Source organism: Budorcas taxicolor, chromosome 1 (assembly GCF_023091745.1).
Source record: "Budorcas taxicolor isolate Tak-1 chromosome 1, Takin1.1, whole genome shotgun sequence".
Classification (NCBI taxonomy): domain Eukaryota; kingdom Metazoa; phylum Chordata; class Mammalia; order Artiodactyla; family Bovidae; genus Budorcas; species Budorcas taxicolor.
The window spans coordinates 108,806,222-109,382,937 of NC_068910.1; the positions used below are offsets into that span (position 1 = coordinate 108,806,222).

At 40.2% G+C, this 576,716-nt stretch overlaps 5 protein-coding genes across 7 annotated transcripts; 4 read left to right on the forward strand and 1 right to left on the reverse strand.

Annotated features, from left to right (window-relative positions):
• Positions 1 to 10,578: 10,578 nt before the first annotated feature.
• Positions 10,579 to 410,499, forward strand: CMSS1 (cms1 ribosomal small subunit homolog). 3 transcript variants are annotated; one of them, XM_052642246.1, is made up of 11 exons: positions 10,579 to 10,765; positions 332,130 to 332,288; positions 368,374 to 368,462; positions 385,904 to 385,975; positions 388,642 to 388,771; positions 395,810 to 395,869; positions 396,819 to 396,921; positions 400,255 to 400,315; positions 400,749 to 400,836; positions 408,721 to 408,809; positions 410,214 to 410,499. In XM_052642246.1, the coding sequence occupies exons 1-11, from the start codon at positions 10,702 to 10,704 to the stop codon at positions 410,295 to 410,297; spliced, it is 999 nt and encodes a 332-aa protein (XP_052498206.1). In that variant the 5' UTR covers positions 10,579 to 10,701; the 3' UTR covers positions 410,298 to 410,499. The 3 variants fall into 3 exon arrangements, with proteins under 3 accessions (XP_052498206.1, XP_052498210.1, XP_052498218.1); XM_052642258.1 differs by lacking the exon at positions 10,579 to 10,765 and adding an exon at positions 102,819 to 102,907; XM_052642250.1 differs by lacking the exon at positions 332,130 to 332,288.
• FILIP1L (filamin A interacting protein 1 like) lies at positions 22,087 to 136,092 on the reverse strand. The gene is made up of 5 exons (XM_052642216.1): positions 135,850 to 136,092; positions 134,974 to 135,147; positions 125,728 to 125,906; positions 39,074 to 41,849; positions 22,087 to 22,436 (listed from the first exon to the last, which is right to left on the reverse strand). Exons 1-5 carry the CDS (start codon positions 136,090 to 136,092, stop codon positions 22,257 to 22,259), a joined length of 3,552 nt encoding a protein of 1,183 aa, XP_052498176.1. The 3' UTR covers positions 22,087 to 22,256.
• Positions 410,500 to 414,315: 3,816 nt separating the features above from the next.
• LOC128049950 (cell cycle control protein 50C) lies at positions 414,316 to 439,253 on the forward strand. Its single transcript, XM_052642267.1, has 7 exons — positions 414,316 to 414,507; positions 417,819 to 417,929; positions 426,378 to 426,479; positions 427,747 to 427,834; positions 428,231 to 428,371; positions 436,149 to 436,358; positions 439,066 to 439,253. The coding sequence occupies exons 1-7, from the start codon at positions 414,316 to 414,318 to the stop codon at positions 439,251 to 439,253; spliced, it is 1,032 nt and encodes a 343-aa protein (XP_052498227.1).
• A 49,846-nt stretch (positions 439,254 to 489,099) lies between these two features.
• TBC1D23 (TBC1 domain family member 23) lies at positions 489,100 to 543,235 on the forward strand. The gene is made up of 19 exons (XM_052642227.1): positions 489,100 to 489,174; positions 506,620 to 506,731; positions 508,575 to 508,680; positions 509,939 to 510,143; positions 514,654 to 514,777; positions 517,501 to 517,625; positions 517,715 to 517,761; positions 518,580 to 518,683; positions 520,039 to 520,161; positions 521,448 to 521,540; positions 524,793 to 524,963; positions 526,891 to 526,933; positions 529,061 to 529,170; positions 533,314 to 533,453; positions 534,758 to 534,802; positions 537,730 to 537,818; positions 540,238 to 540,373; positions 541,936 to 542,130; positions 542,946 to 543,235. Exons 1-19 carry the CDS (start codon positions 489,122 to 489,124, stop codon positions 543,025 to 543,027), a joined length of 2,103 nt encoding a protein of 700 aa, XP_052498187.1. The 5' UTR covers positions 489,100 to 489,121; the 3' UTR covers positions 543,028 to 543,235.
• Positions 543,236 to 550,985: 7,750 nt separating this feature from the next.
• NIT2 (nitrilase family member 2) lies at positions 550,986 to 571,389 on the forward strand. Its single transcript, XM_052642275.1, has 10 exons — positions 550,986 to 551,047; positions 556,258 to 556,376; positions 557,894 to 558,014; positions 559,408 to 559,496; positions 563,668 to 563,761; positions 564,272 to 564,346; positions 565,418 to 565,496; positions 567,175 to 567,273; positions 570,689 to 570,744; positions 571,080 to 571,389. Exons 1-10 carry the CDS (start codon positions 551,020 to 551,022, stop codon positions 571,169 to 571,171), a joined length of 852 nt encoding a protein of 283 aa, XP_052498235.1. The 5' UTR covers positions 550,986 to 551,019; the 3' UTR covers positions 571,172 to 571,389.
• Positions 571,390 to 576,716: the final 5,327 nt, after the last annotated feature.

Below are 576,716 nucleotides of genomic sequence, written 5' to 3' on the forward strand. Positions count from 1 at the left end.
CCCCCACACACAAAACTAACCTGTAAGTACTAAATTCTGTCACCGTTTGCCATACCAGACACACAGATTTTGAAGGGAGATAGTGGTGGGTGGAGCTTCAGATGGGAAGCAGACCTGTTTCAAGAACCTAAGGGTCTTAATAAGCATCACTGATAAGGAATGAATTCTTTCGTGATGACTTATCAAGCTCCGAATGATCATAACTTATCACGTAACTTATTATAAAGGGATCATTCAATAAGCAACTACGGAGCACCAGTCTGTGGCTGGTTAACTTACTTGTTTAAACCCTTCAATCTGAAAGCTCAAGACAGCAGTTTCCATTTCCACGTGGCCCAAACGACTAAAGGCTCTTCCATAACATGGACCAGTTATCTCCTGTGCACACAGTGCTGGTCACAAAAGTCAACAGAAGGATGTATACAAGAGACAGAGGCAGGAAGGAATAAATGGCTGGAATTCAGAATGCTGGACAAGCAGGGCAAAGCCATTATTACTATGTGTCTACTGTATCCCTTTACGTTAAAACACAACACAGAGTAGCCCCTACTTTGCACCTGGTATTACCAGACAATGTGAGGGGCACATAAGGAACAGAAAACATGACCATTCTTTTAAAAAGTACCATCTGTTTAGAGGGTATTAAGGTTTGTTAAACAAGTTGATTTCCAGGTGATCTGCAAACAAAGGCGGTATACAGCTCACTGGATGCATATGGGCCAGCGAAGTTCAGAAAAAGGAAGGCCATTCCATGCTGCTCTGTTCCTGGGAATGCTTCTCTGACCTGTCTGCTTCTCTGATTTACCCCTGGTGAGGGGTAAATCCTCTTCAGCCCTTGGGACACACACAAGCATCACCTCTCCTTCCGACCTTGCCTATACAATCTTCACTTTTCCTGCTTGGTCACTGAACTGTCTGTCTCCCCTACTGAGAGAGTGCAAGCTTCTTGGGAGCAGGCACCTCCTGGTTTCATCTTTGCATCCACAGCTCATCATAGAGTACTGGTCCAGCACCAGCTTGGAGGAATAAAGAATCTCTCAGGGCTGCTGTGGGAGGCAGTGCTAAACTTGATGTGAGGTGTGACTGAATCCAGCTCGAAGACTATACAGAAGATTATATGTTCCAAGCTTATTTAGAAGCCTAATGTGAGATGAAATCTAATCTCAGGTAGTTTTATTTTTGAGAAGATGACTTTTAAAGAAATCATCTTTAATTTGATAGAATTTGGATGAACAGAGCATACGGCATCCCAAGAAGAATAGCCTCTCTTCCTCTCATAGAAGAGGAAACTGGTATTTTGTGTGTGTGTGTGAGAGAGAGAGAGAGAGAGAGAAAGAGAGAGAGTCAGAAAGGGCAGGGGTGGGGTGGGGGAAAGAGCAGAGATAAGGGAAATGGCCTGACTAATGGCACCCCACTCCAGTACTCTTGCCTGGAAAGTCCCATGGACAGAGGAGCCTGGTAGGCTGCAGTCCATGGAATCCCATGGACAGAGGAGCCTGGTAGGCTGCAGTCCATGGAATCCCATGGACAGAGGAGCCTGGTAGGCTGCAGTCCATGGGGTCGCACAGAGTCGGACAAGACTGAAGCGACTTAGCAGCAGCAGCAGCAGCAGACCAGAAGTATTACTCAAAAACTAAAAGGAAATATTTAATAACCAAAGCAGAATCACATGATGCAGGGCTTTACATATAGGGAAGATACATTTATATTTTATCTAATATGCAATAAGACATTGTAGGTCCTTAAGCAGAAAAAATGGTATGAACATAAGCATTTTAGAAAAGTTACTTTGATAATTCTATGGAGAAGCCATGATACAGGTAACAAAACCACTGACTAGACCAGAACAGCTTTAATCCAGGAATGGGATGATGGGTTGATGGTGGAGGGAGCCTAACCAAGTCTCAAGAGTGAGAGTAAATGTCAGGTCAGTGTCAGGGTTTAAGGACTGCATAACCATGGAGCTATCTCAAGGGCTAGGAAGTGGAATGAAGAAGAACTGGAAACTGAAGAGACAGTCGATAGACTGAACTGAGCCTGGGGACAATCCCAGAATGGCCTTATGAGGGCGATGGAAGTTTGACTCCGAGATGGTTTCCTCTCACTGATACACTTGGAAAATAGAGACGGTGCCCCTGATGGAAACAGGCAGTCTCGCAGGGGAGCCTGCTCCAGGCAGGGAATGAAGAGATGCTTGGTTTATACACGGACTTGTGGGATCTGTCTGTGCTCCAGACATGTATTTGCTGAGAAGATAAAGGGTGGAGCCATGAGCCTGGAGAGAGACCTGGTGGCCTGTGGTAATAAGGAGAGAAAAGACTCACTCAAATCCAGTGGCACCATTTGCAGACAAAAATGACTGGACTGCTTTAAAATCTCCCTTACTCGTTGCAGGAATGTATTTGACAAATCCTTTCATCATAGACACAGCAAAGGGAAATGTCATCCCAACCCACATGGAATTACGATGAATTCCAAATACATACGGCCAACAAAGAGTGCAAATCAATCACGTTTTACTATGTTTCAGAGAAGTTTTTTTTTTTTAATGGTTCTTGTGACTCTAAAAGTAAATATGTTCATTCCATATTACGAAAAAGAAAAATATCTATGGAATAGCCTTAGAGTTATCTTTCTTCTGGCAAAGAGTTACACAGGATTTCTGATGCTTTCATTTTCAAAACCAATACTTTGTATCAGGGTCAATTTTATTCTCAAGTAAGCTATTCTTTATGATGTCAAATACTTGTTAATGACTTATTAGAAAATTATTTTTTGCTAATTTCTAGAGATAAGTGCACTGGAATTTTAAAAGTGGGGCACATTATCCCATTTTAACAAATTACTCAGAAGTTTCTTGTGTATGTTACTGAAACACAGAACCATCTAACTGAATTTTCCTTTGAGGCATCCAGAACCTTTTCAGAGGTTTTTTTCCTTTGCTATCTTAATGCAAGTAAAAATGGACTATTAGATTCAAAGGCACTTCTAAATTAAAGTTTATGATTCTTGTGGATACCTACAATTTATATGCTTTGTTTAAAACCACCAAGATCTAAAAATTAATTCTATAATGAGCATGGCCAAGCCAGTTCTCATCTGACGAGTGAGTGGCTGGCAGCAATGTTCCCATCTGCTCTTATTCCTGGGTGACAAACACAATGGGGAAAATTGATGGAATGCTTACTAGGCTCCAACTGCCTGCTAGTAAGAGCTGCCTTTCCTCACCAAGGACAATGATGGCTTTGTCATTTGTTCTGCCAAAATCAGAGTCACCAATACAGAACGTGTTAGGAGAGGGTTCTGGGGCCAGGGGCAGAGAACCAATCTCAGCTCCTCTACCAGCTGTGATATCTTGAGTCAATTATTTTAAGGTCTCTAAACTTCAGCTTTTGCACTTATAAAACAGTAGGTGGTAACAGTAACTATCTTCAACACTTGGGAGGCTGGATGAAGTTGTGGCCGATATTACAGTCTGTTATGGAGGGGTAACGACTGCCACTATTTACTGAGCGACCACCAGGGATCAAAATGCTCTAAATGTCTTTATGTATTAACTTAGTTACTCCTTATAATGACTCTATTATTAGCTCCATATTACAGGGGAAGAAACTGAGGCAAGGTAACTTGTCCAAGATCTAATAAAAGGCAATGCCAAAATTGTAACCCATGCATCTGGCTCCACAGTCCACGCCCTGAGCTATGACACCATATTGCCTAAAGGCAGGACAGAAAAGTTCTCAGCTGCCTAAGAAGCAAACCCTGCCAGTGAGGGCTTAGAATATTAGCTTGCCCCCAGAGAGAGACTGATGACCTCAGTTATTTCTTAGTTATTGTCCTTACCAGAGACAACAGAGACAGCCAGCTACCCAAAGGCTATATATTGACAGATGTCATGGTGACATCCTTCTCCCTTAAGAGATACGAGGGCAGCTGGCTTTAAAAACTAAAGGGACTATCTCACACTTATTAGGATGGCTACTATGAAACAACACAAAACAATACCCAAAATAACAAGTGTTGGTGAGAATATGGAGAAACTGCAAGTCCTGTGCACTGCTGATGGGAAAGTAAAGTTAGGCAGCAGCTGTGGAAAACAGTATGGAGGACCCCCGAAAAATGAAAAACAGAATTACTGTGTGACCCAACATTTCCAGTTCTGAGTAGATACCCCAAAGATCTGAAAGCAGGGACGCAAAGAGTTTTTTGGCACACTCCAATTCATAGCAACATTATTCACAATATCTAAAAGGTAAAAGCAACCTAAATGTTCTTTGAGGGATCAATGGACAAACAGAACGTGGTATATGCATACAATGGAATATTATTCAGGCTTTACAAAAGAAGGAAATTCTGAGACATGTTACCTCATGGATGATCCTGGGGAGCATTATGCTAACAGAAATGAGCAAATAACAAAAGGACAAAAACAGTATGATTCCACTTATATGAGACACACAGAGAAGTCAAATCCAGAGACAGAGCAGAAGGGTGATTTTGTGCTCGAGGGAGAAAGGGATGACGAAGTATTGCTTAGTGGGTGTAGAGTTTGTTTTGCAAGATGAAAGGAGTTCTGGACATGGATGGTGGTGATGGTTACACTGCAATGTATATATATCAAATGCCACTGAACTGTACACTCAAAAGTAGTTAACATGGTGAATTTTATGCGATGTGCATTTTACAATTGATAATAATAATCTTAAAAAAAAAACCAACCTAGAGGGAAAACATCTGTTAATAGGACTAACCCAGCAGCCTCCTTTACCAACAAGTTCACCACAGTGTTCACCAAAAGGGTAAGGAGTCTTAGCAGTAGCACAGTGGCGGTCCAGAAACCACAAGCAGAAGCCCCAGCCTCTCCCAGGGAAGTTCTGCAGACCACCACGGGGCTGGCGCCTACTGCATTTGCTCCACTTCAGTGGATGTGACCTTCTAGGGAGCTTAAGACCTGGCAGCCAGAGGCAGACAGTCCACTTTTACCCAATGACTCCAAAGGGCAAACCAGAATTGAGTTTCTTCTTGAAGCCTAAACATGTAGTCTCCACGTCAATTTTCTGGTTCCAAACGTGAAGTTAAACATCATGCGTTTCTTCCAAATGAGGGGATCTCTAGGGCTCATACATATTCAACATATGCACTCTTTTTAACCATAAGTTTTACTTTAGCCACTTGACTTCACCAGGCCCTGTGGGGAAAAAGATGGAAAATTCATTGCAATTCTAAGTAGGGTACCCTGCAGGCCATAAGAGATTGGAAGCATGGTTTCTGCAATTTACAGGTTTCCTAAGGAACAAGGTCTCCCTCTTGTGGCCAGAGGAGAAACAACAGTTCCACGGGCAGGTTTTTTTTCTTTCATGAGAAAAGTAGGTCTGTAATTCACTTCTGAGGACCAGAGTGGGGATGGTTTGTTTCTGTTCCATGATGTCTGGGGCTACAGCTGGAGGGAAATCAACAACTGAGGCCTGTAATCATCTGAAAGCATCTTCATTTACAGGTCCGCCTGCTGATGCTGGCAGTCAGCAGGGACCTCAGCTGAGCTGTTCCTCAATAACATATGTCCTGTTCATGTGGTTTCTCTGTGTGGTTTTCTCACCGTACTACACCTGGATTCCAAGCACATACTCCAAGGGAGCCATGCAGAAATGAGCGGGAGTTTTAAGATCCAGCCTCAGAAGTCACAGAATATCTTTCCTGCCATATTCTATCAGTTGTTTTGCTGTTGTTTAGTCACTAAATCATATCTGACTCTTTTGTGACCCCATGGACTGTAGCCCACCAGAGTCCTCTGTCCATGGAATTCTCCAAGCAAGAATACTGGAGTGGGTTGCCATTCCCTTTGCCAGGAGATCGTCCCAACCCAGGGATCGAACCCATGTCCCCTGCATTGACAGGTGGATTCTTTACCACTGAGCCACCTGAGAAGCCCAGTGGAGGTGATGAATGCTTGTCCAGGTTCACAGAGAGGGAACCAGACTCCACTACTCAATGGAAAGCGCGTCAAGGTCACATTGTAAGAAGAGTATGTGGGATGGGAAGCACTGGTGGCCATCTTTGTTAAATATAACCGGCAGTATGTCTTCCTAGATATTTAGTGTCTCATCCATAGTGGATCCTCACCAGTGGACCTGGACATGGGACACAAAGATGCACACACTTTTGCCCACTACCTGGTTCCCTGCACATGTCTCTTCCCAGATCTCCTTGCTATTGAACTTCAAACATTATATCTTCTAGGACCCTGGCCCACTCAGCCACACAGTTCACTATTGCTCAGGGAGGGCTCTATTTATCCTGAGCTCATGCTATCTCTCTCGCCATGCAAAGGAGACAGCTAAATGTACACCTTGAAGTTCTGCCTACTAGAAGGACTCTCCTCACTACTGTTCTTCAGGACCCCTCCCTAGTGGGACTGCAGTGCAGTAGCAGTCCATTTTCAGCTCTAATAACATATCAGGCCTGAATCAGTTGTGAATATTTCCACCATTATCATCAACTGGTCACAAGGAACACCTCATGAAGCAATAGGCGTAAGGAATACAAGACACAGAGATCTTTGCCACCTGTTCATGTAAATTAAAACCTCTGGACTGCTTAGATATGATCCCATGTATAGCATTTCTGTTTTTCACTGGGTGCTATCTGTGTGCACCCAACCTTACAAAACCTAGGTCCAGAAGGACAGCTCTGGTAATATATTCATTTGATGCCCCACAATCAAATGCTTAGTTTCAGCTAGAACTCTGTATCATGTCAGTAACTGCTTTCTGAATAGCTGGCTGATGAAGGCATCACTTCAGATCAGTCCAGTGGCTCAGTTCTGTCCAGCTCTTTGTGACCCCCTGGACTGCAGCACACCAGGCTTCCCTGTCCATCACCAACTCCCAGAGCTTACTCAAACTCATGTCCATTAAGTCGGTGATGCCATCCAACCATCTCATCCTCTGTCATCCCTTTTTCCTCCCACCTTCAATCTTTCCCAGCATCAGGGTCTTTTCTAATGAGTCAGTTCTTTGAATTAGGAGATTCAAGTATTGGAATTTCAGCTTCAGCATCAGTCTTTCCAATGAATATTCAGGACTGATTTCCTTTAGGATTGATTGGTTTGATCCCCTTGCAGTCCAAGGGATTCTCAGGAACCTTCAACATTACAGTCTATAAGCATCAATTCTTTAGCGCTCAGCTTTCTTTATAGTCCAACTTTCACATTCAAACATGACTACTGGAAAAACTGAAGGCATGGCCGTACTCTAAAACCCTAGGAGTTGTGCTGTGGTTCTTCTTTCAGGTCTTGCCAGTCTCTACATGGCATCATTAACTATCATCCAGCACCATGACATCTGCCACATCATTATGAACTAAGGAGGAGAGCAGCATGTTCACAGCCTGGACCCACTGCTGACTTTTCTCTTCTTTTGCCCCTACTCAAAACTGGCAGCCTTTGACTTCACTGATAAGTGAGTTAGAGCAGTATTTTCCAGTATGGCATAGGTTAGGTGTAAAATCTAAACAAATGCACCAAATGCTGTTTTCTATTTCTTGCATAGGTAGTAGGTGGTCAATAGAAGATGAATAACTTTTCCTAAATCAAATCCCTTACACAGTGGAAGTGACAAATAGATTCAAGGGATTAGATCTGATAGACAGAATGCTTGATGAACTGTGGATGGAGGTTTGTGACATTGTACAGGAGGCAGTGATCAAGATCATCTCCAAGAAAAAAAAAAATGCAAAAAGGCAAAATGGTTGTCTGAGGAGGCCTTACAAATAGCTGAGGGAAAAAAAAAAAGACATGAAAGGCAAAGGAGGAAAGAAAGGATATAACCATTTGAATGCAGAGTTCCAAAGAAGAGCAGGGAGAGATAACAAAGCCTTCCTTAGTGATCAGTGCAAAGAAATAGAGGAAAACAATAGACTGGGAAAGACCAGAGATCTCTTCAAGAAAATTAGATATACCAAGGGAACATTTCATGCAAAGATGGGTTCAATAAAGGACAAAAATGGTATGGACCTAACAGAAGAAGAAGATATGAAGAAGAGATGGCAAGAATACACAGGAGAACTATACAAAAGAGGTCTTAATGACCCAGATAACCACAATGGTGTGATCACTCACCTAGAGCCCGACATCTTGGAATCTGTAGTCAAGTGGTCCTTAAGAAGCATCACTATGAACAAAGCTAATGGAGGTGATGGAATTCCAGTTGAGCTATTTCAAATCCTGAAAGATGATGCTGTGAAAGTGCTGCACTCAATATGTCAGCAAATTTGGAAAACTCAGCAGTGGCTACAGGACTGGAAAAGGTCAGTTTTCATTCCAACCCCAAAGAAAGGAAATGCCAAAGAATGTTCAAACTACTACACAGTTGCACTCATCTCACATGCTAGTAAAGTAATGCTCAAAATTCTCCAAGCCAGGCTTCAGCAGTACGTGAACCATGAACTTCCAGATGTTCAAGCTGGTTTTAGAAATGGCAGAGGAACCAGAGATCAAATTGCCAACACCCGTCGGATCATCAAAAAAGCAAGGGAGTTCCAGAAAAACATCTATTTCTGCTTTATTGACTATGCCAAAGCCTTTGACTGTGTAGATCACAACAAACTGCGGAAAATTCTTCAAGAGATGGGAATACCAGACCACCTGACCTGCCTCCTGAGAAATGTATATGAAGGTCAAGAAAAACAGTTAGAACTGGACATGGAAAAATAGACTGGTTCCAAATAGGGAAAGGAGTAAGGTCAAGGCTGTGTATTGTCACCCTGCTTATTTAACTTATATGCAGAGTACATCATGAGAAATGCCAGGCTGGATGAAGCACAAGCTGGAATCAAGATTGCCCAGAGAAATATCAATAACCCAGATGTGAAGATGATACCACCCTTATGGCAGAAAGTGAAGAACTAAAGAGCCTCTTGATGAAAGTTAAAGAGGAGAGTGGAAAAGTTGGCTTAAAATTCAACATTCAGAAAACGAAGATCATGGCATCCAGTCCCACACTTCATGGCAAATAGATGAGGTAACAATGGAAACAAGGAGAGGCTCTATTTTCTTGGGTCCAAAATCAATACAGATGGTGACTTCAGCCATGAAATTAAAAGATGCTTGCTCCTTGGAAGAAAAGCTATGTCCAACCTAGACAGCATGTTAAAATGCAGAGACATTACTTTGCCAACAAAGTTCTGTCTAGTCAAAGCTATGGTTTTTCCAGTAGTCATGTATGCACGTGAGAGTTGTACCATAAAGAAAGCCAAATAATTGATGCTTTTAAAGTGTGGTGTTGGAGAAGACTCTTGAGAGTCCCTTGGACAGCAAGAAGATCCAACCAGTCCAACCTAAAGGAAATCAGTTCTGAATATTCATTGGAAAGACTGATGCTGAAGCTGAAACTCCAATACTTTGGCCACCTGATTCAAAGAACTGACTCACTGGAAAAGACCCTAATGCTGGCTGGGAAAGACTGAAAGCAGGAGGAGAAGGGGATGTCAGAGGATGAAAGAGTTGGATGGCATCACCAGCTCTAAGGACATGAGTTTGAGTAAGCTCTGGGAGTTGGTGATGGACAGGGAAGCCTGCCCTGCTGCAGTCCATGAGGTCACAAAGAGTCGGACACGACTGAGTGACTGAACTGATTCTGATTCATCCTCATCAGATGGAGAGTCCCGGTCCTTTCTGAGAATGCATTCCCATCATTAGCTTAGACCTTTACTCTTACGTGCAGTAGTTTCCCTCTCAAGCTGGTGAAATCTGGAAGGCGGGACCATATCCTCCTCATCTTTAAACCAGTATTCAAAACATAGTGCCAGGCACACCGCGTGTACTTAATGCATTTTGTATGACTTTCCCCTCAGTGTCTGTCCTGAAAAGTATCGTCCACACTTACTTTCCAGCTGGCCCCAGCACAAGGTCCCAAGCGGCCATCTCTGCCACTCCAGGACATGAGACCAGCATTGTAGGTCTCTTACCTGAACTTGGGCAGCGACTGGCTCCTTTCTTCTTCCCTTGTTTCACAAAACCGAAGGGGATGAGGGGAAGTCGACTCTGAAACCCTGATTTCTCGGGTCTGTCCGTGGGCAATCCTTTTTGGACCAGTGAACATTTTCTTCCCTCATATCGTATATATATATTTTTAAAAAGCAATACTCTCATCTACCACAAAGGTCCAAAATTCATGGTCATGACTTGTGCACGTTTTTAAAAAAGCAAACAGTGCAAAATACTGACTCCCAAGCTGTAACATACAGACGAAAACACATCCACGTGCTACGGTTTTCTCCCGCGACCCAAAGCCTTTGAAACTGAATGGAGAAAAACTGTCTTAGCATTCTGTCTCGCACTTTCGACAATATCTATTCGGCAAAAATAAAACCTAAACAAAAAGTTTTAAAATAAGCATTTAAAAAGTTGATACACTTTTATTTTTGCTTACGTGTCTTCTCTTCTTTTGGCTTTTGTAGGGGTTTATTTTAAGTCTTCAAACTGACCCTGCTCGTCCACACCGGTGTAGAAACTGCGACGAGCTGGACACGGCTGCCGGGGAGGCGGGGCCGATGTTATGATGTCATCGCCACGGGGCGGAGGCGACAGTGTCTGAGTAAGGGCTCCGCGTGCTGCAACGCCCGCTACCCGGCTCTGAGGCAGCGCGAATCCCGGCTAGCGCCTGCTTTTCCTGGTGTTCCGCCCCGGCCGAGTCCCGCGTGGAGATGGCAGACGACCTTGGAGACGAGTGGTGGGAGAACCAGCCGGCAGGAGCAGCCAGCAGCCCAGGTACCCACTCTGCCCGCGCTCCTGCGGGGCCTCCCGCACCCCCAGCCCTTCCGTGAGCCTCAGCCCGGGCCGGCGCAGCCGCTGGCGGTGGCCGCGGTCTGTCGCGCGGTGGTGCGCGCCTCTGTGGAAGCGCGCGAGCGCTGCGGAGCAAGTGGGGCAAGAGATCTACTAACACGTGAAACAGACAAGTGTGACAGTAACTCAGATCTGCCCTGTAGCCAGAAGGAATCCCTTCCCTAGCTGGTTTCTGTTTTTCCTTCTTTCTTAATGGATAAGACAGTTTATGCGGAGACTGGGAGTTTGAGCGTAGCGATTAAGGGTTAACTCCTGGATTAGATTCAGACTGCTTCTGTTCAGGTCGTTCCTACAGCCCTTTAATACTGTTTCGCCTCCTTTTCCTCATCCGTAAAATAAGGATAATGATGCCAATTTCGTAAGATTGTCGTGAAGATTAAATGAAGATAACGCAAATGATGCCCTTGAGCATAGTGCCTGGTACATAACATGCGCGCAGTAAATATAAGCTTTAGTTTTTCTTGCTGTCATTATTATCATCATCATCATGTAATTTGGACTTTTAGAACCTGAGACTTGGAGATTCGCTTGGACTCACGCATTTGACAGCTAAGGAACATGAGACCTAAAGCTATCAAATAACATGACAGGTTCACAAAGCTGGTTGGTGTCAGAAACAAGACTAGAATTCAGTTAACACATTTCGGACAGTGTTTATTACGTTGTGTGTACCCACTGCCAGTGCAGTGAACATTTTATCCTTGAGTAGATAGCATTAAATAAAACATTAAGTAACTCCTAACCACAGGCTGGCCTTGAGTTTTTCAAGTCCCTGTCTTAATATACAATTTTTTTAAAAAAAATCATTCTTCAAGGTCTGCCTCTCTTCTTTACTAGATTCTAAGATTATTTGAAGAAAAAGCCAAAGCCTGATTATGTCTGTAGAGTCCACAGGGCCTTGCACATAATTGACAGTTGATACATATTTGCTACAAACACTAATGTTGAAATATCAGTTGAGAAATAGCCATTAAAAACAACAGAATTCTATTTACTACAGCATTGTTTCCAGAAGGACAGGCTTTAGGTACAACCTGAGCAGATGGCATTTTTACAAAGGTTGACAATATAATACTTCCTTGATTAAACTTCTTGACCCTTTTTGTCGCTTTGTTTTTAGCAGATGTATGTGCTTGAAGGCACAAATACCTTTTTTTGCGGGTTGTGGTATTTCACGTTTAATAACCCCTGCCTTTCATAACTGAGGTGTTAAAAACTATATTTCATGGCACGATTCAAGGATAAAGGCTAATTAAGAAGTAAACACTTTTTGAGTGGGAAAGGGGAATCTTAATTCTTGGTTCTAGTCCTTTTTCTTGCCCATTGCCAGCTATATGTCTCTGAAGTTAGTCACCCTTTGAAAAGAAGGAAATTAACATATATTGAGTATCTACTGTATGCCAGATGTTTTCATAAATATGAATTCATTTAATCTTCATAACATGCTTAAAAAGTAAGCATTTTAATTTAATATTCATAACATGCCTAAAAGGTAAGTGTTACCTTTATGTTTAAATGACAGACAAGGGATAGATCTGGCAAGAGGTTAGTCAAGAGCACCTGACTTTTAAGATCACACTTTTCCCACATTACTGTGTGGCTTTTCTGGTCCTCAGGGTCACAATCTGTAAAGTGAGGGATCCTTAGAGATTGCCTCTTTAAGGGTTTTACCAACAAAGAGTTTTAAACTTTGAACCTAGATAGAACTGTGAAGTGCTACAGCCTCTCTCATCTAAGTTGCCAGGATTCCCCTCAAGGTATGTTGGAGTCTCCAGGATCACCCTACTTTTTAGGTTCTTTCTAACTGTAAGTCTGGGCTTTGAAAATTGCCAACATTAAACTTATCAGAGGCCTTTGCTTTGTTACCTGCTTTGAAGATAGGTAAGTGTATGTGCTTCCTTGAGATCTGCTTGGTTGATTAGTTACTGGTGATTTGTCTGACTAATCTGAATAATGTTTCTGATTCAGAAGAAATCACAGTTGCACCAGTCCAAGTTTCCTAATCCTACGAGTGTTAATAGAGAAACATCAGTCTGAAATGTGTGAATTATATTTTGTTTTGAAAGTTAAAAGAGAAATAGTGCCTTAAGTCACAGAAAGAGAAGGTAGTTGTAAAATGCCTTTATTCCTGTATGTGTTGCACTGTGTGTGTATGCTCAGTCGTGTCCAGCTCTTGGGGACTTCGTGGACTGTAGCCCACCAGGCTCCTCTGTCCATGGAATTTTCCAGCCAAGAATACTGGAGCAGGTTGTCCTTTCCTACTCCAGGGAATCTCCCCAACCCAGGAATCGAACACGCGTCTCCTGCATTGGCAGGCGAGTTCTTTTTAAAACTGATGTGTTATGCTACTTGCCTATGAAAGTAAACATCTTTCCTTGGAAATCCACTGTTCCCAGTTCATGCTTATGGTGGCAAGGTGATGGAACATTTAGTCATTTATTCAAAAGTCTACATTTATCTACCACAAAAGCCTAACATTCATGGTTATGAATTCTTATGTACATTTTCTAAGAGGAAGCTATATATACACATGGATGCCCAAATCCTGATACATACTGCATATAATACTCATCCAGCTATCTGTTGTCAAATGAATGAACTGTTTTTGCTGTTTTCATGACTTCTTGGATGTGCTTTGTAATTCAGAGTTCATTACTAAAGGTCTTGATCTACATATGACCTTTTTTTTGCATACATCTTTTAGCTTTTCATGGAGAAAGCAATGGCACCCTACTCCAATACTCTTGCCTGGAAAATCCCATGGACGGAGGAGCCTGGTAGGCTGCAGTCCACGGGGTCGTGAAGAGTTGGACACGACTGAGCGACTTCCCTTTCACTTTTCACCTTCATGCATTGGAGAAGGAAATGACAACCCACTCCAGTGTTCTTGCCTGGAGAATCCCAGGGACGGGGGAGCCTGGTAGGCTGCCATCTATGGGGTCGCACAGAGTCGGACACGACTGAAGTGACTTAGCAGCAGCAGCAGTTTGTCTTTTCATAACCTTTTTTTTCTCTAGAGTCATTCTTTTTTTTTTTTGCACTTAACTTTATTGTGCTTCACAGATACTACATTTTTTTTTTTAAAGAATTGAAGGTTTGCATTGACCCTGTGTTGGTTAGCCTTTTTTGGCAATAAATTATTTTTTACTTAAGGTATGTACTCTTTTTATATGTAATGCTATTGCACACTTAATAGAGTATGAATAGTGAAATGTAACTTTTATACACATTGGGAAACCAAAAAATTCATGTGACTTTCTTTATTGTGATACTCACTTTATTGTGGTGGCCTGGAACTCAACTGAAACTCCAAGGTATGCCTGTGCTAGAATCCTGAATTGTACTGGAAGCCAACATGGGACCTGGCACTTGGTAGATGTTTAGTAGATATTAGCTGAATGAGTGAATGCATGCTACAGGACTTTTGGTGATAAGGTACACAAGTAGACATACAATTTCTCATCCAGTCTAGACACTTTTTGAGAGTGGAAAGCCGTGCTCTTAGAATTTTGCTGGGACTGTCTACTTGAGATGTCTGGTTACCCTGTTGGCATCATCATTGGTGGGGATTGGAGTCATGGCCCAGGACAAGGCAACTGAGAGTTGCCTCTGCTGAGGTATGTGCTGCCCAATCTGCCTCAGGCAACAGAACCTAGGAATCCTTTAGTGATTTCTAATATTTCATTTCACTTCATTTCACTTATTTCCTTATTCTCTGCTTTATTCCTTGCCTACCTTAAGAAATTATTGACTTGCATGCTATAGTCCCTGGGGTTGCAAAGAGTGGGACATGACTTAGTGACTAAACAACTACACGTAATACTACATAACACATAATTACTGCAATACATACAGTAAACAGTACACGCATTAGAATCATGATTCCAAAACATTAGTGCTAAAGTGACCAGGTGCAGTTCACCAAACTGGGCACTTTCTCAGTGTGAAGCTGAATGTTACTCACATTACGGTTTTTGTGACTTACGGAGCAGAGCAGAGAATTCTTGCTGTTGGAAGCAGTCAGTCATTCACAAACTGAAGAGAACACTGATTGTTTTCCCTTTTTATTCCGATAATATGCTCACTAAATTATCAAGTCAAGAGTCCGGTAGACAGCTGGGTTTATGAGTCTGCAGCTCCAGGGTTGCATCTGGAGACATGGATTTAGGAATGACTGGCACATGTATAACTTACTTTTAAAAAGAATATTTTTAGCAAACTGCAGGACTCTTCTCTTCCACTTCTTTTGAGGCGGGTTTTTCATATGTTTCCCTGGCTTATTCTAAACCTTTGATGACTGCAAGGAGATCCAACCAGTCCATTCTGAAGGAGATCAGCCCTGGGATTTCTTTGGAAGGAATGATGCTAAAGCTGAAACTCCAATACTTTGGACACCTCATGTGAAGAGTTGAGTCATTGGAAAAGACTCTGATGCTGGGAGGGATTGGGGGCAGGAGGAGAAGGGGACGACCGAGGATGAGATGGCTGGATGGCATCACGGACTCGATGGACGTGAGTCTGAGTGAACTCCAGGAGTTGGTGATGGACAGGGAGGCCTGGTGTGCTGAGATTCATGGGGTCGCAGAGTCGGACATGACTGAGCGACTGAACGGAACTGAACTGATGCCATGTCTTACTCAGCATCTAACTAGAAAACTGAAGTATGAAGACATTTCTGTGTACAGTGCAGGGAGATCACAGGTAACAATACTGATTTGCACTTGTTGAGTGGTGACTCTTTGCCAGATACAGTTTTGATTGCATTCCATGTACTGGCTCATTTAATCTTCACAGATTATTCTATAACCATGATATAGTTACTATTATCTCCTTTTTTTTTTTTTAAGGAGGAAATTGAGGTAGTTAAGTGATTTGCCCACTGTTATTCAGTTGGTAAGTGGAGAGGCGGAGATTCATAGACAGGCAGTCAGGAAGCCAGTCTGTGCACTTAAATTTCTCAAAGTTATTTAATTATCAATGATAACAATTTCATCTCTAAAATAATAGTTTATAAACCTTTTGTTTATGTAACTCGTTGTTGTCAAATTGTCTGTTAACTCTTAGTCTCCCAAAGTGTACTGTTCTAAAGAACACTGACTACTGTGAGATGCAAATAATCCGGTTGCACCATTGGACTTTTCAGAGCAGTGTCTTCTCAGACACTCATACTTGGCCCTAGAACACGAGGCTCATATACCTGGCTGTCTTCTTGAAGACTTTACTTATTTGATGAAAATGTTAAATATAAATGAGACTCAACTCCTGAATTTTTCCCCAAATCTGCTTTTTCTCCAGACTTCCCTATCTCAGTAAATTCAATCACCAATTAACCAATTTCGCAAAGGCCTAGGAATATTCTGATGTATTCATTTACTTTTTTCACCTGTTACATCTGATCTATCCAGTCTTGTCTCTGTCTCCAAAACACATCCTGAATTTATTTTTCCTTTTATTATTATTTTTTTGCTTGTTTGTTTACATCATCCGAATATGTGCTGTCGTCCTCCCTTGCCTAAACCTCTGCAGTAAACTAACAGGACTCCCAGTTTCCATCTTGTCCCTCTCTTCTTCACTCCGCAGCTGTAGTGGTCAGTCACATCACATTCCTGCTTAAACCTGTCAGTGGCTTCCCCCCTGGATTGCTTGCCATGGTTGCTATCTGCTGGAACCTACTTACTCTCCTGTAGGTTATACTGTACCAGCCACACCAGCCTTCTTAATGGGCCGCAACTGACCAAGCTCATTCTGTCTTACCCATTTGCAGTAGCTAATGAATTTTGAATGGTTGGCCTTTTCTTGACATTAAGACCAAAGTTCAAACATACTAAATAGGAAGCCCTTCCTGTTCAGTCAGTCTAGAGTAGCTATCCACTTACATTATCATGTTATAGTAATTCTCATCAGAGCATTGGTCACCAGCTATTATTTTCCTTATTAAATTATTGCAGTCTCCCCACACTAGTACATAAGTACCATGTGAGCAGAGATTTGTTTATCTTGTTCTTTGCTGTATCCTCAGGGCTACTTAGAAGACACTCATTAAGAATTTGTTCATTAAGAAATTAACTGTTAGTATTTCCCAGCCACATCTTGGAGACTTTAACATAGGATTTCTACATCTGAAGAAACTTGGTCCACTGGAAGTGTTAACATCTTGCTCAGGCTTTTGTTAAACTTGGCAGATGTTGCTTTTCTCTTTCTGAAAATGTGTTAGAAGTCCATGTTTTACAACTGTGTCTACTACTGTTTCATTCTAACCACATTTGGGTTTAGTTTTTAACTTATGTTTTGAAATTCTGTATTTGAAAGGACAGAAGACTTTTGCTTTGTAAATGAGCTGGTAATTCCCAGTGATGATGGCTTTTATCACCTGAAATCTTTGTGATTGTTCATTTTGTTTGAAATTGCTGAAGTAAGCATTATAAATATTTTGTTGTAATATTACTTAAAAATATTGTAATGTTGTAATATTACTTAAAAAGATCACATTGCTTTATGCTAAGTTCCTTCTGGAAGTAGAGAAGTTGGGGCACACCTTGGATTTTTTTAAGCATAAATAGCTTAAGTTTTTGTGTTTTTTGGCTTTTTTAACATCAAAGTTAGGCCTTATAGCATTAATTTTACCTATAGGCATCCAGGCATGGTAGATGTTGTAAAGCATTGTCTCTGCATGTAAAATTCAGACTTGGACTATTTACAGTTGATGTTGATAACATACATCAGAGGATCAATTTCAGAGCATGTTGTTTCCAAAATCATTTATTGAGCCCTCATGCTTGGCCCTCTTTTAGAAATTACAATGGAGTTAGAGGAAAAAACATAATCTGTTTACCTTATGAGATTTACACATTGATATGGTTCAATCAAAATGCAAGTAATATTATTTTAAGACAGATGTTTAAGGGCAGAAAACAGGGGTAGGATAAATTTTAAAAAGAAAGAGGAGAGAGCATACAACATTTTTGTTCTGTACTTGAAGATTTTAACTAATGGACCAAGTTTTACTTTTCTTACACAATTTCTATGATTCTTGTAAATGATTGAACAAGCGGTATGTGTAGGTGTGCATGCATGCTCAGTCATGTCTGACTGAGACCCCATGGACTGTAGCTCGCCAGGCTCTTCTGTCCATGGAATTTTCCAGGCAAGGATACCACAGAGTGGGTTGCCATTCCCTTCTCCAGGGGATCTTCCCGACCCAGGATCGAACCCATGCCTCTTGCATCTCCTGAATTGGCAGGTGAATTCTTTACCACTGCTCCACCTGGGAATCCCTAAAGAAGTGGTTCTTGACAACAATTATGAATGTTTAAAGGTGCAGATTTACACATCTTTCTGTAAATAACATGTATAGTAGTTCTGCTGTCTTAGAAAATACCAGAAATTTAGAAGGCCTAGAAATAGTTTATTTCCCCACTCAGATTCAGCAGTAGCACATTACGTTATTTTGTGATATAAATCCTTTGACCTGTTCTTATCTGATGTTCTTTAATTGAACACTTTAGTGCATATGTAGAAGTATATATTTTACAAAAGAGATCACAAGCAAGCTTGAAACGTAGTTTTTTCATTTTCATCAGCTTTTATGGAATTTTTAATCACATTCTTAAATTGCTAGCATTGCTTTTACCAATTAGTTGATTAAGCTCTTCTTAAGTTGTTGAGTTCCTTATTAGTCTAGATCACACTAGAACAGCAGTAAGGAAACTGCTTTTGTAAAAGGCCAGATAGTAAATAGTTTAAGCTGTGTTTGGCCAGTCAGTGTCACAGCTACTCAACTCTGCTATTGTAGTATAAAAATGATCATATAATACATATGTAAACAAATGAACATGGCTGTGTTCCAATAGAATGTTATCCATAGACAACAAAATCTGAATTTCATGTAATTTTCACATCTCACAAAATATTCTTCTTGATGTTTTTTCCTATTTAAAAATATAAAAACTATCCTTAACTTGCAGAACATACAGAAAGACAGTGGGATGAATTTGGCCTGTGGGCTGCAGATCCCTGCCTCAGACTCAGTGTCAGACCCCCAGTGTTATGACACATATCACTTGAAACACGTCCCAAAGAGAATTCCACATCACATCAGATCCTCCATTACTTAGCCCATAATTACTGGTCATGTATTAGATCAGTCATTTTCCTGTTAAAATCAGACACTTGATTCTAAAAAGTTACAAGATCAGTTCAGAAATCATTGAAGTTAAATGAAGAGCCGAGGAAAGACTCCAGCATACAAATATCAGGTTATTAAACTTTTTTTTTCACAATTTGAATGTATCTTTGTTCACTTGTATTTTTATCTGTTTTCAAAAAATTTAACCTAATAAAAGCACTCTAAAATTATTAGGATAGCTTCTTTTATTTTTATTTTTAGAAGGAGCATATTTCTGCAGAAACAGGATTATGCTCAGGAGGCAGAATTCTTTATATTTTGGTTGTGTTACAGGTCAAACACCATTTTGTTGAATTTACCCTGGGTGTAAGTTGTTCATGCATTTTTACCGTATTACATATTGCTTTAAAATAAGAAGTATAGTTTTTGGCTGGTAATCCTTTTGTTAGAATAGATTTTGTTATTTTAAAGACCTGTCTAAATAGTATTCAGTTCAGTTCGGTCACTCAGTCGTGTCCAACTGTTTTCGACCCCATGGACTGCAGCACGCCAGGCTTCCCAGTCCATCACCAACTTCCGGAGCTTGCTCAAACTCATGTCCATCGAGTCAGTAATGCCATCCAACCATCTCGTCCTCTGTTGGCCCCTTCTCCTGCCTTCAGTCTTCTACAGTATCAGGATCTTTTCCAGTGAATCAGTTCTTCGCATCAGTGGTCAAAGTATTGGAGCTTTAGTTTTGGCATCAGTCCTTGCAGTGAATATTCAGGACTGATTCCCTTTAGGATTGACTGGTTTGATCTCCTTGAAGTCCAAGGGACTCTCAAGAGTCTTTTCCAACACCGCAGCTCGAAAGGACCAATTCTTTGGCGCTCAGCCTTCGTTATGGTATAACTCTCACATCCATACATGACTACTGGAAAAACCATAACTTTGACTATACAGACCTTTGTTGGCAAAGCAATGTCTCTGCTTTTTTATTTGCTGCCTAGGTTTGTTACAGCTTTTCTTCTAGGGAGCAAGTATCTTTTAATTTCATGGCTGCAGTAACTGTCCGCAGTGATTTTGGAGCCCAAGAAAATAAAATCCATTTAAAGATGGATTTCTGCTGCTTGCTTGCTCATCTTCAAGGTAAAATATTCCCAGGGTGTTCTGTTTTTCTGTGAGTACTGTTGGTGCTTGTTTTTCCTGTTTTGTTTCATGCTTCTTTCCAGTCTGTTTGGGTTCCACCCTACGAGGTTCAGTGTTTCCTCTTTGTATTAGCATAATTATCAATATTGAATGTTATGCAGCATAACCGCTTTTCCTGACCCTGTCATGTACCATTGCCATCTCTTTAGTACATTTTCTCACTTAATTCTTAACTGAATGGCTTTTCTGTCCCTCATTCACTCATTCTCTGTTTGCTGAATATTACCTGCTAATATCAGGCACAGTCATAAGCACCCTCCACTTTTTCCCACTTCACCATCTACCTGTTACTGCCCTGTACTTCCTTCTGAACTGTCTCGTATTATTGTCACGTCAGTGGGTTATCATCTTTTGTAACCCATTCCTTCCATTGTTCTCTTACTGCTTTCCTTTAGCTTAGACTTTTCCACTTGGTGTTTTTAATCCAATTAACCCCCCTACCTTCCCCTTATACACTTGCCTGCTGACTGCTGCATGTCATCCCTCTTTTTGACTTGCATAGCTCAGTGCTGCCCAGGTTTTCAGCCCCATCTCCAATTCCCTGAAATTGAAGTGGGCCCCAGGGGCATTTGTATAGTGACATCAGTGCACTGGAGTGGGCTTGGCTGTATGAATGTGGAAATGGCAGTTCCTTTGCTCCTGCTCTGCTGACTGCATCCCAGGACAGTGAGCTGAAGCACTGTCCTTAACCAGGAGGATTTCTTCCAGGATCATGCCTCCAGTTCTTGGTGCCAAAGTACAGAAAACCTTGGGTCATACTCTTCTAGAATTTTTCTTTTTTTTTCTGACTGAAGCTTTGTGAGATGTAACTGTGTCCCATGTCAAAAATACATTTGTCTTAAAACATCATTGTGTTACTCTGCCCACACTAAATTACAGACACACCTTTCTCTAGATGCTTTCTAGATTCTTTCTCTAGATTTCCCTAGTTTTTAGTGTGAAGAAAATTACTAGTTTACTGCCAGGAACCTGAGCTCTGCCTTGTAGATGATTGGTTGAATTCAGTATTCTGTAGTTGGACGTAGTCATGGATGATCAGAACTTAAGGAACCAGGGGAATTATTTAGCTTTTCTGTTTTTGCCTGGAAACTCAGGGCCTAGGCTAATGAATGCCAAGCTCTGTGTCAAATGAGTGAAAATTTTGAATTGGAACTTGAGTCTCCTGATCACAGGCTTTTGTTGAATCAAGTGCTTTTTCTATAGTGTTGATTCAGATGTAATTTAAAAAATGTCATATGAGATGATAAATTTTTTTTTTTAAACGTCCAAGACAGTGATTCATATCTCCCTAAAAGATCTCAGTATTGGTGACCTTTGACTCTCAGGTGTCCTGATTACTATAGAAAGTGCAGATATCAATCTAAAATGGTTTGCTTTACAAGCCTAGCAGTGAGATTCCGTGGCCTGGTATATACAGGAGGCGCAACTTACTAGGAAAAGGACAGAAGATTAAGTGCCTGCAGCCGAGTGTACACACTACCCCAGCAGTTACCAGGTAGGCCACAAAAAGGACGTGTTTGGCTGTTACTCATTTTTGTTGTTCCTTTCCTTCTTGTAACTAAGAAGAACCACTTTTTTTTTTTTCCCCACCCCCATCCTGGTCAAAAGAAGTCATATTTTTAGACCTTAAAGTATGATTTTAACCAACCTGCCATTTTTAATCTGACTTTCTTGAAGCAGAGTAGGAATTCTTGCTACCACATATTCTTAGCAAAGTTCTGTGGAATGAAGAATTACTTCCGGGTTCGCCAGAAAATTTTCAAAGTATTCCAACAAATCCAGTCCTGTTTTGGGCTAATGTCCAGCTTTGGGTTGCATTACAAGCAGGATGGCGAGTTGGGAGGATCTGGGGTGTGTGTCTGGGCCTATGATTTTATCTGTATGTGTATGCATATGCATACATAGGTGAAAGAATGGTAGTTGTGCTGTTCCTTCAGGATGGCATTCACCAGGCCCAGCAGCCTGTGAACGAACCATCTGTCTGTCTGCTGCGTCGCCATTTCCTGGAGAGGTGGCCCTTTATCTTTGTCCTTCCATGCTTAAAACTCCAGGTTCCGAGATATTTCTGTCAGTGAATGTATCCAGGCCCTGCATTGGCATGACTTACCTTTTCCCTCCCAAGTGGAGGAAAGTGTTAGAGGTGACAGTCCTTATGATGTGTAGCTTCCCACAGCCAGTCTTATCTGTAGGCCCTGGAGGAGCTTTAGGGGAAGGCTTAGTGATGCCTGTAGATTTTGGTTTAGGGATCCGTGTTGGAATTCTCTGCTTGCATACCTCCTTGATCTTGAATTAAACAGAAAAACAGAAGGTAGTTAATAGTACAGTTGGTAGAGAAGCAGACATTGTTCAGGACATAGAGTCAGATTGGAGATTTTGGCTTTTTTGAAAACACTAGGTTCTAGGGACATATCTAGGTTCTAGGGACATATCCGGAGAAGGCAGTGGCACCCCACTCCAGTACTCTTGCCTGGCAAATCCCATGGACGGAGGAGCCTGGAAGGCTGCAGTCCATGGGGTCGCTGGGAGTTGGACATGACTGAGTGACTTCACTTTCACTTTTCACTTTCATGCATTGAAGAAGGAAATGGCAACCCCCTCCAGTGTTCTTGCCTGGAGAATCCCAGGGATGGGGGAGCCTGGTGGGCTGCTGTCTCTGCGGTTGCACAGGGTCAGACACGACTGACATGACTTAGCAGCAGCAGCAGCAGGGACATATCAGATTAAGGATTGTCATGTTGAAGAAAAAAACGTCAGTTAAACAGTTCACCAACATGAGTTAAGTGTGTGCTGTGTTCAAGACCCTCAAGTGTAGATAATGTTAGATACAGAGATAAATAGGTTATGTTTCTTGCTTTTTAGCAATCATGTTATAGTGGTAGATAAACAAGAGAAGTGTCCCAAATTCATCTCAAAGTTTAATGAGATTTCCAGAGAAAGGTGAATTTCAAATGAGGGGTCTAAGAGAGCTTCATTGAGAAAGTAACATTTGTCTTGGGCCTCCAAAGACTAGGGGCTTCCCTGATGGCTCACAGGGTAAAACATCTGCCTCCAATGCTGGAGAGCTGGGTTTGATCCTTGGGTCGAGAAGATTCTCTGGAGAAGGAAATGGCAACCCACTCCAGTACTCTTGCCTGGAAAATTACATGGACAGAGGAGCCTGGTAGGCTATAGTCCATGGGGTTGCAAGAAGTTGGACATGACTGAGCAACTTCACTCACTCCAAAGACTAGTAGGATTGTTAACAGCAGAACGGGAGAGCATTCCAGAGTAAAGGAATACTTTGACAATGTTCTTGAGATAGGAATTGGATACAGTTGAGAAATGGAATGACTTTAAATTAGGTTGTGTTTGAGAAACAGAATGGGAATGTAGACTAGGGCTAGATAGGGGAAATTGTACCTGATTCTATAGACTCTGTGTGTGGGGGGCGGGGGGTGGGGGGGGTGGATGGGTGGTGCTAGGGGAATAATAAGGACTTAGGCTGAGGGAAGGCATATTGTGGAGGTACAATTGAACTAATATTTGTCCACAGCATATGAAGGGTGAGAGAGGAGTCACAGGTTGAATGATCTTGACTGGGAAAGCAGGTTGTGGAGTGTCAAAGAGTAAAGGCTTGATTTAGTTCATATTTGCTTAGAAATATACTCTTATTTACTTAGGAAGAATATTCTGGATTAATACGTGTTGGTAAAGAGATGGGAAAAAGGTCTCAGGTAACTGTAATTCTCCCATTATAACCCACAGGGATGACGATGATGAAGACAACTTCCCCCATTTTGTTGCTCTGACTTGAAAAATAGAAATTTTTTAAAAATGCATTGTCATTTTCATCATAGATTTCAAATAGTGTTCTTACAGAAACCCTTTTTGTGTTGTTTTTTATTCTGTAGAAATCTGTTTACACATTTGTATTATACTGATAAAAGTACAGTAAAGTCCCATAGTCTCTTTATGTAAACATTCACTTATTTTAAGTGCCCCCTAACTATTAATAGCAACCACATTTAGGTTTTCAAATAAATACTACACAGACTTGGCTATAAAATATGAATCCTTCAATAAAATATAAACTATATGAGGAATATGCTTTCTTTTGGTACAGCCTTCTCTATGCCTAGGCACTAGGAGAGTTGTTAGGCTTTAGTGTTCTTACTGCACATTTTTTTTTAATACTTAATCCTAAACACGGCAACCCACTCCAGTATTCTTGCCTGCAGAATCCCCATGGACAGAGGAGCCTGGTGGGCTACAGTTCATGGGGTCACAAAGAATTGGACATGACTGAGAGACTAAGCACAGCATAGCAAGCATAGCAAATGAAATATTGATACTCTGATACCATTCTCCTGCCAGGAAATAATCACAAATGCAGGCAAGGCTCTTTGTTTTAACATTATTTATAACAATGAAAAATGGACATAGTTTAAGGCTGTAATAATCAGTATAGAGTAAATGAATTACACTGTAATCACATGAAAATATTATGCTGTCTTTAAATAATGATGCTTTTGAAGATATAGAAAACTGTTTACTGGAAATGTTAAAAGCAGGATTTAAAACTGTATACATGCTTTAACTGTGTATATTTGAAGAGAAAATACTAGGAGAAAATACACCAGTGGGGAGATCAAACCAGCCAATCCTGAAGGAAATCAACCCTGAATATTCACTGGGAGGACTGATGGCTGAAGCTGAAGCTCCAGTACTTTGGCCACCTGATGCGAAGAGCCAACTCATTGGAAAAAGACACTGATGCTGGGGAAAATTGAGGGCAATAGGAGAAGGGGACGACACAGGATGAGATGGTTGGATGGCATCACAGACTCAATGGACATTAGTCTGAGCAAACTCCAGGAGATAGGGAAGGACAGGAAAGCCTGGCAAGCTTCAGTCCCTGGGGTCGCAAAGAGTGAGACACAACTTAGTGATGGAACAACAACAAATCAGTGGTTAACTCTGGTTAGTGGAGTTATAGTGTTTTCCATTTTTCTTATATCTTCTCTATACACTACATTTTCTGTAATTAAGTATATAATTAAAAAAAAACACACACTAAGTTATATTAAAGGATAAAAAGGAAATAAATACTGAAGAGATCAGGACAGTTCTGTGAACATCAACATATTGTGCAAACCATGAGTAAGTCAGCTGACCTTATAACCACAGCATTAATAATAGCCTCTACAAAATAGGTTTCAGTGATGTCCTTTACCTTTGTCAAGAATTAGATCGGTTGTCCTGTTTAGTGTACAAAAATCTGTGTTGGGATTCTACTTAAATTGTGGATTCTTGAGCCTTACCTCTGGAAACTAGTTCATTTAAATGTCTATGGATACACCCAGGAATCTGCATTTTAAATAAACTCTCAAGGTGATTTATCTGATGCAGGGTGGTCAGCCTGACATACTTTGATAAACACTGCCATAGTTGAATCTCATTTAGATAATAAGCTTTAAGGTTTCTTTCTACCTAGAACTCTTGTCTGCTTGGGTGTGGGAGGTTTAGTACTGTAGAAGCCAGTGTTTCGTGGCCCAGTGGTCCTAGATGCTCATCAGAACCACCTGTGGGGCTTTTAAAGCACTGCAGATGCCCAGATCCCATCTCAAAATCTCCCGACTCAGATTGTCTAGGAATGTGGAATGAGCACCACAGGTTAGTCAGAACTGAAATCTGTCCAATAAACTAATTGGTATTGAAGACAGTATTTATGGGTCTTGTTTCTGGTGAGCTATACTGATATGTGTTTGTAAAGACAACATGGCTTGGAATAGTCATTGGTAGGGTCAGCTGCCTGAAAGTTACTGGGTTCCCATTGTTTCTACACCATTGATTCTGCAAGTTAATTTTGGTTTTCTTGATAACTCTTGATCTCACTTCATAGTTTTTACCTTTAGATGGCAGCAGAGGCCAGTTATATTATTAGGACAACTCTCAATTTCATTCCCAAATCTTAAAGAAAAAAGTTATGTTTTTTTTGTTTGTATGAATTTTATACTTGGACATGTTTCAGTAAATGAGGTAGAGAGCTTTAAAATGTGTCATCTCTTGGATCATTTTTATAGAACACTATGTCAAATAGCTCCAAGAAAGCTTTATCCGAATTTGGAGAGCATATTGAAGGAGGAATCGATGCATATGGCTCTTTTAAGACCACACAGTGATTAAGAATTGGAGGTTCCTGGGTTTCATCAGAAAGCAGATGTCTTGGAGGAGATTAAGCAAGTTGGAAAGCTCATTCATAGAAGAAAAGTTTGTGGGTTTTTTTTTTTTTTTTTTTAATGTTTAACTCAGTTTAACATGGAGATTGGGGTTTGGAATGGATTACAAGTTTAAAAGATGCTGAGTTCAGTGAGGCAGAGGCCTCACTTATATTTAGGTAACAGAAAGAAAAGGAGAATTCGTTAAGTTTTTAAAATGTTAGCTTGCTTAGCCTGTAGGTTCTTAAAAGAAACTGAGATATCTATATGATTATGATTACAGCAAGTCATTAGATAGCAGTGAGCCTTAATGACCAAAAGAAGTACTGAAAGGGAAAATGTTTTATTCAAAATCTCAGTTCTGCAATCCGATTTCTACTTGATCCTTGTCCTCCTTCACACTATACTGGAGGGCAAACACCGGAACAAAATTAGTTTCCTTGTATGAGGAAACTATCAGATCCTAGTTACACAGCTGGAATCAGGATGTTTCCTTTTCTCTAAATGAAATTAATTGTGTAAGTACTTTGAACTTTTTGGAGATGTATTGGCAACATATTGTGTAAGAAAGCTGTGTTCCCTCAGGAGTGTTCTTGACTCCAGGGACTGCAGGGCCCTCACTACACCTTTAACTCTAGAGGTTGAAAGGCTCAGGACTTCCAGAGACCTTGAGTGGTTTTCATCTGTGGTCACTGGGGGAGGCAAGGGAGGGGCGGAGTCAGGGCTGCCTGACTCGCTTAGGGACCCAGCTATGGAATGCTTTGGTCAAGGCCCTGGTGTTATCAGAATGACAGTGTTTTGTATTTTTGTTTTTATCTCTGTTTATGGGAAAGTACATAAGTAATGATGATGGATATGGTGATGAAAAGAAGGAAATGCTAAAATGAGAAAAAATGTCTTTGGAATATTATTGCCTTTTGTCTTTTGTATTGTTTGGTAAATCACTGCTAATTTTTTTTTTTTTTTTAAAGGAAACAGCAGATAAGGAATCTGGCAGATAGCCCAGAATTTCATATGCTGCTTTGGCGTTTTTCTCTTGATTTTCTCAGAACTTCCTCATTATACAATAAAACTTTGTCACTAAAATTTTAGTTTTATATGGCAAACGGTCCTTCAAAAGGAAACTCTGTAGTTTCATTAGCTCATTCCCACTAATGTCTTGTGAGAGAACGTTTGGTTTTAAATAGAACTGCAGTGCTGTGATTTATATTTAAGAGTTGTCCAGTTTCTGAGGTGAAGGCTAGAGGAAATTGATGCCTTCATTTTATAATGTAACATGGTTTGTGGTTGTACCTAGTCACCTCCCAATCTTTCTGTGGTAATTACACCATGGGTAGTCCAAGAATAAGCATTGAAGTACAGTTTTCAAAAATCCTTCCTAACCTAGTTACTTCCATTTTTGTGTTCAGACACATAGCATCCCATTTAGAAACAGAATGTTCAAATATACTAACCTTGAACTGTTTTGTTTATCCCCTTTCTTTTTATTCATCTGTCAGGTTTTTCAGCTCAGCTTTTTTCTTTTTCTTCTATTTTGGTACCCACTCCCGTCTTTCTCCTTCCCTTACATACACCCACATAACTTTTAAAAATCATTCTCCAGCTTATATTTTACAACAGCCCGGGGTTAGTGACTAGAGCACTGGGTGTGGAGCCCGGTAGACCTGCGTGGGTCTCGATTCTGGTTCTGGCACCACTATCTCTGTGTTCTTGATCAAGCCAGTCAGCCTGTGGCCGACCTTAGTTTCCTCATCTTGTAACCCTTAGGATTAGACTGCCTACTTGCAAGTTCCTTAGCGGGTAGAGATACTGTGTAGGAAAGTCCCTGGCGCATCCAAAGTGCTAGTTGTTACTAATGTCAACATTATTATCTTTACTTTTTTCTTTTTTTCTTTTCTTTTTTACTTGTACTTTTTCTTTCTTTCTGTTCTTACGGTACTCATTTCTTGATCATAACGATAACTTGTCTTCTTTGGTTATTTTACATTTCTTGTTTTTCTGCTTTATCTCTTGCTCTCCCATCTCTCCAGTTAATTCTTGGAAACATATTGCTAAGCATAGCAGTTGCAGCAGCTGACCAGGCAGTGCCAGGTATTGGGCTGTGTTTCTAACCACCCCTGGCCCAGAAAACCTTCACACATCCTTTTCTGCCCTCATCCTACTTAGTCTATTCATTGTCTTTCTTTTTTAGAGTTTATTTGAAAACATATTCTGTCCTGTCTTTTAATTGTTCAAAAATGAAGCATTTATACCATCTATAAAGTCTTTTGACCCTGACATTCAGTGATTCTATGAAAACAAGTGCAAGTCAACTGTGGCCCCCAGGTGTGTTGTTAGACCTGTGCACTTTTGCTGAGCTCCTATTACCAGCAGTATTTAAGTCCTGGATAATGTAGTCCAGTGGTTCTTAACGTTTATAAACCCAAGAATGAGCCAGGCAGCTTGTTAAGATGCAGATTCTTGCACTGGATTTCACAGGTCTGAGGATGTGGAAATCTGTGGAGGTCTTGGTACTTCTGATAAATGCGATCATTTTGAGAAACATTAATATGAGAGTTTCAAAAAATAAATGACAGCTTATTCTTACTCAAGAGATTATAGGATTATAGTGTAAGAGGGGTGACAAAAGACTAGAATGAGGCAAAATTAAGTGCTATAATAAAAGTACAAACAGAAATGATTTGGAAACTCAGGAAGATTGAGAAAAATAAAGAATTTTCTGGAGGAATTGACACTTGAGGTAGGAGTAAGATTTCAGTAAAGGAACAAAGAGAGAAGAGCATTATTGTCCAAGGAGCAGCATGAGCGAAGGCCTGGCGCTAGAAGGCCTGTGGTGCGTGAGGAGATGGCCAGTGCAACGTCCTGCTGAGGGCGCCCGTTACGTCCAGAGTTTCAAAGGGAGAGGAGGTGACAGGTGGAGGCCTGACTGAAAGTCTGGATTTGGGCCACTCAGTAATGTAAGTGCTAAATACGTGTGGTTTTGAGGCGAGGGACTGGAGAGTTGCCATGGTCAGGACCGGGTTGTAGAAAGATCACCAGCAACACAAGTGAAGGTTGTATTAGAGGTGTGGGGTTAAATCCAATAGTTTAACTATTTTACAGCAGCATCTGTTCTGAAGTCTGGTTTTGGGGTGTACCAGCACAGATAAGGAGAAGGCAATGGCACCCCACTCCAGTACTCTGACCTGGAAAATCCCATGGATGGAGGAGCCTGGTGGGCTGCAGTCCATGGCATCGCTATGAGTTGAACACGACTGAGTGACTTCACTTTCACTTTTCACTTTCATGCATTGGAGAAGGAAATGGCAATCCACTCCAGTATTCTTGCATAGAGAATCCCGTGGTCAGAGGAGCCTGGTGGGCTGCTGTCCATAGGGTCGCACAGAGACTGAAGCGACTTAGCATGCATGCGTGCACTGTAGAAGGAAATGGCAACCGACTCCAGTGTTCTTGCCTGGAGAATCCCAGGATGGGGGGAGCCTGATGGGCTGCCATCTATGGGATCACACAGAGTCGGACACGACTGAAGCGACTTAGCAGCAGCAGCAGCAGCACAGATAAAAGAGAGAAGGCAGAGGGAGAAATACCAGGGCAGAGTGGTCAGCTGGATCTAGAGGATGAGCAGAGAAGTGGAGAACAGGACTCAGATGTTGACCCTGGGTGACAGGGAAGGTGGTGGAACACCACCAGAAGTGAGACAAAGCAATCAGAGAGCAATCCAAGAGTGACAGAGCCCAGGGGTGTGGGCACATGCCAGGTTTGAAGTGCAGTCTGGTCTTCCATATGCAGCTGTTTGGTAGGCATTGAAAACTTGGAGATGCTGCTTTGAGAATCATCATAGAAAAACTGCTGATACCATTCAAGTGGCTGAGGCAGCCCAGGGAGAAAATGTGATTCCCCCTCACCTGCCACTTTTTCCTTCTCCCAGAGTGGGTACTTCTGTATAATTTTCCCAAAGCCTGAGAAGTGAGTTTTATGCCCACATTCCCACTACAAGGCTGCCTGTCTTACTAACTGATAAGAGTGTGACTAGTTCTCAGAGTAGCCCTCTAAGGAGAAGTTTCTTTCCAGTACTTGAACAATGCACAGTGATTGAGCCGTTTTCCAAGCATCAATTGGCTCTCTGAGGGGAGGGAAACCCTGCCCCTCTCCTGTGGTTACCAGGCTGGCCCCTGGGCCATTGTATTTGGGCTGAACAGACAGAATACTTAAACTTGCAGTCTCTGAGGGAGACCCTTAGCACAGGGGTGTTCAGTAACTACAGGATGGTCCCCCTATAGCACATTTCCTTCCTTATTGGCAGTCTGAGAACGCCTGGAACAGAGCCATAGTTGATAGGTCGGCCTAAGAAAATAGTACTAATTGTCCATTGTTCTCCCTAGTTCTCTCATTGTGCTTCTTAGAAGCTAAAATCAACAACTCCAGCAGCATTTATATTTTTACAATATATATGCGTTATTATAATCAGAATAAAGTTTTATATAAAAAATAGTGCTGCTTGTGTCTGTCACTGTGAGAGAGATTGTCCTACTCAGAGTGATCCCTGCTACCCTGAAGGGACCCGTCAGGTGTTTAAATGTTTTTCATGTAATGGACTCTTTAGGGATCTATTGCAGTTTTTAGTTAACTCCTCTTTCTATAAAATGATACTTCTCTGAGGCCTCAAAACTGTCTGGTATCAGTGAATTTAAGCAAGAACTCCATTAAAAGACAGAGAACAGAAAAGGAATAGCTCTTTTTAAAAAAAGAGAAGGGGGAAAAAAACAGCCGACTGACTAAATGGTAAAGGCTGGTAATTTGTTCTTGAGGAATTGCTTTGAGTGGCTGCATTGAAGCAGGTCTTTATATGTACTTAATTGTTATGAGGGGCTTCCCTGGTAGGTCAGGCGTCCCTGATGGCTCAGAGGGTAAAGCGTCTGCCTGCAATGCAGGAGATCCGGGTTCATCCCTGAGTCGGGAAGGTCCTCTGGAGAAGGAAATGGCAACCTGCTCCAGTACTCTTGCCTGGAAAAGCCCAGGGACAGAGGAGCCTGTCAGGATACAGTCCGTGGGGTTGGAAAAAGAGTCAGACACGACTTAGCAACTAAACAGCAATTGTTGTGAGAGATAATTGGAGATCAATTTGAAGATTTTTCTCTAAAATGACAATTTTATTTGTGATAACTCCCTAAGTTTACAGTTATTTAATTCTGAATTGGAAGCAGAATTTAGAGACTGACAGGGTTGAACCCTGGGCTTCCCGTGTGCCTCAAGGGGTAAAGAATCTGCCTACAATGCAGGAGATGCTGGAGATGTGTTTGATTCCTGAGTCAGAAAGATCCCCTGGAGGAGGGCATGGCTCCCCACTCCAGTATTCTTGCCTGGAGAATCCCATGGACAGAGGAGCCTGGCAGGCTACAGTCCATGAGGTCTCAAAGAGTCTCACACGACTGAAGCAACTGAGCAAGCATGCATGCAAGCTTGAACCCTAACACTTCTCCCCCTGAGCTCAAAAAATACACAATTCTTTTTTTGTAAACTGATTTTGGGACCTTAAGTCTTTCCTTGTAAGTCATGATGCTGCTTGAGAAATGGAAACCCTAAATTAGGGTATGCCATCCCAGGAAGATTTTCTAGGGTTCTGCAAAGGCAGAAGTCTCACCACCTCTGGGCTAAGCTGGTGGTGCTTGTCTTTTTGATGACTAGACCTTGAGCCCTAGATTGCCTTCTCTGGAGATTTTAGGTCAGGACTATCAGGACTGTCAACGTGGTCACCTGCTTAAAAACTTTGATGTGTGAGGTTGTGATGTTGCTTCTGTGGATCATTGTCACTCATTTCTGATGCTTTTCACTCCAGCCATCTCTGAGGAGATCAGGTACCTCTGTTCTTCACAGACTGATAGGCTGTCCAAGCTCATCCTTCACTCCTGGAGTCTGTGCCTTTGCTTACAGACTCCTGTTTTAGGATAGAGTGGGCTAAGTGGCCCCTGGCAGCTTGTACCTCTCCTTGGTCTTGCTTTCTCGCATCTTCTGTCCACAGCATCGTCCCCAGTCAGTCTTCCCCATGCCTGCCCATTGGTGTGGGGCTTGGCCTCTCACCTTCGTTATCTCTTAACAGTGGTCTGCAGATGGGAGGAGCTGAAAGAGGAGGCAGATTGCTGCTCTCGTCTGTAGTAACCTTGGAAGGTTTCAGAAGAGGTCAGGCTCAAGCCAGACCTTTCGCTGTAGATTAGAGCAGAGAATTCTCTCCAGGTAGAGCAGTGGGGAGGAGGCAGGGAAAAGCCCCGTGTGTGTACGTAGGGGTGTTCCCAGGGTTCTGGCTGAAGCGGCAGACTGTGAGGCAGAGCGCAAGCAGCTAATGTCAGGTGCCCTGTCTGTGTTCTGAGCAGGATTAGATATGATTTATTATGCATCATCTCTAAAACTGTGATGATATCCATTTTACAGGGTTATTACGAAATAAAATAACAGTGTATAAAGCATTGGTTTTCTCTGACCTCACTACCCAGAGAACTTCTTTGAGGACAGATTGTCCCTAGCATGGTAGTCAAGGACCTTCAGGTTCTGACAGTACTGTGCCCTGTGCATCTTGTTGTTGTTTACTCGCTTAGTCATGTCCGACTCTTTGTGACCACTCCCCAGCCGTGTCAACATCAGCCACACTGCATCACTCACTGTTCCTCAAATGCTGGTTTTCTGCTCTCCTGCCTGCCCCCGCACCTCTGCTCTGAGATCCTCCTGGAATCTCTATCCCAGTTTTCCTTCTCTCTCAGACAGCTACCTCTCCTCCAGTCAGATCCTATCTGTGTCTGAAACCTGACCCCTGAACCCTGTCCTGGGTAATCTACTCCTCCTCCAAAGGCCTACAGAACTTGCTATCTATAGAATTCCTTTTCCGTATTGTGCTCTTAATTACCTTTTAAGGTAGTTATCAACTCCTGCCTTAGATTCTAAGTCTTATCACCTGCGTCGCTGTCTTGCATGGCAATGAGTAAATGTTAGGTGTTTCATAAGTGTTTGTGGGTTCATTCTTGTAAGTGATTTGTTGAGGAATGAATGGTGCTTGTATCCTCATAGAAGACATGGAATCACCTTTGGTGATTCTGTATTATAAGCTAATACAAATGGGATTGAAACTCCTCACAGAAGACTTTAGAAAGTTCTAAACAGTCAAGGGTTATTTCTTAAGTTCTTAGGAATCCTGCTGAAACCCACCTTTCCCCCATTTTGCCAACCAAAGCAAAGTTGATTGGTTGTCTAGACTAATGTTTCTTCCAAAGGCATGTGAAGAATGGAAAGCTCATCTGAAAATATTGGTTTGTAGTATGCTATCTTTGAAAGAGACAAAGGTAAAAGGTATTAATACAAATAAAAACATTCAAATATGCATGTGCTCCAGGCCAATCTATCAAATTAGTAGAAACAAGCCTTATGCAATGAAACTCCTCAGCATAGATTTTTAAAGTTGCTTTGAGGCTTATTTTAGTCTGGTTCAAGATTCTCATCTCTGTATATCAGATATAGGAAGCTCTTGAAGAACAGTGGATCTTTCTCCTTAGTACCCACCCTGTTCAATTTATCATTATCAGTGGATTGATCCGTTGTATCCATTGTGGTTCTTTGAAGAGGAGACACTAATGCTGAGATGCTGTGCATGTCACTGAGACAGGGGTGCTATGTCAGTAAACCTGCTCCACCCTTCCAGAGGCCTAACGAGTGGCAGAGAGTGAGACAGCCTTTGTAGGTCTGGTAGCACCCCACTCCAATACTCTTGCCTGGAAAATCCCAAGGACGGAGGAGCCTGGTGGGCTGCAGTCCATGAGGTCGCCAAGAGTTGGACACAACTGAGCGACTTCACTTTCACTTTTCACTTTCATGCTTGGAGAAGGAAATGGCAACCCACTCCAGTGTTCTTGCCTGGAGAATCCCAGGGACAGAGGAGCCTAGTGGGCTGCCGTCTGGGGTCGCACAGAGTCAGACACGACTGAAGCAACTTAGCAGCAGCAGCAGCAAGGTACTTAGAGGTGTGTTGGCTGGTTAACTTGCTCAACTCCTTAAGGATTCTTTATCCTACAGTTTTGCCTTTCAGGAGCACTTGCTCTGACCGCACAGTAGAAGGATCCACCAGTTGCAAAGGAAAGGACTTGGAGCTTAATCTAAATGAAAATGAGTTTTAAGGAGTTTGAAGGTTTGCGGATTTTATTGAACCACTTATCTGCCTTATTCTTTCTTGGATTTGCTTCACTGTGGCCTAAGGTGAATGGAGTCCTTTGTTTTGGCTCATCCAAACTGCTCTCTTTAATGTATGTTCTGGACCATTCCCAAGAAATGCTGTAGGGTTATGCTGAGGCCCAGGGACCTGGAGGTGAAACAGAGCTTGTAGTTGTCAGACAGCCTGCTACTGCTCGAAGAATCAGACATCTATGCTTTGCTACTGTTGTAAAACTGGGAACCTTTCCACCTTATTAGACGGCAGTTTTTATTGAGCTTTTCTTTTGAATAAAAAGAAAACCTGGAGAATAAGCCATCTGTTTGTCATGCCAGCCACTAGAGGGTGGAATAGTCACACTTCCTGAAACAGGTGTCATTCATTCTGGTAGAGCAAGACTAGAGTCAGAACATATTTGCTAGTGTTTATCAATATATCAATAGAACTGTCTAAAACAATGGAATCCTTTGTGTGTGTGTGTGCTGAGTGGCTTTAGTTATGTCCAACTCTTTGCAGCGCTATGGACTGTAGCCACCAGGCTCCTCTATCCATGGGATTCTCCAGGCAGGAATACTGGAGTCCGTTGCCTTGCTCTCCTCCAGGGGATCTTCCTGACCCAAAGATCGGACCTGTGTCTCTCATGTCTCCTGCATTGGCAGGTGGGTTCTTTACCATCAGTGCTGCCTGGGAAGCCCAATTCCTTCTTTAGGTACATAGTAAGCAGCAGAGGAACTTGCTAAAAAATGCAGCTTCCTGCGCCCTTCCCTCAGAGATTGGGATTTGATAGCCCTGAGTGGGACATCAGGGGATTTTCATAATGTGTTTTGAATTTTACTTTGAGAAATGTAGATCCTATTGTTTTGGGCATGCATTATTGCCTAATTATTTTTTCTCTTAGGATTGCAAAGCAAAATGATTATCTGGAGGAAAAGAGTATCAGAAGCCAAAATGTAGGGAAACTAGAGTGTTATTAAAGCTCTCTCCCTGCCTTTGTCTAACAAGTTTCAAAGGAAGACTCACTTGGTAAAGATTAAGAATCAAAACAGCTGTGAAAAATATGTTTTTGTGTGGAGTTATATTTTAGTCAATAAAGATCACAGAATCCTTTTACAAGTCTAAAAATTTTAAATTAAATACCCCTTTTATGGTCATCTCACAGTGCAACCTAGTTTATCCTTTGCCTAATGTCTTGGCATTCTGAAATGTAATTGTAGAAACTCTCTAAGTACTAATAGAATTTATATAATCCTATCATCATCTTAACACATAAAGAGACTTTCCTTTGTATGTAAAGATCCAGTTGTTGTAATGTACAATGTCCTTCTTGTAAGGATGAGTCAGAGAGCAGTGGCCTCCTTGGGAAAGCTTTGCAAATGGTCTTAAAAGGCAAGAAGAATGTCATTAAAATAAAATGACAAAATAAAATAAAATCATTCAAAACTGTGATAGAATGCTGCAGCTCAAAAAGTTAAAAGGATCAGGGACTGAGTAAAATGAATCTTGATTCTGAAGCTAGGACCTCAGATGAAATGAGAGGAAGATATTTTTTCAGATGTTTACAGAAACAGTCATGTCTCCTATGAGCCTCTCAAGGGCCTTCTTTTCTTCAAGAACACAACCCTCCACTTCCACATATCTCATATGAAGATTTTCCAGTGACACTTCTTCTCTCCTTCCTAGTTTTCAGGATTCGTCTGTGATTTTATGTGCAATAAAAAGAAGTCCTGGAACCCCACATACACATATGCACACACAAGCACACAGAGTTATGAAGAATTATTTTTGAAATTAAAGGCCAAAAATCTAGTCTGTGTCATTCTTATGGTCATCTCACAGTGCAACCTAGTTTAAGCTTTGCCTAATGTCTTGGCATTCTGAAATGTAGTTGTAGAAACTTTCTAAGTACTAATAGAATAGTTGTATGACTTTTATGGAAAAGAAACTTTTTTTTAAGAGATGATGCTCTCTTTACCATAAACTTTGGTTAGTAGCACTTTTAGTAATCTATATATGTTATTAATACAACAGTTTTCATAAATTTTGACGTGGATATGAATTGTTACACTGAAGTAGTCCTAGTAGAGGAACCTCTAAAAGAGGGTCAGTTCCTTGAAAGTCCAGTAGATTTCCAATAATGTTAATTATTTGGGAAGCCTATTTGTAGTTAATATCTGGAGCAAGATGATGAAATGAGAATTTGTGCATTATAATCATAGAGCACAGGACTTGGGGTATTAACTTTATTATATAAAATTGCTTGGCTCACATAAGATAAGAAATTGAGTCCTTACAAAATAGTTCAACTAATGAATAGTCCAGAACCTCTCAAACTCTTAGTTACAAGTGTGCCAAAATGGGTCTTTTCCTCAGTACCTGGGGCAGCCGGGAATAGCCTGGGGGTGACAGGAATCCCTCAGCCCATCACCTCTGCCTCTTTAACCATCCAGTGTGTTTTCTGTTTGTGTCATTATGTGACGTAAGTGGGGAAACGCTGGGAAGACTTTGTATTTTAATTCTTTCTAGTTTCTGTTTATTATTAGTTGATTATAAACTATTTCTGTTTTTTATTAGTTGATCACTATTCACCAAAACTTTATATGTACTCTTTTGATTATCATCTTAAAAGATATCCCATGTGGCAATATTATCAGTGTCTACTTTAAAAGATGTAAAATAACAGTTGTAGTTTCTTCTAAAGTTCTAATTCAAGGTAACTTAAAAATAAAAACAGTTTTGGAAAACATTTAGACTGTCATGTATTTTGTAATACAGTTGGGTCACTGCCGATTCCCATGATAAATGTGTTTAAACAGAAGCTTTCTCATTCATCACTAACCTCAGTTTTCATCCAAATTTATTTAATGATGATGCAAGCCCACAGCGTTGGTGTTGCAGTTCATCACCATGGAAGTGTTTCTGTCAACAAATCCTTGCTTTGCTATCATGAAATTGATTTTGCAGGGAAAGGAGGATAATTGTGAAAGATGGCTTTTACTTCTAAAGATCTTCACAGTTTTCCTGGGTGTCTAAATGAATTGTGTTTAAAATCAATAACTGGCAATAAAATTGACCACACTAAATTAACAGCTATAAGGTTGGAAAAGGGAAAATGGCAGTGAGCTACTTTGTCTGAAATCATGTTTTTGGAATGTGGCTTGGGGACCAGATTTGTAATATGAAATGTTCATCTGAAAGCTGTTGTTCTCTGCTACAGAGGTACAGGTTATGCTGACAGTCCCAGTATCAGAATTCCTAGGATGCTTTTTTTATCTTTAAGAATTACTGAGTTTTTCTCACCTACCTTGAAAATCAGATAACAATAATCACAGAAGAAACTTCCTGAACTAACATACAGTATTTTTAAAAATATGCCTTTTCTATAACTTATGTTTGTAACTATCTTTGCTTTTTATTTGCTTGTTGGGAGGTAAAAAAAAAAAAAAAAAACAACCTACAGTCAAGCTTAAGCTTCTGAATGCAGACTACTAACAAGCAAGGTAGAAAGCAGCTACCTTAAGTAATTCAAACTATTCTGGGAACCAAACAGGAGAAAAGAACAATAATGACATTTTTGGTTCGAAGCAGACTGGTCAAGAGCATATGTTTTAGTGGCTGATTCTAGCATATGTTTTAGTGGCTGTTTAGATGTAGACAAACATTTTAAGGGGATTTTTAATGTATGGTAGAAACACAGTCAACTCTTGATTGTCAAGGTAACTTGTATTTCCAAATGTGCTTTTTCTGGCTTCCTAACATACGTCTTACTTTCACCTGACATGCCTCAGCTCATACATGCTCACAGAAGCAAATTAATATTATTTTATTCAGCGATTATGAGTAAACATTTTATTAAGTTCCTAAATTCCTAATATGTGCTAAATACTGTGCTGGGCACCAGTAATATTAGGATACATCTCAAGCATGAAGTCAAGTTTGCTCCTGTGAGATCTTGTAGTTCACCTTGAAATCAAAGAGCCATAAAATTGTATTTATTTCAACTACTTCCTTCTCTAATATGTGATCAGAAGTTGACTATAAATGGGAAATAGATCCTGTTTGTTTTTAATGAATTAACAGACATTATGAACAGGAAATAAAATTCTATTACACATGCAAAAAAAAAAAAAAAACACAGAATGACCAAAAGAAAATTCAGCAAGCAGTGGTAAAAATAACATTATTTACTGCTTTATAATGTTAAAGTATTTCACCGAGACAAGTTGCAGTCAAATTAATGTGAGTTATGGAAAATGAAATACATAAAGATGTATTTAAACAAGTGCAGACTAAATATTTTCCATACAGGGTATGTAAATGAAAAGATATACAGTAAGTGCACACTTGATATGACTATGCAGGCAACACTTAGTTAGTTTCAGATATTCTTGGATAGTTCATGCATAAACCTTCCCAAAGTACAAGTTCAGTCAGTCTTTGGGGGCATGTGGAGGGATAATTAAAAAGGACTGAGTTCCTTGCAATAATATCAGTATAAACCGGATAAGGAAGGGTCGTCAGTTATATATATTACTTACTGTAATTTGTGATTGTCGAGGAAGAGGTGTGGCTGTTGGTGTGATAGTAATACTGCTGGTGACTTTATTGGCTGTTTTGTTTAGTGCCCCGTTAGTTAAGCCTTGAGTTCTGTTATCCTGCAGTGGTGCTGAAGGGCTGGCAGGTCTCACGGGGCTGGCTATAGCTTGCATGTAAGGACTTCCTAAGTGAATGTGGATTTTATTATCCTCAGTAGTTATCACACTTGAACTGTTACTGTTTGAACGTTGAAACTGCCATGATGATTGCCGGTCAGGGGAGACTCTGAAAATTGCGTGCTTGGCACTGATTTCTATCGGCTCGGGAGAGCGTCCCTGCTCAGGGGAGCTAGCTGAACCAGTAACAGCCAAAACCTGAATAGGTGACATTGTCCTTTCTGGAGTTATGGAACCACAGGACTCTGGGGTCTGTGCCCTGGCAAAGGTTGCCATGGTAATTGGGGACATGCCTTGCTCTAAATTCATCAGGCCTTCAGCAGAGGTTTTTGATTTCACTGGTGTTATGGAGGCATTTTGGAGGATGGTGATCCTTTGCTTTGGGGTGCCACAGTTTGGTATCACTGCAGTGCTTGTGTAAGAGTGAGGACTCTCTGTGGTTGGACTTGTGATTTCAAGAGTGGCTGTGTTTTGGACATGGTCTGGAGTAACCTTTATATGAAGTGGTTGCCCAGGTATGTGGCTTAGCACTAAATCTCCAGGTTGCATGAAGTTGCCATTGGGTTTAGTCTGTATTTTGCCATTCTGAGGATGGCCCTCCTTGGACTTCATCCAAGGAATCCAGAGCTTCCTGTTAACAGGACAGGGAGTAGATGAGTTGCATTTGAAGGAAAGCACAGACTCCTCATCATTAGGGTCCTCGTCCTGGTCCTCACTCTCCTCATATAACTGACCATTGATGACTGCTCGTTCCAGAGGAATGAGACTCTTATAATCAGGTGGCTCATTGTCTGCTGTTTCTGTTTGAACTTCTTTAGAAAACACTTGAGGGTCAGAGATTCTTCTTCCATTGAGATTGGGCCGGAGGCTCTTACTGAAGTGACGGTACCGCTCTAACTCTTTAGTGAGGTTTTCAATCTCTCTTCCTAAATCTCTGTTCCTGTTCTCTTGTTGACTGAGTTTCTTTTGCAGAACCGAATGATCTCCCTGGAGGTGACATATCAGGTCCTCAGTTGCCATGTATTCGTGAATTTTCTCTTTCAGTGCATCCACTTCTCTTGAGAGGTGACCTGACTTAGCTTCTTCTTCTTGAAGCCTTTTGAAAAGCCATTGTTCGTGGCTGGACTCTGTCTTTTCTGCCAACTTGTACTTGGCAAGTTCCATTTTAACATGCTCCAGCTCTTCAGATAAAAACTGAGCTTTGTCGCGTTCATTAGCATACCTTCGTTCCAGCGTCTCATACTCATCTTCAGTTTTCATGAGGTCATCCTCGATGGCTTTCATATCCTTTAACTTCAGTTTCAGTCTCTCCACTTCTTGAGAAAGCTCTTTAATCTTATTGTTCTCTTGGTGTAATGCTGTTGTGGATTTACCAGAATCCTGATTTAATTTGTTTTTTAGGAAATCTTTCTCAATTGCTTCCAAGGATTGAAGCCTATTTTTCAACACATTAACCTTGGACAGGAGATCATTTCCTTTCTCTTCCTCTGCTTTCAGTTTGCTTTTTAGATCGTCTCTCTCTTTGGTTACACTGTACATTTTTTCTTCCACATCAGTTTTGGACTTCAGTGCCCTTTTAGTTTCCTCAATCAACTTCTCCGTAACTGCTGTCACTTTATTTTGCTCCACTTGAAGCTGAGAAGCAGCAGCTTGTAACTTATCTTCAGTTTGCTTTAATTTTTCACTCATTGTTTTCCGTTCATCTACTAGCATCACAGTTAATGTTTTCAGTTTAGTTAAATCCTCTTTTAAGGTGAATTCTGTCTTTTCCAGACGACTTTCAATGGTTTCTAGCTCTTTGATCCTTATCTTTAAACTCTCTAGTTCCTGAGACAGTTGCTTTGTGGTCATCCTTTCTTTTTCTAAATTGCATTTCAGCGAGTAGCATTCTTGTTTGCTTTTGCTGAAAGCATCTTCTAATTTTTCCAGAGCCATAATCCTTTTATTGAGTTTTTCAACCTCAAGTTTAAAGTCTTTACTCTGTGATGTTTCCTTTTCTAGCCTCTTATTGAGATCTCTGCACTGCTCCTCCATTTTTATGAGCTCTTCATCCTTCCCTTCCATTTCTAGCACACGTTTCCTGAGCTCCTCTACCTCAGTCATGATACTAGAGTTTCCATATTCTCCCTTGTTAATTTTTTCTTTAATATCTTGCAGCTCTTCTTCTGCTTTTCGTAAAGACCTGTTTGTCTCTTCTAACTCATCAATTTGCCGGCTGAGTGCTGCCAGCTTTTGTCGAAGCTGGCGATTTTGGCTGTCCTCATTGGTGAGCTTTGCCATGATTGTTTCTTGGTTCTGGTGAAATTTTGTGGTCTGCGTTTGCAGTTCGTTTTCTAGTCTGGTTGCCTTCTGTTCCTCTTCCTGAGCTCTGGCTTCAGCAAGGGCTAGTTTAGCATGTGTTTCCTTTGCCCTTGTGGTTAGGTCCTGGATTTTCTGTCTTTGAAGGGCAAGCTGTGCCGTCAGCCTTTGTTGTTCGTCCACCACCATCAAAGCAAAAGATTTCAGTTTGGTCAGCTCCTCTTTCAGGGCGGTGACCCTCTTCTCTTTTTCTTGCTCCTTCTTCTCCTGGGACTCAGTTTCTTGGTCAATCAGCCTTTTTAATCTGAAAAATACAAGAGTGCATTCTGTTTTGTAACTGGTGGTTTAGTAACTTATGGGCTGTGAGTAAACATGTATGTAATTTAGACAGTATCAACTCATACCATAATGGAAAGGAGTTCCTGAATTTGATGGAGGTGGGGAATCTTGCTTTTTTTTCCACTTCCTGCTTTCTTCCCACCCCTCATTGATTGTTAACAGTTTTAGTTCACCAGGAGCCTTGGTGAAAGAGTAAGGACAAGAATGTTTGGTTTAAATTGCTTGTGTAATATATAATCAATAGACATTATAGCCTGAAGATTGTAAAAACAAGCACAAGCTTGAGACTCGGACCAAGCTTCAAGACTGGCCCTACCTACTCTTACCAACTAATTAACTTGGTCAGTTACTTAACATCCCCTGGGCTTCAGTTTCCTCTGTGAAAACTGGAGGTGATAACTTTATTATCCAGGGGCCATTTGTGAAAACTAAATGAGATAATTTATCTAAGATTCTCACAGTGCTGACCCATAAGCATTTGAGAAGTTTTGTTGCTGTTGATCTGTTTTATTAATGTGGTTATTATTGTATTTATCAAATGGTTTGCTTGAAACATTATGTGATTACTAATGTTTGATCAGCTTCCTTATTCTTAAGATTAAATTTATTCACATTGCTTATAAGTTAGGCACTTTACTAATGGACCTATTTGCCAGTTTAAACTTGGCTTACACTAGCCTGACGTTGTGTCAGGAATCCATGCACATCTATCTTTATTCCTACAGTGGATGGTAGTTGAATGAGAGGAACTGACAAATACCTGAAGGGGTTTAGACTTTTCATAACATATGGGAAGAGCATGGGATTTTATACAAAAGAGCTTTATGAGTGTCAGATATTAGAAATGATGGAGGAAAAACTCTTTATCAGGAACCCTTTTGAATCATAAGTCCTTTGAATGATGACTTTGATAACATGTTATTTTTTTTTCATGTTTTAAATTTGTCAACAAAACATGGAAGACATATTGCATGCAGTATAAACTCTCTCTTCCACACACTTTTTCCCTCAGTATTGAGGTCACAGTTTTAAATTTGTGGCACTCCTAATTACACCGGGAATGGCCGATTATAGAGGATGTAATTACAGCTTTGCAGTATTGTTATACAGAAGCTAAAATAGGATGGAATCCCTGAAGAATTTAACTGAAGGACTTGTCATGGGTGAAAAGTTGTAAATATTTGTTTTCTTGATGAAGCATAGAGAGTTTTAGCGTATCTTATCTACTAGGAATGAGTTAATTATCCAACGCAAGTCTTTAATCCTTGCCACAGAACTTTCCTTTAAAAATTATTTAAGTATGTGAGAGGACATTGTACAGGGAAATTAACTTGGGGTATTCTTGGAAATAGAGTCCTTTTTGAGATTCGAATCTGCTCTTCTGTAATTACACTACGCAAGAGGCAGTGTGTTTAAAATAATTGTATGATGTAAGAACTTTCAAACTTTTTTATGGGGAGGATCCACTTTTAGTTTTTCCTGTTTTGAGAACCTGACTGGCTGGCCCAAGGGTTGTGGCCTGTGCACTTCTGAGGAAGCTGGGGTGGGTTGGTTGATGATCTAATCCACACTCTTGGCAGGCTTGCCCAGGGCTTCTGGCCCTGCCCCATTCCCATTTGATACACATGGGAACCTGAGAAGAGAAGCATAGTGCATCCTGAAAAGGCAGTGGGGCTTCACAACTCAGTGGCAGAGTCCATGGTAAACTGTGCCAGTGATGAAGTCGTTACAGAAACTGGCAAAGTGCTTCTTCCTCCCACATGAGCATTAGGATGGTATTTAACAATACTGCAGTGAAATATTTTCCCCTCTCTACATCACAGTTCTTAGAATTTTATTAGAGAATAGTTTCACAAAAGCTTTTCAGGATTTCTTTTCAGCTTATTAAACAATGCCATGTGCTATTTCATTTTCATGAGAAGAAGGTATGTTTTCTTAGGATATGAGGAAGGGAAGATTGTTTGGAGTATGATGAAAAGAGCATTAAAATTGAATGGTCATCAGTGGATCCTGGCATTGCCAAAACTGGCAAAAAAGAGTTTAAAGACATTTCAGTTGTTTCCACTGTGTTCAGTGTTTTCTTGGAGCAAGCATGATGCATCTTTTTCAGCATGGTGCAAGTTCATTTAGCTTTTTCTGTAGTTTCTGAAAATCGGCTGGTATCCCCATCAGTTTCCAAGCTCCATTTTACATGGTTAGACACGTAAAAGTGACAATTTGAATACATATGCCTCAGCATTTCCTTACTACTTGTTTCTTAACAACCTGCTATTTCCCTGGGCCAGTCCCATGAGCACACCTTAGGTAGTCTGGTAAAGCCTTTCAGGGAAGAAGATAGGAATTTATATGCAGAAAGAGTTACACCCCCAACCATCAACCAGCAGAAACCATGATAGGAGGGAGGCCCTGATGGATCAATCCCGGGGCCAGCTGGGTGCTTGCTACACATTGTGCTATTACACATTGCAGGGATGTGTATATGTGTGAGAGAGAGACAGAAAGAGACAGAGACACCAGTCATGCTACTGAATTGGAATCAGCTTTTCTGGTATGGTGAATGGGTTTATCCTGAATCATTCACTATTTCTTGCCAGAAGCATTTTGAAGGATAAAGTTTGAGGTTTATAGTCTTGAAGAAAGGTGTTTCTTTGGAAAGTTACTAGTCTTACAAGATTTCAAGCTGCAAGCCCGACCTGTTGTGTGTAGTGCCCTAAACAAGAAAGCTATTGACTGCATGTTAGTCATTTCAGGTTAACAATCACTTATCTAAAACTTTTGAAGCCAAATGTTTCCAAAATTCTAGAGTTTTCCAATTTTAGAAAGGCAGTAAGGAGCATCTACCACATATTATATAATAGCTCCAGTAAGGTCTGTGGCACCATCTCCTAAGCAAATCTTGCAATACTTCCATAGTGAGCTATGTGAATAGGTACACTAAGTGGAGTAATTAATATAATAAATAGCCTCACATCTATTCAGGTTTCACAGACAAATTAGTTCATGTAAGGAGAAGTTTTGCTGTCACAATTTAGCAATTGAGGGTCCCCTGAGGCAGCTTTCTTCCTTGGGATTTAAACCAAACAGTAATAGTTTTGTTTCCTTTATCTTTCTTTGCATGTTAACGGGTTTTAGGTATTGAAGCTGACTGATTTTATATGTAACAAGGTTATCATTGACTCTGGTTTTACTAGTAACAGCAGGTAAGTAAATCTGAGAGCTTTTAATCAGGATACTTATAATCTTGAAAGCAGCACAGATCTTGAGATATCCAGATATGAAATTCTTCCATCAGAACTGTGAGGTCAAATTATTGCTCCTTCTCCCATGAATAGTTCCAATTAATATGCCTTAGTGCCTTTTCCAGTTGGTAGGTTTGTATAATCTATGCTAGGGGTTCTTTATCTTCAGCACTACTGATATTTTGGGCCAACTGATTCTTTATGGTGGGGGCCCTTGTAATATGTTTTAGCAGCGTCCTTGGTCTCTGCCCAGTAGACGCCCACCCAGAGCATCTCACCAGTTGTGACAACCAAGAATATCTCCAGACACTGCCCAATGTCTTCCGGGGTGCAGAACCACCCCCCATTGAAAACCACTGTGATCTACACCTGTGTATGTATTGTGTGTTTATAGACATGTGTATCTATCAGTCTGTCATTAGAAGTTAGGCTCTTTATGGTCCTGCCTTACTCAGCTTTCCCACCCGCATTACACCTGATGGCGGCATCTTCGCTTTACCTGTGCTTCTCACAGTTTAACGTTCAATTGAATCACGTGGGAATCTTGTTAAATGGTGAATTCCAATTCTGAAGGCCAAGAGTGGACCTCAACATTCGCATTATAACAAGTTCCCAGGTGATGTCAGGACGAAGACTTTACTATTTATGTGTCAGATGTTTTGTAGTAATGGTATTCTGGCTGAATATTAACTTACCTAATTGTTCATTATTAGTAATATCCCAAACTGTGGGTGGGTATAGCCTGTATTCCTGACCTACAGGGCCATCCATTTTCCTCACAGAGAACATCCAGCAGAACTAATGACTAATCTAAAATCTGTTGTTATTACTGGAAAAATGACTTAAAATGCGTATCAGAAGTGTTTGAGTTAGTAACTAAATTTTCTCCTTTAAAAAGGCAGTAAATAACTTTAGTTTCAACCCAAAGACTAAAATGTATGAGACTGTATAATGGTTACCTTTTAGGGCTGGTGACGTGCTGCCAAGCACTGGGCTAAGTCTTTAACTATAGCTGTTGGTTCTGATTCTCATGGTAAGCCTGTAGGGTTTGAGATTATTCTGTTTTACAGAGAAAATGAAAATGGAGAGTCAGAAAGATCAGGAAGGGGCAAAGCCTGTTCTCTTTCCCCAACCACACTGCCTCTCTAACAGGAACACCAACTGTTTCATGGACCTGGTCCTCATCTGGTGTCTTTCTCAAGGGACATTCTGTGTATTAGAGAAACTTACCAGCCTAAATAAAAATTCTCATTTATCATCGTGCTTACATTCTTTTTAGTTCATATCTCACAGAGCAGTGGTTTTCAAATGTTTGCTCTTATAGCTCCTAAAATAATTTTCTATTATGTTCACTTAATTTGTTCTTGTAAAGAATAATTATCTTGTTGTTAAGTTGCTAAGTTCTGTATAACTCTTTTGCGACCCTATGGACTGATACTGGAGTGAGTTGCCATTTCCTTCTCCAAGGGACCTTCCTGACCCAAGGATCAAACCTGTGTCTCTTGCATTGGCAGGTGGATTCTTTACCACTGAGAGCCACCAGGGAAGCCGAATTATAGCACTTTCTTTTAGCAAATGCTATCTTTTTTACTTACTGAAGTATAATTGAAAGATATATTTAAAGCATGCAATGTGGTGATATATATATGAATTATGGAAGGATTCCCACCAGTAGTTCCATTACCTCACATATTCAATTCACCTTCTGTGTATGTAAAAACACTTAGGTTCTACTCCCTTAGCAAATTTCAATTATAAAATATGGTATTATTAACTGTAGTCACATGTTATACATTGTAACCTCAGGCCTTATTCATCTTGTAACTGTAGTTTTACCAGCTCTTTCCTATTTCCCCCCATTCCCTCAGTCCCTGGCAGCCACCATTCTACTGTCTGAGTTCAACTTGTTTTTAGATTCCACATTTAAGCAGTTCCATGTGCCGTTTGTCTTTCTCTGCCTGGCTTATTTCACTTAGCATAATGCCCTTTAGGTTCATCCATGTTATCACAAATGTCAGGACTTGCTTCTTTTTTAAAGGCTGAATAATATTCCACCATATATATGTCTGTATACACATATATAAATGTATATATGTACTGTAGATATGTTATATAGTGTATCATATGTAACATGCATCCACTAATGTTATACATTTATATACATTTTATAAAATGTACTTTACACATACATTTACATATGTAAAGTATTTGCATATTTATATATGTAAAATACATTTGTATTTAAACACAAATACATGCCACCTTTTCCTTATCCACTCATTCGTTGTCAGACACTTAGGCTGTTTCCATACCTTGGCTAGAATGAATAATGAGTAATGCTGCAGTGAACATAGTTGTAGATATCTCTTCAAGATAGATTTATTTTTGTTCAGGTATATACCAAAGGATCGCATGGTAATTTGTTTTTAATTTCTTGAAACACCTTCATAATGTTTTCTATAGTGACTGTGCCAGTTTACATTCTCATCTACAGCGTACAAGAAATGTTCCCTTTTCTCCACATCCATCTCTTGCTTTTTTGATAAAGACATCCTCACAGATGTGAGATGATATCTCATCATGGTGGTTCTGCATGTCCCTAATGATTAGTAACGATGAGTACTTTTTCATACACCTGCTTCTTTGTGTATCTTTTTTAGAAAAATGTCTATTTGGGTTCATTGCCCATTTTTTAATTGGGTTATTTGGATTTTCTGCTATTGTATGAGTTTGTATATTTTGGATATTAACCCCTTGTCACATATATATGTGGTTTGCAAATATCTTCTCTCATTCCATAAGTTACCTTTTCATTATGTTGTTTCCTCTGCTGTGAGAAGCTTTTCAGTCTGATGTAATCCCATCTGCTTATTTTTGCTTATGTTACCTTTGCTTTTGGTATCAAGTTTAAAAACTCATTGTCAAGAACAGTATCAGGGAGCTCATCCCCTGTATTTTTTTCTAGGAATGTTAGTTTCGGGTTTTAGGTTCAAATCTTTAATCCGTTTTGAGTTTATTTTTGTGTGTAATGTAAGATAGGAGTCCAATTTCATTCTTCTGCATGTGCATGTCCTGTTTTTCCAGCCCCTGTTATTGAAGAGACTATCGTTTTCTCCTTGTATATTCTAGGCTCCTTTGTTGAAGATTAATTGACCATATATTGATGGGTTTATGTCTGGGCTCTCTTTTGTACTTCACTGGTCCCTTGTGTCTTTTTTTTATGCTAATACCAACTGTTGTCATTATTATAGCCTTCTGGTATACTTTGAAATCAGGACATGTGATGCCTCCAGCTTTGTTCTTTCTCAAGACTGCTTTGGCTATTCAACATCTTTTTGGTTCCATATACATTTTAAAATTGATTTTTCCATTTCTGTGAAAAAATACATTGTAATTTTGATAGGAATTACATTGAATCTTTTCATAATTTGGGTATATGGACATTTTAACAATATTTTCTTCCAGTCCCTGAACATGGAACATCAGTCCATTTTTCTGTGTCTTCTTCATTTTATTTCATCAATGTCTTACAGTTTTTAATATACAGATCTTTTACCTTCTTGGTTATTAAACTTACTCCTAAGTATTTTATTCATTTTGGTGCTATTTTAAATGGGGTTTTCTTAACTTCTCTTTTGATAATCTGTTCTAAAATAATTTTTTTTTAACTAAGTACCACTTCACTGGAATCTGGAATTTTGTATTCAGGGTTTAAATAACTGCAGAAGATACATATTAACATCTGCCATATAATCTAAAAGTCATCATTGGCAAACCAGTCAGCCAAAACAGACGTTCAGGAAAAGTCTGGCTCTTTTTTTCCAACTTAAGCCAATGTGTAAATACACATCCCTCTGGCAGCCACTTCACTTCTAAAAGAGATGAGGCCCAGATGAAATAACAGGTACTGTTATTTGTGTATTTCCATCCAGTGGTTGGTTCTGAAGCTGCTGATGCTCTGCTCTCATGGGACTATATAAGAAGTAAGTGTTCCTAGAGTTGTCCCTACATCTGTACCATAGAGGGGTTTCCAACCCAGGAAAATGCATTTGGTGAGATTCAATTAAGTATGACTTTTTTGAAAAGGAAGCTTTTAGAGCACAAGCTTTTTTTTTTTTCCTGGCAGGTCAGTCTTGGAAAGCATGTGTGAGAACTGCAGCTATAGATACCAATTCCCTTCAAGTTCTCCATGCTTGTGTGTGCTCAAGAGTATATGTACTCCAGTTTGAAGAATCTTGTCTTGGAGTACTCATATTCATGTTGAAGGACTGACACAAGATTATAGGAACAGTCCCTGAATCTTGTCCAGTAAAAACAGGTTGTAGAAGCTGCTTTTACGGACATAAATGCGAGGTAGTTAAATCCAAACTGGTTAACAGCAGTGGCTTATGGCAGTTCTTTAGAGTTTCTATTATGGCTCAGAACTATTATAATTTACTGCGGTTTATCACTATTATTATGTGCAACACCAGCTCCTTGTTTTTTCAAAAATAATCACATCTGTCATCTTGAGTGTTCTTTGTAACCAAAATGCTGGCTCCTTATTATAAATTGTACATTCAGAGCATCTTTGCAGTTTTTATTTACATACACTCATGTCAGCACACATGTATGACTGTATTTTATCTCCTCTATGTAAGACTTTAGTAATTGCATCATATAAGACATAGGAAACAGATGGTGTGTCTAAATGCCAGTCATACCCATAATGATATATATATAATTCTCACCACTTATTTTTATTTATGTATATTACAATCAACACTCTAAAATATAAGCTTCTTAAGCACAGGACATATGTCTCATTGATTCATTTGTGTCTTCTATAGTGTCTACTGCAAACAAAGCCCTTACATGTAGAAGGTACCAAATGAATGGTTTTTTAAATGAATGAATGAACATTTTCCTGTGGAAAATACTGTACTATTATCCTAACTAATTTTATTCATTTTTAAAAGAAGGTGCTCTGGTGCTTACCATGAGCATAGTTTTAGGTATTTAAGAAAATTAGGTATAATTGGTTAAGTACAGTGGCCTCTGGAAAGAATCGAGACTGTTGGAATATCTTCTCTTCCTTCTTCAGAACCATGTATTAGAACTGTATGTGCTTGCTTGTTTGAGAAGGGAGATGGTTGCTACCGTCCACATCCTAGCCCCTCACTCTTCTTTGATAACTTCATCTCTGCAAACAAAGGAGTGGTCCTTTTTATTGTTTCCTCAGAGCTAGAGCTCTACTGGACAAGTATGTTTGTTTACTACACAAACAACATTACGTCAGCAAACAAATGAAACTGAAAAGGAGATATTCATCTCTGATCTGACCACCCTAACACACCAATTCTGGTTCTGCTTTTCCAGATTCTTTCCTAATTTTTCAGACAACCAGCCCATATAAATAAGCTTAGCATGATTACTGACCAAAGAAACCAGTTTCACAAGCCATTCGTGGCATTGTGTTGTTTCTGGTAGCTGCAGAAACCAACCTACAAGTAGTGGACAACTTCAGAGTCAGCTTAGCTTCTCATGTGTCATCTTTCAGGAGACAAATATACTGTGTGGACCTGAGATTTAAAGTTTTTGATGTTATGAATATAGCAACACTTTTGTTCATTTAATTTGCAAACAAGAAAGGAATATATTACCGGGCTATACTGAGATGAAGAGGGGAGACTCCTGTTCTCCAGAGTTTGTAGGCTCTTGGGAAAGATGAGCAGATAATTTCAGTGCAACTCAGTAAAGTCTCCATAGCAGCTGTTCTTAAAACTTCTTGGTCTCATGACTCCTTTACACTCTTAAAAAATAATTGAGGACTCTGAAGAGCTTTTGACTGTGTGGGTTATGTCTACCAATATTTATAGTATTAGAAATTCAGACCAAGATATTTTAAAATATTTATATATTTATTCATTAAAATAGTAAACATAAATAACGTATTTTTTTAATGAAAAATCACTTTTTATAATGCCAAAACTTGGTGGAAAGGGCTGTGTTGTTTGTATTTCTACAAACTCTAATACCTGGCTTAATTGAAGGCAGCTGGATTCTCAGAGCTGTTTCATACATCCCATCAGCTGTCAGAGCAATGACATCAGCACACGTCACATCTCTGAAAAACTCCTTGTGAGGGATTGAGTGAAAAAGCTAGTGTTACTGTGAAGACAGCTTTAACCTCATAGACCTCCTGAAAGGGGCCAGCCTTTGAGAATCACTCTTCACCTTGAGGATAGGTGGTTGAAGCATAAATGGCAAGTGGTTCTTTCTCTGGAGAAGTCTTTGGTTTAGGCTGTCACTTCTGCAGGCTGTTACTGAGTGAGCCCTTCGCTTCATAACACACTGATGAAGTCCCCAGACTCACTGGCCTAGTCACTGCTTCAATGTTTATGTCATTAATTAAACTAATTGCTACCCGTAACAGCTATGTGGAAGATTCCCTTCCTTCAGAAAATACCTCTTTCCCAGTTCTTAGAAAAATCCTAAATGACAAAGCTCTCTCCATAAGACATCATGTTTTGTTTGAAACCACAATTTGAAATAAGGGCATGGAAACCACTGAATGACCTGGTTCTTAAATGGGTTCATCCTCAGTGCTGTGCAGGTCAGCTGACAGTTAATTCATTTCAGACTTTCATTATATCACTATAGTGAGCAACTACTATATGCAAAGTACTGTGCCTGTTATTTGTCAGTTTACCTTTTTTCTGTTAAAAACTGCCTGTATATTTGCAGACATCACTGTAGTCAGAATTTAAAATAGTTGCCCATCAACAACCAAATAGTGTGATGGTACCAAATCTTGTTTGGTCTCTTCTGAAGATATAAAAAATAGTATATCTCTCATGCCTAGACCTAACTGTGTAACCTCACCTTGATGGCTCTCAATTCCTATATCTGCTTTCATTCTTTCCATGCTAGTTTAATACATTACTTTTTCTTCTTGGTTTAACATGTTAACTAATAAGAAACTACTTACTCTGCTTTATTCACTTTTATGTCTGCTCTCAGGGCTAGACTTTGATAGTCTGATTATGATGATAACCCCCTATATCTCTTAGCAGTTTTTACCCAATATATTTTTAATTGTTGCATTGTATTGATAGCAGCTGGGTTTATGGTTCAATAACCACAGAATTCTAAGCAGTTTAGAGTAATTACATGGAATGTGTTAGAAAGCTTCCTTAGGTTGAGATAGGTTCTTGGTAATTAACCAGTAATTTGTTTCCTTGCTCTACTCTCTGCTTTTTCAATGGGACTTTTCACTGTTTAGTCTAATTTTTAGGAGCACTCATAAAAATAGCTATGACTAGTCTTTTTTATTCTATGTATGCTGCTTCCTTTTATTTCTCTCAGAAGTCAAAGGTTTTTTTAAAAAAAATTACAGCTCCAGCATACCATAGTCATAATGTAACGCTTGATTCATTTGACTTGGTCAGCAAGATACAGAAGAACAGTAACACGTTTTTTGGCGTCTGCTAGCCAAAACGTCTGTATGAGTATAAATCTGTGTCTGCTTTATGTCCTTATTACTGAAGATACTGTCATCATCATTGAGATCACTTAGAGACACCATAAATGGGTCCAGATCCAGGAAACTGGGTTGCTATTTTCCTTCACTGTGAAACAAGAATTGCAGCAAGAAGTGATACAGAAGGCTTTAGTTGGTGTCAGAGAAATATAAAGTAAAAATAGGGTGCGGTGAGTCAGGACTTTTCATCATCTGAACAATCTTGTTTGGCTCCCCAAGGGTCATAGGAAGTGAATTAATAAGACACAAATAGTCGAACGACCTACTAATTATCAGGAGGTTAAGGAGCTTTTAGCAGAGAAACAGGATCCTAAGAGGAGTTTATAAAATCCTCAGATTGAGCAAAAGGACCAGTATTGGGAGAAAATCTTTAAAGAAATGGAAACAAAGAATCTCCTAGAAAGAAAAACTACTGAAAGGCAAAGTTTCAGAAGCAGAAAAAGATCAGTCTAAGAGCTCACCAGCACAAAACTTGAGAAGAATATTTTCATTTTGAGACGGTGGAATCTAGTCTAGGAGACATTGCACCCTCCAATCAAAGGGCCGGGTGGAGACTTAAAAAGGTTCTCAGTCTAGGGCCAGGGGAGGAAATGGAAACTAACAAGGGAGTTACAATAAGGACAGCCTGTGCAAATGTGTACCAGGATAATTACTTAGAGCCTGAATTATATGTTGTTACTTCTTCAGTGCTGTATTGTCAGTTAAGTTACTTTCTATAAAGAACTATCGCATGATGGATGTTCATTGAATACCAGTAAGTTTGTGCTTCCTTAGCACCCATTTTACTTTTTCATATTGAAAAATATCTTCTCAGATGAATTTTTCTTTTTGCCATTTGCTGAAAAGGATTTTTTTTTCCTTTGCTTTGAATATATTACAGCCATCAAGAAGAAACTTTAAAAAACAATTACTTTGAGTATGCACTAAAGAGCCTATTCACTTTTCATGTCCTCCTGCCCCACCACTTTGCATGTGGTCCTTAATTATTTGAAAGCAGTTCCTCAGGTCAATATTTTAACTTTTTTTTCTTCTCCAGACTTTCCATTTTGATTGCTACACTAAAAAGCTTAGGGAGGAAAAAGCAAACTAGCCTGTCTTTTAACAGATTGAGACTTCAGGTTCTTGGCCAACTGAAAGTTTCATCTCCCTGATCCATCAAGGCCTGCCTGGGGCTCCCACAGCCATGGTGCCTTCCCTGGCTGCCTTTTTCTTTTCTAGAGGAAGCATGTAAAAAAGTCACCCAGCATATGATGCCTTGGACTGTCACAGATACAACTATGCATCTATATTCCCGAGAGCACCTTGCCTGGTAGATAGCATGCAGAGCCATCTTTAAGTTGATGATAATGGTGATATTGGCTTGTCCCCACGTTCCTAACACTGACTATTTCTCATTCTTTCATTTCTTCCTCCCCTCTCTGTGGGTACCCTCTGTGATCTGTGTTCTTCTGTATCTTATTTACTGGCTCCATGATGGTAGTAGCCTGTTTTAGGATGGGAATGATGTCCTCTCTGCTGCCTATTCCCTACAGCAGCAGATGGCAGCAAGCAGTGCAGGTGGCTAAGGGCAAGGGGCAGGCAGAGTGACTGACAGGGAGCCAGTACACCCCCCAGGACTGATGCACCAACGGGGAAGAGGCAGTGGAATCCTGTGGGAGGCAGGATAGTGCTGGGGGAGAAATTGAGATTTTGGAGTTCAATCTTCAAAGCTGAGTCTTGGTTTCCCCACTTCTACCCAGTGTGACGGAGCAAGCAGTTTAACTTCTACAGGTCTCATTTTCTTCATCTGTGGGATAGAGATAATATTGGAACCTCCCTCATAACAGTGCTGTTCTAAGGATTAAGTAAAACGATCTACACAAAAGCACCTAGCATACTGCCTGGCACAATGTATGTATCAATTATTGCTACAGTAGGAAGCTGAACCGATGATGATGACAGCAGCGAAGGACATCCGGGGGCAGGGGGAAGCTGCCTCTGGTAACCACCATTTTAGGGCACAGGTGACTTTTTTTTGAAAACTTAGGAATGTCATTTTAGGGCACAGGTGATTTTTTTTTTTTTTAAACTTAGGAATGTCAGAGACAACAAAGAGATCTAACATTCATAACTTCACTATTTGCTGCTGAAATATATTTAGGATCAGTATTTTCCATTTCTCTTTTGTTCACAGGCCTAAACCACAAGCTCTTCTCCCTTCTGGGAACAGTACGATACTTTGAATGTGCGTTATCCAGTGACATGCCAGCATACCACAATGGATGCTAACGGCTGATTCTCCCAAAGCCTCTCGGATGCTCTGTTCCGGTTTCTCCTGTTTGTTGTTTCTTGAGTGTAAATGTGCAGTGCACCTTCTCTGCTGAGATAATACGCTCCAAGACTTGTCCACTTGGGGACTCAGCGGTGGGGTGGGCTGACAGACCTTTTCCTGTATGTGCTACTGCCGGGTTTAGTTTTCATAGTGGAAACTGTGAAGAAGACTATTGATGATATTTTAAATTCTTTTTGAGCATTTCATTAAAAAAAAGTACAAACAGGTTGAAGGATACCCAGATTATCTGAGAAAGAGGTCATTTGAGGTTTTCATACTGTTGTATACTTAGCTTTGTAATTTAAAAGTTTTCTTTGCTCAGTCTTAACTCTTCACAAGTCTGAACTTCAGTCTTGGGATTTTAGATTAGCATTCCTAAATGTATTAAATACATTTCAAAATATGTATATTAAAAGGTATAGGATCCCACCTCATCCTTCATCTGCCAGTTCCTCTTCCCCAACTTATAACCACTGATACTGCTGCTGCTGCTGCTAAGTCGCTTCAGTCGTGTTTGACTCTGTGCGACCCCATTGACGGCAGCCCACCAGGCTCCCCCGTCCCTGGGATTCTCCAGGCAAGAATACTGGAGTGGGTTGCCATTTCCTTCTCCAATGCATGAAAGTGAAAATTGAAAGTGAAGTCGCTCAGTCGTGTCTGACTCTTAGCGACCCCATGGACTGCAGCCTACCAGGTTCCTCAGTCCATGGGATTTTCCAGGCAAGAGTACTGGAGTGGGGTGCCACTGCCTTCTCCAACCACTGATACTAGCTTCTTACATGTACTTCTATAGTGTCTTTATGAGTAAACAAAGAAAATACAAATAAAGATTCTTATCTACCCTTTTTTGTACAAAAAATGGCTTATTTATCCTTCACCTTGATTTTTGCAGTTAAACATTTTTTTGAGATCTTTCTATTAGATCAGTGTTCTTCAGCAGGGGCAAGATATGGGAATAAAAATCAACATGGCTACTAAATAAATCTTTACAACTTCATGCTTAAAAAATTAAAATTTGTAGGATTTTTGAGATGAAGTGACATAGAGGAAGAGGAGTCATATACTTTTGCAGTTTTGAATTTTTAACATTAGGATAAATTGTAATAGTAATATTTTTGATTATCATTTTATAACAACAGCTTAACTGATTTATATCTGTTTTTATAATGTCTGTTTGTAGCATCTACATTTTCTTAGTTAGGAAACTGAAGCCCAGAAAGATTAAATAACATGCAAGGCCATTGTTACAGTAGCCCTGGTACTGGAACACAGACTCCAATTCCCAGTTGCTATCCAGGGTGTGATTTAGTTTATAGCAAAAAAGAAACAAGCATATTGAGGGTCTAGTCTGTGCCTCTTGATCTTGCTGTTGCTGCTAAGTCACTTCATTCGTGTCCGACTCTGTGTGACCCCATAGACGGCAGCCCACCAGGCTCCCCCGTCCCTGGGATTCTCCAGGCAAGAACACTGGAGTGGGTTGATTCTTAAAACAACCTTATGAGGTATTATTCCTGTTTTACAGATGAGGGTAAGGACCAAAAAACTAAAATATAGAGAAGTTAAATAATTGCCAAATAGCACAAATAACCAAGCCAGAATAAAAAGTCACTGTCTGCAAAGCATGTGCTCTTTCAACTAAACAGTCTACATGCTAGAAAGCCCAGACAGAGTACTGACCTCACAGGAGTTTCCTCTTTCTCTCGTCTCATGCTTTTCGTGTTCATTCCTGCGCTATGTCCCTATCCCATTGACTCCCTGACCCCTCCTACCTTTGCTCGGTCTACTCCAGTCATACCAATTTCCATGTTGTTCCCTGAACACAGCAGGCCTCTGGCTTGTGTACTGCCTGCATTCCCAGGGAAGGCCTCTCCCCCCAGTTCTTGTAGTGCCACCTGGCGTGCTTACTGTATTTTACTTATTTGATCACTGGCTCTCTTTCCTACTAGAATGTAAACTTCATGTGAGCAGGGAGGTGGGGATGTCTGTGTGTGAGTGTGTGTGTGTGTGTGTGTGTGTGTGTGTGTGTGTGTGTGTGTTCAGTGACAGCTCAAGTACTGGTCTGTTTTCATCAGTGCTGTATTTTCTAGCTCAAGAACAGTACCTAGTATGTAATTGGCTCATTAAGTATTTGTTACATATTTGAACAAACACCTGTTCTACCTTTGAACTAGAGTGTTTTATGACTGTAAGCAATAGACATGTGGTGCTGTCCCCCTCTGTATCTGCGGATGTAGAACCCACAGGTAAGGAGGGCTGAGCATACTACACCATTTTATATGAGAGACTTGAGCATCTGCTGGTTTTGGTATCTGTGGGAGTCCTGAAACCACTCCACTTGGATACTGAGGGATGACTGTTAATAGTTCCTTTCCTCTACGCTCATTGATTAAGCAGTTAATCATTTATTGAGCAATTACTACATGCCATGTACCATGCTAGTTCTGGAAACAGTCATAAGAAGCAGCTATTATTATTCTCATGTTACAGAAAAGCAGTTTGCCACCACCATAACATGCATGCACAGCTATCTCATGTGTCCCATCCTTTCAGTGAATATGTGTGCTGTAATATTCTGCCCAGGAAAGGCACAGAGAATCCCTACCACTTGCAATCTACCGTTTTGTCACTGTTATTCTCTATAAGCTCTCTGTAAGACTACTCTGAGCTTGATCATGAGACATTAGCAAATATTCCCTTAATCACTGTAATAATAAAACACGTTTAGTCATCTGGCATAAATTCGTGATTATTTTTGGATGGTTTAAAAAATTGTGACTTTGCCAGTAATAACATCTCATGTTCCCTAGAGGAGGTGGGTTTGTCATAAATACCATTTCCGTAGAACATTTCAAGGAACTTAAAGTTCTCGGAAAATATTTTTAACGGGCAGCCTTTTCTCAAACAGACTTCAAGGGCATAATGCTGTATACCCTTAAATGTGTGTTGTATGTGTTTTATCTTATTAGTAATATTTATATGTATTTATCCTATTGCAAAATCCATTTATATTCAGATGTCCCTTTAGTGGATTGAGGAAAACAGAAATAAATTCTTTAGAAAAGCATTCTGATGTAGCTGCAGAATTTTGTTTTTAATCTCTTTCATCTCTTTTTTCTCTTCCCAGATCACAGGTTATTTTCATTCATATATTGCAAATTGCTATTTTGGAGGATTAGTATAATTCCTTTCTCTTAAAGCTTATTCCTTGGTAGGTTGTTTTTCTTTCTTTTATTCTCTTTTTTTTAAAGTCACAAAGAATAATCCTTTCTTGAATCTTACTCTGAGCCAAAAAAAAATTTTTTTTAGCCCCTAGTTCCTGTAAGTTTTTTTTTTTTTTAAGGTTTTCCTCTTTTATTTGGCTTTCATACTTAATTCGCTGGCATTCATATTTAACATAAAAGGCCAAAGCATGGAGCAGTCATGTGCCAGAGCGGATGAGTTCATTGGTTTTCACCTCCCTGCAGTCTGGCTGCCTATACAGAGGCAGCGGCTAACATGGTATGCTTGGGAAACCAAACGTTTCCTAACTTGTTAGTGGGAAATTTAGACTTCAGAAATTTAGAAACCACAACAACAGACGCTTATGTTTTATTGTGACTACTGAAGTCACAAGCTTGCTATGAGAAACAAGCCAGATAGGAACCCCAAGAATATACAATGTGAGACATTTTGATCCCGAGAGAACTTCCTTCTTTCTCCCTTTCCCTTTTAGCTCTACTAGTAAATCAGTAAATAAGGAAGGCAAAGGAAGTAGGAACATTTAATATCATTAAATAGTATGTGGAGGTCAAAGCAGTTGGGAGATGAAGCTTGATGCTTGGCCTGACTGCCTGCTGAACAACTGAATCATGAACCACAGTGAACATCCTCCATGTGACCTTACTCACTTTTCTTATTAATAGTTCCAGAAGGTGATTGCTTTCTGACTCCTACATGATGTTTTGATTAATCTGGGCCACATGTAAATTTTAATTACAGATAGGTGGGAAAGTTTTATTCTAAAATCTGTTGTAATATAAATGACCATTTTTCTTGTGGACTGTACATGTCCTCTTGCATACATTTTAAAAATTAAAATTATTTTGGTCATCTAACCTTGTTTAATTTTCCATAACAATTCAGAGCATTGGGTTATATTTCCCTTTTCTGCCACTTCTGAGCATTGAGAAGACAGAAAGCATGAACACAGAGTTTGATCCTATTTTCTCTCTTAGAAGTTGGGTTTCTCTTCTTAGAAGTTGGGTTCTTTTAAGATGAATGTATTCTAGAGAATACTTAGCTTGTGCAGTAAGGGGCAATTCCATCAAGATGTTACAGTGGTTTGCAATAGAACTGCTAGAGGTGAGAGCAGTGACTTAATACTTTACTTCCCTTGGCCCTGGGCCTGTTTGCAGTGGATTTTGTCCTTGGGCAAAAGTGTCCCCGTTTAGTTATATGAATCCACATGAGAAATTGTAGCACAACTGAAGAAAAGGCTATGTGGTGTACCTGTGCATGCGCTATATGAAGACCAGTCTATTCTGCCCTGACCATATATATCTTACTTTTGAATTTTATTTCATTTTAAGATTTGAATTTTGAGGAAAGGCAAACTATTTCATGCTTGCAGTAGTTGAAAACAGTGTCATTTTTTTTTTTAAGTCATTGAAAAAAAGCACTAACTTCACTCTCCCTCACTTTCAAAGTTCACTCTCTTAAAGTTCACAGCTAAAAACAAAGAAAAAAAGCAAAACCCCAATTCTTAAACAACAGACAGGCCACTTTTGAAGGAGCCATGTATTCAATGGACAGGGATATTTGACCAAAATCTGCCATCCACTTAACTCTGTGACCTTTGCTCATCTGCATGCTACCTCAGCTGCAACAGGGGGAAAGCAATACACCTTTGTCTCGATGGTTTACAAAGCCTTTAACGATCCTCAAATCCCGGTTGCACAGGATAAAATCACTATCGACCCTAAAGGTCTTTCCTGATAGCTCAGTTGGTGAAGAATTCACCTGCAATGCGGTTCTATTCCTGGGTTGGGAAAATCCCCTGGAGAAGGGATAGGCTACCCATCCAGTGTTCTTGGGCTTCCCTGGTGGTTCAGTTGGTAAAGAATCTGCCTGCAATGCAGGAGACCTGGGTTCGATCCCTGGGTTGCGAAGATCCCCTGGAGAAGGGAAAGGCTACCCATTACAGTACTCTGGCCTGGAGAATTCCATGGAGTTGCAAAGAGTCCAACTAGACTGAGCGACTTTGACTTTCACTTTTACCAACCTTTAAAGTCCTTTCCCTCTCTTCTTTCCTATATAGCACTATACACAAATTCACATGTCAAAAATGTATATTCCATTCTGTCAGAGATTTTGTGACTCATCTGATCTGTGGTTCATAACTATAAGGCAACATTTATTGGAATTTCATGGGATTCACATTTATTTTGGGTTCTTTATATGTCAGCCATTTATTGTAGTTCAAGGTTATAAGTGTGCTGTAAAAGTACAGAAATAAATCATTTTAGTGTCTGACACCCAAAATGTTAAGCTAAATTGAAAGTATAATTAAACTGAAAATTGAACACCTAACAAGTATTTAGTAGTTTCTGAAAGGGAATCTTTATTGTCTGTGGCTAGGACATAATAAATGCTACTTAAGCTCATGCTGCCTAAAATCTGTCTCACCTATTTGTTTTATATGTGTGCCTCTCCAGCCTGGTAGGACTTTCAAGGTAAAACAGGGAGATTCCAGATTAGCTTTTAAGCCTTTTGCTCTCTCTCCTTGATCCTTTATTCAGTGACTTGGTTTTTATTTCAGGTGACTACAGCTTCTTTAGGAAAGCTTAAGTGGGTTTCTCATACTAGGGATTCCTTTCCAGCAGAGAACTTAGGATAAAAGATAACCTCACTTTTCAGAGTCGCTGAAGTTAAGCACTAGAGACATGGATTTTCTCCAGTAAGCTTTATCCTTTACTATCACCCATGGCTGGATTACGAAAACATGAGTTCTTTGGGACTGCATCCTGCAAAGCACCTCCTCTTTGGCCCTAAGGCAACCCCTTGCGCCTCAGCCTGGTGGACCCCAATAGCATCAGATGCTGATGGAGCATCATTCTTCATAATATGATGAATGAGCAGACTACATAATATCTAAATAGTAAGAGGTACCATTTACTGAGTGTCTCCTATGGGTCTGGCATTGGGCCAACTGCTTTATCATCACTTTTAATCTTCATTTTAAGGACTGAAACCACTATGAAGTCCAGGTTGTTCTAAAGGCAACGATGGAATTAAAAATCAGACTTCAGGTGTTCTGATGCTAGGTCAAGCCTTCTTTCTCTTTTTACCTCAGATTCCCTTTTCAGAGTAGACTTCCAAGGAATAAATCTGTCATTATTTTTTAGAATGCTACATTTCATTTTATATCTTTTCCATGAATGTTCCCTAACTTGTCTGACCTTGGCTGAGTTCCCACAGCTCTTAACAGTTTTGTGACACAAATACTCTGTATCATTTTATACCACTTTCTAGTTTGTTATGTTGCATTAGTTTTGTTTTTGAACTAACTATAAGCTCCTAGAAGATTTGATACCTCTGTGTTCTCCACATGGGTCTGAACTTGGTACATAATGGATGACCAAACAATTTGAGAGGTAAGAAGACCCATTTCTAAGGGGAGCATGACTGCCTCTTAGACTGAATGCCACTTAAAGTTTTCAGAATTTAATTATTAGAGCAAAAGAAAGAGAAGTAGAATTTTGTTCCTCTTTTTCCTGTCACTTCTGAGGAGGGAGAATCATTCAGTGACATGAAGTCACTTCAACACAAATTTAAATCAAGTTCAGATGTGGGAAAACTAGCCAGAGAATGTTAACTTTGCCTGTGTTTCTTTGCATCTTTGCTCGGCCCAGTGAATTTTATGGGACTGTTAGAAGATTCCTGTATAGCATAATTTTAGAGGACATGAGTAAAACCATAATCACTTAACAAAGTTGTTCTCATCTTTATCTAAAAGATCTTGGTCTGCCCTATGTAGGCAGTTGTATCAAAGCCCGAAGGATAATATGGAACCTCAAACATAATGTATTTCTTCTAACAAAATGAGTGTTTAACTACCTTGATGATAAATGAATTGATATTATTGTTAAAGAATAATTAATCTCATTAGTAGCAAAGGATTACTTTTCACAAAACTCCACACAATGATTTGCGTCCTCTGCTTCCCAATTAACTGACCAGTCCCTGCCAAGGCTGAGAGACTTACACTGCGTCTCACTGCAGGCCCTTTGTCTTCAGCAAGAAGGAACTTTCTTATGCTCTCCCCAAGCACTTAGACAAAGCAGCTTCTTCCTTTTTCTTCAAATGTAACAGCAGCGGTCACTTAAGTCTTGTCAGCCCAAATGTGATGAATATTTTACATTCCTCTTATGATTTCTGCTCAGAGATTTGTTTTTGTTTTGATTCACTTAAAAAAGAATTTTAAAAAGAGAGAGAAAAACTTGGTTCACCTTTAAACTTTTGTTCTGAGACTGGTGGGCCATGAGATATGATAAATCTGGAAGGTTCACTCTTGTCAGAATTGCTCCTCTCGAAGGTCTGACCTCATCCTTGAGGCTGCTCTTGGTAGGATGATTCGGAGCTCTCACAGGCTCAGGGCTATAGTTATGTGAATCTTGCTTCTGGCTTCAGATTGGACTTTTCCCCTCACATTCTTCCCATTTTCTTTAGCTGATGTGTCTCTGTAATGAACGATCAGTAGGTTGTATTTTTATAGTCTTTGGCTGTACTTGATCAGAATTCTCTTGGGGGTGACTGCACACTACTCTGTCCTTACCTAGTATTGAGAGATGCTTATAGTGGATGACATCATGTCCTTTTTTAAGTTAATGGAAGCCAAGGCTACAGGAGGCTTATGCAGAGCATGGATGGCAGAGCCAAGAAGAGCAGAACTTGATTTACGAACCATCATTCCTACTCTGTAGTCTTAGTGTTGAGATAACACTGTTTGTCTATCAATTTAGTGTCACTAGTAAAGAAGCTTGGAGATTGACTACATTTGTGTTGTATTCTTTTAAAAAATAGTCCCACATGGTTTATCTTTACTTAATTTTTATGTATAGCTGACCTACATTATCTATATTGCTTTATCAGTTCATTAAAAAAGAGCCTAAACAGGACAGTGACCAATGATTGAAACTATTGTGCAAGAGCTACTGATGATTTTAGCCCTTGTCATCAGTGGTACGTGTAGCTGTGTTAGCCACATGGTGTGGCGTGTGGAGAATTTAGTTGCTAGGCTTGTCCCGCCTTGTACTGAGCACCGTGCCTAGTAGGCACTCAGTAAATGTTTGGTACTGATGAGGAGTCACAAGCCCTAGGCTGGCTTCACAGGTTGACACTGGCATTACCTAACTTTGAAACTACAGAAAAATCATTCCTTTTCTGAAAAACCTGGCAGATGCACTGGATTACCCACAGAAACTTTGGAATCAAAGTATACACTTGGGAAACAGGCATCTGCTAATTTCTAGTCACAGCAAGGACAAACTGTTTGGTCCCCATGAATGCAGTAGGGGTCGGGTATTTAGCTGAGGCACAGCGATTAGTTGGAAACAGAGGAATACCCTTCATTAAAGACAAAGGCACTACACTCTGCTGTTTCATGTTTTGCTTCCCGTCCACTCCTTGCCCAGAGGCAATTCACCTGGTACTCTTTCACCATCTTCATTCTCATTATTTTGGGGAGGATGTTAAAGTGAAGGAGGTGGAGGTGGGTCGACAGAGAAGCATCTGACCTGAAGTCTGCCTACACACCATATAATGTACAGTAAAAGCAGATTGCTTTGCCTTCACTGCCGTGACTTTTAATCTCAGCCTAATTTGTTTTCTGGTTTTTGTGTTTGTAAGTCAGTTCTAGGTGGCAGAGATCTGTTTAGGGCTCCTGCACAAAGTCTGAAGGGGCCCTTCCTAGCCCACTGTTTCCAGAAATATTCTTTTTTTTTTTTTTTTTTTACCAAATAAGAAGCTTCTAGGTTGTAATTTGTTCATATGTTCTTTCAGTACCCTTCTTGGCCTTGTGACATACCTACTAACTTAACTAGGTCTTTCTTTTTTCCAGGTGCTAGGGATAAAGTGGTAGCAAAACTCACCCTCAAGGAGTTTATAGTCCAGGAGATAGATGATAAACAAATTAGCAGTTAATGTGCATTTAATGTCATAAGAAATGCATGATATGAAGTAAAGTAAAGCAAGTATCACTGGAGCTTAAAACCCACAGTGACTTCCTCTGAAAGTTTTGGGAGGGTTGTTTCAAAGGCATTGAGTCACTTTGGGTTTTTAAAGGGAACCTGCTAGCTGGGGAAGTATAGGGAATGAAGAATGCTTAGTTGGAAGGTGCTGAGAAGAGGTCACTTGTCATGTTAGTGGTTCAGGCCTAAGTGACTTTAACTGTAAAGCATACACACTCTTTGCAGGGCACCTCTCAGCTTTTGGGCAGAGAGAGAGCTTTGCCACCCAGAGGACCTTTAAGTACATTTATTATTTGTGTTCTTTGTTCTCCTTTATCACCTCCCTTCCATTGTTGGAGCCTGGTTAAACTGTATTGATTTTCACCTCCTTTCTCTTTGTCTTCTTACTACTTGTACTTATTAACAAGAACTTTGAACCTTTCTACTTTCTTTTTTAAAATGGATTTTATATCCAAATTAACACCTACAGTACCAAGGCTTCTTCTGGGGCTTCTGTTCTCATCTCTTCCTGCCATTCATTTAAGGGGAAACCAAAGGCTGTAGTCTAAAAATGCATGCGGCCCTGGCTCTGTCTCTGAGTAGCTGTGTGTCTCTGAGCCAAGTCACACAGTGGACATGAATTTCTTCTGCAAGGTGAGGCATTTGGATCAGATGGCTTCCAAGGCCTCTTCCAGTTATCAAGTTCTATGGACATTCCTTGCTGGGGTGTGTGTGGGTGGGTGTATATGTGCACGTGCACGCATATGTGTGTGTGGGAGTATATGTGCACATGCGTGTGTGTGTACACGCACTCTCTGGGGCCTGGGACATCCCACAGTCCATAAGAATTTATCAAGGCACTTCTCAAACTCCCATCTGTGGGATTCAGTGTTTGCTGTTCTGACATAATACACTCTCTTTTACTGACAGTAACTGTGCTTGAGCCTAGAATCAGTAGCTGCCATAACCAGAAACAAGGAATTTGCACCTCCACCTGTCCCAGTGGTGGATACACTTACCTGCCTGCTCCTCTGCATACCTTCTTACCCCTTCCCCCACACAGAGACGTATCGTTTCCTAAGCTAGTCCTTAAAAGTAATAATTATATCTTTAAGAGTTAACCTTATTTTGAAACCAGTAGGGCAGAGGAATGTGAGGATGGTCAGACTGGAGAAAGAACGCTGCTAATGTCTTATTCTCTCTTCTTGGGCTCAGAATGAAAACTGCTGTTGTCCTATCTAACCTGCTAAATTAGAATCTCCTGGAAGAAGCATGAAAAGGAAGTCCTCCCATATCTGAAAAAAGAACCAAGTGACTTTCCTTGGAGAGCCTTCCCACTTTTATTTGCCTTGTAGCTTTCCCAGTCGGAGGTAATGTTAGTGCAGAAGAAGGCCGGGGGAGAGAATCTCAATTCTGTTTTTAAAAAAAGGAAATGTAGGAGGACTTACAACAGTGTTGGTGATGATCTGCTAAGGAATTAGTGCACCTAACCCTCTAAGCAGAAACTAACTGGCCAGAGGATTTTCTAAAAGTCTTTGCAGCACACATGAAAGAAACATTAAGTGATTGAGTTGGTGGCCCGTATAGACTGTAGTGATGGCAGAGGCAGCCATAAAAATAGTTCTCTGAAAGTCTTATGCTGCCTATGCAGTGTCTCTTCATCTTTAAATCCTTATTTAAACATAATTTACAAAAACTAAATCGGTTTTTATTGAAGCTAAATTCACAGTCAAATGTAAATTAAACTCTAAAAATCATTTAAAAGTCCAAGAGGATAAGGTGTGTTCAGTTTTTCCAAGATAATGATTGGCTATGTGGATAACAGATTTTAATTCCTGAAGCAGGTTGAGACCAATATTGCTTTTCATACCCTGATATTACTTCATAATATCCATTCTTTTATAAACAGTTCTCTTCCTGCCCCCCCCTTCCTTCTTCCTTTTAATAGGAGGCTTTATTTTTTTTTCTCCATTCACCTTGTAAAAGCATTCACTTTGCCCTGAAGCAATAGATATAGACAGAACATGACCTAAGAAGAATTAATGGAATTTTATTCTTCCTCTCTCCCATTTTCATTTTTATCTCAAAATCCATTTATTACCAAAGGCAATTTTTGGAGGGGGAGAGGTAGCAAAGAATCCAAGCAAAAGTCAGAGCATTTTGAGAAAGCAGATTAATGGGAATTATAAGGGGACTTGAGAAGTTCTAAGCTTGATTTGTATTTTCATATTGACTGTTCCTACAGACTTCATCACAGCATTAGGAAAATATCACAAAAATACCAGGGCTTAACAGGTAAGGTTAATCGCCATAGAAGGGTAAATTAGTTTATTAATTATAAAATTAATATGTTTTTTGAAGATGTAAAAATTCACATTGATTCAATCCAAAACATTTTTTCCATCATATAAATTGTCTCAAGAACTAAGAAATGCTCACTCAGAGAGCCCACTGTGAGATAATGTATCCATGAAAAACCTTTTTAACTTTCAATTTTAAAAGGGATTTTAACAGGTGATTGTTCTTTCAACTGTGCTTTAAAGTTAATAATTGGAAAATAGTGTGGAATATTGAAGTGTGTCATTTAAAATTTTTTTACAAACTGATGCTTGCCTGTTTTAAAAAAATAAAATACAGACTCTTGAAACACAGCTGTTAGAACTTTGATAGAGGTTATGATTTTCAACAGTTGAGCTAATAGTTTATGATACAGATGGTACTTTGGGTAAAGCTAAAACAATAATTGATGGTTTCTGTTTCCCTCCTCCTCTATTAAATTCAAAAGAGTGGAATACCTTTTTTCCAAGACAGGAATCTTTTTCAGTTTCCAATTACAGCATATATCAAACAACTATTCTGTTGCATATTCTGTTCTTCTCCACAGTAACCTGGGTATTGCCCCCACTCTCTTCTCATTATGGTAGGCTTCCCTAGATTTGAAATAATAGTTTTGAGGAAATCCTACTTCTCAATACTAACCTGCAGTTTATAAAGCCTATCTTCAGGCCAAGGAACATGTAATTTTTCTTTTAGAATACTAAAACCTAAAGCCTGCATTGCTCCAAACAAAATTAGCTAACAAAACAAAAACCCTCTGAAGCAAAAATGGCAGGCACCAATGTCATATACTTTTAAAAACTCAACCACAGAATTACTAGAAATACAGATATATTCCACATTTTGACCAGGTAAAACAAATCTATGTTTCAAATGATAAATAAAACATAGAGACTATTTTACAAGGAAAATAGTTCTTTCACACACTTTTAAGTTTTGTTTTGACCAAATAAAATTTAAGTGATAGATCATTTTTTCATCTCATATTCCAGTGTTTCTGACATAGGATATTTTATTTTTAATTCCTCTGCTGATTTTTATTCTGAAAAGTAAAGTAAAATAAGTCGATTTTCAGCATCTGCCACTTGTTCAGTTATCATACTGTAAGGATTCATTTATAGCAGTAGTCTATTCAAGGTTTAGAGGTAATAAATAATGGCTCAAAATGCCACTGATTAACAAAATTCTTCTATAGGCTTTCCTTTTTAAATTTATTATGTATTTCTACATTATAAACTACTGTCCAACATATTACTGCACAGAAACTAGCTTTATCTTTAATTGCAGTGCAGTTTGTCATTTACCCATTGACTGGAGTTGACGTAAAAAGTTAGAACACAAAACTGTAATCGTTACTTTCTTGTACTAATTAAAACTTGTTTTTAAGACAGATTAGCATTTGTAGGATTTTTTTGAATCTTAAAAAGTGCTTTACTTTTAAAGTTAGATTCATCCTAATTACAAGATGTATTCCTAACAAGGGTTTTCTCGTCTTTCATATGAAGATTTATTTATAAAAGAGAGAGGACACTGGGTGGGAAAGAAATCCACTATCTTGTGGTGGTTTTTCGCTTTGTGCTCTTGTAAGACTGAAAGGAGTCTGAGTCCTAGGAGAGATAAGATCAGGAGAGTTGTTGTACTACCGCATATTCCCCCCACCCTCTCCCCCAAAGATTTCTCAATAGAGGCAGGATACGAAGGCGTCTGTAATATATAGTCATCCCTCACCTCCACATTTAAAACTAAATCCCAAATCTGTATTCTCCATCAGAGAAAACTTTTTAAGTTTTGTGTGAGTTGGGAAAGATTTTGATCCTAGAGTTCATTGGACGCGCTTTTCGAAACCTGTTTGCAGTTCGTGATGCTGATACCTTTAAAAGCCACCTACAGACTGCCTGGCTCTCCGCTCCCCTTGCTGGAGCGGGAGCGGCTCTCCCGGGCTTACCTGAGTCGCCTGCGCCGGGGCCGGGCGGGGACCGGGCGGGGGCCGCAGTCGCGCGGCGTCGCGAGCGGGCTGTGCGCGCTCCGGGAGTCGCCCGAACAATGCGAGCGGGGCGCCGAGCGCGCCCGGCCTATGGGCGTTACGTCACTGCGCTGCCTTATAAGGCGCTCCGCGTGTGCGGCGCGGGCGGCGGGGGCGCCGGTGACAGCCAGACCCGCAGCGGCGGCGCTGCAGCGCGCCCCGGCCCCGCAGACGCTCGGACCGTGTGAACGACCCGTCGGTCCCGGCTCCCCGCGGAGGGGAATGGGCGGCGGGCCGGGGACGCTGGCGCCCTCCAGCCGGGCTATCCTAGTCTTTGGTCGATCAGCTTGTAACTTTTATTCCTCTGGGGCGCTAAAGCTTCTGTTATTGCTTGGGATTCTTACATATACATCATGTTATTCTTATGTATGTGCTTTGTAAATACGTTTTTCTTAAGTTTGTTTTTTGCTCACTGGGGGCGGAGGCGGGAAGTCTCTCTCTATTTTTCTTTTTTTGGTGGTGGGGCAAGACATCTCCGGGAGTGATTTAGACTTCAAACCTTCTCTTTCCTCTTTGTAAAGAGTAGGGGTCCTCAGAGGATAGTATTTTATTTCCTGATGATGTAACTACCAAACAATTCTTCAAGTGATGATGGGAAGGCCAGATGAAATCTTATTTTTTTCAGTGTTTTTCCTGAAAGAACCTCCTCATTCCTCATTTCTGCATGCCTGTGTTTTAATGAAAGTAGTTAAAACTAATCGGTTTATTTGGCAGGGACAGTATTTATTAAAGAAATTTAATGTTTTCTGCTGTTCTTTCAAGATAGTATAAAAATAGTACTTCAAAACTGGTTTTAATTCATCTGTTCTCTTCTACAAAATAAAACAACATGAAAAAAAACCTGAGAGGAAAAAAGAAACCCACCAAATATGACTGAGTTAAGCCTGCTACCTTTTACTCTGGGACAAATTTACTTGTTTAAAAACTTTTTCTAGTAAATGAGAATTAACTTCCTAATTGCTTTGCACATCGATAAGAGAAGTAATCTCAAAAAGTCCTAGCCAACTATATGAATCTGCTAAGTAAATTAGAGACATGGCTGCCTCATTTGTGAGTTTCAAATAAACTGAGTAGTTTAAATAACTTGAGTCTGTTTAATTTTTAAAATTACATTAAAATAGGATTGCTTCCTATTATAATGTACATGTCTATGGAATTATTGTTTCCATATGTTTTGTCAAACAGAAATAATAAAAATAGTCTGCCTGTTTCTTTTCTTTAGTGTGGAGTGGAGAAAGGCTGGTTGCAGAGGATTTATAGTTAGTGAAAATGGTGTGGAGAAAAGATGCAGGGCCCCAAAAGAAGTGTGTATCATCTTTAATAGTGGGCTCATGTTGACAGTTCTAGATCACTCTACCTGTCTACTGAGAAGCATATTAAACTAAGCCCCGCTTTTTGTATATACTCTTTTAAAAAGAGAAGTGAATGACCATTCACTTCAGCGGAACTTAAACTTTAATATTTGATTTGCAGTTTTGTATTAACATTTTAGATGTTAGTTTGTTGGTTTTAATGGTTACTTTGCCTTATGTTGTATGTGTGTGTATGTTAGTCACTCAGTCCTGTCTGACTCTTTGTGACCTCAGGGACATAGCCCATAGGCTTGTCTGTCCATGGGATTCTCCCAGCAAGAATATTGGAGTGGGTAGCCATTCCCTTCTCCAGGGGTCTTCTGGACCCAGGAGTTGAACCTGCGTCTCCTGCATTCTTTACCATCTGAGCCACTAGGGAAGCCCATGAAGTGTATTTAAATCTTTTGTATGTGTGTGTCCTGTGCTTACCTTGTACTTATTAAACATACTTTGAGATTTTTATACTGTTACAAATGAGACAAAATGACTGTTAACGAAAGTTGCATGAAGTGCAAATTCCTGAATCTCAGTTCCAAACTGGTAAGGTAAAGTACCTCTACCCAAAGCTAGCATTTTTGTAACTTGTTCTGCCTCCTTTCCCCTCTGATGGATACAGAGACTTCCTCACGTTTGACACTACCTTTTCTTTCTTATATTTTTGTACTTCTGCTTTGCATTTATGCTTTTGACTTCCCAGTTTCCCTGTAAAATTTGTCAGGATTATTCCCTCATTTTCTTTGTTTGAAGTAACTAAAGACTAGAGAAGTTAAATGGCTGCAAGACTTGTCTAGGATTCTTGAAGCAAAAGGAAAGAAGATGAGTGGTCCTACCCCCAAGTTCCTTGCCTATGCTCTTACTCCTTGAAGCACTGGTCCCTGACACAGCCATGACTCAGCCTTGCAAGGAAGGTCATGGTATGTGACCACTCTCTTCAGGAACCAGTTTGTGCCTCTCGGTGGTTGAGCTTGTAGCACACACCAGTCACGGTGTTTAGTGCTCTGCATGCACTCCATCATTCAATCTGCATAACGTTCTGAGGTAGTTTATCCATAGTTTTCAGATGACAAAACACATTTGAAAGGGTGAAATTACTTGACCAGTCATACTTCTGGTAAAGTAATGAAAAGAAAAATTTGAAGCAGTGTTTATATGTATACAGGCTTAGTCTTACCCTCCCTTAGGGATTTACTCAGAATCTCTCAGAGGTGTTGTTAGTAAAGAAATAATCAGATTTAACTAAGCAGTTTGTGTCTTTATTTTCCAGACTGAGTGTTTAGGAAAGCTAAAACTCACACTCTTCAGGGGCTACACACCAAAGCCGCCCTGACTGTGTGCTGAATAACCCCAGGGAGTGTTGTTTACGTTGGAGACACTGTGGATTTGTATATTTACTAAGATAGTTTTCTTGAGGATGTTGGCAACGTGTTCTAATAAACTTAGAATACTGTAACAGTTCTCCAGCAGTTGAAAGTGGAACATTTTGAAGAAGGAGCATCTTTATCTAACTGACACCAGGGCACCCTGGGTCTTATAGTGCACACTTCAGCCAGCCATTGGCCTTGCGCGCCACTGCCGCATGTCACTGAGTAGGCTTTTATCTCCTTTCCTCTTATCAGCATTCTCTTTGCGATGTAATTTTTGTTCTTTTAGCTTCTCACATATATTTATTATGAAAAGAAGAGCGATGTGACCATTGTGCCACAGTCTTGGCCAAGTTGTTACTTCCCTTTTTACGGAAAATTTTACTGCCCAATTCCTGTGTGACTCTTCGTTTTATAATCAAGAATTTTGTACAAATAAGTATACCTACAAATAAAAGTCCTTTCTATAGTGAGTAAGCTGATTTATAATCTAAATCAGCGATAGTTTAAGTTATCATTTGGAGATGGTAAAAGGAATTTTTCTAAGCTAATTGCTTTCTAATGTGGAAGTAAGATTTGTAGGCAACAAGGCTGGAGACTAGGATATGTTGATTTGATTGAACTGTGTGAGGTCACTTTTGTTAAATAGTCAAAAACAGTTGAGTATCAGCAGTTTCCCATGGTTCAAGCTATTGCCAGGAGGTTATTACAGTGACCACAGCAACCAATGTTATTAGTAATGTCCACAATGTCATCATTATTTAACTGTTTTAAAATACCGTTAACATGTTACTAAACATAACAGAGCCAGTGTCTCTTTGTGAAGTGACTGCTCTTTCTTTCTTGTCCTGTCTCTATGCCTTTGTTTCTTCTTGTGATTGGTAAAGTCTTTTAGTCATCCAAATAAGTGCCAGAGAAGCGGTATTCGTAATTAGCTGAACCTTTTCTAGAACCGCCCACAGTTTTCCCTGTTGGCTCTTTAATCAGGTAAGGGGAGATGTACACTGTTCTGTGAAGCTCTGCTGTAAGCTCTGGGATGGTAATGCTAACTCTGAATGGGACACATTTGCCCCTTTGCCTCTCAGAGAGTTTACATGGAAACACTGTAATAGGCAAAGAAAAGCAACAATTTTTATTATGGGCATGGTTCTGTTATGAGAAGCTGAAGGGAACGGGGGGCAGGTGCAGGATGGCATGGGGCGAGGCAGAATGCTGTGGTCCTCCATTGCATCAGGCTGCACTTGGATTGGCCAGAGCATGAGTCTTTGGTGCTAAGACACTCCTCCTGACAGAACATTCTAACATCTCACGGGCAGACTTCTTGCCACATGGCTTTGCTGCTGAGCATTGGACAAGCCTGACATGGATGTGGTACTGATGGCTTCTCTGCTGCTCCACAATTTAGGAGGAAGGCTAAAGGGACTGAGCACCACGGTGGACAGCTGTGGAACGTGGAGCCAAAAGGAAAGTCTGAGGGTGAAAACAACTTCTCTCCATGCCAGGGACAATCAGTTTTCTGACCTACCTCTTTCTTTTTACCCTTCTTTCAGTTCCCTGGTGGTATCTGCTTCACTCTGTACACATAAATGCCCACATGAAATATACCACGTCCCCAGGCAGTACATCATTTAACATGTGCACGGAGAGCTTGAAACTGATGGTGAACCATCAGTTAATGGGCTGCAGTGAAATTTAATTTACATGTAGGTCATCTCACTTTTACCTGCAGCCCAAGTCTCCTGTCCTAGGCCTCCATATGCATACATGCTTAGTCACTCAGTCCTGTCTGACTCTGCAACCCTGTGGACTGCAGCCCACCAGGCTCCTCTGTCTATGGTATTCTCCAGGCAAAAATTTTGAAGTGGGTTGCATTTCCTTCTCCAGGGGATCTTTCCTACCCAGGAATCGAACCTACATGTGCTTGGCAGGCAGATTCTCTACCACGGAGCCACCTGGGAATGCCATTCATACTTTAGCTGACTTTGGTTTTAAAAAGGGACCAATCCCTTTGAGAGTTAACTTGGGCCGATAGCAACAGTATCAGTGGTAATGTTAGGAAATGGGAAGCCCTTTATTCACGTTAAAATGAATGCTATTCTATGGCTTTAAAAATTAATTTTAAAATAGTTCAGTGCCCATGTCATAATTTGGAAAATGCAAAAAAGTCAAAAAGACATTTTACAACTAGTCCTACCACATGATTACTGCCAGCTATTAACAATTCCATGTACTGTGTTTCCTTTTAGTCTTTTTCTAAGCATTTGTAAAGCATGATTGTTTTCATACTGTGGGATATAATTGTATATTGCCTCTTACTTTTTTACCTTTTTATATATATTTTTAAATTATGTTCCTGTCTTTTCTATAGATATTGGGTCATTTAAAAGCATATATTTACATATTTTCCCTAGAAATGGTGGGTCACAAAGCCAACCACTGACATCACCATTGTTTTTTCTTCAATAAGTGAAACAAGGAAGTGCATAGATAATGGAGACTCCCCTGCTTCAGAGACCTCCTGTTCTTGGTTTACGTGGGATGCTATGAGTTGACTATAGGACACTAGTGAGCATGCCAGTTGGTGAGCAGGATAACTTGGAGACAATGAAGTATTGATAATACGATGCCACCGTTAAGATTATTAAATGGGAAGCAGGAAAAGCCTGCTATTTAGGTCCAGTCCTTTTGCTTATTTATTCCTGTAAACATTTTATGTTTCCTTGGTAACTAATAATAGTTTTGAGAAATTGTTGCACTCACAAGTATTACTGCAAGAGTAAAAAAAAATAAAATCCTCGAATCACAGAAATTAGACAGAAAAGACCTATTAGGTCATCTTCTTTGTCCCTTGCCAGTACAGATTGTTCTCAATACTTTGTTCAGTCCATTTTTTTAAAGGGACCTTGTAAACTAGTTTATGCTTCATGTCTTTTTAAAGTAATGCATTTAAAAAGCAACTTCTCTGACATATTTTTCTTTATCATTGTGAAGCTTGATTTCAGGCTAAGTATTTTTGGAGGAAGACCTATGGATTCAAAGTACAGTTGAACAGGTTTTTTAGTTGAAACTCATTGGAGCAGTTCAGGATGTTACTAGAATAGTTGACTAACTAAGGATAAAACAGATGGGTAAGCTGAATTTATGTTTTCTTTTATCCCTGGAAAGTCAAATATAACAATGCATGAGGATAAACTTTTAATCACGTAAATTCATTGAAATGGGTCTAGAAGGCCTAAGGAAATAAAGCACTTACGAAATAAAGAGGAAATAAGAGTAAAATGGCTCATTCTAAGGTTATTTTTATGAAGGAGACATTTTATGATCTTCCCTCCTGTCCCTGATTCTGCTTTGTCCATTATTTACAGTTGATTATTGCTTGTTGTGAAGGTGGCTTCTGGTTGCTAAATTCTTTCCCTCAATGAGGCAACTACTTCCAAACCCCCGAGGGATAGAATAAAACTATCTCATGGAGCAGTCAGTGGTAGTGGTATAGACTAAATGCTTCACTTCCCTGCCTTATGGCTAAAGATAAGATATCTTGACTGGAATAAAATGACAGACAAATTAAGAAATGAGGGATATGCTTTGAGTTTTATTAGGAAGGATGATTATTTCATAAAATCATATTTTATAGTGTAAAAGACCTCAGGAAACATCTACTCTGCTTATTTCCACTCTTTGTTCTCCCTTTTTAGGTAGGTGAGATAATTGGAGCTCAGAGAGGTTAAAGGACTTGCCCCAAGGTCAAACAATAAACTGGTGATCCAGCCACTGTGTTTTATGGGTCTGCATGCCTCTGTTGGGAAACATGAAAAATCAAAAGTGACTAACTAAATGATGTGATTAGAACTGTCAAAAAGAATGTATCCGAAATCCTAGTTATTGTAATATTAGTATAATCTACCATGGTTTATACTAATTTAGGGAACATTAATGAGCAAGTTATTTACTTTACGGATTAAAAATGCAATAGTTTGTTGAATTTCTTTTAAATTAAAGATCTGTATAATACTGGTAATCAACCCAAGCCACCAATTTGGTAATGGGTTGACAACTCTGGGCATAAATATCTGAACTTTGAATATTAATACTGCGTTATCATATAACAACATTGTCTTACATACTTGCCAATTGTTTATTCTGTACATGAGAAATCCTTTTATAACTTATGTCACTAGGCATCCAATCTGCATCATAAAATACAGGTTTGGGAGGGAGATAAAAAGTTCTGTGTTCACCCTTAAATTGGAATCTCTCTCAAGTGAGAATCTCAACCTTCTTCCCAGGAATTGGTGCATACACAGTTCAGTTGTCACTAGAGCTGAATAGCCCCAGCGATTTGTTACTTCCTCAACAAGTCCACTCCATTCCAATCTAAAAACTGGCTTTTTCCAACTTCCACTGACATTCCTGATCTTCCCATGGAGCTGTGTTGAATACATGCATTGCTTTGACATGACAGTTTTTTAAGTATTTGAAGACAGTTTGTCCTCAGTTGTCAGCTGTGCCTGTTTGATATGAGTCCTTTCACGTCTTGTCTCTATAGTTTGGAGCTCAAAATGAGCAATTTACTTCTGTGTATTAGGATCATCTTCCCCTTCATAGACTTACAGACTTTGCGTGTGTACCTAAATTATCTAAGCATTTTAAGATAATTATCTAAGACAACCTACATCAAACTACTGTGTCATTGAGCTTCCTGATCACCAGCCTCCTAATGAACAACCTCACACTTAAGTATTTTCATCATGCACTGCTCCTGTGATAATCTGGGTTAATCACTTCTATCCTGTGTTGGTTTTGTTTCTATCTTTGTTTAATAACAATTATATGTAACACATTTATTATTTAATGGATGCCATGAACTGTATGCTTTACGTATAATAGCAACTTTGTCCACATAATGACTCTGTGAGTTAAATAACCGAGGAACAAACAGGGAGGTGAAGTAACTTGTATAAGATCCAAAGCTAGTGAAGAGTGGCACCAGGATTTGAATTGCAGACTGACTTCAGCAACCTCTGATATCACACTCAGTGTCTTGTAGTAGAATTTGGTCTTGGGGCAAACAGTACTAAGCCTGGAGTCATGGAACTTTGTATCTCTCTTATCTGCCATCTAGTTCATTAGGCTTGCACTGTAGGGTAGCGGGGGCTTCCCTGATGGCTCAGAAGGTAAAGAATTCACCTGTAATGCAGGAGAGCCAGGTTCAATACCTAGCTCAGGAAGATCTGGAGAAGGGAGAAGATCTGGAGAAGATCTCCAGTATTCTTGCTTGGAGAATTCTGTGGACAGAGGAGCCTGGTGGGCTACAGATCATGGTTGCAAAGAGTTGGACAGGACTGAGCAACTGACACTTTCACTGTCGCTTCATGGGGTAGTAGAGTGAGAATGAATCTTGGAGATCATCTGCTCAGCTTCCCTCATCTTGTAGTTTGTATAACTGAAACTCAACTGTGCAGTAGCCTGTTCAGGGACATGCAGAGAGGGCACAGTTCAGGCCTGTGTGTGCACCACACTTTTCTGCTGCAGAACTCAGAAGTATTTCAGCTTGTACAGTTTCTTCTGTCTTCTCCTTCCCCCCATTCCTCTTCTCTTTCTTCCTTCCTGTCTTCTCTCCCTCTCCAGTTATTTTTGGCATTAAAACAACAGTAACAGTAATACAAATCACTTTGAAAGGATCACTTAAAAATCCTACCATACTGTGTTTTAAACTGTTTTCATTTATTGCCAGCTTCTGAATCTGTAAGTTTTTTATCTTTTGAGATTATGACATAGGTTTAAAAATCTTATCAAATATATTCTTAAAATCTCTCTGACTTAAGTTTCATAGTTCAAAGAAGATTTAAGGAATGGGAAGGGAATGGCAAGGAACTGCTGTCATTTATTGAGAGCCTCATATGTGGTGATTACTCTGCCCAGCCCTCTACCTTGATGTCTCAAACCTGCTTTCCACTCTCTGAGATTCTATATGAGGACCGGCACAATACCCTGCACAGGGTGAGCGTTCCAAAGCCTGCTGAATGAGGAAATGACTGGAAAGAAGTGCTTTGGATCCAGCAGGAGAAAGAGAAAGAGGTGATGATCATGTACACACTATTCCCAGTCATTGACTCTCAGCTTTTGCATCATTTTATGTGCCATTTATTTCACATCTGTGAAGGCACATGTGTGTGCAGGATGTTATGGGATCCTATTTGCAGTAATAGATTTTGGCCTCGTACTTTTAACTCAACATGATACTGATTAAGTCTTGATCCAGAAGCTATTCTTTATTACATTTAATCAAGTTTCTTTAATTTCCTTGATCACAAATATTATTCAGTAGGGAAGATTCCCCCATGGGATTGTATTTAATCATGCAAGTAGGGAAAAGTCTGTCATGATAGCGCTGACAGCCTGAGAACTTGAGGAGTAAAAACTGCAGGGACAGAGTTTCCTCCTAGCACTTGTCTCTTGGTAAAACATAACTCAAAATAGAGCTGATTTCTTTTTAAATATAATAAATTCTGATGAAAACTGACCCAGTTGAATTTTGAAACACATAGAATCAATTTTCAGTTACCATGAATGGCTCCTGCCCTAGTGATGCCAGAATATCCATGTTCCAGTTCACTTACTCACACTGGGAATCTGGAGTCACTGGTGTTGACTTTGAGTGACCTCAAATTTGGACTCTGAGATTTATCTCCAAATGCTGATCTACTCTGATAAGATTGACAAAAGTGATACGTTTATCATAAGATTACTTCTTTGTCTCATGCTACTTAATGCCACTTAAGAGTGTGCTATAAATTAATTTTCAAATAAATCCTGTGAATAGCTCAGGTATATTTCATTACCTGACCTTTCATTACAAAAATTAAAAGTTCTTTCCTAAATGCAAGTATTTTAAATTAGCATGCATTCATAAACTTATATTGGCATTTCTTCATTTCCTCTTTTTAATTTATCAGTAGGTTCAAAACATGAAAATGGCTTAGGTCTTGCTTCATCTCTGATATGTGCTGAACAACTTTTGGTTAAAAGCAGACTCTATTCAACCATCCATCCTCTATCTATGGCTGTTGTTCGCTGAAACCTTGTGGAACAGATGTCTTCTTCCCTCCTCATTGCTTGCAACCTCTTACCCCTGGCCCTAAAACACACACACACTGTGTAAGTACGCATTCTGGCTTTTATGTATGCTCACTCACAACTACAAGAGAAAATGAAGAATAATAAATTCAACTTTTTAGGTCAGGAATGAAAATCTACTTCCCAAAGGCTCTCTGTGTTACTTTTTTTGTCCAGTGCCAGTGACCATCAAACTATTCCTAGGAAATGGAAGTTCTTCACATTATATACTTACTCTTTATAGATGCTTTCCACCTAAATAAAGTCCCTTTATATTAATATAGCTGTCTAACCTTTCTTTTGATTAGTGGTTGCCTGATAATGTCTCTTTTTCCATACAGTTGGGAATTATTATTGTTAGAATTGTTTTAATCCAGCCTGACAGTCTTTGTCTTTTAATGTATTTAGTCTGTTACAGTGATTATTGATGTATTTGGATTTACTTTTGTCATCTTATTTGATGGTTCTGTTTTTTACCACCTTTTCTGCTGTTGTTTTGTCCCATTTCTTCGCTTCTTTTGGATTTTATTTTTATTCATTTTCACCCTCTCTACTCGGAGTTATACACTGTTTCTATTCTATGCTTATACATTCTGCCTCACAAGTTAAATTATCAGAGTCTAAAGCTAATCACTATTTTAATCCCACCAGAGATTTTAAGGACTTCAGAACACTTTTAAGCATACCTTCCCAATTTTAATATTATTGCTGAAATATCTTTTAAACAGTTCTTTTTAAAAATTCTATAAGATACCATCATCATCTATTTTTGTTCTTTTAGTCAGTGTTGGTTTAGATTTACCAACATATGTACCACTTCCTTCGCTCATCATCCCTTCTTTTATTCCATACTTCATCTGGGATTACTTTTCTTCAACCTAAATATATATTTTGAAGTTTCTGTAGTGGAAGTGTGCTTTTTTCAGACTCTGTCTTTTTATTTATTTGAACATGTCTTTATTTTGCCCTTGTTCTTAGGAAGATTTTTACAGCAAATAGACTTCTAGGTTGATACCATTTCTGTCAGGACATTGGAAGTATTATTCCACTGACTCTCATGTTACTGTTGAAAAGTTAGTCATCAGTCTGATTGTTACTCCTTTTGTCTCTGACTGGTTTTGTGATTTTTCCTTTGTCTTTTGTTATTCTACCGTATGATATACTTAAGTATAGATTTCTTAATCTTATACTTTCTGGGCTTCATTAAGACTCCTGTATGCATGAATTGGTGTCTTTCCTGACTTCTAGGAAGTTCTCAGTGTTAACTCGTCAAATATGACTTCTGAATAACTTTTTGTCTCCTTACTTTTTAAAACTTAGACACATATTAGACTGTCTTACTCTAATCTTCATATCCCTTAACTATTCTTTCACTTGTTCCATCTCTTTAGCTCTTCAGGCTGAATTTTATTATCTCCTCAGATTTTTCTTTCAGTTCATTATTGTGGCTCATGTGGTAAAAAATCTGCCCACAATACAGGAGACTGGGATTCAATCCCTGGGTCAGGAAGATCCCCTGGAGAAGGGAATGGCTACCCGTTCCAGTATTCTTGCCTGGAGAATTCCATGGACAGAGGAGCCTGGTAGGCTACAGTCCATGGGGTCACCCGGAGTTGGTCATGAATGAGCGACTGACACTTGACTTGACAATTCCCTTTGCTGATCTGCAGTTATGGTTTTCATGTCCAAAATTTTCTTTTTTTCCACTAATTTATCTGATTTTTTTGTAGTCTGTTACTCTTTTAACTAGAAATTTCAGTTTCCCTTTTTAATATATTAAGTAGATTTTATATGCTATTTGATAATTGAAATATCTGAGGTCTTTAAATACCAGCAGCTCTGATTCTGATTTCTCTGGCTTTCAATCATTATGCATTATTTTCTAGTATGTTCTTGGATTCTTTAAAAAATATGAACTTAAGCACCTTAGACTTTTGTATGTGGCGATTCTTTGAACCTTGGGTTGAAGATGGCTTCCTCTAGAGAGGATTTAGGTTTATTTTTGCCAGGTGCCAAGGGATATTGTCAGCCCAGAATCTGTAGGCTTTTTATTTTTTGTTCCTGGACCACCCAGGTAATGTGAATTTGGACTGCAAATTCTCGTGTTGGGTAACGTTATTATAAATACTCAGTGGAGTTTATCTATTCGCTTCCTCCCAATGCCATAGTTTAAGAAAAGTAGTTTTCCTTACCATTCCTAAAGGTTGGTTTTGTTTCTTAGTCACCTTTACACCGATGGCTTAGCTCTTTGCAATCTCAACTTGATGTGGGGTTGGAAGACCCTGGGCTTTGTCCTCTGTGCCCTACGGTGCCATAAAAAAATTTGCAGCATTCAAACAGTCCTCTCCAAGCAAAAGCCAGGTTGGGTTCTCTGTCGCAGCATTCAAACAATGTTCTCCAAGCAAAAGCCAGCGTGGGTTCTCTGTCACAGCATTCAAACAGTGCTCTCCAAGCAAAAGCCAGCTTTTGTTCTTTGTGCGCCCCACTATACTTCCGATTTAGAAAAAGTTCATATGATAAGCTTCTTTATTTCCTATCTCCCCAGATTTTCCCTTGCTCTTAATTCACTATCATTCTTTTACCCTTAAAAATGAAAACTAGTTTTGGAATAGAAACAGAAGTAACAAAATTGAAGAGTTTCAATGGATAGAAGTGTTATTGAGGGTTCTGACAGTGTTTTCTGATTTTAATAAAGCCTGTACTGTCTAGTTGGAAAAAGAAATTAAAAATCATTTGCCAAAGACTATTTGTTGGGATGTTACCATATTTTGTTGCTAGATCATTGCTCTTTTTGATATGATATGGTGACTAAATTTGTTTTAAATATCACAGAAACTATTATTTCTGTTTGTGTATCTTTAGTTAGATGAGAGTGCCTGCATGTGTGTGCAAGTAGTTTGTTAGAGTAGCTGTTTGTGTGTGCATATGTTTTCCTTATCACTGTATTGCAGGTGCTTGTCCTCATGGCACCCCACTCCAGTACTCTTGCCTGGAAAATCCCATGGACGGAGGAGCCTGGAAGGCTGCAGTCCATGAGGTCGCTGAGGGTCAGACACGACTGAGCGACTTGACTTTCACTTTTCACTTTCATGCATTGGAGAAGGAAATGGCAACCCACTCCAGTGCTCTTGCCTGGAGAATCCCAGGGACGGAGGAGCCTGGTGGGCTGCCATCTATAGGGTCGCACAGAGTCAGACACAACTGAAGCAACTTAGCAGCAGCAGCAGCAATCCTCAGCTTAAGAACTGAGGGAATGAGATTCTGAAGATGATTTTCAAGAAGGAATGATTTGAAGTCTTCAACAGTTGGATGAACAGGTTTGCAGTCCTTGTCCCAGGTCAGGTCTTCACGTTCTGTGGCCTTTGCCAGTCTTCTACGGGCCATTCCCAGAGAAGACCGAGTGGATGAGGTGTGTGGTGGTGACTGCGGACTGCGGTGGTGATGCCTTGTTTGGATGAATGCAGCAGGCTCTGTGTCTGTCCCTTCAAGGTGTTCCTGTGAGGGAATCTGGGACACCCAGGACACATCCTTCTGCTTTCAACTATCTCCATCTTCAGTAACAATATTTTTAGAGCCTAGGTATTTCTGAATGGTAAGCACAAAAATATTGTCCATTTTTGTAGAATCTCCACACCTCTTTATGCGTTATAGATAATTACTTTATACTTATCACTATAAAATAGAAGTAGAGTTCCATGCTACTGAGAGCAGTTTTTGTTTACCAACATCCATCATAGAATATGTAGATATTTTATAGTTAGATTTTACCACCAACACCAAAGGCATTTTGAAGGTAAAAAATCTGATTACCTCTTTCCTGAATCCACAAATGTTTCTATCAGTTTCTTTACAGATTTCTTTTTATTATAGCTGGGTGAGTAGACATTCAGCTTTCATTTATTAAGTACCTACCTAGGAGAAGGAAATGGCAACCCACTCCAGTGTTCTTGCGTGGAGAATCCCAGGGACGGGGGAGCCTGGTGGGCTGCCATCTATGGGGTCGCACAGAGTCAGACACGACTGAAGCGACTTAGCAGCAGCAGCAGCAGCAATGGTTCATCAGTTTTAGTAATTACCTGAAAAATCAGCTTTTAGTTTCTTTAGCTCTTCTCTATGGTTTTTCTGTTTTCTGTTTTGTTGATCTCTGATTGTTTTTATTATTTTCTTTCTTATGCTTGATTTTGGTTTAATTTGCTCCCTTCTTCCCATTTTTGTCATGATGGAAACTGAGGTATTTATTTGAGACGTCCCTCTTTCCTAACATAAGCATTTAATGTGTACAGCACAATTTGATATATTTTTATTCTGTTTAATGGAGAAGGCAATGGCACCCCACTCCAGTACTCTTGCCTGGAAAATCCCATGGATGGAGGAACCTGGTGGGCTGCAGTCCATGGGGTCACTAAGGGTCGGGCACAACTGAGTGACTTCACTTTCACTTTCTTATGTTAAATGACACAAATCTGAGGGGAAGAAAGCCATTTAACATGCAACCAGGATGTAATAGGGTCCTTTCCTCTGTGCTTTTATAGCCAAAGTTTTGTGCTATATGGTGGAAAATAAGACAGATTCCTTGCTTCAGGGAATTTACAGCTGGTTAGGGAGGTATTCATATGGAAGAAGAGAGACTGGTTAAAAGCTAAGTGAATTACACAGGGTACATACAAAAAGTGCCTTCACGTGCAGATGAAGAAGTTAGGCATCTGGGAAGGTGTGAGACAAGGTGGCACTGAGGAGTTGAGGTAAAGTTCCACCCACTCTGCTCCTCTGTTGTGGACATGTAAAATGTGCAGCCTCTAAGGAGGAGCTGGTCTGGTACCAAATCTGGCCCAAGGGGGCTGGAGGGCAGAGTTACTATCCACATTACTCTGTGTGCTCATGTACTGCTCTCTTCTTTCCACAAATAACCATTTCTTGCTTTTTTGTTTGTTTGTTTTTTATGCTTTTAAAGTCTGTGTTGCTTATGGTTTCTTTTGCTCATGGAAGAAACCTGGGATAATGAAGAATTTATATATGGGCTTCCCTGGTGGCTCAGAGGTTAAAGCGTCTGCTTGGAAGGCAGGAGACCCTGGTTTGATCCCTGGGTCGGGAAGATCCCCTGGAGAAGGAAATGGCAACCCACTCCAGTGTTCTTGCCTGGAGAATCCCATAGAGGGAGGAGCCTGGTAGGCTACAGTCCGTGCGGTCGCAAAGAGTCAGACACGACTGAGCGACTTCACTTAGGACAACTTGGATTCTTATAGCAAGAAGACAAGTGAATATGTTCATCTTCAATATGTAAGAATTGCCCCATTTTGCAAAAAGATTATTTGAAAGGTTCATTTCAAATATCTTTCCCACAGAAGCAATGTTATTAAGTTACAAAGTAGAGAATTGGTTCCCAGGTTAGCACAGGGAGATTTACTGAACCCATAATGAAGCTGAAAACCTGTATTTCGGAAACTGTGATAGTGTGATGCCGGGGGCCAGCGTGAGGAACTCCGCCCATGGCAGTATGGTAATATTGTAGCACAGTCATATCATAGCTCACAAGAGTTACATATAATGTAATTATTGTAGCACGTAATAGAGAACAATATTCTTGCAAATTTATAGAAATTTAAACTATATTTTGGGTCAGCCAGCTTTTTGTGAACTAGCTGGGAGCCAATGTTTTACATAGAACATGATGCTTATTAGTAAATGCATTCCAGGTTCCCACTTTGTATTCTAGGTGAACACCTCCCTGCCATGTCCATGGCAGCCCCTGGGCAACTAGCCTGAGGAATATGAAATAGCTCTGAAAGTGCTCTTGCTCTCCAGGTATCATCTTTTTGAGCCGAATGTAGGTTGGCTTTTTATATAGAAGGAATGTTAACAAGTCAGGTGTTCATAACCCAGAGAATGCTGGTATGTATTTTATGTGGCCTGGAGGGTTAAGCTTAGTATATTTTATTCTTAGCTCTCACAGGTTCAAGGATGACAACATGTTCTTTTAAGCAACTTGAAGTCACCCATGTTCATGACTGGAAAAGCTGAAAACATCCCCCTTTAAAGAATGAATCATAATTCAACTAGCTTTGCAGTTAGCTTCATAGATTTAGTGGGCTGTCCCTCAGCAGGACTGTTTTTTATGTTTTGCCATATCCCATCACTTATGAATCAGTTCAGTTCAGTTCAGTTGCTCAGTTGTATCTGACTCTTTGCGACCCCATGAACCGCAGCACACCAGGCCTCCCTGTCCATCACCAGCTTCTGGAGTTTACCCAAACTCTTGCCATTGAGTCGGTGATCCCGTCCAACCATCTCATCCTCTGTTGTCCCCTTCTCCTCCTGCCCTCAATCTTTCAGCATCAGGGTCTTTTCAAATGAGTCAGCTCTTCGCATTAGGTGGCCAAAGTATTGGAGTTTCAGCTTCAACATCAGTCCTTCCAATGAACACCCAGGACTGATCTCCTTTAGAATGGACTGGTTTGATCTCCTTGCAGTCCAAGAGACTCTCAAGAGTTTTCTCCAACACTGCAGTTCAAAAGCATCAGTTCTTTGGTGCTCAGCTTTCTTTATAGTCTGACTATCACATCCGTACATGACCACTGGAAAAACCATAGCCTTGACTAGACGGACCTTTGTTGGCAAAGTAACGTCTCTGCTTTTGAATATGCTATCTAGGTTGGTTATAACTTTTCTTCCAAGGAGTAAGCGTCTTTTAATTTCATGGCTGCAATTACCATCTGCAGTGATTTGGAGCCCCAAAATATAAAGTCAGCCACTGTTTCCACTGTTTCCCCATCTATTTCCCATGAAGTGATGGGACCAGATCTTCGTTTTCTGAATGTTGAGCTTTAAGCCAGCTTTTTCACTCTCTTTCACTTTCATCAAGAGGCTCTTTAGTTCTTGTTCACTTTCTGCCATAAGGGTAGTGTCATCTGCGTATCTGAGGTTATTGATATTTCTCCCAACAATCGTGATTCCAGCTTGTGCTTCTTCCAGTTCAGCATTTTTCATGATGTACTCTGCATAGAAGTTAAATAAGCAGGATGACAATATACAGCCTTGACGTACTCCTTTCCCAATTTGGAATGAGATAGGTTTTCTGTTGTTCCATGTCCAGTTCTAACTATTGCTTCCTGACCTGCATACAGGTGTCTCAAGAGGTAGGTCAGGTGGTCTGCTATTCCCATCTCTTTCAGAATTTTCCACAGTTTATTGGGATCCACACAGTCAAAGGCTTTGGCATAGTCAATAAAGCAGAAATATATGTTTTTCTGGAACTCTCTTGCTTTCCCGATGATCCAGTGGATATTGGCAACTTGATCTCTGGTTCCTCTGCCTTTTCTAAAACCAGCTTGAACATGTGGAAGTTCATGGTTCACGTATTGCTGAAGGCTGGCTTGGAGAATTTTGAGCATTACTTTAGTAGTGTATGAGATGAGTGCAATTGTGTGGTAGTTTGAGCATTCTTTGGCGTTGCCTTTCTTTGGGATTAGAATGAAAACTGACCTTTTCCAGTGGCCACTGCTGAGTTTTCCAAATTTGCTGACATATTGAGTGCAGCACTTTCACAGCATCATCTTTTAGGATTTGAAATAGCTCAACTGGAATTCCATCCCCTCCACTAGCTTTGTTCGTAGCGATGCTTCTTAAGGCCCACTTGACTTCACATTCCAGGATGTCTGGCTCTAGGTGAGTAATCACACCATCATGATTATTTGGGTTTTGAAGATCTTTTTTGTACGGTATTCACATATGAATAGTGGTAGTATTTTGTGGCTTCTTCAAGGTACTATATTTCCTTTCTGCTTATTGACAAGAGCTTATTTTTTCACCACTTTTTCACAAGAGGCCAAGTTCCTGGTAGGGTTTGCCGGATATATAGTTCAAGGAACTTAGCTCAACAGTAACATAACTACTAATCCATGGCAATGTTTCTTGGCCTATAGATTGGTTTCAGTAAGCCAGAAGAGGATAATCAATACAGACTGAAATAGCATTCATTTCTTTTTACTGTACTTCTAACACCAGACTTCCCCACTTTATCTCCATAAATTCCCTTCATCTTTACTGGAAAACCCCTTTTTCTTAACTAATCTCCGTGGTATTTTCTTCTCTTGACTCAGGGCAATTGATCACCTAGCAACCTGAACCCATGAAGCAGGTGCCTTATTAAAAGACTGAGGTTAAATGTTGGGTAAACTCTAGCAGTGATTACCGGAAAAGAAAAGAATGTTGATAGTCGGTGAGGTTTGACAAAGAAGCCTCTCGCCAGTGTTTGTCAGGCTCTAAGCTGTAAAGATAGGCTTTCTGTAGCAGAGGCATGCAGCTCTGTGGAAGAGAAAACCATTTGCTTCCACAGGGAATTGCTGTGTTTCCATATGCTACAGTATGAGTCACGGATGTCTTTATGATTACACATCCCTCTTAACATATGAGGAATAAACTTTAGAGAAAAGGAAGCTAAGAGAAAACAGAAGTGTGAATAACTACTAATGGTGCCGTCTCTGGCTCCGTTCCGTCTGCCATTTCATCATACATAAAGCGGGTAGTTCAGAGATTACTCTCCTGGCAAATAAGTGGCAACATATGTTTGAAACAGTGAGTGGAAACTATAGGGAGAAAATGACAGGCATATGGCAATGGGAAGGTAAGGGAAAATTTGTTGCACTAACGTTCAGTTCACTTCAGTCGCTCAGTCATGTACGACTGTTTGCCACCCCATGGGCTGCAGCACTAACGTTAGCTGCACAATTGGTGTGCTCTTCCACTGAGGGACTGTTTTGCTTTAAAAAGTCTGCATGCCCCATTAGAACATCATTTCTGTGTATGGAGTATATAGGTTTTCTAGCATTTTCGGTGGTGGTATCTTTTTTCTCATGAATGGCAGTCACCTTAAACCTTCTCATTCTATACAGAGGTCTTGTGAGAAAGGTTCCCAGAGGGGAAAGACAGAATTTAATCAGGAAAGAAGACATTTTATTAAAATACCAAAAATGAAGTGTGGGAAAGCACTTTGAAACAGTCATTTTGAAGGCCTGAGAATAGAAGAATGGGCCCCAAATTACTGTCTTCAGGCATCCTCTTCTTTTCAATGATAATTCTGCAGTGACAGTGTTTAGGATTTATTTGTTACCATAGCAACTAAATCTTTGCTCAGTAGTTTGAGATTTCACAAGTTACCTTAAAGGGAAAGTGTTTGTTGTTTTGATTTCACAGACTGTGAATTAATCAATATTTACCTTCTAACAAACCGAAAACACAATAACTTACTTTGAAAAAAATAATTTTCTCAACATTAAAAAGAAATCTATATATACTAAGTGCACATTTCCAATTGTATATCTTACATGACTAATAAATAAGAACTGTGTTTTAAGTCTCCAAAATTTAATTATGACATTTTGTTATATTAGAGATAAATACTAGAGAGAGAACCCTATAGGAGGAAATGGCCACCCACTCCAGTATTCTTGCCTGGAGAATCCAATGGACAGAGAAGCCTGGTGGGCTACAGCCCATGGGCTTGCAAAGAGTTGGCCATGACTGAGCACACACACACTAGAGAGAAGCATAATTTGTTTCTCAGCACAATTTTTTGTTTTGTTTTGTTTGCATAGAAATGATTGTGGCGAAAGATATTACTAACTTTTATGTGTCTGAAATTTAATTAATTTTTTAATAAGACTTAACCTCAGTTGTTCAGATTCTGGGAAAAAGCTGTTGGTGTTATTATTGATTTGGGCCTTGACAATGAATAATACTAAGATGAACAAAGAACTTACTAATATGTATATATCTGTAAATGTGTCAGTGCTGCAGAACCCAGTTATTCTGTACCTTCTCTCCAAGTATCCTGCTTTATTATGATTGGTATCAGTGGCATATATTTTTTTATTTCTGGTCTCCTGCTTTAAAAATGGATGCCTAAGAAGCCAATATAAACAAAGTGTTTTGTTTGTAGTCAGAAATTTCTTTATACATTTACATGTATAAGAAAGTAGGGCATGGCAGAGAGAAGACATGACTATGCATTATAGCTTGCCCACTATCAGTTTTGGTATCAAGTTAAGAATGGTTTTTCTATTTTTAAATAATTGGAAAATAATAATATTCCAAACTAAGAATAATATTTGGTAATATGCAAATGCAAACATTATATGGAATTCAGATTTTAATATCCGTAAAGCTTGACTGGAAGATAACCACACCCATCTGTTTACATATTACTGGCTGCTTTCCTGGTATAACAGCAGAATTGAATAGTGGAAAGAAGACCATCTGGCCTACAAAGCTTAAAACACTTATTAGCTGTTCCTTTACAAAAGACAGGTTGCTGACCACTGTTCTATAGCTTTGGCAATAAGTACAGTTCAAAATGAAACAAATATGTGGGGGCACCTGAAAGTTTAGCTTTCTGTATCTCAACTAATTTGTGTTCATTTGAAGGAAATGGCAACCCACTCCAGTGATCTTGCCTGGAGAATGCCAGGGACAGGGGAGCCTGGTAGGCTGCCGTCTATGGGGTTGCACAGAGTCGGACACGACTGAAGCAATTTAGCAGCAGCAGCAGCAAGCAGCCCAACACCAAATTTTGAATTTTCTGTACTAGTACTTTTTTTGATCTTTGATCATTTATATTCTCTGAAGATTTATTAATCCATTATTGTCAAGATAATGGATACCTTTTGGTGGAATACTGAGGTAATGTACATTTGAGGAGAAATCTATTGTACAACAATGAAAGTAGAAAACCAAAGTTTTGTTTCTAAGACTAATGGGAAGCTGTGAGGTTTTGAACTGGTTCTATTTAGTTTCATATATTCCAGTCAGATCACTTTCTCTTATTTTACCTTTTCTAGAAGGGGATGTCTAGAATGAGTGATGGAGATTATAGAGGAATTCTGTAAGAGACACCCCTGTATTGTGTCAAAGCTTTCTGCTAAAGTGTATGTGGCAAAACAAGGCACCAGAGAAGTATGTAATGCTTATGACTAAATGAAGTTTTCCTTGTTGTTTAATCACCATAAGTAAGAATATTAATAAAAGATATCCTGATTCCAATTTGGAGTCCTCATACTAATGTTGTATTTATTGTTCTAACAGTGGATTTTTTTTATACCTTGAATAGTCATTAATATGTATTTCTAAATAGACTTAATCTAATTTATCAGATTCTCAGAACAGAAGGAAACATTCAAAAGAAGTCTTGGTTGCTTATTTGAGAGTTTAGATGTGATACATTATTATTTTTGTTTCATATTTTCATATTTCATATTTCATATTTTGTTTCATATTTCATTTCATTTTTAAAAGGTTGTTAGACAAAGGCTGTATTTCTGTATTGTAGATAGCATTATTTTTAGAGGTATGTCATTTCATAGGCATATAGAATGGAAGATGTCTCAAGTAAATTGTTTTATATGGAATTACACAATGCCCAGGGACCACGTTTGCTCTGATTCTTTATGTCCAATCTCATCCTTTTCAAACTCACTTCCTTTAAAAATAGAAACCTAGAAATTTCAGTTAAACAAAAGCTTTCTTCGCTAGTGACAGATGTCTTACAGATCAACTTTTAACATGCACACCCACACATAAACACATGTATGCATTTTTCACATCGTCCTAGTAGTTTCGTTTATTTTAATATGACTTGGAATATCACACAAGAATGTCAGAATAAGGTACAGTTAAATGAGGTGTATTCCACAAACATGGAGTGTATACTATATAAGTTTAAGTATTCATTTCAAACTATTCTGTTATTTGAAATACCAAGAGAAATCCAATCTACATTAATATTCTTTATTAGATGATTACTAATATTAATACACATTGGATTTCTCTTGGTATTTCACATCACCTGAAGAAGGCTGAATATATATGTAAACAAAAAGTGTGAACACTCCTTTTTATTTAGGGCCTTAGGGACAGCTACAATAGATATGTTTTGGTTATATTAGATGAAAATTTTATGTGTGCATTTATTTAGAGGCCTCAACTAAAAACTCATTTCTTTTCATCCAAAAAAACCCTTTTAAAGAAAGTAGTTTCTGGTGTTCATTGATTTTTTTTTTTTATATATATCATATAAGAAGTCTGTTCAATTTTATTTTGAACTGAACATTGGTTATGGTTTTTCAAAGCAGATTGCTGGCTTCTGATACCAAGTTATTACATTTTGCAGGTGTTTTAGTGGTTTCTTACTGTGATATATCCTTTTAACTTTAATGGGCATTAAAAACATGTATTTTAAGACCATATTAAGAAATACTCTAAATAATTGTGTCTACAAAGAAGTTCTCAGTAAATTATATTGACTATATAACTAAAATAATTAAAAGTTATTGAATATAAAGGTTTTAGGTTTTTGTGAAATCTATGTGGTAGCTGTTGTGATTACTGTTGTTACTTTTTTTCTAGCAACCTCCTATCCTCTCTTGCATTCTTTAACAAAATATTTCTAAGATAAAGTGTGAGGAATAACAGAGAAGGTGCACTGTTTTTAAAATTCTTATGATGTACATTTTGGATTTCCACTTCCATCTTGACTATGACTCCACCATAGTTCACCTTCAGGGCATTTTTCCTCAATGCACGTTAACATCTCAAGGATGATAAGCAAGGCTCTGAAATCAGACTCCCTGCATTTGATCTTAAGCTCTTCATTTATTGATTTTGTAACCTCTTTGTGCATCTGTTTCTTCTTCTATAAAATGAAGACAGAAAGAGTACCTTCCTCATAGGGTTGTTGAGTATTAAATGAATTACGGCTTGTAAGTGGTTAGAATAGCACCTAAACAGTAAGTATTCAACTAGTTGTGCTTCCCTGGTGGCTCAGACAGTAAAGTATCTGCCGGCATGCAAGAGACCCGGGTTCAATCCCTAGGTGGGGAAGATCCCCTGGAAAAGGGAATGGCTACCCATACCAGTTTTCTTGCCTGGAGAATTCCATGGACAGAGGAACCTGGTGGGCTGCAGTCCATAGGGGTCACAAAGAATCAGATACCACTGAGTGACTAACGCTTTCACTTCCTTTTTTTTTTTCCCCCATTCATCTATTTAGCTCTTATTATACATTCCTAAGATGCCATCTGTGGTGTTCTGGTTGTTTTGGATCTTTGAAACCCTTCTAATTCTAAGGTCAGAATCAACGTGACAGTAATTTGTTGTTTAGTCTCTAAGTTGTGTCCGACTCTTTTGCAACCCCATGGACGGTAGCCTGCCAGGCTCCTCTGTCCATGGGATTTTTCAGGCAAGAATAGTGGAGTGGGTTGCCATTTCCTCCTCCAGGGGATCTTCTCGATGCAGGAATCAAATCTGCATCTCCTGCTTGGCATACAATCTGACTCTTTACTGCAGAGCCGTTGGGGAAGCCCTTGACAGTATTTTAGGATGAAATAAATATAAATAAAATGTTTATTAAAATTAAAGGATTAATTACAACTGAAAATATTATACATACTGTTATGTTAAATTGAACATATCATAAACATTAGTGATGTCATTCTTAAAATTTTAAAATTCATAATGAATAAATTCTGGAAATGAAATCCATTCAACTCTTTTAGGTTTAGGAGAGATTATTCAACTCTCATATATATGTACATAGATTATAATAAGAATATTAATAACAACTAAAATATATCTGGTACTTATTCTGTGTAAAATACTGTTCTAAACATGTTACATTTATATAGATTAATTCACTGAATCTTTATAGCAACCGATAAGGTGAGTACTAGTATTATCCTCATTGAATAGGTAAAGAAACAGAGTCTGAGAGATTAAAATAACCAAAATTCAGCCCAGAAAGTTTGGCTGTGGAATCTGTGCACTTAACTCTGTTGTAAATAAGTGATAGTTTCATTACAGTTATTTAGTGCAACCTTTTTTTTCTTGATTTAATGTTCATCCTAACAATCATTAAGTACCAAAGGTATTGATCATTGCCTAACTCTGCCTCTTTCTGCTCTCCCATGCAAATCTAAAAGCACTGATACTCAAACGGGGCTACGCACTGGAATTACTTGGAGAGCTTTCAGCACTGTTGATACTTAAGAGTTAGAGATTCTAACTTAACTGGTGTGCCATGAACACTGGGATTTTTTAAAGCTCCTCTAGTGATTCTGATATCTAGCAAAGTTTTAGGTCCATTGATCTAAAGGAAAATAAATTTGTTTGGACTCGAGAGCATGTCTGAGGGGGTAGGGCATGGAGGTAAGCAGGGACCTTGAGGCATGCAGAAGTTGAAACTCAAGCCTGTTTGCATGGTGTCTTGTTAAGGATTCCTTCCTCTGCATGCATACAGTGGAAATACTAGACAACAATGAATTTGAAAGTTACCCAGGGATTACACTGTATATGTTATTCTTTTAACTTGTTATTTTAAAAAAATCAATTAAGCTTTCCTATTGCTTTAGTCATGGGGCCATACATGGCCATTGAAAATGTTCAGGAAACATTTGGAAAAAAACAAAATTGCTGTAAGTGGGAAAAGGATTGTGCTTTCCCTTAAGGTTATAGTTATTGTTCCAGTGAGAAGAGTAGAGTGACTTTACTAAACTGTTTAGGAAAATTGATATTTATTTCAAATGTTTATGGTTTATCGTCTCAGAAGGTTAATGCCAAATCCTCAAAAATGTAGTGACGAGCGATGACTCATTTTAGCTCATGTCAAAACAATTCGCTTTTGTAATTTTCTTGTCCCTGGAGAAGCTATTAAACACTAAACAAAAATGCCTCAGAATGAAACTGATTGAATGTTTTAAATTATGTACTTTTGCTTGGCTATTAGCCAGACGTTCTTTGGGGAAGCTTGCCGCACGTGAAGACCTGTGATTTGCGCTGACAATGAGCCTACACAGTTACGCTGCTTAAATATCAGCGGTGTGTATTCTAAAGCTTAATCGTCAAGCAAAGCTCAGTCTTTTTGCTTAAATAATTTGTATAACTCCACTCTCAGACAAGTGATTTTTATCTTTGTTAAACTCTGGGCAGAATATGCCTAACAGGTAAAGCATTTTTCTCTACATTATGTTATTGTTAAGTAGCACAGATTCCAAGAAGCCTAAAAATACTTTTCTGTGTCTGTTGTGTGTATACAGGTATACCCGTATACATATATATACTTTTTAAAAAGATTTATATATTTGTTTCTGTGTAAGTAATACCAAATATCTTGTCCCCAGAGGAGCTCAGTGTAATGTTTTGTATGTAGTTTATATATGTGTATGTGTGTATTGCTGATAATATATGATACTGATGAACAAAACAGAACATTTTCATTAACTTCCTATGGTCTTTCTGCTACTATATGAGCTCTCTTAAATCAGTGTTAAGCTAACTACATCATATTTTTTAGGAACAAGAAATCTAATGATAGGCTTGCTTTCACTGACTCCTAAATAAAGAGGATATTTACAATGTTAGATGAGACGTTTTTAGGAAACATTTTCATCAGTGTGGTTGACTGAGTATTAGTAACTGAGACATTCTTAGTACCATGTGGCATTTTTTGAATAGGCATTTGGGAGCATGATTTGGCAACCAAAAGTATGGGACTACTCATGAAAGTTTGTGGCACACCCAGCACCTAGGAAAGAGTAGGTGCTCAGTAGGTGTTTGTTGAGCAGACTTTCTACTTCTACTCATGCTTATCTCTTACATGATTCGAACCAATTTTTCAGGTGTAGTTCCATGAGAGGACATGGAAAAGGCAGTGAGAATTAAGTGCCTTCAGAGTGATTCTGTAACGGGGTGATGGACCATCATTCCCAAGGAAATTATCCTCATTCACAAGGATATCTAGTCATTAGCCCATTCTAAGATGGAAAATGGTGTGAAGAGTGGTTAATTCAAGCTGCATCTGAAAACTGTAGTTTTGATCTAAGGGAAAAACTGGACAGCCAGAAAGAACTAACAACAGAATGCGAAGGGATTCACACTAAATTAATAGCATGATCTTATTTTTCAATTTAAAATGTAGCATATCCAAATGTTATGTTTTCTGTCATACTAGTTTCCTGTCCTGAAAAAAAAGGTTTAACCAGAGTTGGAGGTTTCATGTAAGTGCAAACAAAGTGGTAAGCTACCATTCAGTCTAGCGATTCCACTCCTGGTTATCTATCCAAAGAAAAAGAAAGCATGAATTCAAAAAGGTAAACGCACTCACATATGTTCATTGCAGCATTATTTACAATAGCCAAGATATGGAGGCAATCTAAGTGTCCATCAATAGATGAATGGATGAAGAAGATGTGGTATATATACACAGTGGAGTATTACTCAGCCATAAATGAAAAAGAATGAAGTCTTGCCATTTGTGACAACACGGATGGACCTAGAGACTATTACAATAAGTAAAACAAGTCAGACAAAGAAAGATAAATGCTGTATGATTTCACTTACACTTATATGTGGAATCTAAAAAGCAAAACAAATGAACTAAACAGAAGCAGAGTTATGGATACAGAGGACAGAGGGGAGGGAAGTGGAGGAGGAGAGAAATAGGTGAAATAAGTGAAGGAGATTAAGAGGTATAAACTTTCAGTTACAAAATGAAAGAATCACAGGTATAAAATGTACAATGTGGAGAATATGGTCAATAATTACATAATGTCTTGGTGACAGATGACAACTAGACTTATGGTGATCATTTAAAAATATATAGAAATATCAAATTGCTATGTTGTACACCAGGAACTAACATAGTGTTGTAGGTCAGTTATACCTCAAAAACAAAGAAAAACACTCATAGAAAACAAGACCAGACTGTGGTTACCAGACACTGTGGTGGTGGTAGGGGCGAGGGTGTTAGGAGGAGAGGGAATTGGATGAAGGTAATCAAAACTTGCGGAGAAGGCCGTGGCACCCAACTCCAGTACTCTTGCCTGGAAAATCCCATGGATGGAGGAGCCTGGTGGGCTGCAGTCCATGGGGTCGCTAAGAGTCAGACACGACTGAGCGACTTCACTTTCACTTTTCACTTTCATGCATTGGAGAAGGAAATGGCAACCCACTCCAGTGTTCTTGCCTGGGGAATCCCAGGGACGGGGGCGCCTGGTGGGCTGCCGTCTGTGGGGTCGCACAGAGTTGGACACGACTGAAGCGACTTAGCAGCAGCAGCAGCAGCAGCAGCAGTCAAAACTTAAGAGAGTTGGACCATAAAGAAGGTTGAGCACTGAAGAATTGATGCTTTTGAATTGTGGTGCTAGAGAAGACTCTTGAGAGTCCCTTGGACTGCAAAGAGATCAAACCAGTCAATCCTAAAGGAATCCATATTCATTGGAAGGACTGATGCTGAAGCTCCAATATTTTGGCCACCTGATGCAAAGAGCTGCCTCACTGGAAAAGACCCTAATGCTGGGAAAGATTGAGGGTAGGAGGAGAGGGGGTCAACAGAGATGAGATGGTTGGATAGCATCACTGACTCAATGGACATGAAGTTTGAGCAAATTCCGGGAGATAGTGAAGGACAGGGAAGCCTAGCGTGCTGCAGTCCCTGGGGTTGCAAAGAGTCAGACACAACTTAGTAACTGAACAAAAGTAGTCAAACGATATAAGCTTCCAGTTATTTATCTACAAGTACAAAGGATATAATGTACAGCATTACAAATTTAATTAACACTGCTGTATGTTATATATACAAGAGAGTAAATCTTGAGTTCTCATCACAAGGAAAATTTTTTCCTATTTATTTAATGTCATATATATATGAAATGATGGATGTTCACGAAAGTGTTAATTCGGTTGTGTCTGAATCTTTGTGACCCCATGGACTATAGCTTGCCAGGCTCCTCTATCAGTGGAATTCTCCAAGCAAGAATATTTCAGTGGGTACTGGAATGGGTAGCCATTTCCTTCTCCAGGGCATCTTCCCGACCCAGGGATCGAACCTAGGTCTTCTGCCTTGCAGGCAGATTTTTTACCATCTGAGCCACCAGGGAAACCCAGGATGTTCACTGAACTTACTGTGAATATCATTTCATGATGTAAGTTAAATCATTATCCTGTACACCTTAAACTTACACAGTACTATATGTTAATTATACTTCAATAAAACTGGGAAGAAAAAAGCATATGACTGAAATGTATAAAATCGTATAGTGTGGCAGGGCAAACACACTTGTTTACCCAGCCTAGAATTGTTAGAATTGGAGTCTTGAAGGAAATGCATTTACTCAAAAAGCAGTGCACTAGAGTACGTGGCCGCCTCGTGGTTAAGAATATAGACAAAAGGCCAAACTGCTGGGTTCAGTTCAGCTCCCTGTCCATTTCTAACTCTGGATCCTTAATCACCTCATCTTCTCAGTCTTTAGTTTCTTCATCTAGAAAATGCTGCTAATAATAGTACCTATCTCGTACAGCTGTTACAAGGATTAAAGATTAAGTGAAAAGCACTTAAAACAGCTGGCATAGAGCAAGCTCTGTGTGTGTGTGTGTACATGTGCTTGTTTTAAAGCATTTGCCATATAGATCAGGTGGGTTAAAAAAATAAGTAGCTTTAGAAGAATTACTTACACTTGAAATCCAAAATTGGCTATTTAGAGTAATTTATTTTTTAAGATTGCATCCGCACAGGCCCCTAAAAGGCTTCCATAAGAGACAGAAATCTTGGACTGGTTGGCTGGTTTGATCAGTGACCTGACCCAAAAAGTATTTGTTTCTGTTCTTACTAAAATGCTTCACACAGAAAACCATGCAGCTATTTCCCAGGCTGAAATAATGAGATAAAGATAAAGCTCTCCTTCCTGCTGCTTCATTTGCTTGTACTAATTTGTCCTAAATGAAAAACTCTTCATTTGGTAATAAAAAAGTGTGACTTCCAGTAATAGAAACAAGCCCAAGCTAATTGAGTTAAGCAAGATCTTTGGCCAGGAAACGTAACTATTGAGATATGCATCTTGTTTTTCCAAGCAAATGCTCCTACTTTGGAATCTGAGTGGGCTTTAATCTGTTTACCTGGCTTGAGTTGCCCAGTTTTCAGACAAGCACTTTGCATTTCTGGCAGCAGTAAGTGTGATGAATGTTTTTGTTATTGTTGCTCTTAATGATCAGTGTGTGGTTTTTATTCTCACTAGAAAGAAAGGTCTGTAAGGACCATAGGCCAGATTGTTTAACCATTAGAATGTGCTTATTTTGTTATTTCCATCATTTGCTAGTATTTTTGTTCTAATCTTGGAATAGATCTTTCAGTAGGAAGAGAAAAACATTGTTTTCCAATCAAATATTTATAACTTCTTTTTTAATATAAATTTATTTATTTTGATTGGAGGGTAATTACTTTACAATATTGTATTGGTTTTGCCATACATCAACATGAATCCGCCACGGGTGTACATGTGTTATAACCTCTTTAAGTAGTAGAACCTGCCTGGTAAAAATGTATTTCATTTCTGTTAAGGCAGGTTGTGGTTTTTTTTTTTTGGCACTGGCATTTTTTCAATGACCAAATTAAAATAGGACCTTTTACAAATATATTGAGCATGCGTCTTTAAAATAAGCTAGTCCGTTAAAATGAAGTCAAAGAACTTTCCGAACATTAATTTTTGTTAGTTTGCCATCTTCCTATTCTAACCCTAGGAAGCTTAGAGGTTTCTATACTTTTTCTTTGCCGTTGTTTTCATGACTGCTCCTTACTCCTCAGTCAACCTGAGATTCATGCTTATTTTAACTCCCCATCAGTGTCTGTAGTAACGATCTCTTTGTTGCCTCCCATGCTCACTTGTCTTCCTTGGGACTTGACTCTCTTGTTCCATCATCTTTCAATCTTAATTGGCCCCTTTCCTTCAACTTTGCTATTTCTACAAGTGAGCAGTCTTTTCCCTTCCCATCCCTGGTGAATTTCTTGAAACACTATCACTATACTCAGTGCGTCTACATCCTAACCATACTCTGGTTCCTTCAAATCTGGTTTTGGCTCCTGCCATTCTGATGAAATTATTCTCAGAGGTCTTTGGCGATTTCATCATCAGGTCCAGCAGACTTCACCCTCTGCTACTTCTCTCGGCCAGTTAACACAGCTACCTATCCACTCCTTGATATTCTTCCTTTGGCTTCTAAGATACTGGGCTCTTTCAAGTCTCTTTCAATATCATAGACTGCTGCTTCTCTATTTTCCTTGATAGCTGATTCCCTTTTTCTTATCCTCTGAATGTAGGCGTTTGCTAGGACAGTCTAGCCCTTTGCATTCTATACTACTAGATACTCTAATCTGCTCCTACTGTTTCAATCTACCTTTCCATGCTAGAACTCCAACATCTCTGACATTAGCCATTGTTGGCCTGAATTCTCTCTGGTCCCATGTGTGCAATTACTCCTAGATGTCTTCTCAGTTTCTCAAGCACAACATCCCAAAATCAAACTCATCTGCCTCTCTGAACCTTCTAGTTACTGTTATGAGGCCCAGTCTTCTTGTTACCAGGCTGATAAGAGTTTCTGAGTTCAGTCATTTCTACCTCTTGCACTTACAGAATGTGTAGCATATCTCATTTCACAACTTATAAGTACTGTTTTTCCATTTTTTCCCTTATTGAGGTATACTTTATATTTGTTACTGTGCACACACATTAAACATGCAGGTTAGTGAGTTTTTATAGATGCATATACTTGTATAAACACTATGCAAATCAAAATGTAGAATATGTCCGAGTCTGCCGCAGACCTCCTTTGTGCCACCGTCCAGTTGATATCCACTTTCTTCCCAGGATGTAACCACCATTTTGACGCCTATTACCATGGTTTAATTTGCTTTCCTGAACTTCATGAAAATTCATGCTCATATTAATGGAAATTCAGCTTCATATAAATGGAATTTATATTGCTACCAGAGAGATATATATGTATAAGTTCCAGTTGCTCTACTTCTTCAGCAATACTTGATATTGTCAGTTTAATTTTAGCCTTTCTGGTAGGACTGTAGTGATATCATTTTTAGTTTGCATTTCTCTGATGATTAATAATGTTGAACTTCTTTTTCACATGATTCTTTGGTTATCTGAATAAGTGTCCTTAAGTCTTTTCCTTTTTTATATTGGCTTGCCAGTGTTTTCTTTTTAATTGATTTTTACAAGTTCTTTATATATTCTGGATGTTAGTCTTCTGTTGGTTATATGTATGCAGGTATCTTCTCCCAATCAGTGCTTTGCCTTTTGTAGAGGAATAGTAATTAGCCAAGATGGTGATGGTCAGGCTTTCTCGCCCCACTTCCTATAAACAATGACTTTGCATGGTTGTGTAACAGCTGAGATCATCCGCAGCAGTGTGCACACACATCTTGATGTAATAGCTTGGCAAATTGCCACCTTTGTTCATGTATACCTATATTAAACCCACCTGAAACAGCCCTTTCTGATGCGTCAGCCATTGGTGAATAAAGCATGTCTGCAGTTCCTAGGGCTTCTCTCATTTTCTTCTAGCTTCCCAACTCGCACCTTGCCTACCATGGGTTCAGCACTTGACAAGACACCTTTTCATCTGATTATTGTTGTATTTAGATTAATTTATTAATTATAATGAATTGATTAATTTTAATAAAGTCTAATAAGTAATCTTTTATGATTAGTGGTCTTGCGTCCTTTTCAAGATCATGAAGATAAACTGAGGCACAGAGAGGTTAAGTGGTTTGTGCTAAGCTTATGGCAGACTTGTTAGTTATCTTTGAAACATCAATTGGTTTTTTCCTTCCTGGGCTTATATGGCTGCCCAGCCAGACATTGCTACCTCTCCCTGTACTGAGAAGAGGCTAAGTGAGTTTGGATTCGATTAGTGGAATGTGAATAATAGAGATGGTCAACTCCAACTTGAAAGCAAGATACTTTTCATGTTTTTTACCCTTCTTTCCCATCCTCTCCATCCTCCATACTCTTTAAGAGAGACAAAGTGGGGTTTCAGCTTTGATCATGCAGATGAAGACAATATTCTGAATGATCTCATGGAGCTGAGCATACTTAAGTTTATTTAAATAATATTTTCAATTATTCAATAAAGGTAGCTCAAATGCCACTTTTTCCATGAAACCTAATCTTGTCCCCTAATTAGTATTTACCTCTTTCTTCTGCCACCTGAATGCTTTTCTGCCCCTGAGGGCAAGGATCATTTTTGTGTTTTAGTGCCTTGCACACATTAGACACTCAGTAATTGTTTTGAAATTAATGGATAAATTAGACAATAAGTGAATTTTTTAGGATTGGGAAAGGAGTACAGCAAGGCTGTATATTGTCACCCTGCTTATTTAATTTATAGGCAGAGTACATCATGTGAAATGCTTGGCTGAATGAAGCTCAAGCTGGAATCAAGATTGCCAGGAGAAATAGCAATAACCTCGAATATACAGATGATACCACCCTAATGGCAGAGAGCGAAGAGGAACTAAAGAGCCTCTTGATGAAGGTAAAAGAGGAGAGTGAAAAAGCTGGCTTAAAACTCAGCATTCAGAAAACAAAGATCACGGCATCCAGTCCCATCACTTCATGGCAAATAGAAGGGGAAAAAATGGAAACGGTGACAGACTTTATTTTCTTGGGCTCCAAAATCACTGCAGGTGGTATCAGCAGCTATGAAATTAAAAGATGCTTGCTCCTTGGAAGAAAAGCTATGAACAAGCTAGACAGCGTATTAAAAAACAGAGACATCACTTTGCTGACAAAGGGCCATCTGGTCAAAACTATGGTTTTTCCCCTAGTCATGTACAGAGGTAAAAGTTGGACTGTAAAGAAGGCTGAGCTGTGAAGAATTGATGCTTTTGAACTGTAGTGCTGGAGAAGATTCTTTAAGAGTCCTTTGGACAGCAAGGAGATCAAACCAGTCAATCCTAAAGAAATCAACCCTTAATATTCATTGGAAGGACTGAAGCTGAAGCTCTAATCCTTTGGCCACCTGATGTGAAGAACCAACTCACTGGAAAAGACCCTGATGTTGGAAAAGATTGTGAGCAGGAAGAGAAGGGGGCAACAGGGGATGAGATGCTTGGATGGCATCATTGACTCAGTGAACATGAGTTTGAGCAAGCTCTGAGAGATAGTGAAGGACAGGGAAGCCTGGTATGCTGCAGTCCATGGGGTCACAAAGACTCAGACATGACTGAGTGACTAAACAACAACAAAAACTATATATATAATATTAAGAAATGTTGATCTGGTCATATAATGAGTGTAGCCTCACTGGGAATTTAAGCTGTCTCCACACTGGTTCTGTGCCTTCTCTTTGCTGTGGTTCTGACTCAGCAGTTTTGCTGTGCTGTATCACTTTCACCTTCCATAACACAGCCTGTACAGCTGGCTGTCCTGATACTAATTGCTGACATAGTGTGACCATGACTTCATTTGACCTTTCAGCACATAAGACCTTTCTGATTGCTATATAGTGAAAAGAGTTTCACATGGTAAAAGAGATGCTGTTTTCTTTTCAAAGCTGATGATTTGACACAGACAGCAATGTGACAACTGGCTTCACTCAGGTTCTCTTGGCGTCTTAAAAGAACATTTAAACCATGTTTGAGATGCCATTGTGTTCCTATTTCTAAATGCTCCCATTGGAGATTCTGATTCAGGATATCTGGGGTTGGGCCCAGAAATCTGTACTTTTAAATAGTTCCCCTGGCAACTTTGATGATCACTTACTTTATTTTGGGAACCACTCACAGAGAAAGGTTAAGATTCAGGGGTCAGATAGACTTGAGTTCTGATTCTTCTCTACAGTTACTAGCAGTACTATAACTTTGGGAAAATTATGTAATGCCCTTAAGCTTCAGTTTGATTATCTGAATATTATGTGGACAATACCAGTATCTACTTAAAAAGATTGTTATGAGGATTATATGAGATAATGCATTTCATATGCTAAGGACAATGTTTAACAGTAAACATTCAATAAAATATAACTATTGTTAGTATTATCACTAATTATCGAGTTCTTTATAAAGAATTTGTATTGTTTTATATAAAATGTATAAAGTAGAATCTACTGTCTCTATAAAAAGGATTCATGTTATATGTGAGTATGTGTGGTCTTTAATAGAGTTCTTAGTTTCAGGCATTTATTTAAAAGAGTATGTGGGATTACTCTAATCGCAGTTCCTCATCATAAATAATTTACCAGTTAGCCACCCCATGCTGTTTGGTTTTAAGTACTGAGGGACTATTACTCTGGGGTTGTGTGTGTGCCTGTATAGGGGAATATTACAAATAAATGCTTTCCTGGAATGTTTGAGAACTGAATGTTAATGCTATCAAAACTTAGGAGCTCAAAGTTGAGGCTTTGGCTAACAAGTGCAGAGAGTCACCTATTTCAAATTCTGGTCTCTGTTTATAAAATTCTCTATCTGGTCCAACATCAGAGAATAGAGCAGAGATAATCTGACCTAGGGTTTGGTGTTGCTAAAGAATCCACCTGCGATGCAGGAGACCTGGGTTCGATCCTTGGGTTGAGAAGATCCCCTGGAGGAGGGTGTGACAACCCACTTCAGTATTCTTGCCTGGAGGATCCCCATGGACAGAGGAGCCTGGTGGGCTACAGTCCATGGGGGCACAAAGAGTCAGATGCGACTGAGCGACTAAACACAGCACAGCACAGCAACTTCAAGGTAACCTGAGTTCTGGGATGTGTGTTTCATATATCAGTGGAGGAATGATGGGTATGGAATCCTTGGAGCAGGAGGGAGGGACTAGGATTAGTGAAGAGTTACAGCATCAAAAAGTTTTCAAGCCACTCCCTTGTATCTTAGTTATTGTTTAAATTTACTCCCCAGGGTATCAGTGAATAATAAGTTAAAGTTTGGAACAGAAACAAGATTTCTTTTTAGATAAAGCAGAAACTTTCTAGAACAAAAGAATGAGTGGATTTATCTTAATAGTGTTCTTTGCATAAAAAAGTAATGCTATGGCTAAAAGTAGCGTGTCACAAGGGGAATAAACTGTTGACCCTTGAATAACACAGGGTTGGGGGCACCAACCCTCCAATACAATTAAAAAAAATCCCTCTATAGGTTTATAATCAGCTATTTCTATACGTGGCTCATGCATTATATACCTTTGATCTGTGTGGATTAGTTAGCTCTTACAATAACACTATTGCTATCATTTCTAGTTAGATAATTGAGATTGACTTCTATTTTGCCATGTTCTGATTCTATTTGCATTCAACTGCATATTGAATTCTCAAATTGCCTGGAGAATAGGTGATGAGAGTCATGGTCTACGACTCTCACTTTAGTAAACCCTTCACGGAGTTCATTTATCACTGTCAACAAAGAGCTGTTGTCATCTGACCAGAACAGATGAGAAAAATTTTAGTTCTTGGGTAAGACCTGTATTTAGAGCTGAAATTTTAAGTAAAAACAAGGTTGATTAGTTAACAGTTAGAGGCTTCATTTGGGGTTAAGATTACCCTCATTGCTCTCTCAAGCATTAGACTTTCTTAGTTATCCAGAACCTGTGGGATTCTTAATAGAGCTGGTTTATATATATTTTCTACTCTTTGACTCATATGAACTTAAATCTTGTCTAAAAACCTATCTGGATTTCAGAGGCTTAGAGAGGATTAAAAAGGCTATAAAATTTTAAATAACTTCATCCAGTGAGCATGTTTACCTAAATGTGTCATCAGACTTCTCAGTTTTCTGGTTAGAAAACCGGTTTGGGACAGACTGACTCACACTGTCAACTGATAGAATACAAACACATTCAGAATTCTCCTGGCAAGACTAATGCAATAAAAACAGAGTTCTTTGAGCTTTTAGAGGTGAAGTGTTTCATTTCTCTAATAAATCTTCCTATCACTAAGAGCTTTCAAAATAAACAAATTCATGTCTTTACAGTTGTTACATGCTAGAGAGGCAGCATAGGCATACTACTATATCCATTACCTCTTTGCAGCTCTTAAAGGACGTAATTTTTTAAAATTTTAATTTCTATTTTATGTTGGGAAATAGTTGATTTCGGCTGTTAACCAAAAGGTTAGGGATTCCCTTGTGGCTCAGATGGTAAAGAATCTGCCCTCAGTGAGGGCGACCCAGGTTTGATCCCTGGGTGGAGAAGATCCCCTGGAGAAGGGCATGGATACCCACTCCAGTATTCTTGCCTGGAGAATTTCATGGACAGAGGAGCCCAGCAGACTGCAGTCCTTGGGATAGCAAAGAGTTGGACACAACCGGGCGACTAACACTATAGTTGATTTACAGTGATGTGTTAGTTTTAGGTGTACTGCAAAGTGGTTCAGCTATACATATAGGTACATGCATTCTTTTTCAGATTCCTTTTCCATATAGATTATTGCAGAATATTTACTAAGAGTTTCCTATGCTATACAGAAGGTCCCTGTTGATTATGTATTTTATATATATTAGTGTATATATGTTAATCGCTCACCTTTGCCCTTTGGTAACTGCAAGTTTGTTTCTGAATTCTGTGAGTCTGTATGTAAATAAGTTCATTTGTATCATCTTTTTAGATTCCACATATAAGTGATATCATATGATACTTCTTTCTCTGCCTGATCTACTTAGCATGATGATTTTTGGGTCCATCCATGTTGCTGCAGATGGCGTTAGTGCGTCCTTTTTATGGCTGAGTGATATTCCATTGTGTGTATGCACCACATCTTCATCCATTCATCTGTCAGTGGACATTTCGGTCGCTTTCATGTCTTGGCTATCGTAAACAGTGCTATAGTGAACACTGGGGTGCCTGTATATTTTCAAATTATGGTTTTCTCCATTTATATGGCCAGGAGCAGGATTGCTAGATCATATGGTAGCTCAATTTTCAGTTTTTAAGGAACATCCGTACTCTCCTCCATAGTGACTATACCAGTTTACATTCTCACCAACAGTGTAAGAGGGTTACCTTTTCTCCAGGCCCACTCTCTCTGCAGCATTTACTGTTTATAGACTTTCTGATGATGACCATTCTGAACAGTGTGAAGTAATAATACTTCATTGTAGTTTTGACTTGCCTTTTTCTAATAATTAGTGATGTTGATCATCTTTTCATGTGCTTTTTGGCCATCTGGATATCTGGAAAAATGTGTGTTTAGATCTTTCACTCATTTTTTGATTGGGTTATTTGGTTTGTTTGATTTTTTTTTTTTTTCTTGACGTTGAGCTCCATGAGCTGTTTGTATATTTGGAGAGTTAATCCCTTGTCCATTGCTTAATTTGCAAATATTTTCTCCCATTCTCTGGGCAGTCTTTTCATTTTGTTTATGGTTTCTAAAGAAAGTAACTTTTAATAATTTTTATAAATTTATTTATTTTATTTTTGGCTGTCCTGGGTCTTCATTGCTGCAGGAACTTTTCTCTATTTGCGGAGAGAGGAGGCTATTCTCTAGTTGCGGTGTGCAGGCTTCTCATTGCTGTGGCTTCTCGTTGTGGAGCCTGTGCTCTAGGGCGCAGGCTTCAGTAGTTGTTGTAGTATGTGAGCCCTAGAACATAGGCTCAGCAGTTGTGGCACACAGGCTTAGTTGCTCAGTGGCATGTGGGATATTCCCAGATCAAGGATTGAACCTGTGTCTCCTGCATTGGCAGGCAGATTCTTTACCACTTAGCCACCAGGGAAGCTCCTAAAAGAAGTAATTTTTAAAGGTTATCTGGGAAATATTAGTAGTTAGCCCTTGGACTGATAAAAGTAGTGTTCTATAATTCAGAATATTCCCATATGTAAATAAATATTTCATTTGATTCATATTTCACTTCTGATCCACAGATCTCAAATTCTTTGCCCAAATAGTTGCCCTTATTTTTCTTAATTAGCGTTTGTGCAAGAAAAGTGATCTGGAGAAGGAAACAGCAACCCAGTCCAATATTCTTGCCTGAGAAATCCCATGGACAGAGGAGTCTGGCAGGCTACAGGTCCATGAAGTCTCAAAGGGTCTGACATGACTTAGCAACTAAACAACAACAACAGGAGAAGTGGTAGGTAGGAAGACTATTTCTGCTCATTTTGTAGATGGATACATCAGCCCAGAACTCAAGTTTGTTTTTGTTTTGTTTTTTATCAAGTTTGCTCAGGAAAATTGAGACCAAACTCAAAAAATGGCTAGAGACAGGGATATTCTGTAAGAAAGATTAGCTAAGTAACTTTTTTCAAGGATGAAATTGGAATGTTTTCTTGGCAGAGGTCAGGCTACATTCAAACTAAGTAGATGCTCCTGTTCCTTTCTGTTTTCTAGTTAGTTATATCTCTGTGCCGTATTTATTCACATGTTGCTGTAATTAGCCAAGTTTAGGCCTTGCAAAAGGGATTAGCTAGCATATTACACACCCACATCTCTCTTGCTGGGATTTAGGATGGAATGAGATTTATTTTTCCATTTACTTTAACTAAATGAGCATGTACTTCTCCAATCCCATTTTACTGTTAAGTCTTTATCAAGAAGTTGTATAGCAATTGGTAACGTGGAATCCATTTCTGAAAAGCCTTGCCCTCTTTGGTATTTTACTTATAGTAGTAGTTTTCTGGGTGGTTTTGTTAATATTTTTATTACAATATGTTCTTTCCAAATGTGACTCTGAACACACCTAACATAGTGTTTTGTGTATGCTGTAGGTTCTCTGACAGATCACCCATGTCAAGTTGAGATTTTTCTTGGGCTCAGGATAAAGGGGAATCCCAGGGTAATGGCACGTAGGGTTTGTGTACCCTGGCCCTAAACTACTTATCTTCAACAGAGACTTAGTTCCACAGACTCCTCTTCCTCAGTCCTTTTGTGCCTGTGGGTATAGTTTTCTGCCTGGAATACCATTTCTGCTCCTCTCTGCCAGATAAGAGTCCACTAGGCCTTCAAGCTAGGAAATGGCAACCCACTCCAGTGTTCTCACCTGGAGAATCCCAGGGGCTGGGGAGCCTGGTGGGCTGCCGTCTGTGGGGTCGCACAGAGTCAAACACGACTGAAGTGACTTAGCAGCAGGCCTTCAAGCTAATTGCTCCCTGCTGGGATGCTTTCACATTGTCTCCATGAAGAACTAATCCATCCCTCAAATGGGATCCTGGAGCAGTCTGTGCATGCTTTCATTGTAGCCCACAGTTAATTACCTCATCCTACTTATGTTTTCTACTGAGACCTCAAAGACAGCCTCCATATCTTATTCATTGCTTTTTCCGAAGTTCCTAGTTCCATGCATAGTGTTCAGTTAAATGAATGTCAAATGATGAATGAATGGATGATATATACCCTCATTGTCCCCTTTTTTTCCCCCTTCCATATAGAACAAGAATGTTTCCCAAGCTCCCCTACCCCACCTCCAGCAAATATTCATTTGCCTTTGAGCACTTCCCTTTGGTATATCCCCATTACCTTATTTTCAGGTCTTTGCCCTTTGGTTCAAGAGTGTGATCTGGCATTAAAAGGCCTTCCTTGTAAAATTTTAAGAAAACAACTAACCTATATCTCATAAGAAATATCTATTGTCATTAATAGTTTCATATCTATCATACTGATCATTTAGATCAGTCAAGTTTTATCCATAAAGACCAGAAAGGGTTTTGTTCAACCTTAAAAAGGAATGAAGTGCTTTTTAGGTCCCACAAGATGGATGAAGCTTGAAAACATTATGCTAAGTGAAAGAAGTCAGATACAAAAGGCTATATATTGTATTCCATTTATATGTAATGTCCAGAACAGGCCAAACCATAGAGACAGAAAGCATATTAATGGTTTCCAGGGGCAGGGAGGGGAAATGGAGAGTGACTGCTAATGGACACAGGCTTTCATTTTATTGCCAAATAGTAGTCCATTGTATGCATATACCATAGGTTTGTTGATCATTTATGTTGATGGACGTTTGAATTATTTCTGTTTGGGGCTATTTTGAATAATGCTGCTATGAATATTCATATTTAAGCTTTTGTATGGGCATATGTTTTCCTTTCTCTTGGAGTGGAATTTCTCTAGGAGTGGAATTGCTGGGTCATATACTGTTATAATTGACTGTTTGAAGAATTGACAGACTATTTTCCAGAGCAGCTTCATCATTTTACATTCCTACAGCAGTATGTAAAGGTTCCAATTTCCCTACATCCTCACTAACACTTATGATCTTTTTTATTATTTTTATCCTAGTGGCTGTAAAGTATGATTGTACTAAAACAGACAGATCACAAGTGTTAGTAAGGATATAGGGAAATTGGTCGATCCCTGGGTCAGGAAGATCCCCTGGAGTAGTAAATGGCAACTCACTCCAGTATTCTTGTCTGGGAAATCCCATGGACAGAGGAGCTGGGTGGGCTACAGTCCACAGGGTCACAAAGAGTTAGATACAACTGAGCAAATAAGCATGCACATTGATTGCAAAAAGTAATGTCTCATGGTTTTGATTTACATTTTCCTGATGGTTAATGATATTGAACACCTTTTTCTGTGCTTATCGCCCATTTGTACCTGTTCTATGGAGAACTGGCATTGTTGCCAATTTTTAAATCTTTTTTATTGTTGATTTGTTAGAGACTTATTTATTCTGGATACAAACCCTTTCTCAGATGTAGGATCTATAGATATTTTCAATCTTGGGCTGACTTTTCACTTTCTTTATGGAGTCCTTTGAAGACCAAACATTTTTAATTTTGATGATGTTTGTCAAATGTATTTGTTTGTTTTTGATGTCATATCTAAGAAACTATTGCCTAATCAATGTTCACAAAGATTTATGCCTTTGTTTTCTTCTAGGAGTTTTACCATTTTAGGTGTCATATTTAGTTGGGTCTCTGATCTATTTTGAGTTAAATTTTGAATGTAATGTGAGGTACAGGATCCAGCTTTACTCTTTTGTTTGTGACTAGCACTACTCTTTTGTAAAACAGTCTTTTTAAGACTGATTTTCCCCCACTGAATTGTCTTGGCACACTTGCTAAAAATCAGTTGACCAGCAGCATAACAGTTTATTTCTGTACTCTTAATTCTATCCCATTGATCTATTTTCATATCCTTTCACCAGTACCATACTGTCTTGATTATTGTAGCTTTGTAGTAAGCTTTAAAACTGGGAAGTATCAAATATTCAACTTTGCTCTACTTTTTTAATACTGTTTTGGCTATCTGGGCCCCATGAATTTCCATATGAATTAAGATCAGCATCTCAATTTCTATCATATAATCATCTGGAATATTAATAAGAATTATGTTGAATCTCTAGATCAATTTGGCAAGTATTACAGGCTTAACAGTATTAAGTCTTGATTCATGAACATGGGATGGATGTCTTCTTGCCATTTACTTAGAGCTTCTTTCAGTTCAGTTCAGTTCAGTTACTCAGTCATGTCCAACTCCTTGCTACCCCATGAATCACAGCACGCCAGACCTCCCTGTCCATCACCAACTCCTGGAGTTTACTCAAACTCATGTCCATCGAGTCAGTGATGCCATCCAGCCATCTCATCCTCTGTCGTCCCCTTCTCCTCCTGCCCCCAATCCCTCTCAGCATCAGGGTCTTTTCCAATGAGTCAACTCTTCACATGAGGTGGCCAAAGTATTGGAGTTTCAGCTTTAGGATCAGTCCTTCCAATGAACACTCAGGACTGATCTTCTTTAGAATGGACTGGTTGGATCTCCTTGCAGTCCAAGGCACTCGCAAGAGTCTTCTCCAACACCACACTTCAAAAGCATCAATTCTTTGGTGCTCAGCTTTCTTCACAGTCCAACTCTCACATCCATACATGACAACTGGAAAAACCATAGCCTTGACTAGACAGACCTTTGTTGGCAAAGTAATGTCTCTGCTTTTCAATATGCTATCTAGGTTGGTCATAACTTTCCTCCCAAGGAGTAAGTGTCTTTGAATTTCATGGCGGCAGTCACCATTTGCAGTGGTTTTGGAACCCCCAAAAATAAAGTCTGACACTGTTTCCACTGTTTCCCCATCTATTTCCCATGAAGTGATGGGACCAGATGCCATGATCTTCGTTTTCTGAATGTTGAGCTTTAAGCCAACATGTTCACTCTCCTCTTTCACTTTCATCAAGAGGCTTTTTAGTTCCTCTTCACTTTCTTCCATAAGAGTGGTGTCATCTGCATATCTGAGGTTATTGATATTTCTCCCAACAATCTTGATTCCAGCTTGTGCTTCTTCCAGCCCAGCATTTCTCATGATGTATTCTGCATAGAAGTTAAACAAGCAGGGTGACAATATACAGCCTTGACATCCTCCTTTTCCTATTTGGAACCAGTCTGTTGTTCCATATCCAGTTCTGACTGTTGCTTCCTGACCTGCATATAGGTTTCTCAAAAGGCAGGTCAGGTGGTCTGGTATCCCCATCTCTTTCAGAATTTTCTACAGTTTATTGTGATCCACACAGTCAAAGACTTTGGCATAGTCAATAAAGCAGAAATAGATGTTTTTTCGATGATCCACCGGATGTTGGCAATTTGATCTCTGGTTCCTCTGCCTTTTCTAAACCCAGCTTGAACATCAGGAAGTTCACGGTTCACGTATTGCTGAAGGCTGGCTTGGAGAATTTTGAGCATTACTTTAGCAGCGTGTGAGGTGAGTGCAACTCTGTGGTAGTTTGAGCATTCTTTGGGATTGCCTTTCTTTGGGATGACTTCCCTGGTGGCTCAGATGGTAAAGCGTCTGTTTACAATGCAGGAGACCTGGGTTTGATCCCTGGGTCGGAAAGATTCCCTGGAGAAGGAAATGGCAACCCACTCCAGTACTCTTGCCTAGAAAATCCCATTGGCAGAGGAGCCTGGTGCAGGCTGCTGTCCATGGGGTCACAAAGAGTCGGACACGACTGGGCGACTTCACTTTCTTTCTTTCTTTGGGATTAGAATGAAAACTGACCTTTTCCATTCCTTTGGCCACTGCTGAGTTTTCCAAATTTGCTGGCATATTGAATGCAGCACTTTCACAGCATCATCTTTTAGGATTTGAAATAGCTCATACTGGAATTCCATCACCTCCACTAGCTTTGTTGGTAGTGATGCTTTCTAAGGCCCACTTGACTTCACATTCCAGGATGTCTGGCTCTAGGTGAGTGATCACACCATCGTGATTCTCTGGGTCATGATGATCTTTTTTGTATAGTTCTTCTGTGTATTCTTGCCACCTCTTCTTAATATCCTCTGCTTCTGTTAGGTCCATACCATTTCTGTCCTTTATCTTTGCATGAAATGTTCCCTTGGTATCTCTGAGTTTCTCGAAGAGATCTCTAGTCTTTCCCATTCTGTTGTTTTCCTCTAGTTCTTCGCACTGATCGCTGAGGAAGGCTTTCTTATCTTTCCTTGCTATTCTTTGGAACTCTGCATTCAGATGCTTATATCTTTCCTTTTCTCCTTTGCTTTTCACTTCTCTTCTTTCCACAGCTATTTGTAAGGCCTCCTCAGACAGCCATTTTACTTTTTTGCATTTCTTTTTCTTGGGGATGGTCTTGATCCCTGTCTCCTGTACAATGTCACGAACCTCCGTCCATAGTTCATCAGGCACTCTGTCTATCAGATCTAGTCCCTTAAATCTGTTTCTCACTTCCACTGTATAATCATAAGGGATTTGATTTAGGTCATACCTAAATGGCCTAGTGGTTTTCCCTACTTTCTTCAATTTAAGTCTGAATTTGGCAGGAAGGAGTTCATGATCTGGGCCACACATAGCTCCCAGTCTTGTTTTTGCTGATTGTATAGAGCTTCTCCATCTTTGGCTGCAAAGAATATAAAATCAATCTGATTTCAGTGTTGACCATCTGGGATGTCCATGTGTAGAGTCTTCTCTAGGGCTTCTTTAGTTTCTGTCAATGTTGTTTTGTAGTTTTCAGAGTATGTCTTGTACTTCTTTTGTTTATTTTCAAATCTTTATTTCTTTTTGGTGTTATTGTAAATGAAATTGTTTTCTGAATTTCATTTTTAATTTGCTCACAGCTACTGTGTAGATATACAATTGATTTTTGTGTATTGATCTAGCTTGTATTTTACAAGCTTGCTGAGCTTATTTATTAGTTCTAGTAGCTTTTTCTTGCCTGGAGAATCCCAGAGACCGAGGAGCCTAGTGGGCTGCTGTCTATGGGGTCGCGCAGAGTTGGACACAATTGAAGCGACTTAGCAGCAGCAGCAGCAGTAGTTTTTTCAGTGGGTTTCTTAGGATCTAATTGTTACCACTGTTATTATCATTGTATCAGTTTAACAGAAGTGTTCCAAGATTGTTCATTTTTCCTAAAAAACATTGACATTATTTGATCTGTGCCTAGATCTAAATTTTTATATGACCTTGTGAGCTACATCTGGCTTCCCAGGTGACATTAGTAGTAAAGAACCCGCCTGGCAATGCAGGAGTTGTAAGAGACATGAGTTCAATCCCTGGGTCAGGAATATACCCTGGAGGAGGGCAACCCACTCCAGTGTTCTTGCCTGGAAAAGCCCATGGACAGGGGAGCTTGGTGAGCCACAGTCCATAGTGTCGCAAAGAGTCAGACAGAACTCAAGCAACTTAGCTGCTGCTGCTAAGTCGTTTCAGTCGTGTCTGATCTGTGCGACCCCATAGACGGCAGCCCACGAGGCTCCCCCATCCCTGGGATTCCCCAGGCAAGAACACTGGAGTGGGTTGCCATTTCCTTCTCCAATGCATGAAAATGAAAAATGAAAGTGAAGATGCTCAGTCATGTCTTACTCTTAGCGACCCTATAGACTGCAGCCCACCAGACTCCTCCATCCATGGGATTTTCCAGGCAAGAGTGCTGGAGTGGGTTGCCATTGCCTTCTCCCAACAAGTTAGCAGGGATGCTTTATATGTATATATTATCTGTCTTAGTTTTGTAGTTTGAAGAGAAACTTTATTCCACCCATAAGCTGTATGAGCATACATTAACACTATTATCTGTTGAGATTTATAGCGTTTTTTTAAAACTTAGTTTAGAAAAGAAAAAAAAAATTACTTGTATCATTTTCTCTGAAAGAAGAAAGTGGCCATAGATTACAGTAGCTCACAGTTTCACGATAGTTTTATCTCTTTTTTGCTTTATTTCCAATTTTCCAGAAAATTTCTAGGGACAGTTGGGAGCTCGCGAATCATGTCCTATCCCCTCACAGGCAGTGCCATACCCAAATAAGTAGCATTCCTTGCTTGGGGACAGCATAAAGAAAGTCTATGTGGGCTTTACTTCTAGAATTGTGTTACCATTGATTCTTCTGTGGTCACTTTGTTCACTTCCTCAGGCAGATGCTACTGCAAATAAGTACAGATTTCGTTTGAACTGCCTGAGCTTCTGCTCTTGCATCAAATCCCTGCTCTGTAGCTTTTACAAAATGGCAACCCACTCCAGTATTGTTGCCTGGAGGACCAATCCCACGGACAAAGGAGCCTGGCAGGCTACAGTCCATGGGGTCACAAAGAGGACCCGACTTAGCAACTAAATCCTCGCCATCACCTGCTAGCTCTGAAGACCTTTTGGGGAAGCGCTGACAAGTAAATGAGTGTGGTCTGTAGACCTGACTCTGGAAGTGTCATCTCCCTGCTGTCCCTGTCCTCACCCCCACTACTATCTTCTGTGTTGTCTTGAGCGTCCCGTGCAAAGGCTTCTTTTCTTGTGGGTTTTAGTTGTTCATTATGCAAAAAAAAAAAAAAAAAGGCAAAGTTACTACTGAGTAACTTGTTTCTGAAAGAAAGTTGGAATTAACCTATATCTGAATTTATTGAGAGTCAATTGACCAGGCAATGTTTGGTAACAAATTAAAGAAAAAAGAATGCTAGCTAAAGCCTGGCCAAATAAATTGCATCTCTAGAATGAAATAATATGCAGCCAATTTTTTTTAAGGTAGAAAGATCTCTTTTATGAATTACTTATGATATATTCTTACAGTAAATTTTTAGATATATACATGGAAAACTATTATCTCTAGCTTTTGGGGAGTCGGAAGTGAGGAAAAGTCGGAGAAAGGTTAATTTTCATTTTACTTTTATAAATCTTCACTTTATACTGAATTTTTATTTTTTACTTTCCTGTTCATTTAAAATTTCTAACTGTATTCTTGTGTTATTATTTTTCACTTATGTGTTATTTCTAACACGTAAAGAAGTGGAGATGATAATATGATGAACCCCTTTGGGTCCCTCTTACAGCTTCAGTACTTACTAACTCTTGGCCAGTCTTGTTTCCTCTGTATCACCCTACTGAAGGGTAGCAGAATATGCCACCAAAAATATATCTCTTTAGTATAAGAAATATTTTGAGCTGAATGTTTAAATAAACAGCAGGTATAGGAAAAGTTCTGAAAACAAGAGTAGAGTTACTCTTCTGTAAGGGAAATTTACATTTATGAAGGAAATCTCTGTGTAAGGGTATCTCCAGAGAAGGATGACTAAATCGTAAGAGAAGCTTATCAGCAAAGAAGGCACCAATTTAAGTCTGAATAACAACCATACACAAGATTTTTCTGGTAACTTCCCGTAACTGGCTACCCTTTTCCTCATTCCTCACTACTTTTCCTTCTTTTGTCTTTAGCTGAAGGTGGTATTTAGGATTGTAGTTTAGGTCATTTTATACAGTTTCTCATTTTCCCTGGGTATCTACTATGTATACATGAGGTATATATGTTAATAAACTTCTGTTTGGTTTTCTCTTCTTAATCTGTCTTTTATTTCAGTGGGTCTCAACCAAGATCTCAAAAGGGTAGAGAGGGAATTATTTTTGCTCCACTATGCTATGCTTCTCAATCTGGATTATTTTGAAGCAAATCCCAAACATCCTATTCCTGTCATTTTCCTTACCATGCTGTCCCCTGAAGGCATTCGAGGCTGTAACAGTGCCACTACCCCATGGCTTTTTATGTTTCAGCAGTAAAGAATCTGCCTGCCAGTGCAGGATACCCAGGTTGATCCCTGGGTCAGGAAGATCCCCTGGAGAAGGAAATGGCAACCCACTCCAGTATTCTTGCCCGGGAAATTTCATGGACAGAGGAGCCTGGTGGGCTGCAGTCTATGGGGTCACAGAGTCAGACGTGACTTAGTGACTAAAGAACAACAGCATTACATATTCTAAATTAAAATAGTTGTTGATAAGACACTATCTGTAAGAAAGTATGAATTAGCTATCACTATTTAATAGAAAGAATTTGAATATCTGAAATCTAAAGAAACTTTCTTTGGGTTTTTTGCATGATTTGGTGAGTTGTGAGCATTCAGTCATGGTACAGGAACAATTCATTCTGAAGCTACACACCTCTTTGGATTCCTAAGGCTTCTTTTTGGAACTGGAAGTGGGAATTGACTGACTACCCCACATGTTCCCTAACAAAATAAAATCAATTTGAAAGAATACAGACTTATACAGAGAAGAAAAGGAGACATGTTTCAAGATTAAACTCTTCTAGTCTAGAAGAGAATTCATTTGCTGCCATCCAGATGTTTTTTCAGGATGAAGCTTTCTCTCATTTCTCTGCTTTGTCATCATTGAGGCATCCTCACTTAGATTTCAACACAGGTAAAAATTAAGGAGTAATTTCTCCCTCTTCTAACCTTTTTGTTGTTTTGTGCTTCTTACTTTGTTTATTGATAAAATCTTATCCTTCAGAGGAACGGTGAGAGTAAGCCACTGAATTCTTCTATATGAAGAAGCCACGGAAATTCTCTATCTTTGTATCCACAAATAAACACATAAAAAGGCCATTCATTTAATCTATGTGCTGTCCTAATGGGTCAATGCTGTCATGCTTGGAAGTATGTCTGTAAAACAGCTGTAGTGTTCTTGAGAAGATTATTAAGTGGAGTTTTGATTAATTGACAAATATGTTTAGAGTAAGAAGTAATTTGACATAAAGCAAATGACAGATGAGCCTCACAGGGAAATGGTCTTTTTATTTTTATGGCCATTTGTATTTGGTCCTCACTAATGCCATTACTGATAAATATTGCATTTTGAGATCAGCCGCATATGATTTTCTTCTCCCCAAATTATTTCTTTACATATATGTGCACACATATATGTATACATATGTATGTATACATATATATACACATATTACAGTGTTTGCTATGACATGAAATGCTTTGAATGTCATATGTACTTAGAACAAAAAAGTGAAAGTCACTCAGTTGTGTCCGGCTCTTTGCGTCCCCATGGACTATATAATCCTTGGAATTCTCCAGGCCAGAATACTGTTGTGGGTAGTCTTTCCCTTCTCCAGGGGGTCTTCCCAACCCAGAAGATGAACCAGGGTCTCCTCATTGCAGGCAGATTCTTTACCAACTGAGCTATCAGGGAAGTTAGAACAATAACAGAAAAAAGTGTGCTATAAATTGACAAACTATATGGTAGAAATTACTTATTTTGAAGAAACACGTACTCAGCCTCATAAATCCTGCAAATATGTTTCGTCTGAAACATTTTATGAAGATATAAATTATCTGTTCACCAGGAGTCTCAAATATTTCATGCTGTCATTAGGCAAATCATGGAAATAAATGAGACAATGCTATGGGCATAATGTATTATGCATGATAAATAGGGAAGATACGTGAGGAAGTTAGAATTGGTGGGTAGAAATTGAATTAAATAGGAGAAACTGATTGAAAATTCTCACATACTCCTAATCAACCAAATTATTAAAAAGGGAATTTGATAAAGTGTACTTTGGATTCTGCAGTGTTAAACAAGTCAAACTTGTCTGTGGAAGGCCAGTACTATAAGCAGTATGAACTGTTGCCAGATTTGTCATGCCGTAGGTAAGGTAGGCCAGGATCCTGACTTGGGACCTTACAGCTTTTGTGGGATTGTATAGAGGGTTTCAGACCTTTCAGAGAAAGAGCAACAGAAGAAGTGTTTTGGAGGATTGGTGGTGGTAGGCCATTAGAATTTGAATTTGATGAGGAAAAGGAAATGTACTGAAATTATATTGACATTGGCAAAATATTCCTTCAAGAAAATGTTATGTTTGAGTATGTTTTTGATGATGTTAGATTTTTTTTTTATTTTTTTTTTTGGTCAGAAGTAATACATCTCTAAAATCAAATTCCAAGTCAGTGGGAAAGTCTGATTCGGGTTATGAACATTCTCTCACTTTACATGGTTTAACATGTTTTAAACGAGATCAGATTCAGGATTAGTCTCAGGCAAAGTTATAAAGTAAGAAATGGGTACGCTCCTTCATTGAGAGTGATAGTATAAATGCTCTATTTATATCAATAGAATGCAACTTAGCTACAGTTTTTAAAATCCAGAAAAGTTTTAGAACTTTTGACCTAGCAATTAATTCCACATTGAAAACTTTATTCTATGGCAACAGTCAGGAAGGCATAAAAATTAACCAGGATGTAAGGCTTTTCTTCATAGTGTTCTTTATAAAAGTGAAAAAGTAGAATGAATCTAAACTCCCACAATAGGGAATTTAAATAAATTACATCTGTATGACAGTAGTATTCATGTACTTAAAAATTATGATGCTCCGGAATAGTTGGTGATTTAGGAAAATGTTCGTGTTTTTGTCAGTGAAAAAAACAAGATACAAAAACTATGCAAAGTATGAGTTGAGAGAGTTATTTTTAGTTTTTTAAAATAGTTAATATTTCTGATGTTCTTAAACCAAAATCCTATCTTTGGATGGTTCTCTCCTCAAGTGCCTTGATAAAGGACCTACCCTGTTTTATATCTGCTTTCAGTAGAATAACCCCAAAGCTCTCAAGCATATTTTGCTTCCTCTACCAAAATTGACTTGTTTTATATATTATTCTCTAAAGCTGGGCTAAGTGAAAAGAACTAATCCAGAAGATAATGTTTGAGAAGATATTAATGGAAAGTACTAAATTAAAATGTAATAACTTTTTCTACATTCTAGTCACTTATTCAGTAAATATTTATTAAACTTCTCCATGTGCTTGGCCCTATAGAAGGAATTGTGAACAAAGTAAATCAGAAGCCCACTTACCTTATTATGGGAATATTTGATTTTTTATAATTCCTTTAGTCAAGATGATGTGGTTATTGTGGGATCTTGTTAGTGTGGGATCTTGTGACACTGCCTTGCCCAAGGGCCAGTGGAGTCTGTTGGTGCACTTAGAAACTGTCATTTGAGGTTAGTCTTTATTTTGAGTATGTGATAGACTGTGCTTTTCATAATATCATTGCATTAACCTTTCTATTTATGATTTCCATAAGGGGGACATAGGTCGCCATGGTTTAGGAGATGAGGGGGAAATTATTGAGTACGATGGTGTCCAGCTCAGTGTTACAGTGTTAGGTCCTTAGGACATTCAGCAATACCCCTATCTAAAGGAAATAAGATACAACCCGGCCTAGAAAAGGACCGCTTATTTGTGCCTGCTCTGTATTCTCAGCTGTCATTCTACCTGAAACACAGCATGACACTTGTTTTGTGTCTTTGTTCCCCATACCAAAGGGTATGTCCCTTGGAAACTTTTATTCATCAGCACATCCTTAGCACCAGCATAGGTTCCAATTAGGTTTCTTCCTAGCAATCCATAATATGCCCAGTGGTGTAGTAAAGCGAATGCAAATGAACTAACTTGAAGAAAGGCAAATTTGCAGAAAGATGCCAATGCATACTGACTGTCAGCCACCATACTTAGCACTTCCTATGCATTGTATAATTTAGTAATTTCAGCAACCTGTGAGATCTGTATCATTTTATTAACAGATGATAAAATTGAGACTTACCAAGAGTAAGTACTTTGTTCAAGGTTAAATAGCTAGTAGGACCAGATTAGAGGATGGGAGCATGGTTCAAACTCCTGTTGGTTCTGACTCCAGAGCCTATGCTTTTAACCCATTACTATATGTACACCCTTCTAAGGAAAGGCGTTTCTGTACATTGATATTTACTCAACATTTATGCCAGGCATTTCCTAGTCTCATGGCTGGCCAAAGCTGTTTGGCTTCATCTTCTCATGAGAAATAATATATTTGCCAGAAAAGTTTACCTACCAGTTGGAAATTCAGGATATAGCTTAATTCTAATGTTCCACCTTGGTTTCCATTTATGAGGCAGAATTTTCCATTTTGATATGGCTTAATGACTCTTCCTCCTCTTGGTATTTTATAGCCAGATGGAACAGAAGTTTGGGGTTGCCTTTCCATATTCAGTCTTTGACTTCCTGTTTTATAGAGTTGTTAAGCTAGTAGCTATGAGTCAGTTAGATATGTTTATCCAAGACTTACTGTATGTCCTCCACTCTCCTAGGGCTATGTGGGTCGTTGGATAATTGCACTTCTTAATATCCTTTTTGACTGACCTTTCATCATGTTGCAACACCAGTGTCAGTACCACAGAATGAACACCTGCATCTTCTGTAGATATTTTATGAAGGTCTTATCTTTTCAATTGTGGTGTAATTATGTCTTAACTTTCTTTGGAATAGCAGGCACAAGGGTTGAGCACCTAGTAATGATTCTGGGGAGAATATCACTCACTATGTTATCAGAGCTAGCCTCTGGTCTGGCCCTACTTCTATTTAGCAGCAAGATCTGGGGGTTTCTAACTGAGTCTTGATGGGCTTCACTTTTCACAATTCAGAAATTAGAGAATTGGTCTTTACTGCTAGATCTTTACTCATTTTAATTTAGGATTAAGAGATTTCTGTAATTTTTTAATGGCTATCTCATAGATTGATTCTCTGTGGTGGAATAAATGGAATAGAAAGGCTGTAAATTGACCTGAATTTGCAAAGGTGATATTAAGTTCAGTTTCTAATATGTAACATTCAAGAAGCAATAGGAGGTACCTAAATCTAGATATCCTCTAAAAATGGAAACACTGCTGACGTAGATTTGAATTTGGTGGTTGAGGTGCTATCATTCTTAGTGACCTCTTTTGCTAGTGTGGCTTAGAATAATAGGGTTCAAGTAAAAGATACTTATTCATAATAGTATCACGTAATCACAGTGTTTTAAATCTGAAAGAGACACACAAATATAGCCTGTCCCATTTGTTTACATACAAGATTGGAGAAATGGAATTTGCCCAAATCTGGTCTAGCTGCAGATTGAGTTTGCAGACCAGCATCCCCTTTCTCCAAGTTCCCAGTTCATCCCTCACTGTGCTTGTTATATTTCCTTTTAGACTGCTTTTTAACACTTGCAGTATTCTTTTGTGAGCAGTAAATTCATGAATCATTGTACATCTAAATACACACCCAGAATTATTTGTAAAATTTAGTTCAGCTTTCTGGGAAGGAAAAGCAATCAAATAGCGTCATCATTGTAGCCGAATTTTGACCTCTATAATTAAATGGTGTTGTATAGAAACCACTGAATTATGCAGTTACAAGGGTATGGTTTTGTGACATCTGCTGAAAGTTAAGTCATGATGTACAGTCCTAAATGAATGGGTTTTTTGGTTATCCTCGTGAGGTAATCTCTCTGCATCCCTACCCAGACCCCATGTTAGATCTGAGGTATATGAACACTGGGCTGATCACATTGTGAGTCTCTGTAGAGTTACAATATAAAATATGTTTGTGGTGGTCTCCATTTTGTTCTGACAAAGAACTGAATACCAATGACAAAGGTCAAATGGAGATCTGCCATCCATTCCACTACTTGCAAGACATAGCCTCGAGAATATGTAATACATATAACTCCTTGCCAGAAAACTGAAAGGAAATGATTACATTTGAGTACAATGCATTCTACAACAATAGTTTAGTGTGCATGAAATTTAAAACTGCTGGCTTTCCAAATAGGATTTTTAAAAAGTAGACTTTAGCTTATTTATTTTTTAAAAACATTATGCCCTCTGTGTTATGCTTTGTGGGATATTTTTTAAAGCTGGGATTTAAGACCAAAAAATTTGAAAATCCTAATGGTAATAGTTGCAAGATACTGGATCCTCTTGAAGTACTGTAGTTTAATGTGTTTATTGAATTCTCCTGTTTTATTTTCATGAGTATTTAATGTATTACGTTTTTGTACCATACTGGTGCTTTTCTCCCCTGCTCGCCATGATCTCATAGTGCCCTGGAAGCCTTAGTATCAAATCATAAAGGCTACAGTGGTGTCTCTGTCCTACACATGCACAAATGAGTTGGGGTTATATGCCAGTGAGGAACTTATCTACTTTCTTCTCCTAGTATCTAGTGTAGGACCTGGTATGTGAAAGTGAAGTCACTCAGTGGTATCCGACTCTCTGCGACCCCATGGACTGTAGCCTAACAGGCTCCTCCCTCCATGGGATTCTCCAGGCAAGAGTACTGGAGTGGGTTGCCATTTCCTTCTCCACGGGATCTTCCCGACCCAGGGATCGAACCTGGGTCTCCCGCATTCCAGGAAGACGCTTTAACCTCTGAGCTACCAGGGAAGCCTTCTCCTAGTTAGTATCTAGTGTAGGACCTGGCATGTAGCAGGCATTTAATTAATTGGGGTGTTTTTAGTTTGGGTTTTGGGTGGTTTTTTTTTTTTTTTTTTTTGGTTTTGGTTTTAGTGAATGAGTAAGTGGCCAGCAGCATTAAATAGCTAAGTAACTAGTTAGTTTAACTAAAAACTTAAATAGATTAATACACTCATTCATTTATATATATTTCAAGGGAGTATTCAAAGCCTCTAGAAAGAAGGTTTGATGTCTTTTGAGAGAAACCCTTGAAAGTAATCCAGTATATTCAGTTAACAGGAGAGTCAAATATGGCTCAGTGTTTCACTTACCTTTCCTGGTGCCCATCTAGAAAACAGGCCTGTCATAGTAGAAAAGAGTTAATGATAGAAATCTTTATAAAGTTGCTTCAGCTAAAGGGAAAGGTGAAAATGCTTTGTTCTTTCCTAAGGACTTAACCCAAGATGTGGTCAAGGCAACAACCTTGAAGCTGAGTTCCTGCTGACTTTGCTGCAAAGACCCTTCTGCCCCCTGAGCCACTGTTCTGTCTATCGCACTTGGACAGGACAGCAGCAATAAATTAATTCTGCCTGTGACTCATTCCTTACTATGTGGCTTTTGAGAAGCTACCATTTGAAGTCCTGCTTTATAAGATCACAATTATCAGTGCTAACCTACTTGGCCAAGGTATTATGAAAAGTAATTTAAGGTTTTCAAAAAATCCATAGTTGAAGTCACAGTTTTAGACAGAGTTGCCATAACAATATTTGTTTCCCACTTCAGTGGTGGTTTCAAGGCCAGAAGTGCAATATTATATATGGTTAGTATACATGGTTTGCTTTAGTGTTCTAAGAAAGAAAGCATGATTAAAAAAAAAAAAAAAATAGGAAACTTTTTTCTTTCTTCCCAGCCTTTTCCCCCGTTGAAACTGAAAAAGGAAAAAAAAATTATGCAAACTATTTTGAAAGTACAGACAAAATTGGCTTTTCACTTATGGGAAAATTTGGCAAAACTGCACTGACTAAAAGTGATTTTTGTTTTGGATTTCCTGTGAAGCCCTCCAAAAAGGCCAAAAATTACTGGCATTGCTTTTGTATAAAACCTTTCACATAGACTCCACTTGTAATTCAGCCAAGTACATAATTCAGGTCATCAGTGACACACATATCCACACATTGGAGCTGGTTGGTGAACAGAAAGTTGTCATGAAATGTGGACATAATATTATTTTATGGACAGACCAAACTGTACAGATTACAGTGAAGGAAACTTTACATTAACACGCTTGGGAACAGGGTTTCCTGAGCTGTTCCCTGCCCCCACCCTTCTGCAGTGGGAAAGCCAATTGTTTACTGATTACGACAACGACATCATTTGGCAGACATTTTGGCCTAAACTCAGTGTGTGACATCAGCCTCCTTTAGGGTTTTCCACATAAAACGAATTCTCCAAAGAAAACACAGAAATGGAGCCTGAATTTGAAATCCATTATTACACCCTCTAAGGTCTCATTAACTATCTCAATCGTGTATTTCTTAATTTTTATTTAATTTCCAAGTAGATGTTATCTAACACTAAAACTAGGAGCTCTGAACTTTCACAGTGTTTTTTCAGAGTTCGAGTCAGAAACCATATTATAGTTATAGAGCTATACTTATGGCCGTATTCACTCAAACTACTTTTATGGCGGTTATGATGTCTTTGTTTCTTTGTACTGAGGGTCACTGATTCGGGAGTGGCTTACATCACTCTGTTAGAGGAAGGAAGTAAACATTATTCTTTGACTTCTTAGAAAAAATTAGCCTTGTTTTTGTGAGGGGTGGCTGCATGTTTGAGAGGAAGTACTCTCACTAAAGTTAGGTTTGTATTCTGTCATTTGTTGTCATAGAATGAGACGTGTGAATGGTACTTTACTCTCTTGTGTAAGCACCTCCTCAGTATATATTTACCTGAAATTACTATTTCCCCCATTTCCTCTTCATGAGGTGGTATTCATTAAGTATTTTTATGCACATGGCCTTAAAGCAAGTAGAAGTCAGTTATGCCTTATGAGGCCCACAGTCTCCCTGCTACAAGCATGGCCGCAGGAAAGGTCAGTGCACGAACACGGCCAAGGTCCGGGAACTGTGACGTACAGGTAGAGCAGAAGTATTGTCTGTGTTATCGTGTGAGTCGAGAGTAGGCTTAACACTTTCATACCCAAACAGTTCCATCTGGAAGCTGTATCTGGGCAAATAGAAATAGGTGAATATTCCCATGTCTTCTGAAATGGCTAAACACAGAATGAGAATCACTGCAGTCATTTTTTTCCAATTTGGGGGGTTAATGGCTTGCAGGAAAAACTTTGTGTCCTATATGGCTAAAAAATATGACCTTTTAAAATTCTTCCCGTTAAACTACTTTGATACATGTGGCAATACCATTCTTAATGTATTGAGTCCATGGTGTACAGTTTACATTCATCTCACTATTTTCCTTTTGCTCAGCCATGGCCTTGATTCCTGTTGCTCTTGTGTTCTCATTTCTCAGTGCTGTTCTTCTTTACTCTCTATTGATTTAAACAATCTTCACCATCTGCCTCCCAACTTTATAGTGTTACTTCTGGATAGCCCTTCTCAACCTTCCTTCAGAAGACAGTAGAGACACAACTGTGAGCATTAGGACTATACCACCAAGAGCCTTCCGCATTTCCACCCTAAATCTGTATCCTCTTGTCTTCTCTGTTAATGTTTGGTAAGCCCCTGGGGCAGGGATTTACCTGCCTACTTCTTTATTCTGTGGTGGGCAGCACTCTGACCCTGGTGAATAAATATTCATAATAATGAGAGATGAAAGGAAGTGTCTGTGTTCAACAAGTTAGTGCCAAGTAAGTGTGGAGGCCAAATGAGGCCATGGGCGCCAAACCCCAGGGGTTCGAAATAGTATTTAATATGACATTGTCTTATTGAATACCAAATTGTATACTGTAACGTCTTAATCAAATCTTCTTGTCCTCCACCCTTCTTTATTCTTTCTCAGCTTCCTTTCTTGACCCTTTTTTTTTTTTTTTTTTTTTGGACGAAAACCCTAACTTGATCGGTTGTTTTGTTGTTTTCTAGAGTTCCCATCTCAAAATTCTTTCCCTTACCAAACCAACACCCATAGCTTCAGCTCTTACCAGCTGCAAAAACACATCACCAGCCCAGCCTTTCCCAGACCTACATTTCTAACCATGGATTGTCTATTTAGACATACTGTTCTCCCCACTGGGCAGTGGAACACTCCAGGTTCCTCATGCTCAACTTATCTGAAGCAAGACCCCCTTCCCCCTTTTGAACCAGAAACCCTGCAACAGCAAAAAGCTGTGCGCCACTCCCACCTTCTGTACCTTGGTGAATAACCAGGAGTTTTTTTTTTAATATAAATTTATTTATTTTAACTGGAAGGCGAGGGTGGGATGATTTGGGAGAGTAGCATTTCTGTTTTCCTTTCTCTGCTCTCTGGTCACATTAGTCACAAATTCACATTGACTATACCTCATAAACAATTCCCATTACACCCCATTATCCCTAAACCCTCTAGCCATTGGAACACATATCTGCCTCCTGGTTAAAGCCCCGCCTGTCTTTCTTCTATCTCTCCTTAATGGTTCATTAAGAAAGCATCCCTAATCAATTCATTCTCCTTCTCATAACTTGTCATTTGTTCCTTCTTGGCAACAGTATAAAATCCAGTGCCCGTGGCCAGCCTTTGCTTTGCTCACACCCTGTGCTGTAGCCATATGGAAAGCTTGTGGAAAGCTTGCGTTCCCTCAGTACCCGTACTCTTGTCTTATCTCTATGTTGTGGCACTTATTTCTGCCCTTGCCTTGTATATGGTTTCCATTCTTCTTTGCATAAGGACTAGACCCATTACCTCCTTTCTGCAGCTTTCACAGGGCACCCCCTTGAAGAAGTAGGTGAGGTGCCCAGCACTTACATTTCCACAGTCCTATCACACCTGATTATTCTTGTGTTGTATTGATACTGTTTTTAAACATATCCTTTTCTTCACTCTGTACCATGAGGTTTTTGAGACCAGAGGCTGTTGTATTCATCGTATATCCCTGTATCCCTTGGTATAATGCCCAACCCATAGTGAGAGGTTAGGAAGAGTTTGCAGAATAGTTCATTGTCTTGTCCCAAGTAGCCTTACCTTTCACATTCCTGTTCTAGCAAGCTTATGAATTCATCACTCTTCTCCATGTATTCTTTGTGTTTTCTCTTTTCTTCCTCCAGTTCTAGTATGGTTTGCCTGTGAGATTTTTCTACCATTAAAAGCTGTTCCAGGATTCGTCTATGTGATTCTTTATGTTTTTCCACGACTTTGTCCAACTACAAAAGAAAATACATTAATAATCTAAGTACAAAGCATTCATAAAACTGCCATCTCTCCTGCTTTTAAAAATGTCCTAGTTTTAACAAATTCAGCAATGGGTTTCTGATTTCCTGATTTAGTTTTTATCATTACTCTTCTTAATTTTGATACCTTTTGATATGTTTCAACACAAATGTAACCTTCTGTCTTTTTTTTTTTTTTTTTTTTTTTGGCCACAGCACATGGCTTGTGGAATCTTAGTTCCCACATCATCATGTTTTTCTTAACCAAAAATAAAAATCAGTGCCTCTGTAGATACCTGAATATCTTTCTACTTCTTCTTTTGCTCTCCAGAGAAACCATATCAGAGGAATGATGGCAAGTGAAGGACAGTGTTTGATTCTGCCACTCCCTTAGCTGATGGATCCTGCCCCAGCCCTCCCTAAAGTTCTCTGCCCATGTATGTTTCTTGGGTCCACAGTCAGTTTTTCACAGCATTATGTATGAAACTGTTGGCGTACTCTTTTCAAATACTTGAGAATCAATTCTGTCTTGGTATAGAGTGTGAATGTGACCCAATGTAAACACCAAGTCCTTTTGTCTTACTTACACTTGTCTACTCTCCTGGACTGTGAACTCCCTGGAAGCAGGGCCTACGTTCTATTTTTCTTAAATTCTTAGCATCTAATAGAGTGATTTGCCTACAGTAGGTGCCTAGTATATGGTTACAGATTGAAAACAAAATAAGCAAGCAAGGAATCAAGAAAGAAAAGAGGGTTTTATCATAAATGGGTGTTGAATTTTGTTGAAAGATTTCTCTGCATCTATTGAGATAATCATGTGGTTTTCAACTTTCAGTTTGTTGATATGGTGTATCACATTGATTGATTTGTGTGTATTGAACCTTCCAGGAAGTAGGTGTAGGAGGAACCTCCTCAACGTAATAAAGGCCATATTTGACAAACTCACAGCAAACATTATTCTCAATGCTGAAAAACTGAAAGCATTTTCTCTAAGATCAGGAATAAGACAAGGGTACCCTCTCTTGCCACTATTATTCAGCATAGTTTTGGAAGTCCTAGCCACTACAATCAGAGAAGAAAAAGAAATAAAGAGAATCTAGACCAGAAAAAAAGAATTAAAACTCTCACTGTTTGCAGATGACTTGATACTATACCTAGAAAACTCTAAAAATTCCACCAGAAAATTACTAGAGCTAATCAATGAATATAGTAAAGTTTCAGGATATAAAATTAATAAACAGAAATCCCTTGCATTTCTAACGCATTTCTAATGAAAAATTAGAAGGAGAAGTTAAGGAAATTATCCCATTCACCATTGCAACAAAAACAAAAACAAAAAATACTTAGGAATAAACCTACCAAAAGAGACAAAAGACCTAAACTACAAGACACTGATGAAAGAAATCAAAGATGACACAAACAGATAAAGAGATAAAGAATCAATATTGTGAAAATGATTATACTGTGCAAAGCAATGTATAGATTCAATGCTGCTGCTGCTGCTAAGTCACTTCATTCATCTCCTACTCTGTGTGACCCCATAGATGGCAGCCCACCAGGCTCCCCCGTCCCTGGAATTTGCCAAGCAAGAACACTGGAGTGGGTTGCCATTTCTTTCTCCAATGCGAAAGTGAAGTCACTCAGTCGTGTCCAACTCTTAGCAACCCCATAGACCACAGCCTACCAGGCTCCTCCGTCCATGGGATTTTCCAGACAAGAGTACTGGAGTGGGGTGCCATTGCCTTCTCCATAGATTCAGTGCAATTCCTATCAAACTTCCAGTGGTATTTTTCATAGAACTAGAACAAAAATTTTAACAATTTGTGTGGAAACACAAAAGATCCTGAATAGCCAAAGCAGTCTTGAGAACAAAGAACAGAGCTGGAGGAATAACCTTCCTGGCTTCAGACTATGCTACAATGGCAACAGTCATTAAGATAGTCTGGTACTGGCACAAAAACAGAAATATAGAGCAATGAAATAAGATAGAAAGCCCAGAGATAAACCACACACCTATGAGTATCTTATCTTTAACAAAGGAGGCAAGAATATACCGTGGAGAAAAGACAGCCTGATGCTGAGCTGTATGAGCTGCTTATATATTCTGGAGATTAATCCTCTGTCAGTTGTTTCATTTGCAGTTATTTTGTCTCATTCTTAGGACTGTTTTTTAATCTTGCTTATTGTTTCCTTTGCTATGCAAAGCCTTTTAAGTTTAATTCGGTCCCATTTGTTTATTTTTATTTTTATTTCCATTAGTCTTTGTCTTCTACATTGGCAGACAGGTTCTTTATCACTAGCACCACCTGGGAAACCCAGCACACACACGAGGAGGTGGGTCAAAGAGGATCTTACTATGATGTATGTCAAAGAGTGTACTACCTATGTTTCTCTCTAAGAGTTTTATAGTTTCTGGCCTTACATTTAAGTCTTTAATACATTTTGAGTTTGTATGGTGTCAAGAAGTGCTCTAGTTTTTTTTTTCTTTTACATGTAGCTGTCCAGTTTTCCAAGCACCACTCAATTATTGGAGAAATGCAAAACAAAACACCAATGAGGTATCACCTCACACTGGTCAGAATGGCCATCATCAAAAAATTTACAAGCAATAAATGTTGGAAAGGGTGTGGAGAAAAGGGAACCCACTTGTACTGTTGGTGGGAGTGTAAATTGATGCAGCCACTATGGAGAACAGTATGGCAAGTCCTTAAAATACTTGTAATAGAACTACTGTATGACCCAACAATCCCACTGCTGGGCATATATCCTGAGGAAACCATAATTGAAAGAGATGCATGTATCCCAGTGTTCACTGCAGCACTATTTGCAACAGCTAGGACATGGAGGCAATCTAAATGTTCACTGACTGATGATTGGATAAAGAAGATGCCGTACATACATGTAGTGGAATATTACTCAGCCATTAAAAAGAATACATTTAAATCACTCCTAATGAGGTAAATGAACCTAGAACCTGTTATACAGAGTGGAGAAAAAAACAAGTATTGCATATTAATGCAGATAAATGGACTCTAGAAAGATGGTACTGATGAGCCTATTTGTAGGGCAGCAGTGGAAACACAGACATTGAGAACAGACTTGTGGACACAGTGGGGGAAGGAAATGGTGGGGCGAATTGGAAAAATAGCATGGAAACGTATAAATTACCATCTGTAAAATATATAGCCAGTAGAAATTTGCTGTATGATGCAGAGAGCTCCAATCTGGTGCTCTGTGACAACCTAGAGGGGTGGGATGGGGTGGGAAGTGGGAGGGAGGTTTGGGAGGGAGTTTCGAGAGGGAGGGGACTCTATACTTATGGCTGATTCATGTTGATGTATGGCAGAAACCAACACAGTATTGTAAAGCTCCAATTAAACATTTTTAAAAAAAGGAAGAAAGGAAAGAGGGAAGTAGGCTGATTAAAACAAAAGTAGCTCAGGAGCTTTGGCCAGTGATAAATCCAAATCCATATAAGACCATGGTTTTGAAAGCATGTGGCTTTCTAGATGAGCTAAACACAAAACTATAACCCATAATATTGGTTAATTTTGCCCTTTGCTTTTATCATAAAAGATTTAAAATTTGTGATTCTTGAATTTGAAGCCAGTTTAAATTGTACATCCTTAAAAAGCACATATTTGACTAGGAATCCAAAGCACAAAAATGGCCAAATCATTTTGGAAAAAGAAGGGAATATAGATATCCCAGCAGGCAGAATCCAGCTGACCTCTAAACATTTAAGCTGGCTGTCTAGTTTTCCAATATGAGTTTATAATGATGCTTTAACACACACAAAAGTACTTCATGTCATTACAGGTGTTCATGACTTTTAATAAATGTGACCAGGCCTTTTGTGGAGCAGAAATTGCTTGGTTATATTGCCTGCTGGCAGAGTCACTTTTAACTAATGACCACCTTCTGAGAGGGAGGTTGTTGTGTTAACTGTCCTGGGTCTCAAGAAACAATAGTTCTCTGAAAACTCCTTCCAGTTGCCCAAACATTAGACTGCATTATAAGGGAAATTCAAATCAACTGCTTTTAGAATTTGAAAGTGGAATAGTGATAGAATCAGCCTTAATTTGGAGATCTTGACATTTTACTTAGAGAAACATTCAATTTATCACAAGATTGGCCCTAGAATTAATAAATGAATAATTATTGTTAAGGCACTCATTGTGTGCGACTCTTTGCAACTTCATGGACTGTAGCCCACCAGGCTCCTCTGTCCATGGGGATTCTCCAGGCAAGAATACTGGAGTGGGTTGCCATGCCCTCCTCCAGGGCATCTTTCCAATCCAGGGATCGAACCCAGCAGATTCTTTACCATCTGTGCCACCAGAGCAGCTCACAGTAGGTATTTAGTAACAGCATAAATGAATGACAGGGCAGCTTCATAAGAGAAGCTTCATCAGATAGCTTCTTATAGTTATGTGGGCATAAATATGAAACTTTGTTCAGGCCAAAAAAGAAAAAGAAGCTTTAGTTCATCTATTATTACCTTCCATTGTGTTTTCCCCTGCTTAGTTTGTTTGTAAGGAAGGAAAATTGGAAAGAATCATTGCCCATTATTTATTACATAACTTCGTAAGGGCTGTCCCTTCCTTCAAGCCACTGTCCCCCCCCCCCACCCCCCGCCCCAGCCCTTCCTCATCAATGATAGCATGATCTTTCACTAGTGGGATTACTCCACTCTCCTGTTCAGAGCTGAAACATCTCTCACCATCTGGCCTCCTGACCTTTCTGCCCCATTCTCATTCCGTACTTTCTCACTTAGTCTTTAGCCACACCAGGCTTCAAGTAGTTCTTAAAACACACGGTGGTGCTTCAGTTCTGCTTTTTTCCTGTTCTTCCTTTATAACTTTCTCTGGGATTTCCTTTTCTCACCTTCCATAACTCTTAAAGGAAGGCCTAAATTTACTGCATGCTCTTTGGTGCAACAGGTAAGGACCTCATGTTTGTCAACAGCAGAAATTGGAAAGGTGTTGAATAGTGACCTTGCAGAGGGAAAGTTCCTGAAGGAAGTGTAAGTGATTCTAGAGATATTTTAGCTGATGCTTGAAGTTTTGTTCTGTTCCTTCATTTCTCCATACCCCAAATGCTTAGAAATATGCCACTGGTTCTCAGTTCAGTCTCTTCTTCATTCCTGCCACATCAAATGATGGACCTGAGCTCTTCTGAACTCATTTCATTTCCCACCAGTTGTGTGTGTGTGCTTGGTGAAACTACTTAAGTGTTCTGTACTTCTGGGTTTTTTTTAATTATAAGTTTAGTGATTGGGCTTGATTTCTAAGAGTAATTGTTTTGCCACAGTTTTCTCAAGGTAAAAACTATTTATTAAGCGTCTGTTTTGCTGTATGTACTTAGTATTATGATAGTTGCCATGGGAGAATTTCAAAGTCTCAGTACTTATACTCTTACTAGACAGATAAGATTTACACATTAAACAATTAGGAACAGTGTGAGGTGGTGTATCATTAAGCACTATGGGACTATCAGAGAACCAATGCCCCTTTTTGATCTAGCCCCACTTACAGATTGAATGAAGCCTGGGGAAGGAAACAGGAAGACTTAGTCACTTTAGGGGAGTGTCAGGTGCAGAAAGATTAACAGTGGCTCCTTAATGTTTACCATGCAGTGACAGTCTTCCTGCTTATCATTTTAGCCTCCTTGATGTCATACCCTACCCGCAAACCCTAACGCAATCCAACTCCTTGCCCGGGATGAAGGAAATCCAGTGTGTTTGAATAGGTTGGATTGTCCCAGTGGTTAAGCAGAATGAAGAACAGAGAATTTGTCAATCTTTTTGCTTTTGGTCACTTAATATATGCTTAGAAAATAATGACCTTTGTTTTAATAACTCCTGAGTCACAGATCACCCTAATTTGGGATTTGATCTTCTTTCTGAGCTACAGCTTTGGTTCTTTTTGTTCTTTTTCGTTGGCCCTTTGAAGATTGTCCTTTTCTTTGATTACCTTGAATGTAGTGGTAGAGATAAAGCTAGTTCAGACAGCTGAGAAATTATTTAGCTGTTTTAGTAGATCAAAGGTGACCAAATATGCTGTTCATAGAATGTTCCATCTTCTCTGTCTTTACTGAAACCTGGTTTTCTTAGATAATAGTAGAATCCTAAAATAGAGACTGCTAATTCTCACATTACCCAGGATCTCAGGTGCTGGAAATGGGGGCATGATTCTCATGGCTCTGCACTACCACTGCTGGACTCTGCTGAAAGCCCTTCCTTGTTTATTGTCCCCTGAATGGTGATAGTCCACTGTCATTCATATGTAGTCAGCTGCTGAGCTTCAGGTCACTCTCGCAATCTGCCTTTCTCCTGTCCATCTTGGGAGCATTCTGCATATGCCAGCTCACCCAGCCACCATCAGAAATGAAAGACCAGTGTATTGCAAAATGAACGCTGTGTGTCTTTTGGCTCCTAGCCCTGGAAGTGTGTGGATTGTTAAAGAGAAAGGTTCAAAATATGTGGGACCAGAAGCTAGTCTTTGGAAAGTTCCTGGCTTCAGGATTTCTCTAGCTCCATGTGAAGCTCATCCATGCACTTGAGAATATTCTAGATATTTTATCTAGTGTTTTAATGTGTTTTTTAGTGATATAATTTCATCATATGTCCTCCACAGTGTTGCTGGAAGTGGAATTTCTTTATGCTGTACTTGACCCCTACTCATTCTCTGGTGCTTGGCTTTCCTGATTCTCCTACCTAAACTTGATTCCCTGTTATACTTTCTCATACTGCTCTGTGGTTTTCACTACAAAAATTAACATTGTGTGTGTGTGTGTGTGTGTGCGTGTGTATAGATTATACTTTTTGTGTGATCTTTTGTTGTCTGTCCCTCTTTTAGACATTAAGCACTCTGAAGACAGAAACACAACTATTTTTATACAGTGAAAATTATAAAATAAAATTTAAAAGCAAAATTATACAGTTGATTAAAATAAGTACTTTAAGAATTACCTTAAGGTAATGCTAATAAGGTAAGCAGGTTGGAAATAAATAGGAGGTTGAAACAGTCCTGGATTCTGCGTTCTTCCCTCCCTATCTTCCCGTCCATACCCTTTGCGGCCCTATCTTGCAGGCCTCCACCTTAAGTCAGTGTTCCTAATATGTGACGTAGCTGAGAACAGTTTGTTTTTCTAAGGTATTTTGCATTATGAGTAGATAAATCCCCTCTAGTTTACCCTAGACATAGTTGAGATTTTTTACATTTTTTTAAAAGAACATTATTGGGGGGGGAAGGAGAAGGATGGAAGAAAACAAAATAGTAAATTTTTTGTATACGCATCCTTATCCTGATGCAATTATGGTGCTCCCTGGTATGGTTGTAGTGGGAACACTCCTCCTCCTTTCTTTTCTGCAGCCCTAGGGACTCATTATCATATTTTTCCTTCATTGTTTATTGTCTACATATCTCCCCTCATCCATCACTTCCTAGATAGAGGAAGAGGGCAGGCAACTGGGTGTATATGGTCTTCAAGGAACTGAGAGAGTCTTGTAGCCGAGGAGAGAAATTTATAGGAGGGATGTAGTAGGCAAGAGAAGAAAACAGACAAATCATAGACGTGGGAATATAAGATGTGTGTGTGTGTGTGGTGTATGTCAGGGGGAGGGTATTTCTTGAAAGAGTAATCAAGGAAGGTTGGATTTATAAAGCGGGGCCAAATTATGATTAACTTTCAGGGACACTTTGCAAAGTTAGGATTGCAAGCATTTGTAGAGAGGGTTATTTCCAATTTTGCAGTGTGCAGTAGATTTTGTAACTAAAACTTCTTCCTACTGATTTCAAGATAAGTTTGAAATTACTCTGTTTCATTTTACACTGAAGTATTGAGGGGCTATGCCATTTGTGGAGTTCTGTGAGGATATGTTCAGTGATTGTTAATTTGCATTTGTGAAATTTGTGCTTAATGCTGTTTCGCAGTCACTGTGCTGGGAGCTTGGATAGTTTTAACACTATTGACTTGAATGAGGGTTCGGCTCCTCTTGTTTGAAATTTGGATTAAAGCTCAATCAACAGACTTTGGGTGGTCTCATCTTCACCCCTCAGAGAAGCAGATCCATATGAGCAAACTCCTTAACAATTTGGCAAGATGGTAGGCTTCTCTCATGAGACACCCAAGGCAAGAATAGCAGCGACATGAGAGGTCATTCCTGAGGTAGGCTGCCAGACCATGGGGGGGCTTTGTCCAAAGCGTGCTTTCACTCTCTTCAGCCTTAGCTTATGAGAAATTTATAGGAGGGATGTTTCTTTTTTATAAGAATGAAAAATCATGAAATTTTCCATCAAGGTCTCAGAGGAAAATGGAAGAATCAACTAAGGAAAAAAAGGAGTTTCAGAAATGTCAGCAAGTGAAAGAGCAAGCAGTGCCGTATCTTCGTGCAGTGGTGGGCGTGTAGAAACTGTTCATCTTTGCCATTGTCCTTGCTGGGCACACTTGGCCGGGGGCAAAGTCTTCACTGTCATCAAACTATTGAAAGAGAAAGAGGATATGTACTCATCTAAAATGTATGCTTCCTAAAACTCTGTTTCTTGGACAGTTCTTCAGATCATTTCCATTCAAGCTCAGAATTTCTATGACATAATACTCCAGTGTTTTCAAATAAGTTAACCTCCATGGTTGAACTTTATCTGTTTTTTATTATTGCCTTCAGATCTGTAAAAGAAGTACAGACGTGTGTGTGTGTGTGTGTCTGGGTCCAAGTGTCTGTGTTTCTTTGCGTGTGTGTGTGTGTGTGTATGTGTCCGTGTTTGTACAAGGAGGGGGAGAGAGAAAGAGAGAGGAATTCTCTTGCATTTATTAGGTTTTAGTCTGATGTCAAGAAACAAACCCAGTGAGAACATCCTGCTTCCTGTCCATGATTTATTCTCCTTTTCTTTCCTGTAGAGCATGTAGTGTTTATCTTCCTTGGGTAGGTTTTAAACATACAACTATAAATAACCGAAAAAGGAGTTACATGTCCTGCTCACCTGCCAGGCCCAGTGCTTTACTAGCTGGTGAGCTTACTTCATCTCCCTAGGTGCACTCTCCTGATTATAATACATACCTCATTCATTGGTTTCTCATAGATGTCCTCCTGCCAAGGGGCAGATTTTGCTTGAAAAGCATCTCGCTGGAGAGCTTCTAGCACCTTTTTTGGAGTGACAAACCCATACTGAGCTTCCAGCAAAGCCAAGTCCATTTTTTCAGCCTTTAAAATGCCTATGACTTCATCTCGAGCCTGTAGAAACAAAAGGCATTTCAGAAAGCCCACTTTATCTACGAGCAGTCTCTGCAAGTGATTTTTTGTGTTGAGTGTTTCTTCTTGTTTCTTCTCTTTCAAATATAAACATCATATTCTGTTATAGCACCTTTTACAAAAGGTAGCAAAATTATGTCCCTTTATCCTTCTTACAATCTAGTTACACATGAATAATGCTTTTTATTGTGATAACTAGACAACATGGAGAGAATTCTCTATTTTTCATTGTGTTTGACAAGTAGATAACATGCTATTCCTCAATGGACTGGTATTTTCATATTCAGGGATGTGAAATAAGATTGTCCTGTGTGTATAGCAGCTGTTTATTTTGTGTAGGTTAATAATGCTGGGGCAAATCTCGGAGCCAGTTCACGTGAGGTATAAAAGCACCTACTGTCATTTAAAACTGACCCAGAAGTCATCAGCTATTATTGTTACCCTTCTGAGCCTGTGCGCTGAAGCAGCCTGAGTGGAGGATATGTCATCATGACAGCCCTTTTAGATGTGACTAATTACTCTTCGTGTTGCCAGAAGAGAATTCTGTGTATGTGTCCTTACACTTTGCTTTCATGTGCGTACAAGTGTGAAGCACAGATATCTATGTCTGTGGCAGCCTACACAGCAAATTCATAAGCAGCCTTCCCCAGGAAGCATGAGGACAATGATTCTAAGCCAGCTGACCTGCAGTTCCCCCTCCAGAATGCTGAGAAGAAATAAGAGGTCATCTCTGGAGAGGTCTTCTCCTTGGTGGCCGTTACCACTGTGTGACTTAGGATATGGAAGGATTGCATCCGACTCCCTGGTGGCGTCTTTGTCTTGCTGTCTCTGCTTCTTGTCCTCAGGCCCTTGGAAACTGTCGTCTTTTCCAGGCCTTGGAAATTGCTTTGGGGCTGAGCCCTCCTTGTCACTGCTTTTGGAACGCATACTTTAAGGGCTGGAAAGAAGAAAGACAATTTGTAACGCTTAGTGGAAGTGGAATTTTAATAAGAGAACCTATTACTGCTTTGACAAGTCTGCACTCCTGTTATATTTACCACAGCCAAAGACTCAATCTTTCTGAAGTCTACAGCACAGAAGGGTATTAGCAGATTCATAAATCACAGTCTTATTTACACTTCTGTTTTTAAAATCAACATTTAAAAAAATGTGTTCTGCTTTGATTAAGGCCACTTATGTCCAAGGGTAAGCAGACTGTATTTGAACTTCATCCGCCAGGCATTCCACCTGAGGGACCTGGGTCATACCTCCAACCTCGGCTTAAGTGCTTACTTAAGACGTACTTAACATAATTATAAAATGGTAAATTTGCTAATTATTCCAACTTTCTGCAGATTCACAAGGTGGTTCCACAAGGAAACCTTTGTGGAACTTAAAAAAATGTTTTTAAATTTCTTAACCTTTGGTGCTTTAAGATAGAATTATCAGAATTACTGCTACAAAATACTTTGGGTTATTTTGTTATGATGATAAAGTCTAATATTAAAGGAATGAAGGCTTGGTTCCTGGCTGCATCCCTGACATTCTGCTAAAATTCCAGAACCGTCCTTGGATAAGTCAAGGGTTTATATTTAGAACCCTTATCTCCAAAATAAGAACCCTAGTGCCTATGGTAGTTGATTTTTATGAAAACAGTGTAAGATAAAGTAATATTTAAGGGACAATTTTAGCTGTACATCTTATTATATAGGTATTGAAATTAATTTACAATAGCACAATAATTTGTTCCACTTTTGAGGTTTCTAATGAAAAAAGAAAATATCAATTGAACTTACAGTCTACTTCAGTGATGTTCAAAAAGATTGTTAATTTTACTCATTCCTACAAGTCAAGAAACTATCATCATCATTGGTGCCTTGCTTTTCATTTGTAATAATATTTCTTTAAAAATCAGAAGGGGTGGAACTTCCTTGGTGGTCCAGTGGCTAAGAATTTGCCTGCCAATGCAGGGGACATGGGTTCCATCCCTGGTCTAGGAACTAAGATTCCACATGTTGCAGGGCAGCTTAACCCGTGTGCCACAACTACTGAACCTGTGCACTGCAACTCCTAAACCCCGCTCACCTAGAGCTCAGGCTCTCACAATAAGATAACCTACTGCAACAGGAAGCCCAGAGTATCGCAACAGGAGAGTAGCCCCCACTCACCACAGCTAGAGAAATCCCGCAGGCAGCAATGAAGAGCCTGTGCACTGCATCAGAGACCCACTACAGCCAAAATTACATTAAAAAAAAAATTCTAGAGGGAATTTCCTGGTGGTCCAGTGACTGGGGCTCTGGCTTCCACTGCAGGGGGAACAGCTCTATCCCTGTCTGGCAAACTAGGCATGGCCAAAAAGAAAAAGAAAAAAAATCTGGAAAAGTTCAAGCATACAGAGAAGTATGAAAATACAATGAGTCACTACATGCTACCACACAGATTTGTAAAATCTCCATTTATTATATATTTGGGTAATATCTTACAGATTAACCCAAACAACCCAATACATTAGAAAATAGTTTTTTAAGTAAAATATTATAGATAGAGTAGAAGCCCTATGTATGTCTTCCTTAACCCACTTCCTACATATCCGACCCCATAAGTAACCATCTTGAATTTGGTGTTTATTCTTCCCATGCATGTTTTATACTTTATATTTTTAATGCATGTTAAAATATATTTATATATATATATATAAATTATATATATATTTAACATATTATATATGTTAAAATATATATTGCTGAGCCATTTATAGTTTTACTTTACAGATTTTCAAACCTAATGTAAACAGCTTATTGAGTGTAGCATTCTGAAAGGTTTTTTTTGTACTGTATTTTTGAGATTCTTGTTCCATTTTACTTACTTTACATATTTTACTGCTATATGATATTACACTGTATGAATAATCCACCATTTACTTATCCATTTTACTGTATAATTTACATGTTTTTTGTGTTAGGAAAAAATGCAGCTGTGAACATACTTTTACGTTTTCTTCCTGTGTACATGGTATTCTTTATGGCATAAGAGTGGGACTTTTGGACTCTGCTATATTGTATTCTCAACATTACTAGGGATTACTGCTCTCCTGAGTGGAGTACCAATTTATAGCGGAGTATAAGTGTTCTCCTTGCTCTATATCTTCATCAACATGTGCTATTATGGAATTTATACCAATATGATAAATGAAATGGTATCTGATTTGCATCCTAAATTCAGAAGAGCAGCATCCTTTTATGTGTTTAGATGGCATTTGAGTTTCTTCATAAATTGCTTGTTCATAGTCTTTGCCCATTTTCCTTTTGTAAATATTAGTTGTCTTTTTCTTATAAATTTATAGGAATTCATTACATATTCTATTGTTTTGCTGTTATTTCTTCTGATAGTAGCTTAAACATTTTCACTTTATGCCTTTTGTGGTAAAGAAGTTTTCAGTTTAATTTAGTCAAGTTAATCAGTTTTTAAATCAGATCTTCATTTTTTAATTGGAAGATAATTGCTTTACAATATTGTGTTGATTTCTGCCATACATCAACATGAATCAGCCACAGGTGTACATACATCCCCTCTCCCTTGAACTTTCCTCCACCCCATCCCACCCCTGCAGGTTGTCACAGAGAATTGGGTTCAAACTCCCTGCATCACATAGCAAATTCCCGCTGGCTATCCGTTTCACACTTGGTAAAGTGTATGCTTCAGAGCTGCGCTTTCGATTCCTCCCACCCTCTGCTTCCCCTCTGTGTCCACAAGTCTGTTCTCTGTTTTTGCATCTCCATTGCTGCCCTGCAAACAGGCTCAGCAGTACCCTTCCAGATTCCATGTATATGCGTTAATACATGATACTTGTTTTTCTCTTTCTGACTTAACTTCACTCTGTATAATAGGCTCTAGGTTCATCTGCCTCATTAGAACTGATTCAAATGTGTTCCTTTTTATAGCTGAGTGATATTCCATTGTATATATGTACCACAACTTCTTTATCCATTCATCTGTCAATGGACTTCTAGGTTGCTTCCGTGTCCTATCTGTTGTAAACAGTACTGCAATGAACATTGGGGTACATGTGTTTTTTTCAATTATGGTTTCCTCAGGGTATATGACCAGTAGTGGGATTATTGGGTCATGGCTCAGAGGTTAAAGTGTATGCCTCCAATGCGGGAGACCCAGGTTCAATCCCTGGGTCAGGAAGATCCCCTGGAGAAGGAAGTGGCAACCCACTCCAGTATTCTTGCCTGGAGAATCCCATGGATGGAGGAGCCTGGTAGGCTACAGTCCACAGGGTCGCAAAGAGTTGGACATGACTGAGCGAGATTATAATGGAAGTTTTATTCCTAGTTTTTTAAGGAATGTCCATACTGTTCCTCTTAGTGGCTATATCAGTTTACATTCCCACCAACAGTGCAAGAGGGTTCCCTTCCTCCACAGCCTCTTCAATATTTATTGTTTATAAATTTTTTTTTATGGTGGCCATTTGACCAGTGTGAGATGATACCTCACTGTAGTTCTGATCTGCATTTCTCTAATAATAAATCAGTTCTTTCCTTTATAATTTGCATTGGAAACCAAAATTTGAGCAGTGGCAGTATAATAGAATGGTTAAGACCATGAACTCAGGAACCACTCTGCCTGAGTTCATATCTCTCCTCCATTACTTATTGGCTATAAAACTTTGGCAAGTTACTTGATACCTCTGTGCCTTTCTCATCTGTAAAATGAGAATGATAATAGTAGTATATCCATAACCTAAAGTTGCTGTGAGGACTAAATTAGTCAATACATGTCATATGTTTACAGCATGTTTAATACAATATTATCACCAAATAAACATTAGTTCTTATTATTAACATTATTAACTTTACTTTTATTCCCTCCAATTTTATAGTGATTCTGTACTACCTTTATAGTTAGAAAAAAATTTAAGAACTAAAGCAAGTTTATTTGATTATCTGTTCCATCTAATGAGTTGTAAACCATGAATTCAGGGGGAAAGAAAAGAAGATTGAAAGAATGGTTTTGTGTCTTTCCTGGGTACTCTATTGAAGAAGTGACTCTTTCCAGTTCCACTTTGCTGGTACCACTTGAGAAATCAGAGTGCAGAACAGTTTAGGAACCTTGAGGACTTCATAACCAACCAGCTAAGCGTCCATTCATCTCTCTACCCATCCTTCAACAAGCATTTATTGAAGGCCCACTTTGTGTCCTGCACTAAATTGGTTATTTATGGTGTGACTGTCTTACTTTTCTTAATACAGGTGGTACACTTTTCAAGTGTAAAGTTATGGAAATAGTTTATAAATCTGGGGTCATGAAAAGTGCACTGAACTAGACAGAAGTCAGGTAAAAAGAATTCTATCACAAATCAGCTGTGGCACTTAGTTAAGACGTGACCCTCCCTGAGTGCAGTGTCCTGATTTGTGAGGTGAGGGGGTTGAGGAGCTGATCTCTATGACCCCCTTTCTCCTAGGATATATAATGATTCTTGCCACTGTGCCTTTCTTTTAGCATAGATTTATCTCAGTAGTCTATTTAAAAGACATGGATTTGTGGGTCTGCGCCCTAGAGGAAATCCACAGAAATCTAAACACTGCATATGGATATGCAGTAAACCTGTGTCTAATGGTTTTCACCAGAGTAGAGATCACAGTTAAAAGACAGCGCTTAAGGAAAGAATCCTAGAGTTAATTTTCAATGAGAATTGTTCAGTAGCCTCATCATAACAATCAGGCTGTAAAAGCAGAACTGGAAGGTGTTAGTGGCTTACCTGTTTATTATGTGTTTTGTCAGTAACAAACCAACTATCAAGTGATACTAGTGGGGCACCCTGCCTTAAAGTTACAGGGTCCATCTGGAGAAACTTAAAAAACATTTGCTGTCAAAGTTTTAACAAGTCATGTAGTATCTTTTCTCTGTAATTCATGTTCACGCTGACTTTCCTCCATCGCACATTTAATTCCTCTATTAGCTGCTAGAGATCAGCAGTAATGGTGGTGATAGTGGTGGTAATGTTGATGATAGCTAATACTTAATGAGAAGTTACTACATGCCAGGCATTCTTCTAAGCATTTTACATGTGTTAACGCGTTAGTTCTCCACAACGACCCCATGAAGTGTGGGGGTATTATCTCTATTTACAGCAGAGAAAGGGAAGCACCAATGAAGGCTGCACAGCTAGTAAGTGGAAGAACTGGGATTTGAATCCAGACAACCCGGCTCTACTACCTGTGCTCTTAAAAAGTCATGTCTCGTGCTATTGTACTGTACTGCCAAAGCCAGGTGGTTATGAACACCCTGTCTGAGATGGGTACAGACACCATGTGTGAAAAATGCTTGTAGACTTGCTGAAGAGATTGCTTATCAATAATTACAGTAGAGATGAGCAGTGATCTGTGGCAGTAGTTGTCACTGACTGTCCATTACTTGGCCTTCCCTGGTGGCTCAGCTGGTAAAGAATCAGCCTGCAGTGCAGGAAACCTGGGTTCGATCCCTGGATTGGGAAGATCCTCTGGAGAAGCGAACGGCTACCCACTCCAATATTCTGGCCTGAAGAATTCCATGGAGTGTATAGTCCATGGGGTTGCAAAGAGTTGGACATGACTGAGTCACTTTCACTTTCACTCTGCTACATATCCAGGAAAGGACTTATTTATTTGAGAAATGCAAAGGCATAAAAGGGAGTATATTTTTATGTAGGGTATATAGAATTTTTAACTGTAGAAAGCCCCATTATGTGTATATTTATGTGCTAATAAATAATGATCCTATACTAGAATATTAATATATGCTATGTACCTTATGGGAGAAGGCAATGGCACCCCATTCCAGTACTCTTGCCTAGAAAATCCCACAGCGGAGCAGCCTGGTAGGCTGCAGTCCATGGGGTCGCTAAGAGTCAGACACGACTGAGTGACTTCACTTATGAAAACATATTCAAAAATAAAAAGGAAAAACATTAATAAAAAATAAGAAATCCAGTTTTTTTTCTCCCACCCCATTGGATTATCTTGATTACCTCAGGGAGATCATTACTCTGGCCTATAGGAATAATGGAGGGTTGTTAATATAGAGTAGATATGTTTAAAACACTTAAATATTATGTACCATTTTGTTTATATAAATGTTCTCACATGAAGGACAAGGCCTTCAGTTTCTTGTATCTAATATTAATATCTAATACATTCAGATATTCTATCTAATACATTCATGTATCCCTTGGGATTTCTGACCTGGTATTTCATACCTAATGGCTATTCAAGAAAATGACTGATTTATTCCTTCCATTTTGTGGCCTATCCACAATTTAGGTAACATTGCTAACTAACAGTGGCTCAAAACTCTGTAGGTCACTCTGCATTTTCAGTCATCTTGCAGCTCACCTGGGTATGAATGGGCTAAGATGGGCTCACTCCATATCTGACTCTCAGCTAGACAAACTTGATCTCAGCTGGATCATCTCATCTCTGCTCCACGTGGGCTTTCAGCCTCTGGTGGGCTGGATCAGGCTTCCCCGTAGAGCGGACTCAGGGCAGCATCTCAAGAATGTGATGAACAGTGATCTGTGGCAGTAGTTGTCATCGACTCTCCCCTGCATCGCTTATTCTCCCCTACTCCAAGTCTTCAGTTTTTTTGGTAAAAGAGCATTACAAGGCCACCCCAAATTCAGGAAGTGGGGGAATAGATTTCACTTCTCAATGGAAGGAGCTGCAGAGTCACATTGCAGAGGACTGGGAAGAATTAACTGCAGCCATCTTTGAAAAACTCATCTGTCACACTTACAGATTCATATTTCTGTGAAAATCAAATAGAAGCCTAGTTTAAAAGAGAGGTAAAATGTGTTTGATTCTTTACTTCTTTTAGTTTCCTGGAAGCGTAGGGTTATTTTTGTGATTTCTATGATGCATTCCTGTGCTTTCATATTACCCAGGCAGTCAAATGTGGAACAATAGCCTACTGATAAGAATCAACTTGTATTCTGTTACTCTTCAATAAGGATTCCTCTGTCACCATTAATCTTATCCAAGGTATGCCTTCCAGAATTCCAAGATAATGTAAGTTTCTGTTTAGCAGGGTAGCTTGCTAAGCATTGCTCATAAGTGTGGCTCTTTGAGTGTAAGGCAACTCTGAACTACTACAGGGCTTCCCAGGTGGCACTAGTGGTAAAAGAATCCACCTGCCAATGCAGGTTAGATGTAACAGACGCAGGTTCCATCCCTGGGTCAGGAAGATCTCCTGCAGGCGAGCATGGCAACCCACTCCAGTATTCTTGCCTGGAGAATCCCCATGGACAGAGGAGCCTGCTTGGCTGTAGTCCATAGAGTCACACAGTCGGACACAACTGAAGCAACTTAGTGTGGAGCACAAACTGCTACAGAAAACTGAGTGGATCTCCATATATGCACTGTCTTCCCTCACCTCTCATTCTTTTTTTTTTTAAATTGACTTATAGTTGATGTACAATATTATATGTTACAGGTGTAAAATATAGTGGTTCATCATTTTTAAAGGTTGTATTCCATTTATAGTTATTGTAAAATATTGGCTGTATTCCTCCTCACCTCATTGTTAAAGTGAGTTGAGTGAAATCCTCCAGGAGTGCACAAATCATTTGCCAATGATAATATTTATAAGTGATTTTTTTAAAAAAAGGAATGCGCTGAAACATTTTTATGTTATGTTTATCCTTTTTAAATTGTTTAGAGTTTTTCTGAAACCATCTATCTTCTTTGGGGACTAGGGAAAATAGCTTCAGCATTCTTGCTGGTGCTCAATTGGGTTTATGAACAGACTCTTCGTGTGCAAACTTCGGGTTGACTGAGGAGTGTGTGTCTCTGCGTGTTTACAGTGGTGGAGTTTCCTTACCCTTCTGCCAACAACCACAAAATGATCAGTAATGAGAAGTAATTAAGTATCAAGAGGAAGAAAACAAAGACATGAATTTCATGATACTCTCATGCTTTGTATTATCAGTGACTTCATTGTTTCTCTTGGCAAATTTTTCATGCATCTGTGCTTGGCCCAGGGGTGCATACTGAGGAAAAGAAAAATTTTGTAATAGCAGTGGTGGTTTGGGATTTTCAGGTTACAAAGGGAAAAAAATGAAATGGAAAATTGCTTTTGTTTATAACAAATCATGATGCCTTACTCCTTTCATAACTGTCGCTAGTGACATAATGCCTGATGGTTTTGCAAAGAGGAAACCTGCCTAGTTGTCAAGTTTAACAGCCTAGTGTGTTGATTATTTGTGACTCTCAGAGCCATAGAATGGCAGCCCTCAGAAATGTAACAGAGTGATAGACTGGGAATCAGGAAACAGGACTTCTGATCTCAATTCTGCTTTTAATTAGCTAGGCTCTAGGTGGCAGCTCGTAAAATAAGGCTATTAGGCTGGGTTGGCCCCATGAGGTCATTCAGGATGAAATAAGGTTTCTTTCCCTTGACCTCTACCCTGGTCCTCACTCCCTAATGGGTCCCCCTTACTACAGAATTTGTGCTTGAGACTAGATGATCTCTGAGGTCCTGGGACTTCCCGCTTTAGAATTTTGTGCTTCTCTGTTTTCTTGTATCTATGGATACAAATACAGTGCAGTTGGCCCTGAGAAGCAGATTCTGCTTTGTTTTCCTATGCAGTGACCTCAGTCAGCTTTTCTTTGGCGTAAGCTGGTTGAAATTGTGATATATTTTGGTAAGGATGTGTTCATGCAGAAGAAGGACAAACAGAGTTTTTTGCAATTATTTACTTAATTTAGTTACAAGAAATAGCCAAATGTCAATTGAGGCCTGTTCTAACTACCACCTCCCCCCTGCGTACAAGCCTCTAGCCAACTCCTTACTATAAACGTTGAATTTTCTTAATCATTCTTTCTTTGTATAACAAAAACTGCTTATTCTACATAATTGGATGCTACTTAGATGTAATTTAGTCTCTGCATACCTGTTTATTCCCATGTTTGAATGGTGGAAACAGGTTATTTGGCTGTATAAAAGAACTTCAGGATGCCTCAGTGAAAGAAATTGGTTGTGGTCTTGATCATTTACTATATCAGGGTAACCAATCAAAACTACTCCAATTTAAAGAAGAAAATAACAATGATAGCTTACATTAATTCAGTACTTAGCAAATAAGTACTAAATGCTTTCTTTTGGTTAAACCCTGTAGTCTTCTCAAGAACTTTTTCTCTGTTTTGCAGTAGAAGAAACTGAGGCATAGCTGCTTAGTAACTTGCTGAAGGTCATACTGCTAGAAAGTAGCAGAGCCAGGTCCCAGCATGGGCGTCTGGCTTTAGAATTCAGCAAATCACTATGCTGTATCTACTTAGGGTCTCATAAGAAGGTATACTTAGTAAAGGAAAATATCCTGCTTCAACATTGTTATTCAATAAACATTTATGAACTACCCACTATATCAGTTATCATATTTGCTAATTTGTGCAGGCTTATTTCTGTATCTGGACTGTCTGTTTTGTTGATATGGGTACAGTTAATTCTGGCTACCCAGAAATACACAAAAATATGAATATTAATGAATTCACAACTTCTGGCCCTTTCAGCAGTTGGTCTATTCAGTAAAGATGTTTTGTTTTCATGCATCATTTATGTGCAGAAACTAAGCCACAAAGTGGCTTTTCTCAGACACTTTGCTGGCATCTTGGGTGTGGGCAGAGGGAGCATGGCAAGAAAGACTGTGAGATTATGGGATCAAATGGATCTGGATTTGAATCACTACTCCATCATGTTAGCTCTGTGGCCTTGAACAACTTACTATACCTCTGTGAGCCTTCAGATGTAAAATGGAGATAATGCTACCTGGTAATGAGTTTATCGTTCATGCTCTGTGAGCTTAGGGTCCCTGTTGGTCATGTCTGTCTCTGTAGTGTTCAACAGCGTTGGACCTCAGCAGGGATTCATTTGAATGACTGAATCATGCAGTCCTCAATAGAGCCAATCAGCTCTTAAGTATCAATAGGGACTGCCTCATAGTAAAGATGAGTCATCTGTGAACCATGGGCTAGAAATTCAAAAAAATGGTACTGAGAATCTGATAGAAGCAGCTAATGTGTGTAGACCTCTTACCACATGCCGGGTGCTATCATAAATGCTTTGTGTATGTCATCATTTAATCTTAAAGAATTTTACCCTTAGTAAAGACTGTAGGAAAGGGCATGGTAAAGCTAAACTAAGGGTGGAGACTCTCAAAGACAAAAATTAATATCAATATGAAGGTAATCCCCTTCATGAATCACTGCCTTGTAGTGGCAAAAGGGCATAGTGCTGTGCATGGCCCCTAAGAAAGATGGATTATAGTGAAGAGTTCTGACAAAATGTGGTCTGCTGCCAACTGCAGTATTCTTTCCTGGAGAATCCCATGAACAGTATGAAAAGGCAAAAAGATGTGACCCTTGAAAAATGAGCCCCCCAGATCAGAAAGTGTCCAGTGTCCTACTGGGGAAGAGCAGAGGGCAATTAGTAATAGCTCCTGAAAGAATGAAGCGGCTGGGCCAAAGTGGAAACAACACTCAGTTGTGGTGAAAGTAAAGTCTGATGCTGTAAAGAACAGTATTGCATGGGAACCTGTAATGTTAGGCCCATGAATCAAGGTAAACTGGATGTGGACAAACAGGAGGTAGTAAGAGTGAACATGGGCATCTGAGGGAATCAGTGAACTGAAATGGACAGGCATGGGCAAATTTAATTCAGATGACCATTATATCTACTACTGTGGGCAAGAATCCCTTAAAAGAAATGGAGTAGCACTCATAGTGAACAAAGAGTTTGAAATGCAGTACTTGGGTGCAATCTCAAAAATGACAGAATGATGTTGATTCATTTCCAAGGCAAGCCAATTCACAGTAATCCATGTCTATGCCCCAACCACTGATGCTGAAGAAGCTGAAGTTGACCTGTTCTATGAAGACCTATAAGACCTTCTAGAACCAACACTAAAATAAGATGTCCTTTTCATCAAAGGGGATTAAAATGCAAAAGCAGGAAGTCAAGAGACACCCAGAATAACAGGCACATTTGGCCTTGTAGTACAAAATGAAGTAAGGTAAAGGCTAGCAGAGTTTTGCCAACAGAACACACTGCTCCTTGGAAAGAAAGCTATGACAAACCTAGACAGCATATTAAAAAGCAGAGACATCATTTTGCCAACAAAGTTCTACGTAATTAAAGCTCTGGTTTTGCCAGTACCCATGTACAATGTGAGAGTTGGACCATAAAGAAGAATTCTGCTGAGCGCCAAAGAACTGTTGCTTTCAAATTGGGGTGCTGGAGAAGACTCTTGAGAGTCCCTTGGACTGCAAGGAAATCAAACCAGTCAATCCTAAAGGAAATTAACCCTGAATATTCATTGCAAGGATTGATGCTGAAGGTGAAGCTCCAGTACTTTGGCCACCTGATGGGAAGAGTCACCTCATTGGAAAAGACCCTGATGCTGGGAAAGGTTGAAGGCAAAAGGAGAAGGGGGCAGCAGAGGATGAGATGGTTAGATAGCATCACCTCACCAACTCAATGGACATGAATTTAACCTGACTCCGGGAGATAATGAAGGACAGGGAAGCCTGGTATGCTACAGTCCATGGTGTTGCAAAGAGTCAAACACAACTTAATAACTGAACAACAACAATCAGGATAGTGCTGGTACCTACACAAAGTTTAGTGTGTGTGTTTGCACACATGTGGGTGGACAAGGGACACTCGGTCCCCAAGACTTACTAGAAAATTGCAGTTAAAGTCATTGAATTTTCAGAACCTTTATCAAATATACCCTGACCCTTTGTTCTATCTCACCCTCACCTCCCTGATTACAGGTTCACATGCATAAAATGAGTTCAACATCCGCCGCACTGCTTTTTATTTGACAGCACCTTGAACAGTCCTTAGTTCTGTTTTTATGTCTGTGATATAATGCAGTGCCATTTAAACTCGTTTGTAGAAAGTTTGGGGGGTGAACTGTTTTGATGGCAAGATGGCTGCATAACGCACAGTAAGTCTGTGCCGACTGGAGAACGCTCTTCACCAAGGGACAACCTTGAAAGTGATTCAGTGCCTTAAGTTTGAATGTGTTTAACATTTAGGGAGCAGACTGTCGGCTAGCTTTACATTTCCACTTGGATTTCACCCTCTCTCTGTGTGGATCCATAAAGCTATAACTTAGTTCCCTGAAAGGAGAATGGAAAGAGAAGTAGTAAGATTATGGGGTTCTCAGCAGAGCTGGTTGAGCCCTTAATATTAACTGTCTCATGGTAAATGTGATTCATCTATGAAAATACTGGCTATAAATAGATGTTAATAGTGCTCAGTTGCAGATCAGCCAGGTTGTACTTGCATGGCCACATTTGGGAAAAAAATCCTGTTGAGTATTTTATTTGGTTTCTCTTAAAATGAGAAAATAAAAGTTTGTTTCCTTTTATTGCCCTAGTCACCCACATTTGAAGACACTAAATTCAGCCAGCTACAGCAGAGCTATCTGATGGCTAAAAAAGACACATTGAAAACCAGATAACCTAATTTAGCAATGGCCCCCTTTATCTTTTTCTTCCATTTTGAGTAAAAGTCATTGAAACATTCCCTTAACGGTGTTTTTACTTGTAGGAAAGGCATGCATAGGGCTTCAGAGAGGGGAATAGAACTTGGGGATCTGTGATTCAGGTCCATATTCTTAAGAATCCTAACTCCTAAAAGAAATTCAGGATTACTTTCACATCAAATGTGAGGTTCAGAAGGCAGTGTAGTCATCTCATCCATCTTCCATAGTATCAGTCAATTCAGTCACTCAGCCGTGTCTGACTCTTTGCGACCCCATGAACTGTAGCACACCAGGCCTCTCTGTCCATCACCGACTCCTGGAGTCCACCCAGACCCATGTCCATTGAGTCAGTGATGCCATCCAGCCATCTCGTCCTCTGTTGTCTCCTTCTCCTCCTGCCCCCAGTCCCTCCCAGCATCAGGGTCTTTTCAAATGAGTCAGCTCTTTTCATCAGATGGCCAAAGTATTGCAGTTTCAGCTTCAGCATCTGTCCTTCCCATGAACACCCAGGACTGATCTCCTTTAGGATGGACTGGTTGGATCTCCTTGCAGTCCAAGGGACTCTCAAGAGTCTTCTCCAACACCACAGTTCAAAAGCATCAATTCTTCAGCGCTCAGCTTTCTTTATAGTCCAACACTCACATCCATACATGACCACAGGAAAAACCATAGCCTTGACTAGACGGACCTTTGTTGACAAAGTCAACATAGTATCAGGCACTAGGTATTTTCTATGCCCATCTACTCCATTGTTGCACATTGTCCTGTGCCCATCTATGCCATTGTTACACAGCTGTAAGTAAGGGCTTCCCTGGTGGCTCAGATGGTAAAGAATCTGCCTGCAATGCAGGAGACCCAGGTTTGATCCCTGGGTCGGGAAGATCCCCTGGAGAAGGAAATGGCAACCCACTCCAGTATTCTTGCTGGTGAGTCCCATGGACAGAGGAGCCTGGTGGGCTACAGTCCGTGGGGTCGTGAAGAGTCAGACACGACTGAGCGACTAACATACACAAGTGTCTGAAAGTGCTTCCTTGTGAGCTGAAATACAGCTCCCAGGATCTTTATTCATTTATCCTTCTCCTGCCTCCAGAGCTAAGTCAAGCAAGGCTACTTCTCTTGCCACATTGTGGCCCTTCAGTGGGAAGTAGTCTGTTCTTTTTTCCAGATGTAACACTCACCACATCTCACGTGTGGTTTAGTCTCCCTCATCCAACACACCATCTCACCATACATTTTGATTGCACCCTTAAGAATTACGCTTCATTGGGTTAGGTGTTTCTTAAAGAAATGCATAGAGTTGGGCATGATTTCCCAGATAATAAACACAACTAAACTAATGAAATAGTAAGAGTATATACTTAGGGAAGACCTCAGTCTTTTGATATTGGATCTCAGATAGATCTCTGATATTGGATCTCAGTATAGATCAAATAATTTTATAGTAGGCATTTAATGAAGACTTATTCCAGTTTTGCTTACAGATGTGTGCTTGTAATACCTTTCATGTGTACATTGCTCTTTATATCAGTAAATAGATAATTATTCACCCTGTTTTTCAAGATGAGTTTGAGGTTCAGAAAGCTTAAATAACTGGTTAATAAACCTTGAGCCAAAACTAAAAACTCAGGCATTCTGACACCCCTTTCTCTCCAGTCTCATGCTAGATATATCAACACTGTACTTTTTTATAAGCTCGAATATGTTCTTTGGTTGCTTTTCCACAAAGTGCTAGAGTCAGAGAAGCTGCTATGCTGTAGATACAGAACAGCCTGCCAATGGGGTCTAATAGAGCAGACTTACATCATGGCTTTTCTTAGCTGTGTGTTCTGAAGAAAGGACAAAAAGAAATATAAAAATCTCCAAGTATAAATAGTCGATTTATCCAAGTTTTCCATTACAAATCAGTGGCTCTTTAAATATTCTTTTCTCATTTAAGGTTGACACAGGGCTGGGAATGTTTTCCAGATCTTTGTGGAATAGAACAGAAGAAGAAAATTATTTTCATATAGTCCAAGTTAACTTTAAGTGCATTTTAAAATGCCACACTCCCAGCACTGGATCAGCGCTCTTGAAAATCATATGATTCTTTTAACAGTTTTCAAACTACATCACTTTTCATATTTCTTCCAAGTCTGCTCTCTGTTTTTTCTTAGAAGCATGGTGATATTGAGCCAGTCACTTAACCTTTCTGTTCTCTTTGAATTTTTGTCTCTTTGGCTCTTGGAACCAGTTTCTTCCAATCTCCCTCTTCTGAAACCCATTGGAAGTTAATGTGCCCTTGGTCAGGACCAGATCCAGCCCCAGAAGCCAGAACTCTTGCCTACAGCTCTGTTGCTGTTTCCATAGCAACACTACAAGTTCAACAGGCCAGCCCCTACTTCTTCTAGCCCTAGAAAGATATGAATCTTAAAAGATAAAAAATGCATCTTTGTAGAATCCAAAGTATCCCACAAATTTTTGTTGACTTTCTCGACCTCTTCCTCACCCATTAGTTGACAGTAAGTCACCCTGACTGCCTTTCAGCCTCCTCTTGGCTAGAACAACCTAGCATAATAAAGAGCTCAGAGATGAACGGGAGATTTGAGATCAAGAGTTTCCATCTATAGATTCCAAATGACATCTTTCCTTTTTCTTCTCTTATCTACTGACCTGTGACTGGAATAGACCAACAGTGTGTTACTAAAACAAATGTTGCAGCTGGTAAAGTCCTAGAGCAGTACTCGACCTTGTAGCCATTTTACTTCTCCTTTCCCACATCTACCGTTACTTAGTCTATCTTGCTGAACTGGGGAACAGGTCCCTGCTTGCCTCCCAGGCATTTGCATCTAGTCTGGCTCATGTACGCTTGATCTTATTAGGGAAAAAGAAAGAAACTCAATTTGTAAAACTCCGATTATTTGCCAGATTATATGACTCATGCTTTCTATTCTTTACATCTCTTTAAAAAAAAAAATCAAACACATGGACTTGGTATTATTCTCCTTATTTTAAAGATGAAAAAACTGAGACATTGAGAAATTCACAATTGAATAGAAATATAGGGTCAAGACTAAATACAGAATACCAATAAATGCTGTAAATAATGTCCAACGTACAAAGTGTGTTGGGAGCATTTGAGAGGAAATGTCTGACTGTGCCAAAGACTGGTGAGTGAAAGCACCTCAGAGATAAGTTGAGCCTTAGAGGATAAGAGTAGCTGGCTCATATGGACAGGTTGAAGGTGGATGAAGAACAGCGTGTGGCAAATATCAAGTTATTCCTTATGGCTGAAGTAAAGGAGAAGACCAGCAAGGAAGTTTGAATGTGTATTCTATGTATTAGATGTTAATAAAAAGTTATTGTTAATTTTGTTAGCTGTTGTTAGCTGTATTAAAGACATCGTATTTATGTGAGAGAATGTCCTTTCTATTTTTCTAGATACATAGCGAAGTATCCTACTGTGAAATGATATGATGTCCTTCTCATATGTCCACATATGAGAAGACTGCAGGCCTAGGGTTGCAGACTCTAACATCTATGGAGGACAGACAGGCCTCAGATAGGAGTGACTCATGCACTTTACTTTTAAATATTTCAGAAAAAATAAAGGCAGGGAGTAGAGGAAAAATAAGTTTGGCAAAATTTTAATGGTTGTTTAAGGGTGGGTGAGTACATGGTCTTTGTTATATTCTTTTTACTTTCTATAAATTTGGAAATGTTCATGACTAAAGATTTAAATAGACACACACAGAGACATAGTGTTGAATACATAAACTTTTAAGAAGTTTCAACAGGAGGGGAGCAAAAGGTACAAGGTAAAGAGAAAGAAGACACTAATCTGGGGGTGTCTGACAGAGACAGAGAAGCAGAAAGCTGAGTTGTGTCCCAGGAACCAAGAAAGAAAATGATTTCAAGGAGCAGAGAGCTGCTGTGACTTTTTTTTTTTTTTAACAACATTGCCACTGCTCAGAACAGTTTTGGAACTCTACTTTTGGAGTTTTCTGTTTTTTTGGACTATCTCTCAGCCATGGCAAAATCTGGTTCATTGAAGGTGAATGTGACTTCTTACCACAAGGAAAAGTTCCTTGGAGCCAAATCTAGTGAATGAAGTCAGGATTTGGGTCAGCTAATACTGTTTTTGGTCAAAGAACGAATTGTGACCTTAAAATAATGAGACTGGGTTTTGTATATGGTCTTTGAACCAGTTTTGAAAATGTTTCCAAAACCTGTCAGCCATGACGCATTATCAGAATAAGCTTCATATAGGAAAACTTTTGACAGAATGACACAGATGGATTTATAGCTTCGAGCTTTTGTTTTGTTTTGAATATTCCATCTACTTTAGTTATATGTCAGATCTTTGGTGTCCCAAAGCTTCTGGTGGTTTTCTAGAATCAGAAGCTTCCGGACAAGCAAAAATGTAGGAGACGACATGGTGAATGGCAGGGGCAGGAGTGCAGGCTCTGGAGCTGGCCAGCCAAGTGACAGTCCTGTCTCCATCCCTTCATGCTGTCCAGTTTGGGGCAAATTCCTTCACTTCTTCAGGACTCTATCTTTGCAGGGTTGTTGGGAGAGTTTGAGATAATACGTATAAAATGCTGTGCCCAGTGCTGCACATATGACAGGAACACGTGACTTATCTTGGTAGAGGCGTAGTGATACAATTTTATCTCTTGATTCATCAGACATACCTTTCCTCTTGGGACATCAAGTGAGATAAGAACATAACAAATGGATTTTTGCCTTTTAGCATCATGAGGAGAATATATTACTCAGCTTTACATCGCTGAAGGCAAGGGGAGTTCTTTTAGTCACTGCTATACCTGTATTTTCAGAAAGTGTGTTATTCGGTTCCTTGCCAAGATGGAGATTGGCAAGCTGAAGAAATTGGAAACTGGCCAAGAACCAGTGCCTGTTATTTAGCAGAGAGGTAATAGGGAACTATGATCCTGCCAATCTGGAGGGACTTAACATAAAGTGACTAGCTTCTTGGTCCAAACTGGCATAACTGTTCCAAACAAGATGACGAAGGCTGCTGATTCAAAGGGGTAGGCTCACCCAAGCTCTTATTGGTGTGCCTCTTCCACCAACCAAAACTTTTAAATCTTCTCTAATACCACAGCAACATATAACTTACTGTCTTCCTGGCTGGGCACTCTGCTAAAGCACTTTAAATATACTATTCCCTTTGATACTGGAAACAGCCTATCAGCAAATACTACTATTAACCTGTGCTTTATTGGAAGTTTAAATTGAAAGAGGTAAAGTCAGTCTGCCCCTAAGCCACAGAACACTACAGCAGGGCAGGAATTCCTGCTGGCTTTAGAACCCACCTAGTCTTTGCAAAGCTTGTGTTGCCTGAGTTCTTTCTCACTCAGAATAATGATCTGTGTAAAGGGGGAGGAGAAATCTCTTCAGTAATCATGGCATAAATTTGACTACACTGATAAACTAAAAAAGGGCCAGAGTCCTTTCACCAAAGACCTGCATGATGAAGCAGTAAGGGAAGAGAACATATCTCCAGGGAGTAAGAAAATTACCTACGCTAGGTCAGATCTCAGATTGGAGCCCAGTGTGAATCAAGTTCTTGCTCCTTCACAATTCTCCATTATTCAACTCAGAGCATCTGCCTACAATGCAGAAGACCTGGGTTCAATCCCTGGGTCGGGAAGATCTCCTGGAGAAGGAAATGGCAAGCCACTCCAGTATTCTTGCCTGGAAAATCCCATGGATGGAGGGGCCTGGTAGGCTACAGTCCATGGGGTCACAAAGAGTCAGACACAACTGAGTGACTTCACTTTCACTTTTCTGAGTATTAGCTTGGGAATTATGGAGCAGGAAGTCTGCTCTAGTCAGGAAGCATCAGGGAGCATCCAAAAGCATCCAGACAACCACATGCAGCAGGGTGGACACTGGGCCTAGATAGTGTGACCTGGCCTAGATCCTATGAGCTTGGGTCGGACTAATTATCAGTGTTCTTTTAACTGGTGTCAGGACTCTCCTTGTGTCCTCTAAGAAGGGTTCACCAAGCCCCTAGTCACATTAATCTTATGAAAGTATGCATTTCCAGCAGTTTTTAATTAGGGAGACCCCTTCCAAGTCCTGTTGAATAGATTTGGACCTCAGACATGGGACATGGGACTGGGATAGATTGATCTCGGAGGTACTACCCACTGTGTGTGGTTCCACATAACCCTTTGTTTGAAAGTGCCTAAGGCAGCCAAGAGTGTGTGTTGACCAAAGAGGGCGGCTTCTGCTAGGAGCTATAAGTAAATAAATGGATGTCAGAGCTTACAATTAAGGGGGGGAAGGATGGGGGAAGAGACAAAGAATCACTACCCTCCCTTGAGCATGTTGCTTTGGGTATTTTCGTAATGATTGTAAAGCATTAACACACAGACTAAACTAAGTTCTTTGTGTTCTTTGCAAGATGGAGAGCTTGCCAAGTCAGTTTCAGCATGCAAAGCCCAGACAATTATTCTTTTGGCATGTAGGGGCCACCCTTGTTTTTGCTGGGGGGTTGGAGGCAGATAGCCTATTGACACAGGAAGGTTTTATAAGGAAAAAGAAGGCAACTAAAACCCTGCATTTTTTAGAAAAGAAATTCCCTGTCACAGTTCTCAGCCCCTACCCTCTATGCTAAACCTCTGCCACAGAGCCAACAGAAGAAGCCCTTGGGCTCAGAAGTGCCACACACACTTCAAAGCCCACAGCATGTTACTCATTCATGGCTGTTTTCATTTCCTCCACTTAGCACTTCACCATGAAATTGTGTATTTCTTTGTGAGTGTGTGCATGAAGATGGTTGATAGCTGTATTTCCAGTGACAATCATCGGAAAGATAAAGTTCTTGAGATTCCTTATGTGGCATATGCTTTGCAGTAGTGATTCTCAGCCTATGAACCCAGAACCCCTAGGAACTTTCAAAGTTGTCTAAGGAGGCTTCCAGTCATCTTCCAAAAGCATTGTGAGAAACCAAGTGTGATGTGTCTCCAGAATGGAGGCTGCTGTGATTGAGAGCATACAAGCCATTTAAAGGTTTTCTGAATTTGTTGTAGGCTTTTGTGGTTATGTCTTTCTTCATTCTGTGGATAGGAAAAGCTACAACTACTGTCCATGGGGAATTAGGAAACTTTTTTTATTATGGAAAAGGAGTTATCCTGGAAAGGATGAGTAAAAAGCATCTGAACTTCTTTTTTGTAGCAGCTAAGCTAGAGGCTCCTGTTTTCTTGTTACTGAACCTTCTACTACTATGTTTCCTGATCCTACATGGTTTCACGTCTGGATCAGAACCCCTTGTTGGTTGCATTTGCAGCTGAGAAGTGGACTGAAGACATTTGATCTTTCAAGTTGTTGATCTTAAAAACTACAAATGAAGTTTGTTTTAGTATAATATGAGAATTCATGCATCTACTCTCTTCAGTGCAAGTTACCATATACAAAGTAATTACTTTCAGGTGAGAAATTATTGCAGTTTAACTTGGTGGTGGCTACATGCTGAGGACTGGATCCAGAGTATTCTTATTTTTAGACTTTAGTAGGGACTGCTTCTTCCAGTGTGTTGGCTATAGTTTTTAAAATGGAAGTTTGTTGGCGCTATAATATAAAGGACCAAATTGCCAAGCATAGCCCCTTTCTTCATCAGGGAGTTATAGCATTCGTTGCACAGGCGCTGACAAATGCCTGCCTTCTGCTCTGATTGATTTATTATCGTTGTATTTTTTTTCTTCTTCCTTTTCTGTCAGTATTTCCCTTTTCTAAATAAGGAGGAAAATGTCCTAATTAAAAAGCAGTATATATTAAGCACTGAAAATAGGGATGCAAACATAAAGAATAAAAAGATTCATCATTAATCCAGCCTTGCTCTTCATCTTGTAGTGTAATTTCTTCCGCACTTTCTTCTCTTCTGTATCTATTATAATGCGCATATTGTTTAGAGAATAGTATTCATTGTCATTTTTCCAAACCACAGTTTTTAATGGTTGTATTTCATTATGTGACGGCATCGTTATTAATAACTATTCTCCTCCTGCTGGATATTTAGTTTACCATCCTCTTTTGAGTCCTTCCTTCCTCCTTCCCTTCACTGTAGAAGCCTATATCCTATGGATCCAGAAAGGATCCAGAACTAACAAGGATCCTTGACCAGTGTCTGGACTTAATGAAACTGGCTGGAATCTGTAAAAACTGGCTTTGGCTCAGAAAAATCTCTGTGTTTTAAAGTCATGATTTTGGCTTCTGCAGAATTTAATCACAGCTCATAACTGTTATTCTATCTCCTCTCTGAATTCTTTCCCCTTTACCAAATTCAATATATGAAAAATATTTGGATACTTTTAAGAAGGTAAAAAAATATAGAAATCATTAGATACTGTTAGAGTAGACCACTCTACTGCCTTTTCAGGCCCTGAAAATTGAGAGTTTGAAAATAAAATAAGAATTGAAATAATGTATTCAAGTAATTCATCTTTAACAGTTGAAGGATATTTACTTTCACAAATGTTTTCTCTTAATGGAAGAGGCTACTATTTTATTCACAATTTACTTTGTTACATAGACTTGAATTCAAAAGATGAGAATCAGGCTTAGGGAGTATATTTCATAAAGAGTAGAAGCAAAGCTGATTAGAGACTGGTGGTGGTAAGAAAAGAAATACTTTTTTTCTTTTAAAACAACAGCATTCAATTTCTGATCTGTGGAGTGTGTCCTTGTTTTGATATTCCTTTGTTACCGAAAGACAGTACTTTGTGCATAAACCTGGTTACCAAGCAGTGTACCAAATATTCAGTTATTTCATGGCTTAGGATGTGCAGAGAAGGACCACACTGCTCTAGAAAAGAGTCTCAGAATCATAACACATAAATCATAAAACAGCATTGCAATGGGAAGAGCTGGGCAAGTAAGTGGGGAAGGGACACCGCTCTGACAAGCACTCATCCACTCCGTGAGCCTTCATTTTTCATAACTCTGTGGTTTTTGAAAATGTAGCCAGTTCTTTCAAGATGTGTCCAAAATATTTGTGCCATTTTTATTTCCTATGGCACTGTTATTAACTGAATGCCACCTGATAATATAAATTATGCTGAGTAAATTTCAAGGAAGGAAGATTTCCTAAATGTGAAAGATGGGCAAGGTATCCCACAAACTGAGCAAGTAGCCAGAGTGATTTTCATTAAGGATATAATTAACAGAAAATTTTGCCATCGTAAGCTCCTGGTTCTAAAAATGCTAACGCTCAGCCTACCAAGAAACCTTAGGCTGTTTCCCCAAATTCTGTTTTGGCATAATGGTACTATTCAGTCTATTCATTTTTAATAAAATAACTTTAAATAAAACCTTGATAATTGACAGCTGGCTTCTTGTTGAAATACTTAAATATGCTTTCAGTTTTTGTCCTTGACCTTTGTCTGGATGCTCAGCTATACAGCACGGTTCAAGTCTTCATTTGGGGAAGCCAGAAATCCATGACTGTTCATGCTTCCATCTATAATACCACCTTAAATAAGCCACTTCATTCTCTGTGCCCGTCATCAGTTGAAAGAATGAAAAACAATCCAATAGCCACCTTGGGCTCCTTTTCAGAGCACTGACTTGGCTACATTTCAAAGCACTTAATGTTTTCCTAAAAGGTACAAAGAACTGCATGGTGCTTACGTTAGCATTTGCTAATCAAAAGGTATAACATGCGTAAAAGATGGTTCGAGTTGCACAGCAAGACATCTGTAGTGGTTCTGTAGGCCATTTTATTCCTAAAGCATAATTTTTACTTTTTAGTTCTGCTGAGTTCTAAGAATCAGAGTAAGACTGATTTCATATGTAGAAATAATAATTTCCTTTGATAATGGTACCTTAAAGTCAATCACAGTGATTACCAGTGACATTCTTATCAGCTGCGTATGCAGATATTATTTTCTTTCTTTCCTGATAGTAAAGTCTATTTCTGATATATATTATGGGACAAAGAAACCAGGGTAAGTGGTAATAGAAGATACCAATAGGAAAGTAAAGGTGGAAAAAGTCTTCTCTGTAGTTATGGTACATGGCAGCATATGCACACGTTATGAAGTGGGGGAGGTGTCAGACTGAGTTTTGTTGTTGCTGTTTTTTAATTTATAAATACGTCCATAATAAGTCAATTCCATAACCAAAGATACATCTCAACCTTTGACTTTATGGTTTGTTTGTTTTTTACCTGCTTAGTAGAATTGGGGCTATGGTCATTTTAAGGTGTTAGTCATTTTCAGTCACGAGATTAGACAACAAAAGATGGTAAAGGTTACAAAGCACTATAAACCAACAAGGAAGCCATGTACTATAACTACAGATAAAACTTTTTCCACCTTTACTTCCTTATCTGTATCTTCTATTACCACTTACCCTGGTTTCTCTCATACTAAGTATTAGAAACCTTTGCATGCATGTCTGTGTGCTAAGTCACTTCAGCCATGTCCAACTGTGTGCAGCCCTGTGGACCGTAGCCCACCTGGCTTCTCTGTCCATGGGATTCTCTAGGCAAGAATACTGAGTGAGGTGTCATACCCTCCTCCAGGTGATCTTCCCAAGCCAGGGATTGCACCCGTGTCTTATGTCTCCTGCACTGGCAGGCAGGTTCTTTACCACTAGCACTATCTCGAAAGCCCTGTTAGAAACCTTTACATTATCTGACTTAATCCTCATAACAACTCTGGTGGACACCTGATTATTCTTATTTTTACAAATGGGGAATCTAGAAATCAGAAAAATTAAGTAGCTTGCCCAGGATCAAACAGTTACTAAGTGACTGAGCCATGTGCAGATGCCTTGTTCCCAGAATTTTTTTCTCTTTTTGGTATTACCTCCTATTTTCAGTCTCCTCTGGTGCCTTTCTTTGCCTTTCAGCTACAAAGTACTATTCATCAAACAGTATAATTGAAGTTTTAAAATTTGCTGTTCCCAGCAGACGCAGCCCATGGCTAGATGAATATTCCTACCCACTCACCTCCCCAATTAGAAAGAGTGATGGAGGTAGCCCACATAGTTCCCTTTATGTATTATTAATATATTCACAGAAAGCTCCTGAGTAAATTCTTGTTTTTGTTTTTCAACTTATCGTAATATTTTTCTGTTTTTTGAGGTATAGTTGATATATAGCATTGTATTAAAGATGTGCAAGTAAATTCTTTACTATCTTGTCCCCTCCCCCCTTTTTTATGCCCATTGAATATGATGAAGACAAGTGAATATTCAAAATAGAGTGTCTTTTGGCTCAGGATTTTAAAAAGAAGGAAGGGAGAAAGAAGTGGGAAAAGGAGAAAAACACTAGCTGGTCAGGAAAACAGAATGGCCCAAGGGAGAAAGACTGTCACCCAGGAATCACTAGGTTTAACCCGGGTTAACTCACAACTTGTTAATAGGACTTCCAAAGCCATGCTTGATCTGGCCTACAACTTCACCTCATTCTCCTCCCTTCTTCACTCTTTCTGCTCCGAATATGCTGGCCACTTAGTACACCTTTCTCCCCCCGCCTCCAGGCCCGCCCTGTGCTCTCCGCTTGGACGCCTTCCCTCTGTTCGGCACCCAGTTAGCTCTTCCATCTCAGCCCTCCACCTTCAGCTCTGGTGAGGGTTCCTGAGGAAGCCCTCCCTGACCTTTCTGACTAGGTCATGACCCTGTTAGACACTTCAGTGGCACTATGACCTCTTTCTTATACCAATTAAAATAGTAATTTTATATACATCTGTATTAGCTAGAGAATTTTGACCTCCCCAACTGAACTGTGAGTTCCATGAATACAGACATAGTATGTTTACTCGTCGTTCTGTCCCTGGCACTTTGCTCATAGTACGTACTCAGTTTCTTGAATGACTTACTGAATAACTGGATGTGTTTGTTTCCTCATCAAAGGACCAGATTTTTGGTCCAATCTTTCTGGCCAGATTCACAGACTTGACCTAGCAGAATTCAGGTGTTACAAAGCAGTTGGATATGAAATGGAGAAAGATGGGGAAAAGCAATGACAAGTGCTGACATGGTACTCTTTCTTCCTGCTGCTTCACCCACCACACACCCCCCACTATATTGAGCTTGGTTGGCTACATGACATCTGTTTCCCATGACATCCAGTCACTAAGTGGACAACAAACGTGTGGCCATGGCTGTGTTTCAGTAAAACTTCATTGACAGAAACAGCCATGGTTTGCTGTTTTTGCTGACCCCTGCTGTAGATGATATTATGAAGCAATCATGAAGGAACCTACAAATAAGTCAGTCTGAAAGAATGACTCTCCACCCCCTTAGATGAAAGTTATTCACAAGCTCTTTATTTGTTCCTGCAGGATATGTGTGACTATGCGTAAGACCTAGAGCCGACGGTGGAGCTGTTAAATAGATGAAGTAGATGTGGCGTGGACAGCACCAGGACTGTGAGGGCTAGGATGTTTCACAGGCCGTTGTCTCCTGTCCCCACCATTGATTAAATAAGGGGCAGTTTCTATTTGACATCTGATATAGTCTCTGGCCACAGAATCTGTGTCTTAAACAAACTAGGACAATTTCAGTGGAATTCTTTTTGGCTTTAGCTAGATGTCTAAAGTGTTTTCATAAAGAGCAGGTTATAGTATTGCACTACAGAATTTGAGCAGTTTCCTCATCTGTTCTTGAGTAGTCATTCTTTCTTTTCAAATCCTGGAAACAAAAGAATTTTCCGGCTCATCCTACACACAGCCCAGAAATTTTGACTCTTAGAACCTGTGTAAAGAATTTAGGATCTATGTGGAGTTCATTCATGGTTGGTTTGGTGATTGTGGAATAAAAGCCAAATGAAATGGATCGTTTATTTTCTCAGTTTCTTAAACTTCTGGTGCTAGAAAACACTATGTCACAGTTGTTACAGAAATGGATACACTGCTTTTTAAACTCACATACACACATAAGAGAGCTATAGAAAAAGCACAATTTTCCCCTTGCCACCCCAGATTCCCTTACATCTTTATTTACTAGTTTTGAATGAAGAAGGAAGAAAACAGAAAAACACTTAATGCTGTTTATTAAATTGCTCATTATATAATATTCCTAAGGGGAAATACAAGAAATTTTTTCTCATGTATTTAATTTGAATTTAATTTGAGGTGGTTGAGGACGTTAATCTGTATATTTTAAATCGATTTTCTGCCACACAGTGGCAAAATATATGCTATAGAAATATATTCCCAAAATGGGCAAGAGAATTATAGGTTGGTTTAGAAAGAATCCAGAATAATATTTATTGAGTTGGTTTTTGTCATTAAACCAGGTTGTTGGCAAAGATGGGTTTTCCCACAACTGTCTACACTGTCAAGTGCCAGGAATTTTTTAAAAATAAAGTTTAAAGTTTGATAGACATTTTTAAAGGTAAAGCCATACTTTCCTGCTTATTTGAAGTTCACTGTTAGTTACATGAACAGCAACTGAAGTATTAAATTTTTATTCTGTTTTCTGCCTCCTCTGTATCATATTATAACCAGTCATTTATTTGCTCCTCTCAATCTGCTTCTACCTTCCTGTATCTGGTTTTTGCTTTTAGATCTACCACGGGTTAAGAAATCAGGTAACTAGCAAGGTTCTAAAGGATGAAGTAATGTTTTTGGTGTAGAAGTTCTGAGAGTCATTTGAAGTGCAGATGTCTTTACATCCTTTTATCTAGATTGAAGTTGTATAAAAATTGTGTCCCAGGAAGATGGCAGTTGATGTGTGAGTGTATCATGACATAGTGGACCATATTGCCTTTGAGTAGGGTCCTAAATTTCTACATTTCTAAAGGATAAATCAAACCCAACCAGTCTTGTCTAAGGAGACTTTATAGGCGTCTATTCCAGTTGTCCTGCTCAGAAGAAGATGCTATAAATATCTTTGAAACACTTCTTACTCATCATTTCTGCTGGAATGTGCTTTTCATAGATGTGAAATCACAGTGAGAGCCTTCCTAAGAATTCCACTGATGTTGATGGAGAACTGCCTGAAGCAGTCCATGTGAGCAATTAGCTAGCTTGTTCAGTTATACCCTTTTATGGGGACTCCTGTCTCCTCTTTGATTCCCAGATAACCTGCCGATGCTGGAATCAGAAGGCAACAAGGAACACCTTCTACTGACCCACTCTGTGGTTGACCAGTGCATCCTTCCCCACATAATAGTTCTCTTAAACCTCCCCTGCAGTCTTCTTAGAAGTCACATTCCTCAGTTTTGTCCTGCTCTTAAGAGAGTTACTATGTGACCCTCAAAGAAGAAAAGGAGATGGCATCGCTGTTTGTAGCAGCCTGAGGCTAAGCAAGCTCTTTGTGAGAGATTATCTCACTTGATCCTTCAGTAACTTCATGAGGTATTGTCTTCATGTTTTATAGATGAGGAAACTGAGGGTCAGAGGAGTGAAGTACATGCCCAGTATCACATATCCTAACAAGAAGCAGAGCTGGACTTTGCGCCCAGATCTGATTCCACAGCCCAGAGTCTTTCTAGTACCCCCAACAGTCCCTCCAAGAAGGAAAATTGGATTCATGGCAGGTGTGCTTTGGGCTGGTATGCTATGTAATCCTCCCATCTACCCTGTGAAGTAGGTATCATAGACTATTCCCAGTTTACTCACAGACATGTGAGTTTAGGTAATCCGATGACAGTCACACATCAGTTAATGGCAAACTCAGAATAGGAGCTCTAACCCTTAACTTCTCTAAGCCTCAATTTCCTCACTGTAAAAATAAGAACAATAATGGCATCAGTCTCTCAGGACAAAATACAATAATTCTTGTAAAGTGCTTAGCGTAGTGCCTGGCGCATAATAAACCCTCAATAAATGTTAGCTATAATTAATTTAGCACAGCAAAGGCAGAATCACTTTGAATAGAAGAATCCTGCTATTCCACTATCTCAGTATTACAAAGATTGTATTATATTAATGGTAAATGAAAGGGTGTCTTCCCTCATTTAAAACAAAAAGTTAGATCAAGCACTGGGTAATTTGTCCTTCATCACCTAAGCAATTACACAAGTGGCTTTGAGGTTTCTTCCAGTTCTGAAACTGTACCATTAGAGCAATGGAGGACTATGTTTTCCTTTAAGGAACTGGAAGTCGAACCTCCAGTGCTCTCCACAGTAAAGGTGTGGTTTGCTCCAACAGAGGATTGAATAGAGGCCATTAGCAAAGCTGAGTGCTGACTTTGATTTTCAGAGTTGTAAATAACAAGTAGTATAAACAGTGAGGACTTTGGGAGTATTTGTTTCTCATGGAAAGATAAGATACCTACAGCATTTTAAGATGGAAACAAAAGCCAGATAATTGATTTTTTTAGCAAAGGTATTTAAGAAAATATTTGCTTTGTGCTTGGCTCCAGGGAATAATAGAATACAAGTAATTATTAAACTGGAATTTAGTAGCCCAAGATGAATCAGGAAGCCAGTTCCCCAGAACAGTTTCCAGCAAAGTTTGAGAACTCTAACAAGATATTCAGCCACAGCCAGACACTCTGTTGCTTGGGAAAGTCTGTGAAAGTTTTTGTTTTGATCATGATCCTAAGGAACTCCATCAGTTTAACTTATTGGTGATCATGAAATTACATCCTCAAGCACCGATGGTCAAGATCCCTCAGTGCTGATGTGTGGAATTACTTGATTTCACACGGGGTATGGTTATATACCTTCCTCATTAGTATATCCAGGAAGGAGATGAAGTTCCCAATGGCCCATCCTTCATTCTCAACAGTTTTATAGATAGGACTGTTTTAATAATTTGCAACTCCCCGTCTAGGAAACTATACCCCTGGATTAAATGCATCTTCTCCCTTCTCCCATGTATCCTATGTTGACCTCTAACAAAGAGCTTGCTACATTGCCTTATGGTTTGTGTTCTTGCCTGACTTCCCAACTGGACCCTGGAGTACTTCCTGGCTACCGCTGCACGGTGCCTGCACCTTTGGAGTTGCTCAGTAAATGTTCATTCACCAACTGACTGACTGACTTAAAAAACATGTTTTTAAACTTCCAGCTTCTATGGACCCCTGCTATCAATGATAGGTTCATTCTTTCCTTGTTGCTGGAAACTGTCTCATTGCTAAACTATGAGTTCCCATCTTTTCCATTCTTCCCACTGCCTCCCTTCTGCTCACTCCCTCACCTGTCTTGTCTAGTTCCTCTGCCTTCAAAGCCTCTCCTCTTCTTTAGACATTTTCTTCTTTTCCTGTCCTAAAAGAATATTCCTCTTGGTTTCCAAATTCTTACCCTCATCTGAGCTTTGGATCATAGGCATCACCTCTGGAATCTTGCCCCTCAGATACCTTCTTTCCCTTATGTACCCTTTTTTCTAATATCTTAGCTTTCACTGCTTCCATAGCTAACTGCCAGTTTATCTCCTGTCTTCGTATTTTGTGACCTCATTCTGTTAGCCTCTTAACTTCCCACCCACCTATTTGTCATGTGGCTCCTGTCCTCACCAGTGGCTTCTGAATTTCCAGATCCAGGAAACTCCTCTTGGTCTTCATGTTCCAGCCCAAGCTTCTAGGTGGATTTAATGATGCTCTTTCCACAGCTATCCAAGCTAGAAATCTTGGTGTCATTTTCCACTCACCCATTTCCCCCTAACATCAGTATCCGTACCAGTTCAGTCACTCAGTCATGTCCGACTGCGACTCCATGAACCACAGCATGCCAGGCCTCCCTGTCCATCACCAACTCCCGGGAGTCCACCCAAACCCATGTCCATCGAGTCGATGATGCCTTCCAACCTTCCCTTTTTCCTCCTGCCCTCAATCTTTCCCAGCATCAAGATCTTTTCCAATGAGTCAGCTCTTCACATGAGGTGGCCAAAGTTCTGGAGTTGGCAGCTTCAGCATCAATCCTTCCAATGAACACCCAGGACTGATCTCCTTTAGAATGGACTGGTTGGATCTCCTTGCAGTCCAAGGGACTCTCAAGAGTCTTCTCCAACAACACAGTTCAAAAGCATCAATTCTTCGGTGCTCAGCTTTCTTCACAGTCCAATTCTCACATCCATACATGACCACTGGAAAAGCATAGCCTTGACTAGATGGACCTTTGTTGGCAAAGTAATGTCTCTGATTTTGAATATGCTGTCTAGGTTGGTCATAACTTTGTTTCCAAGGGGTAAGCGTCTTTTAATTTCATCACTGCAATCATCATCTGCAGTGATTTTGGAGCCCCCCAAAATAAAGTCAGCCACTGTTTGCACTTTTCCCCATCTATCTGCCATGAAGTGATGGGACCAGATGCCATGATCTTAGTTTTCTGAATGTTGAGCTTTAAGCCAGCTTTTTCACTCTCTTCTTTCACTTTCATCAAGAGGCTCTTTAGTTCTTCTTCACTTTCTGCCATAAGGGTGGTATCATCTGCATATCTGAGGTTATTGATATTTCTCCCAGCAATCTTGATTCCAGCTTGTGCTTCCTCCAGCCCAGCGTTTCTCATGATGTACTCTGCATAGAAGTTAAATAAGCAGGATGACAATATACAGCCTTGACGTCCTCCTTTTCCTATTTGGAACCAGTCTGTTGTTCCATGTCCAGTTCTAACTATTGCTTCCTGACCTGCATACAGAGTCTCAAGAGGCAAGTCAGGTGGTCTGGTATGCCCATCTCTTTCAGAATTTTCCACAGTTTATTATGATCCACACAGTCAAAGGCTTTGGCATAGTCAGTAAAGCAGAAATAGATGTTTTTCTGGAATTCTCTTGCTTTTTGGATCTTTGGTTCCTCTGTCTTTTCTAAAACCAGCCCTTAACATACTCTCCTCTATAAGAAAGAAAAGACTTGTGTTTATATTTGTAAGTTTATTTTTTAGAAGGTATACACCATTAATGCAATGGACGTGAGTTTGAGCAAACCCCAGGAGAGAGTGAAGGACAGGGAAGCCCGGCATGCTGCAGTCCATTGGGTTGCAAAGAGTCAGGCATGACTTAGCAACTGAACAACAGTACAACAAAAGATAATGTATAAAACAGAGGAGTGACTTAAAAATATTCATCAGAGTGATCTCATTTGGCAGTAAGATGTTAATAGAAGCAAAAGGCCAAGCCAGTGAGAAAGTATGGAAAGCAGTAAAAGTCATGAATGAACCACGTGCATTTTATGCAAAGCCGTGTATTCTTAAAAATCCCAATTTCCACAAGTTCTAAGTACTAACAGAAAGTATCTAGTTGAAGAAAGGCCAACCCAACCAACACTTTGAGCCAGAGTGTTCTGGTTTTTCACAGTTATGACATTTTTTGAAATATCAGCATAAAATTTATGTATTTGCATATGTATACAAGATCCTCATTAAGTTTCTGTGTCATGTTATCGTCAGAAGTCTGTAAGGAGCAAAGCAGTCTTTTAATCACTTTTCTGTACCGTATAGTTGGAATGACCTCACTTTGGGGCCATCCGTGAACCTCTCCAAATCTATTCAGTCCTTGACCTGAAAGTGAAGCTATAGTGGTCAGCCTGCATGCCATTCTCCCTCTTTCTTTTACAAAACCGTCATGTGTCCCTTTGACCTTGTTTTCCCCATACCCTATAAGTCTGGTGTTTCTTTGTTCGAAGCAGAATGAAGAAGGTTTGATTTGAATTTGGGGAATAATAACAAAAGAGGAAAACAATCAGCTACCCAGAGTGTGTTTTCACTGTGTGTAACTGTTTTCACCCAGAGTGTGTTGCCCTACTTGGGCAGAGTCATGACTGTGTAGAACTAGGGCTCATCACAGCAAGCTTGACAAAGCATGTGTCACTGAGGCCCAGCAGAAAAGTGCTTCCATAGGACTCCACCCTTGCTTTCATAGAAGTTAACAGAATGGAGAGGGTTTTGTACCAAGAAGGACTGTGCCATGTTGCAGGTGCCACAGAAGAGTCGGAGGGGTCCCTAGGGGAAGTTGCCATGGAGCATGGGAGACTGAGATAGCATTTCAGAGAATCCTGAAGTGAAGCTTCATTGGAATCTTGGTGTCTGTGCAGAGGAAGGAGATTGCTGGGGGCAAAGTAAAGCCTAGAGGCAGGAACCAGCAGAGCTCGTTCAGGAACTAAAGAGCAGGTTATGGAGGGGCTCAAGATACAGAGGAGGCCTGGAGGGAACAGGGGAAGATGCCAGAATAAACTGGAGAGGGAGCCATTCTTTGGGACTAACCTATCAATGGCACCCCACTCCAGTCCTCTTGCCTGGAAAATCCCATGGATGGAGGAGCCTGGAAGGCTGCAGTCCATAGGGTCGCTGAGGGTCGGACACAACTGAGCAACTTCACTTCCACTTTTCACTTTCATGCATTGGAGAAGGAAATGGCAACCCACTCCAGTGTTCTTGCCTGGAGAATCCCAGGGACGGGGGAGCCTGGTGGGCTGCCGTCTGTGGGGTCGCACAGAGTCGGACACGACTGAAGTGACTTAGCAGTAGCAGTATCATCTTAGGGAGTTGTTTCCTTTTTGCTTAAGGCAGTGGGAAGTCATCAGATATAGTCTTTTTTATCTGTGAGATGGGGATAATGACCTCAGCATTACTGAGATCTTAAGAGTAGTAGTATAGCAAATTGTCATGCCTTAATAAACATTTCATCTTTTTTTTCTGTCAAATAAATTACTGGAATATATTATTTACAGGGCACTATACTCATCTTGTAATAGCCTACAATGAAAAAAATCTGAAAAAGAAAATAGATATGTGTGTATATCCCTTTACTGTCCACCTGAAACTCATACAGCATTGTAAATCAACTATAGTTCAATTTTAAAAAGAGAGAAATAGTGCTTTTTAAAAAGAGTATATTATAAATCTAATCTAACTAGAAAGCATATTAGGATATGATCATAATTTTTAAAAATATATTGTATAAATGTTCAGGCAGTCCTAATTCATTATAGGGGCTGTATTAATTCTCTGGACTTTCCCAAGCCTTAGTTTTCCACATGTAAAATTTCTCTTCCTGACTGATAAATTGAATTTAGTAATCCATAGATCAAAATGCTACAGCCCATAAAGAAGCTTTAGAGATGGAAGAAACAAAATTAGATTTAATAGAAACATTTATTTCTAACAGACTCCAGAGATAGAATAGTAGTGAGTCTCCAGTGAGCTTCCAGATTAATTCCCAGAGGGTCTGGGATAATTATGTAGAGAACAATTAAAGGAAAGAATTGTACTAATATGACTTCTTTTAGAACTACCTAACAGTAAGATTATGAACATTGAACATGGTTCTCTGGCCAAGACCTCAAGCTCATGCACTGTGGTAGTAGTAAGACTCAGACCACCCCTAAGAAGTGCAAGGGAACCCTTGAGGATTCATGTCTGTTCCTCTTGCAGAAAGAAGTGTTGGGATTATGCCTAGTTCTTTCCTTCTTCTTTCATCTTCTGGCTCTCTCCTATCATCACACATTAATTGTCTGCAGCGTGTGTAGCATCATGCCTCTTGTATTATACTGATGAGCTTCACTCTGTCCTGGGCTGAGTTCAGTTTTGGAAAAATAGTGATAGCTCAACCTGTCAGGTACCAGAGAGGGAAATAGTTCTTTTCTGTTTGAACAGACAAATGGAATCATTGAGGGATTTGTTTTTTTCTAGCTAGATTCTTCACTTTTGCATATCTGGTTTTAGTTATTCCTATCAAGGTTGTAATGAGGTAGGTTTAGGATCCCCATTTTAAAGATGAGGAATAGCAAAGAACAGGGAAGGCATGCTACAGTCTGTGGGGGTGCAAGGAGCTGGACATGATTGAGTGACTGAACAACAACAAGGCTTAGAAACGGTAAGTGACAGGAACTAGATGATAATAGCCAATCCAAAGACTGTAACTCCAACCCAGCTTTCTCTCTACTGCTGCTTCTCCGTTACACCACCCTAGTGTTTGAGGTTTTGAGCACTTGGGATGCAGTGCTTCTAGGAAGGAGTAAAAAAGCCCATGGGGCTGTCCAAGGTTACAGTGTGAAATGAGGTTGCGTCTGCTTTCTTCCCCACCTCCTACAGGTCTTTCCTCGTTCCCTCCCTCATGCAGTCATTTTGCCTGCCTCCTAATCATTGCCGTGCCCGCTGGAGTGGGAGAGTTGGAGTACTGAGGGTGGGGGTGGGGGGCGGGAAGGATCACTTGTACTTGTAGCGCTATTGTTCCTGCTTCCTTTCGGATGATGTCGTAGTTTCTGTTACTCATTTTATGTTTACTTACCATCTGAATCCATGTCGATTTATGTGTCCTTGGCTCTGAACCACGGTTTATGTATTTTTGTGTTGTTAATATTTTTAATTGGTGTTTTTAAAGTAGATGTACTCTGTGTGTTTGGCAGACCAACAAAGTGGAACGGAAAAAGCGTCAATTTTTTAAAGTAACCATATAAGGTGAAAAGTCCCTTTTTGTGTGGGTGCGTGTGTGCAGATTACAGGTTTTATCAGGCCTACTCTTCGTTAATATTTATTGTAACAGTTTACAGTGTAGCCCCTGGAGTCACTCTGGAGTGTGCACAGCCCAAATGACGTAACCTTGGAAAATGCAATAAATCTAAAGTTAAAACCACTTCTAATGGGAAGTTTCTCGAAAGTTGTAAAGTTAAATTGCCTCCTCCAGGATGAGGGAGGTGGTGTGGAGAATGCCCCAGGGGACCTGGCTTTGCCCCTCTCCAGGCTTGTCCCCTGGGTTGGAATGCTGGCTTTGGGTTGGATTACTTTGTTTTATTTAAACTTCTCTGACTATTCCTTTGCCCAGTACTCCATGGTGTGGCAGTCTTGTGGTAACATTAATATATAACCTTTGATCTCCTTTATGTGTTCAGCATATCCTACACATGCATGCCCAGGTGCCCAAAGTAGAATTTTGTGAGTCAGAGTCTTAAGTTGCAAGGAGACTAGGCATCACCCAGTTCATTTTGCCAGCTCCTACATAAACCTGCCCAACTATATGCAGCTGAATACTGACCAGAGTGTCTCATGCTTGACATTTTAGAAAGTTGTTTGTTGTGTTGTTTTGACATGTGACTCCCCAGAGTCTGCAGTGTTACTCTGGATGTCTCTCTCTGAAGCTACAGAAAAGAATTGTTCTTCTTCCTTGATATTTGTAGGTGTTTGAAGACAATGACAGTGATCTTTCCCCATTCCCTTTTTAGGTGTCACACATCCATATGTGTGTGAAAGTATTACATTATAGTTCATTTGTCCATTTGTAGAGTACAAACTATGTATATGTTAGATGCAGAAACTAGGAAAGCCGTTGTGATCTCTGCCCTTAGGGAACTTCTGGTCTAATTAATTATAGAGTGATAAGGGCTATAGGAGGAGCACCAAATTCAGCCTTGCTGATTGGAGATTGAACTTGTCAAGGAAAGTTCTCTGGTGAGGCATTGTGTAATTGAAGTCCAGAAGAGTACAAGGATTGTCCCAAGGAAGCAGTGTGAATGAGGTGAGGAAAGGGGTTCAGGTAAAAGAACCAGCTTGCTGGAAATGCTGAATAGGGGTTCAGGGAAGGGAGAGTAGTTCCATTCAGGGAAGGCAGTAAATGGGGAGGTAGTGAGTGGAGATGAAAATGCAGAAGTGCTGGAAGCAGAAAGCAGAGCCAACAGATGGAAGGGTGGGGGGATGGAATCAGACATTACAGGAGAGATTGTCCTGATTAGGAAGACTATTTATTGTTCTCTCGGTTACCCAACAACTATGGGAACATAACAGGTTCTGTATGAGGTCATACAGGTTTGGAAATACTTTGTGTATTATGTTTTGTTGTTAGAGAAAGAATGTCATCAATCATCAGGATTAGATAGGTATGGATCTTTCAGTAGCAAGACCATTTCTCTAACTGGATTTGGAGAAACAAGAGGAGGAAAGAGATAACACAGTTGTAACACTCTAATGACCGTGAGGAAATGTGGATGACTCTTATACACAGGACAACAAGAGTAATCATAGTAAACACTTCTATATTAGTATGGGCTTGGCCCTGTTAATAGTAACAAATTTGATGCCCACATTAACTCTACAAGTTAAATATTATCCCTAGATACAGAGAGTTTAAATAACTTACCACAGGATAGAAAGCTAAGTGGCAGAGCTAGGATTTGATTTCAAGCCCTAAGAACATGTGGAGAAAGACGTAAGTTCTAGGTAAAGGAAGCCCCCACAATTCAAAACATCTGTGGAAATGGCTCCTGCCCGCTGTTGATGGTCACAACCACACACACTTGCTGATGTGGTCATGACCAGAATAAACAGAGCAAGTATTCATAACTCCACATTTCATACCTAATCCACAGGTATTACTCTATGGAGGAGACCACTCTCCTGATGGCATTCAGGGGTTGGCCCTGAATGTGTCTCACTAGAAGTTATGGTTGCCCGCAATCTCACTTGACCTCCCTGCCTCCTGCCACTTTCAAAGAGGGTTTAGCCTGCCTAGGGAGGGTAGGAGAATTAGGGTAACAGTAAACCAGAGAAAGTTTGAAATACCCTTAATTCTAAGGATACAGAATTCCCAGGCCAGGCCATGCTGGTAACCATGAATGTATAGCTGCCCCAGTCTTCAAGCATGCATAATTTCTTTGTTAAACGGATTGATTTTATGTTGAATATGTGCAGACAAGTGTTTCTTGGGGACAGAAGGGGTGAAAATAAGTAAGAGAGAGGTTGAAGTGATGATGCATCGAGCCTGTGCTGGATAGAAGATGTGAAAGTAGGTGTGGGCTGGTGCGTAAGGATCCAGTGGAGGGATTGGGATCTCTGGGTCCAGAAAGAAGTGAGGCAGGAGCAATTGCATGAAAGGACGAATGTTCCATGAACAGGATGTTTAAAATGTTTAAAATTTTTTTCAGAAGAGGACTCTTGACACTCATCCTTGACTTGGTCAGTGTTATCTGAACATATACCAGTCTGTTAATAATTTAATTAAAGTATGTCATAATGAAAATGTCAGATAGGTCAGGTCAGAACTCCTAGGTACAGCCAAGGTGAAGCTGATCTTTTAAGGTCACGTGACTTTGTAATCTTGGAGCACATGTTTGAATATTTGAACATGCTGTTTATTCTGTTGCATGACAAAATAAAATGAGAGGTCATAGACTAGTCTGTGATGCAGATTTTACTCTATAGATTTATATGCCCAGTGGAAAATGCCATTGAGGTATTATAAGCCATGATAATTCTCAGGCCTCAAACTCATTATAGTTCAGCTAGATTTTATATTTACTCATTGCTGTTTATCTTTATTGATGATCTTATCTCTAGCTGATTGCAGCTTCCTTAAGATCAGGGGCAGTGTCTGTGTCTCCTCTAAGTTTCCCCCTCCCACACCTAGCCCAGTACAAGGTTTATGGTGCTCAACATCACAGGGATCTACGCCAGTCAGCTTATGTTACAGCTGAAGCAGTTGAGGTCCTGACATTTAAAGTGATCTGCTAAGGCATCAGGGCTCAGCAGTGAGGAAGCCTGAGCCACAACCCAAGTTTTATTCCCACCTCAGCTCTTCACACCATGACACGCTGACACAGCCAATGAGTCAAGTTCTTGCAGTGACCTGGGTTTGTGCCAAGCACCCATAGGAAGCCAATATTCACTAAGCTAGTGCTTCCCAGCCTGGTATTTCCCAATTTCGCTCACAGAGAAAAGGGTGATGTTTATTTAGGACATTAGGGTGAAAAATGAATGCTTTTGAAGGGCAGCTGAAGCAAGGAGACCCTAACGGTACTCACTGGCCCAGGCACTGCCAAGCAGATCCAGGGATCAGATCTTCCTATCTTCGTACACTTCTCTCTCATCCACTGGGTTTCCAGCAACAGTTGGAAACTGCTTCCCTAAATTAACATTAGATCACTCGGACCCATGTTTTCTGAAGAAATTTATTTTTGACTGTACTGGGTCTTTGTCGTTGCTCACCGGCTTTTTCCCTAGTTGCAGTGAGTGATAGCTACTCTGTAGTTGCGGGCTCCTCACTGTGGTGGTGAAAAAATATAAATCCTACTATCCAAACATATCACTAAGTCCCCACCATGAGATTAAGGGTATAAACTTAAATTGTGGAACAACAAATACATGGGTCAGTTATTTTTCTTTTGAGGCTAAGCAGTTCGTGACCTTCTTTCTTGTATTCTTCATCTGTGGGGGCACTATATAATTTTTTTAATCAGAGAACGAAGGTTAGAACTCATTTTTATCTGTGCAGGCTGTTGCATTTGTTGCTCAGTCAGGTACGTGGCACATGCTTCATCCAGCATCATATGTGTTCTGTGGATGTAGGACCTTGTTCTTTGAGGGTCGTGACTGATTTTCCAGACCTTTAGAACTGAGATAAAATAATAAATTTGTAGCTCTGAATTCGTCTCAGGTACTTTTCTGGATACTTTTGTATTTTAACAGATAAATGGCTATTCATAGGGATATCTCTCCAAGATATCTCTTAAGACAGCTAAATAAAATTTTCACAGTTTATAGGATAAATGAGTCCTTAGAGAAATTGTTTCTTATCTCAGAAGTAGATTGAGAGGGCACCTAAGCCGACTGCAGAGGCTGGGCTTAGGAACTTGAAAGGGGTTGGGAGTTAAAGTGGTCAAACTCTGGGCAAATCTTCTGGAGTGAAGTAGGTTCCCCCACCAGTGGCCCTTCCTTTCTGCATGCTCCATCACACCTTGCCTGAAAATCTGCTGATACTAAGAATACTGACTCCCTTAAAACCTTGAAAGTGCCACTTAAATATGCTGGCATCTTGAATCAGACTGTAAACAGGGAGGGAAGGGCATTGAAGAGCAGTAATAATAAGAGCCCATTTGCCAAATGTTTATAAAGTTAATGGGACCTCCCTGGTGGCTCAGATGGTAAAGTGTCTGCCTGCAATGCGGGAGACCAGGGTTTGATCCCTGGGTCGGAAAGATCCCCTGTCGAAGGAAATGACAACCCACTCCAGTGTTCTTGCCTGGAAAATCTCATGGATGGAGGAGTGTGGTAGGCTGCAGTCCATGGGGTCGCAAAGAGCCTGACACGACTGAGTGACTTCACCTTCACCTATAAAGTTACTAGTGATCAGCAAATGCAGTCTGTTACTCAGCACCGGGATGTGAAGTCTCTCTTCCCGTGGAGGGTGGTACACATTATTGAAGGTCGTTGGAGGCAGAGAAGAGGGCGGAGAGAGTGCACAGTGAACCTGGAATAGCTGTTTCTTATCTTGGTTTGGGGTAAGATGGGAAGAGGACAGCAAGGAGTGAAGCGAGGCACAGCATTTTGGTAAACATGGATCTGGATCACTGCCCCTGCCCCTGGCATGCCAAGGGTATGATTCCAGTGGTATGCTGCAGCTGGCCCTTACTGACTCACAGCAGCAAGCTTTGTTAAGCACAGTCATTATTAAAAATTAAATAATCTTAACTTCAAATAAATGGGCAAATTCTTGCAAACAGGGCTAAGGATTGCTGAAACTCGTCGCTTAATAATTTTACTACACTGTGCTCTCAAGGTTATTTATGCCTCTTCTCTTCCCAGCTCTGTATTCAGTGATGTCATGTTGATAGCTTGAAATCAGCCATCATGGGAATATTTGCACCATGGAAATCAACAAATGTAGCAAATCAGCTTTTTCCCAAAGAGCCAGTTGTTAACCATTTACTAGCACACCAGTGGATGTTATGACCATGTGCCAACAAGCAGGAAGGAGGGATGTGGTGTTTATCCCAGTGAGACCAAGTCTGTTGTCTCTAGGTTACATATCTTCATCTTAGACAGTGCTGCCTACTTGGATTGGGGTTAAAAAAGACAATATGCTATGCTCAGGCACTAAGTCATGTCTGGCTGTTTGCGACCCCTTGGACTATAGCCCGCTAGGCTCCTCTGTCCCTGGGATTCTCCAGGCAAGAATACTTGAGTGGGTCACCATTTCCTTCTCCAAAAAAGACCAAGCAAAGGCATAATGACTTTTCAATTTCCCTCCTTTCTGTTTCCATTGTGTACAAAAATGCCTAATGGCAATTAAAGCTACCATCTCGGTGAATAGTAATAGTTCACATTTCTATTTATCTTTGTATCCCCAGTGTAAAGTATACAGTGGGCCCTTAATAATTTATAAGTAAATGATATGTGTGCCCTTCTCCCAGAATCTAAACATACATTGATCAGCTATAGCACTTTAACATTTTAATTTCTGCAGCTCTCCTTAAATATAGGAAACAAGTCATCAGCTTTTTTGTTGTTTTTGGTTGTTGTTTATTACCACGAAAAGTGTTGTTCCTCTCATCTTCTTTACTTTTTCCACTTTTTATTCTTTTTCCTTCTCAGCCTAAGGCCTGCATCCTTCCAGACAGCAGTGACTTTTTTGACTATGTAAAGTTTGAGAGCATGGATATAGATATAATTCAGTCTAGCAGATTTCTACTTCTCCATAAATGATTGCTATCGTACAGGGACCATCAAAATAGTTCAGAGACTTAGTCAGAATTGTCCTAATAAATGTAGTGTGTCAGATTTGAAAAGCTGTTTGAAAAGTGGGCTCACTGTTAATTTATGCAGGCCACCTGCATGAGATGTAACTGAAGGATGAATGCAGTGGAGCATGCCACACTTGCACGACAGAGCAATTTATTAGAACTGAATTAACTCAAGCTGGCCAAGCTCTGAGCTGCCTTGATTGGGAGCCCTGGATAAGAGGTTAGATGGAGTAAGCCTGACAGGCCCTCTGCATTATACCACATGCTACACAGGTTGCGGGTTGGATGACTGCTAGGTGACCATTGCATCCCCTTTTGAGAAGGAAAATTGATAAGAAGGAAAGAGGGATAGGGCAAAAACAGTCAAAAGAAGCAGAGAGAAAGTCCGTAGATTCTCTTCACACCAGAAGGAACGCTTATTGAAAAGCTTGGATTAGGTCTGGCAATAAATATAAGCATAGGACTCTTGGAGTATGTTCTTGGCTCTTACTACTACCTTTGACTCCGAGCAAGTCGACTGACCTACCCACCTGTAAAATAATATTCCCTCTGACATTAATAGCTCATGAGGTTATCTAGAGGAGAATGTTAGTAATAATGTCCTGTGTTTACGTCATTCCTTTCATGGAGAGCTCAAAGCATTTTATGTATACTGAGAATGAAGCTTCTTGTGAGAAATAAATACAAGTATTCATTTTTTTGAAATGAACTTAAGTCATAAGAGTCTGAATTCAATGTATTGCAGGAGGACATATGGTACATAGTGATCCAGTGGCCAAATGAATTTTTATTCCATAAGAGTTCCATCTTTCCTCCATTTTTTGTGAATTGAGAAAATACGAGAGTGCGTATACATGAATGAGAGATTCTATATACACTATCTGGAGAAGGCAATGGCAACCCACTCCAGTATTCTTGCCTGGAGAATCCCAGGGACGGGGGAGCCTAGTGAGCTGCCGTCTATGGGGTGCCACAGAGTTGGACACGACTGAAGCACTTAGCAGCAGCAGCATATGTGCTATCAGGGTAGTCTCTTGGGATTTATCCAGATCTTGAAGGACAGTCAAAACACATTTGATAGCACTTTGGGACTTTGGTTGAGGCAGAAACACACCTGGAAAATCAGCCCTGGACTACACAATGCCACTAAAGGGTTCCAGAGATAGAAAAGGATAATATGAGGATGTTTTCTCTGTTCATTTCAGCTCATTCAGCCATTGTTTCTTGAGTGTCCATTATATACATCATTTTCAGCAGTGTAGAGAATGAAAGAGGCACAGCGTACTCAAGAAAGTTAACTGGTTTTAACAAGGGGTGGAGAATGAGATTTACAGGTTGATACGTGCCACCATCCTGGGGAGAGTTAGAAGTGCATCACAGTATTTCGGTGTTTGAAGAGGGAAAAGATTACGTTTAGCCAAGTAATCCCAAGCATTTATCTCCTATGTACCAAGCATGTTCTTTGGAGAGCCATCATTCCTGCCCTGGAGATCCAGTGGGGAACACGTATGCAAATACATAGTTTTAGCACATCCTAGCCAGTGCAGTGATGAAGGGCACTTAGCTCAGGTTGGGAATTTAGAGAAGGCTTCTGGAGGGCAAGACTTCTCTTAAAGTCTTAAAAATTGAAAAGAACACGAAACCAAAATTCCAGGCTGAAAGATTCAGAGGCCCCCAGTGTTTAGCCTTCTTTCAACAGAAAATGGCAGACTACAGAAAATCTTGTATCATTATGGCCTAAGGGTTAATTAGGTCTTCCCTGGTGGCTCAGATGGTAAAGAATCTGCCTGCAGTGTGGGAGACCCGGGTTTGATCCCTGGGTTGGGAAGATCCTCTGGAGAAGGGAATGGCTACCCACTCCAGTATTCTTGCCTGGAGAATCCCCATGGACAGAGGATCCTGGCGGACTACGTCCATCAGGTAGCAAAAAGTCAGACATGACTGAGCAACTAACACTTTCATTTTTCAAAAGTTAATTGGAAGAGGGAGTGAGAAACAGTGCTTAAGATAAAGGGCCTATCTTGCTGTCTTATTTACTACTAAATACTATTATGAAGTGTGGGTCATCAATAAATATTTTTTTAAAGACTGAATGAAAAATATGTTGGGTGTAAGTCCCTGTGGGCTTTCCAAGTAAATAAATGTGACAGGCATTGGAAGAGACTCTGGACTAGAAATACAGATTTGGAAGTCACCCCTCATCAATGATATTTAAAATCAAGAGCTAATGAAATTATACAAGTAGAGTATGTAGAATGAGCAGAGCAAAGTACCAAAGGAGAAACCTTGACAAATGCATTCAAGGGCAAACAGAAGAAGACGAACCAGACTTCCCTGGAGGATCAGTGGTAAAGAACCCACCTGCCAATGCAGGGGTCATGGGTCCGATCCCTGATCCAGGAAGATCCCACGTGCCACGGAGCAACTAATCCGATGCGCCGCAACTACTGATCCTGTGCTCTAGAGCCCAGGAGCCACTACTCCCGAGCCCACATACCACAGCTACTGAAGCCCAAGCGCCCGAGAGCCAGCGCCCTGCAACGAGAGAAGCCACTGCAGCGAGAAGCCGAGCACCACAGCTGGAGAATAGCCGCAGTTCGCTGCAACCTGCAAAATCCTGCACAGCAATGGAGACCCAGCACAGCCAAAAATTAAAAATAAATAAAATAAAATTTTTTAAAAAAGAAGAGGAACCCATGAGGGAGACTGGAAAGGAAAAGCAGAGAAAACAGACATTTGATCCTTGTCCATCAGGATGGCATTATGAAGTTCTTTGGTGGGCTCATGAGAAAAGTTTCTCAGCGCAATGGACTGGGCAGATGTCAGACTATAGTTTGTTGTAAGGTAAATGGAAAGAGTCAGGAAATTGAGATAGTGAGTGCAGACCTCTCTTTCAGATCACTTGGAATAAAAGAGGAGAAGGAAGGGGGTGGTTCCTGGGAGGGGCAACCAGGTTCAAGAAGGAGAAAAAATTTAATATGATGAAAGATTTATGTAGGCTTCTAGGCTTAAGGGAAAAAGCAAGTAGGTTGCATATTTAGGGAAAAGGCGAGATGATTGATAGGACAAGATCCTCAGAGAGACGAAAGGAGATTGGGGCCATGTGCAGAGAGCAGAGCCTTGAAGCAGAGTAAGGGATACATCATCTTCTGAACAGGAAGAAAGAGTCTAAGAATGGGTCCAGAGATATCTAGGAAGAGGCAGATGCTGACATATGTGTATGTGTGTTTATGTGTATGTGTGTAATTGTCTCCTTGAAGTAGAAGATGATGTCCTATGCTGAGAGGGATGTGGCTTTGGCTGGAGTCTTGAGCATAATGACAATTTTGAACTGTTGCTAAGTAAAATATAAGCAGGCTAAACAAGGATGAGTGAGAGACTGACCAGAGATTGAGGGCTGCAAATTTATAGTGGCATCAATCTGAAAGCTGATTTTCTCCAACTGTGTTTAAAAGCTGGGTCATGAAATATAGAAAGTATATTTTTGAATTGATCCTGTGTTGAGATTTTGTTAAACAAGTGAAGTGAGGTCCAGTGTAGTTGAACTTTCTATGGATGGTTCGGGTGATGAGCCAGGCTGTCCCAGCTGAGTAAAGCAGTGAGGCCAGGCGAGGGGTCAAGAAACTATGGTTATCCAGGGACTGAAGAAAGGAGGTAGTTAAAGCTGAGGAAGACTAGAAGGATCAGAGATTGTCATCATCTCTGGATATGGGATAGCAAGTGAGCCCCACCTGATGATTTATTTCCGGTGACCTTGATGTGGGTGAGCCTGGAGCTGAAGAAGGTAAGGAGTTGGATAGGTTTTTCTAGATGGATACTGAAGTCATCCAGAATGTGATCTGACAAGGGATATGTTAAAGATTATAGCCAAGTGGCCTAGTCTTGTTTTAAAGGAACCAAATTAGTAAGAGGACATCATGGAGAAAAGACCATTGGGTGATATAAATCTCAACAGCTTGTTTAGAAGCATCTATGAGAAGAAATAATTTTTTGGGTGTGTATTGTTCATTAGACATTATTTTAAATGTTTGGTTGAACCACATGCACTTGCTGAGTTTTGGGCATTTTGATCTATAAAGATGGTAATTTTCATACTATTCAACCTCATGCGCTGTACTGTGCTTAGTCACTCAGTTGTGTCCAACTCTTTGTGACCCCATGGACTGTAGCACACCAGGCTCCTCTGTCTATGGGATTCTCCAGGCAAGAATACTGAAGTTGGGTTGCCATGCCCACTCCTCTAGGGGATCTTTCCAACTTAGGGATCGAACCCAGGCCTCCTGCCTTTTGCAGGCAGATTGTTTACTGTCTGAGCCACCAGGGTAATTTCATACTGTTCAGCCTCATACTGTATATGTATTAGCTCATTCATTCTCACAGCCACCTTCTGAAGTAGATTACCATTTAACAATTAAACACGTTTAGCAGAACCACAGGAATAATAACTAACTTGCTCAAGGTCATCTGATAAGTATTAATAGCAGTGGTGGGGATAAGTGGAGAAGAGAAATTGACAGAAGTTGAGCCCAGCTACAGACCTTGGCAGTCTGGCTCTAGAGCTGGCAGTCTATCTCTCAATAGAGAATGCCCACCCTTCCCCCACTGCCCTTTAAACTTGAGCAGGGAGTGAGATATATGAGACTGAACTCCTCTCGAGTGTATAATAAACTGAGATAAAAGCCATAAAGGAGCAGTCCTGAAGAAGGAAATGGCAACCCACCCCAGTATTCTTGCCTGGAAAAATCCCACTGACAAAGGAGCCTGGCGGGCCACAGTCCATGGGGTCACAAAAGAATCGGACAGGACTTAGCAACTAAACAACAACAACAACAACAAAACAGTCCCCAACCTTTTTGGCACCAGAGACCAGTTTCATGGAAGACAATTTTTCCCCAGCTGGGGGCAAGGGGTTGTTCAGGGTGACTCAAGTGCATTACGTTTATTATGCCACTGCTGATCTGAAAGGAGATGGAGCTCAAGCAGTAATACGAACGATGAGGAGCGACTGTCAATACAGGTGAAGCTGTGCTTGCTCACTCACCGCTATGCAGCCAGGTTCGAACAGGCCATGGACCAGTATCGATCCTTGGCCCGGGGGTTGGGACCCCTGCCGTAAAGCAAATGAACACAGTCTAATCCTTCACAGAATCTCATACCAACATGTTCTGGGCTTCCCCACCCTTTCTATTGTGTTCTCCTTCACTCTTAGACCTAGTGGTAGAGTGCTTTCTCTCTCTCCTTATCTAACTGAAATTAACGTGTCCCTGATTTTCTAGTAAACTAGAAGGAGTTTACTAGTCGAAGGAGGAGAATTCTAAACATTTTATTTACAGGGTCATAGGAATTTGAGAAAGAGCAAAGAATTCATTCATAAAATGACAAGGCATGCTATACATAGGACATCAGTCAAGATATTGGGAGAGGTAGTTTGTAAGAGGGAGTGATAGAGGTTAAGCCAGAAGCAGGGGTGGGTCTTGAAAGACTTTTTGCCAGTTTGAAGAACTGAAACATTATCCTCCATGTTGTAGCCAACCATCGGGACGATTTTAAGCAGCGAAATACCATGAACAAATTATACAGGTGCTTCTTGAACAGCAATGTTTGAACTCCCTGAATCCACTTATTCATGGATTTTTTTTTTTTTCCAGCAGTAAGTACTACAGTACTACATGATCTGCAGGTGGTTGAACCCACAGTCATAGAAATGTGGATGTGGAGTGATTACAAATATGGAGGGCTGTTAAGTTAAATGCAGATTTTTGACGATGGGGAGGGTTGGTTCCCCAAACCCCCTTCTTGTTCAAGGTTCAACTGTAGATAAATGTAAAAATGCAGTTTAAGGAGGAAAAGACTAGAGGCAGGAAATTGAGTTAGGAAGCTGCTGCAGTTATCCATGTGAAGGAATACCTGAGTGCTCAGCTGCTAAGTTGTGTCCGACTCTTTGTGACCCCATGGACTGGAACCTGCCAGGCTCTTCTGTCCATGGGATTTCCCAGGCAAGAATACTGGAGTACGATTGCCATTTCCTCTTCCAGGGGATCTTCCCGACCCAGGGATTAAACCCATGTCTCCTGTCTCTCGCATTTGCAGACAGATTCTTTACTACTGAGCCACCTTCAAAGCCCGTATATGAAGGAATCGGGCTTGGCAATGATCCTAGCTATGTAACTAAAAAGGAGGGGTATATTCCCTAAGGTATTTAATAGCAAGAACAGGCAGGTTTTGGTGCCTAAGAGACTGTGGATTCCTTAAATCAGCAACTAAGATCACCATGCAAGAAAAGAAGTTGATTTAGAAGGAATCCTCTTTCTCTGTATGTTGAGTGCAAGCTGTCTCTAGAATCCAAGTAGAAATACAGGTCTGGGATTCAGGAACCAGGTGTCATAGGAGATGCAAATGAAAATGTTAGTATTCCCTGGTATTTCTGAGATTCACTTCTAAAATTGCCACTACCTCCATCAGTATCTACCGTGTGGCCATTCCTTGATCTAAGTTAGTACCAGAATGTGGAGACAGGGACCTGAGTGGCCTGTCGCTTTGGGCTAGGTGCCTTCCTCAGGGCCTCACCCTGTGGAATCAGGCAAGGGTCCAGGGTAGGGTCTGGGACAGCCAGTAAGCCTCCAGCTGCTGAGAGCAGCCCTCTCCCTGCAACATCATTCCCATGAAAGAGGGAAGAGCAGCTTCCTAGTGCCCACTGAAAGAAAAATGTGCAAAAGGAAAGTTGTGAGTTCAAGTTTTATTCAGGTTCTTTCTGAGTACTGTGGCCTGAGAAACAGCCTCACAGATGGCTCTGAGGAACTCCCCCAAAGAGATAGGGAAGGAAATAAATAGTCAAACACACATCTCTGGTAAAAGATTACTGCTAATCAGGAAAAACAGATATCTGAAGTTAATGATTTTAGTACTTCTCTGTGTGTGGGGGAAGATGCAAGAATCTTGGGTCATTGAAATTCCTCCTGAGATATGCATCTTAACTATCTAAGGGCCTTTTATCCTTAGCATGGAATACCTCAACCTGTGCCTCCCTACCCCAACCCCAATTTGAATTCCCCTCAGGGAGCAGTGGGATGAAATTTAACCCTTCACATATTTGGATGATGAGCAACACTCTGGTTTGTTTGTTTTTTTAAACACTAGCATGAATGAATGACTGAATAATCACATTGGAGTTACTGAATTTAAGTCATCCTAAAAAGCCACCTGTATACTATTTTGGTGGGTCTGGTACAGGCTAATTATGTAGACCTAGTTCCTGGCCAAGGTTTTGTAGACTAGATGGAACTGTGAATTAGGCATATAACTAGCATACCAACAAGAAATATAGTCAACAAATGGGTAAAATGGTAAAATATAGATAATGCAGTCTAGCTGAGAAGTGAGTGAATCAGTGCTAATGTTATTAATGGGAAGGGGCCTGGTTCTGAGACCAAAAGAACAATATTGCATAGACATATTAAGAATCAACGAATATACAAAGCATAGGAAAAGATGCCACTCAAACAATTCATTTCATGGGCTTAATAAACATAGTAAGGAACAGGAAGACAACCAGTCTTAGCTTTCCCTGAGGCTGAAATAAACTTGGCCCAATGGAGTTCCCTAGTCCTGTTCATTTGCAGAGTTGACTTATATTCCAAGGATTTGCGTGTGGAAAACTAATGCCATGGCAGGATTACCAGACTGTAAATTCATCAGGAAGCCTGGTGATGTCATAAACTGTGAGAAGCCAATGTCCTGCAGCAGCATCAGAAACCTCCCAGTTTGATTTAGCACTGGTAATCCATTTTATTCCTCTCCATTAGTTATTACCGTAATAACAGATTGGTGACACAGCCCCATTTTCTGCCTCGAGTGCTGTCTGCTGCTGGGCGCAGCTGCTCCCAGTCATTCTTTCCAGTGTAAATAGTGGTTCATGTTTCTAGGGCTGTCGCGAGATGTTGCTGTGCTTGTGAAATGAGCGTATGTCACCACCCTGTTGGGGAAGATTGAAGTTATGGGTGAAGCCAAGGAAATCCCTCAGAAAGCCAGGGCTGCACCCCCTCCCTGAGAGGTATATTTTGCTCTGGAGGACTTTTAGGCTGACTTTATATTAATATTAATGATGTGAATTTTCTTAAGGATGGGGCAAGCAAATTCTGTCACTTGCATCTGTCTAGTGTAGGCCTTTTACTTTGTAACTTACTCTTTCATCTTAGATGTAAATAAAGAACTCCTTTGTTGTGAGAGGATATGTTAAAGGGCAGTAAACACTTCAGCAGAGAACATCTTTTGATCTTCACGCCTTTGGCAATCAAAGCTGAGAGCCAGAAACTGGCCAAAGAATTTGGGGCAGACACCACTGAAGGCTTCTCTTTTATCTGTTCACAAAATTGGGTGCAGAACTATGGGCATAGTGGATGAAATGATAATTGTTAAGAAAGTTGAAGGGCAGAATGGGTCCACCTGAATAGTAAAGCTGATTTGGAGATCAGTATTAGAACTCAGTGAATTTCCTGAGAATTTAAGAGCATTATGTACACAGAGCGTAAAGGAAAGAAATAAAAATGTTCTCTATCTCTCTTCCTGTGATTTCCATAGGAGTTAGTGGGTGTGTTAATAAATTTCAGTACTCATTTGAGAACTCCTTGTTGATATCAGTGGGTAGATATTCAAATTGTATTGCCAAGTCTTGGTAAACATCTATTATCTGCTTTATTGTGTGAAACTTATCAACATCTCGCCTCATGCCTTATAGAATTCATACTCGCATCCTGTAGGTAACTCATAGATTGAAAAGCAAAATCCCACCATGGTAAAGGGAATAGGGAACACACTACCTACTTTATAAGAGATAAATGGACTTCAACCTCTTTTTCAGTACACATCTTTCAGAGTTTGGGGAACAATGCGGAAAATAGAGATTGGGAATGCAGATATCCTGTCACATATTCAGTACCTCTTTTCCTAGGCCTAGTTTTGTGGTCCAGGGGGGAGGCAGAGAGCAGGTTTGCTCAAAGTTTAGCTCTCCTTGACAGATAATATGTAATTGCTAAGCAACTGTTAACTGCTTCGCTTCTCAAGGGAAGCTACCAGAGGGCTTCCCTCATAGTTTAATCAGTAAAGAATCTGCCTGCAATGCAGGAGACCCGGGTTTGATTCCTGGTTTGGGAAGATCCCCTGGAGAAGGGAACGGTAACCCACTCCAGTATTCTTGCCCGGAGAATCCCATGGACAGAGGAGCCTGGCAAGCTACAGTCCATGGGGTTGCAAGAGTCGGACACAACTTAGCGACTAAACCACCACCACCACAGGCAACTGGTAAGACATCCTGCACAGTTTCTCATTTTATTTTATCCCTCAGTTTCTTGTAGTCTGCAATTGTAATAGCTGGCTGAATTGCTCTCTGAAAACATACCCTATTCCTCCCAAGCTTTAAGACCAAGAAGGTTCTATGAATATTTTTGAGAGACAGACTGGGGGACTGTGCTCCGTCTTAATGTCCTTTTAATTTGAAAGTTAAACTCAATCCTTCTAGTTGCTTGTAGGTATTGGACAATTTGAATATTTCCGTTGGATGATATAGAGGACAATTTATCATTGAAGTACTTGTCATTTTTATCTTAGCTGAATTGGGTGCCAGTATATACAGTTTGTGCTTTGAAGCACAAGGTTGATTTATTATGGTGTGGACCTGCAGTTTTTAGTGGGCTTCATTAAACTGAATTTTTTTTGGTAACTTTAGTAAAGTCCTTTTTTTTTTTTAAATCTTGTTGACTTTAAAGTATCACTGTCAACTCAAACAAATTAGAAACAAGAATAAAAACCTAAATTTAGAGTAAAGACATATAATAAAAAATTCATTCAGTTTTATTCAACTAAAGATCATAATTTAGCCCTTAGGGAAGCAAGATGAAGTAATGAATGCATGAAGCAAGCTTCAAGGAAATAGACAGTCAACAGTTTAGTGTTCTCTTTCCCACCTCTGGGAATGGGCTCTGGTGCCTGCCACATCTGGGTAGATTCAGCACAACCACTTCCTTACTCTGTAAACATGAACGTGTTGTTGGACTTTTATGAATTTGCAAAACCAGAAAATGGTCCTCACCACTTTGTTAAGAGGAGTTCATGAGATAAGGACAATTGGTAATTATAACTAATAATATCAAATGTCTGTTAATGCTCCACAGCCTGTGCTAGACATCTTAGCTGAAGCCAGTGAGTTCAGTTCAGTTCAGTCACTCAGTCATGTCCGACTCTTTGCGACCCCATGAATCGCAGCATGCCAGGCCTTCCTGTCCATCACCAACACCTGGAGTTCACTCAAACTCACGTCCATCAAGTCGGTGATGCCATTCAGCCATCTCATCCTCTGTCTTCCCCTTCTCCTCCTGCCCTCAATCCCTCCCAGCATCAGGGTCTTTTCCAATGAGTCAGCTCTTCACATCAGGTGGCCAAAGTATTGGAGTTTCAGCTTTAGCATCAGTCCTTCCAATGAACACCCAGGACTGATCTCCTTTAGAATGGGCTGGTTGGATCTCCTTGCAGTCCAAGGGACTTTCAAGAGTCTTCTCCAGCACCACAGTTCAAAAGCATCAGTTCTTCGGCGCTCAGCTTTCTTCATAGTCCAAATCTCACATCCATACATGACCACTGGAAAAACCATAGCCTTGACTAGACGGACCAGTGAAGCCCCTTGCAAATAGTAGCCATTCACCTTCTACCTACTTGTGCTCTTTCCCATCCCAAGTTTACCAGATCCCTCAGACAAAAGGGATTGTGCTTTTTTCGTTCATGTATTCTCCCATTCGTTTGCACATGCTCTTTCAACAAATACATAATGAATTCCACCTAGTTCCAGGAACTATTCTAAGTGCTGGAGATACAACAGTGAGTGACCAAGAGAAACAAAGCCCCTACCATTGATGCCAGCACAGGAGACTGACAATGGACAGGCAAATATATTTAAGATGTTCTATGTCATGTAATAATAAGTGCTATGAAAAAAAATAATAAAATAGAGTAAGCAGATAGAAAGTGACTGCAATACCAGGAGACATGGAAGAGGAAGAAAGTTCTATTTTGGATAGTATAGTCTAGGGAAAGAGACATTTCAGCAATCTCAGTATCAGAGTCATTCCAAAAGTAACATTCTTACTCAGATGTAGAAATCAAATATGCAGTGAGTTGTAGAAAGAAAGGTTAGAAAAATCAACAACTTATATTAATGTATATTTTCTTTGGGCTAGCATGCGAACAGTAATACTATAGTGTCTCTTATTAAATATGAAACACTTAGAAGTAGAACATGGTGAGGCTCTGTAAGTATGTGCTATTTTTAGTCTATCTGAGGGTAGTACAAAGATACTGTAACCTACATACGCTACTCATCTCTGTCTATAACTAAACAGCAATCATAAGAAACCATACATATAGAATACAATTGAATGGTAATGTGGTAATAGGAATTCCCTGGTGGCTCAGCAGTAAAGAACCCACCTGCCACTGCAGGAGACATGGGTTGGGAAGATCCCCTGGAGAAGGAAATGGTAACCCACTCCAGTATTCTTGTCTGAGAAATCTCATGGATAGAGGAATCTGGTGGGCTGTCTTCCATGAGGTCACAAAGAGTCTGATGCAATTTAGCGACTAAACAACATCAACACTGTGGTGTTGTCTATTTATTGGATATTTTAGGTAAATTATTAAGCCATGCCCAAAGCAAATATATAGACACAATGAACCTGGGAAAAGTAACTCCTCATGAGAAGTGCAGCCAGACTACTAGTCGGACTCTTGTTGGATCTAAGCTGTGTGTGCACACTCAGTCGTGTCCAGCTCTCTGTGACGCCATGGATTGTAGCTGGACAGGTTCCTCTGTAAATGGGATTTTCCAGGCAAGAATACCGGAATGGGTTGCCATTCCCTTCTCCAGGATCTAAGCTAGACTCCAGGAAAAAGTCTTAGCCTAGTGATTTTCTTTCAGCATGTTAAAGATGTCACTTGATTGTCTTCTGGCTTGTATAGTTTGTGGCAAGAAATTTGGTACAATTCTTATGCTTGTTCCTCTATACTATCTTTTTTTTTTTTGGCTGCCTTAAAAAATTTCCTTTTATATTTTTAATTTTGGGAAATTTGAATATATGATTTTGTAGTTGTTGTTATTTATCCTTCTCAGAGTTCTCCAAGTTTCTTGGACCTGTGATTTTATGTCTTTAATTATATGGGTGGAGGGAATTTTGACCATTTTCTTCTTGTTCTTTCCTATTCTTTCCCACTCTTCCCCCATCTTTCTCATAAGCACCTGGTGGAGACTGGGTTTGAATGCCCTGGTGATTGCAGCTCCCAGAAGTCCTATACTCTCAGTCTACCTGTACTTGTCCTTTAGCAATTTCTTAAATATCTAGCTGAACTCTTCTGAACTGCGTGTAGTGTGTGGTGTCTCTGTGTGCTGCCACAAGTGAGCCAGTCTACAGTTTCCAAATTTCCTTGGAGGAACCTGTTCCTTCTTGGATTTCAGACTGCTTACCCTGTGTTCTGAACTTTCTGGACTCAAATAAAGTTATGTTTTTACGTTTTATTCTACTTTTTCTTCTTTTTATGGTGAATGTGACACTCCAGCTTTCTGTATGCTGGGTGGAATTAGAATCCTAGTCCAGTGATTTTTAAATTATTCTACAGATGTGCTTTAGGAGCGCTACAAACATGTAATTCAAATTTTATTTTATAAATATTTTAACTGTCTAAAAATTGTAATAAAATAAATCACTAAAATGTCTTATATTCCAAAGTCACATTGGAGAACTACCAACTTAAATAACTGTGTTGCTCTGTTAACTATTGTTTTTTTCAGACCTCAAGAAGTCTCCTGTCACCGCTTCACACTGTCTTTGAACTTCTAGTACCCATGGCATTGATTAGGAGAGTATGACCTTGCATGTCCAAATCCAACCCTGTTCCTGTCTGCAGATGTAAAATTGCAAAGACAGGGCTAACTGTTGCAAGCACACATATACAGCAGTCAGTTAAATGCCAGGCAGCATCAATGACACCTGTCTTCACTGAACACTGGTTGGTTATGCAGGAACAAGTGAATGGCTAGCATGCTGCATCATGACTCTATGTTGTTAGCACATATTGTTCTTTTCTTTATTTGATTTATTACAAGGAGTGTAAAATGTTTTTAAATATTTCTAATGATTATGCTTAGAAAAAAGTTTCTTCTAGTCTTTTGTCAAGCCCTTGAATCAATTTCATTGAAGACTTAAAAAAAAAAACCTACTTATCTGTGTAAATCAAACTTTTCTTGACATGGTACAACAAAAATGAAATATCAAAACAAGTAAGATGAAAATTGAGAAGTGTGTGACTATCATTTTACAAATTATAAATTTTTATGACAAAACATCCTCATTATGAACACAGTTAACTTTAGACTGCATCATACATTTAAATGTATGAGATAATTTTTTAAGTAAAAACTCCTTTTATCTGTCCATTTATTGAGGTTCTGCATATTTCGGAGAAGGCAATGGCAGCCCACTCCAGTACTCTTGCCTGGAAAATCCCAGGGACAGGGGAGCCTGGTGGGCTGCTGTCTCTGGGGTCACACAGAGTCAGACACAACTGAAGCAACTTAGCAGCGGCAGCTACATATTTGGTTTTCAATAATTCCACTGCCATATATGTCTGCCCCAAGAAATAAATTGAATTTTCACTGATTTAGTAGAAAGAATAATAATATTAGCAAACATTTAAATAGACCTTACCATGAGTCACCTACTTGTACATTGCATTTTACATATGTATTATTAATTTAATCCTTATATGAACCCTATGAAGTAGGTACTATTATCATTCCTATTAATCAGATGAGGGAATAGATATATGGTATGTATGAGATAACACAGTCCCTGGGTCGGGAAGATCCCCTGGAAGAGAGCATGGCAACCCACTCCAGTATTCTTGGAGAATCCCATGGATAAGGAAGGGATCACAAAGAGTCAGACATGACTGAAGAGACTTAGCACATGCATGCACAGTTAATGAACAGCAGACTCAGGACTCAAATTTAGGCAGACTGGTTCCAGAGTATGGGTTTCAAACCACGAACCATGAACCAGACTGGTAATTAGAATGTTTAAGTGGGAGTCTGAATTCATTGTGAAAGTTTATTTCTTTTCCTATATAATATAGGTCTGTGTGTGTGTGTCCCTCAATCTCGCTTTTTTTTTTTTTGCTATAGTTTCATTTTTCCACTTGTAGATTAAGTGATAATTGTGCTATTACCCTTCAGGATGAAATGAGACTTAATACAGTAAATATTTTTTTTAAATGCTTTAGGAGTCAGAAAGTAAAGGCCAAATGACTGTAGCATAATTATGGAAAGCAGGTTTGTTTTGGTCTATTTCTATTTTCTTTTCAGAATAAATTTAAGATAGTGTATGTATCAACAGAGTCTTATTCATTCCACTACCTCCACTTGCTACTGCAGACATTTTCATTCATTCTTCATTGAACATATTCTCATTGAACACTCACTGAGTGCCAGAGGCACTGAGCAGCAAGGTCTGGAAAATTAAGTAGCTTAAGATTTGTTCCCTTACTTGTAGGCATTCCTTGTCTTGGTGCTCACAGTTGAGGCATTGTGTGTGCTTATTAAGTGACAGTCAAAGTCTTTGCTGTAGAAGAAAAGTCCCTAAGGGATAGTATTTAATTTTAATGGTTATAGTTTTGAGGTTGGGCTTTTTTAAATGGAAAAATAATATTTCTAGGGTGAAGAAATTAAGCAAAGTGACTTTTTTTTTCCTTTAAGTAAAGTAGCATTTCAGGAAAGCCAAGTCATTGAGAATCAAATTAAACTGTGGATGACTGGGACTTGAAAGGACTTTAAAATCATTCATGCTGTGAAATATGCCTATCAGTTTTATTTTTGGTAAACGTGATAGAATGGACAGGAGAGGGAGCCACATTGAATCTCCTGCTATCAGGTATTTCTCTTTAGTTCTAGACATCTTCATTCTGAATGTCAACTGGTGGTTTATCCTTGATAGAAAACATCACAAAGTAGTCAAAAATGGACACTTTCATAGAAAGCTATTGAAATCTCCATATCTTAGGAGACTGGATTTACAAGCTTTAGTTCATAAGGGTTAGATGGTAATAAAGATATACTTAGAGAAATCATATTTCTTTCAAAAGATTAACTCTTATTATTTGGTATATATAGCATAAATTAAAGATATTCTACACATTTTAAGAAACTTCATTTATAATTTGACAATTTCTTTCTGCTGTAGAGCATGCCTCTTTGTTGGCTAACATTTTCCATGGGAAAATTTTGCTGAATTTTTTTCTCTAAATAGTGATTTTAAAAAGCCTAGCTACACTGTGAAAGTTTGTTAAGTGAATGAAAAAAATGACTGTTTTTATGGTAGTGTGTTTTGTTACTGTAGAGCAGTTCAGAATTTTTTGTGCTAAATACTAAACCCTGGGTTAGTTTTAGACAAAAGCAGTGTATACAGCATCTGTTATTTCTGGTAGGCTTCTCCTAAAAGTCATTTCTGATTAAATGTTTGGATTACAAGCACTAATGAAGGTAAACTCCTAATGAGTTTTCATATAGGGTAGGGACCAACAGAAGTTGCCATGACGACAATGATCTGAATCCAGGGAAGCCAGAGATTGGACCTCTTGTCAGTTCAGTCACTCAGTCACATCTGACTCTTTGTGACCCCATGGACTTAAGCACACCAGGCTTCCCTGTCCATCCTCCCAGAGCCTACTCAAACTCATGTCCATTGCATCAGTGATGCCATCCAACCATCTCATCCTCTGTCATTCCCTTCTCCCCGCACCTTCAATCTTTCCCAGCATCAAGGTCTTTTCCAGTGAATTGGTTCTTCACATCAAGTGGCCAAAGTATTGGAGTTTTAGCTTCAGCATCAGTCCTTCCAATGAATATTCAGGACTGATTTTCTTTAGGGTGGACTGATTGGATCTCCTTGCAGTCCAAGGGACTCTCAAGAGTCTTTTCCAACACCACAGTTCAAAAGCATCAATTCTTTGGCATTCAGCTTTCTTTATAGTGCAAACTCTCACATCCATACATAACTACTGGAAAAACCATAGCTTTGACTAGATGGACCTTTGTTGGTAATGTCTCTGCTTTTTAATATGCTGTCCAGGTTAGTCATAGCTTTTCTTCCAAGGAGCAAGTGTCTTTTAATTTCATGGTTGCAGTCACCATCTGCAGTGATTTTGGAGCACCTCAGAAAATAAAATCTGCCACTGTTCCCATTATTTCCCCATCTATTTGCCATGAAGTGATGGGACCAGATACCATGATCTTAGTTTTCTGAATGTTAAGTTTTAAGCCAACTTTTTCACTCTCCTCTTTCACTTTCATTAAGAGGCTCTTTAGTTCTTCTTCACTTTCTTCCATAAGGGCGGTGTCATTTGACCTCTAGAGTTGAGATTAAATGTTTCCCAGAAGCTCCACACCAACCAGTGTGTGTATGCATGCTAAGTCACGTCAGTCATGTCCAACTCTTTGCAGCCCTACAGATTGTAGCCCACCAGTCTCCTCTGTCCATAGGATTCTCCAGGCAAGAATACTGGAGTGGATTACCATAGCCTCCTCCAGGGGATCTTCCTGACCCAGGGATCAAGCCCATGTCTCTTACGTTCTCTGCATTGACATGCAGGTTCTTTACCACTAGTGCCACCTAGGAAGCCCCACACTAACCAGTGCCAATCAACAAATGTCAAGAGAGCTAGTTAAATGTTGATTTTTGCTGCTATTTCTTGTTTTCTGGATAGAGAGAATAGGCACACTGGCATGGAGGGATGAAGCAACCTGGCATGAATTGTACACAGTTTCATTATAAGGAGCATCTAACTAGATGAGCAGGTAGGCAGCACAGCATGGAAAGAAAGTATGCCACACAATGCAGCTGACCATCTTAGAGACAATGGGAAGCCAGGGAAGAGATTTAAATCGAAAAATAACTTTAATGGGTTCACATTTTAGAAGTCATTCTAGCATCTAAGTGGAGGACAGCTTAGGAGGGATCCAAGGCAGGAGAAGCAAATTAAAACTATTTTCCAGTGGTTCAGCATGATATGATATGAGCCGGTAGGCAACAGAAGCGAAGTCAGAGAGGAGGTGGATGGATCGAATATGAGAGATGCTAAGGAAGATAGTGTGTGCGTGCTCAGTCGCTTCAGTCATGTCCAATTCTTTGTGGCCCTTTGGACTGTAGCCCGCCAGGCTTCTCTGCCCATGGGATTTTTCCAATACTGGAGTGGGTTGCCATGCCTTCCTCCAGGGGATCTTCCTGACCCAGGGATCAAACCCAGGTCTCCTGTGTCTCCTGCATTATAGGCAAATTCTTTACCACTGAGCCACAGAGGAAGCCCAAGAAAGTTAGTAAATGTACCCAAAATGATTTGTTTACATGGGATTTTGACTTCAAAAGGAATAAAATTCTTCTTTGGTATTTCCATGAAATACATTTCAACAACAGAAGTAGTTGATTTTAGCATAGAGGCCATAAAATGTACATCACAAATAGTATATTTTAACCAAGCTTATTTAAGTTCCAAATTTTCTCAGAAAAATAATAGAATGGAATCTTTTGAATGGAGCAGGAGACTTTTGAGATCAGAACTGTTGGATGGATTTCTTTATGGAACAGTTAGCTTGTTTTGTTTGATGGCCTAATCCTAGCCAGTCATTTACAATAGAATGTAAATGTAGATGGAGTAAGAGGAATCCATTGCCATTGCTAGAAAGCCAGTTCAAAGCAAATAATATGCATATATACATCATTAACCTAAAAGAAAAAATTGCAAGGAAAATAGGAATAGGCCAAAATTTCCATGTACAAATTATTATATCAGCTGGTCCTTTTTAAGATTATTATTCCATTTTAAAGCCCCTCATAATTCTACCTATAGCCATCGTTTACATAAAATATGAAACAGACACTTAAAAGTCAAATATTTTTAAGCTCTACCCCTGGAAAATATTAGAAATAAATTCTTAATAGTAAAACATTTAGAATTTGTGTACTCAGAATAGAATATAAATATGAACTGCTCCTTTCAATAATTCCCTCTGCCAACCAAATTCATCAGAATGGAAAGATTCTAATAAGATGCTACATCATGTTCATTTTCCTAATAGGATAATTTCTTCATGGGAACTAAAGTTTACGGTGATGAACCAGCATTAGAGTCTAGATGTTCATAAGTAGAAATGGTTTATTTTTCTTTCCCTGTTTGGGGGGTTTTGTTTTGCTTTTTTAGTTCAGTCTCATAAGAAACAGGAGAAAATTCTTTCTTCATGAAAGTTCCACTTGAAGATGGTAATGTTTTTAAAAGAGAAAGGTTAAGTCTGTCATTGTGTGAGTGTTAGAACATCACCTATGTACATCAATATGAAACTCATTAATTAAAATATGGTTCTCTTTTTATTCTTGCAGCCAACATTTATGGGACAATGGTAATATCCATAGCACTTGACTAGTGCTCTGGAGATATAAAAACGAATGGGACATGGTTCCTGCCAGCTCTGAAAGAGGGCACAATTTAGTTGGGAGACAGGTTCACAAATAACAGTTACATGGAGTTGAATTTGTCTGGGGGCTCAGGGACGTTGTCAGGCTCAGTGGCCCCCTCCACCTCTAGTTCAGCTTCCCTGAGGTGGCCTCCTTCTCAGGGCACCCCAGCACCATTAGGCTTCCTCTCGCCTTCCCCCAGCTTAGCTGCAGGAGAGAATTGTCTCCTAACAAAGTTCCATTCAAGGGGCTTCCCTGGTGGCTCAGATGATAAAGAATCTGCCTGCAGTGCAGGAGACCCAGGTTCTATCCCCACATCAGGAAGATCCCCTGGAGAAGGGAATGGCAACCCACTCCAGTACTCTTGCCTGGAGAATTCCATAAACAGAGGAGCCTGACGGGCTACAGTCCATGGGATCGCAAGGAGTCGGACACAACTGAGCGACTAAAACACACACAATGCCTAAAAAAAGAAATACAGAGTACTATGAAGAGTGAGATACTAAACTCATTTGTGGCTGAGGGAAACCAGAACATTATCTTGACGAACCTGACATTGAAGCTGAAACTGAAGGAATGGGAAGGAAGTATTAAAGCAGCAGTGGAGTAAAGGGAAATCTGAGCAACGATTATGTTGAAGTTGGAAAGCAAAGAATATGTCGTAGAAGTGATGAGAGCCTATTTCAGATGAAGCAATAAGGTTAATAAAGTGAGACTTAACCATACCTTACAGCTGTCTTTGGAAGCCTTTGGAGTTTATAAGACACTCAGACCAAGTTTAACTAAAAGGTTAAGAGAGTCTAGGAACTAGTCAAATTGCTTGGGTTTGAGACCTGGGTCTACTAAATATTAGCTGTGTGACTTTGGACAAGTTACTTAACCTCTCTGTGTTTCAGCTTGCTTATCTATGATAAGAAATACAATTATTACATCAGATGTTTTGAAATTCAGAATTTTTCAGAAAGATTAGATTGTATAGTGATTAAAACTGTTAGATAACTTCCCCAACAAAGTCTCAGGCAGTGCCTCAGAACCAATGCATTTGTGTTTCCACAGCAGGCAATGTGAGAATTTATAAGTGGAATAAAAATGATACATGGCCTTATATGCATTCAATTCAGGTTTTATCCAGATGAATTTGCTATAGACTAAGGGAAAACTCCTCAAATTCAGTGCTTTTTAGATCTCAAAATTATGGATAAAGGATTAGAGGCCTGTAGTAGTACCATCTCAGAAGGTTATTGTAAGACTCGAATGGAACAGTATATTTGAAGGGCTCACACCCTGCCTGGTACTTGGTAAGTGTTCATTGTTACTCTCTGTGCATTCCTAGTTACAAGTGACATGAGAGAGCAAATGACGTTTCCAAGGTCTCTAGCTAGGCTAGAGTCAGGAGGTTGAAAGCGTTTGATACTGGTGAAGTACATACTGTGTTTGCTGGACAGTTGCAATCCTTCCAGCCAAATTACATGTAATGAACCTGGGAGAACAGTGAGAGCAAAGAGACAGTGGACTTGCTAGGAAATAGAAGGGTGAAGGAGGAAGTAAAAAGGAGCCCAAGGTTTGGGAAACAAATGGCGTTGTGGGTTTGCGTGGGCAGACTGTCAGAGCTCTGTCCCGTGCATTGCTCTGGGAGCCCTCATGAGCACCTTATGCTGGGGGGTGTTGCTTGTAGTTTTTTGGCACCCGACCTGTCCTTTCACACCTCCTTACATTTAACCATGTTACCTCTGCTGCCCCAATCTTTACTGTGCCCCCAGCCTCCTGGCCTACTCCTACTTGATCACTAGGGACAAAGCTTGGATGTTACCTCTTCAGTGAAGCCTTCCTTAAATGACTTAGGAAGAGTCAAACTTTTCTTCCTCCATCCAGGCTTCTGTCACAGCATTTGGCATGTTGCCTTTCTTCCTCATGTGTGTGTTCAGTCTTCCCATTCCCATTAGTATTCCCAGCATCCTCAACAACACACAACTGACATTTAACACAGATTCAATCATTGTGTGAATCTCCACTTTCCAAGTGGAAAAGTCAGAGTATTTCAAAAACATTCTGCAGTCTGGTTGGAATTGGGGTTTAAACCAGGTATGCTTGTTTCTAAAGTCCATTTTATTTTCTCATCTTCACCTAAAGGACGAAAAAAAAAATGTGTATAGATGTTCATTCACACATGTACATGTGTGAATACTAGTGAAGGTACATGGGAGGGTCTTATAAAACCAAGTATTTTTTTCCTGTAGTACAATATGCCCTTTCAGTCATTTGTAAATATAAGTAGATGTTTATGCTTTGCAACAGTTGTTTCTTTTCTTCTTCTTCTTGTTCTACTTCCTCTTCCTCACCTTCCCCTCGTTTTCCTCTTTCTCCTTCTTCTTCTTTTTCCTGCCACTCCATATGGCTTGCAGGATCTTAGTTATCCAGCCAGGGATCAAATCCCTGCAGTGGAAACATGGAGTCTTAACCACTGGACCACCAGGAAAGTCCCTGAAATAGTTGTTAACTCCTAACCCTGTCCTTTCACTCCTCCTTATATTTTTGAAGGAAATGGCAACCCAATCCAGTATCCTTGCCTGGAAAATCTCATGGACAGAGAAGCCTGTTGGGCTGTAGTCCATGGGGTCGCAAAGAGTCGGGCACGACTGAGTGACTAACACTATATTTTTGTAAATCTAACATGAGCATTAGTTTAAAATACTAAAACAATATAGAGAAATGGGAAGAAGTTAGTAAAAACAATACAAGATCCACTACCCAGAAATAACTTCCTATTAAATATAAGATATTCCAAAGAATAGCAAGAGAGATAAGAAAGCCTTCATCGCAATCAGTGCAAAGAAACAGAGGAAGACAACAGAATGGGAAAGACTAGAGATCTCTTCAAGAAAATTAGAGACACCAAGGGAACATTTCATGCAAAGATGGGCTCAATAAAGGACAGAAATGGTATGGACCTAACAAAAGCAGAAGATATTAAGAGGTGGCAAGAATACACAGAAGAACTGTACAAAAAAGATCTTCACGACCCAGATAATCACAATGGTGTGATCACTCACCTAGAGCCAGACATCCTGGAATGTGAAGTCAAGTGGGCCTTAGAAAGCATCACTATGAACAAAGCTAGTGGAGGTGATGGAATTCCAGTTGAGCTATTTAAAATCCTGAAAGATGATGCTGTGAAAGTGCTGCACTCAATATGCCAGCAAATTTGGAAAACTCAGCAGTGACCACAGGACTAGAAAAAGTCAGTTTTCATTCCAATCCCAAAGAAAGGTAATGCCAAAGAATGCTCAAACTACAGCACAATGGCACTCATCTCACACACTAATAAAGTAACACTCAAAATTCTCCAAGCCAGGCTTCAGCAATACGTGAACCATGAACTTCCAAATGTTCAAGGTGGTTTGAGAAAAGGCAGAGGAACCAGAGATCAAATTGCCAACATCTGCTGGATCATGGAAAAAGCAAGAGAGTTCCAGAAAAACCTCTATTTCTGCTTTATTGACTATGCCAAAGCCTTTGACTATGTGGATCACAATAAACTGTGGAAAATTCTGAAAGAGATGGGCATACCAGACCACCTGACCTACCTCTTGAGAAACCTATATGCAGGTCAGGAAGCAACAGTTAGAACTGGACATGGAACAACAGACTGGTTCCAAATAGGAAAAGGAGGACCTCAAGGCTGTCTATTGTCACCCTGCTTATTTAACTTATATGCAGAGTACATCATGAGAAACGCTGGACTGGAAGAAGCACAAGCTGGACTCAAGATTGCCTGGAGAAATATCCATAACCTCAGATATGCAGATGACACCACCCTTACGGCAGAAAGTGAAGAGGAACTAAAAAGCCTCTTGATGAAAGTGAAAGAGGAGAGTGAAAAAGCTGGCTTAAAGCTCAACATTCAGGAAACGAGATCATGGCATCTGTTCCCATCACGTCATGGGAAATAGATGGGGAAACAGTGGAAACTGTCAGACTTTATTTCTGGGGGCTCCAAAATCACTGCAGATGGTGATTGCAGCCATGAAATTAAAAGACGCTTACTCCTTGGAAGGAAAGTTATGAACAATCTAGATAGCATATTGAAAAGCAGAGACATTACTTGCCAACAACGGTCCGTCTAGTCAAGGCTATGGTTTTTCCAGTGGTCATGTATGGATGTGAGAGTTGGACTGTGAAGAAAGCTGAGCGCCGAAGGACTGATGCTCTTGAACTGTGGTGTTGGAGAAGACTCTTGAGAGTCCCTTGGACTGCAAGGAGATCCAACCAGTCCATTCTAAAGGAGATCAGTCCTGGGTGTTCATTGGAAGGACTGATGCTAAAGCTGAAACTCCAATACTTTGGCCACCTGATGGGAAGAGTTGACTCATTGGAAAAGACCCTGATGCTTGGAGGGATTGGGAGCAGGAGGAGAAGGGGATGACAGAGGATGAGATGGCTGGATGGCATCACCGACTCGATGGACATGAGTTTGAGTGAACTCTGGGAGTTGGTGATGGACAGGGAGGCCTGGCATGCTGCAATTCATGGATTGCAAAGAGTCGGACATGACTGAGCGACTGAACTGAACTGAACTGAAATATAAGATGTTGATGAGCTTCGTTCTAGATATTTCTCCGTGGATGAAGACCTGTGTTCATAATTTACATAAGTGGGGTTTTATGGTATTTCAGACAGTAAAGAATCTGCCTGCAATGCAGGAGACCCAGCAGTCTATATCATATATATAGTAAATATATATGAACTGATAAATTCTTTAGTGATCTCAGTAATTAGAGCAGCAGATATCTTCATTTGGTACTGAAAAGACAACTGAATAGTCCTGCTGTTCCTGTATGTTTCTGAAACTGGTACTATTAGGAGATTACTACATAGAAACTAAAGAGTTTGAGACTGTCCTATCTGAACATATCCCATGCTAAAATATTTCATAGATAATGAAAGCTTTTATCCTGTAGACATATCATCCTATCTGGAAGAATTCAGAAATGAGTGCTCAGGTCAGTGATATGTAAGAGCCATTCATTCTCCATGTTTTATTCTAGTACTAATTGATAATATTTGTTGTCTAGTTTTAAAGATTCTATTCCTATGAAGACATGTAGAAATTTGGGGTAGCACACCATAAAAGTATTTTGATATATATGCTTTAGTATATGTGCTTCCCTAGTGGTTCAGACAGTAAACCATCTGCCTGCAGTGCAGGAGACCCAGGTTCTATCCCCACATCAGGAAGATCCCCTGGAGAAGGGAATGGTTACCCACTCCAGTATTCTTGCCTGGAGAATTTCATGGATAGAGAAGTCTGGCAGGCTTTGTGTCCATAGGATCACAGAGTCAGACATAATGGAAGCAACTTAGCATGCACGCACACACACATGCTCTTTAATTGTATAGATGTACAAATATTACCTCTTCTTTTTTGTGCTGTCTTTTTTTCTTATGCTTATTATACATTTTGCAGCCACCAATTTAATCTGAGGCCTTTTTTTTGTGAGTGAGTACAAATTTTTGTTCAGGTGATTTTTTAAACTACTTTGAACCATGGAACTATCCAGACTGCCACTCATTTCTATGATTCTGTAATGCCATATGTAGTATTTCATAGAAAGATCCATCCTCATTTTTCAAAAATGTGCTTATAAAATTTGTGATGACAATTGAACAACCCAACCCTATGAAATGGTAATTTATGCAGCAATAAAAAGATAAATAAATCCATGTAATGTTGGCTTGCAGCTGAAGGCAGCTGTGTTAAGCATGTTTTTTAGTCTCTTACATCAAAGTAATACATACAGTGCTGTTTGAGAATGTGTAGGGAGGATGTCTTTGAAGTACCCCCATATTAGCCGAGCTTTTGTACCCACTCTACAAATATGAGGGAATTCATTGTTCTGTGTCCATGAGGAATGAAAAACACAATAATGAAGTTAATCAAAAATGCCTTTCAGATGGGTCAAAACCTTTTTTTACAGCCATTGTGTTTAAAGACTTTTGAAAATAATTTCTCAAGGATATTTTTCTCTGACTTCTCTGAGTTATTGAAGTAGCCAAGAAAAATTTCTCTAGTATTGATATAGAGAAATTGAAGCATCCCATTGTTCACCTACAATCTCCATTATCAACTGTTCAAACCAGTTGGATCCTACAATAGTTACTGAGAAAAGTAAAATCAGAGGATGAAAGTAAAGGAGAAGAGACCATCTGATGGAATCATTTCAGAATGTAGAATTACTTGCCAAAAGAAGTAAGAACATGAGTTTGGTCTGAACAGGCTGGAGGAAGGCCAGAAGGGGAACAATTCCTGTACTACATGATATAAATCAATTATCTAATAGATTTTCTTTTTTTGTTTTGTTTTCTGTGATATGTTAATCAGAAGGAAAAAGATATATGTATGTGTATGTGTGTGTATGTTCAGGTATAAAGCACAGGGAAACATAAAACTGAGTTCTACCAAATGTTGAGGTATGATATGATTGATCCATACTTCTGGAAGTATATCACAAATTGACTTAAGCAGATTTTTAGATACATATATAGTGAAATTGGAATGTGATTGTTTGGGAGCCAAAAATGCATTCTTTGAGTGCAATTTTATCTAGTAGCAATTCATTTATTTATTATGTAGGATGTCTTGTCAAACCAAATTAAAGGTTATATTTTGTCTTCTCCACGAGTAATCTAGAGCCAAGAATGAAAACCACATAATATATTTTTAGGATTAAACCATTTATTACTGATAGATAATGGCAGAGCAGAAACAGAAGGCACCAGTTAGTCTGCATTAGCTCATGAGCCCTGGATAACTTTTTTGTGAACTCTAAAGGTTTGTAAAATTCTATCACTTATATTAACTTTCTTACAACTTTCTGATGTGGTCAGTTGTCCTCTGTCCCTGGTCACTGCAAGGGGCTTCTATTCTCATGGTGTTTGCCAAGAATTTCCTCCTTTGGGTGTATTTTAGAAAGAATAAGTCTCCTCTCTGGCCAGCCATTTTAACCACTATGGGGGCAGAATCGCAGTGTGTCCAAACGAAAGGCTTGTGTAGTAATAACAGAAAAACCTATTTTCTACTTAGTATCCTGCCTGATTGAGAAGCTAAGTTAAAGTCATATACAGCTAATATTTATTGAAGACCTTCTGTGCTGCCAAGTAGCAGCCCAAGGCATAGTGTACAGAATAAATGCCAAAGTGAAAGTAGCTCAGTCATGTCTGAATCTTTGCCATCCCATGGACTATACAGTCCATGGAATTCTTTAGGCCAGAACACCAGAGTGGGTAGCCTTTCCCTTCTCCAGGGGATCTTCCCAACCCAGGGATCGAACCCAGGTCTCCTGTGCTGCAGGTGGATTCTTTACCAGCTGAGCCACCAGGGAAGCATAAATACTGAAATCATCTCTTAATTCAATGTGCATATGAAATAACACATTTCTCAGTAAGACTTGGGTTAATTGGATTACAGAGAGAGTTGAGTGACATCCTAGTGGGGGTCATAGTTTTTTTTTTTAAGGTTAAGAAACATTGATTCAGAATATTTAAAGAGCTCCCAAATGGAACTGGTTGTCTAGTAAGATGTAAGTCCCAGGAAAGTAAGCTAGCCAAACCATTCTTTTAAAGTAAGTCTGAAATTTCCCTTCAGCCTTCTGAGTGTTTCTTATAATCATAAGAAAAGCTTTGTTTCAGAGGCCATTTCTAAAGTCCTGTTGCATATATCCATGAAGCACATTGAAGACTAAAGCCATTGTGACCCCAGGACACATTTGTATCACAATGCTTTGATGCTAATTGTTGTTATTATTCAGTCACTAAAGCCGTGTCTGACTCTTTGAGACCCCATGAACTACGGCATGCCAGGCTTCCCTGTCCTTCACTATCTCCCAGAGTTTTCTCATACTCAATGCCCATTGAATCACTGAATCCATCCAACCATCTTATCCTCTGTTTTCCCATTCTCCTTTTTCCCTTTGTCTTTCTCAGCATCAGGGTCTTCTGATACTAATACGACCTTAATGAGATAACAGTTTGCACATAGATCTAAGTCAATAGCAAGAAATATGTTCACAAAAGAATTAATTGCTGTAAGATATCATATTCTTTTATATGATTTTTGAGTTTTGTAACAGGATACAAAGTAGAAAATTCTAATCATTTTTATTTTAATAAGAACCAAATATGCCAAATATATTGAAATTATAAGAAATACAGATAGCTTCCATCAACAGAGTGCTTGATGGACAGTGTGTAAGTTGATTGTGATAAACACATCTTGGATTAGGGAGTCTTTCATGAAGCTTGGTACACTAAATATATGGCCCTCCCTCCATTTCATAATCATAAAGACATACCATTGTAAAATAAAGAGAATAAAGATATGTGTGTGTTTGGTGGGTTTTGTTGCTTTTAAAAAAATAAAGACTTATATCACTGGCATAGGTTATTTTTAACAGCTCAGTTTAAGTGCTAATGAAGGGTGAAAGTGAAAGTGAAGTCGTGTCCGACTCTTTGTGACCCCCGTGGACTGTAGCCCACCAGGCTCCTCTGTCCATGGGATTCTCCAGGCAAGAATACAGGAGTGGGTTGCCATTTCCTTCTCCAGGGGAATCTTCCTGACCCAGGGATCGAACCCAGGTCTCCTGCATTGCAGGCAGACACTTTAACCTCTGAGCCACCAGGGAAGCCCCTTAGTTTTCTAAAGATTTCTAGTGAAAGAGAACAAGAGGAGAGTAACTACATGAGTTATAGAATTTACTTGAGGTTGGCTGATTAGTATGTTTACATTCTTTTAATGGGAAGAATTGAGATGTTAGTTTGTCAAAGAGAGAAAGCACAGATGGCAGATGGGGAGAGAGAGGCTTACTAGGAAGAAATGAAGTGGTCATGGGTATGGACCCAAGAACTCAAGTAGAGGGAGGAGAATGGGTCTTCCTCTACTTAACTGGGCATTTGGCATGGTCACTGCTAGGCATCGTACGGTGCACACAGCAGCCCCTCAAGAAAGAGAATTATCCATTCCAAAACACCTGTAGTGCCAAGGTTGGGAAACCCGGATCTAGTTGAGAGAGCAAGAGTACACTGGGGGACTGTACAAAGGAATCTTGAGGTGCAAGAAATTCAAACTGAAGAAGCCTAAACCCTGAGGCCTCAATCTTATTAAAAACAAAGCCACAACTTTGACAAGACTAATAATTCTGTTATTAACACAATGTCAGAATTAGTTTTGAGACCTCAGTTGTTCTCTTGATGGGTGCATGTAATAAAACTATTTTGAAATTCCATTTTAAATTGCATGCATATGTCCAATGAGCAAGTCAGCAAAAATGCTTTTGTTAACTTAAAAATAATACTCTAGCAGTAAACATTTCATTAACTTGATCTGGCAAACAATAATGCACATAGTTTTAAAACAGAGCCACCAATCTCTTCTCCTGTTAGATTCTTGAAAGATTTCAAGGATCATATTCTTCTAGGTCATTAGTCTGTTTTTGAGGAATATCTATGTTTTACAAATCAAATTAAAGTTAAAAGCTGGTACATCAGAATGCAAAGATGGATTAATTTTGTTGTTTGTCAATACATGTTTATAATAAGCTTTTTTTAACTATTGTTCTATTTTAACAAATTTTTTATTCCTATAATAAATGAATAAAAGCTAAAAGCATTGTTATGAGGCCCTTGATTTTAATCCAAACCATATGTTTTCTCTTCTTTAGAAAGTCCAAAATTTCAGTCTTCTGAGTTCCTCTTGTAAGAAAAACTGTATTAAAAGCCATTTCTATCAGTTCAGTTCTGACTGGTAGCTAGATGGTACAAATAAACAAAAATAACCCTTTCTGTTAGCTTCCTCAAAACATGGATACATAGAATTGTCTAGATTAGCTCTGTACTTTTTACAGGAACACTTGTTACAAACGTATGCACTTTAACTTGCACTAATGGCCAGTTGTTCATTGTAGGAACCGGTACTTCCAGTCAGTAATTTGTGCCTTAGTCCTAAATCTGGCAGGTGCCTTCATTCTCCTAGCTAAAAGCAGCTATTTTGGTTTCTATTAAAACTTGTTTCATAGTACTAGGTAATTAGAAACTTTCTGTGTTTTCAGATTTTTGTATGGGATTGTTAGAAACGTGGTGTAACTAAGATTATACCTTTAGCACAGGTACATTTTCTTGTGAATTGTGAAGGAAAAATTAGTGGTGATTTTTTTCCTCAACAAATTCTTCAATCTAACAGTGAGAATAACATTTACCTAATGATTCACAGTTTACAGAGCATTTTCCTATGTATTTTCTTGTCTGGATCTAGCAACAACTGTATGAAGTAACTGTTATTATTATACTCTCCTTGGAGATAAATGAACTGTCAATTTAAGTGAGGCTTATGGCTCAGAGTAGGGATTCCCTGATGGCTCAGACGGTAAAGCGTCTGCCCGAAATGCGGGAGACCCGGGTTCGATCCCTGGGTTGGGAAGATCCCCTGGAGAAGGAAATGGCAACCCACTCCAGTACTCTTGTCTAGAAAATTCCGTGGATGGAGGAGCCTGGTGGACTACAGTCCATGGGGTCGCAAAGAGTCGGACATGACTGAGCGACTTCCCTTATGGCTCGGAAGCTCAAAGTTCAAATTGAGCCTCCAGAAATTAACAGCCAGGTGTTCTGGTTCCTGCCTTTTGGGCTCCAGTCCTGAGTTCTGCTCTGCTTTCTCAGGGACTCCAGGCCATGTGTTTGGGACTGTAGGCAATTCAGTAGGGGCCAGAGGAGTGGGGGGAGGCAGGGGCGGCAAGGGGAAAAACGGGGAAATCCCCTGGTCGAGAAGAGCATCTCTTCCTGTGCAGTAACCTGTTTCCTCTGAAGCCCCAGTACTGCAGCACTTGTTTTGCCCAGTTTCTCCAGGTGACTCCAGCTCTCAGTCCCATTCATTGGTCTAAGCTGTGACCCTCTTCTCTTAGTCCTCCTGCTCCTGCATTTCACTGTTCCTGCAAGGCACTTGGCCTGTATAACATTTTTTAAATTGTGGAATTGTTACATCCAAAGCAGTTTTTTTAATTAATATTCATCAGTTTTTCTCCTTTCTATCTTTTCCTACAGAAAAATATTTAAGGTGTAAGAGTAGTCAAGTTTTAATATACCAATATGGTATTGGTGTGTTAATATTAAAAGTTAGCATTAATGTGAGAGAAAGGAAAGTAAAAATAACAATCTTTCACTTGTTCAGATTAGTTTTAACAAGACATATTATTCACAGTCAACATTAAGATTGACTCTGACTCTGTGTTAAGACTGACTCTATGTTTCAGATAGATACAGAAACTGAGGTAGTTCTCCCCTTAGTTCTAAAGCTTCTGGCACCTTCTTGCTAGTGGAAGAATGAATTTTACTTTACAAGAGCAGAAATGCCAGTGTTTTGTATCTGAATGTAATATTAAGAAGGCTGGGTCTTAAAATCTCATAAAAGGATTATTTTTGCAACTCCTTATTTGCATTTTATGTTTATACATGAGAGAGAAAGAGAAGTATATTGAACTCATATTTTCTGTGTCTATTACATGCCAGATGGGGCCTCCCATGTGGCTCAGTGGTAAAGAAAGTGCCTGCTAAGCGGGAGGTGTCCGTTCGATCCCTGGGTCAGGAAGATCCCCTGGAGAAGGAAATGTTAGCCCACTCCAGTATTCTTGCCTGGAGAATCCCATGGACAGAGGAACCTGGTGGGCTACAGTCCATGAGGTTGCAAAGAGTCTGACATAATTTAGTGACTAAATACCAACAGCAATTATATGCCTGATACTATTGTGAGCCCTAGAAATACAGTGATGAATAAATCAGAAAGTGCCAGCCCTAATGATAGTTCCATTGGGAGGCAGGAGAAAGAGGTCAAGAGAAGAGAGAAAGGTAAAAACAGAAAAATAGAAAGAGTTTCCATATCAGAACTTACCCACAGTCACGGTGGAACTATAGCACATCAGAGAACTTACCATTGATCTGTTCACCTACCTGCTTGCTTATCCCACCACAGTTACACTGAGAGCTGCTGCCCCCCTAATCCCAACCACACCTCTCAACTTCTTTATTTAGTGAACACCTATTATGTGTTCCTCTAGGTTTTCACTCCTGGCTGCGATTAGAATTACAACAGAACCATTAAAAAAATATAACAATGCTTACACTCCTCTTGGGCGTCCCTGGTGGCTCAGTCAGTAAAGAATCTGCCTGCAATGCAGGAGACCCGAGTTCAGTTCATGGGTCGGGAAGATCCCTTGGAGAAGGGCAAGGCTACCCACTCCAGTATTCTTTCCTGGAGAATTCCATGGACAGAGGAGCCTGGCAGGCTATAGCCCATGGGATCACAAAAAGTCAGACATGACTGAGCAACTAACACTTTCCCACATACTCCTCTTAAAACCAATTAAATCAGAACTTGGAGATGATATCCTGGCATCAATATTTCTTCAAAGCTTCCTGTGATTTTGATAAACAGCCAGAGAGTGCATTTCCCAATCAGGTGCTCAAAGGGAAAATAAATTTAAAAAATAAGAAGAAAAATCCACTCATGTTTATAAAAGATAATACCTTTCTGGAATTCATGAAGAAGGTGGGGGAGTTAGACACTTATTTTTCCTTCTACCTTTATCCAGTAAATAAACATTTGACTCCTTCTGTGAATGGAGGGGAGTTGGAAAAAGTATAAAGCATGCCCTTTCACTCAAGAAGCAAGAGAAGATGCTCTCATTAGCAATAAATGTAACCATTTCAAATGGCTGATCTATTAATACCAATTTGTGAATTGTGATATCTACTTCAGGTCACATGCATCTCCAAAGGCTGACAACAGTCAGTGAATGTTCCCAGTGATGTTTTTAGGAATAAATAGGAATTTATTGAAGAATATAATAATAACAGGTTTGATCTGGGTCAGGAAGATCCCCTGGGGAAGGGAATGGCAACCCACTCCAGTATTCTTGCCTGAAGAATCCCATGGACACAGGAACCTGGTGGGCTACACTCCATGGCGTCACAAAGAGTCGATAACTGAGTGACTAAACTTTCATAATAATAATTATAAGTAGGAATATAATAATTATTTCAAGCAATATTCCTATTGTTGAAAATATATGAAGTGATTTCACATACTGTTTAATCCTCAACAAAGACATTAGTGAGAAAATGAACCACTTGTCACTATTAAGTAACAAATCTAGTTTTTGAGCTTAAGTCTTCCAAGTCCATTGTTCTTTCAAATATCCAGTGGCCTTCAGTCTTAAGTACACATCAGAATATTCAGGGAACTTTTTCAAAATTACCAGGGACCAGCTCATCAGTGGAGAAGGCAATGGCACCCCACTCCAGTACTCTTGCCTGGCAAATCCCAGGGACGGAGGATCTTGGTAGGCTGCAGTCCATGGGGTTGCTGGGAGTTGGACACGATTGAGTGACTTCACTTTCACTTTTCACTTTCATGCATTGGAGAAGACAATGGCAACCCACTCCAGTGTTCTTGCCTGGAGAATCCCAGGGACAGGGGAGCCTGGTGGGCTGCCGTCTATGGGGTCGCGCAGAGTCGGACACGACTGAAGCGACTTAGCAGCAGCAGCAGCAGCTCATCAGTATTGCCTAATAATATATGGAGGGAGCAGCGGGAGATGAAGACAGGGAGGGCAGCAGGGAAATAACATAGGTGCTTGTGAGCCTTAGTGTTACCTCCTCTGAAGTGAACATTAGAATAGATGAGTTAATAGTTTAAAACTTTGTACATAGCTATGAAACTAGAGAGTTTTTATGAAGAGATAAAATAAGGGTAGCATGAAGTAACAGAGGTTTGATATCCCATAAATACCAAATGTCTGGTAACCTAAGTCACAAGTCACTCTCTTATTATATAAACCTTATTAAAATGTAAATTAAATGTAATGTATCCTGAAGAAAATTGCTTTGAAAATATGGGCTAATGCTTTCCACATCACGAGTCAAGATCAAATTGAATAAAGTTTTTCAGACCAATCACTCCAGGCTCTTGCTAGACCATAGAGTTGAAACCAGTTTAGTCTGGTATAGAAATTCAGAATCATATTGCATTACTGAAAAGTATTTAATCAAAAAAAAGTATTTAATCTAAACAAGATCTGTTTCTATCTGAAAAATTACTTAATTCCATAAAGTAATACTATTTGTGAAGTATAGATCTAGCATAGATAGTCCTAGTTTAGGACTATAGATCTAAAAGGTTTTTTTTTTTAGGTGATATTTTCTATCATGGTAGCGTATTGAAAACATCTTTAAATAAGATGAGTTTTAAGTCATTTTGCGTGTGTTTAAATGTATGTGTACCACCGCAGTCTCTAAATATATTGTATAAATGGAGAGGAAGAGCTATATTTATATACATATAAAAAGAATGTTCATCTTTTAATTAGACTTTTACCAACCATAGTTTCCAAGGGAAGTAGGGTTTATGGGTGGTGCTGCTTTCCTAGGGGAAAACTACAGCCTATTTAAAATTTTTTGGAGTTTAGTTCTCTTGTGGATTATGTGGACCTTTTGTTAGCCTCTTATTCCTTTCATCTCCTGATTGTCTTATGATTATACAACTTACTGAGATTTCTTTGGGCTAATTAAAGAGAGACGAAACTCAATGTTGTTAGTCTTCCTAATAATCACTTGGTATCCCATTTCTAGAAAAAGAATTGTTCCTTCTCCTACCCACAGTGAGTTCATTTCATCTGTAATCTGTATCCTCAATTCAATAACAGCTGATTTACTCTAAAACAGACAACTTCAAGTTGGCCTTCTCACTCATGTAGCCTCAGCCTCCCCTTTCTCCCCAACATCCTCTCAACCTAAAAACATTGCTAAGACTTTTTAGTGTCAACATTTGAGCTCCCACCATACAGGTCACATCTAGTATCCTTGCAGTCACGACTAGTAGATACTTTTTACCCTTGTTTATCTTACTTAACCTTTTAATGACATTTATTAATCATACCATATATATCATACCATATCCATCTTGAATTAATTCTTCCCTTGTCCTCTGTGACTTCTTTTGCTCCTGTTTTCTCCCTACTCCTATGTCTGCTTTTTCTCAAGTCCCTTTGATGGCTCATCTTCTTCTGTCCGTCTCATAAATGTCCATACTTCCCAGAGTTTTATTCCCAGCTCTCTTGCTTTGCATTTAGTCCCTGGATAATTTTGTTCATTTTTGGCTTCAGTCAGTGGTATGTTAGTGCCTGTTTGTAAGAACAAGTTGTGCACATCTCGTCTCAACTTTTTGTTTATAACCATCATCTTGGTAGTTTGAAATTGGCCCATGTGGGAGGATGTATGCCATAGAAACAGGCAAATGCTACAAACCAAGGAGGGGTAATTTTTTTTTTTTTTTTTTCCCTGAGAGTTTAACAGCATGCCACTGGCTTCAGCAATGACATGTATGCTGCCAGTTTCCAAACCTGTGTCTCACACTTTCTGAGCTCCAGCCATTATTCCCACCTGATTTCTGGCCAGCTTCGCTTGAATGCCCAAATGGAACTCATTATGTTCTCTCAATCCAGCGATCTCCTGCCCTAGTCCATGCTTTGGCTAACAGCCCCACCATTCATTCTCCTATCTTCCTTGCAGAAAGCCAGAACTTCTGCATCTACTTGATACATGGATGTCTCCACCGTGTCTCACAGAAGATTTAGTTAACTCAACAGTACGTGTATAGGGCAGGACAGAATAATTTCTCTCCCAGTGGTAGTAAAGGAGGGGATCTGGGCAAAAGAGAAATAAGGACAAGAAAAATAGATGAACTCAGAAGTGAGATAGGCACCCAGGACACACGCCATGAAGTCCAGCCAGCTACATCCCGCCAGTTAGTTCAACATCCTGAATTGCTCTGGATTCTTCTTTGCCAGCAAGGCAATAACACAGTCTCTCTATTCACCCTCCCTGCCCCAAACTTACTGCTTTCCCAGCCTCCCATTCACTTCCCCACAGTGCTTCCAGAGAAATGATTCTTAAAATCAAACCTGACTCCACCACACCATCTTTCCCTTCACCTTAGAAACTTACAGTAGTTCTCCACCACCTTTGGAACAAAGTCCAAACACACACTGAGAGGAAACCTCTGCTAGATTTTTGGTTTATCCTTTAAGACTTTTCTCAGACACCACTCCTCTGTGAAGCCTTCCCTGGTTCCCATAGGCACTTCTTCCACTGTATGTATGTCTATATTGTATAATCTGATTTGATCACACGTGTGTGTATATACACACACACATTGGATTCAATCCACAGTTGTTGAATGCCTACTTTATGCTGTGAATTATATTTAGCATTAAGAATACAGAATAAGACAGCCCTTGTTTTTTTAAAGACCTCTAGCTGAGAAAAAATATTTAAGCAAATTATAGAAAGTATGTCAAGTTTTGCATTGTAGAAGAGAAATTACAGGGAGGAAGAAATAACAGGCAGGAAGAATCGGAACACTGTCTTATAGCACATGTTACAATTTTTTGTGATTATTACTTATGTTTCCCGGTGGAACATAAGGCATGCATATACCATGCTTCACAGTGGGAAGTACAGAGTAGGTGTGCAACGGTAGCTATATGCTGGATGGATGGATGGATGGATAGGTGAATGAAAGGAAATTGCAACAGCTGCCTAAACTTAGTGAGATGATGATCAATTTCTCGTGATCCTTACCCTTCTTGTCATTTGTTACCAAATTCATTGAGAGTTAGGTGAATAGGGGTGTGTGAATATGAGAATGTGTTTGTCCTAACACTCTATAGGGTAAATATTTGCCATGGGAACTTCTTTTCTGTGGTTCAGCCAGTTTAGAATCTGTTAGCCTTCAGGGAGGAGCTCAGGGCCTAGCCTTTTCAGTTAGCCCTTTGCTAAATACATTAAAGTCTGTCACTTGATGGTTCATTTGCTTTACAGTTTGCCAGCGGCCCAGGCAAAAGGTCCCAATTAAAAGATCTGTGTGTTTCTGTGGTCTCTTGCTCAACGGTAAGGGGAGAATCCCCAGGCCTTCATCACATCGCTGAACAATGCATCCAGTTAATCTTGTTAGATTACAACAAAACAGAAAAAAACCCACACCATTCTAAAAGTTAACAGTTCAGTGTCACCCATACTGTTGTTCCCTCTAATCTCTGAAGGCCTCTGTTCATGCTGACATAGAAGTGTCTAGACTCTAGAACAGCAATTCTCAGTCCTAGCTTTAAAAAAAGGCAAAGCAATACCTGACCCTACCTCCAGGGAGTTACTGGCCTGCAGCAGTGCCTGGGCATCAGTATTTTTTGAAAGTGCCCCAGTTGCTTTTAATGTTTAACCAGGTTTTGGCAAATTGATTGGGCCAGAAAACCTAACACTTAGCTTGGAGTTTACCTCACATGACTCCCTCCTTCTTATCCTTCAGGTCTCTACCTAAGTGTCAGCTTTTCTGTGGGCCTCCTCCCTTACCCTGTGGCTCAGGACATTTACCATAATCTGAAAATAACTTATGTATTTATGGATTTTTTTTGGTTTATTATCTGGCCCTGTTGCTAAGTTATGAAGTTCATGAGATATTTATTGGCATCTACTGTTAGAAGAGAGTCACAGCTGGCCTTCGATGTGGCCAGTCGATGATATAAGTTGCAATGCCAAAGATTACCCACTGTGACCACTTCTTTATAAAAGAAAAACAAAACACCTTTTTATTCACTAAGTAGTGTATAGTTGTTACAAATTCAAGCAGCACTGCTAAAAGTGTAACTTCTAACCCCCATTCTCCAGGAGTAACCATTGTTTATAATTTAGTGTTTATCATTTAAAGTATTTTATAATATGTACACAAGTAATATACAAGCTGGATAAAACAGAACTGGACACTTTAAAAATGTATTACTCAGTAACTGTGGTGTATGTAAACATGTAGTTAAAGCCTGGAGTTGCCCTTTGGCAAGACACCTGTAAGGGTAACTTGATGATTTTGTAAAAACGAAAAACCTAAGTTACTGAATGATTGAAAGTGTTCAGTTTATCTTGTTTCACCTTGTTTTTTACACACACACACACTTCCTGAAAATGAGTTCTTACTGTACCTACTGATAATGAAGTTTGTTTTAGAAGTGAGTTCTCCCAAAACTGAGGCTTAGATTTAAATTATTTTAAGGGTGGTAAATGGACTGGAATGGGTGAATTTAACTCAATGACCATTATATCTACTACTGCGGACAGGAATCCCTTAGAAGAAATGGAATAGCCATCGTGGTCAACAAAAGAGTCCAAAACGCAGTACTTGGATGCAATCTCAAAAACAACAGAATGATCTCTGTTCGTTTCCAAGGCAAACCATTCAGTATCACAGTAATCCAAGTCTATGCCCCAACCAGTAACGCTGAAGAAGCTGAAGTTGAATGGTTCTATGAAGACCTACAAGACCTTTTAGAACTAACACCCAAAAAAGATGTCCTTTTCATTGTAGGAGACTGGAATGCAAAAGTAGGAAGTCAAGAAACACCTGGAGTAACAGGCAAATTTGGCCTTGGAATACAGAATGAAGCAGGGCAAAGACTAATAGAGTTTTGCCAAGAAAATGTACTGGTCATAGCAAACACCCTCTTCCAACAACACAAGAGAAGACTCTATACATGGACATCACCAGATAGTCAACACCAAAATCAGATTGATTATATTCTTTGCAGCCAAAGATGGAGAAGCTCTATACAGTCAACAAAAACAAGACCAGGAGCTGACTGTGGCTCAGATCATGAACTCCTTATTGCCAAATTCAGACTTAAATTGAAGAAAGTAGGGAAAACCACTAAACCATTCAGGTATGACCTAAATCAAATCCCTTATGACTATACAGTGGAAGTGAGAAATAGATTTAAGGGACTAAATCTGATAGATAGAGTGCCTGATGAACTATGGACGGAGGTTTGTGACATTGTACAGGAGACAGGTATCAAGACCATCTGCATGGAAAAGAAATGCAAAAAAGCAAAATGGCTGTCTGAGGAGGCCTTACAAATAGCTGTGAAAAGAAGAGAAGCAAAAAGCAAGGGAGAAAAGGAAAGATATAAGCATCTGAATGCAGAGTTCCAAAGAATAGCAAGAAGAGATAAGAAAGCCTTCCTCAGCGATAAATGCAAAGAAATAGAGGAAAACAAAAGAATAGGAATGACTAGAGATCTCTTCAAGAACATTAGAGACACCAAGGGAACATTTCATGCCAAGATGGGCTCAATAAAGGACAGAAATGGTATGGACCTAACAGAAGCAGAAGATATTAAGAAGAGGTGGCAAGAATACACAGAAGAACTTTACCAAAAAGAGCTTCACCACCAAGATAATCACGATGGTGTGATCGCTCACCTAGAGCCAGACATCCTGGAATGTGAAGTCAAGTGGGCCTTGGAGAGCATCACTACGAACAAAGCTAGTGGAGGGAATGGAATTCCAGTTGAGCTCTTTCAAATCCTGAAAGATGATGCTGTGAAAGTGCTGCATTCAATATGCCAGCAAATTTGGAAAACTCATCAGTGGCGACAGGACTGGAAAAGGTCAGTTTTCATTCCAATCCCAAAGAAAGGTAATGCCAAAGAATGCTCAAACTACCGCACAATTGCACTCATCTTACACGCTAGTAAAGTAATGCTCAAAATTCTCCAAGCCAGGCTTTAGCAATACGTGAACCGTGAACTTCCAGATGTTCAAGGTGGTTTTAGAAAAGGCAGAGGAACCAGAGATCAAATTGCCAACATCCACTGGATCATGGAAAAAGCAAGAGAGTTCCAGAAAAACCTCTATTTCTGCTTTATTGACTATGCCAAAGCCTTTGACTATGTGGATCACAATAAACTGTGGAAAATTCTGAAAGAGATGGGAATACCAGACCACCTGACCTGCCTCTTGAGAAACCTATATGCAGGTCAGGAAGCAGCAGTTAGAACTGGACATGGAACAACAGACTGGTTCCAAATAGGAAAAGGAGTACGTCAAGGCTGTATGTTGTCACCCTGCTTAGTTAACAGAGTATTATTATTTAACTTATTTAACTCTATGCAGAGTACCTCATGAGAAATGCTGGGCTGGAAGAAGCACAAGCTGGAATCAAGATTGCCAGGAGAAATATCAATAACCTCAGATATGCAGATGACACCACACTTATGGCAGAAAGTGAAGAGGAAACTAAAAAGCCTCTTGATGAAAGTGAAAGAGGAGAGTGAAAAGTTGGCTTAAAGCTCAACATCCAGAAAACGAAGATCATGGCATCTGGTCCCATCACTTCATGGGAAATAGATGGGGAAACAGTGGAAACAGTGTCAGACTTTATTTTGGGGCTCCAAAATCACTGCAGATGGTGATTGCAGCCATGAAATTAAAAGACGCTTACTCCTTGGAAGGAAAGTTATGACCAACCTAGATAGCATATTGAAAAGCAGAGACATTACTTTGCCAACAAAGGTCCATCTAGTCAAGGCTATGGTTTTTCCTGTGGTCATGTATGGATGTGAGAGTAGGAGTGTGAAGAAAGCTGAGCGCCGAAGGACTGATGCTCTTGAACTGTGGTGTTGGAGAAGACTCTTGAGAGTCCCTTGGACTGCAAGGAGATCCAACCAGTCCATTCTGAAGGAGATCAGCCCTTGGATTTCTTTGGAGGGAATCATGCTGAATCTGAAACTCCAGTACTTTGGCCACCTAATGGGAAGAGTTGACTCATTGGAGAAGACTGTGATGCTGGGAGGGATTGTGGGCAGGAGGGAAAGGGGATGACAGAGGATGAAATGGCTGGATGGCATCGCTGACTTAATGGACGTGAGTCTGAGTGAACTCCAGGAGTTGGTGATGGACAGGGAGGCCTGGTGTGCTGCAATTCATCCGGTCGCAAAGAGTCAGACACGACTGAGCGACTGAACTGAACTGAAGGGTGGTAAGTTTTGAAGTACTTCCTCGGTTTATCACAGTTTAGGTCTTTGGAAACATACTGGGTCAGGGATCAGTGAACCATGCAGCCTAAGTCTAACCCTTCACCTGTGTTTATAAATAATGAACTGTGCTCATTCATTTACATACCATGTATAGCTGCTTCTGTGCTATAATGGTAGAGGTGAGTATTGTGACAGAAATCACAGAACCCACAAAATCTAAAATATTTATTGTCTGGTTGTTTTGCGGGAGAGTTGGTTGATTTCTGCCCCAGTTGATTAAAATATTATACAATCAGGAAACAATCAGAATAAGCCACGGGAGCCCAGTGTGTAAGAATGTGTTGATGGTTCTGAGGTGTTACTCATTTCTAGCTAAAGAAAGAATTGACTGTATATGTCTGTTTGCTTTCTGTAGCAAGGAAGTCTGCCAGAGGATGGGTGAGTGATAGGATAGGAAAGGGATTGGGAGGCATGTTCTGTCTAGCTGGGTCCCATTTTCCTGTCAGGCAGGTCACATCTTCTCCTTTCCTATTCTCTCCCCTCCCAAGGAGAACAGTACTTGTTACAGATGCGCCCAAGATTTTCAAAATACCTGTAGGTTGGATCCTTTGAATTTAAACCAGTCTGCCCTGTCTTTGCTGCCAAGCTTCATAAATCATTTGGCTGAACAATTAAAGGGCTGGGTGCTTTGTTGAATGCTGCTCCAGGTGCAGCGACCCGCCCCTGACCCCAGCCACTCAGCATACAAGGTAGGGGACCCCACACAGTGTCAGTTTTGAGGGAAGGTCTTCGGTTTTTTTCCTTCACTGAGCTTGTCTATTTTCCCCAGTATCAGGTTTGTTGAAAATGTTCCTCTCTGGAGATTCCATTGAAAATCTTGCAGTGATAGGTCTTAAAGTGTTTGCACTGGTCAGTTTGGAAAGATGCGGCGCCGTGACAGATGGACAGCATTATGGGGGGACAGGCTTACCAGGTCTTCCTGGTCTCTAATGAGTGCCTCCTTTGGGCTGGTGGTGTGTGAACTTAGAAACCCGATAGCTCTTGACTAAATCATGTACATACTGGCCCTGCATTTGGTTTAGAGTTAGGGTTATAACATCTCTCTTAAATTTGAATTATTTGGAAGCTAGACTGCCCATTTTTATACCCCTGTTTCTTGTTTGCATCCCTTGTGACTCTTCTTTTTTGTTTAAACCATTGCCCCTACAGAAAAGTAGGTGTTAATGCATTATATCCCCTGAAGAGCATTTACTTTTACACTTATGTGATTTAGAGGACCTCCCTAGTAGCTCAGCTGGTAAAGAATCCACCTGCAATGCAGGTAAGCCTGGTTCGATTCCTGGCTCAGGAAGATCCCCTCGAGAAGGGATAGGCTACCCACTCCAGTGTTCTTGGGCTTCCCTGCTGGCTCATATGGTAAAGAATCCGCCTGCAATGCAGGAGACAGGGTTTGATTGCTGGGTTGGGAAGATCCCTTGGAGGAGGGCATGGCAACCCACTCCAGTATTCTTGCCTGGAGAATTCCCTGCCAGGCTCCTCTGCTCATGGGGTCACAAAGAGTTGGACACGACTGAGCAACAAAGCACATTACCTCAGGTATGAACATTCATATTTTCTGAACCACCAGTTCCTACCCACCAGTTTTTCCGTGCTTTAACAAGATTTGTGCATAGCTACCTGCTCTTTCAGTATTTCAGAATGGTGATGGAGGTAGCCAAATATTTGAATGACCTGTCTGGCTGAGAACAAATAAAGCTGACTTATACAGCTAAATGTTTATCTGCCTATTGTATGGGTATGATTGGCCTGGATTTTTAATGATGAAATCACAGAACTGGGAGGGACCTTGATGATCATCTAATTGTACAAATGTGGAAAGGGCCTATAGACGTGGAGTGACTTGTCTGAAATGATGAAGCCTAGTCCTTGAGGTCTTCAGACCAGATGGGTTAACCTGTAGTTACACATCCCACCCATAAGACTTCCCCTCTAAAGCATGATTTAAACAAAAGGAAATGCCAGAAGCTTTAGCTTGGGTTCATATTGCTCTCCATGATGAGTATGTGTGTGTTCTAAGGCTCTTTCTACTGTCTGCAAATCAGACATTCTTGCTAGGTTGCATCAGAGTCCAGGCGACATGATTGATGAAGAAAGGGCAAAGGAGGGATGACGTTATGGCTCATGCAGCGTTTACCTGAGAATTATCTCTAGCTGTGTACTGCTCCATGTCCGTGTGACTCATGTACTGAGCCACTGCCATCCCTGTTATTCAGCACTGTAGCCTCACACTTACCTCACCCTATGTTTCTCTCCTTTTCTTGCCAAATCTGATTAGAAGCACTTTTGTTTTGAGCCCATGTTTATGAAGCCTTAACTGGACTTGCACCGATGACCATGTAGAGAAAAGAAAAGAATGTTCGAATAGGAATATTACATATTGACTTGGTCAGATCAGCTTGATCTCTCAATATGGATCGTTAAATACTTACATAGTACTTAACTATGTGCCCCATAATGTTGACGCTAATGGTTTTCTTCCTTAGATGGCTATTTTGTCTCTCAGCTTCAGTTCAACAGATTCACAGCGAACAAACCCGTAGCAAGTACCTACCTGTGTCAGTGACTATGATGCATACTTTATGCTTTTTCTTGTAGACCTCAAAGCAGTTACTGCTCGTACTCGGATTAGAGGTTAGGACACTGGCCCAGTTCAACTAAGTGTGTCAGAATTGGGATTGGAATTCTGGTCTCTTGACAGCAAATATAGTGCTTTTTATGCTACATAACAAATGACTTTGAGTTATGCAATCAAAAAAAATTTTGCCAGAAAAATATCCAGTTCTGTCTGGTTGATATTCATACTTGATCTGGTACCCCTCCCACCCCGTTCGTTTTCCTTGGGATACTAGAAGTCAAGAGAGTAGGCATGTGTATATTTACCAAAATAACCAGCCAAACTCAAGTCATTTGGTGGAGTTGTAGCATACAAACATTGAATTTGCATGGATTCAACTATACCTGCTCAGCAAATGAATATAAAAAGAGGAGGAAGAATAATTTACATTTTGCAGACAAGTCTACTCAGGTATAAGTTATATTCAATGAGTCTATGCCCAGGAGTGAACCTGAGATGTATATTGTTTTTTCTCAGTCCGTGACTGTTCCCGTGTTCTCTCTCAGGGCGAGTATCTTGCCTTGCTCAGTGTCCTGTTTGGGATAGCCTGCATCTTAAATACAAGCCAAATATTCCATCTTGTAGTCAACCAAAGACATAATAATCTATACCAATGCAGGAGGAAAAACCCACCTGGATGGGGCCTACTGAGAGACAGTATATTGACTTCCAGCATGGGGCCTTCCTAGGGTATTTTCAAAGTAATTTGGACACAACTTGTTTGTTTTTGTTTTTTGTTTTTTCCTTACATATTCTTTAAAAAGCCCAAACCCCAAGTAAAATGCAGCTCCTCTAGGTTGACATTGGCTTGCATATAATCAGGCAGGGAATTTTTCTTTAGGTTGAACTGAAACTGTCTTGGGCTCTTCAACATTGTACATATTGGTGGCTAAACGTATCTTTCATTTTTCGTGTGTTGTGCCAGGTTGGGGGGATTAATACAAAGCAGATTAGATGCTCACTATGTCCATGAAAGAACTATGTTGTCAAGAGAATTTTGTCATCACTGAAACCAAGGGAAGAGAATCAATGGAAGGAAAAGTATGATGGGGTCACTCAACACAGTGGTAGAGAGAGAGAGGATTAAGAAAAATCCACTGAATTCAGCTACTGGTTTGAGAGTCATTGTGATCAGCCATAAGGTCAGAAGCAAGATACAGGGAGTTATTGTTGTTTAGTCACGAAGTCATATCCGACTCTTTTGCACCTCCTTGGACTATAGCCCACCAGGCTCCTCTGTCCGTGGGATTTCCCAGGCAAGAATACTGGAGTGGATTGCCATTTGCTCTTCCAGGGGATCTTCCCAACCCAGGGATCGAACCCACATCCCCTGCATTGGCAGGTGGATTGTTTACCACTGAGCCACAGGAAAGCACAAGGAGTTAAACAGCATCTAGTAGTAGGTCAAAGTAGTCAGCAAGATATGACTCTGACAGTATGGCTCAGCAGTAAGTCAGGGCACAGGGTCACAGAACTGAGGACATGAGCTGGTGACAGTAGTACCTAAAATGTAGGATTTGGAGGTTAAAAGCAGAAGCACATGGTATCCTCAAGAAGAATTCTGGCTTCTGAGTTTATCTGAGATTCCCCGTCTAGTGCGTGTGGGCAGGCACTGACCTCTGAGGGAGCAGAGGCAGGAGAGTTTTTGGTGTGTACTGACAAGCAGCTTCTCATAGCTTTGTACCCCCTGCACTTTGGATCTCACACAGTTGCTTTTCTAAGTAGTTAGGTTCCAATTTACTTGCAATTTGAGAAATCAAAGCTGGCTGTGCAAGGCTCTCAGTGGGTTAGGGAAAAGGGTGCCAGAATGCAGCATACACAGCTGGAGAGCCAGTAAAGGTTCAGCTCTCGTGAACAGAACACCAACTCATTCATAATACCAAACCTCATCACATTCAAGGAAGTGAAGTTAAAACAGGGACACCTCCCTTTCTTTCCTGTGTTTGTGCAGCTAATAGCACCTTGCATTGTTAAAAGTGAAATCTTGTTGTTGATCATTTTCTTTCTCTCAGATTGCTCACTTTGTATTTTTGACTCACTGCTCTGTGTGGACTATAGGAGACTGCTTGCTTGACTACTGCCCCTAAGAAACAGGCTGCCTTGGAAAAGCTGAAGCTGGGAGGCTAGGATGCCCCAATTAGGACAGGGTCTCTGGGGCCCCTTCCACCCCCCACTGTGTGTATGAGAATCTCTTTGGCTGCTTATTAAAAATGTAAATTCCAGGGTTCCGCTCTAGAGCAACTAAATATAAATCCATGATCAGATGTGCCTCAAGAATATGCATTTAATAAGTGCCCCTGAGGATTCTTATGAAGCCTAAAATGTAAGAACCACTGACCTAGAAAATATATTCCTAAATTCTTAAAAAGTAACATTTTAACAGATTGAATTCTCATTACTCTAAAGTTAAATTTTATTAATATAAAAATATACTCAGGCATATTTGTTTCAATGGAAATTTATAAACCTCTTTGAAACTCTTTAAGAGAAAAATGTTAATACAAACTACATGTAAAATGTTAGCAGTAGTAATAAATTAAACATGTGGGTATGAAGAAAATAAGATTGTTATGAATTCACAAAGACTGTATGTTTTGTAAAATTTCTGTCTTTTCCTAAGAAGGGGAAGAGGTGAAAGGAGGGAAGAACACAGGGAGCAGCTTTCCCTAGCTTTGAAGATCCTAATTCTTTGTTCTTCTTGCTCTAAAGTACAGCTGCTTCCTACTCACAGTCCTTTTCTACAAGCCAGCTGTGTTCCATTCATCCCCACCTCCGCTACTGCTTTTTCAACTCTGATACACCAGAACTAGAAGGGGTAATTACTGGATAAGAGAAAAGCAGTTTGATAGGAAATAGAATTGAAGTTGTATAAGTTATGGAAAGGAGGGAAGCAATATTTCTAGTTTATAAAAAGACTTGAAACCTTAAGACAGAAAGCCCTTAGCCATAGCTCTTTGAATAAAACCGTTTGTTGTGGTTGTAAACTATGTGGGATGTAGGCGCTTTGGGGAAGTGCTAGGGGTAGCTGCTACTGCTGCTGCTAAGTCGCTTCAGTCGTGTCCAACTCTGTGCGACCCCATAGATGGCAGGCCACCAGGCTCCCCCGTCCCTGGGATTCTCCAGGCAAGAACACTGGAGTGGGTTGCCATTTCCTTCTCCAATGCATGAAAGTGAAAGTGAAGTCGTGTCCAACTCTTAGCGACCCCATGGACTGCAGCCCACCAGGTTCCTCCGTCCATGGGATTCTCCAGGCAAGAGTACTGGAGTAGGGTGCCATTGCGGCAATAATAAAGACTGGCTCCAATTCCGCTGCTCCTGTTCATAGCCTCAGAAACTAACCCAAACTAATCTCTTCCTCAGCCCTCCTCGGTTGTTTGGCTCTTATTTAAATTTTGTTTTTGTTGTCTTTGATTGTTACCTTTCTATAAGTCATTTCCCTAAATAATCTCAAAGTTTCTTCAAATTATGTAGCTCCTTTGAGAACAGTCAGCAGCACGCTCCTTTCCTCCTTCCTTGTAATCAGCATCCCTACTACCCACAGATTGGTCAGTTTGAGTCCCTCCTTTCACCCCTTTTCAGGGGGGTGATCATCTGCAATTTTCTGCTCTAAAGGCTCCTTTTAAAATAATATTTATTCTACATAGTCATGGCATCTATCAACCAAATTCCAGACATTTTAGTTTTACCCTTTTAATTTTATATTATTAAAACTTGGCTTTGGAATGATGAGAATTCAGCTTGTTTATCTTATAATTTCTCTTCCTGTAAGAAAATTCCAACTTTAAATGCACTCAACCCTTAGCATGGTAACTCCTAGAATTTGCTCCTTAAGCAAAGAAATTAAAGCTAAGAGCAAGTGTCTCTGACTCTGTTTAGCATCAGATAATCAAATTAATAATTGCAGCATGTCAGCCAAAGTAAGCAAATGTTCTTCATAGGTAGAACTGTGGTGCATTGTCTTGAGCTGTTTGATTACTAAACCTCTGCAAGCTGTTAAAATTGAGCTCTAACGTGCATTGTGAGAAGCAAAACAAAACACAAACTTGTTTTTAAAGTATTTTTGTCTGGTCTTATTTTATGTACTCTTTGTTCATAACCTGAGCATAATAATCTTAATTACTTTTTCAGTATTTACTGACTTTCTTAGTGCTAGTATTTTTTCATATAAAGTTTATACCATCTTGTGGCCTATAATTTTCTCTGACTCGCTATGTTTCTCGTGTCCTTGGCATCCATTATCCTATTGTCAGATGTTTGTAATGGGAAGAAAAGAAGAAATCACCTGTTGTTTTCTGCTCTAAAGGCTTTATTACTTTTCCTGTTTTTATCTTCATGACCGTGAGAGTCAATAATTTGGGTTTCTTAGGTTTAGCCTTTTTATCTTCGCTTATCAGAATCAAAATGTCTTATTGCCTGAGATTTTCATTCGACTAGAAGACTATGGAGAGTAGGCTGACTTGCCCACAGAGAAGTTCTAGCTGTATTCACTGATCCATTTTGTATGAAATACCAAATTCTGAAAATTTATGCTTATACATCTCCCACCATAAAAAGTTGGTACGATGAGACAAATCAAATTATGAAGGAAGCGAAAATCCAGTCAGGAGAAACTAATAAGAGACCCAGTATGCAATGCAGAAAGGAGTTAGGGACAGATATACTTAGTTGGATGGCTGAGGCACAGTAAGCCTAGGATTGACCCAGAATATATACAGATTTTGCTCCAGTCGCAGGGCTTCCTTGGTGACTTAGACAGTAAAGAACCCGCCTGCAATACAGGAGACCTGGAGTCGATCCCTGGGTCGGGAAAATCCCCTGGAGAAGGGAATGGCTACCCACTCCAGTACTCTTGCCTGGAGAATTCCATGGACAGAGGAGCCTGGCAGCCTACAGTACATGGGGTCGAAAAGAGTCGGACACAACCGAGCGATATACAAGGCCAACCTCTAAGTGCTTTAAATCAGACCAGTTCTTCACTGAGGGAATCTAGAGTGTCCTACAGGCAAAATGGACCTTGTTCCTTTGTGATTTTGACAGCCACCATGATGACTTGTCATACAGGGCTGACAGGAGATGTATGAGTTGTCTGGGAGCAGTAGGAAGATGGCAAGAGCTGACCACTGAGGGAATAGAGGCAGATATTGAATCATATCTATTGGTAAGCAGATTCTTATGGCCCCCACCCATTGGTTACTACATACTGTGGGTTAATTGGTTTTATAAGTAGTTAAGTTCTTATTTTCTTGCAGTTTGGGAAACTGAGGCCTCCCTGGGACTTCGGGGTTAGAGTTGATTTTCCTAGCACAACCTTGCCCTATATACAGGGTGTTGCCCTTCTCATCCACTAACCTAGCATAATATTTTCCACCTTCCTAATCTTTGTACTAACATAATTACAATAAATTGCTGCTGCTCTTGAAGATAATCTCTCTGCTCACATCTGGGTTTAAGTCTTTCTTTAAGTAAAGCTACTCAAGTAATGGGGAGGAAAGAGCTTTTCCATAAAGTTAAGGTCTTTCCTTGATAAAGGTAACTACTCCACCCCTCCTTCCCAGTTAGATCCCCTGCCAGCAATAGCATAGACTTGAGTTAGTGCCAAATGGTTTAATGCCATAAGGACTCACTTGATAAAGGCTATGCATGGCAGAGGAAAAAACAAAATTCCCAAACTTTTTTTTCAAGATTTCCATATGAGATGTAGTTAGGACACCCTTCATCTAATAGTTACCCTGTGTTTGCCATAGTCATTGGCACCCTGCAATTCTCATTCTTCAGCTCTTCTAGAGATTAGAAATTATAGGAATTGCTAGCTAGCTATGTCAACATGGACACCTACTCTAGCTACAGAGAATTTGACAGAAAGGCAAAGACAGAACAACTGTGGGATTAATACTGTGAGCATTCCAAATAATTGTCTGTTAAAGACAGCAGCACTCAATGTTGTACTTCATTGTTACATTCATATTTTTTGTGTGTTTGTTAGCTTTGCCTCCCTTATTGTTACAAAGTCTAGATAGGAAAAGCATTGTGATCTTGCTCTGGCCCTGCATAAAGAACGAGCGTAGCACAGGAAGTGCCAACACAAAATAAACAGTTGTTGGGTAACTGACTAGAGGAAGCAAAATGATTTCATAGATCCCTGGTTATAGGGAATATTGATTAACAATCAACACTTACAGAATATTCAGACCATTCAGAAACCTGGAACACCTACCTATAAATACAAGGAAAAGGGTTTTTTTTCCTGTTTGGCTGACAGTGATTTCCAAATCTCATATATAATGATAGTTTTAGCCTCAACATCCACCAAACCTTTACCATAGTTGCTAATGAGTAATAGAGTTGACTGGCTTATGGTAGACTCAAAAGAAAAATAAAAAATCTGTGGCCTTTAAATATTAGGATGTCCCTGAGTGGGAGTTCAGATTGAGTGCAGGTGACTGAGTTTAGCAAGACCTGTTTCAGTTTAACCACTCAGAACTTTCCCTCTTGTTTGAAGAAATTAAGGGATTTTTAGCCAAACCTGCAATTTAGTTAAGAATACAAGAGTCATCTGCAGTTTATTTTTCTGGTATCCTAAAACAAAATGATGGCTGATATAAATTTCCACATAGTTAGAGCTCATGGTAGTGGTAACAATAATGATAGCATTAAAAGCAGGAACAAGATTGCCTGCCCCTGTTAGCAGTGTGAGTAATCAAAGGCATTAATGGACCGTGAAAACTGGAGAGCTGGGGTGACCGTGGGTCAGAGCTAACATACATAGGCAAGCACGGTATAGGGGAAACTTTCATCACCTCTGCTACACTGAGCCTTTTCTCTCGATAGGGCGAGCTCTTAATTTCCCCTGGTTGTTAATCTGGCACCTTTCATGAACATCAGTGTTCACTTTGGAAAATAAAAAAGCAAACACCCAAAACATCTAAGTGTTAAGAGGGAAAGAAAATCAACAGAGGAAATTACAGTAGCACTTGATACAGTGGCACCATTTTCTTGAGTCATACGAGGTGAAATTACTTGAAAGTTTGTAGCTTTGACAGTCTTTCTTAAAGACAGTAACCAGAAGCCTTGGGAGAGAAAGTAGCATGCAGATACCATCACAGTTTAGTGTGTCCACATTTTCAAAACTGACCTCTTACAAATTATATGAGTCAAGTGATTTGAAAGTAGATACCGCTTCCTTTCTTCATTGCTTTTGCTCCCTGTTTGTCATTTCCTTTCTAACATTAATTACCGTTTCTGAAGGAATTGGTGTTTCCTGACCTGGTATACTTTCTATTTGTTTTGGATAGTCCCTCAATTTAAGATAACTGCCATGTTTTTTAACTCTAGTCTATTGAAGGTTGAATACAATACTAAATGCTCACTTTCTTCTAACACTCTTGTTTTTTAGGTAAGTCATCTGATTGGAGTGACATTTCATTTGATGGAATTTTCCATTTGGTAAAGTATTACTATTTTTATCAAATGATATAAAGTTTGGTTTTTGTGATTTCTCAATTTGTGTTTTCCCACGACATTGACCTTTAGAATATGCTCTGTCTTAAGGACAAAAAAATATGAGAGAAAGAGAGAGAAAGGGAGAAAAACTAGGAAATAAGTGAAAAGGCAAACAACTATTATTTCTATGTCCAAAAAAACCCCACTGTTGAAAGAAACCTACATCTTTATAGCTATTTTCATCAATTTTGCTCATTAGAACTTCAGGAATTGAGTTATTATATTTAATTTTATTTAGAAAAGATTGGGCTTACTTCAGACAATCTCATTAAGTTTTAGAGCTGTAGTTTCTTGATTGTATTTGGTGAAAATCTGACATTCCTCAAAATGTTGATCTATATCTTGGGAAAGCCATTCTGTATCATCAGAGAGCTTTTCTTTGGAATTAGAATTGTAAGTCTTCAGAATCTGTTTCATTTTAAAACATTATTATTAAGTAGAAGAAACAAACATATAGTTTTAGAAGCATAAAACCAGGATTCTATGGCACAGAGGTGACTTTCTGATTTTTCATTGTTAGTGTATAGCAATGCAAGGGATTTCTGTGTATCAATTTTATATCTCCCATTTTACTATATTCATTGATTAGCTCTAGTAATTTTCTGGTGGCATCTTTAGGGTTTTCTATGTATAGTATTATACCATCTGCAAACAGTGAGAGTTTTACTTCTTCTTTTCCAGTCTGGATTCCTTTTATTTCTTTTTCTTCTCTGATTGTTCTGGCTAGGACTTCCAAAACCATGTTGAAAAATAGTGGCAAGAGTGGGCACCCTTGTCTTGTTCCTGATTTTGGAGGAAATGCTTTCAGTTGTTTACCATTGAGAATAATGTTTGCTGGGGGTTTATCGCATATGGCCTTTATTATGTTGAGCTGTGTTCCTTCTATGCCTACTTTCTGGAGAGTTTTTATCATAAATGAGTGTTGAATTTTGTCAAAAATTTTCTCTGCATCTATTGAGATGATCTTATGGTTTTTTATCTTTCAATTTGTGAATATGTTGTTGTTTAATTGCTAAGTCATGTCCAACTCTTTGCAACCCATGGACAGCAGCATACAAGGCTTCCCTCTCCTTTACTATCTCCTGGAGTTTGTTGAAACTCATGTCCATCGAGATGGTAATGCTATCCAACTGTCTCTTCCTCTGTCTCCCCCTTCTCCTTTTGCCCTTAGTCCTTCCCAGATTCAGGGTCTTTTCCAGTGAGTCAGCTCTTCTCATCAGGTGGCCAAAGTATTGGAACTTCAGCTTCAGATCAGTCCTTCCAAAGAATAGTCAGGGTTGATTTCCTTTAGGATTGCCTGGCTTGATCTCCTTGCAATCCAAGGGACTCTTAAGAGTCTTCTCCAGCACCACAATTAGAAAGCATCAATCTTTGGTGCTCAGCCTTCTTGATGATCCAACTCTCTTACTGGAAAAACCATAGCTTTCACTATGCCAACCTTTGTTGGCAACTGACTATATGGACCTTTGTCAGCAAAGTGATGTCTCTGCTTTTTCATACACTGTCTAGGTTTGTCATAACTTTCCTTCCAAGAAGCAAGTGTCTTAATTTTATGGCTGCAGTGATTTTGGAGCCCAAGAAAAGATCTGTCACTGCTTCCACTTTTTCCCCTTCTATTTGCCATAAAGTGATGGGACTGAATGCCATGAGCGTCATTTTTTGAATGTTGAGTTTTAAGCCATCTTTTTCACTCTTCTTTTTCACCCTCATCAAGAGACTTTATTTCCTCTTCTCTTTCTGCCATTAGGGTAGTCTCATCTGCATGTCTGAGGTTATTGATATTTCTCTTGGTAGTCTTAACTCTAGTTTGTGATTTATCCAGCTTGGCATTTTACATGATGTACTCTGCATGTAAATTAAATAAGCAGGGTGACAATATACAGCATTTATCTTACTCCTTTCCCAATTTGGAACCAGTTGTTCTATGTCCGGGTCTAACTGTTGCTTCCTGACCTGCATACAGGTTTCTCAGGAGATACCTAAAGTGGTCTGGTATTCCCATCTTTTTAAGAATTATCCACAGTTTGTTGTGATCCACACAGTTAAAGAGTTTGGCATATTTAATGAATCAGAAGTAGTTTTTCTGGAATTCCCTTGCTTTCTCAATGATTCAGCAAATGTTGGCACTGTAATCTCCGCTTCCTCTACCTTTTTTAAATCCAGCTGTATGTCTGGAAGTTCTTAGTTCACATTCTGCTGAAGCCTACCTTGAAGGATTTTGAGCAATACCTTGATCACATGTGAAATGAGCACAGTTGTGAGGTAGTTAAACATTCTTTGGCATTGCTCTTCTTTGGGATTGGAGTGAAAACACCTTTTCCAGTCTTGTGGCCACTGCTGAGTTTTCCAAATTTGCTAACATATTGAGTGCAGCACTTTGACAGCATCATTTTGTTTAAGGATTTTAAGTAGCTCACCTGGATTTCTGTCACCTCCGCTAGCTTTGTTCATAGTAATGCCTCCTAAAGCCCACTTGACTTCACACTCCAGGATGTCTAGAGCTCTTGTCTAGCTCTTGTCTAGCTATGATGATGACTACATCATCATAGTTATCCAGGTCATTAAGATCTTTTTTGTATAGTTCTGTTTATTCTTGCCACGTTTTCTTAATCCCTTCTGCTTCTGTTAGGTCCTTACTGTTTCTGTCCTTTTTCATGCCTATTCTTACATGAAATGTTCCCTTGAATATCTCTAATTTTCTTGAAGAGATCGCTAGTCTTTCCTATTCTGTTGTTTTCCTCTGTTTCTTTACATTGTTCTCTTAAGAAGGCTTTCTTATCACTCTTCGCTATTCTCTGAAACTCTGCATTCAGTTGGGTTTATCTTTCTCTTTCTCCCTTGCCTACCACTTCTCTTTTCTCAGCTATTTGTAAAGCCTCCTCAGACAACCACTTTGCCTTCTTGTATTTCTTTTTCAATCATATTGATTGATTTGCATGTATTAAAGAATCTTTGTAACCCTGGGATAAAGCCCACTTGATCATGATGTATGCTGTTTTTAATGTGTTGTTGGATTCTGTTTGCTAAAATTTTGTTGAGGATTTTTGCATCTGTGTTCATTAGTGATATTGGCCTGTAGTGCTGGAATTTCTGATGGAGAACTTCCCATTTTAGTCATATCTACCTAATGCTTGGCACATATCCTATTGTGTGGATGCTTTCTCATATTGAGATTCTGATCATTCCCTATCAATAATCATGTGCCTAAATTAGATGTGTTTTGAAAACCTCTGTGAGAGGAATGTTAGGTGAGGAGCAGGAATGGATTTAACTCAAAGTATTCAAAAACAATTTAAGCAAAACCAAAATGTTGGTCGATTCTATACCTAAGTTGAATTTTTAACATCTTCATTTGTCTTCTATATTTCAAAAGTATAAAATATCTAAAAATTCTGTCTGGTCCCTTTATTAGAAAGAAGATTGGTAGAATTACCGTCTTGTCAACCAGTCATAAAGTCTGCTAGATATGAGTTGTATAAAAAGAAATTAATTTCAATGCTGTTTTCCCTTTTTCTTTGCTAAGAATCTCTCTGGTTTCTCATCAATGTCATTAAAAGCCTAAAACCAGGAAAATTATTTTTGCGTTTCCAAAGAGATTGGTCATCCAGAGAAAATTCCAGTGTTATAACTTTAGAGAAAATCAGAAGCCTTTTGAAGAACATATGTCACTTAGTAAAGGGTTAGAGCATCTAGGGATAAGAATCCTTCCTAATACTGTGAAGACTGAGAGAAGTTCTATGCTTAAAGAAGAATTCAGATTCCCCACCCCATGCCAAAGTAAGTATGCACTCATGAAGTATACACTCAGTTCAGTTTTATCTCAGCTAAACTGCCCTCAGCAAAAAAAAAATAAAAATAAAAAGCATATGGCTGATAATTATGAAATGAGTTGATATTGAGACTAAGACACCAGTGGTGGATTAATTTCTGTGTCCACTAAGCAGATTTTGGGGCTTCCCTTGTGGCTCAGTTGGTAAAGAATCCTCCTGCAATGAGGGAGACCTGGGTTTGATCCCTGGGTTGGAAAGATCCCCTGGAGAAGGGAACGGTTACCCACTCCAGTATTCTGGCCTAGAGAATTCCATGGACTGTATGTATAGTCCATGGAGTTGCAAAGAGTCAGACACGACTGAGTGTCTTTCACTCCACTCCAAGCAGATTTTGATAGCAGTCCCACTTTAAGATCAATGAATTATATACGGAAAATATTTGAAATTAAATTTAATAGAAAATGGAATGACCATATTCTTTTTGTTTAGAAATAAGTTCTTTCTAAACTTTTGAAAAATATTTTTTAAAGTATTCTCAATCTTAAGTGCATTGCTTCTAGAATTCTAATGGTCCTTGAAACTGAATGCTGAGATTATTGAAGTAAAAATTGCTACAGCTATGACTGACATTAGAGAAGAGAAATGAGCTCTTAAATTCAGTGGGCCAAAGCCTCATATTTAGGGACTGTCTCCTTTTGCTCATTTCTGTACCTATGACAGTTGCCATCCTGCCAGGTCACAGTAGTTGCTCACCGAGCATCTGATAGGTGAGAAGAGGTACAATAAATGTAAAATGTCAGCCACATTGGTGGTGGTTTAGTCTCTAAGTCATGTCTGACTCTTGTGACCACGTGGGCTCCTCTTTCCATGGGATTTTCCAGGCAAGAATACTATAGTGGGTTGCCATTTCAAGAGTATGTATATTATTTTAACTGATTTAGGTGAAAAATTTTCTAAAAATATTGCCATTCATTTGCCTTAAAAGAACATACATTAACCATATTTAAACTTTTTTTGATAACTCAAGGTCATAATTCAGTTCATTTCAGCTTGTGTTTATTTAGCATCTCCTATGTGTAATGTCCCTCCCAGCCTCTTTTGGAAACATAGATCTTTTTACCACTATACTACACAGCTTCAGATTGCTGTGTTTTGGGACTGTTGGTGTGAAGACTGGCATATTCCTGTGAGGGTAACTCTCTGAACCTTCCTCACTAGTCTGTACTTCTAATCTTCTGTGACTATGAAGCTAAAATAACCATTCATACAAATATGCATATAAATTAAGCACAGACTAAGAGGCTCTTTAATATATGTAAATTCCATGAAATTTGTAGATTGTGGTTGTTCAAGGCTCCTTTTTATCCTTTTGCTTATTTCTTGAATCATAAAATGTTGCTATGAGTTTATGAAGCACACATTTCCTTTATTCCCTTTCTTAATAGTGGTTCTAGAAACAGGTTCAGGTTTTACAACACCTTGGCCTTTGTTATCCAAGGACCAAATGAGAATTAGTTGTGCCTAAAATATTAATCCTAGTGTTCTCATCAAATTATTATAGTCCACACCTTCCTTATGTACCATTTCATATTTCCCTGAGACTTGTTTTAATTTTAAGCTACAGTGGAGACTTTTAAGTGAATTTGTATTCATTTCTCAAATTCAGTTTGTCAGACTATGTGTGTATATTCTCAATAACGGCTTTTGGGGTAGAGACAAATTAGAAGTATAGATTAACAGATACAAACTGTTGTATATAAAATAGTTAAGCAACATGGATATACTTTATATACAAGGAATTATAACCATTCCTATCTTGTAATAGCCAATACTGGAGTATAATCTACCAAAATACTGAATTACTATGCTGTACACCTGAAATGAATTATATTATTATGAATTATAAATCAAATACACTTCCATTTTTGAAAAGGCTCCTATAAGAGGTTCATATTGATTTTCTCCTTTGTCAAAATGATAAGTCCTGAGAATATCTATCATTAAAAAGCAGTATTTACAGAATATTTTAAAAATCTTATGGCTCTGATTACCAGTTAAGCTGAAAATGAAGCAAGTTCTGGGGAAAAGTCTAACTCAGTCTGTATATTATACAGAGCTGAAAGAACTAACATGTTAGATCAGCAAGGGATTCTGAGGGTCTGATATGGTTTAGAACAGTAAGTAAAGCTAGATGAGCTTTCTAACGTATGTTAATCACGCTGCTGTTGTTTAGTCGCTAAGTTGTGTCCAGCTCTTGCAACCACATGGACTGCAGCCCACTAGGCTCCTCTGTCCATGGGATTTCCCAGGCAAGAATACTGGAGTGGTTTGCCATTTCCTTCTCCAGGGGATCTTCCCAACCCAGGGATTGAACCTGCATCTCCTGCATTGGCAGGCGGGTTCTTTATCACTGAGTCACCAGGGAAGCCCCCATGTTAATTATAACAGTACTGCTATTATATCACTAGTTACTGGTAACTGTTAGTTAGCTCCTCGCATCTCTTCAGCCCCTTTTTATCCTCTTTAACCCTCTGACCTATTTGTGTGCTCAAATCTACCTAGCACCCACCTTACCATATGAGAGCAAGAAGCACCATAGTAACTGAAAAATGAAATTCCTCTATATGTACTTTGTGTTACCAGCAACATATATACTGAGATCTTTTCTGAAGAGTCAATTAATAAAGAAACCTGAGTCATGGGTCATCTGCCATTTTTGTATTTTGGTCTACTTAATGATCCTTTTTCTCTGAAATTATTTCTAGATTTCTTAACTGTAATGTTTGAATGTCTCTTTCCAACCCTTTTCTATTGAAGTCTTCTCCTTTTAAATGATATAAAGGTAAACAGATGAGTGTCTAAGGGTGCTATTTATATTCTATGGGAGTATAATCTTTTTTTCAAGCTGTTATCACAGCCTTAAAGAGTAAGAGAATTTTCATCATATTGTCATCTGCTTTCGTGGATTCTTTTCCTTTGTTTTTAATTCACTTGGAATTTATGGGTAAATCCCAGAAAGCTACACAGTGGGGTTTTTGTGTTTTTTTTTTTTTGTCAGTTAGAGGAAGCGACTAGTGTGACATTAAGGACAGGGGGAGTGTGGTACAAGGAAACTGGCTTGAGATGCCTATATATTATAGGCAGTTTTATTTTCTGAGTAATATCTCTGATTCAGTAATCACCCTGGGTAACAGCCATACAGGTTTTCTTATTTCCTGGAAAGCCTTACTATAATCGAGAACTTTGCTAGCATATCATGTACCTTGTAGTTTTATTTTCTGAAATCGTGGCATTTGATGTCTTCATTTCCCCCATGCAACCTTTCAAAAACCTTGTATCCTCATATATCTTATTTGCTCTTACACGCTCTTCTCTATTTCAGACAATTCTTTGCAATTCACTTTTCTATTCTTCAAGTAAATCTTAAATCATTTGCAGATTTTCTAAAAGTGGGATTATCTCACTTAATGATCTAGTATTGTGGCTTCTTGGTGAAAGACAACTTTACAGCCAGAAACTGTAAGTTCAAAATCTGTACAAATTTACACTAGAAAGCCAAAATATTTTCTCTTTGGTCCCTGAATTTCCAAAGGAAGTTAGATGCCATCAGCAAAGAAACAGAATTGATTTATTAAGCTCTGCAGTATTTTGAAGTTCTGATACAGAGTTTGTGAGGCCCAACATTGTTTTGGCCATTCTTTTTTGAGAGCTACAGATGGGGTGGTATCTTTGCCAAGGCCTAATAGACATAAAGACATAAATTAGAAGAGAGAAGCTTTTCTCACCTGACTCTCACCAAGGGGAACATCAGATTAGAGTTGAATAGTAACTGATAACGTTTTTTGCACATAAGTTTTAAAGTGTTTTAAAACCGTTTATTTTTAATGACTTAAAACTTACTAAGTCACTAAATGTGTTTACTGTTTACTTATGAAGAGCTGTTTTATTAGAAGATAATGAGTAATTTGGGGTTTTCTTTGTCTTAATATGCTCTATTTTTCAAGGCCTGTCAATTGCCTAGACCACAAATCCCAATACAGAATTCCCCAGCTCACTGCTCTCATCTCGAAATCGAGAACACGGTCAGCCCTTTGCCACTGCTATTGCTAGGGATCAAACAAAGCTGTTAGAAGTACTTGAGTTTCTGGTGACACACTCTAGAGTTCTCCTTATACATAGTAAGTTCTTTATTCTTTGGAGTTTCCAAGAAGTGGGATGTAATATGTTTATGCCCTCAACTCTATCCCTTTTGATTCATTTGTTCCTTCCAAGTTAGGCATCTCAGCCACGTTTACTTCCAGAAGTAAGCTAATGGTACACAAGATTAAGCAAGAAGCTTCAAGAGAAAAGGAACCCTTTTCCAAATTTCAGGATTGCCTCATTGCAAAGAAAATTTATAGAACATTTTGTTTTATTTGAAGAGTCTAAGTATTAGAGAAAACAAAGAGGTAGGAGAAGAGCTCTCTTGAGCTCTGGAGTTTGAAGCAAGGTCTGCATTATGACCCTACTTACAAAAGTGCTGGCCATCCATTAAGCAACACTTTGAACAAATTAGTATATCAGGTATCTTTGGTTTGTATTTTTTAAATCTCAGAAGAAACATAAAGATAATTCTATAGATACGATTATTTGTAAGTTAAAGAAAAAAAATCAGATACTTTATAAAACTCTTATCCTTTCAATGTAGGTGCTAGGTGTGTGTGTGTGTGTGTGTGTGCGTGTGTGTGCGTGCGCGCGCGCACCTGTGTCTGTATTGGTCCCTTTCAGAAGATGAGAGAAAGACAGCAGACATAGTTCTACCCATCATCTTTTTCTACAAAGAAGCTGTTAATAGCTTGCAAACAAAACATAATCAAATTCATGTGGGGATTTTAAATAAAAATAGGGAGGGAAGACCAAGGGGAAAGAATGCTATTAAAATAAGTTCGGGTATCTCAGGACTCCGACCAGGAATCCTACAGGTCTTTTGATTCAGGTACAGAAGCAGTAACATTAAGGGGAGGTCAAGGTGCTGTTCTGTTCTGAAGAGGAGACTTTCCGTAGGTCTGCGCATCCCTCTTCAGCCCGTGGTGAACCAGTGCCAAGTCCACTACCAGCCACTGGGCTTCACCAGGCCTGTGCATTCTTTCTTGTTCCTCTGGCTCTGCCTGAATGTTCATTCTGTTGCTGTGGAAAGGCCTTCAGTTTCAACAGTTGCACATCCTGTTACGGGAACAGCACTGAGCCTAACTGGGGGAAGGGGGGGTACCTCCTGTGCCTCTTACATTGAGCCTGAGTATCCAAGAGTCCTTCAAAACATCATTCTCTGTTTATTATTCCGTTGGCTTCACGGGTGCTTCCTTAGGACAGACATAGGTGAGGAACATGGAGAAACTGCCAAAACCCAGGGGGAAGGAAAGTGAGAGAGAGTCCGTGCTGCCTGAGTCAGCTGTAATGGGTAGAAAGTCTAAAGATCTTTTTTCTTCAGTGATCATCATTTGTTTTCATTTGTTCCCATGGTTATCTTCCACTGTCCAATTGTTATTTTTGTACTACTTTTTTAAAAAAGCATCAGTGAGTGAGCCTTAAGAAGCAAAGAAGATTGAGGTGCTCTACCAGACTCTGAGAAAATTCAAAGTTTGCGACTAAGGTCCCACCTCTGAGCTCATGTTTTTGTTTTGTTTCTAACCTGTATTTGGCTGATGCTCTGACACTAGATGCATTGTAACCATTGGAAAGGCAGTACAATCTCTTGCTTCCTAGATTGCCACTGGCATTTTTGCCTGTTGTTAGAGTAACCACACTTTTCTATGAGTTTCTGGTGTTTTATCCATTTTGAAAGAAGAGGAGAAGGGACAAGAAGGAATTGATGATAAAGAGATGACGCCTGAAAATGGAAAGTTCACAGATGAAAGTGCAGTACGTGTGACCTTCTGGCTCGGGCCAGGTGGTTGGGTGTGGATGTCCTGTGTGTCCCCCATGCAGTTAGCATTGCAGTGGTAATTCTCCCAATGTAGCCACTCTGGAGTACTGTTCCTTGTTTTCTATAGTGCTTGTCAGAATGCTATGACAACTGGCTGGTTTTATGCAAACAGAGCCTGGCTCTCAAGAGACAGTGTATCTGAAAGTCAAACATGGATGGCAGCCATTGGCACGCAAAGGAGTCAGAAGCCACAGATTGTTTTCTCGTTGGATGAACAGCTTAAAGCAATGTGAAGTTAATTGAAGAATTCCTTGAAAGTGAAGTCAGACTAAAAGAAATGCTCTAAATCTATAATTTACTAAATGTGAAAGGTCTGTAAGTGGTGGTGAGACTAAAAGAGTTTTTTGGGGGGAAAAGAACATTTTTGTAAACAGATCTGGCTTGTATTATTGCCTAGGCAGTTTTAATTATTTGCTCTAATAATGTATTGACTAGATCTGCAGAAGAATCTCTAATTAGGTAAATCTTGATTTATGGAGTTGGCCTCATGTAAACCATGATGTCATAGTGTGCTGCAGAAAATTATAGGCCTGGTCTTACTGTTGAAAACTATTATTTCTACCTAGGACTACTCACATTCTGCATGTATTACTCTTACAAAACCAAAGCATCTGGGGTTCTTGTTCTCAATGCTCCTTGCCTAAGTAAATTCAACTAACATTATTACTCATTAATTTATCAAATATATAATTTTAAAACTTGAGAATGCAAGGGCAGAGTTTGGTTACTAACTTTTTACAGTTAGCAACTTTTAACTAAAATCTACTAAGATTTCTAGTTAAAGAAATCTTTAGTAGAGATGAACCTGTGATTCTCTGAAGAAGTGGATCAGGGACATGCCAGACTGTCAAAAGTAGTGTCTGTGTGTCTATCTGCCCCTGCTTCCCATGACCCTAACCCAGTCTTCCACTTTCTCTCTCCCTCCCTAACCACTTACTGGAAAGCTGTTTCAGTGTCATCACTGCCTATTTCATCTGGTTTTAAATAAGAGCGTGGGGACTTGGTAACATTTCTCCATGGTTCTTATTCTTTTTTCCATTGTAGTAGAAACCTTGATGTAGGGTCAAGACCTTTTCTTCGATTATAGATCTGTTGATTATAATTTCCTAACATATTTCTTGCATTAATTATACCTTACTGATTGTATTTTCTGTGGTTTCCCATACCAATTTTGTAAAGTAGAAAAAGACTTTAGAAAGAATCCTAGATTTTTATAATTCGTTTTCCATTCTTTTAGAATTGTCTGACCTATATCTGCCTTAATAGTCATTTTAAGTGATTTGCCTTTATCAGGTCTTCTCAGTTACTCAGTGTAGTTTGTGTGGAAATCAACTCTGCCTTTCACTGTCATGTTTCATCAAATTACATAATACTTGATTAAGTTATGTAATTGCAAGTTCAACAGGCATTACCACCCTTGGGAGCAAACAACACTCTTTAAACACTTGGAAGAAGTTGCAGGGGGCTCACTGGAGACTAGCCTTCTAACCTCCAGCATTCAGTATGTGTGGGCTCGGCCCTGAGTTAAACAAAAGGACCAAATTTCATAAGTGGCGCTCTAACAATTGCAGTCATCTCACACACTAGTAAAGTAATGCTCAAAATTCTCCAAGTCAGGCTTCAGCAATATGTGAACCATGAACTTCCAGATGTTCAAGGTGGTTTTAGAAAAGGCAGAGGAACCAGAGATCGAATTGCCAACATCTGCTGGATCATGGAAAAAGCAAGAGAGTTCCAGAAAAACCTCTATTTCTGCTTTATTGACTATGCCAAAGCCTTTGACTGTGTGGATCACAATCAACTGTGGAAAATTCTGAAAGAGATAGGAATACCAGACCACCTGACCTGCCTCTTGAGAAACCTGTATGCAGGTCAGGAAGCAACAGTTAGAACTGGACATGGAACAACAGACTGGCTCCAAATAGGCAAAGGAGTACGTCAAGGCTGTATATTGTCACCCTGCTTATTTAACTTCTATGCAGAGTACATCATGAGAAACGCTGGGCTGGAAGAAGCACAAGCTGGAATCAAGATTGCCGGGAGTAATATCAATAACCTCAGATATGCAGATGACACCACCCTTATGGCAGAAAGTGAAGAGGAGCTAAAAAGCCTCTTGATGAAAGTGAAAGAGGAGAGTGAAAAGTTGGCTTAAAGCTCAACATCCAGAAAACGAAGATCATGGCATCTGGTCCCATCACTTCATGGGAAATAGACGGGGAAACAGTAGAAACAGTGTCAGACAATTTTTGGGGCTCCAAAATCAATGCAAATGGTGATTGCAGCCATGAAAGTAAAAGACACTTACTCCTTGGAAGGAAAGTTATGACCAACCTAGATAACATATTCAAAAGCAGAGACATTACTTTGCCAACAACGGTCCATCTAGTCAAGGCTATGGTTTTTCCAGTGGTCATGTATGGATGTGAGAGTTGGACTGTGAAGAAAGTTGAGTGCCGAAGAATTGATGCTTTTGACCTGTGTTGTTGGAGAAGACTCTTGCGAGTCCCTTGGACTGCAAGGAAAACCAACCAGTCCATCCTAAAGGAGACCAGTCCTGGGTGTTCATTGGAAGGACTGATGCTGAGGCTGAAACTCCAATACTTTTGGCCACTTCATGGGAAGAGTTGACTCATTGGAAAAGACCCTGATGCTGGGAGGGATTGGGGGCAGGAGGAGAAGGGGACGACAGAGGATGAGATGGCTGCATGGCATCACTGACTCGATGCACATGAATTTGGGTGAACTCCAGGAGTTGGTCATAGACAGGGAGGCCTGGCGTGCTGCGATTCATGGGGTCTCAAAGATTTGGATACAACTGAGCGACTGAACTGAACTGAACTGAACTGAAGGTATGAAAACTTCTGTATCTGTGCTCTTCACATTCTCTTCATTGTACAGACAAGACCTGGCCTGGTTACAGGACTTATGCAAGGTCACCAAACTAGATGGAAGCCAAGCTGAGTATCCTGATTCCCAAGCCACAGTTTTCCTATGACACCAGAGAACTGATATCCAAGCCCTTTGTTGTACTTGTCCTTCTGCTGGCTGAATGCAGCTTTATAAAGTGCATTTTGATTTATTACCACAAGGTATCTGTCTTGACACTTATTTTACCCATAGTTTTGGGGTTGCTGATTAGCACATGTTTTTCTTTAAATTCTCCTTGATATCAAAAATGAGCCTTCTTTATTATAGGGAGTTAATCCATGTCATGAGATTTATTGTTTCTGTGTCTAAATGACCATAATTAGGTAAGAGAGAGAGAGACTGTGGGGAAGAATTTTCCTGGCAGGACTTACCCTCCTCCCCAATCTACATCCCTGTCCTGTTCATGGCTGCTTTTGTGAGACAAAGCTGCTTTGGGGTTTAGGCAGGGCAGTGAGGTTTATATTATTTGATTTCTTTCACAAACCATATATGCTGACTTTTCTAATATCAAATAGGAAAGTTTTTTTTAATCACTTTCCTTTTCCCCACCCTTCCTTCCAGTGCTTCCCTCCTGCCCCACCCCCTATCAGGAAAGATTTGATGTCGCCTAGAGTCAAAATGTGCTTAGAACTGAGCAGCTAAAAATAAAACCATTTGGATGAATATGAAGGAAAGGGGAAAATGTTGTACTCAAACCCCAAGTTAGTATTATTGTTTTAGTTATTATTGAACATTAAATTTAGCTCTGAGCTTCCTGATAGGTAAAGCAAAAAAGATATTTGTGTTCACATTATTTTTATTTGCTAAAGCATATAGCTTTAGCAAACATAGCAGGTCTTGCACTTAGACTTTGTTACCAGGCACTTTATGCTAAGCCAGTTTTGCCAACAAGGGTCCATATGGTCAAAGCTATGGTTTTTCCACTTGTCACGTGTGGATATGAGAACTGGACCATAAAGAAAGCTCAATGCCAAAGAATTGATGCTTTTGAACTGTGGTGTTGGAGAAGACTCTTGAGAGTCCCTTGGACTGCAAGGAGATCCAACCAGTCCACCCTAAAGGAAATCAGTCCTGAATATTCTTTGGCAGGACTAATGCTGAAGCTGAAGCTCCTTTACTTTGACCACCTGATGTGAAGAATTGACTCACTGGAAAAGACCCTGCTGCAGGAAGAGATTGAAGGCAAGAGGAGAAGGGGATGACAGAGGATAAGATGGCTGGATGGTTTCACTGACTCAATAGACATGAATTTGAGTAAACTCTGGGATTTGGTGATAGGCAGGGAGGCCTGGTGTGCTGCAGTCCATGGGGTCGCAAAGAGTCAGACACAACTGACTGACTGAATTGAACTGAGTGAAATAGGTAATCATCATAGAACATGTTTATGGTGAATCTAATTTACAAATAAAGAGAAAATACTCATAATTTATATCTTGAACATGAGGCGGCCTTATAAATGTATGCTGCATTGAGCAAAGATCATATTGATGCATTTAAATAAATTAATCTTACTCTTATGGTCAAATTCTGAATTATGATCATTTTGACATTGTAATTTATGGATAGAGTGAGATGTGGTACTTGACCTGGTATGGTTCAGAACCATATGAACCAGAGTCACTACTGGGCACTGGAGCCATGGACAGTCAAGTAAGTGGGATCTAGACTTGAAGCCAGAATATGTGGAAGAGGGTTTTCTTCAACGAGCTTCTCTTTTCACTGAGAAGAGAGACAGAGGGCACACCTCTGTCCCGGGTTGCTGTCAAATCACTAATGGAGGGGAAACCTAGAATAAGGTGCTGTATATACCCTGTTTTTAACAAAATACTTTCTCAAAACTTCACTTTCTTCAGTCAGAATTATGGGCAAGTTTATGGTATATTTTTGTGACAGTAGAGTTATGAGAGAATTTTGGGCAGGGGTCCCAAACCCAAGCTTTCTGCAGCAGTCAGGCTGGCCCAAACAGCTGCTCATACAAAAGGCCAGGTTGAAGACAACAGGGAGTAAGACCTATATGTACCAAAGGGCCAGTGGCCCCTCTCCAGGGACCAGCTGCTTCCCAGCTCCAGCTGATTTTTGTCTTGTGAAAAGCGCAGATAACCATTGACCGCATCTTCTAGTGTTTTGGGAGAAGATGGAAGTGTGGATTATTAAACCTTCTGATTTTGAATGTTGGCAACTCCTTTCTTCCACTTACTTAAGCCAGAAACTTTTTAGTTGTCCTCGACTCCTCTCTTCCTTTCAAAACCCACATCTAATCCATCTGGAAATCCTGTTGGCTCTTCCCTCAAAATATATTCAGAATCTGATCACTTGTTAGTGATTTCCTGTTGCACTACTGTAGCCCAAACCGCCATCATCTCTCTCCAGGATTACTGCAGTAGTCTCCCAACTTTTTTTCCATCCATGCTTTCTCTCTTACAGCCAGAGGGATCTATTTACTGAAGCACAAGTCAGATCATGTTGCTCCTCTGCTCACAACCCTCTGGCTTCCTGTCTCACTCAGAATGAAAACCAGAGTTCTCCCAGTGCCCCCATGAGGCTCTCTGATGTCATCTCTGCAGCCACAGTGGCCTCCTGCCAGTTTTGCTCAAATATACCAACTTATTACCTCATCAAGACCTTCACCCTTGCTGTTCCATTGCCTGGAATGCTCTTTTCCTCAGGTATTTTCATGACCCATTCATCCCTTCCAACCCCCTTCTGAAATGTCACCTTCTCCATGAGGCCTTCCTTGGCCACACTGTCTAAACTTGTTGCCACACGCACACAGACTCACACCCTTCCTTTTCCCCCTTGGCTTTGTTTTTAGCACATATCATGATCTAATGCACTACATATTTTTCTTGTTTATTACCTGTCTTCCACATGAGACTGTAGGTTCCAAAAGGGTAGGAACTTTGTGTATTTTTGTGTGCTTGGTCCCTCCTCTATAGTTAGCATTAAGAAAAGTCCCTCAATAAATGGTAGATGCTCAATAAATGTTTGATAAATAAATGAATCTTAAAAAGACAACAACAACTTTTTCAACTTCTCAGTTCAGTTCAGTCACTCAGTCGTGTCCGACTCTTTGTGACTCCATGGACTGCAGCACACCAGGCCTCCCTGTCCGTCACCAACTTCCAGAGCTTTCTCAGACTCATGTCCATTGAGTCAATGATGCCATCCAACCATCTCATCCTCTGTCATCCCCTTCTTCTCCTGCCTTCAATCTTTCCCAGCATCAGGGTCTTTTCCAGTGAGTCGGTTCTTCATATCAGGTGGCCAAAGTATTGAAGTTTCAGCTTCAGCATCAGTCCTTCTAATGAACACCCAGGACTGATCTCCTTTAGGATGGATTGGTTGGATCTCCCTGCAGTCCAAGGGACTCTCAAGAGTCTTCTCCAACACCACAGTTCAAAAGTATCAATTCTTCAATGCTCAGCTTTCTTTATAGTCCAACTCTCACATCCATACATGACCACTGGAAAAACAATAGCTTTGACTAGATGGACCTTTGTTGGCAAAGTAATGTCTTTGCTTTTGAATATGCTGTCTAATTTGGTCATAGCTTTTCTTCCAAGGAGCAAGCATCTTTTAATTTCGTGACTGCAGTCACCATCTGCAGTGATTTTAGAGCTCCCAAAAGTAAAGTCTGCCACTGTTTCCATCTATTTGCCCTGAAGTGATGGGACCAGATGCCATAATCTTCGTTTTTGAATGTGGAGTTGTAAGCCAGCTTTTTCACTCCTCTTTCACTTTCATCAAGAGGCTCTTTAGTTCTTTGCTTTCTGCCATAAGGGTGGTGTCATCTGCATATCTGAGGTTATTGATATTTCTCCTGGCAAATCTTGATTCCAGCTTGTGCTTCATCCAGCCCTGCATTTCGCATGATGTACTCTGCGTATAAGTTAAGTAAGCAGGGTGACAATATGCAGCCTTGACGTACTCCTTTCCCGATTTTCAGCTTCTAGCCAGACAAAACTCTTACGTGGGCCAAACACAGGTCGTCTTCTGACGCAGGGTCGAGAAGAGAGAGCAGTTCTTCAGCTGCATATATTGGCTTGGGGACAGGTTTCATGACTGCGTCACACCTGCCCTGCCCAGAAGACAAGAGTCCCTCATCCCTGCTCACTGTGTCCTCCTGCTCCACCCTGCGGAACTCAGTGCTCGCTTCTTATTTTACCCTCAACACGGGTTGTCATGATGCACTGCTGTTTAGAATCTAGAAAATGATAAGTGGATTAATTCAGCTTCTTGTGTGAACTACAAACTTCTGAAGGTAGGAAACATTTAAGCAGTTTTACTTGCTTTTTCACAACAGAGTTTAGAGTTGTACAAGCAATGATTAAGAGAAGGAGCACCACGAACAGAGTGCGTGCTAAGTTGCTTCAGTCTTATCCGACTCTTTGTGACCCTATGGACTGTAGCCCGCCAGGCTCCTGTGTCCATTGGAGTCTCCAGGCAAGAGTACTGGAGTGGGTTGCCATGCCTTCCTCCAGGGGATTGTCCCGACCCAGGAATCAAACCCATATCTCTTACGTCTCCTGCATTAACAGGCAGGTTTCTTACCACTAGAGCCACCTGGGAAGCCCACAGAAACAGGGAAAATCATATATAAAAACACACAGCTAGAAAAAAGTTTGATTCTTTGGAATAGATCAAGTGAAACTTAGAGTAAGTAGGGAGTGAAGGAGAAAAGATACAGGAAAAGGTATTGGAGAGGCAGGCAGGGTCAAATCTTACAGGCCATGATAAGGAGTTTCGATTCTTCGGCTCAGTGGGAAGACTCAAAACTCATTACATTACTATAAACTGTTCATAATGGTAATTTCTTTGTTGCAACTTTTTACTGAAGTATGGCATATTTATATCCTGGTGATATTTTTCAAACAAGTCAGTCAATTGTTAGCAGTTATTTTATCGCCTAGACTCCATTCCTTTCGCTTTAAAAAAAATTCTTTTTGAACTTAAATAGCTGAGAAAATATTGTTTGTGTTCACATTTATAACTAAAATATTGAAGTTAATTTTTAAATATCTTACTTACATAACTAAATGTATTTATTTAGCAAAAAAATAATAATAAACTTGGTTTTAGTTATATAACACTGTAGATATGGGTTATAATGGTTGTTTAGTAGAGGAAGGTTCCCCAGACATATTTAGTCTTTTTAACTATACCTACTCTAGTTACAAAAAGAAAATGCCGAATAGTCATTCTCCTGTTGCATTTGCAACCCTTGCCAAGCTACTATCATATTAAAATGTACAGCATTTTTGCTTCCAAAAAAATTTTTATATACACTTAGACTATACCAAATGTACATTGTAATTTTTATAAAAAGTATAGCATTTCTTTGAGCTCACAATTTATTCTGACCCATATGTTCTCGTCATGAAAAAAGAGTCAAATCAGATATTGAGCAGTTTACTAACAGTCTGTTGAAGACTGGAGACTTTCAGTTTTGTTTAAGAACAGTAAAGCATTTCTCATGATCTTTTGTTTGTTTTTGTTTTTTAACTTCAGGGTTTTCCAAGCCAAACTAAGCCACATGGAGGGTTTTGTAGTTTAGCCTTGGCTATTGAATGACTATAAAAGGGCAAATTCTGATTCATGGTAGCATTGAGATATAGAAAATGTATGAGATAGGAACTCTGATTAGAAAAATCAAGCTATCAGTAATCTGGAAAGCTGAGGTAAAGACAAAGTGTTAGGATGAAATTTAGAAAGTGTTGGAATAAACAGAGGCAGCCCAGGTTTGACATAAATAAAAAATGTAAGAAGAAAGTTTACAGCTCTTTGTAGCTTTCATTTCTATAGCATAAGGTACACATTATAGATGCAGGGAAATTCAGAACTGTAAACCACCAGAGAGAACTGGAAAAAACCTTATTTTACAGTGAGGAAACTGAGGTCCAGAGAACACTAAAGACTTGCTCAGTGTCACACAACTAGAGTTCATGGAGGCTGAATTTGGAATCTGGAACTCCTATTTTCTGTGTCAGTATTATTTGATCTACTTTCTTGTGCATTTTTGACTGTGTAATCACTGGAGTTGTACCAAAATGGAGTGAGTTGGTATGAATGAGGACGGGAAGAAATGACTAATGAGGTAGAGACTGAAAAATGGCTACCTGACATGCATGTTGACTTTCCATGAAGGAAACTTGGTTCAGAGTCCTTTAAGAACTTTTCCAACTCTATTTTAATGAGTTTCGGTGATTTTAATAATATTTGTTGCAGAGTAATTATTTGTCCTCGCAACTTACAAAAATTCTTATTCATTCTCATCCATGCTTATGTCATTCACTGTAGCCTTTTCTCAGAACCTGCTTTCCCTTTGAGAGCACCTGTTCCAAAGTGACTTAGTAATTCAGTGTGACCAGAAAGAATGCCAAGGCTCCCTGCTCTCTTCACCACTTTTAATGATGAGTAGTCATTGTACCCATAACTCTAACCTTTTACATTAAACTAGTATCCAATAACTAATGATTTTTTCTATCACACAAATATAAATTGGCGGGATAGTTAGCAAAATGAGAATCTATGCAAGAAATCAATCCCCTCTCCTACTCTATAGCAAGGAATTGGAATAATATAAAGTTTGGGGTATTTCATAATCCAATAATGTAAAATATATTTTTTAAATAGATGATGGTAAAAATCTCTTTACTGTGCAGTTATATAGCCTAATCTTGGCTTAGGAATGAGAAGGTGTAGATTCTCATTGCTGTAGAGAATGTGTGAAATAGGAACTCTGATTAGAAGTGTATTTGGCGTTTGATGATGTCTGCATGAATGTACGTATCTCTGCATACTGCTCTACTGTGAATATAAAGTTATCTCTCTTCATCCCATCACCATCCCTTTGTGCAGCTTTAGATCCGTTTTTCTGCTATAATTTAGAAGATCTTTTCTCAGGTATCAACATTTTCACACTATGTAGATAACAGTCATATTTATAAAAAGGAATTTCCAGAAAGTTTCATATGCCCTAAGTGTTGCCATAACATAGTAGAGACCAAGGTGAATTATTCATTGTTGTAAATATGTGGTTGGGGGCTTATCTCCATAGGCTTAAAACTGAGTTTTAAACTTCCATCCCATAGTCGTCTGGGAATACCTCATTTCCTTGAATTTTGCTGACCCTGGATTGATTTGGGGAAATGGAGTAAGGGAGGGGATGAGGGTAATATTTCATATATTATCCTGGTGATTCTATAAGGCAGTGAAGGACTGACTTTTTTTCCAAACAAGCTGAACACAGCAAGAGAGAAGTCATGTTATAGGTCTAGGAAAGTTGAGTACATAATTGTTCAGAACAACCATAAAAATAAAACCTGAGATCCATGTCACATGTTTCCTATGCCAGTTCTTATTTTTTTTAATGTTCCATTCCACCCTTACTGAAAAGTCAGGCTAGGCTCTGTTGCCTTTCTTTCCAACGCTGACTAGACAGGGAGGTCAAGCTTATGTGTATTTGCCTCACTTTCTTTCAAGAGAAAGACCCCCTATGGCAGTGTCAACAAACTTCAGCTGTAAAAGTTCAGATGTAAATATTTTAGGCTTTGCCAGCCATATGGTCTCTGTAACAACTGCTCACCCCTCTCATTGTAACACAAAAGCAACCACAGATAATATGTGAACAAATGAGCATGGATGTGTTCCAATAAAACTTTATTTATGGTCACTGAAATTTCAGTTTTGTATATTTCTCATATGTCAGGAAGGATTATTTGATTTTTTTTCTCAACTGTTTAAAAATGTAAAAATCATTCTTGTGGGCTATACAAAAAAAAGATTGTGAGCCAGATTTTGAACCACTAGCCACAGTTTGCTAACCCTTGCCCTTGAGGAATAAATAATAAAATACAAGGAAGACTTTAGGTGTTAAAACATGAAGAGATAAAATACGTTACCTAAAGGACAGATGATTTAAATGTCATCAGGGAAATGATGGACAATTATGCATATATGGAGATGCCCTGACCCTTGGTTCTATTTTAGGTAATCTTGGTTGGTATTTGGTCAAATTCCAGGTTGGTTATTTTGATTTACTCTCTTACGATTTGTGAAAGACAGGTTTTAACTGGCCTTAGAGAAGAAAGGCAGAAATAAGAAGAGGGCATGTGACTTAGAGTTTACCATAAGGTATGTAGCTCCAATAGACCATTTTATTAGGAATGGCAGCTGGTGGTTTTCATTATTGGTGAATCATTGTGAAATCTGTCTGAGGCAGGGAAGAAACAGCTAAGTGTATTATTCTTTAGCAGAAACTAGTTCATGATATTGTAAAGCTCTCACAGAATATGTTTTCTACTGTGTTGAAAGAACCCATAAAAATCTCTATTTTAATGACATAAAAACTATACTGATAAAATTTAAATTGAAAAATCTTGTAAACTCAAAACCATAAAGGAGCTTTTTAAAAAATAGTATGAGTGATTTACATAAAGTTGAATACAGCATTTCTTGCTCTGTAGGTCAGCTTACTGATAGCAATTGCATAGATGGTAATGTACTTCTTACAATGAAGGAGCATCAATTTTAAGATAATGATAATACAGTTACCTTTTTTTTGATCTGATGCTACTACCTACTGCTACCTAACGTACATTATCTCATTTATTGCCACAACAACCCTGCAAGATGGTATCACTCCCCTATTGAGGATGAAATTGAGCCCAGGCCACACACACACTAAGTAGCAGGGCCAAATCTTTGTCTCCCTAACACAAAAATTGATGCTGTTTCCACTGCACCGTTACCATGATGAGAAATGGTGTCCAAAAAGAACAGAATTTAGAAAAACCATCCTCAACTCTGTTGTTGACTATTATTATTTCATATTAGTTTTACTCTGCATGGTTATTGTACAGTAGTAGAATGATTTCAGCCCCTGAAAACCTTCAGAAATCAAACCAATTGTGTCTTTTAACATTTGTGTTCTGTGTGTCCATTTATTGCTCGCAGCTCTTAGGCAGGCTGCAGCCTTGAACTATTCACTGTCTGAACTTGCCCTCAAAGAATTCTTCTCCCACCCTACCTCTGTCAAGTGACAGCCCATGAAAAACCCACAGGCTCAGCAGCTGCAGCTCTGGAAAGCTTCCATCAAAACCCTCATTCCCACATCCCCTTTGAAAATCACAGTTCCTAGAGCTTGCTGTTATCTTGAAGGTTATGACTAATGCTTGTAACGTTGTAAAACTTCCACTGCAAAACACTGTCTGCAAGACCAGGATTCCTTAACTTGAGCTCTATGTTAACTTTTCCATGCCAAGACATTTACTGCTCCTCAACTGCTAGACCCTAAATTTTTACCCAGTAATCTGGAGGGAGTATTTCAGTACTAGGATGAGAGTATTTCAGATATTCAGTAGGAAAGTTGGAAAGCTTAATGAATTTCCGATAGTGCCTCTTTGACAGATCAGAATTAAATAAAAGTCCCTGGTGTACCGAGAATATCAGGTGATTTATCCCTCTTCTTAGCCCGCTCAATTTTATTCTTTCTATGAATTGTGTTCAGGATTCAGCTGTCCAGTATATGTGTCTCAGAGCAAGCAATTTCATTTTCTCTGAATGTGGCAATATAGTACAAAATGGCTGTTTTTTGTATGACTGAATGAAACCAAAATCCAGTTTTTAGCAGTCTTTTCATATGTGAATCATGTTATTCAATCCAGATTTCTTTGAAACTACAACCAGACATACAGTATGGATATTCAGTTGAAGAAATATGGTTGCTGTTATTGACCCTGCCATGCTTTATTTTGCTTACATTAATAACATTAATACACTTAAGAAAAAAAGTATATTTGCATCATCATCTGTTGAAATTAGCAAGACTGGCTGCTGGTGATTACAGACACAAAACTCCATCAGGAGATAATTTCCTGATCTGTATGTATCACAATATTGATTTTTCTAGATTGTCCCACTAGTATGTCAAGGAAATCAGGGAGGAAAAAAAAGCTGCAGCCAGGAGACAAATATGTGCTAACGTACCACTTACTGTCTGGAGAAAATCTATGCTCCTGGCAGCAATAAGAAGTTATTTGGTCTGTATTTATTTAAAATGTGCAAGCTACAGAATGTGAGCATTCAGATTGTACCCAGACATAATGGAAAGAACTCACTAGCATTTTAACACTAGCTTTTGTAAGGAATGCACCTTTTAAATCAACATCGGATAAAAGGTTGTCATTTAGTTTTAGAACCCTAAAAGGTTCTTTCTGTTGCTTGAATAAAGGAAAAAAATGATTGGGGGCCTCAAATCCCATCTGAATTGGCTATTCTTAGTCACTTGAGTATATTGCCTTATCAGTCAGACTAAGCAGACATGTTGTTTTAAATTTAACAGAAAATATTGACTAGTAAGTCAGTTCAGATTTATGATGGCTAACCCCTTATAAGTCAAAACCAGCTTTCTTGAAGTTATGCTGATCAAGGATAACAGTGTCAGTTTTCCTAATGGGAAGGAGCACCATGCTTTACAAGCCAAGACTTCCTGTTAAATAAGCAGCCTCAGGAGAATGTCCACACTTATCAGTGTGTGTGTGTGTGTGTGTGTGTGTGTGTGTGTGTGTGTGTATCGGTCTGAGGTGGGTTTTTTCACCCTAGAGTAAGGTATCTAAATGACTGTAGCTTTCTACTTTCTGGTTTTAATGTTTTGACTATCAATTATTTAAATTATATATACACACACACGCATACATACATACAGTGGAATATTATTCATCCATAAAAAATAAAGAATGAATAATACCATTTGCAACAACATGAATGGATCTAGAGATTAAAGTGAGGCAGACAGAGAAAGACAAATATTGTATAATATCACTTATATATGGAATTTTAAAAATGACCCAAATTAATAAGATTATACTCAAATTCCTTCAAGCTAAGTTTCATCAGTATGTGAACTGAGAAATTCTAGATGTACAAGCTGGATTTAGAAAAAGCTGAGGAACCAGAGATCAAATTGCCAATACCTGCTGGATCATCGAAAAAGCAAGAGAATTGCAAAAAATGCCAAATCTACTTTTGCTTCATTGACTACACTGAAGCCTTTGACTGTGTGATTCACAACAAACTGTGGATAATTCTTAAAGAGATGGGAATAGCAAACCACATTACCTGCCTCCTGAGAAATCTGTGTGTAAGTCAAGAAGCAACAGTTAGAACCAGACATGGAACAATTGACTGGTTCAAAATTGGGAAAGGAGTACTTCAAGTCTGTACATTGTCACCCTGCTTATTTAACTTATATGCAGAGTGCATCATGTGAAATGCCAGGCTGGATGACTCACAAGCTGGAATAAAAATGCCAGGAAAAATATCAACAATCTCAGATATGCAGATGATACCACTTTAATGGCAGAAAGTGAAGAGGAACTAAAGAGCCTCTTGATGAAGGTGAAAGAGGAAAGTGAAAAAGCTGGCTTAAAACTCAACATTCAAAAATCATGGCATCCAGTCCAATCACTTCATGGCAAATAAATGGTGAGAAAGGGAAAGTAGTGGCAGATTTTATTTTCTCGGGCTCCAGAATCACTGCAGGCATTGACTGCAGCCATGAAATTAAGACACTTGCTCCTTGGAAGGAAAGCTATGGCAAACCTAGACAGCATATTAAAAAGTAGACCCATCATTTTGCAGACAGAAGTCCGTATCATCAAAGCTATGATTTATCCAGCAGTCACGTACGGATGTGAGAGTTGGACTGTAAAGAAGTCTGAGCACCATAGAATTGATGCTTTCGAACTGTGGTGCTGGAGAAGACTCCTGAGTGTCCCTTGGACTGCAAGGAGAGCAACCCAAGCAATCCTAAGGAAAATCCACCCTGAATATTCATTGGAAGGGCTGATGCTGAAGCTGAAGCTCCAATACTTGGGCCACCTGATGTGAAGAGCCGACTCACTGAAAAAGACCCTGATGCTGGGAAGGACTGAAAGCAGAAGGAGAAGGGAATGTCAGAGGATGAGGTGGTTGGGTGGCATCACTGACTCAATGGACATGAGTTTGAAGAAACTCTGGGAGAAATGTTTGTTTATACCCATAGCATAAAAATCTGTGCTTCAGGATTCAATGAACTCTTGGAAAGCATTGTCTACCTCCTAGTGGTTGTGGAAGCATTTTCCCTGCAAAAAGACACTGAGATGCTTGAAGTGGTAGTCGGTTGGCAAGAGACCAGGTGAACATGGCAGATGAAGCAAAATGTCATAGCCCTATTTGTTCAACTTTTGAAGTGTTGGTCGTGCGACGTACAGTGGGATGTTTTCATGGAAAAGAGTTGGGCCCGTTACATTGATTGATACTGGCTACAAGCTTTGCAGTTTTCAGTGTATCTCACTGATTTGCCAAGCATACTTCTCAGATGTAATGGTTTAGCCAGGATTCAGAAAGCTATAGTGGATCAAACCAGCGACAGACCACCAAACAGTGACTATGACCTTTTTTGGATACAAGTTTGGCTTTAGGAAGTACTTTGGAACTTCTTGGTCCAACCATTGAACTGGTCATCAATGATTGTCATATAAAATCCACTTTTTGTCCCATGTCACAATCCGATTGAGAAATTGTTCATTGTTGTTGCATGGAATAAGAAAAGATGAGACTTCAGAATGATGATTTTTCTGATTTGTGGTCAGCTCACGAGGCACCCACTTATCAAGCCTTTTCACCTTTCCAGTTTGCTTCAAATGCCACATGACCATAGAGTGGCAGACACTGAGTTCTTCAGCAATTTCTCATGTAATTGTAAGAGGATCAGCTTTGATGATCCTCTCAGTTGGTCATAGTCAACTTCCCATGGCTGGCCACAACACTCCTCATTTTCAGGGCTCTTATTTCCTTTGCAAAACTTCTTGATCCACCATTGCACTGTATATTTGTTAGCAATTCCTGGGCCAGATAGGTTGTTGATATTGTGAGTTGTCTCCACTGTTTTATGACCCATTTTGAAATCAAATTTTAAAATTGCTATAATTTGCTTTTTGTGTAACATCATTTCCATAATCTAAAATAAATATAAAATAAACAACAAGTAATAAGTCATTAGCAAAAAAAAAAGATAAAGCTAGGGAATGCACATTAAAATCATGTAGACACAACCACATTTAAGAATGTACTGCAATGTCAAATGCCAAGCTCAATGATGCAAAACTGTGATTACTTTGCACCAACCTAGTAACATCCATGGGGAATAGTAGCATTCGAGTGGAAAGGCCTGATAGTCACACCTTAACCAAGTGATCAAAATTAAACTCACAAGTAGTCAAACAGACTGACATCATGTGCCTCTTGATGTTATGCATTGAGAAAGACATCTGTGATATCCTTGTCTCCAAAAATGCATAATTAATGTTAAGGAAATATCAGACAAACGCAAAGTGAAAGATACTCTACAAAAGTGTCAGTGTCCTGATACACAAAGAAAAGCTGAGGAGCTATTTCAGGTTAAAGAAAACCAAAGAGAAAGGAATATTTACACGTATATTTGATGCCAGTTTGGATCCTGGACTAGGGAAAAAGTTGCATTATCGAGATAGTTGGTAAAATTCAAGTTAGTTCTGTGAATTAAATAATAATAATGTGACTATGTAATTCTCCTTATTTTTATTGTGCTGTCATAAACTAAGTGATTACCTTTGTTCTTAGGAAATATATATTGAAATATTTAGTGGCAAAAGGACATGATATCTGCAACTCAGATGGCTTAGGAAAACAATGTATATATGGAAAGAGAAAAAGAAGCAGATTTTTACCACTTGGTGAATCTGGATAGAAGATGGAAGAGTTTTTTATGCTCTTCTTGCAACTTCTCTCAAGTTTGAAGTTGATTCAAAATTTTAAAAATTTAAATGCTAAAACAAAGCAACTACACACATATTCATACACACAGGCACAGAGAGTTAGTTGTCTTCAATTTAAATAAAGCTAATTCAAAATACTGAAATCTGAAATTCATACTAAAAGATGAGCTGGGGAATATAAAATGTTTTCTCCCAACAAATTTGCTACAGAAATCATTTAATAATTTTTCTATTAAAATTATAAGATTTTTAAAAATGTAATGAATATAGACAATTTCCCAAACCCCATCTGTAAAGAGAGGTATAGCTGCATTTCTTTTAGCTCTCTTCCACTAAGAGTTGCTGCATCTGGCTGGCTTGCTTTGCAGAGCTCCTCACAACATAGAGTTGGTTCTGTATTTGTGCTTACATGCTTTTGAAGAAAATAAGGGTGATTGATAACTTGCTCCAAAATACAGATTAAGGCTTTTGCAGAGCTAAGGCTGTACTTCAGATTTCTCTTTCCCAATTACCTGAGTAGTTTTTTTCAGGTCATTTGAATCCATGCCTTAAGAGAGCTAGCTCTGAACTTCTTGAGTTTTCCCTTTTTTTTGTCTTCTTCTCATTAAAATATAACTGTTACAGAAATAATAAGAATAGTACTGAGATAACACGTCTATTATTTTAAGGCTATCCTAAAAATATTGCTTTACTAAGCACAGAAAAAAAGAGTAAGACATTGTTATCCAAAAACCGATTAGCCAAGACCCCATCTTGCCTCTTCCTCTTTTTTTTTTTAAACTTAATTTCTGTTCCTAGAGCATTGGGTTAGGACATAGCAGCAAGCAAAAACTCATCAGTCAAATGTATTTTGTTATAAACAGTTTGATTTAATTTAAAAATTAACATTGTCATAGCAAAAGATTGGAAATAAATGTACTTTGATAAGGATGTTTAATATTGGTGGAATAAACCCACTCCAGTACTCTTGCCTGGAGAATCCCATGGAGGGAGGAGCCTGGTAGGCTACTAGGCCATGGGGTCGCAAAGAGTTGGACACGACTGGGTGACTTCACTTTCACTTTCACTTTACAATAAACAAAGACTGGAAAAGTCTTTATGTATTGATATGGAAAGATCTCCAAAGTATAATGTTAAGTCCAAAAAGCACAGACAGAGCAGTGTATGTTGAGTGCTACCATTTGCATATAATAAAAGGAGGACAGAATATGTATTTGTGTATATATATATACAGTATATATGTTTGTCTGCATATGAATGAAATGTCACTGAAAAGATATATACATTCAAAACTGTTTGCATAAGGAAATGAGAATTTGATGTTGGGGAACAAGTTCATTAATTTCTGCATTAACGCGTGCCTAGTCGCTCAGTCATGTGCGACTCTTTGCAACCCCATGGACTGGGGCCCTCAAGGCTCTTCTGTCCATGGAATTTTCCAGTCCAGAGTATTGGAATGGGTTGCCATTTCCTCCTCCAGGGGATCTTCCTGACCCCGAGATCAAACCCACGTCTCCTGCATCTCATGCATTGGCAGGTGAATTCTTTACCACTGAGCCACCTGGGAAGCCCAATAGCGTTAGTGAGAGAAAAGTGAAAGTGTTAGTCGCTCGGTCCTGTCCAACTTTTTGCAACCCCATGGACTGGGGCCCTCCAGGCTCCTCTGTCCATGGAATTCTCCAGGCAAGAATATTGGAGTGGGTTGCCATGCCCTTCTCCAGGGGATCTTCCTGACCCAGTGATCAAACCGAGTCTTCTGCATTGCAGGCAGATTCTTTACTGTCTGAGCCACCAGGGAAGCCCTATAGCATTAATAGATGTTCCTAAATTTAATACTTATAGAAGAAAATAAGAAGTGGTACTTTTCACCTCTGTTTTATTGTTGTGAAAATTGCTGTCTTAAAATGATAGTTTATCAAAAACGTCCAGCTCTTTCACTGTAATGATGTAAATCATTATGCTTTTTGCCTGATTCAATTGTTCCACTTCACATATTAACTTGATCGCAAAAAAAGACTGATCAGTTTTTGTTTCTTAAGTGTTTTTGGTCACAGGAGTACATCCCATGAATGAACACAAGACTCACAGGAATATTCAGAGCTGAAAAGTATAAAGCTGATTTAAGTGGGGTTCTACCAAAATACCAATTTGGTTTAATACCCCAGGGCAAGTGTAGGGTAAAATTTACTTCAAGTTAATGTAAGGTTCAGTCATTTCAGTTCAGTTCAGTTCAGTCGCTCAGTCACGTCTGACTCTTTGCGACCCCATGAATCACAGCACGCCAGGCCTCCCTGTGCATCACCAACTCCCAGAGTTCACTCAAATTCACAACCATCGAGTCGGTGATGCCATCCAGCTATCTCATCCTCTGTCGTCCCCTTCTCCTCCTGCCCCCAATCCCTCCCAGCATCAAAGTCTTTTCCAATGAGTCAACTCCGCATAAGGTGGCCAAAGTACTGGAGTTTCAGCTTTAGCATCAAGTCCTTCCAAAGAACACCCAGTACTGATCTCCTTTAGAATGGACTGGTTGGATCTCCTTGCAGTCCAGGGGACTCTCAACAGTCCTCTCCAACACCACAGTTCAAAAGCATCAATTCTTCAGTGCTCAGCTTTCTTCACAGTCCAACTCTCACATCCATAGTGTAAGTAAATCAGAGAAGCCAGAGACCAAATAAGACCTAGAAATTTTCTTAGGAATTCAGAAGACTCTAGAAGAACATCCTCCCTGGAGTTGATATTTTAATATATCACCAATTTTTTTAAACCAAAATCTCATGCTTCCCTTAAACAGGATATTAAGTGGCACATACTAATTTTTTCCCTAATGGTTCTCTTTGTAGTTAAAAGCTTTCTTTATCAGTCCACCTGCATTTTATAAGTGGATAAATACAATTGTTCCAAGCTGTCTGAATACCTTTTGTCTGCGTCTGCCAAATCAGTGAGAAGTAAAACCTAAGACAGTCTCTGGAATAGGTAGCCATCTGTTACCACTTACAACATAAAAACAAAGAGAAACTCTTCTCTTGTGGCTTATTTGCATAAGTCAGGGTTCTCCTGTTGTAACTCCCTCTTCTAAAAAAAACAAAAATCATTATCATTCAATAAAGATTACTCATCCAGTCCATCAGTGGTATATAATAAAGCTTTTTCCACTGAAAATTATTTGTATAGTTCCAATTAATAATGCTGCATTTTTATAGACAAGACTACACAGATGTGACAGTGGTTTTAGAAACAACTTAGGTACCATCAAGAAACATCTGCGCATTTTCCAGCAGCCTGAGTAACTAAGTAGTGATTTGTGCAGCCTTCTCTGCATCTGCTCTTTCCTTTCTTCCTTTTTCAGCATGTCCAGATGGTTAATAAACTGAACTCTCTGTATATGCATTCTGACAACCATGGGGACTTGTGAGGGTTGAGAATACACACGTCACTCTCTGTTGCTATCATGAACACCTCATTGGACGCCCTATACCAGGGCCCTGTGGCCTTTGGAGAGGCTGGTGGTGGGAGCCATGTGGGACTCTTTAAGTCAGTGATTTCTCATCTCATAGTCAGTGGGCTGGGTCAGTGTCCTCCTCAGTGTGAGTAGATCAGAGAAGCCAGAGACCAAATAAGACCTAGAAGATTTTTAGGACTGTACATTTAAAGAACTGATTCCTTTAACTTTGGGAAGAGAGCATAGTCTCATCTTGAGTAGTACAGTCTCATTATATTAACATGTAAAAAGACAGTTTTAACAGCCATTTTGTTCATTCCATGAGTTCTGCTGACAGACCTGTCCTAAAGCATGTCTCTTCTGCCAAATCCCAAGTTTCACGGTACCAAAGTTGACTCTGTATGACCTGTTACATTTTCCATAGACTTTTGGATGTGATCACAGAAGGATGATTGCCAAGCTTTTATTTCAACTGAGATATGACTAAACGCAAGAAATCACTTACTGACACCTTTATTCTGTCTGCCCCTCCCTAAATCACCATTTTGGGAAAAAGTTACAAGATCTACAACATGGGCTGCCTGTGTTCCAAGTTAATTTTGAGAATGACTTTTTATGTCTGGTTTATAATCTCTTTAGAAAAGCAGAATTATGATGGAAACACTGTGACATCCTAGGCTGTAACAAATGAGCTGTTCTTAAAGATAAATGTAACTCCATGTCTGTGAAGCTAAATATTTACTTTCCAGATGATTTAATGTATCTTTGTTCCTTTCCACACTGAGTTTTCTCTTTTTGTGTGCATCCCTTCATTTCCAAGCTACTTTTTTGTAAATCTGTTATATCAGTGTTTTGTGATGTTACAAAAAAGCAAAGAGTGTGAGGTCAAATTTTCCATTACATATCTCAACAGGAATGCCAGGGAACCTAGCCAAACTAAGTCTACAAAAAATAAAAATTACAGGAAAGATGATTCATTAATCAACAATTGCCCTCCCCAAAAAAAAAAGAAAATAGAATTTGTTGTATGTATTCATTTTGGGGAGTGGGGAATGAGTGTAGACAGCCAAGCTATGGGGTGAAATGGAGTATTTTATGGCTACATGGCATGGTTTTAAGTCTACTGGGGATCTTTTTAAACTATAAAAGTCAGGGAAAGTATAATTCATGTTGTGCCTTGGTTTCTCTCAGCCTTTTCTTCTTTCAAAATGATAGTCTCTCATGTCCATAGACCCCAGCTACAATTCCACTTTTAAAATAGTGGCCATGGAAGATGCAACAGAAAGGCACGGTCTGCAGCTTTTGAACTGTCAGGGCGTGAGCCCTTCCTTCCTCTGTTCTCTGTTCCATTGTCTCTGTCACTTTGTCTAGCGTGTGGTGTGCTCAGTTGTGTCCAGCTCTTTGCAACTCCATGGACTGTAGCCCACCAGGCTCCTATGTCCATGGAATTTTCCAGGCAAGAAATAACTGGAGTGGGTTGCCATTTCCTTCTCCAGGGGATCTTCCCAATCCAGGGATCACCCAACTCTCTTGCATCTCCTGCACTGACTGGTAGATTCTTTACCACTTGCGCCACCTGGGAAGTGCATTCTTTGTCACTTCTTCCTCTAACATAGGTCTCCTTCTATGTCCTTTTTTCTCTTGCCATAAGACCAGGATCTTGATCTTTTCCTAAAACATTGTCAGATCAATAGAAATGCTAGGCCGTTGTCTTTGAAGTTATTATCAAATATTAAAGGAGCTGAAAAGGGCAAAAATCATGACACTGAAGGAAAAAAACTTAGTCACTGAAATCAGAAAATGCCCCCAAAACCTTGAAACAAACAGAATTATCCAGTTACAGAACTTAGTACCATAAATGTCAAAATCAATGTATAGCTTCATTTTGTTTTTTTGTATTCTAATAGAAAACCAACTAGTAGCAAATGCAGTTGGCTCTGTGACCAGCCAATGATAGATACTGTAAACTCTGTTATCTAATGTTTCATTAGCCAGCTGCTAAGCACAATCATGCAGTAAAATGATCAAAATGTTCAAACTACAGGATCCTGTGCACCTTCTGATTCATTAGAAGATGACGTTAGAGTCCTGTGTCATTTTACTACTGCTGCTGCTGCTGCTAAGTTGCCTCAGTCGTATCCGACTCTGTGCAACCCCATAGACGGCAGCCCACCAGGCTCCCCTGTCCCTAAGTATATGTTATTTTAATTATTTGAAAATTGGTGTTTCATGTGTGGTTGAGACACTATTAACCAAAGTATGTAATTAATCAGAACAATTTCAACCATGCTGGATGACACTGAATTTACAGAAGAGTTTTGTTATCTCTTACGGAGAACCGGAGGAGGAAATGGAGAACAGGTTTTTGTTTTTGTTATCTTTTTCTTTTGCCAAAAAGCTGATAACCTAATGTTATCACACCATTTCATCCTTACAAATGGACAGCAACATGAGAAATAAACTTTCCTAAAAAGTTCCTAATAATTGAGAACTTGGGAGAAGCTTGGACAGTTCAAGAAAATAAAAGGGTTTAAGTCGAGGAACAAAGCCAAAGTTCCGAGACCTTGAAAACTTGGGCAAATGTAAGAAGTCTACATTCATTGTCGAAAAATGTGAAGTCTTGCATTTATTAGAAGAAAATTGGATTGTATGACCAGACTCAAGGAATAAGGGCCTAAATACCCTGTGTTGGTCTTGACAGCCCACCAAGCAGAAAACACTTTTAGGAAAGTATTGACAGAGGCAAATATCTTAGGTCTCAGATGGAAAAGAATTATTCCCTGTTCCTCAAAGGTCAAAGAAGCTTTCTTCAGGCATTCCCAACAGTCCATTCTTCATCCTCTTCTGCTTTATCTGTACCACATCCTAGACACACACACACACACACACACACACACACACACACACACACACACACACACAGGAGATATATGCAAAAACAACCTTCAGTAATTTTTCTTCCTTCATAAAAGATGATATTTTGTCTATTCAAAATCTTTCTACCTTTGCTCTTTTCAGCCATATTAAAGATTTGTTCCCTTGGTTTTAAATGTTTTCTGTTCAGACTTGTAGCAGCTTCAATGGCATCCCACTCCAGTCCTCTTGCCTGGAAAATCCCATGGGCGGAGGAGCCTGGTAGGCTGCAGTCCATGAGGTTGCTAAGAGTCGGACACAACTGAGCGACTTCACTTTCACTTTTCACTTTCATGCATTAGAGACGGCAATGGCAACCCACTCCAGTGTTCTTGCCTGGAGAATCCCAGGGACGGGGAAGCCTGGTGGGCTGCCATCTATGGGGTCACACAGAGTTGGACACAACTGAAGCAGCTTAGCAACAGCAGCAGCAGCAGCTTAGCAATCTCTAATGATCTCCCCTCTCGAATCCATACTCTCGTTTGTCTATTATGAGTACTCATGAAGGTCGGTAGATGTTTTTATGTCACATAGACTGTGGGAGGTAGTTTCCTCCCAATCCCACCTTACTCCCAGGCCCCATTCCTTTCAGCCATATAACCATCCATCCATCCATCCATTTCAGTCAGTTAGTACTTGGAGACTTGGGAAATATATATCCCTAAAACTGATTATGATATGTTGAATTTATAAAGTCCTCTTTTCTGCTTTGCAAGGTTTTCAAAGAGAATGCACTTAAGGACAGAGAGATTTGGGTTCAAATGCTGTGACCCTGAGCAAGTTATTTGTCTCTTCTATTCACTTAACAGATATTGATTATCTTCTGTGTTCCAGGCATTGCATTAGGCATGATGAATGCAGTTGTTAACAAGACAGACATGGTCTTTCTTTACCTCGTTAAGTTTATACTCCAGTTGGGAAAGCCAAAGAAGAATAAGTTTTCAAATACATACTTCAATAATAGTAAAGATAAAAAATAAGAAACACACAGGGTATTTAATTGAGTCAAAGGAGCAGGGAAAACAATTCTGTGAAATAATATTTAAGCTGAGACTTAAAGAATAGGTAGGAGTTAGCCAGATGAAGAGGCAACGTAAGAGGATCACAGGCTGAGGGCCAAGCCTCCAAAACCAGAGTCAAGAAGGAACTTGATGCAAAAAAGGACTGAGAGAAGACAAGCTAGACTAGAGCTCAGTGAATGAGAGGAAAGTGGAGAGATTCAGAAGCGAAAGTGAGGGGTGGGGAATGGGTATTAAAGAGGGCCTTGTAGGCACTGAGGAGACTTTGGGTCTTTTCTAATAGCGACCAGTAAGCAGTGAGAAGTATGGATGTGAGACTTGGACTGTGAAGAAGGCTGAGCGCCGAAGAATTGATGCTTTTGAACTGTGGTGTTGGAGAAGACTCTTGAGAGTCCCTTGGACTGCAAGGAGATCCAACCAGTCCATTCTGAAGGAGATCAGCCCTGGGATTTCTTGGGAGGAAATGATGCTGAAGCTGAAACTCCAGTACTTTGGCCACCTCATGTGAAGAGTTGACTCATTGGAAAAGACTCTGATGCTGGGAGGGATTGGGGGCAGGAGGAGAAGGGGACGACAGAGGATGAAATGGCTGGATGGCATCACTGACTCGATGGATGTGAGTCTGAGTGAACTCTGGGAATTGGTGATGTACAGGGAGGCCTGGCGTGCTGCGATTCAAGGGTTTGCAAAGAGTCGGACACGACTGAGCGACTGAACTGAACTGAACTGAAACAGTAGAAGGTTTTTTGTAGGGGTGGGAGAAGGATAAACATGATCATATTTATGTTTGAATCACACCGATTTTTTTTTTTAAATCTCATCACACGCTGGACTAGGGAAGTATAAAAAGGAAACCAGGGAGACTAATGACATTTTCCAGGTGAGTGATGATGGTGGCAGTCAATGTCAAGATTGATGGATTCAAGACAGGTTTAGGAGATTTAGAGTTTACCAGACTTGATGGCTCCCAGGATTGGTGGCATTGCAGAAGATGAGGGCGTCACTGATGACTTCCAGTTTCTGACATTGGGGTAGAGCCTAGCCTAGGGGTGGGGTGAGATGGGGGAGGCGGGCAAGAGTAGATCCCACATTCAGTTTGAGGCATGTTTGATCTATAATGTTTGTGATTCATCCTAATGAAGATGTCGTGCAGGTATTTAATTATAAGAACAGATTTGGAGCTCGGAAGAGATATCTAGACTAGAGATGTAAATTGGATAATAGCTTATAGATGACATTTAAAGCTGAGAGTGTGGACAAGACCACTGAGAAGGAGTTTGTAAAAAGAGGACGTAGGAAGCCTCTCTGAGCCTCAGTTGTCTCATCTGTAACATGGAAGTAATGATCTGTCTGTGCAGAGATGTTGAGAAGCATGCATTTAGCACAGCCCTATGCCCAGCTCATAAGTAGGCACTCAGTGTATGGTAATTGCTGTTCCCACTGTGTCTCATAAAACCTCACAGCCTCATTCTCTGGAATGTGTTAGCACTAATGAACAGACAGTAGTGTGGAGAAGAGTGAATGAGCCCATGAAGAAATGAACCTGAATCTACAGGGATGTGCCTGTGAAAATAGAGATCATAACATTACCTTTTATTGTTGCCTGTATGTTAGATTTCTTTTTCTAATTTTTATTTTCTAGACAGCCCTCCCCTTGCAAACAAGCTCGTAACAATTCTCACCCTGAAAATTCACATGTCTTCATTTTTCTTAAATGGGAATTTTGCACCCAAATGACTTTTAAGGCTGCCACCAGGTTCATCATCCTGGCAGGTTATATTCATTGTTGCTCCTGTCACTTATGGATTTGTTAAGAAGTATCTAAACGGTTTTTTAGTAATGCAATTTTCAGGAAGGCCCAGCCTTTCCAGTTCCAGACAGCAGCCTGGTTGTGGATGCTGGGAGACCGCAGAGCTGTAGCACACGGCGCATGTGGATGAGGCCATCTGAGCGTCTTGGCATTCCTAATGATGATAATGATCCCACTTGGTGCAGGCACCCTCCCTGCAGCTGGTGTCCTTTCTGCGCAGGAATGAGGTCATTTGGTAGGGAGGGGAAAAGATGGAGCTGAGGAGGGAGGATGAGAGAAGAGGAGGGGAAGAAGCTGTCACATCTGTATTCTTGGTGAAAAATAGAAACATTTTTGCCACATGCTTGCTTTATTTATTAAGAAGAGGGAATGGAGACACTAGGGGATGGTGAGGAACTGTTTCATATGAGGTTCCCCCTGCCCCCACCCAAAGCTGCAGTTGCCAGTATTCACAGTAACAAGCGAATCAAATCTCCAGAGTACTGATAAGCCTATGAATCTAATCTCTAGAATATTTGAAATTGCTCAGCACAGGATATTACAGCAGTTTAGATCCCAGTAACTACTTTAGAGCTGTATAGAAGCTTAGTTGTAGACACTGCACCTCTCCTCCTACTCCAAATGTGTCTAAAAGAGAAATTGAAAATCATCGTTCTTTGACAATGTAGACGAAAGTGTCAGATCATTCTTCATCTGCTTCTCAATGTTGTCAGCAAAACCAAATAAACAACCTTTTTGTTTTTCTTAATGTAGCAGTAGTAGTCCAACTGGTGTGCCATAGGTTTATTTCTAGAACTTATCTACACAAAGACTGTGTCCCAGGGTTTGGAGTTCATGTTACAGTCTGTTGTTGTTGAGGGTTTTGTGAGGGGAGGGCTGAGCGAAAGAGGGGTCACTTAGGCATTCCAGGGAAGGATCCTGGTTTGGGCACAGCCAGCCAGTCATGGTGAACCGTTTGGCCATATCAGCTCAGGGTAACAGAAGTGAGTCAGCTCTGACTGAAAATATTAAAGGTGCTCTCAAGATGGTTTTGAACCCATCAAAGGCAAGCCAGCTCTGATTAGCCTTTGTGGCCTCAGTGCCTCAGCCAAGGCCTGAGACAAAGTAAGTGCTCAGTGAGTGGTGAGTGTGCCAGCAGCCCAGTTTGCCCGTTCCCCATGGCTCAGGAGTCCTACTGTTAGTGACTACAAACAACCATGAGTAATTCTGTGAAGGAAATAATATTTTCTCCTAAATGCTGGAGAAAGAGGTGGAATTATTTAGGTAAGTGTAATAGTTGACTCAACAGTGCTCCTGACTTGAGTTTCCAAGATATAAGAATGCTGGACTGAGGTCCGACCCTCTAGCAAGCCCCTAAAATTTCTCAACCCCAATTTCTTGGTCGGTGGGCTCCCTTGGTGGCTCAGCGGTAAAGAATCCGCCTGCAGTGCAGGGACGCAGTAGATGTGGGTTCAATCCCTGGGTCAGGAAGATGCCCTGGAGGAGGGCATGGCAACCCACTCCAGTATTCCTGCCTGGAGAACTCCATGGACAGAGGAGCCTGGGGGGCTACAGTCCACGGGATCGCACAGAGTTGGACACGACTGAAGTGACTGAGCATGCATGCATGCATACAGAATGGGAATAATACTTTCTCAGCCTGCCTCCTAGAGTTATTTTCAGGATTAAATCTTATTCAGAAAGTCAAACTAATGAGAACCATAGGAGGTAAGTGTTGTTATTGATTTGTTTTGAGAATACTGTAATCTTAAAAATTTTTGGAAGAAAAAAAGGTTTTTAGTTCCTTGAAGAAAAGATTCTTCAAAAGTGTATTTATAGGTGCCATTGTTGTTAACTGGTAAATCCCTGTTTCAAGCTTCATTGATTTAAAAAATAATGACAACCTTATGCCTTTTCTGGAAAGCATTTGTGACTTACCTCCATATGTCATGTGTTTTAAAATCTAAAGTCAGTAGCTTCCTAACCCTTGGTAGTTTCAAAGGTTATTAATAATAATGGTATTTTTCAACGTTATGAAGCTTGACTACTGACTACACACCAGTAAGTGGTCACAAATAAAACACTGCTTTTACCACATGTAAATTCTTTCCTGCAGTTTGGGCCTCTGCAGATAGTGATTCAGCTACAGGTGTGTCATGGGACAGTAGGATTTTGTCCTGGAAGGAGCACAGTATGTCAAATTAAGAAACAGTTAATTCCTGGGTCCTTTTCTAGCAATGGCCTTAAATCATTCCACCTCTCTGAACCTCACCTTACTTATTTCTTCACTGAGAAAGCATTCAGTGACTTCACCAGGGCTTTACTACTCTCCCCAGAAGGCATTTGAAAAGAGGGAGGACATTTATGCTTGTCAAAATGACAGGGTGTGCAAAAAATGATAGGGTGGGGGGAGGATGCTGTTGGCATTTAGTGGACAGAAGTAGGTCTGCTAAATTTTCTACACTGAGCAAAGCAGTCTCCTGAAAGGAAGAATTGTCTCCATACAGTACAAATATGCACTCCTAAGAAACACTGGGTCAGAGCTGTGGAGAGTAAAAGGGAGACACAGTTAATAATACCAGAACTATCTCAGGCAGACTGGGATGTATGGAGCACCTAGCCACACTCCATGTCCACTTTGTTTCCATCATCTTCCTCCATTCTTGTCCTGTCCTCCTTTCAAACGCTGGAATCCCAAGCTCTGCTAAGCTGCCCTCATGGAAGGAGACAGACAAGTCTGGACCACATACCTTCTCTATGGTCTCGATTCTACCAGGAAGACTAGCAGCAGGGTTACACTTAGCTCACTTACCCATCCCTGCACTGGGTTACACCTTAGTCACAGAGCTCCCCCTTGTCTCTCCCCTTCCCTCATCTTCAGAGCCTTGGGCACAGCCACCACCTTAGTGTAGCAGCTGCCTGAAGCATTAGTTGGGGTGGCAGAGGACAAGGGGCAGGGAATAAGAGAAGGAAGGGAGAGTGGAGCTGGCTGCAGAGAACCAAAGCAGCCCTTTTCTTATTCTACTTTCTTGGACTACCATTTAAACAGGGAAAACAAAACCCAAGTCAGGAATCCATTCCTCTCTTTTGACATATCAGCTGAAGGCAGCCTTCAAGTCCAGGTGGGTTTTATGCTTCTTAACTCCTATACATGGATAGAGACTGGGTTTTCAGAATTTCCTGTCTAGCCCCCTGGGGTTTTTCTCCTAGTTAAGCTTACTTTCAGCTTCTTAAATTGTATCTTATTCTTTAAAGAAAATCCATTGTGCAGAATTGTATAAGGCTTGACATGATTGTCTAAACTAATTGCTTAAATATGGACATGGACAATTGTTGAAAAGCACTTTTGTTTGTGTCTTGGAATGAAAGTTACCACATACACAATAGTCTATTTTGAAACCTAAATGGATTGCATGTTAAAGAGAATAAAAGAGCATAGGAAAAAAAAAAAAAACTAAGCATAAATTTGTTAGGCCAAAATTAAGTTGATGTCTACATTCAGTGGGAAAGAACTGTAGAGAGTTGCCTCTGACACAGACAATTCTCTCTCCTCTTTTGTTTCTCTTACCTTCTTACCCTGGTGTTTAAAGTTAAGCCTTTGGGAACATATGGCTTCTGTACATTATAGGAAAGTGGCAAATATAAGCCACAAGAGCAAACAGCTCAATCTCTTGTTTCGTTTAGTACTGCCTCAGAGGAATATCCTCCCTTTTGAGGGACAAGCAGATCCAACAACGATCAGAGGCTTAGGCCATTGCTTTTCTAACTTTCCCATTAAACTCTAGGGTTTTCTAGAATTTACCAAAGATAGAATGGTTAATCAGGCTTCCCTGGTGGCTCAGACGGTAAAGAATCTGCCTGCAATGTGAGAGACTGGGTTCAATCCCTGGGTTGGGAAGATCCCCAGAAGGCATGGCAGCCCGCTCCAGGATTCTTGCCTGGAGAATCCCCATGGACAGAGGAGCCTGGCAGGCTGCAGTCCATGGGGTCACAAAGAGTCAGTCACGACTGAGCAACTAAGAACAAAGCAGAATGGTTACTTTGGGGAGAGCTCTTTTGAAAAAAAAAATCACTGAGTGTTATAGGAGACGTTAGTAAGGTGTTATGGTTTTAAGAAAGATTCTTCTTTTTATTAGTCTATTTTATACCTCACTTCTAAAGAACATGCAATACAGAAGAATAAGAGAAGTAGTTGAGGGAATCAGTAATTGAAATATAAAACCAGAGATAAGAATGGGAAACTGAAATATATACTCTCTGGTCCTTTATGTTTGTTAGAAGTAAATCACAAATTTAGCTCTAAGCTTTTTAGTGGCCTAAGTGAAAGGGAGCATACCATTTTAATCACCCAGAGTCATCCCGTGGAATAAATTTATTAAGGGCATCACAGGGCAGTGTTCAGAAGCAGTGGTTTTTTTACCCGTTTATTCATTTATGAACATTCCTTGAGCACCTTTTAATGTATTAGGAGCTTATAATGACAGAGCTCTCAGGCAGTTTCAGAGAAAGGCATATCTTTATTAGATTTGTGTGAAATGCTCTGTATGTAAATATAAAATCTCTTAAAATTGATTTTAGCCATGTTTTAATGCCAAAATGGAATGTTTCCCTGTTTATGGATAAATCCAAATTAGACCAGGTACATTTTCATGATTTTCTTTTTTTAACAGAAGTCTCTGTAAATTCCGCCTATCCTTCTGGGTCTTGTTAATTATCACATAGGACCTTGGAAGATGCCTCTCTGAGACTTATTTCTTGGAACATAGAGGTGGTTCCTTGTGGGTGAAAGTGTTCAGAGTCAGAATTTGGTCCAAAGGCAGCTCAGGAATGCCCTCCACAAAACATTTTTAAATGTTCTATGCAGCAAGATTCTTTCCTCCAAACAGTCATCTGTCTACCTTCAACACAGAGAATACACATAAGTGATATTTTATTACTCTAAATTTAATTTTAGTTTGTCATAAATCTACTTATTTTAAAGACAATTGTTGAAACCACTGAAACCCTTTCCACAAATCAGAAATTTAAATGGATATCATTCTCTGTCAGCCCCAGTATTTTATATATCATGTATTTGTAAATATATATTTTATTTAATGACATTTTCATGATATGAAATATCAAATATGTTATATATTTATACACATATATTATAAATGTATAAAAAATACAAATATATCACACAGGAAGCACACACAGTTTACCTATACACCCTTAAATGATCTATAATATTATCATGACATATGTATTATCTGTCATGTTATTTAGGCTACCAGTAGGCATAACTTGTGGTCTGAGGTGTCAGTTCCCACAGAGCTGGCCAGGATCATATGATGTAAATAGGTGGATGTGTTTAAACTTTCTTAATATGTAACTGAGTATGGCACACATATGTTATAGTTATGTACTACCCTGGAGTTTTACATGAGCAGACACTTATAGTCTAGAAATCATTCAAATATGATACAGAGCAATACCCTTCCTAATGAACAGCACTTTTAAAAGAAATTCACTTACATGTACCAAAATTGTAAGAGAGGCTTTTGGTCCAAGGTCTGTGTGGTGGTAGTAATTATAGTTGGTAGTGATAATGTGGGTGAGTACATCTAGTTGGACGATAGGCCTTAATGGCATGGTTCGTGTTATTGTTGTGGTTTTAGTAATTGAACCTCTAAGTGAGATAACGGGGAAGGCAATGGCAACCCACTCCAGGACTCTTGCCCAGAAAATCCCATGGACGGAGGAGCCTGGTGGGCTGCAGTCCATGGGGTCACTAAGAGTCGGGCACGACTGAGCGACTTCACTTTCACTTTTCACTTTCATCATTGGAGAAGGCAATGGCAACCCACTCCAGTGTTCTTGCCTGGAGAATCCCAGGGACGGGGGAGCCTAGTGGGCTGCCATCTATGGGCTCGCACAGAGTTGGACACAACTGAAGCGACTTAGCAGCAGCAGCAGCAAGTGAGATAAATGAAGCCTCTCCTTCCTTTCCCTTGGCTTAGACTAGCTGATATGAGAAGAAAGGTCTGAGACATGAAATGCTAAACCAAAGAAAAAGTAACACTGCAGACCCATAGATAAATCAATACTATGTTTATTTCTAATATAACCAGATTTAAAAATAACTATATCTTAAATTTTTACAAAGGCAAACGAAAAGCACCCCACCCCTCAACAATCATGTAAGTGTTTATTAGGAAAACTTTTGCATATGAAGTGGGATAAAGTTATAAATAACTTAATATTTAATCTTGTTCTTTAGATATGTAAAGAACCTAAAATGACTTGTAGTTATTTTTCAGGGCTTGGTTTTTTCTTTACAGAAAGGAAACTAAGTTGGAAAAGGATAAGATGACTAGAATTTTTTAAATCTGTAATGTGTAGTTTCCCTTAAATGAAATTAAATTTAGTTCAACTCTGGGATAAATGCTATGTATAACACCATTGGAACTGGAAGTTCTTTTGCTCTCTATTTGGTTACTAGTCATTATTCCTCATTTCCATTCTTTCCAAAAACAAGGGTTTTCATGCTCTGTTGGCAGAATGTTTCCTGTGCCTTTATCTTGTACCCTCCATATTGCTCTAGTTTGGGGCATAATTGTAAGTCATTGTATAATCCACCACAGCAAGCCTTTCATTCCAGAAGTAGCTTGAAAAAAATCTCAGTTTCTTAGGGCTGCTATAACACATTATCACAAACTCGGTATTTTATAACAATAGAAATATGTTCTCTCAGTTCTGGAGGCTAGAAATCAAAGTGCCAGCAGGGCCGTGCTTCTTCCTGCAAAGGCTTGCGGGAAGAATCCTTCCTTGACTCTTGTGGAATCTCCTGGTTGCCAGCAGTCCTTAGCACTCTTTGGGTGTGGTGGTGGCAACTCCAAAATCTGCTTCTGCCATCACATGGTTATCTTCCTTCAACGTGTGTCTGTGTCCAAATTCCCTCTTCTCATAAGAACACCAATCATTGTATCAGGGCCCCCCTGCATCCAGTACGACCTCATCTTATTTGTATCTGGAAAGACCATATTTCCAAAGGAAGTCAGATTTACAGGTTCTCAGTGAACATGAATGGAGGGAGAAGGGGACACACACTAATGAACCTGGTGTAGGTGGTAGGAATCTTGTTGAATTCTGTCACTCCTCTGAGCATTTAGGGGGTCTGCACTTAAGCACTTCTACTTTCCGACCTGAAACAGAGCAGTCTTGAGCTTTCCATCCACTTAGGACGTGGATAATTGTATTCACTGTAACATCTCTCTTACCTGGAAATGTATCCAAAGCCACAGAAATCCTAACTAATCAATTCTCTGATCACTACCATGGCATATGCCAAGTCTGTATTATTTTGTAAAATTGCCCCCAGGGGCAGGTTTTGTTCTTCAGTATTCAAGTGCAGCTTTCTACTAGAAAACAGCATGCAAGTGCTTTCAGGCATTGACTCTGGCCCACATTTAAGTCATTCCCAGATTCTATACTTTGTTCTTTATACATCTGGACATTAGGCTTACTTAAACTTGTGTAATTCTCTCCCCAAGGTATTAGCAATGATGCCATTATACCAATTTCTTTTGCTGCTTGAGTGTTCCTGGTAGTCTCAGGACTGGCCAAAGGTCAGATATTTGTATGCTTTCTAGATAGCGTGTCATGTTTAAATCTATTCCACAACCAAAGTTGCAGCTGTACTGAGGAAGGAGTCCAGGAATGGGTCACACACTTGCCCAGGCCCCCGACCCCATGTTCCTCCCCGTGTATGTCTTCTTTGACTTACTTGATGGTTTTTTAGAGATTTGATTAGTTACTAACAATAACACTTCTCAGAGAAATCCAGATATCTGGCTTTTCTTGAAAACTCAGACTTGGCAACCATAAGCCCATATTTCCACAGCTGTCCCTTCAAGCAGAGTACGATGGGCTCTTGCCTACACTGTAGACCACTCTGGACTGGACTGCTTCATTTGTTTATGTTACCTGTTTGACCCAAAGGCTTAGGAATTCAGCGTTCATTTCTTCCTCGTGTTGTTCAAAGAAACTATATGGAACACACTGGGGCAAAGGAGAGCAGATCACTGGTTTTCCCTCCCTCTGTTTTGCACGGTCTTTTGGCAAATTTCCACCAATATCCTTCAAGGACCCTTCAGTATCCTTTACAGGGCCTCTGGATTCCATAGCCTTCCCACCCTTATTTTTTCTCACCATCTCTGGTGTTACAGTTGAATTCATATGCAAGAACTGAAATTTTCAAATTCAGCCTCAAGTTTGGACTACATCAGTTACAGCACAGGCCCTTCTAGACACTTTTAAATGCCCTTTCCTAGCCTGTGGCTCCTCCTTTGGCCCTTCTTACTTGTCCATGCTGCTTCCATGCTTCACTCTTTACCCCTTGTCCCACAGTATTTTGACTTTACGTTACAAGTGTCTTTCTGGAAGTCTCTTATCTCTGACTCTTACTGGTGTCTTCCCTATAGAACATGTCTGGGCAGCTGCTATCCTGGTTTTAGAGTCTCGCGTTCTCCCTGTCCTGTCACCAGTTTCTTTTTGTACTCACAGCCCTTCACTATAAGCCTATTACCTAAAGCACTGACCCTGGAGTCCTGAACAGTGCCTCTCTTGCTTTCCCCAAAAGTATCGATAACACTGAAAGATTCAGTTATTCGTTATCCCCAACACCATTGGCATGCTCGATCCCTACAGCCCATGGAAAATTGTATTTATTATATGATTTTTGTGACCACATACTCTTCCTAGAAATTCACAGGATATGTTATCATGTTATGGCAATCACCAACTGATGATAGAAGAACCCTAATTTGTCTTTCATCAAATATGTGGAAGACCTCATCTTTATCTTTATCTTACAGCTTCTTGGAGTTTCTTTCTGCTTATCAGAGTCACATGTTCATTGTAGAGGATGTGGAAAATACACAAAGATGCAAAGAAAAAGATCAAAATTACCCATAACCATAGCACCTAGAAATAACTACTAGCATTTTGACATGTTTCTTTTTATTTTAATTTCATCTTCACTTTAATTTCTTTTACATTTTAATCTATTTCTTGCCCACTTCTTTAGTGTTCAAATAGCCTTGAGAGAAGGATAATTTCTGTGATTATCTCGAAAATTTAGAAGAAATAGTTATGTAACTCGAGAAAATTCTAGCCTTAACCATTTCAGAATGTTCTCAACATTATATACATTCTTGATTGTTTTATGTTTAATTATTTTAGCCTCCCACCACATGATTCTAGATTTTTCATGACTACCCCCAAGGAGTCTACAGATGATCTGTATAGTTCTCTCGTTTTTCTGGTATAGGATAGATTGTATCATGGCCAACTCATGTGTGTGGAGTCCTGGCTTTGACTTAGACCTCTGTTATAAACTGAACTGTGCTCCCCTCCCCAAATTTGCATGTTGAACCCCTGCCCTCTCCCTGAATGTAATGATATTAGGAGGTAGGACCTTTGGAAAGTGATAAAGAGGTTATGAGGGCAGAGTCCTCATAAATGAGATTAGTGCCCTTGAAAGAATCATGACAGACATTGCTTCCTCTCTCGGCTCTTCACTGTGGAAAGATATGAAGTCAGCAATCTACAATCCAGACAAGAACCCGTACCATGACATGACCATGCTGACACCCCAGTCTTGGACTTCCAGCCTTTAGAACTGTGAGAAATAAAATTCTGTTGTTTATCAGCCAGTCACTCTACGGTATTCTATTCAAGCAGTCTAAACTAAGACAGTATTCAAGAAAGGGATTCCTGACTAATCTGGTTGTAGATATAAGAAGATTCATACTTGAGAAAGGTAGTATGTAGAACCAGGTGCATGGTAGTGTCAGCTATGATGGACCAAGATCTTAAGTGGGGTTTAAAGAGAAAAGGCAAGGGAATAGAGAGGAAAGCCATTTAGGTGCATTTTAAATAGAAAATGTTAGGGTATCAAGAATTATTTCTGGCTGAAAGTGTGACATGACTGGTTACTGTGGTGAGTCTCAGTCCAGTCTTTCTGCAGGAAAGTAAGCAGGCAGTGAGATGTTACTTTAAGGAAAGATGACGTGATCTCTAGTTCTGAGTTTCTTGTCCAGCCTTAGATTTGTCAGTTTCAGATACTCATTACCTCATCAGGGAAAAAGGCCAGTAAAAGCCCAGACCTCTCAGGCTGTAGAATCTGCTTATAAATTGGAATGGACAGAGTAGCTGTGTTTTTTCTAAACTCTGAAACATTACATGTTCTTGAGTATTACTGAAATGCATTTTGTGTTCTGCATCTTATTAAAGTGTTCATGCTATGTCCCTGTAAAAGTTTGCTGGTCTTCTGCAAGTCAGGAGCATGCTTTTGGTTATCTGTTACGAGTTAACTCCGCTAGATAAAACTCAAGGCTGTGGGACAGGCCCTGTGTGGGACAGTTGACTTCCTGCAGAGCAGCTTCCCCTTGCCTGGCTGGTTGAGAAATGCATGTATCTGATCACAGAGGGCAGAGGTGTGAGCATGGCCAGCTCAGCATAACCTCCTTCCTACTGGAAAAATCATTTCCAGCCCAAGTTCTGACAGGAGTAACTGACCTCAGCCTTGTTTAGAATTATGAACTATGAGCAATATGCCCAGCCAAGTTATGAACTCCTCAAAGATCCTGATGACCTTTCACCCAACTGACCATCTGAATTTTCCTGTACTGTGAGAGACCGTGATGAAAACAACATGTTTGGGGTGGCCAGCTCTGTGCAGGGTGCTGTGATAAGTCGTCTGCATGCGCTCTCTCACTCACACCTCAGAGTAATCCCATGCAATTGTACTATTTTTATTCTCCTTTTGGGGGTGAGAAAAGTGTGGCTGGAAGAAGTTACCTGACTTTCCTAGGGCTGCAGATCCTCTGACTGGCAGAGTTAGGACTCCACCCTAAGTCTTGCGTGACCCCAGAACCCATACTGTTACTGCCACACTCCACTGTCTCTCAGGACACAAGGATTTTAGCAGACTGTGATAAGCCCCTGCCTACGGAATGAAACTTTCCACAATCTGATGCTTATAAGTGGGTATGGGTTTTAAGTTCTAATTTCTTGAAGTGAAAAAATTAGGTCACCTCAGCAGGCAGACTGAAGAAGAAAATTGACTAAGAGTCAAATGAGGCAGATGTCTGTTCTTGGATGCCTCTACACGTCTCCCATTAGTGAGTTCCTCTCTATCCCAGCAGCTTGAAATACTCACATCCCAGACCTAAAGCTTTGCTCAGCTTTAGTTCCTCAAACTTCTACCCCAAACATGAACTCTCACAGTGGACGAGTTGAAGTCTCTCCACTTCATCTCTCCCCAGCGCCTCAGTGCCAACTCCATTCACTTTATGCCCTCAAACCTAGAGGTGTCGAGGCATCAGTAAGACCAGTTTCTCCCTCCTGTTCCCTTCACAACAGAGTTCATTGGGTTTTTAGAGAAAAGGAAGGCTGTAAAACCTCCAGTGTTAGAACACTGAGTTAAGGCCCAATTTCTCCTCTGGAATCACAGTTTCATCTGTGAAGTTTAACTTAAAGTTCAGTCATTGAATGATATGTCTAGTATTCTGGAGCCCTGCTCTTCCTAATCTTCTGAACTTCACTCTCACTTGCGTGGAAAGGGGCAGCTTGGATGACACCCAGGAGGAATTTGGTGCAAGTTCAGGAAAACGTCCTTGGTAACATGCGTCTCTTAAACAGTGTATTTCTTTTGAGATTCTGTAGACAGATGTGAACTGAAGGCAGCCTTTGGGGTAATTTCTCTTACCTAGTCAGCAGTACAAAGTAAGGCTTAAAGTTTTGTGGTTTTTCTTTTAAAAAGGACAGACTGACTCATTTCACTATTGACACAGTAAAGTACACTCAGAGTTGAAGAGCCTCACTAGATAATCTGAGTTTCTCTTGTCCCGCTTCTGGGAAATTATCATTTTAAAAACAAAATACCTCTTTTTATTTTCTAAAAGAGCCTTATAAATCAATGCCATTTGAAGCTATAAAGGGGGTGTTGGGGTTATTTTCTGGTGGGACTAATATGTCACTAAAGCAGGACTTTTGATATATTAAAAAAGATTTAAAGCAAAACAGTTTAGATTTTAATCATATTTGTAGGGTTTCTAAAGTCTTGGTTTCACTTGCTTTTTGAGGCACTGGAAAACACTTCATCATTTGTCCTTAGCCTTGGCCTCCTTTAACCCTCATCTTCCTATCACTTTCATCTGCTTCTTCAATTCTGGCCTTTTTTCCTTCCATTCAGGAAGTATTTTTTCAGCACCTGTTATGTAAATAGCAGTGTTCAGACACTGAGGAGGTGAGGAAGTGAAGACAAAGACCATGTCCTCCAAGGACAGAGGGTGTAGTTCAGAGGTTGCAAGTTTAAATGACTGCAGGAGACAGGAAGGTCTGTGAGATCAGGAAGGGGCCGGCGCGGGTCAGAGGCGTGATTTGGACCCTGCCAAGGTGGAAAGGATGCATCACTCTGAAGGGACCATCATTACTCCAATCAGCAGCTCCAGCTGATTGGAGCCATCCTAGAATGCCAGCCCAGCATTGTCAGAGCCTCTGGCTTGTCACAAGAAGTCACAAAATCAAATTTTTATGATATGCCATCTCCTGATTTTTAAAAAATTCTGGCAACTAATTCAGATTCTTCAAAACCATTGTGTGGGCCAAACAAAACATGTTGGTGGGCTGAATTCAACCCATGGGCCTCTAGTTCAGGGAGCTCTGGTCTGGTTAGTGAGATAAATCATACATGTATGAAATCATTAATTTAAAATGTGGCTTCTATGACTAAGCCCTAATGAGTGACACAGACAGTGCCTGCTGGAGAAGTTCAGAGAAAGAAGGACCAAGGAGAGGGGAGAAAGATGGGCCTCGGGGGCTGCACCAGGCAGGTAAGGGGTGTGAGGAAACTAGAGAGTGTGTGTGAAGAATGTGGAGACCCACTGAGGCCATGTGGTGGTGGGAGGCGTCCAGTGCCAGGCTGAGGACACTGGACTTGACTTCCCAGGTCCCAGGGAGCCACTGAGGATTTGTTGATCTGCTAATTTAGAAAATGAAAGCTGTCGGTGAGTAAGGGGTAAAGCAGCATGCAAGAAGAAACCATCAGCAGACTCTTGCCATCAGGCTTTCCTGTTTTCCATTCCACTTCCTCTTCCACCTCTCTGCACACATCCCCAAACTGTCCACCTAATGTACTTCTAAGAGAAGAAGCCACCTTCTAGCAAGATATCTTTAAAGTATGCCAGTGCCCTAAACCAGAACAGGAAAATGAAATCAGACCAAATTAGAATGGTACCCGCACCGAGGAAAAAAAGACAAACTGTAGCCACCGCCTCTTCCTAAGAGGGGTGTGAGGGGGAACACAGTTTGAAAAATAAATGAGGCATCTCTTTGAGACACAGATCTATGTAGTAAGCAAGACCTATGTGTCTCTAAAATGGGCACGGGAAGGTGCAGACCTGCATTCTAATTAGGTATACTAGCTGATCAGGACTAGCTCAGCAATACCCACGGTCGGAAACCACCTAAGATTTATTGCAAAATTTTCTTACTTAAGTGACCAATAGACGTGCACATAGAATACAGAAAAGTGCCATTATAAAAGGGGAGGGCACACATTTTTCGATGTTACAATATATAGCAGATCGTCTTGCAGATGATCCTAAAGGGCCAAAGATGAGTCATCGCTAAGTACAGAGTATGTTTGTGAGATGACGGGCTCTTCCTGTACATCAGTGGACCATTCCCTGTGCCCCACCTTGGACCCTCGGCGTTGGTTAGCTCAGATGGGTCCAGGCTTATGGACTTTTAAACATCTTCATAGCTGGTTCAGGACCCTACACAAGTTTGCTTGGCGGTTGGAATCTAAATGCCCAGTTGATGTAGGCAGTTGTTGGTTATTCCAGGTCGGATCATGCATGGTATTAATTTTCTGAGGCCCTTATTTTATTTATCCTTATTCTTTCTGCTTTGCTTCACTTTAACCATCTCTTTTGCCTCCCTAGTGATAGAGATCTGAAACAGTCCACCACTCTCTGTGGTAAAACTGTCTTCTTTTAATACAGAGGATTTAATACTTACCAGTATTAGCATCCATTCCTCCCCTACTTGCCCTCTGAGCCACTGTATGCATTACAGTCAATCCCTCACAGAGTCACGCAAGCCCCTCCAAGCTTAAAAATGCCGCTATCTCTTCGTAGGGCTTCCCAGGTGGCACTGGTGGTAAAGAATCCGCTTGCTATTCAGGAGACGCCAGAGACAAGGGTTCTACCCCTGGGTCAAGAAAATCTCCTGGAGTAGGAAATGGCAACCCACTCCAGTATTCTTGCCTGGAGATTCCCATGGACAGAGGAGCCTGGCAGGCTACAGTCCATGGGGTTGCCCAGAATCAGACACGACTGAGCGCTCTCACACACACCTCTTCCTAGAACATTGTGTTGGCGCCTGCACAGGTATTGACAGCTGCACTACCTCTCCAGCCTCTCTTTGAATTAACTGTAAGCTGCATCCTGACCTCAAAGTTTCTTAAACTATAGAAGTTTAAAAGCCATGTACCTTAGGTTTGAGAAAATCTAGTCTTCTTCCAGGCCAAGATATCACTTGAAGTAGCTTTGATCTGGTTCCTTAGCATTCTCCCTACCTCCACCCTGATCCAAGCCTCATCCCTCCACTCTAAATTCCTGTCATAACCGGCCTCCCTGTTCTCAGTTGCTTGGACAGACTAGACATCTTAAAACCTGGTTCTAGTTCTATAAGCTTGAGCAGCTCGTTTAATCTCTCTGAGCCAGTAGGCAGTTTGTTCAGCAAGAGAGGAGCATAGAAATAGATGTTTCCTTTTGAGTCATGAGACTAAGATTCTAGGAGTTTTCAAGCATCTTCAAGATGGAATTTGGAGGGCATTGCTGCCAAAGTCAAAAGAACTTCAAGCCGGATTAAAATTTCTTTGTAGTTATTGTGCCACTTAGTACCCTGTTTTCTTTCCTTTTTTTTTTAGTTTAATTTTTTTTTACTTTACAATACTGTATTGGTTTTGCCATACATTGATATGAATCCACCACGGGTGTACATGAGTTCCCAATCCTGAACCCCCATCCCACCATCCTCCCCATATCATCTCTCTGGGTTATCCCAGTACACCAGCCCCAAGCATCCTGTATCCTGCATCGAACCTAGACTGGCGATTCGTTTCTTACATGATAGAGTACCCTGTTTTCTTTACTGCTGAAATACCAGTGCCCTCACCTGTGTGTTGGTCACTGAAAACCTTGTTACCCCAAGATGCTGTCTCTGTTCTGTTTGTTCTCAAATAACTCCTGGTATTTCTTCTCCTTCCCCTGTCTTCCCAGTTCAAAGCAAAAATTTTTCAACAGAAAATTTTAAAATTGACTTCATCCTTAATAATGATTTCAGTCAACCAGTACGAATCTAAATGTCTTATTACTGTATATCTGAATAGTTGTATTATTACTGTGAACATAATTATTGTTACTGTGTTATTATTTTTATTATTGTCTTATCCAAATAGCTTACTACTATAATTCAAAGAGGAGAAAGAAATGGCAACCCACTCCAGTATTCTTGCCTGGAGAATCCCATGGACAGAGGAGCCTGGCAGGCTACAGTCCATGTGGTCGCAAGAGTTGGATACAACTTAGCACCTGGATCATCATAATTCAAAGAATGACAGCTTTAATTTTCTCTGGGTGAATTTGGGGGGGGGGGTGGTGTATACACACACATATATATAGTTTAATTTTTTAAGCAACTTTATAAGCCAAATTTACAAACTCTTGAGCTTCTACTGTACCCTGAACAACTAGCAGCTAATGTGCAGAGATGAATACTTTCTTGTCCGGAGTTTGACAGTCTTTAGAAGTTATTTTAAGCATCATTTTAACTTGAGGGTTTTACTTTTCATTTTAAAAAACTTGATTAGCTGGTTTTTGTTTTCTAGTTTACACGGTCACAAGAAAAGTCAATCTGCAAAAAATCTCATTAAAACTCTGGGCTTTGGGGCACAGTGGGAAAAGTAATTTTTAAAAGCATCTCATTCTTTCTATCTGTAAAGAGGGTTCCAGTTGAAGAGAGAAGCTGGTCTGTCCTGTTGTTTGAAGTATGGAGATGAAACCTAATCAAATGTTAAAATCTCTCCACATATCCCCCCCCCTCCACCTCCAAGATCATTGCAAATCAAACTATCAATCATAACCATTGCTGGTACTGAATGCTCACACCAAAGACTGGAAAAGTTGCTTCTAGTCCTCCTCTCAAACTCAACTTCTGGACCTTCTAGAATCAGGTGGTAGAGCCCTTGGTTTTGTCGTTGTTATTTGTTTTTTGTTTTCTTTGGGTTTTGTTTTTTTATTTCTAATGTCAGAGATCCCAGAAGAATGGAATTTTATTTTATTATTTTAAAAAACTTTTCTTAGGAAGGGAGATTTTGAAAGTGGGTTTCAGTCTGCCTTAAACCTTCTAGGCCTCTTTTCTTCTGGAGTTCCAGGATTTTCTTCTGAAAATGTATTTGCAATGTAGTGGACTGGGAAGACAGAGGATATACCAAAGTAAACATTATATGAGCTTCTGCTTTGCAATTTACTTACTAAGTAGATAAAACCTCAGACTATTTCCTGTATATCTTAAGGAACAAATTTGTCACCAGCTTCCCAGACCCACTGCCTGTCTTTTCTCAACTACTCGCCCATCTGACCCCCCCAACACACACACACCACCACCCCCCACGCACACTTTTTTCTTTTTAACATTAAACCCCCTCTAGAGGTGACTTTAACATTAGAGCCACTCCACTGGTATAAGCCAGTTTTCATTCTTTATGTTTTGACATATGCAGCCCAGTATTAAATGCAGAAAACTGACTTAAAGACCCCTTGGTTCTCTAGGGGACAGAAGGCCTTGAAATGGAGGGAGGGAGACTCTGGCAGAGGGCTTGGAAAATGCTTACAGTCCTAATGGAACTTGTGATTTCCACTTGCTGGTTTTCTTTAGCCTCAGATTCATTGAGGGCATGTTGGCAAATCACACTCATAAGAATGCTTTTAATAAGTTCCGTGTTGCCATCTACCACACAAGGCTGATTTTTCCAAGTAACTAATTTTTTAAGAAGTTCAGCGGTAGATTTGTATGCAGTAAACAGATTGGTAGAGGGCAGATTTGAGCAAAAAGAAACCTAAATAAGCAAACAATATGTTTATTCTTGTTGCTTACCCATGTATGCAGGATATATCAACCCTAGCATATGTCACACACTCACCCCTGTGTGTGCACAGCAAAATACTGTTCTAGACATTGTGTTTGATATAGGGAAGAACAAGACGCAATTCTTGCTTTAGGGTAAGTCTGATAGGGTTGAAACCCATGAGCCCAAATGATGAAATAGAATGTGGAAAGTGATCTACTTAAGATATACATTGAGAAATCTGCTTGGTGTGATGTTTGTGGCGCTGGAAGTGGATTGCCGCCCCAGTGCTACTCCGAAGTGTAGTCTGAGAACTGGCTGCATCAGCATCGGAGACACAGATTCTCAGGCCCACTCTAGATCTGCAGGTTCCAACTCTCTGACCAGGGGGCGGCCCAGTAATCTGTATTTTAAGAAGTTTTTATGTTTTAACAAGATTCTCCAGGTAATTCTTTTGCCCTCTAAAATTTGAGAACCATTGTTCTAAGCCTTAGTTCCCCAGGCTACTCTAATCCTCTTGGTAGTTATTATCATCCAAATCAGAGGTGAGGGGAAATGGGAGTGTCAGAGATTAATTTTGCCAAAAGTAACAGCTGATATTACTGTTATAGTATCGACAGTATTAATATTGTTAATACAGTTCTGATTCTCTTGAACCATATCTGTGTCATGCCGTCTGTAGTCCTCATGCCACCGCCTGCTGTCTCATCCTAGAAAGTGTTAACCATGAAAAACATTCTCTGAAAGAGTTCTTTCTTGATTTTCCACTTGTGGTGTTACTCTTTCTGCCTACATAGAAAGCACTGACTTTAAACTTTGCCACTGCCGTAGTGCCCCATAGCTGTCATCACCGTGAGGTCAAGGTGCAGAGGACACTTTAGGTTTGTTTTTCTGACCACGTAATCATCAGATGATCAGTTGATATCCCCAACAACTACATCCTTGTGCCTGATTGGTGCACCAGCATGTCAGTACAAATTAGATTTTGGATGAGGAAGAAAACCTTATTTTTGAAGTGAAGTGAAGTGAAGTTGCTCAGTCGTGTCCGACTCTTTTGCGACCCCATGGACTGTAGCCTACCAGGCTCCTCTCTCCATGTGATTTTCCAGGCAATAGTACTGAAGTGGATTGCCATTTCCTTCTCCAGGGGATCTTCCCGACCCAGGGATCGAACCCAGGTCTCCCGCATGGTAGACAGACGCTTTACCGTCTGAGCCACCAGGGAAGTTGAATTCTATTTAATCAGCATACGTTTATGTATATATATTCCACCTACCATTTGCCTAATGGTGTGCTCTGCATTATAAGGCAGTGGTGCTCAAAATGTGGTCCCTGGACCAGCAGGATCACCTGGGAACTTGTTACCTGTGCACATATTGGGCCTTTCCTGGGCCTTCTGTCAGGAACTCTGGGGGTTGGGCCCAGTAGCCTGTTCTTAAAATTCTTCTAGATGATTCCAATGCATACTAAAGTTTGAAAACCATGAAAAACATTCTCTTGCAGAGTTCTTTCTTGGTTGGGCTTCCCAGATGGTGCTAGTGGTAAAGAACCTGCCTACCAGTGCAGAAGACGTGGGTTCGATCCCTGGGTTGGGAAGATCCCCTGGAGGAGGGCATGGCAACCCACTCCAGTATTCTTGCCCGGAGAATCCCATGGACAGAGGAGCCTGGCAGGCTACAGTCCATGAGGTCACAAAGAGTTAGATACAAACTCTCAGAAGTTAGCACATGCACACACATGCACCATAAGGGGTATGAGAAGTTAGAGACCTAGTCTTCACTGAGAAAGATATTATCTGTGTTACCTTGCCCACCTGTGAATGGCTAAATTCAACTTGGGATTTCTGATAACTAAGAGCTCATGTAGGTATTATGATTTTGCTTTACCAGTTTTGCTTTACTGTGTCTGCAAGATTCAGAAATGCCTTCTGCAACAGTTTGCAGGGTTTTTTCCATCCTCTTTTAATGAGAGTCAGTCACTTATTTATAAAACCAGTTACAGAAATTTCAACATATTTTAGATGACAATTACACTTTTTTTCCTTTCTCTCCAGGGGTCTCAATTGCAAAGAATTCTTATAGAACTGAATTGTTCTGTTGGTGTAGGCAGTCATTTGCCATGTGGTGAGCTTGAAAACAGACTAAATACATGGTCTGGATGGTGACGTCATGGACAGTGAGGATTAAAGCAAAGATAATGCAGAAGGCTGTGCTCCCTAAATAACCTGAGACCGGACCGACATCTGAAATCCTGGGTCACGGTTAAAGATTTTTGTTTGATATATTTACAGCCAGTCATTGCTTGTTTTTTCTCAGGATATTATATTTCAAGAGAAATCTATTTGTCTTCTTCAGAGAGACACCTGAAAAAATGTGTATGCTACAGATTTCCACTCAGGTGTGCTTTGTATACAGAAGAGCAAGCCTGCACTGTGATTGGGTTATCCAATATAGGGGCACCAAGTTGCACACTCCCAGTCCTGTAAGTTACAGGAGCTTTGCCCCGCTCTCGCCCTGCCTGCGTTTATGAAATAGAGAAACTGCCAGTGCTCATAGTTGGCCTAATGTGGGAGATTCTTATTCAGACTGATTTACACTGATGCTTTACCTTCCTGCCCTTTCTCAGCATTTTCACAAGTTATTTATGTCTCTCCTGTGGAGCAGGTCAGAGTGTAGAAAGAATGTGACACTCATACATTGCAAAGCTAGTAGCTAATACCCTGCTGAGGGTTTTATAATTAAGAAAGATGATGGCTTTTGGAATGTTGTTGAATCCCTGTGTCCGATTCATCCCATTCTTCCATGGGTGTATATTACTGAAAATAGTGTGTGATTTGCAGGTAAAGTCTGACCTCAGTCACTTTATCTAAAATGCTGTCATATCATCTGAGCTTTGCAGATGTATTACTGTTTTACAGGTTTATTTAATGTCAATATAAACCCATATGGGGAGGGAGGAATGTCTAGAACTCATAAGATTATCTAGGCTATCCAACAAGTCAGTGGCATACTAGTTTTGGTTAATAAATTAATGATTAGCAAGTTTTAAAACTATGTACTTTGCTCTGAGTGCTGGTGAATAGTAATATAAAATACATTCCCCAGGGTCTCTCCCCAAGCCTTAAGCCATGAGGGCTGCCATTTCAAAGAGGTTTTGTTGACCACCTGGGAAGCCCCTAGGCTTAGTAGAGAAGCACCGTATGGAAGCACAACGCAGTACAAAAATACAGTCCCACAACTCACTCGTGCCCTTGTGTTCCAAAGACCCAGTTCACCTCTGGGGCCCCTTTCAAGCCCCTCTGCAATGCAACTTAAAATTCACGGAGGGTCTGGAAGGAGGTTAAGCTCTGAAGTCAAACAGACCTGGATCTACTGCTAATGATGGAAAGTTCGGAATAACTGCTTCATAAAATTATGGAAGATTACATGGAGCCCAAGTAGAAATGCAGGACAATCAGAGAAATGCACGTTTAATCAAAGAAATACCCTTTTTCACATTTCAAATGGGTAGAATTTTGTTACTGTCATTCCTGGCATTGACGAAGGTACAGGAAATAGGTGCTCTTGCACACTGCTGTTAGTGTAAGTTACCTTAAAGGCAGTTTTGCAATGTTAGCATAAACCCGGATTGATGGATGGACAGACGACAATTAGGCAGTTAGTCTTTTGATCCAGTAATTACATTTTAAGGTATTTATCCCAAAGAAGTCATAAGGGACATGTATAAAGATTTAGCTCCTGCTTATCACACTACTGTTTATACTATTCAAGAACTAGAAGCCATTAACACAGGACTGAAATTTTGCAGTCATTGGATGGATGCTGGTTCTCTCCTACCTCTCTTGGAACCCCCATCCACTGCCACTCCCTCCTCCATCCCCGCCACAATGCCACCAGCAAGAAAACCAAGGCTAAAAGCAGTAAGTAAGGGCCACAGAATCAAATAACCAAGATTAACACCTGGGTTTCAGCCTTCTAAAGAATTCTTTTCTGCTGCTTTGCCTCTTTTTCATTAACATCAAGACTGACTTGCACAGGTCCATAATCCTTTATTCTCAATTCTGGAATTCAAGAAGTCCCCCAAAGTGCAACTTGTTGTTTTATACAGACTCATTTGAAAACAAAACCTGATCTGAACTGTCACAATTCTCTTTACAGTCTCTAATCATTGGCTGTGAATATTCGCTTATCTTCCTGCAGGAATATTGTTTGATTAGTGGGTCTTGCCCAAGAACCCGATGGAAGTGTTATATAATAATGTATATACTATTTTACCTTTCTAAAATCTAAAAAATTCTGAAATTTTTAGGTCTAGGAGTTCCTGATGAGGCATTTGGAGCCTATAGCTTCTTCAGCAAGGAGAAATTGACATATTCAAAGTTGAACAATAGTGCTTCAGATATGGATTAACTTATTTTTAACATTCCATGTATGGAACCCAGTGCTTTATGTTACAGTGAATGTTTCTCTAGCCACAGTTTTTTCTTAGTTTCCCTGAGTTTAGGTGTTCACTATTCATATGTTGAGACTGGATATTAAGTATTCTCCTGAAGAGGGTTAGTGGTGGTTTAGCCGCTAAGTCGTGTCCGACTCTTGCGACCCATGGACTATAGCCCACCAGGTTCCTCTATCCATGGGTTTCCAGGGAAGTCCTTCTCCAGGGGATCTTCCCAACCCAGGGATCAAAGTCTGGTCTCCTGCCTTGCAGCCAGATTCTTTACCAATTGAGCTATCAGGGAAGCCAAAGAGGGTTCATTATGAGAATAAAATTAACTTCATCTGGAAAGGACAATGCTCTATTAAAGATAATGAAAAAAACCATTCCTATATTAAATGTCATGATTCAGAAGACCTGGCTGTTTAGTCAACATGCAAAAGTTCATAGTTTATGTTCTTGGTCTTAATGCTCCTATTTCCTGTTTGGACACTTCAAAAGAAAACACTCATCACTGGACTGTGGCTGGCTAGGACAGCAGCAAAGATGAGCAGAGCTGTCTCCTTCTTTGTGAACTTGCCACTATGGAGAACACTTTCTCAGTGTTTTGTATACCGTGGAAAAGGTGAAGACTCTTCTTTCTTTGAATTCATTCAGTCAGTTCAGTTCAGGCGCTTGGTCGTGTCCGACTTTTTGCGACCCCATGGACTACAGCGCGCCAGGCCTCCCTGTCCATCACCAACTCCCAGGATTTACTCAAACTCATGTCCATTGAGTCAGTGATGCCATCCAACCATCTCATCCTCTGCCATCCCCTTCTCCTGAGGTTATCAATCCAAGAAACAAAGTTCAGCTCTTTCCACCCTTTCCCAGCAGGTGGCGCTGTGAAATAGAGGGATATGACAGTGCAGTAAGCTGCCTTTCTGCTCCACAAACCCAGCTGCAACCTTAGCAAGTACCCACATGATTTTGGCACTTAACATATCAGTTGAAATACTTGAAAGTCTCCTAAAGGTCTAGTGCCTCAAACAAGTTATGTTTAGTTTCCAGTCTTCTGTAAAGCTCCTTCTTCCTTTAAGATCAGCCATGTGAAGTGCTCACAGCATTGTGACTCTAGCCTTAACCAGATTGCTGAGATCCTATAAAAAGGTACAATCCTGGTCCTGCACCCGGATGTTAGAATGGATTCTCTCTTCTCATTTGTGGAGAAGGCCACGCTCTCCTCTTCCAGGTGTAGGCCTTATTACACCTCCTGCTTGGGAAAGGATCCATTAACTACTTGAATGAAATAACTAATTGGTGTTTCAGCCTTGACTGAGCCAGTCATTATTAGCTGCCTGCTCAGATACTCCACCGGAAAAGGCAATGGCACCCCACTCCAGTACTCTTGCCTTGAAAACCCCATGGACGGAGAAGCCTGGTTGGCTGCAGTCCATGGGGTCGCGAAGAGTCAGACACGACTGGGCGACTTCACTTTCACTTTTCACTTTCATGCATTGGAGAAGGAAATGGCAACCCACTCCAGTGTTCTTGCCTGGAGAATCCCAGGGACGGGGGAGCCTGGTGGGCTGCCGTCTATGGGGTCACACAGAGTCAGACACGACTGAAGTGACTTAGCAGCAGCAGATGCTCTAAGTAAGCAAGTGGTTAAGAGAAAGAGGGGAAATAGCCTGTTGTGTCTCCCAGGCCTCTCTTTGTGGAAGGACTCTTTCCTCCTCTACTCTGATGGTTGCCTTTTGGAGTTCCAGTAGATCAGCCAATTGAATCAGTGTCATAGTCTAAGACCAGTGGCTCCTTCAGGCTGCAGTCTCCTGGGCCACCAGACAGTTTATGCTCATAAGAACTTTCACTTCTTCTTCACAGACATTAATAGTTTCCTGGCACTGCCTTTCAGGAAATGTCGTCATGGTCTGGAGGAACCAATAAAAATACAAGTAACCTGTTTTGACAGATCTCTTTTCTGCCAGAAATTTCAGAACTGGTATAGAGGATGGGGCAATGGCACACAAGTCCATTCGTGGGTGCATAGGAAGAAATCATACATTTGCCGAAAGACTGAGAGGTGATGCCTGCCCTGAACATGAGCTGTAGATGGCTCTAAAGCTATAAACAAATTCCAGCTCATTCTGGCAAACTTAAAAAAAAAAAATCTGATGTGAGAAGGCAACTCAAGTCTATGGTTCACTGGGAGATGTGTTTTTTCTCTCATTTTTCTTCCTTCTTATTTCAAACACAATTCTGAACTCTTTTGATCCTCAAATAGAAAACTCACGCATTAAAAATTAATAGCATTTGATTATGGATGCACACGTGGTATGGCCATAAGGTATGCATAAAAGAGGCCATGGCTTTGGATAATCATTACCAAATGGCTAACTCTCGGTGCTCTTTGCTCACCCCTGTTATGGCCAGAGCACAGATCTGAATCTCATTAATGCAAGAGATATTGAATGTTGCTCTAGGACACTGATTGAACTTAGTTTTTGACTGGGGTAGGAATGGAGACTCTCTTTGCTTTTCCCATGCAAGTTTTTGAGGGAAGTTGATCACCATAATACTAAAACAATGTGGTTAAGAGTAAAAAACTGATAAAAGACGTCAGAAAAGATTTCTGCTCTCTTCTAAACAGTGAATTAGAAGTATTTTTTCATACTAGCACTGATTTCAAATACTCTGCATGTTGCTTTACTCTCCTAATCTTACACTTCAGCCTAAGTACATCATAAGATTATATAACCTAAAGATCAATTGTGCCAATTTAAGATCAATTGTGCCAATTTGTGATAAGTTGCTACCCCAAACCTATCAAAAGTTGCCCATGAAAAAATATTTTATGCCAGTAATATTGTGGTTTTCTCTCTTTGTGAGTTTCCTTATTAAACTCTCTCCTATGTAGTACCCCTTTCCTAGACTTAAGAAACTTGTTTTTAAAGAGTCTAGGTACGCTAACATTTCTAAACTCCCTTTTTATGTCAAGTCCTTTTAATTGCCCCTGTTTCAGATGTATCACTATCAATTTATGTTGGAGAAGTAGAGGAAAAGTAGATTTGATCCTGATTTTCTCTCACCCGTTGCATCTTTTAATTAAAATTTTGCACTTGTTACACAACTAGCTGGATATAATGGAGAAACGTATAGACGCAGAAGATAGTCAAGAATAGGGCTGTTCTCTGGGGACGAAATGCCTCAGTAGGTATTCAGTCCCTGTTGAGACTGTCAACCTCTCCCATATTGCCCCCACCTGCGCAAAGCACTCAGAATGGACATTGTTTCAGCCTCTTGGTAAACCTTCCCTGGTTTCAAGGCATTCATTAAAACCTCCTTGGAAAGGGGGATAGAGGAAGTTTAGAAAAGACCAAGGGTGTCAGTGTCCAAGTCCTGATTTCAGTCAGAGCCAAGCTGCATCTTTGATGTGTGTGTGTGTGTGGAGTGGCCAGGGAGTTTGGGGTGTGTGTGTTGGGGGGTGGGCTGGTAGCCCTGGAGGCTGACCCTGAACACACGTTTCTTGGTCCATGCTCAGGCCTCTCTGTCACTCTACTTCACCTATCCTAGCCAACACTGTTTCTCCCTGAATGAGCCATGTCTGCCTTCCCTATGATTTCAACTCTTGTCCTCCTCTTCCTGCCCTGGTCTCTTTTTCTCTTAGCTGCCACTGGCTCTTGGTTTCCACTAGAAGAGTCCCTGTGACAGCTAATCTCTCCGGAGAGGTGATTAAAGTTCTCAGAAGGATTGTGCCCCCAACTGGATTTTTTCCCAACTGTGAACCAGTGAGCTATCAAGTGCCTTCTGGAGGGCTTTGCCAGATCAGCTAGTTAATTACATTTTTATAACTTGATACGTAAGACCGAAACTTGATCCACAGACTGAAACTGAAATACAGAGTACTCTTACCTGCAGAGGTAAAGGACTAGTCTTTCCTGTGGCAAGCTAATTAGCACATGTCAGGAGAAAGATGTCATCCTTAAACTGCCATTCTTTTAGATAAGCAAGTTGTATTTACCACTCTTTGAGTGTTGCATGGACCATATTTTAGGACAGAGCACTCAGCAGTAATATGTGAATTAGAAGTTCACTGATCTTCACTTCAGTTCAGTTCAGTCTCTCAATCGTATCCAACTCTGTGCGACCCCATGAATCGCAGCACACCAGGCCTCCCTGTCCATCACCAACTCTCGGAGTTCACTCAGATTCACGTCCATTGAGTCAGTGATGCCATCCAGCCATCTCATCCTCTGTTGTCCCCTTCTCCTCCTGCCCCCAATCCCTCCCAGCATCAGAGTCTTTTCCAATGAGTCAACTCTTCGCATGAGGTGGCCAAAGTACTGGAGTTTCAGCTTTAGCATCAATCCTTCCAAAGAAATCCCAGGGCTGATCTCCTTTAGAATGGACTGGATGGATCTCCTTGCAGTTCAAGGGGACTCTCAAGAGTCTTCTCTGACACCACAGTTCCAAAGCATCAATTCTTCGGCGCTCAGCTTTCTTCACAGTCCAACTCTCACATCCATACATGACCACTGGAAAAACCATAGCCTTGACTAGACGGACCTTTGTTGGCAAAGTAATGCCTGCTTTTCAATATGCTATCTAGGTTGATCATAACTTTTCTTCCAAGGAGTAAGTGTCTTTTAATTTCATGGCTGCAGTCACCATCTGCAGTGATTTTGGAGCCCCCCAAAATAAAGTCTGACACTGTTTCCACTGTTTCCCCATCTATTTCCCATGAAGTGATGGGATCAGATGCTATGATCTTCGTTTTCTGAATGTTGAGCTTTAAGCCAACTTTTTCGCTCTCCTCTTTCACTTTCATCAAGAGGCTTTTTAGTTCCTCTTCACTTTCTGCCATAAGGGTGGTGTCATCTGCATATCTGAGGTTATTATATTTCTCCCAGCAATCTTGATTCCAGCTTGTGCTTCTTCCAGCCCACCGTTTCTCATGATGTACTCTGCATAGAAGTTAAATAAGCAGGGTGATAATATACAGCCTTGATGTACTCCTTTTCCTATTTGGAACCAGTCTGTTGTTCCCATTTCCAGTTCTAACTGTTGCTTCCTGACCTGCATACAGTTTTCTCAAGAGGCAGGTCAAGTGGTCTGGTACTCCCGTCTCTTTCAGAATTTTCCGCAGTTTGTTGTGATCCACACAGTCAAAGGCTTTGGCAGAGTCAATAAAGCAGAAATAGATGTTTCTCTGGAACTCTCTTGCTTTTTCGATGATCCAGCGGATGTTGACAATTTGATCTCTGGTTCCTCTGCCTTTTCTAAAACCAGCTCAAACATCTGGAAGTTCACGGTTCATGTATTGCTGAAGCCTGGCTTGGAGAATTTTGAGCCTTACTTTACTAGCGTGTGAGATGAGTGCAATTGTGTGGTAGTTTGAGCATTCTTTGGCATTGCCTTTCTTTGGAATTGGAATGAAAACTGACCTTTTCCAGTACTGTGGCCACTGCTGAGTTTTCCACATTTGCTGGCATATTGAGTGCAGCACTTTCACAGCATCATCTTTCAGGATTTGAAATAGCTCAACAGGAATTTCATCACCTCCACTAGCTTTGTTCGTAGTGATGCTTTCTAAGGCCCACTTGATTTCACGTTCCAGAATGTCTGGCTCTAGGAAAGTGATCACACCATCGTGATTATCTGGGTCGTGTAGATCTCTTTTGTACAGTTCTTCTGTGTATCTTGCAACCTCTTCTTAATATCTTCTGCTTCTGTTAGGTCCATACCATTTCTGTCCTTTATCGAGCCCATCTTTGCATGAAATGTTCCCTTGGTATCTCTAATTTTCTTGAAGAGATCTCTAGTCTTTCCCATTCTGTTGTTTTCCTCTATTTCTTTGCATTGATTGCTGAGGAAGGCTTTCTTATCTCTTCTTGCTATTCTTTGGAACTCTGCATTCAGATGCTTATATCTTTCCTTTTCTCCTTTGCTTTTCACTTCTCTTCTTTTCACAGCTATTAAGGCCTCCCCAGACAGCCATTTTGCTTTTTTGCATTTCTTTTCTTTTCACTGATCTTAGCCACTTCAAATCTCATGTGCGAAGATCCTCCGCCTATTGTTTCCACAAACCCATGGATTATTCAGCTGTGAAGGGAATGTTCTTAGAGATGGGAGACAGTTTTCTCAATGGCCATCTGCCCTAGTTGATCCCCTTCATTTCCAAATCCAGACTCTAACTTAAGCCTAAATCTGAGAGCTCCCTTTGACTCAGGCTTGGGATTCTGACAATAGATTTGTCTATGGCTGGTATCTCCTCTCCTTCTGATCCTAACTAACTGGCTTCTCTTTTTTTTCTTGTGACTCTTACTTTGTCAACTCACTGTTTTGAATGATGCGGAAAAAGTTTGCTGACCCCTAATTGATAGAAAAATGAAGCAAGCTTTCACATCACTAAAGTATATCTTAAATACAAATGAAATAGCTTTCCTCTGCAGCTTTCTGGAAAATATTGGGGTCAGGGAGGTGAAGGGGGAGACTGATAAGCCTAGGTCAATAAAACAGAAATCTTGAGGTTTTTCCTTTAGGCCTTATGAACAAAACCAAACAAGGAATTTGGGCTCAGGATGCAAGAAAGTGAGTTCTGTGAGCAGATATCTTCATTTGGCGCATTTTGTTGGGGCTTCTTGAAAGCCAGGAAGTTTTCAGTGCCAAGCTGATCCCTCAAGGGATCCTGGGAAATAGCCTGCTTATCTCCTTAACCTGACAGCCAGTGTTCACTCTAACATTCAAAGTGAAGAGCAGGAAGCGTGTTGGCAAGACTTCCCAATTGACGTCTCTGGGTTTTGGCACCAAGAAGACTTTATTAGGAACCCTTTCTGCTCACTCTTCTTAGGCTTTTCTTTACAGTCTGTGGCGTCACAAAGTCCAGCATGACCAAGCGACTTTAACACCCTAGAGTTCATTCAGCATTACCTTTCTCCCTCTGATTGCTCCCTGATGTTCTCACACACAGGAAGTAATGCTTTTCCTGTGTCCTTTCTGGAAACGGTTTCTTTCTATTCTGTGGTTCTCCCTTCTTACCTTTTTTCAATCTTGCATTATGGGTCAACTGTCTTCCATAGTCAACTGCAGGAAAAGTTTTGTGGGGACTTTTTTTTTTTTTTTTTTGCCTTCCCTTCTCCACAATTGGAAAATATGAGGCAGATCCTGTTTATGTATGCTGTAACCTCAAAAGGAGCTGATATGCTGTTGTCATTAAAGAAGAATCCAGAGCTGTTTATCCTGCAGAAGAGTACCAGAGCTCTAAACTGGAAAGCCCCCCGGGCCCTCCAGGCCAACTGTGGCCAGCTCTCTGCTGCTCTCCCAGGACTGTTCCAAAACATAAGGCAAAGACTTCTGCTACTGAATCTGCCTCCTGCCCTCCAGGAACAGACAAGATGTCAGACTTTTGCCTTTATAAGAAATCAAGGGTCTTCTTCCTTTGTATGAATATGTTCTTTGAGATCTGGTTTCCGGAGGCCTTTTGTACTCTAAAATGTAACTTGAATGCATAATCTTCCTTCCACTATTTTCTCTATAGATCTTTTTATCATGTTACAGAAATCTTTTCATAAGTCCATTTTATAGTCAGTAAGTTTGGCAAATTGTAGTACAATGAGCTTTCTTTTTTTCTGAAAACTAATAAAAACTGTGCCTTTAATAATACATCTTTCTTTTAAACTTCAGTTTCCAGTTTTTTTAAATCATCTCATTTTTTATGCATGTCAAACATAAGGTCTCTTTGATAATAAGCGGGTTTTTTTAATAAAGCTATTTTAACCTATTGTATTTTTCATAATTTATGTTACTGATCAATGTTACTTCACTTTTGTTTGTTTTCATTTGCCTTGGGGACAGACCCAGACTCCCATTATAGGATTAGAAACTGTCAAACAAGAAATGGCTAACCTGGAAATACTCCTTGGCCAACTCTTACTTCTGATGCCATGTCAATGCAACACGATCACTTTTCAAATAACAGGGCTCTAATGAGATGGGAGAACTATCAAGAACATGCCAATCGCTGCCACAGAAATAGTAACAGGGATAAGCCGCAATCTGCGTCTTATCCCTGTGACCTTCACCCCATAGGAGCAAAAGGTGTGTGATTATAAGGCAGTGGTTTTTCTTTTTTTTCCTAAGTTCTCTTTCCATGGAAGCTTTATTACACTTTAATTTTTTTTTTCTTGAGAAGTTAAAAGTAATATAAATCAGAGAATCTAGAAGGTAGTGGAATTCTAAAACCGTCATGCGATTATGGGAACAGGAAGATGGGAGGTTTGATTTTAATTTCTTTAAAATTTTGGCCAGTAGTTCTTGAGTTGTGGGAACAAGTCTGTTAGAACTGAAAAGCTATAAGAAAAATCTTTGAATACAGCACATCATCTGGTTCTGTCTGTGTGTTTTACATGGCACTGTGTATTTAGAAATAATTTAGAATTGGAAAAGAGGTCCTCATAGTACCACCCCTGTGTGGTAGCCCATCTCATGTCCATCTCTTTCAACATAACTTGGACAAGGCCCAGAGGATTAAGCCAAAACCCAAACCTATTTATTAACCTCAGGTTCCTTTTAGGGCCAACTTCCCTCAGATGTTTTTCTTCTAAGTGTGTGTTTTGGTGAGGGGTGGGGGAGTTAGTTGTGGAGTGGATGGAAGGCCTTTCTGTTCAGACTGTGATTTAACTTCACCCATGTAGATAGTATGTCATCATCATCAGAGACTCTTTGTGATTCCTGCTCCTGCCTGTCTGAGTATTTCCTTTCTGCCTCCTACCCCAATCTTTGTTCTCTATTTTCTTTCATCTTCCTTCCCTTATTATTTGAAGCAACATCTAGAATATGAATTATGAATTATATTTTCAGAAAATTGCATAATATGATAATGAAGACAAGTTACAGATTCAGGAAAGTTTTACCCCCACGTGGTGGTAACAACCTTGGACCAGGAACCAGGACTCACTGGTTCCTGACCTTGGGCAACTTACCTGTCTGGGTCTCAGTTTCCTTATTTGTAGGAAGAAACCCTTAAGCACTGCAAGCTTTTCAAGGCAATCCTTCAGTATTCGGATCCAGGAGGGCTGAGTAGGAGCTGAGAAATCATTTTTAACAGGTTCCCCAGGCAGTTCTGAATTAGGTGGCCCTCAGACCTTGCCTTGAAGACAACAAAATAGATCATCTCTTACATCCCCTTTTCTCTAAAATTTTGTAATCCTGGGTCTTCTTTAAACTGCATGGCTTTGTACAAGTCTGCTGCTTCCCATAAACTCACTACTTTGTCTGCCATATGTATAACTAAAAAATATATTTATTATCTTATCTGGAAAACCCTTAACATGTAAATAACAACTTTTATCAGAGTTAAATACCCCTTTTGGTCATTACTCGTCAGAGTTTTGTCTGATTTGTTTACTCTGTCATCATAAGCTTTGTTGCTGTTTAGTCACTAAGCCTGTCCGACTCTTTTGCAACTCCATGGAGTCTGCCAGGTTCTTCTGTCCTTGGGGATTCCCAGGCAGGAATACTGGAGTGGGTTGCCATTTCCTTCTCCAGGGGATCTTTCCAACCCAGGGATCGAACCCATATCTCCTGCATTGGCAGGCAAATTCTTTACCACTGAGCCACGAGGGAAACTCCATCATAGCTTATTTCTATTTAAAAAAAAAAAAAAAAAATCCCTCACATCTTTCAGGCACTTTCATCTTCCTGAAAGGTTGTTTAAATCCAAAGCAGAAGTCCAAGTTCTCACACTCCTGTACCCAAGAACTGAGTTCTTTTACTAACTTTCCCCCCCACCACCATCGTTTGTTGAGGCCCTCTGATGGAAAGCTTGTTATAAGCTTCATACTTTGCTATTTCCATTACACAGCAAAATCCTGTCTCTTCTTTGGGTTATAATATCTATCTAGTTGTTCTTAACATGTGTTTGAAGTTCCACCTACCCAGCGAATGTCAGTCTTCTGTGTTATTTTTCCCTTGATTCTTGTACTTCATTGTGTTTTTGCCAAACTGAACTCCTGGTGTACTTTACTGCCCATAATCTCCACAGGTCCATTAATATTATTTGGCCTCACCTCTATCTCCTCTGGGCTTCCCTTGGGCTCAGCTAGTAAAGAATCCACCTGCAATGTGGGAGACCTGGGTTTAATCCCTGGGTTGGGAAGATCCCCTGGAGAAGGGAAAGACTACTCGCTCCAGTATTCTGGCCTGGAGAATTCCATGGACTGTATAGTCCATGGGGTCGCAGAGTCGGACATGACTGAGCGACTTTCACTTCATTTCTGTCTCCTTTGCCATCTCTACATTTAGTGCCATCTGAGAGACTTAATATTGTAGCCTCCACTCAAGCTTCCAGGTCGTCAGTAAAGTTGTTAGTGAAACTATTACACAGCTTGGACATCATACAGACTCAGTGTTTTACATTTCTGCTACTGTTTCTTGCCCAGCATTTTGTCCTGTACAGTTAAGAATAAAATCCAAAGGGTACTCTTCAGATTACAGTTCAGAAAGGAGATGCCTCTTTCTAGAAGATCCTTTGCTGTCCACAAGAGAAATCAAAACCCTCATTCACATAGGCCTCTGAGTACAAGGCTGACCAGTGTATGCTTACATAAGCTTGTTTGCAAATTCTGGTTAGGTCTCCCAATATCACAGATAGCTGTGTTTTGAAATCTGGGCCCTTTGAAAGAAGAGTAGATGTTGGAAGAGCCCTTATTTGACATGCAAAGACCTTAGGAAAACCAGTTATGCACACACTCTTCATAGATACATAGGTTTGTGGGAACAAATGGCAGCACACCATAACGCAGAGACCCAGACCCTGCCAGTATCCCGTGAGCATGGTATTTTTAAGAAGCAGACCCCTAGGAAAGTACCAGTGTTGTCTCTCAGTTACAGTCTGAGAAGCAGAATGTATTTGCATATCACTAGAGTGTTTCAGGGCAGCAACTGGACTCGAAAAATGAAAGCTCTTAAATATGTAGGTGTTCAGCTACTAGACCATGGCAGGATTCCACCTTCAAGGAGTTTATTGTATAAAAAGTTAATACAAGGCAGTGCATATTTAAGGTAAGGATGGTTTAGGCAAATGAAGAGGGGAGAATAACATTCCAGGTAGAGGAATTACAAAATAACCTGTATTCCTGAGTTAACTTGCTGTGTAAATAATACAGAATGAAATGTTTGTTAACAAGAATATAGATTTTTTTAATAATAATTAATTATTAAAATAGAGATTGGAGAAACATACTTTCATTCATTCAGACTCTAAAATAGAATGTCAATAGGTGGTTCAGACGGTAAAGAATCCACCTGCAATGCGGGAGACCTGGGTTCAATCCCTGGGTTGGGAAGATCTCCTGAAGGGAGGGCATGGCAATCTACTCCATTATTCTTGCCTGGAGAATCCCATGGACAGAGGAGCCCGGCGTTCTGCAGTCCATGGGGTCACAAAGAGTCAGACACACCTGAGTGACTAAGCACAACACAGTATAATGACCAGCTACAAGATTATTAATTATACTAGCAATATTATTCTATTGATAACTTAGAATTGGGCTTTTTTTAAGATGGTAATAAATACTGGTTTGATAACAATTTCATCTCAGTATTTCAGGATATAAACATTCAGTTCAGTCGCTAAGTCGTGTCTGACTCTTTGCGACCCTGTGAATCATTGGTGTTAATATATTTAGACCCACTTCTTATTTGGAACAACTAAAGAAAGAGAAAAATGAACTTCTCAAAGTCTCAATGTATTGCAGAGAAAATTACAGTTCTTAATAAAATTAAATGCTCACCAGAAATAACAACCTTTCATATTTAACATTTTTATTTTAGCTAACAGTAGATTAAATCAGAGCAAATAGGAAACATTTGTCTACTTTTTTCTTTGTTTTAGTTCTGAGACTTGGAACAGCAAAGAATATGGTACATGGTGGTTATTTTAGTTCTCTATTGCTGCATAACATACCACTCCAAGTGGTTTAGAGCAACGGTTTATTTATTGACTGGGCTTTGCTAAGTGGCTCTTCTCCACATGGTGTGGAGTAATGGTCTCTTGAAGTAGTATTCAGCGGAGACTTCAGCTGAGGCTGAAAACACACAAAATAGCCCCTCATCCTCCAAGGACTCTATCCATATCCTTCTCAGTATCCAGCAGTCTGTAGCAGATTTCTTCACAGTGTGGTGGCTGGCCTCCACGAGTGCAAAAATGAAAGCACCAAGCCATTTTAAGGCTAACTTACAGGAACTTCCCTGGTGGTCCAGTAGCTAAGACTCCACAGTCCCAGTGCAGGGGGCCCAAGATCAGTCCCTAATCAGGGCACTTAGATCCTGCATGCTTCAACAAAGATTGAAGATCCTGCGTCCCACAGCTAAGACTCAGTGCAGCCAAAAAAAAAAAAATTAACTTATAGCCAGAAACAGCTGAGGGTCATTTTTGATGCTTCCTATTGGTCAAAGCAGTTACAAGGCCAGCCTAGATCCAAGGGGAAAGGAAATATCCAATATCTCTTGACATCATGAATGGCAAAGAATTTGTGGCCATCTTTAATTTACCATATGGTTGCTTAGTAAATATTTGTTTACTGACTATATGAATGTTATATTTGAACTTCTTAATGTCCTTGGTTGCATTTGAGGTGATGCTTATGTTGTCACTTTGTAGGGGAATTTATTTTGTATTTCATGAAAAATCAAAATTGTTTCAGCATATCAGCAAGAAAGTAGATTCTTAAAATTTTTGGATAGATACAGCTAATGTCACTTCTGGTTATTAAAATTCTATAAGTGTGTGAAATGAAAACAGTCGTCCAAATTTTTCTGATTTTCTCTTCATTTGCAGATTCTATTATTTTTAATGAGGTCTTGTGAATTCCCAAAATATTAAATACCTATGTTTATATTTCAGAACAAAAATTAATTCCCTGATGAAGCCCAGACTGGGGTGGTTACTGCCATTTTAAAATTTCTATGGCTCATAACCTTTATGTTAACCTTAAAAAAAAAATCAAGGTTTGATATCCCCATTATTTAAAAAGAATTCACACAGAATAAAATGGACATGGTTGTGAGTTTCCTTTTTTTTTTTACTTTTTTAAAGTAAAACAAACTCCCTTGTGGTGTAATGTAATCTCTATCAAAGATTCCCATGGTATGTTGAGAAACAGTAGAATCTTGGAGTAGATCAATCAAGCAACCATGTGAGAAACTGCATTTTAAAAGTGATAGTCTCAGTTTTGGGTCTTCCACAGTATTTTTTTAACCTTTAGTGCATCCTTCTGCTGAAATAAGTTAGCCACTATCCTTAAAGCTCTCAAAAGCTAACTTAGAGGGGGAAAAAAAAAAAACCTTTTTCTAATTCTAGGGTTCTAAATTTCCCTGAGCAGAGTCTCTCTTTACAAAAGTCAAAATCACCAGGGAACATGTTAAAATGTAATTCCTGGAAGGACCCCCACCCCTCACCCCACCCCAGACAATTCCAGTCCTATAGTGAGAAGTGGAGCCCAGGAATATGAACTTAATCCTTCAGGTAATGCAGGCAGAGCTAATCTGTGGGCCTCATTTTGAGAAATCCCTCTTAAATTTCTCCCTACCAGTCCTAGAAAGACTGAAACTGGTGAGGTTTGGAAGGTAGATGCCTCTTTCTATTCCCTCACTGACGAGATGCAGTTAAAGTGGCAGCAAGACAGTTCTTGGACTTATGAATGGTTACAATGATGTCATTTCTTGGGCTTCTTCACCTGATTATTTATTTTCATTGGAGCTGGAAGGCTTGTGAGAATAGATAAGAAATGCCATCACTTATTACCCAAATAAGGCATGGACTGGATTTTCTTGCTTGGCCCTTTTTTGAGGTACGTATATATGCTTTCCCACCATGGCTACCAAACCAGTCCACTTGCAACTGGCTCATATTGCTGTCTTAAAATATGAGTTTAGACTACAGATTGCTTTTAGGTTTGTTTGCAAAAGATAGATTCATGTGTTTCTGTCCTTATTATTTATTCAAGACATGTCTATTGAGCGTCTTCTATGTGGAAGGTGTTGTTTAGTGCTGTAAGCAGCCAGTGTTTTATTCATTAATCTTGCTGATATTCTGGGCCCTCATCTGATGCTCCCTAATTTTAGGGGAAAAGTTGAGGAACTTCACACCACTTCCATGGTACATAATCTGCTCCTAAAGTGAACCTTGGCTAAACTACCTAAGAGTCCATCTTCTGCTCTTAACATTTTCAAGAGATGAAGATTCTTTAGAATACTTTACAGTCTGACATTTTTCACAATCTCTGCCTGTCTTCTACTAATCTTAATCTACATTGATGCAATTAAAGAAAACTTTCTATTTTTTCTCAGCAATAACAGTGGAGAATAGTGGATCATCTTTCATATAAAGCAAATTATATACCACCTTTTATCATCATCCAGCAGATATGCTGATAATTTATGTCCTTGAAAACCTAGCAGTATTTGAAAGCCCAATGTCATACTCTTGCTCAGACTAATCTTATCTCTCAATGTCAACCCCTTGAAAGAATACTTGGCACCCCTTATCTTCCATATATATATTTGTGTAGAAAGATCTCTGTGGGTAGCTTAGGGATTAACTGCTCATGAAGATTTCTTGGTTTGGGACTGAAATCTTGTAGCTTGGCCTCTGCACTCTAACCGTTGCATCCTTAAAGCCTTTGTGCCAGTGTAGTTTGATTTTATTAGTGTGACTGTCACCAAAAGTTCTCTAGGAAGTGTACTTTTTATATACATGAATGCAAGAAAATAATAGAATCTTTAGCAGGATGGTCAAGCTGGCGCTGTTACTACATTACATCATGTTTTTTAATGGTTAATGTCATCCCTTAGTTGTTTTAGAGCAGGGTTGGTTTCTCAGCAGTAGCACTGTTGACATCTTGTGCTCGATATACCTAAGTTGTAGGGGTAGGGAGGTTGTTCTTTGCATCATAGGATGTTTAGCTGCATCCCTGGCCTCTACCCACCAGAAGCAAGTAGTCCTCTCCCACTGCAGCAATTAAAACTGTCTCCAGATACTGCCAGAGGTCTGCCACGGACAAAGTCACCTGCAGCTGAGGACCACTATTTTAGAACATGAGGCATGGCATATTTAGACCTAAGGCTGTTGGAAAAAGAACTTACTATATTCCCTCTCCTTCTTTAAAAAAGTACTATGTAATGTTTTGAAAGTATCAATACCCAAAGATGGCACGATTCTAGACTTTTTCTAGTTCCGCTGAATCTTTAGAATGGAGGTGCAACATACGATAATCTTGATTCTTCATCATGTTGTCTCCAACACGCCAAGAACGTTCTTGTTAAACTAAGGAGCCCAGTATCATAGAATAAAGTAGACCACATAGCATTCTTAAAATAGTGTTTGTTTTTGTTTAACCCACTGAAACTACACATGTAAAATGTAAATATTACCTAGTAATCATATAACTCATGGGCAAAAATTTACAAATACAGTATAGCAGAAACTTAAAGGAACTCTTCTATACTGTTAGGGAGAAAATAACTTTTTATCATTATAGATGAGAAAACTCATTCATTAATAGCTTAAGGCTGGTAATTAGTTAATGGTTTTTATTCCTTCTATCAGCAAAATATTATTCATTTGCAGAAATGTCTTGGAGAAGATGACCCATAAAACCTGGCTGAAACATGAGCCAGCTAGGAAGGCCTTTAATAGCAACATGGCATCCATGTTTCTGGTCATAAGAATGAGCTCTGGGAAACAGTTCCCCAGAGTAGCCACTTTTTAGTTATAGTCAAGCTCTAATAAATTTTCCTTAGGGAAACTTTATAGATACCACACAAACACACCTACTTTCTTATACCCTTGCTTAAATTTATTGTTACATGTTTCTATTTCTGTGAGGTCCATAAATGTCACAAAATCTGCTTGTCAGCATGATATTCAAAGACTTATCCTTGCTGACTTAAGACACCACCTAGTTTGAAGAGATAATTCACCCATTGGGATTTCTTTTGTAAAAATGACCTATCATACATTCCACAAATTGACTTGCCTGTGGTTTTGAAAGAAGAATAAATGGAGAACTCCTTGCCCTTGTGGTTTTATTTACTGTTTAGAAAAGTTCAAGTTTAATATAGTAATTTAGAATGTATACATCTGACTGGCTACATTAATGAAATCACAATTCTTTAGCAGCAGTTTAAATCTCTGAAAAGTTATGTGGGTTTTACTGTTCAGGGTCAGACATGCTGGTAGTTAGTGTCTTACTGGGGTCAGAGTTGTCTAGAAAATGATTCAAGGAAAGGATTTTTACTGAATCTCAGGAGTGCTTGAACCTGTAGCTACTTAAAAAAGAAATCTTTACCAACTAGTTAATTGCAAAAGGATTACTGTAGATGAACAGTTCTCAAAGTATGTTACTTGCAACAGCAGTATTCGCATCACCTGGGAACTAATTAGAAATGAGAATTTCTGGACCCAACCCCAGAAACTCTGAGGTTGAGAGCTAGAAATTTTTTTAACTTGAAAATAATTTGTATTTATGCATCTATCTTTATTTATGGCTGTGCTTGGTCTTCACTGCTGCACAGGCTTTTTCTCTTGTTGCAGTGAGGGTGGCTACTGTAGTTGCAGTGTTCTGGCTTCTCGTCGCAGTGGCTTCTCTGGTTGCAGTCACAGGCTCTAGGCACCCGGGCTTCATTCATTGCGGCCCATGGACTCAGAAGCTATGGCTCACCAGGCTCGATAGTTGTGGCGCACCAGCATAGCAGCTCCGTGGCACGTGGGGTGCTTCCCGGCCAGGGATCAGACCCATGTCTCCTGCATTGGCAGGCAGACTATTTACCACTGAGCCACCAGGGAAGCCCAGAAATCTTGTATTTTAACAAGCTCTCTGAGTGGTTCTGGTGCACATCAAGATTGGAGAACCATTGTTTTAGACTGTCAAAATCATTGTGACTTTTTTCCCTTACCTGATTTGATTGTCATCGTCTCTGATGCTATAAAAAGCAGATTTTTATCAAGAAGAAAATATAACTTCCTCAGAAGTAGATCCCTTAGAGAAGGGAATGGCTACCTACTCCAGTATTCTTGGCTGCAGAATTTTATGGACAGAGGAGCCTGGTGGGCTACAGTCCCTGGGGTCACAAAGAGTTGGACATATGACTGAGCGATTGAGCACACACACACAATAAATGAGGTCTACATTTACTCTCATATTTTAAAAAGGTCTTTAAAATCAGTCTTAACTAAGTTCTGTTTTCAACTTTACAAAAAACTTTAAGCATCACCATTTCTTTGATTCTGCCATAGATGATCTTCAGTCGCTTTTTGAACAAAAGTATTAAAGTTCTGAACAGAATTATAAAAATTATGTATTCTGAAGTTGACAACTGGTTTTCAAGGTTCATTTCACTAAGTCATAGATAATTTGGGTTACTCCTTCCTTTCATAAAGTTATAAGAATAATGCTTGCATTAAAAATCTACTTACTTCATGCCAACAGAAAGGTGCTGTTTGGGAGTTTTGTTTTGTTTTTTAGTTTTTAAAATTATTTATTTGGCTGCATCGGGCCTTAGTTGCAGCACACAGGATCTTTCGTTTTGACACATGGACTTCTCTCTTGGTGTGGCTTGCAGGCTCCAGAGTGCATGGGCTCAGCATTTGTGATGCATGGGCTCAGTTGCTCCTCAGCATGTGGAACCTAAATTTCCTGACTAGGGATCTAACCCACATCCCCTGCACTGGAAGGTAGATTCTCAACCACTGGACCACCATGGAAATCCCAGAAAGGTGCTCAGTTTTAAAGGAAAACTTTGGACGAAGAGATTCATCTCATTCACTGCATGTCTGGGCTTCCAGATTCTTCATGTGTACCAAAAGTTCCATATTGTTATTTCATGCACACATATAAATAGTTTTAATGCAAACTTTTTGAATGGCTCATTTTAAAAATGCCTTCTTACTTTCCCACCCACTATTTCTCACTATCCTATTGGGTAGAGATTTTTTTTTTTTTTTCATGCTACATTCTTTCAAGTATGCCAGCATTGATAAACTCAGGTCAACCTACCAGGTTAATTTGGTCCTAAATATGAATTCTGATCAGGTTGCTTTCTAATTCACATTTTGTGTTCACTTTGAGATACAAAGAAAAACACACGGAATAGTTAAGATTTTTAAAGATTTAAAGGTTTGCTTCAAGGAGGCATCCTCTAAAAACTGGAAGATAATATGATATTATGGGAAATAAGAACCTTATGGTGACTGTGTCTATTCAAGGAAGCTTTATAAACAGGAACTGCTGTGGTTTTACTCTATATTTGCAAGGGATTTGATTATAAAAATCATAAGTTAGAGAAATCATCTCTTATGTATAAACACAAGCATATGGATATACAGGTGTTCTTCACTTTTTCCACTTAGATGTTTTCCTAAAAAGTCACATAAAAACAATATTTATAAATAAAATCATAGTTTTAGTTGGCTCATATTATCATCTTATAGATGCTTTATCTTCCCTTTTGCTAGCTTGGCTGGAATATGGCAGCTAAAACACCTATCCCCAGTCATCCCCAGCTTAGCATTAAGTTAGTGAAAAATAGCCACTATATGAAGGGCCACTCTTAAGGAATGAATCCAGGAATTATTTCATAATGTAGAAGTTTATTCCCTGTCCATTTCTTTAGCTTCAGAGTTGATCATCCTAATAACCAAGTCTTATCCCCTAAAGCAGTTCACTGCCCTGGCTACTCCATTGAATCGCAAGAGGAACTTTGGAACCTGATGATATTTGTACACAACCTTGATCAATGGCTTTAAACTCACTGGCGATGGAATATTTTTAGGTGTTTAAGGTGATTCTACTGTGCTGGCAGAGTGGATAACTGTGTGCCTGAACAGAACATTGATTTTTGGACAGGACAGCTTATTATAGTACTTGATGGTGACTGTAAATTAATGAGAGTTATTTCATAGCAAGACGAATGACATTGTGAGTTCTCTTTAAGAATCCATTTCTTACTATGTTTTCCTCACTTAGGGGAAAATGACTGAATTTTACTATATAGCAGTCTTTTTCATATATATGTTGCCCATTTGGGACTATGCTTTTTATAGGCATTTATGATTTCTCAAAACTGTGTGTCAGTCCAAAGTTTCTTTCCTCTTTTGTTCAGAAGCAAAAATGTTCCTATTCCATCTTCCCTTATCACCAGGGCCCCTCTATGGTCCTCCTCTATCCTGCATGTCAACACAGCCCTAAGATGCAAGCAAATAACCTCCTCATACATAGGCCTTCCAACTCCCATGAGGACACTGAATACCCTTCCTCCAACTGAAGTGTTTCTGAAGTATTCTCAGCCACCTCAGTGTTCTGTCAGCTTTGTCTGTTACCTGAGAATCAGAGCTCTGTGTGTTGATGACCCCCTTCCTAAATGGCCGAATAAAAGAAATTACATACGTCTTTTATTCATTTGGTGTTTCTCTGGAGACCCCCTCTAGCAGAAACAGAGGAGGTTACTTTTTTGTGAAGAGTAACATAGTCCCAAGTTGGATTTTAATGGATAATTTTGCTCTGGGTTAGATTCTTTGGCATAAAGATCACTACATTTAATATAGAAGGTCATGAGCTTAGTCATTGGACGAGTTAATCAAATGACTGCCATAGTTCAAAAGTACATCTGTATTTGGATAAAATATGATTCGTGTTAGAGAGCTAAACTTGACATTTGGTTTCCCCCAGGTAATAAAATAACTTTTAATGAAATAAACGTGTACCTTTCTGCAGCAGACCAGCATAAGCACATAGCATAGTTACATTTCTTTACTGGCAGTGGCAGGAAATCTTTAACCTGCCACATGCTGCTTTATTTTATTCAGTCTCACACAGTTAACCTGTTGAGCTGATTAGCAGAACAATTCATTGTCAGCACTACAGATGAAAGGGAGCAAAAAGCCACGAAGTTGCCTGTGCTTGTTTGGACATCAACAACAATGACTGTATCATTTCAAGTTTAGCTCTAGAGAAACACCATTGACTCAGCTTCCCCACTGTACAGCACCTTCCAGTTCTAACACTGTACAAGGCCCCCCAAAAATCCTATTCATGGCTATATTTTTACCATTTAGTAACAGTACCTGACCCCTAGTTGACACACTGAGTACTTTATTTCAATTTAAATTATTTTTTTTAATTTTAAGATATTACCCAGCAGGCTGTAGTCCAAAATATGATGTCTATTCCTATGGATCATTACAACTGTTTAGTGTAGAACCTCTTAAAAATATTTAATAAATTCACTGGAAAGTTGAGAGCAACAGGTAACCCATTTTTTCACTTTTTAAAAATTTATGTAGACTTAAATTCACTTTATTATGTGTAGTGCCATGATATAGATGAATGCATACTGTGATGTTACCGCCACCACAATCAAAATATAGAACACTTTCATCACACCCAAGAAATTCCCTCTTGCTGGCTTTTTAAGTCAACCCCTATCCCCACTCTCAACCCTTGGCAACCACTCTGTTTTCTCCTCTAATGTCACCTTTTCCTAAATGTCACATGAATCGAGTAATAGCATTTTTAATCTGGTTTCTTTCATTTAGCATAATTTACTTGCAATTCACCCAGGTTGCTGTGTATACCAATAGCTTGTTCCATTTTGCCACTGTGTAATATTCCATCATGTAGACATACCACAGTTTGCTTATCCACTCACTGGTTGAAGGACATTTGGGTTGTTTCCTGTTTGGAGTCATTATGAAAAAAATCACTATAAATGTTCATGAACAGGTTTTTAAGTAACCATAACTTTTTATTTCTCTGGGATGTTTCTCTGGGAGTTAGATTATTGTATTTTGTTGTAAATGTATGTTTAACATTTTATAAGGATGTATCCCAAAGGGACTGTAGCATTCTGCATTCCCGCAGTATATGAGAGTTCCAGTTACCCTACATTCTCACCAGCACTTGGCATTGTCAGTGTTTGTTTGGTTGGTTGGTTAGGTTTTGCTTGTTTTCTCTTGTTTTAGCCATTCTGCTCTGCAAAGCATCAGTATTTGAAAGCACCATCAAGGATTCTTTTAGCCATTTTCTGCCAGTAAAGTATCCCAGTTTAAAAATGTGCCTGATATCATTAACATTAGGTGTTGCTGACTTAAAGGAAAAGATGCAGCATGATAGTTGCAAGTTGAAGTTTTGTTCAAGGTCTTACTGAGGACTGTTGCCTGGGAGACAGCCTCTCAGTTAGCTCTGAGTAAACCTTTCCAGAGAAGTAGGGGAGGAACCAGTACGTATATGATTTTTTTTTTTTTGGCTACGGAAAACATGTAGCGGAGCAAGTATCTTGGTAAAAGATTACTGCTGTCCGCAAAGAGCAGATTTCTCAGGTGGATGCTTTTCGTGCTTTTCTGTGTATGGAAAGATGCAAAAATCTGGAGTCGTTGAAGTTCTTCCTAAGATGTGCATCATAACCATCTGCAGGCCCATTTATTCAAAGCACTGTATGCCACATCCTGTTTTTTTTTTTCCATCCTGAAGTCCCTTCTGGGGTGCATTGCCTTGTGGGTGGGCAGAGGCAGTGAGTTATAACTTAACCCTTTGAGTTTCTGGATGATGAGGGACACTGTGTTCCTTCTTTTATTTTTAACAGTCTCTAGACATGATTATTTTGTTAATACATTCCAATATCTAACCCTTATTTTCAGCAGTTTAAAGAAATTTAGTCATGTTATTGTTTTGCTTTCCAATTTTCTGACTACATTTTCCTGACAGAAGTTTTTTTTATTTATTGACCCTCAGTTTCATTTTCCTCATACTACTACATGCATATCCAAAATCTAAACCATCCAAGATGATTACATGACTTTCTAATTCTTTCCTGCTTAATAATGGCTAATTTCTTAAAAACTAAATCTTTTTTAGTTTTACCAACTTTATACAACTTAGAAAAAGGAGGAGAGTGAAAAACCTGGCTTAAAACTCAACATTCAAAACAACGAAGATCATGGCATCCGGCCCCATCACTTCATGGCAAATAGATGGGGAAACAATGGAAACAGTGACGGACTTTATTTTCTCAGGCTGCAAAATCACTGCGGATGGTGACTGCAGGCATGAAATTAAAAGATGCTTGCTCCTTGGAAGAAAAGCTATGACAAACCTAGACAGCATATTAAAAAACAGAGACATTACTTTGCCAACAAAGGTCTGTCTAGTTAAAACTATGGTTTTTCCATTAGTCATGTATGGATGTGAGAGTTGAACCATAAAGAAAGTTGAGCACTGAAGAATTGATGCTTTTGAACTGTGGTGTTAGAGAAGACTCTTGAGAGTCCCTTAGACTTCAAGGAGATCCAACCAGTCCATCCTAAAGGAAATCAGTCCTGAATATTCACTGGAAGGACTGATGCTGAAGCTGAAGCTCCAGTACTTTGGCCACCTGATGTGAAGAACCGACTCATTGGAAAAGACCCTGATGCTGGGAAAGATTGAAGGCAGGAGGAGAAGGGGACAACCATGGATGAGGTGGTTGAATTGTATCACCAACTCAATGGGCATGAGTTTGAGCAAGCTCCAGGAGTTCTTAATGGACAGAGAAGCTCGGCATGCTACAGTCCACGGGGCTGCAAAGAGTTGGACACAATTGAACGACTGAACTGAACTGAACTTTATACAAATAATGAAGTAACCTAATTTAAAAGCATTAAAGAGGAAATGGAGATATGAAGATATTTCCATATTCACCTGTAGGTCAAAGCATTATGTCAAGCAAAAAGCATGTGAAGCAGGAAACATTTCTAAAATAATCATGCTTTAGTTTAACGAAGTGGAATTCAGCAGTCTTCATTATGATTCTTTATATGGTCTTCTGTGACTGCAACATGTACTTGATATTTTACCCCTGATGGAAAAGATACCTCTCTATGGAAGTAATATAAATAGTATAAACATCCATTTCATTTATATAAAGTAATGTTTCATTGCTCCTTAATAATCTGAAGGAGAAAACACTGGTGCATGATTGAGGAAGATTTGGGCAGGCTCTTTAAGTGGCATATGTGGTAGAAACAGCTGGGTTCTGGTCTCCACTTTGCCACTTACTAACCAGCTGGCTAGCTGACCTAGGACAAGTCAGCTAGGCCTTCATTTTACATTTCCTCAGTTGCGAAATGTAGAAAATAAATTCCATGATCTTTAAGGTCTCCTGGTTCTTAACAAAATTCAAGGGGGGTGGAAGTTACACACTGAGTTTCCTCCCCTATACCCACCCCAAAGGCAGCCATTTTTTCTCATAATACAAGTACAGGTGTGTGTGGCCACAGAAAACGTTCCCATTTTCTCAGAGCTCTTTCTGCTCTGTTTTTCACTGTGGTTGCCCATTGGAGCTCCTTTCCTGGCGGGCTTGCTCCAGGGCTGTGGCTCTGTGGACCGGGCAGCTCTCTGGGAGGGCCACTTCCAGTCCAGCCACAGGCGTCTGTGTCTGCCCGGGTCCACTGTGCAGCTGTTTGCTCATTTTCGTCAAGATTCAAATTTAATTGTCCTGCACTTCTAAGACTTTAAGATAGTCGGGGGAACATTAGCTCACTGAAAATAATTGAAAACACCTTTTAGGAAAGTGCAGCTGGGAATGCAAGCATGCGATTCTGTCATGCTGAGCGTGCTTTTTCAGGGAAAAGGTTATTTCTCTACCTATTCTGTTTCTCTAATGTTTTCTAATAAATTTAGAGAAACTTCCATCTCGGATTTTCTGAGTCACAGACTTCGAGAGTAAGGCAGGCCCTAGAGATAGGTGACTTGCCCAGGGCCTCTGAGACAGTAGGTTGTAAAGCTGTTCTGGGACCCCCGACTGGGCCCTCCCCCTGGGTTACCAGTCTCAGCCTTTACAGAGCCACAGCAGACTGTTTGGGGGTTGCAGTCATGTTCCCTCTAGCATTTCCCATTGCCTTCCCTGCCTCACTCTGAGCGTGAGTTTTGTCAGCGTGAACAATGAGATCTACATGATTAGCCTGTCTGGATGCTGAGAAAAGCTCTAAAGGAACCACAAAAGTGGTCTCACTGCACTCTCTGAGCAGAGAGGGCTCCTTGCAGGTGTACCGGTGTGATGGACCAGTCTAACCCCGGGTGTCCCCAACCCTCCCCAGGCTGGCCTACTTCATTCCATCCCACGTAGTCTAAAGTATATCTTAAAACTTGAACTTAGTGTAGAGGTTAAACATTTGCAAAGAGACTTGGGCTTACAAGTAATTTTAACCCATGGTCATTTGGAAAATGCCATTCTTGGTACCCTGTCTTTAAGGGAGGTGTGTTTGTATGTATATGTGCGTGTGTGTGTGTCCACTTCCCTTAAAACAAAATGCTTTCATAAATGTTTGTGGAATTTGATTGGAAAGACCTAGTGTTTTGTAAGGGAAGAAGCAAAGTGTGAAAAATGTTAACAAGGAAAGAGCATCTAATTTTAAAGATACTTAGCTTGTATGGCTTCTTCCATATCCCCAAGTAATAAGCATCACAAGTTATTCTGTCACTAGAAGTATAAACATGTTCTAACTTTGTGCCTGGCATGTTTGAAAAACATATGGGCCCCTCAATTTTCCAAATAATCCTTGTATTTGAACCCAGTTGAATATCCCAAATTCCTGTTTCCATCGTCTCTGGAAGAGAAGAGTAATTTTGGAAAACTAGCAATTTTCTACCAGTATCATTAGGTACAAGCTAAACTTCTCTTTATGGACATTCTCCAACATTTCCTTAAGACAGAGTCTTTTTCCAGTATCTTCTCTCATGAATCAGAGGTACACAGTTCTGATTCTGTGTCAGGCCTGAGTAAATCTAATTGAAACCCTGAAGATAGTATGTCTTGTGGTTAAGAGCTCAGGTTCTGAGCCAGATTCTACCAGTTAGAATCTTAACTCTGACCTTTAAAAGCTGTGTGTTCTAGGGCAAGTTGCTCAACCTCTCTGGGCTTCATTTATGCTAGTTCTGTAAAATGTGGATGGGGTATTAATATCTACCTCATAGGGTGTTATGAGTAGAGGACTTGAAAAATGTACTCCCAAAATAAATTTTAAAACCTGTATACATCCTTACACATTTTCAAGTTGAGATCTAAAACTTTTCATCATAGGTTTCAAAGCTTATTTTTGGTAAGAGGTATTCAGGCTTCCCACTCCAGTATTCTTGCCTGGAAAATCCCATGGACAGAGGAGCCTGCGGTGCTACAGTCCATGGAGTCACAAAGAATTGGACACGACTGAAAGCAATTTAGCATGCACACAGGCAGAAAGGAGTATAACATGAGCTAAGACGAGGATTGATACGGCTGAAATAGTTAACACGATTTGAAAACATGTTTGGCTTGCTTTGCTGAGTAATTCAGAGAAAACTGGAAAGAAATGAAAACAGGTATTCATATTTTTTGAATCTGTATTTGAGTAATTTTTCATTCTCAGAAATGATACTCACAACATGTAAAAGCATCTGCATCATTTTGCATTCTACCCCGGCCATTGTTAAGAGTTCAGAACATCTCAATATTGACTAAATCTCACACTTAGTAAAAATGAGTATGAGATAGAATACAGGATGCTCGCTAATCACAGCATGTTTGGATTGCAGAAAGTGTGTGTACTCCAAAGACAATGAAGTCCAAGGCAGTAATTATAATACTTGTCTTGGGTGAAGCATTTGCTGTTTAATAAAGAGAAAGGGCTGATATGAATGCAAGGTGAATTCTCAAGCAGTTAAAAAATAAAGCACAAATGAAAGTTTAAGTCTGGAGACTAATTTCTTTAAAATACCTCTGCATGTGCATTATCTTGTAAAATATTTGCATATCTAGTACCTCAGTACGAAGACCACTAGTTGGTTAAATAAGTCGGTAAACGTTAAGCTCTTAGAACATTTCCTGGTATCTAATAAGCCCTGAGCAAAAAGTAAGTTATTATAACTATTATTATTGTTAGGTTCCCCCTCCAGAAAGAATTATGCCTACTTATTTTGAGTTTCTACTTTGTCCTCAAGCCTTACCTGTCTGCATTCAGGTAATTTAATTTTAGAATTAAGCCACTAACTATCAGAAAAATCTGTTAGCTCTATTAGGATCACAGTTTTATTCTTCTCCTGAGACAAACTCACTCCAAGTATAACTACTGGAACTTTCTGGTCAAATTCCATTTAGTTTGGCTGTCCATAAGTGTTTTCTTCTCCTAGATACACATAATTTTCTTGATGTATGGATCCAGCCTAATGCTAAAAGTATCATAAATTGAGAATCTGCAATTTCATAAGTACCTTAATAAATTAGATATTACTGGATAACTGAAAAAAATAGAATACTGAATTGAAAACATTGAAATGTGAAATTTAAAAAAGAAAGCCTGACTCATTTTAAACTAGACCCTTTAAAATCTCAAAGTCAAGGCAGAGATCCCTGGTCTAACATATAACTAAGTATTCCAAGTTGGATAGCTTCAGTTCAGTTCAGTCGCTCAGTTGTGTCCGACTCTTTGCGACCCTATGAATTGCAGCATGCCAGGCCTCCCTGTCCATCACCAACCCCCGGAGCTCACTCAGACTCACGTCCATCGAGTCAGTGATGCCATCCAGCCATCTCATCCTCTGTCGTCCCCTTCTCCTCCTGCCCCCAGTCCCTCCCAGCATCAGAGTCTTTTCCAATGAGTCAACTCTTTGCATGAGGTGGCCAAAGTACTGAAGTTTCAGCTTTAGCATCAGTCCTTCCAATGAATATTCAGGACTGATTTCCTTTAGGATGGACTGGTTGGATCTCCTTGCAGTCCAAGGGACTCTCAAGAGTCTTCTCCAACACCACAGTTCAAAAGCATCAATTCTTCGGCGCTCAGCCTTCTTCACAGCTTAAGACATAAGAATTTAGTTCTTTCCTTACAGCCAATGTCTTCCTTTTTAATTACCAAAACAATTAATGTTCATTGTAGAAAAAGTCAGATAATGCAAAAGAAGAAAATGAAAGTCACTGATTCACTACTACCTAAGGGTAAAGATTCTGATACATAGCTTCTCATTGTTTTCTTATTTAAAAAAATGAAATATATACTTTTGATATTTTTAGTTAAATTTCTTACTCTGATATCATTACAGATTCACATGCCATTGTAAGAATGATGTGGAGAGATCCCATGTGTCCTTTACCCAGTTTCCCTGATTGGTAGTATCTTGCAAAGCTGTTGTATAGCATCACAACCAGGATGTTAACATCGATGCCATCAGCATACAAAACAAGAACCTTTTATAGTTAAAATTGTTTCCCTGCCACCTCCACTTCTTAAATCCTAGCAACCAGTATTCTGTTCTCTATTTCAGTAATTTTATTATTTCAAGAATGTTGTATAAATGGAATCATGTAGTGAAATGGCAACCCACTCCAGTATTCTTGCCTGGAGAATCCCAGGGACGGGGGAGCCTGGCGGGCTGCCGTCTATGGGGTCACACAGAGTTGGACACGACTGAAGCGACTTAGGAGCAGCAGTATATAACCTTTTGAGATTAATTTTTTCCATCCAGCGTAACCTTCTGGAGATTTATTCTAGGTTGCTGTGTGTCTTAATAGTTTGTTCCTTCTATTTGCCAAGTAATATTCTATAGCATGGTTATAAACCATACTGTTGCTGCTGCTAAGTCGCTTCAGTCGTGTCCAACTCTGTGCGTCCCCATAGATGGCAGCCCACCAGGCTCCTCCGTCCATGGGATTTTCCAGGCAAGAGTACTGGAGTGGGTTGCCATTTCCTTCTCTAATAAACCATACTACTCACCTTCAAAGAATATTTGCATTATTTCCAATTTGGGACTGCTAACAAATGAAGCTGCCATAAACATTTGTATATAACTTGGAGTGTGAACCTAAGCTTTCATTTCTCTGAGATAAATGCCCAGAAGTACAATTGCTGAGCCATATTTTAGTTTTAAGAAACTGCCAAACTGTTTTCCAGAGTGGTTATACCAATTTACATTCACACCAGCAATGTCAAGTAATCTAATTTCTCTGAATCTTTACCAGCATTTATTGTTACTATTTTTTTTTTAATTTTAGCCATTCTGAGAGGCATGTAGTGATACATTGTTCTGGTTTTAATTTGCATTTCCCTAATGGTTAATGATGTAGAATATCTTTTCATATGCCTATTTACCATCTGAATATCCACAATGATGAAATGTCTGTTCCTATCTTTTGCGTATTTTCTAATTGGATTGTAGGGTTTTTTACTATTAAATTTCGAGGCTTTATGTATTCTAGACAGTGGTCCTTTGTTATATGTGTGGTTTGCTTTTTTTTTTTTTTTTCCAATCTCAAGATTCTTTTCATCCTCTAAAAGGAGTTTTTCACAGAGCAGAAGCTTTTTCATTTTAAATCTGATGTCTCTCTGTTTGTTTCTATGGACTGAGCTTTTGGTGTCAAGTGTAGGAGCTCTTTGCCTAGTCCTCAGCCTCAAAGATCTTCACTTAATTGTTTTTTCTAAGAGTTTTACAGATAAATCTTTTATATTTAAGTCCATGATCCATTTTGAGTTAAGTTTTTGTGTAAGGCAGTAGACTTAGGTTGAGTTTCATTTTTTTTCCTCTGAATGTCCAATTGCTCCAGAACTGTTTGTTGAAAAGACATATCTTTTTGTTGTTGTTGTTGAATTCCTTCTCAGTCAGGCATATTTGCATGAGTCTATTTCTGGGTTCTCTGTTTTGTTCCATTGATCTGTGTGTCTGTCCCTCCACCAATATGCACAGTCTTGATTATTGCAGCTATATAAATCTTGAAATTAGGTACACTGATAGCTCCCACTTTTCTTCTTATTCAAGAGTATCTTAGCTTCCTAGTTTCTTTACCTCCCCATGGAAATTTTAGAATTATCTTGTCTATATCGACAGAAAAAAAAAAAAGTGTGTTGAAATCTTGGTTGGAATTGCATTAAACCTGTTTATCAATTGGGGGCAAATCAAAATATTTGCAGAGCTTCCCCTGTGACTCAGCACTGAAGAATCCGCCTGCAGTACTGGAGATGCCAGTTGGATCCCTGAGTGGGGAAGATCCCCTAGAGTAGGAAATAGCAACCCACTGCAGTATTCTTGCCTGTAGAATCCCATGCACAGAGGAGCCTGGTGGGCGGCAGTCCATGGGATCACAAAGGAGTCGGCTGAGCGACTAAACAAGAACAATAAAATATTTGCTGTATTGAGTATCCCAGTCTATGAACATAGTATGTGTCTCTGTCTATTTAGATCTTTGATGTCTTTCATCAGCATTTTGTGGTTTTCAGGGAACAAGTACTTTACATACTTTGTTTACACCTCAGTGTTTAGCACAGTACCTTCCTGAAGAATGTTGGATTTCACAAAAATCATTGCCATACACAGGAGTGGAATCTTACCATGAAAAGAACCCATTAGCTATAATCCCTTTTTTAAAATGGCTTCCTTAAACTAGGAAAATGCTTTTAAGATAGCAAATGGCCCAGATAAGAAAGACTTTTCATTCACTGCCTGAAACTAGATACTTTGTAGTTTGGGATTGTAAATCAAATTCCAGTTAAGAACTTATTGGATTCAGCTGTGTGTGTGGGATGTGGTGCAGAGTGATTCAGGAAGCTGTTTTTGCTTTGCCAATTGCAGAACTCATCTTTATATATTAAAAGAGAGTTTTCATATCTCTGCCAATGATCATCTTTCATTGGTAACCAGAGGAGTTTTGAGTTGTCATTTTGTGGGCTTTATCGGGGAGCTTAAATCCAGGATTGAATTAATCAGAGAACACAAGGTTGGGTTTCTGCATTTTCCAGTTTTGAAATCTGCATAATGTTAGTAATAGACTGAACATTTATGATGTTAGTGTTCACACTGGGGCAATGAAATATAACATTACATAATTCTTTAAAGAAGATCCTGAGAGTTTAATGTACAGTCTAATGGCAGGAGACCCTTGGGAGCACAGAGAGACATATTCCTCAGAACTGTTCGTATGTACCTAAGATGAACAAGCTATCGTGTTTCCAATTTTTCTCTTAAGTTTTCAAAGGAAATAAGTACACAGGGGTAAGGAAGGCAGGGAAGAACAGGACTGTTTTCATTGCTAGGATGTCAGGAAAAGCCGTAGCTGGCATCTATGGGCTAGAATAAATAGGTATTTGTTGTGGTCTAACCAGGTAACCTTGAGTAAGTCGTTAGTTTTTCTGAGCCTCATTTCCATATTTATACAGGGGAATTGTGATCATGTCTCTGCCTTCCTAAAGTGATGATCAAATAAGATAATGGGCAGAGAAGCATATAAGCTCTAAAAACCTATACTGATGTACTATGTTATTCATTCCATAAATATTTATTAAACACCTACTGCATACAGACACCTACGGGGAGCAGACACCTACTGTGTAACAGTTCACCAAGGAGAGACACACAGGAAGCACTTAAGTACCATGAAACATCACAGGTGTGCAGAGGGAGAACATTCCAGGGGTAGCAGTGGAACTGAATTACTGAGATGCAGTGTGCTTTTAGAGTTGAGAAACACTGAAGACACATTCTTGTAAAGATCATCTATGTTCAAGTTGAGGCTACCCTCAACATGGAGGGAATTAAGAGGGAAAAAAGCTTGATCCAATTGCCAGTCCTTATTAAATAGGTGGAATGATGAAGAAAAGTCAGTAGATGGCAGAACTGGGAATTGGACAAGTGTGTAAGGGCAGATGACATGAACCTCAAGGGAAGCCAGTGGCCAGTGATGTGAAGATGGCAAGGAATGGCGAGGAAGCATCACTGTGAAGCCTGGAGAATGGTACTGCCCCAGGCTTAGGGCTTGGGCTGTGGGAGTATGACCAGTCTTCTCTTGAGGAGCTGAAAGAGTATAAGTCCTGGGGGAAGAGCTGGACAACAAGTGGAACAGGATGAGGGAAGACGAGTATGTAAGAAGGGTAAGCATGTGGCATGCATGTGTATGCTCAGTCGCTTCAGTCGTGTCCAACTCTTTGCGACCCCATGGACTGTAGCCTGCCAGGCTGCTCTGTCCATGGGATTCTCCAGGCAAGAATATTGGAGTGGGTGGTCATGCCCTCCTCCAAGGGGTCTTCTGACCCAGGAATCAAACCCTAATCTCCTGTGTCTCCTGCATTGCAGGCAGATTCTTGACCCACTGAGTCCCCTGGGAAGCCCTTGAGCATGTAGGGCCTCCAGTAATAGCAATAACTGTTGTTTATTGCGCTCCTCAGATGTACCAGCTATTGTGTTTGGCTGTTTTGTACAGTTAGTCTTCACAGGATGCTACAAACGAATTCCTGTCATCTGGATTTTACAAATAAGGGCATAAGGTCCAAAGAGGTCACATGCATCATTTAAGGTCACACAGCAAGTCCACGTTAGAACCTCTAAACCCAGATCTGCCTGACTGCAAAGCTGAGCTTTTGCACCATTTCACGTGTCTTCAGAGACGTTCAGAGAGCACCATGCAAGGAATTTGGAGGGAAATCAGAGAAGGGAAGAACCCGAGGGAGGAAGCAGAGTCACATGGGAATGAAGATACAATAGAGAACTATTGCCTAGTGATGCTTGCATTTTTGCTGGTGGCTGGAAATGCCAGGGCTGTGAGGATGAGAGCCACTGAGACCTCCAGCAGAGATGAGACCTGGTGAGGCTAGTGATTGCCTTGCTGCAGGTCCCAGGGGAGCACTGCTGTCAAGGTATTGTAATGTCTTTTGAAGAAAATTCTACCAAGGCAGATAGTAACAAAGGTCAACTTCTCCTGGCTCTTTCACTCCTGGCGGGATGGTCAAAGAGGCTTAGCTTCCTAAGTGTCAGTGATCAGTCTTTCAGCCCAGACAATAGAGAGCAGAGAAGGATGTGTGAGATGACCTCTCACTTGCTTGAAGGGTGGCAGCCCATCAGATATTGAGGTGCCTTGGCCACTTTGTGCTTGGGGACCTCTGGAGATGTGTGATGCAAGCTGGAATTTTCATTAGACTATGGTGAAAAGCAAACACATGTATCAGCCTCTCCCAGGTGGCAGTTAATGGTTACTGTCCAAGACGGCTTTTTAACAGAGTCTGGGGAAGAAAGTATTTTTTTTCCTTCCTCAGCATCCTGGCACAGCTAACGTCCTACTTTCCTTTACTAGGGGACAGTTAATGCTGCAGCTGAAACAGCAATCCCATGTGTAGTATTATACATTGACATTTATGGGCACAGGCCAGGACCAGAGACTTTTCTGGAAGCAGGTTTTGATACCTAAGGGGAGTGGTGGCAGTCCAGCTCTGCAGCCAGGTAAGAGTGGCCTCAGGTGAGAAAGATCAGGTTAGAAAATGCAAAGAACAGGAAAAAAGGACAAGTAAGTAACTGAAGAAGTTATGAACCTCACAACCTTGCTTTCAGTTAAGGTCTTCCTGCTGGAATTCTTGATTGAGGTAAAAATAAACATGCCCTTCAAAGTAACACATGTGCCGTCTGATCCCGTTCGTCACAGGAGGGGTTGGGGCAGTGAGAACATGAAGAAATGCCCTCAGAAAGGGGATAATAAGGAAACAGAAGTGGCAATAGCCTTAAAACCCTGTGCTAGGCATAGGCTGCTTGCAGAAGTTGAATCCTTGTTGTAAACGTGGTTTCTGCTACTTTACAGGTGGAAGATTCTCTTTTTCCCTTGAATCATGCTGTCGCTTTATCTCCACCTCTGTTATAACACGTTTCACCTTCCACACTCTTCTGTAGTTTTTGTTTTTTCTGCTTCTGTTGAACTGGTGCTTCTTCAGAGACAGCGATAGTGCGCTTTCCATCCTGTGCCATCTGCAGCACTTTGTATTCAGTAGCTCTTCAGTGTTCGACTGAAAGAACGAACCCAAGGACACTGTGATTCCTCTAAATTTCTTTACTAAACTCTTTTCTTGGCCAACAAAGATGACACCTTAGAAAGCCAACTTTCTCCTTTCTCCAGGATCAGGGACTCAAGTAGATAAAAAGTGTTCTATAATGCTTTGAGTGTGTAGGAGAGATACTCTCTGTTTAGGGAATGTTGCTAAGCCCTCTCATCAAAAATAGCCTTTCCATCTACGTCCAAGCTCCGTCAGGGCAGAGCAGATTGGCAAGGGTGGTTTCAAAGGAAAAAGCAATGTAATGCCTTCTGCTCACACCAGCACAGGTGCCAGGAGAGGAGGAAAATGTGTGTGATTGCAGCTTTGGATGCTAAGTGCTGTAAAAATGGAGCCAACCAACCAACCAGCGTGCAGAGCTCTTATGTGTGTTTTAAATACCTTCCCCGACCTTTGTATATTCCTGTGTACTCGGTGATCTCAGGCTCAGAGTCTTCCAAAAGCAACTGATGACTAGAGATCTTACTGTATAAGCAGAGTGAGTGGCCCTTTAAGAGGAACCCACTTATCCCAGGGAGATGGCAGAAGCTCAGAATGGCAAGAGCAGAGGGAACGGGGAGAGCCAGCCAGAAGAACACACATGGAACCCCGAGTCCTGGGCAGAGCAGCTCTTTGCTGAAGGCTGCTGTTGCTCCTTCAGGAACTGCTGCACAGACATTGACAGGAAACCAAATCAGTGACAGGACAGCCGTTTTAATGTTTGCAGAATCTGAGCATGCATCCCTCTGTGAAACTAAAGAGCTAGAGTCTTTAGGGGTTTTCTCCTCCTCAAATCTTGAATCTGGCCTTTCTTGGAAAGTTGAAGCATCAATTGATAGTCATCCTGAATGTCAAGCAGAAAGGAGGGATGGTCAATGAAGGACTGAAGCTAGGATGGGGAGATGCATGTTGCCTGCAGCATGGGTTGTACAAGAAGCTCTAGGGTGGTCATATCCAGTGGTTGCTTGGATTTGGGTGGCCTGGCTTTGGGGTAAGCATGTTTGTCCAAATAATACATTGTTGCACTAAGATGGATCTGTCTCATCTACCCTAAAGAAAAGAACCTTTGTACCCTGTGTGTTTGAGGCATAATCAGTGATCTTTATATAAAGATCAATGTCTATTAATAAAAGCCATGAGCAGGTCCCTGCCAAGATTTCCATCATTTGTTTAATCAGCTGCATCAATGCAGCAGTTTTCAAATAGTAGAGGTGTCCATTTGTACCTCTTATGTGCTTATAGGCACAGAGGCCAAGTCACCAAGTTGGGGCTCCTTGTGATCCTCCACATGGAGCTGGCTTCTCACTTGCCCGAAATGGAGTAACTGCTGTGTGTATGTGTCTAGGTAGGAGGGGGCAGGCTCCAGGTAAGGTAGCCTCTCTGCCTACCCCTCCCACCAGTCCTGCCGAGGTACAAGGGAGGGGGGCCACACTGAAGCTCGCCCAGGCAGCTCCTGAGCTGTGGGACTAGTCAGAGGCTCCTTCGCTGCATGGCCACCCTGCCCTCTGCCCAAAGCAAGAAACAGAAGACAAAACGACAGAGCTGTGGTCACACAAAGCCTGTTAACTGTGTCAGCTGTCTTTGTTTATTTGGGAACTCTGGACTTCTTTTTTTTTTTTTTTTAACAAGAAATTCGAACCACATTTTGTTTGAGATATTCCAGAAAGATGTAGCAATGTGGTTACCATTTTATAAACTTTTAAACAAAACTGTTAGTGGTTCACAACTTTGTTTAAAGAACAATGGCTTTGGAGCACAGGCCAGTCTTCTCAGGACCCCGAGGACAGTGACCAAAGCAAAGAAGAATCCAGTTCAGAGCTGGCTGACTGAGACCTGCTCTGGCAAAAGCCAGGAACCCAAATGTTAGCACTGAGGGCCTCTTCCCTTTCTGCTAGAATGGCAGTGAGTTTGGCCGTGCTGCTTTGCTGATTTACACCAGTGCCCTCAGCTTGTTAACTCTCCTCAAGTGGAAGAGAAGTTCAGGAAAAGTGGGGATGAAAACAATCACTTCTGGTATTTTGCCCCCAGCTCAAGACTGAGCCACCAACTTCAGCGTAGCTAGCTCACTACCCGACCGTGGGCATCCTCGTTTCTTGCACGCTTCCTGCTTCTGTCATCACTTCTCTCTGTAACAGCCAAAATCCCCACTATGCTTTCATTCTAATATTTCTATTAAAATAATCTGCCTTTACCTAACTTTTTCCTTCGGAGATAATTTATATTTTATAGGAAATCTCATTTATGAGTGTTTTTTTCCTGCTGTTGTTAACTGTAGCTATTACTCTTTTTAGCCTTTTCTTGGAGGGCCCTCAAGAACATTTAACAGGAAGTATTATTTAAGTCTCTTAAACATTCCTCTAAAAGTATACAAATATTTATACCTATATCAACTTTTCTAGACATTTTACAAAGCTGATTTAGTAGATGACATATTCTTCTAACAAAGATTAAAATTGAAATAACCCATAACTGGAGCTGACCAACAATGCAGATTTGGGGTTAGCAACATTCAGTTTCCAAATACATAAGATACATAGGAATTACAGGAATTTAGTTTGGTAGAATCCTTTTTTACATGTATTTTTGAAAACTCAGTTTACCCTCCAGAAAGACATTTCTTTTGGATCAGTTGCAGTCCCTATTTAACAACTTCACAGCTTACAAGTTAAGACTCTAATTAAAATATTAAATTCTGGGGCAAAGAGAACTCCAAAAAGAGTCTGTAATCAAAGCTACCAATGGTATTTTTCACAGAGCTAGAACAAATAATTTCACAATTTGTATAGAAATACAGAAAACCTCAAATAGCCAAAGCAATCTTGAGAAAGAAGAATGGAACTGGAGGAATCAACCTGCCTGACTTCAGGCTCTACTACAAAGCCACAGTCATCAAGACAGTACGGTACTGGCACAAAGACAGAAATATAGATCAATGGAACAAAATACAAAGCCCAGAGATAAATCCATGCACCTATGGACACCTTATCTTTGACAAAGGAGGCAAGAATATACAATGGAGAAAAGACAATCTCTTTAACAACTGGTGCTGGGAAAACTGGTCAACCACTTGTAAAAGAATGAAACTAGAACACTTTCTAACACCACACACAAAAATAAACTCAAAATGGATTAAAGATCTAAACGTAAGATCAGAAACTATAAAACTCCTAGAGGAAAACATAGGCAAAACACTCTCTGACATAAATCACAGCAGGATCCTCTATGACCCACCTCCCAGAATATTGGAAATAAAAGCAAAAATAAACAAATGGGACCTAATTAAACTTAAAAGCTTCTGCACAACAAAGGAAACTATAAGCAAGGTGAAAAGACAGCCTTCGGAATGGGAGAAAATAATAGCAAATGAAGCAACTGACAAACAACAAATCTCAAAAATATACAAGCAACTTACGCAGCTCAATTCCAGAAAAATAAATGACCCAATCAAAAAATGGGCCAAAGAACTAAATAGACATTTCTCCAAAGAAGACAGACAGATGGCTAACAAACACATGGAAAGATGCTCAGCATCACTCATTATCAGAGAGATGCAAATCAAAACCACAGTGAGGTACCATTTCACACCAGTCAGAATGCCTGCGATCTAAAAGACTACAAGCAATAAATGCTGGAGAGGGTGTGGAGAAAAGGGAACCCTCTTACACTGTTGGTGGGAATGCAAACTAGTACAGCCACTATGGAGAACAGTGTGGTGGTTCCTTAAAAAACTGGAAATGGAACTGCCTTATGACCCAGCAATCCCACTGCTGGACATACACACTGAGGAAACCAGAATTGAAAGAGACACGTGTACCCCAATGTTCATCGCAACCCTGTTTATAATAGCCAGGACGTGGAAGCAACCTAGATGTCCATCAGCAGACGAATGGATAAGAAAGCAGTGGTACATATACACAATGGAGTATTACTCAGCCATTAAAAAAGAATACATTTGAATCAGTCCTAATGAGGTGGATGAAACTGGAGCCGATTATACAGAGTGAAGTAAGCCAGAGAGAAAAACACCAATACAGTATACTAATGCATATATATGGAATTTAGAAAGATGGTAATGATAACCCTGTATGTGAGACAGCAAAAGAGACACATGTATAGAACAGTCTTTTGGACTCTGTGGGAGAGGGAGGGGGGATGATTTGGGAGAATAGCATTGAAACATGTATAATATCATATAAGAAACGAATCGCCAGTCCAGGTTTGATGCAGGATACAGGATGCTCGGGGCTGGTGCACTGGGATGACCCAGAGGGATGGTATGGGGAGGGAGGTGGGAGGGGGGTTCAGGACTGGGAACACATGTTCACCTCTGGTGGATTCATGTTGATGTATGGCAAAACCAATACAATATTGTAAAGTAAAAAAATAAAAATAAAAATACTTCTCTTTAAAAAAAAGGTAGTTAAAGAGCTGTACAATTAACCATTTTTAATCTTAAATATAGCATTTCTCATGTATCCTTCAGGCAGTACTGAAAAGGTATTTCCTGGAGATTCATGACACTCTGAGTTAATGGACTGAGGGTAGGTCAGTAATCCTTACACAAAGGTAGCTTGGAAAGTAGGAATGAAAAACAACTGCTGGGTCAAGATGATACAGTCCCGGAGATGTTTCAGAAGATGTTACCTCTGCAGAAGCCCATACTTAACTACTGTTCTCATTCCCCTTCTCCACAAACAAAATCTCTTTTATAAGTTGGCTTCCTCTTCACACTCTTTCTCAGATGAAACTCATCTTGGAAGTCCTTTGTTTTCACATAGCTTCTCACTATCAGACTAATTTATTGGAGTGAACAGAGTTGTGCTTGGGAGTCTAGAAATCCAACCAATCAGAGTATATTTCCTACGGTTTCAGTTAAATAACATATTTGTACATTCACGGCATAAGATATGCAGGAAATAGGAAGTTACTGTCAGTGGTTCAGTTCAGTTCAGTTCAGTCGCTCAGGCATGTCCAGCTCTTTGTGACCCCATGGACTTCAGCACACCAGGCTTCCCCGTCCATCACCAACTCCTGGAGCCTACTCGAACTCATGTCTGTTGCATCAGTGATGCCATCCAATTGTCTCATCTTCTGTCGTTCCCTTCTCCTCATGCCTTCAGTCTTTCCTAGCATCAGGGTTTTTTCCAATGAGTCGACTTTTCACATCAGGTGATCAAAGTATTGGAGTTTCAGCTTCAGCATCAGTCCTTCCAGAGAATATTCAGGACTGATGTCCTTTAGGATGGACTGGTTGGATCTCCTTGCAGTCCAAGGGACTCTCAAGAGTCTTCTCCAACACCACAGTTCAAAAGAATCAGCTCTTCGGTGCTCAGCTTTCTTCACAGTCCAACTCTCACATCCATACATGACTACTGGAAAAATCATAGCTTTGACTAGATGGACCTGTATTGGTAAAGTAATGTCTCTGCTTTTTAATATGCTGTCTAAGTTGGTCATAGCTTTTCTTCCAAGGAACAAGCATCTTTTAATTTCATGGCTGCAGTCACTGTCAGTGGTAGGCTGGGGTTAATGGAACAATCAGACCTAGACAACACCTCAGTAAATCTGAAGAGGTTGATTCATCATAAGGACACAGAAACAAGTCAGTCTGGCCAGGATGATAGACAGAGTACATGCTTCCAGACTGCAGAATACCACCAGAGCTATACCCTTGCATATAATGCCAGACTTGGTGGCATCTCATTTCTCCTCCAGGCCAGTGTAGACTAAATCCATTCTGCATGCCTGCTAATCTAGATCTGTTCTAACAACGCTCCCATCTGGACAGATTCATTAATTTCAAGATTAAGCAGGGTTCAGTGTGACTTCTAGGACTGTGGTGGAGATAGTGAGAAAGCATGGCAGGAAAACTAGAGCTACCTGGTGAAGGATTGTTCCAAGAAGCCCTACTTTGGCTTTTTAAAAAGAGTTAAAAGCTAAAGGATGATCACTGAGTTGTGGGTTTTTTTAAGGTCTACAGGCATCACATTCTATAACTGTGTGTCCTTGTGAGAGGCGCTTCCCCAGTGACTCAGTGGTAAAGAATCCACCTGCCGTACAGGAGATGCAGGAGACACAGGTTCAGTTCCTGAGTCGGGAAGATCCCCCTGGAGGAGGGCATGGCAACCTACTCCAGTATTCTTGCCTGGAGAATCATGGACAGAGGAGCTTGGCAGACTACAGTTCATAGGGTCACAAAGAGTTGGACATGACTGAAGTGACTTAGCACGCATGCACATCCTTGTGAGAACTCTCAGTTCAGAAGCTTGTACCATTGCTTGTGCTGGGGTGTGTTGCTCACCTTCCTGCTAGGAATGCTCACTTCCTTTGGAATCCTTTAGATAAGTTCAGCACCATCTGATTCACTCAAGTGGTGTCTGGCTGTTCTATCATCCCAGGCTGATACTGTGATTCCCATAGTATGTTTTCACATGTTTGGAAATTTTAAAATGCCAGAGGTTATTTTACTGTTTTTAAAAAAAAAAACTGCTGAAATTTAATAAGATAGCACAAGTACGCTAAAGGAAATGCTAAGGAAAATGTTTTTTGGTCACTAGGGCAATGGGTTGAAATGCAAAAACCCCACTAAGATGGTGGCTGGCGTATTGCCACTGACTCTATCTGGTCTAACCCTGAAAGTATTAAGTTCTTATGGACTTTGTGACAGAGTCAAGAGAAGTAAATCTGTAGCTCCCAGTTCAGACTGAACTACTGTTTTAGTGCTGCAAGTACAGGTGAAAATCTTTATATTCTTCCATCCTGTTTTAAAAAAAAAATCCTTGTTTATACACAGATTAGTTCCACTAGACCTAGCTGAACTTTTGGAGTTCTTTTTTTCAACTGAAATTTCCTTGTACAAATAAACTATCCAGATGTGGATGGGAACGTAATAATAGAATTACGTGCTGAAATAACTGAGATTATTTAGGTCATGATTGCAGTTTTATGATGCCATCTGGGGAAATTACTAAGTGCATGTGAATTTGAGGTAAACTAAAGTTTTTCTCCCTTCAGTAGGCATTATGGCCTCTTATGGCACTTTTTTGGTATTGGAATTTGCCGCTTACTTTGCTTACTTTAAGAGTGATGGATCTGCAACTCTGTCACGATTTGAACTGGAGTTTTCCTTCCACACAAATGACAGGTATTTAATGTGTCAGGACAGTCTGTCTGAAACCTGAGCTAACCACTTAACAGTAAAATAGTAAAACTTGCTATTCTGTGTGTACAAATGCTGTCTTTCCAAATTAGGAAAGAAGATATAAAACCCTGTAGAAGTGCCTTTGTTTTAACAGGAGAAATTTAATGCTCTACCATTAACATTCTCCCAAGGTAATGTTACATAAATAATTACTGCTACACCGGAAGAGTCATTTCCCATTCTGGAATAATTTGCACACATTTAGGAATTTGATTGTCTCCTCAAAATCTTCTGGGCTGTGGGCCCATAAATTATTACATTTTGATGGGACTTCCATACACAATCTAACTTTTATGGAAGGAGAGAGCAAGAGAATTGCAAAAAAGTAGTGACGTTTATGGTTAGAGAAGCTCAAGGAAGGGAAAAGAATATTCCTGCTTATTTAACATACTGCAAGGAAATTTGTGGTTTACTTTCAATAATCAACTTCCTGAAAATTTTTTTATGCCCAAACCACAAGATTTGGCTTTAAATTCATACCTGTCTGTGGGCATGTAGTATCTAAAGCAGTGGTTCTCACTTCACACCAGTCAGAATGGCTGCGATCCAAAAATCTGCAAGCAATAAATGCTGGAGAGGGTGTGGAGGAAAGGGAACCCTCCTACACTGTTGGTGGGAATGCAAACTAGTACAACCACTATGGAAAACAGTGTGGAGATTCCTTAAAAAATTGCAAATAGAACTGCCATATGACCCAGCAATCCCACTGCTGGGCATACACACCAAGGAAACCAGAATTGAAAGGGACACATGTACCCCAATGTTCATCACAGCACTGTTTATAATAGCCAGGACATGGAAACAACCTAGATATCCATCAGCAGATGAATGGATAAGAAAGCTGTGGTACATATACACAAGGGAGTATTACTCAGCCGTTAAAAAGAATACATTTGAATCAGTTCTGATGAGATGGATGAAACTGGAGCCGATTATACAGAGTGAAGTAAGCCAGAAAGAAAAACACCAATACAGTATACTAATGCATATATATGGAATTTGGAAAGATGGCAATGATGACCCTGTATGCAAGAAAGCAAAAAAGACACAGATGTGTATAGCGGACTTTTGGACTCAGAGGGAGAGGGAGAGGGTGGGATGATTTGGGAGAATGGCATTGAAACATGTATACTATCATGTAAGAATCGAATCACCAGTCTGTGTCCGATGCAGGATACAGCATGCTTGGGGCTGGTGCACGGGGATGACCCAGAGGGATGTTGTGGGGAGGGAGGTGGGAGGGGGGGTCCGTGTTTGGGATCGCATGTGCACCCGTGGTGGATTCGTGTCAATGTATGGCAGAACCAATACAGTATTGTAAAGTGAAATAAAGTAAAAATAAAAATTAAAAAATAATAATAATAAAAAAGTAAAGCAGTGGTTCTTAGAGTCCCTAAGGAAACACATTATTCAAATGCCGGTTCCCTTGGTTTCTAGATGGCATTTCTAACCCAAGACTTCTTAATTTGGTTCAATTTGTCTTTGTGTATCCGGGATCTTGTAATGTTTACCAGCTTTTCAGGAAGACCTGACATGCCACATTTTCAAGACTGAATTTTGTTAGACCCAATCTATAACACTGGGAATTTTCTATATTATTAATGATGATAGTAATGCTGCTGCTGCTGCTAGGTCGCTTCAGTCATGTCCGACTCTGTGCGACCGCATAGACAGCAGCCCACCAGGCTCCTCTGTCCACAGAATTCTTTAGGCGCGAATACTGGAGTGGGTTGCCATAAATATCTCCTGATTATCGAGCACTTATTATCTGTCACTAACTGTAGTTAACACTTTATATTTCTCATTTATTGTTCCCCAGAAGACAAATACAGTTATTATCTTCATTTTATGAAGAAACTTAAAGCTTTGAGAGGTTAAGTAACTTTTTGGAGATTAAAACCCATGATGTCATCTGGAAAAAATTCATGCTCTTAGGCATTAGGCGTTATGCTAATGAGTACATCCATTTGCTGGTTTAGTAATAACTGGCTTTTGTTTGATATTGATATGTTCAGTTCAGATAGCCCTTACTCTTTTCCTACTCTGGTCTAGAAGTTTGGTGGACTTGTACACTTCATGCACTGCTTCCCCTTGAATTTGTGTGCATATGTCTATGTTGCCCTTGTAAAGTTTTAAACAAAAAATATAACTGTGGAATACCTGAATAATCTTGGAGTCTTGGTTGTTTTTGGTGGGAAGCTGAGCCAATTCACTGGGAAACTTGAACTTCCCAAGCTTCAAGATGGCACTTCGTTATTATGCCTTCAGATCTCTTCTTGTGTTAGGAAGGGTGAGACTCCATAAACAGGTGAATCTTCATGACCAAAGCTCTCCCCACATCTTCCTAAACAAGGAGTCTGCCATGTATACAGTGCACCAGACAGAATTAGGACACCTGGTTTCTGTACCCCAATCCTCTATAGCAGTAGGCACTATAATTTGCTCCTTTCAGTTGTGTGTTCTCCATTTAGGGTGACCCACTGCCCCAGTTTTCCCGGGACAATTCTGATTTTAGCAGTGAAAGTCCTGAAGCCTAGAAAATTCCACAGTCCCAAATACAACTCGACCAATGACTGTCCTACCTCCTTTATTTTTCCAGAGCTGTATCCAAGCCCCAAATTCCAGCACTTCTGCTTTGTTGAATCTCCTGAAGAGTACAAATAAATCTTTTAAACTAAGAAATTGGGCAACTCTGGCTCAGATTCATAAGTGTGTAGTGGACTGTTAGAGATACAGAACTTGAACAGACCAAGAAAGACCTGTATAAATTTTGGAGGAATTTACAGATACTTAGCTTGAAAGATTTGTGAAAGAAATAATTTTTTGTTTTATATTGCCTTCACTTTTGTTTCAACTTTATCTCTTCAGGGAGTAGGCTGAGTCTTAGAGGAAACCTTTCTCTGATTGTCAAAGTTCAAGTGGTAAATCATTGTTTGACATTGTCAGACCATCATAAATGTCCCTAATATACAAAGATGTCCTTGTCAGCAATATTCTAAACATACTAAGTAGAATGTAGGGTTAGACTGAGACTTGTCAAGTGGTTCAGTGGTAAAGAATCCACCTGCCAATGCAGGAGACGCAAGAGATGCAGATTCTGTCCCTGGCTCAGGAAGATCCCCTGGAGTAGGAATTGGCAACCCACTCCAGTATTCTTGCCTGGAAAATTCCATGGATAGAGGAACCTGGCAGACTACAGTCTATGGGGTTGCAAGAGTTGGACATGACTGAGCTACTGAGCACGCATGCACAGCATTAGATTAATGGATAGTAGCACAAATAGTTATATATTGTCCTGACTTTTCAGTTCAGTTCAGTTCAGTTGCTCATCATGTCCGACTCTGCGACGTCATAGACTGCAGCACGCCAGGCCTCCCTGTCCATCACCAACTCCCAGAGTTCACTCAAACTCATGTCCGTTGAGACAGTGATGCCATCCAACTGTCTCATCCTCTGTCGTCCCCTTCTCCTCCCACCTTCAATCTTTCCCAGCATCAGGGTCTCTTCAAATGAGTCAGGTCTTCGCATCAGGTGGCCAAAGTATTGGAGTTTCAGCTTCAGCATCAGTCTTTCCAGTGAATATTCAGGACTGATTTCCTTTAAGATGGACAGGGTGGATCTCCTTGCAGTCCAGGGGACTCTCAATAGTCTCCTCCAACACCACAGTTCAAAAGCATCAATTCTTCGGCACTCAGCTTTCTTCATAGTCCAACTCTCACATCCGTACATGACCACTGTAGCCAAATGACTTTATTTATTCTTTCATACTTTTAGCCAAGTTTGCCAAACAAGAATTATAATGGAAAATGCTAGTGATTTTTTTTTAAGTTCAAGTTCTAAATACTTTTAATTTTATTTAAGAAACAAGTCTTGATCTCAGTTACATGATTTTTCTCCCCTAATATGAAGTTATTTTTGCATTGATTGGGGAGAAATACAATAATAAGTTTTTAAACTCTGAACTACTAACTGCACCTGCTTGGGATCTAAAACTGAAATGGAAAACACAAGGCTTAACCCCACATGCTCCCTGATCAAATGCAAAGGTTCTTAAAATAGCTCCGGGTGAAGATGTTTGGAGCAGCTGAAAACCAAGGAGCTGGTGTCCCTAGTCACAACCTGGCAGTTAATACCGTGGCTCAGAGGCAGCTGCCTCTGTCTCTTTCTGTCTCAAGGCTTGCAGCAGCAGCTCCTAGAAGCAGCACAGAAGCAGCCTCTGCTTTACCCACATTTCTGTCCTCCCTAAACTCTACTTTCCTAGTCAGAGGATTGTCCCTGGATCCATGAAGGGGATCTGAGACATTCTGTCCAAGCCACTAGAACAAAGTATTGGGTTGGCCAAAAAATTTGTTCGGATTTTCCCATAAGATGTTACGAGAAAACCCAAATAAACTTTCTGGCCAACCCAATAGCTAAACACCTTCAAACAATTATAATAAACCTTAAATAGGTACACAATAAATTCCAGGGAAAAAAATGTAAGGAAGAAACAAAGTGCATTTGATTGATCATAGCTAGCCGTAACAGAGAATACTAGCTATGAGTGGTACCCTACACCCTGTTATCTTCAGTATCCCAGTTACCCGCAGATCAGTTTACTCTCTTGAAATCCACCAGGGAGACCTTCACTCAAGACTGCTCTGATCAGCTCTGCCGATCTTGATAGAGCTCTCAGTTAACTCATATGTCTCAGTTGATATAGCTGTCAGCTTACCATTTTCCCCCATAATTTTGTCCTGTGATATTTTCACTTACCATTGATAAACTGCTTCTCTCAAGGTCCCACTTATGCATCCACCAGTAGCAGGATCTGGGCTGGGTGGACAATTGGTCTAATCTGATCTGACGGCTTTTTATGTTGCCAGACTTTTGGCACTAACCAGAAGTTTAAAATTCTATCTACATTCACATGTAGATGAGTATACTATCCTGTTCCCATCATAAGAAGAAGAAAAAAGCAGTAGCTTATATCTTGTTTAAAAACTACACTATTTTGAGGGCCAGAGGAAAGAACTGTTGGGTGAGTGTAGAAGGGAGGTAGAGGCAGAAAGACAATGGTGTGTGGGAAGGCCTGAAACTCTCCCATTGGCAGCTTCCAGTTGGCCACCACCACCTTCAACCAGTGCTCGGAACTGTGAGTACTCATGTTGAAAACTCAGAATTTTTCTAGACTTCATTTGAGAAATTATTTAAGGAGACTGCATTAGAGAGAACATTAGCTGGGCTGGTTCCTTCAAAGTCTAAAACCTAGTTTTTCCATCGGCTGAACAGGGAATAATACTTGCATTTCCTATCATGCAGGGTCACCTTAGGGTCAAGTGAGTGACTGATGCTCGAATTCTGTAAACAATGTAGGACACCTCCCAGGTATAAAATGACCCTGTGGTTACGAATAACGCCGTTATACGAAGTTTCCTCAACCATAGTGAGAGCATAGTACTGCCACTCTTTCTGTTGTAGCCTCCGGTGATTGACTGTCTTTGTCAGACAAATCAGACAGAAACATCTTGAACCCTCATCAGATTTGAGCCCCAGATAGCTATGAGGCTATCTAATACAAATTTTGCTCTCATGTCCTCGTTAGAGACATCTTGTCTGACCCAATTCTGAAGGAGCAAACTATCGGTATATGAGCCTTTGTCTGACATCTATAATTTAGAACAGAAATGTTAACATCCCTCAAAGAAGGCTCAAGCAGTTTCAATACAATGTATATTCCAATCTGATTATTTGATTATTTGGTCCCTGGAATTCTCTCCCTATCTTGCAGACACTGAATCAACCTTTATAAGTAGGAAAAATTTTTTCTAGTCTTTTACTTAGAAACAAAGGAGAAAATCCCATGGTAGGCAACATGAACAGTTAGTTAGTTAGTTCAGTTGCTCAGTCGTGTCCGACTCTGCGACCCCATGAATCACAGCACGCCAGGCCTCCCTGTCTATCACCATCTCCCGGAGTTAACTCAAACTCACGACCATCAAGTTGGTGATGCTCTCTGGAGAGGCCTTACAAATAGCTGTGAAAAGAAGAGAAGTGAAAAGCAAAGGAGAAAAGGAAGCATATAAGCATCTGTATGCAGAGTTCCAAAGAATAGCAAAAAGAGATAAGAAAGCCTTCCTTAGCGATCAATGCAAAGAAATAGAGGAAAACAACAGAATGGGAAAGACTAGAGATCTCTTCAAGAAAATTAGAGATACCAAGGGGACATTTCATGCATGGCATGGATGTAACAGAAGCAGAAGATATTAGGAAGAGGTGGCAAGAATATACAGAAGAACTGTACACAAAAGATCTTCATGACCAAGATAATCATGATGGTGTGATCACTCACCTAGAGCCAGACATCCTGGAATGTGAAGTCAAGTGGGCCTTAGAAAGCATCATTTTGAACAAAGCTAGTGGAAGTGATGGAATTCCAGTTGAGCTGTTTCAAATCCTGAAAGATGATGCTGTGAAAGTGCTGCACTCAATATGCCAGCAAATGTGGAAAACTCAGCAGTGGCCACAGTACTGGAAAAGGTCAGTTTTCATTCCAATCCCAAAGAAAGGCAATGCCAAAGAATGCTCAAACTACCACGCAATTGCACTCATCTCACATGCTAGTAAAGTAATGCTCAAAATTCTCCAAGCCAGGCTTCAGCAATACGTGAACTGTGAACTTCCAGATGTTCAAGCTGGTTATAGAAAAGGCAGAGGAACCAGAGATCAAATTGCCAACATCCACTGGATCATCAAAAGAGCAAGAGAGTTCCAGGAAAACATCTATTTCTGATTCATTGACTATGCCAAAGCCTTTGACTGTGTGGATCACAATAAACTGGAAAATTCTGAAAGAGATGGGAATACCAGACCACCTGTCCTGCCTCTTGAGAAACATGAACAGTATTAAGGTTCAAATCACTAATAATTGGCCCCTCTGTGAAGATCTCCATACTCAGAGAATACGGAAACCACTTCTGGTCCATTCACTGCTGTATCTCTGGTAACCCAACATGTAGTAGGCACTCTAAACCTTTGTTGAATGAATGAACAAGTGAGCAAACTCATTAAGCCCTTTTACCATAAGAGTGGTCTACCTAATTACAATGAAGCAAACAAAACAAAAAAATTATGTTGTTCTCTGTATGAATGGCTATTAAATGCTGGTGGCCACTTAGTTCTGTCCAAATGCAAATAAAAGCAACATTTTTTTCTTTAAATGTTTTTTAATGTAACATATTGAAGAGGCGAGACATGTATTTCAGTAGTAATGAAAACTTTCTTTTACGTTAAGACAAGAATAACATGGACTTTCTTCTGAAGAATACAGGGCCCTTTACTTTTGTTTTTCCCCATCCGTGGAGCTCATCCCCATTGCTCCTGAACTCTTGGCACATTACAACATCTAGCCCATACAACAGGTAAATGGATCATCATTTTGAAACCACAATAAAGTATCTGTATCTCCAGTGACAATGTCACTACCTAAGACCAATTGTTGGCTAACAAATTTTTTTATTCAACAACAGTTTAAATGAAAAAAGAAAACTACATACAAACTTTAACAGAAGCTAAACTCTTAAAAAAATTTTTTTTACACTTTATGTTTATAATCAATACTTTCTTCGTCCTATAATTTTTACAGAATATTTTTGCATTGGTAATCTTAAGAACCCAAACTCAACATTGCTCTGGGAAATTACCTGAAAAACTCTTGTAAGCATAGACTTCTCTTGATTGCCCAACATATTTGTTTTAAAGAAATAAAAATAGCCCATGAATATTATTGCTGCCTTTAGAAATTTTCAGTAGCAAAGAGCTGTTTAAATATTTATGCTGATTTTTAATTAAGCATAATATGAGTTTCATAATAGTGTCAACTGATGACTGTAGAGATGTATCTACTTGGAATATTTGTTTTGGGAGGATAGAAGATTGATGTATTAGGAAGTATCATCATAGGAAAAGTATTTTTAGTTGAAGCAAGAGGAGCATTGCCACAGTTTGGAGGAGTTTTCACCAGTAGTATGCTACCCCTTGCCCTCCTTTATTACAAGCCTAACACACGCATAGAACATGGTGGATGTAGCTGAGCAGTGTATGCATTGCATTTCTTGCAGTCCTTCGTAAGACTTGCATAGATATTGAAGAAAGATGTGATCATCAGGTGTAATGAAAAAGAGTGATTGAATATGTCACAAAAATTTTAGCTGAACATGTATCTCTCAAACTAAATCTGTATTCAAAACTATGCATTCACCCTAAACACTGACTAATACTCCCACTGAGCAAGTACAGAACTTTCTCTGGTATCATTTGGCAGCAATCAGGCTTCATTTCCCATTGACATTGAGGTTTGTTGTGCCATAAACATCCAGTCATGCTTTGGGGTGATAGGTATCTTCTAAGACCTTCCAAAAAACCCCACCTCAAGAATCTGCTTCTCTTCTCTGGCCCCCATTCATCAAATCTTGCCCATTCACCAAATCTTTAGCACCAAAGAAATAGGAACAAAAGGAAATGAAAAGGAATACCTCTAAGTTGCCATTTTAAGATGTTAATTTCTTCTGTCTTTCCATAAAAAGAAAATGCCTCCTAACCAGTCTAGCCTATCCAATACACTTCTCCATTGATACCACATTTGGGATGATTTTCAAATTATGCATTGATCATTTACATCAGTTTGCAAAATCAAGCTATTACCAAGCAAAGTCATCTGCCCAAAACATTTTAAAATTTTTGACCATTTGTCTTACTCTAAAGAGGATAGCGATTTAAGATTTTATTTTGGTCTCCTGTCAGGATAGTTCCTCTATTTTGCACGCAGCTCTTCTTCATATTAAAAAACGTCATCACCCTTCATAAGCCCTTAATCATGCCTAAGATTTACTCTATTCCCTTGCATAATGCCCAGAAGCTTCTGCTCCTGGAGAGCAGTGGGGGCAGTTCCTGGATGTTGGATATCACAGACACGTCCCCAAAGCCTCTTCTCAGTGGCACTGGGGACACTTACCTTACTGCGCAGGTGCCTCTGCTTAGTCACACCCGGTGGTCCTCTCTTCTCATCCCCACCAAGTCCAACAGTGGAATCCAGGGACCAACAGCGTTTTCTTCTTTTCTTTTTGGACAGTCTCTCAGTTTTTGTTTTGTGGGCTTCAAAGTCAAGGAGAACTTGCAACCAGGGTCCACTGACAGTTCCGCAGAGGAGAGGCAGAGGGGAGCCCAACACTGACTGGGCCCAAACACTAAATATAACCCTCCTCCCTCTCCAGGCTGTGTCCTTCATACTCAGAAGGCAGGCGACCTGGCTGAATCCCTCACCCCACAGCTTGCCAGCCTCCACAGAAGAAAGGGTCTAACTGGACTGAGGTGCAGAATGAGACGACCCAAGACCCGGGAGCCATCTGCCCAGAGCAGACAAGTAGAGGCAGGTATAGGCTCCGTGAGTGTGTCTGGGTGTGTGTGTGTCTGTCTGTGTGTGTGTGTTTGCATGCCTGTGCCCAGCAGCTGCTCTCCAGATTAGAAGACACCACTCTTTGGCAGGCAACTCTGAAACCACCCTCTTGGGTGATTTCAAATTTATGTGCACATCTTGGCCGAGAGAAGAAACCTCCCAGGCACAACCTGGGTCCCCTTCTGTGCCCTGTCACTGCCCCAGATACACTGTGAACCGCAACAAACAGCGGCGCCAGCATCCTAAGAACAGATGCCCAGATGGACATTAGACCGCACCTCATTTTGTACCCTGCAACCAAGAACTGATGCAAGCCCTGTTTGAGATTTAAGTAATAAGAGCATGCCCTCTTCTTTGACAGTCATGACCCAAGGCACTGCAGAGACTTGCTATTATTAACGCTGTGTTGAACTTTAACTTGAATGCCTGCCTGTTCCATTCAGTGTCATATGAGACATGAGGGCAAAATGCTGAGGAAACTTAAAAGCAACATTCAAATGTATGATGATATTTATTATGATTAATCAAGGTTTTTGTTTTGTGTTATGCAGATGTTAAGAAAAATCTCATACTTCGTTAAAATTTGTTAGTTTTCTCTAAGTGCTATCACTTAATCTGATTGGTGGGGAGGGGCAGGAGGAAGGAGCTTGTTCATGTCTTTAGCGAGTATATACTTCCTAACCAGTTAGGCATCAGGTCCTCTGCCAGGCAGACTCACCACTAGCCAGGTGCTCCATTCTGTGTATTATTTTGCATAGCCATCACAGCACCGCTTTAAGTTACTCCTGTGCATGCAAATTGTCTGCTAGGCTCTTCTGTCCAGACAAGATTACTGGAGTGGGTTGCCATCCCCTCCTCCAGGCGGTCATCCAGACACAGAGTTTGAACCTGCGTCTCTTATGTCTCCTGCATTGGCAGGCAGGTTCTTTATCACTAGAGCCATCTGGGAAGACCAAGCTGGTCTTGAATTGGTGATCAAATAAGAAAACCAAAGCTCACAATAATTAGCTTCCCTACAGTCTCCTGGATGATAAATATCAGACTCGGAATTCAAACTTCGATCTGAGTCTCACTGAAACCCATGCTCTTTATTTTTAGCTATTATCATTGAAATAATTTCAAACTTACAGAAAAGATACATGAATAGTAAAGAACTCCTGTGTACTCTTCATTCAGGTTCTCCAAATTTTAGCATTTTGCCACATTTACTGTCTCTCTCCCTTTTTTCCTCTAATCTCCCTCTTCCCACCTATCCCCTTGTGTTTATATACGTGTGTGTGTTTTTCTGAATCAACTTATGTGCTTCAATGTTATTATCCTAAAAGCAAGTACACTTTTCTACATAACTATAATATGACTATCAAATTCAGTATATTAATATTGACACCAAATTATTTTCTAATCCATAGTCCCCATTCAACTTTTTACCAACTATCTCATAGTATTATTTGCAGAGGGAAATTTTATTTTTCTTTTGTTCCAGGATTATGTGTAGCATTTAGTGGTCATGGCTCTCCCTCAATCTGAACAGTTTTTCAGTCTTTCTTTGTCTTTGGTGATGATGTTTTTGAAGAGTTGTCTGAGGAGGCTATACAAATAGCTGAGGAAAGAAGAGAAGCTATAGACGAAGGAGAAAGAGAAAGATATACCCAACTGAAGGCAGAGTTTCAGAGAACACCAAGGAGAGAGAACAAGCCCTTCTGAAATGAACAATGCAAAGAAATTTAGTTCAGTTCAGTTCATTTTAGTTGCTCAGTCATGTCCAACTCATTCAGACCCCATGGACTGCAGCACACCAGGCCTCCCTGTCCATCACCAACTCCCGGAGCCTAATTGAACTCATGTCCATTGACTCAGTGATGCCATCCAATGATGTCATCCTCTTTCGTCCCCTTCTCCTCCTGCCTTCAATCTTTCCCAGCATCAGGGTCTTTTCAAATGAGTCAGCTCTTCGCATCAGGTGGCCAAAGTATTGGAGTTTCAGCTTCAGCATCAGTCCTTCCAAGAAACAATGCAAAGAAATTTAGTTCAGTTCAGTTCATTTTAGTTGCTCAGTCATGTCCAACTCATTCAGACCCCATGGACTGCAGCACACCAGGCCTCCCTGTCCATCACCAACTCCCGGAGCCTAATTGAACTCATGTCCATTGACTCAGTGATGCCATCCAATGATGTCATCCTCTTTCGTCCCCTTCTCCTCCTGCCTTCAATCTTTCCCAGCATCAGGGTCTTTTCAAATGAGTCAGCTCTTCGCATCAGGTGGCCAAAGTATTGGAGTTTCAGCTTCAGCATCAGTCCTTCCAAGAAACACTCAGGACTAATCTCATTTAGGATAGACTGGTTGGATCTCCCTGAAGTCCAAGACACTCTCAAGAGTCTTCTCCAACACCACAGTTCAAAAGCATCAATTTTTCAGGGCTCAGCTTTCTTTATAGTCCAGCTCACATCCATACATGACTACTGGAAAAACCATAGCTTTGACTAGACGGACCTTTGTTGGCAAAGTAATGTATCTGTTTTTAATATGCTGTCTAGGTTGGTCATTCCTTCCAAAGAAATCCCAGGGCTGATCTCCTTCAGAATGGACTGGTTGGATCTCCTTGCAGTCCAAGGGACTCTCAAAAGTCTTCTCCAACACCACAGTTCAAAAGCATTAATTCTTCGGTGCTCAGCTTTCTTCACAGTCCAACTCTCACATCCATACATGACCACTGGAAAAACCATAGCCTTGACTAGACGGACCTTAGTTGGCAAAGTAATGTCTCTGCTTTTGAATATGCTATCTAGGTTGGTCATAACTTTTCTTCCAAGGAGGAAGCGTCTTTTAATTTCATGGCTGCAGTCACCATCTGCAGTGATTTTGGAGCCCAAAAAAATAAAGTCTGACACTGTTCCCACTGTTTCCCCATCTATTTCCCATGAAGTGATGGGACCGGATGCCATGATCTTCGTTTTCTGAATGTTGAGCTTTAAGCCAACTTTTTCACTCTCCTCTTTCACTTTCATCAAGAGGCTTTTTAGTTCCTCTTCACTTTCTGCCATAACGGTGGTATCATCTGCATATCTGAGGTTATTGATATTTCTCCCGTCAATCTTGATTCCAGCTTGTTTCTTCCAGTCCAGCGTTTCTCATGATGTACTCTGCATAAAAGTTAAATAAGCAGGGTGACAATATACAGCCTTGATGTACTCCTTTTCCTATTTGGAACCAGTCTGTTGTTCCATGTCCAGTTCTAACTGTTGCTTCCTGACCTGCATACAGATTTCTCAAGAGGTTAGTTTATTGTGATCCACACAGTCCAAGGCTTTGGCATAATCAATAAGGCAGAATTAGATGTTTTTCTGGAACTCTCTTGTTTTTTCGATGATCCAATGGATGTTGTCAATTTGATTTCTGGTTCCTCTGCCTTTTCTAAATCCAGCTTGAACATCAGGAAGTTCACAATTCATGTATCACTGAAGGATGGCATGGAGAATTTTGAGCATTACTTTGCTAGTGTGGCCACCTGATCCGAAGAGCTGACTCATTGGAAAAGACCCTGATGCTGGGAAAGATTGAGTGCAGGAGAAGGGGACGACAGAGGATGAGACTGTTGGATGGCATCACCGACTCAATGGACATGGTTTTGGGTGGACTCTGGGAGTTAGTGATGGACAGGGAAGCCTGGCGTGCTGAGGTTCATGTGGTCACAAATAGTCGGACACGACTGAGTGACTGAACTGAATTGAACTGAGGAACCAGAAATCAAATTGCCAACATCCGCTGGATCATAGAAAAAGGAAGAGAGTTCTAGAAAAACATCTATTTCTGCTTTATTGACTATGCCAAAGCCTTTGACTGTGTGGGTCACAATAAACTATGGAAAATTCTGAAAGAGATGGGAATACCAGACCACCTGACCTGCCTCCTGAGAAATCTGTATGCAGGTCGGGAAGCAACAGTTAGAACTTGACATGGAACAACAGACTGGTTCCAAATAGGAAAAGGAGTACATCAAGGCTGTGTATTGTCACCCTGCTTATTTAATTTATATGCAGAGTACATCATGAGAAACGCTGGGCTGGAGGAAGCACAAGCTGGAATCAGGATTGCCGGGAGAAATACCAATAACCTCAGATGTGCAGATGACACCACCGTTATGGCGGAAAGTGAAGAAAAACTAAAGAGCTTCTTGATGAAAGTGAAAGAGGAGAGTGAAAAAGTTGGCTTAAAGCTCAACATTCAGAAAACGAAGATCATGGCATCTGGTCCCATCACTTCATGCAAATAGATGGGGAAACAGTGGCTGACTTTATTTTGGGGGGCTCCAAAATCACTGCAGATGGTGACTGCAGCCATGAAATTAAAAGATGCTTACTCCTTGGAAGGAAAGTTATGACCAGCCTAGCATATTCAAAAGCAGAGACATTACTTTGCCAACAAAGGTCAGTCTCATTCAAGGCTATGGTTTTTCCAGTAGTCATGTATGGATATGAGAGTTGGACTATAAAGAAAACTGAGCTCCAAAGAATTGATGCTTTTGAACTGTGGTGCTGGAGAAGACTCTTGAGAGTCCCTTGGACTCAAAGAGATCCAACCAGCCCATCCTAAACAAAATCAGTCCTGAGTGTTCCTTGGAAGGACTGATGCTGAAACTGAAACTCCAATACTTTGGTCACCTGCTGTGAAGAACCAACTCATTGGAAAAGACCCTGATGCTGGGAAAGCTTGAGGGCAGGAGGAGAAGGAGATGACAGAGGATGAGATGGCTGGATGGCATCACCGACTCAATGGACATGAGTTTGAATGAACTCTGGGAGTTGGCGATGGACAAGGAGGCCTGTCATGTTGCGACTCATCGGGTCACGAAGAGTCAGACACGACTGAGCAACTGAACTGAACTTGCTATTGTGTGAGATGAATGCAATTGTGCAGTAGTTTGAACATTCTTTGGCATTGCCTTTCTTTGGGATTGGAATGAAAACTGACCTCTTCCAGTCCTGTGGCCGTTCTCAGTTTTCCAAATTTGCTGGCATATTGGGTGCAGCACTTTCACAGCATCATCTTTTAAGATATGAAATAGCTCAACTGGAATTGCATCACCTTCACTAGCTTTGTTCTTAGTGATGCTTCCTAAGGCCCACTTGACTTTGCATTCCAGGGTGTCTGGCTCTAGGTGAGTGATCATACCATCGTGATCAATGCAAGAATATGCGAATTGAAAAATGCAAAGAAATCGAGGAAAACAGTAGAACTGGAAGTATTAGAGATCTCTTGAAGAAAATTGGAGCTATCAAAGGAACATTTCATGCAGGGTGGGTGTGATGAGAAAGAAACAGTAAGAACCTTATAGAAGCAGAAGAGATTAAGAAGAAGTGGCAAGAATACACAGAACTATACAAAAACAAAGGTCTTAATGAACCGGAATACGACTTTTTAAAATTATACTTACTAGTAGCATTTTGTGGCAATGCTATGTTAAGCATTTTGTGTTACTTAACTTAATTCACAGCAACCCTGTGGGAGAAATAATGTTTTTAATCCATATTACAGATGAAGAAACTCACATTTGGAAATATTATTAATAAGTAAACTTTGTAAACTTTGAGGTAATTAGTGAGGGATCTGAAATTTGAATTTAGATTAATCTGACTCCAGAGCCCCAGTTCTAAACACTTGGGCTACATGAGAACCAATTAAGTGTAATTATCCACTAAGATGTATTGCAGGAGGAGTCATGATTTACCAAAACCTGACTACAAACCCTCCTATATTAACTGCTAGCTACATGTGGCTAACTAGTACAAGAAACTTGGCTAATCCAAATTGACATGTGCTGTAGTTATGAAATACACACTGAATTTCAGGTACTTGTTGCAAAAAAGAATAGAAAATATCTCATTAATTATTTTTATATTGGCTATGTTGAAGTTTAATACTTCAGATATATTGAGTTAAATAAAATACATTAAAATTATTTTTACCTTCACTATAGCCAAAAAGTGGAAACAACTCAAATGTCTAACAACAGATGAGTAGATAAACAAAATGCAGCATATGCCTATAGTAGAATATTATTCAGTCTTTAAAAAAGAATGGAAATCTGATGTATGCTATAATATTGATGAAACTTGACGAAAAATCTAAGTGAAATAAGCCAAAGGAACAAATACTCTCTGATTCTGCTTGTATACGGTACCTAGAATAGTGAAATTCATAGAGATAGAAAGTAAAGTAAGGTTACCAAGGGCTGGGGGGTAGGGCTAGGAAGTTATTATTTCACAAGTATAGAGTTTCTGTTGGGATGAGAGGAAGATTCTGGAAATGGATAGTAATGGTGGTTGCACAACAGTGTGAATGTATATACTTGATACCATTGAATTTTACATTCAAAAATGGTTAAGACAGTAAATTCTTATTTATATTTTACCATAGTTTTTTTAAATTGTTTTTATCTTCTTTTTTCTTTTTTACTTTTTCATGAGACTACTAAAAAATTTAACATTACATAGGTGGCTTATATCTCTGTCAGACAGCACTGCTGTAGTATTATATTTATGAATAAAAAGAAGTAAATTCCTTATCAGTCTTTCCCTTTTCACATGGTGTATTGAAGAGATTCTGGTATACTGCCATGGGTCTGAATCAGACTTTTCACTTTTTTGTTTACTCACCTTTGAAAAAGTTAAAGGGCAGCTTTTCACTGAAAGTTATACTAATAAGATATACTTTTGAGATATAAGCAACTTTATGAGACAAGTAACCATTTGTTGTTTTCATAATTTCTTATTTTCCATTTGCACAGTATCCACTAGGCCTCTTTCCAGAACTGATATAATTGTCTCAACTTGGTGGCTAAGCCAGTAAAGAAGCTGCCTGCAATGCAGGAGACCTGAGTTCAGTCCCTGAGTTGGGAAGATCCCCTGGAGTTGGGAATGGCAACCCACTCCAGTATTCTTGCCTGGAGAATCCCATGGACTAAGGAGCCTGACAGGCTACAGTCCATGGGGTCACCAAGAGTCAAACATGACTGAGCAACTAACACTTCGACTTTTCACTTTATGTATACCCTGAAATATAATTGTCATAAATTCCATCATGATTAAAGTTTCTTTGGGTCCATGGAATTAATATTAGTCTGACCATTAAATTTTGAAAACTGGGTCCCAAGACAGTCATTCTCTCCCCTTCCTGTAGCCCTCCTATCACAGTGTCGACTGCCAACGGGTATCTGCAGGGGAGGAGGGAACGGAAAGCTGGGCAGACTCGTAGTTCTGTGGCCGAACAGACAGCTGATAGAATTGTGAGGACATAACCAGAACAGATTCTCTAAAGAGTTGTGTTTCCGTCTACTCACAGGTGACCAAACAACCAAGTAAAGAAGGGAAATAGCAGGAGAAAGTATCCCTTATCTTTTAGTGGTCATTTTTTTTTCACTGATCCTGAGCTTCAATTTCCCCCTTTGTGAAGGTTCTGGACTGAAAGATCTTGGTTCTAGTTAAGCACTAATATTGCATGAGCCTGTCAATTGACGACCTGAAAATGATTCCGGAAAGCACTAATGCTATGTATGCCTTTTACTCAACTCTTACTAATAGTTATCACTGTGGATGTCTGCAGGGTATTGAGAGATGTATCAGTATCAGTTCTTAAAAATATAGTGAGATTTAAACTCATTTTAAACTGTTTGTCCTTTTTTGTCTCTTTATTTCTGTGATCTGTGAAAAGAAGTGCAGGGGTCTCAGCAGCAGAGCTGGATCACTGGGCATCCAAGACAGTGTTCCCTGGGCATACCTCACTTCATGCTGACCCACATTCCAGACCCTTCCTTCCCACTGTCCTCTCCCGGCCCACGTGGATTATGTTCCTCCCTGGTACTCCCAAGGCATCCAGAGCTTAACTGTACCTTACCCTCAATCCCAGTTTAATTACAACTGCCAGCACACTTGTCTCTCCCCCTCTGCTCTGCATCTGGGAGTTCTTAGAGCAGAGAGCTTTAGCCCCAGCCCCAAGCACAAAGTCAGAGCTCAGTAAATACGTACTGTGTGGAGGCAGGAACACTGGTCATTTTAGTGGATAGAGGAAGAAGCAACTTTCAAGTAAAGCAGCTTTAGAATAGTGTCTCCGTGAGCTGAAAGGTCACGAAAGAAGAAAGCTCACATATTAAACCTATCAATCAGTCATTTTTAAATTCCAGGCTTTTAAAATGTTTCCTAGTAAACATTTACCAGCAGAGAAATGGACAGATTTAAATTTCACATATTATCCTTTCTTTCATCTTCCCTAAGGGTTGGATTAATGACTTATACGTAAAAATAAAAGGTCTGTATAACATGTATAACTGATTCACTTTGCTCTACACTTGAAACTAACACAGCATTGTATAGCAGCTATACTCCAATTAAAAAAAAAAATTTTAAAGGTGGAAAAAAAGTTCTGGATAATCCACAAAACAGAAAAGTACCTCCAGGTAAACAAGTCTGTTTAGGAAAATCTGGTATAGTGAAGGGCAGCTCTCTCTTTTGAAGGCCACCTGTAGACACTGTTCTAGAATTATACATGTTTTAGGGTTTCACATTTTTCTAAAGTGAGAATGATGCTAACAGGTTAACTTTTTTTTAAAAGATGAGGAAAATGTACTTTTGACTTTGGAATGTCATTGTTACAAACAATTTGTACTTTTCAGTTTCCAGGTGCTATTTCTTCATATACTTCAAAAATGTCAAAATACCAGGTGACAGCTGTCTCAGTTCTAAGGCATTCCTCAGGTGTCCTACTTTCATGTCTCTCTGTAATGTTTCTCTCTGGGCATAGTTGTATCATCACTCAGTAGCCTTGTTGATGCATATCGCCGCATTGCTGTCTTCACTTTTACATCCCCATTACTTTTCCAAATGGGTACTAGTTCTCCCAAAACTAGAGGAAAAAGGAGAGAATTCCAGCAACCTCTCAAACTGAATCAATGTTTTCTCCTTGACTAGAAAGTTCCTTTGTGAACAGGAAAATACATGAGTTAGAAGAATTTCTCCCCTCTCAGCGCTTCTTCTCTTGACAATGTTGTTTTAGTCTAGTCTTGTTTTTCCTTTCTAATGACACATCTTACAAAGACATGTTATATCAGCAAAAAGTTGATTCCTTTTTCAGCTCAAATCTTGGCTTAGTAACTTTTTTGTCTTTACTAGCCAGTTATACAAGTATAAGCACACCGGTTTTAGCTCACTTCCACAGATATTTACTGAGTGCCCGCAACATACCATGCAAAACTCAGAATGTAGTAGGAGAGACACTCATCACAATTATAATTTTGATGGGCTGTGCATTGTAATATAGGGCTTAACATAATGCTGTCTGAGTCTACTTGAACTGCAGGTCTGGGAAGCTGCACAGGGTGGAGGTGGGGTGGAAATATTTGAACTGAACGCCCTGGGGGAGGAGGAGTGGGTTTCTGCCAGGGCCAGGGTTAAGAAGGAGAGCATTCTCAACAGAGGACACAGTGTGAGCCCAGGCAGGCTGGCAGGAAAGCACAGGATGGGCCCAGCAGAGTCGAGCTGCTCCTGTGCCTGGAGAACAGGGGTGTGGTGTCCGGCCTTGTCTTAGGTAAAGTGGAATCTTTATTTGGGTCCAAAATGTTAAGAGCCTTGATGCGTTGATGCCAGATGTTATAACCACACAGACAGTGGGGAGCCACCAGAGGCATTTTAGCAGAAAATTACGGTCAGAGAGGTATAGTGGGAAACCTTCAGGATTTGGATCCGGAAGGGCTCTGTGTGGGACTCTGGGATGTTTCTCCTGAAAAGAAGCTGAGTGCTCATCTAATTTTAGCCTCATGTTTTATTCATGAAAATTGTGTAACTCAGGTTTAAATTTCACACCACTGGTTGCCCTCTACTTGACATGAAGCCTTAGAGAAGCCACTACGTCACAGATTCCCTAGAGTCATCCCTGGGTTTAAACAAGGTTGTCCCTGTGACCTGAGGGGACCACTAATGTCACCTCTGTGCACTTGACTGATGAAAGATGCTAGGACCTCTGTGGGGTGGAGAATGGGGAATGGGGGAGGCGGCCCCAGCATGGGGACTGGGCAGCATATGTTACAAGTGGAGTTATTTCAGCCCTGCCCGGAGAATCTGGATAGGCGGCTGCAGTGTGGTGCCAAGTGAGCTTGCCTGAGGTGGGACCAGATCCCAAGCAGCAGCTAGGGAATGGGGAGGAGGAGACAGGGAAAGATAGGAACTGTGCAAGAAAGCTGACCCCCATCCAAATAACTAGGTGCTGAGCATCTATAGTCCGAGCAGAAAAACCGAGTATGCTGAGGAAACCAAGGAGAAAATTTTATCCTAAGGGCTGGACAAATCAGGAAGTAATTGGAAAAAGTCTGCTTTACACCCTCTGGACGAGGAGCTGGGGCCACTGCAGGCACTCCAGGGAGTGTCCCCCAGCAGGAAGGCAATTCTAGGCTCCCTTTCTAGTATGGCCAGACCAGTCATGGTTCTTATGCACCAAAGAACCAGACAGAACACACTCCTGATATTATTTTTTAGTCCGAGGTGGGCAGAAGTGAAGAGCAAGGCCTGCTACCCAGTGTCCTTCTGAGTTTCCAGGCAACTCCATTGTTCAGCATCCCAGGCCAGGGCCACACGGCAGGGTGACAAGGACATTCCACTCGGACCAGCTTCTTAGGAGCTTCCCAGGAATACCTGTCACCATTTTTACTGTTCCGGTGCCTGGCTATAAGGTTCTTTTGTCACGTTTCCTGAGGAACAGTGTGCTACATGCGTAACAGCAGCTCTACTTTCAACCACAAGCATCTCTGAATGAGAAAGGGCTAATCCCCCTCTTACTCAAACTGTATTGTATGCCAAACCTGGTCTTATTAAAGCCATCATTTTGAAACTTTCTAATTGTAGCCATAAGTTAGGTCACCATTCCTTTAGCCTCTAAAGTTCAGTCAGGGTGGTCCTGGTTAAAATGAATACATGAAAAACCTCAAGCAAAGCCAAGATTTTCAGCAGTATAACAGTATTTATGGTAGTGAAAACCTAAAAAGATGACTCTCTTCTATTGTTTTTTCCAGTTTACTATTTGCAATTGTATTCACTTCATTTGTCTGTTCAACAATTATTTATTGCCTTTCAGCTGTGTCCAGAGACTGTCTTGAACCCTGGAAATACGGCACACACACACACACACACACACACACACACACACACAACAGACGTTATTGGCTCCTGCCATCTTGGAATTTAAAGTCATGGATGGGTCAAATAAATAGGTCAGGCAACGACGACTTGCAATAGTGCTGTGGTAGAAAATAAGAGAAAACTGAGGCAGAGGATGGAGAGGGAGGAGAGGGCCCGCTTTGGATGTCAGAGGAGAGCTCTGAAGAGGTGACATTGAAGCTGGACCTGAGTACTGGGAAGGAGCTAGACCAGGAGGAGCAGTCCGAGTGTGAGAACAATGAGCGCAAATGCTCTGAGGCGAGAAGGGGGTTGGCACGTTCCAGGAGCCTCGGGAGGTCAGTGTGACTGGGGTGCAGTGGGCCATGGAGGAGAACAAGGGAGGCAGAAGGGGCAAGTGGAGGCCAGTCACGGCAGGGCCTGTGCTTTGTGGTACGGAAGAGGGATGTAATTCTATGTGTGAAAGCAAACTTCTGTGGAGTTTTAAACTGGAAGATTGTGTAGTCCTGTTTATATTTTCAAAAGGTCTTTCTGGCTTTCATGTAGAGAATAGAAGGGGTCAAACTGGTTAGTGGGGGACCAGGCAAGGTACTGCTGGGTCATGCTCTGGGGTTTTTCTGAGGATAGTGACCTGAGATCTCATGGACTCTAGACAATATTATTAATTTTTCTCCACTCTGCTTTTCCTCCAAACACCAAGCCATTTCTCTCTTTGCCTCATGGTTCATAGAGGAAAAGAGGCCAGAAGCACTGTTTTTTAGGTGAGTCAGTCAGATGAGCTATTCAGGTAGAGTTCTTGCCCTAGCACTTTTTTATAGGAATCCTCCATGTCATTTTCACTTTGCAGGTCAGTTAAATTCATGCCAGCTTTCCACTGTTCTTCAGCTTTGTTCCCAGTATGCAGAAAGTATTCAGTAAATGTTTTGTTTGTTAGATTGATTTGACTTGGATTCCCAGTAGTGTGAGTAGAGGGAGAATTAGAAAGGCCGATGAGGTCCTCTTAACTTCCTCTCTGGAGATGGTGTATCAGTGGGGTTACCAGGTCTCTTAAAGAGTTAGTATTGTCAGTCTGTGGTGAATACAATTCAGGGTGAAAAAAAAAATGACTCCTCTAGAATAAAAGGTGCTGTGTATGTGCGAAAAGTTTTTTAAGAGCATCTGGTTAGAATTTAATATGACTGAAAAGCATTGCTGTTTTTTTCATGTTTCAGTTACCCGAATATGGCTAAAAGTGTGCTTTGGAGATTTTCCAAAATAAAAACTCTTGAGGTGAGAGAAATTTCAGCCCCAACAATAACTTGAAAATTGGAAGTTGGAATAGCAACTGTTTTTTCAACTGTCTTAACTCTGTCACCAACACTATGATGATTTGATTACATGTGACAAGTCTGGTTTCTGGCCATTAAACTGCACATTTCAGCTATAGGCATCAGTCTTTCCCTTGTTTTCTTTCACTGTGTGTTGATTTAGGGGCAGAAATGAGAATGATGGGAGAAAGAAAGAGGTTGGGGAACTCTGGCCTTCCCATCGGCCCCCAGGTCACACAGCTGGTGACCTTGACCCTCTCAGCAGCTTCATGATTCAGGGCCAGCAGCAAGCCAGTCATGGGGTAGATGTCTTCTTTCCGTCCACCATTGTTATTTAGGTGCCACTAGCTTGTTTGAATATCACGGACATCCCGTAAGGGGAGAAACATCCCCAGACGGCAGAATGCCCCGTGGGAGCCATGTGAGAAGGGAGGGGACAGCACTCATCAGCAAGGTCACAGACATAAAGCTCTTGGTGCACTGCCTGGCCCAGAGCAGTCCCGTAGCATAGGGTGACAGCACCTGCTGACGCCATTATTTTTATTATTGATGAGTCTCATGTGGTCAGGTTCCAGCTTTTTTATCCTGTTTCTACTGTTTTTTCTGCACCCTCATCAACCTCTCGGGCAACTGTGTGACACCTCCGTTAAGGAAGGGCTGTTGTCCTAATTTACTCCCTGTATTTGAGAGTCATTCCTGTTCATGGTACTCTCATTAATCCAACATTTCCATCTGGCAAGTGACATTCCTTCTTACTGCCACTCTGAATGTCTTTATTGTGGGAGATATATGTCTTCAGAAGTCCAAAGATACATACATCCACCATTCCATTCCCACCTGGCTTCCTCCTCTTTGCCTTACAAAGGGTGGTTTTGTTAGCATCTCAGCTCCGAGTTTCTTGTGACAGGACGCAACTATTTCTTCAGGCATCTTATCCACTGGCTATCCTCATTTTGCTGGAAAGGGAGAGTATGACACATCTGATCTCTCACTTTAGAAAGGAAGGTAAATCGTTTCAGTTAGGGGCCTGGGAGACACATCTATTTGTAAAAGAAAGGAGCTGCTATTTCTCTGGCTATCTGCTTCCTTCCCTCTGCCCCCAAGCCCATACTTGGAAGTTGTGGCTGAGCATCTTGCTCAACGAAATAAATATTGGGTCAAGTAATTAGCAGGCAGAATTACATTTGGGGTGTAACCTGACTCTAATTGCTGACCTCAGAGAATTAATTTCATATGACATAGCACCTTAGTGCTGGCTTAGAAGTTTCCACTCATCTTTGCCTTTCATCCAGATTGCTTTTTCTATTTTTGGGCTTGTTGTGTCAATGAGTCAGGTGGCTCCAGACTCTTCTTGTGGATGCAAGGGGTATTCCTGACCTGGATTTATTTTTCTGCATACATAAATTATAGAAAGGAAAAACTCTGTGCTTGTTCCTTGTCGTAAAAGTAAGGGAAACTGGATGGTTGAGTGAAGAGAGTATAAAATAGCCAGTATAAATAAAACCTGGCCTTGGGACCTGAAGGCACAAGATGTACAATACAGAAACTGGCCGTCCAACATAGTCATCAGTAGAAACGTAAGAGATAAAAAGGTCGTGTTAATATTTGCCACCAAGTGCTAATCATGAAGTTAAAATAATTTACAAAACAAGATGAACTATCACTACGAAGACCTTTTTCTGTCTCTTCCCCTTAGCAGGTATGGAAATAGTCACCCTGCCTGTCTCCCTTGGTCCTAAAGCTGTTTCAACAACTAATGAGTTCACTAGGGTCTCATCTGCTTTGGTTTCTGTAAATAGAATTTGCTACAGGAGTTCAGAGAGGTGGTCTACTTTTCATGTTCTTTAAACCATGACATGATAGTTTCTCTTGTGTGAAAATCAGAATTACCTTTTAAAGCCTAGTTGTGTGCATGCTTAGTCAGTCAATCGTGTCTTACTCTTTGTGAACTCATGGACTGTAGCCCACCAAGCTCCTCAGTCCATGGAATTCTCCAGGCAGGAATATGGAGTGGCTAGCCATTCCCTTCTCCAGGGAATCTTCCTGACCCAGGGATCCATCCCAGGTCTCCTACATTGCAGGCAGATTCTTTACCATCTAAGCCACCAGGTAAGCCCCTTAAGGCCTAAGTTCAAAGCTGTTAAACTATAAAAGAAGTTGCTATGCATTTTGGCTTATGTTGTAATTAAGAACCCAAAGCCATATTTCTGAGGAATTGATTGTTTTGCTACTGCGATTAGTTTTTAGCAAGTGGCCACTCTGAATAGTGTTATGGTTTCCTTTTTTTCACATTGACAGCTAGAAACTTAGAGTCCAATTTGTGCCCCATCAGTAACAAATATGTATGTCATTATAACATCTTTAGTGTAACTCTTGGATTGATTTCAGTTCTAATACTTATTTTTCTTTCACATTCACTCCCACTTTTATACTTTTTTTTTTTTTTTTTTTTGTAGCCTTGTAAGCTGCCTTGAGGAGAAGGAAATGGTAACCCACTTCAGTACTCTTGTTTGGAAAATTCCATGGATGAAGGAGCCTGGTAGGCTGCAGTCCATGGGATCACAAAGAGTTGGACACAACTGAGCGACTTCACTCACTCAAGCTGCCTTGAATCCTTTCTAGAATAAGATGGCCCATAATTAACTCAAATAGCTAGATATTCTTTAAAACTGAAAGAAGGAAGTTAGGAAGGAAGAGAACTAAGGAAAAAAAGGAAGGAAGGCAGGCAAACCATGCAAGTATCAACAGTTTAACCTCCTTAAGCCTCAGTTTCCTCATCTGCTGCTGCTGCTGCTGCTAAGTCACTTCAGTTGTGTCCGGCTCTGTGCGACCCCATAGATGGCAGCCCATCAGGCTCCCCCATCCCTGGGATTCTCCAGGCAAGAACACTGGAGTGGGTTGCCATTTCCTTCTCCAATGCATGAAAGTGAAAAGGGAAAGTTAAGTTGCTCAGAAGTGTCTGACTCCTAGCGACCCCATGGACTGCAGCCTACCAGGCTCCTCCTCATCTGCCCTCCAGCATTTTCTTGGGCCTCAAAATTATTTTTAGATAACAAATGTAAACACACTTGATAGGTTACAGAGCTCTGTGACACTTTGTTGTGATTATTTTAAATCCATTATCAATTAAGGCGATTCTCCAATGCCAGTGCCAAGCCCTTTACTCAGTCTTCATCTCCACCCAGAAGATGGCGCTTCTCAGGAAGTGTCTACTCTGAGATCAGAGCCTTCTTGGGATTCCTTAGAGCAGAGAACCATAATCCTTGGAGCACCACAGAGGCAATGTCCTCTCTTCAAGCACGTCTCTGAAACCTCGAACTTGACAGAGTTCCATAGCTCAGATGGGCCAGGGGCCAGGACCATCTAGATCACCAAGCCAAGAAAATAACTGATCAACAAATCCACTTACCTTAGGATCTCAGACTCTGCACAGAATTCCCCAATACCATCCCTTCCGCTCCACACATGTTCCCATTTAGATTTGCGGATTCCAACGATATACCATCTCCCACTTAAAGACTTATAGAGCAATCATTTTGTTGCTGACCCAGTCCCCAAATTAGAACCTCTTGGTGGGGGAATATTTGTAGAATGGTGAGAAGGGCATGGAGACAGCCTTTGGTGATTACTGCTTAACCATCATTACTAATGATGTTAAAAATAGTTCTCAAGGGAATTGAGGCAGGGGGGCAAAAAAAACTGAGAACCATAGTTCAAATGATCCATCCTTGTCAGAGGCCTGTTATCTCTGTAAAGCAGATTCTGGACAAGTAAAGGCTTCCATTAGGTCCCATCAGTGTCATAATCAAGGCCAGACTTCTTAGCGTAGAGAATAGGAAGCAACACACAGCTGAGGATCTGAGTGAAAGCTGTAGCTGGGCTATCTGTGTGGGAACCTTAATGGGCAAGAACCCTGCGTAGGGTCCTGCACCTTGCCAAACCCCGGTTCTGAAAACTGGAGATGGGTGTGATTAAATTAAACTGTCCAGATAAAGTGCTTAGCACTGGTGTGCTAGAGGGTGGGAGAGGGAAGGGGGTGGTCTTTATGGTCCGGGCCCAGCCCTCCTTTACGGCTTAATGTCCCCTGAGTGCACCTCACCCAGAAGGACATACCCCAACCCTCATATCTGTGACTTTGCACATGTCGTCCTGGAAGGCCATTCTTTTCCTGGTCTTTGCACTGAGCATTTCCTACTCTTGCTTCAGCATTCCAATGGGAGTCACTTCTTTCTGAAGGTCTTCCATGGTAACACGTCCTCAGCCCAGCAGAGTGCAGGGCTCTGACCTCCCTGCCCCCCTACTGCGGCATACTCTGCACTTGCATTTTAATTATGTTTGTCATGAGATTTACTGTTGACGATTATTTCATTAAGAAATCAAAAGGAACTCTAATTTATCTTAAAAAGAACATGATTTCATATGGTAGACAGGTTGTTAATGTTTTATTTTTTTACAACTTTAAACACAATTATAAATTCTGTGTTGTGAAAGAGAAGTCAAGATAGCTAAATGCATGTTTTTTATTGAGATATGTAATTAACATGTATTAAGGTTCTCAAATGTTTAGTCAGTTTTGACCCAGAGCATTTCAGTCACACCCGAAGTTCCCTGAGCTCCTTACCCAGTCAATACCTGCCCCACCCTCACCCTCCCTACCAAAGCCACCCCAATCTGATTTCTGCCATCCCATATTAATGTCGCCTACTCCAGAAGTTCGTATAAATGAACTCAAGCAGGCTGTGTTTCACTGTATCTTGTTTCTTTCACTCAGCTCTCACTACTTGCTTTCGAGATTCACCTCCCTCGCTGTATTTATCAATAGTCCATTCCTTTTATTGCTCACTAGTGTTCCATCATACGAATATACCAGAGTTTATTTATCTCTTCTCCTATTGCTGAACATCTATCACGTTTTTTCATCTTATTGTTTAAATTGTTGTACAGTAACATTATCCTTTTTTTCTTCTGACATACAGGTCTGTGAATTTTAACATGCTTACAGACATGTATGACCAGCGCCACAATCAGTATGCAAACAGTCCTGTCACCTTAGAAAACTCCCTGGTGCTCGCTTTATAGTCCTACCCTCCTCCCACCCCAAGTCCCTATGCACACTGCATTTTAATTGCTTATACACATCTGTTGTTCTCACTGTACTATCAACTTTACAGAGTAAGGATCCTTCTTTATTCCTCTTGCCTCATCTATGCTTAGCACAGTACCTGGTACATACTGCTGCTGCTAAGTCACTTCAGTCGTGTCCGGCTCTGTGCGACCCCATAGATGGCAACCCATCAGGCTCCCCCATCCCTGGGATTCTCCAGGCAAGAACACTGGAGTGGGTTGCCATTTCCTTCTCCAATGCATGAAAGTGAAAAGTGAAAGTGAAGTCGCTCAGTCGTGTCTGACTCTTCGCGACCCCATGGACTGCAGCCTACCAGGCTGCTCTGCCCATGGGATTTTCCAGGCAAGAGTACTGGAGTGGGGTGCCATTGCCTTCTCCAACCTGGTACATAAGCAGGTGCCTATTAATTACTTGAAGGATGAATGAATTAATGTCCATGTAGCCACATATGAGAGCTTCATAGCTCAGTTGGTAAAGAATCTGCCTGCAGTGTAGGAGACCCCAGTTCAATTCCTGGGTCAAGAAAATCTGCTAGAGAAGGGATAGGCTACCCACTCCAGTATTCTTGGGCTTCCGTTGTGGCTCAGCTGGTAAAGAATCCACCTGCAATGCGGGAGACCTGAGTTCGATCTCTGGGTTGGGAAGATCCCCTGGAGAAGTATTCTGGAGAAGATCCCCTGGAGAAGTATTCTGGCCTGGAGAATTCCGTGGGGTATACAGTCCATGGGGTCACAAGAGTTGAACATGACTGAACAGCTTTCACAGCCACATAATGAATCCTCTCATAATTCCTAAGAGGCAAGAGTAAGTAGAAAGCTAAAAAAAATCAGTATTAACTCTATTCTTTTTAAGAAAGTCTTTAGGTCTTTTTTTCACAGAACAATAATTTTATAATTTTACGAAATTCTAAAGAGTGCTGCCTGGTAATTGGCCACTTGAAAAAATATGTTGGATCACACAAATGAGTGATCAACCCTAAAAGGAGTTCAACAAATGTTTGATTATACTGAAAATATTACTACCGGTTAAGTTTAAACATGGAAATTAAAAGGAAACAGTTAAACATGCTTCTTTGTCTATTACCTATTCTGAGGGTATTTCAGAAGTCTAAAATTCTTCCCAGAGTCTTTAATATATTTTCCAGGTATTCTTAGGTCTGTAAGTATTCTCTGCACTATATTTGGAGAAGCTCAGTATTCACCCTATTACTTGTGACTCAAGTTTTGGTTTCCTTATTTTCCACTAAACCAATGTCACCTTTATCTAAAATTTATTTTACTAAAGTCATTATTATTGCAAGTGATACTTGGTTCCTCCAGCCAGTTGTCTTCCCTGGAGTATATTCGGTTCTTTCCAGCTTAAGCTTTACTTTTCTTTTTTTCCCTCCAGTGTTTATTGGTGTTTCCTTTTTCATTAATCACAATGCTGAAATGACTCTGTATATATCCTTCCAATACTCTTAATTTTACCCACCACGACCTTATCTCTTACAAACTGAGCCCTTTGCCAGCTCCATGTCACATTTCTTTAAGCAAATAAATTTTTTCCATATGCTTACCATATACCCCTGAGCCCTGTTGCCTATTCCTTTTAAGGCAGAAATGGGGAAACAGCTGTTTCTCAATTCCTATAAAGTGTGTCCTGTTTTATAGATCATGCTGGACAGCTCTGTTTTGATGTCTGCAATATTACTTGGTCCTTGAAATTGCGAATTTCCTGGACCTGAGTTTCCCTTTCACATTTGGGAAAGAAAGATTAACTCTAGTAGGCATTCCAGTGTGTTATACAGGCCATGAGGTCTTCTCTATAGTTTGTTTTGGTAGCTACTGAAGGGTTCATATGGAAGAAGTGCCTTCTTCCCTACAGCACAACAAAGTTTTAACTGTTAAGATTGATATTATATGCTCATCTCATTCAGTGTTTTCAGCAGATGGTGATTTACTATAGCAGCCAGATTCTATGCTACATTCAGAGCATGCAAGGATGGAAGGGCACTGGGCTCTTGGGTAGCCCTCCGTCCAGAAGGGAGGATAGATACTGTGTGATGAGTAGTCTAAGTAAGGGATACCTGAGCTGTAACAACTACTTAGAGGAAGAGCTGAAAAACTCTGGGCCATTTTCTGACTGCCTGTTTCCGTGTACAAAGTTTTGTTTGTACATGGAAGTTTTGTTTGTAACAAAGTCATGCCCATTCATTTACATGTTTTCAGTGAATGTTTTCATGATTCAATGTGTAGTTGTGACAGAGTTTGTAGAGTCCCCAAGCCTAAAATATTAACTATCTGACCCTCTAATAAAAATTTTTCCAACTCCTGGCTTAGAGGAAGGAACACCAAGAAAGTGTATGGTCACCAAAGAATAGGGTAAGTGGAGGACACCTCGGAGAATGCCAGCACTTTACAGCATAGATGAAAGAAGAGAGTGCAAGTAGTGGGTTGAGAACCAAACCATAGTGCACCAGAACACAAAGGAGAAAACTGTATCAAAAAGTTGAGGGTCAACCTCAGTGCCAAATTCCCCAAGGCAGTCAGGTAAGATAAGATGATGGTTATAATGACCATTTCCTGAGAATTTGCTTGTGTGGTAGGCTGTACACCAAGAAATTTACATTTATTATGTCAGGACTGTGCATCAAGCAGTTTACATTTATTGTGTCTGGACTCCATGTAATACCCCTGTATGGTTGGCTCTATTAATATTCCCACTTTATGGATGAAGAAATTAAGGCACAGAATGAGCAAGTAACTTTACTAAAGTCACACAGCTTTAAAATGCAGAGGTATTGTTTTAATCTGGGCAGCCTGATTCCAGAGAGCCTGTATTTTTAATCCCTGTCCCATGTTAATTTGACAATTAAGGGATCATTGATGTCCTTAGCAAGAGTAATGTCAGTGGCATGATGGAAGCAGAAAGTGTATTAGTCACTCAGTCATGTCTGACTCTTCGCAACCCCATATCCTATAACCCGTCAGTCTCGTCTGTCCGTGGAATTCTCCAGGCAAAAATACTGGAGTGCTTTGCCCTTCTCCGGAGGATCTTCCCAACCCAGGGCTTGAACCTGGGTCTTCCATGTTGAAGGCGGATTCTTTACCATCTGAGCCGTTAGGGAAGCCCGATGGAAGTAGAAGATCGCTTCAAATAACTACTTGACAGTAATGTTTGCCATGAGCTACGCATTGTCCTAAGAGTTTTACACTAACTCATTTAACCTCTTAACAACCTCATTTTTCATATAAGGAAATCACAGCACAGAAAGGTGAATTAACTTACCCAAAGCCAAACAGCTATTGAGTGACAGAGGTGTGATGTGAGATTCTGGAGAGAAGCAGCTCAACTTCTATCCCTACATTCTTACTGACCTCCATCGTCCATGGTGCTTTCTACCTCCACCAGAGATTTTGGCCTGAATCTGGTGCTCCCTATTTTGTTACTCCCTGCACCCCAATGTTTTAGCCACTTAGAAAACTTTTTTAAAAGTTCAATATGTCTTTTAAAATAACATGATGGTGTGGTACCTATAGAAGACTCACATGCAGATCAACAAAACCAGACCCAGGAATGGGTATGATTTGTATTTTGATTAAATGAAAGTGCTAGAATAAGATAATGAGAGAAAAAAGAATCCTTCAGTAAGAAGTTAGGACAACTGATTAAATATGTGAAAAGATAATAAAGTTAGAGCTTTACTTTATACTATACAACAAAATCTACTATATAGGATTGAAGTTAAATGTTTAAAAAAGGATCATATAACTTTTTAAACTAAGTAAAAGTATCTACTTTAGGGTGAACTTTGCAAAGCATAATTGCAAGGAAGAAAGGTGACATGTTTGATCTCATTACAATTTATAGCATCTCTACGTCAAAAATAATTTTTAAAATTAAGAGATAAAACAAATTAACCTTAACATTGAAAGATTTGTAAAAATCTGTATTTGTATTTTGTATTTCAAATTTGTATTCTGTATTTCAAATACTAAGATTTACACAAAGAAATCACTAAAACCCTTCTTGACAAATTAACAGAGGTGAAGACCATTCTATTCCTATAAGATATACACATAGCTAATAAAAAGAGCAAAATACTCTCAGTCATATCAAATGAATAAAATTAAAATACAGTATCATTTTTACCTCTTAGCAATGTCTAAAAGTTGAGTATTTGCTGTAGTGTGATGCAAAAGGTGTTTTTATACATGTTGATGACTTTAAAATTGACCCCAAACCATCTGAAAAACAGTTCAGAAGTTGTTAAAACCCTTAAGAAACGTGCATACTTTCTGACAATGTGATTTCTCTTCTAGAATTCTGCTCTAATCAGAAATGCATAAAAGTTATAAAAATGTCTCTTACAATAAATTTACAAAAGCAACTTTTAGAAATAATCTAATGATAGAAGAACAGATTAAATATACTGTAAGTAAGCAATAGTTTGTCATATAGCCATTAAAAATATTTTTCAGTACTACTGACATGGGAAAATGCTAATGATATAATATTAAAAGATAAAGTATTTGTATACAACATGTAGTTCCAGATATATATGTGTATGTATTTGTTTGTGTTAAATCACTTCAGTCCTGTCCGATTCTTCGCAACCCCATGGACTGTGGCCCGCCAGCCAGCAGAAATACTGGGGTGGGTAGCCATTCCCTTCTCCAGGGGATCTTCCCAATCCAGGAATCAAACCCAGGTCTCCAGCATTACAGGCAGATTCTTTACCATCTGGGCCTCCAGGGAAGCCCCATATATATGCATACATATACTCATATATTGGAGAAGGGAAAGGCAACCCACTCCAGTAGTCTTGCCTGGAAAATCCCATGGACAGAGGATCCTGGAGGGTGGGCTATAGTCCTTGGGGTCACAAAGAGTTGGACATGACTAACACATACTCATATGTATATGTATGTATACACACACACACACATATGTATAACATATATATACATGGGCTTCCTAGGTGGCACTAGTGGTAAAGAACCACCTAGCAATGCAGGAGACGTAAGAAATGCAGGTGCAGTCCCTGGGTTGGGAAGATCCCCTGGAGAAGGGCATGGCAACCCACTCCCAGAATTCTTGCCTGGACAATCCCCATGGACCGAGGAACCTGTCAGGCTACAGTTCATGAGGTCACAGAGAGTCAGACCCGACTGAAGTGACTTAGCACCATGCACACATACTCATATACACAGAGGCAGAACAAAAAGTAGAAGTTATTGTATCACGATTATAAGAATATATCTCTTATTATAGTGGGACTATCTTTTTATGGTAGTACCAGATTTTTACTTTTCTGTATTTTCTGAGCTCTCTATGATTAGTATGTATGACTTTATATCAAGGAAAAAGGTAAAAAAAAAATTTTTAATGATGACCCCATCAAAATGATAGCAAAGGATTGGCAAATCAAGTCTTATTTTAATCTCTTATTTATTTACCACATTTGACTGTTACATCTGAGATTTATCCCACACTATCATGGAAGACCTCAGAGTTACAGTTCTGGAAGATCATTCCCAACACAAACCCCTCTCTGTATATTTCCCATGTAGTTGGTAATTAGCTGATAAGTAGCTTCCTCTGTGGCTCAGCTGGTAAAGAATCCACCTGCAATGTGGGAGACCTGAGTTCGATCCCTGGGTTGGGAAGATCCCCTGGATAGGCTACCCAGTCCAGTATTCTTTTTTTTTTTTTTTTTCAGTCCAGTATTCTTGCCTAGAGAATTCCATGGACTGTATAGTTCACAAGGTTGCAACGAGTTAGACACAACTGAGCAACTTTCACGAACATCCTTAAGCCCAGTTTAGCTGCAGGAAACTTTAAAGTACCTTTAAAGCAATAAAGTACCTTTTCCTAGGGTATACAAAAAGGGAGTTAAGATCTGGGTTTTCCATTGAGAAAGCTGGACAAGAAGGTTAAGGATCCTGGAGCAGGCAGGGCATGTGAACATTACCCCCACCTTTAACGGTTCACAGGATGCACATTAACAGCCTACATGAAGTCATCTAATAGGTAGTGGACGTCTCTGTGAAGGCCTAGGGCAGTCGTAACAGAAACAGTGGGCTTCTCCCTTCAACATTTCTCCTCTTGGGCTCATACTTTTTCACAAGGGTGAATGGATAGCAGGTCTAAGCAGCCTCGTAGGCCTTCTCCTTCTGAAATTTCTGTTCAGGGACATGACGTAACTCACGTAATCATGTAACAGGCCACGTTCACCTGTATTTTTTTTAATGTTATCCTATACCTCTGTACTTCAGCATTTCACCTCACTCTGGAAATTTTGACTTGTCCAGGGCATATAGCATTCTTAGTAGAAACTGGCCTGAACCAGAAGAGAATCATAAATCATAGCAGTATGACTTCATCCTTGCATAAATGGGAAGACTGTGGCATAAAATAAATGATTAGCCCAAGATCACAAAAGTTGAAACTAGAAGCTGAGACTTCTAGAACTTCCCTTTTCACTCGTCTATGCTGGAACTTCCCAAAAGGTGTGCACAGAGTGCTATTCTGGGAGCTGTTAACAGTTGTGCTGCAAAGAGCAAAGTTCAGGGGTTAAATAAACCCAAGGATGATCTCATTTCTGTTCTCACACTTGGAGAGTAGTAATGCATAATATATTAAAGGATCCCTGCAATAAGACAGATACTAAATCAGATGGGATGTGGGAATGACAAGCATAAACGAGGAATACCCTCGCTAAATCAGAATATATTTTCTCCCAAGCCAAAATATAGGATGGAAGCAGGGGTGGTGGGGGAGAGTTGCTAACAGATTCTGGGTGTGTTTATTTTGGAGGAGAGGAGCTAGTCACCAGAAGCAGCAGCTTCTGCCTCAGTTAGATGCTGCTGCTGCTGCTAAGTCACTTCAGTCGTGTCCAACTCTGTGCAACCCCATAGATGGCAGCCCACCAGGCTCCTCTGTCCCTGGGATTCTCCAGGCAAGAATACTGGACTGGGTTGCCATTTTCTCCTCCAATGCATGCATGCATGCTAAATCGCTTCAGTTGTGTCCGACAGAGGTGTCCAGGCACCTCTGTCCACAGGATTCTCTAGGCAAGAATACTGGAATGGGTTGCCATTTCCTTCTCCAGTTAGATGAGTCTTATTCAAATGTAAGAACATATGTTATTGTTAAACTGGGCTCTGCATACAAAGCCCTGTGATTCCAGTACCCAGCTTAATGACTAGTACCACCTGAGAGACACCTAGTTTTCTTTCTAAGTTAGAGGGGCAGTGGTATTGCACAATGCACGCTCGTGCTGTCGCTTCAGTCACATCCAACTCTTTGATACCCTATGGACTGCGGCACACCAGGCTCCTCTGTCCATGGGATTCTCCAGGCAAGAATACTGGAGTGGGTTGCCATGACCTCCTCAAGGGGATCTTTGCAACTCAGGGATCGAACCCTCATCCCTGTGTCTCCTGCATTGGCAAGCAGATTCTTTACACTAGCACCACCTGGGAAGCCCATATTGCATAATGGTTAAGAGCAAACTGAATAAAAACCAATTAGATCCAAATCCTGGTATGTTCTCTCATTAAGCACCTTGGGCAAGTGCTTCCATCTCCACCTCTGTAGAGATTATATTAATAGTAACAGTACCCATCTTATAAGACTGACATGTGAATTAAGTGAGTTAATATGTGTAGAGCATTTAGAACACTGTTTTGCTCAAAATAAGGACTGTGTTATTATCATTAAGTTCCATGGCACCCTCAGTTTTGGCATTAAAGGTTGTTTTCTGCTGCCACCGCAGCCATGCTTAAGTGTGAGCATTTACACAAGAGATCAGGCTCTTGTGGCTTTGGGTGTTTTACCCCTTTATAAGGAGCCTGTCCTGTATATGTTTTTGTTTGTTTTGCTTTTTAGTTAAGTGGTTTTTTTTTTCTTTCTTCCAGTTTTATAGAGATCTAATTTTTTAAAATAAGGTCTTGATTATTATGCAAACCAGAGCAACATGAGGCAAGTCATTATCCAGGTTGGGTGACTTGGAGACTGGAAAAATCTGTCACAAGTATCCTGTGAGACCAATCATGTCCATAAAAAAGTAAACCTTTTCTGCCATCAAAACATAGCTCAGGCCTTCTTGGCTAAAGATGGGTCATGTCCACACCTTTTCCAGGCAGAGAGGTGGACCCCCATTATGGCTCTATGTAAGTTTCGGGTATATGACATACTGATTTGACTTACACACATCATGAAATGATTAACACAGTAAGTTTAGTGAGCGTCTGTCATCTCATATTGTTGTTCAGTTGCTCAGACTTGCCCAGCTCTTTGCGACCCCATGGACTGTAGCCCTCCAGGCTCTTCTGTCCATGGGATTCTCCAGGCAAGAATGCTGGAGTGGGTTACCATTCCCTTCTCCAGGGGATCTTCCTGACCCAAGGATTGAGCCTGCACCTCCTGCATTGCAGATGGATTCTTTACCGCTAAGCCACCAGGGAAGCTCAAACTGAAAGAAAAAGAGAGAATTTTTTTTCCTAATGATGAGAACTCTTCCAATTTACTCTCTTGATGACTTTCATATATAACATACAGAAGTGTTAGTCATGACGTACATTTCATCCCTAATGCTTGTTTATTGTAACTGGAAGTCCGTATCTTTTAACCACCTTCATCCAGTTCTCTCTCCCAGCACCCCCTCTTTCAGATGACCACAAAGCTGATCTCTTTTTCTGTGTTTTTGTTTTTGAAGTATAATTGGGCTTCCCTGGTGGCTCAGATGGTAAAAAGTCTGCCTGCAATGCAGAAGACCAGGGTTTAATCCCTGGGTCAGGAAGATGCCCTGGAGAAGGGAATGGCTACCTACTCCAGTATTCTTGCCTGCAGAATTCAATGAACAGAGGAGCCTGGAGAGCTACAGTCCATGGGGTCATAAAGAGTCGGACACAACTGAGCAACTAACACTTCACTTTTCCCTGACCTGTAACATTACGTTAGTTTCCAGTCCACAACATAGTCGTTACATAGTTCTATACGTGACAACTTGTAATGTATAGTTACAAGTAACTGGCAGCAAATTGTGCAGTGTTTAAGATCCCCACGGAAGGTGAAGTATTTTTCTTTGGTTATGTATTTTTGAGGTGATGTTATTGGTCTTAGTACTTTACCTTCTTTCAGTTTTAAAATGACAACAGTTTAGAGTTGTACCATCTAACTTTAAAGTTTTCTGTGGAAACTGGAAACATATTTTATAAACAAAGTCTGGAACTGTTGCTAGGGACATCTTCAGCTATGAAAATAGGAACTTAATTGGAACATTATTGGCTGTAGCAGTTCCCACTGGAAACAGCAAAATTTAGTGGGAAAAGGGATTCCCCACCCCATTCCCCATTCCAGTTGAGAATGCAAAGAAAACTTCTGATGGGAAGAACTAACTCACAGGGGACTTACATTCAGAAGCATTTGTTTTCTCAAATCTTTTGGAGAAAGGAAGAGAACATCTTAAAGAGCCTGAGAGTTGGAAAAGGTGAATCATGCCCAGTTTCTTGCTGCATATGCAAATGAAAAAGAAACAGATGGTACCTCAGAAAAACGAGACAAAATCAGAGAGACATATGCCATGCTAATGTAAAGCCTAACGAACCGCCACTAGGCTACAGAAGACTTTGAGTGGTCCAGTGTCCCTGTATCCAAGGTGGGGACTCTGCGGTCAGAAAAGGCCAGGAGGCTAAGGATTGAACCTGCCCAGGCTTCTCAGAGTAGCGCTTCCATACAGCCAGGTGCCCTGGATTGGGCACGATAGACTTGGCCCAGGGTTTGCTATTCCTCCTGCTGCTCATCACGTAATTCTTCGTTTGCATGCTGGATCCTGTTCTTTTCTCAGCATTTTCTTTAACCAGCGAAAGTTGGAGCTCTTTGCTAGATTATAGCCCTAAGGTATTTTTGTTTCTATTTTTGGAAAGTCTCTACACGGGTGGCGGTAGGGGGGAGGACATGACTTGTGTTGAATTTTAGAAGATGGGACTAAGATTTTGATAGAGAAGGAGAAATGACAAGAGATAAAGAGAGAAGCAGGCATTCTGCACACCCAGAGTCAATGAGAGGTCCACTTCCAGATGTCAGATTCTTTTCTGGCATGGACCCATTAATTGTAAGCCCTTACTTTTTGGCATACCTATAGGAATTATTTTGGATGGAGCTTCCTTCACTGTATGACTGTTAGTGTACATGGAGTCAGAATTGAGAGCCCTCTTCTTTCATTGGCTACATTTCTCACTGTTTCTCCCCTCCCCTCCCTCCTCCTAGTCTCCCCCCTCCCTCGTCCTCTGTGCGCCCCTTCCCCTGCCCTGTGTTATTTGCTTTGGGCCTTCACTGAGCTCACTTTTACATGGTCCTGTTCTTTGGATGTGGGAATTGTGTTCCTTCTCAATGATGCTGGTGGGAGTCCCTTAATGAGCTGGGACCACGGTTCTTAAAGAGTAGTTCCTAGCCTGGCCCCGCCTGGCCAAATAAAACATTCTGGTTCCTAGGGATGAGTAATTTTAGCAAAACACTTTAGACTGTTGAACTACAGCTGTGTCTCCAACATGAGTTTTCAGTGTGTATAGTTATATTTCCAAGAGAACAGCTGACCACCTCTAGAAATACAGAACACCCCTCCCCAAATTAGTGAATTTGAACTAAAGTAAACAAGATGGATTTTTTAAATAAGATGGGTCCCTACATAATGATAAAAGGAAGGATCAACCGACAGGAACTTGTAACATTTCTACACTTGCATATATCTAATATACCTATTAGATATGTAACTAAAAACTGATAGAATTATTAGAAAACATGAAGAACTTCAAAATAAGAGTGGAAGATGTTAATATACATGTCAGTAATTGCCATTGAGCCACCAGGGAAGCCCAGCTGATAAAACATAAAAATTCATAAACATATAGCAGATTTGAAACACATAATTAAGTCTATCCATAATCCGGTATAGAACTGTGCCCCTAACAATTAGATCCTGCATATTCTATTAAAAAAAATTTTAATTGATTGGGTATGGAGGCAGATGGTTACTTATGTGGTGATGATTTCATAATGTATGCAAATATCAAACTACTATGTAATTTACCTGAAATCCATGTGATATTGTATGTCAACTATTTAAAATATATATTTTTTAAATAAATATTTATCTACTAGGTCAGAAGCTGGCAAACTATGACCCATAGCCCAAATCCAACCTGAATGTATTTTTGTTAATAAAGTTTATCAGAAAACAGCCACACCCAATCATTTACATACTGTCTAGGGCTGATTTTGCATAATAGCAGAATCCAGTAATTAATGACAGAGACCCTATTGCTCTGCAAATCCTACAGATTATCTTCTGTGTGGCCCTAAAAACCTAAAAAGTGCATTGATCCCTGTGCTAGAAAATAAAACAAGTCTTTTATTAAAAAGTCTTATTAAATAAGTCTTTTATTAAAAAATGTAGGCCATTTTTCCAACCACAATATAACAAAAAGGTAACTTTAAAAAAATCAGTTTGGAAATGTAACAATACACTTCTAAATAACTCATCAGTCAAAGAAAATCATTATAGAGTCTTTAACAATATTTAGAATTAAGTAATAATGAAAATGCTATAATATTAAAATGTATGGTATTCAGATTAAGTTATAACGTGTTAAGAAAATATATGGACTTCCCCAGTGGCTCAAGAGGAAAAGAATCCACCAGCAATGCAGAAAACACAGAAGGCAACGGTTTAGTCCCTGGGTCAGGAAGATCCCCTGGAGAAGGATATGGCAACCCTCTCCAGTATCCTTGTTTGAAAAATCCCATGGACAGAAGAGCCTGATGGGTTACAGTCCAAAGGGTCACAAAGAGTTGCACACAACTAACGACTAAGCACACACACACAAGAAATTTTATATCCTTAATGCTTATATCAGATGAAGAAAAGCAGTGGGCTAAATACCCAACTACAAAAATTAAGACCTCAATAGAGTATACTTAAAGTAAAGAATCTTATAGTGCACTAGAAATCAAAGAAGCAATAGAAAGCATAATAAAGAACCTAGTTGTTTTTTTTTAAGAAATACATCTCCAAGATAGAAGAAAAACAGGTTGCAAATAAAAAATGTGAGAAAAGAAAAAATATATATATATACATATAATAATCACCTCTCTCCAATAAATTTGAAAAGTAAAACAACAAATTACCTAGAAAAATATTCAGTTCAGTTCAGTTCAGTCGCTCAGTCATGTCCGACTCTTTGCGACCCCATGAATTGCAGCACGCCAGGCCTCCCTGTCCATCACCAACTCCCGGAGTTCACTCAGACTCGCGTCCATCGAGTCAGTGATGCCATCCAGCCATCTCATCCTCTGTCGTCCCCTTCTCCTCCTGCCCCCAATCCCTCCCAGCATCAGAGTCTTTTCCAATGAGTCAACTCTTCACATAAGGTGGCCAAAGTACTGGAGTTTGAGCTTTAGCATCATTCCTTCCAAAGAAATCCCAGGGCTGATCTCCTTTAGGATGGACTGGTTGGATCTCCTTGCAGTCCAAGGGACTCTCAAGAGTCTTCTCCAGCACCACAGTTCAAACGCATCAATTCTTCGGTGCTCAGCTTTCTTCACAGTACAACTCTCACGTCCATACATGACCACTGGAAAAACCATAGCCTTGACTAGATGTACCTTAGTCGGCAAAGAAAAATATTATTTACCAAAATTGAGTTTAAAATATGAAACATCTAAATAATTATATAACCATTAGAAATTGAAGCATTTATTAAAACATACCTACGAAAAGAATACTACACTCTGCTTCTTTTACTAACAGATTTTACCAAATATCAATAAACAGGTCATCTTAACTATATACAAATATTTCAGAGAACAGAAAATGAGGAGACGTTCCCAACCCTTTTATGAATTTAAAAAAGGTGAAAGTGGTAGTTGCTCACTCATGTCTGACTCTCTGCAACCCCATGGACTGTAGCCTACCAGGCTCCTCTGTCTATGGAATTCTCCCGGCAAGAATACTAGACAGGGTAGCCATTCTCTTCTCCAGGGATGTTCCCCACCCAGGGATTGAATCCATGTCTCCTGCTTGCAGGCAGATTTTTTACCATCTGTGCTACCAGGAAAGCCCTTTTATGTAGCTAATATAACCTCAATACTTAAACAAGACAGGAACAATACTAGGAAGGAAAATTATCTAAATAAATGTCTAAAATAAAATGGTAGCCAAAATATAACCAACATTATTAAAAAAGAAATATATCTTGACAAATTGGGATTTATCCTAGGAATAGCAAGAATGGTTTATTTAATATTAGACAACTTATTTTTACAGTTTTCCACATTAACAGATTATAGGAGAAGCCCATAAGATCATCTCAATTAATGCAAAAACAAAAAGCATCGCATTAAGCTTAACACCTATTCATGGTTTTATTTATTTTTTGCGGGGGGGTGGGATGTGGACCATTTTTTAAAAGTCTTTATTGCATGTGTTACAATATTGCTTCCATTTCATGTTTTGGTCCTTTTTTCTTGTTTTATGGCTACTAGGCATGTGGGATCTTAGCTCCCCTACCAGGGATCAGACTCAAAACCCCTGCATTGGAAGGTGAAGTCTTAACCACTAGACCACCAGGGAAGTCTCCCTATTCATGGTTTTAAAATGAAAGGACAAACAAACCTCTTAGCAAACAGAATAGAAGGAAATGTCATTTAGCTAAACATTTAGCTAATAAGCACCATCTTCTCATGCAAAGGTAGTGTGAGGGTTAAGCTTGTAGACTTAGACATTAAAAAGTTAGCTTCTATCATTATTTTTTAAAGTTGGGCTTATTGAGGAATAATTTACATAGTAAATAACTTACATAGTAAAATTAACCCATTTTTGTGTATGATTCCATGAGTTTTTTGTAATGCAACCCACTCCAGTATTCTTGTCTGGAGAATCCCATAAACAGAAGAGCCTGGCAGGCTACAGTCCATAGGGTCACAAAGAGTCAGACGCAACTGAGCACATACTGACTGACTGACAGTTCTGTAACCACTACAATTAAGATATAGGGCATTTCCAACAGCCCCAGAAGTTTCCCATCTCCAGTCCCCAGTAACTGTTGATTTGTTTTTTATTCCTGTAGTTTTGCCTTCTCTAGTACCACACATTATATAGCCTTTTGATTCTGGCTTCTTTTGCTTAGCGTCATGCTTTTGAAACTTACCAGGTTGTGTGTTTCAGGAATTTACTCTGCTGAGAAAATATGAGAACCATAGGGGAGTTAAGCAGGTCTATAGCTAGGGCAGATCTAGGTTTTGTGAGGCCTGAATCTTATGCAGTTTGGTGGGGTGGGGCCTCTCAGAAAAAGAATACAAAATTACAGATACTAAATAAGATATGAAATACATTGTTTTAAATAAGAAATCATAACAGTACTATTATAAACACAAGAATTCTGAAAAGTTTTATTCATTTTCATTAGATATGAAAAAAAATTTTTTTAAACTGTAAAATGCTTTATCTAATATATTCCTATATGAGAGAGACTTTCCATTTTGAACACACAAAACGAGAACCTAATTTTCTGCTTACAGTTTTACATTTCTGATGATTAGAAGAATTTTCCACTGACTAGTTTCTGGTTTCATTCGTCCCAAACCTGCTTTCTCCTCCACTTCCTGCATCATTCTAAGGAAGGAGGCATCACAATCCACAACTTCTGGCCCTGCACACTTTGTGTCAGATGTCTGGTAAGTTGGCATAGGGTGGTAGGAATATTCCTGGAAACATTCCTACACCAGGACAGCCTGCAATAGTTTAACTATAGGCTTTATGATTATGAGCCTTATTATAAGGTTATATTATAATATTTCATTAAACTCAGAGTCTGTCCAATCATCTCCCTCTAATTGGATCCCCAGAATGCTCACTCCAGCTCCAACATCACTCACTAGGATAGCGACAGAGATGAGTTCTGAGTGGAAATAGACAGTGGTCTACTGTATTTATTTTAATCCCCATATATCTGTATTTTGCTAATTTTTAAAGGAAAATTAACTGTGATCCACTGCCAGTACTCTCCCTAGGGACTTGAAGGAGTCCATGCAAGCAAATACTTAGAAGCTTACAGAAGTTGCTGAGAAATTGGATTTCTGATACTTCTCATGAAGAGGACAAAGACAGGGATTGAAGGAAAAAGATATGTGCAACTTTTAATTTTAGCTTTTTGCTCTTTTTGCCTGGGGTTGAAAAAGAACAGTGTACTTGACTCCACTTCTGGAAGAGTTTAACGAATCCCATCTGGTTGTGTCATTTTTTTAATGTAGATCCTCAGGGAGTTGGAAATAAGGCGGCCTGTCCTGGGGACTCCACTCCATGGGCTGAATCAGCCACTGGGACTGAGTGGCGCAGTCCTGGCTTCAATTCCTCAAATGCCAGCAGTCCTGGAGGGATCTAGATGCTGGAGCCAGGCTGGCTAGATTGGGTCCCCATGCTGTTCTTGTCATACTTTCTTAATGGAAATCACAGAACTAGCATCTTTACTTCAGAAGAGCAGTTTTCTTTTTGGAACTAAAAAGCATCACAGGCTGAAGAGACTAATTTATTCAACTAATTTATTCAACCTTTGTCTGATATTAATATCTGATATATATAAATATGATGTTAATGTAGGCTGATATTAATATAATCAATAGAGTATAATGTATTAATATAACCCCTGCTTTTTTATTGATATTTACATGTTACATTTCATCCATCATTTTGCTTTCAGCTATACTGTTATATTTGAGATAAGCTTCTTATAAATAGCATATAGCTGTATGCATGCTCAGTCATGTCCGACTCTTCGCAACCCCATGGACTATAGCCTGGCTGGCTCCTCTGTCCATGGAATATTCTAGGCAAGAATACTGGAATGGGTTGCCATTTCCTACTCCAGGGGATCTTCCTGATCCAGGAACTGAACCCGTGTCTCCTACACTGCAGTCAGGTTCTTTACCACTGAGCCATCCGGGAAGCCCCAGCATATAGTTAGGTCATGTTTTTTAATCCACTTTGTCAGTCTCTGTCCTTAAACTGGTGTGTTTAGATCATTTAAATTTATATAATTATTGATATGTTAGGATTCAAATCTGTCATTTTATCTTTTCTGTTTATTTGCTATTTCTTGTTTATCTTTCCTGCCTTCTTGTGAGTTACTTGAACTTTTTAGAATTCTGTTTTGATTTGTCTTAATATTTTTGAGTTTACCTCTTTGTATAGCTTTTTTAGTGGTTGCTAAAACACTAGTGTAGGTGTTGGCCTCATTACCACTGGGCAGTATGGAGAGTCCCGATTCTCAACTAGGCGTTCCCTGACCCTAGTGGGAAAGAGAGGTGCCCTTCATTACTACCAGGAGGAGGTGTAAGTCCAGGCTCACAACAGGTTCTCCACTGAACTGCATTGGTGGTGGCGGTGCTAGAGAACAGGGCTTTCCCACAACCCGTCAGGGATGAAAATCTCTTCAGGAGTTCAGTCCCTACTTGACCACTTCTGACCACCACCCTGAGGGAAGGTAGAAGAAAAGTTGGGGTGCCTCATTACAGCCAGACAAAGGTGGAAGGCTTGGACCCCCACTCAGCCTTTGCTGGTGTAGGCAGGGTCACAGCTTTTCTGTTGTGTTTGGCTGGAATCAAGTAGTTGTTATCTAAAGGTTTTCAGTCTTGGTAGGCTGTCTTTTTCCTGGTCATTTTGTTAAATATAGCATACGTTTGTTGGGGGTTTTTTTTCCTGCTCTCACTTAGCATTTCCAAGTTACTAGCTTCTTTAGCTCCAAGTCTGAGATAATGAGCTAAAAGAAAATCTACTGAGCTCCCCACTGTGTTGTTCCCTGGGCCTCAAGGTCCCTAGCCCGTCTGACTTCTCTCCACCTTTCAGAGATTTCCTCTGTTTGTTTTATGTATAATGTTCAGGGGTGTTCGCTGTAACTTAACAGGAGGAATAGGGGAAAATATGACTACTACTACTTTCTTCCCAGAAGCAATTCTATAAATACTTTTAGTGCCAACTTAATCATTCATTTAAAAAGCCCTGTTAATCTTCTACCTGCTACTGCTTCATTGGGTAGAGTCCTTTTTTTCACTCTACACAGTTATTAAGCAAGATTCTCCTGAAAAACAGAAGCAATAGGGAAATAGATATCTTTGCTACATATCTATCTATATTTATTGTTCTCTCTCTTTGTCTCTCTGTCACGTGTGTGTGTGTGTTTAAAGGAGTTAGCTCATGCAGTTATGGAGGCTGTCAAGCCCCAAGATCAGCAGAGTGGACCGAAAAGCTGGCCACCCTGGAGAGCCAATTGTTTAGTTGCAATTCTAGTCAGAAGGCTTTGAGAAACAGGAGAGCTGATGGTATAGTTCCAGCCCATTGGCCTGCAGGCTCCAGATCCAGGAAGAGCCAAATGTTTCATTTCAAGTCCAAAGGCAGAAAAAATTATCTTACTCAGTGTGGGTCATACTTTTAGTCCTATTCCAGCCATACCTGATTGGATATATCCTTCCACATTAGGGAGGGCAGTCAGCTTTATTCAGTCCACCCATTCAGATGTTAATCTCAACCAGAAACACCTACAGAGAAACATCAGAGTAATGTTTGACCAAATATCTGGACCACCCTGTGGCCCAATCAAGTTGATACATAAAACTAACCGTCTCGGGACTACCGGACTAGTTCATCTGTACCTAAATATGAATTCTGACCAGTATTACTCAAGACCCACATTTTGGGCTTTGAGATGTACAGAAAAACTCAAAGGGAGTGAGTGAAGTCTTTCAAAGACTCAAAAATGTGTTCAGATAGAACAGCCACTAAAATCTGGAAGACAGGATAGCATTTATGGGAAGTAAAAAACTTATGGTTACCATGTTTCTTTAAAAGAGCTTTTTAAACAGAAAAATTGTTTAAAACTTTTTTTCCTGATTCTTAGGATAATAATTTACTTTTTCCAGTGTTGAAAGATTTTATAAATTTAAAATAAGAATTTCTCATGATGTATAATCTTTTGTCACGTTTTCTTTCGTTACCCCTGGGGCCAACACACAGGTGTTGAGAGCTGGCTGGTTCTCAGTACAGGCAGCGTCACTTGTGGGGGAAGAGTTTGGACTCAGATAGATCTGGGTTCCCAGGTATGTGACCTAGGGCAAATTACTTTATCCCTGCAAGGAACAACTTTTCTATCTGAAAATGAAGAGTTCAACCAGGGAACTCAGTGTGTGTTCCTTAATTAAACAGGCTCAGTTTTAGACATCTGAATAATCTTCATTTGTGCAGTTTTATAAATAACACTGCCACCTTGGTTCTTCAATCGCTTTCTTCATTTTAGAGTTTTCTTAAATTCAGCTTCTTAGAGCTGAAATTAAGGAGTCAAGGGACAGAACCCTCTGAAAAAACAGTACCAAGATTATGCTAGAAATGGGAGAACGAGAGAGGTGCTTTTCTAATTTTTAATCATTATGTTTCCTAGGAGCATCAGATGGTGAAGGAGGAGGAGACACGGAAATGACTCAGCAGGAGACAGCTCCAGGTCCTGCCCCGTCAAAGAAAATCAAACCGGTGAGAGTCACAATTGTTGGCTCTGAAATCAGCCTCTTCCCTTCTGCAGTGTTCCCTGTGTTCCAGTGCCAGTTGTGGGTGGGGTTTGAGGGAAGCTTGTACCTTCTCTGCCTTTGAAAGAGTCAGGCTTCATTAATTACAGACCAGCAAGGTAAATTTTCCCTCTAGTGGTTTATGTTTTTTTTAATAATAGAAATGTATTGTATAATAATGATATCTCAGATTCTTGTAGTATATTCTTACCAAAGACCCAGCCTTATTCTTTTGGGTATCGTTCCTAGGAGGAGACAAATAGCATAAATATAGGCAAGATGAGCCCCACACCAGTACATGGTCTCAGGGCCAAACCATGCTGTGAGGAGGCTCTCAGGGCCGCATGACTGTCTAGCACCATGTCTGTTGTGCGAATTCTTATCAGAGATTCTCCACCTTCGTATTACCACAAGTGGGAATCTGATAAACTTTGCTCCTTAGGCTTACGATCTTTTATTGCCTTTTCATTCTTTTTACTGGCCACTCACATCCATTTGCAGCTTTTTCACCTTATGTGTCCCTCCAACCGAATTGGCAACCATGTGTGATTTTTAAAGGACTACCTACTGTCAGTCCAAAGTCACCATCTCCTTCTCAGGAATGATTTGTGATCTTATTCATTGTTGTTGTGTAGTCACTAAATCACGTCCTACTCTTTGTGACCCTCTGGACTGTAGCCCGCCAGGCTCCTCTGTTCTTGGGACTTCCCGGGCAAGACTACTGGAGTGGGTTGCTATTTATTTCCTTCTCTGGGGGATCTTCCCAACCCAGGGGTCAAACCCGGCTTTCCTGCTTTGGGAGGCAGATTCTTTACCACTGAGCCACCAGGGAAGCCCATTTTCATTGTAGGTGGCCCTAAACTCATTCCACTAGAGGGTGACTCTACTCAAAGTTTGTGACCAGGCTTAGGATAATTGTGGGAAGCAGTTTTTGCATTGCGGTTACCTGCAAGCAGTGATTCCTTGGGCAAGTTAAACTCTCTGTGCCTCATCTCTCTATTGGTAAAATGGTGTTAATTGTATTTTCTTCACAGAGTTGCTCCGGGGATTAAATGATTAAGCTCTTTAAACAGTGGTTGGCAAAGAGTAAGCACTGAAGTGATAAATATTATAGTGAAATATACTTCAGGTCTTTTATTTTTTCTTTGTGAGGTGGGGGATGCAGAAAAATTTACATAGTTAATGTATAATCCATCTTGGTTTTCTCTCCAGCCATTAAATATTTAACTCCAACGTCCTGTATAAATTTCAGTTTTAACCATTCTTTCTAAGACCTACAGGTTAGCATCTTTAGCTTTTCAATTTATCTCACCAAGATGGGGTTTGATTTTTATCTTAACTTACTCCACTGACCACACCATAGTCATGCCTTCTTTAACTTCCGCCTCTAATCGGTGCCTCACTGCAGAACTTGTTTCCCAGTATCCTTTGTAGCCCATTGACTTTCTTTTTCCTTACTTTCTCCCTTGATTTTCTTTTTGATTGCACCTCACTTTTTCTGGGCTCTTTGGTGAAAGAATAAATTTGCATTAATAAACTCACTCAGGTCTGAATCTGTACTCTTTTTATTGGCAGAGCTTTCGCCTTGCTGAATATCCACCTATTTTTTTACCTTCTTCCTCCTTGAGTCTTCTTTTCCCACGATCAAGTTAGGTAAATGACAGAGAACCACAGGAAGAAGAGGAAAATTGAGGAAGAAAAAGTTAAACACGTTCTTAATTGCCATGAGCGTTCACCTATCTTTCAGCAACCCGTTTCAATAACAATAAAACAAGTGGTTGAGCACTCAGTACAGGCGCTGTGTAAGGTCATGACTCACAATCATCACAGCTGCCCTGGGAGGGCAGGGAGATCCCATTGAGATCCCATTTGACAAAGAACCTGAAGCTGAGAGTGAGGGGTACCAGGAGTTATGACCCATTTGACTGCCTTCAAGGCACTCCCTGAGAATGACACTGCTTCCAGTTCCCTTTCCACCTGTCCTTCCTCATTCAGCTTGGAAAAATTAGATTTACTGCGTCATCAAGTGCTTTGTTGGTCACATACCATTGGTATTTTCTGCTAAGGGAAAAAAAAAAATCACAAAAAATTAAGATTTGACTGTTTATTTTAACCTCTTTCACCCTGCTCTGATTTCTTTTGCTAACAAATAGCTTTAAAGAATCAAGGTCCTAGGTAGACACAGGGCCCTAATCACTCTCCCAGGCCTGTCTTTACTGCCCTGATCAGAGAATTCACACAGGGATCTCCTTGTGCCCTCTGCCTTATTTAAGTGTTATCCATCTCACTCCCTGGTCTCCCCACCAGGCTGTACACCTCTGTGCATTTTCACTGCCGCTGGCACAGAACCTTCCCTGAACTGACACTCATTTGTGAAAAGGAGGCATGAATGACTAGACTGGAATCCCGGTTTTCTTACCACTCTTCCCATCTCAACCCTTCATGTCCCAGCTGTGAGGCATCAGCTCCCTGACTCTGCTGCCAGTGGAGCCCCCTGACCCTTGTCCTATCATCAGCCCCTCCTTGAAGGGCCTCCCACCTTGATACTAGAGCTGGGAGTCTTTCCTCTTCCAGCCCTAGTACCGCACAGTCCCTTGAGCTCCTCTCTGGCCTCCCCGTCCTGTCTCCTGATGCTCTGCTCCCTCTGGAACGCATCTCATCACCCCAAGGACCACCTTTTCATCAGGCTGACTGTGCTTTCTTGAGTCCTTCTCGAGCTGTTTATGCACATAAAGGTTGAGTCTCCAGCTAGTTTTCCATAAGCATCTTCAGTTCAGTTCAATCGCTCAGTCGTGTCCGACTCTTTGTGACCCCATGAATCGCAGCACGCCAGGCCTCCCTGTCCATCACCAACTCCCAGAGTTCACTCAGACTCACATCCATCGAGTCAGTGATGCCATCCAGCCATCTCATCCTCTGTCGTCCCCTTCTCCTCCTGCCCCCAATCCCTCCCAGCATCAAAGTCTTTTCCAATGAGTCAACTCTTCGCATGAGGTGGCCAAAGTACTGGAGCTTCAGCTTCAGCATCATTCCTTCCAAAGAAATCCCAGGGTTGATCTCCTTCAGAATGGACTGGTTGGATCACCTTGCAGTCCAAGGGACTCTCAAGAGTCTTCTCCAACACCACAGTTCAAAAGCATCAGTTCTTCGGCGCTCAGCACTCTTCACAGTCCAACTCTCACATCCATACTTGACTACTGGAAAAACCATCAAACCTTGACTAGGCGGACCTTAGTCAGCAAAGTAATGTCTCTGCTTTTGAATATGCTATCTAGGTTGGTCATAACTTTTCTTCCAAGGAGTAAGCATCTTTTAATTTCATGGCTGCAGTCACCATCTGCAGTGATTTTGGAGCCCAAAAAAATAAAGTCTGACACTGTTTCCACTGTTTCCCCATCTATTTCCCATGAAGTGATGGGACCAGATGCCATGATCTTCGTTTTCTGAATGTTGAGCTTTAAGCCAACTTTTTCACTCTCCTCTTTCACTTTCATCAAGAGACTTTTTAGTTCCTCTTCACTTTCTGCCATAAGGGTGGTGTCATCTGCATATCTGAGGTTATTGATATTTCTCCCGGCAATCTTGATTCCAGATTGTGTTTCTTCCAGTCCAGCGTTTCTCATGATGTACTCTGCATATAAGTTAAATAAGCAGTGTGACAATATACAGCCTTGATGTACTCCTTTTCCTATTTGGAACCAGTCTGTTGTTCCATGTCCAGTTCTAACTGTTGCTTCCTGACCTGCATACAGATTTCTTAAGAGGCAGGTCAGGTCCTTAGGGACCAGCATTTCATTTGTGTCCACTGTGGTAGCCTAGCACAGCCATAGGTGCATGATTTGTTTGGCACATATAACCAAGTATTTGTTTTCTAACAGTAATTTTATTTTATTTTTTCCTGGATAAAAAAGGAAAATAAAAGAAATTATTTTTTGCTATATTTAAGTTTTGAATTTTCTTTTCAGATTCACTTAGTTGTTTGCTGTTCTTTAAGGTTTTTTGTTTGTTTGTTTTGATTTTTTAAACTTGCATAGTAGCTGCCTGGCCTTATGCTTTTAGCTGTAATGCACATTTAGACTTTAATATCACCAGGCGAGAGTATGTGTCCAGTTGGATGGTGTTTCCTCCTTTGCCAGAGCTGGGCCTGCATGTCTCTTACTGAGTCTACATCTCCCATCTGTCCAGTTTTTCAAGCAGCAGATTTATAACTTTATAAAAGTTTTTTACCCTTACAACTACATCATCTCTAGCAACCATTTTACATCTGAATAATCATCCTTGGCCTCCTTAATAATGTGAGTATAAAGAATTGCCAAGAGTTCTTTTTTTTTTTTTTTCCCAAATACTGCTTCCAAAATAAATCATGAACTCCCCTACTTCTAGAGATTGCATCACCCTCTTTCCTCCTCAACATCAGTCATTTCAGAGCTAGCCCTTAGTGACTTTGTAATTATGGTTCCCAGAATATAATCCCTTATGAGGGATTTCGTGACTTTTCATTGATGCCTCCATGATGTCAGTAGTCTTTTAATGGTTCCATGACCCATCCTCTCCCCATCAGAGACCACACTGAACTTCTTTTTTCTTGAACTAGCTTTTTGTTTATCTCCTTGGATCATAAAAGAATCTTCAGCAAGAGTACTTACCACTTTCCCATCTTACTTATCTTTCTCACTGCAGCATATTTTTACTAGTTATTTTCACAGTGATCATTTCATATCTCTCCTGCTCTTTAACATCAGTATTATTCTTGATGAAGAAAAAAGAGGACTGTTTCCTGTCCACTCTCTGATTTACCTTCTTCCTTTCCATACGGTGTCTCAATGCTCTCTCTCTTTGTAATAATCTCTTGTTGCATAACAAATTATGTCCAAAGTTAGTAGCTTAAAACAGAGAAGGTTCCTTATCTCAGCTTCTGTTACTATATCTCATCAGTCATCAGTCAGGTTATGAGCTGAGGGTTAGTGGCTCCACTGTGAAGAAGCCTCCTCAAAACTCATTCAGGTGGCTGTTGTCAGGCCTCACTTCCTCCATCAGAGGACAAACAGACTAAAAACCACGATCACAGCAAACTAACCAATCTAATCACATGGACCACAGCCTTGTCCAGCTCAATGAAACTATGAGCCCTGCCGTGTAGGGCCACCCGAGATGGACGGGTCATGGTGGAGAGTTCTGACAAAATGTGATCCACAGGACCACTGGCAAACCACTTCAATATTCTTGCCTTGAGAAACTGATGAACAGTATCACAAGGCAAAAAGATAAGACACTGAAAGATAAACACCCCAGGTCAGTAGGTGCCCAGTATCATACTGGAGATCAGGGAGAAATAACTCCAGAAAGAATGAAGAGAAGGAGCCAAAGCAAAAACAGCATCCAGGTGTGGATGTGACTGGTGATGGAAGCAAGGTCTGATGCTATAAAGAGCAATATTGCATAGGAACCTGGAATGTTAGTTCCCTGAATCAAGGCAAATTGGAAGTGGTCAAACAGGAGATGGCAAGAGTGAATGTTGACATTTTAGGAACTAAAATGGACTGGAATGGGTGAATTTAACTCAGATGACCATTATATCAACTACTGTGGGCAAGAATCCCTTAGAGGCAATGGAGTAGCCATCATAGTCAACAAAAAAGTCCGAAATGCAGTACTTGGATGCAATCTCAAAAACAACAGAATCACAGTAATCCAAGTCTATGCCCCAACCAGTAATGCTGAAGAATCTGAAGTTGAGTGGTTCTATGAATACCTGCAAGACCTTTTAGAATTAACACCCAAAGAAGATGTCCTTTTCATTATAGGGGACTGGAATGCAAAAGTAGCAAGTCAGGAAACACCTGGAGTAACAGGCAAATTTGGCCTTGGGGTACAGAATGAAGCAAGGCAAAGGCTAATAGAGTTTCGCCAAGAGAACACACTGGTCATAGCAAACACCGTCTTCCAACAACACAAGAGAAGACTCTACACATGGACATCACCAGATGGTCAATACCAAAATCAGATTGATTATATTCTTTGCACCCAAAGATGGAAAGCTCTAGACAATCAGCAAAAACAAGACCAGGAGCTGACTGGCTCAGGTCATGAACTCCTCGCTGCCATATTCAGACTTGAATCAAAGAAAGTAGGCAAAACCACTAGACCATTCAGGTGTGACCTAAATCAGGTCCCTAACGATTATACAGTGGAAGTGAGAAATAGAGAGACTAGACCTGATAGAGTGCCTGATGAACTGTGGACAGAGGTTCGTGACATTGTACAGGAGACAAGGATCAAGACCATCCCCAAGAGAAAGAAATGCAAACAAGCAAAATGGCTGTCTGAGGAGGCCTTACAAATAGCTGTGAAAAGAAGAGACGCAAGAAGCAAAGGAGAAAAGGAAAGATATATCCATTTGAATGCACAGTTCCACAGAATAGCAAAGAGAGATAATAAAGCCTCCCCAGTGATCAGTGCAAAGAAATAGAGGAAAACAATAGAATGGGAAAGACTAGAGAGCTCTTCAAGAAAGTTAGAGATGGGCCCAATTAAGGACAGAAATGGTATGGACCTAACAGTGAGTGAAGTCACTCTGTCACATCTGACTCTTTGTGACCCCATGGACTGTAGCCTACAAGGCTCCTCTGTCCATGGAATTTTCCAGGCAGGAAACCCCACATTACTGGTGTGGGTTGCCATTTCCTTCTGCAGGGATGGACCTAAAAGAAGCAGAAGATGTTAAGAAGAGGTGGCAAGAATACACAGAACTATACAAAAAAGATCTTCATGACCCAGATAACAACAATGGTATGATCAGTCACCTAGAGCCAGATATCCTGGAATGTGAGTCAAGTGGGCCTTAGGAAGCATCACTATGAACAAAGCTAGTGGAGGTGATAGAATTCCAGTTGAGCTATTTCTCATTCTACAAGATGATGCTGTGAAAGTGCTGCACTCAATATGCCAGCAAATCTGGAAAACTCAGCAGTGGCCACAGGACTGGAAAAGGTCAGTTTTCATTCCAGTCCCAAAGAAAGGCAATGACAAAGAATGCTCAAACTACCTCACAATTGCACTCATCTCACACCCTAACAAAGTAATGCCCAAAATTCTCCAAGCCAGGCTTCAGCAATACGTGAACTGTGAACTCCCTGATGTTCAAGCTGGTTTTAGAAAAGGCAGAGGAACCAGAGATCAAATTACCAACATCTGTTGGATCATGGACAAAGCAAGAGAGTTCCAGAAAAACACCTATTTCTGCTTTATTGACTATGCCAAAGCCTTTGACTGTGTGGATCACAATAAACTGTGGAAAATTCTGAAAGAGATGAGAATACCAGACCACCTGACCTGCCTCTTGAGAAACCTGTATGCAGGTCAGGATGCAACAGTTAGAACTGAACACGGAACAACAGACTGGTTCCAAATTGGGAAAGAAGTACGTCAAGGCTGTATATTGTCACCCTGCTTATTTAACTTATATGCAGAGTACATCATGAGAAACACTGGGCTAGATGAACCAAAGCTGGAATCAGGATTGCTGGGAGAAATATCAATAACCTCAGATATGCAGATGACACCACCCGTATGGCAGAAAGTAAAGAAGAATTAAAGAGCCTCTTGATGAAAGTGAAAGAGGAGAGTGAAAAAGTTGGCTTAAAGCTCAACATTCAGAAAACTAAGATCATGGCATCCAGCTGCATCACATCATGACAAATAGATGGGGAAACAGTGGAAACAGTGGCTGACTTTATTTTTGGGGCTCCAAAATCACTGCAGATGGTGATTGCAGCCATCAAATTAAAAGATGCTTGCTCCTTGGAAGGAAAGTTATGACCAACCTAGACAGCGTATTAAAAAGCAGAGGCATTACTTTGCCAGCAAAGGGCTGTCTAGTCAAGGCTATGGTTTTTCCAGTGGTCATGTATGGAAGTGAGAGTTGGACTATAAAGAAAGCTGAGCACAAAGAATTGATGCTTTTAAACTGTGGAGCTGAAGAAGACTCTTTAGAGTCCCTTGGACTACAAGGAGATCCAACCAGTCTATCCTAAAGGAGATCAGTCCTGAGTGTTCTTTGGAAGGACTGATGTTGAAGCTGAAACTCCAATACTTTGGCCACCTGATGCAAAGAGCATTTCCCACCTGATGGGAAAGATTAAAGGTCGGAGAAGAAGGGGATGGCAGAGGATGAGATAGTTGGATGGCATCACCAACTCAATGGACATGAGTTTGGGTAAACTCCGGGAGTTGGTGATGGACAGGGAGGCCTGGTGTGCTGCAGTCCATGGTGTCACAAAGCGTTGGACTCGACTGAGGGACTGAACTGAACTGAACTTCCTCATCAAGTGAGCCTCTCCTTAGGGCTGCCTCACAACATTGCCCCTGGCTTCCTCCAGGCCACATGACCCATGAGGGAATGAGCAAGATCATTCAAGACTGAAACCAGAACTAATCTCAAGACTAACTCAGAACTGACATCACATCACTTCCTGCATATGCTATTAGAAGTAGATCAGTAAATCTGATCCACATTTAAGAGGAGGGGATGAATACCAGGATATAATGTTCACTAGTCTGACACGACTGAGTGACTTCATTTTCACTTTTCACTTTCATGCACTGGAGAAGGAAATGGCAACCCGCTCCGGTGTTCTTGCCTGGAGAATCCCAGGGACGAGGGAACCTGGGGGGCTGCTGTCTATGGGGTCGCACAGAGTTGGACACGACTGAAGCAACTTAGCAGCAGCAGCAGCAGTATCCTGGGGTCTGGGTACAGTCTGTCCTCTGACCCCTAGTGATTTACATTCCTCCCATATGCAGAATGGTTCTTCCCTGTAGCCCAGCTCAGATGGTAAAGAATCCGCCTGCATTGCAGGAGAGCTAGGTTCAATCCCTGGGTCAGAAAGATCCCCTGGAGGAGGGCATGGCAACCCACTCCAGTAATCTTGCTTGGAGAATCCCATGGACAGAGGAGCCTGGCAGACTGCACTCCATACAGTCGAAAGAGTCGGACACGACTGAGCGACTAACGCTACTACTACTACATATGCAGAATATATTCACCCCTCCCCAAGGCTGCAAAAATCTGATGCCATTATAGCATGAGTTCAGGGCCCAGAATTTCATTGTATAGATCAAGTCCACATGCAGTTGAGGTTCCTTGGATTTAATCCCTTAAGTATAGCTCTTTGAGTACATTTCTTCTCAACCTGTGTAACTAAAGAGACAAGTTATATTACCTCTGTGTATCCAACACCAAGCAGTAAGACAAACACTGGATGACTTTATAGACATTTCTGTTCAAACCAGAGGAATGGAGTCATTGGTCCACAACATTCAGAAAGTGTTGGGAGTTTCTTGATTAAGTCTTAAGGCTCAAGGTCTTATGGTTCTTGGCTCTGCTCTTTAGGTTCTTGCTCTGTCCTTTGAGTCATCCTCTCTTTAAAAAAAAATGAAAGGTAACATGTATTTGCAACTAAGCAGCTCTTTCAGCTTGCTTCTTGACAATAGAAATCTGAGGGTTTATCTCTGATCTTCTCAGTTTCTGAATATATAACTACTTTAGGAATTTTGTGGGTTTCCTATGATTCTTCTGGGGATTTACTCTATTAGACAGAAGTCACACCCACAAATCTTTTCCAGATAAACCATCTTTTTTTTTTTCCCCCAAACTTTAACCTTTTTATTTTGTATCAAAGTGAAGTGAAATTTGCTCGGTCACATCCAACTCTTTGTGACTCCATGGACTGTATAGAATACTGGAATACTGGAATACTGGAGTGGGTAGCCTTTCCCTTCTCCAGAGGATCTTCCCAATCCAGGGATCAATCCCAGGTCTCCCACATTACAGGCAGATTCTTTATCAGCTGAGCCACAAGGGAAACCCATTTTGTATTGGGATATAGCCAGTTAACAATGTTTGTAGTTTCTGGTGAACAGCAAAGGGACCTAACCATACATATACATGTGTCCATTCCCCCTAAACCCAACTCCCACCCAGGCTGGCACATAACATTGAGTAGAGTTCCATGTGCTATGCAATGGAATAGTACTCTGCCATTAAAATGAATGAAATAATGTCATTTGCAGCAACATGAATAGACCTAGAGAGTGTCATACTGAGTGAAATAAATCAGACAGAGAAGGAGAAATATCGTATGGCCTCCCTTATATGTGGAATCTAAAAAGAAATGATACAAAATGAACTTACAGAACAGAAACAGATAAAGCCTTCTGTACCTTGGGCCTCAGCTGAGACAATTACTGGACAAGACCCCTTAAGCTTCCTAGACTTGTGTTTGAGAGAATTGCCAAGGCACACCTTTAATTTCTTTAAAGACTTTTGTTTGTTAATTTGGCTGCAACGTGGAGCTTGTGGGATCCTAGTTCCTTGCTGCTGCTGCTGCTAAGTCACTTCAGTCATGTTCAACTCTGTGCAACCCCATAGACAGCAGCCCACCAGGCTCCTCTGTCCCTGGGATTCTCCAGGCAAGAATACTGGAGTGGGTTACCATTTCCTTCTCCAGTGTATGAATGTGAAAAGTGAAAGTGAAGTCACTCAGTTGTGTCCTACTCTTAGCAACCCCATGGACTGTAGCCTGCCAGGCTCCTGCATCCATGGCATTTTCCAGGCAAGAGCACTGGAGTGGGTTGCCATTTCCCTTCTCCCCTAGTTCCTTGACCAGGTATCAAACCTGGGCCCTCAGAAGTTAAAGTACAGAGTCCTAACCACTGAACTGCCAGGGAATTCCCTTTCAAGATTTCTTATGTGATTGTGTCTCTGTCCAAAAGTTTTGAACAGTGTGCTCAGATACTATCCATCTATCACCTTATTTTTGATACATTTCAAAGTAATTTGCAAAATCAGTACAATCTGCTCAGATGCTTCACCATGCATATTATTTTTTAAAGTTCAATATTTACTTTAAAATAAATATGTATTTTAATATTTAATATAAATATTATTAAAATATTTATAAATAAATAAAAATTTAAAGTTCTGTTTTTCCCTTTTAAAGTTGACATACAAAAAAATACAGAAGTGTCGAATGTCTTCTTCAAAACTGCTTACCCCTGAGGCAACCATTGTTCTGATGTTTTCCCCCCAAAATGAGTTTTCCTTTTTCTAGAATTTCACACAAATTAAATCATACAGGGTACACTCTTTGGCTCTAGATGTCTTTTATTCAGCACAATATTATTTAGATTCACCTGTGTTGATGATAGTGGTCTTTCTTTGTTTTCTCTTTCTCTTTTGTTTTGCTGAGTGTATTAGTCTATAGTGCTGTCATAAGAAAGTGCCTGGGTGGTGTAAGCAACAGAATTGTATTTCTCACAGTTTTGGAAGGTGGAAGTCCATGGTCAAGGTATTGACAGGTGTGGTTCCTCCTGGTGCTTTTCTCTTTGGCTTGTAAATGGCTGCCTTTTCACTGTGTCCTCATGTGGTCTTTCTCTGTGTATGTACATTCCTGGTGTCTTTTCCTCCTCCTGCAAAGACACAAGTCCTGCTGGATTATGACCTCATCTCTGTGATCTCTTTATCTTTAATTGCCTCTTTAAAGGCCCTGTCTCCAAATATGGTCACATTAGGGATTAGGGCTTCAGCATATAAATTATGGGGGTCACAATTCAGTCCATAACAGTAAATAATATTCAATTATATGAATGTGTCACAGTTTATTATCCCTTATTCTATTAATGGATGCCTGTGACTATTTCTTGTTAGGGTCTATTATGAATAAATCTGTAATCAACATTCATATACAAGCCTTTTTGTTAACATAAATCTTTATTTCCCTTGAGTAAACACACAGGAATAGAACTGCTGGATCATATTTAGTTTTGTACAAACTGCTAGACTTTTTTTCAAAACTGAGTGTTCCATTTTTCCACTTACACTGTCAGTATATTAGTTTTACTTGCCTTACTCTCTTATCAACTTTTGGAGTTATCAGTCTTTTTATTTAAACATTTTGGTGAGTGTATATTGAATGACTTTTGACCAAACCAAATAAGCAGTTCTAAGTTGCTTGTTTTTTAAATATTTACTCATTTATTTTATTTATTTTTGGGTGTCCTCGGTCTTCATTGCTGCACATAGGCTTTCTCTAGCCAAGGTGTGTGGGCTTCTCATCGAAGTGGCTTCTGCTGTTATGGCGCACAGTCTCTAGAGCTGAGGGCTCACTCATGACACACAGGCTTAGTTGCCCCACAACATGTGGAATCTTCCCGGACCAGGGATTGAACCCATGTTCCCCACATTGGCAGGCGGATTCCTAATCACTGGACCATGAAGGAGGTCCCTACGTTGTCTTAATGTTTACAGTGAACATGCTTGTTTTTGTTATAAAATTTGTTATAAATTTTATCTTTTTACCAAAGCAATAATCAGACACTATTAAAGGTTTTTTCACCGCTTCCCTGGTGGCTCAGAGGTTAAAACGTCTGCCTAGAATGCAGGAGACCCAGGTTCAATCCCTGGGTCGGGAAGATCCCCTGGAGAAGGAAATGGCAACCCACTCAAGTACTCTTGCCTGGAGAATCCCATGGAGTGAGGAGCCTGGTAGGCTACAGTCTATGGGGTTGCAAAGTGTTGGACACGACTGAGTGACTTCAAGACAACGATGACGACAGTTAAAGGTTTTTAGTGGAAAAACAGCAATCTTCTTCCCTTCTCTTATCTAAGTCTTTCCTCAGTGGCAGCCACTCTCAGTCTTTAGCTGTTTTTCTAATTTGCTACCTTATATTTTATATTGCAGTTTCTTGACTTCCCAATTTTTGACATTATCTCCCTGAGGTGGCTTACAAAGACATGATCCTGTCATCTGTGCCCTAGTCCCTCTCCAGCTGCTACCTCCTCTGCCAACACAATATTACATTTTGGTTACAACAGTTGTCACTCTTTCATTATTATGACCATGGAAACACTGCTTAATGCCGAGAAAAAGAGAAGCTATAATCATCTCTACTTTCTTACACAACTGTTTATTTTCATGGCATTAATAATTACCTCATTTCTTCATTTGCCTGACTTGCTATGTTCCTGTTGTTAATTGCTCCCATATGTTACAACATCTCTTCCACATGCCCATAAATAATATTTTCCATATGCTCAAGTAGAACAGTTATTGTTCTTTCCTATGCATCTCCACACTCTTTTTTCCACTTGGAATTGGTTATTTTCTAGACTTGCAGAGCAACTGAGATTTCTCTTTGCTATTCCCTCAGTTGTCTTCTGGATTGGTTTCTCTATTTTCTGAATCCTATGTCATCCTCTTTCTTAATTTAGCCCTTTATTGTGATGGAATAGAGCCTTTCATATCTGCAAGTAGGAAGTAAATTTTTTGAGACCTTAAATATCTGAGAATGTTTACTGAAATCTAAACGTTTTCCTTTTAACTTGACTGATAGTTTTTCTGGGTATAAAAAAATCTATAATTTGAGAATAAAATTTCCCCATAATTTTGAAAGCTTTGTCTTGCTGAGTTCTGGCTTTCATTACTGTTGTTGCAAGGTCTGACACTATTATTTTCTTTGACCTTTTTATTATTTATGTTACTGTTTTTCTTTTGAAGTTCTTAGAGTCTTTTGTTTGTCCATGATGTTCTGAAATTTCATAGTAATTTTCCTTAGTGTGGGTATTTTTCTTATCCATTGTACTGTATACTTAATGGACTTTGAATTTGCAGTTTCATGTTCTAGAAAGTTTCTTTTAGTTCAGAAAGTTTTTCTTATTTTTTTATCACTTCTTTCCCACTGTTTTATATGATTCTTACTTTCTATAATACCTTTTATTGTCATGTTGACTCTCTTAAGCTGATTCTCTAATTTTGTTACTACTTTTTTCTTATTATTTTTCATCTTTCTGGAAGATTTTTCTACTTTTCTTCAAGCCTTCCTCCTATATTTTTATTCCAACTTTCTTATTTGTTTTAATGTTTAATTTTTTTCTGATTTTCTCCCCTTGTGTATAGCATCCTGTTTTTGTTTCATAGCTGGAAATTCTTTCCTCATCTCTCTGTGAATACTAATTGTAATTGTTTTGAATAATTTGTAATCATTTTGTTTGTAATTGTACTTCTAAGAATAGTATTCTAATTGTAATTTGTTTCCTTGGGGTTCTTTTTTCTTTTTGTTTATTTGCTCTCATGTTAGAGACTTTCCTTAGATGTCTGATTAGCTTTCTAGTCATATTGAAGAGAGATATGCTAAAAAGTTGATGGAAAACTTGTGCATCAATGGGACTTGTCAGTTAGTAGACCTTTTGGTAGGGTGATATGATAAGAAAGCAGGACTTTTACTGTGGAACCCCCAAAGTCACTCTCTTGTAGCATTTGTCTTAGGTTATTTTATTTTTCCAGAGAAGAATTCAGTAGTCTCCTGCCTGTACTGTATAACCTGGCTTGAGACATCCTGAAAGAGGAACAAGAAAAGGAGATGAGTCTCAGTCTCTGCCCTGTCTCCCCTGTGCTAGACTTCTTGGTCTTATTCTCTCCAGAGCATAAATCTCCAGTCTTCTGTCAGGAAGAGCAAGATGAGAGGAAGCAGTAATAGGATAATTGCTTGGCTGCCTGGACAGAAGACAGAGCCAGATGGGAGTAGGAAGGAGGCAAATTGTTTTAAATGTAAACTTTCATCCAGTCTCTTTTTATTTCCAGCCCTTTCCCCTCAGTAGTACCCTGTACCACTGACTACTCAACCTTTTCAGGGCCCAGTAGGTGAAACAGACACACTTATTGCTAGCTGCCAGCTCTCTAGAAACCCAGGGCCTAGCTGTCTCTCTCCCTCTGCTAGATAGCATCCATCCAGTTTCAGCCACTTTCCATTTTTCAAAAAATTGTTGAAATCTCTCCACTACTGTTGTCCTCTCTTCTGGTTTCTTGGTCCTTATAGCTTTGTATCTTTTCAGTTTCCTTTATTTTCATTTAGTAGTGTTTTGAAAATGATTTGCCATGGTTAAAACCAGAAGCCTCATTCTTAAAGAATATAATTTTTGACACTTTAAGTAACTGAAAACATATCCCCAATTAATTGCTTTTCTAAATGCTTAATAAGTTTTTCTGTTAAATGTTTTGGGGCAAATGTGATTCTTCTAAATCTTTAACTTCATGCTCCAGGTACATATTTTAAAAACCACTGCATAAAGAAATGACATTACTTTATTACCTGCCAAAGACAGATACTGTTGAAATTGATTCTATAAATGGTTAGCTGGCTGGCTGTGGTGCTTCCTCATCTTCTTACCTCATCTCTCTGAGGGTAAACATCAGCATTTGTAACGCAGTTAGCAAAGTTTAAGAAGTTTCAATACTGTGGGATTTGTATTTCTTCATAAAGTCATCTTACTTCTATGGAAATTGACCCCATAAACTTGCATCTTCTTTAGCATCCTACTGCAGCCAGCTAAAGTGACTGCTCCCAGAAAATAAATATCATAGTGTATTTCCTTTAAGATGATGTAAGAATTTGAACCTAATATACAGAATCTTGACAAAAGCAATTGTCAAGCCTGTTTTTTTTTTTTCCTTTGCATGATTCAGAATTGTTGATTTTTTTTTTCCTTCTGGAATTGGAGAATCCATGTCCTTATAACTGAGCTCATTTCCACATTTAATTTCTGTTGTGTTTAATTAGCTTTGTAAACCTAACATGAATACAGCTCCACACATTGAACATACACTCAGAGAGCACCTCCATTTGCTAAATAGGGAAATGAAATAGATTCTACATTTGCTTCCCCCAAACCTTGCTACTGGTGACAAGATACTGCAGTATGCCTTGAGGCACCTAGGGATCTACTAACTGTATGCAGGCTTTGCCATAGGAGCATAAGCCGATGTTGACCTGATCTGTAACTGGACTCTTAGGACCATCTGGCAGCTTCTGTGACATATTAGCGGCCATGGCCCCGGTTCTGATTGGCATCAAATTAGAGTGTATCTACATCTACAAGACAGTTTAACTTTCTGAATAAGAGAGATCATAATATCTTTCTTTAGCTATGATACTTTTGTACTTTGCAGGGTTTTTGTTTTAACTAAGAACCAGCTGAGATTTCAAGATTCCCATTTGAATCTACTTCTCTACCACTGAAATAGAGTCTAGAAACTGCTGGTCCTGGATGCATGTCTTGAAGAAATTATGTAGCATTATATTTCTCTGGCTTCAGGCCATAGGCATTCTTAATCTTCAGACTGTCTGCAAACTTTAATAGAAAGCTTCATCTGTAATCATTTTAAACAGAGCCAGTGGAGACAAGATTGCTTTAGTTAGTAGTTTACCAGCTAAAACTGAGTACTCTCTAGTTGGAATGGAAACTCAATGAAGAAAAAACTTGGAATAAGTTTTCACTTACATTTTATATCTTACTTGGCAACTGGTTTGAAAATGTTGCATAAAAGATCCAACACAGGAAACATTTTATACAACTGCTTATGATTAATAAATATGGAATTTGAAGCATTCCATTTTATAAATCAAAGTCTTAGCCCAAATTTCCTGTTTTTCTACACTTTAAAAAAAAAAACCCTTAGGGTAAAAATAGCACTAAACTGTATAGGGTACTCCAGGGGTCAAGGCAACAGGCAAAATCAATTACTCAGGATGCCATGGTGCTGAGACTTTTGTCAGACCATTAGCAGAAATATTCATTTTATAGTCACTATAGATAAGGCATTTGGTGCAGCTGGTTTTACAAAAATGTAAGTAAATATATCCTACTTCAGATTTTCTGTGCCTATTGAGAAGAGGAAAGAAATGGATAACAAAATGGTAAGTCAGTGACTTGGAAATACAGTCTCACACATTGCTAGTTCGTAGACCACACCAGTCATGCTAGTCAAAGACTTTTATTTTTACTACATCTTAATTTTAACCATATCTCTTTCTGCCTATATTTTACAAACCTGGCCACTGTCTTCCACTTTGAATACCCTGCACCACCACCTCAAAACATATATTCACTCACTCACACATTTTGACCTTTGTTCATAGACTTTCCTGTCTTAGATCATCTGCACTTTCTCACTTTTACAAATTCTCTCAGCCAGCCCCTGCATAATAGCCTACAGTAGATGTTGCAACATTTCTTTGTCCGTATTACCAAGATATTCTGAAGAATACATGCATGACAATAGGTACTTTGGGATTCATACCATTAGTTGACAGCTCATCATGCTAAGTGAAGTGAAAGTCGCTTAGTTGTGTCTGACTCTTTGCGACTCCATGTACTATATAGTCCATGGAATTCTCCAGAAATCCAGGCCAGAATACTGGAGTGGATAACTGTTCCCTTCTCCGGGGGATCTTCCTCACCCAGGGATCAAATGCAGGGCTACCACACTGCAGGCAGATTCTTTATCAGCTGAGCCACCAGGGAATGGCTCATCATCCTAAGATGAAAGTTTTCTCATTTATGCTTCTTTGTAGCCTAAAGAATGTTTCTTGATACAACCAAAGGAAACAAATGAAGATGCCACCAAGACCAGGAAGAGGAAAAAGGTAATATTAGTTATTTTTTACAGTGGTGTGGCCCTGCATGGTTTTCATCACATTGTTTTTTTTGTTGTTTTTTTTTTCATCACATTGTTATATCGTGTACTTTGATGAGGCAGTTATATTGTAATCCCTACTTTAGAGATGCAAAAGTTGTAAAACTCATTGAGCTTTGGTGACTCTCATAAGGTCACTAGTAATAAGTGTTTTTGCTGGAGCTAAAAATAAATTCTTCGAATTCCTATTCAGTCTTGTGGATTACCAGGCATCTTTGTTACTCTGTGTTTTCACTGTGGTTAGAAGTCAGACATGGGTTTCTAATTCTAGAAGGGGCCCAGAGCTGTCCTGCCCTCTGGCCCCTCTGGATTTATCCAAGAAAAGAAATTTACCAACCTTCTTTTCTTAACCATTTCATTTTTAAAAAATCTTATATCTTAGAGTATTAATAAGAAAAGATTAAGCAGATGAAAGTAGTGTAAGTATAAGGCATTTCTGACTGTTAAGTTTGAACCATAATTTAAAGCAAAAGACTACCCTTGCATTTTCAGACTTGCCTGTGAACATATGGGAAACTCTGTTGCTCCTATACAGACTTTCTTATGGCTCAGCCTTGAAGAAAGTGTGGTTAGCTTTGACCTTCTACCACTGTTATGAAAACAGCAGTGTAATTCTCTCCCTGCCAAGAAGGGTCTACTGCTGTAGTCAGCAGAGGAAATATGATTGGGATTAGAGGAAAGAAGATGGATGCAAACCAATTACTTAACAGCAAGCTTTTAGAAAACTGAGAGTGTGTGTGCCTATGTTTTCCTTGCCTGCATATGGCCAAATAGGAAGATGGAAGATGCCAAATTGGCTGAGGTTTGGCAAGTCCTTAAAGAAATGATTTTAACTTCTCTTTGATAGTTTGTACACTAATAGCCTCAAGAGTGTTACGTTCTTGGGGCTCAAGGTCAGAACTCTAGCTAGATAGTTTAGCCTTGGCTGAGGTCATGCTGAAATCTGCCCGCTGATGACATATTTTTTGTGTGTGTGAAGTTGATTCATTTGACAAAGCTTTGTTCTTGGCAATGGTATGAAAAGGAACATAGTATGGACGGAGGGGGGAAAAGGTGGTGTAGGAAGCAAGGAAGGGCCTTTCTGAATTTTTGGTGAAATATTAGAAAGATATAAGAAGGGAAATTCATGATGAAAGTTAAATGAACAATTTATGTTCCTAGTACTTGCAGGTGTTTAGAATATGCTACACAAATAAATCCAAATCAAAATAGATGTAGAGCATTTCCTGTTCTGCTTTTTATGGGGCCAATTCGAGGTGTCTCTCCCAAGACTTGAGCATTGAGGGTCTTAAGTGCCCTTTTTCGGTGTGCTCCTTTGCTGAGATTACTCCTGCAGCTCTTGAATCCCAGAAATCCAAACTGAAACTCAATGCCTTAAGATCCAGGTTACACAAGAAATTCTCAAATTCTACTCTCCCAGGAATACACATTGTCTGAAGCTTAGAAAGGGGTTTCCATAAGCAACAAGATTTACTGACTTTTAGGACTTGCTTGATGAAAGTCATAGTTGCACAGTTGTGTCCAACTATTTGTGACCCAATGCACTATAGCCCACCAGGCTCCTCTGCATGGAATTCTCCAGGCAAGAATACTGAAGTGGGTAGCCATTTCCTTCTCCAGAGGATCTTCTCAACCCAGGGATCAAACCCAGGTCTCCCATATTGCAGGCAGATTCTTTACCATCTGAGCCATCAGGGAAGCCCAAGGTGGCTCAGCGATTAAAGAATCCACCTGCCAGTGCGGGAGACATGGGTTCAATCCCCGATCCAGGAAGATCTCACTTGTCGCAAAGCAGCTAAGCCCGTGTGCCACAACTGTTGAGTCTGTGCTCCAGAGCCCAGGAGGTGCAACTACTCAGCTTACGTGCGGCAACTACTGAAGCCCGAGCACCCTAGCCCACACTCCACAAAAAGAGAAGTCACCACAGTGAGAAGCCAGCACACCGCAACTAAAAAGTAGCCCCTGCTTGCCATAACTAGAGAAAAGCCTGTGCGGCAATGAAAACCCAGTGTAGCCAAAATAAATAAATAAATAGTAAAATAAATAAAAACTCTGAAAAAGAAAAAAAAACCACAAGGATCATTTACAGAAACTGACCACATGCCTGGGCATAATGCAAATGTCAGTAACAGTTTTTAAAGAAATTGTATCACACTGACTGCAAGCTCTGTATATAACACAAGTAAGTGAAAGAATCAAAAAATAAAATAAACACTTACTGACTTTTATCAGAAAATGCCTGGAGAATCCCAGGGATGGGGCAGCCTGGTGGGCTGCCATCTATGGGGTCTCAGAGTTGGACATGACTGAAGCAACTTAGCAGCAGCAGCAGCAGCAGCAGCAGCAGCAGCAGCACGTATTATAGACTCCTGCAAAATTTGTAGTTCTCCTAGAAATCACAGACCAAGGAGTCTCTTAGATCATCCACTTTTCAAAGCAGTAGTTATGTCTAAAAAGTATCTTTCAAGTTTTCTCAAGTGTATTTATTAGAACTCCCATTCATGCTTGGCCATCACCAGAACCTATTTACAGTTTAAATGCCAGAGGAATCAACCTATCCTCAGCCAAATGCCACTCTAAAAATCTGTCTTCCTATTTTTACTTCTTTCTCATCAGAAGAAAATTACTGATATTCTTGCAAAATCAGAGCCAAAACCAGGGACACCTGAAGACCTACAGAAGCTGATGAAGGACTATTACAGCAGCAGTCGCTCAGTGATTGAATTAGAAGAACTAACCCTGCCAGGTACAACCAGGCTTCCTGTTCTTCCCTCTAATGACTGTGTTTTCCATGTGCTAGTACTCCTTTCCTGAACCTTATCATTTTAACTGTTGGATGATTTCTTCATTAAGATGCTAAATGGTATTTGTTCAATCTAATAGATTGGTAAATTTTTTTACTGCAAAGGTAGTGGGTGTGTTTTGGGGGCAGATTTTTCAATGAATAAGAATCTTTAATGAAGATAGAAGTTAAATAAAAATAAAGCACACATTTAAAAGTATAGGTGATTAATTTACTCATCCTTTATAGACAAGATCTTTAGCTTTAATAACATTTTAGTTCTGTTGTTGCCCTCATCGTGGATGTCTAGTCATTGTTCTGCTTTTAGGGTAGTATTTTAGCTTCCAACCAAGACTTTCTCAAGTAAACCATCTAAAGATATGAACAAAATTCTACATTTTTTAGCAAGGCTGATACCTCACCTCGTATGATTCTTAAGTATACTATTAAATGAGATCTTCTGCCTTAGAATATTTATAATTAAGTTAAAAATGTTGGAAAATTCTTTTAAAAACCAATTTTAATGAATTTCAAAATAATGACATAATCTATTACTCTTTTGTTCTGAGACTGAAGAAAATAGATGTCATAAAATCAAACAACAAAATATCAGGCACCACGGCTTCAGATGAGCTATCTGTAGACTACTAGGAATATCTAACACCACTTTTGGAAAAAGTCAAAGGTGGCTTGATTTCCTTTTTCCATTAGAACTTTGTACTTTCTAGAGACTTGAGAAGCTGAAAAACAGCCCGTTCCCTGAATTTTTATAATTCTTTTATAAAATGATGTGTGCATGGTTTTTTTTTAATGCACACTGGATTGGAGACACCAGTTCCCCTGTCTGTTCCTTTTCCGAAAGAAACGCCCTGTAGAGAATTGAAGGAACTCATTTCTACATGAGTGAGTCCTGAAGTTTCCTACTTACTGAGCTCAGAAACCCCAATAGCAATTAGAGATGACTCTTCTAAGCACAGCAGCTCCTCAGGAGGAGAGCTCCTCCTAACTCCTCTATCTCAGGAACCAGGTGCTGTAACAAAGCCTCTTCAAGGTTTAACTGAAGTTTGATTTCATTGTGACTCAGCAGTCAATTTTCCCTTCCAGTTCTTTGTTAGAATTGCAGAGAGTCAAAAGTCAGAAGAACTCTTTAAGGAGTCACTTGAGTTCCATAGTGAGTTTATATTATATCATCATTAGAGTTCAATAATATAGTTAGGTAAGAATATGTGGTCATGATTGACTTAGGGGAAAATATTTAAAATATGTTAAAAGAAGACTGTTGTAGCCAAAAGGAATAGGTTTTCATTTTTAGTTAAGAAATTAGGCCATTCTGAGTCACAGTGTTTGAAAACATCATAAGGTTTTAGAGAAAAGGCCCATCACTACACCGTCAGGGCCGAGACAGAGAGGTCTCTGTTATTTGAAGGAGGGACATGCCATCGGTTATCAGAACAGTCTCAGGAAGGGGCATATATTACTTATATGGATATAAGTAATAAAATACTGTTCCTATTTAGTTTACCCAGTGTCTGACTTGGTTGTGGTTTGCACGTTGTTTGTGTCTGTAGGGAAGGAACATGTCTTTTCAATTAATACTGTGCACTGTACATTGTTAATGTCATATACATGGGAACTTAATTAGAGTTTTGAAGCAAGAATCACTTAGAGCTAACTTAGCTGTCCTCCTGAGAGCTGCATTGTAGTTCAGATCAGTGCTAAATGCCTGTAAGCAACTGAATCACCCAGAAACTTAAAAAGCAAATTCCCAGGCCCAGCCCCAAGGAATTCTGACTTACTGTGCCAAGGGGACTCCATTCCAGGAATCTGTATCTATTGTAATGCTCTGCAGGCGAGTCTGATCATATCCAGACTTGGGAGATGATAATTTTAAAGATCATCAGAGGCTCTACAACAGGATACAGAGGGCAACATCTTTGAAGTTACTCACATACTGTGAATTTGTGTGCACTGGGTCACAACATAAGTCTCATTTAATTCAGTAATAGTTTACTCCCTAAAACTCTGATGTGTTTATAGACAGACTTCTTCTGGCATAAAGAATTTGGAAGATAGACATGCTTTTTTATACATCTTAGGTACAGAGTTAATAATACTACTTGGTTGCTAGACCATGCTCATCATTGGTTGATCAAGGCCCCTGTGTTTTATTGCAGTTTGTTTCATTGTCTTTCATTGTGTTGTTGTGCTCTGTTGTGTTAATGTCGCATTTTGATGTGTTATTCCTGCTGTTCCCCACCCACACTCCGATTTCCTTTCTCCATAGGCATCAACGCTGAGTCACTGTTCATTTTTTAAAATGCGTATGTCACATTGTTGCACGCGGAAGCTTTTTACAGTTTATTTAAATGAAGTTGTGCTGCACCTCTCCTTCTCTTTCCTCCCTGAACACTTTTTCAGGATACCTGTGTAGCTTTACGTACATGTAGTTCATTGCTTCTAAAATGCTACATAGTATTCCAGTGATTTCATCTACCACTTATTGTTCATGCATTTTCTCCTATATGGATGTCTAGGTTGCTTCTAGTTCTCCAGCATTACAAATAATACTTGTATGAAGGTTTTGAGTGTGTCTTTATAGACTACACGAGAATTTCTTTCCATAATGTTTCTTTCTTTCCATTACATTCCAGGAATGTAATCCTGGGTTCATAGGGATATGATATCAGTTCAGTTCAGTTCAGTAGCTCAGTCATGTCCAACTCTTTGCGACCCCATGAATTGCAGCACACCAGGCCTCCCCATCCATCACCAACTCCCAGAGTTCACCCAAACCCATGTCCATCGAGTCAATGATGCCATCCAGCCATCTCATCCTCCGTCACCCCCTTCTCCTCCTGCCCTCACTCCCTCCCAGCATCAGAGTCTTTTCCAATGAGTCAACTCTTCTCATAAGGTGGCCAAAATATTGGAGTTTCAGTTTTAGCATCAGTCCTTCCAATGAACACCCAGGACTGATCTCCTTTAGAATGGAGGGTTGGATCTCCTTGCAGTCCAAGGGACTCTCAAGAGTCTTCTCCAACACCACAGTTCAAAAGCATCAGTTCTTCGGTGCTCAGCTTTCTTCACGATGTACGCCTTAATTTGATTACTATCCAGCATAGCAATACCACTTTATACTTCACCGGTAGTTCCCAAGAATTTGCATCATCCTACCTTCTCAGCAATACTTGGTACATCTTTTTAACAATTGCCATTCTAATGTATATGCAAAATGTTATCTCATCTTATATTAATTTGCACATCTATGGTGACTGGTGAGTTTGGGCATCTCCACAAAGATCCGTTAGTTGTTTCAGCTTTACCTTTGTATATTGCCTATTTCCATGGATTTGAAAATAAAAATGTTTCATTAGTCCACTGAATGTACAACAAGCTTCTATTTCACCACTCTAAAAAATGATGACTCAAATTGAAGAAAGTAGGGAAAACCACTAGACCATTCAGATATGACTTAAATAAAATCCCTTATGATTATACAGTGGAAGTGAGAAATAGATTTAAGGGCCTAGATCTGATAGATAGAGTGCCTGAGAAACTACGGAATGAGGTTCGTGACATTGTACAGGAGACAGGGATCAAGACCATCCCCATGGAAAAGAAATGTAAAAAAGCAAAATGGCTGTCTGGGGAGGCCTTACAAATAGCTGTGAAAAGAAGAGAGGTGAAAAGCAAAGGAGAAAAGGAAAGATATAAGCATCTGAATGCAGAGTTCCAAAGAATAGCAAAAAGAGATAAGAAAGCCTTCTTCAGTGATCAATGCAAAGAAATAGAGGAAAACAACAGAATGGGAAAGACTAGAGATCTCTTCAAGAAAATTAGAGATACCAAGGGAACATTTCATGCAAAGATGGGCTCGATAAAGGACAGAAATGGTACGGACCTAACAGAAGCAGAAGATATTAAGAAGAGGTGGCAAGAATACACGGAAGAACTATACAAAAAAGATCTTCACGACCCAGTTAATCATGATGATGTTGATCACTAATCTAGAGCTAGACATCTTGGAATGTGAAGTCAAGTGGGCCTTAGAAAGCATCACTACGAACAAAGCTAGTGGAGGTGATGGAATTCCAGTTGAGCTGTTTCAAATCCTGAACGATGATGCTGTGAAAGTGCTGCACTCAATATGCCAGCAAATTGGGAAAACTCAACAGTGACCACAGGACTGGAAAAGGTCAGTTTTCATTCCAATTCCAAGAAAGGCAATGCCAAAGAATGCTCAAACTACCGCACAATTGCACTCATCTCACATGCTAGTAAAGTAATGCTCAAAATTCTCCAAGCCAGGCTTCAGCAATACGTGAACCGTGAACTCCCTGATGTTCAAGCTGGTTTTAGAAAAGGCAGAGGAACCAGAGATCAAATTGTCAACATCCGCTGGTTCATGGACAAAGCAAGAAAGTTCCAGAAAAACACCTATTTCTGCTTTATTGACTATGCCAAAGCCTTTGACTGTGTGGATCACAATCAACTGTGGAAAATTCTGAAAGAGATGAGAATACCATCCCACCTGACCTGCCTCTTGAGAAACCTGTATGCAGGTCAGGAAGCAACAGTTAGAACTGGACATGGAACAACAGACTGGTTCCAAATAGGAAAAGGAGTACGTCAAGACTGTATATTGTCACCCTGCTTATTTAACTTATATGCAAAGTACATCATGAGAAACGCTGGACTGGAAGAAACACAAGCTTGCTGGGAGAAATATCAATAACCTCAAATATGCAGATGATACCACCCTTATGGCAGAAAGTGAAGAGGAGCTAAAAAGCCTCTCGATGAAAGTGAAAGAGGAGAGTGAAAAAGTTGGCTTAAAGCTCAACATTCAGAAAACGAAGATCATGGCATCCAGTCCCATCACTTCATGGGAAATAGATGGGGAAACAGTGGAAACAGTGTCAGACTTTATTTTTGGAGGCTCCAAAATCACTGCAGATGGTGACTGCAGCCATGAAATTCAAAGACACTTACTCCTTGGAAGAAAAGTTATGACCAAGCTAGATAGTATATTCAAAAGCAGAGATATTACTTTGCCGACTAAGGTCTGTCTAGTCAAGGCTATGGTTTTTCCTGTGGTCATGTATGGATGTGAGAGTTGGACTGTGAAGAAGGCTGAGCAGCGAAGAATTGCTTTTGAACTGTGGTGTTGGAGAAGACTCTTGAGAGTTCCTTGGACTGCAAGGAGATCCAACCAGTCCATTCTGAAGGAGATCAACCCTGGGATTTCTTTGGAAGGAATGATGCTGAAGCTGAAGCTCCAGTACTTTGGCCACCTCATGTGAAGAGTTGACTCATTGGAAAAGACTCTGATGCTGGAAGGGATTGGGGACAGGAGGAGAAGGGGACGACCGAGAATGAGATGGCTGGATGGCATCACGGACTTGATGTACGTGAGTCTGAGTGAACTCCGGGAGATGGTGATGGACAGGGAAGCCTGGCGTGCTGCGATTCATGGGGTCGCAAAGAGCCGGGCACGACTGAGCGACTGAACTGAACTGAACTGAAAAAATGATGGGCAGTCTTCTTTGGAGAAATGTCTATTTAGGTCACTCATTATCAGAGAAATGCAAATCAAAACCACAGTGAGTTACCATTTCATGCCAGTCAGAATGGCTGCTATCCAAAAGTCTACAAGCAATAAATGCTGGAGAGGGTGTGGAGAAAAGGGAACCCTCTTACACTGTTGGTGGGAATGCAAACTAGTACAGCCACTATGGAGAACAGTGTGGAGATTCCTCAAAAAACTGGGAATAGAACTGCCTTATGACCCAGCAATCCCACTGCTGGGCATAGACACTGAGGAAACCAGAATTGAAAGAGACACGTGTACCCCAGTGTTCGTCACAGCACTGTTTATAATAGCCAGGACATGGAAGCAATCTAGATGTCCATCAGCAGACGAATGGATAAGAAAGCTGTGGTACATATACACTATGGAGTATTACTCAGCCATTAAAAAGAATACATTTGAATCAGTTCTAATGAGGTGGATGAAACTAGAGCCTATTATAGAGAGCAAAGTAAGCCAGAAAGAAAAACACCAATACACTGTACTAATGCCTATATATGGAATTTAGAAAGATGGTAATGATAACCCTGTATGCAAGACAGCAAAAGAGACACAGATGTATAGAACAGTCTTTTGGACTCTGTGGGAGAGGGAGAGGGTGGGATGATTTGGGAGAATGGCATTGAAACATGTATAATATCATATGTGCAATGAATCACCAGTCCAGGTTCAATGCAGGATACAGGATGCACTGGGATGACCCAGAGGGATGGTATGGGGAGGGAGGTGGGAGGGGGGTTCAGGGTGGGGAACACGTGTACACCCATGGCGTATTCATGTTGATATATGGCAAAACCAATACAATATTGTAAAGTAATTAGCCTCCCTCCAATTAATATAAATAAATTTAATTAAAAAAAAGAAATGAAGCACCCTGTGCTCTGGAAGAACTGGCAGAACAGGTCCTCAGATAGATTATTTTCAGGAGACGATTTTCTGAGCCCAATTCTTCCATCTTTTCATATCTAGAGAAGGCTTCATGGTGAGTGTATGCTCTTTGTGACTAGCAGTAACCTTCATATGACTGGTAGTAGCAGCAATTTTCTGCAAACAAATGTGCTTGATTGCATGCACCCTCCCTATACTAAAATTATGTGTATCCTGACCTTCCTCCCTAACTCTTTGTAACAGTTTTTCAGAGCTTTCTGAAATGCTGTCTCCCAGGCTATAATCCTCGTTTTGTCCCAAATAAAACTGAACTCACAGCTCAAAAAAAAAAAAAAAAAATGATTGGCAGTTAAAAGTCTATTGTTGGTGCTGCTGTTGTTTAAAATGCTAGACAACACTTTAAAATAAATGAGTCCTCAACTCATTAATGTTGTACAACCTGTTCAAGAATACATCATTCACATTTAATGTTTCGAGTGTGTGTTTGCAAAATCCTCTACAAAGTATGCTTCTCATATTTCTAGACTCCTGCTTCCTCAAGGCCAATGATTTAACTCACAGTCTTTCGTCATATCTAAAAGAAGGTAAGTAAACTCCTTTTTTAAAAAACTATTCATCAAATTGTTATTTCCATTAAAACATGAGGTTTGTCTCTTTAAAATAAAAACTTTTAAAACCTCCAATTTAAAATGAAGTTCCCATCCTAAGTGGATTTTAAATTAATGTTTTTTAGGTCCATCTTGATATTAATTTTTGTTTACTTTAATTTTTTCTTGTTTTTCTCTGGTTTTGGGGATTTGAGTTTTGGTCTTGTTTTTGTTGTACAGCACATTAGATGTGTTGCTCTTGGAATCCAGAGAATTATATTGGTGTTCTCGCCCCAAGTACCCCATCGATTTGATGTTTGACTTGGCACAAGTTACTGAGGACTCCTCCAGGACTCTATTTTGTTACCTGAAAGACTAGGAAGTGGGGCTATGATCTTGACCCCAACTCTGAAGTTCTGTTCCCATGTTCAGAACTCAGACCTTGGCTGTTGCTCAGTCTGACTTTGTCTTTTTCATTGTATGTAGGCAGTAATAATTAGATTACTCATGGTAGATAGTCATTCATTGTGACCAATAATGAACTAGTTTAGATACAGTAATTTAGCCTTCTTTTTTCACATTCTAACCAATTCTGATGACACTCAACTTGAGTTCATAAACCTTTCTTAGCCTCAAATACAGCAAATGTAAATGCAGGTAATAATAGAATCAGTCTCACTGGTTATTAAGTTTTCTTTGTCTTTTTTTTTTTTGTACAAACTTTTTTTACTTAGTTCTAAAGCTGGTCGCATTTAGTTATTTAGCGTATTTTATGTTTTGTGGTATAAATTAATGATGTTCCATTTTAATGTCTAGCATAACCAGAGAATGGTATCTGAACAATGCTCACTATATTAAATAATAGTGAAGTAACTGGACAGTGTTCAACTCTGGAGCCTTAATTTGCTATATGTAGGGTGATGTTTTCCTTATGCTCTTTTTTCAGTCTGCCCCAAATGGGTGAAACTTCGGAAAAACCACAGTGAGAAGAAATCAGTCCTGATGCTGATTATCTGTGGCTCTGCCATCCGAGCTCTGGAGCTCATTAGGTTGGAAGCTTCACCTGTTCTATTTCGTGACTGTTTTCTGAGTAACCTATATATGCCAAGCTGATATGTTCTATTTGCTGGCAATGTAGCAATGAACGAAATATACAGAGTCTCCTCTCTCATGGAACTTACTCTCCAATGAGGGAGACAGATGATAAACAAATAAAATACACATTATAATGTCAAGTAGTGATAAGTTATGTAAGAAAAAAACAAATCATGGCAAAGGAATAGAAGAGAATGGGGGCTGCTTTTAAAGGATAATTGCAGAAAGCCTCTCTTAGGAGACTGACATTTGGACAGAGAGTTTTGCACAGTGAATGAGAACGCCAAGCAGATGTCTGGGAGAAGAGTGTTCCAGGCAGAGGGCATAATAGATACAAAAGGCCCTGAGATGGAGTACTGTTGGAGGATTTGAGCAGAGGAGTCACATGATCTGAATTATTATTCTAAAGGTTCACTTCGGCTCCTGTGTGGAGAACACACTTTGTAGAGGGCAAGGGTGAAAGCTGGGAGATTATACAGGCAATAACCAATGTGGAGAAATAAATGAAACAAAAGATCTAATTTAAAACCATGTAACAAGAAAAAATAGAACACCAATGCATAAACCTCTCAAAATTTAGATGAAGAAAATATTACACAAGGGATGCAGAACATCTTAAACAGAAAAGTGAACCATGTTGTTAAATTGGAAAATTTGATGTAAATATATCTGTTTACCTAGAATAATCTACAAATTTCATAGATTTCCAATGAAACTTCTATAAAGTTGTTTTTTACACTAGACAAAATAGTTCTAAATTCATATAATACAGAAGAAATAATAGCCGTGGAAATTCCAAAAGAGAATGCTAATGAAGGCCTATAGTATCCATCAGATTGTTTTATTAAGAGCCATATTGCAAAGTCTCAACAATCAAAACAGTATGGAACGGGCATGTGCATGACAGGTCAAAACAGTGGAGCAGAATTATAAGTTCATAAGTAGACCCATATGTATATGTACAGAATATGGCAAAAGTGACAAATTAGTAGGGAAAGATAGACTTTAATAATTGGTATTGGAACAACCAGGTAGCCATCTGAAAAAATTAACTTGGATCCACATCTCACTTCTTATACCAAGAAAAATGCCAAATGGACCAAAAATTTACATATAAAAATTCCATTTTATAGATAATTTGTAGGTACTTTACTAAGTGCTTTCACATACCTTTTCATTTACTGTAGTTTTTTTTAGAATAAACAAAAAGGCTTCCACTGAATCTGTAGTAACATTCAGTATTCAAAGAAGAGCCATCAGAGTAAAATGGATTTACTGGGACTCAGCCCTCTCCCGGAGCGAGGCTCTTGCTTAGCTTTGACCAGAGACAAAACAAAGAAGAATCCAAGTCCTGAAGAAAAAGGAACTTGATCAAATACACTAAAGTGCAAAGTAGATTCTTGGTAGTTATTTAGCCTCTATTTTTCTAAATGAAGTAATCTGACCATGAGTAGTTTTTAATGATTGTTAATAGTCCTTCAAATCCTTCTTTCCTGCTCGGCACTCACATTAAATTGTAAAATTCCCTCTCAGTAAAACAGAAGTGTTCCTTTTTTCTGCTCTAAACATAATTGATCTTTAAGACTCCAACTGGTTTTGGACAGCTGTACTTGCTGGCTCTGAAATCATAGGAGTTCACATTGACTTTTCAGTGTTTAAAAAACTACTGCTGCAGAACTTATTTCAGATTCAAACACTAGTGGCAAAGGGGTTGGCCTGAAGATGGCTTCTTAAAAACAAGCTGTCACATCGATTTGAGTACATAAATGCCTTTCTGAGGGGCATAGAAGCACCGTGGTGTTGTACTTCATTTGCCAATTCTCGGTGTTTTTCTGTGTCTTCAGGAATATTATGATCCATTTCAAGGTTAGGTGATTTGCAGAAGGTGATTTCTGAGCAGGCACAATGAACCCTATTCATAAAGGTGACTATTGAATAATTCTAAATTTTGTAAGATTACCTGTTCTCTTGAGAACCATACGCTATATTAAATATGGCCCCTAAATTGTCTTCTTAGTTAACCTCACCACGGAGAAAGCTCATATATAAGTACAGACTCAAGTGCAACAGAATTTGTGTAGAATGAGTCACCACTTTGTAACTTCATATATTCCCACTGGTCAGTAATATTTCTCAAGTATAATAGTGATATATAAAGGAGAGTAGTATTCCAAGCAGCATTCCCATGTTCTCATCCCAAACATCAACTAGAAGATTTTTCTTTTATACCCAGTTTTACACATTTATACCCAAAGCATTTCCACATGTAAAATTTTACAGATAAGCTCACTCTTCAAATTCAATAAAAGTAGGAGGCTCCTCTGAATGCAGGGCACGAGCCTGCTTACCCTGAGCCCTCTGGGCAGCCACACACAGACCTCTGTACATGGCCTTGGGCTCCGAGGAGCACAGGCTGACATCACTGCTAAGATTCTCTCAACCAAATTTTGGGTGAGAACTATACTGCAGAGTTTGAAGATAAATTCTCTGCCAGGGATCTAAAATATAGAACTTTTGTATTAAAGGTGTTAAAAAACAAAATCCAACCAAGTAAATTGAAGGTCACATCGACTTTTTCAACAATTTGTGGATCAGGCAGCATCCCATCTAGCTACTAGAAGGGCACCCTGAGGGATTGTGCACAGTGGAAGGTTTTTTTTGGAAAAACGGTGGAGCAAGGGGAGAGCAGAACGACCTATTATTAGGCCAAAACATCTTTTGGGGTGGGGGAGGAAGCAGCAAGGTTTTAGCTTCCTTTGGGGGTTGGAGAGCCCCACAGAACAGGTTATCTTACTGGGGCTTGACCAGAAATTTCAGACTGGTTGATTAAGATTACATTTCTGAGAGAAGTGGAAACTGTAGTTAGATCAAATATTAAATCTGGGTTCAGTATCATGAGCTTTTAGCAAGAGTGATGCCATGTTGAGACTGTGGTTTTCATTTTAATACAGGTAAAAGGCAAGTCTACATGTTTCAGTAATCAAGGAAACCTAAGTAAAGTTAACCTTGTTTCTGAAAGTTAAAAGCCAATCCAGATGCATGCCTGAATAAAGGCCACCCCACTTTTGTTCCAGAGGTGGGCTGAAAATCAGGATTTCTGTTTATGTGTGTATATCCACATATATATGTACATATATACCTACATAAATGTGCATATTCTTTTAAATAAATCAAAGGGTAATACATAAGTAGATGGCATGGCCCTGAATGAGTGAGGGTTTTTTTTTGTTTTTTTTTGTTTTTTTTGAGTGAGTTTTCTTATGAGTAAATCTATTTCTTTTCATTAGGTCAATGACTGCATTCAAAGGAGACAGCAAAGTTATAAAATTATTCGCAAAACACATAAAGGTAAGCGAGGGCCTGTGGTTCCTGGTAAGGAGTGGAAGTGATGCCTCAGGGCCACTTCCAGACCTCAGTTTTTTCACTTCAACTGCTTTACCTTATCTCCTTAGCAAGCGTGTTCTTTGGTGCCTTCCTTACATATTTAACACCCAATCTGATTTTCTTTGCATTCCCTGCCTTTGTCCCCACAACAGTCACCATTCCTCTGTGCTCTGATATTCTTGTACAGAAGCTGAGGCTTAACCAGTTTTCTAGGGAGATGCTCTCTTCTGTCTTGATGTTAACCTTCTTTGCCCTGGAAGTTGACCCTAAACAGGAGTAGCTCCTTTTACTGTTTCACTTCTGCTGTTTAGCTTTTAGATTAAATGCTCTAAAATTGGGCTGTGATTGAACTTTCCAATGACTCTTCTTTTTTCCCTTCTCTTCCATTTTGAAATAGGTCCAGGAGCAGGTAAAATTGCTGGAGAAGCGTGTAGTACACCTGGGTGTAGGAACTCCAGGGAGAATTAAAGAACTCATTAAACAAGGTATGAAAAGAGGTAGTAATACTCCTACCCAGAGCTGAGTGTTTGCCTTACCCTGTGTGAGTCTGGGAAATCACGTGTGTGATGCCGTGAGACCAGACCTCTGTGTTTTTAGTTAATTCAGGGTTGGAAGCTCAGCCTTTAGTCTCGAAAAACCAGCCAGCAGGTGTAGTGCAGTGGGGAATGATAAGGACTGTTGCAAACTAGAGTATGTGTGGCCATCTAAACACATTCACATTCCAATTGCTTTAAGGAGGTTGGTGGATTCACAGTTTATTACACCAGTTTGCAGCCTCTGGACTTTGTAAGCTAATGTGTCGAGTGTTTCCCTCTCACTTAATTGAGAGGCTCCCCAAGGCTCCCATTCCAGTTGAGGGCTGATACAGAAAACATGTTAAAAAAAAATGCAGTTTCTATGGATGAAATTCAAGTATTCTAGAACACTTCTCGCGAGTTCCTTTCCTTTTAGTGCTTTACCCAGAAAGTATTCCAGGTAGCATCCACTGGTGGGGTTTTATAGTTTGATGACTTTCTCAAAGCCAGTAGCCTAAAAACATTCTGGCCTACTGATGATCTTAGTACATTTTTCTACCTGCCAGACAGATTAAAGTATTTCTTTTAAATGCTCATTTCCAAATGACATGTTCAAAACTTTATTTTATAACTGTCTGGAGCTGTTCCTGGATTTCTGTGTGTCTAAAAGTAATGTGTTCATCAACATAGTATCTCAGTATAGAGATGGTCTTTTACCTGGAAGCAAAAAAGAGCTAAAAATACTATTGTTTCTCTCCAGATGAAAACCATGCATTAATGAACCCACTATATGCAGAAGTCTGTGCAATTACAAGTAGCAAACTTGGTAGACCCAGACAAGGAGAGGGAAAGAAATATTTTTTGAGTTCCTACTTGTACTGAGTGCTATGCTAAACACCCTTACATATCTCGTTTAGTACACACAGCATCGTTGCAGGCTAGCATTCTTATTTCTTAAGAGAGAAAACTGCAGCTTGGAAGGGTTACGTAGCCCCTCCCAAGACCCTCTCATTCTAGGCCTTCCTGATTCCAGAGGCTTTCCCCTTCAAGGAGCTCCTGATCTAGTTGAAGAGATAAGTGTACATAGAATGAGAATGTGACAGCAGTAAGTGCCGAGGGCCAAACCAGCACTTGGGTCTCTATGAGTTGAGATGAAGGAGAGGTTGTTTCGGCGGCTGAATCTGCAAGGAAGGCTTTATAGAGAAAGGAGTCTTTAACTGATATTTGAAGTATGGATAGGATTAAAATAGGATCTTTGAAGTATGGAGATGTGAGAAAAGCATTCAGGAATGAGAGAACAGCTGAATCAGAAGTAGGCATGTAGATACACAGTCTGTATAGAGGAGGAAACACATAAGCAATATCGTGTCAAGGAGAAGAGCCTCTGCTGTAGACTGAAGCCTCTGGGTGCACATCCCAGATCTGGCAGCTACCATCTCTGGGGCTTGGCAAGTTTCTTAACATTTCTGAACCTGTTTCTTTATCTGAATGACAGAGATGAGAAATGCACCCACCTTATTGCAAAATTCAGACTTAAGTTGAAGAAAGTAGGGAAAACCACTAGGCTATAAAGGGATAACCTAAATCAAATCTCTTATGATGAGACAAATAGATTCAAGGCATTAGATCTGATAAACAGAGTGCCTGAAGAACTGTGGACAGAGGTTCACGACATTATATAGAAAGTGGTGATCAAAACCACCCCCAAGGAAAAGAAATACAAAAAGGCAAAATGGCTGCCTGAAGAGGCCTTGCAAATAGCTGAGAAACGAAGAGATGCAAAAGGCAAAGGAGAAAAGGAAAGATATACCCATCTTAATGCAGAGTTCCAAAGAATAGCAAGGAGAGATAAGAAAGCCTTCCTAAGTGAACAATGCAAAGAAATAACGGAAAACAATAGAATAGGAAAGACTGGAGGTCTCTTCAAGAAAATTAGAGATACCAAGGGAACATTTCATGCAAAGATGGGCACAATAAAGGACAGAAATGGTATGGACCTAACAGAAGCAGAAGATATTAAGAAGAGGTGACAAGAATATGCAGAAGAAATATACAAAAAAGATCTTCATGACCCAGATAACCACAAGGTATGATCACTCACCTAGAGCCAGACATCCTGGAATGTGAAGTCAAGTGGGCTTTAGGAAGCATCACTATGAACAAAGCTAGTGGAGGTGATGGAATTCCAGCTGAGCTAGTTCAAATCCTAAAAGAAGTGAAGGTTTCTCAGTTGTGTCTGACTCTTTGCATCTCTGAAATTCTCCAGGCCAGAATACTGGAGTGGGTAATCATGCCCTTCTCCAGGGGATCTTCCCAACCCAGGGATTGAACCCAGAGCTCCTGCACTGCAGAAGCTGAGCCACCAGGGAAGGCCATCCTAAAAGATGATGCTGTTACAGTGCTGCAGTCAATATGCCAGCAAATATGGAAAACTCAGCAGTGGTTACAGGACTGGAAAAGGTCAGGTTTCATTCCAGTCCCAAAGAAAGGCAATACCAAATAATGTTCAAACTACTGCACAATTGCACTCATTTCACATACTAGTGAAATAATGCTCAAAATTCTCCAAGCCACGCTTTAACAGTACTTCAACCAAGAACTTCCAGATGTTCAAGCTGGATTTAGAAAAGGCAAAAGAACCAGAGATCAAATTGCCAACATCTGTTGGATCATCGAAAAAGCAAGAGAGTTCCAGAAAAACATCTACTTCTGCTTCATTGACTATGCTAAAGCCTTTGATTGTGTGGATCACAACAAAGTGTGGAAATTTTTTAGAGATGGGAATACCAGACTACCTTACTTGCCTCCTGAGAAATCTGTATGCAAGTCAAGAAGCAACAGTTAGAACCAGACTTGGGAAAACAGACTGGTTCCAAACTGGGAAAGGAGTATGTCAAGGCTATATGTTGTCACCCTGTTTTAACTTATATTCAGAGTACATCATACAAAATGCCAGGCTGGATGAAGCACAAGCTGGAATCAAGATTGCCAGGAGAAATGTCAATAACCTCAGATATGCAGATGACACTACCTTTATGGCAGAAAGCAAAGAAGAGCTAAAGAGTCTCTTGATGAAAGTGAAAGAGGAGAGTGAAAAAGCTGGCTTAAAACTCAACATTCAGAAAACTAAGATCATGGCATCCAGTCCCATCACTTCATGGCAAATAGATGGGGAAACAGTGGAAACAGTGGCAGACTTTATTTTGAGGGGCTCCAAAATCACTGCAGATGGTGATTGCAGCCATGAAATTAAAAGACGTTTGCTCCTTGGAAAAAAAGGTATGACCTACCTACACAGCATACTAAAAAGTGGAGACATTACTTTGCCAACAAAGGTCCGTCTAGTCAAGGCTATGGTTTCTTCAGTAGTCATGTATGGATGTGAGAGTTGGACCATATAGAAGGCTGAGCACTGAAGAATTGATGCTTTTGAACTGTGGTGTTGGAGAAGACTCTTGAGAGACCCTTGGACTGCAAGGAGATCCAACCAGTCCATTGCAAAGGAAATCAATCCTGAATATTCATTAGAAGGACTGATGCTGAGACTGAAGCTCCAGTACTTTGGCCACCTGATGTGAAGAGCCAACTCATTAGAAAAGACCCAACTCCTTAGAAAAGACCCTGATGCTGGAAAGGATTGAAGGCAGGAGGAGAAGGGGACGACAAGAGGACAAGATGGTTGGATGGCATCACTGACTCAATAGACACGGGTTTGAGCAAGCTCCAGGAGATGGTGAAGGACAGAAAAGCCTGGCATGCTGCAGTCCATGGGGTTGAAAAAGTGGGATACTACCAAGCGACCAAATAACAAGGAGTATGTTATGCCAATAAAAAACTAAACACAGTGAGTGTCACTCCGTAGGAGCTCAACAAATACTGCTGCTGCTGCTGCTAAGTTGCTTCAGTGTCCGACTCTGTGCGACCCCATAGACGGCAGCCCACCAGGCTTCCCCGTCCCTGGGATTCTCCAGGCAAGAACACTGGAGTGGGTTGCCATTTCCTTATCCAATGCGTGGAAGTGAAAAGTGAAAGTGAAGTCGCTCAGTCGTGTCCAACTCTTAGCGACCCCATGGACTGCAGCCCCCCAGGCTCCTCCATCCATGGGATTTTCCAGGCAAGAGTACTGGAGTGGGGTGCCATTGCCTTCTCCACAACAAATACTAGTTACTACTTTTATTAAAGAGACCACCTTTCTTGGTTGGAGACTTTACTGGCTGTAGTAGTCTGTACTTCAGTTGGAAAGAAAGTCAGATTTTGGAGGAAGGCCCTTGCACAGTGATTGGCTGGATTTTTGTCTTGTGGCCTCAGGAGGGTGTTGAAAGTGAAAGAGCAGATGAGAGGTGCTCATAGTCCATCTGGAAGACATGGAGTCAGGAGAGACTGGCTGGGCAGCCGGAGGGCCCAGGGATGCGCGGTCGTTCTCCACCACTTAGCCAAAGGCTCACCGCTCCGTTACTGTATTCCACATGTTTTCTGTGTGTCACCACCACTGCCCCACCCCCACCCCAGGCAACAGGGCCACTTTTCTCCATATTTAATATTTAAAAGAGAGAGAGGGAGACAGAGAAAACAAAGCTGTTCAGATTGTTGAAATTAGAGTTCTACAGAGTTGTGAAAACTCACTGTGAAACCTTACTTCATCTAAGAAGTGGAAAAATCATTTAAGGAGCTGTTGATTTTTTTATAAAAGGAAAATAACTCTTACTGCTGATTCTGACTGAATGAATGGTTTAATATTCATTGACTACAGATGTTAGGCTGTATACAAAGCGTTTAAAGAGAAACAATTCCATCACTCTAAAAACTGAAAATTTAACAAAGTAAGTCAAATGGCACATAACACATTTTATGTAGCTGTTTATGACTTGAGATGTTTATATATATGCTATATTAAGGAGAGTTTCTAAACATCAAAAGCTATCCCATAACATTTACAGACAGAATTGTATTGTTTTATTTAATAAGGGGATTTTCTAATTATAAGAGCCTTTGTAAAATGCAGAAAGATACAGAAAAGAAAATAAGTTACTTTAGAGATATCACTTATCAGCTGATATTAACTATATTTCTTTTCAGTCTTTTTTCTATGCATTTATCAATATATTTTTATAAGTGGAAATCATGCTGCATATCATAACTTTATAACTGTCTTCTCTACTTAATATGCTTCCCTGGTGGCTCAGACAATAAAGAATCCGCCTGCAATGCGAGACCTAGGTTCAATCCCTGGGTTGGGACGATCTCCTGGAGGGGGGCATGGCAACCCACTCCAATATTCTTGCCTGGAGAATCCGCATGGACAGAGGAGCCTGGCGGGCTACAGTTCATGGGGTCACAAAGAGTGGGACACGACTAAGCACAGCACCCAATATGTCAATATCTCATGAGAACTTTCCATGGCATGAAATAGTTTTATTTTTTCATTTTTAGTGGCTGCATAATATCCTGTTGGGCTTTTTTCCAGTTTAGCAGAGATATAATTGACATATATCATTGTATTAACCGAGGTGTGCGTGACTGGTACATATGATAACTATGAAATGATTACTATAATAAATTAGATTAATATCTGTCGCTTCACATAGTTCCATTTTTTTTCTTATCATGGGTACATATGATACCTGTGAAATAATTACTATAGTAGGTTTGATTAACATCAGTCACTTCACATAGTTCCAATTGTTTTTCTTGTCATGAGAACTTTTAAGATCTACTCTCTTTAGCAACTTTCACATATACAGAGTACAGTGTTGTTAACTGTAATCACCATGCTATATTTTACATCCCCAGCACTTATTTACCTTACAGCTGGAAGTTTTTACCCTTTGACCACCTTCATCTATTATTCCTGCCTCTCACCTCTGGCAACCACCATCAATCTATTCTCTGTAGCTATGAGTTCATTTTTTGGTTTGTTTGTTTGTTTGTTTTCAGGCTCAACATAGAAGTGAAATAATACAGTGTTTGTCTTTCTCCGTCTGACTTGTTGCACTCAGTATAATGCCATCAGGGACCACCCATGTTGTCAGAAATGGCAGGATTTTAATGTTCGTGTGTGTGTGTGTGTGTGACAAAGAACACTGACATTCTTTATCCATTCATTTGTCAGTGGGCACTTAGGTTGTTTCTGTGTCTTAGTTATTCAAAGTAATTTTGCAATGAACATTGGGGTGCATATACCTTTTCAAGATAGTGAATTCATTTCCTTTGGATATATACCCAGAAGTGGATTTACTGGGCTGTAGTGTGAGTTCTACTTTTAATTTTTAGAGAATCCTCTATAGTGTTTTCCATAATGGCTGCACAAATTTACAATCCCCCCAGAAGTGCACATGGGTTTCTTTTTCTCCACATCCTTGCCTATACTTGTTATCTCTTGTCTTTTGGTAACAGTCATTCTCACAGGTAAAAAGTGACAGGTCATTGTGGATTTGATTTGCCATTTCCCTGTTGGTTAGTGATGTTGAGCTCCTTTTATATAGCTGTTGGCCATTTGGATGTCTACTTTGGAAAAAATATCTATTCAGTTCCTACACCCATTTTTAAATCAGCTTTTTTTTTTTCGCCATGGAGCTGTTACGAGTTCTTTATATATTTTGGATATTGATTCCAAGTTATATGGGTGTTTAACAGTTCTATTAAGGCAGAATATTGGGTTGTTTTTAATTTTTTTGCTTGTGTAAGTAGGTACACAGTTATCATCTTTTTAAGTAACTGCTTAAGTTTCTGGTGTTATATTGAAATGGAAGAAGAATTATTTTATCAAACTCCAAGCATTTTAAAGCTCATGTTATATCATGTCCAGTTGCCTTCCAGAGAGGCTGTACCTGTTTGCTATCCCACCATCAGGTCAATTATTTTTAAAGGAACACTATCAAGCCATTGTCTTTCTTCATTTATATCATTTTTAATTTACAGAGAGAGTCTTAAATAAGAGGCATTGTAGTTATAAGAAGCATGAAAAAGTCTTTAGGGAGAGAGAAAATTACTGAAATAAACCAGTATTGAGGGAAAGGGCTGCAGGATAAAAGAAGGCTTTGTTATTTATGTTTCCAGATGTGACAGCTTGGGGGCAATGGGGAGTGGGGAAAAGCTAACTGCCCAATTCTGGGACCTCTGAAGAGAAGACAATCCCTGAGGTCCCTTCCACCCCACATTTCAATATTGTCTCCAGATAGACAGGAAGGCAGCAGGAAAGAGTCGTCTACCAGTCTTCTCAAAGGACAACAGACTTCGGAGCTCTTTCATCTTAACTCTCTTCTCTGCCTGAAATTGACCTCTCAACCCTGTCTTCAAACTTCTGCTGATTCACCTTTTCAGAGACAGGCAGACTCTACTGGATTCAACTCCTGAAGGGTCCCTGCCCTGACCTGTAGGATCAGTTCAGTTCAGTTGCTCAGTCATGTCCGACTCTTTGCGACCCATGGACTGCAGCACGCCAGGCCTCCCTGTCCATCACCAGCTCCCGAAGTTTACTCAAACTCATGAACTGTAGGATACATCTTACCAAATTCCTGTCAGAATGGGACTTCACCGTCTGGGGCTTGGTAAAATGGAGGCCTGGGGTTGATTCTTTGCCAGCCCTTGAGCATTTCACAAGCTTAGCAAGAGCAGCTTCCCCAAGAATCAGTGATAAGATTATAAGGAGAGCAAGTCTCGGAGTGCTGCATTTGTTTTCCATCAGACAGGGACAGCACTTAATGTGCAGAGATTAGTTGCCAGTGTTGGGGGAATGGGGTGGGGAGAAAAGAACAAATGAGGCCAGGAAAAAAGAAGCAACCAAAGGAATAAAAAATCCTTTTAATAAGCTTATGTCATGAGTTCTTTAATATAGCAACTCTCCGTCTCTTCCAGGTGGCCTTCATTTGAACCCCTTAAAGTTTCTGATTTTTGACTGGAACTGGAGAGATCAGAAGTTGAGAAGGATGATGGACATTCCCGAGGTACCGTGTAACCAGCAATCCAGCACTTCCCTTTAATCTTTTTTTTTTTTCAATTTGAACTTGAGTTCAAACACAGCAGTAAAGTCTTTGACATGGGGAGCCAGCACATTCTGGCCTTTGAAATGATTTCTTTTAACTCTGAAGTAACTACAATTATAGAGGCCATCTCACCCCTTACACATAACTGTATCCTTTCCATGTGTTTTATAGGAATCAGCTTTGTTTCTTCATTAAATGCCCAATGGCCTCTGCCCCTCTGGGGTCCACATCTATACTGTACCGTTGGGAAACAGGAAGGTCTGGAGGACTTGGTGTATTTCCCTGTGCCTTGTTTTAGAGACATGATCATCTTTGCCTTTTTATCCTTAGAAGTGCATTTGGAGATGAGGGGCACAAAGTTGCCTAATTGCTTGCATCTCCACATACCCAAAAACCTGCTTACTTAATGAGCGATTTACATTTTGAGGAGTGGGGAAATTTTTTTGATGTCTCAGTGAATTAAAACTGATTGAATACCTTTGTGGGACCAGCATTAGCTGATTATATATTTATGAACGTCATCCATTATCATCATAATGTGCCAATTGACTTGACACCCACCATGTTATCATGGGGCTAATCTTTCAGGCTAACCTGATGCTTAGAAGTAGCTGCTGGAGAGAGCAGGGTTGTGCAGTAATAAACATGGCTGCCAGTCACCAACCAGGAGTCAGTCATAACAGTGACTATCAAAGAAGCTTGCAATCCAAATATGCTGAATTAATTTGCTGTATAAAACTATATCCTCAGAATAACCAAACCTGATTTTAACTGATTAGTGAGTTAGGCTAAAAACCACTGTCTGAGTTTCCTACACACACATACGTATACACACACACAGAGTCTCCTGAACTGACTGGTTTCTTAAAACCAGTTTAACCAACTTGATGTCAGGCACATGAGGTCACATTTGATGACTTTGCTTATAATGTTAAATTGAGTAAGCCACCACTAGTTTTCTAATTATAATATAAGGAAGAAATAGTATTCACAAAAACCCTTTTAACCCAGACTTATTTTTATTGTGATGATGTATTATTAGTAGTTCGCCTGTATTAAAATACTGTGTATAGTCTAGACATAGTTTGGATATCTTGAAACAACATTGTGTAAGATTTTTCCTATAAGATTTTATTTTGAAGGGCTACAAACAAAAGGACATCTACATGAAACTGATGCCTTATATAGTTCCTCTTCCTTTACTTATGTAAATATTTCAAACCTGAATAAAATGCAGGTTTTACTCTTCCTGATTCTGGCCATAACAGCTGCATAAATACCAGGGAATCCAGATAGTTGAATTTATTCACCAAATCCATCCTCTCTTGATCTTAAACTTTTTTTTTCTTCTTTTCTCTCCCTTAGATAAGAAAGGAAGTTTTTGAACTTCTGGAAATGGGAGTCCTAAGTCTGTGCAAGACAGAATCTTTGAAGCTGGGCCTTTTCTAAATCCAGATCCTAATGCAAAGTCCTGTTTTCCTGGTGGGATTTGTATGGCTCTGGCCCATTGCAAGCACTTGGTAAATACCAGCTATTGTTTATTAAGTTGACTGTATCACCAGATGGATCACTAGGAATCTTAGGTGGGGATTCTTTTACAAAATGAATGTGTCCTTTGCCAAATCCTTTGTGTAATAAAGCATCACTATCTTGTGTGTGAGTTTTGTTAAGGAGACTGAGTTTTTCTTTCACCAGCTGGCCTCTGACGTGACTATACAAGAGACAATAGGACCAAATCACAAGTCCATTTGCCCGATGCACAGTGAGGCCAAACAGTTCTAAAACACGAACGTTTGGAACAGATAAAGGTTTATTACAGGTTCCTGCAAGGAGATGGGTAGCTCATCCCTTAAGAACCCCAAAATTACTGAAAGCTTTCAGCAAAGCCATTTTCTAGGAAAGTGAGGAAAGAGTGTGTCGTTGGTGCAGATTTCTTAGTGTCAGCTCCTTTGTTCTCGAGGTCAGGTCATGATCAGGAAACGATGTTCCTGTAAATCTCTACCAAACAAATGTTGTTCTCTTTCTGAGAAGAAAGGGCAAGGTCCCAAGGAATAGCTATCGTCCTTCAGGGTCTTGGTCCTGGCTAAGAGGAGGTAGATCTTAGTCGGCAGCTTCCTCAGAGCCAGGTTCCCACACCCTGCCCAGCCGTCATCGCTGAGGGAGCCAGACATCCAACCCAGCTGGCCCTCAGGCTCCTCACCCCCCAGACAAGGGGTGGGGGGCCTGGTGGGTGGAACCAGGTTCCTCAGACTGCGACCCAGGCAGAAGGCCACTGCTCTAAGGTAGCAGAGACAGGGCTGGGGGAGAGAGAGACCACAGCCTCAAGACCAGTGAGTGGCCCCGGCGAGGGCTCTGGAGTCCTGCTGGACACAGCCCCCAGTCTGTCCACTGGCCCAGGGCTAGCTGAACTGGGGGGCCCCCCAGAGAAGGCCTGAATTTGCCTCTTACCTCACTCTATACCTGACGACCACCACACCACTGACTGTTGGCTTAATCATTTCCCTAATGGACCCTCATTGACAGATTGTTACTTGTGGGCAGGGCCCCCTGCCGTGCTGACCAGTAGCTGAGCAGGACTACTAACCGTCACCCACTGACAGCTGGCTGCTTGTGGGCAGGGCCCAGTGAGGCTCTGACCAGTGGGTGAGCAGGGCCTGTTGCCTGGTAACAGGGTGCAGAGTAATGATGCACAGCAACGGCTACCTGCTAAGGGCTGCGCTCTCTTACAAAGGGAAGGATCATCTGGGCAGCCTCAGGCAAGCCCCTTCCCTCTCTGATCCTCAGTTTCATTAGCTGTGAAATGGGAATACCACCTTGCAGGATTGCTGAGTATTTCATGAGATGGTACATGTGGAACAGATTTATCAGCTGCAATGCCTGGTCCCAATGTGAAGGGTGTAGTGGTGGAAAGAGCTGCAAGAACATGTGGCAATTTATAAATAAAAGACAACAGTATAACTACAACTACCTTATTCATCTGTTTAACTCTTTGTTTTGAGATAATTTCATAGTTACAGAAAAAAATAGCATAGAGAATTCCCATATTCCCTTCCCCCAGCGTCCCGCCATGTTAACATCTTGTATAATCGTAGTACAGTTATCAAAACTAAGAAATCAACATGGGTACAATTTAACTAACTAAACTACAGACTTCATTTGGATTTTTACCAGCTTTCCCACTGATGTCCTTTTTCTATTCCAAGATCCAGTCAAGGACCCCACGCTGCATATAGTTGTCATTCCTTAGAAAATATATTTAGAAAAATATGTATACTCTGCCACATTTAATCATTAAAATAATTCTGGAGGAAATGTCTTATTATTTATATTTTATAGATGATGAAACCGAATCTCAGAAAGGATACACATTAATTTAAGTAGCAGAACCAGAAGGCAAACCCAGATCTCCCATACTCACTTAAAGACACCATGGTTATCTGTTTGGAGAGTCAGGCATATACAACAAATGAGAAAATAAAGCAAACAGATGCCATTAGTGCATTCCACATTCAAATACTGTGAAATTTTAAACGAGCCTAGCAGCATGGCAAATCACACTCCAGCAAGTCACCTGCTTCCTAACACCAGCCGCCTGCTGCTCATGCACCTCTGTGGGCTAGAAGCCACACACAGGAATTCCGAGGCTAAGGGAGCAAGTTCCATTCTGCGGGACCTCGGATCAAACTCAAAAAGTTAGAGGAAAAAGAAAGAAAGCCTCCACAGAATGAAAATTCACGCAAGCTATATATAGCTCAGTGTAACCCTTGTGGGGCTGACCCTCCCCCAAGTAAGACAGAATTCCGCCTTCCAACTGAAGCATCACTTCTTCCTGCCTGATGACCTTCAAACTGACACGCTGCCAGTTCCTGGTTCTTCAGCAGCTTTTGGCCTTCAAACTCAGACTTGAGGAACATCAGCTCTGCAGATTTTGGACTTGTCAACCTCCTCTGTAGTCCTGTGAGCCAATTCTTTGTGATTAGGATTTCTCTGGAAATCCTAATATACTCCTGTGAAGCACCTTTTAGTTTGGGATTTTGGTTAGATTGGTTTTGTCACTCTATAAAAAGTGTAACAAATACTGTTCTTGATTTGTTCTTGTAATGACCCCTCTGCTAGACGTTACCTGTTTCCTATAATCTCACCCAGTGTTGAAACAAGTACCTAGATTGCAAACATATCTGATATTTTGTAGGCCAACTCTGCACACTTAATCTAATCTCACAGGCTGTTACTGAAGTAAGGTTCTTGACCACATTTACTTATTAAAACAAATAGTAGGTGTGAACTAGAAGTGTTCAGTACCGTCTTCTCACACAAATCTGCCTGATACCAACAGCCATCCATACTTGTCACTACCCTCAAGCCCGATTCAAATGGCTTGCTGAAAACTTCCCATTGGTGTTCTGCTTTTTTCCAGTCTTGCAAGGGGAAACTTTGACTCTGAATTGGAAACATCCCAGTGTAAGTAGTTATATTTGTTCTGTCTTTTAAACTAGGTAGATTTGCCAAAGTCATTGTCTTCTTTAATATAAAAAGAGTCCAGCATGGCTTGTCTGCCTAATGTTAATAAAAAAGATTAGAAACTCACATGCTGCCTAATTTTTTTAAAATCCTAATTCTACATTTTAAATGCATCTTGAAGAAGTAATTATTAATAGCCTAATGAAAATAATGTTAGTAGATTTCTAATATGTGAAAAAGCAAAACCAAGCCAAGCAATAATACCATATTACAATATTGAACACTTAAAGGATTATTTTCCTTTTGCTTTCTCTTACCTCATTTGGGCTCCATCAAAGCGGGTGCTTGGAGAAAGGTTAGGAAGAGATGTTTTTCATCTACACCTTCTTACCAGAGTCTTTCTTATATATGAGAGAGTTGGAAACTGCTGAGATTAGACATCTGTGTTCTGCAATTCCTGTTTCTTTCTCCCTCCCTCATTATCACAAATAGCAAAGTTAACTATAACCTGGGAAAAAGTTAGCATTTTCCCAACTTAGTTTATATTCATGTTAATGGACAACCACATTTGTTGAAAGTTGACTGCACTCACTTCTGTTTTTTGTATTAATCTCCAAGGATTTGGGCAAGTTCTTAAATCCATTTTCCCCTTTCAGGAAAGGCTTGCCTTGAATTAGTCACCACATCCCAGAAATAGCCTGCTGTAACTGCTTCCCAGTGTCGCCAGATGTTGGTTTATACAGACCTGCTGGGGACTATTCCTCCTAGGCATGGCACTTAGCACAACAAGATGTTTGAACCTAAGAAAAACGTACGAAGCCGTGGCTGATTGAAGGGAGCTGTGCTCTTACTGAACAGCAGGTCTGATTAACGAATAATTCTAGGAAGCAGAGATACTTTGCCACCACAAGGGAAGAGTCACATAATTCTTAACATTAAGTGGTATTACTCTGAACAGTAATGTCAAATGTCTGAGAAGTATATGTGGGTCACCTGCAGGACCAGAATGAAGAGGAAATGCCAGGACTACGAGTCCAGATTGCCAGACAACACTGCGATGAAGCAGCAGCAGTTGCCTGCCTTCCGGCTCCAGCTCTCAGCCAATGAAATCCTCTCTGGCTTTTTTGCCATAGGGCTATTCTGCCTTGGCATGGGCATCATCCTTCTGTTGTCTGCAAAGAGCATCAGGGAAGTAGAGGTTTGTCCCATCTTACATTTTAATGCATTCTAAGAATTTTAGCTTTGAGACTGTAAAGAATGGTCAGTTTGAGAGCTCAGCCCCACCACAGGGAACTAGATGAGACTGGAGCATCCCTTTTGCAGATGGTGATAGAGCCTCTGTGTGCATTATTCATCCCTCCTCCCTCTTGAGGACAGGCACCCTCAACCTGGTCCATTCAGCCATACTTGTTTATAGGGACCTGCCAGACGCCTGTGAATCATACTGATAAAAAGAGTGAAGAGCCAAAGATACAGCTCTTCAAATTTGTGCCACTTTCAAGCAGTTGCCTTTGCCTTTGCAAATAAACTCCCTCAGATCATTGTCTTAATCCAGGAAAGGAAAGAACGCAAATCTTTCTGGCCTCTAAAGGATTCTTACTAAAATAAATCAGGTTCTACTCTGAGAAAAGCTGAAGCTAAGCTGTGACCCCCTCAGTCATAAGCCTTTTGCCAATTTGACTAACAAGCTATTGGAGAATGAGAAGCCCAGAGGCTGGTCTGGGGAGGGGAGCTCAGATCTGGCCTGATGCCATACCCACATTTGGTTTAATAAATTAAGTAAACGCTTCAGGCCAGTCAGCTCTGAGCAGATTACCAAGACCATATGACCTCTATTCTGAAGGCCGTTGTGGAAAGCTCATCTAGTCCCTCTCCCCATAGGTTAGTGGCAAAATTACCATCGAGGCTAAGTCTGGCAACACCGATTTAACATTCATGAGTATATGAACATGCTCAGAGTTGTTTTGGGTGTGCAGATGAGTCAACTCCAAGTAAGAGTCAATTCCTGCCTTCAGTGAGCTAATGATAGAGTAAGCAAGACGGTGGGTGCCAAGAACAGAGAGCTCAGCTGTGGCTGGCTTGTTTGCTGTATCCACAACCCTTTTCTTGCACGTTGCCAATGCATAACAGGCACTCACTTATTGAAAGAACGGATTTGGGCAAACAGACTTCAAAGAAGAAAAATATCATTTCAGGTCCCACTCCTCCCACCAACACATCCTGCTGTGTTGCCTTTCCCCTGAAATGTTCTGCTCTCCCCTCCCACTCCTGGCAGCTTGGCTTCCCAATGCCCCTAAGTCCTCTTGAGTCCTCCAGTGTGATCATGTAAACTGCCAGGCCCTACTATGTGGCAGAGGCCAAAATAGCAGGAGGAAAATAAGCTTGCCTTGCTGAAGGTGATTGCAACGTAATTGGCTTACAAGGTTGATACTCATTTCCACAAAGAGCTGATCCTGTTTACTTTTCCATTTTATTCTTCACCAACCCCTTTCTTTCTCGTTCTTCCCCTCCTCTTCCCGTGTCCTTCAGCTTCCTCCCTTCTGAGCACCCATCCCCACCCACTATGAAGTGCAGCCTCCAACACAAGGCAGCCATTGCTGAATGATGTCACCTTATATGTGAGAGGAGAACCTCACCCCATGGTTGGCCAAGGCCATTCTGCAAACAAGTTTCAACAGAATGGTTTTATCATGATTTTTAGAGGATTTTTCAATCGACTGTTCTTTTAAGCCACTTCAGCTAGGACTGTTTCTAAACGTTTTGTTTTTATACAGAAAAAACCAGAGGCCACCCATAGAGTGTGATCCTCTGTTGTACATGAAAGTGTTTTATTATAATGGGTGATGAGATGAAGCGTGTATATCAGGCCAGTGTTGTCAACACACACTTAATAGAAGAGTTCTGAGCTGGTTTTTCTCTTCTCAGTCAGCCCTGAGGCACAACAAGAAAGTGCCCTTTTTGCAAATTCACTTTAAGCAAGAATGATAATTCCTGCCTCTCCAAAATTCTGTGAGGAGCAGACTATGATTTTGCTGTCATTTTAGAGCTACAGGCTTACAGAAGCACTCACGCAGCAAAGTGGATTAAACACTTTGATTTTTGATACGTTTTCCTCATAAAATTTTTAGAGCTAGAAAGCACATTGGATGTCATCTACTCAAAAATGTATTCATCAACAAAGACGCTTTTTCTGTTTTGGCGTTATAGAACTCTCACAAGAATCCGTGAAGTACAATGTACGCTACTACAGTGAGCTCACAAATCAATTCATTGCTAACCAAAATGATCCTGGTGAACAAAATGTGGGCCCTGGAGGTTAAGTATTTAACTCAGTATCAGAGACTGGATGAACACAGTTCAGTGTGCTAGCTCTCAGTTAGATACAGCCCTGTTCTTTATTGCTTTTAAAAAATAGAATGCAGTTTCACAAACAGAAAAAGTGTCAGTATTTTAAAAAATAATAGTTCAAGTTTTTCTGCATACTTAAAGAATGATTTAAGTAAATATAAGCAACTGAGTACAATTAAGTAGCCTTTTGGCTAATCTTTAATTTAGTATTCACACTTTACCCATTTGACTTCCAAACACCCAGTGGCTTTGCAAGTATTCAAAATTCCTTCTTTCTTGTTAGTCTTCTTTCCCAAAGAATCTAAAATCTGATTGGTAATTTACTGGCATGAAAGCCAGTCCCTGCTCCTCTCCCATCCCCAGACTCTTCTAATTACTCCTCAGCATGGGTGAGGAAAAAGCAGAAGCTGCCAGCAGCAGCCACACCACCCCCACGTGCCCAAGATGAGTGTTCCCTGGAGCAGGAGGGAAATGCGTGGCCCCATGGCCTCTCTCTGCACCTCCGTTCCCAACTCTCCTTCCAACTCCATCTTCATGTCACTGAGTGGAGCCAAAGCTCACAGAATTTGCCCATGTGAGACACACTACCCTTTTTTTAAAGAGTCCACTTATTCCATTTTGCACAGAATTTAACTTTTACAGAACGTAACAGCATTTTTAAAACAATTGCTTCACATACATCTGTAATTCTACATTTCTGAAACACTTCTTTTTTATACGTTTGGTCATTTTTAATAACTTCCTCAAGACGTCATGCAGAAGAATTCACTGGTATAAGTATTTTCCATATGATAACATGGAAAACCAGTGGAGTGACTTCCCCATAAAGCTGATTAGACCTGGGCCATGGGCCCAGTTCTCCTGAGTCACTGGCTAATACTTTCCTAATGGTGACTTCTTATGATGGAGGTGTAAGCCTTCATCACAACGGGCTAAACATCCAGTAGAAACACGGAACTCCAGTACATGGCAGAATACTGCCAGGTGCCAAAATGAAAGGAGGCCCACTTCTCCTGCGCATCGAGGGAGCTGCCCTTGGTTCATGTCCCAGACAGCATGCCCTTGACCCAGTGAGCCTGATGACTTGAGTGGACTCAGGATTTTAAGATATGTACTCACATCCCTTTTTAATTAATAATTATTATTTTCCCTGTCTGACAGATTAATTATACAGAAAAATGTGCAACTTGTGCAAAACTGCGGGAAGATGCCACTAATTTTGACAAAGAATGCAACTGCTCTATTTCCTTTTACCTTCCACAGAAAATGGAGGTGAGATTCAGGAGCCTTCATCTGGCTCTATGCTGCTCTGTTCCTAATTAACACATGGCAGTGAGTTTGTGATCTCCACTAAATGCTTTCCAAAACTGAAAAGAAAAAAAGTAAAGCAGGGTGGGAATGGCAGCCGGTCTTATAAAGTATTGAGTTTGTGTGCAACTCTCTTCCCTGCCCATTTTTTCCCCCCCTTGGAATTTTCATTCTTCTCCTTTGTGTCTTAACTTCCAGATTCTTTACTTACTCAACTTTGTAACATAATTCTTAACATCAGTCAAACAGATTGTACGGCAAGTGTCAGCACAGGAGGAGACCGTAGAAATCTCTGAATCTGGCCATTCATTTTATAGTGAGAAAATTAATGGGTTGAGAGGTTAAGTGATTTGGCCAAGGTCACACACTGAGTTAGTGTCAAGGGTCACACACCTGGTGGGACTCTCCTTGGGCCCCTCTCCAAGTCATTCTTTGCATGCAGTTGCCTAATCCCTAAGGCGACTCTTGCCTGGCTGTCAGACACTGTGAGAAATGCCGAAGAAATATTAAGAGCTGTCCCTGCTCTTGCACTGATTAAAGTCTCGTGTTAGTCCAGGTCCTCCTGAGAACCAGATGCCAGGACAGGATTAGACACGCCAGAGATGTACCGAGGGAACTGCCTGCCTTGGAAAATATGGAGAAGGCTGGGAGAGCTGTTCAACCACAACACCACTCCCACCCCTCGGGGAAAGAGCAGGAAGGGGAGAAGGAAGGATGGAGGGACAGAGGAAGAGGAGGGTAGAGAGACAGGGAGAATAGGAGGAAGGAGGGAAGGAAGATCTCAGATGCAGTGTATGCTTCTGAAAGTTTCAGCAAGGCCAACGGAGAGTCCTTCCCTCAGGATCGCTATGGCTGAGCCACTGGCTGGGACCAGCCATGGGAAGCATGACCTCAGTGCAAACACAGGACAACCTCAGAGCACTGCCACCGGGGAGGTCCCTTCAGTCCACTCCCTGCAGTTAGGAGATCAAGAGGCTCCTTTTCAGGGCCTCCACAGTCTTTCTAGGTGACAAAGATATGATCAAATGAAAATGTGTTTCCTTCAACTTTTCAAAGATCCTGCCCCCTTGTCTCCACACCTCTCCCCTGACAGTGCCCTCCTCCCTAAACTGCCTCATTCCCTCTCTTTCCCCTGCTTAGAGATTCTGCATAGGAGTCTTCCCTTGTGGGCAGGACTTCTCTTGAGCTAATCACTGACCATCCAGTCCTCAAGGCCCTGCTTCCTTCCAAAACCAGACTCAGCATCATCTCCTGAAAAAATCCTCCTGACTTCTGGGAAAGACTCCTTATTTCTGGGAGAGATCTCATCACCACGACTCAGAATTCTCTTCCTTAACTCCGCCCTGCCTGCTCCGTTCTCATCCACCCCTCTGATGTGTAAGCACTGTTCTGTATTCCATGTCTCTCCCAACCACTTTGTCCCTCCAGTTCCTTGGCATCACCCGAGCTCAGGCTCTCCTGGTCTTGTGGCACAGCAGCCTTAACTGCACTTCCAGCCTTTGGCCTCTCCTATTTGTCTCCCATTGTTATTTGCAGAAACGGTAGACCACGCCCTGCACCCCCTCAAAATGGGCACTCTTTCAGATTGCCTTTCAACACCTGAGGACCGACTACCTTTGCATCTTTATCTCTGCAAGAGACCTTGTACTCCTGCCAAACTGACCAGTTTGCTTTGCCACAATACAACTCTCTGTGTTCTTGCTGTTCTTTTGCCTAGAAAGTCTCCCCTTTCACTTGCACTTGTAAGATCTCACTAGTTTTGAGCCCCTAATATCACCTCCAGTATTCCCTGAGCCTCCTTTTCACCCATGCCTCCAGCAAGAATTTGCCCACATTTGTATTCTGGGAGCGCTGTTTTCTCTCCTCTGATGGACTTACAATCACTCGTATAATATCCTGTACTCACTTCCACTATTCACAGGAACGTCCCTGAGGATAGGGACCATGCTTGGCATGCCACACCACAACTACACACCTACTCATCTCTGTACTGCATACTAAGCCTTCCCACTTGTGATCACAGGTGAACCACCCATGCTCCCATCTGAAGGCTCACCTCTCCTCTTGTGCGGTAGATGCCAGTCTTTCTTGCCTTTGTAAGGATTTAACTCAGCAGTTCTCGCTTCTCATACATCATCAACTTTCCTGTCTACTGGATAATTCCCACCAGTGCTGAGACACATTGTTTCACCTATCTTTAAATATATATATATATATATATATATATATATATATTTATTTACTTTGCTTATTTGGCTGTGCAGGATCTTAGTTGCAGCGTGTGAACTCTTAGCTGTGGCATGTGGGATCCAGTTCCCTAGCTAGGGATCAAACCCAGGCCCCCTGAATTGGGAGCACAGAGTCTTAGCCACTGGACTACCAGGGAAGTCCCTCACCTATCTTTTAAGAAACAAAGCAGTCTTCTATTCTCCACAATTTCCCAGCCTGCCATCGGCCCATTTCTTTCCTCAGATCAGCAGGAAACGTCGCCAGAGGAGTCTGTCGTGGCTACTTCTAATTCTTCTCATTCCCTCACTCAGCGAAACTGCAGGGTTCCCTGTGCCTCCCTCCTGGACAGATCCAGGGCTCAGTCCTCAGGGCCTTGTCGCCCGCTGCACACAGGTGGCCGCTCCCTCTTCCTCGACACATCTTCTCCTCTCAGAGATCTTTCTCCCTTGGTTTCCCGCCTTCCTCTCTGGCTGCCCTTCTTTGGTTCCTGTGCTGTTCCTCCTGTTTTCCGCAGACCCTTTCTGTGGAGAGCTTCGGGGCTCTAGCCTTGGTCTTTGGTCTTCTCCTCTCTGTCTGCACTCACTTCCTAGGAAACATCATCTACCTCCTAGATTTAAACACTCTCTCTATCACCAACGCTCTCTTTCCTTTCCCTATCCCAAACATCTCTTCCAATATCCACACTTGTGTTTCCAGCTGCCTTCCTAATGTCAACATTCAAGTGTCTAACAGCTATCTGAAGCTTAATGTTTCTAAAACTCAATGAATATCCACTTTTTCCCCTTACCTATTCCATGCTCTCCCCTCAAAAAATATACCATTCCAACCTATAGACTTCTCCATCTCAGTTGGCAACAAGTCTGTCCTTCTGATGCTCAGGCTAAAAGCCCAGGGTGATTCTTGACTACTTTCATTCTCTCACAGCTCACATCCAATCCATCCTCCTGGCTCTACCTTTGGAATATATCCAGTCTGCTCACCTCTACCCACCTCTGCTGCTGCTCCCAGCTCCACACTCAGCTCTCACCAGGATTTCTGCAATAGCTTCCTACCAGATCTCCCTGTTATATCCAAATCTTGAATAACAGCCAGACTGAACTTTTTAAACCATTGAGTCCTATCATGTTATTCCTTTGCTAAAAAATCCCTGCAATGGCCTCTCTTTCCACTCCATGAAAAACCATAAGTCCTTCCAAGGCCTTACATGATCTGACTACTGATTTCCTCTCTCACCTCCTCTCTCCATTCTCTTCCCTACCCACTCTCTGACCACAGTGGGCTTTTTGTTCCACAGACAAGTCAGGCATTCTCTTCGTCCGCATGCCTGACATCCCCTCGGCTAACGCCCCTGCTGCCTTCAGGTCTTGCTTGGCTCAGTTATCAGCTAACCATCCTATTTCATACTGCTGCCTGTCTACTCAGCCTGCCCCTGCACTCCTGATTCATGTTACCTTGCTGTAATTTCCATTTATGCTTATCACCTTCGAACTTACTATATAAATGAACAGATTATTATATGTATTATTTATTGTCTGTCTCTCACCTACAACTAACTGGTCTTCCCAGGTGGTGCTAGAGGTAAAGAACCCACCTGCCAATGCAGGAGACATTGGGTTCAACTCCTGGGTCAGGAAGATCTCCTGGAGGAGGGCATGGCAACCCACTCCAGAGGACTGGGCTCCTCCACAGAGGAGCCGGGTGGGCTATGGTGCATAGGGTTGCAAAGAGTTGGACACAACTGAGCAACTTAGCATGCATGCTCACCTATAACTATGTCTGGCAACCTGTAGTTTCTCAGTTAATGGTTTTGGGTGAACATAAGAACCTCTGCTTCCTCCACAGTGCATAGCACAGTATACGTGGTTCAGTTCACTCAGTTCAGTTGCTCAGTCGTGTCCGACTCTTTGCAACCCCATGAATCGCAGCACGCCAGGCCTCCCTGTCCATCACCAACTCCCGGAGTTCACTCAGACTCACGTCCATCGAGTCTGTGATGCCATCCAGCCATCTCATCCTCGGTTGTCCCCTTCTCCTGCTGCCCCCAATCCCTCCCCACATCAGAGTCTTTTCCAATGAGTCAACTCTTCACATGAGGTGGCCAAAGTACTGGAGTTTCAGTTTTAGCATCATTCCTTCCAAAGAACACCCAAGGCTGATCTCCTTCAGAATGGACTGGTTGGATCTCCTTGCAGTCCAAGGGACTCTGAAGAGTCTTCTCCAACACCACAGTTCAAAAGCATCAGTTCTTCAGTGCTCAGCCTTCTTCACAGTCCAGCTCTCACATCCATACATGACCACAGGAAAAACCATAGCCTTGACTAGACGGACCTTAGTCAGCAAAGTAATGTCTAGACGCTGAGATTTTAACGAATGGAAAAAAGATAAAGTGCTTGATGTTATGGCTTTATGCTCTAGGAAGTTTTGGTTCTATGTGTCCCTTTCCCCCTTGATCCCAGATGAAAGCATGTTGGCATCAGTAATAGTATGAATACAACTATATCTTTAATCATTTTTTGAGTAATTCAGATGGAAATTGTATGGAAATTACTGAATCACTGGTCACATGTACCATGACCTTTATTTTCAGCCTGCCCTGGGTTCCAGCTCCCATCTTTCATACTCATCCTCTCAAAAGTCCTTAGGGCGAGGCCAAATTTGCATAGCATAAGAGAATCAGTACTTGGGTCAAAAGTGATGTGTATATAAAGTCCATGGGGAAGTTTTATATCTGTGTTCTTTTGTTAGAGGTCAAAATTCTAGCTGTCTACAATTGTGTGCCTTCTTGCCTTCCTCAACTCACCATGCTACCACCACCCAAAAGTAAAGTTAGTGCTGCTTTTTTTAAAAATTCTTAAAACATTAGACATTTATTCTCTCATAATTCTAGAAATCAGAAATCTGAAATCAAAGTGTCAGCAGGATTGGTTTCTTCTTAGGGGCTCAGTGTGCTTTTTTGAAAAAAAAAAAAAAAAATCCAAAAGATAAAACCTTAAAAGGCTTCAACTTCCCATCTGTCTGTGTCCTTTGAAATCCTAAAGGCAAATAAGTGTTACCAGCTGCTGACCATTCCTTTCAGACAGAGTCTTTCTCATAAAAATCTAACCAAATTCTTCAGGGCAACCACAGGGCCTTCCCCTCGCCAGTTCACACACATTACACATGCTAGATGACAAACCCATGCAAGGCTCTCGGCCTTAACCTAGGAATCCTGCACTGAAGAGAAGAAATACCATACAGTGCATTTGCCTCCAGGACTAATCAAAAAGATGACAATCAAGGAGGCCTTGTAAAATCTTGGACAAAGGATCACTGAAAAAATTTATTAGAAACACTCCTGTCTCTAAAGTGTGAGTGTTCACTATTTATTCTGTCATGTTTATATGGATATATAACTTTGGGTAAGTAGAATTCTCTTCTTAGCTCCCAAGAAAATGTATGGCAAGTTCCATTCTATGGACTTCCTATTTTCTGCAGTTATGGGTCATCAATAGAGGTTACCTCTCTGTGTGAGGTGGAGAAGGCAATGGCACCCCACTCCAGTACTCCTGCCTGGAAAACCCCATGGACGGAGGAGCCTGGTAGGCTGCAGTGGGGTCGCGAAGAGTCGGACACGACTGAGCGACTTCACTTTCACTTTTCACTTTCCTGCATTGGAGAAGGAAATGGTAACCCACTCCAGTGTTCTTGCCTGGAGAATCCCAGGGACGGGGGAGCCTGGTGGGCTGCCGTCTACGAGGTCGCACAGAGTCGGACACGACTGAAGCGACTTAGCAGCAGCAGCAGCAGCTCTGTGTGAGGAAATGTAATCCATCATTCCCACTACCCCTGACTTGTTTGCTTTCACATCCATGCTCTCTGTTTATGATGTTGCAACCTGCCTCTTTGTCAGGGCCTAGCATCTCCCCTTCTCAGTGTCCCAGAGACTTTTCTCTTACCAGGGACTAAGCTCTTCAGGCTTTGTGATTTTCTGTCACTGGCCACACTTACTATGACCTTTATTTTCAGCCTGTCCTGGGTCCCAGATCCCATCTCCCATACTCAATCTCTTAAAGGTCCTTAGGGCAAGGGCAAATTTGCACAGCATAAGAGAATCAGTTGGCTCAGGGAATTATAAAGGAATACTTTCGTATTTCTAGCACTGAATATAGCACCTAACATTAAGGAGTCACTTGATAAAAACTTAGACCTTCATAGTTTCAGATGCACACCTTTATTATTTTGGAGATAGGTAGTGTATTATTTGGGGCTTCCCTGGTGGCTCAGATGGTAGACTCTGCCTGCAAAGCAAGAGAACTGGGTTTGACTTCTGGGTCAAGAAGATCCCCTGGAGAAGGGAATGGCTACCCACTCCAGTATTCTTGCCTGGAGAATTCCATGGACAGAGGAGCCTGGAGGGCTATAATAAGTAGCTACACTAGATATTTACATTTGCATCATATGTGCTGTTAGTAAAATCGGTATCAAGCCGTGCTAGAGAAGGGCCCTGGTATGTCACCAAAGGGGCAGAAGCATGATGGTAGCCGGTAAGTGGGCAGTCTCATGGCAGCATCCATGAAAATGTGTATCTCTCATGGCACCAAGACTACTTATTGCTAAGATGAAAATCATCATTCTTTTAGATTAGTGAGCTATTCCATCTTTCTGTCCATAACAAATGGATCACCATTTCTCAATCAAGTGATACACGCTATGGGTCTGTGTTTGATCTTAAGATAAAAGGACAGCACTGGAGCCGGGCCTATGTCTGTGGACAGTGGGCACAGCCCTGGAGCCGGGTGTATGTCTCTGGACCGTGGGCACAGCCCTGGAGCCGGGTCTATGTCTCTGGACCGTGGGCACAGCCCTGGAGCCGGGCCTATGTCTGTGGACAGTGGGCACAGCCCTGGAGCCGGGTCTATGTCTGTGGACAGTGGGCACAGCCCTGGAGCCGGGTCTATGTCTGTGGACAGTGGGCACAGCCCTGGAGCCGGGTCTATGTCTGTGGACAGTGGGCACAGCCCTGGAGCCGGGTCTATGTCTGTGGACAGTGGGCACAGCCCTGGAGCCGGGTCTGTGGACAGTGGGCACAGCCCTGGAGCTGGGTCTATGTCTGTGGACAGTGGGCACAGCCCTGGAGCTGGGTCTATGTCTGTGGACAGTGGGCACAGCCCTGGAGCCGGGTCTGTGGACAGTGGGCACAGCCCTGGAGCTGGGTCTATGTCTGTGGACAGTGGGCACAGCCCTGGAGCCGGGTCTGTGGACAGTGGGCACAGCCCTGGAGCTGGGTCTATGTCTGTGGACAGTGGGCACAGCCCTGGAGCCGGGTATATGTCTGTGGACAGTGGACACAGCCCTGGAGCCGGGTATATGTCTGTGGACCGTGGGCACAGCCCTGGAGCTGGGTTTATGGACAGTGGGCACAGCACTGGAGCAGGGTATATGTCTGTGGACAGTGGGCACAGCACCGGAGCCGGGTCTATGTCTGTAGATAGTGGGCACAGCCCTGGAGCTGGGTTTATGGACAGTGGGCACAGCACTGGAGCCGGGTGTATGTCTCTGGACAGTGGGCACAGCCCTGGGGCCAGGTTTTTATTTCTGGACAGTGGGCACAGCCCTGGAGCCGGGTGTATGTCTCTGGACAGTGGGCACAGCCCTGGAGCCGGGTGTATGTCTCCAGACAGTAGGCACAGCACTGGAGCTGGGTTTATGGACAGTGAGTGCAGCCCTGGAGTCGGGTTTTTGTCTCTGGACAGTGGGCACATGCACCTAAATATGCTTAGTGGCTCCAATTTTAAATTATGTTTCATGGATTTGCTTTGAAACTACATGAACTTGATGCCTACCACAACCCCTAGGCAAAGCAACTTTCTTAGTGTTTGAGGGAAATATTTGAAGAATCAGATTTTATGTATTAAGAATACAAAGCCTAGTTATAAAAATTTTTTCAAGGCAGGAATGTAGTAACCCTTACATAAACATTAAAAATAAGTTATTTACTCATTTTAATAATTCTGTATATACTATATACTAGGATTTTCCAACATTGATTTTTAAAAACAATTTCTTGGCTTTCTATTTGAAATAAGGAAACTTTCAGTTCCCAATCAATATTTTTGGTACTACTTATATTTAACAAATCCCATCCATGTTTATTAATATTTCCATTTATTTTTCTTTCTTCTTATGTCTTGATGTTCTCCACAGGGTAATGTTTATCTGTACTATAAACTGTATGGCTTCTATCAGAACCTCTATCGGTATATTCTGTCCAGAAGTAATATCCAGCTGGTGGGTACAGATGTAAAGGTAGGGCTTTATTAAATTTGGTATAATACTCCTTGTGTTGTTTTTTTTAACCAGATAGATCTTTCAGTCTAAATGAGCATATGGAAAATAAACTCAAAAGCTAAGGTTTTACAAGACAGAAATGCTCCTCTCTTTCTTTTGTGAACTGAAGGGGCTGAGTATTCAGGATAACTGCTGTTGAGAATGAGCCCTTTCCCTCCTCAGAACAGGAATGTGAGTCTGCTCCAACGAGATGGTTATCCTTTCACGTGTCACCCATTTTTCAGTTTAACAACGTCTTATATTAAAGCCAGATTCATACTGGACTGCCCAAGTCTTGGAGATAATGAATGTGTCAGAAGGGCAAATCTTCAAGTACCTTTTCAACCACAATTCAGCATTTGTTTCTGTTAATAAGCTGATGGCATACTGGAGCTGCTTCAAACAGAGTGTTTGCTTCTTTGAATGACTGACACATCAAATAGATTTCAGTATTTTTGCACACTTGATTTCTGTAGTTTTCTTTAAACTTCCCCGTTTTAGTAGATGGATGCACCAACCATTTTGATAGTAACCTTGAGTGGTTCATCTCCATCTGGTTCACTCTGTATCCACCACTGTCTTTTTTGTTATAACTTGGGCCTTCAGGCAGCCTAGTTTAAGGAAACTGGGCTCTACTTGATTGAATAAAAGCCTTTGGTTTACTGAATATCCTTTCAGACCTAAGATTACAAAACTTTACTCTAGGTAGATGATATTCAACATACTGGCAAGAAAAGCTAAAGGAAACCTTTTCTATACTGACACTATATAAAAGGGATAACCAAATGGTTTTTAGCAGCCATTCTTTTAAAAATATATTCTGGTAGTTATGTAGGTGGATTTCCCTGTGGTCTGTCATCTAGCTGTAGACTCGCAATTTATATAGTTTTTAGAACATATTATACTCCAATAAGAAAAACTTTTTAAAATGCATTCCAGTGTAGGCTTAGTGTGATATTTAGCATAGCCGGGAAAGTAAAATTTCTTCCTGCATCCATATTCAGTATGCTATGTACTGTTAATGAGGAAAGAAACTACACACATGTGTATACACACATAAATATCTTCAAAACACAAACATTTTCTAGCCCAGGTGGGCCAGAAGCCTGGGAACAACCGGCAGCGGTCCATAATCTCAGTCTGTGCCAATGGGTCAGAGTGGGTTGGTTGACATTGCCAGTGTTTTCACTTCCAGCATTGTAAGAGTTTACCAAAATCACGTACTCCTGTGTCATTTCTCCTCCAGGATGTTAGAAACTGTGCTCCATTCAAAACCTCTGACAATGGGCTCCCCATTGCTCCTTGCGGTGCGATTGCCAACAGCATGTTCAATGGTAGGTGACTTTTTCTGTCTCCAGCATCTTTCCTTTCATAAGTGTGTAAAACCTAATGTCCAGAAGATGACTCCTGCAGCTGAGTGGCAGGTTGTTTTTTTTTAATGTTTGTATACATTATCCACTGATTTATGATACTTCATTGGCAAGTAAGTTCTTCACCAGAGATTTGAAGTAGTTGGAAAACATTAGTTAAATGGAGCCTAAGAGTATTTCTCAATAATCGGGGCCTTAGAAAGAAAAGGAATCGTCTTCTGATTCCAGCATCTATGGCATGCAGGCATGTGGAGAGTCTGCTCAAACCCTGCTTTTTCAGCTGTGTCTGATTGTGCACTTCCAAGCGTGGCGAAAATGCTTGCCTGAATCTCTTAACACAGTCTCTAATTTTCCCCACAGACACCATTGTTCTTTTGTACAACTTTAATTCATCTACACATATCAGAGTCCCAATGGTAAGGACTGAAACTGCATGGTGGACAGACAAATATGTCAAGTTTCAAAATCCAACTTTCCAAAATCTTTCTAGTGCATTTGCAGGTAAGATCCATACATTAGCTCAGTATTCCTCTCTCTCTGGAAACTTTGGTTTTGATCTGTGGGGGGATGTTTATGATTCCTCCTTCTTTACTTCTTTTTTTTATCACCTTTGTTTCTAACTTTTCCTGCCTGTGAGCATCTCCATCGCATACCTATCAGAAACACAAAATGATTGGTACCCTGGTTCCTTCTAGATTCAGTTCAGTTCCGTTCCGTTCAGTCGTTCAGTCGCTCAGTCGTGTCCGACTCTTTGCGACCCCATGAATCGCAGCACGCCAGGCCTCCCTGTCCATCGCCAACTCCCAGAGTTCACTCAAACTCACATCCATCGAGACGGTGATGCCATCCAGCCATCTCATCCTCCGTCGTCCCCTTCTCCTCCTGCCCCCAATCCCTCCCAGCATCAGAGTCTTTTCCAGTGAGTCAACTCTTCACATGAGGTGGCCAAAGTATTGGAGTTTCAGCTTCAGCATCATTCCTTTAAAAGAACACCCAGGGCTGATCTCCTTTAGAATGGACTGGATGGATCTCCTTGCAGTCCAAGGGACTCTCAAGAGTCTTCTCCAACACCACAGTTCAAAAGCATCAATTCTTCAGCGCTTAGCTTTCTTCACAGTCCAACTCTCACATCCATACATGACCACTGGAAAAACCATAGCCTTGACTAGACATACCTTTGTTGGCAAAGTAATGTCTCTGCTTATCAATATGCTATCTAGGTTGGTCATAACTTTCCTTCCAAGGAGTAAGCATCCTTCACATCCCTATCAGAAACACAAAATGATTGGTAGCCTGGTTCCTTCTAGATTACCATCAGGAAAAAGGCAATGTTTTAAGAAACTTGTTCCTTTATCTATAATTAGAGTGATCATATAATTTACTGTCCAAACTAGTGAATTCTTGAGAGTGAAAGAGGTCACAGGAATAACTAAAGTTACATATTTATTAGAAAGTGATGTTTATTGATCAACAAGTTGATATTACCATATTGATGGGCCGATAAAATAATTCTATTATAAATTATTTTTAAATTCAGTTCTTTCAAAAGTTAAAAGAATATATCTGTGTACGTTAAACCAACTTTAAAAATGCTTTAAATATAATCTAAATGCTAAAAGATAACAGAATAATTATTCTGGATATGGAGTCACATACTTTAATCAGTTTCTTGGTCATATAAGTCTTAATTAAATGCCCCTGTATTTTTCTAATTAAAATTTTGAATTTTTGTGGGAAAAAAAATCACAAAATTATCTACAATCTTTTTCTTTTTTTTCCCAAATATCCCCCACTTGAGGGTTTTTGGTTTTGTTTTCATAATTATTACACATGCTAGAATCACACAGAGTGGCTGTTCCAACTTTGCTCTGACTCCACAGTGGGGCAGGTGGTAGCTACAGGGGTCACTTGGTTTGTGTGGCCTCGGCGGGTGGCTAGACGTGAGGGGTTAGAGGTAGGCAGGTTATACACCTTTAGCCGTAGTAACTTGGGTCTTTAGAGATCTCTTCCTACCCCTTTTTTCTTTCCTTTCCAAATCTTTCCATTTCCCTGCTGTGGCTCCTTGAACCTCTTTCACTTCTGCTTCTTATGGTTCTAGACTAGATGATGCAAGAAACTTTTCCTTGTCCCTCATCATGCACTAACATGGAAGCAGCTATTTAGGTCTGCCCAGGGGAAAGAGAGACTCCAGGTCCCACTCTGGCTTAGTTCATAGGAGGACTAAGGGGACATGAAGGGGAAAGAATGCTATCTGAAATGAGAATATCGTAAGTAGCGGAACAGGGTATATGCCCCACCCTCAAACACCCTACTCTGAAGGCTTTTCCCTCCCTCCCACATTGCCAGGGGTCCCTCTCTCAACCGCAAAACCTCTTGCTCTTCAGCCTCAAAGGGCAGGCATAGGCACTGTGCATAGAAGCTACATCTCCAGGAGAAAATGGTCCACCCTTAGACGAGCGACTGCCTGTTGAATTCATCGTCCCCGTGTTCCTTGTAGGCTTTCCTGGTGTTTCAGTGATAAAGAATCCTCCTGCCAGTGCAAGAGACTCAGGAGATGCCTGATGGACCCTGGGCCAGAAGATCTCCTGGAGGAGAAACGGCAACCTTCTCCAATATTCTTGCCTTTCAGAGTCCCATGGACAGAGGAGCCTGGCAGGCTACAGTCCGAGGGGTCACAAAGAGTCCCAGGACTGAGCGACTGAGCACACACACACACACACACACACACGTTACACACACACACACATGTTCCACACACACACGTCCCTTGTGCCTCGACAGCTAAGGGGCCAGAGATGGCTTGACGGGGCAGGGCAAATAATGTCTAAGGGTTGACCATGCCTCCCCCAGCGGCTAGAGGAACCAAGAGACACAGATTCATGGGAGTCAGAGCCGTGGAGAGGGAAGAGAAGGGAGCCGGCCGAGTGAAGGGTAAGGCTGGTTCTTCGGGAGCTGGGATCCTTCCTCCTTTTCCGCAATGGCCGGAATTTGCCCGCAACGGCGAGGGCAGCCTTCTGTTTCTGGTGCCGGCAGATCAGAGTCGGTCCTCTCCTCTTCCTCAGCCTTCTTGGCATGACCATCTCTCCCCTTTTCCTCTGGGCCAGGTGCCTGGTTGGTGCTGAGGATTTTTTTTTTTTGCTGTTAAGCTCGCTCGCGGGCGCGGCACGTGCAGGGGAGACGGAGCTGCACGAGCGAGGGCCTCTGAGGCTGGGTGGCGGCCGAGGAGGCGAGGAGAATTAGCGCGGAGAGCCGCCGCTCCACCGCTGGCACCCGGCTCCAGGCGCGCAGATCCCCGCCGGCGGTCCTCTTCGGACCCTGTCCTGTCTGAGCCGCAGTCTTTTTTGAAGAGCATTTTATGGTTAATCACTTTCAACTGTAGCACCTGTAGATGATCCTTCTCCTTTGGCCTTTTTTTTATTTTTACGAAAATGTCTATAGGTATTGAGATACCTATTACGCTCACAGTCATTTTACTAAATGGAGGATATTCTCATTTTCAATTCTTTTGTTTTAGAATATGCAACCCAAATGTTTTTATAGGCAAGGTCTTTTTTTTTTCTTTACTTCACTTTTTTTCTATGATTTTTTAAATGTGTTAACTAGTTTTAGATGGTACGAAATCTTAGGCTTTCTGGATATCATTTAATTCTCATTGAGAAGAAAATTTGATCTTATTAAAATAGGAGCTCCATCAAAATATTTTTCACATAAGTTGAGATTTTCCAAAGCACAATTATAGAATTTAAAAATTAAATCTTGTCCACATTTTGAACTATCATTATATGATAGGATCATTATATAATATGTTAAATTGTTCCCTTGCTTTCATAGGGTTAAATTTCAGCACCTTCTTGTTTGCAAACTTGATTTTTGATAATTACAATTAACTATATCTTCAAAACCTAAGATTTCTGGCCTTCCACATTTAGAATACTTTGTCTAAAACTTTTCAACTATTTTGAGTAAAACTTCACCAAAAGTTAGAGGGCTCATTAACCAAGAAAAAGTTCAGGCTAATTGTAGGACTCATCATTTGATATAGAAAATAGCCCTTTGAAGGCTCAAAGATTTCTAAAATTTTGATTGATGATGTGTAGCAAAGAAAGTACTACCGTGCTGAACCATTTCTTTAACATCTTTGTCATTGTAAAAACTTTGCAGTTCATTTTCTCTATGACTATATGAAAATATTTAAATTTGCATAATTACACCTCTCTTGATTAACAAAATATTGTAGTTTGGATATAGTTATTAATTATTTATGTTTCACAACCAATTTTAAGCCCCATCTTTCCATAAATTTCTTAATTTACTAAGAACATTTTCTTTACTCTGCCTGTACTCTACCAAATTTGTGTTTATAGTATCACTATAAAACCAGAAGATTTACACTTGATTGTTGAATATTTTAACTGAATTTATAGTAATATTTATAACTGTGTCATAAGTTTTGTCTTCCAGTATTGAATATTGAAAATCTTTGCTTTGATTCCATGAAATATCAAATCAATAAAATCAAACCAATGTATTCAGAGATGAATACATCTGAAAAGACTGATGTAAAACTGACTTCATTTAACCATTTACAAGGTTCTTTATGTGATTACAAAGCCAAAACATTAAAACTTTCCTTTCATTACAAAAAAAAATGTTTTTAATGACACTAGACAGAAACTTATTTGATCTAAATGAAAAGTCATGTTCACATAATGGTATATAAATAAACTTTCTGTAGCTACATGAGGTAAAGCACTGTTTTGAATACACTCTTTTAAAAATAAGTGCAAACTTTTGAAGTAGATTCTTATATTCTTCAGCAGATTTATATCTTTTGATTTTCACATGATCATTGACATCATAATGGCTCCTGTGGTAGAGAGTAAATGTCAGCCAACATTGCAAGTATCACATTCATCTACTTCCTTGAAAAAATTGTACTTAATTTTTCATTGAACATGTGTGTTCTTTTTTTAGCTCTTCACAGCTAAAAGAATTTACTAGCAAATTAAAAAATGGATACTGAACAATAAAATAGTTATATTTTTACACCATATAATAAATAACACTGTTGCAAGAGAGTTCCAACTACTATCAGCAAGACTACTCAGTATCTGTTTTTCACGCTATTCTCACACTGTGCATTTTTTCACACTATATATTTTCACACTATCTGTATTTCACACTATGTCCATGTAACATAAACTGCAACATCCCACTTTTTCTACTAAGCCCAATGACTTGCAACCTGGCAGCTTCATATTAATACATCACACAGATTAAAACAGAGGTTGTGGTCTAACTGGCTGTACTGTCAAACAGTGGCAAGAGTCATGGGGATATGCTATGTTCTGCTGTGAAAAACCTCTGGTTATCTTTCATCAATAACATGTTAAAGTAAGCACTCTTGTTCACCATATATAGGTATCTCTCCCTGCTAGCTAAGACCATGACTAGAACAGAAAGGATGAAATTATACTTACATTATTCGCTTGGGATAAATGCTAAATCAGATGAGACAATGGACAACAAACATAAATGGGACTGTCCTAGGCAAACTGGCGGGTATGCGCGCTGTATCTGTAATTAAACTCCTAGAAAGGAACTTGGCAACATGCTATTGTTTTGTCGTACCAAAACCACAGCCATGTAACATAAAGCATCCTTGGCTATCTCCCACTGCACTTTGTTCTTAACTTCTGTTGTAGGAGTTACCGTATTTTACTGTAATTATCTGTCTGAATACTTGTCATTCCCATTTGGTATGTTAATTCCTTGAGGAAAAGGATTAGATCTCATACAGTTTTAAATCCCTGGTGCTTGATACAAGTGAGCAATCGAGAAATGCTTATTGTTGAGTGAATGGAGGGATACCAAGGACCCAGCTGAACTTGGAAAATGAAAGAAATTGGTTCTCCCTATACTCATACTCTCTGGAGACATGGGATAGGGTGGGATTGGAGGTTGGTAAGGAAAGGCATGTTTGAACCTGCATTTTTCACTCCGTTGGTGATTTGGATGTCATTGGTCCACAGGACACATTGTCTTGGAGCATGAGCTCTGGCTAAAATAAAGAGTGTGTGGTCCATGTGCAGGCATGCCTGCTAAGTCCCTTCAGTCACGTCTGACTCTTTGCAGCCCCGTAGACTGTAGCCTGCCAGGCTCCTCTGTCTGTGGGATTCTCCAGGCCAGAATACTGAAGTGGGTTGCCATGCCCTCCTCCAAGAGAGCTTCCAAACTCAGGGATTGAACCCACATTTCCTGCGTCTCCTGCATTGCAGGTGGATTCTTGACCAATGAGCTCCCAGAGAAGCTCATCCACATGCAGGCACCAAAGACAATTTCAATGTCGATCAAAATTCTTCTATCAACAACCATTGAAGTCTTTGGGACAGCCAACGTCTCCACCATTTTTGAAGAGGAAGTTTCTCAGCAAAGGGTTATTTCCAGAGGAAGTATAAGTCTACAAACAGAATTCAGCAGATTAATCCAACCAAACTTAGCACATACCTTTATAAGCACTACAGCCCATGCTTAGAAATAAGACTGTGTTTCTTTTAAGAGAAAATAGTCAGTGGTCAGAGTTAAGAAAGAATGGTTCCTTACAAATAGTATAACCATTTTTATAGAAGTGAAAGGCTCACTGAACAACTTCTTCTTGTTGGCTATTTCAAAATTCAGAATGCTTTTTAATTATCAACTTCTGTCAACTTTCATCGTAATCGCTCCTCCCTTTATCAGGCGTTTATTGAATACCTACCATGTGCCAGGGGTTGGACTAAATGACAATGAAACCACAATGAGGAAGACATTGAACTCAACAGTCTGCTGTCCAGTGGGAGAGAGACATGGCTACCACTGTAAAGCGGGAAGTAGAGGATGAGAGTAAACTCAACAGACTGGACTCAAGGCGCCAGCCCTCCACCCGAGTGCCCGCTCCCAGACCCACCAGGCTTCCCAGCTTTAGAACAGGCTTGCCACCCCTCTGCTCTCCACCTTCTCACTTCTACCAATTCCTCTTCCTTGCTTCCAACTTCACGCTCTTAGGCGCAGGTCTGCAGGGAGTATCTGTGTAACACAATCTTCATGCACTTCCCATGATCATTTCCTTAGAATACAGTCCTAGAAGTAGAATTCCTGAGCTAAAATATATGCAAGATACATTTACTGTTTTGCTGCTTGTTCCTAGATTACCAAAGATGTCATTAATCCATGCATCTATCTGCTCTGTACAAGAATTCCCATTTCCACTGCCTCATGAGTGATTTTCATTCTTTTTTTCATTAAATATTAGCCCATTTTGAGGTGAAACGGTATCTTGTTTTAATTTGTTCTCTACATTACCAGTGAAGTTAAAGAAAATATACATTACCCATGATGCTCTCATTGAGTACCAACCACCACTATTATTTTGCTGTACCTAGTTTTTCAATGCATTGTTATACATTTAATATAGTTGAATACAGGCTTTTCTGGTGGTTCAGATGGTAAAGAATCCACCCTCAATGAGAGAGACCTGGGTTCAATCCCTGGGTTGGGAAGATCTGCTGGAGGAGGGCATGGCAACCCACTCCAGTATTCCTGCCTGGACAATCCCCATGGCCAGAGGAGCCTGGCAGGCTATAGTCCATGGGGTTGCAAACAGTTGGGCACAACTAAGTGACTGAGCACAGCACAGCACATAGTTGGATAAATAATACACATACAATATGATATTCTGCTTTTTTTAACCCTATAACAGTATCATCAGCATTCCCCGCCCCCGACATTTCCTTAGAGTCTTTATTATCTTTTTAAAATTTTATTATTTTATTTATATAATTGTTTATTTTTGACTGCACTAAGTCAAAACTCTTCATTGCTGCAAGCGGGCTTCTCTCTAGCTGTATCAAGCCGGGCCTGCTCTCTAGATGCGGTGCACAAGTTTTCGTCGCAGTGGCTTCTCTCGCTACAGAGCAAGGCTCTAGAGCAGGAGGGCTTCCGTACTTGTGGCACGTGGGTTTAGTTGCTCCGTGGCAGGTGGGATCGTCCCAGATCAGGGATACAACCTGTGTCTCCCGCCCTGGCAGGCAGATTCTTTATTCCTGAGCCAACAGGGAAGCCCTATAATCATTATCTTTAAAGGTTGCATGTTCATGTAGCTTACACACACACACTTTAAAAAAAAAATGTAATTTCAATTCCTCAAGAATATGAAAGTTGTTCCATTCTGTACATTTTAAGAAAAGCTGAAGGCGGTAGATGATTTTTCTCAACCACATCCATTATTAACTTTCCGCAGGAACTGCAAAGCCTCCGAACTGGCCTAAGCCTGTCTATGAACTAGATGAAAAGGACCCAGGGAACAACGGCTTCGTCAATGATGACTTCATCGTGTGGATGCGGACAGCCGCCTTTCCCAATTTCAAGAAACTGTACCGCCGACTCCATCAAATAGGCAATTTTACCGAAGGCTTACCTGCTGGTAGCTATAGTTTCATCATAAGCTACAGTATCCTTTTATTCCAGGGCTGAAGGAAAATCAGGGTCCATCTGCCTGCTAGTTATTGAACTATTTCATTCTGTACTTCTCTATTCTCCAATCAGATCTATATACACTGTAAAAGAAATACATATTTGTCTTATAGGCAATACTGTCCCTCCATCACCACATAGCTATTTGTGTCTACTTTATATATAATCAAATGTGCACTTTTTTTAAGGAGTAACAGTAGCGACATTAGGTAAGCAGGTATGGGTAAGTAAGGAAGGACTGTTTCTTCCCTAGGAGAAAAATTGAGTAACACTGGGCCTAGAGACCTAAAACAATGAGGAGAAGCCTGTTACAGAGGATGGAATGACATGGAGGACCCTGGAAGTAAAGATAGGATTACGAAGAAGTAGATTTGAATATGGACTAAAAACAACGAAAACTGAGAGGGATGGTGGAACCTTGTATTTTAGGTGTAAGTCTCATGGGCCGAGGGAGCAGCTCTGGATTCAGGGAGCAGGTTGGGTTCCTCCAGCCCATGTGAGCTGCACCACCAGCTCTGCACTGAGGATGCCGTGCTCTTCCTCCGAAGCCAGCTAGTAGGCTCCAAGGTCTTGGTTGTGGACATATGGCCCACATTAGGAGACATACTTGAATATGAGATTCTGAGTGTTCTCAGTTACTTTAAAAATATAAATGTCACTCTTAACTTAAGAACAAAAAGTTCTTAACTTCAAAATGACACCAAACACTATCTTTATATATATATATATATATATATATATATATATTTTTTTTTTTTTTTTTTAATATATATAATTTGTACTAACTCTGGTCTTCAGACTTAGGTTTCAAGTCCTGTCACGATTCTCTCTGAGGCAGAATTCTCCCAGAGGCAGGTCTTTTCAGGACTTGTACACAGTTTTGAGACATCAGCCCATTAGGCATCAGCACCCCCGTGGCATCTCAGGGCCACTGGAGTTTTTCACAGGACCCCCAGCAGCCTGGAGGATCTGAACACTGAACTCTCCACCTCTTTTGTTTCTTTACCACTCGAGGAGTTTGACTGAAACATTCTTGGGTCCGTGAATGATGATATGTGTTCCAGTTCCCTGCTCCGTCTTTTCTTCTTTTCTGTCCTAGAGCAGAGGTTTCCTCCCTGACACAGGAGTGGGGATGTTCCTTAGGCAGAGAGACCTGCACTGAAGAGACACCATCTCTGCCTCTCAGCTTATTGCTTCCTTTTGTTTACTGACCAGGAGTATGGTTTGCCTTCAGCTATTCCTTTAGCATGGTCCCTAATGCTAGTCTGTGAAAAGGAAAGTCAGAAATTGCTCTCTGTGTGTACAGATCAAAGACCAGGCCATAGAACATTACCTTTTCAATAGGATTTCACCACCCCTCTCTCTCCCTCCTAGAAAATTTCAGACTGAAAGTTGCTCAAAGTAGTCTTTCAAATTGGACCTTCAGTTCTCATCAGCTTTTTCTGTGATGACCCTACCAGTAAAGCAGTTAGGGTAGCAATCAAGACACAGGGGAAAAAACCCCACTGGGCACTGGTGGTCTCACAAGGCACTGCAGTGAGTTTAAGGTTGATGGAAAGAGGGAGTCCACTTTCAGACAAAGAAGACACTATTTCTCTGCGTGAAACATGCTCTCCTTGGATGTGTTTATTCACAGGAAAATTTTAATGCTGACAACTCTCCAACCTAAATCTTTAGCACAGAACCTCAGTCCTGAGCTTCAGCCCTATACCTGTACCACCTATGTCGAACCCTAGTGTGAGTATTACCCTTCCAGCCTCACAGCCTGGCTAATATGCAGAGAACTAAGCCTGAGCTGCAGATAGTTCTACCACTGACCCCTTGTGAGGAAAAGACCCTCTTAACAAAATCGGGGGAGTGGGGGAGAAAAGAATCAGAGGGCTAGTTGAGGACCTGCACCCAAGGAGCCCAGGGACCTGGTGACCAAGAGGAATTTTGATGGAAAAGAAAGCAAACTAGCTTTCCTAACAAGTTTCTTTGTGCCTTTAAATAGCATGTTGCCAAGTGATTTGAGGCCTTTTAAGAGCTTTGCTGGGAAATGCCGTTGCTATGAGAAGCCTTTATTTGTTTATTAGTTCGGTTTACAAAAAGCACCAGATGTTTAAAAACCTCAGGCCACATGCATAATCAAAATGACATCATTCAAATGCTAATGATAGCAAAGCCACTTCAAACACTTTCTCCCTAGCAGTGAGGGATGCTGGCCTTTTCAAAACTTGAATACACCACCAAAAATGTTTTGCCATCTCTCTCACTACTTTTTTTTCTTCACTCCTCTTGAAGAATTTTCCCAGAGGTACAAATTTGAACTTTAGCCTCTAAAGGACTTGAGCCTACCCTGGGTGTCCTGATCCACAAACACAAATTTCGGCTTGGTGCACAATCTGTCTATAGGCTTTTCATTTCCTTGGGTTTGTAAATTAACCACGTTTGTTCATATTATTGAGTTTTCTGTAAGTCATTCAGATCTATTTGTGTCAGTTTCTTTCGTAAATTACGACTACGTAGTGGGAGGGCTTGTTTTTACTTAGTTACCAGCAAGATAAAACATACTGCTTGGTAAAAATTAGGCTAAATGAAATTGAATAGTCAACCATTTATTACCAACAAAAACAGCAATATTAGGTGTAGAGGTGGGGCTGAGAAGTGCTGAGACAGATCCTTAACCAATTTTCTTCCCTTAGACTTTCCCGTAGGCAGGTTCCAAGGACAAAAAGCAGTTGTTCTTTCCACCCTGACGTGGAGTGGAGGCAGCAGCCTTTTCTTAGCCCTCGCCTATCTGGTGACCGGAGCTGTGACTCTGTTGGCCTCCTTTTCCATGATGGCAGTTCACCTGAAGCTGAAAGAAAGGAAAACGTTCTTCCTCCAGTAGTAAAGTCAAGCGTTAAAAAAGAAAAGCAGAAAATACAGAAATGGACAGTGAAGTGATGGAGCCAAAGATCTCAAAATGGGGCCTTCTACCAAGGGGAGCTGGACCGACTGACCAACTGCTCTTCCAGAGAGAGATGCAATAAGAGTTTCAGAGTAAAGATACAGAAGGGGAGGAGGCAAAATTAGGTATAGTAAAATGTCCTTGGCATGGGGAGGATAAATCATCCTTGAGCGCTAAACCAAGTCTCGGGTATTTATTTGAAGCCCTTGTGCCTGAAAACAGGTGAATGCCTGGGAGGGTAGCATCACCAGATGAGAGGAAGTAAACCTGGGGCCCCAAGATTAGGTGAGTCCTTTTTAACCATCAGTCAGGCTCAGACCATGATCCTCCGTTGGCTGGTTGAAATTATAGACTCCCCAGCAACAATTTTTGATCACTGAAATGAACAATCAGGGTGATTTTTGAAAATGGATTTATTCAATGTTCTCTTCTTTCTGTGGGTCAAAATGAAGTTTTCTTACTGAGAGTAAGCCAAGTAAAGGTTATGGCAGTAGTCCTCACAGCACCCAAAATACATCAATACACCAAAAAGAAAGTCTAGGAATTTCCCTAAAGCTACCCATGAGGCCAAAAAGGAAGTGCTGAAAGTGACTGATGCTCTCAAAAACTGTACTCAGCATGTGAGTGTGCAACGCAGTTCTGAAACTTATATCAGAATGACATTCTCTAGAACGCAGGTGGCGACACGGACTTGTGATACTTGAATTATACATTTTGAGGGAGTTGTTAGGGTCCATCTTAAAAGATTTGAAGTCCTGCTAAAGGCCACTTTAAAGGAGACTGAATGGCATGTATCTGAACAGCACAGGGGTTAGTGGCGCGGACCCCCACGCCATCAAGAATCCACCTATAAATTTACAGTTGGCCATTAATACCTGTGGTTCTATCGATACATCCATGGATGCAACCAACTGTGGATCATGTAGTACTGAAGTGTTTATTGAAAAAAACCCCTATCCGAGTAGACACTTGCACTTCAAACCTGTGTTGTTCAAGGATCAGCTGTACTTGGTCAAGCTGGCAGGGCAGGAGACTTGTTGGATCTGCATAACTAGATAACCAGTGTATTGTACTGTAAAAAACATGTTTATATATTATTTTTATTTTTTGAGGTTGGGGGAAGCTTTTCTCTATGGTAACTCTAAGAGCAGAATTTTCATTGTTAGAGAGAAACATAGTACCAATACATAGATGTCTCTTTAGCAGCCGAGAAAGCATTTCTTTGCTGCAACTTTCTATGTTCACCAAATGGCCAAGTACTTTTCCAAAAGAAACAAAACGGTTTCAGGTGCCAACCACTGACCTCGCTTGACCAGGCTGTGGTAGGCTGAGTAAAGCCCACTGCAAAGATACCCACGTCCTCATCCCTGGAACCTGTGAATGTGAGCTTGTACCAGAAGACACTTCGTGCGGGTGTGTGCTCAGTCTCTCAGTCGTGTCCAGCTCTTTGTGACCCCGTGGACTGTAGCCTGCCAGGCGCAGGCTTTTTTCCATGGGATTTTCCAGCCAAGAATATTGCAGTGGGATCTTCTCGGGCCTGGGATTTTCCAGGCAAGAAAGTTGGAGTGGGATCTTCCCAACCCACGGATTGAACCTGCATTTCTTGCATCTACTCCATTGGCAGGCAGATTCTTTACCATTGCGCCGCCTCGGAAGCCCAGAAGACAGTTTGCAGCTATGCTTAAGCTATGGATACTGACATGGGGAGACTGTACTGGATTATTTGTGTGGGCCTAATATAATCATGCTGCTGCTGCTAAGTCGCTTCAGTCGTGTCTGACTATGTGCGACCCCAGAGACGGCAGCCCACTAGGCTCCCCCATCCCTGGGATTCTCCAGGCAAGAACACTGGAGTGGGTTGCCATTTCCTTTTCCAACTCATGAAAGTGAAAAGTGAAAGTGAAGTTGCTCAGTCGTGTCTGACTCTTAGCGACCCCATGGACTGCAGCCCACCAGGCTCCTCCATCCATGGGATTCTCCAGGCAAGAGTACTGGAGTGGGGTGCCATTGTCTTCTCCGAATGTAATCATAAGAGTCCTTATAAAAGTGAGGCAGGAGATCAGAGGAGTAGGGGGGATGTGTCTATGGAATCAAGAGGTTGGGGTGATACAAAGAAGGAGTTGTGATCCAAAGAATGCAGGCAGCCTCTAGAAGCTGAAAAAAGCAAGAGACACAAGCTGCTAAAAGTCCTGCTGGCACCTAAATTTGAGAGCTCTGACCTCTAGAACTGTAAGAAAATTAATTTGTGTTGTTTTTAGTAGAAGTATGGTAAGTTGTTACAGTAGCGATAGAAAACTAATATATTAATACCATGGGTTGGCAATGCTCTGGTCATCTGAACGATTGTGGCTTCTTGAGCTTAGGTGACCTGTCCAGGGCAGAGAGCTAGGAAGGAACAGTGCTCACACAGGAACCAAACCCAGCAACTTCAGACTCTGGGCCCTCGCCCCTTCAGTCCACACTCCTCAGTTATGATGTTGATTGGAAAAAGTCATGAAGACATCTGTTACATCTCAGTCTTGTTTGTCAGCTTATAAACTGCTGTATTAGTCAAGGTTCTCCAGAGAAACAGATTGGAGGTGTGTGTGAGTGTGTGTGTGTGTGTGTGTGTGTGTGTGTGTGTAGGGAGATTTATTTTCAGGAAATGGCTTGCATGACTGTGGGGGCTTGGCAAGTGCAAAATCTGATGGGGGAGGGAGACTAGCAGGGTGGATGCTTAGGAAATAGTCGCAGTTCAAGCCGGAAGACCATCTGCTAGAACTCCAGGAGGAATTGGCGTTGCAAGAGGAGCCCGAAGTCTGTCAGCTGGAGAATCCCGTTTGTTCTGGGAGGTTAGCACTTTGTACTACAGGCTTTCCACTGACTGCATGAGACCCACTCACATTATGGAGGGCAATCTGCTTTACTCAGTCAACTGATTTAACTATAGATCACGTCCAAAAGCAGCCTTACATGCTTGCCACATCTATTGAGCCTGCATGCAACAGAGCCTGTGCTCCACAACCAGAGAAAGCCTCAACAAAGATCCAGCAAGGCCAAAGTGTGAATAAATAATTAATTTTAAAAAACAGTCTCCCAGAAGCATCCAGAACAATGTTTGGCCAAATATCTGGGCGCCATGGCCCAGTTAAAGTGAAAGTGATAGTCGCTCAGTCGTGTCTGACTCTTACGACGCCATGAACTGTAGCTCGCCAGGCTCCTCTGTCCATGGAACTCTCCAGAAAAGAATACTGGGGTGTGTTGCCATTTCCTACTCCAAGGGATCTTCCCAACCCAGGGACCAAACCTGAGTCCCTGCATTGCGGGTTAATTCTTCACTGTCTGAGCCACCAGGGAGGCCCAAGTAAACTGGAGTGGGTAGCCTATCCCTTCTCCAGGGGATACTCCCAACCCAAGGATAGAACCTGAGTCTCCCACATTGCAGGCAGACTCTCCACTGTCAGAGCCACCAGGGAATAAAAGTGTAGAGTTAACCTTTATTGGCAATTTAACCAATTAATCCCCTGCCTAGGTGACACATCCACGATGCCAAGGATACCAAAATGAGCCAGCTGGGGCCCTGGTCTCAAGAGACTCTTCTCACACAGGTCTCTTTGTCGTTCAAATCCCATTTGCCCAGCTGAGCGTGGATCCCACACTCGCCTAATGTGGGTTTCACGCAGCTTGCTAAAATGTCAGTCTGGCCTCAGGACTGAAGAGAGACTATGCCCCCTTCAGGACAGCACCAACCCCCACCCCTGCAGTGTGACCCCAGAACCCCAAAGTGCACACTGGGCACACAGAGGTGTTCTTAAATTGATAAAAAAACGTAATCCTTCCCAGCCTGCACTAAAGCCTTTGTTGCAGAGCCTGGGTTTTCAGCTGGTTTGTTTCATGTAGAGGCTTTATTAACCAAGTGTTAATAAAGGAAAACCAGCTTCAGACAGCTGCTGGTGGTTTTCCTTGACAGGACCACGCTGCAGCCTGCAGCTGTCAACATTTCAGTCTCTGGATGTTCCTAAGTGTAGGACAGGAGGGCAGATTTCTTGTGGCTTCTCTACTGCGTGCAACACAGGGAAGCCCATGCCCCTTTCTTGTTGCCACAAGTTACTCAGGCGCTCAGCCCAGGGTCCCACTCCTCAGCCCTGGCTCATGAGTCTGTAGCTAAATCAGCCTTGAAAGTGAAAGTGAAAGTAAAGTCGCTCAGTCATGCCGGACTCTTTGCAACCCCGTGAACTGCAGCCTATCAGGCTTCTCCGTCCATGGGATTCTCCAGGCAAGAATACTGGAGTGGGTTACCATTTCCTTCTCCAGGGGAATCTTCCCAACCCAGGGATCGAACCCAGGTCTCCCGCATTGGAGGCAGATGCTTTAACCTCTGAGCCATCAGCCTTAGTTTGGCAAATAAGCGCAGCACCTTGAAGTCTTCATCTCTGCTAAACCAGGTTTCAAAAGCCTTCATTCTCCTTTCACCTGTTAACAGTGTCAGTATCGTTGACACTTCTTAGATAAATGCTCTATAGAATGAGCCATGTTTTATCTACACTCCTCCCTGCCTGGCCCCCTACCAGTTCCCTTAAAATAGCTAGCTATCTGGTAAATGATTAGAAGAAAGAAGGTCAAATTATGAGATTTGGATTGCAATGACTCAGTAGCAAGCAAACCTTCTTTAATCCAATCCAAGTCACTCAGTCATGTCCGACTCTTTGCGACCCCGTGGACCGTATAGCCCACCAGGCTCCTCTCCATGGAATTTCCTAGGCAAGAGTACTGGAGTGGGTTGCCATTTCCTTTTCCAGGGGATCTTCCTAACCCAGGGATCGAACCCAGGTCTCCTGCACTGCAGGCAGACGCTTTACCAAACCTTCTTTAGGTGGGGTAAAACTTTTCCTGCAAAGGGTCAGGCTTGTGCAATGCCCCCATTCTAATCCTGTAGCAATTAGCGAGATGACTCAGAGCCACTCTGAGGAACGTAGGAACTCTTCAAAGTCTGGGGAGTAAAATATTGTCTTACACTGAATCTTCCTTTTCTGATTAGAGTGGAGCCTGTCTCCTGCTTCCAGAGACAGGATCCAGTTTTCTTATTCATTTTCACCACAGTTAGAATGGAAAAACTGAAGTCATTGCTCTGATGGTAAGAAACATCTTGCGGCACCCACAGAGCCAGCAGTCTCTGCAGACAGGCGTGGGGGCGCCTTTTGCCCCTTTTCTGTATGGAAAGAGCTTTACTTCACTGAAACAGATGATTTTTAGTGCAGGCTAACATGGCAGAAATAACTTAGACTCTGTCGATTTTTTTTTCTTTTTTATTTATAAAGATTTCTCTGTTTCTTTCTTATAATCAACATCCATGGGTTGACCATAAAAATATATTCCTGAGTTTGAGGTCAGGAACTTTCTTGAGAGGTTGGGGAAGACTCCAAATGGTTTGTGGAAACTAGAGCCACAAAACTCCACAAAGTAGGTTGGGGTGGACAAGACAAGCAGTACCTCGGTTTAGGGAAGATGAGCAAATCTTTTGGATTTCCATCTTTCTTGTAAAGCTGAAAAATAAGCTCTCCCCTGATGGGGGAGAAAGAGGGGAAATGAAACAAAGAATTGAGGATGTGTCTGGCCCAATTAGATGTCGCTGCCTACATTGCTGCGTTTCATCTTCACAACAAAGGGACGAGACAAATCTGTCACCCTCCCATGAATCTCTTCCCTTACCCTTCTTCCCTCCTCTCAAAGCCCACTAGACACATCCTTTGCCTTTGGGTAAGAATGGCCAAGGGACCCAGTTCTGACTATGGGACATAAGAGAAAGACTCTTGGTGGAACTGGGAAAGGAAGAGCTCTCTTGTCACTTACCTGCCGCCTGCTTCCTACATATAAATGCGGTTGTACAAGGACATGAGGTGCTTTCCTGGTGGCTCAGAGGTTAAAGCATCTGCCTGCAATGCGGGAGACCTGGGTTCGATCCCTGGGTCGGGAAGATTCCCTGGAGAAGGAAATGGCAACCCACTCCAGTATTCTTGCCTGGAGAATCCCATGAACGGAGGAGCCTGATGGGCTACAGTCCACGGGGTCACAAAGAGTCGGACATGGCTGAGTGACTGCACTTTCACTTTCACAAGGGCATGATGCCTGGAGCAGTGGCAACAGGTAAAAGATTTGAGGGCTCTAAGTTTTCATACTGAAGATGGTAGAATGAAGGGTGGAAAGAGCTTGATTCTTTTTCATAAATTATTTTTAATTGAAGAATAGTTGATTTACAAGATTGTATTTCTTTCAGATGTACAGCAAAGTGATGATTATATATATACATCTATATTTTTAGATTATTTTCCATTATAGGTTATTACAAGACATTGAATACAGTTCCCTGTGCTTCACAGTAAATCCTTGTTGGTTATCTGTATTATGTATATTAATTTGTGTTAATCACTACTCCTAGTTTATAATCTTTGATAGCCATACATTATCTTCTATGTCGGTAAATCTGTTTCTATTTTGTATATAGATTTATTTGTATTACTTTTTTTAGATTCGACATATAACTGATACCATATATTTGTCTTTGACTTCACTTAGTATAAATATTTTCTAGGTCCATCAACACTGCTGCAAATTGCAATATTTCATTCTTTATAACGACTCACTAATATTCCACTGTGTATATACCACACCTTCTTCAGTCACTCATCTGTTGATGGGCACTGGGTTGTTTCCATATCCTGGCCATTGAAAAGCTTTTAAATTTTTTTACAATAAGCTTGGCTGCTCAAAAGCTTCTAAGTTTAATTAGATTTCCATTTGTTTATTTTTGCTCTTATTTCTTATACTTTAGGAGACTGATCTAAGAAAATATTCTGGTTTATGTCCAAGAATGTTTTGCCTATGTTCTACTTTAGGAGTTTTATGGTGCCATGTCACGAACCTCAGTCCATAGTTCATCAGGTACTCTATCTATCAGATCTAGACCCTTAAATCAATTTCTCACTTCCACTGTGTAATCATAAGGGATTTGATTTAGGTCATACCTGAATGGTCTAGTGGTTTTCCCTACTTTCTTCAATTTAAGTCTGAATTTGGCAATAAGGAGTTCATGATCTGAGCCACAGTCAGCTCCCGGTCTTGTTTTTGCTGACTGTATAGAGCTTCTCCATCTTTGGCTGCAAAGAATATAATCAATCTGATTTTGGTGTTGACCATCTGGTGATGTCCATGTGAAGAGTCTTCTCTTGTGTTGTTGGAAGAGGGTGTTTGCTATGACCAGTGCATTTTCTTGGCAAAACTCTATTAGCCTTTGCTCTGCTTCATTCCGTATTCCAAGGCCAAATTTGCCTGTTACTCCAGGTGTTTCTTGACTTCCTACTTTTGCATTCCAGTCCCCTATAATGAAAAGGACATCTTTTTTGGGTGTTAGTTCTAAAAGGTCTTGTAGGTCTTCATAGAACCATTCAACTTCAGCTTCTTCAGCATTACTGGTTGGGGCACAGACTTGGATTACTGTGATATTGAATGCTTTGCCCTGGAAATGAACAGAGATCATTCTGTCGTTTTTGAGATTGCATCCAAGTACTGCATTTAGGACTCTTTTGTTGACCATGATGGCTACTCCATTCCTTCTGAGGGATTCCTGCCCACAGTAGTAAATATAATGGTCATCTGAGTTAAATTCACCCATTCGAGTCCATTTTAATTCACTGATTCCTAGAATGTTGACATTCACTCTTGCCATCTCCTGTTTGACCATTTCCAATTTGCCTTGATTCATGGACCTAACATTCCAGGTTCCTATGCAATATTGCTCTTTACAGCATTGGACCTTGCTTCTATCATCAGTCACATCCACAACTGGGTATTGTTTTTGCTTTGGCTCCATCCCTTCATTCTTTCCAGAGTTATTTCTCCACTGATCTCCAGTAGCATATTGGGCACCTATAAAAAGCAAAATGGTTGTCTGAGGAGGCCTTACAAATTGCTGTGAAAAGAAGAGAAGCAAAAAGGAAAGGAGAAAAGGAAACATATAAGCATCTGAAAGCAGAGTTCCAAAGAATAGCAAAAAGAGATAAGAAAGCCTTCTTCAGTGATCAGTGCAAAGAAATAGAGGAAAAGAACAGAATGGGAAAGACTAGAGATCTCTTCAAGAAAATTAGAGATACCAAGGGAACATATCATGCAAAGATGGGCTCAGTAACGGACAGAAATGGTATAGACCTAACAGAAGCTGAAGATATTAAGAAGAGGTGGCAAGAATATACAGAAGAACTGTACAAAAAAGATCTTCATGACCCAGATAATCACGATGGTGTGACCATTCACCTAGAGCCAGACATCCTGGAATGTGAAGTCAAGTGGGCCTTAGAAAGTATCACTACCAACAAAGCTAGTGGAGGTGATGGAATTCCAGTGGAGCTCTTTCAAATCCTGAAAGATGATGCTGTGAAAGTGCTGCACTCAATATGCCAGCAAATTTGGAAAACTCAGCAGTGGCCACAGGACTGGAAAACATCAGTTTTCTTTCCAATCCCAAAGAAAGGCAATGCCAAAGGATGCTCAAGCTACAGCACAATTGCACTCAACTCACATGCTAGTAAAGTAATGCTCAAAATTCTCCAAGCCAGGCTTCAGCAATACATGAACCGTGAACTTCCAGATGTTCAAGCTAGTTTTAGAAAAGGCAGAGGAACCAGAGATCAAATTGCCAACATCCGCTGGATCATGGAAAAAGCAAGAGAGTTCCAGAAAAACATCTATTTCTGCTTTATTGACTATGCCAAAGCCTTTGACTGTGTGGATCACAATAAACTGTGGAAAATTCTGAAAGAGATGGGAATACCAGACTGCCTGACCTGCCTCCTGAGAAACCTATATGCAGGTCAGGAAGCAGCAGTTAGAACTGGACATGGAACAACAGACTGGTTCCAAATCGGAAAAGGAGTACGTCAAGGCTGTATATTGTCATCCTGCTTATTTAACTTATATGCAGAGTACATCATGAGAAACACTGGGCTGGAAGAAGCACAAACTGGATTCAAGATTTCTGGGAGAAATATCAATAACCTCAGATATGCAGATGACACCACCCTTATGGCAGAAAGTGAAGAGGAGCTAAAAAGCCTCTTGATGAAAGTGAAAGTGGAGAGTGAAAAGTTGGCTTAAAGCTCAACATTCAGAAAACGAAGATCACTATAAGCAATAAGTGCTGCAGAGGGTGTGGAGAAAAGGGAACCCTCTTACACTGTTGATGGGAATGCAAACTAGGACAGCCACTATGGAGAACAGTGTGGAGATTCCTTAAAAAACTGGAAATAGAACTGCCTTATGACCCAGCAATACCACTGCTGGGCATACACACCAAGGAAACCAGAATTGAAAGAGACACATGTACCACAATGTTCATCGCAGCACTGTTTATAATAGCCAGGACATGGAAGCAGCCTAGATGTCCATCAGCAGATGAATGGATGAGAAAGCTGTGGTACATATACACAATGGAGTATTATTCAGCCATTAAAAAGAATACATTTGAATCAGTCCTAATGAGGTGGATGAAACTGGAGCCAATTATACAGAGTGAAGTAAGCCAGAAAGAAAAACACTAACACAGTATACTAACACATATATATGGAATTTAGAAAGAGGGTAACCATAACCCTGTATGCGAGACAGCAAAAGAGACACAGATGTATAGAACTGTCTTTTGGACTCTGTGGGAGAGGGAGAGGGTGGGATGATTTGGGAGAATGGCATTGAAGCATGTATAATATCATATAAGAAATGAATTAGCAATCTAGGTTTGATGCAGGATACAGGATCTTGGGGCTGGTGCACTGGGATGACCCAGAGAGATGGTATGGGGAGGGAGGTGGGAGGGGGATTCAGGATTGGGAACACGTGTACACCCGTGGCAGATTCATGTTGATGAAACAAATACAGTGTTGTAAAGTAAAATAAAGTAAAAAAAAAAAAAAAAGAAGAAGAAGATCATGGCATCTGGTCCCATCACTTCATGGGAAATAGATGAGGAAACAGTGGAAACAGTGTCACACTTTATTTTTGGGGGCTCCAAAATCACTGCAGATGGTGATTGCAGCCATGAAATTAAAAGACGCATACTCCTTGGAAGAAAAGTTATGATCAACCTAGATAGCATATTGAAAAGCAGAGACATTACTTTGCCAACAAAGGTCCATCTAGTCAGGGCTATGTTTTTTCCAGTGGTCATGTATGAATGTGAGAGTTGGACTGTGAAGAAAGCTGAACACGGAGAATTGATGCTTTTGAACTGTGGTATTGGAGAAGACTCTTGAGAGTCCCCTTGAACTGCAAGGAGATCCATTCAGTCCATTCTAAAGGAGATCAGCCCTGGGATTTCTTTGGAGGAATGATGCTAAAGCTGAAACTCCAGTACTTTGGCCACCTCATGCAAAGAGTTGACTCATTGGAAAAGACTCTGATGCTGGGAGGGATTGAGGGCAGGAGGAAAAGGGGATGACAGAGGATGAGATGGCTGGATGGCATCACTGACTCGATGGATGTGAGTTTGAGTGAACTCCGGGATATGGTGATGGACAAGGGAGGCCTGACGTGCTGTTATTCATGGGGTTACAAAGAGTCGGACACGACTGAGCGACTGAACTGAACTGAACTGATGGTGCCATGTCTTTATACTTAGGTCTTTAAACCGTTTTGAGTTTATTTTTGTATGTGATATGAGGGAGTGTCCTAAATTCATTGATTTAAATGTAGCTGATTTCCAACACCACTTGTTTCCAGGCTTCTCAATACCACTTCTTAAAGAGACTGTCTTTTCTCCATTGTCTGTTTACCTGCTTTGTTGTAGATTAATTGACCATAGGTTTGTGGGTTTATTTCTGGGCTGTCTATTCTGTTCCATTGACCTATATCTCTGTTTTTGTGTCAATACCATGCTGTTTTGATTGCTGTCGCTTTGTAGAATTATCTAAAGTCTGGAAGGGTTATGTCTCCAGCTTTGTTCTTTTTGTTCAGGATTGCTTTGGCAAATCTGGATGTTGTGTGGTTCCATATAAACTTTAGGATTATCTGTTATCGTGCTGTGAGAAATGCCACGGGTACTTTGATAGAGATTGCGACCAATCTGTAGATTTCCTTGGGTAGGATGGCCATTTTAACAGCATTAATTCTTCCAATCCAAGAGCATGGAGTATCTTTCCATTTCTTTTAATCATATTCAGTTTTCTTTATCAGTGTTTATAGTTTTCAGTGTTTAGGTCTTTCGCCTCCTTGATTAAGTTTATTCCTAGGTGTTTTTTGTTTGTTTGTTTGTTTTTATGCTGGTGGTGGCTTTTTTTTTTTTTTTTTTTGAAGTGGGGGGTGGGCCACATCACACAACTTGCAAGATCTCAGTTCTCCAACTGAGGACTGAACAGAAGTGAAAGCCCGGAATCCTAACCACTAGACCACCAGGGAACTCCCTGACAGTTTTAGATGGGCGTGTTTCTTTGCCATCTCTTCCTGGTATTTCATTGTTAGTATAAAGAAATGCAACAGATTTCTGTATGTTGATCTTGTATCCTGCTTTCTTGCTGAATTCATTTGTTAGTTCTAATGGTTTTTGTGTTGAGACAAAAACCTGGTGAGATGACAAAACAGGTGTCATCCACAGACAGTAGGAGTTTAGCTCTTTCCTTTCCAGTTTGGCTCTTTCCTTTCCAGTTTGGATACCTTTTACTTCTTTTCCCCATCTGATTGCTGTGGGTAGAATTTCCAATACTGTGTGGAGTAGAAGTGGTGAGAGTGGGCATCCTTGTCTTGTTCTTCAATTAGTGGGAAGGCTTTCAGCTTTTCACCTTTGAGTATTATGTTGGCTGTGGATTCAATGTAAATTGCTTTTTATTATGTTGAGATATGTTCTCTTTATACCCACTTTGGTGAGATTTTGTTTCTATCATGAATGGGTGTTGAATTTTGTCAAATACCTTTTCTGCATCTATTGAGAAGATCTTGTGTTTTTTTTTTTTTAAACAGCTGGATTCCTCATGATATTTTTGAGACCACTGATTCAGTCTTGAAACTACCTACCTCTAGAGACTTTTTATGTGAGGGTTTTTTTTTTTTTTTTTACCCACTTTCAGATGGCTATTCTATGACTTGCAGCCAAAGTCATTCTAATAGATAAAAATGTGATGATTTCCATATTATTGCACTAGATGTGTTTCATCTGGCCAGAAAATTATATTGCTGATCACTGCAGTGGAAATAAAGTGTAGTTGCTCTCTAATCTGTTGAAAATCATCTCTTGTACAGTTCTGCAGTTTTCAGCTTAGTGCATTTCTTCCTCAGTGCCCCTGTTAACAGTCCCCATGAAATGACCATGAACCACAGATGGTAACCTTACATTCTGTCATTTCTTATGATTCAGTTGCTTAAAGATTGGCACCAGTCCTTAACCGCTAGTTTTATAATTTGGCTAACATTCTTCCTAGCAAACTGATAGAAGTTCTGAGACTGATACAATACATGAATCTATGATTATTGTCTCCTACCATGTTGATGACAACAGGTTCCTGGTTTAGAATCGTTCTGTTATTCATAATGGCTACTAGCAAAGCCATCAGTTATATTTAAACTTCCCTTCACAAATACATGTTTTACACTGTATGACATTCTCAAAAAGTCAAAAATAGTGATTCAAGGAAGGGGAATAATAATAAAAGAATAGAATGCAGGAGCCTTTTTAGGGTAATGGAAATGAGCTCTGATTGTGGTGGTAGTTGCATGACTCTGTACCTGTGTTTATTCCTAGGACTATACATGCCCCATACTGTACATGATTCAGTTCAGTTCAGTTCAGTTCAGTCACTCAGTCGTGTCCGACTGTTTGTGATCCCATGAATCACAGCACGCCAAGCCTCCCTGTCCATCACCATTTCCTGGAGTTCCCTCAAACTCACGTCCATCGAGTCGGTGATGCCACCCAGCCATCTCATCCTCTGTTGTCCCCAATCCCTCCCAGCATCAGAGTCTTTTCCAATGAGTCAACTCTTCACATGAGGTGGCCAAAGTACTGGAGTTTCAGCTTTAGCATCATTCCTTCCAAAGAAATCCCAGGGCTAATCTCCTTTAGGATGGACTGGTTGGATCTGCTTGCAGTCCAAGGGACTCTCTAGAGTCTTCTCCAACACCACAGTTCAAAAGCATCAATTCTTTGGCACTCATCTTTCTTCACAGTCCAACTCTCACATCCATACATGACCACTGGAAAAACCATAGCCTTGACTAGGCGGACCTTTGTTGGCAAAGTAATGTTTCTGCTTTTCAATATGCTATCTAGGTTGGTCATAACTTTTCTTCCAAGGAGTAAGCATCTTTTAATTTCATGGCTGCAGTCACCATCTGCAGTGATTTGATTACTATGTGATTATTTAAAAATTAAATTCATCCCATTAAAAATAGTTTCTAGCCAGTCATTCATATTAAGTCCAAATTGATTTACTCTTTTATATAATTATTAACAAGAAAGAGGATGTGCTATAGTTGGCTGCTGTTGAGCTTAACTAGGTAAGGAAAGGGAATACCTAGATCTGATTGCTGTAACTGACAACAGTGGTTGGCTTCACTAAGAAATGTGGAAGAGAACAGTTTCAAGAAATAAAGCCGCAAGTTCTTAATTGCTGAGGCCTTTCCCAGTTAGGGGTGGGGGTGGAAGAACAAAAGAAAAAGCCGTTTCCCTTGTTACAGAATCTCACGGTCCATGATTTCAACTGATGTAGAAAAAAAGGCATTTGAAAAAATTTAACATCTTTCCTAATAAAAAACTCAATAGACTAGGATTAGAAAAGGTTACTTCAACATAGTAAAGGCCGTATATGAAAAACTTACAGCCAACATAGTCAATGGTGAAAGATCAGGAATAAGGTAAGGATGCTCACTTTCCCCACTTCAGTTCAGCATCGTGGCTTCCCAGGTGTCACTGGTGGTAAAGAACTTGCCTGCCAATGCAGGAAATGTGGTTTGATCCCTGAGCCAGGAAGATCCCCTGGAGAAGGGCATGGCAATATGGTACTAGAGGCTCTACTTAGAATAATTAAGCAAGATAAAAGAAATAAAAGGCATTCAAATTGGCAGAGAAGTAAAATTATCTCTGTCTGCAAGTAATAAGATCCTATACGTAGGAAAAACCCTAAAAATTACACACACACACTCTCTCTCTCTCTCTCTCTCTCTCTCTGTTGGAACCAATAAAAGAATTCAGCAAAGTTGCAGAATACAAAATCAACACGCAGGAGCTTTCCGGGTAGTCCAGTGGTGAGGCTTCTGTACTCCCAGTGCAGGAGGCATGAGTGTGATTCCTGGTCGGGCAACTGAGATTCCCACATGTTGCATGGTGCAGCCAAACACACACACACACAGATACACATGCACACACATACATACCACACACACATACTACATATACACAGACACACACATATACACACCACACACACAGATATGCACACATGTATACAGACACAAACACCACACAGACACACACAGACACACACGCACACACATATACACCAAACACACAGACACACAAGCACATGTATATATAGACACATACACACCACACACAGACACACACACCACGCACACACATACACATGCAGATACACACACATGCACATATACACACATGAGCACACACACAGACACACACACCAGTCATGCTTTAAAAAACATTAGTTTTGCTTCTATACACTAGCAATGAACAGTCTAAAAGGAGATTAATAAAGCAATTCAACTTACAGTAGCATCAAAAGAACGAAATACTTGGCAATAAACTTAACCAAGGAGGCTAATTACACTTGAAAACTACAAAACATTCCTGAAAGAAAGGCACCAATAAATGGAAAGACATCCTATGTTCACAGATTAGAAGTTTTAATATTTTTAAGATGTCAATACTACCCAACAGGATCTACAGATTCATCAAAATTTCAACACTTTTTTCAGATAGAAAATTAGTCATGAATTTATTATGGGATTTTATCAAGTGACCTGAAATAGTCAAAACAGTTTTTGGAAAAAAAGAATAACATTTGAGAGCTCACATTCCTGATCTCAAAATTTACTATAATTCTATGACAATCAAAACAGTTTGGTACTACCATAAAGACAGACATATACACAATACAGTACAATAGAGAACGCAGAAATAAACTTTCATAAATAGGGTCAAATAATTTTCTATAAGGGTGCCAAGACCATTTAATGGGGAAAAGACAGTCTTTTAAACAAATAATGTTGGGAAAACTGCATTTCAAAATGCAGAAAAATGCAAATGCAAAAAAGTTAAGTTTGACCCTTACTTTACACCATGTACAAATATTCAGTTCAGTTCAGTTCAGTCGCTCAGTCGTGCCCGACTCTTTGCGACCCCATGAATCGCAGCACGCCAGGCCTCCCTGTCCATCACCATCTCCCGGAGTTCACTCACACTCACATCCAACGAGTCCGTGATGCCATCCAGCCATCTCATCCTCTGTTGTCCCCTTCTCCTCCTGCCCCCAATCCCTCCCAGCATCACAGTCTTTTCCAATGAGTCAACTCTTCTCATGAGGTGGCCAAAGTACTGGAGTTTCAGCTTTAGCATCATTCCTTCCAAAGAAATCCCAGGGTTGATCTCCTTCAGAATGGACTGGTTGGATCTCCTTGCAGTCCCAGGGACTCTCAAGAGTCTTCTCCAACACCACAGTTCAAAAGCATCAATTCTTCAGCACTCAGCCTTCTTCACAGTCCAGCTCTCACATCCATACATGACCACAGGAAAAACCATAGCCTTACAAATATTAACTCAGAATGAATCAAAGACTTAAATGTTACAGCTAAAACTTAGAAGAAAACATAATAAAAAAGCTTTATGATATTGGGTTTGGCAGTGATGTCCTAAATATGACACCAAAAGCACTGTCAGAAAAGAAAAATAGTCGAGTTGGACTTTGTCAAATTTAAGAACGTTTGTACATCAAAAGACACTATCAACAGAATGAAAAGAGTGGGATAAAAAATCATATGTCTTAGATTAATATCCAGAATATATATTTTAAAAATGCATCCCAATAACAAAAAACCAACCAATTTTAAATGGGCAAAAGACTTGAATAAACATCTCTAAAAGTGTACAAATGGCCACTAAACACATGAAAAGATGCTCAATATCTAATCAATAGGGAAATTCATATCAAATAGTTATTGTCCAAAAAAAAAAAAAAAACAGCAGAGTTACAAGTGTTGACAAGGATTGAAGAAAGTAGAACCCATTGCTGGTAGTAATGTAAAATGGTACAGCTGCTGTGGGAAATGGTATGGTGATCTTTCAAAAACATAAAAATAGAATTACAAAATGATCCAGCAATTCCACTTCTGGGTGTATACCCAAACATGCAAGAACTCTAACAGATATTTGTACACCCATGTTCATAGTAGCATTATTCACAATAGCCAAAAGATGGCAGCAACTCACGTGTCCATCAATAGACAAATGAATAAACAAAATATATTGTTTTGTGCATATGTATATACATATGTGGACAGACAGACACATATACATATAGTTGATCCTTGTAAACTTAGGGGTTATGGGCATTGACCGTAGGAGTAGTCAAAATCTGCATATGACTTTACATCTGCAGTTCAGGATCCAAGGAACAATCAAGCACAAATCATGTAATATCATGTAGTAATATTTAGTGAAAAAGATCTGTATATAGGTGGATCTGCACAATTCAATACCATGTTGCTCAAGGGCCCACTATGTGCGTATATGTATTTGTGTATATACATTTCTTTGTATATACATACAATAGTATTTATCTGAGCCTTTAAAAGTGATGAAATTCTATAACATGCGCTACAACATGGATGTACCTAGAGGACATTATGCTAAGTGAAAAAAATAAGCCAGACACAAAAAGGCAAATATTGTATGATTCTACTTTTATGATATACTTATGTCAAATAGAGATGGAAAGTAGCATAGTGGTTGCCAGAGGCTAGGGGTAGAAGGGAGTAGGAAGTTGTCGTTTAATGAGTACAAACTTTCATCTTGGGAAAATGAAGTAGTTCTCGAGGTAGAAGCTTGTGATGATTGTGCAACAGTATGAGTGTACTTAATGCCACTGAAATGTACACAAAAGAATGGTTAAAAGGGTAAATTTTATGTTCTATATACTTTACTACCAAAACAAACAAAAATCTCAAGGTCAATGTGCCAAGCGGGGAATTTAGAATGACGGCAAAAAGCCGTTTTGAGTGGCTTTTTGCACTTGTGTTAAGCATCTGATCAAGCCAAATATCAGCAAGGAAGATGGAGTGAAACTGGCTGTAGTTTTCAGCTGTAGTCATCTTCCAACAAGTTAGGACAGCATGCTTGTTGTATGAGTCCTGTCTTGCTAGTTTCATTGAAAATGAATACTGTCCACATCAATGGAGAGTTTTATTAACTAGGGTTTATTGGGTTCACTAAAACAGTCCATTATTTAACAACTCAAAAGGTTCTTCAGCCGCAGACATCTTCTGTCACTGCAGCACCGAACAGAAATCCATCTAAGATGCTCTGTAGATAAGTTCTTAGTACAAGGAATGCATTTTCCTGGGAACATGCTGGAGCCTCCACATGGCCCTTAAGAAGACACTGACCTCTTTGAAACTGGGCCTGCAAGATCCAGGGGACTGGGGGCGACTTCCAGTTTCACAGATTTTTTTCTGAACTCTGGTTCTCAAGAAGGACTAAATGAAGGACTCATCGGAAGACTCAGAATAGAATCCGTCACATACAGTCCTATGAGGTCATGCCCAATCTTGTGGAGGCATCAGGATGAAGGAAGACAGATAATCTCAGCCTATTTTAACATGATTTACTGGCTTCTAGAGAGACTCTAAGACTGGAAAAATTCTCTTCTATTAAAATATATAGACCCGTTGGACTCTTTTAGACTGAAGATAACAGTTAAATCCTAGGATCAGGACTAGCATGCCTTAGGCATGCATTTCCGACTACCCAGCCTCCTTCAAGCCGGCTCAGGTGCCATGAGTCTCCCAGCTAATGCAGAGGGAGAATTCGTATTTCAAGATCTTTACCTTTGGCCTCTTTCTGTCTAAAACATAAAGGAGCATCATCAGGGGTTTTAGAGAGCCTATAGCTTCATGTAAGCTTCTTCAGTTAAAACCAGTGAGTTTCCCATATGGACGGAGGTCAGTTCTCAACCTCTTGAATTCTTCATATGTTATCCTCAAGGTGGCTGCTTCCTTATGAATTAGCTGTGTGTTTTCTGGGATCAACCACCTCCTTGGAAAACTTACTGCATCTCATGCAAGAAACTTGGCCTCCATTCTGTGCTCTCCAGAGACAGCTGTGTGAGTTTCAGAAGCAATAATTCAGGCAGAGGGTCCTCTGTGGTCAGGGGAGCCCCGAATTTGGATAAGATTTCACTTGAATATTCATTGGCTTTAGTAATTTGGTTATAGTAGGAGAAGACTCCTAATTCCAAGGGATCAAATATCCTCCTTGAAATGAAAATGGACAAGATGAACTGACTCATGGAAAGAATTTTGTGATAAACCTAATATCCTGGGACCACTTTTGTAATAGTACCTCTTCTTCTCATCATTCATTTCCCTTGTGTGTGTCTTGAATAATATCATTTTTAAAGATTTCTCTGTCAGCAACCCAAGTCAAGGCCTCTAGAGGAACTGGTATATTGTTTGAAAGATCCATGGGCCCTCTGTTTTAATGAAATGTAGGAGTAAAGAGGATGTAAAGAGCAAGATGTCTGTTGGGGACAGACAGCCTTAAGCCAACAGCACTCTGGGATTAGAATTAAGAGACATCATCCCAAGGGAGATATTTAAACAGAATGGGAGTTAGATGGTGTTAGCAGTTACATTGGAGAAAGAAATGGCAACCCACTCCAGTGTTCTTGCCTGAGAATCCCGTGGACAGAGGAGCCTGGTGGGCTGCTGTCCATGGGGTCGCACAGAGTCAGACGCAACTGAAGCGACTTTGCATGCATGCATTGGGGAAGGAAATGGCAACCCACTCTAATGTTCTTGCCTGGAAAATCCCAGGGATGGAGGAGCCTGGCTGTCCACTGGGTCGCACAGAGTCAGACGTGACTGAAGCAACTTAGCAGCAGCAGCAGCAGCAGTTGCATATACAGATGGCAAATAAGCATATGAAAGGATACACATCATACGTCATTAGGGAATTGCAAATTAAAACAATGGGATGGCACTACATACCTCCTGCATGCGTGCTAAGTCACTTCAGTCATGCCCGATTCTTGGCGACCCTATGTACTATATAGCCCACCAGGCTCTTCCATCCATGTGATTCTCCAGGCAAAAATACTGAAGTGGGTTGCCGTGCCCTTCTCCAGGGGATCTTCCCAACCCAGGGCTTGAACCCGAGTCTCTTATGTCTCCTGCATTGGCAGGCCAGTTCTTTACCACTAGCGCCACCTGGGAAGCCCCTAGAAAGGCTAAAATCCAGACATTGACAATGCCAAATGCCAGCAGTGAAAAGATCAGTGGTCATCACAGATTTGGTGAAGGGAAGGATGAATAGGGGAACACACAGGATTTCTAATGGGTCTATAGGAACTCTGGGCTTCCTATAGATCCCAGGGACACAGAGTTCCATGCCCAGGTCGGGAAGATCCTCTGGAGGAGGAAATGGCAACCCACTCTAGTTCTTGCTGCGATAATCCAGTGGACTGGCAGGCTACAGTCGATAAGGCCACAGAGTCAGACACAACTGAAGTGACTTAGTGCACACACATGGGAACTCTATGTACTTTTATTTGATTTTTCTATAAATCTGAAACTTCTTCTAAAAAATTCAAGTGTACTAAAAAAAAACCCAAAAAACCTGAAAAAGCTGCTGACAAGAGAGCTGAGAATCCTCCTGCCAATGCAAGAAACACGGATTTGATCCCTGAGTCAGGAGGATACCCTGCAGTAGGAAATGGCAACTCACTCCAATATTCTTGCCTGGGAAATCCAATGGACAGAGGAGCCAGGTGGGCTACAGTCCAGCGGGTCGCAAAGAGTCAGGACACGACTGAGAATGCACACACACACACAAACACACACAATGCCTATATGCATAAAGAAGGAGCCAAGCAGAGATTTGCATCTTCTCCGTGGAGTATTTGTGTGTTTGTTAAGTAGGAAAAAAAAGTGAGGATTCTTAAAATGAGGTTCAAGAACCAACTCCATCACAATCAACTGGTTTGACTATTAAATGAAGACTCCTGAGTCAAAACTACTGAATCAAAGTTTCTTGGAGTGGGATCTGGAAATCTGCATTTAGAACACTCCAGTGATTCCTATGCTCGTTAAGGTTCATGACCTGCTAGTTGCCTGGAAAATCCCATGGACGGAGAAGCCTGGTAGGCTGCAGTCCATGGGGTCTCGAAGAGTCAGACATGACTGAGCGACTTCACTTTCACTTTTCACTTTCATGAGTTGGAGAAGGAAATGGCAACCCACTCCAGTGTTCTTGCCTGGAGAATCCCAGGGACGGGGGAGCCTGGTGGGCTGCCGTCTATGGGGTCACACAGAGTCGGACACGACTGAAGCAACTTAGCAGCAGCAGGAGCAGCAGTGTGCCCCGTACCAATCTACAATCTACCAATTGGCACACTCTACCAATCGGTGTACTCTACTAATCTGTTGGCATTGTATTTTTTTTTGTTTTTGTCCACTAAATTCTTACATATGTAACAAGTCTGTGAACTTGGGAGCTGGGGATGGAAAGTGTGGGATGGACACATACAAATGGAAGCCAATGAACAGCTGTTTGGAGAAGATTGTGAGCCTGCATCCATCAGAAATGACCAACGGAAAATAGCTCATAAGCTTCAAGTCAAGGAGTAATAAATGATTTCCAAGAAGAGCTATGAAAGATGCCAAAAAGAAAAAAAACAAAACAAAAGCAAGAAAACCACACACACACACACACACACACACACACACTCTCACACACACACACACAAGCCCAAAACCAAAACAACCCAAAATAAAGAACAAGAATATGAAAGGTGAGCATTTTCCATCCTTGATGTTACATTAATGTATTGGCCAGATTGTGGTTTCCCATTTGAATAAATTACTGTAACCTGAAACTGAGGTAGCAAAGTAAATGAAAGTGCCATAGGAGGGAGCATAAAGTATCTTTCTCATGTGTCCCATATCCACTTGTATAATAAAATAAGGTCCTTTTTCTGTTTACATATGCTTTATTATTGCTTTTAGTACATGTAGCCAGATATGTACCTATCTTCCTTACTCTTATTTACCTTTGAGTTCCTAGTGTCAAGCATGTGAAATGCAGTCTGTAAATATATGTTTTGTTAATTAACTAATTAAAACAGCATACCAGATTGAGTCACACTCTCCATGGAGTGACTGTTACATAAATGAAGATAATTAACCTTAGGAAGCATCACTATGAGCAAAGATAGTGGAGGTGACGGAATTCCAGTTGAGCTATTTCAAATCCTGAAAGATGATGCTGTGAAAGTGCTGCAGTCAATATGCCAGCAAATGTGGAAAACTCAGCAGTGGCCACAGGACTGGAAAAGGTCAGTTTTCATTCCAATCCCAAAGAAAAGCAATGCCAAAGAATATTCAAACTACTGCACAATTGCACTCATCTCACACACTAACAAAGTAATGCTCAAAATTCTCCAAGCCAGGCTTCAACAGTACATGAACCATGAACTTCCAGATGTTCAAGCTGGTTTTAGAAAAAGCAGAGGAACCGGAGATCAAATTGCAAACATCCGCTGGATCATCGAAAAAGCAAGAGAGTTTCAGAAAAACATCTACTTCTGCATTATTGACTACACCAAAGCCTTTGACTGTGTGGGTCACAGCAAACTGTGGAAAACTCTGAAAGATATGGGAATACCAGACCACCTGACTTGCCTCCTGAAATATCTGGATGCAGGTCAAGAAGCAACAGTTAGAACTGGACATAGAATAACAGACTGGTTCCAAATCAGGAAAGGAGAACGTCAAGACTGTATATTGTTACCCTGCTTATTTAACTTATATGCAGAGTACATCAGGAGAAACGCTGGGCTGGAAGAAGAACAAGCTGGAATCAAGATTGCCAGGAGAAACATCAATAACCTCAGATATGCAAATGACACCACTCTTATGGCAGAAAGCGAAGAAGAACTAAAGAGGCGTTTGATGAAAGTGAAAGAGGAGAGTGAAAAAGTTGGCTTAAAACTCAACATTCAGAAAACTAAGATCATGGCATCTGTTCTCATCACTTCATGGCAAATATATGGGGAAACAATGGAAAAGGTGAGAGACTGTATTTTGGGGGGCTCCAAAATCACTGCAGACGGTGACTGCAGTCATGAAATGAAAAGACGCTTGCTCCTTGGAAGAAAAGCTATGATGAACCTAGACAGCATATTAAAAAGCAGAGACATTACTTTGCCAACAAAGGTCCGTCTAGTCAAAGCTATAGTTTTTCCAGTAGTCATGTATGGATGTGAGAGTTGGACTATAAAGAAAGCTGAGTGCCAAAGAATTGATGCTTTTGAACTATGGTGTTGGAGAAGACTCTTGAGAGTCCCTTGGACTGCAAGGAGATCCAACCAGTCCATTCTAAAGGAGATCAGTCCTGGGTGTTCTTTGGAAGGAATGATGCTAAAGCTGAAACTCCAGTACTTTGGCCACCTCATGCGAAGAGCTGACTCATTGGAAAAGACTCTGATACTGGGAAAGATTGAGGGCAGGAGGAGAAGGGGACCACAGAGGATGACATGGCTGGACGGCATCACTGACTCGATGGACGTGAGTTTGAGTGACCTCTGAGAGTTGGTGATGGACAGGAAGTCCTCAGTTCAGTTCAGTTCAGTTGCTCAGTCGTGTCTGACTCTTTGTGACCCCATGAACCGTAGCACAACAGGCCTCCCTGTCCATCACCAACTCCCAGAGTTCACTCAGACTCATGTCCATTGAGTCGGTGATGCCATCCAGCCATCTCATCCTCTGTCGTCCCCTTCTTCTCCTGCCCCCAATCCCTCCCAGCATCAGAGTCTTTTCCAATGAGTCAACTCTTCACATGAGGTGGCCAAAGTACTGGAGTTTCAGCTTCAGCATCAGTCCTTCCAGTGAATATTCAGGACTGATTTCCTTTAGGATGGACTGGTTGGATCTCCTTGCAGTGCAAGGGACTCTTCAAGAGTCTTCTCCAACACCACAGTTCAAAAGCATCAACTCTTTGGCGCTCAGCTTTCTTCATAGTCCAACTCTCACATCCATACATGACTACTGGAAAAACCATAGCCTTGACTAGATGAACCTTTGTTGGCAAAGTTATGTCTCTGCTTTTCAATATGCTATCTAGGTTGGTCATAACTTATCTTCCAAGGAATAAGCATCTTTTTAATTTCATGGCTGCAATCATCATCTGCAGTGATTTTGGAGCCCCCAAAACTAAAGTCTGACACTGTTTCCACTGTTTCCCCATCTATTTCCCATGAAGTGATAGGACCAGATGCCGTGATCGAAGCCAAGGAGGCCTGGTGTGCTGCAATTCACGGGGTCGCAAAGAGTTGGACACGACTGAGCGACTGAACTGAAGTGAACTGAGTGACTTGAAGAGGAGAAGGAAATGGCAGCCTTCTCCAGTATGCTTGCCTAGAGAACTCCATGGCCAGAGGAGCCTGGTCGGCTGCTGTCCATAGGGTCACACAGAGTCAGACATGACTGAATCCACTTAGCATGCATGCATGCATTGGAGAAGGAAATGGCAACCTACTCCAGTGCTCTGCCTGGAGAATCCCAGGGACGGAGGAGCCTCGTGGGCTGCCGTCTATGGGATCGCACAGAGTTGGACACGAATGGAGCGACTTAGCAGCAGCAGCAGCAGTGACTTGAAGGGTAGTGAGTGATATTTCTGGATTATGGTGACATTCTGTTTCTCATATGTTTATCACGTGAGCACGCTTGGTTGGTAAAAATTTATCAAGCTGTACACTTCTAAAGTGTGCACTTTTCTCTGTAATACACTCTAATAATATTTTGTTGATAATCTCAGTAGATACACAAACCCTAGGAAGTTGTCAAGGAAGCTATTATTATGTCTCTATTATAACTGAAAAAAATGAGGTAAAGAGAAGATAAATAACCTTTTAAAAGTACATAAATTACTTTTTACTTTGTGAATCAGGGCTAAAACAGTGCTTTATTGTATTGAAGTTGAAGAAATGTTATGCCTTGTCTTAATTATGTTTTTTTTTCCCTCTCAGTGCTTCAGAATCATATGTTACTAATTATATACCAATATCTCATACATCCCAATATTCAGGTAGAAAAAAATGAGTAAAGATATATTTCACTTCTCTTAGTAGAAGTAAAAATAAAGTATATAGAAGTTTATTATTCTAAATTTACCAAAAGAAGTAACCATCTAAAATCGTTGACTAATGAATTTTTTTTCTAAACCAAACAACCAATCACATCATCAGGTAAAATCTTTATTTTATATACAAAATTGTACACCTAAAGTTCTCATTTTCCATGTAAGAAAAACTGAGCAGAAGTGAGCTATCGTACATGGAATTAACTACCAGGGCTAATACTAAAATAAAGCAAAAGGAAAGATGATTTCCTCCACAACTAGTCTTGGTATAAATTAACTGGACAAATTTTACAATTATACAATCATTAAAATGAACTATGAGAAATGGCAAGCAAATGGTAGGAAAATCAGCAATCTAGCACTGAACGTCCCCACAAGCACTTTAAAGTGAAACGTTAATTTGACATGAAATTATAATTTATAAACAAATTCCCAACAGATGAGATTACTCTTCTCCTTTGTTAGTCTTAATCTTTCAAGTTATCACATGAAAGGGTTAATTCATTTTATTCTTTAAAATGTTTACTTTCTTACTGAAAAGCCAATAAGTAAGTAAAGTCATCTCCAAGATGTTTTTGAAAAATTTAAACAACTAAAACCTCACATTTTAGCATAATTGCTATTTTCATATAATCTTGCAGGTGGTTTAAGTGTATTTACATCATGGTAATCCTGAGGTACGTACTTTTTTCTTTTTAAGGGACAATAGCAATATTACACATGTTCACTGAAATATTGTTAAGTAGCAGAAGCATATAAAAGTAAAGTAAAATTTTATTCCTTCTCACTCTCACTCGGGTGAGCACTGTTAACACACCCACCTTTTTTCTGTATTTTCAGACATACATACCTATTATTTTGTCTTTTCTTACTGCCACTTAGCATTTGCTGTAAACATTTTCCCATGTGTCTGCAAAATTGCTATTTTAAAGGCTACATAGCATTCCTTTGTGTGGATGTAGTAATCAGGGCTCTTAATTCTAAGTGACAGAAACCCAGCTTAAACAAAAATAGAGACTTAATGGCCTATGTAACTGGAGTAGACATGAGTGGGAGAGATGTTAGGATTCAGGACTCAAATTATGTTTTCAGGAATGTGCCAGCTGAGTTTCTGTCTCTTTTCACCTCTTGTGTCTGCTTGTGTATTGGCCTTACTTGATTTTGCTGCAGCCAGCCGGAATTTCCCCATGTGGCTGGCAACATGGAGTTGTATTTTTCCAATCCTTGACAATAGGAGCAAAAGAATGTCTTCCTAAGTAATTCTAAAGGAAAATTCCTAGGAAAGGACTTTTATTGGCTCATCCCTAAAGCAATCACTGTGTGCTGTGGAAATGGGACAATTTGATTGGTCACTTTGGGTCATTTGCCTACCTTTATGTTTGAAAGGGATAAAGGAAGTGATAGGGAAGGAACATGCTTAGCAGCCAGAAATCATATCCTTCATAGATACTGTATCCTGGGCTTTGAGGCTGTTTTGGTATTTTGCCTATGATTAATAATCTTGAGAATACCTTCAAGATGTTACTCCCATAGGATTTTTTCTTTACGAAAAATTCTTTGGTGTAGAATTCCTGAATCAAACAGTATCACACAGATATTCCTATGGTTCTTGCTATATGTTGTTTTATTGTCTTCCAAAATAGTTGTACCAAAGAAACAGCTAATGAAAAATGAGGACCTATTAAAAATTTAAGTTCACTTATTAATTCAACAAATATTTGTTCAGTTATGTGCCATCTATCCAACATGTCTCAGAGTTAGGGAGTCAGCAGTGTCTAAACTCATACCCATCTGAGCAATCCAACTACATTATAGCAGGAAGAATACACATCAGGAGATAATGAGTTCAGTTCAGAAGTCCCTGTGGATCCTTGTGGGTGGGCAAATGGTCTTGAAATGGATCTATCAATTATCAATTTTCCTAGAATGGTTTTAGCCATTTTGAGTTGTCCAAATGACTATTTTTTCATTCAAAACTTTATTCAAGTTAACTTCACAAATGCAATATAAATTGTAATCTGAGGCATCATCTTCCACAAGCTAGCTTCTTTGATTCCTTGAGGTTTGGTTTGCTCATTTCTGGCTGAGAATACCTACCAAGCTCTCTCTTCAGGGTCACTGAGGGGATCAAAGGTAGAGAATGAGGGGTCAAGGAGACTGGGTGCCTAAGGAGTGATGAGAAGGTTTAGAGGAGTTAATGTGGTGAATGTGATAGGAAATTTAAAAACTGAAAAAATAAATTTGGGGAGTTCCCTGCTCGCCTAGGGTTAGGATTTCATGCTTTCATTGCCATGGCCTGGGTTTCATTCCTGGTCAAGGAACTGAGATCCTGTCTCAGTGCCAAAAATTAAATATAAATTTGTTAAACTGTGTAATAGGAAGGTAAGCTATTATTGGAAGAGGTGCTGCACTATCAGCTCTTTTTATAGGGAAATATGGCACAAAATTATAACTGTGGAACATAAAACTGGGTTTTGAAAATACATCATCACTTTTGCTAAAAACATAAGGAAAAAACATTTCTGAAAATGCCTCTTCCTTTAACTGGAAGTTCTTGTTAGGTTATGACCATTTTATTAAACATGGCGATAGAAAGATGAGTTAATAAAAACAAATGGATGAATTCACATAGAGTTGCTAACTTCCCTTCAGATTTGAGTTAAATGGGCAAGAATTTATCATGTAAGGCATGGATAACAGAGCATGTGAATTGTATTCAGGTTTTAGCATTGACTAAACTTTTTCAGTGGAGAAGGAAATGGCAACCCCCTCCAGTGTTCTTGCCTGGAGAATCCCAGGGATGGGGGAGCCTGGTGGGCTGCTGTCTATGGGGTCGCACAGAGTCGGACACGACTGACGTGACTTAGCAGCAGCAGCAGCAGCAGCAAACTTTTTCAAGGTTACAGCCATAGATTTCTTTTCCCCATGACTAAAAGCAAATTTAGTGGTCATTTAGTTTGAGTTCCTTATTCTATAGACTATTTTGGTTTCATTGCTTTAGCAGAAACTTTCAGTGCATGCTTCCATTTGGTTAATACTCATCTATTTAAAAAAGACATGTTGTGGCTATTTTTGAAAGGTACTTAATAGGGAAACCATTAGAACTATTATGGAGTGGTCCAAATTGTTTAGGAAAACATTTCGTTATGGAATCATAAGATTTACAAATAGTTGGTATTTACACTAAAATGTTCATAAAATGCTTTATGAATAAAGGCCTCAGCAATCTCTAAAATGCGTTCACAGTTGTTTAGTTCCATTATAAGTAGTAGAAAGAATGGAAATTCTAGAATCTCACCTCTATTGTTGTTCAATTTCCAACAATAGGTTCAAAGATTTGCATACTTTTGGGATCCATGAGCTGTCTAGAACCATCTCTCTGGTGCTTGCCACATTATGTGGACTATTATCAAATGGTTGACTAAAAGCCATATTCTGGCAGAAAGATTAATTAAGAACTTAATTATCACTATCTGCCAAGTGCCATTTTGTTTAAGTCATTCTTTATAAATTTCTCACTATAAGGTTAGCATATGCAAATATTGTCCATTCTTATTCTCATGGTAGGAAATAGAAGACTTATGAATTCAAATGGCTCCCAAATGATATCCAAACATACACTGAGTCACGGATGACCTCAGACCAAGATAAAAAAACAATTATAGTCAGATGTTTGAGGTAGAAACAAAATTCACGAGCTGGCCCATTATCCTTCCTATGTTATTAGGTACATTCTTTAGAAGTAAATAAAGCAAGTGACAACTATAATTTCTGCCACCATTTTGATTGAAGTATGGTATGGAGGGTCATTTTCTTCTAATTCATATTTGGTCATGAAATTGTTGTGAAGCTTTGGGCAGTTGACAACACTTAAAACAGACACAGCCACATGACATGGCACAAAGTATACAGGCTTTGATGTTGAGCAGTCTTAACACTGACCCTTCATTTGCCATCCCGTCATTTACCTGATCCCTCATCTAACTTTTATTGAGCATCATCTTTGTGCCAGGAATCACCTGGAAAGTGAAGCTCAAAGAACCAAATCAGACTAGTTATTTGCCCTCAAGGAATTTATATTAGCAGCACGAGATAGGTAACAAACAAATCTATAAAACCTACAAAATGGGAGTCCTGTGCAGACTGAGGTGACGTACATAAAATACTTGACATTGTCCTTAACTTGTAATAGGCATATAACAAAACAACTTTAATTGTTCTTCTTCATTCAACTATTCATTCAACAATTTTTTTTGGTGCCAGATAAGCTTATGGCACTGTTCTGGGTGAGGCACAAGAGTCAAGGTAGTTCAGGTCATAGCTCAACCTTCAAGAGTCACCATATAGGGACTTTCCTGGTTGACCAGTGGTTAAGAATCCACCTGCCAATGCAGGGGACATGGGTTTCAATCCCTGGTCCGCAGGAAGATCCCACATGCTTCAGGGCAACTAAGCTGGTGTGCCACAACCCCTGGGCCATTGACAACACTCGCCCTGGAGCCCGTGCTCTGCAGCAAGAGGAGCTGCCGCAGTGAGAGCCCTGCACACGTCGAGGAGGAGCATCCCCTGCTCACCACAGCCAGGGAAAGCCTGCACAGCATCAAAGACCCAGCACAGCCAAAAATATAAATAAATGAATAAATATATTTTTTAAGTTACCATATAAAAGTTGAAGGGAGAAGAGTGGGAGGGAGTAAATCAATTCCATAGATACTTTCTGCATAAGGTGGAATTGAATAAATGTCAACTATGTCTTACAAGTTAGACATAGCATAAATGGAACAGGAAGACAACTAGAACTGGATAAAAGGATTGCTACAGTAAATGTGTTGGTGAAATTGGCTGTCATTGAAGTGTAGTTTACCGCGCAGTAGATTTACATGAGTTACTTTTGTTTTTGGCTGCACCATGCAGCTTGTGGGATCTTAGTTCCCTGACAACGAGGGATGGGACTTGGCCCCGGGCAGTGGAAGCTTGGAGTCCTAACCACTGGACCTGTAGGGAATTCCCTACATGAATTTTTCCAGTAAATTTTGGCACTCAAGTTTCAGAGGACAGAAGACTGTGGGGTGACTCAGAATTAGTCTGGCAAGCAGGAGAGACAATCAAAGAAGGGTCAAGAGGAGCAAGAGAAGGCAGTATTAAAAATGCCAGACCCTTGAGTCCAAGCTGGTGAACCTTGCTAGAGAGGTCAGGGAAATCAGAAGGAGATGACTGTCAAGATAGGGAAGGGAGAGAAGGAGAGGGGTCACAGAAGGTGGAGGGGTGTGCTCAATGCTCAGAGAAGGAGTGGACAGTATCAAAGGACAGAAGTCTGTGGTCAGAGGAAGGGAACTCATAATCTTGACATATAATGTACGCCTGTCTCAAGTGGTGACCCCAAGTAGAATCGTGTTAGGGCCCAGTGTGGCAGACGTGAGATCTATTGCTCACATCCTCCTTTCCAGAAAGGACTTGCTATTCAGCTTCAAGAAGTGTGGTTAGACACTGAGCTAGAGGCTGTCAGCTCCTTCTCCAACCTGCTCTGTGCTGGAGCTGAAGTCACTCTCTTCATGAGATTAGCCTTCAAGGCAATGACTGAGCAAGGCAGTGGTGTATGAACCGGCCATTCCCATCCAACACGGACTCTGGGAACTGGCCATCAGAGCTCTGTGCTCCCTGTTGGGCTGCTGAGAAAGCATTGCCCTCTGACCACTCCCCTCCTCAATCCTGTTCACTCCTCTTTCCTTTTACGAGGGTCACACCCTCAGAAAACCTTTTTCACTCCTAGCTTTATCTCACCATCTGTTTCCAAAAGAACTCACTATAGAATTTTGACTCCTGTCACGTCCATTATCTTATTTTATACCTATAATAACTGAGGTGGTAGAGATAATAAAAACAACCATGCTTCACTTTACAAATGGAGAACCTGAAACCCACGACACTTAAGTAAGCTGACCGTGCTTACACTGCTGGGCTGTACCAAAGGTGGATTAGAACCTTGCTCCAGATCGTTTCCAAGCTTGGTGCTCTTTACCCCCGGGGGATGTTAAGCAGAATGAAGAGTGGCAACAAAAAGTCCTAAAAGAAGTCACAGTTGGGGATCTGCCAAGCTTTGTAGAATTAGCATAAAGCAGAAAAGTAAAACATCATAGTTGAAAACAGCTTCACCCTTAACATAGTACATATTGTGTAAACAAGAGGAGAATTAAAAATTATTCTAAATATTTGTATTCATTTTAGCAATTCCTTTCATGTATGTTTAGGAAAATTGTAATGTTAATGTGAGGTGTTTCCAGGTGTTACTTCACTGTCAGTGGATCACCCCAGAATCAAGTAATTTCTACATCCTAGCGAAATAGTACTGGAGAAGGCGATGGCACCCCACTCCAGTCCTCTTGCCTGGAAGATCCCAAGGGCGGAGGAGCCTGGTAGGCTGCGGTCCATGGGGTCGCTAAGAGTCGGACACGACTGAGCGACTTCACTTTCACTTTTCAGTTTCATGCATTGGAGAAGGCAATGGCAACCCACTCCAGTGTTCTTGCCTGGAGAATCCCAGGGACAGGGGAGCCTGATGGGAGGCCGTCTATGGGGTGGCACAGAGTCGGACACGACTGAAGCGACTTAGCAGCAGCAGCAGCAGCGGCAAAATAGTACAATCCCCTTTTGAAATCATACTATTATTAGCTTCTTTTTTTAAAAAACCACAAACAAGGTAAGTTACAAATAACAGTTTCTTTACTGAAACCTGCTTGATCATTCTTTTCTCTTTCCCTCTTTTTTCTCTTGAACTTTGAAATAATAAAATGCAAAAAAAATTTCATAGTCATTAAATGAAATTTGAGAAATACAGAAATGTATACAGAGGAGTTTGAGTGTGAGTGAACTCTGGGAGATGGTGATGGACAGGGAGGCCTGGCGTGCGATTCATGGGGTCGCAAAGAGTCTGACACAACTGAGCGACTGAACTGAACTGATACAGATGACAGTGAAAGTTACCCATAACACCACTGCTATTAGCATTTGGCTTTAGATCTTCATAGTCCACCAGTGTGCACACATATGTACCCTCACTTCCTTACTCTGACTCTAACACCATGCTACATTGGGAAGTCATGACTATAATTCACCCAGGACATCCATGCAAGTCCAAGATCCTTTATATTGAGGGTGAAGTCACTGAAATCTACCTATTACTCCCAAGATGAATTAACAATATGAAACTTCTTAAATCTCAGATCTCACAGGTTTGGATGCCAAACTTAGGTCCTCTACACTTATTTTTGTTGCTATACTCTTGGATTGGAGAAGGAAATGGCAACCCACTCCAGTATTCTTGCTTAGGAAATCTCATGGACAGAGGGAACCTGGCAGCTTGCAGTCCAGTTCAGTTCAGTCGCTCAGTCGTGTCCAACTCTTTAAGACCCCATGAGCCATAGCACGCCAGGCCTCCCTGTCCATCACCATCTCCTGGAGCTCACCCAAACCCATGTCCATCAAGTTGGTATTGCCATCCAGCCATCTCATCCTCTGTCATCCCCTTCTCCTCCTGCCCTCAATCTTTCCCAGCATCAGGATCTTTTCCAATGAGTCAGCTCTTCGCATGAGGTGGCCCAAGTATTGGAGTTTCAGCTTTAACCTCAGTCCTTCCAGTGAACACCCAGGACTGATCTCCTTTAGGATGGACTGGTTGGATCTCCTGGCAGTCCAAGGGACTCTCAAGAGTCTTCTCCAACACCACAGTTCAAAAGCTTCAATTCTCCAGTGCTCAGCTTTCTTTATAGTCCAACTCTCACATCCATACACGACTACTGGAAAAACCATAGCCTTGACTAGATGGATCTTTTTTGACAAAATAGTCTCTGTTTTTTAATATGCTGTCTAGGTTGGTCATAACTTTCCTTGCAAGAAGTAAGTGTCTTTTAATTTCATGGCTGCAGTCACCATCTGCAGTGATTTTGGGGCCCCCAAAAATAAAGTCAGCCACTGTTTCCACTGTTTCTCCATCTATTTGCCATGAAGTGATGGGACTGGATGTCATGATCTTTGTTTTCTGAATGTTGAGATTTAAGCCAACTTTTTCACTCTCCTCTTTCACTTTTATCGAGAGGCTCTTTAGTTCCTCTTCACTTTCTGCCATAAGGGTGGTATCATCTGCATATCTGAGGTTATTGATATTTCTCCCGGCAATCTTGATTCCAGCTTGTGCTTCCTCCAGCCCAGTGTTTCTCATGATGTACTCTGCATATAAGTTAAATAAGCAGGCTGATTATATACAGCCTTGATGCACTCCTTTTCCTATTTGGAAACAGTCTGTTGTTTCTCAGAGAAGGCAATGGCAACCCACTCCAGTACTCTTGCCTGGAGAATCCCAGGGATGGGGGAGCCTGGTAGGCTGCCATCTATGGGGTCGCACAGAGTCGGACACGACTGAAGTGACTTAGCAGCAGCAGCAGCAGCAGCTGTTGTTTCTACAGTCCATGGGGTGGCAAAGAGTTGGACATGATTGAGCAACTAACACTTTCACTTTTATCCTTGCATACTACTACTCTGGTCCTTGAGTGAAGAAGCATCTGCAAGATGTTTTAGGTGACTTTTGTCAGTGAAGAAAGCATCGCCTTTGAGATAATATCCTGATCATGAAGCTCAAGGCCTGAATTCAAGCTGAGCCAGACTGCATACTAGAAATGAACCTGGACCAGAATGAACATCTTGGAAACATGAGAACAAACCAGCTGTGGGGAGCAAGGCTTCAAACAAAAGCCACGTCTGGGTCACCGTGTCCAGTGGCGACTCATTGCAGGGAAGAATTCCATTTGCTTGAAGCTCGGTGCTGGGACAGCGAGTCTCTTTCCTAGAAGTTACTCGTGTAGTGGCACATGACAGGGAGAACTTGGCAAGGTAATAGCACACGCTTTTATGTCACACAAGCATGTGTGTGTAGCTAAGCCATGGGGAATAGTTTTCTCTACAACATTTAAAGATTTGAGATGATGAAAAGGAGAGGAATATGAAATCTGAAGTACATTAGTAAAAAGTATCTGGTAAAACACAACAGACATTCACAGATTCAAAAAGTCTTGGTGAAACGAGGCCCAAGAAGTCCTCATAAAATGCATCGTTTCCCAAGTTGTGCTTCGCCTGTCCTCGGATCTTTTCAGGGGCAGGAGCTTGACAGCCAACATGGGCCAAGCGTTCCCCATTAGAGTTACATGAGTGCCACCTAGTGTCACTTGTTCATGCTGAAGGGGGTTTGGATACGGTTTAACTGAGCTCATCCGAAGGAATGAGGGAACGAAAGCCCTGAGTGAAGAGGTGATTTAAGAGGCCCACATCGATCTGCTCAGTGGCCGAGCCCGGACTAGGACTCAGGCCCTGCTTCAGGTAGGACAGCTGGTGATAACCTCTGGAGTTTGGGAGTCAGGAGTCCAGGGAGCTGGACTGTGCTAAAGAATATTCTTCAGCATAAACCATAAACCTTCAGCATAAAGCATAAACCTTCAGCATAAAGCATAAACCTTCCAGGGCCTCAGGTGCCCCATGCATTAAACTCCTAAAAGCATACTTGCTTGTTCTGAAAGTCTTTGAGACACATGAGTGACAGAGAACAGAATCTGAAGGTTAGTATAGGTCCCCAGAAGCATTTAGTCTGCTTGTGCATGAACACCTGCCCTACTCCAGCTGTTCAAGTGATCAAGCTATTTCCTACAAGCAAGTGCTAGGGTCCAAAGTGATCAGCCTTGATTCAGGGTGATGCTTCAGCCATCACCCTTTATGATGTCTGCCTTCAGCTTCTACCTTTGTGAACGAAGCAACTCAGACACCATTTAAGAGACAAGGGCCACTGCAACCACGCAGGCTTTGATTTCCAGAAGTCAGATGTTCTGCAGTTCTCCAAATAGAGTTTCTGTTTCAAGATTAATCTTGGCCAATGGTACTTAATGCTGATGGCACATTAGCGTCACCCAAGGAACGTTCAGAACACCCTTGTGCTTGGGTCTGATCCTAAATCAGCAGAGTCAGAATCCCTGAGGATATATTCCCACACTTTAAAAAACTCCTTGGGCTTCCTTGGTGGCTCAGATGGTAAAGAATCTGCCTGCAATGCAAGAGACCGTGTTCAGTTCCTTGCTCAGGAAGATCTCCTGGAGAAGGGAATGGCTACCCACTCCAGAATTCTTGCCTGGAGAATTCCATGGACAGAGACAGTCCACAGGGTCGTAAAGAGTCAAACACGACTGAAAAAACACTTTCCCTTTCACTTCGGGTTAGTCCACTGCTCAGAAGATTGACAATCACAGTGATGGGCTGGGCTTGCACTGCATAAGAGAGTAGAACAGGTATACATAGGAAGATGGGAGACAGAGAAGGTCATTTCCACCCAGGGTCTCAAACAGAAGTTAATATTGATGCGTGCTAAAGTGCTCAATAAACAACCACAGAAAGAACTTGTCCAAAGAGAAATTGTAAATGATGCTGCAGGAACTAACAATTTACTAACAATTTCTGGGTTCTCTTGCTGCCCTTCATAGGAAATATCTAAGAAGAACCACAAATACACTTAAAAGTAGGAGAAGCAGGCAGAGTAAATAATGCGGATCTACTTTTACGTCGATTTTACTTTATTATCCAAGAAATAATGTGGATCTTTTGAAAGAAGAAGAAAAGTTTCAAAACCTGAATACTATTAAAGGAAGACAGTCTCTGCCTTCCTTCTCTTTTCCCATTTTAAATTTCTTGTTTCCCCATGCAAATCGTGTGTGACGTATCCAAGAACTCATATAACAGAGGGGCCTGCTATTATAATCTGAAAGCCTGTCCTATCCTATCACTTCTCTGGGGGAAGTGGCAGCTGAGCTGGTATGTGAAGTAAGAGCAAGGTGTGTGCATGTTGGAGGCTCTGTGTGTTTGGGGCTTGGGGTGTTTTCAAGGCAGAGACAGAATGTGCAGAGGCCATGTGTTGAAAGGCTTAGTCCAGGAACACAGAGGAGGCAAGTGTGAGGGGATGGGGCAGGTGCTAGGAGAGGAGGCTAGACGGGCACGGCCCTGTCCATGTGTTTGCATACATACACCCCACATGCCTTGCGCACAGTCAGTTCACCTCACCTTTTCCTGCTTTGCTCTGACCTACTTTCATCTCACCTTTAGTGACAGTGACTTAAGAAAGTCTGAAAGTGGTTTTGCTAACATTCCAAACTCCTATTCTGATTACAAGCATCATGCATGGTTAGTGGAAGAAAGTCTAACAATTTATAGCTGTGGAAGGTCAATGCCCTCTCAAGTCATGCCCAACCTAAATTGTCACAGTTAATAATTCCACATATTCTCTCAGACCTTCCTAGGTGCATGTCCAAATACACATCTCACTGTTTTTTTGAAAAGTGGAATTGCAGTAGACACATCATTTTGCAACTTGCTTTCCCCCCACCCTTTTGTTTTACTTAAAAATAAATAAAATGATTAACACGATTCCTGGAGGATGGAAAAGTGACTCGCTATTGGACCCAGCTTTTCAAGGGTAGGTAGAACCAGAACAGACACCAGTGAACTGTTCTGTTAGTGGTGGCTGTGGGGATTTTAAATGTTTTTTTCTAAAATTATTTTTTTTTAGCTTTATTGAGGTATAATTGACAAGTAAAATGGAAAGATATGTAAAATGTACATGAAAAAGTAGTGTACGTGGTGATAATATGATACTATTCATTGATACATATTCATTGTGAGGGCTTCCCTTGTGGCTCAAACGGTAAAGCATCTGCCTACAATGCAGGAGACCTGGGTTCGATCCCTGGGTCGGGAAGATCTTCTGGAAAAGGAAATGGCAACCCACTCCAGTACTCTTGCCCGGAAAAATCCCATGGATGGAGGAGCCCGGTAGGCTACAGTCCACGGGGTCGCAAAGAGTCGGACATGACTGAGTGACTTCATGTCATTCATTGTGAAAAGTTTCTTCCTGGGACTTCCCTTGTGGTTCAGTGTTTAACCTCGCCTTCTTATACAGGGGGTGCAGGTTCGATCCCGGGCTGGGGAGCTAAGATCTCATATGCTTCGAGGCCAAAAAAACCAAAGCATACAAAGGAAGCAATATTGACACAATAAATTCAATAAAGACTTTAAAAATGGTCCACATCATAAAAAGAAAAAAGATTCCTCATACCTAGTTTTTTAACATATCTACAACTTACAACTTGCTTTTTTTTAAACTTAATATATGATAGACATCTTTCTGTATCATTATACATAGTTTTACCTCATTTGGTTTAGCAGCAACATGGTATTTCTCATATACAGGTACCATCTGATGATGGACAATTAGGTTGACTTCTTTTTTTTTTTTTTTGCCGTTACAAACCAGACAATACATCAATGAGCATCCTTGATATGCATGTGTGCTAAGAGGCTTCAGTTGTGTCTGACTCTTTGCAACCCTGAAACTGTAGATCACTAGTCTCCTCTGTCCATGGGATTCTTCAGAAAAGAATACTGGAGTGGGTCCAAGGAATCTTGTCAACCCGGGGATTGAACCCACGTCTCTTGTGTCTCCTGCATTGGCAAGCAGATTCTTTACCACTAGCACCACCTGGAAAGTCCATCATTGTCCGTACTCTTGCTCAAGAGTATGGATATCTCTATAAGATATACAGATATCTCTATGCATATCTCTATATCTATACAGATATCTCTATAAGATAAATTCTACAGAGAATGTTTAGGGCATGCATATTTTAGATAGTGATGAGTATTTCCAAGTTCTAACCCAAAAACATTGCATCAGTTCACCTCCCACAGTGGCGCGTGAGAGTGCCCATTTCCATCTCTGTCTCTTGATTCGTTACTTCTCATCCTACAGAAAGAACCAGAAGCAGAATTTCACAGAATTTTTATCCTTAGACCTAACGCACGTTTTGGGCCACAGTGTTATTTCCAGCTGCCTAATATACCCACATTCCATCAAACCTCTATCCCCAGCAGATCCCTCCTGAGGTCTTTGCTCCTGCTGCGGCTACTAGCGTCTGGACCACACCCCGCTTCTCTTGTCTCTCGTGTCTGATCAGGAATGCGGTCTCTCGTCATCTTTCTCTTCCCACAATCTTTCTCACTCATTACTTTTCTTGTGGCTCTGTGGCTCATATCCCAGTTTAGGATCTTATCGGCTCCGGGCTGACCACCCTATCTCTGATCTCTTTTACCTTCAGTCCAACTGAACTCAATCCCCTGGACATCTTTGTAAAACTCTCCTTGGGTCATGAAGCCTTGTCCTCTTTGAGAACTTTCAGTTGCTCTTCATTCCTGCCAGATCCTAGCTGAGCTGTCTCTCCTGTCACCGGCCTACTCTCGGAACCGCCAACATGCCTGCGGCTTTTCTGTATTTGATGGTGTCAGTCCCTCCCTGAAGTTCTTTTCCGTATCTTTGCCTACCTGGGCGCTGTCTACCCAGTGAGCCATAAACATATCTGGGGAAAGAGCTTTCTAGATGGAGGGAGCACTGGAGTTGCAGATTATGTAGAGCTTGGCAGGACATTGTCAAGACTGTGACTAGATAAAATTTAAGCATCGTCACTATCTGTGAATGTAGGCTTTGTTTCTGCTGATAGATTGTCACCAAGTGCTTTATACAAATCGATGATTTAAAAAATGATAAAGTTTTTATGGCAAGGAGAAATTATTTTGTTCAGGTTAAAAATGATGACACAAGATTTTTGCCTCTCCCAGGAAAGATTTCATTAAGCAGAAGCAGGAACATCCAATTGAGCAACAGCACCTTGTGATATATATATTAGGACCCTGATGTAATGGCCTGCCTCTTCTTCATCTTTTGTGTGTCTTCATTAACTTATTTTTTAAAATTTCATACAAACATGACAATCATTTCTACTTCTAAAGAAATGCTTCTTAAATTGTAATAGAAACTACTCGCCTATTTGATCTAACTTGTATCTGGTTTCATATTTATTCATTACTAATTCGTAAGGTTGTTGGGAGGATTAAATGAGTTAGAAGTGCTTAGAACAATGCCTGTGTGTGTGTGTGTGTGTGTGTGTGTGTGTGTGCTCAGTCACTCAGTTCTGGGGTTGTCTTTTCCGACCCCATGGACTGTACCAGGCTCCTCTGTCCATGGAATTTTCCAGGCAAGAATACTAGATCAGGTTGCCGCTTCCTTCTCCAGAGTATCTTCCAGACCCAGGACTGAGCCTGCATCTCTTGCACTGGCAGGCAGATTCTTTACTACTGTGCCACCTGGGAAATCAGAACAATGCCAACACATAGTAAATATTCTTTAAGTGTTTGCAGTAACAAGGTTACACACACACACTCACACACACAATCCATTCATCCATTTACTCATACAACAGATTACAGCTATTATAAAAGACTCTGCTAGGCACTAGCAGTGTAAAGACATATGAAGCTGGTCCTACAGATATAATGTCTAGCAGAGAAACAAATACATAAGCATATAAGTTTTGAGGTATATTTAAGGGAAAGTGGTAGCAAAAGGCAGGGGTGAATAATTCTGCTTGAGAGAGAGGGTTACAAAGAAAATGTTGCTCAAACCATGTGGCTAAGTGTAACCAGTTGAAGGAAGTTAGACATAACAAAGCAGAGGAAGTAAGTTTTAACAAAGACATAAAGTCATGGAGCAGCAGGGCATATTCAGTTCAGTCCAGTTCAGTCGCTCAGTCGTGTCCGACTCTTTGCGACCCCATGAATCGCAGCACACCAGGGCTCCCTGTCCATCACCAGCTCCCGGAGTTCACTCAAACTCATGTCCATCAAGTCAGTGATTCCATCCAGCCATCTCATCCTCTGTCGTCCCTTTCTCCTCCTGCCCCCAATGCCTCCCAGCATCAGAGTCTTTTCCAATGAGTCAACTCTTCGCATGAGATGGTCAAAGTACTGGAGTTTCAGCTTTAGCATCATTCCTTCCAAAGAAATCCCAGGGCTGATCTCCTTCAGAATGGACTGGTTGGATCTCCTTGCAGTCCAAGGGACTCTCAAGAGTCTTCTCCAACACCACAGTTCAAAAGCATCACCTGTAAATATAGAATGGCTGAAGCATACGTTGAAAGAGAAGAAGGGAAAATACTCCAGGTTCTGAGAGTACTATATCCATGATAAAGAACTTAGACATTCTTTATAGAGAATAATGAGCAATTGGAGGATTTTAGGTAGATTTCCATTTTAGGAAGTGCAGCAAGGGCCACAAATTCAAATACTTTTGCTGCTGGTGCTGCTGCTGGTGCTGCTGCTAAGTCGCTTCAGTCATGTCCGACTCTGTGCAACCCCATAGACGGCAGTCCACCAGGCCTCCCCATTCCTGGGAGTCTCCAGGCAAGAGTGCTGGAGTGGGTTGCCATTTCCTTCTCCAATGCATGAAAGTGAAAAGTGAAAGTGAAGTCGCTTAAAAGGACCAAGCAAATGACAAATGTATAAATTGGGGGCTGGTCCAAAGTGGTGGAAGAGACAAACTGAAAGTATATAAAGATATTCAAGTGATTAAAAATGACAGAATAAAAGTTGCTAAGCAAATCTAAGGACTGTCAGTATGAACTCTGGATATAGAGTCCATGTTGACTGTTTGGGGAAAACAGTGGAAGAAGTTTGGAAGCTAATTAAGGAATCTGTTCATGTAAAACATAATGAGGAACAAAAACAAGAGAAAAACTGGAGCCTGGTGAAGAACTAGCTGGCTTGGAAACTATGTAGGGAGGAAAATCTGCCTAGTCCCATGATGACCCATGGGGAGGAAGAAGGGAAGAAGGCTAGAATAACTCTCAAGTTTCTGGCTTAGATGACTGGATGAATAAACGTAATAAAACCATTTACCTCTATAGAGATGATATGGACTGGGGAGCAGATAGACATAACGAATTTACGTTTAGAAATACTGAGTTTGAAGTGTTTATGGGTCATCCAAATGCAAGCTCCAACAGATGGCTAGATTTACGATGCAAACTATAAAAGGCCAGCGTTGGAAATACAGACCTAGGACTTATCAGGTTACAGATGCTAATTAACAACAGAGAAGTAGTTGATATTGTCCAGAACAAAGTATGAGCAAAATTATAAAGAAGAAATTCTTCATTTAAATGTTTTAAATGCGTTTGTTTCTGTGGTAATTTTCACATTCATTCAGTTCTGTTCAGTTCAGTTCAGTCGCTCAGTCATGTCCGACTCTTTGCGACCCCATGAATCGCAGCACGCCAGGCCTCCCTGTCCATCACCAACTCCCGGAGTTCATTCATTACATCCTAAGAATTCTTTTTATTTAATTTTTAAATTCTTGTGTGAATTTGGAATGTAGAAATGACAGTGATAAGCTGTGCAATTTCTTTTATTTTCTTCATTTTAAAAATTGTAGTACAGTTGACTTCAGTATTATGCCAATCTCTGCTGTACAGCAAAGTGACTCAGTTATACATACATATATACATATATATATATTTTTCTTTTTTAAAATATTCTTTTTCCACTATGGTTTATCCCAGAGATTGGATATAGTTCCCTTGCTATACAGTAGGAGCTTATTGTTTATCCTTTCTAAACATAATGTTTTGCATCTTCCAACTCCAAATTCCCTCTCCCTGCCCTCCTTCCCCTGGGCAATCACAAGTCTGAGCTCTGTGTCAGTGAGTCTGTTTTGTAGATAGGTTCATTTGTGCCATATTTTATTTATATTTTTAAAAGATCTATTTCTTTATTTATCTTGGCTGTGGTTGTTGGGCTTCCCTTGTGGCTCAGCTGGTAAAGAATCTGCCTGCAATGCGGAAGCCCTGGGTTCGATCTCTGGGTTGGGAAGATTCCCCTGGAGAAGAGAGAGGCTACCCACTCTAGTATTCTGGCCTAGAGAATTCCGTGGACTGTATAGTCCATGGGGTCACAAAGAGCTGGACGTGACTGAGCGACTCACTTGTGGTGGTGTTGCTGCCCGCAGGCTTTCTGTAGCTGCAGTGAGCAGAGACTATTTCTTGCAGTGTATGGGCTTCTCAGCACAGTGGCCCTAGGCAAGCTGGTGTCTCTTGCATTGCAAAGTGGATTCTTATCCATTGCACCACCAGGGAGGTCTCATCTGTGCCATATTTTAGATTCCACACATGAGTGATATCATATGGTATTTGCCTTTCTCTGTCTGACTTCACTCAGTATGATAATCTCTGCTGCAGGTGACATTATTTCATTCTTTTTTTATAGCTGAGTAGTATTCCCTGGTGGCTCAGCGGTAAAGAGTTCACCAGCAATGCAGAAGCTGCAAGAGATGCAGGTTCGATCCCTGCATTAGGAAGATCCCCTGGAGAAGGGCATGGCAACCCATTCCAGTATTGTTGCCTGGAGAATCCCATGGACAAAAGAGCCTGGTGGGCTACAGTCCATAGCTTCACAAAGAGTCGACACAACTGAAGCAACTTAGCACGTAGTCTTCCATTGTGTATATGTACCACATCTTCTTTATCCATTAATCTGTTGATAGACATTTAGATTGCTTCCATATTTTGGCAATTGTAAATAGTGCTGCTATGAACATATCTTTTTGAATTATAGTTTTGTCTGGGTATATGCCCAGGAGTGAGATAAGCTGTACAAGTTAGCATGGGTATTAGAGAAATCAGTCTACAAATAACATATTCATAAAAATTGTGATACATACCTGTATTTTTACACATATTGTTAAAAGCATTTATAATGCAATTTCATCTAGTTACCTTGTGTGGTTACTTGCTAACTCTTTTATTTGAAAAGACATATGCCTAAAAGGAAGGGTGAGTATAAGTGTATGAGGAGAATGGAGACAGATGATACATAAAGAACAGCACAATCATTATCTAAGGATATTGTTTACATATTGTGAATGTGTGGACTCACAAAAAGCAGGAAGTTAAGTCTTTAAAATAAAGGCTTATTTCAGCTAACATATTGTTTACTATCTCTGCTTCTAACCAGCAGTGTCTCAATCCTAATAAAAGCCTTTTATCTGGAACATCTGGGAACAAATTTGGAAAGAGGAAAGAGTAAAACAGGCTCCCACTTTAAAGCATAACCATCCCAAACCCGAGAATGGGTCAATCCCTGTCCAAATGTTTACTTTGAGTCCATCCATATAGCCAATTAAGAGTCAACTTCAATTAGCAAAGACAACCACTAGAAGGATAATGGAGAAATATTATAGTTTCCAGCTCTTTTTTTAATCACTGTTTGCTCAACACTTTTAAATGAATTAAAAGCAGATGTTGAAATTGCTGCCAACTGTACACTTGTCATCTGTGAAAGGGAATTAACTTGGTTTTGTTCATCATTAAATTAAATGTTAGGCTTCAGTAGTTTAAAGAGTCTTGGAACGCTGTTCCTGATGGGGTTTTAAAATTACAAATAACTAAAGTAATTTTGAAAACTGTGGAAACATTTGTCTTTGTAAGATAGGGAAAATTCCTGGGAAAGTTTCGAATTCTGAAACTCTCACATGATACGTGAAGGAACAAAAATCAATCTTTTGTTATTCAGCAGGAATTTTTCGACACTATCTACACTTTCAGCTCTGCATTTGGTGTAGTGGAGGACACAAAAGAACTCAGAAAAAGAACTAGTTGTCATTCTCAGAGCTGAAGAATATATGATACTGTATGAACCAGTGCCCAGATAAGAGAGCCTGCTGCTAGTCCTTTACAAGTTCAGACAAGGTAGAACTTGAGAGCTGAGATAATATAGGCAGGAACCTCAGGGGTAAGTTGACTGGACAATGAAGAATCTATAGGGTCTAATGTTACCTCAAGTGGCATCCAGCCTCCAAGATTGCCGTAAATAATTCTTGCCTTTGAGTCTTCAGGCCTTTTTGTAGTTTCCTCCCACACTGAATAGGGCAGACCTGGGTAACCAATGATATGGCAGAAATGATAGGGTGTGACTTTTGAGGCTGCGTCATAAAAAAAATACTGTGACTTTGATCTTGGTCTCTCTTAACTCTCGCTCTAGGGGAAGCCAGCCTCCATGTTGACAGGACATTCAAGTAGCCCATGGAAAGTCTCATTTGGAGAGCACCATAGGAATCCTGCCAACAGCCAACACCAACTTGTCAGGCATGTGAGTGAGCCACTGTCCAAGTAGACTCTCTAGCCCAGGGAGCCCTTCAGATGATTGCATGACTGCAACCCTGGCCAATATCTTGATTATAACCTCAAGAGACCCTGAGTCAGAACATCTAGCTGCTGCTGCTGCTGCTAAGTTGCTTCAGTCGTATCCGACTTTGTGCGACCCCATAGACGGCAGCCCATCAGGCTCCCCCGTCCCTGGGATTCTCCAGGCAAGAACACTGGAGTGGGTTGCCATTTCCTTCTCCAATGCATGAACGTGAACAGTGAAAGTGAAGTCGCTCAGTCGTGTCTGACTCTTAGCGACCCCCTGGACTGCAGCCTACCAGGCTCCTTCATCCATGGGATTTTCCAGGCAAGAGTACTGGAGTGGGGTGCCAAAACATCTAGCTAAGTGGCTTCTAAATCCTGACCCACAGAAATCATGATAAATAAATATTTATAGTTTAGAGATGTTGAGTTTGGGGGTAATTTTTTATGTAGCAATAGATTAATACACATTAGTGGATGTTCATCTTCACCTAAGAATGCATGAGAATTTAGAAAAGATTGCTTGAGAAGGAAGAAAAGATCAAGAGCTCTGACTGCTTCTGTCTATCCTTTTAAAAGAAATGCTATGATAATACTACAATAAAAGCTGAAATAAGTGCTATTACCCCTAACATAAAAATTGACCACACAGTTGAGGCAATAATCCTCACCTGCCTCTAGTCCCAACCAGCTGTTTCTATCTTGGTGAATGACTTCATCCATTCCAAAATATTTTAAAAACACTCTTCGGTTCATTTCACAAGTATGTATTGAGAATAGGCTATGTGTCATAATATGACCTATGTACATCTAATACAATAGGAATTACATAATTATATGGCACAGAACACCAATAAGTGATTAAACATATTTTTGGTTTTTACAGTTTCATTCAAAACAACAAACTTTAATTTTCCCTTTATAAAAATGCAATTTGGTTTTATCCAAGGATAATATAGAATACTACTACCCCTTCCTATTTGGGGATGAAAATACAAATAACTGTGAAGCACGGGCAGATAATACACTCTATGTAGATGACTGGAAATGCATTTCTTGAAGACATATCTTGGAATGACTCCATTGTGTACCAGGTGGTCACAATTAATAGCATTAGCAGGTCTATGAAAAAAGAAATTCCAATTCCTTCTGTTCCAGAAGGATACCAAAGATGTATAAAAGCAGAGAGAGCTCCTAGTATCATTGACGGAATCTTCTTATAATTAGGAGAAAAGAATAATGTAAGAAAATACATTTAGACAATTTCATAATAAAATCTTCTCTAGCTCTTGAAAAAATTTTTAAGCAGAGAGTTACTACTAGAATTTAACAAATTTTACTGTAATCTCATGCTTATATGTCTTTTAAGTTCACAACCATCCAGGTAAAAGGTAGGACTTTGAGATTTTTTTAAAAGCACAAAAATACTAGGAAAGTTACAAGTATAAAAACTTGTAGCCAGCTAGAGAATGTTCTTTGGGCATAGTAATATTGTTGTCATCTCAGGAAGTGAGGCATGTTGGGAAAAATGTATATAAACTGGATCCAGATCAAGAGGAAAGATCAGAAAACTCATTAAAATGAATTTTCTCATTTTTTCTAACTCATGAGTTAGAAAACTAACTTAGCAGACTGGAGATCAACAACCCAATCTGGTGTTTGTCCTTTCAGAAGACAAGACAAGGTGAAGGGGAAACGTGGATGACCCTGATCCAGAGCAAGAGAAAAAGGAAAAAGGGCTTATGAGCAGAAGACTCAACCAACACCGAGATCTGCAATAACTCAGTTCAGTTCAGTTCAGTGGCTCAGTCATGTCTGACTCTGCGATCCCATGGACTGCAGCACACCAGGCTTCCCTGTCCATCACCAACTCCCAGGGCTTGCTCAAACTCATGTCCATCAAGTCAGTGGACTTCTCCTCCTGCCTTCAATCTTTCCCAGCATCAGGGTCTTTTCCAATGAGTCAGCTCTTCGCATAAGGTGGCCAAAGTATTGGAGCTTCAGCTTCAGCATCAGTCCTTCCAATAAACATTCAGGACTGTTTTTTTTTTTCATTGGTTTGATCTCCTTGCAGTCCTAGGGACTCTCAAGAGTCTTCTCCAACACCACAGTTCAAAACCATCAATTCTTCGGTGCTCATCTTTCTTTATGGTTCAACTCTCACATCCATACATGACCACTGGAAAAACTATAGCCTTGACTAGACAGACCTTTGTTGACAAAGTATTGTCTCTGCTTTTTAGTATGCGGTCTAGGTTGGAAATGGCTTTTCCTCCAAGGAGAAAGTGTCTTTTAATTTCATGGCTGCAGTCACCATCTGCAGTGATTTTGGAGCCCAAGAAAATAAACTCTGTCATTGTTTCCCCATCTATTTGCCATGAAGTGATAGAATGGGATGCCATGATCTTGGTTTTTTGAATGCTGAGTTTTAAGCCTGCTTTTTTGCTCTCCTCTTTCACCTTCATCAAGAGGCTCTTTAGTTCCTCTTTGCTTTCTGCCATAAGGGTGGTGTCATCTGTGCATCTGAGGTTATTGATATTTCTCTCGGCAGTCTTTATTCCAGCTTGTACTTCATCCAGCCCAGCATTTCACATGATGTACTCCACATATTAGTTAAATAAGCAGGGTGAAAATACACAGCCTTCATGTACTCCTTTCCCTATTTGGAACCAGTCTGTTGTTCCATATCTGGTTCTAATTGTTGCTTTTTGACCTGCATACAGATTTCTCAGGAGGCAGGTTAGGTGGTCTGGTATTCACATCTCTTTAAGACTTTTCCACAGTTTGTTGTGATCCACACAGTCAAAGGCTTTGGCATAGTCAATAAAGCAGATGTTTTCTGGAACTGCTTTTTCTATGATCCAGTGGATGTTGGCAATTTGATCTCTGGTTCCTCTGCCTTTTCTAAATCCAGCTTGAACATCTGGAAGTTCTTGGTTCACATACCTTTGAAGCCTCACTTGGAGAATTCAGCAGCCTGGATATCAACAAGCCAAACACAAGCAAACACTACAGAGAGTGTGGTGCAGCCAGCGCAACATGTTCAAGCAAGAGGAACCAAAGGCATACCAAGTTTCAAAGACTTTGGCTAACAAGCACATTCCTAGAATTACCACTGGAGGAAGAGGATGTCATCTTGGTGGATATCATGAATTCAGAGTGAGTACTCGGTATGACACTGGATGAGTAAGGAACAGATGATTTAAACACTTCAGAAGATATCATCACTAAATAATTTCTATTGAAATCTTGGCCCCACGGGGTATATATCAATGTCATATTGATCCTGTTGGGAATGGCTACATAATTTGTGGGGGTACCTAGTACAAAATGAAAATGAGGGGCCTCCTGTTCCAAAATTATTAAGAATTTCCAGGGCTTCCCTGACAGCTCAGTGGTAAAGAATCCACCTGCCAGTGCAGGAGACATGGGTTTGATTCCTGATCCGGGAAGACTGTACATGCCTCAGAGCAACTAAGCCCATGAGCCACCTGTGCTTTGGAGTCGGGGAACTGCACCTACTGAATCCTGCTTGTCCTAGAGCCCATGTTCTGCAATAAGCCTCTGCAATGAGAAGCCTGTACATGGCAACTAGAGAGTGGCCCCCTCTCATCACTAGAGAAAAACCCACGCAGCAACGAAGGCCCAGCACAGCCAAAAATCAATCAATACATAGATAAAATAATAAAAGAAAAGAATTTCCAGATGGCATGGAGTCCTGTGCTATTGCACAGACTACATGCCCATGAAGCTGACCCTGGCCCTATTAAAGAGAATGCAAGTTGGAAGTTTCGTCTTCTACAGAGTGAAAAAAATGCTTGAAAATGTCAAGCGATATATTTTTAGTGGAATAATATTTTTACCACATGGAGTATAAAGCAGTCACTGGCTTAATTACTCTCAAGATGAATTACAGTTGAGGGTTAGGATCACCTTAACTGATGAACAACTGTCATGTCACTGGCTTAACAGTTTTAAAAAACATTTTAGAAAAGCTTCTGAAAACCCCCTGACAACAACTGAAGAGACCCAGTAGAGATCCTGAATATTGGGATGGTAATTTGACCCAGATGCATGCCTTTTATTCTCTTTGATAGCTGTCATCTAGACTCTCATTCCACATTAAGAGAAATTTTCCCCATAGGACTGATCATCATGCAGACATCCTGGACTTAGAAGTGGATGCAATAATGTGGCTCTTTGTTATCTTTCCTTTGGGGAAGAGAATGAACATGTTTTTGCTTAGAAATGAAAGAGCTTATTTAATCAAATAGTTTGAAAAATTATGAAACATTTGAGATACCAAGTATAGACTCTATAAAGAATACAGAACACCTACATAGCCTCTTCCCAGCTCTTCAGAAACAAAATATTAAAAATATAATTGAAGCCATTTTCTCTCCTCCCACAAATGTAACTGTGAGAACCACAGAACTTAACAGCTCTGTCCAAACCCTTGCACTAGAGACCTGATTAAACACTAGCATCATTTTTTAGCAACTTAAGGCTGTGTCCCTAGGATGACCTGGGCTCCCACTAAACCCCATTAAAATGCCTGACTGAGGAAGTGCGATGGCTGCCAGGAGAATTTACTGTTTGATCAAGCCAAGACCTGATGTTAGGCTGCTGATCTCTCTTGGAGAGAGAAAAGACTCACAGTTGTGAATCTGTATCTCTACAACTTAGAAGAGTCCTTCTCAAGGCCTGAGAGCCATTCCTTTGAAATGTAATCATCAAGAAGAACAGGGTCTCTGCCTCCCAATCTCTGTGGGAGGGAAGAATCCTAACCTTGAAAATTGCCAGCTAGCAGACACTGCTGGTCTAATCACAATGACACTGACCGATGCTTTGTGATTTTTCACTTGTCTGACTCTAATGAGTCCAGCTCTCCCTGCTCCCTCATTCTCCCTTTAAAACCCCTAATCACTTCTGCAAAAATCAGAATGGAGCTCAGCCCTTTCCTCTACTGCCAGTGGTTTCTGAATAACATCTGTTTTCACTGCTTTAACTAAAGGCTGTCTGTGTTTATCTTTGAGAACTGCCATTCCAATTTTTCTGTGTATCATTCTGCTACATTTTTAAAAAAAGCAGACATGTATCTATTAAGGAAAAATACATTGTGCTGCCTATTTTTAAAATCAAATATAAATGACACCATTCTTTACCTACCCTTGTTCATTTAACATCATATTTTCCAGATTTATCCGTATTGTTAGATGTGGTTCTACTACATCAGCACTGTGTCCAGGTTGGCAAAAGCATCTCCCTAGGTCCATTCTCTGGAGCCTCTGCCCACCCGTAGGCCCATAGATGGTCAAAGTGGAACAAAAAGCCCCTGCTTTGGTGGTGATGGTGGGAACCGAGCTTGGATGTGCAGGCAGAGATGGCCACCAATGTGGAGTGAAGGGGAAGTAGGGTGGGAAGAGATAAAACGTGGCAGCTCTCTCTGCTTGGAACTCCCAGAGTTCTAGATTCTAAATTTGGACTTGACTTTCTGTGTGTACATATGAAATATGTTTATAAACATGCAATATCAAGTCCAAATGTATAATTCTAGCCTTGGTGGCTCAGGCGGTAAAGAATCCGCCTGCAATGCAGGAGACCAGGGTTCGATCCCCGTGTAGAGAAGATCCCCTGGAGAAGGGAATGGCAACCGACTCTAGTATTCTTGCCTGGAGTATTCTATGGACAGAGGATCCTGGTGGGCTACAGTCCATGGGGTCGCAAAGAGTCGAATAAGACTGAGCCACTTTTCACTTTCACTTCCATGTTTATATATGAAATATGTTTATAAAGGTGGGAGCCTAGAACATATCTCCTTTACTGTTTAGCTTAAAAAAGCACAACTTTTAAAGCATTCAGACATAAAGTATGTGGCCTCCACTTGTACTTTTGACCGCTCCACCTTCCCTATGGCATTTCCCCTCCACTCCTCCCTCCACTACTTAAAACTGTCAAATATGACTTTAAGCAGGACGCTAAGACGCAAAGAAGACGCTAACTGGACGCCAAAAAGGGACGCTCATAAGGGCCTCTTACTAGGATCCGCGCTCTCGCCAAACCCCGCCCAGTGCGTCCGGCCAAGGGCCCGCGGCATCCTGGGACGTGTAGTCTTTGGAAGGGCAGCGGCTCTCCAAGTCTCCTCCTCCAAGCTGCCTTTCGCCCTCGGGACGTCGTGACGTCGCCTTCTTCCCATCCCTCGCCTCCTCCCTCTTCCTTTTCCTCTCCAGAAGGTTGGTCCCAGACTTCCGAAGACCTTTTACGACGTTGGGTAGGAGTCGGTCTCGGCGCCGGGTCCACTTTTCGGCAAAGTGACGTGGACGTCAACAGCAATGGCGGAAGGAGAAGAGGTCCTGCCACTGCCGACGTCGGGCGACGAAGGCTGGTGAGTAGAAGCCCCAGGCTGCTTCGCACTGCCCTTCTTTTCTGCGTTGTCACCATCCTGCCCGTCCCCGCGGCCCCGGCAGGCGCCGGCATGGAACGGGAAGACCCGTGCTCGAAGCCCGGAGCCCTGCCCCGCCCCCTCTGCCTGCCGGCTTCCCCTCTGCCAGCACGGTCCTGCCCTAGGGGCTAAAGCCAGACTCGGAGAGAGAGGGGTCTCGTCCAGGTGCTGGGCCTCCGTTCGGCTTTCCAGCTTCATCCGCCGGCTTCCAAAACATGCTGGAGAAGGGTGGCTTCGGGGCTGGGTTTGCCCGGAGTCCCTGGCCCGGGGAGTCAGAGTAGGCTGCTGGTTAGGAAGGAAGTTTCGCGGACTGCAGATCTCAGGCACTGGAATACTATTTGAAGAACAGACCGCTTGAAATGACTGCCGTAGCCTTTGCCTGAGGGTTCAGAGGTTGAGCGATACACCTAGGGATGACTCCCTCCCACGTAACTGAGACATTTTTAGTCCTAGTTTTCATTTCTCATTTCGCGTTCCAACAGTTTCCACCTTTCGTCTCTTTCACATCTTTTTCCTTCCTGCTGTTTTGCTCACAACTCGATTTCAGAGCTTTGGATGCGACGTAGGACACCGCTGTTGCTGTCCTCAAGCCTTTGAGCGCTTACCTGATTTACAGTCAGGGTTGTGGGGAGGACTTCTGACAATTTTTGGTAGGCTTTAGTCACCTAGTTGTTAATCTCTGGGAAAATCTCCTATTTTTGAAATAATTGGTCTTCACAGTACACTTTTAGTAATAACATCATTTAAAAAATGGAACCTTTAGAGGCTTGTCGAATTTTTACAGTTGATCTAAATGCATTGACCACAGGTATTAGATAGTTTTGAATTTGCCTGTTCATCATATATGTACAGCTCACTAGCACTCTATTTGTCTAATAATAATAATCCAGGACGTTTGTAGACATGGAGTTTAATCCCTCTGAAAGAAATGGAAATCGTTGAAAGGGATAGATAATATAGTAACAGTAATTGAGAAATTCAGCTCTCACTTAGCAGACATCAGGCATCACCTTATCATCAGTATATGTACTGTTGATGTGCAAGGTGTAAGATAAAAACTTAGCTAGATGTACTTTTTTTTCTCAATTGACTTACCTTGGAGTTGGGGACATGTAATGGGTACACTTGGTAAGAAGATAAAATTGCCCTAGTTCTTTGGACGTATTAATAAAAGTGTTGTGAAAGTTCTGGGAGACAGAAACCATGTCCACTTGGAGTCATTGGGGAAAGCTGTATGGGGGTGGGGTTGTTTGAATTAGGTCTTGAAGAATAAGTAGGATTTAGAACAGTGCTGTCCAATAGAAATGCAATGTGAACCACATAGTAATTTAAAACTTTCTAGTAGCTATGTTAAAAGCTAAAAAGAAACAGATGAAAATAATTTTAATTATGTATCTTCTTTAGTTAAATATATCCAAAACCTTTCAACATGTAATCATTGTTAAAAAACAAACAAACAATACTTTCACATCTTTTTTGTACCAGGTCTTCAAAATTCGATGTGTATTTTACACTTACTGTTCATCTCAGTCCAGTCTAGCCATGTTTCAGATGTTAAATAGCCACTGTGGCTGGCAGCTAAGGTGCAGGGTCAGATTAACAGAGCAGAAAGGTCTCTGAATGAAGTAATAGCATGAGCAAGGACATAGACAAGAAAATTGATGATTTGTTTGGAGAGTAATGACTAGAATGTCATAAAGTTTGCCGTTTTGGAAAGGTGAATTTGTTGTAGTGTAAACTGGCTGTCATCAACTGATTGAAGGCCAGGAGGGAAAGTATTTCTAGAGAAAAGGTGTCTTTGAGGAGCTCTTAGGTTGGGAGGATTGTGAACTTGTGTCTGGTTCAGAGGGGCAAGGACCGTGGAGTGAATGGTTGCCGGTGGTAGCGTTTGTTCTCTTCTAGCGTTGCTGTTTCTTTGGTGAGGCTTCCTGTTTTTGCTGTTTGTATTTTCATGAGTGGAAGAACCCTGAGTGTTCTCTTGATTTTTATTCTCCCTCCATTCTCTTCTAATCTTTATCCTTTTTCTCTACTCACTCCAGTCACTGGTCCCCTAGAAGTGAATTTAAATAGAGTCAGAAAAGACATTCGCATTTGGAGCCACAAGTTCAGTAAAGCCTCTGTCCTTATGGTGCTTCTTGTATACACTGGAGCAGCTTTATTCTTTTTTTAAAAAATGCTGTGACATATTTATTGTAATCTTTTGAGATAGAAAATTTTCTGAAATGTGTTAAACATCTCGTTGTGTAACTGAACTCATCTTAATGATTTAGGGTCATTCAGTTTACAAATGTGAGTGTATAAAAATAAAACTAGGTCCCTGTCCTTAAGGAATTTGTGGTCTAGTTAGAGGAGGCAGGTTTAAGAACATCATTTACTGTTATACTTCTGTACTACATTGAGACCTTTAAGGCCTATCTAGGCAGAAAGGGTAGACTGTTGCTGTTTAAATGCCCCCCTATAGCCATCCCTTTTTTAGTTTGCTTTTCATTAGTTTTCCCTGTTTGCTTTCTTTGTTGTCAGTGGTATCTCACTCTTTGATCCTGACCTGTGAAACTCGGTAGCTGAACTTGTTAAATTATCTGTTCATTTGTAAAGAGGCTCAGGATGGGGCCTGAAGAACTTGAAAGTACAAGATGTCACTTTTACTTATTTACTGTTTTTTAGTTATGTTCTGGATCAGTGCTTTTCAGAATTTAAATGTGCATTGGGATTACCTGGAGAGCTTGTTAAAATTCAGATTCTGATTCAGTAAATTTGCTTGGGACCTAGAATTCTATATTTCTGACTGACCAGCTACTGGGTGATGGCATTTCTGGTTCATAGTTTTCGGTGATATATATCTCCAATGAGTTGGTCAGGGGAATTTTTCTCTTTACTGTGTTATATTGTATCATCTAACACATTATACTGTCTATATTACATAATTAAACTTTAGTGTTAATCTGGTTACATGTTTTATCACTGTTCTGTATCTTCTTTCTTCCTTTATCGTTGCTTTGGGAGGACTTTGTCTAGTTGTGGCAGGCGGGCACTACTCTGTTGTGCTTGGCCTTCTCATCGTGGTGACTTCTTGTGTTGCAGAGCACCGGCTCTAGGTGCTCAGGGTTCTTGGGCTTAGTTGCTCTGTGTCATGTGAAATCTTCTTGGACCAGGGACCGAATCCATGTCCCCTGCACTGGCAGATGGATTCTTATCCACGGCAAAACCAGGAAAGTCCTGTTACTGTTCTTTAGATTGTGAACTTTTCAAGGGAAGTGCTGATGGCAGGTGGCTCAAATGTTTATTGTCTGAATGAAGATACAGATTTTTGTAAAATCATGTGCAGTAATATACCAAGATGTCATTTCATATAAATTTTCTGACTCCAGTGTTTTTGTAAGCTGTGTAATTGTTTGCTGGTGTAGTACTCATTTTTTTTTTTTTTTTCGGAAATCTAGGGTTATCGGAGTGAGAAGGCAATGGCACCCCAATCCAGTACTCTTGCCTGGCAAATCCCATGGACGGAGGAGCCTGGAAGGCTGCAGTCCATGGGGGCGCTAAGAGTTGGACAGGACTGAGCGACTTCACTTTCACTTTTCAGTTTCGTGCATTGGAGAAGGAAATGGCAACCCACTCCAGTGTTTTTGCCTGGAGAATCCCAGGGACGGGGGAGCCTGATGGGCTGCTGTCTCTGGGGTCGCACAGAGTCCCACACGACTGAAGCGACTTAGCAGCAGCAGCAGCAGCAGGGTTATCAGAAACTGCCTCAGCTCTCAAACTTTCTGAAATTACAACCATATAAACTCAGAGAGCATGGAGAAGTCCTTGTAAAATTGTTTACAGTTTGAAATGACTTAAATTTAATTAATATAAGCTACAGATTTGAAAATAAAAGAAGTATTAAATTATTGTAGTTCAATGATTGGTCATTCTTCTTCTGGGTATTGAAGAAACCAGGTTTGCGATTGTGGCTTTCATTTTCTGATGCTTTCTTTCTGAAATAACTCCTTAAAATCTAAAGTCTTGATTAAAAATTTTTGTTTTGGTAAACACATCGTGCAACAACTGTTGGTATTTTGAGTTTGCTAAGTTAAAATTTTTTGTACAGCTTTTCTTAAATTGTTGCTAAACTTTTGTTAAAATTTTAGAAATATCAGTTTCATTAAGAGGCTTCTATTGTCAATTTGAGATATGAATAGGAATTGTTTTGAGAATAATGAGGTCTTTTTCAAAGTTTTGTGCGCTTTGTAAATAGTATTCTGTGCTTTTCATTTCATAAGCATGGAAATAGAGATTTAAATTATCACTCAGGGATTAGGTGGTAGCAATTTCAGAATGATATAATCAATAAAGAAACACATTTAATATGAAAGAGAATGAAACCTGTTGCTTAGAATATTGATAGCTTGTAGTTCTGGGAAGACTAGATATTATCTTACATAAAATAAAGAGAAAGTGAACCATATTGGTTTGAATTAGGAGTTTTTAAGTTGACAACTGTTTCATTTTGTGAGGGCAGACAGAAATTATGAAGACTTATTTTGTTTATGCTATTTATATGAATGTTATTATAATCCGGGTTTTACTGGTTTTGGAGGTAATTCCTAAATAAGAATTCACTTGTTCCTTGTTCCTGTGGCTGTTTTAATATCCACAGGTAAGAGTTAGTAATTGGTTTTTGCATGCTAAAGAAATGTATTCAGTTAATTTATTTCCATGTATTTGTACTCACTGCTAGGAGTACAGGTGCATCCCTATCTAAGTACAGTGAGGCAATTCAGGTAATTCTGTACTAATGAAGTGTATTCCGATACACAGCCAACTCATGAGTAGGTGTCTTCTGAGCAGAATTGATAAAGTATGCCTGACAAGTCATTTCTGCTGCTTATGGTGAAGTGTGGATTCTACTTGGTATAAATCAAAGGCAGTCCAGTCCTCCCACACCATGCATTAAAAAGCAAAATAGAGGTTAGCAAAGCTTTCTTAATTCATTCAGCAACATTAACTAAATACTGGTTATATGCAAGCTGCTATGTAGTGTTTAAAAAAAAATTGAAACATTTAAAACCAGAACTGTGCATTGTTTTGAATTGCTTTGGCACTTCAGTTTTTTCATCATTTAAAGAGGCAGTGCTTGAAGTGACTTATTTAGATATTGAGAATTACATACAAAAGCAAATCAGCCCCATATATTAAGTTCATAAGGGCAAATTGTTGTTTGTTGGGAATGCAAGAGCAGTAAGAACCAGTTAAAAGAAAACCTATTTCCTGAAATTTAATGTACATAATAAATGTACATTTATTTTCTCACCTGAGTTGAGAAAAGGATGACTAATTAAATAATTTGTTTCACATCTTCCTTCTTCTTGAAGATTAAAGGAGTTTTTTCTTGTCTTTAAGCTGACATAGCATTTTGTTGGTTTTTTCATTCCAAACCGAATGCTGTAATGTGTGCTTTCCTTACTTTAAAGCAGTTGTTAGCATAAAACTAGTTGGGTGGTATTTAATGATTTTAGTAAGAAGAAAACATAAAAGAAAATACTATATGTTTGCATAGAACTTTATCCTTTGTATAATGCTTATATTTACTATCTCATTTTGGCTCTTAGAACAATTCTATGAGAAAGGGAAATTATGAGTTATTGTCCTTTCCTTGTTAGGGCTGAGAAGATAGGCATAGGGAGTTTAGACAGTAGACCCAGTTAGTGGAAAATCTGGGACTTAAACTCATGGCTCTCTAAGCCTTTCTTTCTAAAGTTGATTACATACACCGTGTATAGTTCACAGATACTTTAACAGACAGAGAGAACCCAGTTAAAAATATGCTGATCTTACATTCACCCATGTGTTCTAAACCTACGGTATTTAAAGATGTGCTTTGTTGACCACATGTGTGCATTATCTGTGGAACCTATAAGGCTCTAAGGATATGCACAGGCTGTGTGCCGCATTGCCTTTCCTGCATCCATAAGAAGGGGTAATTCATGACTGTTGTGGTGGGATGGGATACAGAGCGTTATATACTATAACTTCATGTCTCTTTGGTTTTCATAATCTGTTCTCATTCCTCTTGCCAAAAATCACTTAAATAGATTAGTTTTTTTATGCTGAGCTACTGTGGTTACAAATATCTAGATTATATATCTAATATTTTATATATTTAAATGTATTTATGTAATTATATATTAAGTATATGTGAATATATAAGTAATATATATGTATCTATATAATTGGAAAATAAAATTATAATGTTTTGATTTACTTAGTCTGTGAGAATGCAATAGTGATATTTAATTAGAACATATAAATAATTATAGTTTTAATTACTATCACCTCAGTCATTTTTTCATTGTTTATATTTAGTGATGTTAGGAAAATAAGAAACTTCCTTTTAAAATAGCTTCCTTATGAAAGCTGTCACTTCCTTGTGGAAGGGTCACTGTCCCCTTTAAATAGTTTCTAGTCTCTGTTTTGAGGTATAAAAGTGACACATAGAAGGATGTATTCATCTTATGAGCAGTTGAATACCAAACATTCTTGAACTTATTTTGTAGATTCTATTTAGATCTAACCACTGACATGAAAATAAATTGAGTTCCTTTGTTGTTGAATAAGTTACCACTGATAGATGGAATTCAGGTTAAAAAATAAATCCATTATGTGTTTCTTTGCCCATCTCTGATCTCCATTGGTAAAATATCTTTGGGAAGAACTGCCTAAATGTTGCAAAATATTGTCATCTCATTTGCAATAACTGTTCCTTTATCTTCCAAAATAGTGGTTTCATGAAAAGGAATATTGGTAGTCTGTCTTTTCTCATTCCAGTTTTTTTTCTTTTTATTTATTTTTTAATTGAAGGAGAATTGCTTTACAGAATTTTGTTGTTTTCTGTCAGACCTCAGCATGAATCATCCGTTGGTATCATATATCCCCTCCCTTTTGAACTGCCTCCCATCTCCCTCCCCATCTTACCCGTCTAGGTTGATGTGGAATGCCTGTTTGGGTTTCCTGAGACATACAGCAAATTCCCATTGGCTCTCTGTTTTACATATGGTAATGTAAGTTTCCGTGTTACTCTCTCCATACGTCTCACCCTCTCCTCCCGTCTCCCCATGTCCATAAGTCTGTTCTCTATGTCTGTTTGTCCATTGCTGCCCTGTGAATAAATTCTTCAGTACCATTTTTCTAGGTTCTGTATATATGCATTAGTATACGATATTTATCTTTCTCTTTCTGACTGACTTCACTCTGTATAATAGGCTTTAGGTTCATCCACCTCATTAGAACTGACTCAAATGTGTTCCTTTTTATGGCTGAGTAATATTGCATTGTATATATGTGCCACAACTTCTTTATCCATTCATCTGTTGATGGACATCTAGGTTGCTTCCATGTTCTAATTATTGTAAATAGTGCTGCAGTGAGCAATGGGATACTTGTGTCTTTCTCTCATTCCAGTTAGAGTAAAGTGGAAATTTGTACTAGAAACAGGTAAGGTGCTATTTTGTGTTGACTTGTGCTGTTTTCATCCCCTTTTCTCTGAGGCGAAAGAGGTACAGTATTTTCCGTTTCCAGATGAACTAGTGCTTTGGTTGTTGGGTTGGGGAAAGACTGTGATGCATTTCTTTGTGCACTAAATGTGCTGGAAAATCGCCTTATGTGTATAGAAAACAACAGAGTGTTGGGGACTTTTTGCTTTGAGGAGGCATTGAAGAGGAAAAGGATTTAGAGCACTCTCTAAAGTTAACTTCTCATTAGTGGAGAGAGAGTTCTCCCTTTTGTGAGCCAAGTCTTAAATAGTAAATGCATTGCAACGTTACACATATGGTAAAGTTGTAAGCACTTTTTTCTTTTAATGCTTGCACAAAAATTCCTGAGTTTATTCTTAGCAGAGGAAGGGGCACCATTGGTATACCATTGGTGCAATTTGATCTACATGGGTTATGGGTCAAAAATAAGTGTATGAAAATTTAAAGCATCTGGTCCATTGGAACTGTAGTTAATTTTAGTAGTTTACAGAGCAACACAGTGCTGAAATATTGCGGCTATCGTGTATGGTTGTCCCTTCAAACAAGGAGGACTAGATTTAGCACTTTCTCTACTTGGCAAAGCTCCTAGTTAAATTCTGCAGATGATTACAGTATTTGATAGGGGACTCTCCCGAAACTGCTTTGGTAGATCTGATCCTGATAATAGTTTCACTGTTTCTTCTTTCAAGCTGGTGGAGTGTTGTTTTTCCCATAACAAATATACATTTTGTTAAAATACTGTAACAAGTGAGGCTGACTGACAAGAATCCAGATGAATTCAAGATTTCACAATTGACAGATTTTGCTGTCATGGACTGTAAGCTGTCATGGTCATTTCCAAATGTGTCATCATGCTATTTGCTCTTGGAATGCTTTGGTAGTTGGAGATTGATGTTTAAAAACATGTTGCATATTACATATTATGGTCAATTCCATCCATATCTACTGTACAATTGAATCTGTAACAAAGTTCTCTTCTTTTCACTTCTAAGAAATGTCACGCAAAATAAGTTCCGACAGATCTTTGGTGCTAATGTCTCATGAGCTGGGCGTTAGGAAACAACTGGAAGTATGATGGCACAAGTGAAGTCTTGCAGTCGCAACTCAGCATGTGCAGCTTGCCACTGTTACACAATTTGCTGGTGCGCACAAGTAGTTAGCTGGCTGTTGTTTTAGTTTTAAATAACTGATCAGAAGCTTGTGCTATGTATGCATGGAGAAGCTGGCCGCACATTGCTTAACCTGTGCTCATAGTGGCTTACATTCTAAGCATACTGAGGGACGACTGTAGTACTGCTAGCAGTCAGAGGTTTGAATGATATCCAATGCAGTAGAAATAACATACTTAAGATGTTTACACAGCAAGTGTTGGCTTTTATTGATTTCCCCAGTAATGCAGTTTTTGTCTTTTTGTTTTAATCAAATAATAATGTATCTTAGATCTTGACCACTTTGGACACAAAACTAATTTTTTTTTTTTTTAGTTTGTCATTTGGGTTTTCACTAGTTTCTCTGTACTCTGCATTTAAGCTTAGGTGACTATATACGTTCTGGGTCCTAAGTGGTTTTTTTGAACTACTCTACTCTTTGATTTTTAAAATAATAATAGAAAAGGGTTCAATTTTAAAGAATTTTGAAAGCTAGTAAAGTTGACTTTATTTACTTGATAGACTGAGAATTAAGACAACTGGTTTCCAGACTAGAAAATATTCTACTTTTAAGTGTTTTAGCAACTTATCTCAGTATGCTCGGGTGACAGAGTCTATTCTGAGGTTGAATAGGCCATAGGAAATCACACAGGCCGTCTGATAAGTTGCTGGGAATGATTGCTTAATTCTAGAGCTACTTCACATGTATGGTTTCTATATATTAAAAAAAAAACAAACCATGCTTCTTGAATGCTTATTTTGTCTTTGAAGATTTAATCTTGACTAAATGAAGAGTGACTTAGTATTCCTACACTCATGTTTGCTCTTGTTCTCTAATTTTAGTTTTTTCCACATTTTACTACTGTTTCATTTGTGCCTCATGAGTTGTGACACGTGTACCCAGCAGTGGTTCATGTGAGCAGCAACTCACTGTCGACACTCTTCTTTTGGGGGAAACAGTGAATCTTCACTGCCTTTGGAGTCTTGTACAAGACTGAGCAAGAAAGTTGGAAAAGACAAAGTCAGGTAAGGTGTAGTTATTAAGAAGAAATAGAAAGCAGAGAGTGGGAGTGATACTCTAGCAGAAAAGAAGATAACTCATGTGCTGTATAAATACTCTCCACCTCTTTTGACTAGGTGGTATCTGATTCTATGCCGTTTTATAGGTGAAGAAACTGAGTTTGTATCTTAGGTCACACAGCTGTTAAAGGTGTGTGGAATCTGATGTCACATTTTCTGACTTTAAATTTTATACAATTTTCTCTGTAAGACACTGTCTCTAAGCCATTATATTCATGATTCTTGATGCTTTTGCTATTGAGCTACCATGGCAACTGTTTCGGAGTCTGTTTCCTTCTGCTAGTTATTTAACAAGTAGTATCAATTTGAGAAGTTAAAGAGGCAAGGCAAACTCTTTCCCTCAGCAACCCTAAGGTATATGGTTTGGACCCTTCATAGTGATGTGCTCTCATCATTGAAATGGTCAATGAAGGTTGACACACAAGCTGCCTCTTAAAGCCCTAAATTAAAAGAGTCTCTAAACTTTTCTGTTACTCTTTTATTACATTTTTATTGAGGCAGAGGAACCAGAGATCAAATTGCCAACATCTGCTGGATCATGGAAAAAGCAAGAGGGTTCCAGAGAAACATCTGTTTCTGCTTTATTGACTATGCCAAAGCCTTTGACTGTGTGGATCACAATAAACTGTGGAAAATTCTGGGAGAGATGGCAATCCCAGACCACCTGACCTGCCTCTTGAGAAATGTGTATGCAGGTCAGGAAGCAACAGTTAGAACTGGACATGGAACAACAGACTGGTTCCAAATAGGAAAAGGAGTACGTCAAGGCTGTATATTGTCTCCCTGCTTATTTAACTTCTATGCAGAGTACATCATGAGAAACGCTGGGCTGGAGGAAACACAAGCTGGAATCAAGATTGCCGGGAGAAATATCAATAACCTCAGATATGCAGATGACACCACCCTTAAAAGTGAAGAGGAACTAAAAAGCCTCTTGATGAAAGTGAAAGAGGAGAGTGAAAAAGTTGGCTTAAAGCTCAACATTCAGAAAACGAAGATCATGGCATCTGGTCCCATCACTTCATGGGAAATAGATGGGGAAGCAGTGGAAACAGTGTCAGACTTTAGTTTTTGGGGCTCCCAAATCACTGCAGATGGTGATTGCAGCCATGAAATTAAAAGACACTTACTTCTTGCAAGGAAAGTTATGACCAACCTAGATAGCATATTGAAAAGCAGAGATATTACTTTGCCAACAAAGGTCCGTCTAGTCAAGGCTATGGTTTTTCCTGTGGTCATGTATGGATGTGAGAGTTGGACTGTGAAGAAAGCTGAGCACCGAAGAATTGATGCTTTTGAACTGTGGTGTTGGAGAAGACTCTTGAGAGTCCCTTGGACTCCAAGGAGATCCAACCAGTCCATCCTAAAGGAGATCAGTCCTGCGTGTTCTTTGGAAGGACTGATGCTGAAGCTGAAACTCCAGTACTTTGGCCACCTGATGTGAAGAACTGACTCATTGGAAAAGACCCTGATGCTGGGAGGGGTTGGGGGCAGGAGGAGAAGGGGATGACCGAGGATGAGATGGCTGGATGGCATCACTGACTCAATGGACGTGAGTCTGAGTGAACTCCGGGAGTTGGTGATGGACAGGGAGGCCTGGCCTGCTGCGATTCATGGGGTCGCAAAGTCGGACACGACTGAGCGACTGAACTGAACTGAAACTTTTTCTGTTACTCTTTTATTACATTTTTATTGAGATGTAATTTATGAATCATTAAATACATATTTCAAGTGTACAGTTCAATGGTTTTAGTATATTTCCAGAGTTAAGCAATCATCACCCATAATCTTAAGTTTAGAGAATTTTCATTACCCCCAAAGAAACCCCATACCCATTAGTATCCCACTTATTCCCCTGTCACTTCAGGTCCTAATGATCAACCTTCTGTATGTATACATTTGCTAGTTTAGATATTTCATGTAAATGAAATCCTATATGTGTGGCCATTGTGTCTGTTTTCTTTCACTGCGCATAATTCTCAAGGTTCATGCATGCGTTACATGTTGTCAGCACTTCATTCGTTTTCATTGCTTAGTATTCCAGTGTATGAAAACACATCTATTCATAAGATGATGATGTTTCTACTTTTCGGCTTTTATGAATAATACATACATTTAAGTACTACTTTTTGGCTATTTTGAACAATACATAGAACTAATGTTACAGATATTTTTTAAAAGTTTTTTGTTGTTGCCTTTTTTAATGTGGTAAAACATACATAACATAAAACTCACCATTTTAATAGGTAGAACCAAGTGACATTAAGTACATCTACAGTGTTGTGCAGCCATCATCATCCCAAACAAGAACTCTCTACCCAGTAAGCAATAGTTCCCCGTTGCCCCCTACCTCCGGCCTCTGGCCACCTCTGTTCTACTTTCTGTCTCTTTGAATTTCCCTATTTTAGGTACCTTATGTGAGTGGAGTCATACACTGTTTGCCCTTTTGTGACTTCTTCCCCCTCACCCCCTTAGCATTTGTCTTCAGAGTTTGTTCATCTTGTAGCATGTGTCAGAATTTCCTTCCTTTTTAAGACTGATTAACATTTTGTTGTCTATATATACCACATTTTACTCATCCACTCATACATTGATGATGATTTGGGTTGTTTCCACTTTTTGGTGTTGTGAATAATATTTCTGTGAATATGGATGTACAAATTCCTGTTTGAGTTCTTTCAGTTCTTTTGAGTATATCCCTCTGAAGTGGAATTGCTAGGTTATATGGTGATTCTCTTTAGCTTTTTAAAGAACCGCCAAACTTTCCCACAGTTGACTGCACCATTTTGCATCGTTTCCACTAGCAATGCACAGGAATTCTAATTTCTCCGTATTCTTGCCCTCCTCCCCTTTTTTGGATATTAGCTGTTCTAACAGATGTGTTATACAGTATCTTGTTGTGATTTATGTATGAGTTTCTGGTGTATGTGTTGTGTTCTCTTTGGCATACTGAGTCGTATTTCTAATTATGAGGGGGTTATACTTTTAACCATTCAGTTTGTGAGAAGTGCCTCTGACTACCTGCAGCGGAGCCTTTTCTGGTTTCTTGCTGACGGTTGTGCCCCTGGAAGCACACTTTGGCTGTGCTGGGTCTTCATTGCTGCGCTCGGGCTTTTCTGCAGCTGTGGTGCATGGCCTTCTCCTTGTGGCAGCTTCTCTTGCTGCAGACCCCGGCGCTAGTGTGCACAGGCTCAGGAGCTGTGACTTCTGGGTTCTGGAGCCCCGGGCTGGCTGCCCCAGGGCCTGTGGGATCTTGCCAGACCAGGGGCTGACCTGTGTCTCCTGCACTGGCAGATGAGCTGTTAACCACTGGACCACCGAGGAAGCCCCTCATTGTGGTTTGAGTTTCCCCTAATGGCTAATGATGACGTGTGCCTGTCGGGTGCTTATTGGCTCATTGTGTATTGGTTGTTTTGTTTTTGGAGGAAAAAAAAGTAGTCAGATATGTTGGGAACGTCAAATCAAGGTAAAGATTTGATCATTCGAAGTGACATAGGGAGAGTGGTCCCCTGGAGTTGTGGGCATTAGAGAAGGAAGAGGGATGATTGGGTGTGTAAGAGGAGGAGGTGAGTGCGAGATGAGGGAGACGTGGTCACATGTGTTGTCCAGAATACTTTCAGAAAGCTTTGCTGGGACAGGAACAACCAGGAGTGTGGAAGGACAGGAAAGTTTGGAGGAGTTTTTGTGCTTGTTATTGATGTTATTGTTTCTAATAGCAGTCCTTGAGCATGCTGGCTCAGAGGAAAGAGCAATAGCAAAAGAGAAGTGGAAGAGAGGGGGTAGCTGGTGGCACGTGGCTCCAGAGGAGTCAGCATAGCGCGGGGGGTGGGGGGGGTCAGGGAGATAAGACTCACTGAAGTTATCAGTGTTAGACTAGAGAAAGAATCCCTAGACATCTATGCATGTAGGAAAGAAGGAAATGATGTCTGGGATAAAGATCAGTTACTTATTTTTATTTTGGAGAGTGGCTGAGATCAAAGGGAAGAGAAGCCTGCTGGCCTGTATTTTCTCTTTGGAATCAGAAATAACGTCACCTGAAGTAAAGTGACTAGGTAGGGGAGTCTGAAGAAAATGGTGGGTAGGAGAAGATTTTCAGGTAGATTGATGCCTAAAAGAAATAAATGGTGGTGAATCTAGGATAGCATCGTGATTGTCTCTGTTTGGGAAAAAAACAGTTGTCTCTGTTTCCCGATGAAGTCCTCCTAGAGCAAAGTATGGGAACAGAGAAGGCAGAACTGGTTAGAATAACCCAGCGTTAGCAGTTTGCAGCTTTCTGAATGTGTTGGGAAGGCGAAGGAGTGAACCTCAGGGCGTTAAGAATGTGCTTGAAGTCTTAGGCCATGGAATTAATACTGACGAAGCCACTTGAGAATTCTTCTAACAAATCTGTGCCACCTTTCACCCTCTACTTTTAACTCCTTACACAGGAAGGAGGACATGGGGAGGACACCCCTTCACCAAAATTAATTTTCTTCCATGCTATAAAAATAGAACCAAATATTTTTACATCTTTTAACTTCCTTCAAAGTTTATCATATACTGTTTGCCTTGCTATAATTCTAAAGCAGCTTGGGTTACAGTGCTTATTATTGCATGATTTTGCTATAGAACATCAACTCTGGAGGAATTTTGTTAGACTTTATTTAAGTTTCAAAAATATATCATTGATAGATCATCGGCAGTATACTGGAGTGGGTTGCTATACCCTCCTCCAAGGGACCTTCCCGACCCAGGGATTGAACCCATGTCTCCTGTGTCTCCTGCATTGGCAGCTGGGTTCTTGACCACAAGGACCATCTGGGAAGCCCTAAACTGTTATGCAAACAAATATTATAGTTTCAGGGTCACAGAGGCAGGAAGACATGCATTCCTGCTGCTTTGCAACCCCAAATTTTTGGATTTGTTTTGTTTTAGACCTTCTGAGCAGAGAAGACAGTTACTTATTTTTTATATTTACTGAGATAATTAAACATGGCCTGTTCTTGTCTATTTTTAAGGCCTGTCAGACTGTCTAGTACATTTCGGTCAACTTTTAGCTTATAGAGATAGTGGGGAGCCACCATAATCAAAGAAGACTTTAAAAAGCACAACCCACTCAGGCATACTCCACCAAACATGCGTTTTTTATTTGAATGTTAGATGTTGTTTGTTGGAAAACGAAAAGAAACTTGCTCTGGGGGAAGGAAAATTCTGAGAGCTAAATACTGTCTCTTGATAGGAAATTGACTCTTACATGAATTATTTAGCTTCACTGTTTTCAGCTTTTTTACTACATTTATAAGCACATTTGTAATGTTGAAATTCTGATAACTGAGCCTTTGAACTCCTTGTTCAGAAGATAACATTACTTTTAATTATTTAGTTTGTGAGAAGTGCCTTTGACTCCTTTAGTGGAGCATTTTCTGGTTTCTTGCTTATGGTGGTGCTCCAGGAAACCACATTTGTGGTCCCCTGGGGACAGCATCAGAGAATCCAATAGTGGCTGTATCATCAGAGAGGTGCTTGTACGTTATTATCATCATCAAGTATATTGAGGGTTGGACATTTTGCTCCAAAGTACTGACTTTGTTGTCTGCAGTAGTAAGGAATTTGGCAAAGTTTAAAAAGAAACCAAAGATTTTGCACTGAAAAATGAAAAAAATTTTAGTTCTTCATTAATTTGATAAAAATAATTTCATCTCATTAAATGGTATTTTCAGTTCACTTACACATTTAATCATTTAAAATTAATTGTATTTGTTCATCAAAGATCCCACTAAATTTTCTCTGTTTAATGATTACAAACAGTCCTTCAGATTCTGACAGGCTGTCTCATACACTTTGGTCAAACAGAATAGATGAAGCCCGGTCTTTATCACTTGTAGACCTTAACTGTTTCTCAACTATGGACTGAAGCCTCTTTCTTTCATTTTCTGGTCCAGCACTTTGGTGACCAAATAGCAAAAGAATGAAATGTTTCTTGTGTGGTTACTAGTTACATTCTCAAACATACGAATTTGTAGTAGCTTTGTTAAGAAAATCTTTCAGATTTGATCCCAGCTTTTCTGTCAGATAGGATCCCAAGTGATTACATTTTTCATTTAATTCTTTTCCATTAATGGGACAGCACTTTAGGAAAGTTATATATTTAAACTAATATTCTTGGAATCCTATGAGTAGAGGAGATTTACGTTATCTTACTGAGAGAATATGTAGTGGATGTAATTTATTTTCTTCAAGAACCAGAAACATGTGACAAAATCCTGGTTTCCTGATCCTAGTGGAATGCTCTGCCTTTTAGCCTGCTCCACAGAATTTTAGAAATTGCCTGGCTCAGGGATTTTTATTTATATACATTTCTTATGCATTGTATACTAAAATTACAGATAATGACTGGAACCTTAGCTTTTGAGAATTCTGAGGGAATTAGAATTTTAAGTAGTTATTTCCCAGCTAAAAAATAATCCATACCCTTGTGAAGGTTTTTAAATTATTATTTCAGCTTACAAATAATTTTACAAATTTTGACCATGTATAAATGAAAATAAAATTTATTTCGTGCTTTTCTCCTTAAACATAGTAGATGAAATGTAACTGCTTGATGATTTGCTTGATAATGTACTTGATGGGGTAGTGGTTTGCTTTGATATATAATAAATATAGGGATGCCATTAGGTTATTTTTTTGTTCCTCTAACATTTATTGACTATTCACTATAAGCCATGCACTGTTCTGGGCATGATATCTGTATAGTTTTGTACTAAATGGCAACCCACTCCACTGTTCTTGCCTGGAGAATCCCAGGGATGGGGGAGCCTGGTGGGCTGCCGTCTCTGGGGTCGCACAGAGTCGGATACGACCGAAGTGACTTAACAGTAACAGTATTCCCATACCTTGAGTTCTTGGCCCAATTTTATGGCTTCTCCTTCCTGCCTCTATCGGAGCATAATGTTAAGAGCATAAATTCTAAAAGTAGGCTGTTAAAATTTGTATCCTGGCTCTGCTATTACTAGATGTTTGACTATAAGCTATACAACCTCCCTTTACCTCAGTTTTTGCATCTGTAAACTGGGACCAGTAATATAACCTGCTTCATAGGGTTATTGCAAGAATTAAAACACACACACACACATGTGAAATGTTTGGAACAGTGCCTGGCACAAGGGTAGTCCTACAGAAAGTATTAGTCATTATCACTACTATGAATATTAATATTACTGTGAATTCTTAATACTGTTTGTCCTGTTTACTCTTTTTAAATTAATCTTAGAAAACAGATAACTAAGCTTGCTAGAACTAAGTGTAAAATAAGAGTAGATTGACTATTTGAAACCTGAGATTTCCTTTCAAGAAAACAAAATGCAGTATGTGCTTTGATACTGCATTTTGGCTGCTGAACCTTTTTTTCTTAGTATGTACTGTCGCTCAGTTGTGTCCAGCTCTTTGCGACACTATGGAAGGTAGCCCCCAGGCTCCTCTGTCCATGGGATTCTCCAGGCAAAAATCCTGGAGTGGGATGCCATTTCCTTCTCCAGGGGATCTTCCCAACCCAGGGATTGAACCTGCATCTCCTGCGTGGCAGGCTAACCTCTAATAGGCCATATTTCTTGAGGAAATACTGAGGAAGGAAAAAAACCAAAAATTTATCTTAATAAAGAGGACTTGTTTTTCAGGGAAAAAGATCTTGAAGAAGCTCTGGAAGCAGGAGGTTGTGATCTTGAAACTTTGAGAAATATAATTCAAGGGAGGCCACTGCCTGCTGATCTGAGGGCTAAAGTTTGGAAGGTAACTGGAAACTAAGACAAGTAAAATGTAATCAGTTAAGAACAATATTTTAAAATTTTGATTTTCAGCTTTTTTAATTGCAGAGGACTTTATAATGTTATGTGCATTCCACATTAGAAAATCTATCAAATAGAGCAGCTTGCTAAAGTGTGTGTTTCTGTGCAAATGGAAAGTTTTAGTGTCTGACATTTTGAGACCCCGTGGACTGTAGCCTGCCAGGCTCCTTTGTCCATGGGATTTTCCAGGCAAGAATACTGGAGTGGGTTGCCGTTTCCTTCTCCAGGGGATCTTCCTGACCCAGGGATCGAACCTGGCTCTCCTTCATTGTGGGCAGATTCTTTACCGTCTGAACCACCAGGGAAGCCTGTGATTCTATAGTGTTTGGTATATTTAATAATTTAGGTTTTGAAAGGCAGTTCTTTCTTTTGTAACCATTAGAATTTATGTTTATGAAGATTATTTAGTGAAATGGGAAAGTGCAACCAATGAGTAAAATAGGATATATAATTGCAGGTACAGAATTATCTCAGCTATATATATATATAAAAGATGGGAGAGGAAATAGGTTTCTGGGTGTTAGAATTACAGGAGATTTTCCTTTGCTTTATTTTCTGCTTCAGCTGTTCTCTAGTACATGTGTATTATCATTTTTTAATTTTAAATTAAGATTTTGTTACTATTAATTCCCATTGTTAAAATGTGTAAGCAAAGGATAACCAAAAAAAACTATCTACCACTTACAGGTAAAATGCATAATAATATTTCAGTGTTACATCTTATTTTTTCCCCTCTGCACATATATATATGTACCAGAAATAGAATTATACCTGTGCTTAGTATTCTAAATGTTACCGAAATTTAAAACTCATGTAAAAACATAGAGACTTGTTTAGTGAACCCCCATGTACCCGTCACTGAGTTGTAACTGATGTCAACATTTGGCCATGTTGCTGAACCTCTGATACTTTGGCCACCTGATGCAAATAGTTGACTCCTTAGAAAAGACCCTGATGCTGGGAAAGATTGAAGGCAGGAAGAGAAGGGGACAACAGAGGATGAGATGGTTGAATAGTATCACCAGCTTGATGGACATGAGTTTGAGCAAGCTCTGGGAGTTGGTGATGGATATGGAAGGCTGGCATGCTGCAGTTCATGGGGTTACAAAGTTGGACACAACTGAGTGAACTGAACATTTGGCTGATCTTACTTGATTAGTATTCTATCCTTTTCTTCCCACCCCACCCACTGTATTATTTTAAAGCAAATTCTTGGCAGGGCACTAAAATATTTAGTATGAAAGTCTAAAGACTTTAAAAACAATAACGCTATTAAATTGAATAGAATTGTAATTCTTTAATGTGTTCTCACATGATTGAGGGGACACGGGAGCTAGGTAGGGTCTTCTGTATAAGGAGGCCAGTCCCATTCATGTAGTGCTCTTCCCTCAAGACTTGATCACCTCTCACAGGCCCCTCCTGTAAAATACCAAAACATCGGGAAATTTGTTCAACATAAATGAATTTGGGAGAGGGGACACAAAGGTTTGCTAATTCTGTAGCATTAATGATGTTTGCTTGAAATAAGCTTACATGTGTAAAATATTATGTAAATACTTTGTGTAATTCATTTTATTCACTGGTTTAACATAAAATAGTAAAATAGTAAATAGTAAAATAGTAAATTAGTAAATCAAATAGTAAAATTTGATATAGACATTTTACTTGTAATTTTTGAAGTATACATTATTATCCCTAAATCCAGACCTCTAATATTATTATAACCTATTTTTCAAGAGTGAGAAATAACATAAGGAGCCAGTTGCTTTTTTTTCTTTTTCTTCCAGATTGCTCTAAATGTTGCAGGAAAAGGTGATAGTTTGGCATCATGGGATGGTATTTTAGACCTGCCAGAACAGAACACTATTCACAAAGATTGTCTGGAGTTCATTGGTAAGTTTAATAATTTTTTTCAAGCGGTGACAAATTCTGCAAATAATTTTTGGATGGAGGAGTCACTGTTTAGTAGAATGAACTTGTTATAATTGGGGATTTGTTGAATTTGGAATATATTGAAAGGGCATAGTTTTAGAACATCTCTTTGGAAATTCTTATGAAATAATGTCAACATTTAAGAGAGTCTGATTTTTAGTATTTTTAAATTGTTTTTTGTATTACTGACCATCTGTATGATTGTATACAGCCCTCAGATTAAAAGGAGCTATTCCAAAAGTTTCTCTATAGGTCATAAGTCATGATCTGCTATAGAAAAGGTGTTATAGATCATGGGTGAATAGGTTTCAAATCCCCCACACTGTCTTTTGAAGATTAAATTATTTTGGTTTATATTTCTCTTTTTTAATTCATCTATAGTCCATTGGTGTCTTTTTGTTTCTCTGTCATTTTTTAGTTAGATTATTGGCTAAATAAACTTTTTTATGGGCTGACCTCAAGAGAAACATTATTGCTAGGCGAAGGGTAGGGAATTTGGTGGTGGAGAATAAATCACTTTCCCTCGCCTCAACAAAGCCATAGTGGCCGCTGCCTGTGCTGGGGTAGAGGATAATCCTTATAATCTGTTACTTGGAAAACGCTTTTTTGCTTTCCAGGAACGTGAGTGATGCCTACTTTCCTGCTTCACATTGTGCATTCTTTTACACACACACAGACACACACACACACACACAGACACACACACACACCCCCACACACACCCACACACCCCCACACACACCCACACACACCCACCCCCCCTTCCCTGGTGGTTCAGATGGTAAAGAGTCTGCCCACAATGCAGGAGACCCAGGTTCTATCCCTGGGTTGGGAAGATCCCCTGAGGAAGGTAATGGCTACCCATCCCAGTATTCTTGCCTGGAGAATCCCATAGACATAGAAACCTGGTGGGCTACAGTCCATAGGTCATGTACAGTCGGACACGACTGAGTGACTAACACTTTCACTTTTCACTACTTTCATGTATACACACATGTGATATGTATATATATGAAACATATATGTAGGTCCAATATTAAGCTAATAAATCCTGAATAGCTAGTGAATATGAATAGGTATAAGGAAAAATGCACTTTTATGTAGTTTTATTTTGTCCTTGACATGCTCTAAATGCAGTAAGATAGTATTATATGTTAGTATTTTGTCCAATAACTGAGCATCTAGCAGCACCTTGGTAATTTTGACTCTTACTTTTTAGATCAGCTTTCAGTGCCAGAAGAGAAGGCAGCACAATTACTTTTGGATATTGAATCTGTAATTACCTTTTACTGTAAATCCCGTAACATTAAGTATAGCTCAACCCTTAGCTGGATACATCTCCTCAAACCGTTGGTGCATCTTCAGCTGCCACGCAGTGATTTATACAACTGCTTTTATGCGATCATGAATAAGTACATTCCCAGGTAAGACACAATTTTTTATTATAGCTGTAAAACGAAGGGAGTTCTAGTTTGTTTTGAAGTGAAGTTGTTAGATTTATTTTGATGGTAAAGTAAAAGGTTCAAGTAATTTTTAAGGTTGTTTGAATCGTGATTGTTATTTGACTTTATTTTTGTGGTTATAAATATTTTTAAAGGATTCTTTAGTTAAGAATTTGTGCTTGTAGAGTTTGTGTATGCAGTATAACTTTTCATACTTTTTGGATGATATCTCTTTACTTATAAAAATAACATTATAGTGTCTAAGTAAAAGTTTTGGAGTGCTGCTGTCTTCAGTGAGGTGCTGGGCTTACAGCCTGGAATATAGTCCTAGAAATACAGATGTTGAAGAAGTAGTTGGAGGTGCACTGGGTGTTAGGAAGGTGAAATGCAGAGTGGTATGGGAATGTACAGTGGGGGTGACCTGACTTACCCTGGAGGTCAGGAAGGTCTTCTCTGGGAAAGTGACACTTAAATTGAGTCTAGACAGATGTGTGGGTTGTTTTGGGGAGATGGAAGAGGTACCAGGAAGAAGGGAGATGGGTAGGAATTCAGAAAGAATTCTTGTAGTTCTCAGGTATGGATCAGGTAGGCAGAATTTTAGTGCCAAAAGGAACTTTTGACATAATCTAGAGCAGTGGTTGGGCTGCGCAGTGAATCTTGGATACACATTGGAATCATTGGAAATGAAGTGAAGTCTCTCAGTCCGACTCTTAGCGACCCAATGGACTGCAGCCTCCCAGGCTCCTCCATCCGTGGGATTCTCCAGGCAAGAGTACTAGAGAGTCATTGGGGGTGGGGTTAAATCCTGATGCCCTTTTACATACCTGACTAATTAAATCAGATCTCTGAGGAGGCCAGCCATGCATTGATGTTTGTTTAGATTTAGAGCTTCTTGGTTGATTGCAGTATGCACCTAAGGTAAGAGAAGAGAGAAGAGAAGTCACCCAGTCATGTCCGACTCTTTGTGACCCCATGGACTGTAGCCCACCAGGCCCCTTGGTCCATGGGATCTTCCAGGCATGAACTCTGGAGTGGGTTGCCATTTCTAGAGGACTGCTATTCCAGAGCTTGATAGTTAAATGACTACCATTTTCCCCCCTGCTTTTCGTGTGAAAAGCACTGTGTTAGCTGTGGGTGCTTTTTGTATTTTCTCACTTAAACAGTGACCACTATAAGGCAGATATCTCTGATTTACAGAAACTGAAGCAAAGGCAGAGATTAAATGACTTATTCAGCATTATACTTCTGGTGTATGACTGAGTCAGGATTTGAACCTATTTGATTGGACACTTGTGCTTTAACTTAAAGTTTCTCCACCCTGGTTGCTTATTAGAATCAACTAAACAGCCTTTTGTTTTGTTTTTGTTTTCTTTTTCTTTTACAGCTTTAGATATCATTCACATAATATAAAATTCATCCTTTTAATATGTATAATTCCATGGCTTTTAGTATAGTCACAGAATTGTGCAGCCATAGCTACAGTCCTTTTTAGAATATTTCTGTCACCCCCAAAAGAAACCCTGAACTCAGTAGCAGTCAACTCCATTTTCCCCCAGCACTCTCAGCCCTAGGCAACCACTCATCTTTCTCTGTGGATTTGCCTATTCTGGGTATTTCATGTAAATAGAACCTTATAATATATGGTCTTTTGTGACTACCTTTGTTCACTTAGCATTGTCTTTTAAAGATTCATCTGTATTTATTTATAGCGTATATTAATGCCATTACTTTATTTCTTTTTATTGCTGAGTAACATTTCATTGTATGTACAATGAAATAAAATAGCACATTTTATTTACTCATGTAATAGTTGCTGGACATTTGGATTGTTTTCACTTTTTGACTGTTATGAATAATGCAACTATGAACATTTGTGTACAAATATTTGTGTGGACATTGCTTTGGGATATGTACCTAGGAGTGGGATTGTTGGATCATGTGGTAAATCTGTGTTTAACCTTTTGAGGAATTGCCAGACTTTTCCACAATAATTGCAGCATTTTACAATCCCATCAGCAGTAAATAAAGATCCCAGTTTCTGTAGATTCTTGCCAACTGTTTTTTTTTTTTTAATTATGGCCAGACTGAGTGTGAAGTGGTATCTCATTATGGTTTTTGTTTGCATTTCCCTGACAGCTAATGACTTTGAACATTTTTTTCATGTGCTTAGAGGCAGTTTGTATGTCCTCTTTGGAGAAATGTCTCCTCAGCCAAAGAACTTTTAAACATACTGACCCTTGATGTTTCAAATATAAGTAGACTGTGTAGAGCCATGTCGATTTTTAAATTCCCAGGCAATTCTAATACATCCCAGAGTGGAGAACCTGGGTGCGACCTTGAAGCGATAGGGCTTCATGTAAGGAAAGCAGGCCTAGAGATGCCAGAATACAGGGCTATCTATGCTCATGGTAAAGCAGAGGCTAGAATTCACATTTGGGACTCATTCTGTTATACTAATGGAGGAGGAAATGGCAACCCACTCCAGTATTCCTGTCGGGAAAATCCCGTGGACAGAAGGGCCTGGTGGGCTGCAGTGCATAGGGCTGCAAAGAGTCGGACACAACTGAGCGACTGTGTTACACTAAATCTCTCAACTGCTAATATTTTTACCACCTCTCAGTGTAACAAAACTAGTAACAGCAAGGGACCTGATGTTCCAGCTTTGTCTCTACAGGATGTTGGTGGTGGTAGATGCTAGTAAAGGCTACGTTGTAGAGGTTTACTCCTAGAGGTTCGCATTGAGCGTGTAACATACTTTGTCAGGTGACTCCAGTTACTGTTTCCATGAACTCCACGTGTAACACAGTACTCCAGCCAGAGTCAGTGTTAATACCCCTGCATAGGGCCCAGCCCCACAAAACGTTGCTCAAACAACTCCACTATAATATGTCTTATTAGAAAGTCAGATGTAACATGAGTAGAATTCTATCAAGCACACTGCTTTGCAGCGGAGAGTAACTTTCAGTACCCAGCTATTAAATGAATAGATGCTGTTGCAATGGGTGATTCCGTGAGATGTCCCACTTTTTCCAAGGATGAGACCCACAAACTAGGCAGTTGTCCTTACAATGTATGTTCCTAGTCTTACCACTGTGTGTCTGATTTGTTTTAGTGATCTGCTGCCTTGCCTTTATAGAGTGGGGAAAGTATTCAGACAAAGGAGGAGGTAGTCTTGTCAGTATGAATCCAGTTCTATTTTTGGGCATCTGAATTAGCAAATTAGGGCCTTTTCTATAAAACTTCCCTGTTGTCTGCAGTATTAAAAATGGTAGATGAATGGTTATACCAAATCCTGATATTGACCTTAGATCTTAGTTTTGCAGAGATTATTTTTCATTATTCCCACGTGAATAGCATTTGGAAACATTCTTTATCATTGCTTTTCATTAATGTTTTTACATGAAGTCTTTCACCTTATTTCAGTTTTTTTTTTTTTTTTTACAGTTTCCTTTTTAAAGACTACATCTACCAAAATACCACTAGTTCAAATATTAAATTACATATATGGGAGGGTAGCATGGTATAATGGTTTAATGCGCAGCTTCTGTGTACAAGTCTTAGTGCCATCACTTCTTAGCTACGTGACCTTGGTTGAGCTGCTTAACCACAGCTAAGCCTCAGTTTTCTCATCTGTAAATTGAGGGTGATAATAGTATCTTTCATAGAGTTGCTTGTAAAGATAAAGTGAGATAACATTGTAAACTGTCTATTGTAGTGTCTGGCATATGGTGTTTCCTCAGTAAATACTGACTTTTATTAAGATGGCCTGCAATTTGAGCTGTGTACATTTTTAATGGTTTATTAGACAGGTTTATTAGACACCAGGGAACAAGGCAAGAAGTAGTGTTTGGCACCTCCTGGGATTTTCTCTGAGCATCTGGTACCCAGGCCACTTCCAATCACAGCTCTGGGTCCACTCTTATGGAATGTTTGTCTGTGGCCATTTCAGACTTGGACCTTTGCTGAAGGATTCCTAATTGAGTATGTTAACTATGAAGCTAACCTGAATCCTTCCTAGGAGATCTTTCTTCAGTTCAGTTCAGTCGCTCAGTCGTGTCCGACTCTTTGCGACCCTGTGAATCGCAGCACACCAGGCCTCCCTGTTCTTACTTGGCAGAAAAAGAAGGGAGCTGAACTTCCTCAGGGCTCTCCAGATCTCCCTTTGGGATCCAGAGCTTATCAAAACAACCTAAGTGGTCCCTCTGTTTTCACTGGTCCCTGTAGTCCTTTCTCCTGTGTGCTGCCTGGGTTCACCTGGAAAGAATCCTCCTAGAGTTGGTGTAGACGTGCCGTTTCTTCCTATCAGGGCAGGTGTGTTAGGTGTAAGCAAGAGAGGCCTGCCCCCGCTTGTGTCAGGTAGGCTCGCTGTCAGTGCTCTGAAGTCGGATGCTCTGGGGTAAGGAGGGGAGGAGGGTATTGCACAAGGACTGGTTACTGATATGATCAGTTTTGACCTATTAATGCAAGAAACTTTGCTTCTCTTGTCTTTTAGGGATTGTTCCCTGAAGGGGAGACCATTTCATCTTTTCCGATTACTCATCCAATACCATGAACCTGAGCTTTGTTCTTTTCTTGATACAAAGAAAATTACTCCAGACTCCTATGCACTCAACTGGGTAATAAAGTGAAAGTAGGAACACTTAATGAAAAATAGCTTTCTGTGAAACTATAGTTAGTTCCCCCCCAAAGAAAAAGAAAGAAAAGTGTTATAGACCATTATTATTTAAGACAAAGGATTAAAATTATTACCACTTCAAAGATTTTTTTTTTTGCTCTTCATTTAGTTTAAATTGTTTAATATGAAGTTTAGCCTTTGTTGTTTTAGAAATATATGTAAATATATATATGGTATGTATCAGTTCACTTTAAAACCGTGTGATTAAATTGTTGATAGTGTGTTTGAGAATTGATCAACAATCACGAAGAAAGGGGCTTAAGATTATCAAATGATTGATATAAAAGAATATAAAATACATCTCAGTCCTCTATCATTCTATATTTATATTTTAAATGGGAAGTTTTATTATTTTAGGTGTATGGTTCTCAAGTCCTTTGGTCTCAGGACCTCTTACACTCAACATTTTTTGAGGATCCATAATTTATATGGATCACATTGGTTAGAAATTAAGAAGTTTTAGGTATTCGTTTAGAAGTAGTGATAAATCCAATACATGTTAACATAAATATTTTAAATGAAAATGAACTATTTCCCAAAAAGAAAGAATAGTGGCATTTTAAAATTTGCAAATCTCATTGATGTTTGGTTAGATCACAGGCAAGTACATTCTCATATGTATTTCTTTATTCAGTCAGTGATGATACCATATTTCGTGTAGCCTTTGGAAAACTGTTGTTCATTTGTGAGAGAATGAATATGAAAAGGGCAAAATCTGAGTATTAGTATGAAAACAGCTTTGATCTCACAAACTCCCCTGTAAATACTCTTGGAGATGTCCAAGGCTCCTCAGACCATACTTTGAGAACTGCTCTTATAGGGTAACTTGAAGATCTTTTTAAAACAGTGTTTATGTTCCAGAAGAAAATACATGTATATTCAAAAATTTTAACATGTTTCTCGATGATGTCTTACCTAACTTTTCTTCAGAAAGGATTCCATTTCTGCCATTTATTAACTGTGTTATTTAATACACTTAACCTCTGAACTTTGATTTTTTCATCTGTAAAATGGGACTAATAATAGGATCTATCTCAGAGGGTGATGGGCTGAGCAGACAGTGAGACCGTAGAGACCCGAACTGGTTTCAGCTCTGGCATACTAAACCTCAAGAACCTGCTCTTTTGTTCCTTCTTGGCTACAGTCTTGTCACTTTGATAAAAATAATAAAATTGTAGGTTCTCTGAGATTCATATGTTGCTATTAAATCTACTTATTTGTATAGAAGTAAGAAATTTTCTTTTAAGAATTTGAATATTTTCATAGATGTCTTTCTGGTCACATCATGCCCGAGAAATGCCATTTCTGTGGCCAGAACTCTGGATTAGTACTCAGTGCTGGTTGTAGATTTTAACTGGTTATGGAAACAACCAGTTTCTCTTTGTCAGTTTCCCAAGTAGTTCATTCTTGCTACCAGTATCTTGTCTATGGAATGGAGTCTTTCTTTTCCAATCATGAGATAAAGCAAAACCAGTTCTGTGATTTGAGAACTCATCACTGAGAATGATGCGGAGGTACCTTTAGTTTGGCTAAGTGAGGTCAGTGTTGACCGTACCTTGTCTGTCTATATTTATATCTTCCTTATTTCTAATAGTAAATTTTAAACAACTATAAAAAACATTAGAAGCATCATGTATTGTACTTTAAAAGTTTTGTGGTCAACTGTAATAGCAGTTATATCAGCTGTGGAGTCTCAGGCCTTTTTTTTAGTCCAAGTATCACCACTCAGTAGCTCTGTGATGTTAGGAAGGTTATTTCATACAGGTTTATTTTCCTACCTATAATACAGGGAGGAAAATGTCTACTTTAAAAGCCTGTCATGAGAATATTTAAAATAAGAGACATTTAATAAAAGATATGTGGCAGTAATTTAGTATCTGGCACAAAATATTCACTAAATGTATGTGTTCTTGTTAGCTTTCTTTATTCATTAAAAATGTTTTAAATTTAAACCTCTAGATGGAATTGTTTCTGTATCTAAGAAAAATGGAATAATCTAAAAATATCCCTAAATTCATGCAATTTAAAACACAGTTGGGCTCTAGAGAAACTTACATACAGTAACAATTCTTTAATTGACGTAGAAAACCATTGAGCTCTTGAAACGTTTTGCAGGACATCAGTGTTGTCTCATTTGTTTCAAATTATGTACAAGTAAGCTTGGTGCACAGTTGGCCTTTAAATTGTTGTTACAATTTCATTTGGTGCTCTTAACTGAAATTACCATGCTTGATCTTCACAATTACTTAGCGAGTTAAGTACTGTAGTGGTTACCTTATAGAGCTCATGGGTAATTATGCCAGTTCTTATGCTGTGGCAGATATATGCTAACTTAAGTCACTTTCAATATTAAGGGTTGGTTATCTTTCTCTTCACCACAGCAGTGGTAGAGCATGGGTAATATTCCTTTAAAAAAAAAAAGTAGAAATGTAAAGCTCGCGAGGTTAAGTGACATGCCCTAAGGCACACAGCTAGTCAGTGGCTTCATTGTGCCTTAAATCCACGTAGTCTTCCTTTGGATTACATACAGTAAAATTAAGGTCCACGTTAAATATCAGGTACAGACAGTTTGTTATAATGTTACTTATGCATTTGCCTCAGTACTTTAAAAAGAGCAAGTCATTTCCCCTGGTTTATATTTCTCATTTCATTTCCTGATTACAGCTTGGGAGCCTTTTTGCCTGTTATTGTTCCATTGAAGTCACTCAGGCAATATGGGATGGATATCTACAACAGGCAGATCCATTTTTTATTTATTTCTTAATGTTAATAATCCTTGTTAATGCAAAGTAAGTATCAAGTTGGCTGGATTTTTCTCTTCTCTGTTCTCAGGGTGCTGTTAATATTTAACTCAAATTCATGTGATTCTCTTTTACAGAGAAGTCATTTTAGGGCAGGAGTCTGACAGCAAAGAAGAAGTTATCCGTAAGTATCACTAAATGTGGAGAAAACATTTTTCAAGTCACTTAATTTTCTGAAACTCAAGTTTTCTCATCTATTATGTGAATTTAGAAGATTAGTCTAGCTCTGAGGTTCCCTTCAAATCTTACACACTGTCCTCATACAGGCCTTAAAGATGGTCTCCCTGGATTTGCTATCCTCATTCATCCCTTACGTGTTTTTTTCACTCATTCAGTTCTTTTCTGTACACTGTTTCTTTGGTTTAAATAAACTGGTCTCCTCTCTCTCTCCCTTTCCCTTCCTTCCTTAATTTTCCTTTGAATCCACAACTCTTGTAAGTATCTCCATTGTTGAAACGTTGATCCTCCTTTTGGGTTCTCTCCACTCCAGCCCTCACAGATTTACTTCCTTTCTGTAGTACCCAGCACACTGTACCGTCTGTGTTACAGGGTTTACTTCACTACATTATATGGTTTATCTTTATGTTTCTCAGGCAAGACAAAGTTCCTTAAGTCAGGAACCATTTCTTGGTTATTTTTTATTTGCAGGGGCCCTGGCATTTGTGTTTGTTAAATAAATCACAGTATTCCAATCAAAGCTAATGAATTTGATTTGATTGCCAGACACCATCAGTCACTAATAGCAGGATTATATTAAGAGTTTCAGCTCCTTTGGGGAAAATCCACATCTCTTCAAGCAGTTTTCTGTGCATCACTGTTGAGATTTCATTTATAAAACTAATGTTGAAGATAAACCAACTTTGATATATAATGTTTATTGTTGTATACTTTACAAGCAAAATTTTTTGAAAATATTATAATTTATTTATAATCCTATTTCAGAGTTCTTGGAAAATACTCCATCCAGTTTGAATCTAGAAGATATAGAAGACCTTTTCTCTCTGGCTCAGTATTATTGCAGTAAAACACCAGCTTCATTTAGGAAGGTATCAGACAAGAAATGACCTACTTCAGTATTTCACATTTTGTGCATTGTTTTATGTTTATGTTGTATCCACTTCAGTTAAAATACTCTAGTTGTCATTCTTTCTGTGTATCACAGTTTTGTGTGGTTTTTTTCATTATAAATATTCTCCCTAGTAGAGGAATAGACATTTTTAAAAAGGTAGTATCCAAATATGCTAGGAGCCATTTTACCTCTCCTCTGATTATTACTTCTGATCATGAGGAAATTGACTATAAGGTATTTCTTAAATTAATGCTTCCTTACTCTAAAAATTGTGTTATAGAAATCTGATTGAGGAGGTATCATTATGCCTTCTTTATCTGGAGTTAAAGTTAAAACTCCAACTTTTAATGATGCTGGGCTGTCTTTTACACAAAAAAGGGTCACTTAAGCTCCATGGAGACCTGAACCTTTCTCAGATCAGTCAAGAACTTTCAAGAGAAATGACATCAGATTAGAAGTCCAAGTGCTGTGAACGTCTAGAAACTAAAACTCTAGATTCTACAGCTACTAATGGAGGCGGCACGGAATTACCATTTATAAACTATTTGTGACCTCAAGTGCTCATGAGAATATTATTGTCTTTTTTTTTTATTTTTAAGGCATTCTACCATCATGATTGTTAGTTGGAAGTTTACCATGTCCCTGAAATATTAAGATGAGATTAAATTATGTTCAGTATAGTGTGTCCAGGAGGCAGATGGTAGAAACTTTTTAAGAACATTTCCCTCAAAACTAATTATAAAAGAAATTTGTTCCTCAGGACTAATTTCAGTTATTTTAATAATTGCCTTGTGTGGATTACCTCAGTTCCCAACACTGTTGACTAAGTTAGATGGCGAGGTAGTGGTTATGATACTAGATGAAAAAGAAGTCTTATCCTTTTCTTTCCAGCCTTTTAAGAGAATAGTTTTTATTCTTCAGACATAGTAAATAAACTGTACTAGCCATTGCTAATTAGAGCAAGTTTTATTAGCAGCATATTACATAATTTATGCCATATTTTAATTTTTATTCAATATTAAAGCATAAAATGTGAGTAACCATTTAAAAATTTGCTATTTAAATGTATGTGATAGTACAGAAAATAGCTGTGGTAGAATGTTATTTTTTTCTTACTCTTTCATTTTGTGTGAACTCAAACACGGGCTTTGTTTCTAGCCTTTTTGTAGCTTTTAGCCTAGAAGATTTGATACAGTAAGTTAAATCACATGACTCAAAGATGTTATATAATTATTTTACCTTTTATCTTGGTCTGTTGAGAATAGTTTTAGGAGGGAAGCTTGATTTTATTTTTTTTTCTTCATAAAGTTTTAAAAATTCCTCTTCACACAGGATAATCACCATCTGTTTGGCAGTACTTTGTTGGGAATTAAGGATGACGATGCAGATCTGAGTCAGGCTCTTTGCCTGGCCATCTCAGTGTCAGAGATCCTTCAGGCAAATCAGCTTCAAGGGGTAAGTTAAAAAACCCCACTGTTTGTTAGAGGATGATCCCCTTTAAATGCAAGGAATCAGTGTCTCCTCCATGTTTGTTGATTATCACAAAATTAATTTACTATAACAATATAGTTGTTTTGCTTTTTTTTTTGAGTGATTAATATATTAAATCTTCCGTCCATATGCTCATTTTTAAACTGCCAGCTTGTCTGTTATTTTATTTCTCAAACAACTAATTATTTTTGACACTAGTTTTTGTAAATTGCCAAATCTTATTTCATACTTTAACAGGGCAACTGAATGTTATATAAGTACTTGAAGGGGTGAATTTACTATTTCATAGTTAAATTCTAGATACTTATACAGATAATTTGGAGAAGGCAATGGCAACCCACTCCAATGTTCTTGCCTGGAGAATCCCAGGGACAGGGGAGCTTGGTGGGCTGCCGACTGTAGGGTCGCACAGAGTTGGACATGACTGAAGCGACTCAGCAGCAGCAGCAGCAGCAGCAGCAGCATACAGATAATTGATTACATGGTTTAATGCCAAAAGGCATTTACAAAGGAGAATTGAAGATATACCATAATTTTTTCTCTGTTGTATTTATGAAAATCTGATGAGCCAGTTTTTTCAATATAAGTTCTTTATTGCTAATAGTGCAGCAGTTAATTACATGTGTATATTTGAAAGGTGGGATGTATGTCAAAGATGGAGAGAAGAGGAAAGAACATGGGAAGATAGGCCTTTTACAATAGATATCTTTAAAACTAGCATTTTGTGTGGTTTCCTCATTAGAACCATTATTAAAAAAATAACTTGTAATCCAGTTTAGAGACCCATGTGAACTCCAGTTCAGACTGGCATTGGAGAACCTGCTGTCACCCCAAAAGACATTTATTTAATACTTATGTGAATTACATTGTTGATAAGTTGGTGGGTTTATTTTCAGAAATAGAAATTGTATCTACCTCTGTGTTTATATATATGTATAGTGTTTTTGAAAGTGTTTAACATGATGCACATTAAGTTATTAAATTCAAATTAGTTAAATAGCCCAAACTAACATTCTTCCTGCTATATGTTTTAAGACTAACTGTTTTAACTACTGTTTAAAATAAATATAACTCTTTTACGATCTTGAGGATATTTTTTTTGAGTCTGTACTGTATAGGACTTCCTAACTATATGTGAGGTCCATTTTTTAATCCATTTGTTCCCCCCCTTTTGGTTAATTGTTAATATTATATTGTGTAAAATATGCTCCTCCTGGCATATTTTATTATGTCAAATGTTTCCCTTTTAGGAAGGAGTCCGGTTCTTTGTGGTGGATTGCCGTCCTGCAGAACAGTATAATGCTGGGCATTTATCAACTGCTTTCCATCTAGATTCAGATCTGGTTAGTATAAATGTGATTTAAAATTTTAAAAAATATGGGAAAAATGGATTTTTTTCTTTAATCCATGAATAAATATACATGTACCAGATTTGGGGATGCTTTTCTTTCTGCTTAAAGAGGGAGTCTCTGCCCTTTTACAAGGGTAGCTCTCAGGTTTCCTTTTAACCATGGACACCCCCTTGGCATCATAAAGGGTAGATGAGAGCACTGTTAGGTATGGTTTACTGTTGTTTACCATTGTTATGTCAGTAAATTCTAAACTTCTCACTGTGAGCTGCCTGATACAGCACTCAGCATAGTGCCTTGCACTTAGTAAGTCCTCTGTGAACATTAGCTCTTACTATGATTGGGTAGTCTAAAAGTTTTTACTGTAAGCCTCCTTTTATCGAGAAATATCAATAACCTCAGATATGCAGATGACACCACCCTTATGGCAGACAGTGAAGAACTAAAAAGCCTCTTGATGAAAGTGAAAGAGGAGAGTGAAAAAGTTGACTTAAAGCTCAACATTCAGAAAACTAAGATCATGGCACCTGGTCCTATCAGTGCATGGTAAATAGATGGGGAAACAGTGGAAACAGTGTCAGACTTCATTTTTGGGGGCTCTAAAATCACTGCAGATGCTGACTGCAGCCATGAAATTAAAAGACACTCCTTGGAAGGAAAGTTATGACCAACCTAGATAGCATATTCAAAAGCAGAGACATTACTTTGCCAACAAAGGTCCATCTAGTCAAGGCTATGGTTTTTCCAGTAGTCATGTATGGATGTGAGAGTTGGACTGTGAAAAAAGCTGAGCGCTGAAGAATTGATGCTTTTGAACTGTGGTGTTGGAGAAGACTTGAGAGTCCCTTGGACTGCAAGGAGATCTAACCAGTCCATCCTAAAGGAGATCAGTCCTGGGTGTTCTTTGGAAGGACTGATGCTAAAAGCTGAAACTCCAATACTCTGGCCACCTCATGCGAAGAGTTGACTCATTGGAAAAGACTCTGATGCTGGGAGGGATTGGGGGCAGGAGGAGAAGGGGATGACAGAGGATGAGATGGCTGAATGGCATCGCTGACTCGATGGACATGAGTTTGAGTGAACTCCGGGAGTTGGTGATGGACAGGGAGGACTGGTGTGCTGCCATTCATGGGGTCGCAAAGAGTCGGACACGACTGAGCGACTGAACTGTGCTTAAAATAAAGTAATATGTAATAAGGGTGGTCTCTGGCATATAGGGCCTCAGTTGTTAAAATTACTGTCCTAGGATTGAATTGAAGGAATAGATGAAGTAGATAATTATTGTCAGAGATGCTTAGAGCATTTAGTAAGACTGGGACTGACATCATTTAAGCCCTTCTGGGGCTTTTAGAGCCTCAGGAATGGGGAAGACAGTACGAGGAGTAACTTTGTCCCTGACTTATCTGAAAAAGTTGACGCTGAGGTTGAAAGGGCATGTGGAAAGGTCTAAGTGGCGTCAGGAGGAAGCTCATTGAAAATGGAAGTAAAACAACCCAGAGGGTTTGGGGTGCTATAGGTGAAGAAGGCGATTCTAGCTTGTTTACATCCTGAATGTAAAGTCTGTGCCTTTCTCATCCTTCATTCATCTTTGAGGACTTTGATGTGTTGTTATTTAGTCACTCAGTCATGTCCGACTCTTTTGTGACCCCATGGACGATAACCTGCCAGGCTTATCCTTCCCTGGGATTTTCCAGGCAAGAATGCTGGAGCCAGTTGCCATTTCCTTATCCAGGGAATCTTCCCTACCCAGAAATCAAACCCATGTCTCCTGCTTGGCAGACAGGCTTTTACCTCTAAGCCACCTGGGAAGCCCTGGAGGACCTAGATGGTCCATCTTTTATGCTTATTATTCAAGTCATTTGTGAATAACTTTGATTATTCTTAAAAAGCTCAAAGAGTATCTCCAGAGTTAACAGTTATTGTCAGCTTGTTTAATCATCCAGCCCTTTAACTTATATTTACATATTTCGTATTCACTTTTTTTTGTCCACTTGGTTTTTCACTTAACAGTTTCTTGGGAGATCTTTTCATTTTAGTACATTCGTTTTAATGGCTGTATAGTGATCCATGGTGTAGATATACCACAATTTATCACCTGATTGATGTACATTTAGAATGTTTTCAATTTTCTTGTAATAAAACAATGCTGTAGTTAACATGTAGTTAATGTAGTTAACATTTGTGGACTTGTGCAAATATTTCTGTAAAATACACTCCTGAAAGTAAAATTGTTGGGGTAAGAGTTATAGCATATAGACTATAGAATGTGGGCATACAGAATGTGGGTATATAGAATTGTTACTAGAGTCTGCCACATTGCCCTTTAAAAAGGCTGTATCAGCTTATACTTTACAACTGTGAGAATGATTGTTTTATACCATAAGCATTACTGGACATCACTAATTTTCTATCTTACAAGAATGGTGAATGGAAAGCAGTAGTCATTACTAGTGATGTTGCACATATGTTTTTGAGTGTGCGGTTAATTTGTATTTTTTTTTAAATAAAGTGCTTTTCTGTGGTTTGTGCATTTTTCTTTTGGATTTTCACTGTGCTTTTTATTAAAACAGTTTTAACAAATTTTTGTATTTATTGGCATGCTTATTTTCTTGAGGGTAAGAAATGAACTTTTTCATCATCATATCTCTAGTACCTAGAATAAGTACTGATAAGTGCTTCCACTATTTCTACCTGTCCTCTAAGAAATAACATGGTTTGCCATGTAAGTGGAGACTAAAAAATATAGCTTGTTTCAATGAATTGTTTTTGTCATGGATCCTTCCATTCATTGTTAAACTTTTCTTGTCATCATACCCTGAAAACACTGAAATTTAGAAAACAAACAGCAAAAACTTTTTTTTTCCTGGTATTTTCTTTGCATAATTTAATCTTTCCATGAATTGTCAACTTTTGTTTTCTGATGTATTTTAGATGCATTTAATACACATTTCTTTTATCCCAGGGATTTTACTTATAAGAGCCTTTATTTTAGCCTTTATTTTAGGAATTCCCTGGCTATTTTAAGACTTTCACTGCAGAGGGCCTGGGTTCAGTCTCTGGTCAGATAACTAAGATCCCACAAGCTGTGTAGCACAGCTCAAAAAAGAAGAGCCCCCCTTTGTTTTTTAATTTTCATAGTGGGAATATAAACATTGTTCTCTCCCCAGCCCGCTAGGAAAATATTTCAAGTTTTGCAGATGTATAAAAAACACAGGCTTGCCACATTAAATTTTTTTAATTGTCCAGATGCTCCAGAATCCATCTGAGTTTGCACAGTCTGTAAAATCCCTGCTGGAAGCACAGAAGCAGTCCATTGAGTCTGGCTCCATCGCTGGTGGGGAGCACCTCTGCTTCATGGGCAGTGGCAGAGAGGAAGAAGACATGTATATGAACATGGTCCTTGCACACTTTTTACAGGTATGCTGACAGATTACTTCAGTTTTTCCTTGGTTTTTGCTGTCACCTTTAAGAAATTCTCCTAAGCAATTTTGTGCTGTTGTCTACCTTGTTAAATTTATCTTTAAAAAAAAAAAAACACTTTATTGGTTTTGTGTCTTGCCAAGAAGTCTTCTCCCTCATTTTTTTCTCACGTGCTTTTATGATACATTTTTAATGTTTAAATCTTCTGGACCATCTAGAAGTATTTTTCTGTAAAAAATGAGGTAGGAATTAAAAAAAAAAAAATTCCCCAGATAGCTAACCAGTTGTGCTGTCAATTAGAAATACCACCTCTTTAATAGACTGAATTCTTCAATGCATCAGGGTCCATTTCTGGATTATTCTTTTGTTTGTTCTCTGTGCTTATTCATGCCTTAATACTTTTTACAGTTGCTATATAGTTCATTTTAATATCTTCACTTTGAAATCGAATAAATATACATGTATATGTCTGTGACACTTAACCACCTTTCCTTTTTGTGTTCCTGTATTGTCTTTAGCACAACTAATTTGTATCACTGATTTCATGCACCCTGTCCATCTACCTTTTCTACAAAGCCTCACTCAGTGACAGCTCTTTCTTTATAAAAATAGTTGTTTATTAATTATTCCTTGGACTTTATATATTAAAGTCCTCATTTTGTGTGACTCTGAACTATGAAAACAGGAAGACAGGAGAAACAGGCCACTCAATTTGTATCCACTTCAATGGGAATCTGGTTTGAGAAAATTAGTTGAAAGGACAGTCCTTGAAACACAAAATCAGAAAGGGAACAAAGTATTTGGGAGAGGGATTATAGGATAATTTTATGCTTTACTGGAGTAAAGATATTTTAGTACTTTAAACAGAATAACAGAAATAGGGACTCAAATTCATTTTACTTATAAATTTAATTGAGCTATTCTAAAAATGCTCTGAAACAAGCTGTTTATTACAAAGGATGTCAGATGGCAAGAATTTGGAATATTGTGGACTTCTTTTAATAATTTGAGTTCTTGATGTGGATTTAGAAATCCCTCCCCCTCCCCAATTTTTAACGTGGAAAATTTCAAACAAATTCAAAAGTAGGGAGAATTGAATTGTAAATTCTTTGTAAAGATATAATCGATTACAACTATTACACTTGATTATAAAAAATCTAATGAGTATTCAAGTTTCCTAATTTTCTCAAGATCTAAAACAAGACATTGCACTTGGTTAATATCTTTTAAGTCTCTTTTTATTGGCTCTGTTTCCAGTTTCTTTTTCCTTGCATCTATTTGTTTGGAAAAACCCACAACCTGGATTTTGCTGATTGCATTCACATAGTGGTGTTTATTTGGTTCTATCCCTGGTATTTCCCGTAAGCTGGTGATTAGACCTAGAGTCTTGTTAGATGACTTTGGAGGGTAGGGGGACAGGAAGTCTTGGATAGTGTGTACTTCCTCAGGCAGTAAATACTGTGCAGATACCTTTCTTGTGTCTTTATCATTACTTAGATTCATTAATTTTTAATAGTTTGTAAAATGTTGACATTCTGTCATTTGTTCATAATTAGCTGTGTTACTTGCTTTTGTATTTCCTTTTTAATAAAGAACCCAACATATTTTTGAAAGCTTTTAAAACATTTTCGTTACATTGGAAAATACAGTGTAACTGATTTTGGTTTGACTTCTTGCACCGTTGGGACTGTAGTACAGTCTCATTAGTAGCCACGAAGTTGTCCACTTGTTCCTGTGCAAGCCCCAGATCTTACAGTATACAAGATAAATGTATGTATGTCTCTGTGCCAAAGTCTAAAATGTAAAAAAAAGTCCAGAAATTTAGTATATAGCCTTTTATTACATTTGTCAATGCTTATAGAACTATAAGAAATTTTAATTGAATTGCATTTTGAAGTAATTTAAATTTTATTTTCCACTTTAGAAAAACAAAGAATACGTGAGCATTGCCAGTGGAGGATTTATGGGTAAGATTTTAATTTATTAATTCCTTTGACCCTACTTTTCAGAGGAAATTATATGATCACTGGAGCTGATTTGGAGTGACCAAATTAGTTATTGGGTACACTTTCTTCTCAGTCATTCACTGTTTTCAGAAAAGGCAAGGCCAGCAGGACAGATAGATAAAGACAAATATAGTAGGCAGTTGCAATGCCAAAATATTTAGAAGACTGTTAAAATGGATGTCTTTAACTTGTGCTGTGCTTAGTTACTCAGTTGTGTCTGACTCTTTGCGACCCCATGGACTGTAGCCCACCATGTTCCTCTGTCCATGGGATTCTTCAGGTCAGAATACTGGAGTGCGTTGCCATGCCCTCCTCCAGGGGATCTTCCCAAGCCAGGGATCCAACCTAGGTCTCCTGCATTGCAGGTGGATTCTTTACTGTCTGAGCCACCCATCTTTACAAAAACATTTTTACAAATTCAAGCTAATTGGGGCTTGTATTTGTAAATACAAATACGATTAGCTTGAATTTGTAAAAAATGTTTTTGTAAAGATGGGTGAAAAACTGCCCACATTTGTTTTTATGGAGAAGGAGGGGTAGATAAGACTGGAAGACAAGAGTAGGAGGGGTATTTTTCACTGTAAACTCTTCTTACTATTTGCTTTTTTGTTTTGTTCTCATCTTTTAATTACTTGAGAGTATTAGCTGATGAAAAACGTTGACTGAATGGAATAAGAAATAAGATGATGTTTTCAACTGCAGATAATCTGGTAATTCAGGATAGAAAAATGACAGAGTCACTACAGCAAATACTTGAGAATTTATAAAGAAGTAGGTCAGGATGGTAAGATTCTAAATAGAGACTGTTTTTTGTTTTTTTTTTTAACAAATTCTGTTACTTAAGACTTGGAACTAGTAGGTAAATAAGTCCTGGAGTACTTAATGCATAATATAGTGAATGTGGACAACAATATTGTATTATAATCCCCAAACTTGTGCAGAGAATCTAGATCTTAATTATTCCCTCCACAAGAAAAGAAATGGTAACTGTGTGGCATGACAGAGGCGCACCTGTTGCTGCAGTATATAAATGTATCCGATCAACATTTTGTACCTTAAACTTACACAGTGTTGCTTGTCAGATGTATTTTAATTAAAAGATAGCCTTTCATTAGTAAAAGAGATATAAAAATATTGAATCTGTAATTACTAGGAAAATTAATAGTAAAATCAAATTAATATTTGTTGGAGGCAGTAGAATCCTGAGTTTGAATCATAAAGAGTCTTATCAGGCTTAAGTTCTGACTTACTATGGTCTTATGTTATAAATTAGAAGTTTCGATAGGTGAGGGTTTATTTCAACTTGGTCTTTGCTGATATTAGCAAGAATTTTTATCTCCTGTCGTGGAGATAATTTGTATCATGGCCTGATAACTGACAGCCCTTAAGGCTCATACCCAGAGTGATATAAAAAAAGGGCTTATTTTAATAAGTACAGGTGTTAAGCAAGTATTGGCCTAAGTCCTAGTGTTATTTATTGGAAATTCTGACAGCATAGCACAAAACTTGGTTATTGTTTTCAAAAGTGTCTGAAAAGCATTATTTTATATAGCACAGATAGGCTAGGTTTTAGGAAAATTTTTTTAAACTGTGAATTATTTCTTTTCCAAGAATAATCTCTTTCCACAGCAGTTAATGCCTAAGACTGCTCCTTTATTATTGGAAGGATTAACTGATGTCTCCTTATAGTAAACAAAAGCCATCATAGGTTTTCCATTAATCCTTTATATCATTAAAATGTTGCTAAAATTATTTATTAATACTTGAAAGATTGCTTTCCAAAGAGGAAGACATCAAATCTGTGTGTATGGTTACTGTCACCCTTTGGGTCAATTAAGAAAAGTTATATGTGTATAGAGAGAGGGCTTTAGAAGGAAGAGGAGGGAAAAGAAAGCTTTCTGTAGCCTGGCATCTTTTATTCTTTACAAAGGTGCTGTGAAAGAAATACCTGTGATTATGCCCTTGGATCTTTTTCATTCAGCTTCTGTTGTTGTTCAGTTGCTAAGTCTTCTCTGACATCTTTATCATACTTCTAAGGGGGGTTGATATATCAGGACATTTTTTTCCTTCTTCCTCTTTATCTCTAAGCACTGCAGCAGCACCTGGCAGACATCAATGTGGATGGACCAGAAAACGGATATGGCCATTGGATTGCTAGCACCTCAGGTTCAAGGAGCAGCATCAATTCTTCTGTGGATGTAAGTGTGTATGTAGAACATGTCACCAGATTTGGATGAATGCTCAAAAATGATGATTAACATCTAAATTCTACCTGTAACAGAAATGGAGTCAAAATATTTCAAACACGTACGATGAGGAAGCATATTGTTGTGAGGTTAATGAAATCACAGGAGCAGACCTGCATAGTTAAACTAGTCAGGAGTTCTGGTGGTCTCCTTGCTGAATTCAGACTTCTCCCTCCCCAGCTGCAACTTGGTATCACTTAATGACAATTTTCTACTTCTGCTTAAATATCAACAGAGATAATTCTGAGTCCTGTGACTAACTTGGGCTTTAAAGTGAGTTGATTCTCGGACTCTCCCAATTAGTTTGTCCCAGGAGAATAGTGAGGGTAAATTCATTCTGTTGTTCTTTGGAAATATTTGGGCAATAAGTCTTTTATGTATTTTCTGTATTTTGTATCATCTGCATTCAGTTCAGTTCAGATGCTCAGTCATGTCTGACTCTTTGTGACCCCATGGACTGCAGTACACCAGGCTTCCCTGTCCATCTCCAATTCCCAGAGTTCACTCAAACCCACATCAGTCAAGTCGGTGATGCCATCCAACCATCTCATCCTCTGTCGTCCCCTTCTCCTCCTGCCTTCAATCTTTCCCAGCATCAGGGTCGTCTCAAATGAGTCAGCTCTTCGCATCAGGTGGCCAAAGTATTGGCCAAAGTTCAGCTTCAGCATCAGTCCTTCCAATGAACACCCAGGACTGATCTCCTTTAGGATGGACTAGTTGGACCTCCTTGCAGTCCAAGAGACTCTCAAGAGTCTTCTCCAACACCACAGTTCAAAAGCATCAATTCTTTGGCACTCAGCTTTCTTTATAGTCCAACTCTCACATCCATACATGACTACTGGAAAAACCATAGCCTTGACTAGATAGACCTTCATTGGCAAAGTAATGTCTCTGCTTTTGAATATGCTATCTAGGTTGGTCATAACTTTCCTTTCAAGGAGTAAGTGTCTTTTAATTTCATGGCTGCAGTCACCATCTGCAGTGATTTTGGAGCCCCCCAAAATAAAGTCAACCACTGTTTCCATTGTTTCCCCATCTATTTGCCATGAATTGATGGGACTGGATGCCATGATCTTAGTTTTCTGAATGTTGAGCTTTAAGCCAGCTTTTTCACTCTCCTCTTTCACTTTCATCAAGATTAATTCTCCACTTTCTGCCATAAGGGCGGTGTCATCTGCATATCTGAGGTTATTGATGTTTCTCCCAGCAATCTTGATTCCAGCTTGTGCTTCCTCCTGCCCAGTGTTTCTCATGATGTACTCTGCGTATAACATTAAATAAGCAGGGTGACAATATACAGCCTTGACATATTCCTTTTCCTATTTGGAACCAGTCTGTTGTTCCATGTCCAGTTCTAACTGTTGCTTCCTGACCTGCATACACATTTCTCAAGAGGCAGGTCAGGTGGTCTGGGATTCCCATCTCTTGAAATTTTCTACAGTTTGTTGTGATCCACACAGTCAAAGGCTTTGGCATAGTCAATCAAGTAGAAATAGGTGTTTTTCTGAAACTCTTGCTTTTTCCATGATCCAGCAGATGTTGGCAATTTGATTTCTGGTTCCTCTGCCTTTTCTAAATCCAACTTGAACATCTGGAAGTTCACAGTTCACGTATTGCTGAAGCCTGGCTCTGTCATTTAATGGTTTTTTTTCACGAGTAATGATCCTTATCTACCTGATGATCATTCTTTAAATCAGAAATAGAAGGAAAACTCCAGTGCAGTCCTGCGCTTACCAATCAGACTTACCTGGGTACTCAGGTTTTATCTCCAGAACATATTTTCTTCATGATCTCCAGCAAGATCGTTTCCACTCTGGTTTCTCCATTTGTGCAGATAGGGGTGATAATACCAGAACTTTCTTCATAATAATGACATGAGGATTAAATGCACAACTGACTGTAAAGTGTAGTACCTGTCACTTACATACTTTAAAGTGTAGAACCTGTCACTTACATACCAAATAGTGTCATTTACATACTTTATACTTCCCTGGTGGCTCAGATAAAGTTTGTAACTCATTAGATGATGAATTGAGGCTTATCTTCACCCTTGTAAGTCAAAGCAAATTATTGTGAAATTGTGCAGCTAAAGCTTCTCTGAGAATTAGGTTTTCAGCATGATCTTTTAGGTATCTAGGGGCTCACCATTTATTTAATAAATATTTATTGTTTCCGTTTTTAATATCTAAATACTGTGGATATATTATAATTTGTTTTGTTAGTCCCTTATTATTGAATATTTACATTGCTTCCAGTCTTTTTCTGTTGTGCACACTACTATTCATTTTTGTACTAATGTTTGCATATGACATGATTATTTTGGCCTAGAAATGAAATAACTTGATCAAAAGATTACATGTCAAAATCCTTAGAATTCTGCATTATTATCAAATTGCCCTCCAAAAAACATCATTCTAATTTATATTCCCACCCACAGCATTGGATAGTCTCTCTATTGAAGTTTTTATCTTCAGATTTAAAAAGCAATGATTGAGGCTATTAAAGAAACTCTTAAAGATGTGTTATCTTCTAAAGTACCAAAGAATTCCATGGTCAGTATAATTTGGTTTTGAAGTTGGATATGGAAATGGAAACATGATTTTTATGTTATTTAGTTAATGCCTTACTTGTTTTAAAAATAAAAGTAATGTATTTTAGTTAATGACTGACTTCTTTTAAAAGTAAAAATAATACATTTTAATTAATGACTTTTTTAAAAATAATACATTTCATTGTAGCATCATATGTAAATACTAAAAATATAAAGAAAGCAAAATTAATTGTTACCTAACCATGGATAACAACGGTTCATATTTTGAAATATTTTCTTCACATCTTTTATAATGCTTTTTTTAGTATTGTATTTTAAAAGTAGTGCTCAGAGTGTACAAATAGGTTTATTTTCTGCTTTTTCACTGAACATTTTGAGCATTTTCTAATATTTTTAAATGCTTGATTTTTAAACTTTTTAAAAAATAGTTTAGTGACTAAATCCTAGGGCATTTTCTGATTATTTCCTTCCCATAAATCCTGAAGAGGAATTAATGGGCAGAAGATAGGCAAATTTTTAAACTTTCGACATCTGCTACCAGCTTGCCTGTAGGGCAGAGGTCCAAGGCCTGTTAGAAGCCCACTGCACAGAACAGCAGGAGGTGAGTGGCAGGAGGTGAGTGAGCAAAGCAGCTTCATCTGCCACTCCCCTTGACGCCTAAACTATTCCCCAACCCCCATCTGTGGAAAAATGTCTTCCACGAAGCTGGTTCCTAGTGCCGAAAGGACTGGGAACCGCTGCTATAGGATGTAAGGGAACAGTTATATACAATTCAAGAATTATACTCAAATCTATTACACTAGGTGCATAAAGATGACTTTTCTTAAGAAATAAAGACCTAAGTAATGTCTTAAACAGCAAAAATTTACAAAGAATAAATGTTTCAAAATTTAGCTATATGAATGATACTCTGATTGTAATTTTACTTATTTTTATAGAGTTATCTGAGTTAAGAGGTCAATAATTTTATTTCTTACTGAATAAAAGGTAGTTTCAGGTTCCACACATTTATGTGTGTAATACATATTCTCAATTTTCATTTCTACCTTCCATTCCTAAAATGGTTTCACCCAGTGTGTCAGTCTACTCGGGTTGCCTTAACAAAATACAACCGATTAGGTGACTTAAACAACATAAATTTATTTCCTCATTGTCCTGGAGGCTAGAGGTCTGGGATGAAAGGGTTGACAGCTTTTATTTCTCCAGAAGCACCTGTCTTCAGCTTGCAGATGACAGGGCCTTTTTTCTGGGCTTGTAAGCCCCTGATGTCTCCCCTTTATCCTGTAAGGACATCTGTCATTTTGGATCGGGCCTACCTATTACATGACCTCATTTAACCTTAATTTACTCTTCAAAGGCCCTGTGTCCACCTGCAGTCACTTTCTGAGGTATACTGGGTAATTAGGACTTTAAGATATGATTTTGTGGTAGGAGGTGCACCCAGTTCAGTGCATTGACATCGAGACAACCTTCAGCAGTAGTGTCTTGCTAGTCGTTTGGAGAGCAGTTAATTCATCAATAAATTCTTTTTTTTCCCCTCCTAGGGTGAATCTTCTAATGGTTCAAATGATAGAGGAATGAAATCATTAGTTAATAAAATGACTGTTGCTTTGAAGACAAAATCTGTTAATGTCAGGGAAAAAGTTATCAGCTTTATTGAGAATACATCAACTCCTGTGGACCGGTGAGTTACTTATACAGTATGAATTTGTGCTGAGTAACTCAAGCTAAAGAAAAGTATCTTACAGTAAATGTTAGTTGACTAGAATGTGCTTTAAAAAAGGACTGTAAATTACATTTTTTTATTAGATAATTCCAGTTTTATCATCACAGAGATGTTCTTTATTGCTGTAAAGTTTGACTATGAAGATTACTCTCTTCTCTCACTGCCCAGAATAGGTGGCAAATAATAATTCTGCCCGTTTCAAGCCATTCATTAGAAAAAAATGTTCCAACACTATTATGTATAATCCCATCTGTCAGGTGGTTGAAATCATCTGTTAAGTGCAGTAATCTCATAGCAGTAATCTCTTTCTTGGCTTCAGGAATTTAAAACCTAGAAAATTGAGTCATACTAAATAAAACAGAACCCCATTTTCTTAAGTTTAAGAATTCAGATCTTCATAGAAGTTTGTTCGCAACATGTGTGACCTCACTTTTCCCATGAATTACAAATGAAGTAACCAGCTAACAAATGATAAGGAAGTTTAAGAATGTCTATTACATTGTTTCTCACTGGGACTGTGAGTGCACAGTCTGTTTTCTTTTTCTCCATGTTAGTTTCACTGATCTTTCTTGTTCTTAGAGTTCAAAGCTAACCTAATAGTTCCAGTGTGAAATTTGTTTCTAAGCAGGCCTGATCTTGGAAATGAGTTACAGTATTTAATTTCATCTCATGTCTTACTTGCAGTATCCTCGGAGAGTTGTAGTATTTGACTTTAAGAACTGACTATAAGGAATGTACTATTTTTCATTTTATTAAATAAAGTACATATGCATACACAAGTATATATATTTTTTCATTTAGTAAATAACAAGATGTAGGTTGTTTTCACTAATCCAAAAAACTATACTTTGTCTAAAATGGGCAACTGATAAATAATGTTAAAAGTTTTTTTATCAAGGCTGAAAGTTTTTTTTGCTCATTAAAATTGTGTCTGCTTTCAAAAGCTTTATTTTTAAAAATACTTTTAGTTAGTGCATTCTCAATTAGGGTACTATTATTGCTACATTTTGTAGCATGAACACTTAAAATTTTATTTTAAAATGAACTGGTGATAATACTAAGTTGAAAAGGCTATTCTCTTTGTTAAAGAATCACTTGAAACTGGCTTTTCTTCATTTTTCTTTGTACTTGGGATCATCAAAACATTTTTCTTTTTAATATACACTCTGGGTTAGAAAAACTGATTATACTATATTTTTGTTTGAAAGCTGTTGTGTTTTTAATAATCATATTGTTCTGTCCTCTGCCTCAATTTGCTGTAGAATGTCTTTCAATCTTCCTTGGCCAGACAGAACATGTACTGAGCGGTAAGCCAATGAGTAGCGCAGCTTCACTGGACCATCCTTTTCCTTTAGCATGCATCATGCTGTCTCTAAGCCTCTTGCTGTCTTGGCTCAGATTTCATGCAGCTGTCTCAAATGCTGAACTCTTCTCATTCTGCTTTTAGGAGTGTGTGATGCTGATATGCTTTCCTTTTGGTTTTGTTGCTTGATCATTTAAATTTTTTTCCTTGCCTCCCCCTTTATATCTCCTGTTCCTCAGATGAAAATCAAGTAATTCAAACACAACAATTTCGTAAAACAAATTTCATGTTTTCATTTCTAAGACAGAGGAAGATGAAACAAAGAAAATATGTAGTCTCAGAGTTGGGAGGCTATTCGCTTTGGAGATCATTTACTTTTGTCTCATGCCCTAACAGTGGAGAAAATTGTAGCACCTGAAAAAAAGCATGTTTGTGGTTCAGATTTTTTGTTATTTCATGTACACGATGTCATTTGATAATATTGCTAGAATTTTCTTAATAAGATGTATGTGTTTAAGTTGGAGAGACAACATTATATAAATCAGTTCCAAAGAACTCCAGTTCTAGGGTTCTGCCTTTGCTTTTCCTTGAAAGAAATTAGGCCACAGTGGATATGTTAATATATAATCCATCTCTTCTCTGATCCCAGTAAAATGGGGTACTTGTTATTAAATTCCATAGATTTAAAGTTTAGAAATCTACTGGATCTTCAGTTAGGATAAATAATAGAACCTTATACTATATGGCTTTACATTTTTATATGCATGACTTCTACAATTTTAATTTGAATATCAATTACAGCAATACCTATGAACATTTAAAAAGAAGTTCTAGTCATACTTTGAAAAGTAAGTTAAGCTCTGGAATAACGGAGTTGACTTTTTTGGCAGATCATTTCAATGTTTTCAGTGAATTAGAAGTAGCATTTTTAGCAATAGTTTACTTTCAACTTATGTGTAAGATTTTATTTACTGTGACTGCTCCTGTATGATGCCAGTTATAGAGCTTCTATTACAATTTTATAATTTTAAAGGGGATGGCTTCTTTTAAAATTATAATCTATTTGTGAATCATCTTTCTGTTTTCTCTTGTTACAGGACCATCGAATTATTCTGATTTTTTTTTTAACTTCCAAATTTTATCCCAAAGAATTTTTAAAAAATTAAAAATTATCTTTTCTGGTCCCTAGAGATTATATCCATTTTGAAAATAGAATTTAATGAAAAGTTACAATAAATTTGGGGTTTTTTTTTGAGCCCAGTAAATAAAGTTAAAATCTATTCAGACTATTTTGTAGATTTTGTTTCTGCAAAAAAACATAGACAGACTGCTTTTAAAGAGTCCAGCCATTGAGTTTCAGCTTTTGATAGTCTTTTAAGAACTTTATTAGTTACCTTTAGCCATCTTGTTTATAAAAACTGCATTGTATTATACATTTTGCTCGATAATGTATAGCTTGGTTGTCACTTTTGGATGTCACTTTATTCATACTTATATTCTGGTGCAAGGATTTACTGTAAACATTATCTTCATTATTTTCTATTTTATAGAAGTTTAATTATGCTTTAATATCAGGAAAGAACCAATAACATGATCTCATACAATTTTATAATCTAGATGACACAAATGTATTGTTACATAAAGCTATGTTTGTCTTTGCCTTTTGTAAGAAAGCTGAATCTGATTTGCATAGATTTATTTCATTTTAATTATTTCTTTCATTTCTTTGTCTTTAATGAGTAAAATTTGCTAATTTATAGGATAACTTTACATTAGATATGCTTTAGCATAAAAATCAAATGATTTTATGATTTTAACGTAAACTGTAAGCAGTGTATTGATTAACTTACAATTCTGTCATACACTCAACTCTTGTTAGTTTTCTGTTAAGGAATATTGTTTTGGGAGAAGTAAAGATTTAAGCGTATTTTAACCAAATTAGGTCATGATTTTTATTGATGCTGTGTGTTAAGAAATTATTTAAAATATAGAGTTGATCTCTGTTTTTTGGAAAAATTGAATTCTAAGACACATAACTTAATTGAACTCTCTCTTAACATGACAAGGGAAAAAGCAAGCCACAATTTTCCTTCATCATAGATTATCTTAGCTGAACCTTATCCTACAAATAATACAGTACTCTTTCTCCAGAAACATGTAATATTTTGTCAAAATATTTTAATTTTACTTCTTGGTTTATTGGCGATTACCTGAAAAGTAACAAGGTATTGATTTGTGTATAAGAAAGAGAGCTTCCTACAGAACTAATTAAGTTAGAGTTTACATGTTGTTTGTTTCTGCCACTTGAGAATGAAAGGGAAATTCATTTTCATGGTTTATTTATGTTAAAGTAGCATCTTAGTTTCTATTGAAGTAGAAGTAACAGAAACAAGAAAAAATGGGAGGAAAAACCTTACGACATATGTACCCAAATGAAAAACCCTTCAGCACTCCTACTAGAATTTGAATATTTGGTTTCATAAACTGTTTTGTCTAAGAAACATGTATGTAGTACTTGCTGTATGCCAGACGTTATTTCAAGAGCTTTACCAAATATTAACTGATTTAATTTTCACAGTAACCAGGAAGAGTAGATATTGTCATTACCGTTTTACAGCTGAGGACACAGAGCTCAGAGGTTAAGGAATATGCCAATGCATTGGTTTATATGAACATTAAAATTGTTTTAAACATAGTTTTTACAGATTTGAAAGCATTCTGCATATCAAGACCTTGTGCCACTTTTGCTAACATAATTTCCTTATCTTGTTTCAATTTCCTTAACATAACTGTCCTGAAGCTGGGTGGTACATGGTGAGGTAGGGGGTGGACAAAGAACACTTGTATTTTGTTTTAATATTCAGATGATACTTGGGGAAAATCTTTAGAAACTTAAGTGATGATTTCCCTCTTACAATTCTCTGAATATAGGCATGTGAGCAGCAGTGACAGAGTGGGTAAGCCTTACCGTGGTGTGAAGCCTGTTTTCAGCATCGGGGATGAGGAAGAATACGACACAGGTGTAGTACTACACTTCTCTGTATACAGACTGCTTTCCTCAGGCGTCAGGAGTGATTGTAGAGATCGTTCTGGGACCAGCAAGACACAGTGAGGTTCTGTAGAGCAGATTGGAGAGTCTGTGGTTTTTCTATTCAGAGTTTGGTTTTAGATGCCTTAAATTATGCAGTAGAAATGCTGAGTAGGCAATAATTATAGGCGTCTAGTTGAGGAGAGATGTCTAAGCTGGTGATAATCTGGGAATTATCAGTGTATAAATAGTATTTAAATCCATGGGATTGGATGTAAATCCCCTTGATTCAGCCATGCAGGGGATTAAGAGTTGTGAGACTGAAGTTCAGGAAATCTCAAAAATTGAGACATCTGAAAAGAGCCTTTTGAAATTGGGGGCAATATCCTAAAGGGCCACAAGATGGGGATATTGTGCCAGGGAAATTCATGATTGTCTTTATGTTTTAAAAAATAATTCATTGTTTTTGTTCATAATCCCGCTGCTCAGATTACCCTGATTAAGTGATCATAATTAGTATTAATGTGTGTTGAGTTAGAAAAATATATAAAAATATATATTGTATATTAAGTATATGTTGTATATAAAAGTACAAAACAAGAAGAATACTCCTAAATCTCATCTTGCTTTTTTTCACTTAGTAATACATATTGTGTATTTTCCACCTCAGCCCACAGCTGACTTCCTGTTATTACAAATGCACCATAATTTAATTAAATCAGTCTTCTCCCAGTTGACCCTGGTAGTTTTCCAGTTTTTTTTTTTACTATTTCGAATAGCAGTGGCTATCTTTATTTGTGTGTGTGTGTGTGTGTGTGTGTGTGTGTGTATGTATGTGTATGTATACGTGAACGTATATTCACATATATCTAGGTGAACTTTTGCAAGTGTATCTAGAGGGTAAATACTTCACAGTAAGATTGCCAGATTGGAGGGACTCACATTTGACATTTTAATGGATATTACAGTCACCTTCCTGAAAACTGCATTGAAGGGAAAATAATTTTCTATATGTAATTTTTTTGAAGCAAATACACAGAATTTTTACTTTTCTTCTATATGTATAAAAACTCTTAAAAGTACATTTTCTCTTTTATGATGTAACAAAATGATCAGTACATTGTATTTTATTTCTTTATAGCTTTTCCCCAACACCTTCTCTAGCTGTTCTTACCTCTGTTTCATAAACTTCTGTGTACTATTTGTAATTGTTTCCCTTTCTCCTTTTTGCTCTGTCTCTTCTGTCATTTTCCTGTTACCTATCAGTCTCTGTCTTTCCCTAAATATTCGTTATTCCATTAACAAAAGGAAGAAGGAAATGGATGAATAAATGTTGGTGTATTTTCACACATCATATTTTTATATATACACATATGTACTTACACTCTGGAAAATTACACAGAAATGAAAATAAGAAAACTGGAGCTATGATTATCAACATGGGTAAAATTTATAACATTGGGAGTAGGGTAGCAGTTGGAAAAGAATACAGTTGAGCAGTCTGTTATTTATGTTAACTTAGAATGCAAAACAGTACTGTATATTATTTAAGAATATTCATGTTTGAGTAAAAGTAAAGATGTGACACCAAATTCAGATAGTCACTGTTTCTTGGTGGCAAAGAAATGGGGATGTGATTGGGCAGAAATCCATGAGGGCTTTACTTTTTATTTAAGCTAGAAGTGAATAGATACATGAGATTTCCTTTTTTTTTACTATGTCTCTTGTATCTTGATTTCTTGAAAAGTGAAGAGAAGAGCATCTGCAATTAACTCTAGGGAGTGTAATTCCCTTTCTTAAATTAGAAAAACAGAATAACAGGAATGTCTTACATTTCTCTCACATAAAACCCCACTAAATAGACTTACTTATCCCAGGATTATTTTGTTGTTATTTTCCCCCAGAATCAGAAATCAGTAATTTTGTAGATGGAGTGTAATCTATAAAAATATTGAATCACTGTGTTATATACCTGAAACTGATATAATTAGGTAAATCAACTGTACTTCAATAAAAAAGGAAAAGAAACCAGCAAGAGAAAAAGAACTCCGCCATTTTTGCCCTCAAGATAGGTGGTAATATTATTATTGGACAATTCCACCATCTTCCTACAGACTAGTCATAGATTAGAGTTAATGTTGTATAAATCAAAAGAGTTGAAATTCCTCAGGTAGTTTAATATTATAATAAAAGTATATATGTAATATTTTCACTTGATTTTCTTACCATATGTAGTGATGTTTCATCATAATACTTTTATATTAGTATCATTGGCACAGGAAATATAGTAGCTGGGTTAGAATTCATTGTTTTGTTTTTCAACCTGTGTGTAAAATACTACTGAAATTTTTTTTAGGCTATCATTTTTAAAGTTGGTGATACCCACTTTTAACATCTTAAATTCTTTACAGATGAAATTGACAGTTCTTCAATGTCAGATGATGATAGAAAAGAGGTTGTGAACATTCAGACTTGGATAAACAAGCCAGATGTCAAGCATCATTTTCCTTGTAAAGAAGTGAAAGAAAGTGGACACATGTTTCCTAGGTACTTTTTATTTAAGTTGAATTTTCTTCTAAATTTTAGTTTTGGTTGCACTGGGTCTTCGTCGCTGTGCATGGGCTTTCTGGGCATGGGGGCTGCTCTCTGTTGCTGTGCACAGGCTTCTCGTTGCGGTGGCTTCTCTTGTTGTGAAGCACAGGCTCTAGCAGTTGGCGTATGTAGGCTAGTGGTGGCACACAAGCTTAGCAGCTGTGTTTCTGGAGCGGTAGAGCCCACAGGCTTCAGTAGTTGTGGTGCATGGGCTTAGCTGCTTGATGGCGTGTGGAATCTTCCCGGACCAGGGACCAAACCTCTGTCCTCTGCACTGGCAGGCGGATTCTTATCCACTGTGCCACCAGGTAAGTCCCTCGATACTTTTTAAAATGCCTTCTTCAGAAATAAGATTGAATCTAGGGAAGTCATGATATGAAGGTTAACTGTGAAAGAAATTTTATGTATCTCAGTACAGTAAGATATAATTTCTTCTGTCAGCTTGTATTATATATCTTGGTTTTACAGATAAGTTGAATAGTACATTGAATATAAGCTTCTTTCAAACTCAGCTACTTTTAACTTTTTTTCACACTGTCCCATCTCTCTGTGTAAATATCTTTGTATATACATACACACTTTTCCGTTGTCAAACCACTCAGGAGAAGCTTATAAATATGACAAGTGTTTTAGCGTAAATCTCTCAAGAATATGAATAGTCTCCACAATTCCAATAACACTGTCACATCTTTAAAAACCTTAAAAATGAGCATCTTTTAACATGCAGACCACATGCAAATTTTTCACAGTGTCTCCAAGGTATCTTTTATAGTCTTTATCCTTTTTTCCTGATCCAGGGTCTGGTCCTGTTTTACACATCACATTTGCCTTCTCTCTCTCCTTAGTCTCATCCCTTGAACAACAGTACTGCTCCCCTCATCATCCTTCCTGCTTTTGTTTGTGATGAGTGAATCCTTTGAGTCTAGGTCAGCTGTTCTGCAGAATGTCCCTCATTCTGGATATCTGTCTTATTGTATTTCATAAAAGTGTGTGAGTACTATTACTAAAAGTGAGCTGAGACACAAGGCATGGTGTGGGTGTTAATGATTCTATCCTTATTTTGTCTTTGGGGCCCATTTCAGAATATTACTAAATATGTAAGGCAGTCCAGATGTTGCTTAGTGGTCTTTGATATAAAGTATATGCTATGGTATGTTGCATGAGGATAGTTTGCTGTTAAAAGTCTGAAAGGTAGTATATTTCAAATACCATGTAGAATAGATTCTGAAAATCCATTATTTTAATAATTTCTAATTATAGTTTTTATTATATTAAATATAAACTTTACTCTTAAATAGTTACAGGATTTATCTGTCAATAAAAAACTAATTTTGCCTACAACTGAAGGAAAATTAAAAGCTGTTATTAGGTAGCTTATTTAAATCAATAGTGATCCTTTGCCTTCAAAAGTAGTTTCATCTGGAGTTGAACATTTTTTATAATTGGGACTGTTGAAGTAACAGCTGTTCTGAATGACATTTCTTTTTGTTTTTTTTTAATCTTTTGTCTCTCTCAAGTCATTTGTTGGTTACTGCAACACATATGTACTGTTTAAGGGAGATTCTTTCACGGAAAGGATTGGCCTATATACAGTCTCGACAAGCACTAAATTCTGTAGTTAAAATAACATCCAAAAAAAAACATCCTGAGCTAATTACCTTCAAGTATGGAAACAGTGGCGCTTCAGGAATAGAAATCTTGGCAATCGAAAGGTAAGATTTTCTTAGGATGATATTATCTGAATTACTGAATTAGTTCATTATTAAACATGATTTGCTTCTCTCTTTGGGGAAACGGATGGTGGAATAGGATACCTGAACCACTTTTATTGGTGTTCCTGCTATCTTTTCCGTACAAATTTGTTGTAATATATGGATTAGGCATTAGCACATGATTTCATTAAGCGCCATAGCTAACTTCACAGACTTTGACAGAGGGTCTTTAGGAATACTCTACACCAGTGCTGCGCTACATGCTGCTTTGCAATTAAATGAGCTTCTTTTGGAATGTAAGTCACTGTTTTTATTTTCCTTCATCAAAAAATTCTTGTTTTGAAAAGTCTCAGTGAACTAAGCAGTGTGCTGGATGATGTAGTTAGTTAACAGTCTGATTCAAGCTCCTCCTCGCCTTCTTGTGGACCAGTGACAGACAGTTCTTGGACTGGCATCAGGGCTGTAGCCACATTGCTGTTGAAGCTAAATCATCTTTAATCTTACAGGTAACAATGTGAAGCCCAGAGGGATTGAGTGACTTCCAGATCTTCACACTTAGCTTGTGTTAGAACCAAATATAGCCCTCCTAACTCCTGATTCCAGTTCATTCCACCCTGCTCTACACAATAAGAAATCATTTTGCATTTGGATTTTCTTTCTTTCAAAATAGCACTTTTGAGTATATGTTGAGATAAGTGACGGGGAGTACATGGGAGGGCACCTGTGCTGGATTTGTGGGTCACTTCCCCATTGGAAGTGGAATCTGAGTCCTCAACAGAAGGTGCTGTTATTAACATATATTTTTCCCCCCATAGGTATTTGATTCCAAATGCAGGAGATGCTACCAAAGCCATAAAACAACAGATCATGAAAGTTTTGGATGCTTTGGAAAGTTAATGTAAACGAAAATTATTTCAGAAGAAATTAAGGCAACCAAGAGAAATATGGACATATTTTCCTGACTGAATACTAATTGGAGACTTTCATTTGCTTATGGGGGTGCTTACATAGCAAGTCTAAGAAAGTGTAAATTATTATAATCAATCTCTGGACAGTTAAATTTTTTTTAATTTTCTTTTGCATTTTTGGTTTTGTAAAATGATTTCTTATAAAGGTCAGTTATCAAATGACTTTAAAGTAGCTGACCCTGTGCCCTTATAAACTAAGGGTGCAGAATACAGTTCTGTTTTGAAGAGCTGTTTTAAGAGAACATGCATCAGTTTCAGATTTAAAAACAACCATACACGTGTGTATTTGCAATGTCTTCACTGAAAATTAGAGATAGAATTCACTGAAGAGACCCCTTTAATTGCTACATTTAGTTTTACCCACTGAGCAATATCAGAAACTAAAAAGTATTATATAGATCAATAATTAGCTTGCCATTTCTGATCTTAAAAAAGAATGAAATCTTTTTAATAAAATGGATGAAGATTCCAGCCAACTCAAATTCAGACCAGCTAGTAAAATGTTGAAACATCAGTTTCTAAGTCATCTTTGTACCGTTAGCTAATAGTCTTAACACTGAGTGCTTTAGATACTAAACTTCATCTTAATTGTATCTAAGGAGCAGTTAAAAGCATTATAATAAGTAGGTAGGCATGTTAAGATTAAAACTAACACTTGGGGGACAAAATTGTATCTTTACAAGTGTCATTGGTCTCTCTTACAAGAGGAGCATTTGATTTAGGATATTTCAAAACAGGTGCTGAGCACACATGGACTTATCTTCTGTGAGATTATGTCTGTGACCACACTAATACTGACTTAAAGAAAAGGTAGATGATCGGAGAGCTGCATAAACTAGTTTTTATCATCACTTCATGAAATATTTTTCTCTTGTTTTTTGTTTTCTTATTAAAGTTCTAGTGGTTTGAAATGATTTTTATTCTCTTAATATGACAAAACTGCAAGGGGTCTGCTTTATTTTGCAGCTTTCTCAGTTTAGTTCATTGAGGTTTGTGTTGGACACATTTGGTGAAAGAAATCCAGGAACACATTTGGGGTCATGGAATGACTGCTTACAAAAATCTGTTTGGGAAGTAACAAATCCTCACAACCCGCCATGTCTTAAAATGTCATGGATTATCTCTAGGGGTTGATAGAAATCTTCAGATATATCCTGTTTACAGCCAGTTATTTTAATTTACTTAAAGGAAATCAAGTGAATAAAAGGCAACATAGTTCAAGATATTTTATTCTCGTATCTAAATAAAAACAGTTTGAGTGGTTGAAGACATTTGCATGAAACTGCACCTGGTACAGTACTTGATATTTATAACTCCCCACGACCGTTGTATTGCATTTTCCCCCTTCTTTTGGTGCCCCTTTTAGAAATGTCCTGAAGTCTCATTTTTTGCCCATATCAGCCATGGGACTTTTTTCATAATATTAATGTAAAGATGTTTGTGTTACTCTTTATAAATTACAGTTGTAAATAAATCAGTACAATTTGCTCAAAACTTTGTGGGTTTTTGTTGTTGTTTTTGGCCGTGCCAACGTGCACATAAGATCTTAGTTCCCCAACCAGGGATAGAACCTGTACCCTCTGCATTGGAGGCATTGAAAGTGCAGCCTCTTAACCACTGGAGCACCAGGGAAGTCCTCAAAACTTCGTTCTTAATGACAGTATCTCTCTCTTTCTCCCTTTCCACCCATTTGTAAATCTCTACAGATACCACAAAATTAGGAAATTGAAGGCTGTCCTTACAGTGCAATTTAAGTGTTCCAATTTCAGGTTTGAAAGTATTAGATTCCTCTTTGTGTTCATGCAGATGGGGAAGAGGAAAGAGGGAGTTTAAAACTAATGACATTATATTCTACATGTAGTAAATTACTCCACTGAACTGCTCATCTAAAATTGTTCACTCATCTCAATAGCCCAGTTATTGATGAGTATCAAATGAAAATACTTGTCACTGATCGTACCAGGCACTTACATAGCTGTATCCTCTCTCCACTGGTCTGATATAAAGACAACTAGAATTCACTCTGGGATACCCACATCTATGTACCCTCCAGGGATTGCAGGACTTGCAGTATTATGAGTTTGGTTCAGCTCAGTTCAGTTGCTCAGTCGTGTCTGACTCTTTGTGACCCCATGAATCGCAGCACGCCAGGCCTCCCTGTCCATCACCAACTCCCAGAGTGCACCCAAACCCATGTCCATTGAGTCGATGATGCCATCCAACCATCTCATCCTCTGTCATTCCCTTCTCCTCCTGCCTTCAGTCTTCCCCAGCATCAGGGTCTTTTCGAATGAGTCAGCTCTTCCCATCAGGTGGCCAAAGTATTGCAGGTTCAGCTTCAACATCAGTCCTTCCAATGAATACCCAGGACTGATCTCCCTTAGGATGGACTGGTTGGATCTCCTTGCAGTCCAAGGGACTCTCAAGAGTCTTCTCCAACACCACAGTCAAAAGCATTAATTCTGCACTCAGCTTTCTTTATAGTCCAACTCTCACATTCATACATGACCACGGGAAAATCATAGTCTTGACTAGATGGACCTTTGTTGACAAAGTAATGTCTCTGCTTTTCAATATGCTATTTAGGTTGGTCATAACTTTCCTTCCAAGGAGTAAGCGTCTTTTAATTTTATGGCTGCAGTCACCATCTGCAGTGATTTTGGAGCCCAGAAAAATAAAGCCAGCCACTGTTTCCATAGTTACCCCATCTATTTGCCATGAAGTGATGGGACTGGATGCCATAATCTTAGTTTTCTAAATGTTGATCTTTAAGCCAACTGTTTCACTTTCCTCTGTCACTTTCATCAAGAGGCTCTGTAATTCTTCACTTTCAGCAGATGGTGTCATCTGCATATCTGAGGTTATTGATATTTCTCCCAGCAATCTTGATTCTGGTTTGTGCTTCCTCCAGCCCAGCGTTTCTCATGAGCTTGTAATTACTGTATTTTTCTAGATGAGAAAACCAAGGCTCAAAGAAATTTAGTGCAAAGAAAGAGTACCCCTCTTCTCTCCCCAATCCCTGGGAATTAGTATTGCTTATTAAGTTGTAAACCTAGATAGCATATTGAAAAAGCAGAGACATTACTTTGCCAACAAAGGTCCGCCTAGTTAAGGCTATGGTTTTTCCAGTGGTCATGTATGGATGTGAGAGTCCCTTGGACTGCAAGGAGATCCAACCAGTCCATTCTAAAGGATATCAGCCTGGGTGTTCTTTGGAAGGAATGATGATAAAGCTGAAACTCCAGTACTTTGGCCACCTCATGCGAAGAGTTGACTCATTGGAAAAGACTGATGCTGGGAGGGATTGGGGGCAGGAGGAGAAGGGGATGACAGAGGATGAGACGGCTGGATGGCATCACCAACTCGATGGACGTAGGTTTGAGTGAACTCCGGGAGATGGTGATGAACAGGGAGGCCTGGTGTGCTGTGATTCATGGGGTCGCAAAGAGTCGAATATGACTGAGTGACTGAACTGACTGATTAAGGTGTAAAATGAATCCTCTAAGATTTGATGTCACTTGCCCACCATTACAGAGAAGGCAATGGCTCCCCACTCCAGTACTCTTGCCTGGAAAATCCCATGGACGGAGGAGCCTGGTAGGCTGCAGTCCATGGGGTCGCTAATTGTTGGACACGACAGAGGCTTCACTTTCATGCATGGAGAAGGAAATGGCAACCCACTCCAGTGTTCTTGCCTGGAGAATCCCAGGGACAGGGGAGCCTGGTGGGCTGCCGTCTCTGGGGTTGCACAGAGTCGGACACAACTGAAGGGACTTAGCAACAGCAGCCCACCATTAATAACACGTTTCTAGTAAGGATGATAAGTTTATACCGATGATTATTCAACCATTTTTTGCCACTGATATGTTTTACACAGTACCTTTAAAACTTCTTAACATGATATTCTAACATACTAAATTTAGAGCCATAGATTAGCAGTTCTACTTAAAATTGACAGTTTGACTTAGGGAAGACTCAACTCCACAGGTTGAATGTGTGATGAAAGTAATATTTCACCTATACCATTTAACAGTTTGAACTTGAAAAATTACATCTTTATTGAAATGTAGTCCATGTATCATTAGGTTTACCTACAATTCAGTGGGTTGTAGTGTATTTAGAGTTCTGCAACCATCACTGCTATTGAACTCCAGGACATTTCATCAGATTGTAATAGCTAATATTGAATCAGTTCAGTTCAGTTGCTCACTCGTGTCTTGACTCTTTGCAACCCAATGGACTGCAGCACACCAGGCTTCTCTGTCCATCACCGACTCCTGAAGCTTGCTTAAACTCATGTCTTCTGAGTCGGTGATGCCATCCAACCATCTCATTCTCTGTCGGCCCCTTCTCCTGCCTTCAATCTTTCCCAGCATCAGGGTCTTTTCAAGTGAGTCAGCTCTTTGCATCAGGTGGCCAAGGTATTGGAGTTTTCGGCTTCAGCATCAGTCCTTCCAGTGAATATTCAGGACTGATTGCCCTTAGGATGGTTGGATCTCCTTGAAGTCCAAGGGACTCTCAATTGAGAGTCTTCTTCAACACTGCAGTTCAAAAGCATCAATTCTTCAGCACTCAGCTTTCTTTATAGTCCAACTCTCACATCCATACATGACTACTGGAAAACCATAGCTTTGATTAGACAGACCTTTGTCAGCAAAGTAATATCTCTGCTTTTTAATGTGCTGTCTAGGTTGGTCATAACTTTTCTTCCAAGGAGCAAGCATCTTCTAATTTCACGGCTGCAGTCACCATCTGCAGTGATTTTGGAGCCCAAGAAAATAAAGTCTGTCACTGTTTCCATTTTTTTCCCCATCTATTTGCCATGAATTGATGGGACTGGATGCCGTGATCTTAGTTTTTTGAATGTTGATTTTTAAGCCAACTTTTTCACTCTCCTCTTTCACTTTCATCAAGAGGCTCTTCAGTCCCTCTTCACTTTCTGCCATAATGGTGGTGTCATCTGCGTATCTGAGGTTATCAATATGGAGTCTCAGTAGACCATAAGAATAGCAGAATTAGGTGGCTGGTAGTTCAGATGGTAAAGAACCCATTTGCAATCAGGAGACCCCGGTTCGATTCCTGGGTTGGGAAGTTCCCCTGGAGAAGGGATAGGCTTCCCACTGCAATATGTTTGGGCTTCCCTGGTGGCTCAGATGGTAAAGAATCTGCCTGCAATGTGGAATTCCTGGGTTCTATCCCTGGGTTGGAAAGATCCCCTGGAAGAGGGCATGGCAGTCTACTCCAGTATTCTTACCTGGAGAATCCCCATGGTCAGAGGAGCCTGGCGGGCTACAGTTCATGGGATCACCAAGAGACACGATTGAGCGACTATAAACACACAGCACATAGAGTTTAGAAGGTTATTAAAGATCTTCCTGCTGCAAAGCCAAGTCCAGTGAGTCTGTTAAAGCTTCAAAAACCCCATAGTTACTGAGAACATATTTTCTTTTTTGCTGATCATTTTCAAGTCAGACATTCTGACGCTTCACCCCTAAATACTTCAGCATGCATGGTCTCAGGTGAAGACTGGCATAATCACAGTTTTCACACAAAAGTCATTAAAGCAACAAATATCCAGTTCATATTTAAATGTCCCTTGCTGCGGCTGATGCTAAGTCGCTTCAGTCGTGTCCGACTCTGTGCGACCCCATAGACGGCAGCCCACCATGCTCCCCCGTCCCTGGGATTCTCCAGGCAAGAACACTGGAGTGGGTTGCCATTTCCTTCTCCAATGCATTAAAGTGAAAAGTGAAAGTAAAGTCGCTCAGTCGTGCCCGACTCTTAGCGACCCCATGGACTGCAGCCTACCAGGCTCCTCAGTCCATGGGATTTTCCAGGCAAGAGTACTCAAAATGTTTTTTATAGTATTCTTTTAAAAACTAAGATGTATTTCAATATAATTTGAACTACTCCAGACCATCACAAAGGGTAGCAAATTGGGCTTCTCTGATGGCTCAGTGGGGATGAGTCCACCTGCCAGTGCAGGGGACACCCGTTCAATCCCTGATCCGGGAAGATCCCACACGCCATGGAGCAGCTGAGCTGTGTGCCATAATTATTGAGCCTGTGCCTTAAAGCCTGGGACCCGCAACTACTGAAGACCCTGCACCCTAGAGCCAGTGCTCCACAACAAGAGAAGCCACGACAATGAGAAGCCAGCACACCCAAACAAGTGAGTAGCCCTCCTCACTGCAACTAGAGAAAAGCCTGTGCAGCAACTAAGATCCAGGACAGCCAAAAATAAATTATTAAAAAAAAATTTTAAGGGTAGCACATTTTGTTTTATAACTTTTTGATTCCCTGAATTTGACAAAAGCACAAACAAAAAAATTAAAAATCAAACCTAATAAAAGCAAATATCCTAAAACAGTATTAGCAGATTTCAGCATATTCAGTTCAGTCACTCCGTTGTGTCTGACTGTGATCCCAGGGACTGCAGCATGCCAGGCCTCGCTGTCCATCACCAACTCCCGGAGTTTACCCAAACTCATGTCCATTGAGTCGGTGATGCCATCCAACCATCTCATCCTCTGTCGTCCCCTTCTCCTCCTGCCCTCAATCTTTCCCAGCATCAGGGTCTTTTCAAATGAGTCAGCTCTTCGCATCAGGTGGCCAAAGTACTGGAGTTTCAGCTTTGACATCAGTCCTTCCAATGAACACTCAGGACTGATTTCCTTTTAGGTTGGACTGGTTGGCTCTTCTTGCAGGACTGAACTGCTGTTGACGATATTCTGTCTGAATTTAGTTTCTCTTTTTCCCCCTCTTCTCATCACACGGCGGACAAGCCAATGGCAACCCACTCCAGTACTCTTGCCTGGAAAATCCCATGGACGGAGGAGCCTGGTAGGCTGCAGTCCATGGAGTCGCGAAGAGCCGGACATGACTGAGAGACTTCACTTTCACTTTTCACTTTCATGCATTAGAGAAGGAAATGGCAACCCACTCCAGTGTTCTTGCCTGGAGAATCCCAGGGACGGGGGAGCCTGGTGGGCTGCCGTCTATGGGGTCGCACAGAGTCGGAAATGACTGAAGTGACTTAGCAGCAGCAGCAGCAGCATCTCATAGCAGCCTTGTACTCCAAACCCAGAGTGCCTAAATCAACCAAGATAATTCTATACTCCTTTTGGGGACTTGTTCAAATCCCCCAAGGCAATCTGGTTAGATAGCATCACCAACTCATTAGACATGAATTTGAACAAACTTCAGGAGAGACAGGGGGACAGTGGAACTTGGCCTGCTGCAGTCCATGGGGTCACGGAATCGGCCATGAACCACTGAGCGACTGAACAACAATCAGTATAAGGTAAGGTATCTCGCCTGACCACAGAGGTGATTCAGCTAGCAAGAGGTTCGATCCTTTCGTTTAGACTCGGAGAGATCGGTTGTTAAACAATTACTAGTGCACCACCCCGATTTAGGTTGTCCCTTGCCTTTCGGTATCTGACTACAACGATGTTACTGAAACAGCAAGAGATTAACAGGTATTTGAGGCGCGCTTGAAAGAAGACACGGAGAAGGCAATGGCACCCCACTCCAGTACTCTTGCCTGGAAAATCCCATGGACGGAGGAGCCTGGTAGGCTGCAGTCCATGAGGTCGCTAAGAGTCGGACACGACTGAGTGACTTCACTTTCACTTTCATGCATTGGAGAAGGAAATGGCAACCAACTCCAGTGTTCTTGCCTGGAGAATCCCAGGGACAGAGGAGCCTGGTAGGAGGTAGTCTATGGGGTCGCACAGAGTCGGACACGACTGAAGCGACTTAGCAGCAGCAGAAAGACGACAACCTTCCAGCCCAGACAGAAGGCCCGGGGGGCGGGGCGGGGCGAGAGGCGGAGCATCGGGCGATAAAGCCCCGCCCCCGGACGCGCCGCTTTGCCCCGCCCCTCGCGGCGCCCAGAGACCTGGGCTCGGCAGTACCCATGGTGCTTCCCGGCAGAGCCATGGCCAGTAAGTAGCGCCGCGGCCCAAGTTCGGGCTGGAGTGGAGGCTTCGGGTGCGACGCCAGCGGAGCGTCTCGCCCATTCAGCCCCTCTCTCCATCTCTTGTCCCCGCCGCGCCCTTGGCCTTCTCTGCTCTGGTGTTCGTGGGGCTGTGGGCCCAAGCGGCGAGGGCGGTGGGCGGTGGGCGCGGGCGGGGCGGGGAGGAGGAGGCCGCGGAGCGCGGCGCGGCGCACGCCGGGGACTCTGGGCTTCCGAAAGGGCCAGCGGGGTCGCGGGAGCACCGGGTCAGCGCGCCGGAAGGGCTCGCTGCTTGCTCCCCGCCCCGCGGGCTCTTGTGATACGTGAGGCAGAGTCCGCGAGCATTCCGGGCCGGTCCGCTCCGCTCCAGATTCATCGGCGCGGGAAGGGTGCTTATTTCAAATGCTAATTCCGCACCCTCCCTGGTGGTCTTTCCTATTCCCTACCGCCGCCCCCGCTCCACGACCCGAAGACTGTGCACTTTGAGTAAAGTTTCAGTACTTATGATACCTCAAGTGTTGAGAGTCTGTCCCGTGGGATTCTTGGAGGTTGCTGCTAGTTTTAGATTGGTTTGAACTTGGGTTTTGCAAAGGTGCCAACCCCGAGTATTTGTGGTTTGAGCCCTGTCAGGTGAAAATGAAGCCCCTGTTTTCTTTGATTCGGGCTTGTGTGGTAAGTGAACTCGTTAATTTGCTCCACAGTGCGCCCTTCTCACACCCACTGGGAAATGCTGCCTTCTCTTGAGCAACAACAACAACAAAAATGGGCAGTTTGTTTCTGCACCTGGACCTTGAACTTTCAGGTTAGGTATTAACGTGTTTCTTGGGGGCTTCCCAGGTGGCTCAGTGGTAAAAGAATCCACCTGCCTATGTAGGAGAGGCAGGTTTGATCCCTGGGTGGAAAAGATCCCCCGGAGAAGGAAATGGCAGCTCACTTCAGTATTCTTGCCTGGGAAATCCCAGGGACAGAGGAGCCTTGTGGGCTACAGTCCACGGGGTCCATAGGGCGGGACACAGCTGAGTATGCGTGTGTGACATTTCGCTTACATATCCCCACTCAGGATCAGCCCCAGGGATGAGGTTCTGGCTATGTTCCCAAGTCTGTGCCTGATTCTTTTACATGAGGCAGTAGAGTGCTCTGGGCTTAAAAAGTCTGGAGACCTGGAGTATTACAGTCTTGGTGCAGCCGATGTCAACAAGTCCTTTGATCGCTTTGGACCTCAGTTTCCTTCCTTTGAAATGAACACAAACCGTTCCTACTGAGGTCTTGTGAGGCTCTGTCAAGGCGATAGTGTTTGTGGGAGTGCTCTCTGTTTTTCATTTCAACATCCTAGAGTGCAGTGCAAGCTGGTGCCTGGATGGATCTCCAGGATTGGGGTATAGAAGTCGTTTTACACACCTCCTTCTGAGTGTGACTGTATCTTTCAGAAGAGACTAATGAACTTAGGAGCCGTGGTTCTGTGGAGTTGAGGGCAGCGTTGATCTGACTCCGTTGAGGAGTGTTTTCAAGTTACCTGACTTCCCCCACCCACCAAGAAACAAACAAGGCGCCCCTCCTGTCTGCAGTCCAGATTTTGGCTTGATTGTGGCTGTGCCAGTTACTTTTTTGACTGGTTTCTTGCACCTTTCCCTCTGCAAGCCTGTTAGTTATTCATCTACAAAATACCGCCAACGATAACCCACAGATGCTTATATGTGTAAAAGACCTGCACGTTCCCTGTGCTGTTTCCCTGTTGGTCTCTTCGCTTAAGATATTTTATCCTTCCCCTTGGTGAGTCCTTGATTGTTAGATTACAATGAATATTAGTATAGCCCGGGACATGAACTATTCATTGTAATCTAACAATCAAGGATTAGTATAGTATAGCCAGGGACCTGATGACTTCCCTGTAGCTCAGATGGTAAAGTATCGGCTTGTAACGCAGAAGACTTGGGTTCAGTCCCTGGGTGGGAAGATCCTCTGGAGAAGGAAATGGCAACCCACTCCAGTATTGTTGCCTGGAAAATCCCATGGACAGAGGACCCTGGCGGGCTGTAGTCTGTGGGTGTTGCTAAGAGATGGGCACGACTGAGTGACTAACACTACTACTAGGGGCCTGAAAATGAAGTGTGTTCATTTTGCAGTTGAGATGAAGTGACTTGTATCCCATCCTCCACCTCAAGGAACTCCCCAGCGGTGGAACTGCCCTGCCTCGGCCCCTCTGTGGAGTGGGTGTTTTTCACGATGCTGGCCAGTCCCCACCCTGGTCCTGGACAGTTGCTTTCCTGGGTGGGAGCGGGGAGAGGAAGCCATCAGAGAGCCATGGGGGATCTCAGCTTACCCTCCCTCAGAAGCAGAGACAGAGCCCTGCCTCTCAGTTACAGTGGAGACTTCATGGGGTCTGTGATGTTCTGGTGACAGCTCGGGCTGTTTGCCCCAGAGTAATCATCCCAGCTTTTGTTCCCTGTTTTGTTTTCATCCATTCTTTGAAACTATTTGACAAGCTGCATTCCAGCTTCAGTTTAGTTCTTCTCATTGTATTTAGAAGAAACCAAGGAATGGACATCAAGGCTGTATTTTGTCAGCCTGCTTATTTAACTTCTATGCAGAGTACATCATGCAAAATGCCGGGCTGGATGAAGCAGAAGTTGGAATCAAGATTGCTGGGAGAAATCAGATGATGATATGCAGATGATACCACCCTTATGGCAAAAAGCAAAGAGAAACTAAAGAGCCTGTTGATGAAGGTGAAAGAGGAGAGTGAAAAAATTGATTTAAAACTCAACATTCAAAAAACTACAATCATGGCATCCAGCCCCATCAGTTCATGGCAAATAAATGGGGAAACAATAATTTTCTTGGGCTGCAAAAGCACCATAGATGGTGACTGCAGCCATAAAATTAAAAGACACTTGCTCCTTGGAAAAAAAGGTATGACAAACTTAGCATATTAAAAAACAGAGACATTACTTTGCCAACAAATATCCAAATAGAGTTATGGTTTTTCCAGTAGTCATGTATGGATTTGATAGTTGGATCATAAAGAAGGCTGAGTGCCTAACAATTGATGCTTTTGAACTGTGGTTTTGGAGAAGACTCTTGAGAGTCCTGTGGACTGCAAGGAGATCAAACTAGTCTGTCCTAAAGGAGATCAGTCCTGGGTGTTCATTGGAAGGACTGATGCTGAGGCTGAAACTCAGTACTTTCGCCACCTGATGTGAAGAGCTGACTCACTGGAAAAGACCCTGGTGCTGGAAAAGATTGAAGGCAGGAGGAGAAGGGGACAGCAAAGGATGAGATGGTTGGATGGCATCACTGACTCAATGAACATGAGTTTGAGCAAGCTCTGGGAGTTGGTGATGGACAGAGAAGCCTGGCATGCTGCAGTGCATGGGGTCGCAAAGAGTCGGACACGACTGAGCGACTGAACAACCACAACAAGGAATGGACATCGAGTTTTCCTACTTTTAGGATTAACCCTTAGCCAAACAGGCCTTCATCAAAGGCCAGGGTCTGTCAATGTTGCTTCTCTGGGGACGTTTTTATAGGTACAGAAGAGACACCCAGAGAGAGAAGTCACTAAGGGTGGAATTTTAGACTCTACAGCAGAGTTGGGGTAGGGAAGCAAGGCCAGGCCAATTAACTTCCAGATAATTCCAGAAGTTTTGCAGAGCTTTGTGGGTTATGACATGGTTGGGAACCTTTAACGTAGCCTTCTATCAAGACCACAAGCAGAAACTGTGTCAGTAAGTGTCCAGGCGGGACTTGGAAACCACACTAGTCAGTTGAACAGGAAAAAATTTATATAGAGGACTATTAACCAGTAAAGGTGATTACGGTAAGAGCTAAGAGAGAGCTCTATAGGAAAAGCAAGTATCGGATGTGGTGACAACCTCAAGAAAGCCTGGAGGAACTGGTGACCTTGCCCCAAGGCTGACAGCAGGTCTGCTTGGCCGGGCTGGTTGTGTGATTTGTGGGATTCAGTCTGCAATGAAAATGTAGGGCCCCTTGTTCAGACAGCAGGAAGAAGTGCTGTTTGGTTTTCCTTCCACAGTGTTTCAGCCTCTCATGGTGTTTTTCGTTTGCTGCTTAATGGTGTGCTCCTCTGGGCACTGGGGGGTTCCTGGGGTGAGTGCAGGCCCTCCCAGGGTCCCTCCCTGTGGCTCATGTGCAGCCCACCGGCTGCCAGGCTCCCTGTCCGCCAGGGGCTGGACCAATGCACTGTGTCCCAGCTGGCGATGGGGAAGCTGAACTAGGCGTGTCTGCTTCCTTCGGGCTCACAGTGGGGCAGGGACTGCCAGAGAGACTTCACCTGCTGCGCTGGGAGGTGCTCAGCACCTGGGCTGAGAATGGACTGGGGCCTGAGGTCACATGATAAGGGATGCAGCTGCGGCTGTGGCTGCGGCTGCTGCGGCTGCTAAGTCGCTTCAGTTGTGTCCAACTCTGTGCGACCCCATAGATGGCAGCCTACCAGGCTCCCCCGTCCCTGGGATTCGCCAGGCAAGAACACGAGTGGGTTGCCATTTCCTTCTCCAATGCATGAAAGTGAAAAGTGAAAGTGAAGTCTCTCAGTCGTGTCTGACTCTTCGCGACCCCGTGGACTGCAGCCCACCAGGCTCCTCCATCCATGGGATTTTCCAGGCAAGAGTACTGAAGTGGGGTGCCATCGCCTTCTCCGATGATAAGGGATAGTTCCCTATTCAAGCCCAGTCTCCTCTCTTCTTGTAAGGGAGAGGCTGGCCCTGCTGGTTTCACTTCAGATTCTTGTGCCTGGAGCAGGCTTTCCTTGCACTGTGGCTCTGTCTCAAGGTTGTTCAACCCCAGCACTGTTGACATTTGCTGCTGTTGTTTTAGTCAGTAAGTTGTGTCTGACTCCTTGCAACCCCGTGGACTGCAGCCTGCCAGGCTCCTCTGTGCATGGGATTCTCCAGGCAAGAATACTGGAGTGAGATGCCCTGCCCTCCTCCAAGGAATCTTCCCAGCCCAGGGTGGATAATTCTTTGTCATCAGGGACTGTTGTATGCCTTGTGGCATGTTTGGCAGTGTCCCTGACCTCTGCCCACTAGATGCCAGTAGCACGCCAGCAGTCGTGACCATCAGCAGTGTCTCTAGACACTGCCACATGTCTTGGGGGTCAGACTTACCCTCCGTTAAGAACTGCTGCTCTATCTGAGTCAGCAGTCAGATCTCTTGACCGTTCTCTTTTATCTTCCTCCGCAGCTTTCCGCTTGGCCCTCATCCAGCTTCAGGTCTCTTCCATCAAGTCAGAGAACCTCACTCGAGCCTGTGGCCTCATCCGGGAGGCATCGAAGCAAGGAGCCCAGATAGTCTCCCTGCCTGTAAGTCTGGGGTGGCCACCCCTTTCTGAGCACTGTCGTCCCGGTAGTGTGGTGTCTGCTCATTCTGGGTCCTAGGGGCCAGCACGGTCCCTTTGGACCCCAGGATGGTTCCTCGTCTGTATGGAAGATGACCTAGCAAGGGTCTTTGTGATAAGGACATGCCAGCTTGGTGACAGGTCTTTAACTTTAGGTCACCTGCTCTGTTCAGAAGCCCAGGAGTCAGAGGGACTTACCTAAATCCAAAATATCAGTGCCTCAGGCACTTACCTTCTCTGCTTGCATAATCTAGTCTTCAGGAGACCAGGACATTGATTTTAGCACTGAGCTTCTGACATTTTAAAAACATTGTTGAAAATTGTTAACCATTTAGGAAGCCTGTAGTATGCAGTGAGCCAAAGGATGCTACATCAGTTTGCTAGATGACCTGTTTAAAACAGAATCAGCCGAGGATGGGGCCACATTTGTTTGTCAACCAGTACAGGGTCAGCCCCACGGACACTCCCACATTGGTCAGAAGATGCACCTATTGGCCCCTTCTGCTGGCAGAGGCCTGCAGGGGTGAGCGGTGGAACTATTCCTGACCATCCCCGACCTCGCGGTGGGGAGGAGGCAGCCCTCTGCAAGCCCTGGAGACTCTTCAGGGCTAGCTTGTACTGATATTCTAGGCTCTGGGGCATTTACCAGGGAGGCCAGTGAGTAGGAGTCTCCAGCAGGGGCGCTTGAGATCTTAATGTCGCTCCAGCCGTGGGACTCCCCTCTCCTTGTATCCAGTCATGGCCTCTTGTCGGTTTTAGGCTGCTGGGGGTCAGAGCCTAAAGGCCAGGAGTGAAAGCACTTGAATTCTGCATGTGTCCCCTGCTAATGTGTCCTCTACAAGTTGGTGATCCTCGGCCTTGAGTTTCCTAGCACAGACAAGCAGTCTTAGTGAATGTAAATGAATGAACTGGAGGTGAAATCCATGAGTTTTCTTTTATCACAGAACTGTTGAGACACATTCAGGGGAGTGAGAGAGTTTGCAGGATCAGAATGATGGCGCTGGAAGGGAGCTTAGAAACATCCCGTCGTGTATCCCATATACATGAGGAAACGCCTTAACCTCGGTGGGTTTCACAGCTTCTGTATTTTTGAAAAACACAGGCTTCATTGCTTTACGTAGTTAATAATATAGTTTTGAGAGTCTGGATTAATCTTAACACCCCTAATCCACTGAGCAAGCCCAGTGGTAGTGGGTCCCGGGTGCCCGACGCTGGGGAGGCGTGGTTCTGTGGACTCAGGGAGAGACAAGTGGAGCTTTTTGCCAAGGTGACCAGCATCCGGTTGAGCACACTGACTCCAGCCCCATCTGAGCCTGCGGCCGAGTCCTGTCTGTGGCCACAGACTCTTTAGCCTAAGGTGTCTGTGTTTTTCTTAGCAGTTGTATTTTTTTACCTCTTTGAGAACTATGTCTTTTTACAGCAGAACTTTAAGTCGGGTTCTCCTCCCACCCCCCGCTTTTTTCTCTTCCAACATTATTCTAGGAATGCTTTAATTCTCCATATGGCACAAAATATTTTCCTGAATATGCAGAGAAAATTCCTGGTGACTCCACACAGAAGCTTTCTGAAGTGGCAAAGGAGTGCAGCATATATGTCATTGGAGGTAACTTCCTACCCTCAAGGTATAATGGCCTAAACATTAAAAACATCTGAGAAACTATTGTTACATTTGAACCATGGAATACAGATTAGCCATAGAAAACAATGAGTTAGATCTGTCTATGTAGGATTGTGGAAGGATCTGCAAGACACACTTTGGTGGAAAAAGAACAAGTTTGGTATGAAATGAACAGGTCCTTCCCTATAGATTAATGATCCACATAAAAGACTGTGTATTTTTATATGTATTTATGTATTAAGGCATAGCGAATATTGTACAAGGACACACACCAAACTGCTGAAAATTGTCTCTGGGGGTACAAGGGCAGGTGGAAACGTGGAAAGAAAAACTGTATCTGAAAGTCTTTAATACAGTGTTAAGACTTTCTTTTTATTTCCCCCATAAAGAGACCACTGACATCAAAAGTAGCTTAGAGTTTTAGGCTTAGTGAAGTAAGTCAGAGAAAGACAAACTCTCTATGCTATCATTTACATGTGGGATCTAAAACAAGAAAACAAATGACTGTAGGTAATAAAACAGAAACAGACTCACAGAACAAACTAGTGGCTACCTGTGGGGAGAGGGAAGAGGGGAGGGGGCATTAGGGATGGGACGAGATTGAAACAACTATGTATAAAATAAATAAGTAACAAGAATATATTGGGCAGCACAGAGAAATAAAACCATTGTTCTGTAACAATTTTAAATGGAGTGCAATCTAAAAAAAAGATTGAATCATTATGTTGTATGCCTGAAACTAATGTAATATTATAAATCAACTATAATTTTTAAAAAGCAGCTTTATTTATATGGCTTGTTAAATAAAAATGTTCTATTTGTTTACATAAAAATACAGTAAAACTCTTTAATACAGTAAACAAAATTATTTCTGTATTCTGATACAGTGAGAATTAGAAATAAATAAGGGGTGGAGGAAAGAGGACAGAGCAAGCAGAGATAGAACTACAGGCATCATGTTTAGTGATGGAAAGACTGGCATACCTTCCCACCTCAAGGCCTTTTTGGATACAGTTATGTTGCAGGACCTTGTGGATTTAAGTTGAGCAACTGTGAATTCCCTGTGTTGCACTAATGCTTCAGGTTAAGTGTTGCTCAAGAGCAAAGCTAAAGTGAAAAATAGTTTGATTAGTTTTGAAACCTTTCTTTGGCCTCTGACTTAATTACACTTCACCTACACTCTGAAGTTGGTCTCTGAAAAATCATATTCAAGAAGAAAAGAATCATGATTAGATAACCCTTAGAAGACAGTAAACTTTATTGTTGGACCCAAGAAGATAGTAAACTTTAACAAGCCTTTGTCCTGTTATAGAAGAATGCTTCATTCAGAATGTTTTCTGTGTCTCTCTGTGTCTCTTTCTGTGTTTCTTAACAAAAGGGTCCATTCCTGAAAAGGATGCTGGGAAATTATATAACACCTGCGCCGTGTTTGGACCTGATGGAACTCTACTGGTAAAGCACAGAAAGGTCAGTAGAGAATGTGGCAAGTCTCACTGCCTCTTGAGAATTCACTCTGAAGTTCCCAGTACCCATCCTGTGGTACACACATCAGGCATTGGATTAGTTAGCACAGGTGGTTATACCTGGCTATTGGCCTGCTGATATAAATTGTAGACTCAGCCTGTCAATTTTGGCCAAGGGAAAACCTACAAGAATTTGGATTAGGATGGTATTAAACATATAGTGATCACTTTGGGGAGAGTTGACATCTTTGCAGTGGTAATGCATGCATATACACTTAGGATTGTTAAGTCTTGGTAAATTGATCCTTTTCTCATTATGATACGTCCCTTTTTCTGGTATACTGATAGTCTTGATGTTTATCTCTGATATTAGTAAAGCCACTGTAGCCTTCTTCTAATTACTGTTTGTATGGTACATGTTTTTCTAATCTTTTATTTTCAGTCTGTATGTCTCTTTATATATAAATGCTTCTCTTGCAGACAGCATGTAGTTGGGTCTTGCTTTTTTTCATTCTGACAATCTTTGCCTTTTCACTGGAGTGGTCACTCTATATTTAATGTAATTATTGACATGATTAGATTTTAAGCACATAGACATTGAATTACTGTTTCCCTTTGTTCCTCTTTCCTGCATTCTTTTGAGTTGAGTAGTAGTTTGCTTTTTTCCCCCCTAAGTTGTTGCCCTAGGGATTACAATATGCACACTTTATCTTGTCATAGTCTTCTTAGTTAATAATCTGTTTCTTCATGTGAAATTTAAGAACCTGGCAGTTGTATCGGTCCATTCTTTATGCTGTGGTTCTCATACATATTGAATCTATATACATTAGAAATCCCACAAAATACTAATTTTTAATTTCAGTAGTCACTTGCATTTTAAAGAAATTAAGAGAAATATTTCATGTTTACCCCGCTGTTTACCATTTCTGGTATTTTTCTTTTCTTCCTGAAGATCTTAGTTCTGTCTGGTATGTTTACCGTCAAACAAAAAGACCTCCTTTAGCATTTTGAAGTGAGCATCTGCTAGATATGAATTCTCTTAGTTTTATTTATGAATATACCGTTACTTTGCCATTTTTTAAAAGATATTTTTGACGTGGACTGTTTTTTAAAATCTTTTTGAATTTGTTGCAGTATAGCTTCTGTTGCTTATGTTTTGGTCTTTTGGCCAAAAGGCATGTGGGTTTTTAGCTCCCTGACCTGGGGTCTAACACCTGCCCCCTGCAGTGGAAGGTGAAGTCTTAGCCACTGGACCGCCAGGGAGTCTCTGCCTTCATTCTTAAAAGATGTGTTTGGTGGAATAGAATTCTGGGTTGACACTTTTCTTTTTTTCCTCAGATGTTTGAGAGACCATTATTCATTATTCAGTTATCTTCTAGCCTCTCTTTTCCCCCCTGATACAAAGTTAGTAGGGTTCCCAGGTGGCTCAATGGGTAAAAGAATCCGCTTGCCAGTGCAGGAGATGTTGGTTCGATCCTTGGGTTGGGAAGATCCCCCGGGAGGAGGGCATGGTGACCCACTCCAGTATTCTTGCGTGGAGAGTCCCATGGACAGAGGAGCCTGGTGGGCTACAGTCCACAGGGTCGCAGAGTCAGATAAGACTGAGGCAGCTGAGCATGCACACACGCATGAAGTCAGTGGCAATCTGAATTGTTCTCCTGCATGTAATCCATGGTTCTCTACCTGCCTTCAGATCTTTTCATAATCTTCAGTTCTCAGTATTTTGACTCTTATATTCCTGATACAAGTTTTTTTTTTTTTTTTTTTTGGTATTCATCCTGCTTTGTGTTTCTTTAATCTGTAAATTTAGTTTCTCACTATATTTGGGAAACTTGGGAGCATTAAATATAGAGTGACCACTCCAGTTAAAAGGCAGAGATTGTTAGAATGAAATATTCAAGAAATATTACATATTTTTCTGTCCCATTCTCTTCTTATGGGACTCCAATTTGGATACTGTTCACCAAACCCGGTCACCAAGGCTGTGGATTTTTATTTTTGTTTTTCAACACTTTGTCTTCTTCAGATTGCATGTTTTTCATTGATCTTTTATGTTCACGGAGGCTTCTGTAATCTCCCCTCTCCTGTAATCCAGTGAAATTTTTAAAAATTTCAGATGTTGAATTTTTCATTTCTCGAATATTCATTTCATTCTCTTTTTACAGCTTTTATTCTCTGCTGTGTTTCCTCTTTGTTTATTTGTTAGGCGCATCTGTTTCTTTACTTGCCTGAGGTTAGTTTCAGTGGCTGCTTTAGTGTCTTCGGTAGTGATCACATCTGGGTCTTCCTGGGTCTGCTCCATTGCTGCTGTTCTCTAAGAGTTTGGGTCATAGCTTTGTGTATCCAGTTTTTTGGATTGTTTATTGGATTATATGTTGTTGAGACTCTAACTTCTATTGTGTTCGCCCGAAAAGTGTTGAGTTTTTTATTTGAGCAGGTAGGTAGTTGGGGCACATTCACAGGCCATAGTCTTCCTCGGTGAGGTGGGTGGCAACCGCAGCTGCTCTGCCTGTTGTAAAGTTTAGCTTCAGCTGGGCTGCCCAGAGTCTGCCCCACACATCTTTAGTGCATTGGTTAGTCAGAGATTTGGACAGCTTTTATATGTAAAATTTAGGGCTCTTCTTTTGCTTTCTCCTTTTAAGTATCTTCCCCTCACTTTCCAGCTGCTGTGAAGCTCTGTCCTTTGATTCCTTGGCTGTTGTGTTGGTTGTGAGCACCACTCCCAGCAACAGCTGGGGCCTTGCTTCCAAATAAAAGTTGTAAACAGGTGGGAAACTCACCCACCACTAGCTCCTGTCTTCCAGAAGTTGACTTCTCTCTAATTTTTGTCTGATTTTGATTATTGTCAAGTGCTTTTAAGTAGTTGTATTTTTTGTTTTGTTTTGTCCAGAGTTCAGGGTTACCTGTGAGAAAGCTGGTCTTTCTCATGAGCCACTCTGCCATGACTGGAAACAGACCCAGCATTGGGCTGTGAGAATGGAGTTTTCTAGTTCATGAATATATTTCTCTTTCCATTTTCTTAGGCTTTCTTTAATTTCTCTCAAAGTTTTTAAAATAGTTTTTTGGATATAGTCTTATATCATTTACTAGATTTATTCCTAAATGGTATTTCTGATGTCCTTTCATTTTCTGATTCTTGCTAGTATATAGATGTACAGCAAATTTTAAAAATATTGACCTTGTATATAATACCCTTGCTTAAGCTCAGTCATTCTAATAACTCACCTGTGTATGTCCTTTGACATTCCTTAGGTACACAATTATTATCTGAGAATAATGGCTTTTAATTTTTTCTTTCTAATCTTTACCTTTTTTATTCTTTTCCTTCACCTTACTGCTTTGGTTAGGACCTCTGGTACAGTGTTGAATAGCAGGTATACTTACCTTGTTCCTGATCTCAACAGGAGAAGGGTTTTAATGTTTCACCTTTAAATAGATTTCTTTAGATTTTTTTTTTTTTGCAGATTCTCTTATTAAAGGGATTCCCATCCTAGAAGAGTTTCTCCTCTTTTATTTTTTAAATAAAAATGTTGTTCAGTGACTCAGTCGTGTCCAACTCTGCGACCCCATAGACTGCAGCGTGCCAGGCTTAAATAAGAATGGATGTAGAAATTTACCAAATGCCCATTAACACCTCTTAGGACGATCATGTGACTCTTCTCCTTTATTATGTTCGTGTGGTAAATCACTTTGATTTTTCAAATGTTAAATCACATTTGCTTTCTTTCAATAAATCCAATTTGGGAGTTACTTTTTAATATGTTGCTGCATTGGGTTTGGAAAACTACCTATTTTTGATCACTCGCCCACTCTCTACCTCTCCTTGCCAGTGTGTCAGTTTGATTCTGATTCTGAGAAGTCTTCATTTAGCATTTATATTGAGTAAAAAAAGCAGTGCATTACTTGCTTTCCATAAGAAATCTAGACGCTGATTTGCACACCACCAAGGGAAGAAGGATCATACAACCTACAGCATCATTTTTCCAGTTCCCTGCGTTAGAAGTCGTTTTCGTAGGATGTCATCAGCTTGTGGGGTGGGTTGTGGGCAGGTTGGCGCTGCCCTTTGTACAATTGATCTTAGAACACCCCCTTGGCTGACCATGGAAAGGTGTATGTTATTACTGCCATGAACCCTGCTGGAAAGGAGGTAACCAAATCCTTTATTTGTGATGCAGCTCCATCTGTTTGACATTGATGTTCCTGGGAAAATCACATTTCAAGAATCTGAAACATTGAGTCCTGGTGATAGTTTCTCCACATTTGATACTCGTACGTACCAGATAAATTCACCTCTTTCAGCAGTACCAGTAGACAAGGATCAAGTAGTCCTTTGTTTTTCATTATGTTGCTTCCCAACTTCTTTACAAAACCTGACTGGAAGGCCAGGGGGGAGAAGGGCAGAGAATGGTCAGAGATCTAGAAAGTGGGGGATTTAATGGAGAACTAAGGGCTTGACATGACTGTGCTTTTCCACTGGTCACAGCCTTTATGAGTGTGATAGCTTCCGGCCTGTACCTATTAGGCCATGACTGAACACCTCCCGCTTAGATAAGAAATATTTGTTAATAATTAGAGTGAGTTTCTCATTTCTGCTCTACTGTACATGATGTTCTCACGAGGCAGAGTCCACGCAGGAGCAAGCCTGCGTGTTCTCTCCGTGCACGGGCCCTGCATGAATGTACCCCTGTCAGGGTTCTGTGACCATTGGATCTCGGAGACTTCCCCTGGCCGCACCTGCTTCAGGAGATTAACTTTGTACATTTTCTGTTTGGAGAACAGCTTACTGCAGTGTGGGCCTGGGTATCTGCTATGACATCCGCTTCTCAGAGCTGGCGCAGATCTATGCACAGAGAGGTGAGGCTGCCTTGGGTTAGGGCATTGATTGATTGGCTCGGAGAATGATTGGCTCTGGGCTTTGTGGGTGGAGGGAATCCTTGGTCAGAAAACCTGGAGGAGGTCTTGAGCTCCACGTCTGTGTGAGTTCTGACTGCTTCTGCGAATGGACAGTGTGGTTTTCCGGAGGTTGTAGTTTAACACACCACACAGCTGAGGCAGGAGCCATGTTCCTAAACTAAATGTCTGCTCTGCCGTTAGAGCCCTTCCGGCTGCTGGGTTTGGAGAGGCACCTGGGCCCCAGTAGTAGGTCTTCCTGCACATGCCTTTCACCACTCACTAGCCCTAGATGTTGGGAACAGCAAAAAGGTAGTCAGTGCCACTGTGGTCCAGAGGACCATCCTGCCAACCTTGAGAAGCACAAGTCAGATGAGAAGCCCTGGGCTTTGGTTCCATCTCTGCCCCTTAATTGGCACAGTGCTTTGGGTAAATTAGTCTCTGGAGAACTGTGGGTCTCAGTTTTCTCATAGGAAAGATGTGAGGATTACAGACAGAGAACTTACGAAGCTCCTCATATGATGCTCAACAATACTAGCATCCTTACTAGACTGCCAGAGGTACTCTGACGTGAGTTTGTCTGTCACTATAAAGTGACGTGGGTGCAGACGGTTTGACACCCTGCTCAGCAAAAGGTGGAGGTGCGAGGGCTCCAGGCTGGCTGTCTCAGTCGAGTCTTAGCTGTAAGAAGTAGAGCAATTAGTCGTCTCCTCATTTCAGTTGATGAACATCACAAAACGTGGTCCTTGACCCTGGGAGCTGTCCACATGGTGCTGGGAGAAGTCTGAATGACAGATTCCCCACGTTTTTCAAGCAAAGCTTTGCTTGAAAAGTGGTTGTCAGGAGCACTGCACTTGTGTGTATGTGTTGTGCGTGTGTCTCTAGAGGAATTCACAGCCACCTATAACACTGCTGAATCTATTCACATTGGGGGAGTTCGAGTTTGGTCCCCACTAGGTAAGGAGCAGAGGGAGGGCTAATGTAACAGTTGGGTGTCCACCTGCATCCCTCTTCTTTGGCCTTTCTCGCCCCAAGGCTGCCAGCTGTTGGTATATCCTGGAGCTTTTAATCTAACCACCGGGCCAGCCCACTGGGAGTTGCTTCAGCGAGGCCGGTAAGAAAACATCTCAGTGTTTCTCTGCGAAAATGTTTGCGGTTTGGTGGAAGCATCAGCCTTCCCCATATGGAATGCTGCCTCTGACTCAGGCTGCCCTGGCACCCAGAGGCAGTTCCCAAAGGTGACTCTTTGTCTTCCAATCCTAAAAGGAGGGCGTCTGCTGTGGGCTCCTTCTCAGAAGCCGCAGCACCAGCCTTGTGGATTTTGAGGACTGATGTCTGCATTTCCAGGAGCATTCATGCATCAAGTGGGCAGTGATTTGATTTTCCTGTGTTCAGATAATTTCTGTCTCTGATAGAGTTGCCAGCAGGTTTTACAGAGAATTGGAGACCCACGGAGTGTACATGGCTGGAGCCAAGGCAAAGGCAAGGGTTCTTTAGTCTGACAGCCCGAGGGAGAGACTTGTGGTCACACTCAGCAGTCCCTGTGCTGTGTAGATGGGTGCTTACCCTACTCCATCCTCCAGCGTTTCCTGCTAGTCTCGGTACTCTGCCAAGACACCTGTGATAAGTTCTTGCTCTTCTAACCTCTAAGTTCTGAGCGCTGCGTGGCTGTGCTGTGCACGGGACAGTTACTGTCTCCTTAGTTGCCCGAGGAGTGGTGAAGGGCAAATAGCAGAGGTGGGTGCAACATAGACGGGAACAGGAATGTGACTGTGAAGTGCTCTGCAAACCATGAAATGCTGCTCAGAGATGATGGGTTGTTCATGAAAAGATTTTTTTAAATTGAGGTATTATATACTGATACTTACAGAAAAGTGTACTACTTTTAAGTTTACAGATCAGTGAATTTTTACATATGGATTCACCTCTGATCAGGATCAAATCTAGAACATTTCTAGCCCCTTGGAATGCTCCTATTTTCTCCTTCTCAGTCAGTAATCTCCTCTCTCTGCCCAGAGGTGGCCACTATGCTCACATCTGGAGATAACAGTGATTTTTATTGGAAGGGGATGTAGAAGTGTTTGGCTGGTTGCATGATGGAAGGTGGTAGGGGTATGTGATCCCATGAGAATTAATAAATGCTGCTTTGTTGAAAGCAGGAAAAGTTGGAGAGAGCCTGGGATGACCTGGTATGAATCTGTTGTTTGAGCTTGGAGGGCTGTGGGTCAGGTGGCTTGGTGTAGCCACGCTACCGTCTGGAATTCTTGCCTAATTTGAGGTGATGGGACTGCCCCATTGGCATGGAAGGGCCCTGCAGCTCTACCGGGGGTATTCCAGCGAGGCCAGTCCATTCTCTCTGGTCACCTGGGTTGCATGAACCAGAGAAGCTCTGCTCTTTACCTGTTACAGGTTGGCTCAGGCCAGGGTTTCTTACTGTGGTGCTATTGACACTTTGGAGGAAATGGCTCTTTGTTGTGGGGGCCGTCCTCTGTGTTGCAGGATGTTCGCGGCACCCCTGACTTCTACTCCTCAATGTCAGTAGCCATCCCCTGGTCAGAAATGTCTCTAGACACTGGCAGAAGTCCCTTGCTGGGCAAAATTGCCCCAGTTGAGAACTAGCTTGGGCAGCAAGGTCTTTTTTGAAGAAAGGGTTCTGTGGCTTTGAATGTTTCTTCCATATCCAAGCCAGCCTGTCCTGTCTTAGTTTTTAAAAGAAGGGTCTGGACACTTAGGATAAAAATGTCTCAGATCTGTACTGTGTGATTTACCTCTTTTCTCTCCGTTGACCACAGGGCTGTTGATAATCAGGTGTACGTGGCCACAGCATCTCCTGCCCGGGATGAGAAAGCCTCCTATGTTGCCTGGGGACACAGCACCGTCGTGAGTCCTTGGTGAGTCGGCTCTGCAGGGACGGGCTCACTGAGCTCGAGGGAGGGGGGTGCTTGGGCAGTGGGTTGTCTGATTCCCGAGTGGCCCTGCGCCTCCCTCCACTGCCGTCTGCCCGCAGGCCTGCCAGCTCACTAGCTCTCTCTGTGGGAGGAGCTTCCACTTGAAAGCCTCGCGAGAGAGAAGTGGCCCAGTGACTGAGTGCTTGGCCGCAGCCCTGTTCTGAGTTTCTGAGTGACATTCATCGTCAACCAAACTTGGAAATGAGGCAGAAGTCACGGGTGGGTGGTTTTTTAGTAAAAGAGGCTCCCAGACTCTTGGCTTTGGGTTAAAATTTAGACCGGGTCACTGGACCTAGGGCTGGGATGAGTTGAGGGTAAGGATTTTGCTCCCTGCATAATGCTTAGAGGAGAGTGGAGGATGGGTTGAATTAAGAGGAACTGTGAACCTGTCCTCTGTGAGAGGGTAAAACATTCTGTTACTTAGGGAAACCAGCACGGAAGTCTGCCCAGATACATACACAGCCGTATGGTAATAGACATGTCTTACCGGCATTTGTACAATTTACGTGGTACTTTCACACACATTATCTCAATTTGAGCTCTCAAGGACTTATGTTTATTTAGCCCAGTTAATAGATGGTAGACTTGAAGTTCACTGGATAAAGTGGCCAGAATTGGTGTTTGGAGCCAGGACTTTTGAATTCAGAACGTAGATTTATTCCATACTACTTCTCTGTATGTCTATGATTACGACACACACACACACAGAGATAGGTATTTCTAAAATTTCAGGATAAACATATCAGTAACAAGGCTGCAGGGCCTTACATGTCACTGTGGGATTCCCAGACTTCTCTCTTCTGACTTTGTAGGGCTCACAGATGAACGTGTGTGGTGGGGAAGGCCTTGGGAGATATGGCTAGTGGGAGATTCTCAGTGAGCCTCCTACACGTTTGGATCTGGGGTGCATTGGAAGGCTGGAAGGATCGAGTTGGCTTCAAAATTTTCTTAAACTTGACTTGGGTTCCTCTGCAAACATTAGTGATTGGCTTACTGACCTGGTGGGCAGCTCTGCTCACCCAGCTGGTTCTCCTGGTGAACTCTTACTCATCAGGCTGGCTGCTTTTGACACAGTTGATTACTTAAGATTTGCCTGTATTTCTTCCTTTGTGGAATTTCCCCCATTTGGTTGGGAGCTGTATGGCTTATTTGTCATTGTGATATAGGTGCCTAGGGTTAGCATAGAGATGTTTGCATGCCGGGGCAAATGGGGAAAAAAATAGAAGAAAGAGACTAGAAAAGGATTCAGTTAAATGGCATTAATGATGATGTCTGTAGCTTATTGTGCCAAAAATCTGTGGCCCTAGATGGAACCAATTATTATATCAGATTGTTTATTGTATCGGATCATTTTGTTTTGTGCTTTGGAAAGATTTCACAGATACAGTTTTTTAAAATTAATGATTAATTTTCGGCTGTGCTGGGTGTTCGTTGCTGCACACAGGCTTTCTCTAGTTGTGGCAAGAGGGGGCCGCTCTCATGTTGTGGAGCACAGGCTTAGTAATTGTGGCATGTGGGCTTAGTTGCACTGCAGCAGGGGGGATCTTCCTGGACCAGGAATTGAACCCGTGTTCCCTGTATTGGCAGGCAGTTTCTTAACCAGTGGACCATCAGGGAAGTCCCACAGCTATGTTTTGGAAGGCCTGTTTTGGGCCAAGAGACTCAGCACTGGAAATAGTTTTCCAAATCAGCTTTTCCTCAGATTTTGTGGAGTGTTGTTTCCAGTATGGGGTTCCTCCAGGGCATGGTTCTACCACTCCTACTCAGGCCTCATAGGTTGAAATCTCTCCCTCCAAACCCAAAAGCCATTAACATAAGGATCCAAGGATCACAGACACGAGGCCAGAGATCCAGGCAGACCCAGGCCTTCCGTCTCCATCTCCAGGGTTATGTAGCAGCCTTGGGAGGTGTGAAGAAACAGCTAGACTGCCCTTGGAAAGGGATCTTGAATGTACTCACTACAGGGTGGAAGTAATAATCTATAGTAGGAATAGGAAAGTTTTATTCAAGCCAAACTGAGGACTGTAGCCTAAGAGACAGCTTCTCAGATAGCTATGAGGAATTGTTCTGAAGAAGCATTGTTTGCAGCAGTTTTATATCTTATTGGAGCAAGGAACATCAAACACAACAGGCCCAATCCTTCAAGATTGAAAAAAAAAAAGATTATTTTCTCACTATGTCCTCACAGAGCTCATATTTCCACTTTATAGATTAGGAAGTAGAGATTCCACATGGTTTTCCAGAAGACTACACAGCTACGTAAGTGGTTCAGTTCAGTTGATCAGTTGTGTCTGACTCTGCTACCCCATGGACTGCAGCACGCCAGGCCTCCCTGTTCATCACCAGCTCCCGGAGTTCACTCAACTCAGGTCCATCAAGTCAGTGATGCCATCCAATAATCTCATCCTCTGTCGTCCCCTTCTCCTCCCTCCTTCAATCTCTCCCAGCATCACGGTCTTTTCAAATGAGTCAGCTCTTCACATCAGGTGGTCAAAGTATTGGGAGTTTCAGCTTCAGCATCAGTCCTTCCAATGAATATTCAGGACTAATTTCCTTTAGGATGGACTGGTTGGATCTCCTTGCAGTCCAAGGGACTCTCAAGAGTCTTCTCCAACACCACAGCTCAAAAGCATCACAGGCATTTATGCCCATCTTTTCTTGTTTTATTTATTTATTTATTTATTTTTCTTTGTCCTAAGTCAAGTTTTACTGGAACACAGCCAAGCTCATTTTTTAAAATACGTATCCATTTTTTAAATAACATATCAATTAAAAAAAAAACAAATTGTCACCTGTATGGGTGGGGTGGGGAGGGAGGTGGGAGGGATGTTCAAGTGGCAGGGGACATGGGTAAACCTATGACTGATTCATGTTGATGTTTGATAGAAACCAGTGCAATACTGTAAAGCAATTATCCTGCAATTAAAAATAAATAAGTTTAAAAACTATTATCTGTGGCTGCTTTTGCTACAGAGGCAGAGGTGAGTAGTTCTGACAGACCATAGAGAGTACAAAGCCTGAAGTGCTGATCCTCCATCCTTTATGGAGGATATCGGCAGACCTCTGTCCTGTGTTTTACTTGGACATTGTTTTTTTTTTTTTTTAATTTTTATTTTTACTTTATTTTACTTTACAATACTGTATTGGTTTTGCCATACATTGACATGAATCCACCACGGGTGTACATGCGTTCCCAAACATGAACCCCCCTCCCACCTCCTTCCCCATAACATCTCTTTTCTTGTTTTAAATCTCAGATTCTTTCCCATTTGGCCTGTGAGATAGGGAGGAAAAACAGAGATAGTAAATAACAGCAAGCATCAGGGAATTGACTCATTCTCCCCTGAATGTTTTTCAGGGGGGAGGTCCTTGCCAAAGCTGGCACTGAAGAGACGATCGTGTATGCAGATATAGGTAAGATTCACTCTGGCCCAGTTTAGCTGTCTGGTGTCCTTAAGTGCCCTGAGGCCAGATTCTATACCTGTAGAACACAGGACTCCTTTATACCCTGCCCTCCTCATTTATCCTTGGTTCTCTGGCTAAGCCCTGGGCTCTGTCTCAGCCTGAGTTTTCTTGGTTTGGTTTGAAATGACACCAGGGGCAGTGCCACGCTGAGTGCGCCTCCAGACAAGGCCCACGAGTAAATTACTGGCTGGGGCTCTGGTTGTTTCTCTACTGTTTGGGGAAGAAGCTCCTGTTGGCAAGTAAGGAATCACATCTGCTAATAGTGCACTTTTCTGTTTTTGCAGACCTGAAGAAGTTGGCTGAAATTCGCCAGCAAATCCCCATTTTTAGCCAGAAGCGATCAGACCTCTATGCAGTGGAGGCCAAAAAATCCTGATGTTTCCGACATGTCATGAAACAGGAAGATATGTTTCTACAGGATAATCGACAATCTTATGAATTCTTTAATGGAAATTTTTTAAAAAATAATTTCAGCCTTTTCCCTTCCTGGAAAGGGAAGCTCTGTTGGGATGATGGAACTAATGCTGGCATTCTCCAAACCATATAAAATGGTCAAAAAGGGCTGGCATTGAAGAACAGGAGGTGGGCGGTGGGGGGCGGGCGGTGGCTCTAAATCTTCCATATTCAAGTTGTCTCAAGCAGTCATTAAAATATCAGATCCTGGTATCCTTGATGGTTGATCCACCTGGTACAAGTATATTTATGTGGTGAACCTCTTTTCTGATTGCTGGAATTGGAATACATTATGCAGAAACCTTGGTCTTTGAGCAGCATCTTAATGTCACATTTTGGTCTGTGAGTAACTGTGGTGTTTGCTAGAGGAGATGGCAGCTCCGCCCTCCCTGGCACCCTTCAGTTCAGTTCAGTTCAGTCGCTCAGTCATGTCCGACCCCATGAATCGCAGCACGCCAGGCCTCCCTGTCCATCACCAACTCCCGGAGTTCACCCTTGGGGCTCTTCAAATTCAGGCAGGAGCTAAGGATTTAAGACCCCTCCCTAGTTTTAAGGGAAATGTTGCAAACATGAGCCCCCTGGCAGTGGCATAATTTGGTCAAGGCAACTGAAGTGTGAGCTGCAAAAGATTCTCTTAATATGGGTGAGTGTCTGAAAGTCAAATGGCAGCCCACTCCAGTGTTCTTGCCTGGAGAATCCCAGGGACGGGGGAGCCTGGTGGGCTACCGTCTATGGGGTCGCAGAGTCGGACATGACTGAAGCGACCTAGCAGCTAGTAACACTTCTAGCTTGATAAAGTCAAGTTTTTAGCTTAGTGGTGTTCAGAATCCTTTTACACAATTAAAATTGAAGAATTCCATTGGGCTTTTCTCTATGTATGTTACAGCTGACGATGGGTTAGTAGATGTTTAACAACCAGCAGTCTGAGAAAGCTGATTTTGTGGAAGCATTTCCCAATTTTTAAGGTGTACTTACTGCCAAATTCAAGCTATCAATATAACACTTCGAAACACAGTGCTGGAAGTCTAATTAGCTCTTGTGAGCTGGTGTAAGTCTTCTCTAGCACACTGCTGTTTACCTGTATTTGCCATATTAGAAAGTAAGATTTTATTTTTCTTGAAAGTAAGATTTTAAAACAAGAATACATGAATACACATCCCTTTAGCTGTAAGAATAATGAATAATGACATTATCGAGTGCAATTTAACCTTTGAAAAACAGCACTGTGTACTGAGAAGGGTTCAACAGTGAAAAAGTTAAATGACTTTTTAAAAATAAGTGTACAATTTGGCAAAATTTGACATGTATATGTCTATGAAGCCACAGTAGTCAAGATAATGATTATACCCACCACCCCTAAAAGCTTCCTTGTGCTATTTTTTTTTAAGCCAATAGTTCCATTTTATTTTTTTTTTTGTGCTATTTAATAATCTCTCTGGCTACTCCTCTTATCCCCAGGTGATCACTGATCAGCTTTGTCACTACAGACTAGTGAAAAATTACCTACAAGTGGAATCATACTGTAGTTTTTTGTCTGTTTTGTAAATAAGTTCATTTGTATCTTTTTTTTAGATTCTACATATAACTGATATCATATGACATTTATCTTTGACTTCCAGTTATATGATAATCTCTAGGTCCATCCATGTTATTGCAGATGGCTTTTTTTCGTCCTTCTTTAAGGCTGAGTACTATTCCATTGTATATAGGTACCACATCTTTATCCATTTATCTGTTCATGGACGTTTAGGTTGCTGCCATGTCTTGGCTGTTGTAAGAGTGTTATAATTAGGGTGCATGTCTTTTTTCAAATTCTAGTTTTGTCTGGGTATATGCCCAAGAGTGGAATTGTAGGATCACATTGCTCAGTTGTGTCCGACTCTTTGGGACCCCATGGACTGCAGCACTCCAGGCTTCCCTGTCCTTCACCATCTGGAGCCTGCTCAAATTCATGTCCATTGAGTCGGTGATGCCATCTGACCATCTCATCCTCTGTCATCTCCTTCTCCTGCCTTCAGTGTTTCCCAGCATCAGGGTCTTTTCCAGTGAGTTGGCTCTTCGCATCAGGTGGCCAAAGTACTGGAGTTTCAGCCTCAGCATCAGTCCCTCCAATGAATATTCAGGATTGATTTCCTTTGGAATTGACTGGTTTGATCTTGCAGTCCAAGGGACTCTTGAATAGTATGGTAAATTACAAATGTAGTTTTTTAAAGAACCATCCATACAGTTCTCCCTAGTGGCTCCACCAATTTACATTTCCACTAACAGTGTAAGAGGTTCCCCTTTCTCTGCACTCTCTCCAGCTTTTATTATTTGTAGCCTTTTTGATGGCCATTCTAACTGGTGTGAGGGAATACCTCATTATAGTTCTGATTTGCATTTCTCTGTTAGCAATGTTGAAGATCTTTTCATGTGCCTTTTGGCTATCTGTATATCTTTGGGAAAATGTCTATTCAGGTCTTCTCATTTTTAAAAATTGGGTTGTTTGAGTTGTTTGTTTTTTGATACTGAGTTGTATTAGGTCCTTATTTTGGAGGTTAATCTCTTGGTCACATTGTTTGCAAGTATTTTCTCCCATTTTTTGAGTTGTCTCTTTGTTTTGTTCATGGTTTCCTTTGCTGTACAAAAGCTTTTAAGTTTAATTAGGTCCCATTTGTTTGTTTTTGTTTTTAATTTTCATTACTTTAGGAAGTGAAGGCAATGGCACCCCACTCCAGTACTCTTGCCTGGAAAATCCCATGGAAGGAGAAGCCTGGTGGGCTGTAGTCCATGGGGTCACTAAGAGTCGGACACGACTGAGCGGCTTCACTTTCCCTTTTCACTTTCATGCATTGGAGAAGGAAATGGCAACCCACTCCAGTGTTCTTGCCTGGAGAATCCCAGGGATGGCAGAGCCTGGTGGGCTGCCGTCTATGGGGTCGCACAGAGTCGGACACGACTGAAGTGACTTAGCAGCAGCAGGAGGTGAAAATATTGCAGTGATTTATGCCAGAGTGTTGTGCCTGTTTTAAGAGTTTTATAGTATCTGGTCTTACATTTAGGTCTTTAATCCATTTTATTTTTGTTTATGATGTTAAGAGAATGTCCTAATTTCACTTTTTTATATGTGGCTGTCCAGTTTTCCCAGCACCTCTTACTGAAGAGACTTACCTTTCCTCCACTGCCTCCTTTGTCATAGGTTTTTGACCAAGTGCATGGGTTTATTTCTGAGCTTTCTGTCCTGTTCCATTGCTCTATATTTCTGGGTTTTGTCAGTAACATGCTGTTTTGCTTAATGTAGCTCTGTAGTGTAGCCTGAAGTCAGAGAGCCTAATTCCTCCAGCTCTGTTTTCTTTCTCAAGATTGCTTTGGCTATTTGAGGTATGACCCATTTTGAATTGGTAATTTTTTGTAATGGTGTAAGAGTCCAGGTTTGTTTTTTTTTTTGCCTCTAGCTATCCAGTTGTTCCATTGAATCGCCTTGGCATCTTTATTAAAATGAATTGGCCATATATATTCTTAAATATACATGAACTTACTGTATTGGTTACTGTAACTTAGTAATCTAAGTCTTGAAGTCAGTATTAGTCCTTCAGCTTATTTTTCAAAATGGTTTAGACTAAGTCCTTTGTATCCCCAAACAAACTTCAGAATTAGATTGTAAATTTCTATAGAACATAAGGCTGTCCAGGTTTTCATTGGAATTGTATTGAATCTATGGAAAGTTAACATCTTACCAATATTGAATCACTGACTCAGAAATATGAGATATCTCCTCAATTATTTAGGCCTTCCTTATTTTCTCTCAACAGTGTTTGTTAATTCCAGAGTAAAGGTAATTTAAATCTTTTGTCCATTTTATCCCTAAAGCCTACAAGTTTTATAATGCTGCACTATTGTTTTGTAAACTTATTTCTTATTTTTTCATTGCTAGTATATAAAACAGAATTTATTTTTATATGTGCTCTTTTATTCTGAAACCTTGCTAAACTCATTCTAGCAGCATTTTATGTTTGTATTCTTTATGATTTTTCACATAGATGATCATGTCTGCAAATACAGTGTACAAAATAAATAAGCTCCTTCCCTTCCAATCTGTTTTTTTTTTTTTTTCTGGCCTGTAACATTGTCTAGAACCTCCAGTACAGTTCTGAATAGACTCATGAATGGACATATTTGTGTTGGTCCTGATTTAGAGAAAGCATTTAGTCTTTTAAAGATGCCCTCTATGATTGGGGAAATTCCTTTCTGTTCTAGTCTGCTGAGAGTTTTTCTCTGGAAAGGATGTTGGATTTTTTCAGATGCTTTTTCTGCCTTTATTGAGACAAACCTCTTTTTCCTTCTTTAGTCTATGTTTATGCTTTGTGAATTATATTCATTTTGGAATGGTGAACCAATCTTGCATTTCTGGGATAAACTTCACTTGACCATAGTATATTGAGGTTTGCTCTTATTTTTTTTCTTCTGTTTACTTTGCGTTTCATTTGCTTTTATTTTTCTAGTTTTTTAAGTTGGGCTTAGGTTTATTGAAGACCTTTCGTCCTTCCTAATAGAGTTGTTTTAGTGCTATAAATTTCCCTCTAAGTATTGCTTTAGTTGCATTCCAAATCTTTGATGTATTTTCATTTAGTTTAAAATACTGTCTTATTTCCCTTTTAATGTTTTCTTTGATCCAAGGATTATTTATGTTAATTTTGAAATATTTGAGATTTTCTAGATCTTTCTGTTATTGCTTTCTAATTTGATTCCATTGTGGCCAGATAACATTGTATAATTTAAATACTTCTGGATTTGTTTTATGAGATTGTTTTATGGCCCATACTATGTTCTATCTTAGTAAATGTTCCATGTGCCCTTGAATGTGTATTCGGCTGCTGTTATACGTAGACTGTTCTATTAATGTCAATTAAGTCACATTGGGTGATAGTGTTTTTAAGTCTTCTGTATCTTTAGTTGTTTTTGTCTTAATTTTTCTGTCAGTTATTAGCAGAGGGGTGTTGATATCTTGGAGCATAACTGTGGATTCGTCAGTTTCTCATTGCAGTTCTTTCATTTTGCTTCAGGTGTGTTGAAGCTTTCTTATTAGGTGCATATTTAGGGCTGTTGTGCCATCTTGTTGAATGTCACTTTTATTCATTGTGAAATTAACAGTTTGTGTCCCTGGAATAAATCCCACTTGATCACAGGGTATGATCTTTTTATATATTGTTAAATTCAGTCTGCTAATATTTTGTTGAGGGTTTTTACATCTATATTCATCAGAGACATTCGCCTCAAATTTTTTATGTGCTATCTTTTTTCTTTTTTTGACTGACTATGGTGTGCTGCCTGCAGGGTCTTAATTCCCTGACCAGGGATCGAACCTGTGACCCCCCTACAATGGAAGAGTGGAATTCTAGCCACTGAACTGCCAGGGAATTCCCTTTTTGTGTGTTGTGTTTGTCTGATTTTTGTATCAGAGTGATGCTGGTCTTAACAGAATGAATTTA

Coding starts and splice junctions, on each gene's coding strand:
- CMSS1 (XM_052642246.1), top strand. CDS start 10,702: ATGGCAGACGACCTTGGAGACGAGTGGTGGGAGAACCAGCCGGCAGGA. Junction 332,289..368,373: donor GAGCAGACAAGTAGAGGCAG/GTATAGGCTCCG, acceptor TATGTTTCCTAG/GAGCATCAGATGGTGAAGGA. Junction 395,870..396,818: donor TTCGTCATATCTAAAAGAAG/GTAAGTAAACTC, acceptor CTCTTTTTTCAG/TCTGCCCCAAATGGGTGAAA.
- FILIP1L (XM_052642216.1), bottom strand. CDS start 136,092: ATGCGTTCCAAAAGCAGTGACAAGGAGGGCTCAGCCCCAAAGCAATTT. Junction 135,148..135,849: donor TTCTGGAGGGGGAACTGCAG/GTCAGCTGGCTT, acceptor TTGTTTCTACAG/GCTCGAGATGAAGTCATAGG. Junction 125,907..134,973: donor ATGAGAAACCAATGAATGAG/GTATGTATTATA, acceptor TTTCTTTTGTAG/TTGGACAAAGTCGTGGAAAA.
- LOC128049950 (XM_052642267.1), top strand. CDS start 414,316: ATGAAGAGGAAATGCCAGGACTACGAGTCCAGATTGCCAGACAACACT. Junction 414,508..417,818: donor AGAGCATCAGGGAAGTAGAG/GTTTGTCCCATC, acceptor CCTGTCTGACAG/ATTAATTATACAGAAAAATG. Junction 427,835..428,230: donor TGCCAACAGCATGTTCAATG/GTAGGTGACTTT, acceptor TTTTCCCCACAG/ACACCATTGTTCTTTTGTAC.
- TBC1D23 (XM_052642227.1), top strand. CDS start 489,122: ATGGCGGAAGGAGAAGAGGTCCTGCCACTGCCGACGTCGGGCGACGAA. Junction 506,732..508,574: donor TGAGGGCTAAAGTTTGGAAG/GTAACTGGAAAC, acceptor TTTTTCTTCCAG/ATTGCTCTAAATGTTGCAGG. Junction 524,964..526,890: donor TCCTTGCACACTTTTTACAG/GTATGCTGACAG, acceptor TTTCCACTTTAG/AAAAACAAAGAATACGTGAG.
- NIT2 (XM_052642275.1), top strand. CDS start 551,020: ATGGTGCTTCCCGGCAGAGCCATGGCCA. Junction 563,762..564,271: donor TTTCTCCACATTTGATACTC/GTACGTACCAGA, acceptor TTTGGAGAACAG/CTTACTGCAGTGTGGGCCTG. Junction 565,497..567,174: donor GAGTTGCTTCAGCGAGGCCG/GTAAGAAAACAT, acceptor CGTTGACCACAG/GGCTGTTGATAATCAGGTGT.